This window comes from Eurosta solidaginis, chromosome 2 (assembly GCF_040869045.1).
Source record: "Eurosta solidaginis isolate ZX-2024a chromosome 2, ASM4086904v1, whole genome shotgun sequence".
NCBI lineage: Eukaryota > Metazoa > Arthropoda > Insecta > Diptera > Tephritidae > Eurosta > Eurosta solidaginis.
The window spans coordinates 219,729,155-220,305,870 of NC_090320.1; the positions used below are offsets into that span (position 1 = coordinate 219,729,155).

General features: G+C 36.8%; 1 protein-coding gene across 3 annotated transcripts; it reads left to right on the plus strand.

The window, feature by feature from the left end:
* The first annotated feature begins 7,033 nt into the window (after positions 1 to 7,033).
* CadN2 (Cadherin-N2) lies at positions 7,034 to 479,019 on the plus strand. 3 transcript variants are annotated; one of them, XM_067767105.1, is made up of 13 exons: positions 7,034 to 7,673; positions 357,864 to 358,007; positions 394,412 to 394,527; positions 409,538 to 409,702; positions 418,972 to 419,109; positions 443,188 to 443,608; positions 443,704 to 444,606; positions 449,940 to 452,256; positions 452,596 to 452,766; positions 455,657 to 455,898; positions 474,004 to 474,225; positions 476,297 to 476,518; positions 476,621 to 479,019. In XM_067767105.1, exons 1-13 carry the CDS (start codon positions 7,619 to 7,621, stop codon positions 476,968 to 476,970), a joined length of 5,466 nt encoding a protein of 1,821 aa, XP_067623206.1. In that variant the 5' UTR covers positions 7,034 to 7,618; the 3' UTR covers positions 476,971 to 479,019. The 3 variants fall into 3 exon arrangements, with proteins under 3 accessions (XP_067623206.1, XP_067623208.1, XP_067623207.1); XM_067767106.1 differs by lacking the exon at positions 7,034 to 7,673 and adding an exon at positions 336,716 to 336,830; XM_067767107.1 differs by lacking the exon at positions 418,972 to 419,109.
* Positions 479,020 to 576,716: the final 97,697 nt, after the last annotated feature.

Here is a 576,716-nt window from a genome sequence, read left to right on the forward strand (position 1 = left end):
TCATTCACTAGCTTAAAAGTAATTCTGTAAGATTGCAAGACACGTAAGGCTGTCTGACATAATGAGGATACTCCTCGAGGATAAGCCCTTTGTATATGTTCTTTACCGAAAGCTTCTATTGAAGTTAGGTCCACAAATGCCAGCTCTCGTTTTCTGTTATCAAATTTTAATAGACCATTGATCCACCGCTCTAAGTCAGGGCCAGTATAAGGATCTCCTGTTTCCCAAAAAGTTCTGTCAACTATGGATACCTAAAAAATTCCGTGAGACTCTTGCATAATGTAGTTGCAATATGCGACTTCCTATGCATTATTTTACTTTCATATGTCCTTCCATGTTTTGATTTCTAAGTTTAGCAAGTTTGGCATCTTTCTCCCTTAGAGTAGGGAAATAAGTTATCCTAAGGAGATATCACTAAGCGCTTTTGCTTAATTTTGTTATTGCTGTTCTTTCCCTGGCTTTCAACTATCGAACTAAGGAAGCAAAAGTGAATATTGATTTCTCAACAGTACTAAATGGCCAGTATACAATTTTGGAAAATAGCCTCAATATTTTGCCATTGAGTCGAGCGCATGCATAAAATGCCACTATATATTTGAGGTACCCTCTATAGAAGCGTCCGTATTCTGTCCAGTGTAGGCTATCGTTGTGTTGCTTCCCATTTGGGTGTAATCTAGGGTTACTTTTGTATGGAGAGTTTTCTTCTCTGGGATAATTTTAATAGCATTGATAGCAATCCTTTGGTATCACACCGCCTTTCTATGATGCGCAAGGCTTGTTGCATGCGATTGTATATTGTTTTCTCATGCACTCTTGTGATGCAGATTACTAAGCCATCTACATACACTTATATGTGAAGTCCATTAGATTTCAGTGACTACGGTTCGCAAGAGAGGAGAGATTAGCAGCAACATGGGGGGCATCCACAAGTTGCCATATTTGTCTCAGTTGTTCCTTCTAGCTCAAGGACCCAGGTAAGGGCGATTGGGTTTATATCCTTGCCAATCATAGCTTTTTCGATACCTTGATTTGTCGTGTTATCGAAAGCGCCTGAGATTTCAATATTTTTAGACTTCACAACGTTTCTAGTTGCTGAGGTCCTTCAATCATCTACCTGTAGGTATAGTTTAAATGTTGATTTGGTATTCCCTACATGGATACATGGATAGCTTCCCTACATTACTTTTTGTTTACCAATACCCACAACACATCGAAAAAAAAAAACAGTCATTAAATAAGTGCTTTGCTGTGCATATTTTTGTGTGGCTGTAAGTGACAATACCGCTAAAGTAGCGAGCATAATAAATGCAAGATTCTGTTCGCCTTCGGGCCACACGTTTGCTGTTACGTACACACACACACATACCCACACGCTTCAATCATTCGGTATACACCGTTGTACAGCACCATTTAATTCGTTTAGTAGAGCGCAAGAATATGCGCATTGTTTGTCAAAGTGCTGAAAGTAAAACCAAAGAATTGTTGAACACAAAAAATGGAACTAAAAAAAGACGATGTAAAAAAAAAAATATTCGAAATCAGAATGGATAAAAATTACATAGTGGAAGCATAGGATTGTAGAGAATAATTAAATGGGAAACGGAAGTGTATAAAGGCAGTGCCAAAGGAGCTTCAACTCGCACCCAGTTTCGTAAAGCATCGCTGCGTATGGAAGATGTTAGAACAATTGAATGCAGAATGCCAGAAAAGTAGATGGCACAACAAAAAAACGGAACTACTAGAAAGCTGAAAAGATATGTTTAAATGGTTGCTTGTAAAAAATAATGGAAAACAGAAAAAGTGAAAAAACTATACACATTTTCTTAGAGTATAAAGCACAAATGTCAATCCTGAACAAGGAAAATAAAACAAGTAAAATGGCAAATGTTTGAGTAAAGCCTCATATTTTATACCCAGTAGCTAGCTTAATTTATGCTCAGTTGTCTTTGAAAATCATTTTGATTTTGCAAGAACTAACAAACTAAATCCTATGATATTTTAATTATAGATTTTCTGAGTCCACAAATTGTTAAAAAAAAAACTGTCAAATTGTCGGTAGTCGAAGTTTTCAATATTTTCAGTATTAAGAAGGGACAGTATCGAAATATCGCTATACATGGAATTAAAATACTCTCAATTGAGGGGATGTGTGGAATAACGGTATAACTCAAAAATCAACTTTTTAAGAAAAGTGAAAAAAACTTAACAATACAGGTAAAAATAAATTTATAATAATCCTACTTAGTAAGATTTTAGATAGTATGATTCTTTGATAAAAAAAAGTAATAAATTTTATATATACATAATTTTATAAGAAAATGGATGATTTCTTTTTTATTGAGTTATACCGTTATTCCATAGATCGAATATCAAATAGCTTGATTGAGATACTTTATTGAACAAAATAGTAGATACATTAATAAGCATTGTTAAATACATTATATTCTATTATTTAGAAATGCTTATAACTATTTGTTATTTCTTTTTCTTATTTTTAGCAATCATTTTTTTACTACTGTTATCATTTCTAACCTTTTTTCTATTTTTTACAATGGAGTTCTCTGTCTGTTTAGTCGTTTTTGAAACCACTTCAATTCTTCTATTTTTCAGTTCATTCTGGTCTACGACATTGAATATATTTTCATACTATTTCGATGTTTCACTACTGCAAACATTTATTAGAGAGTTATACCGTTTTTTCATAAATGAAGCTAATATCTTTGTTTAAATATCACTATTATTTTCTAAGATTAATATGGTGTATGTATGCAATCGTGCTCTTTTTATTTAGTTGATTTATGAAAAAACGGTGTAACTCGACTTATACCATTATTCCACACAAACCCCCAATTAGTCTATCGGGCATATCTGGATATATTTTCTATTGGTTATTGCTCCTTGTGTACCTCTTCATATTTGACTTTCTCCATGTTGCGTTCTAGCAGATCACATTTATTTTAAACTAGGACCCTGGCAGTTACGCCCTTAGCTATAGTTCGGCCGACGATTTTTACACCTATTTTTGGCCGACGTAGTCACCTCAGTGACTGCCAGAAAAAGAATAAAAGTATTCAGCTCGTTACAGTTGTCTATGACTAAAATTATAAACCCTTATTTTGTATTTTTTCTATTTAAAATTCATAAAGTTAAGAGGTTACGGAAAATGTGTTAACAAAATTTATTAAAAATATGTTTCTTTATTAAATAATTAAATAGTCATCCCGGTGACTCGTCGGCCGAACTAGGGTTAATAATAAAAGTCCAAGAAAAAAAATATTTTTCGACTGTAAAATTGTTTGCTTGAAAATGTATGTAAAAGAGGGCTGCGGTGTATGAAGGGTATATCATCCTTACACTCTCATTGGGGATTTATAGTGATTGTGAAGCCTGCCCTATACAATAGAGTCCTTATTTGGTGGACAGCCACTCAGCAAAAAACATACCTTAAACATTTTAGACGTGGTATGCAGGCTATGAATACTTAGCATTAAGCGAGTCCTGAAAATTTTCACGATGGCTGCACTTTTTCTAAATCTGCAAATGCTCAGTACATCGATGCAGATTGAGCGCAGACTAAACGGCCATAGTAGTATAGCGTCATCTATTAGCTGACTACTTGTTTACGTGTCTGCGCTTTGAAAGGGCTCTTAGAACCAAACAGATGTGGATGGTTGGCGCAAGGGTTCCCAAATGTTCCAAAGTAATGGGGGATTTAGGGTCTAGGGTAAACTGCAACCGCGTCAACAATTAAGGCACCAGTAACGCAACGCAACATCTAAGAGCATATTAGATCGTAAGCCATTCCAGGAAAGAGTAGGTATTGGGTGAACCATACATCCAATATTAAATCCTAGAGCAAACGAGAATAGATTAGAATGAAAAAGCGGAAGAGCTGGGCAAAAAGTGGGCATCGTCGCAGCTTAAACGGGATCGCCCTCCGCAGTTGTTTGGTAAACAATCTTTGATCCGGTTTTTTATCTCAAATTACGAAACTTGAGTTCAAAGCAGCTCTTTTGGTTCCTACAACCTTCCTGTTACCGGTCGTCCACATTTGGTGCAAATTTGGAAAGCAAGTCAAATCATAAAAAAATTCCTTAACAGCAGGTACCAAGGCTTTTAGGTACTTGCCATGTATCAAATATATGTCGATTTAATGGAAAATACCATTCAAACTAGGAATAAAGATTGCTACAGGCGATGCGTCGAACTCGAAGAGCAAAATTAGCAGACGTTCAATAAGCTCCGTAATAGAACGAGAGGTGAATTCAATCAGAGAAGATTGAAAAAGGGTGCGGATCATAGGGAGAAATAGGTCTTTCGAATAGTTCCGTGCAGCATTGAGAACTGTTTAGCACTTAGAAGCAGGAGTCGTGAGGATATAGAAGTACGCCGGAGGCAGTTTAAATGTTTCGCCGCGAGAAACTCTGGGTACAACAACCAGTATTAGGATAAAAAACTTCAGCCAACAGAATGAAATTAACACATATAGCCACTGAAATGGAACTAGATCGGTCACGTTCTGCGAACTTCTGGTATTTTCAACGTAAAACAACCAACTTACAGGAGAATGTCCACATGGGGAACTGCTTTAGTTAGCTAAGGTCTAACCCCATCTTTGGGCGCTTCAAGTCAAGTTTAACTGTAGCTTAAACTCGCACTTAAAACGATGAACTAACTGTATTTCTGCCAACGAAATCTTCTACTATTTGTCTACCTGTAGCTACCATTCGGAGACGTCATAAAACATTTAGGTGACGTCCCGCCAATTTATAGCAAAATTAAATAAAAGGCCGACGCAAATTGGAAGTGAACCTTGGCACAAATCTCCAAGGAGGTAAATGGACCATGTATTTTTTTATCACCTAAGCGATATATACAACTCGATAGCATTACAAATACGTATAGTAAATTAAAACGTTTTGGTTTATTGAATATTTAAATAGCTAACACTACTGGGTATGAAAATGTATCGATATGATAAAAACAATAAGTGGTATTGTATACATGCTTAGCATCTTTAGATATGCCTAATGGCTGGCTTGCCAATGCCATTGTCTGCCAGTCAAGAAACCAAGCGGCGAAGCAAAGAAAACATAGGGACATCTTTCCAATGTGTCTATCATGTATGGTCATATAAATATGCATATATAACATGAACAAATATATATACATCCATATATCGTTCACTAAGAAATACTTCATACACACAACCACAGCTTGCTATATTTTCTTCAAGAAACTTCTCTTCATACTCAGTTTAAAGAAAAAAGCCATCGTTTATTCAAATTTTTGAAATGATTTCTTTTAACTACTTAGTTCTATAGAAATTTCCATTACTTTTACGTAACAACAATAAAAGTAAATCAAAATGCTGTCTACAAAAGCTTAGCCATCTTCTCCACCATTCCAATAAATACGTTTGCAAGAAATTAGTGTATGCATATGTAAATCTCTAAAATGGTTTAAGTGCATTAACGAAAGTGCAAAAATATGAAATTTTTGTCGTTGCTAATTAGCTTATTCAACCAGATTAAATTTTATTCAATGCGTGTAGGCTATAGCAGCTTAAGTTGTTATTATTTTAAAGATGTGAATAGACATAAAATAAAATAAAAATGCAAAATGCGATGATCTCCGAAGAGATCTTAGGCTGAGATTCTCTTCCAATTCACGTTGTGCTCCTTTAAATTTTTTCTTAAAAATTGGTCCCGTACATGTTTTACTCCGACTTCAACGGCATCTGCAAGGCACATGAATTTTCACTGAGAAGCTTTTCATGGTAGAAATATACTCGTTGTATTTGCCAAACCACTTCCAAGGGGCGACCGCTGTTTGAAAAGTTCGTCCAAGTAAGGCTCTCTTACAAGTTCCCTTTTGCTTCTAAATAGCGCTGTCGTATTTCGTTTATATCCCGTGTTCGCCTAAACGCGGCCTGGAATACACGATACTTTTGAGAATGCTAGATCTAAGACTGTTCGGAAAAGAAAGTGCACACTTTATTTCACTTGTAATTCGACGAGCTTGCACTTTCTTTCCCTCAATTCTTGTTTAACGAAAACAGAGATATTTAAGCTAGTTGATTATAAAAGAAGGGAAGCGCAAACACTTATATCTAAACTTTCGCATAGCTTTAATTTTACCATCTTTTATTTACTTTAGTACACCTTTTTCACAAAGAGTTACCTTTGCTTTTTGCCAAACCTTGGTATTCTAATTGGTGGCACTGGATGGTATAAGTTCGCAAAATTTGTTTAAAATTTGTTCTTAGCTCTACCATACCGCTACTGAGGTAGAATATCAGTCAAATGTAGTTAAATACCGTAGAGTTATTGAAAACTTTGTAGGCTTAGTTCTTTAGGAAAAGTGGGCGTGATATTTAACCGATTTTGATTATCTTCACTCAGTCCATATAAGTTGGCAAGGATAGTGTATCTGTCATATTTCAATGTAATATCTTTAACTGCTTTTTATTAAGCCGTAAAGTTATACTTCCAAATTTTCTTATTGTAAGCGTGGGTGGTGCCACGCCCATAATCCATACCCAAATTCCATCAGCTTACTTATTCGTTTTTGAATTCCATTTTTCCATATCAAAAAAGTAGGCGTGGTTATCGTCCGATTTCGCTCGTGCTCAGTACCAATCTATTCCGGGTTCCAATTAGGCCGTATGCTGAATTTGGTGAGGATATCTAAATATTTGCTCAAGTTATCGTGTTAACGGACGGACAGATGGACGGACGGATGGACCTAGCTTTATCGAATTTTTTTTTTTTGATATATGGAAGTTTTTATCTATCTCGATTTCTTTATATCTGTACAAGCAACCGTTATCCAATCAAAGTTATAATACCCTGTGTATAAGTTCAGCTGGTTATAAGAAGGGCACTTTCTTTTCGGAATATTTCTTACTTTATATTAGTAGACCAACTGAGCTTTCATTATCATTTTTGAATATATTTTACTTTTGAACTTTCAAAATATGTCATATTTTGCTTTTGAGACAAAACATAGTAATTTCTTGTACGTCTTTTTTTTCAGATACCAAAGGCATTTCTTCAAATCTATCAATTAAAATAAAGTAACAAGTACACCAAAGCATACGTTTGTGGTAATAATTTTTTTTTTCAAAACAAGAAACTTGAATGCAACAATTCTAAAACTACTAATTGATGTGATTGAGGAACTAAGAAATAAGTCAATATTTACATAAACGAAAGCCTGGCAGTTGTTATTTCCGTCAAAAAAGAGCATCGATTGTCTACCGTTTACATAAACATTGGGCTCTTTCCCGCTTAGTACAAGAACAACAAAGAAACATCAAATACCAAACACAAATTCAAAAACCCCATCGTACCGCAAATGCAATTTCAATCACGCTACTCAAACTCAGAGCTACATGCAATGCTTCAGATGTTGCCTAATGCTGAGCTTATTACAACGTTCGTTGAGAAATTGTGAAGCGCGTTGAGAATTTTCGTTAGTAGTATGCATGAACTTGTAATTTTATCGTAAGACGCACAAGAGTGGTAAACTGAAGGAAGTGCCGAAATTTGACGTGTATCAATTAGCTGATTCACCGCCCAGATATTCCATCGGGTGGCATAAGCTTTCAAGTTGAATGGACTTGAGCGTACTGCAAATACAAATGCATATTTGGAAACTTCTATTAATTGGTAAGTACACGAAAAAAAGAAAATTTGTTATAAAATTGTATATTGTTTCAAATTTTTAAAGGCATTTATGTACTTCGTTTTAATATCAGGTGTCAGAAAACACTTTTAGAGCATTTACTGAGGTGGTACACTTGCACTTAGATTCTTTATTTCAAATTTAAGGTTTTATTTATTCTAAAAATAAGTGTCCTCAAAGCCAAGAAACAAGTATAAAGTGAAGCTGTTTTACTATGAACCATTGATTAAATTGGTGTACAAAATGCCTCTTCTTGTCTGCTGCATTGACTTTTTCTTTTTTTTATCTCGAATTTGGGTTGCTGATTTCAAATCTGCCTTCAAATTTCTTCCTACAGCTCGAGTTGTTGAGATACGGTATTCATTCAAAAAACAATTTTCTGTTGGCATATTACCATAGTTGGTGTAGTAACTGCTGTATTCCATTACGTTGTTTTTATGAGCTCATCAAAGAGAATCCAAACAGTTTTTGTTTTATTTTTGACGGCTATGTGTTCAAGGAATTTCGTTCGAATTCAACAGACCTAGCTAAACGAGCCTATATGGAGATGTGAAACTAATAACAAGCCCTGAATTCGAAGTTTCGTATTGTAACGAATTTAGGGAAATTCCGCTTAAGTGCAACCTTCTACTAACGTTCGTATCACTAAACTGTTTAATAAATAACTTCAATGTTCAATAATGCAAAATAGTTTTTATTAGACTACTATGAAAATACTTCACAATACACTTATACTTCGCTACTGATTGCGTACTTAAATCAAACTGATAGCACATGCCTCAGTTTGTACTGCTTTTATATTCCTCGGTTTCCTCGTTCGCATACTTCTAGGCGTTTCTTCTTCTTGAATTTACTACTTAGTTACCAGCTATAAACTTACCAGCTATAAACTACAGATGCACGTTTATAGCTTCTCGCATAGCAATATGCGTGTGTATATGTGAGTAATACTTCCACCAATGATTGCATACTTTTGTGAGTATCTCCGATATATGCATGTGTTTGTGCGCATCTCTCCGCTGCTTCTCCGTTGCTTGTATGTGCATATGTGTAGACATAAGGATTGATTTGTTTATGTACATACCAGTGAATGCTTAGTATCGGCTTAGAGATGATAGTATCCCTTAGTGTTGCTAATATTCGTCACATTATGTAAAAGGTGTTTAAAAGTTATGCTTATGAATAAAAAAAAAGACGTGATTTCAAGTTCCAAACTCCTGTGATATGGCGTGAATCGTCGGACAATCACAGCGTTTGTTTTTTCTGTGTGGTAAACATAACAGTATTAAAACGCAGAAATCACTCTAAATGGATTAATCCTAACATACGTAATGCTACCGTATAATTTTACCTCCTCTGAATTTCAAAAAGGGTATAATGAAACAATATGCAAATGCCTTAGACAAAAGTGATGAATGTTTCAAATACATTTTTAAACCATATTCAAAACTGAGTTCTGAAAGCGTGAAAACTGGGAATTCCGGAGGTTTACAGATAATCTTATATATTATTTTTAAATGCTGTTTTTATGTGCAGGTCTCTTTTTCGCTCTTAGTTGGAAGCCAAATCTATAAATAAAGTTTTAGTTGTAAAGATGGAGATTCATGCTATTAGCGAGCTTTTGGCATTATTGGCCACAGAGCTTTTGTTTAGCTATATTTTATTAAAATTATTTGTTAAAAATAAACGATTGTGAACACTCAAAGAAATCTATTTGTACTATGGCACTATTGTGAATATTTTATTAGAACTAACACTGCATTACCAGCAGTTGCTAACATTCGCCAGATGGCAGCGCAAGCGCATGTATGTTTTTATTGATAAATGATTGGTTGATAGAACAGCTGATTTCTGTTGATATTTTATATGAGACTTTTGTATTTTGCGTGGCTCTGCCCTTTTTCATTTAATTTGCCTAGAATACTTTTAATGCCATAAGTCGAACAAAAATTTATCAATCGTTGTGAAATTTGGTAAGGGCGAAATCGGTTGAAGCCACGCCCAGTTTTTATACACAGTCGACAGCCTGTCCTTCCTCTTGGCCGTTAACACTATAACTTGTGCAAAAATCGATATATCTCTACTAAACTTAGTTCACGTACTTATCTCAACTCACTTTATATTGATATTAAAAATCCTACTATGACCACGCGCACTTTCTCGATATCGAAAATTACGAAAAATGAAAAAAAAAATGCCATAATTCTATAGCAAATACAAGAAAATGGATGAAATATGGTGATTCGATTGGTTTTTTGATGCAAAATATAACTTTGGAAAAAACTTTGTAAAATGGGTGTGACACCTACAAGTAGAAGAAAATTAAAGATTTCTGCAGGGCGAAATAAAAGCTCTTAGAATCATGGCAGGAATACTGTTCGTTGTAATACATACTAAATACATAAATTAGCGGCACCCGACAGATGATGTTCTGGGTCACCCTGGTCCACATTTTGGTCAATATCTCGAAAACGCCTTCACATATACAACTAAGGGCCACTCCCTTTTAAACCCCTCATGAGTACCTTTAATTTGATACCCATATCGTACAAACACATACTAGAGTCACCCCCGGTCCACATTAATGGTGATATCTCGAAAAGGCGTCTACCTATAGAACTATGGCCCACTACCTTCTAAAATAGTCTTTAGTGTATTTTGTACATTTTGTACCCATGTCATAAAAACACATTCCAGGGTTTCCCTAGGTTCATTTTCTTACATGGTGATTTTCCCTTATTTTGTTTCCAAAGCTCTTACCTGAGTATGCAATGTTCGGTTACACCCGAACTTAGCCTTCATTACTTGTTTTTTTTTTTTTTTTTTGTCTTTTTGTGAGTATATAGGCACATATATTTTCCAGGTGAGGCTCCTACCTTCCCAAGAAGCCGCAGAGGGGTTAAGCTAAAGCTTTTCTAAAACAGTCGAATGGCCGGATGTGCTACGATCCTAATGTAGTTGACAGTCGAACTAGTTGGAAAACTGAAGTTACGCGGTCAGCCATAATGAGCACCTATATCATTCGACTGGGACTGATAATTTAACATTAACATATTTTAACTTAAAATTGGTCGACTTTCATTTTAAAATAGCGTCTTGACTTACGAAGAATATTGAAAATAATGTTTCGAACCGAAATGTCTGCAAATTTTTAGAAATTCTATCCAGGGTCCGATAGAGTTTAAGCAAAAAGATATACAGCGTCCACTTGTAAAATTGAAATAGAGTCCCCGAAAAATTTTCACCCGTGATTATCCACTTAGACAGTTAATGATATCCCCTTGGACAGCTTATGATTTCGAGGGCGATTTGCTTGGCGAAATTGTTACACCTCGACGTTTCAAGGTATTTCTCTGGTTATTCGAATATTCTATTGTAGGCTTTGTAGCTTGGCAGAATGCAGTGACACAAGTAGCACCCAAGCTACCGAGAGGCCTTAAGCCTTGTCACAGTTGCTAATGCGATATATTTTTTTGTGTTCCCATAGGAATTGCTCCGATGTGATATCTTTGGACGTGCGTTTACTTATTTGAAATTCATTTTATGGGTTTTGGATAACGAAATGATTTACCAAGCACTCCTCTTAAGATAAAATTTGTATAGACATAAATTTAACTGGTATATGTTCTTGAATTGTTGCTGATTACTAGATTACGTAAAACGGAAACTGCGGCAAAAGTTTAAACTTGTTTGGCATTAATCATAAAACCTTTTCCACCTCCATGAAACCATGCTATATAAATATATCCCTACCGCTTTTATTTTATCCTCAATTAAATAATTTTGTGACGGCAAGGATAATTCTACGAAAACCATATTAATCTAATCATATGAAGACGGCTGTTCCTATAACTACATAACAAAGTAGAATGTTATTTTCAAGTTGACTGTAGCTTCTTTAAATTTCCGTTCGTCACATATTTTTATACTCAGCTGAGCAGAGCTCAGAGAGTATATTAATTTTGTTGGCAAAACGGTACCCCGTAACGGCATAAACTGATCGAAGTGATCTGGGGGAAAAAAAAAATTCCATAGCCATTTCCGTCCGACCGTCCGTCTGTCCGTCTGTCCGTAAACACGATAACTTGAGTAAATTTTGAGATATCTTAATGAAATTTTTTATGTAAGTTACTGGGCACTCATCTCAGTTCGCTATTTAAAATAAACGAAATAGGACTATAACCACGCCCACTTTTTCGATATCGAAAATTTCCAAAAAAGAAAAAGTGCGATAATTCATTACCAAAGACGGATAAAGCGATGAAACTTGATAGGTGAGTTGAACTTATGACGCAAAATAGAAAATTACTAAAATTTTGGACAATGGGCGTGGCGCCGCCCACTTTTAAAAGAAGGTAATTTAAAAGTTTTGCAAGCTATAATTTGGCAGTCGTTGAAGATATCATGATGAAATTTGGCAGGAACGTTACTCCTATTACTATATGTGTGCTTAATAAAAATTAGCAAAATCGGAGAACGACCACGCCCCCTTAAAAAAATTTTTTTTAAGTCAAATTTTAACAAAAAATTTAATATCTTTACAGTAGATAGGATAAGATTATTGTTCACCTGCCTAAGTTTTACAAAACAAGTAAAAAAATCTAAAATCTCTTGGAATTAATTGTTATAACTATACCTAGCTCTAGTTTTTGATAACTATGGATTTTGAAGCCTACATCTATATCGATTTTTTTGTACGAACAATTTTAAGTTATACAATTTTAAGCCATGGTGCAATTTAACCCTAGGACTAGCGTTGTGGTCCGACAGCCCATTTTCAACCATTTTAATAAAAAAAATTCGGTTGCCCAACATTTTTCGACAAACTGTTTTATGACTTAATAAAGTTTCATGAGGAGTTTCTATTCTAGTGTAGAACAATATCGTTTTTCTCATTTTTTGTGTAAAAAACATCGTTTTGTGTAATATGTGCGTTTTTCCAGACCACAGCATAGGAACTATGCCTACCTTATAAATATTGGTTATAAATGCAACTCTGTCGCATTTCAAGAAAAGCTGACACAAATAGCTGAATGCAGAATCAAATTAGCTATTTCCCTTCAGTCAAATAGTGTGTTTTGCATGTATGCATTTCCTTATGGTCTGTCAAACCACAACATAGCGTTAATGACAATTTAAGTCACCAGTAGTCTAATGGTTAAGACTTCAGCTAAATTTGAGTAAAATTTAACCCTGCCCCTTTGGCTGTCTACACTTAGATTAGCAGAAAAACTTGTCTGTTATAGAACAAAGTGGCAAGGTTAAACTCGATTCAACTTCGGCTGATGTTTAAACTAGCACTAATATAGCGGGCCTAGTTATAATACCTATTTACAACTGCAGGTGGTTATAAACGTATAAGCTACGCGCAAATAGAAAACTAAATGGTAAATAGCAAAACATAATATAACTTTGTTAATCATCAACAAAAGTAACAGTAAAATGTTTAGCAAAACAGCTTTTCCACTTGGCAAACTTTTTCCTGCGTGTGGAGGTATGATGAGCGAGTGAAATCTGAATCTCGCCACCAAATGTGTTGTACTTAACTTAATTTATGCAGCACTGATTTCTGTGCTACTTTTCCAGAACCTTCACAGCTTGCCAGACGCTTTCTTTTCATATTAGCAAGTATGTATAATCGGTTAGGTTTGCTTATTATTTATTTATTTATTTACTTGCCTTGTATTAAAGCTCGTGTTACTTTATTCCTAAATAGTTTTCACTAAGTTTGCGCGCATTCAAAAAGAAGGGCTGACATGCTTTAAAGTTGAACTATGAGAAAGCATGGGAAAGTTTTAAAGTCCTTTATTGGTTTTAAGTTATTGGGACTTTAATACTTAGAATATAGCGCATATTTATTTTTTCAATAACATGACCTAGCCAGGTTATTCGCTGCACTATCTTCATATCTGCGTACGTCTTATAAGTTTGCTTACTTCGTAAATACCAGAAGGGCATTATGGACAGTACGGGCAGATGTCAGATCTTTCGGCGCGTTTGATAGAGCTTATGACATCAATATCATATCATATCAATATCATATTAATATCATATGAATATCACATCGACATCATATCAATATCATATCATCAACAGTATACGCCTGAAATTTTACGCTCTTATCTAGTTTTTGATCTGTTGCTAGAATTATCTTCTCTAAAATTAGTTTAAAGAAGTTTTACGTTAGTGAGTTATCTTAGCCTTGGCCTCGTTTGGTATCGAATGGCTCACAGAGATTCTTCCTAAACAAATGGGGCTCGTGGTGTTGCTCAACGCCAATGCAAAAGTTGTATTAGCTTTTAGATAACACCATATCAGACAAATCAGCATACAACTTCATTCCCACTCTAAAACGCTGCTAGAAGTAGACAAAGAGATAGTTTCTGCCGATTCCTTTATCGTGAGTCTTCTCTAGGACAATCACTTAAAATTTTTGAAGGTACCCATAGTCTACATTTTTATAAAATCGTATTTTGACAATAGTGAGCCGCGTTTTTTGTGGACTGGTAAGCGTATCGACATCGTCTCTTTATTAAATATACTCGTTTAATTGAAACTTTATTCATTTAAAAACTTTTTTTAAGGGAATGTCTTCCTCATATTAGGCAAGTTTTTTTTTTGTGAGTGTCAACAAAGACGCCTTGTGAAACTGCTACACAGCAGTCCTCTCTAGTTTTTGATCGGTTTTTTATCTACGGTCCCTTAAGAAATTTAAAATATGCAATACTCTTGCTGCCGAATTTGATAGAAAGTGGAATGGCTACTCAAGTTGTAAACATAAAACTCATCACCATCATCATTAATTGGTGCTTAACCACCTAAGCGATTCTGGTCATTTCATAACAAGTCACGCCAGCTGTCCCTGTTTCGCGATAACTGACGCCAATCGAAAGCACCAAGGGAGTTTTCTTCCACCTGCCTCTTCCAAATCAATGAAGGTCTCCACCTTTCTCTGCTTCCAAGCCGCGGTTTTGATGGATATACTTTCTTGGCCGGAGTGTATTCGTCCATTCGCATAACATGATCTAGCCAGCGCAGCCTTTGGGTTTTTATTCGCTGCACTATCGTCATATCTATGTAAAGCCCATACAGCTCATCATTCAGCCCAAAAAGACTGAAAATGGTTTCACAAAAGCATTCTATTATATTATTAAAAATCTGCGGTAAAGCTTTGCCGTTTCCTAAGTCGACTTAGGCTGTTATCGATTCCGACCACAGATGTATTCTTCTTATAGGACATAAAATCATTAACTATTTTTTTATTTAATGTGCATCAAATTTATTTTTGATATATTAAGTAAACTCAAAGGTAATCATAAACATATTCCACTTTAAAGTGCACACAACTTACTGCTATCTTTCTCTTATAATATTCATATTCAACGTATTTTCATCTTGCTTTACTAATAGTTACTTTATCGTTTTCCTTAACTTCTGTTGGTTTATTTATTACTGAAGTGTAAACGGCTTAGAGCGAGTAAGAGTATTGTAATGAAACTTAAGCATTTCCGATTACTCTTTGTTTGGTAAAATAGTATATACTGAAAAGATATGGGATCTGTGAAAATAAAAAGGTATGAAAGACGTAAATATAGCATAATACTCCCCGTAATCAGAATAATTCCTTAAGTAATGAAGGCACTACTGATACTTATACAATCATCGGCTGAATATGTGGGGCTACTGCGTGCTGCCTATGATGAGATCAGGTTAAACTACATCAACGCATAACTTTGGGCGGTTATTAATTTCATACCAAGGTCTTTCAATGAACCTTAATAATGATGCTTAAATGCATAGAGCACAGCAAAAACCGCAGTTAATATGAATATAATACTTTACGTGACTTCCCTATGAAAAATTTCATATGCGTACCCAACTCCCCGACAGTTTATTGGTGTGCTCCCATATTATAAACAGCGCACGGAGTGTCATTTTGATCAATTAGGAACCATTTGTTGTTGTCTGCAAAGATGACTTGATACGAAACTCTCTCATTTTTGCGCTCTCACGAGGAATTTATCTCAAATTTGTGCTGGTTACAATCACAGATAAATCTCTCGCGCCAGCTGAAGCGGGTGCTAGAACAAAAAATGTGCCAGCCAAAACGAAAAACGGCCCAAAATTTTCGGTAAACTTTAGTTTGACCTACAACTGTAGAATAGCGTTCAAAAATTATGGGAAAAAAGATAAAAATACTTATTTTAGTGTAGATATTATTAGTTCGAAGGCGGAGTGTAAATATTATTTTCCATTCAAAAGTTATCACTAAGAACAGGTTTTGTAAATTGAAGCGCCAATGCAACCAGTCCATATTGATCACAGAACCGGAACGTCAGATATGTAAGATAAGCCATATCCACTAAAAGATGTGAGCTATTATATCCTAGGTCCGATTTACTCAAATTTTGTAAAGAATATTTGGTTTTCACTGTGTGTTAAATGCGCTAGAATATTTTACTAATTAATTTAATCAGAATGTAAATTTTACTTAGATTTGTAAATATTTGACTCTAGCTCGTCGTATTATTGCAAAATAAGTTTAAAGAAAAGAATATTTTACGACTATCATTTTATTAAATGATTGAAACAATAATCGCCGAAATGTATGTCAAAAATTCCGGTATTCAGATCTATTCATTTTTGTTTGGAGTGGCATCGTTTACAAATGTTATAAAAAATGTGCATTTTGACAGCGCTCTCTCGAAACAAAGAGTTGCAAATCCATTCATCTATGGTTGTCTGTCGTAACGTTATTGGTCTCTACTATAAAACCTTTTTGTTGAGTTGCTCAGTCATCTGATTTGCAGCTACGGAACATGTTCCAAATTCCTTATTTTCCACAAGTATTTAGCTGCGATAAGTATGAAACCAGATTTGTGCTGGACCAATGCAGTCGCACAGATAGTGCGTGACTGTTTCTTCGCAGTTCTTCTCGGTCTTTGTTGTTATTGTAACCGAAAAGACGCTTGTCGTGTTATTCTAAAGATTTATTTCTCTAATATATTGAACTTGTTCACTGCTCTCTTCATATTGTTGCCAAATTAATGTGACAATCATACAAGCGTGCGTGAAGTACCAGCTACCGCAATATCCTGGAACCTGATTTGGAAATTTCTTTTTATTAAAGAGTGCCGACGAATCATCTCGGGTGGTATTTAACAATGCTCCCGTTTTGTGCGATTATCTGTCTGCCTGCTTGCTCTCCTCAATACTTTGGCAACTAGGAACCCATATGGGCTTGACGTTTGGGAAGTTTGTGCGGCCACAAAACGCATTCTCTTGGGGCTGCTGACAGCTTTGGACTACATGATGGGCAAATTAAGCGCAATAAGCGCTATTCAACAACAAGATAAAGCTGAGTCAGGATTGCGGACTAAAATGATAACCTTATGTTGCTCAAAGAAATATCAAGCTCCCACACCGAACCTATTTGAGATTTAGATTTCCTCCTCTCTGCCAAACCATCCTCTCTTCCAGTTCCTTCTTGTTGGTGACCTCAACTTTTTACTCTTGTGGTATTTTGATGTCCCCGACACATCGTTTACCTTGCGCGGATATTATCGTGACCATAGTATTGTCACCGTACATCTTCAGACAGCAATAATCAAAACCTTAAAGCAGGTTTCAGTTCAAAATAATAAAAAACGTAAAAGTGGTTTCAGTTTTATATATTTGAAGGCATCATTACTTCTTCGCCATTTTCCACAGTTTTCCGAAAGCACTATGTAGTTGCAACATATTAATGCAACATTTCGCTAAAGGTTTTGTGGTAAACAGTTATGGAAATACTACGTGTGGAGAGTTGAAGTGTTGATATGAACTTTTATGATCTGTGAAGGGAGCTATACCATTGAGGATACCAAAACTCTAGCTGCAACTCTATCATATCTTCTTCATAACTTCTTCTTGATTAAATGCCTCTTGTGATCCATAATTTTGATGGACTGTGTTATGGTTCTGTGAATGCACTTATTTTAGCTGTATTGCTTCAGAGCATAGGAAGAAGACGACATTTATAGGGGTCTCAAGTCAATATAGTTAATGGCCTTGCTTGGACTATATTGTCATTTTTACAATGTTAGTCCCGCTTTTGGATTGTCTCAGTCATAGCGATACGACATCTTTCATATATCGCATAAAAAAATCTTTATATGATAATTCTGTAGCCTTCTTCTAACCCTCTTGAAACTGCATAATGGTTTGGGCTACCAGAGGATGATCTCTGTAATAAATTTAGGAGAGCATAGTAAAAAGTTATGGCCACCTAGGCCGCTTCGAATATCAGTTATATGATATTCAGTATTTGATGCGTCATATTGACCTCGGTCCAATAGCCCTATCTACTTGATATTTCAAATTATAAGTCTTAATTTAATGCTAATGTATGTGATAGTTTCTTCAATATTCTTAATTACCTTGGTCTTAATTGGATAAAAGCAATGGTAACAGTAAATACATATTTAAAGCATATGAAAAAATTATTAATTATTAAAATTCAGTATAACAAGTCTTACCTAAATAACTGTGGTCAATAAATTTAGTGGCCACAAGCAAACAGAAATCTACCTTCATATAAACTATTTGCCAATTTACATATATTTTGCAATAACTTATAATTGCCAAATAAATATTTTACCATGTGTTCAATATGAATGCACAATCATTTGAATTAATGCAATTAAAATATGCAAGTACTCAATATGCTGGAATAAATTTTAAGCAATTTACTAATTAAAAGCTAATAAATCATAAATACTAAAAGCAACTTCAAAAGCCAGATTTTCGCATGAATATGCTAGAACAAACATTTTTATGTGTGTTAAACTATGCATGTAAAATTTGGGCAAAAAAAAAAACACACTCATATGTTCATAATTTTCATTTACTACTGCGATCAATTTTAATTTTATCACACACAGTTTGAACTTATAAATACATAATGGTGTCCAACAAAATTTAATATCATGGCGAACAGTAGAAGCACTGCTTATAATGCAGTGTTTTAAATCAAATGTCTTCGATGATGTTCTGTTGAACGCGCCAAAAAATATTCCACACAATTTGGGATTGTTAACATGTGTATAATATATAACGCAGCTGAGCGGAATGTCACTATATTTCGGATGCCAGTTCGAGAACAACCCTTTGAAATTTGTTTGAAGAACGGCCTATATCATTATTTTGTTTTCAAACGCCTCAGCTGATGTAGAAATATATTGAAATAAAGCTCGATTAGGGCATTTTTCAAATAAATTTTCGGCTGATATTCAATACAGTACAAATTAATTTTGACGAAAGTTGGTTTTAAAAGGTAAAATGATCCCTAGATCACTATTCACACATGACATTAATGCCAGCTTTAAAAACTTATCCAAAAAAGTATTAATTCTCGTTTTGAAAATTTCTCTATAAGCAATGAAATTTTGTTTTGAAAAACAAAACCTTCTATAAGCATATATATTAGGCCGGGTCGATTTGTGGGGAGGCATTTCCTCTGTGAAAATCATATTCTAGGGATCAAAGTAAGAAACTTTGCCGAAAGAACCATATCTCTAAAACGAATTCTGATGTCGCCCCCCCCCCCCCCCCCCTTTTGGTCGGAGGGGCAAATTTTGAAAAATCCCACTTTGAAATGCCTATGTTTTTTTCTTTTTGGAGCTTATTTTTCTCTTCAGAAATTTATTAAGTCAGAACATATGTAAATGAAACAAGTAAGGAAGGCTAAGTTCGGGTGTAACCGAACATTACATACTCAGTTGAGAGCTATGGAGACAAAATAAGGAAAATCACCATGTAGGAAAATGAACCTAGGGTAACCCAGGAATGTGGTTGTATGACATGTGTATCAAATGGAAGGTATTAAAGAGTATTTTAAGAGAGAGTAGGCCATAGTTCTATGGATGGACGCCATTTACGGATATCGCCATAAAGGTGGACCAGGGCTGACTCTAGAATGTGTTTGTACGATATGGGTATCAAATGAAAGGTGATAATGAGTATTTTAAAAGGGAATGGGCTTTAGTTCTATAGGTGAACGCCTTTTCGAGAAATCCCCATAAAGGTGGACCAGGGGTGACTCTAGAATATGTTTGTACGATATGGGTATCAAATGAAAGCTGTTAATGAGTATTTTGAAAAGGAGTGATCCTTAGTTCCCTAGATGGACGCCGTTTCGAGATATCGCCATAAAGGTGGACCAGGGGTGTCTCTAGTTGTACGATATGGGAATAAAATGAAAGGTGTTACTGAGCGTTTTAAGAGGGAGTGGGCATTAGGTCTATAGGTGGACGCCTTTTCGAAATGTCGCCATTAGGGTGGGCCAGGGGTGACTCTAGAATGTGTTTGTACGATATGTGTATCACACGAAAGGTGTTACTGAGCATTTTAAGAGGGAGTGGGCATTAGGTCCATAGGTGGACGCCTTTTCGAGATATCGCCATTAGGGTGGGCCAGGGGTGACTCTGGAATGTGTTTGTACGATATGGGTATCAAATGAAAGGTGGTAATGAGTATTTTAAAAGGGAGTAATCCTTAGTTCTATAGGTGGACGCCTTTTCGAGATATCGCCATAAAGGTTGACCAAGGGTGACTCTAGAATGTTTGTACGATATGGGTATCAAACGAAAGGTGTTACTGAGCATTTTAAGAGGAAGTGGGCACTAGGTCTATAGGTGGACACCTTTTCGAGATATCGCCATTAGGGTGGGCCAGGGGTGACTCTAGAATGTTTGTACGATATGGGTATCAAACGAAAGGTGTTACTGAGCATTTTAAGAGAAAGTGGGCATTAGGTCTATAGGTGGACGCCTTTTCGAGATATCGCCATTAGGGTGGGCCAAGGTGACTCTAGAATGTGTTTGTACGATATGGGTATCAAATGAAAGGTGGTAATGAGTATTTTAAAAGGGAGTAATCCTCAGTTCTATAGGTGGACGCCTTTTCGAGATATCGCCATCAAGGTTGACCAAGGGTGACTCTAGAATGTTTGTACGATATGGGTATCAAACGAAAGGTGTTACTGAGCATTTTAAGAGGGAGTGGGCATTAGGTCCATAGGTGGACGCCTTTTCGAGATATCGCCATTAGGGTGGGCCAGGGGTGACTCTGGAATGTGTTTGTACGATATGGGTATCAAATGAAAGGTGGTAATGAGTATTTTAAAAGGGAGTAATCCTTAGCTCTATAGGTGGACGCCTTTTCGAGATATCGCCATAAAGGTTGACCAAGGGTGACTCTAGAATGTTTGTACGATATGGGTATCAAACGAAAGGTGTTACTGAGCATTTTAAGAGGAAGTGGGCACTAGGTCTATAGGTGGACACCTTTTCGAGATATCGCCATTAGGGTGGGCCAGGGGTGACTCTAGAATGTTTGTACGATATGGGTATCAAACGAAAGGTGTTACTGAGCATTTTAAGAGGAAGTGGGCACTAGGTCTATAGGTGGACACCTTTTCGAGATATCGCCATTAGGGTGGGCCAGGGGTGACTCTAGAATGTTTGTACGATATGGGTATCAAACGAAAGGTGTTACTGAGCATTTTAAGAGGGAGTGGGCATTAGGTCCATAGGTGGACGCCTTTTCGAGATATCGCCATTAGGGTGGGCCAGGGGTGACTCTGGAATGTGTTTGTACGATATGGGTATCAAATGAAAGGTGGTAATGAGTATTTTAAAAGGGAGTAATCCTTAGTTCTATAGGTGGACGCCTTTTCGAGATATCGCCATAAAGGTTGACCAAGGGTGACTCTAGAATGTTTGTACGATATGGGTATCAAACGAAAGGTGTTACTGAGCATTTTAAGAGGGAGTGGGCATTAGGTCTATAGGTGGACGCCTTTTCGAGATATCGCCATTAGGGTGGGCCAGGGATGACTCTAGAATGTTTGTACGATATGGGTATCAAACGAAAGGTGTTACTGAGCATTTTAAGAGGGAGTGGCATTATGTCTATAGGTGGACGCCTTTTCGAGATATCGCCATTAGGGTGGGCCAGGGGTGACTCTAGAATGTTTGTACGATATGGGTATCAAAGGAAAGGTGTTACTGAGCATTTTAAGAGGGAGTGGACATTAGGTCTATAGGTGGACGCCTTTTCGAGATATCGCCATTAGGGTGGGCCAGGGGTGACTCTAGAATGTTTTTACGATATGGGTATCAAACGAAAGGTGTTACTGAGCATTTTAAGAGGGAGTGGGCATTAGGTCTATAGGTGCACGCCTTTTCGAGATATGCCATTAGGGTGGGCCACGGTATACTCTAGAATGTGTTTGTACGATATGGATATCAAATTAAAGGTATTAATGAGGGTTTTAAAAGCGAGTGGCCCTTAGATGTATATGTGAAGGCGTTCTCGCGATATCGACCAAATGTGGATCAGGTGATCCAGAAAATCATCTGTCGGGTACTGCTAATTTATTTATATATTCAATAACACTAACAGTATTCCTGCCAAGATTCCAAGGGCTGTTGATTTCGCCTTGTAGAACTTTTTCATTTTCTTCTACTTAATTTGGTAGGTGTCACACCCATTTTACAAAGTTTTTTCCAAAGTTATATTTTGCGTCAATAAACCAATCCAGTTACCATGTTTCATCCCTTTTTTCGTATTTGGTATAGAATTATGGCATTTTTTTAATTTTTCGTAATTTTCGATATCGATAAAGTGGGCGTGGTTATGGTCGGATTTCGGCCATTTTTTATACCAAGATAAAGTGAGTTCAGATAAGTACGTGGGCTAAGTTTAGTAAAGATATATCGGTTTTTGCTCAAGTTATTGTGTTAACGGCCGAGCGGAAGGACAGACGGTGGACTGTGTATAAAAACTGGGCGTGGCTTCCACCGATTTCGCCCATTTTCACAGAGAACAGTTATCGTCATAGAATCTATGCTCCTACCAAATTTCAAAAGGATTGGTAAATTTTTGTTCGACTTATGGCATTAAAAGTATTTTAGACACACTAAATGAAAATGGGCGGAGCCACGCCCATTTTGAAATTTTCTTTTATTTTTGTATTTTGTTGCATCATATCATTACTGGAGTTGAATTTTGACTTAATTTACTTATATTCAGTAAAGATATTAAATTTTTTGTTAAAATTTGAATTAAAAAAAATTTTTTTTTAAAAAGTGGGCGTGTTCTTCATCCAATTTTGCTAATTTTTATTTGGCACATATATAGTAATAGTAGTAACGTTCCTGCCAAATTTCATCATGATATCTTCAACGACTGCCAAATTACAGCTCGCAAAACTTTTAAATTACCTTCTTGTAAAAGTGGGCGGTGCCACGCCCATTGTCCAAAATCTTACTAATTTTCAATTCTGCGTCATAACGTCAACCCATCTACCAAGTTTCATCGCTTTAACCGCCTTTGGCAATGAATTATCGCATTTTTTCGGTTTTTCGAAATTTTCGATATCGAAAAAGTGGGCGTGGTTATAGTCCGCTATCGTTCATTTTAAATAGCGATCTGAGATGAGTGCTCAGGAACCTACATACCAAATTTCATCAAGATACTTCAAAATTTACTCAAGTTATCGTGTTAACGGGCGGACGGACGGAGGGACGGACGGACGGACGGACGGACGGACGGACGGACATGGCTCAATCAAATTTTTTTTGGATCCTGATTATTTTGATATATGGAAGTCTATATCTATCTCGATTCCTTTATATATGTACAACCAACCGTTATCCAATCAAACTTAATATACTCTGTGAGCTCTGCTCAACTGAGTATAATAAGGAAGGCTAAGTTCGGGTGTAACCGAACATTACATACTCAGTTGAGAGCTATGGAGACAAAATAAGGAAAATCACCATGTAGGAAAATGAACCTAGGGTAACCCAGGAATGTGGTTGTATGACATGTGTATCAAATGGAAGGTATTAAAGAGTATTTTAAGAGAGAGTAGGCCATAGTTCTATGGATGGACGCCATTTAGGGATATCGCCATAAAGGTGGACCAGGGCTGACTCTAGAATGTGTTTGTACGATATGGGTATCAAATGAAAGGTGATAATGAGTATTTTAAAAGGGAATGGGCTTTAGTTCTATAGGTGAACGCCTTTTCGAGAAATCCCCATAAAGGTGGACCAGGAGTGACTCTAGAATATGTTTGTACGATATGGGTATCAAATGAAAGCTGTTAATGAGTATTTTGAAAAGGAGTGATCCTTAGTTCCCTAGATGGACGCCGTTTCGAGATATCGCCATAAAGGTGGACCAGGGGTGTCTCTAGTTGTACGATATGGGAATAAAATGAAAGGTGTTACTGAGCGTTTTAAGAGGGAGTGGGCATTAGGTCTATAGGTGGACGCCTTTTCGAAATGTCGCCATTAGGGTGGGCCAGGGGTGACTCTAGAATGTGTTTGTACGATATGTGTATCAAACGAAAGGTGTTACTGAGCATTTTAAGAGGGAGTGGGCATTAGGTCCATAGGTGGACGCCTTTTCGAGATATCGCCATTAGGGTGGGCCAGGGGTGACTCTGGAATGTGTTTGTACGATATGGGTATCAAATGAAAGGTGGTAATGAGTATTTTAAAAGGGAATAATCCTTAGTTCTATAGGTGGACGCCTTTTCGAGATATCGCCATAAAGGTTGACCAAGGGTGACTCTAGAATGTTTGTACGATATGGGTATCAAACGAAAGGTGTTACTGAGCATTTTAAGAGGAAGTGGGCACTAGGTCTATAGGTGGACACCTTTTCGAGATATCGCCATTAGGGTGGGCCAGGGGTGACTCTAGAATGTTTGTACGATATGGGTATCAAACGAAAGGTGTTACTGAGCATTTTAAGAGAAAGTGGGTATTAGGTCTATAGGTGGGCGCCTTTTCGAGATATCGCCATTAGGGTGGGCCAAGGTGACTCTAGAATGTGTTTGTACGATATGGGTATCAAACGAAAGGTGGTAATGAGTATTTTAAAAGGGAGTAATCCTCAGTTCTATAGGTGGACGCCTTTTCGAGATATCGCCATAAAGGTTGACCAAGGGTGACTCTAGAATGTTTGTACGATATGGGTATCAAACGAAAGGTGTTACTGAGCATTTTAAGAGGGAGTGGGCATTAGGTCCATAGGTGGACGCCTTTTCGAGATATCGCCATTAGGGTGGGCCAGGGGTGACTCTGGAATGTGTTTGTACGATATGGGTATCAAATGAAAGGTGGTAATGAGTATTTTAAAAGGGAGTAATCCTTAGTTCTATAGGTGGACGCCTTTTCGAGATATCGCCATAAAGGTTGACCAAGGGTGACTCTAGAATGTTTGTACGATATGGGTATCAAACGAAAGGTGTTACTGAGCATTTTAAGAGGAAGTGGGCACTAGGTCTATAGGTGGACACCTTTTCGAGATATCGCCATTAGGGTGGGCCAGGGGTGACTCTAGAATGTTTGTACGATATGGGTATCAAACGAAAGGTGTTACTGAGCATTTTAAGAGGAAGTGGGCACTAGGTCTATAGGTGGACACCTTTTCGAGATATCGCCATTAGGGTGGGCCAGGGGTGACTCTAGAATGTTTGTACGATATGGGTATCAAACGAAAGGTGTTACTGAGCATTTTAAGAGGGAGTGGGCATTAGGTCCATAGGTGGACGCCTTTTCGAGATATCGCCATTAGGGTGGGCCAGGGGTGACTCTGGAATGTGTTTGTACGATATGGGTATCAAATGAAAGGTGGTAATGAGTATTTTAAAAGGGAGTAATCCTTAGTTCTATAGGTGGACGCCTTTTCGAGATATCGCCATAAAGGTTGACCAAGGGTGACTCTAGAATGTTTGTACGATATGGGTATCAAACGAAAGGTGTTACTGAGCATTTTAAGAGGGAGTGGGCATTAGGTCTATAGGTGGACGCCTTTTCGAGATATCGCCATTAGGGTGGGCCAGGGGTGACTCTAGAATATTTGTACGATATGGGTATCAAACGAAAGGTGTTACTGAGAATTTTAAGAGGGAGTGGGCATTAGGTCTATAGGTGGACGCCTTTTCGAGATATCGCCATTAGGGTGGGCCAGGGGTGACTCTAGAATGTTTGTACGATATGGGTATCAAAGGAAAGGTGTTACTGAGCATTTTAAGAGGGAGTGGACATTAGGTCTATAGGTGGACGCCTTTTCGAGATATCGCCATTAGGGTGGGCCAGGGGTGACTCTAGAATGTTTTTACGATATGGGTATCAAACGAAAGGTGTTACTGAGCATTTTAAGAGGGAGTGGGCATTAGGTCTATAGGTGCACGCCTTTTCGAGATATGCCATTAGGGTGGGCCACGGTTGACTTTAGAATGTGTTTGTACGATATGGATATCAAATTAAAGGTATTAATGAGGGTTTTAAAAGCGAGTGGCCCTTAGATGTATATGTGAAGGCGTTCTCGCGATATCGACCAAATGTGGATCAGGTGATCCAGAAAATCATCTGTCGGGTACTGCTAATTTATTTATATATTCAATAACACTAACAGTATTCCTGCCAAGATTCCAAGGGCTGTTGATTTCGCCTTGTAGAACTTTTTCATTTTCTTCTACTTAATTTGGTAGGTGTCACACCCATTACACAAAGTTTTTTCCAAAGTTATATTTTGCGTCAATAAACCAATCCAGTTACCATGTTTCATCCCTTTTTTCGTATTTGGTATAGAATTATGGCATTTTTTTAATTTTTCGTAATTTTCGATATCGATAAAGTGGGCGTGGTTATGATCGGATTTCGGCCATTTTTTATACCAAGATAAAGTGAGTTCAGATAAGTACGTGGGCTAAGTTTAGTAAAGATATATCGGTTTTTGCTCAAGTTATTGTGTTAACGGCCGAGCGGAAGGACAGACGGTGGACTGTGTATAAAAACTGGGCGTGGCTTCCACCGATTTCGCCCATTTTCACAGAGAACAGTTAAGGTCATAGAATCTATGCTCCTACCAAATTTCAAAAGGATTGGTAAATTTTTGTTCGACTTATGGTATTAAAAGTATTTTAGACACACTAAATGAAAATGGGCGGAGCCACGCCCATTTTGAAATTTTCTTTTATTTTTGTATTTTGTTGCATCATATCATTACTGGAGTTGAATTTTGACTTAATTTACTTATATTCAGTAAAGATATTAAATTTTTTGTTAAAATTTGAATTAAAAAAAATTTTTTTTTAAAAAGTGGGCGTGTTCTTCATCCAATTTTGCTAATTTTTATTTGGCACATATATAGTAATAGTAGTAACGTTCCTGCCAAATTTCATCATGATATCTTTAACGACTGCCAAATTACAGCTTGCAAAACTTTTAAATTACCTTCTTGTAAAAGTGGGCGGTGCCACGCCCATTGTCCAAAATCTTACTAATTTTCAATTCTGCGTCATAACGTCAACCCATCTGCCAAGTTTCATCGCTTTAACCGCCTTTGGCAATGAATTATCGCATTTTTTCGGTTTTTCGAAATTTTCGATATCGAAAAAGTGGGCGTGATATCGTTCATTTTAAATAGCGATCTGAGATGAGTGCTCAGGAACCTACATACCAAATTTCATCAAGATACTTCAAAATTTACTCAAGTTATCGTGTTAACGGACGGACGGACGGACGGACGGACGGACGGACGGACGGACGGACGGACATGGCTCAATCAAATTTTTTTTGGATCCTGATTATTTTGATATATATGGAAGTCTATATCTATCTCGATTCCTTTATATATGTACAACCAACCGTTATCCAATCAAACTTAATATACTCTGTGAGCTCTGCTCAACTGAGTATAAAAATGAATTTAACTTAGTAATAGAAAAGAAACTAAAAAAAAATTATTAGAAATTAGCGCTTAAAAACCAAGGCATCACTGTGATGCATTTACATGTCGTAAACATAGTTGTGTGGGTTTTTTATTTAACCGTTTTAAAAAATGAAGGTATCACTGTGACACAACTGCAAACCGTAAAATTACTTGTGTTGTTTTTTTAAGCCACCACAAGACACAGCAGGTAGAATTGAAATTGCCCCTACCCAAAAGTTTGACCCAAAGGGGGGGACATCAGAATTCGTTTTAGAGGTATGGTTCCTTCGGCAAAGTTTCTTATTTTGATCCCTAGAATAAGATTTTCACAGAGCAATGAGCGATTTTTAAATCGACCCGCCCTAATATATATATAACCTGGAAAGATCTTGTTTCAAAACATTCGGTGTAGTAGGCGGGGCACGCTGCCATCACACCATGGCGGCCGCCACTATTAACATTTCCAAATTCATAGAAATACTTTCTGAATTGCGGAGTATTAATTCACTCGCATCAAATAACTAGTCAAGAGAAGCATTTGGGGTCTAACTTATTGCGCTTTGGTCATATCTGCGAGAAGCTTATGAAATGCGAATTTCAAGTCTGTAAGTCCTTAAAGGAGAAGAGATATCGAAATGATGACAATGACAGCTGAAGAGATTTCCCATATCCGCGTGTCTGCCTGTCTGTTTGAAAAATTAGTAACTCAGTTTTTAAGCTATTTTGATGAAATTCCGTCAGCAGGAATATTTCGATATCTTATTAATCATTTGATGGTTCAGATTTTACGGCTTTTTATACTCAGTTGAGCAGAGCTCACAGAGTATATTAAGTTTGACTGGATAACGGTTGGTTGTACATATATAAAGAAATCGAGATAGATATAGACTTCCATATATCAAAATAATCAGGATCGAAAAAAAATTTGATTGAGCCATGTCCGTCCGTCCGTCCGTCCGTCCGTCCGTCCGTTAACACGATAACTTGAGTAAATTTTAATGCATCTTGATGAAATTTGGCATGTAGGTTCCTGAGCACTCATCTCAGATCGCTATTTAAAATGAACGATATCGGACTATAACCACGCCCACTTTTTCGATATCGAAAATTTCGAAAAACCGAAAAAGTGCGATAATTCATTACAAAAGACAGCTAAAGCGACGAAACTTGGTAGATGAGTTGAACTTATGACGCAGAATAGAAAATTAGTAAAATTTTGGACAATGGGCGTGGCACCGCCCACTTTTAAAAGAAGGTAATTTAGAAGTTCTGCAAGCTGTAATTTGGCAGTCGTTGAAGATATCATCATGAAATTTGGCAAAAACGTTACACCTATTACTATATGTACGCTTAATAAAAATTAGCAAAATCGGAGAAGGACCACGCCCACTTTTAAAAAAAAATTTTTTTGAAAGTCAAATTTTAACAAAAAATTTAATATCTTTACAGTATATAAGTAAATTATGTCAACATTCAACTCCAGTAATGATATGGTGCAACAAAATACAAAAATAAAAGAAAATTTCAAAATGGGCGTGGCTCCGCCCTTTTTCATTTAATTGGTCTAGGATACTTTTAACGCCATAAGTCGAACAAAAATTAACCAATCCTTTTGAAATTTGGTAGTGACATAGATTTTATGACGTTACCTGTTTTATGTGAAAATGGGCGAAATCGGTTGACGCCACGCCCAGTTTTTATACACAGTCGTCCGTCTGTCCTTCCGCATGGCCGTTAACACGATAACTTGAGCAAAAAACGACATATCTTTAATGAACTTAGTTCACGTGCTTACTTGAACTCACTTTATCTTGGTATGAAAAACGAACGAAATCCGACTATGACCACGCCCACTTTTTCGATATCAAAAATTACGAAAAATGAAAAAAATGCCATAATTCTATACCAAATACGAAAAAAGGGATGAAACATGGTAAGGTAATTGGATTGTTTTATTGACGCGAAATATAACTTTAGAAAAAACTTTATAAAATGGTTGTAACACCCACCATATTAAGTAGAAGAAAATGAAAAGTTCTGCAGGGCGAAATAAAAAACCTTTAAAATCTTGGCAGGTATTACATATATAAATAAATTAGCGGTATCCAACAGATGATGTTCTGGGTCACCCTGGTCCACATTTTGGTCGATTTCTGGAAAACGCTTTCACACCACTCCCTTTTAAAACTCTCATTAATACCTTTAATTTGATACCCATATCGTACAAACATATTCTAAAGTCACCCCTGGTCCACCTTTATGGCGATATCTCGAAAAGGCGAACACCTATAGAACGAAGGCCCACTCCCTTTTAAGAATACTCATTAGCACCTTTCATTTGATACCCATATCGTACAAACAAAGTCTAGAGTCACCCCTGGCCACCTTTATTGCGATACCTCGAAAAGGCGTCCACCTATAGAACTAAGGCCCACTCCCTTTTAAAATACTCGTTAACTCCTTTCGTTTGATACCCATATTGCACAAACGAATTCTAGAGTCACCCCTGGCCCACCTTTATGGCGATATCTCGAAACGGCGTCCACCTATGGAACTATGGATTACTCCCTTTTAAAATACTCATTAACACCTTTCTTCTGATACCCATATTTTACAAACAAATTCTAGGGTCACCCCTGGTCCACCTTTATGGCGATATCTCGAAAATTCGACCACCTATACAACAACCACCACTCCATTTTAAAACCCTCATTAATACCTTTAATTTGATACCCATATCGTACAAACAAGTTCTAGGGTCACCCCTGGTCCACCTTTATGACGATATCACGAAACGGCGTCCACCTATGGAACTAAGGATTACTCACTTTAAAAATACTCATTAACACCTTTCTTTTGATACCCATATTGTACAAAGAAATTCTAGGGTCGCCCCTGGTCCACCTTTATGGCGATATCTCAAAACGGCGTCCACCAATGGAACTAAGGATTACTCCCTTTTAAAATACTCATTAATACCTTTCATTTGATACCCATATCGTACAAACGCATTCTAGAGTCACCCCTGGCTCACCTTTATGGCGATATCTCGAAAAGGCGACCACCTATACAACAACCACCACTCCCTTTTAAAACCCTCATTAATACCTTTAATTTGATACCCATATCGTACAAACACATTCTAGAGTCACCACTGGTCCACCTTTATGGCGATATCTCGAAAATGCGACCACCTATACAACAACCACCACTCCATTTTAAAACCCTCATTAATACCTTTAATTTGATACCCATATCGTACAAACACATTCTAGAGTCACCCCTGGTCCACCTTTATGGCGATATTTCGAAACGGCGCCCACCTATAGAACCAAGGCCCACTCCCTTTTAAAATACTCATTAACACCTTTCATTTGATACCCATATCGTACAAACGCATTTTAGAGTCAACCCTGATCCACCGTTATGGCTATATCCCTAAATGGCGTCCACCTATAGAACTATGGCCCACTCCCTCATAAAATACTCTTTAATGCCTTTCATTTGATACGCATGTCATACAAACACATTCCAGGGTTTCCCTCGGTTCATTTTCCTACATGGTGATTTTCCCTTATTTTGTCTTCATAGCTCTCAACTGAGTATGTAATGTTCGGTTACACCCGAACTTAACCTTCCTTACTTGTTAGTTTTCAAGTTTCATTCACTATTGTTTAGCTCCATTCATAAAAGGTACGAAATCGTCAGTACAGCCAAAGCTAGTCCCATTTTTACCTAATTTACTTACGTTTTTTTTTATACGTCGATTAGCATAGAAAACTCGTTAAGGAATCAGTTTTTTCGAACATAGAAGTTTTCTTCAAACTAGATAGGGTAATTGTGAACTTAATTATGGAACAGGTTACAAAACAAAATACATAGTAAACAAACGAATCTATGATCTTATAATTTTTATGATTAGCGACGTACCAATATCAAAGATTATTTTCTGATGACAAGCACAGGGTGTGGAAGGCGGGATGGCTTAGAAGATTCAATGTGTTTACAAACAATCGCTCCCGAGGTGGTCGGGCTAATATTTACCACAATGATGCTATCCGCAATGATGCTATACCGAATCAAAATCCGGCAAAGACTTATAATAATAATAATAATAATAAAAATCCCATAATCTTCAAAAAGTGCCTTCACGGCAAAGGCAACTTACTTAATTGGCGCTTAATCGTCTAAACGGTTATGGCCGTCCAACAAGGCGCGCCAGTCGCCACTTCACTCCGCCAACCGGCGCCAATTGGTCACACCACGGGAGTTTAAGTCGTTTTCCACCTGGTCCTTCCAGCCGGATGGGGGCCGGCCTCTTGCATAGGTGGGTTCATATAGAAACACTTTCTTAGCCGGAGCGTCGTCTTTCATTCGCATAACATGGCACAGCCAGCGCAGTCGCTGCGTTTTATTTCGCTGGACTATGTTAAAGCTTGCGTAAAGCTCGTACATACCATCCTTAAATCTTCTTCGGTACTCGCCGTCAGCAACGCATAGAGGTCCATAAATCTTTCGAAGAACTTTTCTCTCGAACACTCCCAGATCAGCTTCATCAGATGTTGTCATGGTCCACGCTTCTGCACCATATAGCAGAACGGGTACGATAAGAGTATTATTTTCATTTGCCGAGAGAGGACTTCGCTTTTCAATTGCCTACCTAGTCCAAAGTAGCATTTATATCCAAGACTGATTCTTCGTTTTTTTTATTATTTCGAAGTTATGGCTGCCAACAATAGCGTGGTTGCCAAGGCGCATATGCGTTTCTCCTCATTCACCATCAAAACCATCTTTACCGCTTCTTTTTCCAGTTTGGAGTAACACCGTGGGTGTTAGGCCGATGATATCAATGTCATCAGCATATGCCAGTAATGGACCGCTTTTATAGAATATTGTTCCAGAGCGGTTAAGTTCTACAGCTAGTATAATTTTCTCCAGCATCAAATTAAAGAAATTGAACAATAAGGGACCCTATCTGAAACCTCGTTTAGTTTCGAACGGCACGGAGAGTTCCTTCCCAATTCTGACTGAGCCGATGGTGTTGCTCAACGTCATTTTGCAAAGCCGTGTAAGTTTTGCGGGGAAACCAAACTCAGACATAGCGACACATAGGTAGCTCTCTTTCGTGCTGTCGAAGGCGACTGTAAAATCGACAAAAAGGTGATGTATGTCGATTCTTTTTTTTTCGCGGGTTTTTTTCCTAGACTTGGCGCATTGTAAAAATCTGGTCGATGGTAGATTTACCAGGTTTGAAGCCGCACTGAGAAGGTCCAATAAGCCGATTCACGGTGGGCTTCAACCTTTCGCACAATACTCTTGACAGGTCCTTATATGCGATATTAAAAAGGCTGATTCCGCAATAGTTGGCGCGGTTTGCAATATCCCCGTTTTTGTAGACTGGAAAAAGAACACTTAGTATAAAATCGTCGGGCATGTACTCGTCCGACCATATTTTGCGTAGAAGCTGATGCCTGCGACTTACCAACTCCTCTCCGCCTTATTTGAATAACTCCAGTGGCAATCCATTAGCGCCCGCCGCCTTGTTGTTTTTCAATCTGGTTATTGCTATTCTGACTTCGTCATAATTGGTTGGGGGACATTTATTCCATCATCATCGATTGCGGGATCGGGTTCCTCATCCTTGTGCGGTAAATAGCTGTCTCCATTTAGGAGAGCATATAAGTGTTCCCTCCATAATCTATATAATTAATATAAATTATGAATAAATAGCTTGGAGAGAAGGGACATACATAAATATATGTATCTATACATGTGATATTTTCAATTTTATTTTAATATCTTAATCATTTACTCTGAACTCTTTGAAGTTTTATGGATGCTTGTGTAAGTTTACTTAGATGACAGTTCTGTTCTGATTCATTTTCATACGTGGGCGACTTTGAGAAGTTTCTTTTTTTATTTCCATATAAGTTTCACTAATATTAACTAAAATGAATACTTAGAATAAATGTATGTAATTTGCAATTCATTTGAATGGTATGTTCATTATAAATTTGTTTAAGAATTTTGAAAAAATTTTATATTTTGTTATAAAAGAAAAATGGACAAAATAAAGATAAGTTAACATTATGGCTGTTGTGAAAACTTATTACATACTGCCAAAAGCTCTCTACAGAATTGAAAATCGACCTTGAGTCGTATCTTATACTGCAGACCAACTGCTAGGCTTAAACTGGATGTGCCTGTATGGTGCTTGGTAACATTAAATCACCTAAACCAGAGTTCATATAAGAAAGTTCTAGATTACTCGATCACAGGGTAACAAATTGAATTAAACTGATTTAGTTCTATTACAACGAGCAAGTAAATAAAGTATTGCAATAACAACAACAACAACAACAACAACAAAAAGTACCCCTAAATGCGAGACAGCAAATAAATAGATGCGGTCTTAGTGTAGCGGTAGGCCTGCGGGATTCTGGACACTCAATTCCTCTTCGAAACTGGGGAGAATAAATTTTCAAAAGGCAACAATATAACTAGAAGGATCTGGCTAAAGAATTTTTCGACGGGTCAAAATAACTAACACATTAGCCAAATTGTTTGATACCGTTCCGTTTTTGTATTATAACAAAATATAATAATTTAATAAGGTCTATTACTAAACCTTTCACAGACACCGCCAAAAAAATCACCATGGAGTAAGCCTAGCATAAAGTAATTGCCTTTTAATGTATGAAAAGCATGAAGCAGAAGTATTAATATGTTACCTATCCCTGTAGGGATTATCTTCTGATTAAGCTTGTTTGATATCAAAGAAAAAAGTAAGGAAGGCTAAGTTCAGGTGTAACCGAACATTACATACTCAGCTGCCAAATTAAACTGTGCAAAACTTTTAAATTACCTTCTTTTAAAAGTGGCGGAGCCACGCCCATTGCCCGAAATTTTACTAATTTTCTATTCTGCGTCTAAAGTTCAGCGCACGTGAAAAGTTTCATCGCTTTATCCGTATTTGGTAATGAATTATCGCAATTTTTCAGTTTTTCGAAATTTTCGATATCGAAAAGGGGGCGTGGTTATAGTCCGATTTCATTTTAAACAGCAATCAGAAATTAGTGGCCAGGAATATAGATTGCAGCGAAGCAAATGTGATGTAGTTTACCCGTCACAAACTAAATAAGCTGAAATATTTTCTTTGTAAATCTTTAAATAAGGTAAAAGTACAAATTAAATATAAGATTATGTTGACAGGGCGTGCCTGGGAATTCCCCAATCTTTCATTTTGTCCATTGTGAATTCACTCAGTGTGTCCAGCCAAATTATTTTCTTAAGGTCCTAAACGAACCATTTGCTTACTCTATGAAAATTCGTAGTCGCATGGTATACGATTTCCCAACCTACCCCAGACTTTTGAAAAACCGTGTGCACATAAGCAAGTAAAGTGATGAATAGATTCCCTTTCTTCTCATCCTAACGTCTTCTGCAGAGGTGTGCGCTACCGTCTGAGCACTGATGCAATAAGACATCACTCGCAAGTTCTTTGACTACAGGTAAGTTTAGTCCGAGAAGTAAGCTTTTTTTTCTCATCCAAATATAGCCAAACGGAACTTGATACCTCGCAATCATCCCATTTTAGTCTCATCACGGCCGTTGCCCAAATCTTATATTCGTCAATTTTCCTCAAGACATAATCCAGCGATGGGAGCAGAAAGCTTTTTGCGTCGTTCATATCCACCTCAGAACCTTTCCAGGCTATCTCGTCTGCAAACTCATTCTTTTGAATATCGCTTTGTCCCAGGGCCCAGTAAAAGCAGACATGTAGGTGCCTTATGTACGCCATCGGGCCTCGACACGTCCGCGAGATATCCGACCTTATCACGGTGGGTTCTAGTAATTTAAGATGGCTTGGATGTCAGCAAAATTCTGTACGTTTATGTCTGTACCATACTATCCTGGAGCAGTCTGGCTGCTTTCTCAGTGGCATAAACCTCCGTTTGGAAGACGCTGCATGAGGCAAGAATTAGTAAAATTTATTAAACTACACATGCTGTCACTGAATTCTAGCTTCATTTCCATTTTCCACTTACGAACGGTCTGTGAAAATTGTATTGCACTGCCACTGTATTGACCTCTCATTTCTCTCTTGAAGGTTATTTTATGATCTGCACCTAAAAGTCAATAATCATATTAATATAATCAATTTCGCACGTGAGCTGTGATTCCGATTAATCGCGTTAATATCGTCGCGGGCCACTAAGTAAAAAGGCAGTAAAAAGGCAGTAAAGTGCAAAAAGTAAAATCGGAAAAAGTTAAATTTTTATTTGGGAAAGTTAAGATTTTTCAAGTAAACTACATATTTAAGACCTTGTTTTATTTCTCATTGTGAATTTTAAATGTGTCTCTATTTAGTTATTGAATAAATTGTAAACGCGGAAATTGACTGCCATTAGAATTCGCAAAACGCAGTATGTGCATTTTACTGCCTTTTTGCTATAGTGTGGGTTTCCACATGTAAGATTCTTTTAGTCGTATATCCAAAGCGGTCAATTCCCCCTCGAACACATGTAGAGGCTCAACTGAAAAAGTTGAGTTTGATTGCACTTTATGTCTAGCGCCTCCCTTAGACAATCGCTCCATACGTTAGTATCGATGAAATGACTGTACTGTGCGTGTTATGGATGATGGTGGTGACAGTTCCCAGCTCATCGCCAAAGCCCGTGTACAGTTATAGTATACTGCTCGAGCTTTCTTTGATCTCACCTCAAGGTTCCTTTTCCAGCTTAATTTTTAGTTGAGTATCAAGTCAAGACATTTAGCTTCAGAGAAGGGATTAATCACTGTGCCGTTTAGCCGTATGTCGATACCCTGCTTCCTTCGGTACTAAAGATTTCATGATACTCAAGTTCTTGTTTTTAAACCATTACTAGCAAAATTAGGTTATTTGGTGTTAAAAATAATATTTCGGCAATTTATAGTATTCCTGTGACCGCTTTTGTTGCATTTCTTAAAACCATCTTGATACTCTAATTACAAGTATTTCCACTGAAAGAAAAACACTTGAGAATACTATATGCCTGTCAAAACACCAAGCTCAGAACTACCAAGAGATGTCTTACTATGTCCACAGAACGTCACCTACGCAGTGAGATAAGAATACTCTCCATAAAGGAGATAAATAAATTGCTGAACAAACAGTTTCTGCTGAATTTCCAGAAACCTGGGCATCCCCACAGAAATCTGATTGAAAATGCCCTGCCAGTAACTTAAGAAGTCATCCCCGAAAGCATTATGAAGAAATCCGGCACTTGAGAATTGAAAAAAGGAGCACCGCAAGACCTCCGTAACATCCATTAAAAGGCTTCCGAATACTATGTCAGGTATTGCCCGGTGAACCCTTACCCTTAACTCGCAGTTGAGGAAAGCTACCTAACCAGGGAGACGTGCATCGCTCTAGCTTAACTTCGATCTGGATACTGTGATATGTTATACTTTTACTTGTCCAGAATCAACCCCATCATACCCAATTTTTGTTGCGCTTGTAATTAATCTAGACATGACACCAACCATCTGCTCAATCTCAATCTTGCAATGCGGAACCAAAGCCTTTAACATACTTATTTTGCTTGTCCATCCCTGTTGAAACTACAAGTTTCCTTAGACTCCTGTAAGAGTACATTATGACAATGCTACAACAACAACAACAACAACAATTTAAGGCTCGTTTGTGATTACCAACATTTGAGTGTTACCCTCGTATCTGCTATAATCTATTTGTTATATATATATATCTACTTATGCATTTTCCTCTATTTTGTATCCTATGTTTTACGCTATCTATTTAAGGATATTATTCACTTATACTTACGTACACGTTCACTTGTTTATACGCTCGTACTTACATATCGATATTTTTACTTATATTCGTACGTGATTTGCCCGTTAGTTTGTCGTTGGACATCTGTATGCAAAAATGAGTACGTGAAAGTGATTGATGACATCGATAAGTTGTAATAAATTGCAATGATTTCTCCTACAATTCGTGATGCACTGTACTTGAGGCAGCTTGTACAAATCACTGTGTGCCTTCGTCGATTCGATTCAATACTTTCTTCAGTCAACTTCTTATACATATGTATATATCTACTCTTTAAATACGATAGAATTTCCTTTATTTTTAACCCCTTTTGTACACGCGCCGAAAATTCACGAACTCACGTACTTGGCTTTTATTTATCGTTGTTGCCCTTTTCATTGCTTTCACGGTGTGAACGGTTGTGGGGTCTACACGTCGTATACGCAACGCACAATCAATGCTGAGAGTACGTATTGTACTTGTGATCACGGTTGACACACCATGTTTTCATTTGGGACCAAAATTTATCGAAAAAAGGACCAAATCTCAAAGAAATGGACAAAAATTTTTGTATTTTTAATTGGTTTGCAAAAAATTCGGCAATTCCCAAATGTGTCGAATTCGTTGTAACATATTTAAGTCAGGTGTCGTAAAGTACAATCGCTGTGTTTTTTTTACATCTATAGATGTTTACGCTTAAACTTTATATGGACTGCTAAGCGTCAAACTTTAAATACACCTCTGAAATTGCTGCGCATAAAATTAGTACTAATAAATTTCAATACGCATTATACTCAAATGTAACTGAAATATGTGTCTATGTTTCAACTCTCCACTAATTATATGTATCACCTCTTAAAATGGTGCGTGTCCACAATTCATCGCAACTGATTCAGCTTTATGTTATACAATATGGTCATCAGAGGGTTGTCTCCGCTTTTCGGTACACCCTGTGCCGTAGCTAGTTGTTTAACCACTGCCGCTAGATGGGTCTCCTAACCATTATCTAAGCGAGAATAAACGTAAACGTATACGCGTTTAAAAAAAACACGGCTAATGTCACACCCACTTTAAATTTAACAAAAAGTCTTATATAAATATGTGTTTTAACGAAAAACGTTAAAGAAAAGCCGGTGCCGCAAGTCAAACTTGTTCAAAGTTCGAAACTAATTTTTTAAATCACAATAGCTCTGAAACGAAAGATAAAATAATGGGTGTCCCAATTTTTTTAATGATATGCAAATTTAATTCTTTACTCTTCCGTTTTCCAATACACCCTCGCGCTTCATTTTTCCCATCTATGGCCCATATTCAGTAAAGGTCAGTTTTGAAATGTACATTTTTTTCCATATAATTTTTTGAGAGAAAAATGACAAGTTTACCGCATGTAGGTGGTAACGATTTTTTGTACTTTATTAACTTTCCGCAATTTTTTAACATTCAAATGTTTTTAAATGTTTAAATGTTTTAGTAAAAATTATGTTTTTGGTTAATCTTCCATCATTTGTCATGCTCCTGAAGATGCCAAGGAAATTTGGCGAAACGTCGAGCTGAAAGGTGGAATAATCTTTGTTTTTATTTGCACCCAACACAATAGATCTGCGTAGTTTAAAATATACATAAATATTATCCAAACAGATCGGAAGAAAATTATATAGAAAAATTTGTAATTCAAAACTCACAGTTATTGAATTTAGACACAGTCCTCAGAATAACCATTAAGAAGTTTTAAAAGTTTCAACTGTGTAGTAATGGAATTTTGATCTCATTTAACTAGATACGAGAAATTAGCTAACAATGTTATTATTAAAATTTTTGGAGTCTGTTCTCTAAACGGGAATAATTTGGCACAAAGCGCTTATAAACTTATCGATTTAAAAAAAAGTATTTCTGCCTTACTTCCAATAAAAATATTCCTTGTGTAAAGATACTTAGGTTAGGTTAGGTGGTAGCTGCCCTGATAAGGATAGCTCACTTGGACAACACGAAAGTCTGTTTTGATACCACAAAGATACTTAGTATTCTAAATAATGTACATTGCAATTTCTTAAATATCCAATATTTTGATATAATCACTGTACCTAGAATTACTCAAAATGTTCTTCATATTAATGGTATGATCTTGGCAAACAAACTTTTTCTGATTGAACTCTGTGAGTGAGTGAGCCAAAAAGTAAAATGGATTTGCCGCTTGTTTCATCAACAATTACCGAAAATTGGTTTGCTTCAAGATCCAACACTGTTCTAAACTATCTGCCAGGTGAAGTGTTGCTACATTTTAATAACAAGAATTTTTTCGTAAGAAATCCATTGAGGTAAATTGAAAATTGTATAAGGGTCAATGAAGATGTGGAAAATTTTGTGGCATTGTTGTACATTTTAACCTCATTGAAAAAAAACAACGAAAGTACCAAAATCTTGATTACAGCCTAAAAAGGACCAAACTGAAAAAAGCGACCAGCGGACAAAATGGGGTTGGAAAGGAACATTTTTGTTCCAAATGGACCAAAGCGGCAACCGTGCTAGGATGTTAGTGGTTTTCTCTTTTTTAGAAATTTTATTTGATTTTATTTGATTTTAACAGTGATTTGCTGATGAAAATATTTTGTAATTTTGTAAAATTTAGAAAAAATTAAAGGGAAACTCGATATGTTGCCCTTTTACCAAGCAAATACTATTTTACCTTTCCTTAACTACTTTTTTTAACCTTTTAATTTTTTTTGAAATTGAAAAGAAGAGAATTAAGCTCTTAACTCAAGTTAAGTTATTTATAGTTGTTAGCGATGATTTGACCATAATTTGGAATAACAAAATAGTGTTGCCAGTAACATCAATTACATTTGCACTCAATCAGGATTACAAGCCTTTCTTCCGCGCACTTTAGCTAAGTACTTGCATTCAGTCACTCAGCTTTCGTTTTTCTGCCTTCCTCTATTTTTTCTCAAAAACATCTACTTTAGCTTCTCTATAATTTGCCGCTTGTGGTTTCACACATTTTATTTGATTAACTTGGTCGACAAATGCACCACAGAGATTTGGTCTTAGCCTCATGCATTATGCACATGTAAATGCAGCATCTACCAAACGCTAAAATATAGGCAACTTAGAGTGTCTAACGTACATTTAAGCCTTTTTAATATATTTCTTTAATATGTTACATACTTACATATAGAAGTTAATTTTACGTGCATGGGTGTCCTGTATGTAAGATTAAGGTGAAAAGTGTAAACGTAAGCGTTGGCTTTGTAAGTGATATATTATACGAGGGACATGTAGAGTGTAAATGCAGGCATAATACGGGGTATTGTTATACTGCATTGAGGAATACAAATGTAAGCGTTAATGTAGTCACTACACTGTAGGGTAATGTGAAAATCAAAGCGAGGCAGGGCAATGCAGGCATGGAAAGGAAAGGAAAGGAAAGGAAAGGAAAGGAAAGGAAAGGAAAGGAAAGGAAAGGAAAGGAAATGAAAAGGAAAAGAAATTAAAGGAATGGAAAGGAAAGGAAAGGAAAGGAAAGGAAATGAAAAGGAAAAGAAAGTAAAGGAATGGAAAGGAAAGGAAAGAAAAGGAAAGGAATGGAAAGGAAAGGAAAGGAAAGAAAAGAAAAGGAAAGGAATGGAAAAGAAAGGAAAGGAAAGGAAAGGCAAGGAAAGGAAAGGAAAGAAGGAAAGGTTTGTTGTCAAAGAGTTATCCGCTTTTTGAAGGAGTACTATCAACGTGCGTGCTATCGAAGTGCTGTAAATTATCTATAGATAACAAAGGTTATAAACGAGTAACTGATTTTTTATAGACGAGTAAACAATTTGTTGGTAACAAAGTTACTCCTATCATTAAAAGGAGGGAACTGTAGACCAATGGCGGGTATTCGACTGAATACTGCCTTCTGGCATCACATGCCTTTAAATAATTCTTGGTCAATGATAGCAGATGCAGGAAGTGCAGGTTGGAGCGGCGAAAAGATCTAGCACGTTTTGTGATTGTGCCGTGCGCTTGCCAGGCTAAGACTTCAGGTATAAGGAGGGATACAGCTGTCAGATCTAGAAGCAGCATATGTCCTATAAAGCTTCTAGTATTTGCAAAGATCCTCTCTTATTACTTTATAGCTCAGGTCTTGGTTTTCGATAGGGGTTTTCAGCTTACGTGTTATTTCAGTATATGTGAGATCCTCACGGACTGGCCAGTTCAACCTCACCTAATCTTTCGATTTCTTTTCGAAAAGTTATCGACTTATTGTAGAAATTTTATCGATTCGTTATCAAAAATTTATTAATCAGAAATATCGATTTATTATCGAAACGATATATCTAGCTTAATTATGGATGATGTCTTGATTCTTTATTGGAAATTTTTTGGTAAGCTTTAAAAAGATAATCGATACATTTTCTATTTACTATCGAAAAGTGATCGATTAGTTATTGAAAAATTATCAATTTTTTATCAAAATTTGATGTACTTGATGTTGAAAAGTGATCAGTTTTCTATCGAAGTGTTACTCATTTTGAAAGGGATTCCGATAAAAGCTAACTATAAAATCGTTAACATTACTTTTTTAGACGTACACCTGTAAGTTTGCACATTGAACTACACGAATAATTGATGCTCCGTTACCTTGATTTGTACTCGCTTCTTGAAACTCTTTGTTAAATGATCAAATCCCAGCGCCACCACTTTTTAGAAAACTTTTTATGTCTATAGGTAATATTCAAGGTTCGATTCGAGCTAGTATAGGTAATATTATTTCAAAATACCAGTTCTTACCTTCAAAGTCCCCTTTACGGAAATAATATTTAAGTATTGAAGGACATCAATAAGCTTCATCGAAGTACACAGGTCACCTCAAGGAAGTCAAGGAAAACTCTTCCTAGCCTTAGGGCAGAGGTGCGGGATTTCGACGATCAGGAACTACGTCTATAGTATGATTTGCAGCCAAAGGGTATACCCGCCTGAATTTCAATACAATAGTCTCCATATTTTGTGTTGACAAAAGGAGGGAAGAGAAAGAATAAAGTAATTAGCGAGAAAAGGCAAAATCGCCAAAAGTAATGCCTCAGACTCGGAGAGCAGAAATTAGCGGAAATTCAGGGTGCTCCCTGGTGGAACGGCAGGTGCATCCAATAAGAGAAAAATATTCAAGAAGGGTTGGAATAAAAGCAATTTAGAGAGCCATCAAACAGTACTAGCGCTAAGAAGCAGCAGATCAAATTACAGTCCTGCATATTGAGCGCTTGACGTAGGCCGTGAGTCTGTAGAGGTACGCTGCAGGCCTTTTTAAGTTGCTTGTGCTGTGAAACCCTCAGTACAGCGGCGAGTATGAGGAAGAAGAAGCTTCACATAACAGAATGAAACAAAGGTGCATAACTATCAAATTGGCACTAAGTCGGCTTCTTTCTGTAACTTTTTTAACGATATACAATCAACTCATGTACATTGTCTACATTGTGAAATAATTGAGTTAACTTAACTTATTGGCTGGCCTTGCAGATTAATCAAAAAAAAAAAACAATACACTTTTTTTCAAACTATGCAAGCCAACCTTAACCCCTTGTTACCTTTTGCAGAACGCCCATGGTTAAGCTTTAAATATATTTGCAGCACTGAAGTGCAAACAAATTTGTGTATGAGACTGCATAGTTAAGGATGCTAAGTTAAATTTGCGTAGCTATTTTCCAGCACTCAAACTGTATCGTGTTTTGAATGGTACTTTCATGTATACACATAAACCTAGAAACTGCACTTGCAAAGTACTTTTATCATTTGACCTCGCATAGAATCTGTGCCCAAAGTTAATATGAAATTCAAGAAGACGAGCCACCGCAACTAAAGTAAAGGCTAAGTATTTAGCCAGCATTGTAGAGAAATTAAACTAAAATTCAGTATAGTGTGCCTCAAAAAATTATTTGGTATTTACATACGTTAATCAAAATATGTAGTGACCTAGATTAATTTTTGAAAAAAGCATTTTTAAGCGCACTTTAAAGAGTTTGAAATTAAAGAAGTATGTCGCCAACTTGTGAAGTTTTTTTTTTTTTTGGAAAAAAAGTTTCATAAATACTGATCTAGGCAAAGGTCTACCAATATATCAAATTTTAGGTAAATCGAACCGTGAATAGAAATCGTTCGAATGGATCGGTCTCTGGCCACTTCTTGGAAAGAATTTTTCTCTCCGAAAGAATCATCCTCATACTTCAAGGAATATTCTAAAAAAAGAAATAGCGTAATCGGTCCAACCGTTCTCGAGATTCGCGTTTACATCGCAGTTATGCGACTTATTTTTATAAACAGTTGAGCAGAGCTCACAGGGTATATTAACTTTGATTGGATAACGGTTGGTTGTACAGGTATAAAGGAATCGAGTAAGATATAGACTTCCATATATCAAAATAATCAGTATGGAAAAAAAAATTCGATTGGCCCTGTCCGCCCGTCCGTTAACACGATAACTTGAGTAAATTTTGAGGTATCTTGATGATATTTGGTACATAGGTACCTGGGCACTCATCTCAGATCCATGTTTAAAATGAACGATATCGGATTATAACCACGCCCACTTTTTCGATATCGAAAATTTCGAAACATCTAAAAAGTGCGATAATTCATTACCAAATACGGATAAAGCGATGAAACTTGGTAGGTGAGTTGAACTTGTGACTGTGAATAGAAAACTAGTAAAATTTTGGGCAATGGGCGTGGCGCCGCCCACTTTTAAAAGAAGGTAATTTAGAAGTTTTGCTACCTGTAATTTGGCAGTTGTTGAAGATATAATGATGAAATTTGGCAGGAACGTTACTCTTATTACTATATGTATGCTTAATAAAAATTTGCAAAATCGGAGAACGACCACGCCCACTTTTAAAAAAAAAATTTTTTTTTTAATTAAATTTTAAAAGAAAAGTGAATATCTTTCCAGTATATAGGTAAATTATGTCAAAATTCAACTACAGTAATGATATGGTGCAACAAAATACATAAATAAAAGAAATTTTCAAAATGGGCGTGGCTCCGCCCTTTTTCATTTTATTTGTCTAGGATACTTTTAATGCCATATGTCGAACAAAACGTTACCAATCCTTGTGAAATTTGGTAGAGGTTTAGATTCTAGGACGATAACTGTTTTCTGTGAAAAAGGGCGAAATCGGTTGAAGACACGCCCATTTTTTATACACAGTCGACCGTCTGTCCTTCCGCTCGGCCGTTAACACGATAAATTGAGCAAAAATCGATATATCTTTACTAAACTCAGTTCACGTACTTATCTGATTTATATTGGTGTAAAAAATGGCCGAAATCCCACTATGACCACGCCCACTTTTTCGATATCGAAAATTACTAAAAATGAAAAAAATTCCATAATAATATACCAAATACGAAAAAAGGGATGAAACATGGTAATTGGAGTGGTCTATTGACGCAAAATATAACTTTAGAAAAAAACTTTTTAAAATGAGTGCGCCACCTACCATATTAAGTAAAAAAAAAAAATGAAAAAGTTTTGCAGGGCGAAATCAAAAGCCTTTGGAATCGTGGAAGGATAACTGTTCGTGGTATTACATATATAAATAAATTAGCTGTACCCGACAGATGATGTTCTGGATCACCCTGGTCCATATTTTGGTCGATATATCGAAAACGCCTTCACATATACAACTACCACCACTCCCTTTTAAAACAATCATTAAAACCTTTAATTTGATACCCATATCGTACAAACACATTCTAGAGTCACCCCTGGCCCACCTTTATGGCGATATCTCGAAAAGGCGTCCACCTATAGAACTAAGGCCCATTCCCTTTTAAAATACTTATTAACACCTTTCATTTGATACCCATATCGTACAAACGCATTCTAGAGTCACCCCTGGTCCACCTTTATGGCGATATCTCGAAAAGCCGTCCACCCATAGAACTAAGGCCCACTCCCTTTTAAAATACTCATTTGCACCTTTCCTTTGATACCCATATTGTACAAACGCATTCTAGAGTCACCCCTGGTCCACATTTCCGGGATGCCGTCGGGGTAATTTCGGAAATTTTTCTCGACTAATACGGGATCATTTGGGGTCCCTTTACGCAACATTTCTGGATGGTTTTCAGGATCCGTTCGGGATGCAGTCAGGGTCATTTCGGGACTATTTCGGGATAATTTGGAGCACCTTCCGGCATCATTTATAGATGGTTTTCGGGGTCCGTCCGTGATCCCATCGGGGTCAATTCGGGACTATTTTGGGATCATTTGGTGTACCTTTTGGCATCATTTCTAGATGGTTTTCGGGATCCGTCCGGGATCCCGTTGGGGTCATTTCGGGACTTCTTCGCGACTAATACGGGATCATTTGGGGACCCTTTCGGCTTCATTTCTGGGTGATTTTCGGGATCCCCTCAGGGCCATTTCGGGACTATTAGGGGATCATTTGAGGACCTTTCCGGCATCATTTCTGGATAGTTTTCGAAATCCATCCGGGATCCCGACGGGGTCATTTCGGGACTAATTGGGGATCATTTGGGGTACATGCTGGCATCATTTCTGGATTGTTTTCTGGATCCGTCCGGAATCCCATCAGGGCCATTTCGGGACCATTAAAGGATCATTTGGGGACCTTTCCGGCATCATTGCTGTATAGTTTTCTGGATCACGTCGTGCGCATTTCGTGATTTTTTCGGCATCATTTGGGATCCCTTCCGACATAATTTCTGGATGGTTTTCGGGATCCCTCAGGAATCCCGCCCGGGTCATTTCGGGACTAATAAGGAATAATTTGGGGAGCCTTTCGGCATCATTTCTGGATGGTTTTTGGGATCCGTACGGGATCCCGCCAGGGCCATTTCGGGACCTTTTTCGGGTTCAGTTAAGGATGGTTTTCAGGATTCGTCCTGGATCCCGTCGGGGTAATTTCTGTACTTTTCCGAGACTATTTCGGGATCATTTTGGTGCCCTTCCAAGATCATTTCTGGATGGATTTCGGGATCTCTCCGGGATCCCGTCAGGGTCATTTAGGAATCCATTCGAGATCCCATCAAGGTCAACCCGGACTTCGGTACTATTTCGGGATCATGTCTGGATGGTTTTCGGGGTCCCTTCGGTGTCATTTCGGGACTAATACGGTAGCATTTGGGGACCCTTCCGGCAACATTTCTGGATGGACTCCGCTATCTGTAAGGGAACCCATCAGGGTAATTTCGGGACTTTTTCGGGACTATTTCGGGATCATTTGGGGACCCTCTAGGGGTCATTTCCTGACTTTTTCTGTATTATTTCGGCATCATTTGGGGACCTTTCCGGCATAATTTTTTGATGGTTTTCCGGATCCATCAGGGTCATGTCGGGACCATTTTGGGATCATTTGGGGACCCTTCCGAGATCATTTTTGGATTCGTCCGGGATGCCGTTGGAGCAATTCCGGCATTTTTTTTTTTTACTTTTTTGGGATAGTTTTGGGAGCATTCCAGGATCATTTCTGGATTTATGCGGTATCCCATCGGGTATCATTTCCGGACTATTTCGGGACTAATACGGGATCATTTGGGGAGCCTCTCGGAATCTTTTGTGGATGGTTTTCAGGATCCGATCAGGGTAATTTCGGGACTATTAGGGGATCATTTGAGGACCTTTCCGGCATCATTTCTGGATAGTTTTTGGGATCCGTCCAGGATCCCGTCGGGGTAATTTCTGGACTTTTCCGAGACTATTTCGGGATCATTTTGGGGCCCTTCCAAGGTCATTTCTGTATGGATTTCGAGATCTGTCCGGAATCCCGTCAGGTTCATTTAGAAATCCGTTCAGGACCCCAACAGTGTCATTTCGGGACTTCTTCGGGACTATTTCGCGATCATTTCTGTATGGTTTTCGCGATCCATCATGGATCCCCTTGGGGTCATTTCGGAACTTTTTCTGAACTATGGCGGGATAATTTAGGGACCCTTCCTGCATATTTTCTAGATGGATTTTGAGAACCGTCCGGGAGCCCGTCAGAGTAATTTCGGAACTTTTTCGGGACTGTTTCGGAATCATTTTGGTACCCTTCAGGCATCATTTCTTTGCGGTTCTCTGGATAAGCCTAGAATCGTGTCGTTGTCATTTCGGGTTTTTTGGGATTATTCCGGGAACTTTTGGAGATCCTTCCGTGGCATTTCTAGATAGTTTTCGGGATCCGTCCGCGATAGCGTCGGGTCATTTCGTGGATTTTTCTGGATAATTTCGGGATCATTTGGGGATCCTATCAAGTTGTCAGCTCATTTAGTTCTTTTTTTACTCAATTACAAAAATAAAATGCATTAGACAGAAAAATTTTTTTAAATAGATAACTTGATAAGCAGGCTAACGTGAATAGCCCATATATTTAATTTTCTCCTTACGGACGGAGCCGCGGGTAAAGGCTAGTAGATATATATTTTTTTCGAAATGACGAAAGCGGAATCAAATCTTTGTAAAATATAAGTTAGACACGGCTCGTTAAAAGTATGATTTGCTGCGGGTAAAATCGCCAATTAAGTAAGTAAGTAAAATCGAGTTTTAATAACTGAAAAATTTATATTGAGTATTTTTTTAAGCTTAAATCAGCTTATCAGGAAAGTGTAAAGAGTCAAATTTCTTTCGATTATGTATTTTAAATCTCCAAAAAGCCTTTTCTCCCGGGAGTGGGACTCGAACCCGCACTCCTGCGGTGATTCAACTGATGACAAAAAACTGCACCAAAGTCACCTCTTGCTAATACATAACTTTTTCCAATTACATTCCCCTTCATTTATTAATACTTTTGAATAGAACATAACATTTCTATGTTTGCTTATATGGAAGAAAATACCCTATACTGAAGTCAGTGGCAGTAGGATACAAATATCTGATTCGGAGCTACACCTAAAGTATCAAATTAACACTACTTTGATATTAGCTAGATTTCTTCTAGTTCAAAATTGGACAGTTATACACATTGAACATACCTATACTAAACTTTAAAGCCTTTCCCTTGCATAAACTGCATAGCATATAGGAAAGCAAATTGGCAGGGAAAGGATTCCACCAAATATTCGCCATAGATTCAATACATTTATCCTGTAAAGAAGCTAGTAACCAGGGAAACAAATTAACAAATAGCTCAGAACTAAATCCAAAGTAACAAATCTGGAACTAATGGATATTCTCCAGTTCAAAAGTCGACAGAGTTGGTTTGGAACCGCAGAAAAAGACGAGCTAGTAATTGTTCCGTACGCAAGAAGTGCACCAGTTTTGAAGTAGAGATGTTCTCTGCAGGGTAGATAATGAAAAGGAACTTTAATTTGAGTCAGTTTGCATTAAACGTGCATAAGTTTTTCTGAGAAAATTTCCGGGGGAACTCGAAATACACATTTTTTTTTTTTTAAACCAGCTTTAAAGCGCATAAAAAACTACTCAACTTTAAAGCATTTGCCTTGCATAAAATTCATAGCATATAAGTAAGCCAATTGGCAGGAAAGGGTTCCACCAAGGAAATTATTTCGCCATAGACTCAGTAGATTTACCCTTTAGGGTAGTCAGTAGCTAGGAAAACAAATTTCTAGGTCAGAACTAGGCCTAAAGTACCAAATCTTTTACTCCTAGATTTTGTGCAGTTCAAAAATGGACAGTGTGGATTCGGGAAAAGGTACTGCAATGGCGACAATTTCCACCGCCATGTTAAATTCGAAAGTTGAAATCATGTAAAAGATATAGAAGGCGAAATAATAGTGGTTACGGATGCAATAGAAGCCAATCAGTTTTGAATTAGAGATGTTCCTACAGAGTAGGTAATAGCGAATAACTTTTATTTGCATCAATTAACATTGAACATGCCTATATTCTTCTTTGGGGCGAAGCCGGAAAATTCAAAGTACTTAGTTTTTTTTGTATCGCAGTTGAAACGCGATATGAAAGCTTTATATAGTGTATGCTATTTACGTCATTTTCTTTTTATTGCTGCCTTTAGAAAGATTAAACAATTTTTAGTTTTTATGATTTAATCGGGGATTGCCCGTATTGCTTTTTAAACGGTTTTATTTAGCTTGAGTTGACAGGCTGCGCGGCCGCATGCACGACCGTTGTGAACGAATCTTGTATTTGAAATTTAAGTAACTTCCCGATAAGCCACAGGCTTGCAACTTGGAATATAGTTCAGAACCCGATGACAATGCAATAATAAGAAAAAAATCGCCGCTAGGTGGCGCAAGGATCGAGATATTCGCAAAATTCGCATTTGTGGTCCGACTTGGCTCATGCTTGGAACACATAATACATACAAGAATAGAAAGCGACCTATCAAAAAAATCGCCGCTAGTTGGCGCAAGGATCGAGATATTGAAAAAATCGTATTTGTGGTCCGATTTGATTTGGTCCATATTTGGAACACATAATACATACATGAATAGAAAGCGACCTTTGATGCCCGATTTGGCTCATATTTGAGGAAAATATTACATACAGTCCAGTAGAAGTGACATCAAAATATTTTGGAGTTGGAGGAGGGACAAGCATACGTGGCGCAGAGTCGAGTAAAGTCTTTGGAAGGATTATGTATTGAGGACTTAGGTTGTAACAAATTGTCAGGAAAGAGTCCTTGGAATAATGAGTCACTAAATGAACTAAATAGAATGAGAAATAACAAGCAATTAAAAAAAGACTAAAAACTTGAAAATAAAAAAATTAAAAAAATGTTTCATAGTTAAACGGTTTTATTGAAAACAATACTTACATGAAATAATAATAATACGAAAAGCTAGAAAATAATTAGGTAGGTCCTAGGTACTAGTCATCACACTCCTTATCAATATAGGGCGTTGATCAGACAATTAAATAAAAGCGTTGGGCGCGTGAAATTTCTAAAAATGTGAGGCGTAGCATAATCTGATTAAGGTTCAGTTGGTTTTACTTGTGCCTATCAATAGAAATATGACGCGTCCAACGCCTCTATTTAATTGTGTGATTAACGCCCTAGATAGATGAAGAGTGTGACGACTAGTACCTAGGACCTACCTAATTATTTTCTAGATTTTAGTATTATTATTATTTCATGTAATTATTGTTTTCAATAAAACCCTTTAAATACAAATTTTTTTTTATTATTTTATTTTTTAAATATATGAAAACATTTATTTGAAGCAATTTTTAATTTTTATAAAACAAGCAGACAAAATTGGCTAATTCGCTGTAGTTCTATAAATAGAACAAAAACAGCAACAATACCAAAGTTTGTTTGAAAACCGCCGTACCAACAAGCATAGCTTTAACAAAATATGCAAAAGAAGGCAATTGGGAAAACTTTACAACAACTAAGGCATGACGTAGCTGAATGCGTTTGTAACCATTTCAACTATCGTAGGAGTACGGGTTCGACTCCCACTCCCGGTAGAAAAGGCTTCGAAGAGATTTACAAGGTATAATCGAAATAGCTGTCGCCTTGTCCGTCCTGATGTCACGTTGTTTAATTTTTTCCCAAATTATTAAATAAATTTTTAGTTTTATTTTAACTACAGGCATTGATTTAAAGCAGCGATCGCCAAAAACTTCTTATGGAAGCGTGACCACACTTACTTTGAAACAAAATTGATACCCAAAAATTTTAAAAAAAGTGGCGACCGTGCTAGTAAAAAGTACACTGTGAAAACTTCGAAAATTTATTAAATGATATTATTTTATTTAGAAAGAAAATTATATATTTTGTAATTCTGATAGAAGGTACATTTATTAAATTTTTTTATGCGCCATGTCGCGCAAGGACCGAGATATTAAAAAAATCGTATTTGTGGTCCGATTTGGCTCATATTTGAAGCACATATTACATACAGGAATAGAAATCGCTTTGTGAAAAAAAAAACTCCCACTAGGTTGCGCAAGGATCGATATATTCAAAAAAATCGTATTTGTATTTGTATTTTACGCGCAAACGTAGACGTATATACGTGCAAAAAAAAAGCGGCTATTATTTATTATATACACTATTATTTATTATATTCTAATAAATATTATAAAAAATGAGTGATAATCTTAAATTATCTTCTCCGCTTAATTATGGTGAAGCAAAGCATGCATGTATTTCAAACTTTTCACTTATATGTATATTCCATATTCAATTATTAAGTTCAAGTGAGACGAAATAAATTTTTGTCAATACATGTCTATTCTTCATTTTGTTTTCTTAAAAAAAATAACGACAACCAGCCGGCGAGCAGAAATGGCGCTGGCACGTACACAAAGCCAGTCAGACTTGGTAGATTTCAAAATTAACGTATCGTATTGTTTTCTTGAATGCATTTAAAAATACATCTACATGCGTTCAATTAAATAAATCAAACAAAGCTTTATTGTTTTCGTACAGGTAAACCAAAAATATTACTTCAAGTCATTTTACACGAAATTGTTCCTAATGGGCACAGCAGACTAGCTTCGGTTGTAGGCGAGGGGATATAATGCGTGCGCGCGGGGATGTGTGGTGTGCTTGCCTATGGGGTGCGCTTGTCTAAGGGTTTTACCAAATCATTTGCGTGAAAGCGCTTATGGGGTGACGGCCGCTGATTTAAAGTAAAAAGCTTTAACGTTTGCATTTAGGCAATTTTGAATTTGAAAGAAATTAGCACGTTTTAGCACTGGATTTAATTTTTACTTTTCAAAACATTTAAAATAGCACCAAAGAAAATAAATAATATCTAAATTTAAAATTTTTACACTGGTTAGAATCTACAGAAATAGTACAAATAGACGGACTAGGCTATTAACTAGATACTAATGATTTTTTAACTGTTTTGTAGCCATCAAAAGAGTGCAAAAACCAGCTAGTTCTAAGAAGAAATTTTAACCTAGTTCGGAACTACAGAAAGTGTTATGCAGGGGGGATAAATTCCACCACCTAGAATATTGCCATGTTGAATTCGCTAGTTGAAAGCACATAAAAGAGATAGAGTTGATCTAGAAACTAGAAGCGCTCCAGTTTTGAACTAGTGAATGTCACTTCAGGGGCAATTAGCGGCAGTAGTTCATACGACTAGAGATAACAATAAAAAAATACTTTAAAAAAATGTAGGGTTTTAAGAGCTCGAGGCCTTGCTTTGAAAAAAAAACACTGTGTTAGTATTCATACATTTATTTGGTCGATATTTCGACTTCAATCTGAAGTTATTTTCAAGATTGCATGGAAATGCCTGATCGACGCGAAATACTTTTCGCAATTTACTTTCGAAGAAACTAAAGTGGGGTTTCTCTTAAAACTTGTGTTGTGTTCCGAGGGGCTTCCCAGCTAAGAAAATATTTTTCCAATTTGAAACAACTTTTCTAGATATTTTTTATATTTCTTCGTGGACTTCAAACCAGGGCCTTCGTATCAAATTGTAACAAAATCTCACCAAGAGCAGTAAGAAATTGTTTTAATAACGTATATGAATTTTTGTACTGCAGTTAAATTTTAGATCTCCATGATATTGTGCTATATACCACAAAAAATTAAAATTATGAAAATAAGTATACTTGAATAAATATTTTTTGAGGTTTTACTTCTTAAAGGCGCGTTACGAAAAAAAAATAAGAGAATGAAGTATTGAGATGTAACACAAAATTGACAGGTTGTAACACAAAATTTATAGGTTGAAAATGCATTTCCTGTGTATGTTTGCTGTAAACTGTACGAGAAATTTCGTTTTGAGTGTCCCACTCACCACATCACATCACATATATACATGTTGAATTAGATCGAATGGTGAAAAACGCCAGCATTCGTTCGCTATTTAATTTCGGGAGAGCATTTGTAAGCATGTACGGATATATGTGTATATGTATTTTCAATTGATATCAGCTTGACAAACATCTATATTCATGCCTGTTAATGTTGGTGTAGGTTAAGAATGCATGCATCTCTTAAAAACTAATATTTTGTTCATAATTTTAAACGTTTCGTTACGGCTCTTGAAGAAAAGTTTTTTTTTGGGTATGCTTGTATGTATATACTATGGATATTTAACCATACATATAAAGAAGGAAGTATATATGTTTGTATCTATGCAGCTTATGTACTCCGATTTTATTCAAATTTTCACGATAGCTTCACAGTAACCCTGTGAGTGTTCCTGTGAAGCTTCTTTCCGGGAAGTGGATCAGTGACCGATCTACTCGAATAAATTTTATTCATCCTTCAATTTTCCTAAAATTCAGTATATATTGAGGTAGCCCTTTGCTTAGATTTGTATTTGCGATACTATTTTTTCGGAAAGTGGATCAGGGAGCGGTCTATTCGAACTAACTCTATTCATGATTCAATTTGCCTGATATCTTGTTCATAAGCCACTGATACCTTAAGTTGCGATTCAGTTATTACCGCAAGATGCTTTGGCAGTGGACATATGTAATTTACAAATAATAACAGTCAATTAATTTGCGAATTTATGTTACACTTAATGTAAGAAAATAAATATTTATTTATTTAACTTTTGACATTTAAACTGAACATTATATCATTTTCAAGTCATTTAATTATTTAAAAAAAAAAAAAAAATGTAAGGCGCGATAACCTCAGAAGAGATCTAAGGCCGAGGAGACATATAATAATAAGCTCCTGCCAAATTTCATCATGATATCTTCAACGACTGCCAAATTACAGCTTGAAAAACTTCTAAATTACCTTCTTTTTCTTTTTCTGCGTCATAAGCTCAACTCACCTACCAAATTTCATCGCTTAATCCGTATTTGGTAATGAATTATCGCACTTTTTCGATTTTTCGAAATTTTCGATATCGAAAAAGTGGGCGTGGTTATTGTCCGATATCGTTCATTTTAAATAGCGATCTGAGATGAGTACCCAGGAACCTACATACCAAATTTCATCAAGATACATCAAAATTTGCTCAAGTTATCGTGTTAACGGACAGACGGACGGACGGACGGACATGGCTCAATCGAATTTTTTTTCGATACTGACGATTTTGATATATGGAAGTCTATATCTATCTCGATTCCTTTATACCTGTACAACCAACCGTTATCCAATCAAAGTTAATATACTCTGTGAGCTCTGCTCAACTAAGTATAAAAAGTAAAGGTGTTTAAGGTCGGGTGTAACCGAACATTATATACTCAGCGTGAGCTTCAATTGAACATTTCATTTCAGATAAATTACTTTTCTACATAACACATGGCACCGCCCGTTAAAAAACAATGTCTCCCCATTTCCTTTTACAATAAAACTTGATAAGTGAAATATCATTGATTCAAAACTATTTTTTGCCAAGTTATAAGTTATTCTAGTCGAGGCCCCTTTTAAATTTATTTTATATCTAAGTTGCCGTGGTCTTTAACCGATCCTGTCCATTTTTACTAGAAATATTTTCTACTATAGGGCAAATTTTTATTCCAAATTTTATTACTATCCGTTAATTTTTCTTCGATTTATGGCTCCCGAAACAAAGAAAATTGCTTAGGCATAAAAGTGGCGGTGCCACACCCATTTTCAAAAATTTTAGAGTTTTCCAATTTAATGTTATAATTCAATTTAAAAAGTGAAATTCTATTTATACAAAGCTCTTTTTCGCTAAGATATAGCTTAATATTTTCGTCTACCACGCTTTTAAAAACCTTTTGTATAAAAGTTGGCGTGGTCCTTAACCGATTTCGTTAATTTTTCTTCAAAGCATTCCGTATAGTGAGGGCAACCTCTCTGCAGAATTGTGTAACGATAGGTTTAACGATTTTTGATTTATGACTAATAATAATATTTGTAAAATTGATTTTATCACAAGTGGGCGGTGCCACTCCCATTTAAAAAATTTTTTCAAATTGTTATCACGAGTCTCAATATCAGCCCACGGGTCAAATGTCAACATTCTAGGTGTATTATTTACTAAATAATCAGGTTTTTGTGTTTTCCAAAATGTTATATATATATAAAGTGGGCGTGGTTATCATCCGATTTCGTTCATTTTCAATACCAATCTATTCTGGGGCCAGATAAGCGTGTACCAAATTTGGCGAAGATATCTCAATATTTACTCAAGTTATCGTGTTAATGGGCAGACGGTCGGACCGACATGGCTCAATCAAATTTTTTTTCGGTCCTGATGATTTTGATATATGGAAGTCTATATCTATCTCGATTCCTTTATATCTGTACAACCAACCGTTATCCTATCAAAATTAATATACTCTGTGTACAAAGCACGCTGAGTATAAAAATGTAAACTTATTTCTTTGTTAAATAAATATTTGTGGATAAAGTTCAAAGTGTCAAATTTTGGCTGGCCAGACGACTGCGCTAAGAGGTGTTGAATTTATTCACCGCTAATCGGAGGGTTAAATATGGACCCCGCCCCCAATTTACAAAATTGTCGTACTTGCTCATACTTTTCATAAAAAGTTCAAATTTTTCATCATGAAGTCAACCTACTCATTAAGTTACAACAATTTATCAGTCTTCGGTAATAAACTATCGCTCTTTTTCCATTTATCGAAATTTTCGAAATCGAAAATGTGGGTGTGTTTTGATTGTAATATTTTGGATACATATTGACCAATATAACAAATTTTGTAAATTAATCTCAAGTTTGAATCAAGTAATCGTGTTAAGGAACTGACGGATGAGAGCCTTTTAATGCTGATAATATTTTTATACAGAAGCTCTTTTCCTTAATGCAATTACATAAAATCGGTATCCAGTGAAAGCTGTAGCGTAAAAGTTGATTTTTCTAAGCATAAATGGAGTCTGCATGAAAGAAGTGCACATTTGAAGTACAAGTACAGTCGTTATCTCCAGGGAAGTAATTTGCGCCAAACTATAATTATAATTATAATTCAAAATATAATGTAGCTACAAATTATAAAGTGAAAACTATAAATCAATAAATATAAATTACACAAAGTTAATTTCTTCATTGAAACTGCAGTATAGATATAATATAATTGTTATTTAATTCAGGAACTACCAACGACAGTGGTCCTCGTTTAAAGTTCCCATAAAACTGTAAAATAAAACTTGTTACCACATTATTTGTTATTTCTACATTGTATAAAAAGGTGCAAGGATATTTATATTTCTTTTCTGTTTTTTTTTGCTGTTTTGTATTATACCCAGGAAATATAATTATAAGAAAAAGACCATAAAATAATTATAACAGATACATAACTTACATACATTTATATGAAAAGCTCCAGAAAACTACACCACGAAAAGATATTTAGTTTATGGCCAGAAAAAAACTTAAAAGTAACCATAAAATTCGAACAATACTTTCTACAAGATTAAGGACTGCTACTAAAATAAAGCCGTAAATCAACAACTAAAAAGAGTCCTTATAAAATTATTGCAAGTTATTTTTTGCTATAATTTGTTATTGATACCCAAGCTTCCTAAAAGTTTCCATTCAACCAACACAAATATCATGCAAAGACTTACTTCGCCTTTTTGCAAAAGTTTCAAAGCTTTTAAGTACTTGCACCTATAAAATATCCCACACATATACATTTTGAATGCAAGTTTCATAAGCCCAGAAGTTTTCAAGTACAACAAAAGTGTTATACGTATGAAATTATCTTCTGAATGTGCCATCGTATTTTAGTATACAGATTGTTGCTTATAACCATTATCTATTTAAAAGACTTTTTTTTTCGGAAACTTTACAGCTTACAGTCCACAATAGAACAGTGAGCATGAAACGGTACACATCACCATTACATTTTTTAGTACAAACCTCAAAGGGTATGTAGCCCACTTGAAGTATCAGACCAAGCACGGCGAAATGAAAATTAAACTTTATTTTATTTACTAATGTTTGCGTAATGTACCCCTCTCAAAAGGCCATATTTTACAAAATTGAAAGAGTAGTGCTTAAGAATTTGATAGCTTCTATGAAGCTATTTTGGTAAAAGAAAAAAACTCAAGTTAATTACAGCTTCAAGTCAACTAGGTAAAAAACTCTTAAAGAGAATGAAAGTTTTACTTTGGAAAGAGGAAGTAACAGTACTCAGCCTACTTATATCTTTCCGCTAGCAAAAGAGACTCTGAAGCTTTCAAAAGTCAAGAAAAATTAAAAGAGTACGATGTACCCCGGCTTATTTATATACAGTTATAGTTAAGTTGAGTTCTCATTTGGTCATTTTTAAAATTAAAAATTTTTAAAAAGTTATAAGAATTGATAGTAGATATTTATTCTAAATAGAACAACCATATAAATAACTGGGGATTAATAAAAAGGAAGGAGTCTAGTGGTAAAGTTTACAAGGCTCAAATGTTCATTTTTAGTATCAAGCAGAGATTTTCGAAGAGTTAACAATTACTAAACTTTTTGAGTTCCTTTGCAAAAATTTTGTTCATATACAATATATATATAAGTTTAGGTTAGGTTGAAATTGCCGCTGCTTGAGGACCTTACATAGAATAAATGCATCCATAGTGCTACTAGAAGTTTTGGTTAACGACCACACTGAAACACGCTAGTCTATGCCATCTGCTGCCTCTTACAAACAAGTGCTACTTTGGAAAAGTCAAGACCTATCGCGACGAACAAAAATCACGCTCAACAAGTCGCTCATCATACGTGTCCTGATGTATGGCTCGGTATCATGGACGATGTCGAGAGATTAGGTGGAAAGTGCTCAAGAGAAAAGCTGTCCGGAAAATGTATGGCCCTGTCCTTGAGGCCAACGGCGGGTATCAAATGAGGTTTGATGATGAGCTCTGTGAGCTTTGCGCATATATGACGATAGTGCAGATAATGAAAAAACAAAGGCTTGGACGACTAGATCATGTTATGCGGATGAGGAAGATGTTTCGATCGAGAAAGTATTTCAGTCGACATCAAAGTTAGGAAGCAGAAGAAGAGGAAGACCTCCATTAGTCGTACTAATTATTCTACAGTTAAGCCTTTCTAGGGTTTATCCAGTTAGTACAGTTCAGCATTTACAATGATGGGAGCCACTTTGCACACAATACCCTCTTTCTTTTGAAATTCGGGTTCAGCACAAATATACCAAATTACAAGTTACCTGAACGCAATTAAAAAGCAAACCTTTCTGGCCTGGAGCTTGGCTTGATGTCGATCGAGTTTGATTATTTTGAAAGTCGGTTGCGGAGACAAATCTTCCTTTCTCCTTTTGCTTTTTTACCAATGTTTGTGCGATTCTCTTCATTGAATACGATCTAATTATATTTGTACTATAGAAATTCAAGCGGAAGCCTGAGAATTCAAGGGATTGATAATTGCTTTGTAAAGCTTTATATTTTCACAGCTTCTGATACCCAATTGTTCCCGAGTTGGACGGGCTGGTACCCTCGTGTATATCCGACAAATGACCATTAACATCGACATCCTCAAAAACCTTCTGGGAGTGTATTTATTGCTACGAAGCCAATAAAAAAAGCGCAAACCCGACTATGATAAAATATATATTTTTCAACTAACTTAAATCTTCTTTGATGCCTTCGGATCGTACTTATCATAAAGAAAAGCAGGGCATTGATAATAAATGAGATGTAAAAATTGTAATTTAATAGATCTGCAGTAATTTAAAAAAAACGGCACACAGCGGGTTTGTTAACTAGATTTTAGTGTTTTCAAGGCCGATTTTAACCGGTTAGGCTATTTGATATGAGGAAATACGTTGAGACAGAGCGTTCTGTATGTTACGTTAGAGTGGCTCACCTACTCAAACCAACAGGTCGTTCAGCAATTGTCAGGAATTTCTTAGGTTCCAACTTAGCCAGATCACAAACATCGTCAAAGAATTGAGATCCCAGGGATTTTTTCCTCTTGCGCCAAAGCGCAGGACAATCGCACAGAAAATGCTTGACAATTTCTATCTCCTTTTCGTCTTTTCAGATCCTGCAGTAAGAATTATAGGGAGCACCCAGCCGTTGTGCAATCTTCCCGATTGCTATATGGCCGGTTATAAGTCCAACCACCAGAGATATGATATAGAAGGAGACTTCTTGTGCGTCTGACGTAACATTAAGGCAACACGAGCTTAGTGTGGTAGCAGGATTCGAGATTTCTCCATCTCACACCCGCTTTCCTAAGGAAAATCCTTTTCAAAGTGAGCTTACAGGTGCGAGCGGCATGCTCAATCCCTTCCAGGACGACGAAAGCGGAATGGATCTGCCCCCTCTTGCAAGTTCGTCAGCCATCTCATTGCCTGGTATATCGGAGTGTCCAGGTATTCTGTAACTCGACGAAATAATAAATCATGATAGATATTTCTTTTAAAACCTACAGATCCAACTTACAAACCATCCACCAGCTAACCGTTTCAAATAAATTTATTTTTTCGATGTTGATTAAAAGCAGAAAAATTTATTTTACTTACCGCTCATACAACATGAAATATACAAATTTATGAAGATATTTTCATAAAAATTAGCAGTGAACAAAAGCTAAATTTTGCAACACAAATGTGTTGCGCATGCAAATTTTGGTTAGACTGAAACACCATGGTTTATTGTTGTACAAGCGATGGGTGTAAACAGACACTCATACATTCGTATATCATTCATCACATCCTATAGCCGCCTAAGTACTATACTTTAACATAGAACTTAAACGCTTATTTGTATGAGTGCGATCGTAGCCCGTGAATATGGTGAATTGTGACATTTAAATCTACAAAAACTCAAACATGTTATGACAAAAAATATATCACATCAACTGCAGTTGCAGCCACTGGCAGAACCTACAAAATTACAACCGCATATACAGAGTGATCCACAATTGCCTTTCATAACTTTAGGCGGGTACCTGTAAGGCTTATACGACATGTAACCCAAGAGTTTATAGAGGAAGAATCGCTAACTTGGCTACAATGGCTACCGAAGGCTCCCTTGAGGTGGCATGCTATCTCCTCTTTTGGCTTGATACACGACTCCAGATTAAGCAAGAAACGTTTGGGTGAGATCAAAGAAAGCTCTGGCAGCATAATATTAAGGCTTTCAGGTGGATCTGGTGATTGTCACCGCTGATCATGCATGACATGTGCAATCCATACTAATGTATTGAACACTTTTTTGGTGGAAGACGCTAGGCAAAACGAGCAATCAACATAGGTTTGGGAAAGTGAAACGGCTAGCATATTTGTGCATGTCAGGTGCAGTGAGCAGCGCACCTCAGGAAAGGTTAAACGTAATTTTTCACTTAAAGGCTCTCCAAGTGTTCGTGCATTGGTCGCGAAAGAAGCTCTACGACTAAGACAAATTGACATGTGGAAATCAACCAAATAGGTGCACGAGATGATAGATGACATGATAAGGGGACGACTGAACGAGTTCAAGAGAGGAATGGGTGGAAAGCATAGACAGTGGTAGGGGAATTAAATCAACACAGGCAGCTCAAAAATGAAAAAGAGGAATAAAGATGTAATGTTTTAAGAGCATTTGCAGGTTAGACAATCGTATCCGCTTCCTGACTCATGCAGTGTCTTCCAGACAGAGGTCTATGTCATTGAAAGAGCAGGAAGGCTGCTCCAGAATAGTACAGTCCCAGGTGCCAATGACGTGATCTTTATCCAAAGTCTACTTTAAAGCATTAGAATCCAACGTGATGTATTCGGATCACGTACGGAGGTGTCGCTGACGCCCATAAACAATGTCAATTCCTTTCTCTGCTGAAGATGTGATAGCCAAGTAATGTTCTGAAATGGACGCAAGCGAGATAGATAGCTCCGCACTTCCGGTTTTAGGGCAATGGACTTGCTGTGAACCAACCGGTTTGATTGCGAGGTCTCAAGGTGACCATGGCCATGTTTTTAGATAAAATAAACTATTTTCCTTCTTTAGCTAAATATATAGTGGCAGTATTTACTCGTATCATTACACGTAATTGCACTATTTTATCCGTACTCTGACGGTATCATATACCAACAAGCTTCCTCTACAGAAGTTTTCAGGATGTGGAGGATGCGAAACCGATTCACTACTTTCTTTGCCGATGTCCGATTCAGATTTCTGTGCGCAGGGTTCTCCGATACTCTGGCAGAGGTCGGAAAGGTAGAGTTTTTATTCAAATAAAAGCTCATGAGAGGAATTAAGTGATCGGTTGAGGACTACTAGGAAGTAATCTGGTTGGACGAATGCGCCGCCACCCGGCGAATTTTTGAGTTTCATACAACTCTCCGAGAAAACGGTATTCAAACCTTCCATTTCATCTGATTTTCACGTGTCGTATTATACTACCTTGTATCGAAAACCATTTTCACTTAAACCATTATATGAAACTGTCAAAATAATTTCAAAAATGATTATAATAGACTCCAATCTCTAGTTCTAATATGTCACAAGTCCCATTCACAAATTTCGAACTATTGAGACTTAAAAAATGGACTTTAATCATGTAGCATCAAACACGACATGGACCCAGATATGACACGATCATTTAGTAGATAATGAAAACGATGAAATTTTTGTTTAAAATTTTTCACCGTTTAACAGAACAAGAATTACACCCCTAGTCTTTCTATAATGAATAAAACGGTCGTAATCAGCGGTGAGGTGATGAGAGACAATCGGAAAAGTTTTCTGAAACTCACAAAAATGTATGTTATATATACTTTTTTTTTCAACTTGATAAATATGCATGAGCAAAGTTTTATAACGCAATTTTTCGTTCATCCTGTATGCAAACGCAAAACCGTAAAAAGATCTTTATGAAAGCGCTCATACTTGCAATAACCGCTAAATGTGTTTGTGACAGCCACACAAATACGAGTACGTCGGTCGCAAATGTAAACGCTAAAACTTGTAAAATATGAAATTCCACCTAAAAACGGAGCAGTGGGTGTGGCCAGCAGAAATTTTACGATTGTTGCTTCATTGGGAACGCAAAACGGAACAAGTGCTAATAAAATCTAATGTCTGGTATGTAAAATTTAATAGAGGAGAACAACACAAACATTAGCAGACCATGTTGTACTAAAGATATTTGTGCATTTACATACAAAAGCACCAAATAAGTTCAATTTATGAAAGCGTAGTTCTAATTGGTGAAGGAAATATATATATATATGAATCCTAAGAATCTAAAGCTAAAAACTAAATAAAAATATTCACATAAAATTTACTCCTTCATGCAAATGTACATTTATTAAACGTATTTTTATGGAATTTTTTATTAATTATTATTTTATTAATGACACTGGTTTACAGCCAAAATGCACCAGAGACGCCATTATGAAATTCCTATGTAAAATCACCCCCTGATTCCGAAAATCAATGTTATTTTTATTCTATGGTAACGTTTCGTTTTTGAGATATTTACGAATTACCATTTTTTAAAAAAAAAAACAAAAATTGGGCTCACTTAATCATATATATCTCAAAAACGAATTCCAAAACCGTTTGAAGCTTTCAAAAGGCAATGAAATTTGCTATAAACTGTGCGTACAATACTTTTTACTAAGCCCTGCATATTCAAAGATAACGAACAATCATTATAGATTTTTACAATTTTTTTTGAACTCGCGAGCGCAGGACACGAACACAAAATATGTCAACTGCTTTCTTCTGCGACTCGTATTTCTTACATCTACTGCCCAGGAGGCAATGTCCAGTAAGTATGCTCATCGTAAGCCTTGAGTCTTCTCTCTCTATTGATAATATATTCAATTATATTTTCAGCAATATATTCTGAATAACCCGAATAGAATGTAATTTTAAATTTGACACCCTTGAGAAACTTATTTATTTTCAAGGAATCAAATAACCCGCAAACTCGACATAAAATTTAATTAACTCTACAGACACCTTTGTGGCATCTAAGCAATTAATTTGGTTTTGCACTAAACGCTTGAAATCTGAGTACATACTTGTAAATATATTTGTAAGTGTGAACAAGGGATGTGGTTAGTTGTACTTGTATAACTGAAACTTAGCCTTTTGAAATTTACTTTCCTGCTTGTAATCGATAAGTCAAGTAGCAAATAAATTCCTTCGGAACACGATTTAGATTTTGTTGTGCTTTTGGTTGTTGTAAAATTTTGGGGTGTGCTGTGTTTTCATTATTATGGTTTAGGCCAGGCGTATTGTTGTTGTATTATTTACTCTTTTGTACTCTATTTCGCTTTGTTTTGTTGTTTGCTTGTGTTGCAATTTAATTTGATGTTTATCTTCACGTAATTTTCATCTCTATTTGGCAGGAGTTTAATAATAATTAGATGGTTCAAAAGAGCGTGATTAGATTTCATTTGAAAGTTATTTCTATGTAGTTTTATTAAAATAACAATGATGGTAAATTTATTCATATGTTTGGCTTTTTACTTACATTTGTGGTATATATTTCCCATAATATCTTTTAGAATATAAAGTTATAATCAGAAGCGAAGCGAGGGAGGGAGGGGGGGCAAGGGAGCCATCTTACAACAGGCGCTACTTACAGGGGGGCGCCAAACGGTTTTGTATTTTTATTATAACTGATTTCTGGAAAATAAATTCCATACTAAAAAATTCATGCGTATATCCAGAACACTTGCGACGGGTTGTCGAATAATCGAAAGCATATATCTTTAGCTTAATGTGAAAATGTGCTAAGTCAACTTTTACGAATTTTACTGGAGACGAAAAAAATGAATACATTTTGAAATAACCTTCTTTTTCAAAACTGTGAATGAGGGATGATACCTTAATTGCAACGCTTTTGATTGTAGAAGCTTTGAAAAAGATAAATACAAGTCATGTATGCCAACCCAGCAGCTATTTTATAACTTAGCACAATTTCCGCACTCATATTAAATTTTTTCTCCTGACTTAGCACTTTCAACTCAATATGTTTTCCCATTACTCCTCACTTTTGATGATTGAAATAAAACACTAAAACTATATATTTCACAAAAACTACTATTTATTTATCAAACTATTTCTAATGGTCCTGATCTGTACCCTTTTGCCGGATGGTGCGCAGACAATAATTTATATTTAAATTCAAACAAATGCTGTGTTCTGTCTTATTCCATTAAGACAACTGCCACATACTTTCTCCACAAACTAAATACTAAATCTCTTAATCGTTTTCAAGAGAGTAAAGACTTCAGTGTAATTTTTAACTGCAAACTCTCTTTTTCGAGTACCATTCACTTCGTTGCTTCAAAATTTATTCTAATGGTTGGGTTCAGTAGACGTAACACCAGTGACTTTAATGAACCTATGACGTTGAAGGCACTTTATATATCCTTGGTCAGAAGTCGTCTTGAATATTGCTAAATAATATGGAATCCTTTCTATGAATCTAACTCCTATAAAATTGAAAGAGTTCAAGAATTTTTTAAAAAATTGCTTTACGTATGTTTCACTGGCCAGACGCCCTCCCATCATATACCAGCAGGCACAAATTGATTGGTATTCAGGCATTACATGACAGAAGAACTTTTATCTCACTCATGCTTGCCTATAATGTAATAAACTTTATCACGAATTTCTCTGATTTATCTAATTTGTTCATTCCATATATTCCACTGCTTGATCTTTGGCATAATAGATTATCGAAATAAGTCATAAAACGAATTACGCTATGAATGAACTACAACTAGGACTATACATCTAGCAAATCGATTCAGTAGTGTTATTAATTTTAATAACAGCTTATATAAGTTTAAGCTTGAATTGTTTTCTATTTTGAACTAGTCTGTAATAAAGCATGTAGTTATCGATATGTAAGGATTGAAGTAGATTTTGGTCAGAGCAGAGCATTTATCTAATACCAAAGGCATGTCTCAATTGGGCGAATCCAATTTCAAGGGGTTGTGTGGGCAATCCTCTCAAGGGGTTCCCAGCGCAATATATAGCTTATCCAACCCAATTGCCAACCTCACCTACCCGTGGCGAATTCTGTTTCATTGACAGCCGAGGATCTGGCGACCCCAAATTCCTCACGGAACTAGGGGGTGGGGAGGACGGGATGACCTAGAAGGTTTAATGTGGTCATATAAATCGTTCCCGAGATGGTCGGACTAGTACCTTAATAGTGCTTTGTTACCGGAACAAACCGGATCTATATGCGGCAAAGGACCATCAACATCGGCACAAACCCTTCGGGGAGTGTCTTATCGTAAATACAACAACAACAACAAAGCATGTACTTTTAGACTGAATGAATTAAATAAGTAAATAAAATGCGCGCACAAAGAAATGGCTTGTAATTCAGATTGATATTATTGACTGGTTGACTTAGCATATCTTTTTAAACAGTTGACGACTTAGCTCATTTACACATCGTTGCAAACAGCACGCCGCAAAATGATCGGAAAATCAGCTAGAGATGTTGGTCTTTCCGCAGAATGTCAAATTTCTCGCGCCAAGAAAAGAATTGTCGATCGTCTCCAACAAAAAATACGTACAATGCTTACACGACCAAATTACCCTCATTTTATATTTGGAGTTCTCTTAGAAGTTGGAAATTTATTAAACAGGGATAATAACGACGAAATTGTAAGGACTTGGGTGAATTTTATAATACAGATTTCGATGGAACAGAACTTTTTATCGAAATATGGAGAAGAGAGGACTGTAGACTCATGACGGGTATTCTGACTGGGCACTGCCTTCTGGCGTCACATGCCTTTAAATTAAGCTTGGTCAGTGATAGCAGATGTAGGAAGTGCGGGTTGGAGGAGGAAACGATCGAGCACCTTCTGTGCTCGTGTCCTGCGCTTGCCAGGCTAACACTCCAGCTATTAGGAGTGATACAGCTGTCAGATCTAGAAGCAGCAAGTGGCTTAAGTCCTAGGAAGCGTCTAGTATTTGCCAAGAGGACGGAGTTATTTTATAACATAGGTCCTGGTTTTTGATAGGGTTTTTCAGTTTAGTCGTTAAAATAAACTTCTGGTAACACTACGGACTCAATCAGTCTATGTGAGGTCCTCATGGACCGGCCAGTTCAACCTACCATGCATTAGATATTTTTCCAAACGTGACTATCTCAGTATTACTCATTTATTTTATTACTAATGTATTATTATCATATGGTTATTAAATATGTATTTGAGTCTACTTATAAATGATATTTTCAGCCCATGATAAAAATATAGGAAGGTAAAACCATTCTTTCTTCTCGGCGGCTATAATGATTTTTTGATTTTAAAAAAATTTTAAAATCTCTCTCAAAAACTTTGTGAAAATTCCAAACCAAAGGATATAAACAAAAATTTCAGCATAGTTGACCTTTACAAATGCCCGATAAAAAACAAAAATAAAATAGATCGAAAATTTGATATGCATTTTTTTAGTTCGGTTTTATAGTTTTTTTTTTTTTTTTTATTTGTACGATTTAACCCTGCATGGTCATAATTTGCTCATACTAGCATTTAGCTTACTTCCATCATTAGAGATGTTGCAGGTCTTCGCAGCTGGACTATTCACATAGTCCAACTGGGGATTATTAATTTGTGGAAGTTGAATTTTTCCGACATCCCGATTTTGTTTTGATGACAGGCAGGGAGCAGCGCACATATACATTTTACTGATTATCATCTACAGAACTAGGCGGCGTAGTCTTTTTCCCGTCCGTCCATGTATGGTTCTTATTTTTGTTTTACAAATCCCACAATAGAACACTCAAGAAACTTAAAAAAATCCTCTAACGGAGGTCCAAGGTGTCGGGCAGTTTCAATATGGTTTTAGCAAACAAAAGTTGCTATTACATATTTTTGTTCCACACTACAGACGAATACATGATTTGTGCTATACACCAGGCTGAGGCCATACATAAAGATAGAAGTTGGGGCAGAGTAACGCGCATATCCTTCGGAAGTGTGCATTCTTCTTAGGTGATGTCTGCAAAGACTGGAGCGTGAGTTTGAAGGAAATCACATACTCTGCGTTCGTGTTGCTCTGGATCATACTACACCAGATCTCGTAATAGGGCTTATGCAGATGTCTTCTTATCTACCTTGGAGGCGCAACTACATCAATCAATTACCTTTGGTATGCCTCGGTGCTCAGACGTATTAAGAAGATATTACGTGGCAGTTCTAAGTGGGAAATTAGGCAGCCCTGCAACTTCCTCCGTTGCTGCTATTTGAGAATTTTGATGCATCTTTGTGCATTGTAGGCAATTTAGGATGCATTTGAATTGAAGCAGAGACTGTGTTCGAAAGTCACAACCAAAAGTTGTTAGGGTTCCACAGTGGTAAATTTATGCCATCAGTACGCCAAAAAAATATTTTTTCCCGGGCGCAAGAAAACCTCACTACGCCACTGATCATAATAGAATAATAGATTTATGTTAATGCCGCAAATTTTGCGTTAATACTCAAATATTATGAAGAAAGGAATCGCGATATAATAATTTTTTGTTTTTCAATACCAAACTTTTTGCGTAAATAACCATACCCCATTTGGAATAAGATATTAGCATTGGGCTTTAAACCGGAGATTGTTTGGATAACATACGGCCAAATTTACCAAACAGTTGACTCTTTGGGAAAATAAGGAATTCGCATGAACATTTTTTTACCAAATGCCTTGGCGGAGATTTTGAGTAAATATATATCGGAGTAACTCCGAGGACATAATCCTGTGGCGAATATAAGCAGTTTTATGGAGCACAACTCTAGCTATAAAAGCAGAAAATATTTCACACACATGTAAGCAGCAGCTAATAGCGAAGAGAACATTTCACACACTTGTACACAGTAATGAATGGAGTTTACGGTCTTACATAAATTACGATATAACTGTATGATGGCCAAAGCAAATACGAGATACAGAAACGATAAGGAAAAAATCAATTATTTGATGCGGCATTTCGCTGTAATTCTAGACTCTAGGGGAAATAGCTGTCTGATATGAACTGCGAGTGTTAAAGCAGCGCAGTCCCATCGACGATCGATTAGCTTGATTTTTACACACTATAAGTGAAGTACGCGAGTAGTTTAATCATAAAGTACTACTTCCATAGACGTGTTGTATACGTTTTACTATAATAAATATTTGAGTTATTTACTCGGTGGACGCCATGGTGTAGTGGTAGCCTGCTGCACCTATCACACCGAAGACCGTGGGTTCAAGCCCGGCAACAAGCAATATCAAAAATTTAGAAACAATTTTTTTTAAATTAGAAAAAGTTTTCTAACGAGGTCAATCCTCGACAAACACTCCGAGTGTATTTTTGTCATGAAAAGCTTCTCAGTGAGTGCCGTTCGGAATCGGCGTAAAACGTGTAAGATCCGTTCTGCTAATTTGTAGGGCAAGACGCAAATTGAAAGAGAAGTTCGGACTAAAATCTCTTTGGAGGCTATCGCGCCTTGCATTTATTATTTAGTGCAGAATAATTACGAGTTTCCTGAAATTCGTCACAATTCCTGAAAAAATAGAGCCAAAAGACTGAAAATATAAATTGATATTTTAATATGCCAGGTGAAACTCGTTCACACTGTTCTCTCGCATTTGAGCAAATCAACCTATCCAGAGAGAAACGCGTTAGTCTAGCTCAACTTCGATCTAAATAACAGTAATAGGTTAAACTGTTTGTTATACAGAGCCAACTCTAGCATACCTAAAGTATATAGTGCTTTTAACATTTCGCCAGATGACACCAACCATCTTTTCAATTGCAATGTGTAACTAAAGCTTATAACAAACCTATCTCTTTGGTCCATCCCTGTTGAAATAGCAAATTTCCTCGGACTAGCGTTAGGGGATAATGATGAAAATTTGTGAGTGGTAGCACCTATTGGTTGGGGCGAAACATTACTAAAACAACAGCAAAGTATAGAAATAGTATAAAAATTTAAGTTTTGAATTTGTGTCATTAATTTTTGAAGGACTTTATTTCCGATTATCCTAAAATTACAAAAGCGTGTTGGGATATATAAAAAGTATACCTAGTACCATTTTAATTGTGTTTACAAAATGGATATAAAAAAATATTTGATGATTTTAAGATATCGTAAATTTTATAAATGTACTAGAAGACCCCGAAGACGTTGTCCTGCCCTAATTTTGGCCTATCTGCATATATTTTAATAAGCTTTTTCCATCTGACTCTACCCTCCCCCCTCCCCCTCCTCACTTTTTCCTAATCCTTTTATTCACTCCTCCCTCCGTCTTTTTCGCTTCATCTATCTCCATCTTCGTCTCATTCTATCTCTTTCTCAATCTCCTTCTCTCTTTTCTCTTCTCTCAATTTCTTCTCATTCTTCTGCATCCCTTATTGCCTGTCCCAGAGGGTGGTATGTATTTTATTCCAGTCCCAGCCCCAGTCCCACTCCGAGTTTCAGTCCCAGTCCTAGTCCTAATCCCAATCCCAGTCCGTCTCTGGATAATATATATTTTGTACTAAAGCACTCATCAACAGCTTTCATTTCATATCCATATTGTATAAACACTGTCTAGGCATTCACTGGCCCACGTTTTGGCCTATATCTCGAGACACTAGTTACCCAATGGTATGAAAATTACCCTCTACACAACTAAAGACTATCCTGAATTAAAAAAAAATGTCATAGTACCTCTAAATCGCGGTCCCCCTCAGAAGTTTAGAAGTCCGTCGCGCCCAAAAATGTTGTGACACGTGTTTTTTATATATTAAGATATGAACTATTTCTCTATTAGTGGTCTACCGGTACCAACTAAGAATTTTTTTTGTTTAATAAAAAAAAAATATTTTTTAATTTACACATACCTAATTTATCTTATATTTTATTAGCTCTAAAATACACAATTGTTTGATATTAGAGAAGAATTTTAAGGGCTTCATACGGCAATGGTTACGAGAACATTTTTCCATATTTCACTGCTTCATGTGTTTGCTTTTAATTCATACTGGTGTTAAGGTATACGCCTCTATCCACTTAACCATTTGAACTCTTCCAACTTATTCGAAATTTTTTCATACATCTATAAAATTAAATATGGCACATCGAATTCGTGACCACAGATCTTTGGTTGGCTCTCATAAGTTGGCATTACATATAGTGCAAGTTTCGATACTTAGTTGCCTCAGAAAACTTCTGTTAAAGTCTGCATTATCAACTACAAACCTCATCTGAAGGGGTCGCTGGTAGAAGACTCGCTGCAAGCACTCGTTGCGTTTTTTTCCTTTCTTGGACTTTGTTCCATCATACGGATCCGTTAAATGGCATCAGTTCCTTAGAGCCTATAAAAGGGACGAACAGCGATAGACTCGCCCTTATTCTTTTGCCAGCGATCCATCAGGTGAGTGTTTGCCAATACATTTGTATTTCATCCTTTTATATTTTTAATAAAGGCCTGTGCGACAGGCTATCATATATATATACATATATACTTCATATCTTTGGATATTTAACTTATCTGTTTGTTGTTGGACAGCTAGGCACAGCTGGTAAGTTTTCCGTATCATTATCGCGAGTTTCAAGAACCGGCTCCCCATATCATTTATCCCTGCTCGAACAACTTCTGATGCATCAAAATTGGGTTAAGTTTTTATGGGGTGTCATAATTCAGAATCAACAAGACGCATATTAAATTTTTATTCACATATAGATTTTTCTTTTATGAAAGCTACATACTTACAAACGATTTTTCAGTGATTTAAAATTGTATGGGTCGATTAACAAAAGGATTAGCTAAGATCTTTACAGTGCTTTTCACATTTCAAACTTTTCCAGAAACAATTTTGGCAACTTTTTAATCCTAAAAATTATCATGTTCGAAATTCAATAGTAGAAGTTAATTGCGTATACGTTAAGTACATGATATAAGTTCTTATATCCAAATAACATCTGAGTGACGATACAAGATTGTAAAATTTTCCATGTTGAATAAGTGATTTGATACCCTTTAAAGGCAAGCGAAAGGCATGAGAAATCTTTTATAACAAAACTTTGACTTAATTTGACAAAATATTAAACTTGAAGATGATTTGACATGACAAGTGAATGAGCTAAAATGTCAGCTTCGGAATACCCTTCTCAAAAATTGCATAGTAAATGCCTTTTTTGCAAGGTGGCGCAAAAAGAAACTAAAATTTTATGCTTAATGGAAAAATAAATGTTTACTAAACTTAACATATACGTGGATTATAAACAGTCTTCATCTATTACATATGTACTTAAGCCATACTCTTAACTAAAACACTTAACAGAATTAACCGTTTCTGATATTAAACGAAACTTCCCAGCTGCACATATACATACATATCTATATTTTTTTTTCTCTCAAACAAAAACAAATTAAAGTATTTTTTAATTTATTTAATAATTTGGGAAAAATTTAAACAATGTGACATCAGGACGGACAAGGTGCCAGCTGTTTCGATTATACCTTGTAAATCTCTTCAAAGCCTTTTCTCCCGGGAGTGGGATTTGAAACCGCGTTCCTACGATGGTTGAAGTGTTACAATCGCATTCAGGCACGTCATGCCTTAGTTGTTGTAAAATTTTTCCCAATTGCCTTCTCTGCATATTTTAATCTTTACACATTACGTACTTCGTATATAATTATGTGTTAAAGTTGTGCTTGTTGGTAAGGTATAATCGAAACAGCTGTCGCCTTGTCCGTACTGATGTCACGTTGTTTAAATTTTTGCCAAATTATTAAATAAAATGTAAAATTAAAAATTGCTTCAAATAAATGTTTTCATACATTTAAAAGCAATACGGGCAATCCCCGATTAACACATACTAAATACTTTACTTTGCATATTTATACCTTTCATGAAAATGAAATGGTATATCAACTTCGTCAAGAATCTCAAATTTGTACGTCCTTAAAGGAAAATAGATAGACCCATCAATAATTCTACCAAAATAATCAAGATGAAGAGCTGCGTTGATTTAGCCATATCCGTCTGTCTATGTGTCTGTTTGTATGCAAACTAGTCCCTCACTTTTTGAGATATCTTGATAAAATTTGGTGATCGGGTGTATTCAGGTGTCCGATTAAACATTTGTCGGAACCGGCCGGATCGGACCACCATAGTATATATCCTCCATACAACCGATTTTTCAGAAAAAGAAGATTTTTGTAATATCTTCCTCAATTTATCAGATTGAAGCTTCAAACTTCACCATATGCTTTCGTATATTGCACATATTGTTGTCTAAAAAATCTCATGTTTTTGCACCATTTTAACAGCTAGAAGCTTCAAATTTCACCGAAAGCTTACGTAGCTTACGAGCATTAGTTGTTTTCTGAAAAAATTTTATAGATCGGTAGTATATAAGTATATATCTCATACAACCGATTGTTCAGATAAGAAACTTATGGTAATTTCTGCTCCATTTTAACAGTTAGAAGCTTCAAGCTTCACCAAATGCTTACGTATAAAGCATATATTAGTGTCTAAAAAAATCATAGAGATCGGTGGTATATATAGTATATACCCCATAGAAACTGTAATTTCTGCGCCTTTTTTTACGGCTAGAAGCTTCAAATTTTATCAAATACTTACTCTTACGTCATATATGTATTATTGAAATAAGTGATTCGTGGTCATAGTTTTTACATGCAGACCACAAAAAACGTGAAACTTTGCATCCTCACACATGTCCGTCCGTCTGTCCGTAAACACGATAACTTGAGTACATTTTGAGGTATCTTAATGAAATTTGGTATGTAAGTTCCTGGACACTCATCTCATATCGGTATTTAAAATGAACGAAATCGGACCATAACCACGCCCACTTTTTCGATATCGAAAATTTCGAAAAACCGAAAAAGTGCAATAATTCATTACCAAAGACAGGTAAAGCGATGAAACTTGGTAGGTGGGTTGACCTTATGACACCAAATGCTTACGTATATAGCATATATTAGTGTCTAAAAAAATCATAGAGATCGGTGGTATATATAGTATATACCCCATAGAAACTGTAATTTCTGCGCCCTTTTTTACGGCTAGAACCTTCAAATTTTATCAAATACTTACTCTTACGTCATATATGTATTATTGAAATAAGTGATTCGTGGTCATAGTTTTTACATGCAGACCACAAAAAACGTGAAACTTTGCATCCTCACACATGTCCGTCCGTCTGCCCGTAAACACGATAACTTGAGTACATTTTGAGGTATCTTAATGAAATTTGGTAGGTAAGTTCGTGGACGCTCATCTCATATCGGTGTTTAAAATGAACGAAATCGGACTATAACCACGCCCATTTTTTCGATATCGAAAATTTCGAAAAACCGAAAAAGTGCAATAATTCATTACCAAAGACGGGTAAAGCGATGACACTTGGTAGGTGGGTTGACCTTATTACACAGAATAGAAAATTAGTAAAATTTTGGACAATGGGCGTGTCACCGCCCACTTTTAGAAGAAGGTAATTTAAAAGTTTTGCAAGCCGTAATTTGGCAGCTGAGTATGTAATGTTCGGTTACACCCGAACCTAGCCTTCCTTACTTGTTTCGTTCTATATTTATCTTAAAACTCGCTTAGGTATGTACATATGTTCACTACATATTTCTTATTTTATTCAGCCGATTAATTGGATATTACGGATGGGATAAGATTATTGTAAAGCCCCATTCACGAAGTCTTCGGCACAGCCGAATACAGTCGCGTCCTTACTTGTTTTTGATTTCCTTTAGTTTTGAGACTGATTTTTGAATTATAGCGCAAAAACCTAAAAAAAATCAGAGGAGATAACGGTTATACCTTGTAAGTGCTTTATCATGCATAATAGGAACTGAAAATTTGATTCAGTGAAAAAAAGCGAGTTGTCTACCGTTTTGGAAAATTATGTTAAGCACATCATCGTCCTTTTGGGAAACCTTTTATTATTGTTTATTTAAATTATCGCCTTATCCTTTTTTACATTTGACATATTTTCACTCCTCTGATATTAAGCACAACATCTTTTTCCGACATTTAAGCAAATATTATGCTTCAATTACTTTGAACCTTTTAAAATAATCACCTCCTGCTCCTTTGTTTTATAAATAAGCAGCATTTTTATTGTTATTATTAATTTAAATTCTTGGCTATTTAGCATTTTAATATTTAACCCTCTTTACTTGTTTTTTTGCTGTTAAAATTAATAAAGTGTCAAGCTTTTGTCAATTTATTTAAAAGTTTAATGAAGGATTTATGACAAATATTTATCTAAGTTGTCACGAGTGGGTTGCAATCTGATGGATGTATATATATATATGTATATGTATATATTTGCATTTATGTAAGTACATTTATAAATTGTATATTTATTGTTCTTGTCATATGCTTTCGTTAACCGTATTTACTGAGAATGGATAAAGGATAACTTATAATAAATTACACTTCTGAATACGAATGCTTTTCAGGAAGCAGGACATACTACAAACAAATAAAATGTAAAGGAAATATAAACCAAGATTGATTTCATTTATTAAGATGTGCAAATTTCCAAATGTGTTCTGATGTGATTTTATACACAGTTATACAAGCACACGGGCCACAATAGCTTATTAAGGCATAAAAAATGTGAAATAGGTATTGAGTTATATAATCACACATTCAGAAGAAGAAAACACAAATAAAAAAAAGCGCATAAATCCGACAATCAATTTCTTCTAAAAAATGTAATAGGTTTATACTCTTATTCATACGGAAAAATTCCGATACAATATAGATATACGGAGTACTAATGTAAAATCATATTGTAACGAATTTGCTGCAAATCCTCTTGTTTGCCCTTTTGCTAGGTTCGTATCGCTAAACTGTTGAATAAATAACTCCAATATTGAATAATGGAAAAATGGCCTTTATTAAAATACTTCACAATAACACCGTGCAACGAATAGCTTGCTTAATAACCAAACTGATTGGTAACTCAAAAGAAACTCTACTGTTGGCCGCCAGATCGCGTGCTTAATCAAACTGATTGATAGCTCAACTCAAACTGAATTTGCCGCGCCTCTACATCTGTTTCCTTTTATACCCTTTGGTTTCCTCGTTCGCATTTTTCCAGAATCTCCTAGCATTGTCCATGAGCTCTCAAACTTCTCAGCTATAACTAAAATTGCACAATTTTATACATCTTTTAGGCGCTTCCAGAATCTACTAGTCCAGTAGCTCTCAAACTTCTCAGATATATACATGTGTTTGCGCATTGACTCTCCGCTGCTCGTATTCGTACATTGTACATATGTGTAGACGCAATTATTTATTCGTTTATGTAGATACATAAAGATTGAATTATTGATGTGAATGTTTGTAGTTTACAGTCTCTCGCGCACACATAGGCGTATAAGTAAATGCATCTGTGTGTGACATCTCTCGGCTGCCTTATATATGTGTATACATGATTTGATTATTGACGTAAATATCGCTTATCATGGCCTTAGTGATGGTATAGCTTAGTGATGCTAATATCCGTGACACTGCCCTCCACCTAAGTCTGATCATCCCGATCAGACAAATCTCTCGATCTAAACGCTGCTAGCATCGCCAAATGTACCACTCTTCTACTCCGTGGTTTTTCAATGCTTTGTATGCGGTAGATGGTATCACCGATCTTCGTCACAACCTTTTACGGGCCTTCCCAACTGCACCGAAATTTGGATGGAACACCTTTCCGCCGGTGAAGGTTGTATAGCCGTACCAAATCTTCCTCCCGTAAACCTTCCGAATAATCTTCCTTGTCGTACCTGTGTTCCATCTTACTACTCATTATTCTGGATCGTTCTCTCACACCCTGTTGCTTGGCCAATGAAGAACTACTTTATAGAGCTTGTTCTTGACGGATTGGCTTCACATACTCAGTATCGTTCCGACGTTTCCCAACAGAAGTGCGCGCTGGCTTGAAATCATCCTTGCATTCTTTCTGGGAAATCCTTTCCTTCGTTTTCGTACGTCCGTTAGGGCTATTCAATGCCAGTGTTTCTCTCACAGGTACCTTTGGTTTTGATTTGTTTGGCCCATTTGTTCCATCAACCTTTACCTTTGAATTTCGTGGCCTTCGTCGAGTCTTCTCCACCAGTACCCGATTACTGCTGAACCCTTTTTCCAAACTAAAGTTAAGTGGCACATCTTGGTTCTCATAACGCATCACCCTTCTCTGCATATCGATCTTGATGTCATGGTGAACCAAGAAATCCACTCCCAATATAAGTTCATCAACAATCTCCGCCACAACAAATTTGTGTAAAACCATGACCTTCCCAATTAGGACTTCACATATCACTTCTCCCTGGACTTGGTTATACTCGCCTATGACCGTACACAACTTTGCTCCAGGTAACGATTTTACTCTCCTGTTGACCAAGTCAGATCGGATCAAGGAATGAGATGCGCCCGTATCTACAGTCAGCACACGCTCCTTGCCATCCACATTCCCTCTGACGGCAAGACTGCTTGATTTCCTTCCAATTTGTGACACAGCATCACAGGACATTCAATAGCTGGAGCTAGCTCTCGATTTTTCCATCTGGCACGCTCTTGCTCATCTCCCCCAGCTTTGCGTTTACGGCCACCCAAGTTGGAACTACCAGGACCAAGATCGCATTGACGTGCAATGTGAACGGGCTTCCCGCATTTGAAACATTTGATAACTTTTTCACTCCGCTTATGCGATCCTTTCAGCGCCTCCAATATTGCGTCTACCCACTCTGGCCTTTCTACCTCCACACGGCGTGCTTTGAAAACTGACTTGCACAGAAGCAATGCTGTTTCTTGAGTCAGTGCATGGGATACCGTTTCTGCGAATGTGGGTTTTGGGTTTGCATATGTCGCTCGCTTCGTTTCTACATCTCGTATGCCATTCATAAAACTCTGGATTTTTACCCTCTCGGTGTACTCCACGGGTGCGTCCGCATTTGCAAGATGAGCCAATTTTTCATCATCCGAAGCAAACTCCTGCAATGTCTCATTTGCTTTTTGGTAACGGTTTTGCAACTCAATTTGGTATATCTGTTTTCTATGCTCGCTCCCATAACGTCTCTCGACAGCGGCCATCAATGCTTCATAGTTGTTCCGCTCTCCCTCGGGAATCGTCTGTAGGATTTCGGCTGCTGGCCCCTTCAATGCTACGAATAGAGCAGCAACTTTATCTTCAGCAGTCCAGTTGTTCACTGCTGACGTCTTCTCAAATTGAAGCTTGAATACCTGGAAAGGAACAGAGCCGTCAAAAGATGGAGTCCGAAGCTCGCTGGAACAGCTGGGCGATTTAGTTGTAACTGTTGCATAAGACCTTTCAACGCTTTTATCTCGGCATCAATTTTGTCCTCGAGTTGTAAAATTTTTGCATCCTGCTCTTCCAGTTTCGCAAAGAGCTGCGATTGTACCTGTTCCGAAATTTTTGTCGACATTCCAGATATACGGGCCTCTTGCGCTTTCAGTTGAGATGACATATATGTCTACTGTTCTTCCAATTGAGATGACATTTGCGACGCCATTTCTGAAATGCGTGCCTCCTGTGACTCCAGCTGAGATGCCATTGTCGATGTTTGTACAGATATTGTGCTCGTCACTGTCTGCGGTGTTTCGTTTTTTTCTTCCATTTTTGTTGTTGTTTTGTCGCTATCATAATGAAAGTCATACTCCTCAGCATTGTAGATTCCTTCAAATAGTATAGCTACACTTAGTCGTTTTTGTAGCTGGGATTTATCGCCAGAAGTAGCCAATCCACGGAATTCCAACTCCTCCTTCAGTTGCTGGATCGTCAATTGACTCAACTTTGGCATGTCCAAGTTGTATTCCCAATCTTCGAAATTTATTCAACAATTCCTCTTCTGACACCAATTGTAACGAATTTGACGTAAATATCGCTTAGCATGGCCTTAGTGATGGTATAGCTTGGTGATGCTAATATCCGTGACAATATGATTACCGCGTCTATCTTTCGATAACGTATACTCGACAAGACGACGAAATATTAAAAACGATGTAACTTACTTATTACTTAGCGTCCAACAAGACACACCCGACACTTCTTTCTTGGGCTAACTGGCGCCAATTGGTCACACCAAAGAATCTTTAATCGTTTTCCACCTGGTCCTTTCAGCGAAGTGGGCGTTGCATACTCTGCCCCCATAGGCGGGTTCCAATAATAATAAGTTTTTGGCAGTGACATCAAATTTCAATCGCATAGCATGACCTAGCCAGCGTAGACACCTAAGTTTTAATTCGATGGACTACGAGGGAAGGTGTCGACATAAAGCTCGTACAGCTCATCATTAAATCATTTTCGGTTCTTGGCTAGGCAGACGCGTAGAGGCCTGTAAATATTTCGAAGAACGTTGCTCTTGCACACTTCCAGAGCTGTTCCATATGATGTTGTTGCTGTTGTTGTTTTTGTTTCGATAAGCACACTCACCGAAGACCTTGGGGAGTGTTATCGATGTTGATGGTCATTTGCCGGATGCAGATCCGATACGTACCGGTAACAAGCACCATTAAAGCACTAGCTCTACAATCTCGGGAACGATTTAGTATGACCACGTGAGACCTTCAAGGCCGTAACGCCCTCCAACCCTTGAGGAACTTGGTAACAGGATTCGCCACGGGCAGGTGAGTTAGACAATTGGGTTGGAGAGATTATATATTACGCTGGCAACCTTTTGAAAGTGTTGAGCTAAACAACCCCTTGAAACAATTTGGTATTTTAGTCGCCTCTTACTACAGGCATACCTGCCGCGCCGGTAACCAAGTTTTTCCTCGGGGCGGTATAAAATGCTTAAAACATACGCTCCCACTGCTCCTATATTCCGTCGGGTTGAATTGTGCTCTCAGAGAGCAGTTGTGATATTCGAGTGGTGACATCGTCGGTATTTTGTTGCGATTACAGCCTTTCCATATATAGCTTTCCTTGTCGTCTTGTTGATACAAAATTACCGATTTGGGTATAGGATACTAAAAAAAATTTATAAAAAAAAAAAACCCAACTCAACTTTCACCCACAATACGACACTTTTTAACCGTTTCCAGGCGGATCCAAATTTCACATAAAATTTTTTTTTTTTTTTTTTTTGAGTTAGGCTCAAATATAGCTAGTCTTAATCGGAAACTAACTGTATGATACAACGAAACTTGTAGGAAAAACTTTAAGGGACGGTAGCGCCTAGCAATTGGAAATCTTGACAGCATCGCGTTACAGTTGCTTTGATGGACGTAGGAATACATGAAATCGATCAAGACTTGTGAAATGTACTAGATAAGATAAATTTGTGAATTTTTGAAGAGGATTTGCCATCAGGAAGTGTGGCCCAACGTCGTCAGCATCACAGCAAGGATTTTCAACATAAGACTTATCTGCTCAGACATTAACACCGACTCCTTCTATAATAAGCTGCAAAATACTTTGATTGTGTGTCTTTCTTTTGTCATGACATCGAAATTATTCTCTGTGTATGTATATAAATCCAAGATACGCAAGAAAGGGCATTTGGTCCTTTTGAACTTCCGGAGGTGACGTTGACCAACTAGTTGAACTTGAAAGATATCGCTACGGAAATGATAGTTGAAAGCAGGGCTATTCATTTCATAGCACAATTGTGCCCTCTCAGTTCACACGCATATGATTCGCTCTGTCGTCGTTAATTGAGTTAGTCGTCGCTCTTGGCGTAGTAAGATCAGTGGTGGATATCGGCTGATCGGTATCAAAATATGTACGAAAAATTATGCGCAATACATACACCTGTTGTTAGCTCGTTGCTTGCTAGTAAGCGACTAAATGAAAAATTAATTCACCCGCACGATCATCGCGACGATTGCGCTCTCACTAATGCAGGTGCACTTTCAGTTTTGAATAGCCCTGGTTGAAAGTATCAAGTTCCAATATATAAGGATCAGCGAACGCATTAGCAAGAGCTTATTCCTTTTAAACTCAAATCGTACACCTACTTTTAGAGAGAACTTCACAGTTATTCGTTTATTTACTTCTAACCAAGTAATGAGAGCACATTGAACACTCTGGCACGTTTGTCAGACGAGAAACGCCACTGCTTAATGCATGAAGACTGAAACAGGCATTGTTGTAAGAAAAAAAATGAGAGCCCTGATTGGTGTTTTTTTTTTCAAATAGCCTTATTGAGCAAAACAGGCAGAATATTTCTGTGTCGTTTTGCAATAACCACTTAAGTCTTATATTTTAGTTTGCCGCAAATGGATATTTAAGGTTTAAATGCATATTTGAAAAAATTTAAAACCGGTACTCAAACAAAAGTTCGTCAGTAAGATGGCTTAAATAATGTTAGTAAACGCCACCAGCCCTTTTTAAAACGTATGTGTATTATAAGAAATGTTTGCACTTAAATAACTTAGTATGTTGTTGCAAATTTTAAAATATTTACACTTACATCTTGCATCTGCTGTTAAGCCTTTATTGCGATTTTGATTTAAATATAAACCTAACCTTTATCGAAACATGTTTTTATTGCAAACAGTAAACGTAAGAACCTAACGATTTAACTCAAAACGGAAATATACAGTCTCGAGATAAATATTTCATTTGTTAGTTTTATTTAAAAATAAATACAATTTTTAACATAAAAACTCACTCCCTATTTTAGAAAAAGGAAGAGAAAAAATACGAGGTCATTGCACTTATATCGGTGTTTATATTTAATATAAATAAATGTTGTTTGTACCTGAACACCTAACAAAATTATACCAATAATGGGGACGATGTATTGTAGCTTTGTTACTTTCTTCCTTCTTTCAACAAGCGCGTGATCGATGCCGCACTCGATGTGGGTGTGGCCTGGTAGTATTGGGGATGTGATTTGCTGATATGAACATTACGGACATAAGTGAGCGCAATTATCACTGTGGAACACAACACTCCCTGAAGGTTTTTAAGATGTTCGAATAAACAGAAGCGACCTGATTTTTACAGCACGCTGATACTCCTTCGTGCTACATGTAGCAATAGGGAGATTTTGTTGTGCAATCGTAGACTGCTAATTAAATGTCCACAATTGCCTTTTATATTTTACTAGCAGACCGGGCAGACGTTGTTCTGCCCTAAATTTGGCCTATCTGCATATATATAGCTTTTTCCGTATAACTCTGCCCTACCCCTCTACACTTTTTCCGAATCTTTTTATTCACTCCTCCCTCCATCTTTTTCGCTTCTCTTTCTCAGTCTCCATCTCTCTTTTCTCTTCTCTCAAGTTTTTATCCTTCTTCTTCATCTCTTATTGCCAGTCCCAGAGGGTGGCATGTATTTTATTCCAGTCCCATTCCGAGTCTCAGTTCCAGTCCCATTCCGAGTCTCAGTCTCAGTCCCAGTCCTAGTCCTAATTCCAGTCCCAGTCCGTCTCAGGTATACTTCGCGGAAAAAAGCATCGTAAATACTAATATAGGCAAATTTATATAAGAAATTTCAGGCAAATCGAATAGGACGTATGTAAAAAGGTATGTGGGTATTATTATTTTTTGTCTTTATTTCGGCTTCGCATGCATATTTATCAGTTTTGCCTGGTTGATGCGACTAAATCGAATATCACAATGAACTTTAGAGCTCTCAGCAACAGCTTTCATGTGATATCCATAATACACACACATTCTAGGGATATTTGATATCCATATTGGTTTGGCCTATATCTCGAGACCCTAGTCACCTAGCGGCGTAAAACTTACTCTGTATTATAGCACACATCAACAGCTTCAATTTGATACCCATAATATAGAAAAACATTCTAGGTGTATCCGGGTCCATGTTTTGGCCTATATCTCGAGACTCTAGTCACCTAGCGGCGTAAAACTTACTCTTTACTAAAGCATACATCAACAGCTTCAATTTGATACCCATAATGCAAAAACACATTCTAGGTGTATCCGGGCCCACGTTGTGGTCTATATCTCGATACCCTAGCCTCCCAGTTGTATGAAAATTATCCTGTACTATAGCACTCATCAACAGCTTTCATTTGATATCCATATTGTATAAACACATTCTAGGTGTATCCGGGCCCACGTTGTGGTCTATATCTCGATACCCTAGCCTCCCAGTTGTATGAAAATTATCCTGTACTATAGCACCCATCAACAGCTTTCATTTGATATCCATATTGTATAAACAGATTCTAGGGGTACCCGGGTCCACGTTTTGGGTTATATCTCGAGACCCTAGCTTGCCAGTTGTATGCAAATTATCCTGTACTATAGCACTCATCAACAGCTTTCATTTGATATCCATATTGTATAAACACATTCTAGGGACAACCGGGTCCACGTTTTGGGCTATATCTCGAGACTCTAGCCTCCCAGTTGTATGAAGATTATCCTGTACTATAGCACTCATCAACAGTTTTCATTTGATATCCATATTATATAAACACATTGTAGGGATACCCGGATCCACGTTTTGGGCTATATCTCGAGACCCTAGCCTCCCAGTTTATGAAAATTATCCTGTACTATAGCACTCATCAACAGCTTTCATTTGATATCCATATTGTATAAACACATTCTAGGTGTACCCGGGTTCACGTTTTGGGCTATATCTCGAGACCCTAGCCTCCCGCTGTATGAAAATTATCCTGTACTGTAGCATTCATCAACAGCTTTCATTTGATATCCATATTGTATAAACACATTCTAGGGGTACCCGGGTCCACGTTTTGGGCTATATCTGGAGACCCTAGCCTCCCAGTTTATGAAAATTATCCTGTACTATAGCACTCATCAACAGCTTTCATTTGATATCCATATTGTATAAACACATTCTAGGGGTACCCGGGTTCACGTTTTGGGCTATATCTCGAGACCCTAGCCTCCCAGTTTATGAAAATTATCCTGTACTATATCACTCATCAACAGCTTTCATTTGATATCCATATTGTATAAACACATTCTAGGGGTACCAGGGTCCACGTTTTGGCCTATATATCGAGACCCTAGTAACACAGGGATATGAAAATTATCCTGTACTATAGCACTCATCAACAGCTTTCATATGATATCCATATTGTATAAACAATTTCTAGGGGTAACCGGGTCCACGTTTTGGGCTGTATCTCGAGACTCTAGCCTCCCAGTTGTATGAAAATTATCCTGTACTATAGCACTCATCAACAGCTTTCATTTGATATCCATATTGTATAAACACATTCTAGGTGTACCCGGGTCCACGTTTTGGGCTATACCTCGAGACCCTAGCCTCCCAGTTGTATGAAAATTATCCTGTACTATAGCACTCATCAACAGTTTTCATTTGATATCCATATTGTATAAACACATTCTAGGGATACCCGGGTCCACGTTTTGGGCTATATCTCGAGACCCTAGCCTCCCAGTTTATGAAAATTATCCTGTACTATAGCACTCATCAACAGCTTTCATTTGATATCCATATTGCATAAACACATTCTAGGTGTACCCGGGTTCACGTTTTGAGCTATATCTCGAGACCCTAGCCTCCCCGTTGTATGAAAATTATCCTGTACTATAGCACTCATCAACAGCTTTCATTTGATATCCATATTGTATAAACACATTCTAGGTGTACCCGGGTCCACGTTTTGGGCTATACCTCGAGACCCTAGCCTCCCAGTTTATGAAAATTATCCTGTACTATAGCACTCATCAACAGCTTTCATTTGATATCCATATTGTATAAACACATTCTAGGGGTAGCCGGGTCCTCGTTTTGGGATATATCTCGAGACCCGAGCCTCCCAGTTGTATGAAAATTATCTTGTACTATAGCACCCATCAACAGCTTTCATTTGATATCCGTATTGTATAAACACATTCTAGGGGTACACGGGACCACGTTTTGGCCTATATATCGAGACCCTAGTCACACAGGGGTATGAAAATTATCCTGTACTATAGCACTCATGAACAGCTTTCATTTGATATCCATATTGTATAAACACATTCTAGGGGTACCCGGGTCCACGTTTGATCTCAAGACCCTAGGCACGTAGCGAAATAAGGTGGAAAACTCTTTCTGCTAACACGCTTCCTTTCTTCAGTGTTTCATCGATTTCCACTTCTGACGTAGTGATACTAATTTGATGATTTTCATGGTTATTAATTTCAGATTCAAAGTCACTAACTTGATAATCAGGATGGATTCGCGAATCATCATTACCAAACACAAAATCTTCGAATTCAGCGAATCCATTTTTGATTGATTTGTTTGTTCAAAAATACACAACTGTTTAGATCTCTCCTCCGAAATCTAAGGGCCTCCACAAATAAAAACAGATAACACTGCACTTTTCACTCAATAACACTGCACTTTTAATTGTAATTTACTAATGCGTAAATTTTACACTAAAGAAATCTTAAGCAGGTGAAGTATTTCAACTCCAACCAACGCAGTTAAAGCTCCTAATGTACTCAGGTGAGCAGAGTTCACAGGGTATGTTAATTTTGTTCGCATAACGGTACCCCGTAATGGCATAAACTTATCGAGATAGATATAGACTTATATATAGGCAAATGATCTGGGCGAAAAAGAAATTCATTTAGCCATGTCCGTCCGTCCGTCCGTTAGTAAACACGATAACTTGAGTAAATTTTGAGTTGTCCTAATGAAATTTGGTATGTAAGTTCCTGGGCACTCATCTCAGATCGCGATTTAAAATGAACGAAATCGGAATATAACCACGCCAACTTTTTCGATATCGAAAATTTCGAAAAACCGAAAAAGTGTGATAATTCTTACCAAAGACGGATAAAGCGATGAAACTTGGTAAGTCGGTTAACCTTATGACGGAGAATAGAAAATTAGTAAAATTTTCGACAATGGGCCTGGCACCGCCCACTTTTAAAAGAAAGCAATTTAAAAGTTTTGCAAGCTGTAATTTGTCAGCTGAGCATGTAATTTTCGGTTACACCCGAACTTAGCCTTCCTTACTTGTTTTATCACCAAAATGTGTATGCCACGACTCAGCGGCCTAAATCACCTGGCTACGCATCAATATAAATCAATGTCTTAAATTTTTGCAAATATAAATATAGGACACTGCTGAACGTATTGGGTTGGAATTTTCTTTGAAAAAGTTCTTAGCTACTTAAACATAGAACTATAGGAAAGCAAATTTCTTAATTCTACGTTTCATTAACGTAAAATTTATGTTTTGTAACACAACGCACAGCGCAGCTAAGAAAGAAGCGTGATTTTTTGAGTCGTAAATCAATTACCTTTCTTTTTCGTCTAGCAAATTCGTTTGTCGTGTATGTTGTTGATTTGATCATGCATTGAGCACCTTGCGTATGCTCAAGTAGTTATAAGCTAAATTAAAAAATAAAATGTAGGGTGAAACTTTTTAAACGTTAACTATGGTGCAAACAATTAACTGGACTCAGTGTCGAGTTAAAATGAACTCGTTTTTCTACTTTGCAAATGCATTTGACCCATACGGCTAAATTAGTTTCTTTTGGTTTGCTTTTAATTAGGAAAAATTTTACTCCCCAAAATTTATTTATATATTTTCACTAAGAATCCTTGTAAATTCAAAATACACTCGGACGCTTTTTCAAGCCACTAGCGATAGGCGAAAGACACGTTCTGATCCATTAAATATTTCGCATATCGCATAAAGGCAAACTTAGTGTACTAATCTGCTTAGTAAGCAAATATAACATACGATATTATGTGCGATGCTAACTAATCAATACTATGTGAAGATATGAATTTTTATATTTCGGAATAAAGCTGAGTTGAGAATCAGTAAATGATCGGTGGTTATTTGTACTTAAATGTAAAAGTAATGTTGCGAATATTAGCATCACTATGCTAAATACTGTTAGTAAATAATCACAACAACAAATACAGTAAGCAGCCAAACTTTTGTACATGTACACACATAACCAGCAGCTCGAAGTGAAGAGATATCTCACATACATATATGTAGTCATCAGCTAAGAGCAGAAGTTTTTACTCACACATACACACGCATATATGTATTTAAGTAACCAAGTATGAGATACAACTATTCGTGAAAAGTCTAGACCTTAGGAAAAATATGCGAACGAGGCAAGAGAGCATAAAAGCAGTGCAAGGTGAGGAATCAATAATCAGTTTGATTTAAACACGCGATTAGTTGTGAAGTGAAGTATAATTGTGAAGTATTCCCATACTAGTCCAAATTAAGACCAGTTTCCCATACTGAATATTGGAGTTATTTATTCGACAGTTTACCAATCCGAAGGTTAGCAGAAGGTACAAAATAATCGGAATCCCTCAAAATTCGTTACAGTACATTAGGCATGTGGCTAAACCCCGCGCCAACGTGGCCATTAAATTATCTACATATGTAACAACGAAAATGGTTTTCTTAAGAATTTTCGGTTGTTACTCTCCCATCTAGAGTGTTTCAAACTGAACTGGAATCCAATTACGCTCACACATTTCCAATTCATCCTAAATATACACCAAAGCCTAACGTCAATACTTGTTAAAATATTTTTTGCAGGAATTTAGAATATATATCGGATTACGAAAAAAATAATTTTAAAGTTTAGAAGAAAGTTCATGGAACCTTTTTTTTTGATTTGTATTTTTGACTTCAAAGCTTCAGTTGCTCTTTGGCTTAATTAATAACATTTTGTGTAATTAAATTTGAGTTAGGCTCTGATATTATGTATTTGTATAGAATTATATAGATGTTCATATACTTAATTATTCTATTTATAAAAAAAAATGTTGTATTCATGTTGCGATATACCTGGCAAACTCCTGTGTCAAACCCAATCATTCCAATGATATCATTTCTCTCAGTTGTTCATTTAATTTAAACACATTTTTTACCTACTTTATGGGCTTCCTTGTTTAGCCGTTATGACATGTGAACACAGTTCTGCTCTTTACACCTAGACTTGCTGTTTTGTTCTATCATTTAAATTGGTATATACAGAGGTAAGCATAAATGTTCATACATAAGTATGTATGTAAAAGGTCTTACCAATTCATATCCGACATATTTTCAAGAGCATTCCTCATAGCGATTTCAGACAATAGCACATCCTTTTTGTTTGTAATTAAACAATTTTTTCTAGTCTTTTGACTTTGATATGAATACTTGATATAAACTCGAATTACTATACGCGCGATTATATCAAAATACCCAGATACATATTCACATAAATGTATGTATGTATGTCAGTTTATATGTATGTATATAGTTCTACACATGCCAGCATGCGGCAAATTTTACGTATATGTTGGAAACGACGTTCCGTTGTCACATAATTATAGCATAAGGTAGGAACAATACTAGGCTAGGCAAGAAAAGGATAGAAAAGGAATTTTTTATTATAAATTTGTTATCGACGAAGTGAAAACAAGCTATAGATTTGTTATCGAAGTGTTATATTTTTTATCGATAACAAGTCTTACCTATGATTTGTCGTTTTTTAATCAAAAATTTATCGATTATTTAACAAAAGGTTACCGATATATTATCAAAAGTTAATAGAAAAATTATCGACATGTTATCAAAAAGTTATCGAATTTTTATCAAAAAACGATCGATTCATTATTCAAAAGTGACCGGCTATTTATTTAAAAGCCACCGATATGTTATCATAACTTGTTTGATTTTAAAAGAAAAGTTATCGATGTGTGAGCGAAAATGTATCGCTTTGTTTTTGATGTCTCTTCAATTTCCACTGCTTCCAAACTGCGGTGTCGAATCAAATACCTTTTTAGTTGAAGCTTATTCGTACATTTGAATAACATGACCTAGCCAATGAAGCCTTGGGGCTTTTATTCGCTGAATTGTTTCCATATCTGAAATTATATGAAATTGATTTCGATAAAACTCCAATATAAAACAATGAAACATGTGAAACCCGTCGATAAAAACCGGATAAGAAACCAATAATAATCCGATAACTCGGGGATAATAGATCGATATGGATAATAGGCCGAAAGTAAAATATATATCTACTTGTAGGTATCCGTTGTTACAGAAGAGTAATCGATATACAGTATTATTCGGATAGCGGGAATCCGCGCTATAATGAATACCGAAATACGCCAAAATAATATGTTGTCCCATATTACATTCACGTTGAGCCATTAACCTATTTTATAATTTGACAGTACTGATTAACTCCAAAATGGCTCTTAAACTCGAATTTATAGTTCAATGTTAATTAAATTAAAAGAGCTATTGTTAAAGTTTTTTAATCAAAATTCAACAAGATTTTGTCTGTATTAAAGGAAAAATTGCCTTCTATTTTTAGGTCCATTTATATAAAGGTAGTCCTTAAAATTTTTGTATCATCTTTTTATTTTCACTTTTTTAGTGCTGACTACAAAAAGACATTTGAAATTTTGGGTTCTGACTCACGGCCCAAGTTTCAAGTGTCTAGCTCACCTAGAAGTTACATAAAAATCCATTACAAGATTTCCCTCGTTTTTCAAGGTTTTGCAGTTATCTTGACTAACGCACCACCTAGCGGGAATTTGTTTTCTATAAGTTGTATTGTCAATACGCCTCTAACTAAGTGGCAAGTTTCAAGTCTCTAGGTAACCGGGAAGTTAGTTAAAACTTGATTGAAAGATTCCCAAATCAAAACTAATTCTCTTAATATATCGATCCATGCACCACCTAGCGAAATTTTTTTGATCAAATATTGCATTGCCACCGAGTTCTGACTCAAGTTTTAGGTCTCAAGCTCACCAGGAAGTTTCTTAAAAATCGATCGCAATATTTTCTTACCATCTCGACCCGCGTGCGCCACCTAGAGATTTGTTTTGATCAAACGTTGCATTGTCAGCAGTGTCTGGCAAGCGCTCCGGGTGTATTTCTGCCATGAAAAGCTCTCAGTGAAAACTCATCCGCTTTGCAGATGCCGTTCGGAGTCGGCATAAAATCATGTAGGTCCCGTCCGGCCAATTTGTAGGGAAAAGCAGGAGGAGCACGACGCAAATTGGAAGAGAAGCTCGGCCTTATATCTCTTCGGAGGTTATCGCGCCTTACATTTATTTTTTTTTTAAACGTTGCATTGTCACCGGGTTCTGACCCACGGCTAAGTTCCAAGTCTCTAGCTCACCGGCAAGTTACTCAAAAATTGATCGCAAAATTCCCCTCGTTTTAGGGGATTTGGAGTTATCTCAATTAGCACGCCACCTAGCGAAACTTTGTTTTCTACAAATTATATCGTCACCAAGCCTCGAAATGTGTGCCAAGTTACAAGTCTCTAGGTCACCGGGAAGTTAGCTAAAAATGGATTGAAATATTTCCAAATCAAAATTAATTTCCTTAATATCTCGATCCATGTGCCACTTAGCGAAATTTTTTTGATCAAATATTGCATTGTCAGAGGGTTCTGACTCACGGCCCAAGCTTCAGGTCTCTAGCTCATCGGGAAGTTACTTAAAAATCGGTCGCAAGATTCCCTTCGTTCTTTCAGGGATTTTCGTTTATCTCGATTCGACTGCTGCCTGGCGGCATTTGGTTTTCCACGAATTGTAGTTTCATCGACTCGAAAACTGTGTGCTAAGTTTCAACTTTCTAGGTAACCGGGAAGTTAGTTAAAAAAGGATTGAAAGATTCCCATATCAATATTGATTTTCTTAATATCTTGATCCATGCGCCACCTAGCGAAATTTTTTTGACAAAATATTGTATTGTCACCGAGTTCTGACTCACGGCTCAAGTTTCATATCTCCAGCTCACCGGAAAGGTACTAAAAGATCGATTGCAAAATTTCCCTCGTTTTTCAAGGATTTGTAGTTATCTCACTTAGCGCGCCACCTAGCGGAATTTTGTTTTCCTTAAATTGTATTGTCAAGCCCCGCACTAAGTGCCAAGTTTCAAGTCTCTAGGTCACCGGGAAGATAGTTAAAAATGGATTGAAATTTCCCAAATCAAAATTAATTTCCTTAAAATCTCGATCCATGCGCCACCTAGCGAAATTTTTTTGATCATATATTGCATTTTAACTGGGTTTTGACTAATGGCCCAAGTTTCAGGTCTCTAGCTCACCGGGAAGTTACTCAAAAATCGATCGCAAGATTCCCTGCGTTTTTTCAGGGATTTTCGTTTATCTCGATTCGTCTGCCACCTAGCGGCATTTTGTTTTCCACGAATTGTAGTGCCATAGACTCGCAAACTATGTTCTACGTTTCAAGTCTCTGGATCACCGATAAGTTAGTTAAAAGTTGATCGCAAAATTTCCATTTTAAAATTAATTTTCTGTATATCTCGATCCGTGCGCCACCTAGAGGATTTTTTTTCATTTACATTGTAATGTCTCCCATATCTGAACTATGCTCTAAGTATCAAGTGTCTAGCTCATAGGGAAGTTACCGAAAAAGACTTTTCCGTGGGTCATAAATTCGTATGGAACTGAGGGGACAAACATGAAAGCGACTTAATATAAAGGTATAAAAAAAGTTAATTTCGCTTCGCAGCAAACAACCATCTATACGTGAATTCTTTCAGTAAACACTCAAATAAGTCAAAAATGAAAGCGAATTTTGGAGACTTATGACAGGTAGTTTATTAAGCTAGAATTGGTTGCTATAAAAAACTGCTAACTAAATAGATTTCGAAAAATCTGAATAAAAAATTTAAATTTTATTACAGACTGCATTTGCAAAAACGGTTTTGAGCCTTGGTTGCATAGTCTATATTCCACAATTCAGTAAATTTAATCTTTCTGTAATTATCTAAAGTAATAAGTAAGGAAGGTTAAGTTCGGGTGTAACCGAACATTACATACTCAGTTGAGAGCTATGGGAACAACAAAAGGGAAAATAACCATGTAGGAAAATGAGCCGAGGGAAACCCTGAAATGTGTTTGTATGACATGTGTATCAAATGAAAGGCATTAAAGAGTATTTTATGAGGGAGTGGGCTTTAGTTCTATAGGTGGACGCCGTTTCGAAATATCGCCATAAAAGTGGATAAGGGGTGACTCTAGAATGTGTTTGTACAATATGGGTATCAAACGAAAAGTGTTAATGAGTATTTTAAAAGGGCGTGGACCTAAGTTCTATAGATGGACGCCTTTTCGAGATATCGCCGTAAAGATGGACCAGGGGTGACTCTAGAATGCGTTTGTACGATATGGGTATCAAATGAAAGGTGTTAATGAGCATTTTAAAAGGGAGTAATCCTTAGTTCCATAGGTGGACGCTGTTTCGAGATATCGCCATAAAGGTGGACCAGGGTGACCCTAGAATTTGTTTGCACAATATGGGCATCAAACGAAAGGTGTTAATGAGTATTTTAAAAGGGAGTGGGCCTTAGTTCTATAGGTGGACGCCGTTTCGAGATATCGCCATAAAGGTGGGCCAGGGGTGACTCTAGAATTCGTTTGTGCAATATGGGTATCAAACGAAAGGAGTTAATGAGTATTTTAAGAGGGAGTGGGCCTTAGTTCTATAGGTGGACGCATTTTCGAGGTATCGCAATAAAGGTGGACCAGGGGTGACTCTAGACTTTGTTTGTACGATATGGGTATCAAATCAAAAGTGTTAATGAGTATTTTTAAAAGGGAGTGGGCCTTCGTTTTATAGGTGTTCGCCTTTTCGAGATATCGCTATAAAGGTGGACCAGGGGTGACTTTAGAATTTGTTTGTATGATATGGGTATCAAATGAAAGGTGTTAATGATTATTTTAAAAGGGCGTGGGGCTTAGTTCTATAGGTGGACCCCTTTTCGAGATATCGCCATAAAGGTGGACCAGGGGTGACTATAGAATTCGTTTGTGCAATATGGGTATCAAATGAAAGGTGTTAATGAGTATTTTAAAAGGGAGTGGTGGTAGTTGTATATGTGAAGGCGTTTTCCAGATATCGACCAAAATGTGGATCAGGGTGACCCAGAACATCATCTGTTGGATACCGCTACTTTATTTATATATGTAATACCTGCCAAGATTTTAAGGGTTTTTTATTTCGCCCTGCAGAACTTTTCATTTTCTTCTACTTAATATGGTAGGCGTCACAACCATTTTATAACGTTTTTTCTAAAGTTATATTTCGCGTCAATAAAACAATCCAATTACCTTACCATATTTCATCCCTTTTTTCGTATTTGGTATAGAATTATGGCATTTTTTTCATTTTTCGTAATTTTCGATATCGAAAAAGTGGGCGTGGTCATAGTCAGATTTCGTTCATTTTTCATACCAAGATAAAGTGAGTTCAGATAAGTATGTGAACTGAGGTTAGTAAAGATATATCGATTTTTGCTCAAGTTATCGTGTTAACGGCCATGCGGAAGGACAGACGGACGACTGTGTATAAAAACTGGGCGTGACATCAACCGATTTCGCCCATTTTCACAGAAAACAGTTAGCGCCATAAAATCTATGCCCCTACCAAATTTCAAAAGGATTGGTTAATTTTTGTTCGACTTATGGCGTTAAAAGTATCCTAGACAAATTAAATGAAAAAGGGCGGAGCCACTCCCATTTTGAAATTTTCTTTTATTTTTGTATTTTGTTGCACCATATCATTACTGGAGTTGAATCTTGACATAATTTACTTATATACTGTAAAGATATTACATTTTTTGTTAAAATTTTACTTTAAAAAAAAATTTTTTTTAAAAGTGGGCGTGGTCCTTCTCCGATTTTGCTAATTTTTATTAAGCGTACATATAGTAATAAGAGTAACGTTCCTGCCAAATTTCATCATGATATCTTCAACGACTGCCAAATTACAGCTTGCAAAATTTTAAATTACCTTCTTTTAAAAGTGGGCGGTGCCACGCCCATTGTCCAAAATTTTACTAATTTTCTATTTTGCGTCATAAGTTCAAATCATCTACCAAGTTTCGTCGCTTTATCGGTCTTTTGTAATGAATTATCGCACTTTTTCGGTTTTTCGAAATTTTCGATATCGAAAAAGTGGGCGTGGTTATAGTCCGATATCGTTCATTTTAAATAGCGATCTGAGATGAGTGCTCAGGAACCTACATACCAAATTTCATCAAGATACCTCAAAATTTACTCAAGTTATCGTGTTAACGGACGGACGGAGGGACGGACGGACGGACGGACATGGCTCAATCAAATTTTTTTTCGATCCTGATTATTTTGATATATGGAAGTCTATATCTATCTCGATTCCTTTATATATGTACAACCAACCGTTATCCAATCAAACTTAATATACTCTGTGAGCTCTACTCAACTGAGTATAAAAAAAGAACACAATGTCACTGAACAATTTCTGTCGAACCAGCCTAAAAATATTCCACACAGTTTGGATTTAACAATATATAGTATACACATACATATATACCAAATCTATATATATAAAATTCAAATTATGTATGTGTGTAGGAATAGATCGGGTTGCGTTCTAACGGATCGACCGATCACAACCAAATTTACACAACCCACTAGAAACCTTCCAGGGATGGTTATGGGCTAAAAATAATTTCGATATATAAAAGGGGCGTGGCACCTGCCATACAAATGGAATCTTTGGTACTGCATAACTCTGAAGGTATTCATGCTAGAAGATTGAAATTCAGTAAAGAGTTATATGAGGTCAATCCCTAACACCACCAAGAAAATGTGGGGTGAGGGAGAAGGGGGCGTGGCACCTCCCATATAAATGTAATATATCATACTGCAAATCTCTGGATGTAGTAATGGCAGGATAGGGAAAATCGGTAAGGAGCTATATGACGCTAAGTCCTAACACCTTCAGTAAAACGAAGAATTGGGAAAAGGGATTTTTCAGAAATATGGCAGCCGTACAAACTTAGGTTGTTTTAACAGCTAAAGTTTGACTACAGAAATGAGTTTGGCGTTTAGAAATCTGCCACCGTTAAAATTGTTTGTCAACTTTAGTCTATCTACATCTTCTATATCTACATAAAATTCTAAATTTCGTAAATAACAAAGTTTTCATACCAAGGATTCCATTAATAACGACAGATATAGCTTTCAATTTTAATCGCCTCCAATTTCCTATTAGGTTGGCTTTCGCAATGTCTATCAATAAAGCTCAAGGACAGCTGTAGTAGGAGTCAATCTTACCAAATCATATTTCACCCATGGCCAATTATACGTAGCCTGCTCCAGAGTTGGCTTATCGAAAAATCTTTGTATTTATACACCAAATAATATTACAAAAAGTATTGTATATCCTATGGTTTTCGGCAATACCTAAATTCTCAAGTACATAACCTTAAAATAAATTTAAAATTTGTGTTATTTATTTTGCATATTTTTATAGAAACGTGGGATGAAGCCCACGGGCATAAGCTAGTTGTATATAAAAGAAAAATAAAAAAAAGTTAATACTTATAGACAAATTACAAAGCATGCAGGGGGGCGTTCATATGGCTGAGTGTATGTAGGCATGTGCATTAACACCAGTATGAATGAAGGTGATTTCGAGTTCAAAACTCAGCACCCGAAAATATAGCTGTGAAAGAGTGAAATTCAGAAACACGTTGTGCATGTTTTGTAATTTTTTTCCAATATCAATAATTGAATAAGAACTGGAGAGGCTCCCATGATCGACCAAGCGGGAAAGGCATGGGTTCAAGCGGGGCACGGGTATTCTGACTGGACGCTGCCTTCTGGCATCACATGCCTGTAAATTAGGCTGGTCCATGATAGCAGATATAGGAAGTGCGGTTTGGTACAACCTAACCTAATAATTTATGAAGTTTGCTAAAACTTGACACTGCTATTTTTTTGTTCGCGCCTATATATGTTTATAACCATCACATAAACGGTAGCTGCTGATGAGTCGTTGCTCCTATTGAAAATGTTCAGTCATATTTGTGCCTAAACATTTACCTGAAATTTTTTTTTGTGGACTTTTGGTTTTTAACTTTTTTTCTCTCCTTTTCTGCCTTTTTAAGGCTCCGTTAATTACGCTTTACACAGCTGAGTGCAACTTTAATACTGAGCGTGCCTTGTTTACGTAAACGATTAAAATATAAAGGCAGTGAGAGGGTAAAATAAATTTTTCAAAATATGTATGTGCACCAGTAAAGGGTATCCCAAAAAATTTAAATCAGCTAAATAAGGGACAACAGGAAATTAACTCAAATTCAATCACTCAAGAATATCCCTGACTTTTAAAATTCATATCTTCAATTTCACCAAATCCAAAAAAACTACTAACCTTAATTTGCTGGCACGACGAAACTTATTTTATTAAACAAGCACGAACTCGTTAGTACTAATTTGAAAAACCATTTTGATAAACTCAAGATATTTTAACGCGCTTATATTAGCTTCACATGTACGTATGCTTATTTGTAACTCTCTAGGCTAGGCGTGCACATGAGTGTTGGACCCACCTAGTGGCAATTATTGAAGAACCCGGCAATGGTTAAATAACTTGCTACAAAACGAGTTGTGATTAATAGCGGAGATACGAACCTCTGTGCTCCATTGCTATCAACATCAAATATTTAAGTAGATTGTAGATACTAAAACGGCAACATAGTTGCGTGTTTTTTAGTTTTTTAAATTACATTGGTGCGTCACATCCATTGCTCCATCCATCGAATGGGTGCGATTACTTATATGCATACACACATTGCGTGGGTTGGGATTGATTATGGATAAATAAGAGTTTATAGTATCCAAATGGATGCTCCGACAGAGTGACACGCGTCTCCCAGGGGAAATTGCTTTACCTCAACTAAGTTTCGGTTATTTGACTCCAAGACCAGGATTCGCCAGTCATTTGTCGGCATAGGACTTTGCCGACTCTTGGTCAATGAGGTTGAGGGCCTCTTTTGCTCCTCTGCTTAAAGCAGATTACTTCAAACTTGCATAGTTTATTATTTATCTCCCTGGGAGACGGGTCCTCTTCAATCAGTTTTTCCTTAGGATGACTTAAAACTCCGCAGTTTACTTCTATTCTCTATGGAAAATACTTCGGCTTCATTAGGTATCTGATTTTCGTGCAATATAAGAAGACAATCCGTGGCAGTGCTAAGCGCAATATTTTTACTTCTTCACTTCCTCCAATGCCTTTTGAGCTCGGTGACTACATCGGAGACTCGTAGCTATCCAGCGCTTGTTTTGGATGTCCAATTTTTCTTACATTGGATCGTCCAAGTCTCAAATAAGCACACCGAGGACTTGGTCGGTGATAGTGCCAAGTTACACGAGACGAAAAACTTATGTTTTAACATATTTCTTTTATTTTCGCCTTGTGCGCTTTCATTATGCAACCACCATTCTGTCTTACATACTCAAATCGCAACTAACTCAAATAGTCATAACATCGCTGAAACATTTTTGGCCTTAAGACTAGATGCATCGCAAGGCCCAGCATGTTCCACAGGTAAAATATTAAGTGTCTACACTGTGCGACCTATGGTGTTCTGGCCAGTCCAAATAGTGACATATTGGACTAATCTATCACTGCCTGGATGCAGTGTAGAATCGCGCCCCATTTTCCATGAAGTCAGTGGTGTAGCTTACCTCACATCTGCCTAGCTTCTCGCCATTTTCGGCGCTGTTGTACTTCATGGAGTTAACTGTTGCTCAAAGTTTTCAGAATCTCTGAGTTGCGAGCTGCCGGAATTGCTAGTAGCTGTGTCCATTATCTTGCCGTTCCCCAGGAATTTGCTCTCCTACGTCTGGGACAAGAGCTTTTCCAATTCATAAATGCCTAGGTGTTAAAGGGCTTAAGTGGAGTGGATATGCACTTTGAACACACAATGTTCGTTAATTTAAGGCTTCCTATACTTCAACTAAGAATGTTTGGACAGCTTTTTTAGTTAATAATCGGGTTCCCATCACCCGACTTAGGTGATGATTCGTTGCCTTCATCGCCGCTTCCTATAAATCATCCTGGAGATCTGCTGATGGAGTAATAAAATGACACTTACTTTTCAGCGTTGATAGCTGGTTAAACTGATCGGAATTGCGCCAAGTCTCTAAAATTCAGCTAAGCTCGTGTTTTGCACCCATAAAATTATGTAGTTCCGTACCAGGAAGTGAAACGATAGATCGGATCGGAGTTTCTAGCAACCACATTGGACACCATGCAAACAAAAACAGCAATATAACCCTTTATAACCCACATTGCCTCTGCTTCAAATCGCAACCAACTCAAAAAGTCTCATCGCGATCCGACAAAGATAGTTTTCCAAGTCTTTGGCGTAAATGTCTTGGTTCAAGTGTCTTTTAAAGGAATGAAAAAAGGTGAACAGAGACAGGTCTTGTCCGTGGCTACTACTTACTATAAACGAAAAAAATATATCACTTCAATCAAAAAACCCAACGTAGCAGATGACGTAATTCTTCTCATTACAAACTCTAATATCAACCGTCAATTTGTAAAAATAAAAGCCTTTTTTTGATAATTTTAAAATCTGTACGTTTTTCACTAACTTTCGGTATTTTTAAACGGCTTTTTTTAGCCTGACTTGAGTGGCAACCGAACAGCATTTTATAATTGAAATTTAAGTAACTTTTCGTTAAGCTAGAAGCATGAAACTTGGAATATAATTAAGAATCCGATGACAATGCAATAATAAGAAAAAAATCCAATAGGTGGCGCATGGATTGAAATATTTCCAAAAATCGTATTTGTGGTCCGCTTAGGCTCATATTTGGAAGATATTTTACATACATGAATAGAAAGCGACCTATGAAAAAATCACCGCTAGGTGGCGCAAAGATCGAGATATTAAATAAATCGTATTTGTGGTCCGATTTGGCTCATATTTGGAATATATATTACATACATGAACAGAAACGCTTTATGAAAAAAAAAAATTCCGCTAAGTTCGACAAGGATAGAGATAGAAAGCGACATATGAAAAAAACCGCCGCCAGGTGGCGCAATGATCTAGATATTAAAAAAAAATCATATTTGTTTTCCGATTTGCCTCATATTCGGAACACATATTACATAAGGGAATAGAAATCGCTTTGTGAAAAAACTCCCGCTAGATAGCGCTAGGATCGAGATATTCAAAATAATCGTATTTGTGGTCCGATTTGGGCTCATATTTGGAACAAATATTACATACAGTACGGTAAAGGTGACACCAAAATACTTTTTAGTTCGAATAGGGACAAGTATACGTGACGCTGAGTCGAGTAAAGTTTTTGGAAGGTATATATATTGAGGACTTAGATTGCAACAAACTGTCAGTAAAGAGTCCTTGTAATAATAAATAGAATGAGAAATAATAGACAATTAAAAAAGACTAAAAACCTGAAAATAAAATAACTAAAAAAAATTTAAGTTAAACAGTGTAATTGAAAACAATACTTACATTAAGTAACAATAATACAAAAAGCTAGAAAATAATTAGGAAGTTCCTTGGTACTAGTCATCACACTCCTCATCAATCTAGGGCGTTGATCGGACAATTAAATAAAAGCATTGGGCTCATGAAATTTCTAGAAATGTGAGGCGAAACATAACCTGATTAAGGTTCAGTTGGTCTTACTTATGATTATCAATAGAAACTTGACGCGCCTAATGCTTTTATTTAACCCTAGAAAGATAACGTTATTTTTTTACAATAGAAAGATAAAGTAATGCTTAGAGACGTGCTCAAGTTTCAGGAACTTAAAGATATAACAAAAACTTACATTTTTTTTTTGTTTTTTTTTTTTTATTCTCTCATTTGATATATATTCACTTGTTTTAAATTTTTTTTAAAGAAAAATATTTTTTTTTTTTAATATACTAAAAATTAAGTTTGACTTGTCTTGGGCTTGCCCTTACAAAAATCAGTTTTTTTTTCGAAGGACTTCAGTTTATAGCAAAAAAATTAAAAGAAAATACATATTTTTGTACTTCAATTGAATGAATTAACTGTTTTAAACTATACTTTAAAAAATATTAGTTAAAGATACCATTTTCGGCAAAAATTACATACAAAATTAGTCATGTCACGTAGTAACGTAAAAGATAACGGTACGTCTCTTAAACGTATTTTTAAAAAACAATCGTATATATTTCAGCAAAGAAAAAGTTACTACTGAAAAAAACCCCCTACTAACAAGCTGGTAATGGTACCAGAGAAAACTGAGAATGACAATGTTCTCTCTTTGCGATTGTGGGAGACTGAGAGAAAAATTAAAACGACTCTCACTAGCTTTAATTGTCTTATCAACGCCCCATATTGATGAGGAGTGTGATGACTAGTACCTAGGACCTACCTGACTATTTTCTATCTTTTAGTATTATTATTACTTAATGTAAGTATTGTTTTAAATAAAATCGTTTAAGGTTCAATTTGAGCTCAAGGCCAGAAAAATAATTTTTTCTAATGATAATTATTGTTATTTTTTAATTTTTCTAAATTTGAAAAATTGTATTTGTTTTTGGAATGGTAAGTAGAAAATCAATAGGCCGATAAAAACAAAAACAATTGTTAATAAACCATGAGCCCTTGGGAATGTCAAACAAAGTAATTGACAATAAACAAAAATCCAGCATTAACAGTGATTTGCACCAAATGGTGCAACACTGAATAAATATAGTTGGTAAAAAGGAATAAAAAGTTGCAAATTTGCCAGTCAAACCAACCACCGCTGTATAGCTAAATGGTTAGCGCAGCATGCCTAAAGCGTACTGATGATGAAGGCTTAGCAACCTTCGAAATGGATCTATCTGCGCAGCTATGGCAGGTTTTCTGAAAAATTTTCTACTTACTATTCCAAAAACAAAATACAATTTTTCAAATTTAGAAAAATTAAAAAATAACAATAATTATCATTAGAAAAAATAAATTATTGTTCTGGCCTTGAGCTGGAATCGAACCTTGAATCATTTATCAATAGGCCGATAAAAACAAAAACAATTGTTAATAAAATCATTTAACTTAAAAAATTTTTTAAATTATTTTATATTAAATAAATGTGTAAGTGTGATTAAAAAGGATGTTGCACAAATACTTGGAAAAATTTAATATATACAGTCCGAAAGCTTGAAAATTTTAGCAAATGCTCTCATTACTTACGTTTTCGTAAACATTTTTATACAGAAAGTTTAAATACAAACATACTGACTTAAAGTAAAGAATAGAAGCCGTTAGAATACCCTGTATTTGACCGCCAATATTTATAAAATGGTTGCGCTGGATTAGCGCGCGATGATAGGATAAAAAAAGCAACCATTTGATTGCATGCATTTTCACTTTTCTCTCTTTTTTGTGATTGGAAAGATTAAAAAAGCGTAAAAAACTTTTTAACCATGATGTTTTCAATTTTCTAATATTATGTAAAATGGCAATGAAGAGAAGGTCATATCCGCATTTTTAATCCCCATTTGTCAGTAAAGAATGACGATAAATGCTGAGATATATATTTTGTTATACAAATATAAAGGTTTAGTAGCATTTTAAATAACAAAAAAAAAAAAAAGAAGGAAAGAACAAAAGAAGTTAAACTTTATAAATATGATAAGCGAGTGTACATTTTGAAATATCTAATAAAGAGTGATACAAGTGGAAACAATAAACAGGTAATAAAATAAAAAAAATCAGCAATTAGGGCTTTAATTATTACATTAAAACAACAAATCATAATTTGCCTACCATCCTTGGAAACTTAGCGGACAAATACAGCTTTCAGATTGAGGGATGGGTACCACGAAAACGTTATGTATTTTTTGTCTGATTTTTTTTTTTCTTTTTTGGAATCTTTTTTGCTCAATTTTTATAAGTTTATTCGATTTAAAGGAATGATATACAAATTTGTTTTGACTACATGGTTGATGGAACACGGATCCCCTTATATTAATTATAAAGGCACATGTGCGAAGCCTTTTATTGAAAAAGTGAACGATGTTAAGTATATAAATTACATATATTAGTTATTTTAATGTTTTAAAATAATTTTGAATAATTTTTGTTGTAGCTGACGTGTAAAATACTAGAAAGTATCGAGTTCTTTCCCTCTATACTTGTTTCGGTATCGATTAATTTTTACGATCCTTTTATAAGAGTACAGATATCGAGTGTTAGAAAAACATTAGTTATGGCCGAATGGTTGCCACAGCGACCCTTTACACGTTCGTATTAGCTTCACTTGTATGCATGTACCTCTTTTGTACTGAATCATAAAAAAATGTTGCGTATACGCACCGGCAGCCTTCTTTTGCTGTGATACGCCTAAGTTTTTGTGTAATTGATTACTTCTTAATAGGACAACGTGGTTGTAACATCTACTATAATTACAACAATTTGTTCAATTACACAGAAAAGTATATCGTAACAATAATATTAATGTGGCGAATATTAGCAACACTATGCTGTTAGTAAATAATCACAAAAACAAAAACAGCAAGCGGTCACACTTATGTACATGTACACATTAAAACAAAGCAGCCACACTTATGTACAAGGCCACGAAGAATATTCCATACACATAACCAGCAGCTTGAAGCAGAGAGATTATTTCACATACATATATGTAGCTGGCAGCTAAGAGCAGAAGTTGTTACTCACACATACACATGCATATGGCTAAAAGAAAGCATAAACTACAGGTATACATGTATATAGCTAAATAACCAAGTATGGGATACAACTGTTCTAGAAGGCATGTTCGCGAAACGTCTAGACCTTAGTAGAAATGGGCGAACGAGGTAACTGAGATTATAAAAGCAGCGCAAGCTGAGGAATCAGAATCAGTTTGATTTAAACACGCTATTAGTGAAGTATAATTGTTATTGTTTAGTGCTAATCCCAAAGTAGTCTAAATAAATACCATTTTGCAATACTGAATATTGGAGTTATTTGTTCGACATTTCCGCTATTCGAACGTTATTAGAAGGTGAAAAATAATCGCAATTCCCCAAAATTCGCTACAATAAGAACAAATTATTTTTAAGACCCAGAGCTCGAGTTTCAACCTGTGATATTGCAAATGAACAACAACAAAGCGGTAAAAAAGTATGTTCAAAATTCGTGTTAAGTGAACAACATCATTGTAATCCCTGGGCAGCTTCAGAACGTATTTCTTTTTATATATATTTTGACTTTTCGACCAGGTAAGATTAGGTTGGTTGAAATGTTCGGTAAAAAAACTTTACATAGACTGAATGTTTGTATAATGTTACAAGAATTTGTTTGAGGACCAACGGGAAATACGGCATTTAGTTACCAGTACCTTTCTTTTAAAATAACTCCCTCCTCTTGGCAAATACATGAAGTTTTCTAAGCCCTATGTAGCTTTATAGTTTCCTCGCGATCTGGTAAGTCTGCCGTCAGACTTTAAATTTTAATATTGGCTATAAAAACGACCACAATTCTGAAATGAGTCTAAAAAAATCACACATGCATCACAAACGGCTATGAAAGAGATTCCATATAGTTTTAAAACGGCTCAAAAATTCGCTTAAGTTCGTTAAACACCCCAAATTTATCCGATTTGTTGTTGTTTCAGACTTCTTTAATTCTCGTAAGAATCCTCATTATTGTTATTATTAACATAAAAAAAAAAAAACAAACTACATTCACTCTTTCCGCCAGAAACGATACCACGGATAACAAGCCGTAAGTAACACAAGTCCTCTAGGAATATTATTTTATTCAGTTTTCTAGGTTTGCCAAAGATAAATTTATATTTACAGTTAAGCAGTCAGTTGAAATTTATTCGATATTATGTGTCAGTACCCAGCAAACACAGTTTCTAACGTTAGAGAAATATTGTAGTTTTACATTATAATTTTAATGTAGTTCTCTAATGCATTTCGAATCGAAAACTAGGTTAGAGAACTAGGTTAGAATTCGACTGTGAAACGATTCGAATAACACCAGAAATGCGATTTTATGACTACTGGCACAGTTATCGATTATTTGCACCACACGATCAGTCATCCATTGTGTTAAGGAAACAAAATAAAAATAGTGAAAAGTTGTGTGGAAATATTATGAGCTGCGAAATAAGGAAATAAGTTTTTTATTTATAATAATAAATACTAGTAAGTGAAAATGAATCAAAAAAGTTAAAAAGGGAAAGAGAGCAGATTATTGAAGTGCTATTTGAATGGCATGAAGAAAACTCTTCCTCATCCGTACATCAAACCAATTCCGAACTCAATCCAGAGGAAATAAAAAAAAAAATAAATGAAAGGCGCGATAACCTCCGAAGAGTTCTAAGGCCGAGCTTCTCTTCCAATTTGCGTCGTGCCCCCCTTGATTTTCCCTACAAATTGGCCGGACGGGACCTACATATTTTATGCCGACTCCGAACGGCATCTGCAAGGCGGATGAGTTTTTACTGAGAGCTTTTCATGGCAGAAATACACTCGAAGGCGCTTGCCAGACACTGCCGAGGGGCGACCCCGCTTAGAAAAATTTTCTTCTAATTGAAAAACCTTATTTCTAAAGTTTTGATGTTGCTTTGCCCGGGGTTTTAACCCAGGGCATACGGTGTGGTAGGCGGAGCACGCGACCATCACACCACGGTGACCCTGAGGAAATAAGTGGAAGATAAAATTTCAACACAATAACTAGTACTGAAAACTGTGAAATATACATACGCTTTTGAAGAATTTTTATTTTATTATAATTTATAAGCCTATAACCAAATACAAGTATTTGATACAATGAAAACTTCGCTGATTTTAAATAAGTGAACATAATTGCGCATCACTTCAAAATTAGAATTTTAACCCCTTTCTCTATATCGAGAACGAAGCCCCTTTGTGTCGAGAATGCTATAATTCGCGACAATTTCGCAAATCGTCCTCTAACCTTCTACCTTAGAGAAATACATTAGAATTCAATTCGCCTTCTAATAGTTTTCTAACCTAAATGTTTTGGGTAATGCAACTTATCCCACCCGTCGTAAGCTTAAATGAACTTAAATTTTTTCTTTGTAATACATACAAATGACGTTATGGTACAAGCTTCTTTCTTATTAAACATATGGCACATCTGATTTTAAAAGGATTTTTATAGTTTGTCTAAACTTGGTAAACGAGGTCTCACCCGTTACTCTAAGAAAGAGGGGATTTTTTTTTTTTGTGTAAATAAACACCCAAGTCGCATATTTCATTAGCTTTGTAACTAATAAGTATTCGTGTTTAAGTGATAGAATGTTGAAACTTTTACAATAACTAGCAAAAGAAAATTACTTACAATTTGAATCAAATTCGAGGAAAAATACCCAACTGTCGCTGTGATATACCCCAACTGCTCACGCTATTATTAAAAGTGACGTTTAAAAAGTTATATCCTTTAACTCCCTCGCAAAATTAACTGATCAAATTCCACGAAATCTTTCCATAAGTCACCCCACTTTGAAAATAATGTTTCAAATATTGAGTTTGTAAAAGGAATCACCCTTACGAATGCAAAGAACAATCAGCCTTTTAAAAATTTCAATAAAAATAGCAGCATGAATAGCAATGCCACAACACCACCCACCCGTCGTGTTACCAGATCATGGACAGCAACATCTATTCTCTAAGGATCTTAGGGCTGTTAATATGAACGATTTGTTTGTTGATTTGTGCAATGTTGAATGGACTTTGTGTTGGTTTATTACCAACTGAATTTTGTTTGACTTTTTAAATGAAAACTTTTGTAAACTTAAGCGATAAGCATGTCCCTTTACATTGCTCTCGGGTGGATGTTAACACTTTTTCTTAGTACAAAGTTACAGTCAGTTCTGCTATAAGGAAACGAAATATACTTTACGGGAAATGGATGAGGAGACAAACTCAGTTTGCTTGGTCTCTATACGAAGTAGTTTGAAACAAAGCCATCGTCATCAAAAGAAAATCGAAGCAGACTTCCATCAAAAGATTTATGGCGAAACTTTATGAAACCCAACATACATGGGAATTATCAAAAGGAATGTCAATTTGACTCAGATTCCCAAATGATTATTTTATTAGGCAAAGTGAGTGACGGGACAGTAATATACCTCCTTTTGAGCCAGAGAGTAAATTCGAAATGAAAGCAAAATCGGAATTAGAGATTTCTTAAAACAATTATGGACAACAAATCTAATGATATTGGGGAGAATGGGATCTCCTTCAAGCTTAAGTATAAAACTTGTCCTGTCACTAATTTAAGGAACACTCACGCACCTTATAAATAATTGCTTCACAACTTCTTGTTTCCCTGTGGAGTGGAAAAAGGCGTTAATTATTCATGTTGCCAACACAAATAGCTCTCTTTAATCTTGCAACTATAGGCAATTATAGCCTTTTTAGTCCACTGCATTCAGAATTCAGATCCAAGCACAGCTTCTCTACTGCAATGGTCAAAAACTTGTCGACGTAAGGAGTAATTTCGATAATAGTGATCTAACACTTTTGTATCTCCTTGACTTTTCCAACGCCTTTGACTCAGCGCAGCACAATCTACTTTGCAAGGAGCTCGAATGATATTTTGGGTTTTCTAATAAATCTTTTGAACTTATGGCCGGTTACCTGGACGGAAGAACCCAGAAGGAAGTTTGCAAACTCTTTGCATCCAATATCCTGCTCTAAATGTATACTAATATGCTGAATGACATTCAGTTATGCTTATCTAGTCGCATTGGTCTTGTTGAAGATTTAAGTTTTTAAATAAACAGTGAATGCTCTCCAACCGCAACAGGGACTTATGAAATCGTTCTATGCTTAAATGCCTAAAAGTCTAAAGTGTTGCCCATAAATAGTAACGTTGTACATGTGGAAGATATTCCAAAGCTCTTTAATGAGAATATTGCCTTTTCGTTTACTAATAAAATTGGAAAAATGGATTTTGTGATAAACGCCAAGTTGACCTGTATTGACCACGTAGATAAAATTCTGAGCAATGTTTGTTCCATTTTACGTCGTTTAAGAGTTTCCGCTCTATTCCTGAACCTCTCAAGACTGTTATGTGTAAGATCAACTACAATAAGCTATTTTTTAGTAACTTCAATTCAGTGTAATAAATGTTGTTACAATATAATTCCATCTATACTCTATTATTTCCTTCTTAAAAATTTAAGCACTTCTCTTGTTTTGATTAAACTTGTATTATAGGTTTTATATTAAATTTTTTGTAAGAACTGAAGTGTTCAAAAGACTTCGTCTTACACATAAAACCGCTATGTTAAATAAATAAATACTTAGTAAGTTTACAAAGTGTATTATTGTTGCTATTTCTACCTTCGGCTGTTAAAATAGCATAGCTGCATGGTCGTAATTGTGAACCTCCTGTGTTATTTGATGAACTATTTGCGTGTGATATTTACCCAATTAATCAGCTGTGTTGCGGATATTAGCATCACTCTGCTATTAGTAAATAATCACAAAAACAAAAACAGCAAGCAGACACACTTATGTACGTGTACACATACAAGGCGACGAAGAATATCTCACATACACATATGTAGTCATCAGCTAAATAAAGGAAGTTATTACTCACACATACATACGCATATACCTAAATTACCAATCAGGAGATACGAGGCTGCAGTATAAAACCAGCGAAAGGTGAATAATGACTTATCAGTTTGACTTAAACACGCTATTAGTTGTGAAGTGGAGAATAATTGTACTACTCCCAAAGTAGTCTAAATAAAGACCATTTCGCATTACCATATATTGGAGTAATTTATTCGAAAGTTCAGCGATTCGAATGTTAGCAGAAGGTGCATGATTATCAGGAATTTCCCAGAAATCGTTACAGCTATTTAGGAGAAGACAAATGATACAAAATAGAAATATAAAAAAAAATTCCTAGGAGGAGTGAAAAAGGTAAAATAATAGTTGCGATTTGTCAAAAATATACACTTGACGTTATCATTATTCAACACGTTGTGTTTTTTTTAAGTGTTGATTATAGGTGATAAAGACAAGCAGGAAGATATCGATGTAATACTATTTTCACACAGACGGCTTATTGAATAATAAAGGCAATTTTCTACATTAAGACTCTTATTGAGCTCAATCTTCCCTACAAAATTCGAATCTATTATTATTTCATTAGTAGCTAATCGAATGCCTAATCAAGTCAAAAGCACAATGCAACTCTGTTGGCACCTTTCCGCTTCCGTTTCCGCTTCTTAGTTTTTGGTATGTTCAGTGCTTAAAAATGTCATTTGTCAAAGCAAATGTCATTGTCTGCATGGCGGAACGATACAAGGTGGCCGCATCGAACAGCTGATTATAACCTTTTTTATTTGATTTGATACATCAACTACCGGCGCAGTACGATTTTGACATTTGTCCATCGAATTTACAAGTACACCGAATTTTTTTGTTTGTAGGTATGTCACCATGCTCCCACCTTGTATCGTTCCGCCATGATTGTCTGTCTCATCCTTCATACTAATCGAGCAGTTACTTCTGTGTGAAAGCAAAAAATTTACGATTTCATTAGCAGGTGAAATGAGATCATTAAGTTTCTGTGTGAAAATAGTATAAGTTTCAGACTGAATATACTGCTATTGATAAACAATCGTCGAGGTCTCCATTTGGGAATTCCTAAGTCAAAGCAATGGGAGCTAAATGTATTGAATACACATAAATTATACAAAAGTAGCACACTAAATATACATTTCAAAGTTGTGTTGAATTAGGAATATTTGTACGTGTGAAATAAAAACAATAACTTTACAAATGTGCTAATACAATACCATTAGTAAAGAAATATGATAAATAGTACTTATTGTGAATAATCTAACTGATATATTGACGCTGTGTGCTAACAATTTAACATAAAAAAAACAGCAAAACTACAACAACCTTAAAGTCAAAAAGATATTTCCATAGGTTTGGCCTTCCGCAAAATAAATCTTAGAATTACCTTCCAATTTGAGACTGCTTTGCAAATCGTTAGTTCGACACAAATATCGAAAACTGATTTACAATGCTTACCAGTGTAGAAAAGGGAAAGACAAATAGGTGCCAGATACAAGTCGAATAAAAATTTAATTGGAATTCTATGTTATTTCTGACTTCAAATGCAAAAACTTTATAACTATGATATAATTTAAAGTAATGGAATACTGCCAACTGCGTGTTAGAATTAGATTTGCATGAAGTTATGTAAAGCTTTCTGCTATTTTTGTAACTGCATACATATTATGTATATTAAGCACACCAACAACAATGCATATCAACATGTGTGATTCGAAATAACAAAAAATGTGCAAATGTGTTTTTTTATTTGATATGGTTTTAAACACAAAAGGATATTTTTTCACCATTTTTTTGTAGTTCTATACATTTGAGCTTTTTTATACCTTTCATGAACATGAAATGGTATATTAACTTTGGTCCGATCTTTGTAACGTTGAGAAATATAGAAGATAGACTCACCATTAAGTATGACGAACTGAGTTGGTATAGCAATGTCCGTCTGTCCGTCCGTCTGTCTGTCTGTTTGAACGCTAACTAGTTCCTCAAATTTTGAGATATCTCAATGCAATTTGGCACAAGGGTGTATTTTTGTATTATATTAAACATTTTTCGGATCCGTTAGGATCGGACCACTATATCATATATGTCCCATACAACCGATTATTCAGATAAGACGATTTTGGTCATTCCTGCCGAAATTTAGAAAGTATAGACATGAAACTTGGTGATATGTATTCTAATATATTGTTACGAATATTAGCAAAACTAAGGAGTGCTGCCAGCTCTAAGCCGATCTAAGCAGTGACGTGAATGCACATCAATAATTCAATCATTATGTATCTACATAAACGAATAAATAATTGCGTCTACACATATGTACACATTCCGACGAGCAACATTTACATACAAGGCAGCAAGAGATGAGATGTCACACACCGATGAATTTACTTATACGCTTATGTGTGTGCGGGAGACTGTAAACTACAAACACATGCATATACCTTATCTGAGTTGTCACAAGAGAGAGCAATAATTTGTGCACGTAGTTGTGGCTGGCGATTTTGTAGCCGAAACAACTAGTAACTTCTGGAAATCGAAGAGCCTAGAAGTATGCAGCGTAAACTATAAAAGCGGCGCCAGCGAGTAAGAAGTAATTCAGTTTGATTTGAATTGTCAAGCAGTTACGAGTAAGACGATATCTAGCGAGCAATAGCACTATTATTTTGAAAGTCAGTTTCCTTTAAGCTATCAGTTTGGTTATTAAGCTATTCGTTGTACAGTTGGAGTGTTATTGTGAAGTACTTTAATAAAGGCCATTTTGCATTACTACAAATTGGAGTTATTTATTCAACAGTTTAGTGATTCGAACTTAGCAGAGGATTGCAAATAAGAGGATTTGCAAGTAAATTCGTTACAATTGGTGTCAGAAGAGGAATTGTTGAATAAATTCTAGAGGACAACAAGGACATGGCAAAGTTAAGTGAATTGAAGATCCCGCAACTGAAGAAGGAGTTGGAGAGCCGTGGATTGAATACAAGCGGCGTTAAACTCGAACTTCAGGCACGGCTACGAGAAGCAATGGAAGCAGAAGGAATTGATGTGGAAGAGCATGTCTTTCATCTTGATGGCGAGGAGACAACAAAAATTGAAGAGAAGAACGAAACATCGCAGACGGTTACCAGTACAGACTTGAACATGATTTTAGCTGCAATATCTGCTCAAACATCGACAGTGTCATCTCAACTGGCAGAACAGCAGACATATATGGAATCGCAGGAGAACCGTATAACATCCAAGATGGAAGAACAGAAGACATATATGGCATCACAACTAGAATCGCAGGAGACACGCATAACATCGAAGATTGAAGCACAAGAAACGCGTATGGCAGAAATGTCGACACAGATTACATCAAAGATGGAGACACAATTGGAAGAACAGAAGACATATTTGGCATCTCAACTGGAAGCGCAAGAGGCACGTATATCTGAAATGTCGGCACAAATTTCGGAACAGGTATCAGCGCAGCTCTTTGTGAAACTGGAAGAGCAGGATGCAAAAATTTTACAACTCGAGGACAAAATTGATGCCGAAATAGAAGCGTTAAAAGGTCGTATGGAGCAGTTACAACTAAACCGCCCAGCTGTTTCAGCGAGTAATCCAAAGGTAAAGACACCATCCTTTGACGGTTCTGTTCCTTTTCAGGTCTTTAAGCTACAGTTTGAGAAGACCGCAGCAGTGAACCAATGGAATGCTGAAGATAAAGTTGCAGCTCTGTTCGTGGCATTGAAAGGGCCAGCAGCCGAAATCCTACAGACGATTCCCGAAGGAGAGCGGAACAACTATGAAGCATTGATGGCCGCTGTCGAGAGACGTTATGGAAGCGAGCATAGAAAACAGATATTCCAAATTGAGTTGTAAAACCGCTACCAAAAAGCTAACGAGACTTTGCAGGAGTTTGCTTCGGACATTGAAAGATTGGCTCATCTTGCAAATGCGGATGCACCCGTGGAATACACTGAAAGGGTAAAGATTCAGAGCTTTATAAATGGCATACGGGACGTCGAAACAAAGCGAGCTACATACGCAAACCCAAAACCAACATTCGCAGAAACGGTGTCACAAGCTCTGATTCAGGAAACAGCGTCGCTTCTGTGTAAGCCAGTTTTCAAAGCACGCCGTGTGGAAGTAGAAAGGCCAGAGTGGGTAGAAACAATTTTGGAAGCACTGAAGGGATCTCAACAGAAGAAAGCCGGAGTTATTAAATGTCTCAAGTGCGGCAACCCAGGTCACATTGCACGTCATTGCGATCTTGGTCCTAATAGTTCCAACAATGTGGGTGGCCGTAAACGCAAAGCTGGAGGAGATGAGCAAGAGCGAGTAAGAGGTAGAGAGCTAGATCCAGCTATTGAATGCCCTGTGATATCTGTGTCGCAAATTGGAAGGAAATCAAGCAGTCTTACCGTCAGAGGGAATGTGGATGGCAAAGAACGAATACTGACTGTAGATACGGGCGCATCTCATTCCTTGATCCGATCTGACTTGGTCAACAGGAGAGTAAAACCGTTACCTGGAGCAAAGTTGCGTACGGTCACTGGCGAGTATAACCAAGTTCAGGGAGAAGTGATATGTGAAGTATTGATTGGGAAGGTCATGGTCCTACACAAATTTGTTGTGGCGGAGATTGTTGATGAAGTTATATTGGGAGTAGATTTCTTGGTTGACCATGACATCAAGATCGATATGCAGAGAAGGGTGATGCGTTATGAGAACCAAGATGTGCCACTTAACTTTAGTTTGGAAAAAGGGTTCAGCAGTAATCGGGTACTGGTGGAAAAGACTCGACAAAGACCACGAAAGTCGAAGGCAAAGGTTGATAGATCGAATGGGCCAAATAAATCAAAATCAAAAGTACCTGCGAGAGAAACACTAGCATTGACAAAACCTAAAAGACGCAGGAAAATGAAGCAACGAATTTTCGAGAAGGAATGCGAGGGTAGTTTCAATCCAGAGCGCACTACTGTGGGGAAACGTGGGAACGATACTGATTATGCAAAGCAAATCCGTCCAGCGCAAGCTCTACGAAGTAGTTCATCGGCCAAACAACAGAGTGTAAAGGAACGAACCAGGGTATTGAGTGGTACGATGAAACACAGGTACCATGAGAACAATAATTCGAAAAGTTTCTTGGCGGGAGATTTGGTACTGTTATACAACCCTCACCGGCGGAAAGTTGTTCCATCCAAATTTCGGTGCAGTTGGGAAGGCCCGTACAAGATTGTGAAGAAGCTCAGTGATACCATCTACCGCATACAAAGCATTGAGAAACCACGGAGTAGAAGAGTGGTACATTTGGCGATGCTAGCAGCGTTTAGATCGAGAGATTTGTCTGATCGGGACGATCAGACTTAGGTGGAGGGCAGTGTTACGAATATTAGCAAAACTAAGGAGTGCTGCCAGCTCTAAGCCGATCTAAGCAGTGACGTGAATGCACATCAATAATTCAATCATTATGTATCTACATAAACGAATAAATAATTGCGTCTACACATATGTACACATTCCGACGAGCAACATTTACATACAAGGCAGCAAGAGATGAGATGTCACACACCGATGAATTTACTTATACGCTTATGTGTGTGCGGGAGACTGTAAACTACAAACACATGCATATACCTTATCTGAGTTGTCACAAGAGAGAGCAATAATTTGTGCACGTAGTTGTGGCTGGCGATTTTGTAGCCGAAACAACTAGTAACTTCTGGAAATCGAAGAGCCTAGAAGTATGCAGCGTAAACTATAAAAGCGGCGCCAGCGAGTAAGAAGTAATTCAGTTTGATTTGAATTGTCAAGCAGTTACGAGTAAGACGATATCTAGCGAGCAATAGCACTATTATTTTGAAAGTCAGTTTCCTTTAAGCTATCAGTTTGGTTATTAAGCTATTCGTTGTACAGTTGGAGTGTTATTGTGAAGTACTTTAATAAAGGCCATTTTGCATTACTACAAATTGGAGTTATTTATTCAACAGTTTAGTGATTCGAACTTAGCAGAGGATTGCAAATAAGAGGATTTGCAAGTAAATTCGTTACAATATCATAGAAGATATCCTGAAAAAATCCTTTGATCGGAGCTATATATAGTTATATCCCATACAACCGATCGTTCAGATAGAAAGATTTTTGGCCATTTCTCCCTTAATTTGGAAAGTATAAACGTGAAACTCGGTGATATATATTTTAATATATCATAGAAGATTTTCTGTAAAATCACTTTGATCGGAGCTATATATAATATATCGCATACAACAGATCGTTCAGATAGAAAGATTTTTGGCAATTTCTCCCTTAATTTCTAATATAAAAACGTTAAACTTGGCTATATTTATTCTAATATATCGTAGAAGATTTCCTGAAAAAATTACTTTGATCGGAGCTATATGTTTATAGTATATACCTATCCCATACAACCGATCGTTCAGATAGAAAGATTTTTGGCCATTTCTCCCTTAGTTTCCAATATAAAAACGTGAAACTTGGTGATATATATTCTAATATATCATGGAAGATTTCCTGTAAAAATCATTTCGATCGGAGATATATATGATATATATCCCATACAACCGATCGTTCAGATAAGGGGGTTTTTTGCCATTTTTTATTTTATATTTATCTTAAAAATTGTTTAGATATGTACATCTGTTCACTATGTATTTCTTATCTTATACATCCCGACAGCCGAAGATAGTCCCATCCTTATTTGTTTTTAAAAGCTTTTAATGCATACGAATATGCGCTTTCATTTTTTTTTTATATTCAGATCAGCTGCATTCGGAAAAATATTTTATTTTACTTTTAATCTCAGCCAGAAAAAAATTATGAAGGTGATTAGAATAAAAAAAATTCTCTGCAAGCTAATTTCAAAACAAATTTAAGCTTATTATAAAAAATATTAATATACTCCACTAATCCAAAAAGCCCTTTATAATTTCGTCAACTCAAAACATAAGACTAATGAGTTCTAATCGGTAAAGAAAAACTTAGCAACATGTCAAATTACGATGCTTCTATTTCCCAATTTTAGATTTATTGCAAATTTAACAATCAGTTACCCATTTCGTGAAATAAGACCACCTACCTGTTTTCCTTCGTTGGATAGGCTTCTACTTATGAAAGATTGTTTATCTCCCTTTATAAAGGCAACAACTGGCGTGCTGCAAGGTAGACATCTTGGCCCTATTTGGGTTGTGATGTTTTTCACTGACTCTCTTTCTGACCTATTGCAGATCCTTAATGCTTGCCGATGATGTCAAACTTTTTATAGTTGCGCGAACCCCTAGGATATTTTTGGCTCTAATCTTATCATTTGCATAATTCGCCACATTCAGGGCTAGAAGCAAATATTCTTTGATCCCGAAACTTTAAACAATTTATTGTGGCTCCTTGCTCTTCGCGCTCAAGCGTGCATCCGCCATGTTCTAGCAGAAACGCTACCCATAAGGCTACATCAACTGCCCGCTGTTACTCGCACCAAACCCGTCACTACCATCTACGTACACGGATAGAAGCAATGCTGAGCACCAGTGTCTGTCCCGTCCTTCGGACAGTACAAATTTCATAATATTCACCAAGGCCAAAATATTTTGTAGTGCTAAACATTAGTTTGTCGTTAAGTTACGCTCCAAATACTATGTGCCAGCTACTTTCTCAAGCAAATGAAGGCGTGAATCCTTTTCTTTTACTCTAGCTTACACTTACCTATGCACGTACATTTTAAGTTGAATTTCATACATAATTTTTTTAGTTTTTCAAGCCAGCTGCAGCATTGAAAGGAATTGAAGTTTAACCAACATTCAACCTACTGACACACATATCCATATGTGCTATGAATGTATTGTTGTTGCACCGCACAACGCTTTGTTCTACATAAAAATATTCAACATTCGATGCCTGTCGGTATGCGTAACCTTGGATCACTTGATGTGTGAGCGTAAATGCGTCGGTATTGAAGAAGTGCTTGTGTGTAACATTCTTCATTTCATTATTTTTTTTTCTGTTGCATTTTTCAAAATATGTGTGCTATGTACACATTCTATTAATTCATGTAAATGTGTAAGTGTGTGTTAATACACATTACTTTCATTTCTTTTCTTTTCATCCATTTCCATTGTATTGTTATGTCCGCCCGTTACTTTTACTCTTACTTGCCGCAAAACCACAAAATAACAGCAGTGACAAAGAGACCACGGCCACTAGTGCATTATACAGGACGCGGAAAGGAGAAGGGCAATTGCCCTGGGGCCCGGAAGGTTTTTGGGGGCCCGGCAAGGCAAAGCAGTATTGACAGTACTCTAAATAGGATTTCATAGATACATACATATTTTGTTAGTTGGGTTGGAAGAGGTTACACGACAAAATTCCTGAACATGAAAATAGTCAAAATCATAAAACATGCTATATAGAGTGGCGCCAATATTAAATGAGTATTCGAAATGCAAGTTCAGTGGATTTTCTCTTAGCGGAAACCCTTAAAAATGAAGCAGCTCGCTAGAGAGGGAGACACTTCGCAGAATTCTTGATGTTGTTTTATTTCTTTAAGAAAGAGGATTGGCATTTAGAGGGGATAATTCGTTGATCGGAAATCCAAAAAATGGAAATTTTCTTGGTATTTTGGAACTGATCAGAAATTATGATCCCCTGCATGAGTGTTGCATGAACATTTGGACAAGGTGGGGGAATGTCAAACGAAAAAGAATCGTCTCCAGGCACATTATTTGTCTGATGGAATACAAAATGAGTTCATAGAAATCTGTGCAAGTCAAGTAATTAGGAAGATAGAGAAAAACGAGAGAAAGTCCGTCAAGTTTTATACAGTAATAGTGGATGCAACCCCTGATTCGGCGCATATTGGGCAGACTGTATTTATATTGCGGTGTGTTTTATTAGACAGGGACTCCGGAAAATGGAAAATCCAAGAACACTTCTTAGAGTTTGTCGATTGTAACATAAAAGCAACAGAAGCTATCGCTGAGCTGATTCGCAGCACTCTAAAAAAGCACAATATTCCACTGGATGACTGCCGTGGGCAAGCGTATGATAATGGCAGTAATATGAGCGGTCGTTACAAAGGTGCACAAAATCATATCCTAAGAGACTAACTCCCTGGCAATATTTGCACCGTGTGCTTGTCATAGTTTAAATTTATGTGGAGTGCAAAATGCTGAGGGTTGTGCAAAAATCATCACATTTTTCGGTATTATGCAGAAATTTTATAATACTTTAGCGCAAGCCCTCAAAGATGGGAAATTCTCAAGGAAAAGACTAATTGCTCCTTGCACAGCATGTCACAAACACAATGGTCTGCTCGTGTGGATAGTATGAAACATTTAACTCACATTCCCCAAATATTGAAAGCTATTGATGAAATCAATCTTTTGAATCTGAGTTCAGAAACAGTATCGGATTTGAAAGGTATTGGAGCATGTATGGGGAAATTTGAGTGTATCCTCTTAGCCTCCATTTGGCTTAAAGTGTTGGCGGTAATCAACTATCTAAATCTGGTATTGTAATCTAGAAATGTCACACTGGACGTTGCACAGAATATATAGGTAGCCTGATTGATGAGTTGAAAAAGTTCAAGGATCAAGGGTCGATCATACTTCATGTATGTAAGGTTCTGGCAGGGAGTATAGGAGTTGCGATTACCCTCGCAGAGAAAAGAAGGAAGATAAGAAAGCGCCAGTTCGATGAATTACCTGGCGAATCAACTGAGTGTGACTCCGAAACTCAATTCAAACAGCAAATTTTTTTCGTTCTTTCGGACTGCTTGATTGGTAACATTACAAGAAGTTTCGAAGCCGTAAATGACATTGCAATTAAATTTAGTTTTTTGTGGAAGTATCAGGAACTGGCGGAAGAAGAGCACAGAGAAAAGGCAGCGACATTATACACGATTTATGGTATCGATATTCCTACGGATCTAATAGATGAAATCATTCATCTCAAAGCCATCCACTTAGCAAATTTGGGATGTGATTCGCTGCCACCATTTCAAATTCTGAACAAATTTCATGACTTGAAGATAGAAGTACTATTTCCTAACATCTGCATAGCGTTAAGAATATTTTGCACACTTCCAGTCAGTGTGGCTGAAAGGAAGCTTTATTTTAGTCTATTTTCTCGCGGAAAAATTTTTTTAAGTTCTACTATGAGCCAATATCACTTGACAAGCCTTGGAACATTGGCGTTGGAGTCCAGCCTTGCTCGCAACATTAGTTTTGAATCAGTAATTTCCATATTCACAGACCGAAAAGCACGGAAGGTTTTCCTTGGCTGATTCAAGCTCTTAAAATGTACATATTTAGAAAAAGTTAATGTAAGCAAATCAAACAATGAAATCTAACATTTCATTTATGTAAGCGCTCCAGTAAATCTGTTTTATATGAAATAAAACTGACAATGTGAATTGAGAAATTTATGTATGTTATGTTATTTTTATACTCAGTTGAGCAGAGCTCACAGAGTATATTAAGTTTGATTGGATAACGGTTGGTTGTACATATATAAAGGAATCGAGATAGATATAGACTTCCATATATCAAAATAATTAGGATCGAAAAAAAATTTGATTGAGCCATGTCCGTCCGTCCGTCCGTCCGTCCGTCCGTCCGTTAACACGATAACTTGAGCAAAAATCGACATATATTTAATGAACTTAGTTCACGTGCTTACTTGAACTCACTTTATCTTGGTATGAAAAATGAACGAAATCCGACTATGACTACGCCCACTTTTCGATATCGAAAATTACGAAAAATGAAAAAATGCCATAATTCTATACCAAATACGAAAAAAGGGATGAAACATGGTAAGGTAATTGGATTGTTTTATTGCCGCGAAATATAACTTTAGAAAAAACTTTATAAAATGGTTGTGACACCTACCATATTAAGTAGAAGAAAATGAAAAGTTCTGCAGGGCGAATTAAAAAACCCTTAAAATCTTGGTAGGTATTACATATATAAATAAATTAGCGGTATCCAACAGATGATGTTCTTGGTCACCCTGGTCCACATTTTGGTCGATATCTGGAAAACACCTTCACACCACTCCCTTTTAAAACTCTCATTAATACCTTTAATTTGACACACATATCGTACAAACTCATTCTAGAGTCACCCCTGGTCCACCTTTATTGCGATACCTCGAAAAGGCGTCCATCTATAGAACTAAGGCCCACTCCCTTTTAAAATACTCATTAACTCCTTTCGTTTGATACCCATATTGCACACACGAATTCTAGAGTCAACCCGATATCTCGAAACGGGGTCCACCTATGGAACTAAGGATTACTCCCTTTCAAAATATTCATTAACACCTTTCTTTTGATACCCATATTGTACAAACAAATTCTAGGGTCACCCCTGCTCCACCTTTATGGCGATATCTCGAAACGGCGTCCACCTATGGAACTAAGGATTACTCCCATATAAAATACTCATTAACACCTTTCTTTTGATACCCATATTGTACAAACAAATTCTAGGGTCACCCCTGGTCCACCTTTATGGCGATATCTCGAAAATGCGACCACCTATACAACAACCACCACTCCCTTTCAAAACCCTCATTAATACCTTTAATTTGATACCCATATCGTACAAACATATTCTAGAGTCACCCCTGGTCCACCTTTATTGCGATATTTCGAAACGGCGTCCACCTATAGAACTAAGGCCCACTCCCTTTTAAAATACTCATTAACACCTTTCGTTTGATGCCCATATTGTACAAACAAATTCTAGGGTCACCCCTGGTCCACCTTTATGGCGATATCTCGAAACGGCGTCCACCTATGGAACTGACGATTACTCCCTTTTAAAATACTCATTAACACCTTTCTTTTGATACCCATATTGTACAAACAAATTCTAGGGTCACCCCTGGTCCACCTTTATGGCGATATCTCGAAACGGCGTCCACCTATGGAACTAACGATTACTCCCTTTTAAAATACTCATTACCACCTTTCATTTGATACCCATATCGTACAAACGCGTTCTAGAGTCACCCCTGGCCCACCTTTATGGCGATATCTCGAAAAGGCGCCCACCTATACAACAACCACCACTCCCTTTTAAAACCCTCATCAATACCTTTAATTTGATACCCATATCGTACAAACACATTATAGAGTCACCCCTGGTCCACCTTTATGGCGATATTTCGAAACGGCATCCACCTATAGAACTAAGGCCCACTCCCTTATAAAATACTCTTTAATGCCTTTCATTTGATACACATTCCAGGGTTTCCCTCGGTTCATTTCCTACATGGTTATTTTCCCTTATGTTGTCACCATAGCTCTCAACTGCGTATGTAATGTTCGGTTACACCCGAACTTAACCTTCCTTACTTGTTTTTACGGCATTGAGTTTATTTTTTAGGGGGGCCCGTAAACGCGAACTGTCCAAGGGGCCCGGCTCGGCTCTATGCGGTCCTGGCAGTATAGCAATGCTGAAAGCAGAATGAGAAAAAAAAAAAAAAACGCTTAAAATTAATGTCATCTCATAAATTTGGTTTTTAATACTGTAGAAATGTGGCATCAAAGGGCCTCAAATTGCTTTGCTCCAGCTATTCAGTTGTTTGTTTCGCTTTGTTTATTTTTTGTATTCCTTAAATCGTATCTAAAACAATTTTGTTGCTTCACTTTTTGCAATTTTTGTTGTTCCTTTTTTGTGTTTTACACAGCATAATTTGTCGCTACTAGCTTAATTATTTTTGCTGTTGTTGTGTTTCTCCCATTGTAGCACCTTAACTTGTTGTTATGCATTTTCCCTTCTCTCCAGTTTTTCTTCATTATTGCGATTTTCTCAGTGCTTCTCCCCGCCCCTATCGTCAAGCTTTTCTTAGTTAGTCAGCTTTTTGACATAAAGACTGCGAAACTTGCATATATATAAAAAAAATAAATTTAAGGCGCGGCAACCTCCGAAGAGCTCTAAGGAAGAGCTTCTCTTCCAATTTGCGTCGTGCTCCTCTTTTTTCCTACAAATTGGCGGGATGGGACCTACTTGTTTAATGTCGACTCCGAACGGCATCTGCAAGGCAGATGAGTTTTCACTGAGAGCTTTTCATGGCAGAAATACTCTGGGAGTGCTTGCTAAACACTGCCGAGGGGGCAACCCCTCTTAGAAAATTGTTCTTCTAATTGAAAAAACTTGTTTCTAAAGTTTTTTTTTGATGTTGCTTTTTCTGGGGCGTGAACCCAGGTTCTTCGGTGTGGTAGGCCGAGCACGCTACGATCACACCACAGCGGCTGCCTATGTATGCATGTAATAAAAACAATTCTGACAGCAATTATTTTGTTTTAACCTCGAAAGCACATTTTTCAACACATCAAAGTGCATAGGGAATTGTTCATGACAAATAGTTTGAAATTTTTGCTAGCTGAACATAAAACGCTGAAATTTAGCACAAAAATTATTACAATTTATAAAATATTAAGGGATCACACATTTCTATATGCAAAATTATTATTTAATATAAACATTTTTAGCCAAGTGAACTCAATTATTCTTAAGGTTGGTTTAGGTTTAACCCTTATCCTGTACTCCAAAAAAATATCGTACTTGACGTTCGTGGGTCAATTTCGCCCAATATAAAAAACAACGCCTTTTTATTATAATTCAAGTTAATAAATAGTTTCAGTACAATTAGTTTCGAAACCGGTTTGACCTACGCTTGCAAGTGTATGTCCTGATTACTTGACCTAGTGTATCATCCCCAGACTTGGTTTAGTGATTCTATGATTTCAGTGTTGTCATTGATTTCAGCGTTATGTGAAATGTACTAAGCAAGTATGTATATATTTTGATTTTTTAAGCACATATCCAACGATTGAGGTTTTTTGTTGTTCTCAAAGAAGAAACATGCATATATTTCTGGCTCCTTCTTCATTTTTGTGATTTCTACAGGAACTGTTCCAACTAAGGTTAGCTTACGCCTCAACAATTCAATACCCAACTCGTGAGACGTAAAAAAGTTGTCGCACGTAACACTGCGAAATTGTATATTTTTTACCATAACATTTTTTTTAGAATACCTGCCAGATCCGCTTACAACTGAATCATTAGACCATATATATTTACCATTCTTTGATGGAAAAGGTCCTACTGTTGCTAACTGTCAAATATGTCGCCTTCTCCGGCTATTCCCTCAGATAAATTAGGATCATAAAAACCTAAGTTATCGAAAACGACTTCTATTTATTATCTTTTATGTTAGTACAGTACTATCCAGAAATGCGAAGACTTTCTAACTATCGTATTTGGCAATTTTGACAAACAATTGTAGTATATGTAGCTGTTTTGTCTAGGGTATCCCATGAAGAAGAAAATAACTAAAACAATGTTTTTGAACTTGAGTTTTATTAATACTTAAAGTAAACAATTTTCATCAGATAAAAAGAAGGCTATTCAAAACTATTTAATGTTAAATGTTGTTTCGGAACTTTTGAGCCATGAGTATATGATAAGTGTTAACAGTCTGGTCAATAAAGTACTCACATAGACTGAATTTGTCTATAGTGTTACCAAAGTTTGTTCGACGATCAAAGGTAAGAACCCCAAACAGATTCCAGGACTTACATCTGTTATAGAATAATATCGTTCTCGTTGCAAATATTATAAGTTTTCTAGGGCCCTATCTTACCTGGCAACTCTACTGCCCCTATTAGCTGGAGGCTTGACCTGGCTTGCGCAGGACACGAACGCAGAACGTGTTCAACTGTTTTTTCTTCTATTACTGAGGCCTAACTAATTAACATTTGACACCAGAAGGTAGTGTCCAGTATGTATGCCCATCGTGAGCCTTCTCTCTTCATATATATGAGTCACTTGAGTATGATTTGCAATAGATCTTAGAAATTTTACAGCCCCGCGCTGCAGTCCATGTTTTTCCTGCTTGATGAATCACATGCAACTCCTGATTCTTTTTGATTTCCTCCAAACAGATTGGGACGTTAACTTCGATTCAGCGCGTACTGCACCTTCTTTTTCCAACTCAACGAAATTTTTGTTAACTTTTATTTCTTTATGACCCGGACCCAGTACATATATTTGATCCAGTCTGAGCGAAGTTGTTCCAATGCTTCTTTGCATTCCAGAACACTTCTTAATGAAGTTTTGTGTAAGTTTATTGCCTTAGTCGCCGTTTGACTATTAATACATATATTGACGCGACTTTAAACTGCAGTCGCACGCTTCCCCCGATTATGTCTGCTGCTTTCTTTGCGGCTATAATTTCCGTCTGAAAGACGCTGCAGTAATCTATCAGCCTGTATGATCTAATTATTTCTGGATCGACACACAAATCAACAATATACACGTTTATATTATGTTCTGCCATTTCTGCGCCCAGGCCCCAACCATTCGGCTCAATTGTGGCCCCAGCTCTTTTTTGAAGAGCATGCACGTCCATACGGCCTGCGCTCAAATTGCCCCGAGGCATTGGAGGCATGTTGCATTGCCTAACGAGATATTTTTGGTCATTAATTCTGCAGGCAGGATGTGTAGAACGATATGCAATGCAGCTTTCGGGGTAGTTTTTAGGGATCTCGTGTTTTTTTGAGAGTTGCTTCATAAGATTGAGCACTCATAGTCATTGAAACTACTAGAAACTGACCGACATTTTAATAATCACATTCTTTTATTAAAAACAAACCAATTATGCGCACTAAAATCCGCACCACCTGGGAAGAAGGCTACCGGTGCGTATACGTAACACATTTATTATTATTATGTGGTATAAAAGAGTTGCATACATACAAACATACAAATGAAGCTAATTTAAGTGTGTTTAATAGCTTTAGATAAAGAAATACCCATAGCCTCCTTAGAAAGGATAGAAATTAAATGCTGAACAAACAGTCTCTGCGCAGTTTTAAAGTTTCAAGAAGGTTTATGTGATGTATGTATATTGGACCGATTTTCCGTCGTCCCTTGTCTAATTTGATTTGGAGACACCTCGGTTTCGGCGTTGTGCCATCAACAGTGTCATTTTGCGTTTTTTTTATTCAAATACGGTTGCCGTGTATTTCTGACAGGAAAATCTTCGTAGCTCTATCAGATTCCATTAGGAGTCGGCATAGAACATGTACAATGACTAACCCACAATTTGTTGAAAATAACAAAGAGGCGCACACCACAAGCTGTTAGAGAAACTCGGTCTTAATCCTCGCAAAGGTAGTATAATATTACTTTAGTCATCTATAGGTTAGGTTAGGATTAGGTGGCTGCCCGAGGGCACACCTAGGCCAGTAATATTAGACCCGCTGCGATACCATGAAAATACACCGTTACCTTTCCTCTTCGAAACATTTTGACGACCTGATAAAATCTACCAGGTCCTTGACGTCATGCGCCGTGTTCTGGCTCAGATTATCTAGAAATGGAGCACCTAGAAAGCACTGCCTTGCTTCGCTTAGTGTCGGGCAGTTGCAGATGAGGTGAAGCACCATTTCCTCCTCCTAAACCTCTTTACAACTCCTGCAACATCGACGATAAGGCTCTCCTAACCTTTCTGCATGCCTACCTATAAGGCAAGGACCAGTTAGTGCCCCCACAAGTGTGGAAATTGTATCCCTACTTAGGTCATCTATATATATAAATGCGAATATCTGTCTGTTGTTAAGTAATGGCGCCTAATCTACACAACAGAATAATGCAAAAACGAGCATGCTTTTGAAATTCCCCCCACCGGAAGTCCCTAGGTATAACTTTAACTCGCTAGGTGACTGGGGTTTTGAGATGTAGACCAAAATGTGGACCCGGGTAACCCAGGATGTGTTTGTAGAATATGGATATCAAATTAAAGTTGTTGATGAGGGCTTTAAAGCAAAGTAATTTCTATTGTGATATTCGGTTTAATTGCATCAACCTGGCAAAATGGATAAATGTACATGCGAAGCTAAAATAAAGAAATTAATTGATAATACCTACATACATACATATGTACGTACGTCCGAAATGAAATGTCCGATTTTAAATGCATAAACTCCGTATTGCTGTTATCGCCAATTCTCTTTTGGTATCGCCTAAAGTGCTGGTCATTACTGGGGCTGGGACGGCGTTCGGACTATGGCTGGTAATAAATTGTGGAGAAATATAAAAAAAAACTATAGAGAAGGTAAATGAGAGAAGGAGAAACAGACTGAGTAAGAGATAGAGATAGACGAAGATAGAGAGAAAAGACGGAGAGGAGAAAGGGATGCAGAGTATGTGAAAGACAGAGGGAGGAGTGAATAAAATTATAAGGGAAAGGGCGAGAGTGAAGGAGGGAGTGTAAGAGGTAAACACTTCTTAAAAATTATGCAGATAGACCAAAGCTAAGACAGACAACGTCTATCGAGTCTGATAGTTCTAAATAATTTTTGATTTTGCTACTTAAGTGGAAAAACAGTATACTTTTCGATAAGGCGAATTCTTGTTTACTTACAAATCTACATACATCGAAATCAGCGTGGTTCATATAAATTAAATAAAGGACTTTTTTATGTTCCAGCCTTTCAAACGGCAACAGCAAGGTCACAACCTGCATTTAAACAATGTATAAACTTAACATTGATCCCGATGCGACCGTCTCCAGCCGTGAGGAAAATTTGTGTGTGTCACTTTTTACCTTGTTGTTGCCACTTGAAAAATGGACAAGCCGTTTACTTTATTAATATGGACCACCCTAGTAGACAGTGATGAACATGCATACAAACGTTAAAATGAGTGTAATATAAAATTTAACGAAAATACCTACATACCAAGGTAGAAATAATATCTTTTCACCAAACATAGAGATAAACACGTTTTCATGATTTCTCATAAAAAGAAATCAAGGTCTACATGGAATGCGGTGGAGCTTTCCGCCACTAACTTGCTACTGGTCCAGTTATGAGTTTTCACTGTTATTTTGATAAACTCTCATTTGAATATATGATTTTTGGTAATTAAATTCCAGACAGCTTTTATATTGAAATATATATATATATATTTGATTTGTAAGAGCGATTCGTTTTGTTATAAAGGGTTTTGTTATCTTAATATAGATATTAACAAGATATTAAATAAATAAATTTAAATTCAAAAACTGATCTCGTAAACTAATCGGGGATGTTCTTTTATGACTGAGTATTCCTTGTGGAAGCGCTAATGAGCAAAACTTCAAAGAAAAAAAAAAAATCGTCGTGAGATTTGTATTAACCCTGAAGTCAAAAGCCAAAGTAGTCAGCAAACATTCTAGTTTATTGACTAGAATTTTGTGGGTTTATCCATACTAGTTAGTGTATGAGTAGTTAATTGACTAGAATTGTGTGGCGTTCATCATACTGGTCAGTTTTAGAATGGTTCATTGACTATAATTTTGTGGTGTTATTAATACTAGTTAGTATTTAAATAATTCGTTTGACTAGAATTTCGTCTGTCGGCTCGAGGAAATGCGCGAGTGCTTTCTGTAGCCAATTTTCAATGCATACTTCAGTTGACAATGCTAGATATCGTCCAAATCAACGGGCACATAAACACAAGCATGACGAGTCAACCCTCACCGTTACCTCAACAGAGGTTAAAGAAGTTATTGAAAAGGCCAAGCCTTCCATATCAATAGTCCCAGACGGAAGACCTATACCGTTCCCAAAACACCTTGGCCATGAGGGCATCAGTTTCCAGAATAACAGAGAAAGATCAGAACCCAGCCAGTATCTACAGATATTATCCCTTTAGTCAGTAACGAAAAAGTTTAAAGCCATTATGATTCCCTAAATTAAATGAAATTGTTCGGTTATTCAGGCATAAGCATGACTTCCGTAAAGTGCATATCACTACCACCATTCTGAACTCCATTAACACTCATAACAGGACGGCGCTAGTGCAGATTGGTCTGTTTTTACACAGTCAACCACTACTGGTTCATTCCTTCTCCGTTAGATAGATAGATAATTTATTGAGGATTGCACTGCGACCTTTGGTCAGCACCTCATCCCATCCGACTTCCATGATGAACCCTAGCAGTTCTCTTAGCTTGAGGGATTTAAATTGGGAATGTTCTGGCCATGGTGTACCCATAAACTTAGCCCTGCATCTTGAGATTGCGTCACATTCGTGTGTTATTCCTTTACTTTTTAGTTTTCATATATATGTACGTATTTTTATTAAAATTTATTCCAAAATATAATGTATTGAAGTGATAAATTTTAAAGTTATATACATATGTATATATATACATACCTTTTATATATATGAAATATTATGAATAACATAAATTTGAGCTAATTTATCAATTTTCAAGTAATTTTTTAACCCAATTGAGACTAGTATATTAAATAGTAAGATGCTGATGCAAATATCGACTAGTATGTCAACTGTTATTACATTGATGCATAGACTGAGTAGTATACCAGCAGGTATGTTGATGTTAAATACACTGACTAGTATGTCAATTGGTATGAGTCTGATGGGTATGCTGACTAGTATGTCATCTGGTATGATGTTGGTGTATATAATGACTAGTTTGTCAATTGGTATGATGCTGATGCAGAGGCTGGCAATTGATATTTCGTAGGACATCGCCGTGTTAAAAATATCAGTTGCTAATATGGAAAAAAGACAGAACTCATACTAGTTGAGATTTTTGGAAAACTAGTATTCTTCTAGTATACAACTAGTTGGTTTGACTGCAGGGAAGTTTCAAAGGTGCCAATAATGCTTTTTGAAAGCTTTTGATATAATTATGTTTTAGTTAATGCGGGTTTTTACTTAGCGAAGAATGTTGTTGCTCACACATTTTCCTCATTAAATTTAATAAGAAAAATGTTAATGGTGTTGTTTCATACTTTTGTCAGTTGCTAATTAACATGTTATGTTGGCAATTAACAGTTGGTGGCATCATAAAATTGTCTAAAATGTTGTGAAGGAAACACATTTGCATACTAATTCACAAACAGTTTCGTGAAGTGATTTAAATATCGTCTCTGCGCTAACGAAAACAGTTATGTGTTTTTCTTCAAATTTTTTTTATTGCATATTTTATTATCATTATATAGAGCCCACATTTATTCATATGCCGTTTTCTTATATCTTTTTTGGTTTAGAAGTGATCGAAAACAGCTATGTGCTCATAGTACTAGAAGTACTCTGAAAAACGGTTATGTCCTTACTCACCAGCTTATAATTTTTTTAAGCGCTGGTGAAAGTGCTTTGATTTCAATGTAAAAAATAATTACAAACCATCTCGCTTCCCAAGGCAGCCGGTTCTATGAACCGGAGCGACTCGGGATTTTTCCCGACCAAGGGCTGTCATTTCAGTGTAACCTCATTTAATTTGTTGCGTTCCTCCCACAAAAATCCTTGCAGCGTGACTGCGCTATATTCTCCTGCTCCGGGAGGGTATCGAACCTAATCCAGGACCTGTACCTGACCCCGGTTCAGAGAAATGGTTTTGCTGCGTTTTCCGGAAAATAATCTTTTTAGGGCGGCCACATTCTTGTCAGTGTGTCACGTGCAAGGGATGGTTGTATCGGACAGGATGTTCTGGGCTAGACCTCAAAACCCGAAGTCCTCGTAATTTTTAAAAATTTTTTGTGGCTTCTAGCTGTTTACGCCCAAGGGCGTCCTGTAGTCTGCGCCTTAGCGACTTAGCTTCTTAGGTCCCTACCACGTTTTGCACCGTTTACCAGCATAGAATATATATGTTTGCAACATCTGCCCAATGCAGCTCCTGCGTTGGACGATGCCACTTTCCTAGATGTTCTGGTCTCAACGACGGCAACCCCCCGACGGGTATACTGCCAGGCCGCAAACCCAACTACACCGGGTACCCAAATGCTTACCCAGGGACGTCAAGTTCCAGGGCCACAACAGCAATTGCGTCCTGGCCTCCCTCAACTCACCTATCCCCAGAGTGACGACGTCTCTCCCGTTGCACTTCAGAATTCTTCAGTTAAACTGTTATGGGTAAACTGGGAAGATCACGGAGATAGTTGATTTCATGAAGAAGCAGAACATCCGCATTGCAGCGATCCAAGAGACCAAACACACAGCATGATCTTTCTGCAGAACAGCTCTGGACATAACGTGCAAAGAAAAGATCGCGAGAGCGGAAATGTAGGTGGTCTCGCGTTTATCACCCATCGCACAGTGCAATATAAAATTTTTGATCCCGGCATTACGCTACCGACTGTCTTACATCCCAAAATCTTGGGTGTGATGCTCGATCAGGATCTACGTTTTGGATTGTACCGAAAATCCAGAGCCGTAATAATATCCTCGAATATCTTTCCGGCAGCACTTGGGGCAATCTCAAATCATGGACTTGCCAGATCCTAGCTTGGCAGGATCGTGGTAATTCGTCGATGATAAGTAAATTTTCGGCGAAAATATGTTGCATAGTGTATTCAAATAAAATATTCAAATTATGAGATTTGGCAACGCCCCGACCCCAAACGTATCGACTTGCCACCCCCTATCCTGGAAGAAACCCTTGGCAAGTCGGTTCAAAGACACGGTATGCTTGAACTATGTTTTATTCTGAATTCATACTATCTCGGTTTTTTTTGCAGATTCCTTCTTTGTGAAGCAATACAAGTTTACGAAAATTTCCCGAGAGCTTTTTGAGAAAATTGCGTTTAAGGGCACCATCATGTAATATGAATTACACTGTTTGGTAGAGAAAATATTCTCTTGACGAGATATACCTCAATTCGTTGGTCTAGTCGAGCACATAAAATCTACATATTTAGGGTTTCTAATAGACCCTCAAATTTTGGAGTTAGGGATCAAAATCCCTTTTTTCATAGGTTGATTCATATAATATTCTACAAACACAACAACAGTGTACAAACTGTTAGTTGGTAAAATGTCATTCATATATATGACTTGTACATAATTAGCATCGATTAAATTTGCAACTTATTCTTTGCACTGAATCAGCCCAATTACGCTCAGCTGATTTAAAAATAGAATTTTCAACTCTTATTCAAGAACTCAAACGTGGAGCGTTTGATGTAAACCGCAAAAAAAAATTATCTAGATAACCGGTGTACCTTACCCTTGAACAAACCATTGATGCTAATACAGCATACACTTGAACAAGTATAACCCACTTTACAAACCTGATTTCACGTATTCAAACAGGCCGTACTTACGGAGATGATGTTCATATGCATTGCAAAAGAGTTGAATCTAAAAATACCGAAATAATCTCGAAAGCATAATTTCGGTTGTGAAAAAGTCAATATATCCATTTCCTTCAAATAATCACAAGGACCTTTATTATGTTGCTTGGGCCAATTTATAAATATTTGGTTTGCTAAAATGAGCATTTGTGGCCATAAATTAAAACAGGATATATTTGTTACTCCCGACGCGTTTCGACGTTACCCTACGTCTTCTTCTTTGGGGATATTAATATTCACATTAATAATTATTTATTTCAGATACTAATATAATTTTTGCACAACATTATTAACATAGGTACATTAAAATGACAAGGACGTTCTCTTCAGTATATCCACTGGAAGTTGCAGACTTCCTTCTAAACGTCGTGTCACTTGGGAAAAAACAGAAAGTAACGTTTATGGAAAATGTTTCTGGGGCACCTGGTAGTTTTGAAAAACCGAATAAGCGGAATATAATTTCCAATTTTTCCTCTCAGTGTGCAAAATAGAAAATTTGCAGTAAAGATGGTAGCAAAAAAGCTTTGCTTAACATGGAAAGAGATGTTTTTGGAAGGCTTTTGGGTATAGCTGCGAAAAAAAGTAGATATTGAATTTTGTGTCACTTTTCCACTAGCTCCAGTACCTCCAGCATTACTTCAGTATTCAGGAGAAATGAATCGTACCGAAAAATCGTTGCTGGCAAGACGTTTGAAATCTCGCGCCAACCCACTGTGACCCCCTTCTGTTAATGTGGATATAATCGACGTTTTCTCTTTTTTATACCATCTTGGAGCCTCACTCCCACAAACATGCGAAAAGTTGGCCGAATCTATCTTGCAAAGAGTATGTAGTACTTCGTCAACAGAAATTCATCTAGTCTTCGTTACGTACATTCATCCATCTATTAAAGATCTTCAAAGGCAGACGCGTAAAGAATTTGACGTTCCATACACTATACGTGGCCCGCTTCAACCACGTCCAAAGGACTTTGTAGGTATCTTGAAAAATTTTCGTTTTAAAGAGTGCTTCACGAGATTCTTAGTAACTCATTGGGAGAATGACGCAATGGCGGTTGTTCTCCATGACAAGAAAGTTTTCATAACAATTGACGTGCAGTGGTTTTCGTTTTCCGTTTCAGACAACAATGTTGTTAAAAAAGTTGAAGGAAATTTAGAATGCTAGCACCAAGACGCTGATACCAGAATAATGTTTCAGATATCAAAATTGGCACCCAACTCAAAAGTTCTCGTAAAAGCATCGTTTATGCAAAGTTCCTGACAAGCAAATTTGGCTGGCTTGTCCTCAATCAAGGAAAAAGAATCGCATCCTAGATCAAGAGTTCATAAATTGTTCGGAACTAGCGTCCATCCTTGATTATACATTGTGCTTAGCTCTGGCAGCATATCATACTTTCACTGGATGTGATTATACAGAGTTTTTTTTTAATCGAGGGAAAGCGAGGCCTTTTAAAATTTTGGAAGTTTTTGAACAAGCGTTCGCTTCTCTGACTGATCCAACCGATGTATGTATTGAAAAAAAGGTGGAAGTTCTACAAGAACTCACTTGTAATATGTATAATGTGCAATGCTGCGCCAATGTCAACAATGCAAGGTTACAAATTTTCCCAAGGGATGTACGGAACAACAAAAGATAATGAAAAATGTATGAAGAAAATTAAGGGCTTTGACTCAAGTACTATTCCACCATGCTGGATATTACTTAAGTCAAATTATTAATGACGGCTTACGTCAGTTTCATGTGGCTAAATGCGACTGAATCAACTTGTGTTAAGTTTCCTGCTGTAGTTGGTTTAATGATCACCAGGATAGGAGGTGGCAAGTCAGTACTTTTGAGGTCGGGGCGTTGCCAGCTCTCATAATTTGAACATTTTATTTGAATACACTATGCAACATATTTTCGCCAAAAATTTACTTTTCATCGAAGAGTTACCACGGTCCTGCCAAGCGAGGATCTGGTAAGTCCACCGTTTGAAGTTGCCCCAAATACCATTTGAATACAACATGCATCATGTTTTTTTCAGTGGGCTCCTGGACTATCACATTATAATCTAAAACATCTTTTGTATTTAATGTTAAAATAATATAAGCAAAATTACTATTTAAAATGCCCTTAGTTTCAGAATCGGCCATCTCCAACCGTCCAATTGCAATTCACAAATTTTGCTACTCCCGCATATTCTGCATGTAACGACCAGCGTTGCCCTATAAGTGAAGATTTATCTTCAAAATGAAGATGTTTTGACTTTTTGTGTAAGACATCTTCAAATATTTTTTTTTAGATTTCCAGAAATTGCACTGAAAAAATCTTCAAATCTTCTTTTGGAATAATAACAGGTTAAATTCCTTTATACCGCCAATATTTTTAAGCCGAACTCTATTTCTATCACTGAACATTTTTGTAAGAGTTATCTGCCGTGAAAAGCTTCCCAGCGAAAATTCATCTGCCTTGCAGATGCCATTCGGAGTCGGGTTCCGTACCTCCAATTTGTAGGGAAAATTAAAAGGAGCCCTAAACAAATCGGAAAAGAAGCTTGGCCTTAATCTTCCTCGGGGGTAAATCACGTCAAGTATTTATTTATTTCATGGGAAACATTTTCTTAACAATAGAGAAATTTTGGAGCTCATAATAAAACAGGATAGGGGCTCAAGCGTTATTGATTGAAAAAATGTGAGAAAACTTTTCCCTCAATTTAGAAAAGTTAAAAATTCTTACTCATTAAATTAAAAGTTTCCTCAATTTTAAGAAACTTGTTTAGGAAAAGTTTTCTTCACTTTAGGTAAGTGGTATTTTCTGAGCGTCCCAAAAATGGCAGGCAAAATATTTGCCTGGTACAGAATTGAAAAACAAATAACACTGCTTGCGGCCGCCGTGGTGTGATGATAGCGTGCTCCGCCTACCACACCGAAGATAATGGGTTCAAGCCCCGGGAAAAGCTATATCAAAAATTTTAGAAATAAGTGCTTTCAATTGGAAGACAATTTTTCTCAACGGGAGCGCCCCTCGGCAGTGTTTCGCAAGCACACCGAATGTATTTCTGCCACGAAAAGCTCTCAGTCAAAACTCATCTGCCGTCCCTCCAATTTGTAGGAAAAATTAAAAAGGAGCACGATCCAAATTGGAAGACAAGCTCGGAATAAAATCTCTCCGGAGGTTATCGCGCCTTAATTTTATTCTATTTTTTAATATTATTATTTTATTTTGATTTTATTGATAACATAATTAAAAAACTTTCATCTGCTTTGTCAAATAGCATCAAAAATGTCAAAGTGCTTTTATCTTATTTAATTTAGTTCGAAGTGGTGATAATGCCGCTGATCTTGGTACAAGAGGCTGCAATCCCCCACAACTAGCCAGCAGCGCTTTATGGTGGAATGGCCCAAATTGGTTAGTAGAATCACCAGAATCCTGGCCATATGCTCCAGCGCGGAGCATAATACCCCCCGAAGGTCGAAAATTTGAATGCTTTCACATTTCTATGGATGAACCCGACATCCTTGAGAGATTTTCTTCATTCCCCCGAGCCATGCGAGTCGTTGCGTATATGATTCAATTTATACAACGCCTTAAAAATAAGGTAAATAATAAGCCGAACCCCCCACATGCCGCTCTGAGTCACCAGAATCTACAGAGAGCAAAGGTATATCTCATAGCGATCACCCAATCACGCTACTTCAGTCATGAAATATCAATGTTTCAAACCTCCAAACCCATTGATAAAAGGAGTGCACTTCTAGTCCTCAACCCGTTCCTCGACATGAACGGCTTACTTCGTGCCGATGGACGGCTAGCAAATTCGACCCTCACTTATAACGAACGATATCCGATAATAATTCCGGAGAAGTCCGCATTTGCTTCTCTGTACTTAAATTTCCTCCACCTGTTAATGTTACACACTGAACATCGCCTGATGCAACAAATGGTCCGTCAAGAGTTCTACATCCCACGCTTAAAGCCGCAAATCAAAAAATGCATATTTACGTGTAAAACTTGCACTATGCATAAACAAAGGATGCGCACTCAGATCATGGCAGCTCTTCCCCCGGAACGCTGTAACTTCGCTCCGCCCTTCACCACCACTGGTGTTGACTTTGCCGGGCCTTTTCAGATAAAAGCCTCCATGTTAAGGTCTTCCACCTATACAAAGGGCTATGTCGCCGTCTTTGTTTGTTTCACAACAAAAGCGGTACACCTCGAGTTATGTTCTGATCTGACCACAGCGGCATTTGCTCGCTTCGTCGCACGGCAAGGATTTCCCTCTAAAATGATGAGCGATAATGGAAAAACTTTTGTCGGAGCTAAAAGAACAACCGAAAGACAATTTGTCAAATTCGCGGAAAAAGTCTCCCCAGAAATCATAGCAAAATACGCACCTCAAGGTATCGATTGGCAATTCATCCCACCTAGGGCCCCACATATGGGCGGCTTATGGGAATCAGCTGTAAAAAGCTTCAAAATGCATTTCAAAAAAATCGCTGGAACTCACAAGTTCAATTTCGAGGAATTTACCACGTTACTCATTCGAATCGAAGCCGTTCTTAACTCAAGGCCACTATCTGCACTCTCGCAAGATCCCTCCGATTTCACAGCCCTCACCCCTGGGCATTTTCTTAGAGGAGCACCGCTTTTGGTCACCCCTGAACCAAGTCTTGACTCTCTTTCCCTTCTAAATCGATGGGAACGAATAAAGGTTCTACATCACGAATTTAGCCACCGATGGAAGGAGGAATATCTCAAAGACCTCCATAAACGATACCGGTGGAAAGACACCCAAAAGGCCCCAAATGTTGGAAAATGCGTCCTAATAAGCGAAGAATGTCTCCCCCCACTGAGTGGCGACTTGGCCGTATAGAAAAGGTTCATCATGGACCTGACGGTCATATCAGAGTCGTCGACCTCCGAACACAAAATGGCAGGCTAACTAGACCGCTAGTTAAGTTATGCTTCCTGCCGACTGCCAATAGTGATTAAGATAGTAACCCCTTCAATCTGAAACCTACGAAACGATACCCCTACCTCAAACCTCACTACCATATTGAAGAAGTTGCCTACCCCTAACATGCAACCTCGTATAAAACACGAACTTTCTTTCTCTCCCGATAGAGATCATCGACACCGAGATGATTGCCACCACCAAATCCAATGTCACGCAATCTTGGAATGTAGTAGGACGACGCAACGAAACCTCAGTAGCTCCGCCGCGTCGCAGCAACGCACAGCCCATGGCGATCCCAGCCGGCACCGCGTAATCGCGCTCCAAGGGCGGTTTAAGATGTGGATTTTGTAGTCGTCCTCACGCACTCCGCCTGTGTCTCATATTCCGGGGCATGTCACCACCGCAACGTCGACAAGTGGCAGCCGCGCACGGTTACTGCCTTAATTGCCTGGCGCACACGCGTGTCGCAACGGAGTGCACATCAGCCAACGTGTGCCAAATTTGTTACCAACCCCACCACACGATGTTCCATCGAGGCCCACAAGGGAACCGTCGCCGTCGCCAACCTGCAACGTCGAGAGAAACGCAACGCGCCGGGAGTGACGCACCCTTCGCAGCCTCACGAAGCCGCCGTCCCGTAGTACGTCAAACTTCTCAGCAGCCGCAGCATCGTCGACTATCTCGGCCTCTCCCAGCTACTCACCATCGTCAGCAGCCCCGGTCGCATCACCGACGCGCCACCGGGCTAAACAACGTCGTGGAGATGTTGCGACAGTTACAACGTTTGCTAGGCTAAGTATACGCCTAGGGGGGCCGGGATGGTCAAATGAGCAATTATTCAATTATTCCCACAGACGTCGCGTCACACAGAACACAGAACACGTTACCCAACACTCCACACTGGACACAAACAGACAAATACATACATACACATAGACACTTATTGTAACACAACACACCACACCTGTCAACTTGTTTAATTTTTTTTTAACACAACTTTGCGAGCATCAACGCGACAACATATCGATCTATTTGTGCCGCCAATAAAGTGCTTCCTTCGCCTCAAACTCGTGCGTTACTAATTATTCAAATTGCAAGCGACGTAAGTAGTGCCGTGCAAGTGCCCCTTGGTCCCTCTTGAGTGAGTTAAGCGCCCCAAAGTCCCCTAGCCCTTAGAACCCGGAAACCCCGCGCGAGTGCGAATTCCCCTGAGCCCATACCCAATTGTTTATAGACACGATATGATTCTTAAGACAATCCCGACTTCCAGAAAAAAATTTCTACACAATCTGGTTACGTACTTAAAATAGCTCGTATAAAATCCCTTAAACGAAAACAAACAAAAACGATCTATAAGCAGTAGGGACATTCCATCGTCATGGGTAAGACACTCGTACGTAATATTTCTTCCTTCTTGGAGCATTCTGATAAAACCAGCTATATATTTCTGATTCTAATAGATAGGTTCAGACATCTATATTAAGCAATTACTGTTATATAAAGAAAGTCACAATTTCTTCGTATATGTGCATATTAGAAAAAGTTTTATAACTGTCCCGGGTAGGACAAAAAATATACACAATCGGCTAGTGAAGTTATATATTATAAAATCTCTGCGAATATATGAATGTAGCTTGTTTTGTTTAAATACATTTAGATAAACGAGCATTTGGGAAACCAAATTTCGTGTAAAAATAGTTAATTTTTCTTCATAAGTTTTATTGTTTGAATCCAAAATATAAGTGTCACGTGGAGACAATATTTGTCACGGGTGGGACATGTTCGAAATAATATCATTTAATGAATTTGTTAGTAGAAAATTAAGTAGTCCAAAGGTTGAAAATAGAACCAGTTCATGTGCTTAGTAAATTTGAATTACGGAAGATTCAAAAATGTTTCATTTCTATGGTCTTGACTCAAATTCAAGGGTCATAAAAAGCCAACTTAATGGATGTCGTATTTTGATAAAAATTCCTACTGGACCTAATTAGCTGATATCTCTATGAGGATTAAATAGCGTGTTAGTGATGTCTATTTATTTCTAACAATTGTTTCAGCATCTTTGCCACGGGCGGGAAATATTTCATTGTTGAATAAATCCTAAACAGCTTCAAAGAAGTCAAAATTGAATTGTTGGATATATTTAAACGATTTTTAAACATTGTATAACAAATATCAAACAAATGAACAACTTGCTAAATTTAAGACAACAACTTTCGACTTTTTCGCTAATACTGCTCGATACATCTAACAGTAAGAATATAGGGTTATACAAATAGTTATTTGAATCAGTCTTATTAAATTAAAGACGATTTACGTTAGTTATTTTTGGTATTATTCACTCGGGTGGTAAAACGCAAAATTATCTCGAAAAAAATGCAATTTCATCCCGAAAAATCTGTCTATCTGTCCATCTATCTGTCTGTTTCAATGAAATCTAGTTCCTTCATTTTTGAGATATCTTGATGAAATTTGCTAAGCGATTATATTTGGATATCCAGTTAATCATTTGTTAAAACCGCTTAGGCATATATCACCCATACAACCGATTTTTCGAAAAATAAAGTATTTTTCATTTACTTCTCATTTAAACAGCTATAAGATTGAAATCCCATAGGATGTTTAGACTTAAGGCATGCATTGTTATATGCAAAAATCCTCAAGATTGGTCATATATGTGTATAGCATATATCCCCTACAACCGACTTTTCAGATTGTATGCGTTTTAAAAATTTCAACACATTATTTCAACACTCCATCCACGAAAGGTTGAGGTCTTCGGCAAAGCCGAAACAAACCTGTTCTTATTTTTTGTATTATTTGCACATATTGTTTTTGGGTTTTTGGTATTTATTTTTATTTTATAAATATTCATAAATTTCAGGAAAGTAGTTAACAAAACTTGTTTTCTGCAAAGATTCTCGCTTCCACTCTGTCGCTGACCTTTGCTTACCCTGAGGTGATTTTTAAATGCCGAAATATTTTGGCCGAAGTCTTGCAATGTGTGGGTACTCCAGCAGCAATCTAATGTAAAATTTAAATGTATGCACAAACTTATTTTTACATTTATGATCTTGATTGTTGTGCTTGTCAACATTTGCTGTAGACGTTAAAAGGATTTTATAATCTTTGCAACAATAAAAGTGAAACAAAAGTGAACATTTTTACGTGTATCACCTGCAGTGTCGTGATTATTAAAAGCAGCACGAATATTTGTATGGCGATTGTAGGCTTTTGTTCTCATAATGCCATAAAACGTTACAACTAGAAAAAAAAATTCGTTTTAAGTTGTGTCTAACTTGTTCATCGCAACAGTTGGTACAACTTTTGAACAACGGACTGTGCTTTACAATATCATAAACGTATCAAGTGAAATATAGAATTGCATTAAAAAAGTTTGGTATCAAACAAAGGTGAGCTAAAGGCGTACTACTTCAATTTCATATATCTTTTGGAAAACATACATTCAAAAAAAAAAAATACTAAAAACGTAGATAATAGCTATTGAAAAAAGGAAAATAGAAATGCTGCCCCAAATATAGACAAGAAAGTTTCCTAAAAATTAAAACTTTTTATTTAATGTGAATTTGGAGCCTTTTGGCCGATTTAATTAAATAAAACAAGTTTATTTTTTAATTTATGTCGCGTTTCGACACATTTTGGTTTCTTCCTCAGGGAATCTATTTATTATATACGAAAACCACATACGTTTCAAATACAATAATTGAAGATAATATTGAATATTACACCACTTACATTGTTTAAACCAGTGGTGCTGTAATATTCAATATTGTCTTCAATTATTGTATTTGTAACGTATGTGATTTTCGTATTTAATAAATAGATTCCCTGAGGAAGACACGAAAATGTGTCGAAACGCGTCGGAGATTAAAAAATAAACTGATTTATTTAATTAAATCGGCCTAAGAGCTCCAAATTCACATTAAATAAATAAGTAAATATTTGGCCCAATTCAATCATATTAAAACTTTTTAGTTTGAATAGGCAAGATGCCAACAAAAATTGGTCACTTAATCTTTAACCAATCAAGAAACCGATGCAAAGACATGATTGTCCTCAGTAGGCATGGATTAAAAAGCAATACATAGCTTTATAGCTTGAGAGCTTCCGTAACCTAATTGGCAACCCCACCTACGCTCTACAAATCTCTCTTGATGTATGGCTCGGAATAATGGACGGGGTCGAGAGAAGTTAGGATGGTTCTTGGAGTACTTGAGAAAAAAGTTCACCAGGTTCTGTCCGTGATGCAAATGGCGAGTATCGAAGGAGGTATAATGGAGAGCTGTATGAGCAGATATGAGGATAGAGCGGCGAATTAAAGCACAAAGCGAAAGGGGTTTGGAAGAAGACACTCCGTTCAAAAGTTTATTTAAATAGACATTGCAATTTGGAAGCAGGGGAATGGGGAGACTTCCGCTGAGTTTTAGAAGGCAGGTAGAGTAAGACTTGACCTCCCTTGGTGCTCCGTACTTCGCGTCAGTTATCGTGAAACAGGATAGCTGACGCTACTTGTTACGAAACGGCCAAAATCGTTTAAGCGAATAAGCGCCATTAATGATGTTGATGAGTTGGGACAAAGCGAAGTTAAAAATGTCAATAGCTCCAATTCGAAACTTCTCTTTACATTTAGTTAAAATAAGTTGGCACATTTAATATCAGGCACAGTTCAATTTGAAAACATCATCCTAAATTGTGGGTTCTTACACCTTTAAGACTAAAACAGCACCATATGCCGAATATTTTCCTTAAAGTTGCTTTTTTAAAAGAAATTATATTCCCTATTCACACATTTATATGTCCCAGCTAAAATTTTTATTCAATTATTTTACTGCATAATCTTAATTCAACGTCGTTTCCGCAGCGTACCCTCATTTAGGTACAAACGTACTTAAATTGAATATCCTCATGCTTACATAAAGATAAACAAATTTGTAGATTGTGCGGAAAACTCATATTAAACTTGTGACAAGATTAAAAATTTACAACAAAGTGTTCAGAGTGAAAAAGAGCATTGCCACTGATTCCAAAGGTTTTGCGTCTTTTTGTGTCCATTGGCATTTTAAATTTATACTTTTTCTTCAACGCACTTTATTTAGATACACACGTACATTTACATATACTTGTATATAAAAGCTCTGCAACGGTTTGTTAAGATTGCATGAATAAGAAATTAAGTAAACACAAATATTTGTCATAGCAAATATAACACACTCCTTTCCAGCCTTTATTTATTCATTTGTTCATTTATTCAACCATAAATTGGTTTGTTTATATGGTGGTTTATTTTGTTGTTGGTGATTTTGTGGCTTAAGGTGTTTGCGTGTAAAATATAAACGACAAGTTAAAGGCAAACAGTCAGTACAATCGTTTACCTTTACCCACAAAACGATTTCAGCTGATACCGTTTGGGTGCATATGGGTATTTTTGTATGCACGAATATGTAGATATGTCAGCGCGTCGAAGGATCATTGCACTTGACAATTGGTTTTTCAAGTCTACTTGTGAAAATGAATTGAAATCGGGTTAAAAAATTCTAAACTGTTGAAAAATGCAAATTAAAGTTTCAGAGGAGGATTTAGCATATGCGGAATACATGTGCATGAAAATTGCGGTTATAATCGATCTAAACAAAATTTAATAGAGAAAATGCTTATAATCAAATTTTTGTTCAACCAAGTCTCTACAAGAATATGGTCAGGTTCCGTGGTACCGAAAACTCCCATGCGGGAAATTTTTACGTTTAAAGTTTAAACTTACTTTCCAACAGCCGGTGATTAACACTATTACTAAGACTTAGACTAAGGCTAAGACTAAGACTAAGATTAAGATTAAGACTAAGGTAAACATTAAAACTATGACTAAGACTAAGACTAGCACTAGAAATAAGACCACGATTAAGACTATGATTAAGCTTTAGACTAAGACTAAGACGAAGATTAAAACTAAGACTAAGACTAAGACTAAAACTAAGACTAAGACTAAGACTAGAACTAAGACCAAGACTAAGGGCCGATTTCACCAACTCGACTTTGGCTAAAACTTAGTTGCAACTTAAGTTAGCCCAGATTTGAGGCTAACTTTTTTTTCGGTTTCACCAACTTAGCTACTAAACCCATTTGACCCTATCAGCTGTTTTATACATAGTAGTATTTTTGGCTACGTTTTAATAATACGCCACCCAGTGAATTCACACAAAAGCGGGGTTGCTATATTTGCATAATGAAATAAGTATCAATACTGCCATTTAATGCGACTCAAAATTTGTACTACAGCAACAATGTTGAAAGTCGAGAATAAGCAAGCTGACAGGTAGGCTAATTTGTGAATCAGTTAAGCATTGGTGGTGAAAGAGAAAAATTAAAAAATATGACTTAACTAAGTTAAGTAGAGTTTGTGAAATCGGCCCTAAGACTAGGATAGAGACTAAGACAAAAATTAAGAAGGAGATTAAGACTGAGACTAAAATTTAGCTTACGTCGAAGAAATACTGTGATGTTTTCAGTGGACAAAGTGTTGTCAAACGATGAGACTACCAACATCAATATCTAAATAAGAATGGGGTCACCCCTTGGCAGTCTTGGCAAGGCTTTTAAGTGCATTTTCTTCGTGAAAAGGTTTTCAGCAAACTCATCCACGTTAACAGATGCTGTTCAGAGTAGGTATAGAACATATAGAGCCGCAAATTGTTAAGAACAATTAAGTAGTAAAACACCACATATTAGTAGATATGCTCGGCCCCAATCTCCTCGGAAGTATGTATACCGCACCTAGTTTTTTTATACTCAGTTGAGCAGAGCTCACAGAGTATATTAAGTTTGATTGGATAACGGTTGGTTGTACATATATAAAGGAATCGAGATAGATATAGACTTCCATATATCAAAATAATCAGGATCGAAAAAAAATTTGATTGAGCCATGTCCGTCCGTCCGTCCGTCCGTCCGTCCGTTAACACGATAACTTGAGTAAATTTTGAGGTATCTTGATGAAATTTGGTATGTAGGTTCCTGAGCACTCATCTCAGATCGCTATTTAAAATGAACGATATCGGACTATAACCACGCCCACTTTTTCGATATCGAAAATTTCGAAAAACCGAAAAAGTGCGATAATTCATTACAAACGACCGATAAAGCGACGAAACTTGGTAGATGAGTTGAACTTATGACGCAAAATATAAAATTAGTAAAATTTTGGACAATGGGCGTGGCACCGCCCACTTTTTAAAGAAGGTAATTTAAAACTTTTGCAAGCTGTAATTTGGCAGTCGTTGAAGATATCATGATGAAATTTGGCAGGAACGTTACTCTTATTACTGCATGTACGCTTAATAAAAAGTAGCAAAATCGGAGAAGGACCACGCCCACTTTTAAAAAAATTTTTTTTTTTAAGTAAAATTTTAACAAAAAATTTAATATCTTTACAGTATATAAGTAAATTATGTCAAGATTCAACTCCAGTAATGATATGGTGCAACAAAATACAAAAATAAAAGAAAATTTAAATATGGGCGTGGCTCCGCCCTTTTTCATTTAATTTGTCTAGGATACTTTTAATGCCATAAATCGCACAAAAATTAACCAATCCTTTTGAAATTTGGTAGGGGCATAGATTTTATGGCGCTAACTGTTTTCTGTGAAAATGGGCGAAATCGGTTGATGCCACGCCCAGTTTTTATACACAGTCGTCCGTCTGTCCTTCCGCATGGCCGTTAACACGATAACTTGAGCAAAAATTGATATATCTTTACTAAACTCAGTTCACGTACTTATCTGAACCCACTTTACCTTGGTATGAAAAATGAACGAAATCCGACTATGACCACGCCCACTTTTTCGATATCGAAAATTGCGAAAAATGAAAAAAATGCCATAATTCTATACCAAATACGAAAAAAGGGATGAAACATGGTAAGGTAATTGGATTGTTTTATTGACGCGAAATATAACTTTAGAAAAAACTTTATAAAATGGGTGTGACACCTACCATATTAAGTAGAAGAAAATGAAAAAGTTCTGCAGGGCGAAATAAAACACCTATAAAATCTTGCCAGGTATTACATATATAAATAAATTAGCGGTATCCAACCGATAATGTTCTGGGTCACCCTAGTCCACATTTTGGTCGATATCTGGAAAACGCCTTCACATATACAACTACCACCACTCCCTTTTAAAACTCTCATTAATACCTTTAATTTGATACCCATATCGTCCAAACTCATTCTAGAGTCACCCCTGGTCCACCTTTATGGCGATATCTCGAAAAAGCGTCCACCTATAGAACTAAGGAATACTCCCTTTTCAAATACTCATTATCACCTTTCTTTTGATGCCCATATTGTACAAACAAATTCTAGGGTCACCCCTGGTGCACCTTTATGGCGATATCTCGAAAATGCGACCACCTATACAACAACCACCACTCCCTTTTAAAACCCTCATTAATACCTTTAATTTGATACCCATATCGTACAAACACATTCTAGAGTCACCCCTGGTCCACCTTTGTGGCGATATTCCGAAAAGGTGTCCACCTATAGAACTAACCCCCACACCCTTTTAATATACTCATTAACACCTTTCTTTTGATACCCATATTGTACAAACAAATTCTAGGGTCACCCCTGGTCCACCTTTATGGCGATATCTCGAAACGGCGTCCACCTATGGAACTAAGGATTACTCCCTTTTAAAATACTCATTAACCCCTTTCTTTTGATACCCATATCGTACAAACAAATTCTAGGGTCACCCCTGGTCCACCTTTATGGCGATATCTCGAAACGGCGTCCACCTATGGAACTAAGGATTACTCCCTTTTAAAATACTCATTAATACCTTTAATTTGATATCCATATCGTACAAACGCATTCTAGAGTCACCCCTGGTCCACATTTATGGCGATATTTCGAAAAGGCGACCACCTATAGAACTAAGGCCCACTCCCTTTTAAAATACTCATTAACACCATTCGTTTGATGCCCATATTGTACAAACAAATTCTAGGGTCACCCCTAGTCCACCTTTATGGCGATATCTCTAAACGGCGTCCACCTATGGAACTAAGGATTACTCCCTTTTAAAATACTCATTAACACCTTTCATTTGATACCCATATCGTACAAACGCATTCTAGAGTCACCCCTGGTCCACCTTTATGACGATATCTCGAAACGGCGTCCACCTATAGAACTAAGGCCCACTCCCTTTTAAAATACTCATTAACACCTTTCGTTTGATGCCCATATTGTGCAAACGCATTCTATAGTCACCCCTGGTCCATCTTTACGGCGATATCTCGAAAAGGCGTCCATCTATAGAACTTAGGTCCACGCCCTTTTAAAATACTCATTAATACCTTTCATTTGATACCCATATCGTACAAACGCATTCTAGGTTCAACCCTGATCCACCTTTATGGCTATATCCCTAAATGGCGTCCACCTATAGAACTATGGCCCACTCCCTTATAAAATACTCTTTAATGCCTTTCATTTGATACACATGTCATACAAACACATTCCAGGGTTTCCCTCGGTTCATTTTCCTACATGGTTATTTTCCCTTATGTTGTCACCATAGCTCTCAACTGAGTATGTAATGTTCGGCTACACCCGAACTTAACCTTCCTTACTTGTTATTATTATTTTTTGTCTGAAGGAGAAAATGCCCAGCTAATAGGCCCCCAATATGTAAAATTTTTAGGTATGGAAGTACACGGCGTGAGCTCTTTGGATATTCTCAAGTTTTTGCGCTATGCGACCATCCACATTTCTGCTTACAATATTTCATTTGTCACCATCTCAAGGTATTGTGCGTGAATATATCTCCCAATGTAACATCTACCCTTCATTGCTGCTGTACAAGGTAACCGCATTCAAAGAAAGTTAAGCATGCGTCATCTGTGAGAAAATTGAGCTTTAGAAATATTCACGGATGTAACTATGGCTAGCTTTGAAATGTATCATACAGAAATCCATCTCTAAATGTGTTCACTCGGGAAGCACTTACCCCTCTGCAATGGAACACGGCAAAAGCTGATTGCTACTTTCGGAGCTTTATTGCATCTGCCCTGTTTTTAGCACATGTTTGCCAATCATCGGAGCTATCCAATATATTATTGAAGGCTCTTAGAATATGTCCTGTGCTTACCTGTTGGCATATGTTAAAACTGCCCACTACTTAATGTAATTCAAGCAGTGCCAGCTTATACATAATTCCATGCTATAACTGCGCCAGCAACATCGTTTACGAAAGCGGCAAGAAATGTCTTTTCCAGTACGTGCAAGCAAAATAAGCTGAGATACGTAGTATTACCGTTATAGGGATCTAACACTGGCCCGTATGCTACCCTTCCTGTTATCCTTACCTTTTTTCGATCTTGGTTTATTTCGTACGTGAACCTGTAATCTTTAGGATTGTCCCGTAGTTTCGCATGCAAAGAAGTGGGTACCTTGAAAGTGTGTTTTAGTGTGTCGAACATGTCATCAAACAAGACGGATTAGTAAACATTTTTCACGAACAGTGTGACCTGCAAGACAATCAGGTGGCACACCATTTCGACTTTTCCGATAGCATTTGTAACATTGGCTTGGATATATTTTATGGAGTGGCCTTTACAGAAGCCGTGCTGGGACTGACTTCCTCCATCTTCAATGGCTTTTATCAGTTGTTGTTTAACGAGGCTTTCCATAATTTGTTCAGCCGTTTCGAGCATGCATAATGGCAGATAATATGATGGGGAGTTCGTGTCTCCTTTGTCTTCCGGGATTTGGACGAGCTGGGCTATATCACACCTTGTTAGAAATATTTTGCCTTGTACGTATTTATTGTACATATGCAGCAACAACCTGGGGTTGCTTTTAGCACCAAATTTTATGGCGTCTGCTGGGTTTAATACTGTGTAGGGCCGTTATTAACTCTCCTTCACTGAACTTTTGCATATCGTGGTCTTCCTGCACGACGTGGGCGCCCTCTCCGTTTGTTCGTGTGAGGAAAAGAGCAACTCCAATCTCGCATCCTGCCCTCATCTGTGGATTGGTTACATGGGCAAGGTTTCCTCGTGACTATTTTGTGTGCTTGTCTCCAAAGATATCTATCTACTTCGTTGCAAAGCTTTTTCAAATAAATAAAGATGCTTTACTTTATGATGGCATGGAGACCATTCTTTGATCATTTGTACGCATGATCTACCAAAGTGCCCAGGTTACCAGCTTTCGAACTCCGGGGTATCTCCGGCGTAGCTCAGCCATTTCATGACTCCACCAGTACTCTTGCTTTTTGCCTCTCTAAGTTCCATTTGCATGCGTGATTCGGGTAATGCATGATCACTTCTACCGTACCACTTGCTGCTTCGGCACTGTTGAATTTCTGTCTGCAAGAATTATGGCTGCAAATATGACAAAGAGGCGAGGTCTCCTTTGCTTTTCGCACTTAGCACAAATTGCACTATCTTCCACCTTGCCAGTAACATCCATACTTCTAGGCAACAACACGAGGATTGATATTAATAGTCAGTCTTATATTGGTATTACTTGATTTCGTATGGCTTATTCACACCAAATTGCTCAAGTGCACTTATTAAATAGTCAATATTCATCTGACGCAAACCGTAAGTGTTTTCCAATATGTTTTCCAAAGCAACACTTTAATTGCATTTTCACTTTACTTTATCGTCATCATAACACAGAATGCAATAACATTTTTATATTTATTGCATCAAACGATAAATGTTTGTTTGAAAAGTGCTTGGACTCCATTTACTGCAAATACTTTCACATGCATTCCGAATCTGTACATTCATTGCCTGCTTTTAGGCGCTTATACCCTCATAATTACATATGTCAAGCGCAATTACGCCACATACATATATGTTTACGTGTTTATATGTATGTGCATGCATACTTATGAATTTGTATAGGGTATTTGATATGCGTAAATAAATTTCCTTTCATAAATCAATGATAAAATATATTAATATTCATACTTACAGAACAAGTAGAATGTGCCCTTATTCTTGGAAAACTATAAACGAATATTGGTTGTACAACTGGGAGCTGCTTGCACAAGCGTTTGCCGAAAATTTAATTTACAACCACTTTAACCACATAACTAAATATTTTCATGCCAAATATCTGCATGCGTGGCTGGACCATCATATTTGCTATTCAATCGATACTCATAAAATCAAATATATGGGAAAATAACATTTTCCGGCCACAATACGGACGCAAGCAATATTCATATCTTGACCCCTTCGCTGCAGCTTGAAAATGATGCTCAAGTGGACTTTTATTTTTCTTTTGTGTTTTTCATATTTACGAATGCCTTTATATTTAGCTCTTAAAAAGGAAATTTTTTTTATTTTTTTTTTCCGCATTCTTTTCATGTATAAAATAATCGAATGCGAGGCGCGATAACCTCCGAAGAGATTTTAGGCTGAGCGTCTTTTCCAATTTACGTCGTGCTTCGTTTGATTTTTTCTACAAATTGGTGGGACGGAAAATACATTGTCAGAGACTAAATCATCGGCGACCTTATTAACAACATTGACGCTGCAAATCTCGACCATATTGAACATCCACGTCGACGGCACCACGCTACCGACTGTCTTACACCCCAAAATCTTGTGTGTGATGTCCGATCAGGATCTACATTTTGGAGAGCACGCAGCCGTAATTGTACCGAAAATCCATAGCCGTAATAAAATCCTCAAATTTCTTGCTGGCAGTAATTGGAGTAAAGATAAAGAAACACGCATTACCACTTACAAGGCAATTGGCCAGCTCATTGCATGCTACGCGTTCCCGATATGGTTGCCAGGCCTAAAGACTTCTCACTCGAAGAAGCTACAGGTCTGCCAAAATGCTACCCTCCAAACCGCTATGGGCTGTCTTCTTATGTCCCCAGAACACCGCCTATATAATGAGGCGAGAATACTCCTTACCAGGGAGAGAAATGAAATGCTAACCAAACAGTTTCTGTTAAATTACCAGAAACCTGGGCAGCCCAAAATACATCTGATTGATGAGCCTACACCGCCTAGGGGCTTCAGGAGTCATCTCCGTAAGCACTATGAGGAACTACGGCACCTAAAAACACAGACGTATGAAGCTAAAAACAAGCAGGTCCTCAGTGAAATCAGCAAACAGCCGTCGGACCTCTATGCCGGGAATTGCGCGGGAAATCCTGTACTCAAAAAATAATTCCCAAAACAAGCAGAGGCTGAACGCACTCTGGCTAGGGAAACGCGCGTCACTCTAGCTCAACTTCGATCTGGATACTGTAACAGGTTATACTCTTGCCTTTCCAGCATCAACCCCAACATATAAATATATGTCTTGCTAGTAATGTCCATATCTTCAATTGCATTGTGAAACCAACGGCTCTAACAACCCTCTCATTATGGTCGACCCCTGTTGAACCAGCAAGTTTCCTTGGACTTCCGTTAGACCACATTGATGACGCTTTGTGATTGGTCGCACCTATTGGATGCGCGAAGCACTTCTACAAAAACAACAACACGGAAAATACATGTTTTATGCCGACTCCGAAAGGCATTTGCAAAGCAGATGAATTTTCACTGAAAAGCTTCCCACAAAAGGGAATACAGACAAGCATTTTTTTCCTGCACGATGCTTCATAATTCAGAACGGCATTATTGCAGCATTTTTTTAAGATACAGAAAACATCAATGCTGCAGATAAGTCAAGATGCAACACTTAAATTCATGAGGGCAAGTATTGTCAAATGAAACTCTATTTTTTAATATTGACTTCAGCTGTCTAGTTAATTACATCATGTCGTATATGGCATGCAAGCACAACAACACATAGATAAACACATACGCTGAACTATTTAATTTTTAAAGCTAGCGATTGAGTTTTGTATCGTTAATTTAGTTCTGAAACAAAATAATTTTTATTTTTTTTTTTTTTATTTTAATGAAACGAAATAGATTTGAATATTTATTTGAGCATCTCTGAACAGGACAGCCTGAGGCCCTGATACTTATGTAAACTCACATATATGTGTTTCCAATATAATATATGTTTGTATCTCCACATATACTTAAATGCTTGACAATGTTTTATTTTTTGGAACATTGCCGCGAATACTGTTCTTTCAGACTTGCAGCCTATAAAAATAGGTCCTTGTCATATTCCGTTCCACTTTAAATAGAAATACGCATTGGAAAATTAATAGGAAGAGGAATAGGAATATGAATAGAAACAGGAATAGGAAAATGAAAAAAAAATAGAAATAGAAATAGAAATAGGAATTGGAAATGGAAAAGTAATAGAACTAGAAGAAGCAATAGTAAGTGGGAAAATAATAGAAACAGGAATAGTGGAAGAAGGAATAGGAAATGGGAAAATAATAGAAAGAAGAATAGGGATATGAATAGGAATAGGAATAGGGATAGGAATAGGAATAGCAATAAGAATATGAACATGAATAGGAATATTAATATGAACAAAAAAACAAGTAAGGACGGGACTGTCTTTGGCTGTGCCGAAGATTTCATACCTTTCATGAATGGAGCTGAACAATAATCTTATCCCGTTCGTAATCTCCAAATAATCGGATGTATAAAATAAGAAATATATAGGGAACATATGTACATACCTAAACGATAGAAAGATAAATATAAAATAAAAAATGGCAAAAACCCCCTTATCTGAACGATCGGTTGTATGGGATATATTATATATAGCTCCGATCGAAATGATTTTTACAGGAAATCTTCTATAATATATTAGAATACATATCACCAAGTTTCACGTTTTTATATTGGAAACTAAGGGAGAAATGGCCAAAAATCTTTCTATCTGAACGATCGGTTGTATGGGATATATACTATATATAGCTCCGTTCAAAGTGATTTTTTCAAGATATCTTTTATGATATATTAGAATAAACATCACCGAGTTTCACGTTTATACTTTCTAAATTGCGGCAGGAATGACCAAAATCGTCTAAACTGAACGATCAATTGTATGGGAGATATATGTTATAGTGGTCCGATCCTACCGGATCCGACAAATGTGTAATATAATACAAAAATACATCTTTGTGCCAAATTTCATATAGATATCTCGAAATTTGAGGGACTAGTTTGCGTTCAAACAGACAGACGGACAGACGGACGGACGGACAGAAGGACAGATGGACGGACAGACGGACGGACAGACGGACATGGCTATATCAACTCAGTTCGTCGCCCTGATCAATTAGGTATACTTAATGGTGAGTCCATCTTCTATATTTCTCAACGTTACAAACATCGGACCAAAGTTAATATACCATTTCATGTTCATGAAAGGGATAATAAATAAAAATAGGAATAGTAATAGAAGCGGTAATAGGAATAGGAATAGGGATAGGAATAGAAATCATGAAGGGAGGAAATATGAGAAAATGTCAATGGAAGTGTACTCACATTGGGTGATTAACGACATATGAAAAGTGGAGTAAATACATCCAAGTAAATTTTTGGCCTGGGCAGTTTTTGTTGGTTGGTTGGTCGCTATGCTGCCAGGGCCCCTCAAAGCGCTCTAGGCAACATTCTGATCCTGAAACCAATTTATTATCATGTGTATTAACCTACTCTACATTGAGCTTGTTTTAACTCCAAACATTTTTTTAGTTCAATTAACCTGTCGAAGTAAATTTAGGGAATATATGGTATCAATCTTTTAGACCAGACAGCACAAACCCGCCTAGAGTTCGGTACTTGTTATTTGCCAGGGCTAGACTTTAGTAGAGGAAATGGGTGAACGTGTCCTTACAATCTTCTTGGTTGCACATGTCGCCAAAGAGGATTCACAATCTTTCCATATGTGGGCCAAATCGCAATTTTCCTGTATTTGTGGCTGCTATCCTAAACATTTTTCCTATACAATTGTAGTAAATCCTCTGGTTTTTTTTTTATTAGTAAAAGTACGGCCAAATTATTTTGCTGAATCTACATGAGTCCGCTGAGTACCAATTTTAAATGCCGGTTTTCTGGAGTTTGCAGTATTAATCAGCACTTTCTTACTGCTATCAACGGTCCTGGAGTATAAGTAGTGAGTTCAACGTCTCGAGCGCTGTCTGAGAATATGCATAATTTTCGACCGTTTACAGAGTTCTGCAACAGGAAGCAATATGCCACCTTTATCCCTTAAAGTTCTGAAATAATTCTGACTGAGTTTAGAAGACGAATTGAGCGTGCGACTTAAAGCTGTACGAAGAAAACCCCTGCACCAACACCGTAATCCATTTTGAAACATCAGTGAATATAGAGTTATCACCTTCCTCACACACCACATCGGCTGAGCAATCTGTTATCAAGGATATTACCTTAATATTTTTGACCAAGTTCAATACAGGCGCAAGATTTACTGTTGTCGAAACTACATCGGGTAACTTTCTTAGGATACCGCTTTGACCACGCTGCTTCTCGCTTCAGCACCTCGACTCCTTGAGTCTATGGCAGAGATAGTTGGTGTAAGGCGTATGTGAAGCAGGGGTAGCTGGTTAAGGATGACATTTAACGCGTGTGTTATACACAACCTTAGTGCTCCTATTACCTCTGAACAGGCTGCCCGTTGTTTTTTTTTTTAATTGTATTGCTTGTCCATGGCTGGCCAGCACACTACCCTTTCCTGCGATAGCATAGGACGTTTGTTTATTCTACCAGTACGTGAAAAAATAACAATTGAAAGAATTGTCACCAACAACATCATCAGCGGCTATGCTTTATATGTACGATATCAATTTTTTTATTGTGGTTTCTAGCATTATTATTACACTTATCGAAATGGAAGTGATGTGAACAAAAGCATAAGGAAAATTGCTTTTGACCACCACACACACGCTAGCCTTTAGAAAAAGATCTGAAAGAATCACAGACAAATGCATTTTCCCAACAAACTAAACTCAATGTGTGCTAAGTGTGGGCAATGTGCCATCAGTGGCAAAAAGCAACAGACGAAATTTGATAACACTTAACAAAGTCAACTAAGCTGTTGAAGTGTAACTAGACCAACACAGATTCATAGTTTTACACTTATGTGTATGTTTCAATGCCACTAAATGTATAAATTCATGTTTATTTGAATTTTTTTTTATTTGAGTATGGCGTTGAGTTATGTTAGTGACGAGTAGAATGTGTGCTCGTTTGCGAAAATACGCTAGCCTTCAACGTAATAAAGTTAAAGAGAAAAACGATGACGTAACCATAACAAACGCTTTATACCTTCTTGCGCTGAAGTATTTTTTTTCTCACAATATACAGAAAGTGATGTTTTATATACAAAAAATTATAAATAAGTCTGCAAATAATTAACACGGACCAATTGGTATGAATAGGGCTTTACTTTATCACATGAACCCAACCAGTCATGCATTTTATTGTGAAAAATTATAGCAAACCGTCGATTTACCTTTTTCAGTTAGACTTTGTCAGCTGAATTACGTTAAGCAAATATTTCGTTAAAAAAAAAAATAAGTTTTAAAAAAATTTTTTTTTTTTTTTTTAAACTATTTTGTATGCGGTTATTTTAGTGATCGAGCTATTCTTTAGGTACAGGCTACTCCTACGAACAGGTTACTATTACCAACAGATTACTTTAATGAACAGGTTACCCTTACCAACAGGTTACTTTAATGAACAGGTTACTTTTAGGAACAGGTTACTCTTACCAACAGGTAACTTTAAGGAACAGGTTACTTTTAGGAACAGGTTACTTTTAGGAACAGGTTACTTTTAGGAACAGGTTACTTTTAGGAACAGGTTACTTTTAGGAACAGGTTACTTTTAGGAACAGGTTACTTTTAGGAACAGGTTACTTTTAGGAACAGGTTACTTTTAGGAACAGGTTACTTTTAGGAACAGGTTACTTTTAGGAACAGGTTACTTTTAGGAACAGTTTACTTTTAGGAACAGCTTAGTTTTAGGAACAGGTTACTTTTAGGAACAGGTTACTCTTACAAACAGATTACGTTTAGGAAAAGGTTACTCTTACCAACAGGCTACTTTAAGGAGCAGGTTAGATTTAGGAACAGGTAACTTTAAGGGACAGGTTACTTTTAGGGACAGGTTAACTTTAGGTACAGGTTACTCCTACGAACAGGTTACTCCCACGAACAGGTTACTTTTAGGAACAGGTTACTTTAAGTAACAAATTACTTTTGGGGACAGGTTACTTTTAGGAACAGGTTACTCTTACAAACAGGTTACTTTAAGAACAGCTTACTATTACCAGCAGGTTACTTTATGCAACAGGCTACTTTTAGGAACAGGTTACTCTTACCAGCAGGTTACTTTTGGGAACAGATTACTCTTACCAACAGGTCACTTTTAGGAACAGGTAACTTTAAGGAACATATTACTTTTAGGAACAGATTACTTTAAGGAACAGATTACTTCTAGGAAGAGATTACTTTTGGGAACAGGTTACTTTTAGGAACAGGTTACTCTTACCGACAGGTTACTTTAAGGTACAGGTAACTTTAAGGAACAGGTAACTTTAAGGAAGAGGTTAATTTTAGGAACAGATTACTTTTGGGGACATGTTACTTTCCCAAATAGGTTACTCTTACCAACAGGTTACTTTTAGGAACAGATTACTTTTAGGAACAGGTTACTTTTAGGAACAGCTTACTTTTAAGAGCAGATTACCTTTAGGAACAGATAACTTTAAGGAACAGGATACTTTAGGGAACAGATTACTTTTGGGTACAGGTTACTTTTACGAGCAGGTTACTCTTACCGACGGGTTACTCTTACCAACATGTTACTCTTACCAACAGGTTACTTTAAGGAACAGTTTACTTTTAGGAACAGATTACTTTTGGGGACAGATTACTTTCAGGAACAGGTTACTCGTACCAACATGTTACTTTTAGAAAGAGGTTACTCTTACCAACAGGTTACATTTAGGAACAGGTTACTCTTGCAAACAGGTTAATTTAGGAACATATTTCTTTTGGGAACACGTTACTTTTAAGAACAGGTTTCTTTTGGGAACAGGTAAATTTTAGGAACAGGTTTCTTTTGGGAATGGGTAATTTTTTGGAACGGAAAACTTTTTGAGACGCGTTGCTTTTTTGGAACCGGTAAGTTTCTTTTTTATAATGGGTTACTTGTTTGGAATGGGTAACATCCTTTTTTTAGAACGGGTCACTTTTGTGAAACACTTTCCTATTTCAAACGACTAACTTTTTTGAGTCGGATAACTACTTTAAAATGGAATACTTTTAGGACCGGATTGTTTGTAGTATCGGGTTACTTTAAGGAACGTTTTTTTTTAGCAACGGGCAACTTTTCGGAAACCGGTAACTCTTCGGGAACGGCTTACATTTTTGGAACGGCTTACTTCTTTTGAGCGGATTTCTTTAAAGAACGAATTCCTGTTTGGTTCCTTATTGGGTAATGTTGACTGCAGCCCAAGCAAATTTAATTTTCGTTCAACAAAGACTTAAGGTTGACCTAAATTTAATTTTTTTGCTCTTTTCTTTATATGCAAATCTGTTATATAACGCATGCACAGTATATTTTTTGCACAGATGAAAATATTTAATTCTTATAGGAGAACAATTATTAAATAAATGGGCATTTTTAAGCTTTCGAATTGCGATTTTTATTTAAGCGTAATTTGAACTGTACTAGACTTGAATAGATTGAATAGTTGCAAACTATACCTTTTAGTTGTTTTTTATATATATTTTAACCAAATGGTGCAATCTTGCTCTATAGAAGTCCCAATTATATTGCGTGAGATTAAGAGAAGGCTGGAATTGAACATTATTGACAAAACGGGAAAGACGTGGACCCCGGCTCAGGGCTGTAAAGTGTCGAAACTCGTGTTTAAGTCTTACAACCTCAGACTAACAATGTTGATATAATCATTAAAAAAGAGGACTATAGAACACGTTTTTGCTCGTTTCCTGCACTTCCTTCGACTATCAGATCTAGAAGCAGCAAGTGGCTTATGTCCTAAAAAAGCTTCTAGTATTGATCAAAGTTATGAAGGATGAAGTACTTTAAGAACATCGTGTAACGAATTTGCTGCAAATCCCCTTATTTGCCCTTTTGCTAGGTTCGTATCGCTAAACTGTTGAATATATAACTCCAATATTGAATAATGGAAAAATGGCTTCACAATAACACTCAAACTGTGCAACGAATATCTCAATAACCAAACTGATAGCTCAAATGAACTGACTTTCCAAAATAATACTGCTATTGCTCGCTAGATACCGTCTTAGTCGTAACTGCTTGACAACTCAAATCAAACTGAATTACAGCGCCTCTACATCTATCGCCTTTTATACTCTTTGGTTTCCTCGTTCGCATCTTCTAGACGCTTCCAGAATCTACTAGTCCAGTAGCTCTCAAACTTCTCAGCTGTAACTACAATTGCACAAATTTATAGTTTTTCTCATTGCATACTTATAGGTGTATCTCTGATATATGCATGTATTTGTGCATTGACTCTCTGCTGCTTGTACACGTACATGGTACATATATGTAGACGCAGTTATTGTTTCGTTTATGTAGATACATGATGATTGAATTATTGATGTGCATTCACGTCACTGCTTAGCATCGCTTAGAGCTGGCAGCTAATATTCGTAACAATAGATTATAATTTCGATAGGGCTTTTTAGTTTGGTCGTTACACAAACTTCTGTGAACACCATGGAAGCATTCAGTTTGTTTGAGGTTCTCACGTATGTCTTAAATGAATGTAATATATTATGATTTCTCGGTTAAATTTTTATAAAATTAAAGGTTAATCCAATACCAATACTCATAAAATTTTCAAAGCCCATAACCATCCACCCCTCTTTATTTTCGGTTCAGTTGAAATAATAAATAAAAAGTTTTTGGCTTTCATTTACTATCTGTGATAATTCGTATCTACAATTATCCTTAAACAAATCCCTTTACTTGATTTAAGCCACCATTTAAAGTTCGACCAACCTCTCATATTAATGTTATTGTATAGACATCAAGATACCCTGCAAAAAATCATGCGACTTATTCTTGAAGAAAGAGGTCTGCGATTGATCTCTTCTGTATGTATTTATGGTCAAATTATTGAGTAGAACGGTGAATAGCCCATTTTTACTTAGCGAGATCAAATTTAATGTTCCCATGAGGCTATCAAGGCATTTCCAACCGCTTTTTTTGTGCACATGAAGGTATAATTTCGAAATGCACGAAGCTCTTCGTTGTTTGTGCCTGGATTTTAATAAGCATTATAGTAATTTTGTTACGACGGACTCGCTTTTCAAAATAAAGAGGTGTGTTTTATTTGAGTTAAATTAGTATATATATTTACATATTTCAAATAACTAATTATAACTTGCTGTTACTCCATTTTATGTATATATAATATAGCAGTTCTTTATGGTCGGTTGGCGTCAGCTTCCTTCTGAGCACCTTTCGTTAGCCCCCTACTGGGCAATCAGCTCCTTTCCTTCGTCTACCCCTTACTGGACATACGTAAACAAAACTCATACCCTCTTGTAAAGTTAAGTTATTTATTTAAATTTTCGCGCATATAATTATACATGTCACCTCTTAATATCAAATATGTAACTACAAATCTTAAGATCGTTTACTTAATGTTTTACACTGCACATTCATTTTGTATAAGACATACTCTTTGTAAATGTACTGCTATTTGCTATTTATTTTTATTTTTATTTTTATTTATTTATTATAAAGTCGACGACAAACTATGGTCGACTGCATAATATAAAAGATATATAAATATACAACTCAAAAGATAAAATTTAAGATATATCGAGATTTCAACAATGTTATATTACAAACAAAGAAAGGTTAATGAACATTACTATTTAATTTCAGAATATAACAAAAATAAGAAATATGAGCAGAAATAAGATCTTATGCCGAAATCTTATACTGGCGGAATGCATCAGATTCCGCTCAGCATGATTTCGGAATGCAGTGGATTCCAATCTCCCTGTTGGAATGCAACAAGATTCCAATCAGCATGTCATGGGAATACGGCACTGCTAAGAGTAGTGTAATGAGGATACGCCATCACAAGGCATAAAAAAGTAACATGACCTGTGTTGTTGGAAATTTAGTCTGTTTAAATTTCACAATTTGTAGACTATTAAATAAAATAAATAAATAAATAAAAATTGAGTGTGTGTAGGGTTAACAGAATTTGTTTACCGACCAAACCGAAAACCCCCATTTGAAATCAGCACTTATAATATAAAATATTTTCTCCCTCTTGGCAAATACTACCAGTGTTCTAGAACCAAACTTATTTGGTACCTCGAGGTTCGGAAATTTTACTACCCCGGATACTGCGGCTTTTACCCCTTGCGCACAGGACACGAACACAGAACGTGCTCAAACCTTTCCTACTGTAGCTCGCGCTTCCTGCATCCATTAAAGAAGAGGCCTAATAAGCATGTTACGTCAGAAGGCAGTATCCAGAAAGGCCTAAGTCTTATCTCTTTGGAGATGTGAGCAGTTTTGCCAGTCGAATGGTGTAGGATTTGCACATGAACTTAAAAATTATGCAGCCCCGCGCTTATGTTTAAGCCTTTCCCACTTGATAGTTCATATGCAACTGCTCTCTCCTTTTAATTTCTCTCAAACGGATTGGGGGTTTACTGTCGATTCATCAATTACTGCACCCGCCTTTGCCAACTCATCGGCCTATTCGGTACCTATTATCCCTTTATTACCGGGAACCCAGTATAGATGTATGGTCCGGCCTGAGTAAAATCTCTTATATGCTTCTTTGCATTTCAAGGTAGGTCTTGATGAAGTGCTGTGTAAGATTATTTCCTTAATCGCCGCCTGATGTTGAATAAAATTACTGACGCAGCTCAAGCACGCTTCTTCAGAATTTCTGCGGGTTTTTTCATATTTTTTTATTTTTTCCTGAATAACAATGCAGTCTATAAGATTGATTTATTTCTGTATCGATCAATTAAGAACCGTCCTTTCGCCTTTCGTTAATATGAAACCATCGATATACAAGTATACTATGCTCTGCTATACGAGTATCAGCGCCCTTGGGAAAACCTTCCGGCTCTATTGTTGCTTCAAATTATTTTTCAAAGCTCAGTTATGCGTGTAATCTGTTTGCACTTAAGCCCTCTTGCATTTGCTAGTGCTACATATTTGACCATTAGCTCCACAATTTGTCTTTTTAGCGTTTGTGGTTAACCGGACACCAAATGTTCAGGTATGTACACCCTAAAGTGCCAAATCCATCAGAGAGCTGATTGTTGGTCGACATCTGCCTTTTTTGGTGCCTTGAGCTTAAAAGATCCTCTGTCGAACAGCCTAAGAAATTGTTTGATGAACAGCATTCATGATAAATAATTGGGACTAGTCAGTCTGAAATTTTTTTTAGCCAATTTTAAGAAATAATAAAAAATCGCCAACAAAATGGGTAGAAAAATATTTAAGATTAGATGAAATTGAAATAAATTTTTTAAGAAAAGTTAAGAGACCCATAAAATCAAAAACAAAGATTTTGCGCGATTTACCTCCGTTGTTGTTGTTGTTGTAGCAATGCTCGTCCCACCTAATAGCCGCGACCGATCACAAATTGTCATCAATATCCTCTAACGGGAGTCCAAGGAAACTTGCCGTTTCAACAGGGGTGGACCATGAGGAAAGGCGTGTTAGAGGCGTTGGTTCCACATTACAATTGAAGAGATGGTTGGTGTCATGTGGGGACACATTGCAAGCGGGGCATACATTTTGTATGTCGGGGTTGATTCTGGATAGGTAAGAGTTTAACCTGTTACAGTATCCAGAACGAAGCTGAACAAGAGTGACACGCGTTTCCCTGGGGAGTATGCGTTCCTCTTACGCAAGTTTTGGATAATTTTCGTTAAGTACTGGATTCACCGGGCAATTCCCGGCATAAAGGTCCGACGCCTGTTTATGGAGTTCACCAAGGACCTGCTTGTGTTTTTTCACTTCATACGGCTGGGTTCTCAGGTGCCGTATTTCCTCAAAATGCTTACGGAGATGACTCCTTAAGCCCCTAGGCGGTGCTGGTTCATCAATCAGATGTCTGTTGGGATGCCCAGGTTTCTGGGTATTCAACAGGAACTGTTTGGTCAGCATCTCATTTCTCTCCCTGATGGGGAGTATTCTCGCCTCATTATGCAGATGGTGTTCTGGGGACATAAGAAGACAGCCCGTGGCGATTCTGAGAGCAGTATTTTGGCAGGCCTGTAGTTTCTTCCAGTGGGTGATTTTTAGGCTTGGCGACCATATGGGTGACGCGTAGCACGTAATCGGCTGGCTAATTGCTTTGTATGTAGTCATGAGCGTTTCTTTATCTTTTCCCCAAGTACTGCCAGCGAAGGATTTGAGAATTTTGTTACGGCTCTGAATTCTCGGAACAATTGCCGCTGCGTGCTTACCAAAATGTAGATCCTGATCAAACGTCACACCCAAGATTTTGGGGTGTAGGACAGTCGGTAGCGTAGTGCCATCGACGTGGATGTTCAAAATGGTCGACATTTGGGCCGTCCATGTTGTAGATAAGGTCGCGGAAGATTCAGTCGGTGATAATACTAGGTTTCGCGAAGCGAAAAAACTGGAGAGATCAGGGAGGTAGCCGTTTATTTTATTGCATAGCGCATCGATCTTTGGGCCTGGGCCTGTGGCCATTATTGTGCAGTCGTCGGCGTAGGAAACGATTGTGACTCCTTCCGGTGGTGAAGGTAGCTTAGATATGTAAAAATTAAACAAAATTGGGGATAGGACACCACCCTGTGGCATCCCTTGTTTAATTCTCCTTGGTTTTGATGTTTCGTTTCTAAATTGCACCGATGCCTGCCGACCACCCAGATAATTTGCGGTCCACCTTTTAAGACATGGGGGGAGGGTAGACCCTTCCAGGTCTTGCAGTAACGAGACATAGTTGACCGTATCAAAAGCTTTTGATAGGTCTAGCGCTACGAGTACTGTTCTATGGTGGGGGTATTGATTTAAACCGCAATTTATCTGGGTGCTAATGGTATTTGGTATTTGACCCCCATTTACCTCCGTCGAAATTAGCGCTGATTTTCCACTCAAATTGACGTTATGATCTTTTCTGATTTTACCTTCAAATTGGCAAGACGCGAGCTGGGAATTTTATACTGAATCCGAAAGACATCTACAAAGCAGATGAATTTTAACAAACAAGTTTTTCATGGTAGAAATACACTGTCAGTTTTTGCCAAAACAATGACGTGGAGTGACTCTTGTTAGAATGTTTTTTTCTTGCGGAGCCCCATACCGTAACTTAGACGTAGTACCCTGTCCGACACTTACCGTAAGAGTACAAAGAGGACCAGTCCATCACTACCGGTACGAGTACAAAGAGGACTTGTCCATCACTACCATTTGAGATACAAAAAGGGCCTTTCCGAATCTGCCCGTAAGGATATAAAGGGGACTAGTCCATCACTACTCATTCAGGTACAAAAAAAGGTACAATTGTACATGTAAGGAATCAGTCAAACCTATATAAACATAAATACCCTGTCCGCCACTACCGTTAGGTGTTTAAAGAAGTCCAGTCCGTCACTACCCGTAAGAATATAAAGAGGACTGGTTTAGCACTATTCGTATGGGTACAAAAATTTCCTGTCCGAGGGATATAAAGAGGCCCAATCCGTCCCTACCCATTAAGGGACAAAAAGCTACAACTGGTCTCTCCATAAAACATGCTCAAACAAAGGACATCGCGCCAATCCATATAAAGATATAAAAACTGGCTATAGTGGCATATTCCTTTGCAAATCATCTCGGATTTATGAAGTGCGAATCTCATTTTTAACAATGTATCAACTAACAGCATACAATTATCACTGTTTACTTGTATTTTACTGAATACTTAGCAAAATATATTTTGTTTGCTTACCAACTTTTTTTTATATTCCAATCCCATCGCTTAGCTTCACAATCTAACTTTTTCTAAAGCAATTTATCACTAATACAAGTGTTTTACAATACTCGCCCACCAAACAAAGAAACAACAAATAGTCGTTGCTGGTCAACAGGGCGTATGAGTAACAAACAAATACTCGTGTGTGATGCAATAGCTTTAAACATGTAGTATGGGGGAAGCGCAAGGATAATTTTGATTGCTCTTAAATAAGATTTGTTTGCGTATAAAAGCATTCTATTTGTGGTAAAATTGTAGCTGTTGTTGTGTACACTTTTACAGTTATTGTTTCCTTTTTTGTTTTGCTGTGGATTTGACCGCAGTTAGAAGGGCGTTTTATGGGCGAATGGTTTGGTTTTGCTTTTGGTGAGTAGTTTTGCCTTGAAAAAGTTGTGAAAGTGCGAAAAAAGGGTGCATCCCAAGTGTTTCAAATAAATAAATATGCACGTTTGTGTGTACTTGGTAAGCTTAGTTTAGTTTTACTATTTATATACTGCAAAATTTATACTTACCAAATCTTGTATAGCCAGTTGCGGTACAAAATAGCAACACTTTCCCACATATTTTGCTTAAGCTGAACATTTTTCGAGCTGCAAAATGTTTCTCTCTAGCCCTTTTGTGTGAAAAATAAACCAGGTAAACTGTTCTGCTGGTCTGCTACTCTGCCTTTTTAGCATTGACATGTGATTGGAGGTGGCCTCCTGCCACTCGTAGCAAACTAATGACCTTGAAATATATCACACTCGTGATCTTAAAGCATTTGCGGACTGCCTTACTCTGCTAGAACAACAGGGAAACGTTTGTTGTGAAATATTGAAGTAAACATTGGTATTTCAACTCCGAGCAATATCAGCTGACACAGTAATGTAGAACTGATGTTAGAGTGTTAACCAAAACACTGTCAAGAGATGATATCATTAAGAAAAACTTTAAATAACGTATTATAATGTTTCAGTTACTTTTCCCGAGATTATTAACCTAAAACCTCTCACTTGGTGCGAAAATACTCTCCCCATACAACAAAGCGGTCGATATAATGCATCGAAATATAATTTTCTCACTGTAGCTACCAATTCCAGACTTCTAAGCTTGAAATCGTTTCATATAGTGAATGACTGTGGGTTGCAATTAAGCCACAACAGTGGTAACTTTGTCAAATACAACTAATTTCGAGCTAATTGAGAAGAGCTTCGTCAGCTTCTTATCGGTGACAACAGATACCGCCAGGTTATTGTTTTATCGTGAGTTTTCAGTTTGTTATTACCGCTTGTTATCGCCAAGTCGTAGGCTTCTCATAAGTCTCTTATCGGCTTGATATAGCGGGTTAAAGATGTGTTATCGATTTTATATTGAAGTTTTATCGGTATCTGTTTCATTCAAACACGATCAGTCGTCGAAGTGCATATTGTTTGTACACCGATAACAAATGGGTAGCATTCCGATGTCAACAAATCACTAACACAAATTTGATAACAGTCCGACCAAGTTTGCGATAGGTGATCGATAACTTTTTGATAATAAATAGACAAAAAATCGACAACATTTTTATTACATTTCGATAAAGTAAAGATACAATTTCGATAATAAATCGAGAAATTTATGTACATCAAATTGATAAAACTCCGATAAGAATATCGATAACTTTTTATAACATATCAATATATTTTCAATCGACGACAACTTTTCCAAAGTTAATCAATAACTTTTCTATAAAAAACCAGTTTATCGGTGATAAAATCGGTAAATCGGTACCCACCCTGCAAACACGTCGATATTCGGTTTTGACTTCAAATCTCTCCCGAACTAACTTTTGACTTGATGTAATGGTGTAATGGCTATTTACGATGGATACAAATGTAAACAAACATCGATTGAATTAACCCCTTAATCGGCTGATTTAACAGTTTTTTTCTTTCAGTATTAACAAAACAACAACACAGCTGGATATATGTTCCCAATGCGCTTATCTAACTGAGTCTTGTTTGTTTGTTAACTATTGCTGTTATATTGTACATATGTATGTAACTCTGTTGTATACGCTTTATGTCAATTTTTTTCTATTGCAATTGGCCAATTTACAATTTTGCAGCTTTTATTCCACTTCATGTTATTTACAGTTTGTATTATGTTCGTTTACTTTATTTTATTAGAGTATTTCTCCAAATCGACCATAATTTACAAGCATCGATCAGTGGTACAATAGCTATTACCCCAACAATTTTCATAGGACAAAAAAAATAAATATATATGCTTCGGAGGTTTGCGTGTGTATCTATAACTGCACTCTAGTGGAATTTTATTTATAGAATAAGTATGGGTGCGTAAGAACTTTTACATATGTATGTACGTGCACCAAAGAAGGGAATGAAACTACTTAAATTTTTAAACTACTTACATGGAAGTTACTCCAATTCGCTTAGTTTGAACCGCTAGAAGCAAATATGCGACTTATTTGCTTGGAAATGTTTCAATAGAGGATCGAAAATAACAGTTCCTGAAATTTACTTTTTTAATTTAAACACTTATCTATTTAAAAAGCAAAGTTATCGGTTTGTTATCGTCGATTTATGGGCGTCTTATACATTTATTGTTGTTGGAAAGTAGAGATGGCGATATGTTTTCGAGGAATTTTAAACTTGTTATCGACAGAGAATGTTATCATTATTTTTCCTGTTTGTAATAAAAAATTTTTTTAATTTTTTCTTTAATAATTTGGGAAAAATTTAAACAGTGTAACATCGAAACTTTGTCAAATGGTGTGTTCAATTTTACTTAATATTTTTAAGAATTAATGAGCTTAACATCGATAAATGATAATTGTTACCTTCTATAGTATTATTCTAAAACACGACACTTAGCTAGGCTAAACTATAATACATACAGAAATGAAATATACATCAAAGGAAAGCTTTTGATGAGCATATTTGCAGAAAACTTTAAAAATGTAAATTGTTTAAGGAAGCTTTTGCCTTTTGAAGAGGATAAAGCCGTATATGAACGAATTACTGGAATATTACCTTACTTGGGCTGCCGTTTCAAAACTGCCATACCTCAAAATTTATTTCAAAACGCCCTATATAAGGGTTTTCTTCAGAAGCTTCCTTTCTCAGAATTATGTTAAACAACTTCCCGTCTTAGAATTTCTTTCAAATACGCTATACCTCAGAATTTGGTTGAAGAACACACATCATAGATTTTTTTTCATAAACGGCTTTGCCCCAAATACATATATTAAGGCCATTTAAAGAAATTCTGAGGCAAGGTGTTCTTCAAACCAATTCTGATATAGGGCGTTCTTCAAACAAAATTTGATATAGAGCGTTTTTGGAAAGGTTTCTGATATTGGGCATTTTCGAAACGGGATTCGAGATAGGGCGATGTTCGATTCAGTAGCCTACATGATTTAACCAAAAGTAAAAGTAAAAAAAAGTAAAACCTTTATAAATAAGCTCAAAAAAAGAAAAAAAAATCCTATTTTCTATGGATATTAGTTCTATTCTACAGAGCAAACATCTTGTGATAGAATCATGTGTCCTACATATATAATTGTGGACTTATCACTTTGGCAATCAGGCTTCGTAAAGAAAATATGACCAGTGCGGTCGAGAGTATGCCAAAACTTCCTTAACGAGAGCCCCTTTGAGTTGCTTTTCATGCGAACAAAATGCCTTGAAGATTATAACAACGGAACGCTTTGGTTACTTTAAAGCGACAAGGTAAACGCCGTGCTGTCAAAGTGTCAAAGCGAAGCAGCGCGACCATAACATTTATGTAAATTCGAAGTAAATGGAGTATTTTTATAATGAAAATATGGGTATACTTATTCAAAAATCTAACCGTATTAATCAATTTGTAATTTTGAAACGTCAATATAAGTATATGTACAAATAGTCAAACCATTGTTGACCGTACAAACATACTCACAAATATATATGGGGTATTCCATTCCATTTCGACCAACTTTGAACTCGACCCCTTTAGAATTGGCTGAAAGTTTTTCTTCTTTTTCTAGCTTACGAAAGACGTTTTTCAGAAGTTTTTCAAATTTTTTCATCCAACTCAAAAAAAGTTATGAAATTTAAAAAAAACACTGTTTTTGTTTTCAAAATGCTATAACTTTTTCAAAAATTGACTGTTTGGGATCTTTTTTTTTTTAATTTTTTTTTTTAATGTACTTATCGGAAAAAATTAAAAAAAATGTATAAAGTTTTTTTTTTTGTAATTTTTCAGTTTTTCGAGATTTTTCGAATTTCGCCCTTCCGCAATCATCCCCACTATTCCCGGAGTGGGCCGAGGATTTTTTTTTTTATTTAATTGAAAAAAAAACTTTAAATTTTTTTTGTATTTTTTCCGAAAAGTACATTTAAAAAATATTTAAAAAAAAAATGATCCCAATCGGTCAATTTTTGAAAAAGTTATAGCATTTTGAAAAAAACACCGTTTTCCAACTCAAAATAAGTTTTAAATATTTAAAAAAAAACGGTGTTTTTTTTTCACAATGCTATAACTTTTTCAAAAATCATACATATATTTGGAGTATTCCATCCCATTTCGACCAATTTTGAACCCGACCCCTTTAGAATTGGCTGACAGTTTTTCTTCTTTTTCTAGCTTACGAAAGACGTTTTTCAGAATTTTTTCAAATTTTTTCAGCCAACTCAAAAAAAGTTATGAATTTTCAAAAAAAACACCGTTTTTGTTTTATAAATGTTTTAACTTTTTCAAAAATTTACCGTTTGGGATCTGTTTTTTAAATTTTTTTTTAAATGTACTTTTCGGAAAAAATACAAAAAAATTTTTAAAGTATTTTTTTTTTTTTTAAATTTTCAGTTTTTCGAGATTTTTCCAATTTCGCCATTTTTATTTATTTTTTTTCTCATAAAAAACTTCAATCAATTCTGCAATCATTCCTACTAATCCCGAAGTGGGCCGATTTTTTTATATTTTTTTTTTTATTTAATTGAACAAAAACTGTTCAAACATAAAAATTTTTTTTTTTATCAATTTTATTTATATAACAAAAAATGTAAGAAAATGATTTTTAACGAATGTATGTGTATACCAGCCTAATGCAGTTGCTGGACAGCGAAAGCGAGTCATTTTAATAGTAGATTACCATAATATATAAAGAAAAGAATACTTAAAAATCATTTTCTTACATTTTTTTTGTTATATAAATAAAATTCATAAAAAAAAAATTTTTATTTTTGAAAATTTTCTTTTCAATTAAATAAATAAAAAAAAAAAAATATCGGCCCACTCCGCGATTAGTGGGAATGATTTCAGAATTGATTGAAGTTTTTTATGAGAAAATAAACAGGCTAAAATCGAAAAATCTCGAAAAACTGAAAAATTAAAAAAAAACTTTAAACATTTTTTGTATTTTTTCCGAAAAGTACATTTAAAAACAAATTAAAAAAAAAAAGATTCCAAACGGTCAATTTTTGAAAAAGTTATAGCATTTTGAAAACAAAAACGGTGTTTTTTTAAAAATTCATAACTTTTTTTGAGTTGGATGAAAAAATTTGAAAAAATTCTGAAAAACGTCTTTCGTAAGGTAGAAAAAGAAGAAAAACTTTCAGCCAATTCTAAAGGGGTCGGGTTCAAAATTGGTCGAAATGGGATGGAATACCCCATATACGTATGTATCTTTGGACTTGGACTCTCAATAATTGCATTGTTTAGCTCTCTTTTCTAATGAGCACAGTATTGTATGTGCATACATATGTATGTACATTTGAAACTCTTATTGGATTTTCGTCGAAGCATGCAACTTGCACCAATTATGAGCGATCTTCTATTCCATTGCTATGTGTTTCGTGTTTATCTATTTTTGTTTTGTTTTGACTCCCTTATTCGTATAATTTAACATGCTGCGAATTTCTTTTAAAATTTTGGTGGGAGGGCAATAATTGGTATGAAATGACAATTGAATTGGAATTGACAATTCACTCAAAATAACGTTAACAGTGCAAATTAGAAAGTGTAATTATAAGTTTTAAGAAAAGAAAGGTATCTGCATATATATAAAATATAATAATGCCTAGAGGACGACCAAGAAGAGTTCGCAGAGGGCTTACTTCTTTAAGTGGTAGAAGAGAACAGGTATATGCAAAGGGATGTGGGTGTCTCTTTTGTCACACTGAAAATAACAGGCTCAAAGTTTCTGATCTGCATTATATTTAAGCTAAGTATTTTTGATGTTTAAAGATCTTTTCTGACTGTAAGTTGTTTATGAACATGATTATGACACTGTAAGATACATACATATGTCGATTATCGAAATCGGCTTCGACCATTTTATAAAGTTTTTTCTAAAGTTAAATTTCGCGTCAATAAAACAATCCAATTACCTTACCATGTTTCATCCCTTTTTTCGTATTTGGTACAGAATTATGGCATTTTTTCATTTTTCATAATTTTCGATATCGAAAAAGTGAGCGTGGTCATAGTCGGATTTCGTTCATTTTTCATACCAAGATAAAGTGAGTTCAAGTAAGCACGTGAACTAAGTTCATTAAAGATATGTCGATTTTTGCTCAAGTTATCGTGTTAACGGCCATGCGGAAGGACAGACGGACGAATGTGTATAAAAACTGGGCGTGGCATCAACCGATTTCGCCCCTTTTCACAGAAAACAGTTAACGTCATAAAATCTATGCCTACCAAATTTCAAAAGGATTGGTTAGTTTTTGTTTGACTTATGGCGTTAACAGTATCCTACACAAATTAAATGAAAAAGGGCGGAGCCACGCCCATTTTGAAATTTTCTTTTATTTTTGTATTTTGTTGCACCATATCAATACTGGAGTTGAATGTTGACATAATTTACTTATATACTGTAAAGATATTAAATTTTTTGTTAAAATTTTACTTTAAAAAAATTTTTTTTTTAAAGTGAGCGTGGTCCTTCTCCGATTTTGCTAAGTTTTATTAACAAGCGTACATATAGTAATAGGAGTAACGTTCCTGCCAAATTTCATCATGATATCTTCAACGACTGTCAAATTACAGCTTGCCAAATTGTTAAATTACCTTCTTTTAAAAGTGGGCCACGCCCATTGTCCAAAATTTTACTAATTTTCTATTCTGCGTGATAAGTTCAACCCATCTACCAAGCTTAGTCGCTTTAGCTGTCTTTTGTAATGAATTATCGCACTTTTTCGGTTTTTCGAAATTTTCGATATCGAAAAAGTGGGCGTGGTTATAGTCCGATATCGTTCATTTTAAATAGCGATTTGAGATGAGTACTCAGGAACCCACATACCAAATTTCATCAAGATACCTCAAAATTTACTCAAGTTATCGTGTTAACGGACGGACGGACGGACGGACATGGCTCAATCAAATTTTTTTTCGATCCTGATTATTTTGATATATAGAAGTCTATATCTATCTCGATTCCTTTATATATGTACAACCAGCCGTTATCCAATCAAACTTAATATGCTCTGTGAGCTCTGCTCAACTGAGTATAAAAAGCCCATTCGGTAGCAATATAAACTTAGGGCAGTTGATCTACGCCTCATAAAATCACAATTTTTGCTGATTGATTTAAACTATTGTGGTGAATATTGGCATCACTATGCTATGCACTATGTTAGTAAATAATCACAACAACACAAACATTAAAGCAAGCCACACTTGTGTACATAAACACAGCAATCATCATTTATACACATCCATATAAGGCAACGAAGAGATATCTGACACACACACATGTAGTCATCAGCCAAAATAGTTACTCACACATACACATGCATATGGCTATGGGAGAGGCATGGACTACAGATATTCATGTATATACAGATATACATGTATATACAGATATACATGTATATATGTAGCTGGTAACCAGGCATGAGATGCAACTGTTCTCGAACAGATTTTGGCGAAACGATTAAACCTTAGGAGAAATGGGTGGACGAGAAAACCGAGAGCATTAAAGCAGCGCAAGCTGAGGAATCAGTAATCAGTTTGATTGAAACACGCTATTAGTTGCGAAGTGAAGTATGATTGTACTACTCCCAAAGTGGCCTAATAAAGACCATTTTGCAATACAGAATATTGGAGTTATTTACTGGATAGTTCAGCGATTCGAATGTTAGCAGAAGATTGAAAATAAGCGGAATTTCCCAAAACTCGTTATAATATGTATACGAGTACATGTAGATATATATGTGACAAAAATCTTTTCTAATTTAGGAGAAAATAACGATTCTCGAACGACTCCGATAAACTAAAATTACTGGTACCGCCAAAAGCTTAGAGGCAATAAAAAATACAGCTGATTTGTTCGAATTTCCTCGTTTTAAGCCATACATATTTTTTTCAAGCGTCAATTTTGATTTGCTGGTCCACTGAAAAGAAGCTTTCTTGTAGTTCACTGGTGTGCATCGACTTCCACAAAAGAAAAAAAGAAATACAAAACTCAGTATTACTTCATCTCCATTCATCGAACACTTTCGGTTAGGTAACCAGCTGTGCTGAAGTTAAAGAACGAAAAAAAAATTATATTATAACTATGCTTGCGGTTAGATGTATTTATGTATGTATGTAAATAAGCGTATTTATACTGTGGCGGCCACCACGGTGTGATGGTAGCGTGCTCCGTCTACCACACCGAAGATCCTGGGTTCACGACCCGGGCAAAGAAACATCAAAATTTTAGAAATAGGTTTTTTCAATTAGAAGAAAATAAAAACAAGTAGGTTCCACCCGCCAATTTGTAGGGAAGATTTAAAAATGAGTACGATGCAAATTGGAAGGAAGCTCGGCCTTAAATCTCTTCGGAGGCTATCGTGCCTTACATTTTTTTATAAAAAAAAAAAAATAACGAATTATTAAGTGAAAAATATCAAAATGCTCTATCAATGCGCCAATTGTAGTGTCGTCGAGCTTAACCAATGGCCTCAATTCCTTTCTCATTTATCAACTACTAGCAGAAAGTGTCAAACGCAGTGCAAAGTAAAAACAACGATCATACTTATAAATATAATAGTTACTAACAAGTTGTATAACAATAGCAAATTTTATACAATGAAAATTGGTATTGTGGTGAATGAATTTGAGAGTCTCACTCATTCGCTCCCAATCGCACTTGGACACACAGTAGTTTTGCTATGCGAACCCTTCTTTCTCTTCTTCTACCAGCTTAATCCTTAAACCAACCCATACTTGTAGCTCTGTTTAATTCCTCTACCATCACTCTTTGGCTTGCGGTCACAAATGCCACTTTACGCTTGATGAAAAAAAAAATAAAAAATTGCAAAAATTGTTAAGTTCTGTCTGGTTGATTTTAATTCAATTTGTGGAATGAGTGACAGCACAAAAAACCAACTGAAAAATTATAAAAAATTGTAATAAGAATGGCAAAATAAAATAACGAAAAATCCATAAAATGCCTGACTTGGCACCTTCTATCGACTTATGTACATGGACTGATTTTTATTATAAATGCTAGAAAAATAGACTTTTTGTTGTGGTTGCTTTTGCTTTGACAGCCATTTCAAATTTTCAATGGCGAATTACAATTAAAACTTTGTGTAGCGAATAAATGAACGTCGACTACTGAATGAATGGCAATGGATCATTTGTATGAATATTTATGTTAGGAATTGGTGCGAATTGAGAATATTGTTGTATGAAAAGAAATGAATTTGAAATTTAGAACCGTTTCAACGGTTATAGCCGTCCAACAAGGAAAGCCTTCGTTGGGCTAACTGACGCCAATTAATCATACTAAGGGAGCCTAAATCGTTCTCCAACTAGATTTTTCAGTGGAGTGGGAGCCGCTCTCTTTCTCTGCTTTCATAGGTGGGTTTCGATAAGAATTCTTTTGGCCAGAATATCATCTTTCATTCGCATAACATAACCGGTGAGTAATTGTTGGAGCATTATTTTCATTTGCCAGGAAAAACTTTGTCTTCAGTGGCCTACCTAGTCCAGTCTTCGTTGGATTTTTTTTTAAATACTGGTTCCCAGATAGACGAAGCCATTTTTTATTTCGAAATAATGGCTGCCAACAGTGGCGTGGATGCCAAGGCGCAAATGCGCGCTCTACGCGTTAGCGGGGGCAAGTACCGAAAAAGTTTTATTGATAAGTGACTGGTGCGCCTTATTAGGTTAGTAAGTAAGACATAACGGTATATAAGCAGGCCCCTTTCGCGTCTCCGGAGGCGGCTTTAAAATCAATTTTTTTTCGCTGGTCGATGGTAAATTTACCAAGTCTGGAGCTGCACTGATAAGGTCCATTCAGTCGATTCGCGGTGCGCTTTAATCTTTCGCACAATACGCTTGACAGGACCTTTTATGCGATACTAAGTGGACTATTTACGAAATATTTAGTACAGTTTACAGGATACCCTTTCTTGTAGTCTGAGCAAAGAACATTTAGCGTAAAATCGTCGGGCATGGACCCGTTCGACTGGATTTTGCATAGAAGTTGATGTGTGTGACCAATCAGCTCGCCGCCACCGTATTTGAATATAACCGCAGAAAATATACAATTGGCTACTCCGTCGCAAACGTGTTAAGGGCTAGCTGGGGGACGTTATTAGCAATATCAGCATCTGTATAAACGTTTAGCGAGAATGACCCATCCCCGCTGAGTTGGTTGTGCGCTGTGCTTGGGACACGTAAAATTAGACTCCAATTAAAATACTAATCATGCTTTTAGATACAGAAATTTTAGTATAACAAACAGGAATTTTAGTATAATAACTGGTCTCTCAAAAGTTGCATTGATTTTTTAAACAATTTCTTTAAAAAGTTGTTTAGTATACTTTTCCGTACAAAGGCTGCGCTCACACTAGGAGTAACATGGACGTAGACTAACTTTTTAACTCTCAACACACATACACCAAAGGCAAATAAGTATAGGCCGAACTTCACGCTATCATCGGTTTGTCGCCTCATCGCACATGGGGTTAGATTTGTTATTTATGAAATTCGTGGAGCAATTTCTACCCATAAGAAATATTTTACTATGTCTAGGAGACTACTTCATAATATGACAAGTTTCCAGGGGCACTACCCAAGGTAGTGTACTGTCCCCTCTATTGTTGAATCTAACGCCGAACGACTTATTATTGGAGTAAGGAAGAAGCGAATGCCAAGTAATCGCTTGAGCCGATGACATCGCTTTAACGGCAACTGGACACCGCGTAAATCCTTGTAGATGAATGATCCCGTTAAAGCGGCCTTAAATTGATTCCTAGGAGAACTGAGATGGTTCTATTCTCCAGATGCTTCAAAATACAATCTTCCAAATCAGCGCAATTAAACCGGATAAAGCTCGACATCTTACAAGATCTTAAAGACCTTGGAGCCATTTCAGAGAATAAATTAAACTAGAACAACAGATTCAGTAAGGTATAAATACCAGTGTAGGCCTCCAAAGCAGACATAGGCAAAATGTGGAGCTTTAAGCCACTATGTAAGAGTTTCAAGTCTGTTGCAATTTACTCTGACACATCCTTAAAGGTTGAAATAGTTAGGTTCCGCAGGGTGTACTTGGGAACTGCTTGGGAACTGTGATGAACTAGCTAGATAAGCTATTAAAAAGACCAAGTTAATTTCTCTTGAGTATAGGAAAAATGGCAATAAAGCAAATAAGATTGTTATAAAATCATATCATTTCTATACACAAAAATCAAATTCTGTGTGTTCACTATGGAAACGTATTTCCCACACTTGAATCATCAGCAAATTTTGGCTATGGGTTCCTTCGATTAAGACGAATGTTTTTCATATTTAAGAACTAAGAATTTTAAATTAAATTTTTTTTTTTTCAATTTCACGTGCGCCACTGGGTGGTGCGACAAATTTTGTATGTCAGCAAAAGTTACTCATACGCCATGTACGTACTTAAATGCAGAACTTTTGTTTGGTCATAGCATTGAATTCACAAAAAGTTAAAGCGATTGCATTGAGCGATTTAAAAGTTTTTATTAAATTAAGGCATTCCTTTGTAAAAATAGCTGTCTATATGATCTGAGATTTTGAGTATGACGCAGATTGAGAATTGTGTGTAAAAACCTAAATTTTAAAAATAAAGGAAAGAATGATAAAACAGAGGAATGATGGATCTAAGAAAAAATAAGGAGAGAGGTAGAGGGTGTAAAAAAAAAGAGGGAGAGATAAGGAAATTATAAAGGGTAAGAATGAGAAAAATGGGGAGAAACACTTTGAAGAAGATCAATTAAATCTTATATACTGATTGCTTGACTTTGAGTAACGGGAAGGAATGTGATAAAATACACCTTCTTATTTAGATTAGTATCTGTCCAACCCGAGCCACGCAGGGTACCCTGCTAGTATACGATAATTTAGGTATTCAATTATAAATTTAATCTTTTGTGTGGCATCTACTTAAGTTCTTAGTGAATGCAGCCAAACTACGTCCTTTTTGTAATTTTTATGCAAGGATATCTCGAAGAACAGACCCAAATCAAGAAATCTGGGTTCGTGTTCATGAGCAGAACCTTTGGAAAAGTAAACACTCTGAACTTTTTTTAAATTTCGCCAGGTTCTTTTATTTTTTTAGGCTCTTTTACCGCCTTATGTCCTATCAATGCATATTTATTTGCAGGTTTTGCCTACGTTTTTACTTGCAAAATGTTTAAGCCGCACTTTTACCTAACTTAACAAATTAAAGTTTTTTAGTTATATTTAAAAGAATGCAATTGTTTCGAAACACCCACCACGGCTTTTTCAGTTTTTAGTGTCCAACTCTGTAATTATTGCTAAAACTTTAAGTGCTTGGCATAACAATTGTCTTGTGTTAATTATTTTTAAATAAACAAACTTTGAATATAAATTCTAGGGTATTGTATTAATTTACAGTCAAATTAAGTAAGTGAGCACTCCAAATTTTTTGAGCTTTCACATTGCATTCTGTTTAATTTCTAAGATTGTGCTGTTGTTCCCTCTCAAAACAAGACAGCCGCGGACGCTGATAGATAGCCTGCCGAGCTATTCAAATACGGCGGTGAGTAGAAAGTTAGGCGCATGCACCAACCTCTTTGCAAAATAAATTGGGACGAATTGGAATCTAAATGCCAGCTACATGCCAGCTTCCGTGCAAATCTTTATTATCTTACTGCCAACATGAGTTTGTGCGCCGAAGGTCAACCATCATCAACTTACTGGAGTTTACTTCCATAGTAAGGGACGGCTTCCTATCTAAACAACAAACAGATGTGATATACACCGATTTTAGAAAATCTCTCGACTCTGTCAACCATAAGCTACTGACTCACAAGCTTGACCTAGTAGGTTTTCCGAAGCAATTATTATTATGGCTCGCAAGATACCTCACAAACAGGGCTCAAAACGTTTTGTATAAAAATATTGCATCTAAGATAATTAAAGTAAACTCAGGCGTATCTCAGGGTAGCTATCTGAGCCCATTGCTTTATACCCTTTTCATAAATGACTTACCACTAATATCTAAACATTCCCCTGCTCTTATGTATGTGGGTGATGTAAAACTTAGCCATATATACTTTCCCCCGGACTTGTTTAGACGGAACCTCCTTCAAGTTAATTTGGGTTCAAAATGTGAGCTTATAACTTTTCACCGCGTAAAGCGATTTTTGACACAATATACTCTAAATGCAACACCTCTGGAGCGACTATCTGCAGTTAATTATTTAGGTGTACTTTTCAACCCAAAACTATATTTTAATACGAATATTTCATTTATTTTAAATAAAGCAACTTGGCTTTATTAATCGTTGGACCAAATAGTTTAACGATCCTTATCTCACGAAGATCCTATACACTTTCTTGGACCGCCCAGTACTTGAAAATTGCTCGTGTGTCTGGTGCCCTGAACACCAAAGTCATATAACGCACATTGAGATTGTGCAGAAACAATTTTTAATATTTGCAATTCGTGGTCTTAATTGAGATTCTATCATTCCCCAAAAGTGGCTTATATCTCTGAAGAGAGAAGACTAAGGGCTAATGATGGGCACTGCATACTTCCTGGATACTGCCTTCTGGCGTCACATACCTTTAAGTTAGGCGTCGTCAGTAAAAGCAGATGTAGGAAGTGAGAGCTGCAGGAACAAATGATTAAACACGTTGGGTCTTCGTGTACTGCGCTCGCCATTCAATGCTCCAGTTTTTAGGTGCCGCAAATTTGCAGATCTCGAAGCAGCAATAAAACTAGGTTGTAGAAAACTTTTAGCATTTCCTAAGAGGACGGAAAAATTCTATAACATAAGTCGTGGTGCCTATTTGGGGTTCTTTCGTTTGGTCTTCAAATAAATTCTGTTAACACTATGGACGCATTCAGTCTATGTGGGGTTTTAATTGACCGGCCAGTTCGACCTTACCTAATCTGGTCTGCTCCTCATACTTAATAATATCCCCTCCTTTTTAAACAAGAAAAAGGTGTTCCCTTCATTATGAAATACTCTCTTAATATTAGTTTCACGTATTTTTTTGCTGTTACTCCTGTTCGTTAGTAGAACAAGCCATAGTGAAGAAGTGAAGTGCAGAAACAAGCCCTAGTAACCTTAGTCGTGGTCAAATGTTTTCCCTAATATCATAAACAAAAAGAAAAATTTTATTTGGGAAAAATTGGACTATTTTGCTTATCAAAAAATATAAATAATATTATTTATGTTTTGCCGGCTTTAGGTCGAGAGCTGTGATTAAAACACTGGTTTTTTCCTTCTTTTCTTTCCGATATATTTCGGTTACACTTCGGTAACATTCTTCAAGGAACTACAAGCAAATATTTTCTTTATTTTACATTTTATACGTAAAAAATATATACCTCCATTAATTTGCCTTAATTATATTTACACGTCCATACACCGTAACGTGGAGTTTTGCATTGCCTGTTTGTTCGGTAGTAAATGTTTATAAATATGTGCGCAATTGTCCGTGTCAGTTTTGTAGTTAAGTCTAATGTCTGCAGGTGTATTTGTTATGTGAAGCATCTCCAGTGTCATTCGTTTTCTGTAATTTTGTTCTTGTTGAATAATTTTGGCTTTTTCTAAGTTTGCTGTGCATCCGCCAGATGCACAGTGGGCCATGAGTGCTGTTTTTTGCGGTATTGAATTTTGGCAATATTTTATATCTAATTTGTGTTGTGCCAATCTAGTTTTCAGCCTAGCTTTAGTGGTTCTTTCACAGATATTGTTGCACAGCTCGTTGTTTTTACAGCTACACGGTATTCGGTAAATTACGTTGCTCTTTTCCGTTTGGGGTATTTTCAAGTTTATGAAATTGTTCAAAGTATTTGAAGGCTTGTGCGCTATTTTTATTTTGTTTCTGTTTGATTTGGTTAGACGTTCTGACAATTTTGCTACTTACAGTGTTTTCACCACTGGTCTCGCCCTAAAGCCGCCAAAACATAAATAATATTGCAACGAATTTACTGCAATTCCTCTTATTTGCAATCTTCTGCTAACGTTCGAATCACTAAACTGTTTAATAAATAACTCCAGTATTGAATAATGGAAAATGGCCTTTATTAAAGTACTTCACAATAAATAATACTGCTATTTCTCGCCAGATAGCGTATTAATCAAAACTGATTGTAGCGCCTCTACGGCTGTTGCCTTTTATACTCTTTGATTTCCTCATTCGCATCTTCTAGGCGCTTCCATTTCCAGAATCTGCTAGTTGGCCATCAGCTATCAAATTTCTCAGCTGTAACTACAGATGCACGATCTTATAGATTCTCTCATTGCATACTTTCGGGAGTATCTCAGATATAAGCATGTGTTTGTGCGTTGCTTCTCCGCTGCGTGTACGTACAGTGTGTAGACATAATGACTGTTTCGTTTATGTAGATACATAATGATTGATTTATGGATGTGCATACAATCACTGCTTAGCATCGGCTTAGAGATGGCAGTACCCTTTAGTGTTGCTAATATTCGTAACAATATCTAACACAACAGGTCGCCAAAACAACAACATATAAATAATATTCATACGATTTTTTTGTTTTTTTGTTACGTGGAAGGAGGAAATGCTTTATGCACTAACCGGTTTGTTAAGCCTCTCTGGAGCAGCGAGCCTCTCCGAGTGTGGGACTCCCTTCCTTTTTCTTCATGGGCTACCCACTAAAACTTAACCTCCCACGGCCCGCGCATTTTCCGCACCTGGGACCGCGTTGAGCATAACTCCGGGTACGGAAGCGCGCTACATGAGCTCTTTGACTACTCTCACGTTGTTGGGCTATGCAACCATCGTGCCGTTTAGCGAGGAGAATATTCCTTGCATATCTGCTGACCATGTCCCATCTGTCATTTCCGCAGGTCATTTTATGGATGACACTGCCCGGGGATAGGTCGCCTAGTGTTACTTCCACTCTTCCTCGTTGCTGTGCGAAGTGATCACATTCGAAAAGTGTGGCGTACGTCGTCTATGATCCCACAGTATAAGCAATTCGGATTTTCAACCTTACCCATCCTGTGGAGGTATTCCCGGAAGTAGCCGTGGCCACTTAAAAACTGCGTCAGGTAGAATTCGACCTCTCCATGTGGCCGTTCTAACCATGGCTTCAGCTCGGGAATCAGTTCCCTGGTCCACTTGCCTGCAGTACAGAAGCTCCACTGCTGTTGCCAGCGTCGGATAGAATATTTTCGTGCCTGTGCAGCAGCAACATCTCTGTATACTTTTCCTCGAAGGTGGTAAATTGATTTCCTCTCCTCAGCGAGAATATGTATCGATATGGTTCGAGTAATAACAAGAACTGCGTCTGCGGATACCGTGCGGTAAGCTGAGGCAATTAGTAGCGCCCCTCTGTGTTGGACAGAAGTAACAGCTGCTCGGCACTTTCGGAATTTCATTGCATCCGCCCAAATTTCTGCACCGTACAAGAGTATAGAATCCGAAGCGGAAGCAAGCAGCTTTCTTATACGTGGCCTTGGCCCGCCTATGTTTGCCATTAATCGACGTGAGTATCCTATGGTTTATGTAGTTTTCTCGCAGGCTCCCTGAAAGTGTTCCGAGAAGGTCAGCTTGCTACCCAGCCTCACCCCAAGGTATTTCGTGGAGCTGAGTGTTTTTACTTGTCGTGAAGGAACAGAGCATCTACTATACTTTGCATCTTTACCTCATCCATCGTTTGGTTCTGTGGGCGGAATTTACCCATTACTATTTTATACACTTGTCCCCAAGGATCACGATCAACTTCTTTACAAAGCTTTTTCCAGCTATTAAGTTTGCTTTGCTTTATGGTGGCACAGAGAACCTTTTTTGCTCTTTTGTATGCCTCCGCATACTCTAGCGCGTCAGCCCTGCTGCGTGCGCGGGTTGCCACACTTCGCACACTTCTCTCCTAGGCCCTTTTCGTGGCATTGAGGTTTTGCAAGCTTGGTTCAGGCAACGCATGGTGGCTTCTACCGTAGCGTTCGCCGCTTCAGCACTGTCGACTATCTGTCGTGCGCTCGCTTGTATAACAGCGGAGAATTTTGCAGCGTCAACCTTAGAGGCGTCCCATTTTGTTTTCATACGGGGCGGTCTCCCTGTCCGACTTTGCCCTGAGTCATTAAAATGGAAGGTGATGCAGTTATGGTTACTACCCGTGAGATCCTCCATCACCCTCCATACAGCCGCCTTTGACAGCAGGTTTTCCGATACTAATGTAATATCAGGGATAGAGTGTCCAAAGTCTGGTTGCCGATATGTCGGGGCCTTGCCGGTATTCAGAATGACCAATCCAAGTCGGGCAGCCATTTCTAGCATCAGCCTTCCTCTGGAGTTAGTCTGGGGCATTCCCCACTCCACAACCCTAGCATTGAAATCTCCAGCGACGGCCACGTTATCGGCTTCATCACGTAAATCGTCTTCAAGTAGTTCTAGCTTATCTTTAAACCCTTGCATTGGATTATTTGGGGACAGGTAGCAGCTCACTAGTGTGGTGTGCGCCACTGTTATGCGTACGTAGCCGGCTTCGTACGTGGGTGCCAGCGTCCACGATCCAGATCGCAGCAGCACCTGTTAAGTCTACGTGCCAGTCACTCCTGACTCTATAAAGTTCGCTGATGATGGCATAGCTGACTCTGTTTTCAAGAACCAGTTGGTCCAGCAGACTATCGTCTAACCTGCTTCGGTTCAGGTTGCCTTAAATGAAACAGATCACTTGCGCGCTTGTTTGGCCTTTGCGGCAGCGAGTACCTCCCTGAAGGTGCTGCATGCTCCAGACCCGGGAAAGTGGTGGACCTTCTCTGACTGGCATAAAAAGGACTTTGGAGTTTCCGTGCACGCCGATGCCTGGTGGCCATTTCGTCCGCCATGTCACTGATAAAGTTCTATTGAACGAGCCTAAAATCATTTCCCACATTTTGGGGTTAAAAACGTATTACCTATATGTACCAAAAAATAGCATCGAAGGCAATATGTAAAGACAAATTACAAAGCATACAACGGGCAATCAAATGGCTGAGTTGATAGAGGCATCTATCATAACACCAGTATGAATGCAGATGATTTGGAGTTCAAAACTCAGCACCTTTCGCCTAGCTAAAGAAGAAGAGAAATTCACAGATATGTGCGTGTAATCCTCGCCGTGTGCAGATATTGTAGTTTGTCTCAAATAACAAAAACAGGAAATTGCTTCTAGCTAATCAAATATTTACGGAACATTTTATGTTTTTTTTTCTGGTCTGACATCGGTTTTGTTTGCGACTCTAAAAACTTAATGAATTATGTAACGAACCTTAAAGACACATCTTTAAATTATGTATATGCTGTGCTTCAAAGACAAAAGCTATTTATACCAGCTTTTAATTATCTCTAAAATATTTAAAAAATAAATAAATGTAAGGCGCGATAACCTCCGAAGAGATCTAAGGCCGAGCTTCTCTTCCAATTTGCGTCGTGCTCCTCTTGATTTTCACTACAAATTGGCCGGACGGGACCTACATGTTTTAAGCCGACTCCGAACGGCATCTGCAAAGCAGATGAGTTTTCACTGAGAGCTTTTCATGGCAGAAATACACCCGGAGTGCTTGCCAAACACTGCCGAGGGGCGACCCCGCTTAGAAAAATTTTCTTCTAATTGAAAAATCTTATTTCTAAAATTTTGATGTTGCTCTGCCCGGGAGTTGAACCCAGGGCATACGGTGTGATAGGCGGAGCACGCTACCATCACACCACGGTGGCCGCCTAAAATACTTAGAAAAACGATTTATTACTTGCACATTAGACGTACACATTTATTTTTAGTGCAAATCAAAGGTTTTTACTGCCAAAATGAAGTTAACTCCATGTACGAACATACTTAGCCACACCCCTGGGGTTTTTAATGTTCAATACTAAATAGTTGCAGTTTTATATTCTTATTTGCTTTAGAAAAAAAACCGTTTTAACTTTGTTCTAAACAAAAACAATATCATGAAATGAGCGCTTAAATTGCTACAAACAAACATATGTTTAAACGTTAAATAAAAGGAATTGCAACAAACACCCCTACCTACCTCTATTCCCGCATTGACCATAAACTATAATCGTTAGCAGCATTAGCACTAAAACGATGGGGCGTCTGCTTCCAAACAACCAGTGTAAAATTACAATTATTGCCATACAAATAAAATGCCCTAACTCCCTTTAGCTTGCAACAACAAAACAGCATACGATTGTATGCACAAACAATCTACTCAACCCAAAAAATACTTTGCACACTCAATGTTAACGTCTCAACAACCACCAATTGCAGCTGCAATCTTAAGATTTATGCTTACAAGCACTTTGGAAATGCAAGCAATTACCAGGGCGCACACGCCAGCAGTTAAATTTGCTACGTACACACTTACATATACATATAAGATTGCAATATGAACAAACAAAATCAGAAGGAATTGCACTTTATTCAGCCAAGAGAGAAAGCAGGTAGGCAGGATGATACACAAAACTAAAATGTAGGCAAGTGACGTTTAACAAGCAGAGCGGTGTGGATATTTGACGGTTAAGACACGAGCGTTATAACTTAATGGCTCAAGAGAGAATGCTTAAATAAAATTTTCGAGATTGCTTTTTGGCTTTTATTTCTGTTTTTTTTTTTTTTTTCTTTTGCTTACACAATGTGCACAAAGTATTATTTTGTTTTTATTGTTGTTTTTATTTGACTTTTACATACTTTTTGTTTTTGTGTATATGTGTGTGGCTGAAGTTACTTTAGCTTCGATAGGAAACTTGCTGACGCAATACATACAAATATTCGCTTATTTCCTGTGCATCATCTAAAGCAAGCTAAGATACCAAATTGGGTCAAAATGAAATGCAACTAATTCTTCAATATCACGAATTTGCAACTTCTAAACAAAAAGTCTCTGACAAATGAATTTCTCAACTTTTTTTTTTTACTCATCCTCAACACGGATGTAAATGTCGGAGTAGCAGAATCCCGAATTTTTGTATATCGGCGTGCTCCACTTTCCATACCAAATATCCTGGGTTCTATTTATGTATTTATTTATTCAATACTGTCTATGAAAGAGAAGCTCGGTCTAAGATCTCTTCGGAGGTTATCTCGCCTTACATTTTTTTTTTTTTATTCTATGTAAGAACATTTCTTACACACTCATAACAACTGTGTAGTTTACAAAATAAAACATACCTGCTTAAAATAAGAGATTAAAATATTCAAAAAAGCTTGTTTTCCCATGGAAGAATCAAGGGAAATACTCTTAGATAAAATATTAAAATCGCGCACACATCTTGCAAGAGGAGCATAACTGGCAAATTTAGTTTTGATTTTTTTCCAAAAAAAAAGGATAAGTGACGCGAACATTTCGCATTGGAATGTTAAGAGGAATCCTTTTCAGAAGATAGGGACAATCTGAGGCACCATGTATAACATTAAACATGAAAGATTGATAAGGTTAACCTACGGGTTTCGAGAGACTGTAAGTCAAGTAGCATGAGACGGGATGCATAGGGTGGAATGGCACTATCAAAGGGACTATTGAGGAACCGTAAAGTGAAATTAATGAACACCTTTTTAATATGTTCTATTTTTTTATTGATACCTGGTTATACGGCCTCCAGATAAAAACTGCATATTCAAGGTGTAAGCGAAAAAAAATAATATACAACATTTTAAGAGTATAAGGGTCTGAGAACTTGGTGCAGTTCCGATGAATAAAACCTAGAACAGAGTAGACCTTCGCAATGATGAAATCCACATGTTTGTTGAAAGACAGTTTTGGGTCAAAAATAACTTCAAGGTCCTTTAGTTGGTTCGAATGGCGAGTCACAATTGACTCCAATTAGCGCTCATGCACCGTTTTGATACCACAACTCGTGAGTAAACCAATGAAAGGGTGTTTTAAGAAGACTAACTTAAGCATTAAAAAAACATTTTTAGGCGCCTCAGGGAAATCCGTCCCCCTGTATCCATCAAGTTGACTTTATAAACTTGAGAAGCTCTCCCGGCCTAACATCCTTGAGTTCTGGGAGGCTTTCGAAAAAGGGCTTTCCAATAAATTTTATTGTGCTTCGACAGTGTGCTGGGCATCTGCACAGCATATGTTCAACCGTTAAATAGAGACGACAATAAAGACACCATGAATCAACTGCGTCGATATCGCTTTGAAGATTTGCTTCATCAGAGTCATCTTTGACTTGGCGAGTATTTGGAGGTCATCGGCAAAAAGTAAAAAATTTGCTAAGGTCAATTAGCTATTAATGTCTTTGAATAACAGAATAAATCCCCCAGGGGAATAGGGGGCTTAGAATATACCCGCGAATGTGTTGTTTATGGCAACCCTCTCTCCAACCCAATTCTCAATCTAACCTACCCGTGGCGAATTCTGTTTCTTTAACAGCCGAAGCTCCTGGAAGTAGGGAGTGGGAGAGCGTTATGGCCTAGAAAGTTCCATGTGGTCATACCAAATCGTTCCCGAGATGATCGGGCTAGTACCTTAATAGCGCTTGTTACAGAATCTGCATGCGGCAAAGGATCATCAACATCGATAACACTCCCTAAGGCCTTCGAGGAGTATCCTTATCGCTAGAACCACAACAACAAGAATAGAAAAAATAATAGAGGGCCTAAAACGCTCCCTTGCGGTACCCCAGAAGAGGCAATGAAAGGTTGTGAGAACAAACCATCTGTTGAAGCCAAAATGCTTGCAATGGTTGGGAATCGCTGGTGTTCTCCCAATTCAGCAGTTCCCTACAAAGCAACTCTGTCATTGGAAAACCACCGGTGATCACTTGCATACTAGGAGAGAAATAACTAATGATTGGTGGGAACGATGAGTCTTTTCATAACTATCATCAGAATCGCATCCAGCCATCATCGTGTCTTACAGGTAATCTAAAAGTTTTTCTCTTGTGATTAACTTTCTATTGTACCTACTAATCTATGTACTTACTTTCGTTGTATATCTACGTATTTCTCTTTTTAAATACACTTTTCTAATTTCATTCTAATTCGTTGGCTTTTATTTCTTTTTGTACCAAATCTGTAGTGAGTTCGTACCGGCGTTTTCTTCGTTCGATACCCCCCGATAACAACACAACGTCTACCAGTAAGATATGATTTTATCCACTCCAAAAAGCAGGAATGGAAGCCCATGTATGCTAGATTTTCAAGTATATACACAGTCAACCTGGAATCCAGCCAAAAAGGCAGTATTGCAGTAGTCCGTGAACACACCTATGTTCGAGGCTGTGGATCGCCCGGCACCAAGCCATACTGCTTATGGCAAATAAGCGACTTGGTTGCAAAGTACAATTTATCTTTAACGATGCACTCAAAAATTTTTGAAACGTTAGAGACCTTCGGGATGGGTCTCAAGTTCCGAATATCATTATTTTTACCACATTTCAAGATCGGAACTATGTACGCTACTTTCCAATCATTAATGAAAGTACCTGATACAAAAGATTTATTAAACAATATTTTAAGAGGTTCAATGAGAGCTGGGCATTTCCTTAGCAATATGGCCGACATGCCATCAACGTCCGTTTCAGACGAGGGCTTCAGTGAAGTCAAACCCAACTTTATGCCCTCAGCAGACAATGCATGAGAACTAATATTTAAATAAGAACTAAAGTACGAAGAAAAGTTTGCAAAAGAGGAATTTTCATCAGTAGCAAAGTTTGACTTAAAAAAATCAGCAAACAGATTAGCTACCTCTTTGGGCCCGTCAGCAAATTTATCGCCGAGAAAAACTGATGTGGGAATAAAAGAACGAGACTGTTTGGATTTGATAAAGGTCCAGAAATATTTCGGATTACTTTTAATGCTACACTCAGCACAGCGAATGTAGTTCTTGTATAGGATTGCCAGCAAAGTAGTTATATTTATTGTAAAAATAAATATATTTTTGTCGGACATTTTTTGTGAAACTTATTCCCAGGCAAAGCAACATCAAAAACTCATAAACAGGTTTTTTTTTTTCAAAAAAAAAATTTTCCAAGCGGGTTCGCCCCCCGGAAGTAATTTAGCAAATACTCCCAGAGTATTTCGGTTATCAAAAGCTTCTCAGTCAAACCTCATCTGCCTTGCAGATGTGGGTCCCGTCCCGCCCATTAGTACGAAAAATAAAAGGAGCACAACGCAAATTGAAAGAGAAGCTCAGCCAAAAATCTATCGCCCCTTGCATTTTGTTTAAATGTGGATTTAAATAGAATTATTTGTAAAAACCTTCGGCTTTGAATGATAAGCCCATTGTATCTTAAAAATTTCTCAAATTGACCACACCGCACCGGAACGACACATTAAACTCATCTTGCAAAGGTCATATTTTAAGTTTTGGTAATACACCTTAAGTATATTTCAACCCAAAACGGCTCAGATTTTCTTTTTTTGCAGCCAACAAATTTTTATGTGTAAACATCTCTGCTCACGGTCAAGGGAATCCAAACTGTAGGTGTAAGTGCTGTTCCTACACTGTAGCTTTATGTGGGATACGTGAAAGGGTTAATGTGACCAAAATCAAACAGCACATTACGGCAGTGCAAAGCAAAGCGTATTATCAATTTGCTATCGAGGTGTCAGCAGTTTGTTATCAATGAGTTATCAGTTTGTTATATCCACGTTTTGGGCGTGTTATCCATTTCGGTTTGCTATCAATCTACTATCGCTAAGCTATCGACTCTTTACTTACTTACTTAATTGGCGCTTAACCGTCTAAACGGTTATGGCCGTCCAACAAGGCGCGCCAGTCGCTCCTTCGCTCCGCCAACCGGCGCCAATTGGTTACACCAAGGGAGCTTAAATCGTTTTCCACCTGGTCCTTCCAACGTAGTGGGGGCCGCACTCTACTTTTGATTCCATAGGCGGGTTCCGATAGAAACACTTTCTTGGCCGGAGCATCATCTTTCATTCGCATAACGTGGCCAGCCAGCGCAGCCGCTGCGTTTTAATTCGCTGGACTATGTTGATGTCTGCATATAGCTCCTACAGCTCATCATTAAATCTTCTTCGGTGCTCGCCATCGCCAACGCGTAGAGGTCCATAAATCTTTCGAAGAACTTTTCTATCGAACACTCTCAAAGCCGCTTCATCTGCTGTTGTCATGGTCGATGCTTCTGCCCATATAGCAGGACGGGTATGATAAGTGACTTGTAGAGCATGATTTTCGTTCGCCGAGAGAGTACTTTACTTTTCAATTACCTACCTAGTCCAAAGTAGTATTTATTGGCAAGGTTGATTCTTCGCTGGGTTTCAGTGCTGATTTTGTTGCTTGTGTTGATGCTGGTTCCCAAATAAACGAAGTCTTTTACTATTTCGAAATTATGGCTGCCAACAGTAGCGTGGTTGCCAAGGCGCATATGCGCTGACTCTTTGCTCGATGACAGCAGGTACTTCGTTTTGTCCTCATTTACCATCAATCCCATCTTTACCACTTCTTTTTCCAGTTTGGATTAAGCAGAACTAACAGCGCGGGTGTTTAAGCCGATGATATCAATGTCATCAGCATATGCCAGTAATTGCACGCTTTTATATAATATAGTATAGTATAGTATAGTATCGACTCTTTGCAGAATTAAATTATCGATATTTTAACACAATCAAAGCAAACAGCAACATTCGGCATTTTGGGTAGAAATCAAATCTGGAATTTTTAACAACTTATGCAAGTGAATCAAATTTTAGGCAGGACAACAAGAAGAACAGAAAAGAATACATTTAAATTGTGATTTAAAAATCCCGAAAGCAAAGAAATACCGAATAACACATCACTATCGGGTAGGAATATAAGAATGGAGGGACTGGAAAAAGTTTGATTGATTTTATTTTATTGAAAATACTAAACATAATTATTTATTACTTTTTCCGAGTTGCGAAATCGTTGTCAGTCTGTTGTGATGGCGGCCTTTTGACGTCTAACTTTCCTTGTATTTTTTGTTTCATACTTTTTGTTGCGCAGAGGCGGGCGCGTACTTTGGCTGCAAAGAAATAACGATCCGAGTCAATATTATGTCCTCGAATCATACGTAGATCTAAAACACTGGAGGCATGCCGTCCATTTATCATAATGTGGTCAATCTGATTGCGTGTATTTTGATCTGGGAAGAGCCAGGTATCTTGATAAATATTTTTTATGCATGTATTTTGTGCAATTAAGAAATGACGTTAACTAATATATAAAATAAATAAATGCAAGGCGAGATAACCTCAGAAGAGATCTAAGGCCGAGTTTCTCTTCCAACTTGAGTCGTGCTCCTCTTGACTTTCCCTACAAATTGGCCGGACCGAACCTACATGTTTTATGCCGACTCCGAGCGGCATCTGCAAGGCAGATGAGTTCTCACTGAGAGCTTTTCATAGCAGAAATACATTCGGAGCGCTTGCCAAACACTGCAGAGGGGCGACCCCGCTTAGAAAAATTTTCTTCTAATTGAAAAACTTTATTTCTAAAATTTTGATGTTGCTTTGCCCGGGGTGTGAACCCAGAGCATACGGTGTGGTAAGCGGAGCACGCTACCATCACACCACGATGGCCGCCGCCGTTAACTAATGCCGACTTAATACCTACAACATGTCAAAGCAAAAGTAAAATAAATTATTTACTATTTAAAAATTATGTAGCTTCAGTTAGTGACATGACATAATTCCAAGTGGCTGAGACTGGGTAAAAACTTGTCGTGATATCACTGCAGTAGTAAAAAGCTTAAGGGTTTGTCACTTAAGATTATGTTCTGGACCATACAAAAAGTTAATGTTCATAGAAAACAGCCCATATAAAGATTATGGGAAGAAGTGTTAAGACTCATTAGCATAACCTACGAAATCTGTGCAAAGTATGAAGCTTTAAACTCAATAAATTTGGGTAGCATAACACAGAGATAATTCAAAAGAATTTGTGTGAACTTTTATAATCGACTTTGCGGCTATGGCAGAAGATATTCCTTCTACAGGATTTGGCGGCAGAAGAAAGGAAGATCCCTATTGCATTAAAAGAATTCGTTCTTAGCTTGATTACCCTTGTCGGCTGCAGTGGTGTGTTTGTAGGTTGTACTGCCTGCCATACCAAAGGTTTTTGGTAAGTCCTGGGCAAGGTAAGGTTGGGTTGAACTGGTCGGCCAATAAAGACCTCGAATAGTCTTTATGTTTTCATAGTGCTACGAGAATTTGTTTGACGATCAAATGTAAAAACCCCAATTATGCACGAAGACTTATGGTATAGAATAATTCCGTGTTCTTGGCAAATGCAACAAAATTTTCTAGGACCTAGCTTAATTGCATCCTCGAGTGCTGGCAGCCCTAGCGTCCTTAATAACTGGAGCCTGAACCTCTCAAAAGGCGCTAAAACCTTTCTTGCTTTAGCTCGCACTTTATAATTTTTATGTTACTGACGAGGCCTAACTTATAAGCATGTGACGCCAGAATGCAGCGACTAGTTTGAATGCTCTTCGCGAGTCTTGTGTCTTATCTCTTTAGATATATGAACAACATTACATGTACAGCCACGCGCTTCTTGACAAAGTCCTGAATAAAGTAACATCAATAATTTTGAAAAAAGTTTTTTCAATCAGAAAAAAATTTCTTTTTTTAAATGGGATTAACCGTTGTAACTCTGAGCGAAAAGGTACAGTAAAATAGTGGCTTATTTATATTCCTCTTTCGCAGAGCTTTATTTAACGGTTCATTAAAAATACGTTGATCGAAGATCGCTTAATTTGTATTACAATATCGAACATTTTTTCATTCCCATATATTCTGCGTGCTCAGCGTGCGTTACTTTTAATACTTTTCCTGTGATTCTATGCGTAGCATGCGTGTGCACATATGCGCGTCTCATTGTAATGACCAGGCAATAATGCAATATATGTATGCCCCAAGTTCTTAAGCTTCTTCAGCTATTCCTCTCTACGTACATACATATATTACAAACATTTCCAAACTGCTGTCCGCCTTCTGTAAGTAATATTCGCGCTACGAGAACAACTTTTCGCAAGCTTGGTCTGTCATTTGAATGGCTTGCATATCCGTTGATTTATATACAATGCTGTTCGCATCTACAAATTTTCAGGAGCTTGTTCTCCACATGCTTACTTACTGATATACAGCTAAGTTGTAAGTAAAACCGCATACGACATGCATATGGAAGTGTAAAGATGAAAACATGCGAAAAGTGATGCAAGATTTGATACGATTGCTATATATGTATGTATATAGATATCTACTTAATACGTTACCAAATATCTACACATCAGTAAGTATATACTCATACAAACGAGTGCAAACGACTTGTGTAAAATATTTTTCCGCCTGAGTTTATCATACTCACACGTATGTACATATCTATGTATGTTTATTTCTGTTTTCATGAATTTACAGCATACAGAACGCAAACCCGCGTATATAGCTCGAGTTAATAGTTACAACAAGTAACTGATTCAAATCTGAAATTAAAATCGTAAACTTGACTTACGAGCTTGTTACTTTCGGTTTGTAAATAATGAGGCCGGAAACGCGAGGATACTACTTTGCTAAAGTCACTTAAATGTTGTTTTGAAATCCTTTGGGCATAATTTATTTAATATCCGACTTTTAGAGTTGTGCGTGTTATGGTGCTTCTATTAATAAGCATTTAAAAGCGGTTATATTTAAAGTAATATTACTAAGCATCAAATAGTTTAAGTTTTTTCAATCAATTGGTTTTAGTTTTTTTTGCAACTCAAATATGCACCGAAATGCTATTCTTTAAAGGTCAGTTGGCCTTAGGTGAACTGACAGTATAAAAAATCGAAGATGAGATAGATCTTTGAGTGTTTCGAGAAAAAAATTGTGCTCCGGAAGATTTATGGTCCTATCCGTGATGACAACGGCGAGCACCGAAAGAGCCATAATGATGAGCTGTATAAGCTTTATGCAGATATGACGATAAAGCAGCGTATAAAATTCTAGGTCATGTTATGCAAATGCACGAAGACGCCCTGTGCAAGAAAGTATTTCAGTCGACACCGCAGTTTGAAAGTAGAGGAATTGGGAGACATCCGACATCGAAAATATCTATTAACAATTTAAAAGGTTTTGAAAATAACATGAAAGTTAAGCCAAATATTCCGATATTCGTTGAAAACTAAAATTCAAGGACAAGAAAAAAATTTTTTTTTGTCTCAGAAAAAACCGTACAGTTTGACATTTTCGTTCTTTCTCTGATTATTGTTTTGAAAAACTTGAACGACTCAAACGAAAATAATATTATAGAAAATTTTTCTGGGAAAAACATTTGAAGCGTATATAAGCTGGGTAAATATCATATAGTGCAAATACACTCTGGGCAGGAATAGGGTTGCGGCAAACAATGCAATTGTTGTTGTTGGTGTTGTATTAACGATAAAGACACTCCCCGAAGACTTTGGGGAGTGCTATCGATGTTGATGGTACTTTGCCAGATATTGATTCGGTACGTTCCGGTAAGAAAGCACCATTAAGGTACTAGGCCGACCATCTCGGGAACGATTTATATGACCAAATTTAAACTTCTAGGTCATACCGCCCTCCCCACCCCTTAGTTCCATAAGGAAATTGGGGTCACCAGAGCCTCGGCTCCAAGGATAGGTGAGTTTGACGATTGGGTTAGAGAAGCTATATATTGCACTGGCAACCCCTAGATAGGGTTGCGCTACACAATCCCTTGAATAAATTTGGTATTTTAGTCGCCTCTTACGACAGGCATACCTACCGCGGGTATATTCTAAGCCCCTTAACCCGCTGTGGGAAACAATGCGATTAGAGACGTTTTCCAATATATCGAGGAAGAAAAAAGTCGCAATGTAAAATGTGCAAAAGTAAATTGGCGGGCAAACATTGGACAAATTTAAAACGCCACATAATAACGAAGCACGGAAGATTTCTAGACGGTTTCAGGTCTAATTACGAAAATAGCGAACCACCAAAAAAGAAAATTAAAATTTCATACTCTATACAACCAGAGTCCTTTAGCAATTCATTAATAACAAGTAAGGAAGGCTAAGTTCGGGTGTAACCGAACATAACATACTCAGTTGAGAGCTATGGAGACAAAATAAGGAAAATCAATCTGGGGTAACCCTGGAATGTGGTTGTATAACATGTGTATCAAATGAAAGGTATTAAAGAGTATTTTAAGAGAGAGTAGGCCATAGTTCTATGGATGAACGCCATTTAGGGATATCGCCATAAAGGTAGACCAGGGCTGACTCTAGAATTTGTTTGTACGATATGGGTATCAAATGAAAGGTGTTACTGAGCATTTTAAGAGGGAGTGGGCCTTAGGTCTATCGGTGGACGCCTTTTCGAGATGTCCCCATTAAGGTGGACCAGGGGTGATTCTATAATGTGTTTGTACGATATGGGTATCAAATGAAAGCTGTTAATGAGTATTTTGAAAAGGAGTGATCCTTAGTTCCATAGGTGGACGCCGTTTCGAGATATCGCCATAAAGGTGGACCAGGGGTGTCTCTAGAATGTGTTTGTACGATATGGGAATCAAATGAAAGGTGTTACTGAGCATTTTAAGAGGGAGTGGGCATTAGGTCTATAGGTGGACGCCTTTTCGAGATATCGCCATTAGGGTGGACCAGGGGTGACTCTAGAATGTTTGTACGGTATGGGTATCAAACGAAAGGTGTTACTGAGCATTTTAAGAGGGAGTGGGCATGAGGTCTATAGGTGGACGCCTTTTCGAGATATCGTCATTAGGGTGGGCCAGGGGTGACTCTAGAATGTGTTTGTACGATATGTGCATAAAACGAAAGGTGTTACTGAGCATTTTAAGAGGGAGTGGGCATTAGGTCTATAGGTGGACGCCCTTTCGAGATATCGCCATTAGGGTGGGCCAGGGGTGACTCTAGAATGTTTGTACGATATGGGTATCAAACGAAAGGTGTTACTGAGCATTTTAAGAGGGAGTGGGCATTAGGTCTATAGGTGGACGCCTTTTCGAGATATCGCCATTAGGGTGGGCCAGGGGTGACTCTAGAATGTGTTTGTACGATATGGGTATCAAATGAAAGGTGGTAAGGAGTATTTTAAAAGGGAGTAATCCTTAGTTCTATAGGGTGACGCCTTTTCGAGATATCGCCATAAAGGTGGACCAAGGGTGACTCTAGAATGTTTGTACGATATGGGTATCAAACGAAAGGTGTTACTGAGCATTTTAAGAGGGAGTGGGCATTAGGTCTATAGGTGGACGCCTTTTCGAGATATCGCCATTAGGGTGGGCCAGGGTGACTCTAGAATGTGTTTGTACGATATGGGTATCAAATGAAAGGTGGTAATGAGTATTTTAAAAGGGAGTAATCCTTAGTTCTATAGGTGGACGCCTTTTCGAGATATCGCCATTAGGGTGGGCCAGGTGTGACTCTAGAATGTTTGTACGATATGGGTATCAAACGAAAGGTGTTACTGAGCATTTTAAGAGGGAGTGGGCATTAGGTCTATAGGTGGACGCCTTTTCGAGATATCGCCATTAGGGTGGGACAGGGGTGACTCTAGAATGTTTGTACGATATGGGTATCAAACGAAAGGTGTTACTGAGCATTTTAAGAGGGAGTGGACATTAGGTCTATAGGTGGACGCCTTTTCGAGATATCGCCATTAGGGTGGGCCAGGGGTGACTCTAGAATGTTTGTACGATATGGGTATCAAACGAAAGGTGTTACTGAGCATTTTAAGAGGGAGTGGACACTAGGTCTATAGGTGGACGCCTTTTCGAGATATCGCCATTAGGGTGGGCCAGGGGTGACTCTAGAATGTTTGTACGATATGGGTATCAAACGAAAGGTGTTACTGAGCATTTTAAGAGGGAGGGGGCATTAGGTCTATAGGTGGACGCCTTTTCGAGATATCGCCATTAGGGTGGGACAGGGGTGACTCTGGTATGTTTTTGTACGATATGGATATCAAATTAAAGGTATTAATGAGGGTTTTAAAAGCGAGTGGCGATATCGACCAAAATGTGGACCAGGTGATCCAGAAAATCATCTGTCGGGTACTGCTAATTTATTTATATATGCAATACCACTAACAGTATTTCTGCCAAGATTCCAAGGGCTGTTGATTTCGCCTTGTAGAACTTTTTCATTTTCTTCTACTTAATATGGTAGGTGTCAAACCCATTTTACAAAGTTTTTTCCAAAGTTATATTTTGCGTCAATAAACCAATCCAGTTACCATGTTTCATCACTTTTTTCGTATTTGGTATAGAATTAGGGCATTTTGTTCATTTTTCGTAATTTTCGATATCGATAAAGTGGGCGTGGTTATGGTCAGATTTCGCCCATTTTTTATACCAAGAAAAAGTGAGCTCAGGTAAGTACGTGGGCTAAGTTTAGTAAAGATATATCGGATTTTGCTCAAGTTATTGTGTTAATGGCCGAGTGGAAGGACAGACGGTGGACTGTGTATAAAAACTGGGCGTGGCTTCCACCGATTTCGCCCATTTTCACAGAGAACAGTTACCGTCATAGAATCTATGCTCCTACCAAATTTGAGAAGGATTGGTAAATTTTTGTTCGACTTATGGCAATAAAAGTATTCTAGACAAACTAAATGAAAATGGGCGGAGCCACGCCCATTTTGAAATTTTCTTTTATTTTTGTTTTTTGTTGCATCATATCATTACTGGAGTTGAATTTTGACTTAATTTACTTATATACAGTAAAGATATTAAATTTTTTGTAAAAATTTGAATTTAAAAAATTTTTTTTTTAAAAAGTGGGCGTGTTCTTCATCCAATTTTGCTAATTTTTATTTAGCACATATAGAGTAATAGTAGTAACGTTCCTGCTAAATTTCATCATGATATCTTCAACGACTGCCAAATTACAGCTTGCAAAACTTTTAAATTACCTTCTTGTAAAAGTGGGCGGTGGCACGCCCATTGTCCAAAATCTTACTAATTTTCTATTCTGCGTCATATCGTCAACCCACCTACCAAGTTTCGTCGCTTTATCTGTCTTTTGTAATGAGTTATCGCACTTTTTCGGTTTTTCGAAATTTTCGATATCGAAAAAGTGGGCGTGGTTATAGTCCGATATCGTTCATTTTAAATAGCGATCTGAGATGAGTACTCAGGAACCTACGTACCAAATTTCATCAAGATACCTCAAAATTTACTCAAGTTATCGTGTTAACGGACGGACGGACGGACGGACGGACGGACGGACGGACGGACATGGCTCAATCAAATTTTTTTTCGATCCTGATTATTTTGATATATGGAAGTCTATATCTATCTCGATTCCTTTATATATGTACAACCAACCGTTATCCAATCAAACTTAATATACTCTGTGAGCTCTGCTCAACTGAGTATAAAAATTTTAACAAAAGATGGGCGGCCGTTGTCGCAATTGGACAGCGAAGGGTTCAGGGAGATAGTGGTTCCCATCTTCAAAGCCCTTAATATGAATATAATCAACTCCCATTTTGTTATGTAGTTAATAAGTAATCGTGCTATAGAAATAAAAAACGAAATAAAAATGTGGTTGGAAAAAAATTTTTGTCAATTAAGATTGATGCCGCTACTCAACTTGACCAAGGCTTGAATTAGCCTTAGTCATTCTTGGTGTCTCTGATACGCAAGTATCAGTAGAAAGGTCATTTTCTTCTTTGAATTTCATTTTGGATGGAAGGAGGTACACCTTAAGCGATGAAACGCTTGAAAAACTATTACTTGTAAAGCTTAACTCATAAGCTCTTATTCACTTTGTTATGTTCAAGAATAAAATTTTTGTGTTGCTGAAAGACAAAAAAGTTTAAAAATCACCTTTATTTGTTGATTTAGGGTTTTTGGTTTTACATTTTATAGTTTTTTTCAATGAAATATACAAAAAATAATATTTGTTTACAATTATTTTCAATCTCTTAACTTAAGCGCCAATAAATAGGGATGATGATGAATTTACAGTAAGGCTTTTTATACCTTTCATGAAAATGAAATGGTATATTAACTTTGTCATGAATCCCAAAATTGCAAATCTTTAAAGCAAAACAGATAACCCCACCAATAAGTATACCGAAATTATCAGGATGAAGAGCTGAGTTGATTTAGCCATGTCCGTCTGTCCGTCTGTATGTTTGTATGCAAACTAGTCCCTCAATTTTTGAGATGTCTTGATAAAATTTGGTGAGCGGGTATATTTAGGTGTCCGATTAGAAATTGTCGGAACCGGCCGGATCGGACCACTATAGCATTTATCCCCCATACAACCGATTTTTAAGAAAAGAAGATTTTTGTCATATCTTGCTCAATTTATCAGATCGAAGCTTCAAACTTCACCATATGCTTTCGCATATTGCAAATATTATTTTCTGAAAAATTGATGAGATCGGTAATATATATAGCATATATCCCCCAAAACCGATTGTTCAGATAAGAAGCTTTTCGTAATTACTACCCCATTTTAACAGCTAGAATCTTCAAATTTCACCAAACGCTTATGTATATAGAATATATTGTTGTCTGAAAAAATCATAGAGAGCGGTCATATATGTATGTATATGACCGTATGTATCCCATACTACCGATTGTTCATATTTGAAACTTCTTGAAATTTCTGCCCCTTATTTAAAAGCTAGAAGCTCCAAATTCCATCAAAAAATTACGTTGACGTCATATATTTTTGAGATAAATCATAGCTATTTCATGCAGATCGCAAAAACGTTAAACTTTGTGGGTGGCTGTTTTATATATATATATTTTTATACTCAGCTGAGCAGAGCTCACAGAGTATATTAACTTTGTTTGCATAACGGTAATCCGTAACGGCATAAACTAATGGAGATAGATATAGACTTCTATTTAATCAAAATGATCTGGGCGAAAAACGAAATTAATTTAGCCATGTCCGTCCGTCCGTAAACACGATAACTTGAGTAAATTTTGAGATATCTTGATAAAGTTTGATATGTAGGTTCCTGGGCACTCATCTCAGATCGCTATTTAAAATGAACGAAATCGTACCATAACCACGCCCACTTTTTCGATATCGAAAATTTTGAAAAACCGAAAAAGTCCGATAATTCATTACCAACGACGGCTAAAGCGATGAAATTTGGTAGGTGGATTGACCTTATGACGCAGAATAGAAAATTAGTAAAATTCTGGATAATGGGCATGGCACGGCCCACTTTCAAAAGAAGGAATTTTCAAAGTTTTGCAAGCTGTAATTTGGCAGTCGTAGAAGATATCATGATGAAATTTGGCAGGAACGTTACTCCTATTACTATATGTGTGCTAAGTAAAAATTATGGGACTACGAACACGCCCACTTTTAAAAAAAAATTTTTTTTTAAGTCAAATTTTAACAAAAAATGTAATATCTTTACAGTATATAAGTATATTATGTCAACTTCAACTCCAGTAATTATATGGTGCAACAATATACAAAAATAAAAGAAAATTTCAAATTGGGCGTGGCTTTCATTTGATACCCATATCGTACAAACACATTCTAGAGTCACCCCTGGCCACCCTTATGACGATTTCTCAAAAAGGCGTCCACCTATAGAACTAAGGCCCCCTCCTTTTTAAAATACTCATTAACGCCTTTCATTTGATACCCATATCGTACAAACACATTCTAGAGTCACCCCTGGCCACCCTTATGACGATGTCTCAAAAAGGCGTCCACCTATAGAACTAAGGCCCCCTCCTTTTTAAAATACTCATTAACGCCTTTCATTTGGTACCCATATCGTTCAACACACATTATAGAGTCACCCCTGACTCACCTATATGGCGATATCTCGAAAAGGCGTCCACTTATAGCACTAAGGCCCACTTTAAAATACTCACAAACACCTCTCATTTGGTACCCACATCGTACAAACACATTCTAGAGTCACCTCTAGTCCACCTTTATGGCGATATCTCGAAAAGGCGTTCACCTATAGAACTAAGGCCCACTCCCCTTTAAAATACTCATTAAAACATTTCATTTGATACCCATATCGTACAAACATATTCTGGAGTCACCCCTGGTCCACCTTTATGGCAATATCTCGAACCTATAGCACTAAGGCCCACTCCCTTTTAAAATACTCATTAACGCCTTTCATTTGATACCCATATCATACAAACACATTCTATAGTCACCCCTGGTCCACCTTTATGGCGATATCTCGAAAAGGCGTCTCCCTATAGCACTAAGGCCCATTCCATTTTAAAATACTCATTAACACCTTTCATTTGATACCCACATCGTACAAACACATTCTGTTGTCACCTCTGGTCCACCTTTATGACGATATCTCGAACTAAGGCCCACTCCCTTTTAAAATTCTCTTGAATACCTTCAATTTGAAACCCATGCCATACAAACACATTCCACGGTTACCCTAGGTTAATTTTGCTAAATGGTTAATTTCCCTTATTTTGTCCCCAAAGCTCTCACCTGAGTATGTAGTGTTCGGTTTCACCAGAACTTAGCCTCAGTTACTTGTTTTATTATGAATTAAGTATTCACAAGCGTCTATTTTAAGGACAAGTTTTTATATTATTCTGTTTTACCAACTTTGTAAGCTTGTAAATTTGGAAGGGTGAGACAAGAGTGCCGAAATACCGAATGAAACGATACACAATACAAAAATAGGACCAGGATAATGAAATATACTGTGCCGATCCGGTAATAATAGTATAGTAAAAACTAGCAAACATACTGAAAAAACTGGGAAACCTTTTTATTTTCACTGGGGCAATAATCTCGCATAGTACAACAAATAAAAGCGTGTAAGGGTTCAAATAAGCAATTGGGAGAATTGAATGAGGGAGAAGCAGCTTACAATCATGAAAACTGCGCTGTTATATAGAGGTGTACTTTAGAAAAGGCTTCCCTGTTTCAAATTTAATTATAGCGGTGTACGTTAGAAAAGGTTTTTCTGTTTTAAATTTAATTTTTCTTTCTAAAATAAGTATCCTTTTAAACTATGTATATACAATTATTTTTCTTTGTCGAAAAATTTTAGTAAATTTCAAATCAAAACATTTTCTTTAAAATGCTTCATACGCTAGCATTTGTGTATATACAAATATTTACACATAAAAGCTAATCGTATTGAAGCTCAAAATTCAACTCAGCTCTAAACGGAAACATATAAAAATATGTAGTCATTGAAAGATTTAAATTTTAAAAAAAGTATATATGTACATACGTATATTAAAACAAAATCCATTATAAAAAGTTTTGAATTTTAACCAAACAATTTTTAATAGCATTCATATGTATCTGCCAGCAAATCTCCTCTTGGCACAATTGAGCGAAAAAGTCAGGATGTTCGTATAAAAAATAACGACTGATGACGACACAAAAAAAAATGGAAAAAATTGTAAAAGCACTTCACACAGTACGAGCGCCTATATATACGGTAATATATGTATAAAGGCATACAACATATGTATGTATGTATATATTGTGAACTGCTATTAAAAAGCACACAAATGTGACTTTTATTACTTTTTAAATGTTCGCAATTTGTATTTATTTTATAAATTTTTTTTTTGAACATTGCCTGCAACAAACAGTTTTCTCAATACTTTCATCAGCTCTATATACAAGCATATATGTTTACATATCTACTTATGTGAATACCTGCCCTGTCACAATAATAATTCATGCACCATAACACTAACAATAACAATAACAATCACTTAAATATTTAACATGTCCACACACGCATACATACACACATACACCAAACTTTGCTCCATTTTTTCTGCTTATTTGTATATACCTGCCGTGAGAGTGTACAAAAGTTTGATAGACAACAGGCGTTTTAGCATACGCACATCCATACATACACATACTCATATCATCCTTTTGCCGCGCTACACTTAACAACTTTGAAAAGTTGGCTATTGTACAAACAAATTGCGGCATTGTTGCACTAATACCAATGCGAGTATAAATATAAACACATTCATACATATTTATATATGCACATATATTATATCTATCTGAAAAAACTACAAGACTTATTTTTAAAGGGTGCAGTTCAAAATGGAATCATTCAGAAGTAGTCCCGAAGTGTAACTTAACATATCCCCCGTGCTTTTGAATTGTTCCAAACTGCTCCCGAAATAGTCTCGAAAAAATTTCAAAACTAGTCCCTAAGTGATCCTGTAACGGGCCTAAAATCGTTTCGAAATAGTCTCGAAATGATTCAAAAGTTTTCCTTAAACGTTACTAGAATTAGTCCAAAGTGATCCTTAAACTCTTATAAATCAGTCCCGAAATAGTTTCGAAACTACTCCGAAAATAGCCGCAAAGTTTTTTTTCTAACAGTCCTTAAATAGTTTAGTAAACGTTTCAAATTATCCAAAAGTCTGGAATGATCTTAAATGTTACCGGAAATAGTCCCGAAGTAATCTTGAAATTGTTCCAAAACGGTCTCAAACAGTTGTCTAAAATAGCCTCGAAACGACATTCAAGATGTTCAAAATTCGTGCCGAAGTTGTCTCGAAATTATTCCGAAAATAATCGCAAAATGATCGTGTAACGGTCTTTAAGTTTTAAAAGATCTGTGGCAATCTAGAAGTCTCAGAGGTATCCTTAATGTTACCTGAAAGAGTTTAGAAGTGAACCTGAACTTGTTCTAAACCGGTCTCGAAATGGTCTAGATATGGTTCTGTAAATAATCCCCAAGTGATATTTTATTAGCTCTAAAATAGTCTGGAGAAAATCTCGAATGATTCAGAAGTCTTGAGTGATGCTAAATATCACCTAAAATAGTTCCAAGATGATCCTGAAATTATTCCGAATTGATTCAAGAATAGTCTCGAAATAATTCCGAAAATAGTCCCGAAGTGATCCTAAAACGGTGAGTGGTCTCGAAATAGTGTGGAAGTGATTCTGAAGCTTTCTGAAAGTGGTATCTAAAATAATTTTCACTTCCTGCTCAAATTATTCCAAATTGATTCTGATATCAACTGCGGAGTGGAATATCACCCTATTTTGTCTGCCATTTAAAAAAACGGCTCAGAAAACTTTTAACGTCCTCCTTAATAATTTGTTTTAAAAATGACCTATCTCAAAATTCGGTTGAACAAAGCTCTGTTTCAGAACTCTTTTTCATAAATGTCCCAGCTTATGTCAAAGTATGTTGAATTTGTACTCAGGTTTGAAATTTTTAGAAACAAATTCTTAGATAAACCGTTCCTCAATTGAATTCTGTCAAAGTGCGTTTTTTTTTTTTTAACGGTTTTATTTAGCTTGAGTTGACAGGCCATTGTGAACGAATCTTGTAATTGAAATTTAAGTAACTTCCCGATAAGCTATAAGCTTGAAACTTGGAATATAGTTCAGAACCCGATGACAATGCAATAATAAGAAAAAATCGCCGCTAGGTGGCGCAAGGATCGAGATATTCGCAAAATTCGCATTTGTGGTCCGATTTGTCTCATATTTGGAACACATAATACATGCAAGAAAAGAAATCGACAAAAAAAATCGCCGATAGGTGGCGCATGGATCGATATATTCACAAAAATCGTGTTTGTGGTCCGATTTGGCTCATATTTGGAACACATAATAGATGCAAGAAAAACGACTTATGAAAAAGAATCGCCGCTAGGTGGCGCAAGGATCGAGATATTCACAAAAATCGTATTTGTGGTCCGACTTGGCTCATGCTTGGAACACATAATACATACAAGAATAGAAAGCGACCTATCAAAAACAATCGCCGCTAGGTGGCGCAAGGATCGGGATATTCACAAAAATCGTATTTGTGGTCCGATTTGATTTGGTCCGTATTTGGAACACATAATACATACATGAATAGAAAGTGACCTATGATGCCCGATTTGGCTCATATTTGGAACAAATATTGCATACAGTCCAGTAGAAGTGACATCAAAATATTTTGGAGTTGGAGGAGGGACAAGCATACGTGGCGCAGAGTGGAGTAAATTCTTTGGAAGGATTATGTATTGAGGACTTAGGTTGTAACAAATTGTCAGGAAAGAGTCTTTGTAATAATGAGTCACTAAATGAACTAAATAGAATGAGAAATAATAGGCAATTAAATAAAGACTAAAAACTTGAAAATAAAATAATTAAAAAAAAATTTTTAAGTTAAACGGTTTTACTGAAAACAATACTTACATAAAATAATAATAATACGAAAAGCTAGAAAATAATTAGGTAGGTCCTAGGTACTAGTCATCACACTCCTTATCAATCTAGGGCGTTGATCAGACAATTAAATAAAAGCGTTGGACGCGTCATATTTCTATTGATAGTCATAAGTAAAACCAACTGAACCTTAATCAGGTTATGCTACGCCTCACATTTTTGGAAATTTCACGCGCCCAACGCTTTTATTTAATTGTCTGGTCAACGCCTTAGATTGATAAGGAGTGCGATGACTAGTACCTAGGACCTACCTAATTGTTTTTTAGCTTTTCTTATTATTATTATTTCATGTAAGTATTGTTTTCATTAAAACCGTTTAACTTAAAAATTTTTTTTTTAGTTATTTTATTTTAATTATAAAAAGGGTGTTATTCAAAAGTTTTTAAGATAAGCCGTTTTCGAAACAGCAGCCGAGGCAGGCTGCTATGCCACTCAGCAGTTCGAAATAGTTTCTAAATGGACCTTAAAACAATAACGTAGTGTTCCAAAAGTCATAACAAATTATGGTCCTAGAAGAAAGATACAACTCCATCCCCTTCAATGTTTGACCGAAGTCACTCAATTCGTCACGCCTGGATGTTGGTCGTACTTAGCTCCATATTAGTTGATATGAATACGCATCTCCTCTTTCACTATCACTTTCAGTTTGAGATGTGTTCATCTTTAATTTAATGATTTATTGTATCCTCCTCTAATAGAAATAAGCGAGGTATCCCTGTTTTACTGTATGAATCGATGTTTCCTTGTTTGAGTGCAAAAAACGATAAGTCCAATTTTTCCTGCTCCTTTTTTTCTTTTACTAATTTAAAAAACTAAATACGAAGTCAATTTTTTTCCGACAAACTAAAACGCGCTGGGAAAATGAATTAAATTTAATCTTCAAAAATATATTCGACAATTTTTCACATCAAAGGTGAAGTGAAGATTGGGACATTTTGGCTTTATTTGTCCACATTTTAGGTAATTGCCGTTTAATTCTTAACTTGCCCACCCCAATAACGCTTTCGCATAATTTCAAGGTGGCGTTCTGTATTTCTTATAGTTGTCTAGTAGTTTTAAGTTTTAAGTTTAGACTTTGTCTTGCTAAAATCCTTCATGGAAAATAAGTTTCTTTGAGACTAGTCGCAGTTTCAACCCCAACTTTTTGGATCTCATAGTCAGTTAATATAAGAATTGCAATTGTTTGTGTATTAGTAAGGGATAAAATGGATATGTTTACATGTACTCTGTCTAGTGTAGTTTGTTGAATGTTTTATTTTCCTTTTAATTTTTGTGGGTTACTTAGTTACGTGTAATTGAATTTTTCCTAAAATCCATTCAATAGTATTATATTCTTGTATCTTTCGATGTGTGCGCTACTTAAAACATAAAAAAAACGAAGGAGTTTACTTAAAATGCATAGATTTAGACTTTTTTTGTGAAAATAAATGATATAGGTTGAACTGACCTGTCCATAAGCACCACACATAGACTGAATGAGTTCATAGTGTTAAAAGTTAAAGTTGAAACATTTGATTGACTCTATATATTAGAATTTCCAAAAAACACCAAAAAAAGTAGAGTTTTTGTAAAAAAATTTTTTTCTGTAATAAATATCAACTTGCATAGTATATCATCTTGCTTTACCCAAGCTACAGCAGCACGATATACTCTACACGAATCTAAGGAAGATTCAGCTGCAATACCCAAAATATTTTCAACAAATCAACACCCTGTTTTTTTCGACACAATTTTATTTATATATTTCGGAATGCTGGGTCCAAATGAAGGTCTATTTAGCTGATATGCCTTTAAATGAGAACATTTAGACTTTTGGTGATTTGCAATAATTTTCAGCAATTTACTCAAAGTTTTTAAAGTTACAAGATGTTGTTTAATTACATCCTTCTAAAAATTTATTCGATCTATAGTGAAAGTACGACAGGCTTCATTGAATAATGAGCAAGATGGGTCTTAAAAATAATAAATTGTGATTTCTTAAAGGAAAATAGCTAAACCTACAAATAACTAAATTAGCAGATCACGAGCATTGTCCATGCTGCTGCAACACGTATCAAAATGGGTATGTTAACTCACTTGTAGACCATGACTTTCGTTTGTCATAAGAAGAATTTATTTTTCAATTGCCTACCAGGTCCATAGTAGGATTTATTGTAGAGCTGGGACTATCCGCATATTCGAATATCCGGATATCCATACTGATATATATAAGTAAATATCATATAATATGTATTACATTTAATTAAATTCAACGACTTTCTTTGTATTTGTTAAACTTAACGTCAGAAATAAATCACAAAAAGGCCTCCAAGTATTCTATGGCTTTGTACGTTTGAAGATGTTTTATCAATAAAACATAGCTACGTACCCAATTACACATGTCAGCATGCCTCTTGTCTTAAGCTTCGTTTGTGAGGTGTTCTCATCAAATTGTGCATTTAATTACATTCACGTAGCTAGCGTAATGTAGTGGCCTACACAATGCCATATACACATGACAACGAAAAACAAATACACACACATTCAAATCTGCTAGTAAAGCATTGTAAATTCTGACCCATATTTTTTAGAGAAAAATGACAACGGAGTGACAAATGTTATTGTTGTTGTATGTAATGATAAAACCATAGAATTGATAACAGAGAAGCATTAACAAAGCAGAAGAGAATATTTGTGGTTACTAAATTAATGTGCAGATTTGATAATGAAATGAGAGCAAAATAAATGTTTTGGTATGGTTAGGCTAGGTTGAACTGGCTGGTCCGTGCAGAAAAATTTATTAAGAGAGACAATAACAGCAATAATGTGTAAAAAGAGAAATAAATAAAATATTAGTTTGAGGTTCTGCAATTGGCAAAAATTGTAAAGTAAATATACTTTTATGAAAATGGAAAGCATGTTTTAAAAAACTCAACGCGCCGTCAACTATATATTAGACGAAATATTAAGTCGAATTTTTTTGCATTAGACAGCTTAAATGTTTTTCATGAAATGTCTTACATTATGAAAATAGGGGTTATAATAGTGGTGATTAATCGAAGAGTTAGTAAAATTCAAGTTACTCTGCGTTTACTTAGCCAAGAACTATATTTTGTATAGTTTCTTTATCAATTTCAATATAAAGTTACTCATACGCCGTGTATACCAATTAGTGCCTCTATATCACATATCTAGATTAAAACAGCGATCAATTCATGAAATCGCAATGTTTAGTAAACGCGAAAAACTGACTGATTCTCCCATATTTGCAAATGTTATTTTAAATGTTTAAGAATTGATTAGTGGAGGTATTGAAAAATCATCAGTAGGTATTGGATTGGAAAATCCGGAGATATTCGTATCTTCGAAATTTCAGATTTTGCTTTCCCTATTGATCTAGATGTGCGACATGCTAGGTTTTCACTAGAACATCGATCTATACCAATCTTTCACACAAATAACGAACTATGTTAATTTTCATGGTCATGTTAGTTTTCCGTGGGAATGTGAAACGTGACAGTCATCCATGGGAATTCGAAAAGTGCTAGTCTCTAATGGGACCGACATTACATCAACGAAGATAAAAATTTTTCAGATGTACACCTGGAAATCTAGCACAGTTCCTTTTTCGCGTGGAAGTCTAACATAGGTCGTTTAAAAAATCTATAATCCAGATTTGCAAGATCGACGGAGTATTTTTTTTTAAAAAAACGTATACACTGAACCAAAAATCGTACGCTATATTAATAAAAATGATTTATTGATTGATTTTACATGGTCAAAATTAACATTTTATTGTCTGTATTAAATATTTATTGGCGGCCACCGTGGTGTGATGGAAGCGTGCTCCGCCTATCACACCGTATGCCCTGGGTTCAACTCCCGGGCAAAGCAACATCAAAATTTTAGAAATAAGATTTTTCAATTAGAATAAAATTTTTCTAAGCGGGGTCGCCCCTCGGCAGTGTCTGGCAAGCGCTCCGATTGTATTTCTGCCATGAAAAGCTCTCAGTGAAAACTCATCTGCCTTGCAGATGCCGTTCGGAGTCGGCATAAAACATGTAGGTCCCGTCCGGCCAATTTGTAGGGAAAAATCAAGAGGAGCACGACGCAAATTGGAAGAGAAGCTCGGCCTTAGATCTCTTCGGAGGTTATCGCGCCTTACATTTATTTTTTTTATTTTATTAAATATTTATTAAATATCTATAAATGTATTTATTATTTTTAATAAACGATTATTAAAAAAGTTTATTAAAAATTTCTGTGACGTATTCTCAAACTGTCTGTCGGTTGAAATACGTTTTAATAAACTATTTATTGTCAGAATGAAATATTTATTGAATACAATTAATATATTTATTGTTATAATAAATAGCGTAAGTATAAGTAAGTTTTCCAATAAATCTTTAATTGTGAATATAAATAGTTTAATTGTGACAATAAATAATTTATTAAATATAATTCATTTCCTTATTAAATCAAATTAACACACGGTAATGACGAACAATAAGAATAATTCTTCAGTAAAAAGCGAACGAAGCAGCAGTAATCAAAAAAAGTGAAATTAAAGTGACAAATTAATGATTGATATGGAAATCATTCAGTATTAAATACAGTTAATAATTTTTTTTCGTAGGATTTTTATCGAACTTGGTAAACGCGGAAGAATTTATAATAAGTAGTAAAGGTGATGGTCGCTGCAAAATGCTAGGTAAATTATAAACTATCATTAATGGTATTTGGTTTTTGTAATATCTACTGAAACTGATATGTATAATTTTTTAGAACCTGAAGAAAATGCAGAAATTGTAATAAATACAATAAATCACGACACTCTATCTGCCGAAGAATTTGAGAGATATTGGAGGCATGCAGCAAACACAGGCTGTGGAATATTAAAACTGCAGCAATAAAGATGCAGGTGTTTGAAAGTTGGCCGGAATACAAATAGACATCCGGATACAGACTGGCAAGTGTTTTTATTATATTATTTCCTTCTCATTGAATGAATAATTTTCTAATAATTTATTTGATTTTATTTTATAGATTGAGATAGATTTTACAGTCCTTTTTCCGGCAGCGTCTTCGATTTTAAATACTTGGGACCAACAAAGGTTGTATGCCGTATTGATGTCAGAGGGCCATTTAAATAACAAGACTATCAAGCATATGCTGAATAAAAGTAAAAAATATGAAAAAAAAAAATTTGCATCTTATTAATTTTTTTTCTCTTTTATTTTCAGATAGCCAAGAGGCCTGCCTACTTTAGGCGCTGCACGGTTGCCTTGTGGCGTGGCAAAAAATTATTAGAAGAGGAGTAGACGGCAAAAAACAAGTAACTCGATTTACAATAAAATATTCGCAAAATGCGTTTGTTATGATACGTCCATCAATCGAGGCTCTGGAAGAGTCCATCAGAGTTTTAACTGAAGAAAAGACCCCTATTCAGCCCTTCCCTATCATTATCGGGAAGGATGTAAAGAATGTGCATGAGATATTTTTGTCTGCTTCGACGGGATAAAATTTCCTTTTAAAAGAGTAGTAAGAGCTACTGACATATGTTTTAAAATATTTCATGTTTTTAATTTGGAATACCCAAAATCATGCGAAACATTTTGAAACTTCATAGGAATGTGTTATTTTGAAATGCCTGTAAAGTAAAATTTTCCGAAAGGAAACATTTTATGTAATGCAATTAAAATTAACAAATAATGTAATAATAATAAATACAAATACAAATAATTACATAGTCGAAAACGCAGTCTTTTTATTTATAGGCTACAAGAAATATTAATAATAATTAATAAAAAATTTATTGAATTCAATAAAATATTAATACGTGTAGCGAACTTTTTATTGAATCTGTGTGAAAAATTAATTAATTAATTTATTAAAATTAATAAACTGTACGTCCTGCCAATAAATATGCAATAGAATTCAAAAAATAAATTTAATAAATAATTTTATTAAATTTAATCATCGATGTGTATTGTAACAATTAAATATTTTATTAGCTCATTTTTAATAAAATTTTAATTGTGATATATATTTTATTGATATTACGTACCTTTTTGGTTCAGTGTAGTTATCTCAGAAGCGGTAGTCCATGTACAGAGAAACACTCGTTTTATTCGTGATAAAATTGTCCGTATTATTCGTTATAAATTATCTGCATAAACTTATTAATATAATTCTGGTGTCGTAACACTCTTAGTCCTTATAGTGCTGCGCTCTTATTCCTTATAATTCTAATGCGGCTTTTTACCCAGTTTGGTGTGCCGTTTCACTACAACCAACATATGCAATAAAATTGTTAAAAAGCTCTTGTGGTTATAGCGATAAAGACACTTCCCGAAGATTTTGGGGAGTATTATCGACGCTTATGGCCCTTTACCGGATATAGATCCAGTAAGTTCCGTTAGCAATAACCATTAAGGTACTATCCAGACTATATCGCGAGCGATTTAATATGACCACATTGAACTCTGTAAGTCATAGCGCCTATGGCTTGTTGGCATGTTCTTTAGTGGTCTAGTAACATGATGAAATGCTGAGAGTTGTCACCCTTGAGTGGGAGATATAAAAGCTCATGCACGCATTCCTAAAAAATCATCCATTCCACGTCTGGATGGAAAATAAATTAAACCCTATGCAGACTTGCAAAATTTATGGCGTACTTACTAAACTGACTTTACAGATTTGGTTTTATCATCGTAGACTTAAAGGTCTGAAAAGCTACCTGGATATGGTAAATATACTATCATGTAAGTTTGGCTATCATGTAACTTTACTTTACAGTATCTATGTCGATGATGTGTTAACAAAAACCTTGGATTGCAACGAAATCGTTAAGTGTCTAAGACGAATAGATATGGACGTGGCTGAAAGTATAACAAACACCCACGCTCTTGAACAAAAATTAAGCTGAATAAGGCACAAAATCCGAACCGGGTTATGTCCATACGAAATTAGACAGGATATAAAGGAAAATTTTGCAGTAAACATCAATTACTACTGCTTGCCTTTCTCAAACTAACCTATTTATTTTTATCATCTGACTGAAACTGATTCTAATAAGACTAACTCTAATAACCTATCACGCAGGTGCCTAAACATCTAAAAAATTACATTAACATTAATTTGCGAATTTGAAAATGCACTTTACGGAAGACAAAGCCCCAGCATCAAGATCTAGACAAGCATACAAACTCAGCATACTTCAATACTTCGTTTTGTAATTTCTCTGGAAGTTTATAATATTTGTTTATATTTTTAGTAATGAAAAAGCAAACACAAAATATTTTGTTATTATTTTTCGTTCGCTCGTTGCTTTTTCTCTTAAACGCAGCAAGTTCTAAGCTGAATCTGTTTGAACGAAATCTGAAGAATTAATATAATACCACTTTTGCAGGTATTCATTACAGTTCTCTTTGTAATAACGACGATAATCTTTATTTCCGTTTATTATTTTAAAAATGCTTGCATATTTTTACTCAATTCACCACAATTCAAACATAAAATAAGTTAATTTATTTTGAAATAAAATTACTGAAAAGCATAAAAGGGCTTTTAACGAATAAGAACATTTTTTCATTACAAACCAAACAATTGCACGCAAACATATTCATACCAGCTGTTATGACAAGTACCAGTGCGTATACGTAACATTTTTTTGTTCCTTACTATTTGTCATAGATAAGTGAAGCTGATAAAAGCGGGTTAAAAATAAGAGTTAATCTACATACTGAAAAGTACTCACAGCGGGCGGGAGAGTTGCTTTGCAGTCATACTAAATTTGCTCTTACGCTGTTGCTGCACAGTGCACAGCTAACACACCTCTGTTAGACAAATTTTGGCTTATCAAATTTAAGAGTAAAACTGCGCAGCATCCATTTATTTCATACATACGCACACTCTAAGCTCTGTAAACTATGTAAGATTCCTCTACATTGCTGTGATGTGATATACAGCAGTGAATGTATGTATGTATGTATGAAACAAAGTCAAACTTTACGTTATCACATCTGCAAAAGCATCCATTTGAGGCGAAGTATAACTTAACATACGCAGCATCAGTTCGGGATGAATTGTCGTCGAATATACGCGTGTTAGCGGTTGCTGAATAAATATTTCTTTAAGTAATTGTGAATTAATAAACAAACAGTTAAGTGAAAGAAAAGTGAGAGCTTTCATTAAACGGAATATTGAAAAAACGCAAAGTACAAGAAATTATCAAAATTTTAACATTATAAAAATTTTATCGAAGTGAGTCAAATAAATTTATGAAAAATTTAAAATGGCTAACGTGCATTTCAGAAATAACAAATAAATTTATCTGAAACACAAGAAATTTTGAAAGTATAAATACTGCTCGCGTAAAAAAAAACAAGAAATTTATTGCAGTCATCGTATTTTAAAAAATATAGTTTTAAATACTTAAATAAATAAGAAATATAATAAAATTGCGAGAATTAAAGAAAATTTAATCACAAAAAAGTGTAATCTAGATAAGTGTTTGGAAAATATACAAAACTCTAGAGCAAAAAAAAATATCTGATGTGTTCTTAATGGTATCAAGTAAAAAAATAATCTATGGTTTAAAGAAAGTGGCACCAACTTGAGGTTTTCGCCGAGCTAATCAAGTTTTTTCGGTAAACTTAAATTAAGACAATAATAAATAACTAATTACACGCAAGCACCTTAAAAGACGGGGACCAGTGCGTAAACGCAAAATTTTTTTACATTATTATTTGTTATAAAAGACTTAGATACATACATACAAATCAGTGATGCTAATAGTTATAAGCGTGTTAAAAATAAAAATATTATAATATTATAAATTAATCAATATTAACCTGGGTCGATTTGTATGGACGAAAGTTAACCGATAGTGCGCCATCGATTTTTCGATAGGATTTGGGCTCAGGAAAAAAAAGTTCCACTACGCACACCCAAAAAAAATAATTTTCGAGCCGGCGAAATTGTTTTTTTTTTTTTGGTTCTTTTTTAATTTTTTTTTTTTTTTTTTTTTCAAGAAACTGTTATCGGCAACGTGTTTAGCGGACATTTTTGGGTCGGATAGGGTATATATTAAAATTTTTTAGTAGGTCATGAAAAAAAACTTATGAATAAAAAAAAATAAAATTTCAGGCTCGGATATTATTATTTTGGGTATGCGTAGTGGAACTTTTTTTCCTGAGCCCAAATTCTATCGAAATATCGATGGCGCGATATTGGTTAATAAATCGACCCAGTCTAATACACATACGTACGTATATCTGAGCAAAGTAAATTTTTAGTACTAAAGCATTTCATGCGTAATTTTGTTAAATATTCTCCTAAGATGTTTTTTAAACTAAAATTTTATGCCAAAAATTGTGAAGCCCACAAAGAAAAACTTGCTGTACATATGCATGAACCTGACTAAAGATCTCGCAATGCCACAACCGTGTATTTGTAATTTAATTTAGTAAAAAAGCTACTGTCAAATGACGTAACGCTTTTAAAGTTTTTAAGTTTCTTCTTTATTTTTCTTTAAGTTTTCATAAACGATTTTTCTTAACGAACAAAAGTTTTAAAAGTTGATTTTTTTCTTGCGATTGTTTATTATTTTCAACCAAATTCTAAGCCAAGGGACTTTTATTCGTTTGTGGTGATGCATAGTATTCGGTCCAGTTCAGGAACCTAACATCAAAACCAAGAAGAATTAATTAATGAATGCCATCACAACTATTGTGTAATTTTTACATATCGAAGCTGCCTTTTCCACCCGAAGCACTTACCACTGTTTTCTGCGCCAATTATTACACGATACTTGCAACAGGTCCTGCCCTTTCATCTATTAACAACTATCTTCCTAGTCTTTCGCCTTTTTTTTATGAAATTTGGCATTATCACCAGCCAATTCTTCAACGACAATATTCAACACGTGAACCAAAAAAGCATCGGCAATTTCCTAGCCCATAAATGCCAGGCGAACCCCGTTCTCAGAGTCCAATATCAGAAGCTCTCAGTTGAAGAAATCCAAATCCCCAAGGAGTAACTCTGGCACAACTTCCAGCTGGATACCGTATAGGTTAGACCCTCATCTATCCAGAATCAACCCCGATATATGTTCATAAAGAATATCCTGTATGTACGACACCAAACATCTTTTCAATTCCAATGTGGAACCAACGCCTTTAGCTTTCTTTGATGGCAATTTCTGAGTGGTCGCAAAGCACTGCTACTGGATGGGGCAAAGCATTGCTACAACAACAACCAAACGGAAATGCACGACATTTAAGGCGTTCTATCTTGATATCAGATATCGGGATATCTCCGCAGCCGCCCCCTTTTGTCACGAAGTCAAACATATTTTTTGAAGCAGCTTGAGTTATGGAGCTCACAGAGTGTGAATAACAAAGTACATTGTGTGGGTTAAGCTCCTCGTGGTTTGCCTTTTAGATGAATGTAGAACTGCGTAAATCATTGTGTGGTATCTGCTGGGATGTCTTGGTTTTTCGAAATTTAATACACCCTTTGTCATTGAGCTTTTTTAGCGAAACGGCGTGAATGATGTTAAGGAGTCATAAGGAGACATTCCTCCTCAGGTGTGAACACAGTATTTTAACAGGCCTGCAAACTTCTCCGTTGAGTTTCATTTAAGTCAGGCGGCTGGCCACTTGCCTTGAAAATGATGCCTCTTTATCATTCCCCCAAGCGCTGGCAGCGAACAACTTAAGGATTTTTTTGCGCGTTAGAAATTTGGAGGAAAGAACACTAACCACTGACAATTTTTCGGCGGCTTTTTAAACTCCATGACAAAAATAAAGTTTTGTGTAGTTTTTAATTAAATTTTCTCATAAATTAATAATTTGAATTTAGTTTTTCGTATAGAAATTTCAAAAATATTAAAATAAACGTCCAATTCAAAAAATTTTCTTTGTTTTTTGTCTTTCCCTTCCATTATATTTCACTGCGTTAGAAACATATTTCAAAAGCGTGACGTCACAGCATAAGTTTTACTTTTTGATGTTGTCTTTATTGCGGGATCTTTTACTTGGTTGATGGTACATAAGTCTATATAAAAATGTTATAAAAAATAAAATAATTTTAAAAATTAATAAGGCACTGCTGCAAATTTCAATGCCACTTATTGACTTCCGTTGAACGAGCCTAAATGTATTCAGCACAATGTGGATTTAAAACATAAAGTATAAATGTATCTAAATGTGTATTTAAACAAAAGACAATTTGCAAAGCGTGCAGCTGGAGATTGATAGAGGCATTTGCCTTAACAAGCTTGCTGATGTAGAAATGAAATTCAAAAACATATCTTAGCAAACATCGCCGTGTGCGAACTTTGCAATTTTTCTTTAATGTCCATAACAAACAACAAGCACGGTGTTTTATTAAAAAAAAAAAAACCAGTTACACTCAAGCATATCGGTCACACCTGAAAAGACGGGTACCAGTGCGTATACGGAACATTTTTATTTGTTTTATAAAAGTGGTATAAAGGAGTTACATATATAAATACAATGCTATAAGTGATACCAATATGAAGGTGTTAAAAATAAAAATAATAATTAAATAAACCAAAATTTAAAACAATATAATTCAATATAACATATATCAACATATATGTGAGAAAAATAAATTGTTAGTATTGTAATATCTTTAACATTCTAATAGACGAGTTTTTTAAAACTAACATTTCTTGTCAAAATTTTGAGAGACCCAAAAGCAAAAATTACATTTTATTGTCAACAGATACAAACAAAAATTTTCATATTTCGAGATTTTATGATACCCTAAAATAGTCGGCTGGTGAAATTATGATCATATGATCATTTATAGAATTTTAAAAAAGGCAAAAATAATTGTCAAAGCTAAATTTAAATACCATTTTGATAGTGAAATCGTATGAAAAATTAGAACTTTGCGTTTTCCCAACAAATAAAAATTTTGAATTACTTCTGTTTACCATAAAACGTGTATAAAAAGTCTTTTTTTTTTTTTTTGAATGAGAAGTAAACATCCGCTAACGGTAAAATATGTCGACACATATCGACATGCCATACGAAAACTAGCAATCCCGTTTTGTGGCTAACGAAAACCAACACTCGAACTCAGTTTCTGAGTTGTTTAAAGTAATAAGTGTTTAAAAGTAATATAGTAATAAAGGTTTTTTTTTATTATTAAACAAAGGTTTAAGGTTCTCTGTACATATTGATCATATGAGTTAACGATTGTGATGTCTGTTCGTTATGGAAGCATTCCGAAAATCGCGTTTACGAATTCGGTTTTTGTGTCCTTGCGCATTGATAAGGCAAAAGGGAATCGCAATAAAAAAAACTCATTGAATTTAACCCAAAATCTCAATTCATAAGCATTTCCTACGCGTTTATACCATAAATATCAGCGAAACGATGAGATTCGAGAGCACTATAGGACTAATTTCAAAAGTGTACTATGGTTAGCGGCCGCCGTGGTGTGATGGTAGCGTGCTCCGCTACCACACCGAAAATACTGCGTTCACGCCCCGGGCAAAGTAACATCAAAAAAAAAAAAAACGAGTTTTTTCAATTAGCAATCCGCAGTGTTTGGCAAGCACTCGGAGTGTACTTCTGCTATGAAAAGTTTTGAGCGAAAACTCATCTACCTTGCAGATGCCGTTCGGAGTCGGCATAAAACAAGTAGGTCCCGTCCCGTCAATTTATTGGTAAAATTATAAGGAGCACGACGCAAATTCGAAGAGAAACTGGGCCTTAAATCTCTTCGGAGGTTATCGCACCCTTCATTTTTTTTTGTTTTTTATATACTAGGGATAGCCCTAAGTTGTGTTTATACGGTACGGATTACTAATAAAAAGTGTTCAAGAGACTTTTCACCTATTTAGAAGATATCAGCCAAAACATGGACTGCATAACAATTAGTTACATACTTCTCGAAAAGCGAACTAAAAGCAGTTGATATTGGAGATTGGTTATAGACGTGTTTATATCTACAAACTCTTTCAAACTTATCACACAACATATGTGCTTATAATAATTCTGGAATTGTTTAACACAAAATACATGAATAGAAGGAGTTTTAGTGGCAAGTTTCAGATACGATAACGCTACTAATAAGGGCTCACAAATATTTGCTAAGTGTTTAAAACATATTTTTCAGCGTAGTTTGTAGACACTCGTTGGTTTTATAGAGACAGGTGGAGTAAGACTTGATCTTCCTTGATTTTCCGAGTTCACATCAGTTGGCGGGAAACAGGATAACTGGTAAAATGGAATGCCAAGATCATCTGGCCGGTTGGGCACTAAATCTTTTAGACTAATAATGGGGTTTTAAGTTGATTAATTTCATTAGAGTCATCAGATTCAGCTGTCGCAATAAAATTGCATTACACAGAGTCACTATACTACTCTAAATCTTGTAAGTAATCAGGAAAATAAAAAATAAATTCCTAGTTTTTGCCAGAAACTGGCCGAAATTGTTAGTGTTTGTAAGAAATTTTAAAAGTGTTAGTTTGCGTATGGCACGTTTACATGTACATATGCATATAACTGAAATAGATGAATGATAATAAAATTTTGTTTCATATCTAACGAGGCGATGAAAGTTATCGTGTGTGTAATATTAAAGTCAACACCAATAAACTAGTATTTTGCGTAACTAAACGCACATATTTGAAAAATATTTTGTGGGTGAAGCCTTGATAGAGAATAGTGCAATATTTTTCCAAAACAGCAAATAAGTGTTTTACAGAAAATTTTTATGAATGTGTTTTCCTGCTAAAATACGGGTCAAAGAACAATACACATATAATGAGTGAAAAGTGTTTCGAAAATTACACACCATTGCCAAAAATTACTAAGTGAAAGTTTCGTTTGTAAGATGATAACATGAGTTTTTAAACGTACTTGATTTAAAAGTCAAATGTTTAAGGAGGCACTCTAATTTTGTTTGATGCAGAGTGTTTGTTTAACTCGTAAACTGGTGACAATGATTATTTTTAAGCATACAATTCAGGAACATTTAGAGGGTTGATTCGAGTGCGAATGTGTCGAAAAAAAAGTTGCAAAAGACTGTCTCTATTCGAATCTTATGCCAACATGATCTTTGAAAAACTTTTTCATGATTTCTTTTTGCTGATCTTTACAAATACTCTTAACATAAGCTTTTCTAGAAAGTTTTTACTTCGTATCAGATTTTTAAAGTTGATTTGTGATAATAATAGTATGCAAAATCTTCATATTTCTTGTTAATATCTCTTTTAGTTTTGAAGTCATTTTCATATGCATAGGCTTATTTTCTTAACAAGTTATATTAATATTAGAAAAAAATTATAAAGTTTACAAACGGCGAACATGTCCCAGTATTCTGTATTTCACTTCTTCGTCAGCTAGCTTTTCGGGAGCTGAGTGTTGAACTCGAAATCTGCAACATTCATACTTTATACTAGTGTGAAGCCAGATGCCCTTATCCACTCAACGATGTAAATGCTAGCAGCGTCGCTTTGCAATTGGTCTCTAAATGTTGCCTTTTTGTACATACTAATTTTATATGTTTTTATCTCAATTATGTGTAATACTTATGGGTGCGCCATCAAAAGCTTAGTAACATTGTGTTTATAGCAGTGCTTTTATAAGCAGAGCTTCCGCTGTACACTATTATATCAATACTATAATCTGATGAAAACGATATTGTTTATTAAGTAAGTTTACCAGTTTAGTCTCTAAATTGTAAGTCCTTAAAAAAGAAGATATATACCCACGAATAAGTATATTGAAATGATCAGGACGGCGAGCTAAGTAGATTGAGCCATGTCCGTATATCAGTCTATCCATCTCTCTGTTTGAACGCAAATTTCAACTCCCGCGCAAAGTAACATCAAACATTTAGAAAAAAGTTTTTTTCAATTAATAAAAACTGTGAATGTATTTATGCTATGAAAAGTTTTCAGTGAAAAATCATCGGCCTTGCAGATGCCATTCGCAATGCAAATTGGAAGAGAAGCTCGGCCTAAATCTCCCCTTAGGTAAATCGCACCAACTATATATATTTTTTTAAAGGAATAAATTAAAAAAAATTTAAAAAAATTGCACTACAAAATTTAAAAGTTAAATTGCGTACTACTACGTCAGTGGAATACTTTTCGAGGCTCAATTTAACAATCGAGTGATCTTATTCACTGAGCTAACTCTATCTCTAAATATTGTGAGAAATATGCAATCAAATATTCCGGATGGAAAAAATTTAACAAAGGTTTTTCTTCAATATAATTAAAAGTGTTATACAAAAATTAACTATCACTTCTTAGTAATTAAAGTTTTCATTAATTTATAGAAAATCTTTCTAGGGAAGGCTTTCCTCGCTCTGGGTAAGTGCTCTTTTCTGAGTGTACCCGTAAGATAAACAGCAGCGAACACAAAAATAGCAATGGCAAATTTTTAAAAAATTTCGTTAATTAACTTCGCTTTTTGTTTTCTATAACAAAAGAAAAAATCTTCTATAAATTTTGTTAATGGAACTATGCAAAACCATTTAAAATTCGTTTTCAAAAAAAATTCAGATATTTAAGAAAGTTTTACCAAAATCGCGAAATTTTTATGTTGCGTTCCCTGAATTTTTTTGGGTATACAATTTTGTAGCTTGATGAGTTTCCATCTCGCAAGGTACATGTATAGGTCTTTCATAGTTCATACGGATTCTTGGCAACTTTTTTTCCGTAAAAAGGGCGCATGGCTCCATTTTTAATATCGAAGTTAATTTAAAATACCCATCAGAAAAAATTGTCAAACATCAATACGAATTACGGATGATTAGAGGAGACTTGTTCCAGAGTAGACTTGACCGGAAGCGAAGCGACCGGCAGTAATCAGCTGCTTGAACCGCATTGAAAAGAATCGTGTTGGCCACTCCCTGGTGAATGAAGGGCAGAAATTTGTCCCACTTGCGTGGACGGAGTTCTACACACGGTTCCACCCATTACTCCGTTTTGATAACACAGTTCATGAATTTAAAAAAATACTGCGAGCAGACTGAAATATGTATGTGCAAAATACCCGCTGGGAATTCCGTCCCACCGTATTCATCCCTTTGGGATATGGATATTTGAAACTTCCTAGACGGAAAACCTTAAAGTTTTGGAAATAACTCTCAAATAGGATTTCCATAAAATTTCGTTCTATTTTTTCAATGCGCTCGACAGTTTGATAAAAGGTGTTCCACCGTTTTCTCTGCCCCTGCAGGACTGTAGCTTCAACGTGGGTTATTGTGCTCCGATCTCGTCGCGTGATACTGAATTTCGCAGTACCCGGCGAGTCACGATAGAGCCAGTTTTTATTTAGACTATTCATCTTGAACATTACTCAGTGTACAGATTAATATGCTCTTGAAAACTATACAACTAGCTTCGCTAATATAGTGCTGGGAAATGCGCCTTTGATGAGTCGCTGTGTGCTTACCCTTTTGTTATCTCGTTTTTCTGAATTTAAGGACGCCCCGCTAGAGTACTGCTACATCAGCTCGTCATGCTTATAAGCCACCCTTTCTACTGACCTACTAAACGTGGTGCTTTTGCTGCTTACTAGATTGCAACACGGCCAAATCTAGCTCCCAAAGGAGAGGACTGTTCGTAGATATTAATCTACCCCGCCTTTTCAATATTTTCCTTTGCGTGATTTTGCATTATCCCTTTCAAAAATGTCTAAGGACCGTTTTCACCATCTTCGGTTAGAGCTAACTAAATCTTTATTTGATACAAACCGTACGGAGATCTGTCAAATAAAGTGCAATTAAGCCTGAAATTTATATGATGAAAATGGCTTGAAAGCATTTGAAGAAAGGGAAAAGAAACATTGCTGCCAACTAACAAAGCAATATGCAAGCCAATCATTTGTTATGGTCACCAGACTTATTATTAGGCCTAGAAGCACTGCGACCTTTGTGTAAATCTATTGTGCATCAGACTTAAGGGACACCCATGTGAGAAGTTACTGCTCTGAAGCAGTTCCAGCTCCAAGGCAAAGGAGCATAGCTTCACGGAGAGTGAACTAAATTTTAAGTTAAATAAAGCAGACTTTCGAGGAAAACACAAAGCCGAAATATGCTAGTCTATAATTCAATATAAACCAAATACTTATGTAAGCTTTCGACGAAAATAACAAGATTTCTGGGCAAAAAATTAAGCGTTCTAGTCGTTCATGCGAATTTGAATCTTATGGCTGTTGTATTCACGATTAAGACACTCTCCGAAGGTTAGGGGAAGTGTTATCGCTGTTGATGGTCCTTTTCCGGATATAGATCTGGTACGTTCCGGTAAAAAGCACCATTACGGTACTAGGTCGACCATTTCGGGAAATGGTTAATATGACCTCATTAGGCCTTAATAAAACCCTAAACAAAAAGTTCGAAATTTTCATAAATTCTCTCGAGTTTTTTCATAGGAGTTTTTCTTTTGAAATTTTGTATAGTTTCAGTTACAGAGTGACCATGGTTGCATTATATGGTTGGCTCGTCTCTACAGCAGTAAGATACCCTTGCTCCAATTGTCAAAATATTCGTGTTGGTGTTTGGCAAACGGAATGGAAAGAAAACGTAAAACCTCGCAATTTTTGTGTGTTATAAGTAAATATTCTCAATGTGTTGGTTGCATTTTGCGTTTGCCATCTCCTTTTGACAATCCCAATTCTAGAGAAATGAAAAAAAATAAAGTTAGCTGATGCGATGAGCCAACCATATAGTTGAGCCTTGAAAGTGACAATTGTTATAACAAAATTTCAACTATTCTTTAACTTTTGATGTTTCAATAAAAACTGTGATATAACAATTGTTGGTAGGCGTACTCAAGAATATGGCTATAAAATGTCAGGTTAAATTAAAAATATATATTTTTTTAGAGAAATGAAATATGATATTCGAAAGTGCGCAAATAACGCAACATTCAAAAAAAGTGATAAATTCTATATTAAAATTAAGCGAGAACAGTCACATAAAAATACATTTTGTGAGCATTAGCTTTATCAAAACTAACTGGTAAAATAAAAAATAAAATAAAGTGATTCAATGTCCCATTGAAGCGCGTAAATCCATTAAGTGCTCGCCAGTGGCCACAATAACTTGGCCATTAATCTCAATATCAGATGCATTACAGCAGCAAAGCATATTCAGCTACCAAGGATATTTAGAAAAAGCTTAGAAAGAGCAAATAAAAACTTACACCAAAAACTACATATTGTCAGTTTGTTAGGCATGTAATATGGCATGAAAACACGACTCGAAAAATATTAAAAGAAACAAGTAAGAAAGGCTAAGTTCGGGTGTAACCGAACATTAAATACTCATCTGAGACCTTTGGAGACAAAATAAGGGAAAATCACCATTGAGCAAAATGAACCTAGGGTAACCCTGGAATGTGTTTGTATAATATGTATATCTATATGGTATTAAGGAGTATTTAAAAAGTGAGTTCGCGTTAGTTCTATGGGTGGATGCCTTTTCGAGATATCGCGATAAAGGTGGAGCAGAGGTGACCCTAGAATGCGTTTGTACGATATGGGCATCAAATTAAAGGCATTAATGAAGGTTTTAAAAGGGAGTGGCGCATAGCTGTATATGTGAAGGCGTTTTCGAGATTTCGACCAAAATGTGGATTAGGGTGACACAGAACATCATCTGTCGGGTACCGCTAATTTATTTATATATGTCATACAACGAACAGTATTCCTGCCAAGATTCCAAGATCGTGTTTACGGCCGCGCGGAAGGACAGACGGTCGACTGTGTATAAAAACTGGGCGTGGCTTCAACCGATTTCGCCCATTTTCATAGAAAACAGTTATCGTCATAGAATCTATGCACCAACCAAATTTCACAAGGATTGGTAAATTTTTGTTCAACTTATGGCCTTAAAAGTATTCTAGACGAATTAAATGAAAAAGGACGGAGCCACACCCATTAAGAAATTTTCTTTTATTTTTGTCTTTCGTTGCACCATATAATTACTGGGGTTGAATGTTGGCATAATTTACTTATATACTGTAAAGATATTAAATTTTATGTTAAAACTTTTCTTAAAAAAAAAAAATTTTTTTAAAGTGGGCTAGTTCGTCATCTGAATTTGCTAATTTTTATTTAGCACATATACAGTAATAGGAGTAACGGGCCTGCCAAATTTCATCATCATATCTTCAACGACTGCGAAATTACAGATTGTAAAACTTTTAAATTACATTCTTTCAAGCCCATTGTCCAAAATTTTGCTAATTTCCTATTCTGCGTCATAAGGTCAACGCACTTACCAAGTTCCATCGCTTTATCCATCTATGGTAATGAGTTATCGCACTTTTTCGATTTTTCGAAATATTCGATATCGAAAAAGTGGGCGTGGTTGTAGTCCGATTTCGTTCATTTTAAATAGCGATCTGAGATGAGCGCCCAGGACCTACATACCAAATTTCATTAAGATATCTCAAAATTTACTCAAGTTATCGTGTTTACGGACGGACGGATGGGCGGACGGTCATGGCTAAATGAATTTCTTTTTTCGCCCAGATCATTTTGATATATAGAAGTCTATATCTATCTCGATTAGTTTATGCCGTTACGGATTACCGTTATGCGAACAAAGTTAATATACTCTATGAGCTCTGCTCAGCTGAGTATAAAAATACAAAAATAACAAAATCTACATAAATAATGCACGAGTATTAAAAAGGCAGAAAAATTTAATATAAATCAATTTAATGTTAAACGAAATATTATCCCATTTTATGCACACATTGTTTTTATACTCAGTTGAGCAGAGCTCACAGAGTATATTAAGTTTGATTGGATAACGGTTGGTTGTACATATATAAAGGAATCGAGATAGATATAGACTTCCATATATCAAAATAATCAGGATCGAAAAAAAATTTGATTGAGCCATGTCCGTCCGTCCGTCCGTCCGTCCGTCCGTCCGTCCGTCCGTCCGTCCGCCCGTTAACACGATAACTTGAGTAAATTTTGAGATATCTTGATGAAATTTGGTATGTAGGTTCCTGAGCACTCATCTCAGATCGCTATTTAAAATGAACGATATCGGACTATAACCACGCCCACTTTTTCGATATCGAAAATTTCGAAAAACCGAAAAAGTGCGATAACTCATTACAAAAGACAGATAAAGCGACGAAACTTGGTAGATGGGTTGACGTTATGACGCAGAATAGAAAATTAGTAAGAGTTTGGACAATGGGCGTGGCCCCGCCCACTTTTACAAGAAGGTAATTTAAAAGTTTTGCAAGCTGTAATTTGGCAGTCGTTGAAGATATCATGATGAAATTTGGCAGGAACGTTACTACTATTACTCTATATGCGCTAAATAAAAATTAGCAAAATTGGATTAAGAACACGCCCACTTTTTAAAAAAAAATTTTTTTAAATTCAAATTTTAACAAAAAATTTAATATCTTTACTGTATATAAGTAAATTAAGTCAAAATTCAACTCCAGTAATGATATGATGCAACAAAATACAAAAATAAAAGAAAATTTCAAAATGGGCGTGGCTCCGCCCATTTTCATTTAGTTTGTCTAGAATACTTTTATTGCCATAAGTCGAACAAAAATTTACCAATCCTTCTCAAATTTGGTAGGAGCATAGACTCTATGACGGTAACTGTTCTCTGTGAAAATGGGCGAAATCGGTGGAAGCCACGCCCAGTTTTTATACACAGTCCACCGTCTGTCCTTCCGCTCGGCCATTAACACAATACCTTGAGCAAAATCCGATATATCTTTACTAAACTTAGCCCACGTACTTACCTGAGCTCACTTTTTCTTGGTATAAAAAATGGGCGAAATCTGACCATAACCACGCCCACTTTATCGATATCGAAAATTACGAAAAATGAAAAAAATGCCATAATTCTATACCAAATACGAAAAAAGGGATGAAACATGGTAACTGGATTGGTTTGTTGACGCAAAATATAACTTTGGAAAAATCTTTGTAAAATGGGTGTGACACCTACCATATTAAGTAGAAGAAAATGAAAAAGTTCTACAAGGCGAAATCAACAGCCCTTGGAATCTTGGCAGGAATACTGTTAGTGGTATTGCATATATAAATAAATTAGCAGTACCCGACAGATGATTTTCTGGATCACCTGGTCCACATTTTGGTGGATATCACGAGAACGCCTTCACATATACATCTAAGGGCCACTCGCTTTTAAAACCCTCATTAATACCTTTAATTTGATATCCATATCGTACAAAAACATACCAGAGTCACCCCTGTCCCACCCTAATGGCGATATCTCGAATAGGCGTCCACCTATAGAACTAATGCCCCCTCTCTCTTAAAATGCTCAGTAACACCTTTCGTTTGATACCAATATCGTACAAACATTCTAGAGTAACCCCTGGCCCACCCTAATGGCGATATCTCGAAAAGGCGTCCACCTATAGACCTAGTGTCCACTCCCTCTTAAAATGCTCAGTAACAGCTTTCGTTTGATACCCATATCGTACAAACATTCTAGAGTCACCCCTGGCCCACCCTAATGGCAATATCTCGAAAAGGCGTCCACCTATAGACCTAATGCCCACTCCCTCTTAAAATGCTCAGTAACACCTTTCGTTTGATACCCATATCGTACAAACATTCTAGAGTCACCCCTGGCCCACCCTAATGGCAATATCTCGAAAAGGCGTCCACCTATAGACCTAATGCCCACTCCCTCTTAAAATGCTCAGTAACAGCTTTCGTTTGATACCCATATCGTACAAACATTCTAGAGTCACACCTGGCCCACCCTAATGGCGATATTTCGAAAAGGCGTCCACCTATAGAACTAAGGATTACTCCCTTTTAAAATACTCATTACCACCTTTCATTTGATACCCATATCGTACAAACACATTCTAGAGTCACCCTGGCCCACCCTAATGGCGATATCTCGAAAAGGCGTCCACCTATAGACCTAATGTCCACTCCCTCTTAAAATGCTCAGTAACACCTTTCGTTTGATACCCATATCGTACAAATATTCTAGAGTCACCCCTGGCCCACCCTAATGGCGATATCTCGAAAAGGCGTCCACCTATAGACCTAATGTACACTCCCTCTTAAAATGCTCAGTAACACCTTTCGTTTGATACCCATATCATACAAACATTCTAGAGTCACCCCTGTCCCACCCTGATGGCGATATCTCGAAAAGGCGTCCATCTATAGACCTAATGCCCACTCCCTCTTAAAATGCTCAGTAACACCTTTCGTTTGATACCCATATCGTACAAACATTCTAGAGTCACACCTGGCCCACCCTAATGGCGATATCTCGAAAAGGCGTCCACCTATAGAACTAAGGATTACTCCCTTTTAAAATACTCATTACCACCTTTCATTTGATACCCATATCGTACAAACACATTCTAGAGTCACCCTGGCCCACCCTAATGGCGATATCTCGAAAAGGCGTCCACCTATAGACCTAATGCCCACACCCTCTTAAAATGCTCAGTAACACCTTTCGTTTGATACCCATACCGTACAAACATTCTAGAGTCACCCTTGGTCCAGCTTTATGGCGATATCTCGAAAAGGCGTCCACCTATAGAACTAAGGATTACTCCCTTTTAAAATACTCCTTACCACCTTTCATTTGATACCCATATCGTACAAACACATTCTAGAGTCACCCCTGGCCCACCCTAATGGCGATATCTCGAAAAGGCGTCCACCTATAGACCTAATGCCCACTCCCTCTTAAAATGCTCAGTAACACCTTTCGTTTGATACCCATACCGTACAAACATTCTAGAGTCACCCCTGGCCCACCCTAATGGCGATATCTCGAAAAGGCGTCCACCTATAGACCTAATGCCCACTCCCTCTTAAAATGCTCAGTAACACCTTTCGTTTGATACCCATACCGTACAAACATTCTAGAGTCACCCTTGGTCCAGCTTTATGGCGATATCTCGAAAAGGCGTCCACCTATAGAACTAAGGATTACTCCCTTTTAAAATACTCCTTACCACCTTTCATTTGATACCCATATCGTACAAACACATTCTAGAGTCACCCCTGGCCCACCCTAATGGCGATATCTCGAAAAGGCGTCCACCTATAGACCTAATGCCCACTCCCTCTTAAAATGCTCAGTAACACCTTTCGTTTGATACCCATACCGTACAAACATTCTAGAGTCACCCCTGGCCCACCCTAATGGCGATATCTCGAAAAGGCGTCCACCTATAGACCTAATGCCCACTCCCTCTTAAAATGCTCAGTAACACCTTTCGTTTGATACCCATACCGTACAAACATTCTAGAGTCACCCTTGGTCCACCTTTATGGCGATATCTCGAAAAGGCGTCCACCTATAGAACTAAGGATTACTCCCTTTTAAAATACTCCTTACCACCTTTCATTTGATACCCATATCGTACAAACACATTCTAGAGTCACCCCTGGCCCACCCTAATGGCGATATCTCGAAAAGGCGTCCACCTATAGACCTAATGCCCACTCCCTCTTAAAATGCTCAGTAACACCTTTCATTTGATTCCCATATCGTACAAACACATTCTAGAGACACCCCTGGTCCACCTTTATGGCGATATCTCGAAACGGCGTCCACCTATGGAACTAAGGATCACTCCTTTTCAAAATACTCATTAACAGCTTTCATTTGATACCCATATCGTACAAACACATTATAGAATCACCCCTGGTCCACCTTAATGGGGACATCTCGAAAAGGCGTCCACCGATAGACCTAAGGCCCACTCCCTCTTAAAATGCTCAGTAACACCTTTCATTTGATATCCATATCGTACAAACAAATTCTAGAGTCAGCCCTGGTCTACCTTTATGGCGATATCCCTAAATGGCGTTCATCCATAGAACTATGGCCTATTCTCTCTTAAAATACTCTTTAATACCTTTCATTTGATACACCTGTTATACAACCACATTCCAGGGTTACCCCAGATTGATTTTCCTTATTTTGTCTCCATAGCTCTCAACTGAGTATGTTATGTTCGGTTACACCCGAACTTAGCCTTCCTTACTTGTTATTGTTGTGGCTATAGTTGAGTTTATGCGTGTTGACATTTTGTTATACATTTGTTGTTGTCCCTTAATATGTGCCCTGATAAATATCTGCTTCACACGCAAGGTTAGCGCGCATTTATTTAGTGACAATTCATTATTCATGTAAGCATAATTCTTAATATTTTAACGTAGGCAAAGTTGTTATGCACATGACGCAAAATTTACGTGCAAATTGTGTGTACGAATGTTCAATCTGATGTAATGTTAATTCTTGTGCGTCTACGATACCCAAGCGACATGATGACGTGATGTTGCGAGTCAAGTAAATGTTTTCCACTAAATCATAACTAACGTCAACTAAACAAATGCACGTAAGAAGGATAAAGGAATATTGCCAAATTGAAAAGTGATGTTCATACAATGAAAGTTTTAACATATACATACAAAGATCCTTAATGTAACTTGATTATAATTATAGTAAAATTAGTAGGAAATTATGTGCAAACCAAGACACAGGTAAAAGTTTTTACAACAAATATATATTTTTATGTAATGTCACTTCACATACATATAAGCTTCAGCATCCCCCTAAGGAAATTAGGGAAGATTAGATCCTAAAGACACCTTAGGATCACGGACTGGTACAAATTCCAAGGTTATGTAGTAAGAAGACTAGCGTAACGTTAAGAGATTACCACCGTGTTGTACTCCATCAATTCTTATAAAAGGATCTGATGACTGCGTACAACGAAGCTTGTTCTCTGAGAAGATTCAAGGGAAAACACAGCCGCCAAAATGTAGGAAGGCAACAAGTTTGTTAAACGAGCAAATAGAGAATATTTTTAAGCTGGCAAAAGTTGCGGAAAACAAGAAGTGCTGGAGAAGAATATTCACTCAGAAAACGCATTCACCTAAAATGAGGAAAAGCATTTCCTAATAAATTTAGGATAATTTCAATAAATAAGTAAACATTACTTATTTTTGTATAAAACTTTTCAATAATTTATGGGCACATTTTTCTGCAGTTTTTTTAAGCAAGAATAGTTGGTTGAATATATCCGCGATATTAACATGTAGGAATTATCCCAATGAATATGAGTACTCGACTGTAAGGGTGCACCCCAGCTGGTTAGGAAGCTTAGAATATACCCGTGGTAGATATGCCTGTCGTAAGAGGCGGGTTGCGAGCGCAATATATAGCTTCTCCAACCCAATTGTCAACCTCACCTACCCTTTGCGAATCCTGCTTCATTAACAGCCGAGGCTCTGGCGATCCCGAACTCCTGATAGATCTAAGCGGTTGAGGATGGTATGACCTAGAAGGTTTCATGTGGTCATACCAAATCTTTCCCGAGATGGTCGGGCTAGTACCTTAATGGTGCTTGTTACGGGAACGTACCGGATCTGCATCTATCCAACCATCAACATCGATAACACTCCCCAAGGCCTTCGGGGAGTGTCCTTATCGCTACAACAACAACAACAACACTGGGTGCGGACCTCGACTAGAAATCTGCGGCCGTGACGTTACACTATTAAATTTTTTATACAATTTTCTCCATTTTTAATAAATGTATTCCTATAACCAAGGAAAAAACATCTCAGATTTTAGAAAATTACTTGTTCAGATTAAGGGGTGTATTTATATGGCGTGAAAGTAGTCGTATTTCTTCATCTGTTTCGAGAAATTTTAGAAACCCTTTTTTTGAGTGTGGAGAACTTTGGAGAATTTATAAACATGAAATCAATATTTCACAGAGGATTTCATGGCAAAATTCCTGTGCTCATATAGAATGATCCAGCAAAACACCAACCATCTCTTCAATTGTAATGTTAAACCAACGGCTCTAACACCTCTCTCATTATGGTCCACCCTTGTTGAAACAGCAAGTTTCCTTGGACTCCCGTTAGAGGGTATTGATTACAATTTGTGATAGGTCACACCTGTTGGATGGGGCGAAGCACTGCGACAACGACAACTGATGAAGGTCATATCTAAAGGAGATTCAGTCAAGGGGCGGATAAAAACGATGACGGGGAATGGTCACACAGAGTCACTTCAGACGCTACTTGTGGGGTATTTGATCAATCTGGGTGGCCAAAAGTAGATTTTTCAAAATATTCCAATTTTTATTAAATATACTCCCTGGCGTGTGTATACTCAAAACGTGTTTTTGTTTTTTAATACAGGAAGATTAAAAAGAATCGAGTTCGTTGTGCGATATACTTCGAGGAAATTTGGGTCGAAGTTCGTATTATTTTTTAATTTTTCCACAAATTGGCTCTGGTTTGAGATTCTTTATGCTGATTATGAATGACAGCTGCTTTTATTCAAATCACAGCCGAGGTAGGACCCCGCTTAAAAAATATTTTCCAAAGTATTTTGCCTTTTGTTTTTCTAGGACTTCAATTCAGGATATTCGATATCTTAGACATTAGCTACCATTCTACCAGCATTACATATGTCTTGACTTTTTTATGAAGCAGTTTTTTCGAATAGTGAGGAGGCATACCACTTTGAGTTACAAATATTTCGTTTCGGAATGGTTAATTTATTAATTTATGCTCTAATATTTTTCATTATTTGTAAAAATTCTCTATGAGGTAGTCAATAATCCCTGCATGAGAAGCCACAGGTGAGTTTTTCAGCTAGTTTTCACTTAGAACTAGAATTTTTTACTTTCTTAGGGTAATTGTGATTAGTCATGAGGTGAAATAACATCTCATGGGTACATAATTTGTATATTAACAAATAATACCAACGGCTTCACTTTTAATTTCTATCAAAATCATGCAGTTAGTTGCGTACAAACTACGAAATTGATTTACTTAAAATTAAGCTCTATTCAAAGTTTGTTTCAGATTATGAACCCCCACATTACTACGAGAGAATACATAGCAATTAGTTGACTTGCAATTTTAGCAACAAAATTTTGTGCAAGCAAATCAATACAACTAATCAGAGTAAATACATACATACACATGTGATTCGTTTTCTACAAACCACAAATAACGTACTACGCCCATTCAAGAATGCTTCTAATTGAGTAATTAGTGTTTATATTTATTACCAACAATTAACAAACTTACGCTATGTTACAACAAAATTCATTTAACCCACATTGCATATGCATGTTTGTGTGTATGTATGCATGTACATATGTATTTACTTCAAAGCTGAAGTAATGACGGGAAGCAGCCAAGCGCTCGTATGTCAGCAGTAAACATGTCATTATTATAACTCAGGCATGCTTAACCAACGAACCGATATCATTTCGTTACGATAATTAACGTTAATAAACGAAATAAAGTCATTTCGTTTCGTTTATTAACGTTAAGAACGTCAAATTAACGAAATGATTTTGTTTCGTTTTCTGCCATATCAAAACGAAATCAAATCGTTTATGTTGATTATTAATTTCAAACTGTGCTGGCAAAGCTGATTGATGGCGGAGTCATTAAAGGTGAAAGCATTAGCCAAGCTGATTGCAACTTTTCTCATGAATTTTGACAGTACGAACATTTGTCAGAGTATTTTTGACATTACCACCAACGAATTACACAAACAAAATACATGGAGTTTGTGTGTATGTCCGCTCGCTGTTACCATCTTACGGCTTCACCATGGCAATAGCATTGCCAGCACAATTCAAACATCAATTATCACGTTTTTGTTAACGTTTTTAATGTTAACGAAAGCTTTTCGTTTCGTTTAAAAACGAGATACAATTTATCTGGATAATTTCTTTATCGATAAGATTTCGAAGTGTTTCAACGGAAACGGTGGAAATTTTTTGATAAGCGATTAGCTTAACGTTAAGGCGCATCCCTGTTATAACTCAACATTCCTAAGATGTGTGTATGTATATGTAGACATGAGCATGTGTGCATACATAATGTAATTTATGATGCAAGATAGGAAAGATTAATATTGGGCTTCGGCGATAGTATATTTTGTAACGAATTCTGGCGATTTCTGATAATTATGCACCTTCTGCTAACGTTAGAATAGCTCAACTGTCTACATAACTTCAATATTCAGTATTGCAAATTGGTCTTTATTAAGATTACTTTAGAAGTACTTCACAATTATAATTCACTCACAGCTAATAGCTTCTTTAAATCAAACTGATTACTGATTCCTTAGCTTACACTGCGTTTATACTCTCGGTTTGTTCGTTCACCCATTTCTCCTAATGTCTAGTCATTTCGCGGATAGTTGTATCTCATGCTTGGTTACCAGCTATACAGATATATATTTGTAGTTTATGCTTTTGTACTAGCCTTATGCGTGTGTATGTTTGAGTATCAACTTCTGTTCTTAGGTGATGACTACATATGTGTATGTGAGATATTATTGTTGTTGTTGTTGTAGCGATAACGTTGCTCCCCGAAGGCTTTGGGGAGTGTTATCGATGTGATGGTCCTTTGCCGGATACAGATCCGGTACGCTCCGGTAACACAGCACCATTAAGGTGCTAGCCCGACCATCTCGGGAACGATTTATATGACCACATTAAAGCTTCAGGCCATCCCTCCCTCCTCACCCCCAACTTCCATGAGGAGCTCGGGTGAGGTTGACAATAGGGTTTGGAGAAGCTCTATATTGCGCTGGCAACCTGAAGGGTTGCGCTACACAACCCCTTGAATCTGGTATTTTAGTCGCCTCTTACGACAGGCATAATTACCTCGGGTATATTCTGATCCCCTAACCCGCTTGGGGATAGATATTCTTCGTCGCCTTCTATGTAAGTTTGGCTGCTTGCTGTTTTTGTTGTTGTGATTATTTACTAACAGCAAAGTAATGCTAATATTCGCAACAATATGTATCCTCACTAAAACTGTGCGTTAACATACAACTCAAGCGTAGTGTTATTTCATGTTGGAGCTTCGATTCGTGCTTAGGTGCTCTCAATTGTACTATAGGCCAAAATAACAATTTCAATATTGAGGCTTTGCGGGGTTGCCCTTAACAAATTTCGCAGCTCAAATGAAAGCTGAGTAGTACTTACTTACTTATTATCTAATTTTCGGAATCTCGATAGGGCCATATGATTTTCCCCATTATATGACATTTTTGTGCTGCTCTAATGGTGAATTCTTTAAAAGGAACATTTAGAAAAGAATAAATTAAAATTGATGCAATCCAGTGATGATCCTTAATAATACCAACTAGCATTAAGCCCTCACAATTTTAAGAGTTTATACCGAGTAAGGACTGGAACTGGGATTAGGACTAGGACTGGGACTGAGACTCGGAATGGGACTGGAACTGGAACAAAATACATACCATCCTCTGGGACTGACAATTAGGGATAAAGAAAAATGAGAGAAGAGAAAAGAGGGAAGGAGAAGGAGACTGAGAAAGAGATAGAGTGAGACGAAAATAAAGATAGATGAAGCGAAAAATACGGAGGGAGGAGTGAATAAAAGGATTAATAAAAAGTGAAGAGGGGGAGGGCAGAGTTAGATGGAAAAAACTTATTAAAATGTATGCAGATAGACCAAATTTAGGGCAAAACAATGTCTGCCGTGTCTGCTAGTTAATATATATTTTTGAAAGCCGTTTCTTCTGGACCTCAAAGCTGGACAACGGCTCAACCGATTGAGATGAAATTTTGAGCATAGATTTGAAGGTGGCTCGACATGGTTATAGGCTAAATACTGCAAAGATTTTGAAAGGTTTTTGAGATATCGACCAAAATGTGGACCAGGGTAACCCTAAAATGTGGTCATGCGATATGGGTATCAAACGATTGGCATTGACGAGGATATTAATGCAAGGTAGTTTTAATTTTGGTACCTTAGTTGGTTTGGGAGATATCAAAAATGTGGACCAGGGTAAACTCAGAAAGCTTATATACATATATTATGGGTATCAAAGATATATGCATATATAAAAGAAGGTGTTAGTTACACTATTTATAACTCAAGAACGGATGAACCGATTTGGCTGAAAATTGGAGGGGAGGTACCTTAGAACCAGGAGACGAAAGAGAGAATACTCTTTATTCCGTTCTAGCTAGGGTATTGAGATCAAGGCGTATACCTGGGTAATCCTGGATGTGTTTGTACATTATGGGTATCAAATTAGAGGTATCAAATTATCAAATTAGGTATCAAATGGAAGCTCTTTATGAGAACTTTGATACGGGTATTTTTCGTACCCCGGCGTGAATAAGGTATCGAGATAAACGCCAAAACGTGGACCCAGGTACCCCTACAATGTGTTTATATAATATGAAAAACAAATGAAAGCTGTTGATTTGTGCTTTGGTACGTGGATCAGCGGCGGTCGCCGTGGTGTGATGGTAGCGTGCTCCGCCTACCACATCGAAGACCCTGCGTTCACACCCCGGGCGTTGCCGTTTGGAGTCGGCATTAATCAAGTAGGTCCCATTCCGCCAATTTGTAGAAAAAGTAAAAGGAGCATGACGTAAATTGCAAGAGAATATCGGCCTAAAATCTCTTCGGAGGTTATCGCGCCTTACATCTAATTAATCTAATGGATCAGCGTAACACTAGAATGTGTTTTTACATTATGGGTATCAAATTGGAGCTGTTGATGTGTGCTTTAGTTCAGGGTATTTTTTATACTGCTGGGTGACTAGGGTCTCGAGATATAGGCCAAAACATGGACCCGAATACCCCTGGAATGTGTGTGTAATATGGATATCAAGTGAAAGCTGTTGCTGAGAGCTGTAAAGTAATTTTCATTGTGATATTCGATTTAGTCGCACCAACCCGGCAAAACTGATAAATATGCATGCGAAGCCGAAATAAAGACATGAGTTAATAATACAAACATACCTACTTACATACGTCCTATTCGATTTGCCTGAAAGTTGGTATATAAGTTTGCCTATATTAGTATTTATGATCCTTTTTTCCGGGAAGTAGACCAGGGACGGGCTGGGACTGGGATAAGACTAGGACTGGGACTGAGACTCGGAGTGGGACTGGGACTGGAACAAAATACATACCACCCTCTGGGACTGGCAATTAGGGATAAAGAAGAATGAGAAGAACTTGAGACAAGAGAAAAGAGGGAAGGAGAAGGAGACTGAGAAAGAGATAGAGTGAGAAGAAAATAGAGATAAATGAAGCGAAAAATACGGAGGGAGGAGTGAGTAAAAGGTTTAAGAAAAAGTGAAGAGGGGGGAGGGCAGAGAAAAACTAAACACATTTGAAAAAACCAAAACTGTGTTAGTGCTTATTTGATTTTAATATGTTTAGGTATGTCGTCGTTATTTTGTATCAACTTTTCTTTTTTCTTAAGTTGACATTTGTTTAAAATTCATCATTCTCGGTACGTTGAAGTGTGATACATATATTTAAATTAATAATGACAGCAACTCAAAAATCCGCAAAAACGTCGATAATGTCATATGGGGCTTATAGTTTCACAATAATTTATTTCTCTACTTACCCAAAAGCATATTCCCATCCAGTTTACAATTATTATTACAATTATAATAATAATATTGCAATCAGCATAGTTTTTCGTGATATGGTGGACGGTTGGTGCAAGGGTGCGCAAATGGCGGACGAAGCGATACATGTATACACAGATGGTTCCAAAGTAGTAGAAGGAGTAGGGTCTGCGGTATACTGTGCTGATCCGGAAATAAACAGATCCTACAGGCTGCCGGATTACTGTAGCGTTTTTCAAGCGGAAATATTAGGCGTAACCGAAGCAGTAGAAACCCAGGAAGAAACCAGCCCAAGCTGCAATTGTGTTAACTTTTATATTGACAGTCAAGGAGCAATTAAGGCAATAATCTCGCATAAAACAGCATCTAAATGCGTGTTAGAGTGCATGCAGTCCCTGGATAGAATCGGGACAGGGAGAAGCATACATCTATATTGGGTCCCATGGCATATGGGATTAGATGGGAATGAAAAAGCGGATGAACTAGCTAAAAAGGGCGCATCTCTGAAGCTTGCTCCGTAGACGTCCAAATTAGACTGGGCGAGATTAAGCGAATGTGAGAGGTGCTCATGATCGACCAAGTGGGAAAGGCGTGTGGGTTCAAGCGCGGGGCTGTAAAGTGCCGAAAGTTATGTGAAGGTCTTACAACCTTAGATTAACAAATTTTCTTCTATCATTAAAAAGAGAGGACTGTAGATTCATGACGGGTATTCTGACTAGACACTGTCTTCTGTGGCCACATGCCTTTAAATTAGGCTTGTTCAATCATAGCAGATGTAGGAAGTGCGGGCTGGAGGAGGAAATGATCGAGCACGTTCCGCGCTCTTGCCTTGCGCTTGCCAGGCTAAGACTCCAGCTATTAGGAGTGATACAGTTGTCAGATCTAGAAGCAGCAAGTTGTTTAAGTCCTAGGAAGCTTCTAGTATTTGCCAAGATGACGAAGTTTTATAACATAGGTCCTGGCTTTTGATAGGGTTTTCCAATTTGGTCGTTAAAATAAACTTCTAGTAACAATACGGATTTATTCAGTCTATGTGAGGTCCTCATGGACCGGCCAGTTCAACCTAACCTAACCTTCGTGATGGTTCGACTTAAAAGTACCTATCTAGAGAGAAAAACCTAACCAGCAGATAAGGAACATATTTAGCAGGTGATGTCGGACTAAGGACGTTTCTCATGGATAGAGGCGTAAGAGATAACGTCAAATGTTCGACTTGTTCATATGAATTTTTAAGTAGCCAGTACACTCAAAAAACAGGAAAAATCAATCCAGTTACGAGCTAATTCAATGAAAATTTCTAGCGATTTCTCTTCATCGCAAATAGTGTTGAACAGTTTAATCTATAAAAATTAACTTCGTCACACAGAGTTAACGGTTAAAATAACAGATTTGCGCCAACATTAGAATAACACAAAAGGCTGTTGATATCACCGAGATTTCGTGAAATTATGATCATAAGAAAAAAGTATTGAGCGCCGTGAGCGTAAGTCTCTCTTTAAACAAGTAAGGACGGAACTGTCTTCGGCTATGCCGAAGACTTCATACCTTTCATGAGTGGGACCGCACAATAATCTTATCCCATTCGTAATATTCAAATAATCGGCTGTATATGATAAGTAATATATATAGAGAACAGATGTACATACCACTGCGATTTTTGAGATAAATATAAAATAAAAAAATAGGTAGGTGCTTTGAGTGGGGATGCAAATTTTCACGTTTTTTGTGGTCTACGTGTAAAAGCTATTACCACGAATCATTTATTTCAACAATATATGACGTAGGCATAAGTATTTGATGAAATTTGAAGCTTCTGCCCTAAATAAGGGGACAGAAATAAAAGGTTTGTATGAGGTATATACTATATATACCACAGATCCCTATGATTTTTTCGAACAACAATATATGGTACATAAGTAAGCATTTGGTGAAATTTGAAGGTTCTATCTATTAAAATGGGGCTGTAATTACGAAAAGCTTCTTATATGAACAATCGGTTGTATAAAATATATACTATATCACCTATCTGTAAAAATTTTTCAGACTACAATGAATGCTATATACGTAAGCATTATGTGAAATTTGAAGCCTCTAGCTCCTAAAATGGGGCAGTAATTACGAAAAGTTTCTTATCTGAACAATCGGTTGTGGGGCATATATGCTATATATACCACCGATCTCATCCATTTTTTCAGACAACAATATGAGCAATGTACGAAAGCACATGGTTAAGTTTCGAGATTCAATCTGATAAATTGAGGAAGATATGACAAAAATTCTCTTTTTCTGAAAAATCAGTTGTATGGAGGGTATATGCTATAGTGGTCCGATCCGGCCGGTTTCGACAAATGTCTAATCGGACACCTAAATATACCCGCTAACCAAATTTTATCAAGATATCTCAAAGAGAGACTAGTTTGCATACAAAAAGACAGACGGACAGACGGATATCAACTCAGCTTTTCATCGTGATAATTTCGGTATATTTAATGGTTGGTGAGATTCGTAACCAATTAATATACCATTTAATTTTCATCAAAGGTATAAAAAGGGCAATGCATTTGCATAGTATTGGCAGTTTTTTGCTGTTGAAATGAGAAATGAAAAAAAAACTCAGTTGATTAACTTTAATGTAATCAAAACTCAATTTAAAAAAATGTCTGTTAATTTAAGAAAAAACAAACTCATATTTTTATTTTGCTAGCGTAACTTTTTTCGGTGTACCGAAAGATGTTAACAGTCGATCCTATCTGATTATTACCTTCAAGCACATCGAAGAGAAGTTTATGTTAATAAGGGGTCTATAAAAAAGGAGTAAAATTTTTGCATTAAGTGTATATTGGGAAGACAGGTGAAACTAAACCGTTTGGCACTTTTGATGTTTTCTACGCATCTATAAAAAAAGTGACCGCGCCTTCAGTTCCAAATAGCGTGGCATCAGTTCTCTCAATAGCTCATATAATTGTATTCAGAAAACTTTTCCAACGATTAAAACCCACCACCAGTAATCAGATGGGACTTTAAGAATGTGGGTACAGAAATATATTTTTTACATAGAGAAAAGATATTGTTTTTATTTGCTTGCACAACTGATTGTCCTACATCAATATTTTCTTAAAAGTGGGGGTATCTTAACAGATTTTATGTTTCGAGAAGTAGATTTTCCAACTTGTATCAAACCTTAATCAGGGCAGTGAAGCAAACTCTATAAATAGAATAACAGGCTAGTTGAAGCAAACTCTTAGGGCACATATATATGTAAATCATATGTAGGTGTATGTACATATATACCACAATGTAATTATAAAAGCATTATTGTGTAACATAAAATGACACAAGTTGGCAACAGATGATTTGCTTATAGATGCTCAAATATTTAAAGTTTTTTCTTTATTTCTTAATATTTTGTTTACTTAATGCCCGTGGGTGTTTCACTCTTGCTGCCAATATTTTACATGTGTATATGTATGTGTACATACATACATATGTTATATATGTATATAATTGTATTTGGCAACTCCTCTATCTATACAAGCAGTAATAATTGTAATTAATTACTTAATTATGATGTGATTTTCTGATTTGTCATAACACTAATAAGTCTTTCAACCAAAATGATGTAGTGTCATGTAGCAGCTGGCTTCGATTGAATCAAGTGATAAGTACAAAAGTACATATCTTCATATTTTGCAATATTTATAAGGGTAATAAATATATGTGAGTAACATTTTTACATATATGTAGATACTTATTTGTAAATTGAAGCTAAATGTGTCTTTCTACGAAGCCAATATGTGCAGAAAGCAATAAAAACAATTATTTACAAATCGAATTATAATTGTTGCAATAAATAATTAATTCAATTGTTTTATTAGACCATTCCATGGAAAATTGAAAACTGCAACAAATTGCTCTCTTGATTAATTTCTATTGCCGATATATATTTTATTTATGGAAGTATCCAATTCTAGAGTAAATGGGTAAATACCGGGAAAATACCCGGAATATTTCTTTTTTGTATCTTTTTTTGGGTATTTAAAAATCATTTGAATCGAGGCTGCTTGGAATTACAATTCAGTAATTAAATTTATACGTAATTTGAAATTAAAAAATTTTCGTTTTGATTTTAAACAGACAACCCAGCAAACACTCGGAGTCAACAATTAGTCTGAAAAGGGTTCAAACTTTGGATCGTTTGCACTCGTTATGAACTCATTTAGGAGCCTAAAGGGAATGCTATTTGACTTCTAACACGCTCATATTTTGCCTCTAACAGAAGTCTTATACAGGCCTCCTTCCGATATCATATACGAGCCTTATTGACCACAAATACTACAAATTTTGAGTTCTAATTATCCGAAGCGAAAAACATAGGTGATAAAACTCCCATGAGGATAAGATAAAATGAAATAAGTATAAGTTAAATTAATTATTTATTTAGAATAAGTTGTCACAGAAAATTTTCCGAGTTTTTATTCCGGAGCTGCCTAGTTTACCGATTCTTTTATTTTTCGTTTGTTCGTAATTTGATCAAATTGGAGTAATAAAAGACTCTTAGGTGGTAGCCTTTTTGAGGCTGATATTTTTAACGTATTTCGGACCCATATAGAACTACATAACTGTAAGCGATTCAAGAATGTTTTTAGGGTACACATATTTGCACAAAGAAAGCTACCCCTCAAACATGCTAACGACGCTCATAATTTAAGAATCCGAAACGAGTCCAAAATAAGTGGGCAATGTGAGAATCAGAAAAGCGCCAAAACGCGTAGGAAGGTAAAGAAAATTTCATTTTTGCCTTTTATTTAACGGCATAAAAGCTTCTAACCTAGCTTGCAAAAATTACCATTTATCCAATATATATGTTCCTCAAAGCGAGTTTGGACCCAATATTGATACTTTGTTACAAATTTTCATTTTAATACAAAACGAGTTGCATTTGTACATTATTGTTACCCTTGCAAAGCTTACACGCTCTTTCCTGGTGTGTCGAACTATATATACCCCCAATAAGCGCTGACGATGCCTAATAAATAGGCCATATAGGTGTGAGATAATCAGAGTTTATTAGAATTAAAAATGACGCCGGAGGGTTCCAGTAGGGTATAATATGAGCTGTTTAAAAGTCTTTTAAGGCACATGTCGGACTCTAATTTGGCTCAAATGATATACGTTAAGAAGCTCATATAGGACGACCATTGCAAGAAGGGAAATACATTGATTTCGGCTTCCCGAATGTACACGCTCAAATTTAGATATTTTTTCCCAATATTTTTTTTTTACTTAAAAAGTTTACTGGGTAAATTTAAGTTTTTCGAAGAGCATGCATTTTTGGCTAAATATTTTGAAAAACGCTGGATTATAGATTAAAACTAATTTAAACCGATAGCGTAATGAATAACTACCCACCAATATAGGGCAAATTGGGTACATTTTGGATTGAATTTGTTTGTTTGTTTCCCATTTTTTCCAAAAGATAATTTTTACCCTTCTTTTGGGTAAATATTTGGGTATTTACCCATTTTTACCATATATAACCAATTTACCGGGTATTTACCCCTTTCCCATCTCTATCCAAGGCTAATCTATACAAGGTGATGGCAAAGCGTATCTAATCCAATTTACCGTGCAGAATAATGTCAAATCAACAGAAAATCTTCTATAGTATTATTCTAAAACACGGCGCTTAGCTAGGCCAAACTACAATACGTACATAAATGTATTATATATATAAAATGAAAGCTTTTCATGAGCATGTTTGCACAAAATTATAAAAATTTAAATTGGTTAATTTGTTGCTAATTTTTTGCTAAAAAAAACACACCCGATTATCGGGGGGTACATAATGGTGTTTAGTTATTTCGATTAACTAAAATATTTTTGTACCAGAGCGTTACAAGAAAAGGCAATCAACTGATGGGATAACACCTCAATTCCACTTCAAAGTGTGTATTTTTTTTTCTTTGTAATGAATGAAGCAATATAAAGAACGACAGCAAAAAGCAAATTAAAAAGAGCACGCAAAGAGTCCCACATTTTCATAGCGATTTGACCAAACAAAAGGGAGCACCAAATACAGAGAGCTAATTCCACTGTTGCCTCTCCGCCATTACTGCTATTTGACATAAGCGGCCTTTTGGCATTCCCTTTTGAAAGAGTGCTATCATATCTTTAAGAATTGAGCGTCCAGTAAACGTTATTTTTATTTAGATTCCTGCTTGTCTTTCTTTAAATTGTTTTGGTTTACTGAAGTGCAACATTTGTTCCAGGATATACAAGAACTGCATCTGTTGAAAAATATGTATCTTTCTCGTACGTATTCGATTCAATAAAACGGTTGCACCGATATTGATCCCACCGCAAACATGCATCAGTTTTTTTTTTTCATTATTTAATCTTAATCCATCCCCAGGATAGGTACATATGTAGTTTGTCACAGATATTAGGTTTTAGTCCTAATATTTAGCTGAGTATCCTAGGCGCTTGTTCGCATGAATTGCGCTGTATTTGAACAGAGCCTTCCCCACTCAATGAGCTACCTTGCTAAGCTAAATTGTGATGACATAGACACTCCAGCTTTACTCTGTCATAATAAAAGGTGCAAAATGCTGCAGCTGTGTTTGTTCATAAGAAGATGAAAGAAGTGTCATCGAAACAAAATACGTAAGCTGATAATACTGAACAATAACGTTGAAATATATATAGGGAGTTTTTTCAAACTTTCAAATGCAGCGCAGTAGTCACATGCAAGGTGAAGTGGAAGAACACGCCGGGCCTCTCGCATAATCAAAACCGTAATAAGTTGACACGGGATTTAAAGATACTTCGCAAATATTCTTCTTATAAGCAAAGTAAATAAATAAATAAATGTAAGGCGCGATAACCTCCGAAGAGATCTAAGGCCGAGCTTCTCTTCCAATTTGCATCGTGCTCCTCTTGATTTTTCCCTACAAATTGGCCGGACGGGACCTACATGTTTTATTCCGACTCCGAACGGCATCTGCAAGGCAGATGAGTTTTCACTGAGAGCTTTTCATGGCAGAAATACAATCGGAGCGCTTGCCAGACACTGCCGAGGGGCGACCCCGCTTAGAAAAATTTTCTTCTAAGCAAAGTGGTTGAGGATAAAAAGAGGATGAAGTCGCAATGCCCGAAATATTGAAGGGGGACAAACAAACTGCTAAGCAATGGTTTTCACACTGGTTTTCCCTCAATCTGAGTTTTGAGCTCGAAATCTGCAATACTGATACTTCATGCTAGTCGAAAGGTATTTGCCTCTTTCAAATTACACATACGAGTGCCTCGCTGGACGCTTTTCAATTATTCACTAAGTATTGCTTTTTGCTGCTGTTCCTTGTGTATACAATAAGGTACATACATATGTATACTATATGTTTCTTAACCCATATTGTATTGGATTTTTAACAGTGAGTTATTAGCAATGCTACCTTTAAATATTGATAGTTGAATAAAAATATCCTATACAAAATGTATAATTTCCAAAAAACATGATTTTGGTGAGGCGGAAATGGTTTTTGAGTATTTGACAATTTTATCTGTGGAGCACACCTTAAATGATTTGTCTTGTGTCAATATTTCTGGGGCTGTAGAAGTATTTTCCTTAATCACTACCTACGACCTTAATACAACGCTCCTTCTTTGCATATTCTGCTATTGGATAGTCGTTTTTTTATCCTCATCTGGACATTGTCATTGCCTTGTCACGCACCAACCGTAGAATGCCCTAATTTCAACTATAATAACTGTATTTCAAATTCTTATAAAAAAATATATTTATATTCAGCCAAAATCAAACAATAATTAAATTATACAGTTCAATAAGATTTTCATCATCAATACTTGATTGACATATGCACATAATTACAGTTTTTCTGCGTATGCATATTTATCAGAATATTGAAAAAAATTTTGCTAATGTGTAGTAGTATTGATATTGTGCAATAAATGTACACAATTTTTGTATGAATTGATTGCAACGCGTTGACTTTTCACTATTGACGGCTTAATGAATGCGAAAAGTGATATTATTTATTATGATGTGAAGTTTTTCTGAGAATAATGTTCAGTACTGAAGAATTTCAATTATTCAAATTTTGTCATCTGCTAAAATTTGTTTTCGTGTTTTGTTAGCTTTACTGTATTAAAAAACAGTGCTTATGTATATTTATATTCGGACGTTCAGAATTACGCTTAAATAACTTTGGTTTGTCTGCCAAGCTTACGTTGGAGGCAGTTCAGGCGTATGGTTGACCAGTTCTAGCTTATGGAATTTGCTCTGAGCAAACTCTGATTTACAACCTCATTAAATTTGACGCTATTGTGTCCAAAACGATCGTTTTTTTGTAGCATCATTAGCAATACATTAGGCAAAATGATAGTCAAAGCGATAACAACTGACTGTTACGTTACATCGTCATTCTCTATCACGAACAGCTGCTGTGAAAGCGAAGACAAACTTTCAGAAACAAAGAAAACAAGTTTGACAGTTGCTTTCGTGCAGCTTCAGACTATCATCAGCAAACGATATCGCCAACGCCAATTTTAAGCGCCTAGTACACCAAAAAGAATGAGACTGTTCTTTGATGAAATTGTGACTGTTATGTAGAAATTGATTACAATACAATAACGCGATGAAACCTATTACGACTTTTCTATAGGATAAGCGAATCGAGGAAATTGTGTTGATAGTAGATTTATTAAGTCTGATATCGATCTCATAAGGTTACCTTTAAATCTTGCCTGCGTAGTGTTTCAGATTAATCAATAAAATTAATAAATGTTGAAAACTGCATCTGAGATTATAAACCTTTAAGCCGATATACATAGGATATATAGGGATGGTCATTTCGTGACCTTAATAACACATGCGTAAGTTTTTCTTAAAGTAACAGAAGGGTTAAAAACCAATAATGAGAGTAATTCACGAATCGTAGAAAATTCACGCTGGTCTAGTTCACGTTTTTCTGGCTCACAAGTTTCTCTCCATTAACTGTATGTCTGGTATTCTTCTTCGCATCACTCAAAGCTCTACCATGTTTGCGGCCGAACATAGTGGCATGTCTCTTTTGTTCTTCCATGCATTATATGTATGTATGAATAACGAATAATAACGGCAGCCGGAGTGTGGCGAAAGCATGCTCCGCTTACCACACCGAAGATCCTGGGTTCACGACCCCGCGAAAAGCAACATCAAAATATTAGAAACAATTTTTTTCAATTAGAAGAAAGTTTTTTTAAGTGGGGTCGCCTCTCGTCAGTGATTTGGCAAGCACTCCGAGTGTATTTCTGCCAAGAAAAGCTTCTTCGTGAAAACTCATCTCATCATAAAACACGTAGATGAACTCACATATTTATAGCAAAAATGAAGCGCTGAAAAATGAAAGCGAAGCTCGGCATGAAATCTTTTTAGGGGCTATTGCGCGTTATGTTTATTTAATTATGAATAATGAAATCGGCTAAACGCATAAGTAACAAAGCAGTTCAGACAACATTGGATCGAATGCCCTGGGTTAAGACATGACAAAGTTTTTTTACTCCCAGCAACGAGTGTATCGGCCAGATTCATTAATCTAAGCATAGAGAACCTAAGAACTCTCACTGTGTACTATACGGGATACTGTAGTCTGCGATATCATCTATGTAAGTTAAATCTGTTGGGTACACAAATATGTCCATTTTGTGAGCTGAAGCATAAACCGCCTGATCGTTTTTTCTGCGAATGCATCGCACTGGTCACAAAGACTCTCCCGTCAAAGTTGTTTGACTCTTAATCCCCTCGTTATATGGAGTAAAAATCCTGAAGTGGTAATAATTCAATACATAAAAAGGCTTCACACACAGTAATAGGCTGAAAGTCAAATAGAGTAGATCAAAAGCAAGGTCGCATTGCATTGAGGGCCAGTAATAATAATTATAAAAATAGTAAGATGTTTTTAGTGAAGAGAATAAGCATTTTGCGTGGCCGTGCATTTTCCGGACATACCTCTAACCGGACATACCTTCCTCCATCATCCTCGAATACTCGGCCTAAAAAAGATGTAATTAAAAAAAATTAGTAACATTTCATCAAAATGTTAGCGATTTACTACCGAAATTTTATTAAGCTTGTTACTATTTTTTAAAGGCGTATTTGTAATCGAAAATGTATCGGTTTAAAAAGGGATGTCAATAATAAAGGCCATTGATGAAAGCTATCGGGTTTTTATCGATTCTTTATGATGCATTACCAATTTGTTACCAGTTAACGACTCACAAACGAAAAATCAAAAAAATTGTCGATTTGTTATCGATTCTTTATCAAAGATATCGATTTTTATCGAAAATTTTCGAGTTTTTTTTTTTTTTTGCCAGTTTGCATTTTTTCGGTGTGCTATCGAAATCTAAACAACCTAAGCCTAAATACATAATAATAATAATAAACAACGACTAATCGGATTTTTATGCCACAGATATCTACCGATAAAGCTTCAATATCGATGAAATTTCTGCATACCCGACAAGAAACTAATAAGAAGCCGATTATATGGCGATAATAAGGTAATAATAAACCGATAATTCGACGATTACAGCTAGCTGCCGATAATAGGCGGTAATACAATTTTTTTGTTTCTGGTAAAGTTCCTTCTGTTAAACTTCAACCTTTATGTGAGTTCAAGTCAATTTAGTTTTCTAGACGTACACCTGCATGTTTAAATATCCAACTTCACGATTGTTTGGTACTCACGCCTTGTTTTTTGGTTTTTTTTTTGCCTAACTAAGACTCACCTATCTATCTGCACAATCCCCCCCCTCACCGCCGATCTTGCTTATTTCTTCCTACACATCTAAACATCTAGTAAAAAACTACGCACATACAAATGTTGATGTGCATACATCGTAAAATGCAGCAAATGAGAAATATATTTAAGATTCTAGTTGAATACTGCATTTACCGTTTTTTACCAAAATCAGGAAATCCTTATCCAAAAACCAGGATTGTTAAAATATCACTTCGCATGCACAGGTGTTATTTTTTGAAGCTGCTTTGCATGCAAAATAGCCACACACGTGCAATGTATACATAAGTGATTGACTGAAAGTGCGAAATGTCAATAATACGCATACACATTCACGCATCCATACATTACAAATAGCATGCACGGCTGTGTATATACACAGAGCGCTGCAACGCCCCAAAGTATGCTTCACGTCAATGTTGCACATTACAGTGCATGTATAATAAATTTTTCATATGTACGTACACATTAATATATGCGTGCAGGTGTGTAAATACAATAGCCCCTGTGCAGCGCCAACAAAATATATGTTTCATGAAACTGAGTGAGTGGATTGCTGTCGTTTTAGTCCATTGTGATATTCTACATATTACAGAGTAATTGATATTTCCATTACATACGTACGTACGTATTTACATACATAAAATGTAAATATTAACATTTTTAAAGCCTACGCCAATGCAATGCTTTCCAATGTATTTTTCATTTTATTTGATATAGTTTTTTTTTTTTAGTTGTTACTAGCATTGGTGTCATTTGTCGCACACATTCTCCGTTCAATCCATAAAGTATTGTATGCTAATGAGTGTTGCTATAGGTTGACAAGTTGTTTGTTAGTAGCAAAACAGAGTTTTTCAATTTTTTTTTTTTATTTAACCTGTTTATCTACCCAAAAACCAAAAATGTGCTCATTATAGGAAAGGAAGGGAAAGGAAAAAAGGAAATGAAAGGGAAGGAAACGGAAGGAATATAAAGGAAAGGAAAGGAAAGGAAACGAAAGTAAAGGAAAGGAACGGAAAAGAAAAGAAAAGAAAAGAAAAGAGAGGAAAAGAAATGAAAGGGAAGGAAAGGAAAGGAAAGGAAAGGTAAGGAAAGGAAAGGAAAGGTAAGGAAAGGAAACGAAAGGAAAGGAAAGGAAAGGAAAGGAGGGGAAAGGAAAGCAAAGGAAAGGAAAGAAAAAAAGAATGAAAAACCAAGGAAAAACATTAGTATGGGAAAGGGAAAGAAGTGAAAACCAAAGATAAAACCGAAACCGAACGACTTGTAATCGAAGCGCCAGCTATTATCGATGAGCCATAGTTTTGCTACAACTCGGCTTGTTATCCATTTGTTATCGAAGTGCTTACCATTGTCGAAAAGTTATAGTTTGATATCTTCTTGGTGTGTTTTTAATGAGGCATAGACGAGCTTTCAATTTGGTATCTAATTGTTATAAGTTTGCGTGCGATTAAAAAGCTTTGCAAAAAGTTATCGATTTTATATCGGCGCGTTATCGGTTTTCTATCGAATAACTAATGGCTAACTATACATCCATTATCGAGGTGTATAAATTTTTAATAGAAAGTTTATCAATATGTTACCAAACAATTATCGATTTTTAGCGTTTTTTATCAGAGTTTTTGATTTGTTATCAAGATATTTAAAAATAAGTTTTCAAAAAGTTACTGATTTATTAGCGCTATGTTATTAATAGCAAAACGATTACCTATCAAAAAAATATCGATATGTTATCAAAATGTTATTGATTAATTATAGCTAAAATATTGATAAAATACTGATTAACTTTTGAAGAAATATCGGTATATTATCAAAATCTTATCGATATAGACATGTTACCGAAAAGTTAACGGTTTGCTACCATTTGTTTTTCGATTTTGTATCGAATATATATCGATTTGTTGTTAGATTGTTACCAAAGTTTCATCGGCGTGTTATTGATTTTTAATCAAAGGTAACCAATTTAGTATCGAAAAGTTGTCAATTTTTTATCGAAGTTCCATCAATTTTTATCGGCCTGTTTTGACTACAAATCGAATGGTTGTAAGAAAGATATCGATAAAACTGCAAAACAAATAATCAGGGACAAATCCCTAATTCGTCGACAACAAACGAATAGAAAACAGTAAGAAGCCAATGACCTAACTTTAACAATTTCTTATCGATGATAAGCGGATAATAAAGCAACCATCCTTTGGTATTGGTATTTACCGATAAAAAGCCGATGGATCTCTTCTCAAAAACTCCTTAATTATTTTCTTCTGGTAAAGAGTCCTGATGTTGAAACTTAAATTCAACCACGCGATGACCAAGAAGCCAATGCCAAGACGGATGTCAACTCAATGTAGAAGCGAAATGGCGCCAAGCAAATATTTTAGCTGTTCGGTAGTGAGTTCGTGGCATCACTCGCTCGCGCTATTGAATGAAATTTGTGTGCTAGATATGAGTGTGATGATATTAATGCTGCTGACGAAATTCGGGTGAAGTATCAAGATGATGAGGGTAACGCTGATAAATTAAATCTATGATTCAGAGGAAGCGATTTTGGGCTAAGTTCTATGTTAAAATATACGACTTAAGCTGTTATTTTTCCGACTTCGACTATATCGTGATTTATTCTCTATTATAAAGAGATGCGTGGTGTGATGGTAGCGTGCTCCATCTACCACACTGAATATTCTGGGTTCAATCCCCAGCCAAAGTTATATCAAAGTTTTAGAAATAAGTTTTTTCAATTAGAAAAAATTTTTCTAAGCGGGATCGGCAGTTAATTGTCAAACTCTACGACTCTATTTCTGCCTCAAAAAGCGTGTTATAGAAAATTCATAACGTTTGGAGTCGGCGTAAAACATGTAGCCCCGACCAGCAAAGTTGCAGGAAAAATTAATAGAAGCGCGATAGGAATTAGAAAAGAAGCCTTATATATTCTTTTTTTAGTAGGTCAAGAAAAAAACCTTAAAAATCAAAGTCGAAAAAAAGTCAAAAAAAAAAAAAAAAACCACAGGCTCGAAAATTATTTTTTTGGGTATGCGCAGTGGAACTTTTTTTCCTGAGCCCAAATCCTATCGAAAAATCGATGGCGCGATATCGGTTAATAAATCAGTCTAACACATATATCGTAGGTGAAAGGCCACTATACACACAACACAATGATATTTGCTAATATAGATTGCGGCACAATGTTTTAGAGTGTTTTAGTTAAATACCTTTCACTTGCTGTATAACGAATACATATATAGCGATGTCATCCAGAACTATGGGCAAAATGCAATAAATAACAATTGGTAGTGCTGTCCCATAAATGAATATTCATAAGCAATGACTTCCTATTGGTAATCCAATATTGAAGTTTGGTTTAGGTATGGTTGAGTTGACCGGTCCTTGAGGACCTCACATATCTCTATCGAACTATTCCAAGAAAATTAATTTATAATGCGATTTTCTTATAATTCCCAACAGAGGTACCGGGAAGTGGATCAGGAGCCAAACTATCTTAATATACATGATTCTCCTGTACGTGTGTTTGTGACTGAACTCCTCCTAAACCACTTGACCGATTTTGATGAAATTTTGTGTGGGTATTTAAGTGGATTTTAGGATGCTTTTTATATCATATTTTTATTTATTATTTTTTTATCTCTCCGGAAAGTGAACCAGGGGTGCCTTTTACAAAAATAATAACTAACGGTGCGATTTGCTTGAAATATGTTACGTCCATACTTCCTTGACTAGGTAATTGGTAGGGAAACCTTAATTTCCGGAAATTAGACCAAAGACCAGCCTGTTTGGAACAATTTTATTAATAGAGCGATCTACTGAAACTATAGTACAGGGGTTCTTATTTGGCTTGATTTCAGTGCCATATGTTGAAACATTTCTTAGATACAGACCAGATATGAACCAGGGTTCTACTGTGTTCTCCCAACATGGGTTGTTATTGTTAGATGTGTTAGTGAGGGTTTTTTGCAAGGGAATGAAAGAATACGACTGAAATAGAAACGGGAGCTTTATGAAAAGCCTTAGGTGGAACAAGAGAAAAGGAAATAAGAGAAGGAATTTGAAAGGCTAAGAGAGGGAAAGGGAACAGGAAGAAAATAGAGATAGGGTGACCATGACCATACGCGGGTGTATTTGTAGTGTGTAACCATATGCGTGTTTATATGTGAGCGAAGTAGTAGCTGATGATGACATGCGTTTGTAAGCATCTCTCTGCTGCTTGTATGTTTGTGTGTACATGATGATTAATGTGTTTATGTAGCTTGCATAAATGTTGTTGTGCCTTTATTTAATAACCTTAGAGATGGTAATATTCGTCACAATAAAAGTTAAAAAAAAATGTGTTACGGAAATGTCTATTCACTTTTTCACCATAAATAAAATTAAAATGCAACACGCTGGCGGGGAAAATTTTTATGCATTACTTTGCTCTTCAATTTTGATTTAGTTATTTGCTTTATTGTTGACTGCCGATTTATTATTTTCAATTGAGTTTAGCTATTTCAATGAAGTACAAAAAAAAGTTAATTTATGTAATAATTAAATTAATTTTATTAAGAGAGAAAGTAACAAAAGCCACGAGAAATCCATCGGGCTTTACAATATCGAGCATATAACTTTCCAACCTTACCCGCAAACCCATCTCTTGAGACACCTTCAGCTCCCGGCTTGCCGAAACTGAAACAGACTGAACCCTTTTAACTTTGTCCTACTTTTTACTGTCATTCTTACTCATCATCCACAAAATCCTTTTTCCTTTCTACTTTTGACTTATTGCGATAAGGGGTTTTTCCAATTACACATACAACAACTTTACCAGATATCATGAGATACAGAAACGAGAAATACTATAAGCAAAGAAATAGTTTTATTTTAAAATATTAGTGAAATACTCGAGTAATTTAATTGTAAAGTACTACTAACATAGCAGTGTTGTCATTTAAGAACAATTTACTATATGGAATACTTAAGTTATTTATTCGACATTTGCCCGATTTGAATGATAAAGGGAGATGCAGAATAAGCATCTCTCAGGTTCCGTTGCAAAATATAACACTATGCAGGCAGCAGAAACCTTAGCATATTTTTTGGCGGAAGTCAACCATAACAAATCCTACTTTTTTATTAATACTAAAAAATACATATTTTTTGAAACTAGGTCAAATCTGGAAATATGTTATTTTATAGCACACCTTCAAAAAACTCTCAATCGTCCTTTTTATCATATATATGGAAGCCAAATATGACAATTTATTTCGAATGATTTACACTTGCAATTAATAAGAAAAAAAACCCGCTCATTAAGCTGACTTACATTTTCCTGTCGACCAATTTGTATGAAAATCACGTTAATTCTACTGACAAAATATTATGGCACAGCGCTGCCTTTAAATTTTACTGTGTTGCATTTTTTTCCGTCAATTAATGAGGTAAATAAAAACTGAATGGCGTTATGCGGTTAAATTAATTGCAATCGATTATAAGTGAAATGTTAATAATATTAAAACAAGTAAGGAAGGCTAAGTTCAGGTGTAACCGAACATTACATACTCAGCTGAGAGCTGTGGAGACAAAATAAGGGAAAATCACCATTTAGAAAAATGAGCCTAGGGTAACCCTGGAATGTATTTATAAGACATGTGTATCAATTGAAAGGTATTAATGATCATTTAAAACGTAGTGGGCCCTAGTTCTACAGGTGGACGCCTTTTCGAGATATCGCAATAAGGTTGGACCAGGGATGACTCTAGAATGTGTTTGTACGATATGGGTATCAAATTAAAAGTATTAATGAGGGTTTTAAAACGGAGTAGCCCTTAATTGTACATGTGAAGGCGTTTTCGAGATATCGACCAGGGTGACCCAGAACATCTTGTGTCGGGTACCGCTAATTTATTTATATATGTCATACCACGAACATTATTCCTGCCAAGATTCCAAGGGCTTTTGATTTCGCCCTGCAGAACTTTTTCATTTACTTCTACTTAATATGGTAGGTGTCACACCCATTTTACAAAGTTTTTTTCTAAAGTTATATTTTGCGTCAATAAACCAATCCAATTACCATGTTTCATCTCTTTATTCATATTTGGTACAGAATTATGGCATTTTTTTCATTTTTCGTAATTTTCGATATCGGACAAGTGGGCGTGGTCATAGTCGGATTTCGGCCATATTTTATACCAAGATAAAGTGACTTCAGATAAGTACGTGAACTAAGTTTAGTTAAGATATATCGTTTTTTGCGCAAGCTATCGTGTTAACGGTCGACTGTGTTTAAAAACTGGGTGTGGCTTCTACCGATTTCGCCCTTTTTCACAGAAAACAGTTACCGTCATAGAATCTATGTCCCTACCAAATTTCACAAGGATTGGTAAATTGTTGTTTGGTTTATGGCATTAAAAGTATTCTAGAGGAATTAAATGAAAAAGGGCGGAGGTACGCCAATTTTTAAATTTTCTTTTATCTTTGTATTTTGTTGCACCATATCATTACTGTAGTCGAATGTTGACATAATTAACTTTTATACTGTAAAGATATTAAATTTTTTGTTAAAATTTGACTTTAAAAAAAATTTTTTTTAAAGTGGGCTTGTTCGTCATCCGTTTTCGCTAATTTTTATTTAGCACACATATAGTAACAGGAGTAACGTTCCTTCCAAATTTCATCATGATACCTTCGCCGACTGACAAATTACAGCTTGCAAAACTTTTAAATTACCTTCTTTAAAAAGTGGGCGGTGCCACGCCCATTGTCAAAAATTTTCCTAATTTTCTATTTTTCGTCATAAGGTCAACGCACCTACCAAGTTTCATCGCCTTATCTGTCTTTGGTAATGAATTATCGCACTTTTTCCGTTTTTCGAAATTTTCAATATCGAAAAAGTGGGCGTGGTTGTAGTCCGATTTCGTTCATTTCAAATGGCGATCTGAGATGAGCGCCCAGGAACCTACGTACCAAATTTCATCAAGATACCTCAAAATTTACTCAAGTTATCGTGTTTACAGGCGGACGGACGGACGTACGGACGGACGGACATAGCTAAATGAATTTCTTTTTTCACCCAGATCATTTTGATATATAGAAGTCTATATCTATATCGATTAGTGTATGCCGTTACGGATTACCGTTATGCGAACAAAGTTAATATACTCTGTGAGCTCTGCTCAGCTGAGTATAATAATAGCATCACTTTTTAAATAAAATAGTGCACGCGCATGCATACAATTACATACACACACACATATTAGTAAAATATATAAACAGTCGAACGCTTTTGTCTTGACTTGCAGGAAAGTCCAAAGGCATGGCTTAAACACGTGCTATTATTAAAATGCTGTAAAAACAGATAAATGATAAATTTATTTATTAAACTGATTGAAATAAGTGCATTTCGCACCATCAAAAAGTCGGAAAAAGTGGTTGCCATTTTGTGTCTCTGAAATTGATGTGTTACCTTAGTAAATAAAAAAACTAATTCATACCTTTTTCCGTTTAATAAACCCTCAATTAAAAACGGGCAATATTAGTATACCATATAGAAATATTACTGTAAAGCTACTTCTAAGCTAAGTGGATGAGTGCACTGGAGTGGAAAATTATATGGGAGCTAAAAAAAAAAGTGTTGTTAAGATATATTCGCTGACATCCGTGACAAGGCGGTAATGAACAGAAAGAGCCATTTTGTGGAGTCACAAAGGCACACACTAGGGAAGCCATAAGTAACTGGAAAAAAAGCAGCTGACAACACCACAGCAAAGAAAAAAGCAGCTCAGACAACACCACAGCAAAGAAAAACCAAAATGTTTATAATTCCAGCACCGAGTGTATCACCGACACTCTCACTGTGTACTACACAAGCCACTGTAATTTACAATACCACCCAAGTAAGCCAAAGATATCGCACGCACATAACTGTCGCTTTCATGAGTTGTAGGATGAAAAAGCGGTTCACATTCTCTTCGAATGCATCGCTCTGGCAAGGCAGAGATTTTCCCCGTCTAGGCGGCATGACCCTTAATCCCTTTGTGATATGGAGTAACCAAACTTAAAACATTAAAAGCCTCCACTACAGAAAAAGGCTAAATGGTTAATCACAATAGACCTAAATAAGAGGTTGCACAGTGCACCGACGCCTAATAATAATAATCACCCAATAGTTTTTCCAAGCGGGGTTACCCATAGGTAGTGTTTTGGCTAACACTCCTTGTGTATTTCTGCCATGCAAAGCTTCTCAGTGAAAATTCATAAAAAATGTAGGTCATGTCCAGCTAACTCGTAGGGAAAATTAAAAGGAGTACAACGCGAATTTGAAGAGTAGCTTTTCCGCAATCTCGTCGTTTAGGATTTCCTTAAAACGAGAAGAAATTATTCAAATAAAAACCTAATGAAAATTTTGATTTAAAAATGCGACGCTGCTTTTCCTATATTTTTGTTTTCTAAATGGCTATTGAGTTAATATTAATATTAAAAAAAGTCGACTGAACTCATGGCTATTGAAAGTGATCATAAGGGCAATTGTTCTTATGGCCGTTGACCTTATGACACCCATCTCTACCTTCTTACTTAATTGGGCTTAACCGTTTAAATCGCTGTGGCCGTCCAACAAGGCGCACCAATCGCTTCTTCGTTGAGTTAGCTGGCGCCAATTGGTCACACCAAAGGAATTTAAATCATTTTTCACCTGGTTTTTCCCGCGAATTGAAAGTCCCCTCTTCCCCTGGCTCCATAAGCTGGTTCCATTAAAAATGTCTTATTAGCCAGAGCATTGTCTTTCATTCGCATAACATGGCCTAGCCAGCGTAGCCGCTGCTTCCTAATTCGCGTGAAAATGTTGATGTCTGGTTGGCGGGCGCCGTGGTCTGACGGCGTCGTGCTACGCCTACCTTACCGAAGATCCTGGGTTGAATTCCTGGGCATAAGAACATCAAAACTTTGGACACATTTTTTTTAATTAGAAAAAAGCTTTTCAAAGCAGGTTTACCCCTCGGCAGTGATTTGGCAAACACTTCGAGTGTGTTTCTGCCATTACGAGAACCTCGAAAACTAATCCGCCTTAAAGATGTCTGCGTGTAACGTGTAGGTTCTACAGCCCGTCCCCCCTCCAGTTTGTAGGAAAAATCAGTAGGAGTACGACGCAATCGGAATAGAAGCTGGGGAAAATGATATAAAACATACATAGATGTTACGTATGCTGAACTGATATGATTCCAAGACTTCATTATAAAGAGAAGTAAGAGACCAGTAATGGGATCATCCCTATCAGAAAACAGAGAGGTTTCTGTTATACTGGGTCTTTTCTGCCGCCTAACCTGTTTGATATCTATGTTAACGATATAATTTAGTCTCAATAGAATTGTGATATTAAACTTTTTCTTGACGCTAATACTAATGCTTACTGGAGATAACATTACTGAAATATATATAAGAAATAAATTAAATTAAATAAAAAGGGCGCATCCCTCGAAGCTAGCTACGTAGACGTCTCAATCATATTGGGCGAGATCAAAAGAAGGCGAGAGTTGCACATGATCGATCAAGCGGGAAAGGCGTGCACTCCAGCGCGGGGCTGTAAAGTGTTAAAGATTGTATGCAGGTCTTACGACATTAGATTAACCAAGCAACTCTTATCATTTAAAATAAAGGACTTTAAGCTCATGATGTGTATTGTGACTAGACACTGACTTAGCAGGCAAGACTTCACCTGTTAGGAGTGATAAGTCTATCAGATCTAGAATCATCAAGTGGCACATATCCCAGAAAGCATCTAGTATTTGCCAAGAGGACGGAGCTATTTAACAACATTGGTCGTAGATTTTGATAAAGTCGTTGAACTAACTTCTGGTAACCATATGGACTCATTCAGTCTTAGTAAAGCCCTCACGAGCCGGACAATACATCCTATCTGTGAATAATTTTTTTAGTTTTAGTTCGGTTTTCTAATAAAAAGAAGAAGAAATATATTTTGGTTATTGTTGGAGGTCTTTTTTATAAGCAATTAAAAAACTATTAGATTTTATGAAATTACCCTTTCAGTGCCTGAACTAAACCTAAAAACTAAAATTATAATCATTAAGAAATATCTACCACCAGCAATATATGCAACTTCTCGATTTTGCTTGAGGACGGGTGCACCTTATAAACCCGACTTTCAGAGTCCGTACAATTTTCAAAAATCCCGACAGTGCACAATCCAGACATAATCCCGACATAACGGAGTCCCGAAAACACAATATCACGACAACAATATATCCCGACTAAACAAGATCCAGAAAACACTCAATCAAAAAAAAAAATTACTAACAATCCGTGATCGCATATTACGTCTACGAGAAAAGTGTTCCCCCATAAATAATGTGGATCGCGTTGCTGGTGTTTGATAAAGAGCATTTTTTGAAGCGCGGTCGAAGGTGTGTTGCCGATGTTGGACCTGCTAAGGGTTATTTTTATGAGGCGCCCTTGCAGAAAGTTGTTCTGCTCAAAAACACTGTGGATCGCGTACTCGGTGCTGAATCCGGCAAGTGTTGTTTTGCACAGATGTCTGAAATAGTATCACAATACCGAAGATGTGTATTTTTTATGAAGTCAAAAAATTTTAATTTCAGAAGAATGTCTCATTAACTTAAAATGGTTTTCTTCAAAATTAAACAAAACAAAAACATTTTGAAGCGGTGATGAGCATTTGATTACTTGAATTCTGACAGTTGTTTTAACGTATTTTCTTAACCACACTAAAGTCACTTAGGCATTACTTAGCGTTTAACGGATTTTCATTTCATAAATTTTCACATTTCTTTTAACCTTTGTGTTGGCACATTTTTCCAACATTCAGCAAACATATTTCCGCCTCAATGATTTTTATTTTAAACACTTTTAATTAAAACAATTCATACACCGCTGACAGAAAATTGTTGTTGGCATTCATAACCATACAGACAAATCTACATCATATGCAAGTATGTATGTACGTACGTATTTATACTTTGCCGCGTGAGCTACTAGCCATTGTACTTTATTGCTCTTATAAGTATGTAGCATATACCTTAAGCTTTTCTTCCAGCTTAGTCACTAACTATCAACATTTGTTCTTCCTTTTTCTGTTTTGCCATTTCTAAAAATTCGATGCGGCTTAGCTCTTGTTTCATCTTATTGACCGCGCTTATCATATATATTCTTTGCACTTGTATACCAAGTTGCGCCAGTTAGTAGGGTAATATGACTTTCTACAACTAACGGTAGATTGTAGATAACGGCATTGAGAGGTCAAAATCATTGGTCAAAGGGAAAAAGGAAGAAGAGCTTAGCTTCAGATGAAGTTACCATGTTAGAAGGGGCTTCTTTAGAATGCGTGAAGGTTGTTGGATATAAGTTCGAGACTGTGAAGGACTTCATCTATCAGGACGACTTTATTATGAGAAATGTAAGGAACAAATCGAGATCGACCCGAATGAGAAAGCCCATTGTGCTTAACCTTCCAGCTTATTACTACATGCGGCGGCTTTTAATGTTTTTAAATACCTCTTCAGGCTTTTTACTACATATCACGGAGGGATGAAGAGTTACGCCAGCTAGTTGATAAACTCTCTTTCTTGCCAGCGGTGCTTATAACATTTTAATTTTATTATTTTATTTCTGTACAGCCGGGTATACATAATTCGATTTTTAACAGAACCATACAATTTCTGTAGTTTCTTTTAACTCCTTTCATCTTCAGGTCTTTCAACGGTTCCGCGTGCACTTTATTTTGGGCCAATTGCAACTTAAACAAACCACTTTCTGTCCCATTCATTTTGTCTGTCTGCTGCTACTTTAGTTGAAGAGAAGAAAAGAATGAAATGAATGCGCGCAAAATTAATCCTTATGAATTTAATTACTAATATATGTATATACTTTTTGATTATATTTATCAGTGGCGTAGTGACAGGCGGGTGGGCATCTTGCCCCGGGCGCTACTCAAAATGGGGCGCCAAATGGGCCACAAACCAGAACTTCTTGAATAATTTGTATTTTTATTATAACTGATTTCCGGAAAAATGTTTCTATATTAAAAAATACATACATATATTCGGAACACTTGCCACAGGTTGTGAAATAGTTATATTTATATTTGTTTATTTATTACGACTCTTTGAGCGTAGATCAACACCTGAAAGTACTATTGCATTAATTAACAATATGTACTATGTACGAAATTGAACTTAAATTAGTATCTGAATTTGAAACACGAATTTGAATTTGAAACATGTATTTGAATTTGAAACATGTAACACAAATTCATTCGAATCCAATATTTATTTTATATTCATTGATTTCGCGTGAGCATATAATCATTTCTTAAATAAGTTATTATCACAATTCTTAATATTTCCAGGTAATTCGTTGAATCATTCTAACCCTTTGTAAAAAAGACTATTTTTTCAGACTCTGTTTTGTAATTAGTTAATTTAAAATCATTTCTCTGCTTCGTATTTCTGTCATGAACCTCTTAGGTTAATTTAATACTTGTTTTTAGATAATCAGGCAAATTTCCGGTTTTTATGTTGTATATAAACTTCATACTGTGGAAAAATATTAGCAGTTTTACGCTCATCCAATTCAAATTTTGCAGCATATCTTTAATGGGGGTATCAAAACGTTTACCTAATATAAAGCGCATAGCTTTATTCAGCATTTTTTGTAGTTTATCGATTTATATATGAAGTATGGCTCCATTATGCACCTATATACTTTTGCTTTATAATAACTACTCAACTTTTTACAGCTTATTGAATGAAATATATTTTTTTAGCTATTTTCCCTATTATATAATCAACATGGCCATCAAATTTTAGTTTGCAATCTATTTGAATGCCGAGATATTTAATCCTCTGCACTTTTTCAATTTTAGTATTATTTATTTTAGTAGTTTCAAAATTAGCAATATTGTTCCTAGTTATTACCATGTATTAAGTTTTTTCAATATTGATTTTTAGTCTGTTATCACACATCCAAATATAGAGAGCATCTAAATCACTTTGCAGTTTTTCTCTTATTTCATGTTCATTCCTACCATTTATGGAAATTAGTGCATCATCCGCAAATAGTTTTATGGTACTGAATTTCAATATAGACTTAATATCATTAATATAAATGTTAAATAAAATTGGAGGTAGCACAGTGCCTTGGGGTAAACCAATCTTAACGTCAACTTCGTCCTATAATGCTGAACCAATTATTGTTCTTTGCTTACGATTTGTTAAGACATTATCAAACCAATCTAATTCAATATCTTTAATACCAATGCTTGATAATTTTTCTAATAATATTTTCTGATCAATAGTTTCGAAGGCTCTTTTGAGATCAATGAAAACTGGAATGATCGACTTTTTGTTATTAAGTTCTTCTTTCCATTCAGCTATAACCATGTTTAAAGCTGTTTCGCAAGAATGATTCTGTCGAAATCCTGACTGTTGTGGTATAAGCATCTTATTATTTTCTAGATATTTAAGTAATTGATTTTTAACCACCAGCTCTAACATTTTCTCATCACTGCACTGGCCAAAGTATTTATTGGTCTCAGCTCCTCTGTTTTAATAGTATTTGCAACTTTTTCTATTGGGCCTACAGTCGAGGTTTTCCAAATGCTTGGAAATATGCCACTGCTTAAACTTTCATTTATAATTTGAGCATAGAATAAACCTAAATATGGTATTACATCTTTCACAACACCATCTGATAACAATTTTTTCCCCCTCTTTTGGCTTTAAACTTGCTGACAATTTTTACGACGTCATCCGTGTTAACTTTGTCAAATTTAAAAACACAACAAGTAAGGACGGGACTTTATACCTCTCATGAATGGGGCTGAACAATAATCTTTTGTCGTTCGTAATCTCCGAATAATCGGATGTATAAGATAAGAAATATATAATAACCAGATCTACATACCTAACGATTTTTAAGATAAATATAAAATAAAAAATAGGTAGGTACATTGTGTGAGGATGCAAAGTTTCAGGTTTTTTGTGGTCTGCGTGTAAAAACTATGACTACGAATTACGTATTTCAACAATATATGACGTAAACGTAACTATTTGATGAAATTTGATGAATTTTGAAGCTTCTAGCCGTAAAAAAGGGGCAAAAAAATACAATTTATATGGGGTATATAATATATATAACACCGATCTCTATGATTTTTTCAGACAACAATATATGCTATACACGTAAGCATTTGGTGAAATTTGAAGCTTCTAGCTGTTAAAATGGGGCCGAAATCGCAAAAAAAATATACATATACTATATATACCATCATATATATATTATATATACCACCGATCTCTATGATTTTTTGACACAACAACATATACTATATACGTAAGCAATCGGTGAAATTTGAAGCTTCTAGCTGTTAAAATGGGGCCGAAATCGCAAAAAAAATATACATATACTATATATACCATCATATATATATTATATATACCACCGATCTCTATGATTTTTTGACACAACAATATATGCTATATGCGTAAGCATTCGGTGAAATTTGAAGCGTCTAGCTGTTAAAATGGGGCTAAAATTGCGAAAATATATATATATACTATATATATATATACTGTATATACCACCATATATATACTATATATACCACCGATCTTTATGATTTTTTCAGACAACAATACATGCTATATACGTAAGCATTCGGTGAAATTTGAAGCTTCTAGCTCTTAAAATAGGGCATTAATTACGAAAATTTCTTATCTGAACAATCGGTTGTGGGGGATATATACTATATATACGACCGATCTCATCAATTTTTTCAGGCAACAATATGTGCAATATAAGAAAGTATATGGTGAAGTTTGAAGCTTCAATCTGTTAATTTGAGTAAGATATTACAAAAATCCTCTTTTTCTGAAAAATCGGTTGTATGAGGATATATGCTATAGGGGTCCGATCCGGCCGGTTCCGACAAATGTCTAATCGGACACCCAAATACACCCGCTCACCAAATTTTATCAAGATATCTCAAAAATATAGGGACTAGTTTGCATACAAACAGACAGACGGACAGACGGACATGGCTAAATCAACTCAGCTATTCAACCTGATTATTTCGGTATACTTAATGGTGGGTCTATCTATTTTCCTTTAAGGACTTACAATTTTGGGTTTCGTGACGCAATTAATATACCATTTCATTTTCATGAAAGATATAATTAGTTCGACTAGGTATATTGACATCTCTATCAAATACTTCTATATTGTTATAAATCTCATGAATGCTATCCACAAAATATTTATTTAAATTGTTGGCAATTTGCGATTCATTATCATATATTAATCCATTTATTGCTATTTTCCTTTCCCATACTTATTTCCTATTTCAAATGTTTCCACATCTTTTTACTATCATGGCTATTGCTATTTATTTTATGTTCCATATGTTTAATTTTTTTAATTTTCACAAGCTCTTTGTATTTTTTTTTTATCATCCCATTCTCCTGAGAATTGCGCCAGTTTATACAGTTCAAATTTACATTTATTCATATTGGCAAACACATTGTCATACCATTTATTCATTAATTTTAATTGAACAACTTTTTCATAAGTCAGATTTTGCATAACACTCAAAATATTGGTATTAATGATTGAAACTTTATTATCCAAACTTACTCTGTCAAAATTGCTAAAATCACATATGAGCAATTGAATTATATTGATTCAATATTGTAGTACTCCCATGGCGTAGTTTTTATAGGGCTCCTCATTCTAAATTCAGGGCTTATTTTTATCTTAAATTGTATTGTTTCATGATCGGAAATTTGGTGATCATCTAACTTTTGACACACTATGTCTTTAGTATTCGAAAAAAGTAAATAAATTTTTGTTTTGGATACATCGGTTATACGAGTATCAAAATCAATTGTTTGATACATACAGTATCATTTAAAAAGTTCAACTAATTGTATGCTATATGTTGACATATTATTTAAATTAATCTTAAAATCGCCTACAAGAATGTTATTTATATACAGCTCACTAGTGCTACCTAAGACGGTACGTAAGTAGTTTATGAAATCGGCATCGCTTGTGCTTGGTGAGTGATAAACCACACCGATTTGCCATTTTGGGTTAAAATGCTTCAATTTAATAAAAATACACCACATATTTTTGGCTATTGCTTCATTATACTTAATGCTATATTCGATGGAATCATGCACATACACCAGAACACCACCAGTATGCCTACTATATGAATCACATCTGACTAGGTATAAGTTTGTATGCTCAACTCCTGATTCGTTAATAAATTTGTGGTACATGTTTCAGCACACAGTATTACAGCTGGATTTTTAATTTCAATCAGTATTTCTAATTCTGCTTTGTTCCCTAAAATACTATTTATATTGAGATACAGACAAATTATATTGCTCCTATTTGATTGCTACTTTCTAGTTTTGGTTTTAACCTGAATGTATCTTTTATATGCTGGACATTCTTTACTGAATGCAGCATGGTGTACGTCCGTCTCTAACAGTTTATTCTGTACAAGTTCGCAACAATTTACACAATTATAAACAATTGATGTACAATCTTTGAAGTCGTGATTACCTCCACATTTACTACAAGCTTTTTTGTTAAGCAGCATATATTGTTGAGAGCATATATCTTTTTTTATCACGTTCAACGTTACGATGGGAATTATTAAAAAACGCTTTAAAAAAAAAATTGTCAAACATGAATCTGAAACACAATGGGTCTGCAGAATACAAGCGGTTAGCTTTATCGTCGACGGGCTAGAGAACGTAGTGGAACAATTACCAGAGGACACTAACACCACAAGTGACACCAGAAGCGTAGCTACTGTTGCAAAATATACAAAATTTTATTTTTATAACACTAGTTCATTTCTGGTATGAAATATTAAAGAGGATTGATCGTGTGCAGCTCAGATTACGAGATCCGGAGATGAATTTTAGTGAAACGTATCATCATCTTAAATCATTAGCGACTGAACTATCTGAAATTGGATGATTGATCGCAAACAGCTCAGATTACAAGATCCGGGGATGAATTTTAGAGAAGCGTATCATGATCATAAATCATTTGTGGATGAACTATCCGAAACTCGTGACACTCTCTGTGAAGTAGCAATAGAAAAAGCGAAGTCCTTTGTGAAAAATGGGATATGGATATAGTAAGACGTGTAAAAAGGGGCCAAAAATGACCGAAGAATAGGCAAGAGATGTTGATCTTTCCGCAGAATGTGAAATTACTCGCGTCATGGAAGGTGTCCTCGATCGTCTCCAAATATAAATAAGTACAAGATTTACACGACTAAATGACCTTAATTTTAATTTTGGATTTCTCTTAGACGTTGGAAAATTGGTAAACAAGGATAATAACGACTTAAAAATAAATTGTAAGAACTTGGGTGAATTTTATGATACAGATTTCGATGGAACAGAAATTTTTATAGAAATATGTGACTGCAAAATATTACTTCGCAATAGAAAAGAAATTGGACCTAGAACTCCGTTAGAATTACTTAATTTTATAATCTCGTATGAAGAAGATGTTTTACCAAACTTGCGAGTGGAACTTCAAATACTCTTGACTATCTCAGTATCAATTGCTAGCTACGAACGTTTATTCAGCAAATTAAAACTGATTTTGACATATTTACGATCAACGATGGGGCAAGGTCGCCTAAGTGACCTAACATCGCCAAAAAAATAGTTTGCCCCGAGCGCAAGAAAATCTCACTACGACACTGAACTTTAGATTCGGAATAAAATTTTTGTTGATATCCGAGGCGGATGTGGCATACATATTTGTAAGCTATTCACCCTTTCTACACGTCAAATTGTTTCAACCGCATCTTTGTCAGATTGAGTTTTGTTGCCACCAACCATATCCGCTGGTTTTAATTTCTAGCAATTTAATCCATTTTCATAACTTTCCATATATTTTCTCTCATTTTATTCTTCTCACAATACTTGCTACTTTGCGCCATTTTTTCGCAATATTCACTTTCTTTTTTCCGCTACTTCAGCATCCACTCCAAGCTTTTGTAGCCACTCCCTAATGTGCTTATACCTTTCGAAAACAATTTTTATTTTTATTTTATTTTATTTTTTTTTTTTTCATTTTCCCATCTACAAACGAAAGTGTATAACTTCGCCTTAGCTTAGTTGAAGTTTTGTTGTATAGCGCATTTGATTCGCATGTTGGTTTGGGATCCGCTTATGCTTTTCATTCGGTAGCGAAATTTTACGCACTTGCGTAATACCACCCGGAGGAACGCTACCATATAAATGCAACTAAGCGTATTGGACCACAAAAGCTGATATATAATACCACAGAAAAAAATAATAGTATTAACACTAAAGGAAAAATAGCTTTCTGTGCATGCATTCATACTTACAAACCTACCGCGTATCAGTGATACTTAAGTAAGTTGAAGTTAGTTCATAGCCTAGTTTTTTGTTAGTTTAACAAGTATATGAGTACTATTTAAATATTCTGTTGTGCATATCTTTTTTGCCCTTTTGTGTTTTAAACTTATGTATGAATGTGTGCACTCTATACGTTTGTACATGAATGTATCCAACTATGGAAATGTTAAATGTAATTTTTTATAAATATTAGCTATCGCAATTTACTTTTCTGAATAATCAATATAATAAAAGTATTCCCTCTCTTGCAAGAATTTTCGAATAATAAGAAAGCTTTCCAAATAATAGTGTAGGCTAGGTTAGGTCGAGTCCAGTGTGCTACCAGAAGTTTGCTCAATGACCAAAGTGAAAAATACTATCAGAAACCAGGACCTGTAATGTGAAATCCCTCCGGCTACATAGCAAATACTAGAAGCTACCTAAACTCCATTTGATCTGATTAAGCCTTGCGAGCGCGGGCCACGAGCACAAAATGTGCTCGATCGTTTCCTTCTCCAACACGCACTTCTTACATCTGCTATCACTGAGAAGGCCTTATTTAGAACATGTCACGCCAGAAGGTGGTGTCTTATCAGAGTATAAAGTGGCCTCTTTATTGTCTTAATTGCTACTTGGCCGTCAACGTTAAAGTTGAAGCGGTTGCAAATTTAAGCTATTTTTAATGGTTTATTTAGCTTGACTCTATGTAGCGAGCACTAAAAATTTTGTAATTGAAATTTAAGTAACTTCAGGATAAGCTACAAGCTTGAAACTTAGAATATAGTTCAGAGCCCGAACAAATAATACATACATAAATAGAAAGCGACATATGAAAAAATTTCCGCCAGCTGGCGCAAGGATCGTTATATTCAAAAAAATCATACTTGTGGTCCGATTTGGCCCATATTTGGAACACATATTACATACAGAAATAGAAACCGCTTTATGAAAAAAAAAACCGCTAGGTGCGGCAAGGATCGAGATATTCAAAATACTCGTATTTGTGGCCTGATTTAGTACATATTTGGAAAAAATATTACATACAGTCCGGTAAATGTGGCATCAAAATACTTTCGAGTTCGAAGAAGGACAAGCATACGTGACGCTGAGTCGAGTAAAGCCTTTGGAAGGATTATGTATTAAGGACTTAGATTGTAACAAATTGTCAGGAAAGATTTTCTAAAAACGAATCACTAATTGAACTAAATAGAATGAGAAATAATAGAGAATTGAATAAAGAATAAAAATTAAAAAAAAAATAATAAAAACTAATTTTTGAGTTAAACGGTTTTATCGAAAACAATACTTACCTTAATTAATAATAATATTAAAAGCTATAATATAATTAGGTAGGTCCTAGGTACTAGTCATCACACTCCTCATCAATCTAGGGCATTGATCACACAATTAAATAAATGCGTTGGACGCATCAAATACACCCTGCATTGCGGCGTTCCCTAGTCCAGTGATTTTGTAGCCTCACACAATCTCCATTGAAAAGCTATCTGCAATCTTATATGCAACTGGTCCATTCGGTTATAGGCGAATGTACTCTAATGTAATTGGGATCATCCATGATCACCCTGCTATATACATTGTTCAAAGCCCCGGAAATGTCCAGCATTTTGTGTTGTGGAAACAGCTTTTCGCTCATCTTGAACTTCATGTTTACATCTATCTATCGCACAAAGGTTATTGAACGTGAATGATGTTGTCCTAATAGGCCTGTAGAATTCAGGATGAATATGTCCGATATTTCCCGCCTTTGATAGCAAAACTCCACAAGCAGTTCTTTAAGACTGCTGTACAAAATTCAGTTTGATGCACTCAATGTCTTATGCATGCAATAGTTTTCCAAGCAGTTCCATGATCACTTCATTTGAAATTTGTAGCATAACAAGGAACATATAATGTGGGCCCGTCAACTTAAATTTAGAGAATGTCTTCGGCACCCATTCGATTTGGTATCAGTCACCAAGTCCGGCACTATCTTCTCCGTGATCGAATTCTAAGTGCTGTTATCTGGTTCTTCTGGATCACTTCTGTGTAAGTCGAAAATTTTTTTTACTAAATTTTCCCTTCGCGGGGACTTTCCTCATCAGCGCTGATTTACTAGATCACTCGACGTCCGCGCACGAAATTTTCCATGAGATACTTAAACCTGGAAATTTCATGATTGTAGACCCTCCTCTAAGGATACTCAGCTCATTACTCTCCATGGCGGCTTTGCTTTTCTTAGAGCGCAAGTTTTGCTATACGCAGTCCAAAGCGTCTTGTAAAAGAATTCATTGGATTTCTCTAGTTTCTCCACATTGGTAACATCTTTGGGTTGTCCCGGTTTTGTTTCTACATGTTTCTAGAATTTGTGCAATTTCGTTGACCTGAGGTTTGTAAAGAGTCCTTCTTTTGTATCGACTTTGAGAAGGATGGTCTAGCAAGGACGATCCTATCATACATCATTGACATATCACGTTCAAATAAATATTGAACATAATCTCAAGTATTTCAAGACCTTGTGTATGCTTCGCTGTCAATCATCGTAGTCTCTTAAGAGTTGTATCTGTGCCTGTTGCAAATAATGATGTTGAGAAAACAGAAAGCTAATAATTTAGCTTTTTAATCAAAAAGTATCATAAAACCTTTGCTGTTTATGTTACTCGTCATGAATGTGTACAGTGACGGGAATAAATATTGTATCGTTGCGAACACACTTATTTGTGTATTATAAACTCTTTCTTTGACCTTTCCAGCAAAACATGCTGCTTGCTCTTTAGGATAGAATGCAACTGTGGAAAAATAATACTTCTACCAAATTTTAACTGTTTTTAGAAGCACAGAGTCTAAGTAAAAGTAATGTGAGGACTTATGAAATGTGAAGATTACAAACTAAAAGCACGAGATCTAACAAATCCCATAGTTAAAAATACTATGTTTTTTCTTATAACGTATTTTCTGATAGAGACATTTTTATTAAACTAAGACCAACATTACATTTATCAGATTAATTCTAGCTTTTTTCGACGAATTTCTATTATTTTGAACGCAACTGTATGAATAATTTTATAAATGCAATTCCAACATATTTATCTCACACATCCTGCCTTGTTAGGTATAACAATCTCACATCATTGCTTTGCACTTAACATTTCCGTCTGCCCTTTCCTGCTTACTGATTTTGTATTTCAAACCAAAAATTTCCTCTTCCTATTTATGAGTATCAGCTTTTATCTATGCAAGTTTGTCTGAAAATTTGAAAAGTTAAAATTTTCAAAATACGGAAGTTGTTGCAAAGTGCAAGTTACAACTACTTTTGTACATACTTAACAAAAAATATTATAAGCGATTGTAAGTTATAAGGAAAGGCACAACAGAGGTCTTTATTATTCGTGAAGATAAAACTCATCTTATATATTATTTCTTATTGCTGTTTTTATGTGCAGGTCCCTTTTTCGCTCTTATTTGCAATCCAAATCTATAAATAAAGTTTTGGTTGTAAAGATGGAGATTCGTGCTATCAGCGAGCTTTGGGCATTATTGGTCATGCTTTTGTTTAGCTATATTTTACTAAAATAATTTGTTAAAATAAACGATTGTGAGCACACAAAGAAATCTAATTGTATTATGACACACTGCATTACCGGCAGTTGCTGACATTCGCCAAATGGCAGCGCAAGCGCATGTAAGTTTTGATTGATAGATGATTGATTGCTAGAACAGCTGATTTCTGTTGATATTTGATATGAGACTTCTGTATTGTGTGCGCTAGTAATATTATAATTATATTCAAATCAATGTAGGCAGCCTAAGTACCTAACATGTTATAGTTTGTCTCGTAGAGAGAGAAAGCGGCTATATGAAAACCTGACCTTGAATGACCTATCAATAGTACAGAAAATTATTTATGTTTGTTTGTTTTAATGCTTTGTTCAATTGATACTTATTATTAAGAATTCATGAGCTTAACACCGGCTTATAATAATTGAATATTCAATTATTATATTTTTCTAAGAGAATCTGAAAAGAAAGAAAGAAACATTTACTGGCACATTGCGATGGTACCATTTCTAAAACCTCCACGAGAAAATTATCTTTCAGATAAGCCAAGGCCGAAAGCTACTAGAGTTGAAAAATAACGAGCGATTTATTAAATTTTAAAAGCCCCATATATTAAGTCGTAGCTCAAACGAAATCAGTTTTATACTATTACTACCACATTGCTGGCGAAGAAGAATTTATTTCAGAAATTGGCATTTAATATAAAAGCCTTTTTGTTTATTTACTTATATTTTATGATGAATATTTACGTATAATTGCTCTCGCTTTTTCTATCTTCTTCCTCACTCTTACTATCTCCCTCTAACTTCTCTTATTTTTTCTTCCACTTCCGCTCTTGCTCTAAGTCTTTTTTTTTTACGGGGAGGCTGAAAAATGCCTAATGCACCATAATTGCTGCCGTCGCAGCAACCGTGTGTCCGTAGACTAAAAAACAGCCCCGTTTTGGAACCGTCGCCCACCCCGGCACCACTTTCGCATTACTTCAAGGTGGCGTTCCATATTTCTAATTTTTTAAGAGCCCACTGTTTTCCCTGCGTCCGGGCTCCCGCTATTTGCTCTGAGTGTCTATTTAATCGCCACTGCTTCGCATGCGCATTTCACTGCGCTCCCTCTCAGCATCCATCAGGAGAGTCATTACTATAAATGCCATTTTGCTCACTGCAGTCCAGCACTCTTTCCTGTTGCACATATGTGATACTAAATTTCTCGTGGTAGGTTCCTCCATGCAAGGCGAGTCTTTCCTCGTGGAAACGGGGGCAGTGGAACATAACCTGTTCTGCGTTTTCTAACTCCGTGGTGCACATTGGGCAATGAGGATCTTCCTCTATCCTACGCTTCCATAAATACTCTTTGAAACCGCCATGTCCACTCATTATCTGCGTGAGATGGTAGTTCAGTTCGCCGTTCTTCCGTTCATTCCATTGAGCTACGTTCCAATCTAGCATGAAAGTCCAACGCCTTTACTCGAGGCCTCCCACCGTTCTTGCCAATTAGCCATTGTTTGTGTCCTTGCTCTTTTCTTGTCTTCTTCAGATGGCCGCTCGATATTAGTGTTGTACAGATCGGCCATTTCGCTTGCCAGAAAGTCCACTGAGATTTTCCCAGTCGTCGTCGGACACCGTCCGATAAGCACTTGCTATTCTTAAAGAAGCAAGTCGGTACGCTGCTAATATATATTTTTAATGCGTCCGTTTAGATCCATAACACACTGGTGCTGCGTATAGTATTATTGAGCTGGTTACTGTGGACAATAGCTGAAGTGTAGCTTCGCTCGGACCACCAATGTTAGGCATTATTCGCATAATTGCTTCATTAACTTTGGTAATTTTCTCCCCCACCGCTTTGAAATGCTCTTTGAAAGTTAACTTAGAGTCAATGTGCACTCCTAAGTATTTTAAGGAATCCTTTGAAGTGATTTGATGATCCCCGACAGTTAAGACTAACTCGTTCGCCGACCGTTTGGAGCTTACTAATACCACTTCCGTATTTTGGCTAGCCAACTCCAGTCCCGTATTGGTCAGCCATTCCTTTATTCTTGCTACGACGTCATTACATAATGCTTGAATCAGGCCCAATTTATTGGCCACTACTACCACTGCAATATCATCAGCATATCCCACAATTTGCGTGTTTTCTGGTAGATCAATCTTTAGCACCCCGTCATACATTACATTCCAAAGCGTTGGACCGAGAACAGATCCCTGTGGGACGCCTCCTGTGATTTTGTACTCTTTTGCTCCTTGATCCGTGTCAAAAAGAAGTACTCTGTCTTTAAAATAGCTACCTATTATTCTGCGTAAATAAGCTGGTGTGCCGAAGCTTTGAAGCGCTGCCATTATCTGCATCCAGTTTGCAGTGTTAAAAGCATTCTTGATGTCCAACATAATCAGTGCACAGAACTTCCTTTTATTTTGGCCTCCAGAGATAGCTTCTCTTGCTATATTGACGACTGTTTGTATTCCATCTACGGTGGATCTTGCTTTGCGAAATCCATATTGACTATTCGAAAAGCCACCTGGTCTTTCTAGAGTCAGCTGTAGGCGCTCACTAATTATACGGTCGAAAATCTTCCCTAGGGAATCCAGCATACAAAGTGGCCTATATGAGGATGGCTGGTTGCTCTAAGTCTCTCCATACATATACATACTATTCTCTACTATACCCAAAAGGCATTAAAGGGGATCAATCGTATACCACTCTCATTAGGGACTAGTCACCTGATTTTTAGCAGGGTATGTGCGACGCACATTGTGCGTACATATCTCACGTCGAACTAGCGAAACATTCAAATGAAATTGTTTTGAGTTTACTAGGTCTTTCACAAAAAGGCAAATTTAAAAATATTAACTAACGAATCGAATGGATGGTTGGGCAGGAGAGTAATATGAATTTTACTGGAATGTTGTAAAGCGTATTTTTGATTTAGGTATCTTCTTTGCATAAATATATAGCTTTGCGTAACACACATACTAAGGTGCATACATGTATAAACGAATATCCTGGAAAGAAAGTGTTGCTTTTATATCTCTAACTAGCTAACTAATAAAAACAAACAACAAAAAGCAAAACACATATGCTCATATGAACATTTGTAGCCAGAGTGGCTAGAGTGGCAGCCACAAAATTTAAAGAGAAATCATAAACTTGCTTTCATGATTTCGTGCGTTTCTTCCATAAGTTAAGAGTAAATGGTCAGGAATTTGCAGTATTTTTGAGTGCACATTCGCGCTGATTAAAGTTTAGATTAAACTAAAAAAACTGATTTTTACAATTCGTGCATGGGAATAAAGTTTCAACTGCCAATGAGTGGGTTCGTACATGCAAGCGATTCTGTGCAAGAATATGATTATTGATTTTGTACATAAAGATACGTATGTGCATATGTATATCAGTGTATTTATTTTATATACATATTTCTAATCTTTTTAGTATTTTTATTTATCTTAAAATTTTGCAACTTTATTTGTAGTTTGTAAATAAGCACTAAAGTTTTTATGATTTAAATATTAAATAGGTATGAAATTTTTTAAGGAAGAAAAGAAAACATTTTGGGTATGCATTAACGTTATTTGGCTTAAGGAATTTTTAAAAAAATTCTAAGCTTTCAAAAAATTCGAATAATAGAAAAATATTGAAAAAGTCAAAAAGTATTCTTACAATTTTCAATTTACAAGATTCTTCATATAAAATATATTGCACTATTAATGTTGCATTACTGTTTCATGTATTAGTTAGAATTACATCTAGACGCCATGGTGCCCAAATGGCAGAAGAGGACGTGTTTATAGACTATTGGCTGCAAAGTAATGGAAGGTGTAGGTTCGGTTGAACTGGCCGGTCCATGAGGACCTCACATAGACTGATTGAGTCCGTTGTGTTACCAGAAGTTTGTTTTAACGACCAAACTGAAAACCCCTATCAAAAACCAGGATCTATGTTATAAAATAACTCCGTCCTCTTGGCAAATACTAGAAGCTTCCTTGGATTTAAGCCACTTGCTGCTTCTAGATCTGACAGCTGTATCACTCCTAATAGTTGGAGTCTTAGCCTGGCAAGTGCAGGGCACGATTACAGAACGTGCTCGATCATTTCCTCTTCCAACCCGCACTTCCTATATCTGCTTTCACTCACTAAGCCTAATTTAAAGGCATGTGACGCCAGAAGGCAGTGTCTGGTCAGAATACCCGTCATGAGTCTACAGTCCTCTCTTTTTAATGATAGAATCAACTTTGTTGTAAGACCTACACATAATCTTCGACACTTTACAGCCCCGCGCTTGAACCCACGCCTTTCCCGCTTGTTCAGTCATGTGCACCTCTCGGCTACGCTTAATCTCGCCCAGTCTAATTGGGTCGTGTCGTCGGAGCAAGCTTCAAGGGATGCGCCCTTTTTAGCTAGTTCGTCCGCTTTTTCATTCCCATCTATTCCCATATGCCCTGGAACCCAATATAGATGCTTCTCCCTGTCTCGATACTCTCCAGAGACTGATTACATTCTAACACGCATTTGGATGCTGTGCTATGCGAGATTATTGCCTTAATTGCTGCTTGACTGTCAATATAAGAGTTAACATGATTGCAGCTTAAGCTTTTCTCCTCCAGGGTTGCTACTGCTTTGGTTACGGCTAATATTTATGCCTGGAAAACGCCACAGTAATCCGACAGCCTCTAGGATCTGTTTACTTCCGGATCAGCACAGTATACCGCAGACCCTACTCCTTCCACTACGTTGGAACTATCTGTGTACACATGTATCGCTTCGTCCGCCATTTGCGCACCCTTGCGCCAACCGTCCACCACTATTGTGGCCTTAAGATCTCCCTCGAAGCGCATGGAAGGTGTAGGGTCGGCGGTATGTTGCGCTGATCTGGGAATAGACAGATCCTACAAGCTGGCAGATCACTTTACTGTTTTCCAGGTGGGAGTAGTAGCGCTAACCAAAGCAGTTGAAACATTGGAAAAAATGGATAAAACTCCAGCCAAATAAACTTTTATATTTACAGACAAGCAGTAAATAAGGTAATAATAATGCATAGCAAAATATCTAAAAGTGTGTAAGAGTATTAGCAATTCCTGGAAAGAATCGTGATAGGGAGGAGCATACACCCAAATATTCGGTACCGGGGTATATAGGAGTAGATGAAAGTGAAAAAGTAAATAAGCTTGCTTTATATAGCACAAAGCTTGCTCCGTAGACTTCCCAATCAGATAAGTCGAAACTAGAGGAAGGCGAAGGCGAAGGGTACGCTGTAAACTGTCGTATAGCAAGTGTATGTAGATCTTAAAAACTTAGACTAATAACGTTATCATTTAAAATAGCAGATTTTAGACTCATGACGGGTATTCTGACTAGACAATGCATTCTAGTTTCACAAGCTTTTAAATTAAGCCTACTCAATTAAAGCAGATGTAGGAAGTGCGAGTTGGAGGAAGAAACCATCAAGCACGTGTTGTACTCGTGCTCTACCCTTTCCAGGCTATGACCCCAGCTATAGGGAGTAAAACAGCTATCCGATTTAGAAACAGCAATTGGAATAGGTTCCAAAAAGCTTCTTGCCTAGATTACGAAGTTTTGTCATAATATAGGCCCTATTTTTTGATAGTGCTTTTCAGTTTGGTCGTTCAAAAACTTCTGGTAACACTATGGGCTCATTCAGTCTATGTGAGAATCTCGCGAACCGGCTAACACAACCCAACCTAACCTTACCCAGTATATTCATAGCGTTTTGCCTCGCTGAATGCAAGGGATACTTTAATATCTACGAATGGGTTAGAGGCACACCTTTGGCAGTCTTGTTATGAAGCTATTTGCTTAAAATTTGGCAGCCTTTCGAGCAAGTTAATTTTTTCGGTACCCTTCTTTCCGGGCAGTGCAGCAGAGACCGACCTATACTAAAAAAAAATATCTGTGATTTTCTTGAAGTCCGGCCGACAAAAGCAATGACCAAAAACAATTTTCTTTGGTTATTTTTCTTCATTAAAATGACTCAGGAAAAGCGTTTATTACTTATTACGATTACACCCAATTTGCAGTTATCGCGTCTTCGGTTATTTGCTAGATTGAAATGAAAAGTGCAGGCCTACCCGTGAAATGTATTTTTGAAAAACAGTAATGAAATTTTTGCTTGAAAACCATTTTGGCAAATATCAGGAATTTTTATATATCAATATGTCTGTAGTAAACAGCCAGACATATATGTAAGCCGCAGTTAAGAGCACAGAGTAATAACTCAAGCATATTCACACAAATACAAAGAAAGCAACAGTGAATCTGAGATGCAATATATAGTTTTATACGAGAAGTAAATAAGCAACTAATCGAGAAGGCTGCTTGCAAAAAGTCTCGATCTAGAACAAATAAGCGAGCAGATAAATTTGAGTAAAAAAGTAGTGTAATCTTAGGAATATTCAATCAGTTTGGGTTTCACGCGCATTGTGTGAAGTATGGCAATATACTACCATGGTAGTGCTGTTAATAAATATAATTTTATAAATAGAACATTTGCCTTTACTTATTTCGACAGTTCAGTGATTTTAACGATGATGGAAGGCGCAGAATTATGGCGAATTTCATAGGACTTTCTGAAATACATATAGTACCCTGGCGAATAAAAATTGTGCACATTTGTGTAAGTTATTTGGATACTGCTACGGAATGTCTCGCTATAACGCCTGCACATCACCTACATAGTGAGGGCAAAGAGCTTAGCATTAGAATCATAAGGAGACCCTAGGAACATACACACGGACGCGCCGGGTTATCATTATACAATATCCTACTATTGCAGAAAAAGAAAGCACACTACCAAAGTAGACACTGTAAAAGGTTAAAATCTTACTTATCCAGGACTAACCCCGACATACGCAATGTATGCCTTGTTTTTTATGTGTCTGCATGTTTTCAATTGTAATGTGGAACCTACGCTTCTAACAGCAATCTTCCTATGGTGCGCCCTTGTTGAAACTGCCAGATTCCTTGGATTTTCGGTACAGGACTTTGATGACAATTTATGAGTGGTCGCACCCATTGAAGGGAGCGAAGCGCTGTTAGCACAAAACATATTGCGAATATGATCGGCAACAATGACAATAAATGTAAATTAGCAAGAAACTTTCTGGTAAAAAAATTATCGTCATATTTGCATGTTTCAACTAAGATTTTATTTATTCGGAAGACTTTTTTTGCGTTTTTGATGTATTGCAAAATAAAGAAAGTTTTTCTTTGTTGGATATTTTCTAAGTACCTATGAGCATTAATCTTCATTTTCTTCTCTTAATTGCTTAATTAGACAGAAGTTATTAATTGAAATATGAGGCGAATTGTGTTTCTTACTTGTAAAGATGGCGTTTATGTGCAACTAAAATTAAGGGAAAATAAAAAATTCTTAAATGTTTACATTAACATTAAGTGCTACACAATCATTATTTTGGGCAAAAATGTAAAATTGTATAATATTCAATTTTTCTTCATTTTGTTTGCTTATACCATTTTTTCGCATATTGATATGTCAAAATAAGCAGGAAGTTGGGCGATAAAAAAAATCATGTAATTTTAGTAAAATGTAAAAAAGTAAAAGTAATCAATTACCTCTGGCTCTTTACTATACCCACGAGAATTCGTATTTTGTATCAAACACACTCAGTTAAGAGATACTAATGGTTTCATATTTTCAAGCTAACCCCTCTTTAGGTTTTTTTTTTTTGTATTTTTTCTTCTGAAAATTTAGTGTTTATCCATTTTTGCATATTTCAAGACTTGTGTGTGTGCGCTTATTCGGTTTACTTAGAACTTTTTTCAATTCTCAGCTGAACATTTATGTGCACATTAATTTTACAAAACGTTGTGTGAGTATGATGGTGCCTCAATGCGTTAGCAATTTTCTTTATGAAAGCAAATATTACAAAACAATTTCTTAACAATTTGCTATTTCCTTAGCGCTTTTTGCTTACAAGCAGCTTATATTTAATAAATAACAAAATAAAAAATAAATAAAAGCAGAAAAACTCTTGGCAGCTCCATTTGGAACTTGCCGCGTAAGAAATCGCCAAACTTTATGGAGTGCATTTCTGCCTATGTAATTTTAGGACACACAGTTCGTTTGTTTGTGATTTTCTTTTTTCTATTTTTCGCCGACAAAACCATTTAAAAGTTGAAACATTTAAAAACTTGTGCTTAAAACTGTTAAACTGTCATTAATAAAAACTCAAAAACAGAAAATAAAAGCATTGAATATTATTCTGATATTTTTTACAGAGCCAGCAGTGAGCATTCAAAAAAGTTCACATGCACAAATATATATGTATACTGTTTATTTATTTATTCAAAAATTTTGTAAAAGTTTTAAATTTTACATAATTTATAGAATACAAAAAGAAAAATAAACTCCAAATTCGCCTTGGGCAGGAAAAGCATAACACACCAAAAGCTTCTACCACAAGCCACAATCAACTCATATACTCTGTACCTCTCGTGTTAGTAGCACATAATTATACTAACGTTAACAGTTTAAGCCTAGTCAGAAAGTATAAAAGAAAAATTACAAAATTTGTTCACGAATATGGTTACTTGAATATGTTTCTAAATATCAATTCTTTATCAGCTAGCTTTTCGAGTGCTGAGTTTTGAACTCGAGTTCACCTACATATGTACATTCATACTGGTGTTAAAGCAGGTGCCTCTATTCACTCACCCATTAATACATAGCAAGAACATAATTGCATCAGGATGACTGCCTTGTGGGACGCCAAAAGGAACATCGATGACATTTGAAAGAGTATTTTTAAAAATAACTTTTTGCGTTCTACCGCAGAGATCCACTGAGTGAGACAAGGTTTGAAGCCAAGCCGATCCAGGGTGTAGATAACCAAGGAGTGAGATACATTGTCAAATGCTTTACTGAAATCAGCATGAAAAACATCGGTGTGCAGATTTTCTCTAAGTCCATTAGACAATTGAGTTCTGAATTCAAGTAGATTTGTAATGGTACATTCATACTGGTGTTAAGGCAGGTACCAGCCATTATTAATAAATAGCAAGAACAGAATTGCACCAAGATGACTGTCCTGTGGGACGCCAGAGGGAACATCGGTTACATTTGAAAGAGTATTTTTAAAAATAACTTTTTGCGTTCGACCGCAGAGATGCAACAAAATCCACTGGGTGATACCAGGGGGTCAATTCCCTAACTGTGAAAAACTGAAAAATGTACACTTATTGAAAACACATTTGCACACACAATTTACACTTTAAATTTTCATGCGATTCTGTAAACTATTGTGCACATTGTTTTGCTGAATGAGCGCTGAATGTAAAAGTCTTATGTCAGTGAGAAAATATTCATCAAACGCCATGAAAACAAAAAAGGCATTCTGCAACAGTGCGTATGAGTTTTGAATGTCATAAAAGTGTACACTGGCTGCCAAGAAAACTCACGAAGTTTTTATCAGTGAGTTTTTTTGTTCACAGTTTTACTTTACAGAATCAGAATTTCAAAGTTTACACAATTTCTTGTGTACACTTTAAAACTCACAGTTAGCGAATAGGGCCCCAGATTGGAAGCCAAGCCCATCCAGCTTGTAGATAAGTAAGGATTGAGATACCTTGTCGAATGCTTTACTGAAATCAGTATAAATAACATCGATGTGAAGATTTTCTCTAAGTCCATTTGACAATTTAGTTCTTAATTCAAGTAGATTTGTAATGGTAGATTTGCATTTACATAATCCGTGTTGCGGTTTTGCAATCAAAGTAGAAATGGCAAAAGTTAACTGATTGGTAACGACAGCTTCAAACAACTTTGGAATGACCGATAACTTTGCAATTCATCGATATTTTTCTACACCACTTTTGTGGAGGGGTAAAAGAAAAGATTCCTTCCAAGAAGAAGAAAAAACTCCTCATTTTAGGGACAGATTGAATAAATCAGTTAGAGGCTGATAAATGGTTTCATCGCATTTTTTAAGAAAGCAAGTGGGACTTTAAACAGGACCGTTCTTGCAAGATTCCTTCAAAGAGCTTAAATATGAAAAAATTTCATCAGGGGATATTGCTGGAATATTAATTGTGTTAAGGAAGTTAAGTTGAAACGGATATTCATTTGAAAAAGAATTAAGTTCAGAGGAATAGTTGGACTTAAAAAATTGTTCAGAGAAATTAGCAATATCTTGATCGTCGCTAGACAAATCTTCCTGAAATATAAAGCAGAGGGAGACCCTTTAACCCTACGTTTAGAATTTACGAAATCATAGAAGGCTTTCGGATTGCAGTTATTTTCCTTTTCATCTTGCAGATGTATATATTATAGCACATTTTGTTTAATTCAAAATTTTTATGACGCAAAACAGAGAACGGCAAATAATCGAAGTGAAAGCGCGATTTTCTGTTTTTTAAATACCTCAGCTCTTTAGTGAACCATATTTGGACTGATTCGGTAGACACGCGTTTTCGCTTAGGTACTTGTTTTTCCAAAATACCGTAAATGATGGTATAAAAGTCAGAAACATTATAGCAGACGGCAATATAGACACAACCCATTCCGAGCTTGATTCTAATGCATGTGAATCCTGTAGAATCGATAACCTCTATACCACGGTGACCACTTTAAATTTATCTGCGTATTTCGTTCATATTTGATTGATCGATTAAATCCGTTGAAAAACAATTGAAAATAACTTTTCAATGTATCTTCTTTGAAAGGGAATGCCCCCTAGAAGTATGTATTAATTTACGTGTTAAATATATATAAAACAAGTAAGGACGAGACTGCCTTCGGCTATGCGAAGAATTTATACCTTTCGTGAATGGGGCTGAACAATAAATAATCTTATCCCATTCGTAATCTCCGAATAATCGGCTGTATAAGATAAGAAATGTAGAGTGAACAGATTTACATACCTAAGTGAGTTTTAAGATAAATATAAAATAAAACTAGTTTGCATACAAACAGACAGACGGACATGGCTAAATCAACTCAGCTCTTCATCTTGATTATTTCGGTATACTTATAGGTGGGTCTATCTATTTCCTTTAAGGACTTACAATATTGAGATTCGTGACGAATTTAATATACCATTTCATTTTCATGAAAGGTATAAAGAGGGCATGTTTATGTCCCTCATGGCTATCCACACCTTTTTCAATTTTCAGATATATATATATATATATATATATGTAGTTGCTGATTTTATTGTGATTTATTGCACTTTAGGTAGACACAAATGGATGGGTAGTGAAAACGGCAGCAACGTCTAAAAAAGCTACAAATGTACAAACCCACTACTTAGTCCCACTACAATAAAAACAGCAATTTACAGTTAGCGTCATCTGCAATGGCGACACGTTTCATCAAAATAATAAATTCTTTTCTAAATAGCACACCCCGTAAATGTAGGCGATTTTGCTAGATTTTGCATAGCGTTTATTGTTGTTGACATTGATCAACATTTGTTCGAATGACTGGCTTGGTGACAAAAGTCAACGTGGAAGCACGACACTTTAGTTAAATGTTTGTCGGCTCTTTTGTAAAACACGTTCGAGTACTTTGTTACAAAATGTGATTTGTATTGTATTTTGTATTTTCTGTTTTCTAGAATGAGTAGAAATTTATGTGTTTACGAATTTTCTTCTATTTCATATCTAATGGGATATGACATAGGGTAGAGATGACTGTGGCGCAGTATTGTATAATTTGGCAATGATTAATAGGGCAAAAGAGCAGGAAAGTGTATCCTGGAAGAAAATTTGGAACGACCAATTTTTCTGAATTTTCGAAGATTTTTTTTTTTTTTTTTTTTGAAGCAAATTAGATTTTAATAATTTTGTTGTATTTAACTTGTCGCCAAAAGCATACCTGACTATGTATGTTGGGAACAGTTCTTATCGTTCAATAGTGAAGTAGTGATAATTATAAATTGGCAAGTTGAAATTTTGCGCCCCTTTTCAGGCAAACAACAATTCCAAGATATAAAGGAATTATATATTCATATCAATACATCTTCTCAGGGAGCAGTGAAGCCATTAAAAAGATTAGAAAAATTTAAAAATAACACTTACATAAATGCCAAATATTACATTACTGTTTTGAAGCTTGCACAAGGGACATTTCTTGGCGGACAATAGTTTTTCTTATACGGGATGAAGTCAAGATTGGTAAAAATGTTGGAATATCCTAGATAGAAAACCCATTGTCCTTGTCACGAACCATGATCAGTTACTGGACCGCAGCCGTCTTGCCCGCAATATCCATCGGATATATGCTTAGCATGATATACAATTCCGATATAGGTCTTGTTCTAAGAGCGCTGGTGATATCAATCAGAGCTGTACGTTATACTGACGGTAAAATTTTGTAATAGTCGGTCTTAACCAACCCGCCCCCCCCCAAACCGCGCAAGCCAATAGAGGCCTTCCTATACCTTTCCTCCATAATAACTTTCCAGGCTAGTTTCCTGCCAAAGAAGAATCCCTAGCAGAAAGTTCCAATTTTTCTGACAATTGTGAGGTCATTGTTATATGAAAACACTTCGTAGCCACTGTTTTCCAGCTCCACTAGAAGCTCCTTTGCTACCGTAACCCAGAATAGATAGAAAACTCTCCAGTGGCGTGCGTCTGCATATCTTTTTCTCGATTATGGCCTCTTTTCAATCCATCGCGACAATTCTGTTGCACAGAAGTTAGTTAGTAAATTCAACCAGAGTCCTCTCGACTCATTGTTAAGCAGGGCAGCACCAATGGCCTGAGGCAGGATATTGATAAAAGCTCCTTCAATTTCAAAAATGTGCCAAGAGCAAATATTTGGGAAAGTCGTTCATTTAATCTTCCCTTACAATAAACCTTTTGCGATACCAGTAGTAACCCTCGAGGAATCCGGCTCCATGTATTCAACTTTTGTACATATCAGTAGGTCGCTCCAAATATTATGGAGAAACAACGAGAGGCTGGTTGGTCTAAAAGCCTTAGGCGCTACATGAAAGCTCTTACCTGCCTTTGGAATTAAAGTAATATTGACTTACATCAAGACTTCGGTATGTAGTCTCGTTTATAGCAATTAGTGAAAATGACGGTCACCAGTAGCAGGAAATATCTACCAAAGAAATTTTAAATAGGCGCAGAAATAATCCAATCCACTAACATCCGGTCCCAGGACCTATGTTATAAAAAAAATTTCGTCCTTTTGGCAAATATTAAAAGATTTCTATTTCCCCATGCCACTTTCTGCTACTATATCTGACAGCTGTTTCACTCCTTATAGCTGGAGTCGTAGCTTGATAAGGGCAGTGCACGAAACGTGCTCGGTCATGTCCTCCTCCAACCCGCACTTCCTACATCTGCTATCACTGCTCAAGCCTTATTTACGGCATATGATGGAAGAATGATAGGGGTAACTCTGTTAGTCTAAGGTTGTGAGATCTACGCATGGTCTCCAACACTTTGCAGCCCCGCGCTTGGGGCACCTTCTCTTAATCTCGTTCAATCTAATTGGGATATTTTAGCTAGTTAGCTAGTTCATACACTTTTTTCATTCTATCCCGTATGTCCAGAGACGCAACGAAGATATATGTTTCATCCTGTCCTGTTTGCTTATACTTAAACACATTTAAAGATGCTGTGCTTTGCGAAAGCGTTGCCTTGGCTGTCATTATAAGAGTTGACACCGTTGCAGTTTAAGCTCTTCTCTTCCAGTGTTTCTAAGGTTTCGGCTATGATCACTACTTCCGGTTGAAAAACACTACAGTGATTTGCCAGCAGCTAGGATTTTCTTTTTCCGGATCAGCGCAGTATACCGCAGGCCCTACTCTTTCCATTGCTTTAAAACGATCGGTATATATGTGCAACGCCTCGTCTGCTATTTGAACACAATTGCGCCAAGTTACCACCTTTATTTAGGGGAAGAGACGCAGTTGATAACGCTACGTTATTCGCCACCAGTTCTATAGATAGAATGTATAAAATGGCATACAGCGCAGTCGACGTGGTTGATTTAGGGGCTTCCGTGATGCTAAGCATTGATAGCCTACATACCTCCTCTAGTGTTTTATGGTACGTTCTTTTTTGGGTGGCCGTCCACCAACGAGGACTCCATAACATCTTTACGATCACTATAATCCAATTAGAGAGAGAAGGCGATAGATCCCACATATATCTCAGCATTCTTTTACATGCATAAAGTGCTGTCTTCCTCAATCCCCCCCCCCCCCCCCCAATCTGAGCTTCCACGACAACTTACTGCCTGGAATAATTCCTACATATTTGGTAAAAGTTTTATCTGCAGGGTCACACCCCTTAGCTTGGGATTAGAACAATCAGGGAGCTAAGATGCCAAGGTAAGTATTTCCTGAAGCGCCCGTTCAATCAGTGACCTAATTATGTAAAGGCTCTTTCCACTTTTGACAACTGCAACGTCATTTGCTTACCCGTAAGTGTGACGGGCCCCACATCGCATTAAAATTTTTTTTATGACCAGTGTCCACAGCAGAGGTGATAGCTCGGCTTCCTTTGGCGTTCCTTTGTCCACTGATTATGTGGCATCTTCATACAACCACCGTTGTGAAGTAAACTTCCTGCAATATATATAGCGGAATTGTATGGTCCAGAGCTCTTCTTTTGCCTCACAAGTTCTCTCACTAGGAAAACCATAAGTAACAAGGACACAAAGCACTACAGACAACGCTGGATTGACAGGGCAAAGACTGGCCAAATTATTTATACTCCCAGCAATGAGGAGCTGAGCTCTGTCCAGAGAAAACGTATGAACTCTTACTGTTTACTATACGGGACACTGTAGTCCACGATATCACCTAAGTCGATGAAAACGATTTTAAACACAAATATGTTTCATTTGGGAGCTGGAGGAAGAAACAACGGTTCACATTCTCTAATACTGCCTCGTTCCGGCAAAGAAGAGTCCCTCTTATTTAGATGGTGTGGCCCCTAATCTCTACGTGATTTCAAATAAAGAGCTACATGTACCAGGCTGAAAATGTAACAGGCTGAAAATTTAAAGGCAATAGATCTAGATAAAGGTTGCAGTGCATCGAGACCTAAAAATAAGAAGACTGGCTACTCACAAATTGGTGTTAGTTAGATGAAAACAAGACGTTTGGTAGCTGTATTTGTACACACAGCGCTGAAGTGTGATCTCAAAGGCTGTGGCTTTTTCAGAACCACCTACGACTGGAACTATTACACTGAAGAAGAGAAAAGCAATATCGTACGGAGACGTGCGACACTACAGCTCAGCTTCGATCTGGATATTGTAACAGAGTCCAGAATCAACCCGGGCATACATAATGTAAGTCCTGCTTGCAACGTTTCCCCACATGACACCAACCATCTTTTCCATTGCAATGTGGAACCAACACCTCTAACACCCCTCACTCTGGTCCACCCTTGTTGAAGCAACAAGTTTGGACTCATGCTAGAGGATATTGACGACAATTAGTGATCGGTCGCACCTATTGAATGGGACAAAGCTCTACTAAATAAATACAACTTAACCTGTTAAAAATGGGTTCAAAAAGTCTGCAAGTTGGCTCATTGCCATTTCTTCGGACAGGCGAGTTTCCGTAAAGGCTATTCTACAATGGACAATTTGTTTAATTTAACTAATATAGTTCAGTTAAAATTTGGTGAGAAGAAGAAAACTTTCACCTTTTTTGTTGATTTTCGATGTGCTTTTGACACAGTTCCACGGAATATGCTTTTCTATAAGTTAGCCCAGCTCGGCCTCTCCAGTCACATTATAGAGGCTTTCCGCTCCATTTATGAGGAAACAGCCAGTCAGGTATGGATGGATGGAATGCTTTCAGATACGTTTAGTATATACCACGGTGTACGTCAAGGTTGTTTTCTGAGTCCAACTCTGTTCTCATTATACATCAACGATTTAAATGGCAGTCTCTCCGGCGGTGTAAAGGTTGCTGACATAACAGTAAAAGTACTTATGTACACCGAAGATATCGTTCTTTTAGCAGACTCTGCCACTGTCTTACAGAAAATGATAAATGAGCTTTACGTGTATAGTACGCAGTGGGGTTTGAGAGTTTACCTGGCCAAATCTAAAATATTAGTGTTCAGGCAATTTAGCAGGTGTCCTTCTTTTTCCTTGGTCTTATGGTAGCGAGTTTATTGAGATTATAAATGACCACAAATCTGGGAGTTCTCTTGAATTACAAACTATCCCTTACAAAGCACCGCGAGGCAAAACTAGCTGAGGTTAAAACAGCGATAAATGCTACTTGGTCAAAATATATTAATAACCCTCGATTTTGTGCCTCAAATAACATGAAAATTTTGAAGGCAGCATTATCCATTATGTTTTATGGTGCGAAAGTCTGGGATGTTGTTAGGATTGAATGCGTAGAGAAACTTATTTGCTTCTTTTTAAAAAAGTTAATTTTTTTACCAGCTAATACACCAAACTATATGCTAAACCTTGTATCAGGTTTATTGTCGCTATTCAGTCACACCTTACGCATTCACATGCTTTATGTTGCGCGTTGTTTAAGTTTGGCTGCAAATAGACTGCCCCGAGTTTTAGCAGAGGAGACAGTGTGACAAGGGTCGTACTGGGTCAAAAAGTGGAGAAGCGTTTATGAAAGTGTCTGTCTGACTTTTCTTCCGCATCGCTTAATATGAGCATTCCAATTTTACTAGAGAAATTGATTCAAAAAGAGTTTGCAGACTATGCCGATAGTTTCTTTCAGTCGTCATATGATCTTTACTCCGACTTGCTACCTATGTACTCTACCTATTTTAACGATGAGTATTCTGCGTACGCCATAAGTCTGATTTTCCAAGCAACGGGTAGCTTGCTAAATCTTAATGCTAGATGTTTTAAAAATGTTTTTTCTAAAAACTGTTCTATGTGTAATTTATGTGTAGCTGAAGACACCTATCACTTCATTGGGATATGTCCTATATATAAAGACATACGGTTTAATTGTTTTGGTGAGAAATTTTTAGATCTGCAGAAGGTGGTAAATATCCTTAAGGGTTATAACTATAATTTACTCTTTGTTTATATAAGAAATTGCCTTAATTATAGAGAAATTATTGTCAACGAATTTTCCTAATTGGGTTGTTTATTTATAAGTGATATTAAGACACACAACATTTACTGTTATTGTCTGGAATCTATATTTATTTTTATATATTTATAGTTTAATTCATTTTGCTTTACTTTTGTATTTACTAGTTGAAAAGAAATAAATAAATCACTACTTATACTTATAATCTAGAAAGAATCAGCTGGAAGCAGACCGAGGGGTACCTCTAGTACTAGTTATGCCTAAAAAGAACATTTACTAAAATGAAAATGTAGCAATAAGCTAAGACGCAGTTTCCAAGGCAGCTTATTGTCATTGTTATTGGAGCGCTCCGATATTAATGGTCCTTTTCCGGATATAGATCGGGCACTTTCCGCTAATACGCACTATTAAGGTATAAGTCCGATAATCTTGGGAACGATTTAATATGACCACAATAAACCATGTAGGGCATTCTGTCCCTACCCTCTAGTCCCAGAATGAACTTAGGTTCGCCGGAACTTCAGCTGCTAAAGAAATATGATTCGGCACGGGTAGCTGAGGTTCACAATTGGCTGGAACAGCTATAAATTGCGCTGGAATCCCCATCAAGGGTTGCGCTTCACAACCCCTTGAATCAATTGCGTATTCTTGATGCCCCTTACGATACTCATATTTTAAGCCCCATAGCCACCTCGGTACTCAAAACTATTCTCCTTTGAACTAATTAGAAGAGTAATTAGAAATAATAAATTCCATGATTATTACATTTTTATTGGCACTGCAATTGTAGTAACACTTTAAATGTGGTACAAAAATTGCGTGACAATTATAAACCGAGATTTTAACGAAAAAAGTATACATATTCAAGTTATATACATATGTTCATACACATTCGTAAAACTACATAAATCAGGAGCTTGTAAATATATCATTTGAATTATATACTTCTGCAACTTCAACAGAAATGTGTGGGAAAAACAGAACTAAATGGGAAAAGTTTTTGCTGAGCTTGGACATTGAGTTGCGGATGTGATATATAGCGAAAACGTGCGAAAAAAGTCAGTAAGCGCATTATGTCAAAGAGTGTGGGCGGATGTTGAATGGACAGCTTTTGATCTCATGACGAAAAAGTCAATACCGAATAAGCGCATAAAATACCGCAAAGTAATTGCACAAAGAAACCACAATATTATATAAACGAAATTTCGAAAAGTACAAAACTGTGAAAATCGCAAGCAAATATGACAAATATGCATTTTAGTTGTGTGAAAATTTTCCACAAAAAAGTTCAGCTGTAATAAACAAGTAAGGAAATGTAAGCGCGAGCGAAACTAACCAACATATACCCATATGTGTGCTCTCACCTACGCTCATTTTACTTCATTTATATTTGGTCGGTTGAATGTTCGTCCGCTTTTCATACAAATTTTGCAATCGATTTTTAAGTAACTCCTCATTGAGCTACAAACCTGAAACTTTTCACATAGGCTAGAACACCGTGAGGTGGTCAGAGGTCAGAGGTCGATGACAGCCGATGACACGATACAAAAAGATTGGCCAGGAGGCGCACGGGATGATATATTTAGAAAAATCGTAAGAAACGGAGGGAATTTTGGGATTAATATTTATGTAAGTTCTCATTGAGCTACAACTGTAAAACTTCACAGATAGCATAAGACGCCGAGAAAATTTAAGAAAATGAGAAACAAGTTCCGTTAGGTGGCGCACGGATATATTCAGATAAGAATTTGGAAATTTGGTGTTTTGAGATAGATTTTAATGTAACTTCTCACTCATTCATCATCATCAGGCAATTTCGTAATGTTATTAAAGGTTTCACCGAGATTCGAACCGCATTTACGTGGCGGTTTTTTAAATGGTACCATCGCAATATACCAGTAAATTTTTCTTTGTTTCTTTTCCGTGTCTCTTGGAAAAACATAATGATTGAATATTCAATTATTATAAGCTGGTGTTGAGCTCATGAATTCTTAATAATAAGTATAAATTTAACACACCATTAAAACAAACAAACATAAATTATTTTTATACTCAGCGTACTTTGCACACAGTGTATATTAACTTTGATTGGGTAACGGTTGGTATATCAAAATCATCAGTATCGAAAAAAAATTTGATTGAGCCATGTCCTTCCGTCCGTCCGTCGTCTGTCCGTTAACACGATAACTTGAGTAAATATTGAGATACCATCACCAAATTTAGTACACGAGCTTATCTGGAGACTGAATAGATTGGTATTGAAAATGAGCGAAATCGGATGATAACCACACCCACTTTTTATATACATAACATTTTCGAAAACATAAAAACCTGATTATTTAATAAATAATACACCTAGAATGTTGTAATTTGGCATGTAGACTGATATTGATACTCTTGACAAAAATAAAAAAAAAAAATATTTAAAATGGGCGTGGCACCGTCCACTTGTGGCAAAATCAATTTTACAAATATTATTAATCATAAATAAAAATCGTTAAACCTATCGTAACAAAATTCGGCAGAGAGGTTGCCTTGAAGAAAAATGAACGAAATCGGTTAAGGACTACGCCCACTTTTATATAAAAGATTTTTAAAAGGGTTGTGGATAAATAAAATAAGCTATATCTTTGCAAAAAAGGGCTTTATAACAATGGTATTTCATTTCCCAAGTGGATTTATAACAATAAATTGGAAAAATTTCAAATTTGAAAAATTTTTTTGTCTAAGCAATTTTCAATGTTTCGAGAGCCATAACTCGAAGAAAAATTTACATATCGTAACAAAATTGGGTACACATATTTTCCTTATAGCAGAAAATATTTCTAGTAAAAATGGACGCGATCGGTTAAAGACCACGGCAACTTAAAGTGCGTGCACACTAAGCGACGCGACGCGTAGCGACAAAATATTCCTTTTATGTATTCTTATTGAACCATGCACATATAGCGACAGTCGGACGACACGACACGACCAAGTTGACCAATTAGGCAAAAATGCCGCAAATATTTTGTGGAACGTGTCGCTACGTGTCGCGTCGCTTAGTGTGCACGTACTTTTAGATATAAAACAATTTTAAAAGGGTCGTAGACTAGAATAATTACCTATTACTTAGCAAAAAAAAGTATTGAATCAATGATATTTCACTTATGAAGCTTTATTGTAAGAGGAAATGGGGAGACTTTGGTTTTCAAGCGGGCGGTGCCACGTGTTATGTAGAAAAGTAACAAGCCTTGCTTTGGCACACCACGGTGGCCGCCAACATTATGACAGGATTATTTTTACGTTATTTTAAGGAAACCTTCGAGACTATTTGTGACCTTTTCGTGTTAATTTTCAGGATAACTGCGGAACGGATTTATAATCGTATCGAAATCATTTAATATGAACTATCTTTGCATGATTTCTGAATATTTATTAGATTACTTTAAAGTGTTTTTCAGAAAAATTTCAAAACTATTTGGTTGTAATTTCCGCATTGTATTTAGAATAGGTTCGCGAATATTTTTTTGGTTTTTCCCCAACTATGAGCGGCTTACTTCAGGATTATCTCCGATATAACTAAGATGATATTTCGCGATCAGTTCGCTACCACTTATTTCTTATTACGTGATATACTGCCAGTTATTTGATAATTGTTGTTGTAGTAGCGATAAAGCCACTCCCCGAAGGTTATGGGGAGAATTATTGATGCTGATAGTCCTTTTCTGGATATAGAACCGGTATATTCTGGTAACAAGCACCATTAAGGTACAAGCCCGAACATCGCGAAAATGATTTAATATGTCCACGTTGAACCTTCTAGTAAATTCCGCCTCCACAATCTGGGTCCGTCCGGATGCTAAAGAAACAAGATTCACCACAGGTAGGTGAGGTTGACAATTGGGTTGGAGAAGCATCCACTTGAAATGGTTGCGCAACACCGCCCCTCGAATCAATGGAGATTGTAGTGTTATCTAAGAAATAGTATTTGGTATGTCTCGATGTTGGATTCTGAGCAGGTTTCGTATGGAATGTGTCGGTCGGTTAGGCGTAGCATTTATATTTTCCTCATTTTTTGGTTTTTTGTCTTTTTTCATTTTACTTCATTCTGAATGGTAAAAAAACAACATTTTCCGGACGAATAACCACTTTTATTTTTTTCAAGCGAAAGGTGTTTGGGAAAAAGCCTAATTAATGATTTAAATAAGAAAATTGTTGCGAATAAAGATTATCGATACCTCTACGCCTTCTGTTATCGTTTTAATCACTGAACTTTCGAATAAATACACCGAAATTTTTGTATATGAAGCGCTCTTTATTAGCGGCACTACTCCATTAGTAAAAGTTCACAATTGAAATTATTTGCGTATTTCACTTAAGCTGTTTTGAAATTAAATTGTTTGATTTTTTCTTAGCTTGCGCTACTTTGACACTCTCAGTTGCCTTGTTAGCCTATTTCTCCCAGGGTCTAGACTTTTCGCAATTAGCCTTCTCGGTAAGTTGCTTATTTACCTCTCTCTATACATCTCATATTCGCTGTTGCCTTTTATGCATATATTTTTAGTTTTTGTAATGTCATACGCCCTCTCTGTTGATGCGAACATGTGTGTGCAATGTTGTCGGCGTTTCTTGTAGCTGTGTTTTTGTGTGACTACCCTGCAAAAATGCTATAAGTCTAGGATGAATCCGGGATGAGTCCGGGATGAGTTGTAAAAGAGTATGTCACTAATGCCAGTTTTGATCACTTTATATGAGTTGAATGTTCCTTTTTGTTTGAGTATGTCCTAGACTAATTGTACCCATTTATACAGGAATGGAAATGATAGGGCCAATCCCCTTTGTTCTCATCAAAAAGTGTTAGTTTTCGTATGGTACAAAGTTACGTACATTTTAAACGCAATATTAAAACTTGCAAAAAAATTGTTAGCTCCATTTATGGAAAAAAAATATTAAGTCACCAACTCATTCCGATGGGTCAACGATAATGGAACATATGATCCAAATCATTTAGGTTCGGTATAGGGCTCCGCTTTTTTCTTAAATAATTCGAATCAATCACCTATACTCTTTTTTATTTAACTAATTTCACTTCAAATGGGCTACATAGATTTCAACCTGATTAATCCCAACTGTACCCAAAAGGGACTAGAGGGGATCAATTATGCCCCAATGTAGACAAAAGAGATAAATCGAAGGCCGCTCTCCTTAGGGATTAGTCGCACTATTTTTTGGAGGATAATGTCTTCTGTGCTTTGTTTACATTTGTGCGTAACTACTTGTGGTATCATCTGCTTACCATGCTACTGTGGTTGTCAAGCATTTATTTACTAACAGCATAGTGATGTGTTGGAATTGCTAATATTCGCCACAACATGTAGTAGCTTTTCATTATCATTTTTCCTCTACTTTTTTTTTTTTTAATTCTTTCCATGACTCCACAAAAAAGGTATTTTTACTGAGCATTGCACTCTTAGTCAAATTAACTGTAACTATTATAGCAAATATGTTATTAGCGTATTTCTCCAGAATACATTTGTCTTATGTTACATTTTTTTTTCCAAAAAAAAAAAAAAACATGCATTGAACATACGACAAAAAGCATATTGGAAATATGAATATACTATGTATGAATATAAAGATACATATTAATTGTTTAAAGAAAATTACTCAGGACGTTTGGCGATATAATTAGAATTTGATCCCATGAATGAAACAAAATATGACAATACTGTCATTCAAAAGATGCGACGAAATGTCAAGTGAATATATCTATGGACGTCTATGGACCACAAAGTTGGTATGATGCTGAAGTTTCAAAAAATGCAGTTAACTCAGTTTTGATCAAATGGGCGCTTAGGATAAGTAGACGCCCGTGTATGGTATGACAGTGTACTGCCCTTCATACTGAAAGCGCCAGGAAAAAGACATCACAATATATATATACAAAAAAAAATATATCAAAAATACAAAAAATTATTATTTATTATCATTATCAAGAAGAAGAATTTTCCTTGGTTTTCACTACAAGACATTCTTTATTCAAAGTAAAATAAAACTGTGAGCAACACTTCAAAATTATTGATAAATATGTAAGAATAACAATGCATGTAAGCTATTGAAAGAGGACCTCATAAAATTTCCGGTCGTTCTCCTTTTCAAAGTAACACAACATCCTTTTTAAGTCTTTTATTTTACCTTCGTCGAGTTTTTTTCGGTTTTAAATGTTTTTCAAGAAGTTGTCCGATGTATTTTGATTTATCCGTCGGAGGTTTTCTTGTTTAACGTTTTTATAAATTAACTCGACTTCATCATGCGAAAGCTTATAGCCGATTTCATATAAACTTGCCATATTATACTCAATATATTTTATTTTAGAAAATGGAATGGATTTAAAATATAGTGTTTCTGCTTTCAAAGCAAAATTTTTGAAGTCATTTTTTCTAGTTCCAAAATTTTGAGTTTCACTCTTTCGAATACAACGTTTCTTGAAGTGAAAGTGAAGTAAAGCTGTGGCAGTTATTTTATTTCGATTTTGTGGAACGCAGGAATCACTCCATAATGTAATTTTCTTTATTTCGGGGTAGTCGTTCTCAGCGTTGACTAAAATTTTTAAAAGAGCGCTTGCTCTTTTTTTCACCATTGCCCTTAACTAGAGTTCCCGTCAAATTATAGACGCACAATTTTCTCTTGTAATAACAATTGGAAGCGAACACTCTGGGCAAAGTGAAAACATTTTCCAGATCATAACACAAAACGGCAATATAGGGATCTTTATTTCGGCGATCGGCATCTCGCTCCTTTACATAAGGTCTTTTGCATACAGTGCATTTTATGTTCGGTCCTTTCACTTTCATTTAAAATATTTATTTTTTTTTTTGACGTTTGCGTAAACACACCTATCGTGTTGGTCTTTTTTCGGCTTATAAAATGACAAGTTGAATTCATTATTAAATACACACCTATATATGTGTGTATGCGTACAAGACATTCACACTTTTCCTTATACAAATCATAAATTTTTTGTAAATTTAAATGGCGCTACAAATACTTTCGCGATGTTCTTGAATGGCAGTAGTGCGAATCTATGGTCGGAAAACTATTAATGTCTGCTCTTACTTCTTCATTTTTTTCCTGCGAGGTTTTTGATCTACCGTGATGCTTTTTGCATTCATTTTGCAGTCCTTGTTCAGGGTCATTCAAAAATTTTAAACAATAATATAGTTTTCTTTCAGATATCCCAAAGTATTTAGAAAAAAATTTTTCACACATGTAGTCATCAGCCGAAGTTCTTACGCATATAACTAAATTACCAAGCAGGAGTTACAACAGTTCTAGAAAGTGAAAGGTCTAGACCTTTGGAGAAATATGCGGACGAGGCAACAGAGAGTATAAAGCAGCGCAAGCTGAGTAATAACTAATCAGTTTTAATTTAAACTCGCGATTGGCTGTGAATTACTGCCAAAGTAGTCTAAATAAAGACCAATATGAAATACTGAATATTGAGGTGATTTATGCAACAGTTTAGAGATTCGAACTAAATAACCAGGATTTCCCTAAATTCGTTACAGAACTATTTGTGGATCAGTAATGTAACGTGATTGTCGCTATTTGACCAATACGAGTACGATACCATTTCATAAAAAATTTTGCTGCTATTTTCGTATTCTCTGCTGTCTATGTTCTAATAAAATGATGTATGTATATAACTGGCAATGTTAATCACCGTAGTGTGCGCTTCCTTAGTATTTGTTTAAATATGTGTATGGTGTCGAATCGACCATCACACACTCAAATATTAACGTCATTTGTTTGGCTAATGGTTTTGTCACATTTTTCTTTGCATAAATTTGTTCCTAACATTCTTAATGGATCATAAACCAGTAAGCTTAATTTTCTATCACTTTTCACTCAAAGCTTAAACAATTTTTGGTTTTTATTTTAATATTTCTAAATTTTGTTTGCACTGTTGTCATATTGAGATTAAGTGATATCAGCATCTGCTTAAAAATTCCCAAATATTATACGAAATCAGCTCAAACATAGGATTTAGCCATATAAATATTAATATATCTGGTGTGAGGTGAGAGGTTTTGTTGCTTGTCAATGATTTATTGTAAACTTCATGCGTAAGTGAGATGTTCAGCAGTATTGGAAGATTAGATGGTTCAGTCCTACTTACATATAAATTCATAAAACATTTCGTTTAGAATACAGGGTGCAGCCAAAAATTTAGATCATTATTTGTTTATTTATTTATTAAGCCCGTTCAAATGAACAGCAATTTAGGGCATTAACCCAAAATTTTAAACACCATTTAACTTCACAAGGGCTCTCACCAGTAGAACATATTAAGCATAGTTAGATCTTACAATTCTAATGTAAAGAAAGGCTAAACATTTAACATTAGGCATCGGCATATTCAAGAAACAAGCAACAGAACCATTATCGACTCTGCACATTTTCTAAGCGACTAGTGTAGGTAAGTGGTAAGGCCTCCAGATGAAGGACGCCAGTAATCGCACGCTTTTATAGAATATTGTTCCAGAGCAGTTACGGTTTGAAGCTTGAACTACTTTCTCCAGTATCAATTTAAAGAAATCGCACGATAGTGCGGTCACCCTGTCTGAAACTTCGTTTAGTTTCGAGCGACTCGAAGAGGTCTTTTACAATGCTAACTGAGCGCATAGTGTTGCTCATGTATCATATTGCACAGCTGTATAAGTTTTGCGTGGGATCCAAATTCGGACACATCGGCATATAAGCAGCTCCTTTTCATGATGTCGAAGATGGCTGTAAAAGCGACGAAGAGGTGATGTTTGTCAATTCTTTTTTCGCTGTTTTTTTGCGATATTTGGCTGATTCCGCGATAGTCGGCGCATTTTGCAGGATCCTCCTGCTTGCGTATTGTGCAAAGAACACTAAGATTAAATCGTCAGCAAAGCACTCATCCGGCCATATTTTGCAAAGAAGCTGATGCATAGCGCCCACGGCCTTGTAGTTTTTTAACCTGGTTATTGCTGTTCTGTCTAGATCTAACAAGGAAAACATAAAGCCTAACTTAGCATACCATTTCGCGTCTATGTAAGAAGTGCCCACAGAAATGTCATAGCGCATAGAAAACAGACTAAGCTTTCTCAAGTATGTAGAAAAGGAATATTTTTTGATAATAAAAGAGAGATGGTTTTGGATGGACCATTAGTAAGATCTATTAAGGTCAGCCTGGAGGAGAAGAGAGTCACCGCAATATCGAATTACGGAATATATCTTAAGGTCATCAGCATAGCGAAAGAATTTAGGGCTTTGAAAGCAGGATCCGTTGTCATTAATATAAATGATGAAGAGCAAGAGACGCAATAAGCTGTTTTGAAGGGCACCTGATGTTGCCATAAAAGTTGGGGAGTAGATATTGTCGATAAGTTGTACGAGCTGCCTGCAGACATCCACATAGTCCAGCGAATTAAAACGCAGCGGATGCACTGGCTAGGCCATGTTATGCGAATGAAAGATGATGCTCCGGCCAAGAAAGTGTTCCTAACGGAACCCGCCTATGGAAGCAGAGGTAGAGGGCGGCCCCCACTCCGTTGGAAGGACCAGGGGGAAAACGATTTAAGCTCCCTTGGTGTGACCAATTGACGCCGGTTGGAGGAGCGAAGGAGCGACAGGCGCGCTTTGTTGGACGGCCATAACCGTTTAGACGGTTAAGCGCCAACTAAGTAAGTAAATAAGTAAGATATTGTCGAAAGTGACCTTAAAGGATTTATAAGGTAAGTACAAGGGCTGTAAAGTGGAAACCAAAGCTCTTTAGCGTAGATCTAAAGATGTTGTGTGACACCCAAAATTTGGATCGCATCGACTTGGAAACCTTCTAAGAATGCTGCCAAACAGTCTTCCTTGAAGACTAAGATAAGGTGGACCTACCTTTAACAAAATTTTGATTATTGGTGCATATTTGGCTTCTTACTGAGAAAATCAGTTTTTAATCGAAATATAACTCTAAAACTTTAGAAACTGTACATAATTTGAAATCGGCCTGTTTTTGGCCATATAATTTGTATTACCTTATTTAAATATTGGAGTTATAGAGCGTGTTCTCCAGTAATCGATAATACTGCCTTAGCATAACGACATATTGAATATTTGTGTTTCCCTAACTGTGGAGAGAAGAACATATTTTAAAGATGGTTGTAGCGAGGCCGTCTCTGTCCAACTATTAAATAGATCTAGTCCACAACTGGCCTTTCAGGTCCCTTCTTCTGTAAAAGTGAGTAACCCGAATATCAAAACGAGAATCCCCCAACAAATGCACCGATTTTTATTAACTTTTGTTAAATCTTATTCGATTACACCACATAATAGATGCGTAAAGCCTCGATACTCATTTCGGTCATGGAAAGAAGACTTTCTATTGCCCTTTCAGTTCAAATAAGCACTAGTTTTCAAGAATTTATTCTCTATTTGATTTCCAAGGCGAAAATGTTGTTGCTCTTAATGCCGGTTTTCAGATAGACGAAATCTTTCACTGACTCTAATGTATATATATCAATAGTGACGTGGCTGTCAAGATGCTAACACGTCGAGCCTTTCTGGAATGACTGTAAGTACTACTCCGGAGGTTAGGTTAGGCTGAACTGGACCTCACATAGACTGAATGAGTCCGTAGAGTTCACAAAAGTTTTGTTTTAACGACCAATGTAAAAACCCTATCAAAAATCAGGACCTGTGTTATAAAATAACTCCGTCCTCTTGACAAATAATAGAAGTTTTCTAGGACTTAAGCCACTTGCTGCTTCTAGATTTGATAGCTGTATCACTCCTAATAGCTGGAGTCTTAGCCTGGCAAGCAAAGGGCACGAGCACACAACGTGATCGATCGTTTCCTCCTCCAACCCGCACATCCTACAACTGCTGTCACTGACCAAAACTAATTTAAAGGCATGTCGCAACAGAAGGCAGCGCCCAGTCAGAATACCCGTCATAAGTTTACAGTCCTCTCTTTTTAATGACAGAAGCAACTTTGTTAGTCTAAGGTTGTAAGACCTACACATAATTTTCGACACTTTACAGCCCCGCTCTTGAACCCACGCTTTTCGCTGATGGTCGATCATCTGCACTTCTCTCCCTCTCTTAATCTCACCCAGCCTAGTTGGAACGTCTAAGGAGCAAGCTTCAAGGAACGCGCCCGTTTTAGCTAGTTTATCTGCTTTTTCATTCCCATCTAATCCCATATGCCCTGGGATCCAATATAGAAGTATGCTTCTCCCAGTCACAAATCTCTCCAGAGACTTCTTGCACTCTAACATGCATTTATATGCTATGCTATGTGAGATTATTTCATTAATTGTTGCTTTACTGTCAATAGAAAAGTTAACACGGTTGCAGTTTAAGCTATTATCTTCCTGTAATTCTACCGCTTTGGTTACGGCTAATATTTCCGCTTGGAAAACTCTACAGTAATTTGGCAGCTTGTAGGATCTGTTTATTTCCGGATCAGCACAGCATATCGCAGACACTTCTCCCTCCACTACTTTGGAACTATCTGTGTACACATGTATCGCCTCGCCCGCCATTGGAGCACCCTTGTGCCAACCATCAACCTCTATTGTGGCCTTAAGATCGCCCTCGAAGCGCAGTTATGGAATTGGGTAGTCTGTTCTTCGTGCGGTTGATGACGCTATACTACTATGACCGTATGATCGGCGCTCAAGCTGCCCGAGGCACTGAGACTGGTTGCAGTTTTTAACGCTAGTTCTGTACTACCAGGTCTACAGGTGGAATGTTCCGTATATTAATTCGATAGTTCTGCGTTAGTTCGAGACTATAACTATTCGCTGCAGGGTAGGTACATGTGCAAACGGGTGTCCGTGGACTAGAACCAACCCCAATTGGAAACGATGTCCACCTCAGCACCGTTTTTGCATTACTTCAGGGTGGCGTTCTATATATCTCCTTTTTTAGGAGCCTCCCGTTATTTCTGCGCCCAGGTCCCGCTTTTATTTTCTGAGTGTGGTTTCTACAAAGTAATTTATTTTGTGCCACATTTCTGTGTTGCTCAGAATTTTTCTGTTACGTCATCTGGGTCCATCGCGAGCATTCGAAGAAAATGTTTTCAGCGCAGTCCTCGTCTGCATCTCTGTAAATTCACTTGGAATCTTTGGCCTTTTTTATGGTGTTCACATATTTTTTGAATTACCCATGCCCGAAGAGTATTTGGATAACATAGTACTTTCCTTCGCCAAAGTTTCTGGTGGTCCATGCTTCACTATCTCTCCGTCTATTCGTTGTACGTTTTCTTTTTTTTCTCACCACCAGAGCGTTTCTTCATCGTTCCCTTTGCTAACGCCTTTCATGCGCTTTTGACAGTTCGAAGCCGTTCAGTTACGTGAAGAGTGTGATATCTTTTTGCCATCAGCCTGCTTAGCAACGATATTTGTTAAGGTGCTTTTCAGTCGCATGTTGGATTTACCCTCAACAGGTTTAAAAGTCGGCAGTTTAACTTTAGTCATTAATACCTTCTTTGATGTGATATTTCTGAAGAAGGTTTCAAAGCTAGCTTCTAGTTGTACATGATTTTTTGTAAGGGGCATTAACTCTGCTGCCAACTGCAGTCCGCACAAGTCTAGCCACTCCTCTGTGCGTATAATGACTAGATTGAGTCTTATGCGTGCTTCGTTCGTCGTCAATGTCGTCTGCATATCCTACAAAGGATGTAACGCCAGGCATTTCAAGATTGAAAATTTCCTCGTGACTCCAGTTCTACAGGTCAGGACCAAGAATTGATCCTTGTGCTGCTTCGCATGAGACTTTCAGGGTACGCAGACCCTCTGAGGTTTGTGTATAGGGATGCGATCACTGGAGCGACTTCCGATGACGCACTGTGAGTAGCACGGTATCTGGAATCGCTGCTCGCATTGTTATTTGAACGCTTTTAAGTACGTTTCAAATGCGCTTTAAGTGCATTTTCTAGGCGTAAAGTCACACTGCCTGGTTGAAAGTCTTCCTGCTTGTTCTACGGCGTCTGTGATATGTGGGTTTAGGGACCTTTCAAAAAGCTGTGTCGAGCATGCTTAGCGGCCGGTATGCTGATGGCGAGAGTTGAGTTGGTAAGGGCAAGAGGACGATGTTTAATCACGTTATGGCAGCTCAATTATAGCTACATATTATGCCGAAGTATTATAAAAAATATTTACAGTAACATGTTTTCCTATTCAGTTTAATGTTTTCGTATAACCAATTTCAAGAAGAATGACTGCCTTTAAATGTTGATACAGAGATTTAAAACAAGCTCATTTACAGTAGAGATGTAAAATGTATATACATAAATAAGTAAATTTTGCAATAAAACTTCATTTCGCTGCTATCGAATTAAAATCGCGCAAAGTAAGTTTACATATATATACATACATATAAGACTACGCAATGAGAAAATTAAATAAATACGCAAAAATATAGCGAAAACTTCGAGTGAAGTACGCATTACAAACATTGCAGATAGATGCAATTACTGATGGTGTAAATTAAGCCAACAATGCTGAAAGCATGAATGCACATTGTTGTGTAAATGTTTAAGTGAAGCTGTATATGGGGTATTCCATCCCATATCGACCAATTTTGAACCCGACCCCTTTAGAATTGGCTGAAAGTTTTTCTTCTTTTTCTAGCTTACGAAAGACGTTTTTCAGAAGTTTTTAAAATTTTTTCATCCAACTCAAAAAAAGTTATGAATTTTTGGGATCTTTTTTTTTTTAATTTGTTTTTAAATGTACTTTTCGGAAAAAATTCCAAAAAACATTTGAAGTTTTTTTTTGTAATTTTTCAGTTTTTCGAGATTTTTCGAATTTCGCCCTTTTTTTTCTCATAAAAAACTTCAATCAAATCTGCAATCATCCCCACTAATCCGGGAATGGGCCGAGAATTTTTTTTTTTTTTATTTAATTGAAAAAAAAACTTTAAAATTTTTTTTGTATTTTTTCCGAAAAGTACATTAAAAACCATATTTAAAAAAAAAATGAACCCACATGGTAAATTTTTGAAAAAGTTATAGCATTTTGAAAAAACGCCGTTTTCCAACTCAAAATAAGTTTTAAATATTTTGAAAAAAGATCCCAAGCGGTCAATTTTTGAAAAAGTTATAGCATTTTGAAAACAAAAACGGTGTTTTTTTTTTAAATTCATAACTTTTTTTGAGTTGGATGAAAAAATTTGAAAAACTTCTGAAAAACGTCTTTCGTAAGCTAGAAAAAGAAGAAAAACTTTCAGCCAATTCTAAAGGGGTCGGGTTCAAAATTGGTCGAAATGGTATGGAATACCCCATACGTATACGTTTGTAGACCCTGTGAGAAACTATATATATTGTATCTTAAAAATCCGACTTGATAAATACAAAAAAAAACTTGTCTATCGTAACCAAATTTTGGGCAAACTTACGGTGAAATTAAGCGAATACATAGATGAAACATTGAAACCGTCATATTGCAATGAGAGTGCCCCCAAAGAGGGCCAGGTGGCGGTACTTTCGTCCAACTAGATTACTTCCTAGTGGTCCTCAAAGAACCAATTGCTTTCCCTATTGAAAGAAGAAAGTGTGAAAGATCCAAACTTCAATAATCTATCAGAGAATGCGATAAATCGACACCTCCTCTTCATCCCGACAGCATCTGCAGACAGTGCTTGTTGGTATGCGTCACCGTAGGAGTATCGGTGCAATAGCGTAATGACCTGTGACGACAGCCATAAGTTCTTTCACTGCAGATTTTTTAAGTTACAGAAGGAAGCTAGTTCGTTTCCTATCCAAACTTGGCCATAAGGACTTTAAGACCTTATAATCAACCCGGTTGGTCTACAGTAAGTTCGTTGCCTTAATGTTATATTCCTTGATTTCCTTCATAAAATAACCCAGTGGTAGTTTTACAGAGTTGTCTGCCTCGCTTGTGTCCATTTCGGAACCTTACCTTCTTGCCTCTCGATATCAAAACCCAGCAAAGAGAGATATTTATGAACCTTATGAAAGCCAGCGCGACTCGCAACTTTCGTACGGTTTACCACGACCTTATCACGTTGAGTTCTGATGCCTTTAGAGCGGCCTGACTTTTGGTATACATTGATTTATACGATTGATTTACCTGCATATGCTTTAGTTACATTTCATTTCCAATTTACTTTTCCATTATTGAGCGGTCTGTTGAGATTATAATGCCTGACCTTCTATTTTTCGCTTGAAGCTTATCTAGTGCTCTGAACCTGAAGTCCAACGTATTCCATGATGTGGTCAGTTTCAGACGTTAGATCAGCTATTATTCAGTTTAATTGGCCCCTTGTCATGTCATCTTATATCGCCGCGTGCCCGTATTTGGTTTATTTTCACATGTTGGATTATTTTAGTTGAAAAGCCCCTTTCGCGACCAATCCCTACACGAACACTTGCAGAGGCATCAAGTGAAAAATTACTTTAACCCTTCCTGAGATATGCTGCTCACTGCCCCTGATATTATTAACCCTATATTGATTGCATTTTTTAACTAGCCTCTTCCACCAGAGATGGGCCCTATGGGTTAATATGCTAGCAGTGCGTTAAAATATTTATATCAATTAAGGTCCTTCTCCCATGTTACCACCCAAGTCAATCCGCATCGATAACCCAGCTTCGTTGTTACCAAAATTTGCATTTAGTTCTTCTTGTGCCAGAACAAGAACCGGTTTTATTGGAATAATTTCCAGTCAGTTATGCCCTTTCATTCCTGGAAAGAATTGAGACAGGGAGAATAATACATCTATATTGGGTGCCAGGGCATATGGAAATAGATGGAATGAAAAAGCGAATGAAGTAGCTAACAAGGACAAATGCTTTGAAGCATCCTGCGTAGGCGTCCCAATTAGATTGGGCGCGATTAAGATAAGGCGAAACTTACACATGAGAGACCAAGCGGGAAAGGCGTGAACCCATTCATCATTAAAAAGAGAGGTCTCTAGACTCATGACGGGGTTTCTTACTGAACACCACCTTCTGGCCTCTTACTTACGCTTAACCGTCTAATCGGTTATGGCCGTCCAACATGGCGTGCCAGTCGCTCCTTCGCTCCGCCAACTGGCGCCAATTGGTCACACCAAGGGAGTTTAAATCGTTTTCCATCTGGTCCTTCCAACGAAGTGGGTGCCGCCCTCTACCTCTGCTTCCATAGGCGCGTTCCGATAGAATAACTTTCTTGGCCGGAGCATCATCTTTCGTTCGCATAACATGGTCAAGCCAGCGCACCCCCTGCGTTTTAATTCGCTGGAGTATGTGGATGTATCCGTATAGCTCGTACAACTCATCACTAGATCTTCTTCGGTACTCGCATTCGCCATCGCGTTGAGGTCCATAAATCTTTCGAAGAACTGGTCTCAATTGCCTTTAAATAAAGCTTGGCCATTGTTAAAAAAAAAATAGATGTAAGGCGTGATAACCTCCGAAGAGATTTTAGGCCGAGCTTCTCTTCCAATTTGCGTAGTGCTCCTTTTTTTAATTTTTCCTACAAATTGGCGTTACGGGACCAACTTGTTTTATACCGACTCCAAGCAGCATCTGCGAGACAGATGGGTTTTCACTGAGAGCTTTTCATGGCAGAAATACACTCGGAGAGCTTGCCAAACATTGCCGAGGGGCGACCCCGCTTAGAAAAAATGTTGTTCTAATTGAAAAACCTTATTTCTAAAATTTTGATGTTGCTTTGCCCGGGGTGTGAACCCAGGGCATTCGGTGTGGTAGGCGGAGCACGCTACCATCTCACCACGGTGGCCACTAGTGTTAGCAGATGTATAAAATGCGGGTGGGAGGAGGAAACGATCAAGCACCTTTTGTGCTCGTGCCCGGCGCTTGCAAGGCTAAGACTCCAGCTACTAGAAGTGATGGGCCTGTTCGATCTAGCAGCAGAAAGTAGTCCTAGAAAGCTTCTATCACTTTCCAAGAGGTCGGAGTTGTTTTAAAACATAGATCCTGGCCAGTTCAACCTAACCTAACCTACTCTACTCATCTGGAAATTCCGCAAAATCTTGTATTCGTGAGCTTGTTGGCAAGAATTCAGCTGTGATGAAAATCACCAATTCGTCGGGGTAGTTTAATCCGGGTTGCAAGAACAAAATATATAATTTTAAAAAATTTCCCTTTTTCTGTATTTATTTCATTAACGCTATATTTTATTTCAAAATGTTTTATTTATGTCTATATGCTGGGATAGGGACCTTTTGAAACCAATTCCAAGATGTGGCCTTCTTCAACCCTTGGTTTCCTTCAAAGCGTTGATGTCATATTGCTCAACAGTGTCCTGAATGTGGCGTGGCTTTAACGTTAAAGCAATTGTTGTCTTTTCTGCCACTTTCGCTTTACAACATTGCACAATTTTTGACAAACCGATAAGCCGCTATTTTAAGACATAGCGAAACTACTTTAAGGGAAATCAAGCCTCAACGGGCTTATAACATTATTGTTAAAACTATATCTTTCTTTTAGGGTCGATAATAAGCTTTGCACTTCTCAAACACATTTTTGTTTGTATGCTTCTCCAATCCAACAACTTTCTTTTTGCGCAGCTTATTTTACTCTATATTCTGTAAAATCCCACAAAAACACATTTGTATTATTTATGCTGCTCGTAAGCACAAATGAGAAGTGATAAAAAACTGAAAGTATACTTACTTACCCAGTCCGCGAAACATGCACAATTACGCGAAAGTACACAAACAAACATACAAATAAAATAAGTGGTCCTTTTAATTTAACCTACAAACTGGCGGTACGGGATCTACATGTCGACTCCGAACGGCATCTGAAATGCAGTTGAGTTCTCACTGAAAAGCTTTTTTAATAGCAGAAATTGACCCGGAGTTTGTGCCAAAAAGCATTACCGAAGGCTGGCTTCGCTTAGAAAAAAAATGTTTTCTAATTAAAAAAAAAATAACTGTGCAAATTTGCGATGTTGCTTAGCTTGGGAGTTGAATCCAGGACTTTCGGTGTGGTAGGTGGAGCACGCTTCCTCCGCATCACGTCGCCTGCATATACTCAGTGTACATAGTTTACTGCTGTAGATCTACTGCATTTTGGAGGAGGACATCAACAGCAATTTTTCTTATAAGCTGCCAAACCCCACTCTGTGAGGCCCTATGGGAAAAGCTATGTATATCGAAATGAGTAATTTTTTCTCGTGTGTATTCATTCACTTAAGTGAGTTACAGTAAACCTGAATGCCTTTGTGAAATGTTTGGTTTTATATAGTGGTGAGTGTGAAAGTCAGTGACTGTCACAACATCATACATAATCTGGTCATTATTATATTTTTATTTTTTAAGTTATACTGCTTTTAACACGTTTGGGTCCACTTATGGAAAGCCAAGTTATCTTCTGAGTTCACAGTCATCTTTTCGTTTGAAGTATTATCTGGTGGATCCGAAAGCGTAACGAAATCGTCGCTAGATGAAAAGTCTGAGTACGATCTCGAGTCGTCTGCGAAAGGCCTTAGCTTTATAGTGGTTTTGAAATTAACTTAACTTTAAATTTGTTCTTGCAAAATGTATATATATATATGACTACGATTACTTGCTTACTTGCTTAATTGGCTTTTAAGCGATTATGGGCGTCCAGAAATTCACGCAAGTCGCTTCCTCGCTTCGCTAACTGGCACCAATTGATCATACCAAAGGAATTTAAAACCGTTTTTGAGCTGGTCATTCCAGCGGATTGGGGGCCGCCCGTCATCCTCTGATACGATTACAATCACAAAAATAAACGTTGAGAGCCTTTCTTTCATTATAGGTTGCAAACAGATTACTATCATATTTTCAATTAAGTGCATGATTTTCATAGCGTTATGGAAATTACTTACGCATACTGTCTCAATCATTCATTTGGCTGCAGTCCCTTTTTATGCAGGCATTCACATTTTTACCATTATTTTTATGTACTATATTACATATGAATGCGTACTTTTTATACTCAGCTGAGCAGAGCTCACAGAGTATATTAATTTTGTTCGCATGACGGTACCCCGTATCCAAATTATCTGCACTGAAAGAAAAAGACTGGTAAAATCAACCGAAATACGGGTCAATTCAACCGAAATTTCTGTAAATTTTAATCCATCGCAACAAGATGTTGAATCAACTGCGCACAAATCGTTGATTCGTAATTGACCGTTTTAGTAGTCAAATAAACAAAAAAAGTTGTTTCATTTTACTTTACCTATAGCTTTGTTAAATTAACAATTATTACTGTCCCTCTAAGAATAATAAAGGGATTTCTGTTCATACGAAATAACCAGCGTAAACTGTTAAATTAAGAGTGTTTATTGTCGAAATGACACTGACAGTGAAATCTATTGAAATAACAGATATTTCTGTTTTTTTTTTCTGGATTAATAGCGTAAACTTTTACATCAACAGAGTTTTCTGTTCATACCTATGACATTAATACCTGTGGAAAAAATAAAAGCCGGATAAATATATTTTTAAACTTATGTAGTTTTTTTTTTTATATGTATAAATTACACATAAGTACATTTCATTTCTAATAATTTTATTGCTATATTTAGTAATATTAATGAAAATAATAATAATTTAAATCTGAATTCAAATAAACAAAACTTGTTCCGAATCACCATCGAAAGCTTTTTCGAAAGTATGTTGCCATATGTATATATACGTAAATATGTGAATACATAAATACGCATGCTTGCTACATATATTTATTATATATATATATTTATTAATTATTATATATATATTTATTAATTCAGTCAACTGATTACAAATCTTACAGACTATAATAATTATTTGTTTAATAATATTTTAGCTCCTTATGAATTTATGAATTTAACATTCTCAATTAAATATTGTAAATAATACAAGCTTGAACATATAAAAGTTCACATTTAAATCTATCACTTTGGAATATTTGTTATATATGTAATATATATTTGTTATGAATGTAAATAATATTATGTACATATATATGCTACATAAATATTCACACACGCGTTAGTACATGCTCTAACGAAAATAAGAGCATGTACCGTTTGTTAAACCAAATTGGCGTCGGTTTCAAGAGCTTTATTCGAATTTTACAATTAAACATTATACACTGTATTACTTTGTTTTATTAAACGCACTTTCAACATATTTTATTTTTTATAATTTATTTAATTTATAGTTTTGAACTTCGCCCGCGGGTCACATTACTGCTTATTCTCAATTTCTTCTCTCGCATCTAGAGTTGCCACACGTGATATTTTATAACAAAATTTGTAGTATAAATATTTGACATAACATTTTAAATAGAGTAAAGAATAAAATCGCTGGAAGGTAATTCACCATTGGAGTAACTATACATGTAATTCGGAAAGTTTTATTTTCTCGTAACACTTTATTTTGAAACGATTCCAAAAGAACTCAAACTTTTATGCTGTTAGAAACATCAACATTAAAAAAGGATGTTTTTTTATTTTCTTATTCGATTCGTTCGCGTGAGTGAAAATTCGTAGAAATTTGACAAAATGTTACTAATTTTGGAAAAATTCTGTTCGTTCAAACAAAACTTTTGCAACAAGAGGGCGCAATTTTGCATTTGGCTTGGAGGAAAAGTCTCAAAATTGTACCAGATATAGCATCATTTTTTGCAGTGTTATGCACAAAATTAAAAATTCAAAAAAGGGGTTTTTTGTTTTGTATTGATAACTGAAAATTTAGTTTTTTGTTGTTTTTCCAATTTGTGTGTTTTTTCGATTTGGTGGTTTTCTTATTTTGGTGTTTTCTTTTTAAACAAGTGGCACCATCGTCATAAGTACAAAGTAGAGAGCGCAGTGAGCGTAAAATTCCCTTTGAAATTTGCTCATGTATTTACTGTTGTTCACCTGTAAGATCAGTTGTGTTAACAGAAAAATCAGTTAGATTGATTAGGAATCTGTCAATTTTACAGAATTTTGTTAACTTAACCGTCCCATTCATGAATATTTTTTCTTCTTAGTTCGCATGGCTGGGTACCCGCGTACCACAAGGCAATTCATACGTGAGAACTACTAGTGGTACCTGGGTATCCCAGCCATGAGAACTAGTAATATAAATCTAATTTTAGTAATAAAAAACTAATTTATTAAAAACCATCTTTATGAAAGTATATTTGAAAAAATGTTCTCTCCTTTTTGTAGAAAACTTATTCCCATAGGATGCCACAAAATTTTAACTCGTTTCTATTTGTAGATTATTTAAAAATGGCTTTTGAATATACAAAAGGTACCCAGGTACCCATCTATGCACAGGACGGTTAAGAGCGACAATTTCTCTTCTGTTGAAATGACTAAACTAATTTGTTCGCTGGACAAAGAACTCGGTCCAATTAACCACAATTCGATCAATTTCACCGATTGTCCGTTAAGTCAAGAACAACAGAACAGATTTGTTGATTTTAATGGCATCATTTCTTTCAGTGTGGGCGGAAAAAGAAATTCATTTAGCCATGTCCATTTGGTATGTAAGTTCCTGGGCACTCATCTCAGATCGCTATTTAAAATGAATGAAATCGGACTATAACCGTGCCTACTTTTTCGATATCGAAAATTTCGAAAAACCGAAAAAGTGCGAAAATTCATTACTAAAGACAAATAAAGCGATGAAGCTTGGTGGGTGGGTTGACCTTATTACGCAGAATAGAAAATTCGTAAAATTTTGGACAATGGACGTGGCACCGCCCACTTTTAAAAGAAGGCAACTTAAAAGTTTTTCAAGCTGTAATTTGGCAGCTGAGTATGTAATGTTCGGTTACACCCGAACTTAGCCTTCCTTACTTGTTATTAATAAGTTTTAAACAGCCAATTAGCAGCAAAAGTTCACTCAGCTTTCAGTTTGCGTAATTAAGGTTCAACAAAATGGTGCTACAGTACGCGCTATTCCTACTTTTTCTTGCATTTAAGTGATTGCGTTTGCGAATCTGGGAGTGTAACTCCTTAAATAATTGTGGAAGACTTAAGAATTTTATCAAACTACATAATTTTACTTTAGTACATATATAATAATTTATTTTCAAAATATAGGAGGTAGGCATACCTATCGTAAGAGACTACTAAAATCCATAGAGCTAGAAATTTCAACGTGGTCATATCAAATCAGAAAATTAAATTGTTAAATTTCGCTTTTATTTTATAACTCCGCACAGGAAGTTCAAATTTGATAACAGTTTATTTTCGGTTCCAACCGTAGGCATGTGAGATGGTTAATTTCGATGTAATGTGAAGGAATCTATAATAGGAGCTAAGCGAAAAATCCCAAAATCTTGACTTTTGCTATGCTTTACAAAAACTGTTGATTCCTTTCTAATAGAACCAAAATACCTTTTAACAAAAGGGACACATTTTCAGAAAAAAAAAGCTGTTTGTGTGTGTGTTCGCTGTCAACCATGCGTTCAAACATGCTTTCAGTGAGAGCATTGCACCACATAAGATGTTGAATAAAACCAAATTTTTGAGATGTAGAGCTAGTAAAAGAATGTATGTAAGTATGTATGTATTCGTGCAAAAATTGGCCGCGAAAGAGGCTTTACCAATAACAAAATCAAAAAAGTGGATATCAACCGCATACAAGATGACGATAAAACGGAATCACAACTGACTAAACGTCCGACACTGGCTACATTACGGCGGTATTTGACATCCAATAGGAGCATTAAAATCTTCCAAGACAGCTCAAAAACGAACTTAAGTTGGACTGTACTGATAGCATCTGAAGGTAAATCAATCGTGCCGACTCCCTGACTCATACAGTGCATATTACGGTCCTAGACATCAATGTTATGATCTTAGTAGACAGCCAGGCAGCCTTAAAGGCATTAGAGTCCAACGTGATAAAGTCGGAAATTATGCAGAGGTGGCATCCATTAGTCAACCTTTGCTAGGCTCCAGTGCACAGCGATATTGAGGACAATTAATTTGCAGATGAGATGGCCAGTAAAGGTTCCAAAATAGACAAAAGCGAGGCAGAGAGCTTCGTACGAACCGGCTGGTTTATCTCCATAAGGAAAATCGCGAAATGTGATATTAGCTTAGGGCTGTGCACATGCTGTTTACCAACCGGCATAATTACGAGGTATCAATGGCAATTTTTGGATACGCAAGTAACTAGCTTCCTGCTCAAAGCTAAACAAATCTGAAGAATTCCCGCTGCAGTATTGACGGCTACAATTTCCATCTGAAAGACACTGTAATAGTCTGACAGCTTAATTTTTGGATCGACACGGTACACAGCAGACTCGACCCAATTCCATTATTTTGGAGCCATCGGTATACAAGTGTTTAGTATATTCTGCCATTTCCGCTTTACTGTGCCAACGCTATGGCTCTAACTTGGCCCCAAGATTTCTTTCGAAGTCCAGGAAATTTATCTCTCTATTATACCTTAAATAACCCGAATTATCCTTGAACTGTCTTCAAATAATCTGGGATAAATGAACAGAATTGAGGCCAGTTCTGTTGACTCTCCAATGAGTGTTCAGGTATACCTTCTAATTGTTTGTGAAAGAGAATGATGATTCCTAGTTTTGTTCTCCCTTTTGCTCACTCTTCATTACAGATCCTCTTTTTACTGCCAACCTTTCCTATGTAGAGGCTACATGCAAAGGCATCACATACGAGTACATTTCCCTTTAAGAGCAAAACACCAGTTACCTATCATAGGCCTACTTCTTACAACTAGGCTAGCTTGGACAAATGTACACAACGGCTTTATAGATAACATTTAGCCAGCCTCTTCCGAAGAAGGCACTAACAAGCCGTTAAGGGCTGAGCCTTTTTCTTAGGGACTAACCGAGGAAAAAGAAACAGTATCCAATCGTGAGCTTAATCAAGTGCTTACGTAACTACACAGCTCCATAATATCACATATGTAAGCTTTTGTAAACGCTCGAAGTAAGTAAGTATGTACGATCATTTCCTTGACTATGTATCTATTTTTACGTACACTCATACTTATGTATATAGATTTCTTTGAGCACTTTCCACTTTAACTTTAATCTTCTTATCTTTCATTTTGTCTAGTGTCATCATCTTTAGTAGTATTTATCTTAATTTGCGTTTGTCATTAACTGGTCATTGTCCCTTTGCTTGTATCATTAACAACGCTTTTATGCGCGGTCATGAAGTGTCATTGACAATTATTGCAAGAAGATATCATCTTTGTGAGTTTGTTTGTATGTATACCAAAGTGTGTTAGTGTGGTTGGTAAATGAATAGAAATGAGTGGCAACGCTGTGTAATATTCTTATTACTACACTATAAGTGGCCCGCCATTAGGGAAGCGTAGCACTAATGCATTTAAGAGTTCATTATGGAGTATTATACACATGAAGATGCAAGTTAAGAAGTCTTAAGTCGAGAGAAGTCGCGTTTAAAATATATTCACTTGCAAGCTTTTGATGTAATGATAACTTCAAAGTGCACAACGAAAAAAAAATGTCTTAGTTTCTTAAAAAAGTTGCTTTTGGGTCAACAAAGCTAAAACCAAACATGTGACAAAAAACGCAATTAAATAATTTTCTTTTTTTGCATGACGAGTCCTCTAAAAATCTCATTTTTGGAATTTTGTTTTTGGATTGTACAAAAGATTAAATAAATATTTGCAAATCTTTTCAGTATACAGTTTTCCTGAAATAGGAAAGTGAATGCATTCTTCATTGATTAGTGTTTTATTAGCCTCAACAGTCACCCTTTTAAAATGGTAATTTTTTATAAATTGCTTGCCTCAGTGTCAAAAATTACTAGTTTGATATTTAATATTTGCATTAGTTAAAGATATCACTTTTTCATTTATCTTTTCTTTCTCTTCTTTTCTTTTCTTTTCTTTTCTTTTCTTTTCTTTTTTTCTTTTCTTTTCTTTCGTTTTCCCTTCTTTCCTTTCCATTCTTTACCTTATCTTTCTTTTTCTTTTTTTCCATCCCTTTTCTTGCCTCGCCTTTCAGTTCCTTTTATTTCCGTTCCTTTCCTTTCTTTTCCTTTCCTTTCCCTTCGCTTCTTTTCCTTTTCTTTCCTTTTTTACTTTCTTCTGCTTTCCTTTTCTTTCCTTTCCGTTCCTTCACTTTCCTTTACTTTCTCTCCCTTTCCTTTCCTTTTATCCACCTTTCTTTCCTCCTTAATTCACGAAAGCTTGTTCCAATCCGGAGCACCAAAACATACAGACTATGTCCACCTGCCACTCACAACTCAATGCAGGTTTCTTCTTCCTTTGGTTTCAACTGTCGATTGAAATTCTTTTGTGGTGGGAGCATCTTCGGCTACTTGCATTGTGTGTCCCAGCCCGCGATGTATTTTTCTTTCGCTGCCCTATCTTTATATCTGCGTAAAGCTCGCTTACACATTATTCGGTACTTGCCATCAACATAGCGGAGGATGACAATTTTCATGAGAACTTTTCTCTCATATTCTTTCGACTCCGTTTTATTTCCAAGCTGACATTATTTGCTCTGACGTCAGCAAGTACTTCATCTTGCTTTCAGTTAAAGCTTGTCCCACTTCAACTGCCTGTTTATAGAGTCCAGAAAGGCGGAACTTAGGCAATTGCCTTGTTGAGGCCTCGTTAGGTTTCGAACGGCTCATTGAGGTATTTTTTAATGCTTATGGAGCTAGTTGTGTTGCCCAACGTCATTGGCAGAGCAAACTAAAATAAAGATATTTTCGTGTTGTCAAACACTGCTTGGGAGTCGACAAAAAGATAGCGCGTGTCAATTCTTAAGTTAAGTCGAATACGAGTGTGTAATTTACAAAGCAACTTTGGAACAAAATCGTTAAGTGCTAGGGGAAAAAATCCAGAAGAGGTAAATGTCAAAACACAAAACATGATTTTCAAAGGACTCCCGTGATTTCAAAAATTGTCTGCAGCATTTTAATATAACCGATACCTGAACCAAAGAATGACAAAGTAAGGCACAAATTCAACAATATCTATATTCAATACTTATTAGATGGGGTTTGAGATCTATTTCATCTATTATATATGTACATATGTCCAAGATTTGCACCAAAGATGGCATTAATAGTTACGTCCATTATAGTTATTAATTAAATCAAATACCAAATCTCGAATATTTGATTACTTCTGCAAACATATTCATAGCTTAGTATAAATTACAAAGAGTGCTGTTGATCTGCAAACAAGAATTATATTATTTATTTGTCTATTCAGTATATTGATATTGTGTCATTTTGACGTCTTTCTTGACTATGTTTATGTAAGAATAATTCGTGTAGCTTTTTGCTTATATTCAATACTTAATAAAAATATTTAAGGGAGCTTAAAATGTGCATACATATGTTACATTAAAGTAGTCTGTCAGTTATGCCTAATATAGGGTAAATATATCCAAAGTGGTACCGGAATTTATTTTAAGCGTGAGGCGAATTCAATACCGGATGGTGTTATCCCATCAGCTGATTGATTCTTCTTGATCATTTTAAACAACGCTTCTCGGAACATTGAACTTTCTAGGCCATCCTGCTCCCCACCCCCTAGTTCCATGTGTGTAATCAAAGAGTTACCAATTTTTTATCGACGAGCTATCGATTTACTATCACGAAAATATTAATTTACTATAAAAAATTATGGACTAATTATTGAAAAGTTACCTTTATATTATTGAAAATTATCGACTTGTTATTGGAGTAATATACACTTGCTATCGATAACTAAGTCTCAACTATTAAATAGCTATTAGTTTAATTTGCAAAAAGTTATAGAAAAACAAGTAAAGGTGTCTAAGTTCGGGTGTAACCGGATATTATATACTCAGCGTGAGCTTCAATTTTATATTTCACTTCAGATGAATTACTTTTCTATATAACACTTGGCACCGCCCGTTTAAAAAAATGTCTTCCCATTTCCTCTTACAATAAAACTGGATAAGTGAAATATCATTGATTGGCGGCCACCGTGGTGTGATGGTAGCGTGCTCCGCCTATCACTCCGTATGCCCTGGGTTCAACTCCCGGGCAAAGCAACATCAAAATTTTAGAAATAAGATTTTTCAATTAGAAGAAAATTTTTCTAAGCGGGGTCGCCCCTCGGCAGTGTCTGGCAAGCGCTCCGATTGTATTTCTGCCATGAAAAGCTCTCAGTGAAAACTCATCTGCCTTGCAGATGCCGTTCGGGGTCGGCATAAAACATGTAGGTCCCGTCCGGCCAATTTGTAGGGAAAATTCAAGAGGAGCACGACGCAAATTGGAAGAGAAGCTCGGCCTTAGATCTCTTCGGAGGTTATCGCGCCTTACATTTATTTATTTTTTTATAGCTTATTGTTCTAGTCTACGACCCTTTTAAGCTTGTTTTACATCTAAGTTGCCGTGGTCTTTAGTCGATCTCGTTAATTTTTACTGGAAATATTTTCTGCTATAAGGATAATATGTGTACACAATTTCATTACGATATGTTAATTTTTATTGAAGTTATGGCTCCCGAAACATAGAAAATTGCTTAGTTATAAAAGGGGCGGTGCCACACCCATTTTGAAAAATTCTAGTGTTTTCCAATTTAATGTTGTAATCATTGTTCAAAGCAGTCCTTATAGTAAAGGCAACCTCTGCCGAATTTCGTTACGATAGGTTTAACGATTTTTGATTTATGATTAATAATATTTGTAAAATATATTTTATCACAAGTGGCCGGTGCCACGCCAATTTTAAAAATTGTTTTTAAATTTTTATTAAATGTATCAATATCAGTCCACACGTCAAACTTCAACACATACTAGGTGTATTATTTACTAAATAATCAGGTTTTTTTGTGTTTTCCAAAATGTTATATATATAAAAGGTAAGGAAGTCTAAGTTCGGGTGAAACCCACCTGTACACTTGAGCTGCTGTTGTTGTTTGTTTTGTGTGCTTAGTAGTGTTACAGGGCTGCAAAATATTATATATACATACATATTGTTCTATTTTGAACTAATTTTCGTTTAAAAGAAGCAAAAAGGATACAGAGGCTAACACCAATTACCTAGAGCGGGTAATAGTGCAGTTTTCCTTCAGATATGAGGATTTCCCTACTGTTTATTTCAAAATAAAAATATAACAATTGTTTTTGTTTTTATCGGCATATTGATAAATGATTCAAGGTTTGATTCGAGCTCAAAGCCAGAACAATAATTTTTTTCTAATGATAATTATTGTTATTTTAAAATTTTTCTAAATTTGAAAGATTGTATTTTGTTTTTTTTTTTTTTTTTATTGTTCGATCGCTTAATAGTTACGCAGTAAAATGCGTTTTTTCAAACCGTATAAAAACCAAACAAGTTTTAATAAATATATTTGTAAACTAAAAGAGTGCTAAACCGTAATATTAATTAGTTATATAATATAAACCTTTTAAGGAAAGTGATTCGTGTTCTTTTTTGTCTTCAAAAATCAAACGCGTTTTTTACAAAACATTAAAAAAAAAGTTTTAAGAAATAAATTTGGCGTTAATATCAACATCATTAGGAAGAAGTCAGGATCCGTTAAAAAAGCTTAAAGCGCGGACAAAGGAAGAACGCAATTACCACCATCACCAGAAAATCCATAAAATTTTGAATTAAGTAAAACTAAATTTATTAATAAATATTTTATATACATACCTTTCATATTTAGTTAGATTAAACCATATATATACATATTTTTCATAAACCATGCCTAGGCTAAGTAGAAAATCTGGTAATCTGAGACGCGTCGCAGCTAGGAGAGCATGTCCTTTGTGTAGACGAAGAATATAAACAACAATCACAAACCCAAAATACGTTAGACCGCAGAACCCGCCGCTAAAATTCCCAAATACGCTGTATTGAGCGCAATAGAGACACAACCCAGCATAGAGTCCGTCGCGATAACTTAGAAATTCGCACTATAGAACAAAGTAAAAATACATCCGAACGTAGATCTCGCCGTGAAAATCCAGAGATGCTCGCCGCTGAGCGAATAATCAATGCACGGCAACATAGAGTCCGTCGCGGAAACTCAGAAATTCGCTCTATAGAGCAAAGCTGAAATACCTTTGAACATAGGTCTCGCCGTGAAAATCCAGAGGTTCGGTCAGCTGAGCGAATAATCAATAAACGGCAACATAGACTCCGTCGCGAAAACTTAGAAATTCGCTCTACAGAGCAAAGTCGTAATACCTTCGAACATAGGTCTTGCCGTGACAATCCCGAGATTCGTTCAGCTGAGCGAATAATCAATACACGGCAACATAGATCTCGGCGTGAAAATTTGTAGATTCGCTCTGCAGAGCAATGCCGAAATACCGCTAAACGTAGTTCTCGCCGTCACAATCCAGAAAATCGCGCCGATGAGCGAATAATCAATACTCGGCAACATAGAGTCCGTCGCGAAAATTTAGAAATTCGCTGTATAGAGCAAAGTAGGAATATCTCTGAACATAGGGCTCGCCATGAAAATTCAGAAGTTAGGTCAGCTGAGCGGATAATGAATACATGGCAACATAGAGTCCGTCGCGGAAACTCAGAAATTCGCGCTATAGAGCAAAGTAGAAATACCTCTGAACATAGGTCTGGCCGTGAAAATCCAGAAGTTCGGTCAGCTGAGCGAATAATCAATACACGGCAACATAGATCACGCCGCGAGAACTCCTTCAATCGCTCTATCGAGCAAACTAGAAATACCTGTGAGCACCGATCCCTCTGTAGAAATCCAGGGAATAGACACCGAGAACAACTTAGAAATACTCTTGTTCGTAGAACAGTCCGTAGAAGAACTCGTGTAGAAAACTCTATACAAAGACGTCAAAGTCAATTCCGAGTATATCGTCATAGAGTAAATTTACAAAATAGAAGAAATGCAAATGAAAGGCAGGCTGAGAGAAATCTCTCAATGAGGGAAAATGAGGTTCGAGAGAACGAAGGTATAGGAAATGAATTAAGATTACCAGATTTTCGACAAACATATTTTAGGAATATTAAGAAGAGACCAACAGAGGTTTGCGTTGGTTGTGGTGGGCTATGGTTTTCGTACCAAGTGCAGTCCTTAAATTTCAGTTCAATTTCTCAAAGTCATGCAGACGTTGCATCTGCCTTTTAATTATCTGATAAATTTCCCGCTGAAGATGGTAGCTATAAATTCTGTGTTACTTGCCGAAAATTAGTTAAAAGGAACACTCTTCCAAATATATGCTTGTCTAATGGTTTAGACCTTCCAGAGCTTCCAGAATGTCTAAAAGATCTTACGCCTTTAGAGGAACGCTTAATAATGCCCCGATTAACTTTTATGACTATTCATCCTTTGGGATACCAAGGACAGAGCTCATTAAGGGGGGCTGTAGTTAACATTCCTATTTCAGTTAACGAAATTGCGACTTCCCTCCCAAGATAATTCGATCAAGCGCATGTGATTCAAATCAATTTAAGAAGACGCATGGAGTATAATCATGACTATATGGCTGATACCAAAAAAAAATTAGGGAAGTCTTGCGATATTTAGTGAATACCGCATTATATCAAGAGCACAATATACAAATTAACGAAGAATGGGTTGCAGGTTTTAATGATAATGAAGAAATTATATTTATTGCATCCATTGAAGATGTACCCGTGCTTCAAAGTTTTCGAAATTCCCCAGGAGAGAATAATCCCGCCCTAGAACCTGCAATTGAATAAATAAATCCAGGTGGCCTTGAGACTCTTCTCGATAATGTTCCAGTAGAGAATTTGGACATAAATCGTTTGCTTATTGCACCAGGTGAAGGCCAAAGATCCCTGGATATCATTCAAGATAACAACTCTGAGGAATTGTCATTCGCAAGCATTTACGCTGGACAGAAGCGCACTTTTACAGTGACATACGGCAAGATTGTTCAATCTGAGATTCGTCGCTACGATAGAAGGGCTTATACTATTCCTAAGCTTTTCTATAATTACAAGAAATTAGACTTGCTTGAGATTAAGAATATTACATCGATTTGCCTACGAAAATTTTCTAGAGGCAAACGAGTTACGGGCCAAAATATTTTAAATGCAAATTTTGTTCAAAATTTGATACAGCATGACGATGTATATAGGGTTCTTATAGGTGTAAGATATTCCCCAGCTCACTGGGAGAAAAAAAAAGCAATTACCATGATTCGCCAATTCGGTCTTCCAACCTTTTTATAACGTTGTCTGCCGCTGAATCTCATTGGATAGTATTACTGGTTATTTTGGCTAAAAATTTGGACTCAAGAAGTATTTCTGAAGAAGAGGCCAATAATTTACCTACACAAGAACGATATCGTCTGATTCGATCAAATGCAGTCACATGCGCTAGAAATTTCGACTATCGTTATCGTCAGTTTCTCAAGCTTTTTAAAGAAAATGGAGGTATTTTCGACGAGCATTTTGTTGAGCACTTTTACTGTCGAATTGAATTCCAACAAAGGGGTTCACCTCACGTGTATGGAATGTATTGGCTCAATAATGCTCCTAAGATCGATCTTAGCGAACCTGAGTATTTTCCAAATGCTATTAGTTTCATCGACAAATATGTCTCTACAGATGGATCCATAGTCATTTGGAAAACTTCATTGAGTACCAAAGACATAACCATAGTCGGTCCTGTACGAGGGAAATAAGAGGGCAGCAAGTTTGCCAATTTGTTATCCCATATCCGCCCACACCTTCCACCTGAATATTATTGCCACTTCCAGATGACATTGAAAATTGTTTGCAGCATTTTAATATAACCGATACCTGAACCAAAGAATGACAAAGTAAGGCACAAATTCAACAAAATCTATATTCAATACTTATTAGATGGGGTTTGAGATCTATTTCATCTATTATATATGTACATATGTCCAAGATTTGCACCAAAGATGGCATTAATAGTTACGTCCATTATAGTTATTAATTAAATCAAATACCAAATCTCGAATATTTGATTACTTCTGCAAACATATTCATAGCTTAGTATAAATTACAAAGAGTGCTGTTGATCTGCAAACAAGAATTATATTATTTATTTGTCTATTCAGTATATTGATATTGTGTCATTTTGACGTCTTTCTTGACTATGTTTATGTAAGAATAATTCGTGTAGCTTTTTGCTTATATTCAATACTTAATAAAAATATTTAAGGGAGCTTAAAATGTGCATACATATGTTACATTAAAGTAGTCTGTCAGTTATGCCTAATATAGGGTAAATATATCCAAAATGGTACCGGAATTTATTTTAAGCGTGAGGCGAATTCAATACCGGATGGTATTATCCCATCAGCTGATTGATTCTTCTTGATCATTTTAAACAACGCTTCTCGGAACATTGAACTTTCTAGGCCATCCTGCTCCCCACCCCCTAGTTCCATGTGTGTAATCAAAGAGTTACCAATTTTTTATCGACGAGCTATCGATTTACTATCACAAAAATATTAATTTACTATAGAAAAATTATGGACTAATTATTGAAAAGTTACCTTTATATTATTGAAAATTATCGACTTGTTATTGGAGTAATATACACTTGCTATCGATAACTAAGTCTCAACTATTAAATAGCTATTAATTTAATTTGCAAAAAGTTATAGAAAAACAAGTAAAGGTGTTTAGGTGAGGGTGTAACCGCACATTATATACTCAGCGTGAGCTTCAATTGTATATTTCATTTCAGATAAATTACTTTTCTATATAACACGTGGCACCGCCCGTTTAAAAAAAAAATGTCTTCCCATTTCCTCTTACAATAAAACTTGTTAAGTGAAATATTATTGATTCAAAACTATTTTTTGCTAAGTTATAGCTTATTATTCTAGTCTACGACCCTTTTAAGTTCGTTTTACATCTAAGATGCCGTGGTCTTTAGTCGATCTCGTTAATTTTTACTGGAAATATTTTCTGCTATAAGGATAATATGTGTACACAATTTCATAACGATATGTTAATTTTTCTTGAAGTTATGGCTCCCGAAACATAGAAAATTGCTTAGTTATAAAAGGGGCGGTGCCACACCCATTTTCAAAAATTCTAGTGTTTTCCAATTTAATGTTGTAATTATTGTTCAAAGCAGTCCTTATAGTAAAGGCAACCTCTGCCAAATTTCGTAACGATAGGTTTAACGATTTTTGATTTTGATTTATGATTAATAAAATTGATTTTATCATAAGTGGGCGGCACCACGCCCATTTTGCAAAATGTTTTCAAGAGTCTCAATATCAGTCCACATGTCAAATTTCAACATTCTGGGTGTATTATTTACTAAATTATCAGGTTTTTTGTGTTTTCCAAAATTTTATATATATAAAAAGTGGGTGTGGTTATCATCAGATTTCATTTTTAATACCAATCTATTCTGGGCCTAGGTAAGCTAGTGTACCAAATTTGGTGAAGATATATCAATATTTACTCAAGTTATCGTGCTAACGGACGGTCGGATGGACTGACGGACGGACGGACGGATATGGCTAAATGAAATTTTCATTTTTTATGTTATGTGTTATGTTGAAAAGTAGTTTTCTAAAATGAAATGTGCAATTGAAGCTCACGCTGAGTATATAATGTTCGGCTACACCCGAACTTACGACTCCTTTATTGTTATAGTTCGTGCTTTCTTACTCTTTCCCTTTGCTCTACGTAAATTATTTATTCCATACTGACATTTACTAGCAAATTTTTGTTTATGAAAATGATCTGTATAAATTAAATTTTTATACTCAGTTGAGCAGAGCTGGTATGTAAATTCCTGGGCACTCATCTCAGATCGCTATTTAAAATGAACGATACCGGACTATAACCACGCCCACTTTATCGAATTCATTACCAAAGACGGACAAAGCGATGAAACTTGGTATGTGAGTTGAACTGATGACGCTGAATAGAAAATTAGTAAAATTTTTGACAATGGGCGTGGCACCGCCCACTTTTAAAAGAAGGTAATTTAGAAATTTTGCAAGCTGTAATTTGGCAGTCGTTGAAGATATCATGATGAAATTTGGCAGGAACGTTACTCCTATTACTATATGTATGCTTAATAAAAATTAGCAAAATCGGAGAACGACCACGACCACTTTTAAAATAAAAATTTTTTTAAAGTCAAATTTTAATAAAAAAATTTATATCTTTACAGTATATAAGTAAATTATGTCAACATTCAACTCCAGTAATTATATGGTGCAACAAAATGCAACAATACAAGAAAATTTCCAAATGGGCGTGGCTCCGCCCTTTTTCATTTAATTTGTCTAGGATACTTTTAATGCCATAAGTCGAACAAAAATTTACCAATCCTTGTGAAATTTGGTAGGAGCTTAGATTTTATGACGTTAACTCTTTTCTGTGAAAATGGGCGAAATCGGTTGAATCCACGCTCATTTTTTATACACAGTCGACCGTCTGTCCTTCCGCTCGGCCGTTAACACGATAACTTGAGCAAAAATCGATATATCTTTACTAAACTCAGTTCACGTACTTACCTGAACTCACTTTGTACTGGTATAAAAAATGGCCGAAATCCGACTATGACCACGCCCACTTTTTCGATATCGAAAATTACCAAAACCGAAAAAAATTACATAATTCTATATAAAATACGAAAAAAGGGATGAAACATGGTATTTGGATTGGTTTATTGACGCAAAATATAACTTTAGAAAAAAACTTTGTAAAATGGGTGGGACACCTACCATATTAAGTAGAATGAAATGAAAAAGTTCTGCAGGGCGAAATAAAAAACCCTTGAAATCTTGGCAGGAATACTGTTCGTGGTATTATATATATAAATAAATTAGCGGTATCCAACAGATGATGTTCTGGGTCACCCTGGTCCACATTTTGGTCGATATCTGGAAAACACCTTCACATATACAACTACCACCACTCCATTTTAAAAGCCTCATTAATACCTTTAATTTGATACCCATAACGTACAAACACATTCTAGAGTCACCCCTGGTCCACCTTTATGGCGATATATCGAAAAGGCTTCCACCTATAGAACTAAGCTCCACGCCCTTTTAAAATACTCATCAACACCTTTCATTTGATGCCCATATCGTACAAACATATTCTAGAGTCACCCCTGGTCCACCTTTATGGCGATATCTCGAAAAGGCGACCACCTATAGAACTAAGGCCCACTGCCTTTTAAAAAGACTCATTAACACCTTTCATTTGATACCCATATCGTACAAACAATGTCTAGAGTCACCCCTGGTCCACCTTTATGGTGATATCTCGAAAAGGCGACCATCTATACAACTACCACCACTCCCTTTTAAAACCCTCATTAATGCCTTTAATTTGATACCGATATCGTACAAACACATTCTAGAGTCAGTCCTAGTCCACCTTTATGGCGATATCTCGAAAAGGCGTCCACCTATAGAACTAAGCTCCACGCCCTTTTGAAATACTCATTAACACCTCTCGTTAGATACCCATACTGTACAAACGCATTCTAGAGTCAATCCTGGTCCACCTTTATGGCGATATTTCGAAAAGGCTTCCACCTATAGAACTAAGGCCCACTCCCTTTTAAAATGCTCATTAACCCCTTTCATTTGATACCCATATCGTACAAACAAATTCTAGGGTCACCCCTGGTCCACCTTTATGGCGATATCTCGAAACGGCGTCCACCTATGGAACTAAGGCCCACTCTCTTTTAAAATACTCATTAACACCTTTCATTTGATACCAATATCGAACAAACAAATTCTAGAGTCATCCCTGGTCCACCTTTATGCCGATATCTCGAAAAGGCGACCACCCTCATTAATACTTTTAATTTGATACCCACTTCGTAAAACACATTCTAGAGTCACCAATGGGCCACCTTTATGGCGATATCTCGAAAAACCGTCCACCTATAGAACTAAGGCCCACTCTCTTTTAAAATACTCATTAATACCTTTCGTTTGATACCCATATTGTACAGACGTATTCTAGAGTCACACCTGGTCCACCTTTATGCAGATATCTCGAAAAGGCGACCACCTATACAACTACCACCACCCCCTTTTAAAACACTCATTAATACCTTTAACGTGATACCCATATCGTAAGCACACATTCTAGAGTCACCCGTGATCCACCTTTATGCCGATATCTCGAAAAGGCGACCACCTATACAACTACCACCACTCCCTTTAAAACACTCATTAATACCTTTAGTTTGATACCCATATCTTACAAACGCATTCTAGAGTCACCCCTGGTCCACCTTTATGCCGATATCTCGAAAAGGCGACCACTTATACAACTACCACCACTCCCTTTTAAAACACTCATTAATACCTTTAATTGGATACCCATATCGTACAAACGCATTCTAGAGTCACCCCTGGTCCACCTTTATGCCGATATCTCGAAAAGGCGACCACCTATACAACTACCACCACTCCCTTTAAAACACTCATTAATACCTTTAATTTGATACCCATATCGTAAGCACACATTCTAGAGTTACCCCTGGTCCACCTTTATGCCGATATCTCGAAAAGGCGACCACCTATACAACAACCATCACTCCCTTTTAAAACACTCATTAATACCTTTAATTGGATACCCATATCGTACAAACGCATTCTAGAGTCACCCCTGGTCCACCTTTATGCCGATATCTCGAAAAGGCGACCACCTATACAACTACCACCACTCCCTTTAAAACACTCATTAATACCTTTAATTTGATACCCATATCGTAAGCACACATTCTAGAGTCACTCCTGGTCCACCTTTATGCCGATATCTCGAAAAGGCGACCACCTAACAACTACCACCACTCCCTTTTTAAAACCTCACTAATACCTTTAATTTGATACTCATATCGTACAAACGCATTCTAGAGTCACCCCTGGTCCACCTTTATGCCGATATCTCGAAAAGGCGACCACCTAACAGCTACCACCACTCCCTTTTTAAAACCTCACTAATACCTTTAATTTGATACTCATATCGTACAAACGCATTCTAGAGTCACCCCTGGTCCACCTTTATGCCGATATCTCGAAAAGGCGACCACCTAACAGCTACCACCACTCCCTTTTTAAAACCTCACTAATACCTTTAATTTGATACTCATATCGTACAAACGCATTCTAGAGTCACCCCTGGTCCACCTTTATGCCGATATCTCGAAAAGGCGACCACCTAACAGCTACCACCACTCCCTTTTTAAAACCTCACTAATACCTTTAATTTGATACTCATATCGTACAAACGCATTCTAGAGTCACCCCTGGCCCACCTTTATGGCGATATCTCGAAAAGGCGTCCACCTATAAAACTAAGGCCCACTCCCTTTTAAAATGTTCCTTAACCCCTTTCATTTGATAACCATATCGTACAAACAAATTCTAGGGTAACCTCTGGTCCACCTTTATGGCGATATCTCGAACCGGCGTCCACCTATGGAAGTAAGGATCACTCCCTTTTAAAATACTCATTAGCACCTTTCATTTGATACCCATATCGTACAAACAAATTCTAGAGTCAACCCTGATCCACCTTTATGGCGATATCCCTAAATGGTGTCCACCTATAGAACTATGGCCCACTCCCTCATAAAATACTCTTTAATACCTTTCATTTGATACACATGTCATACAAACACATTCCAGGATTACCCCGGGTTCATTTTCCTACATGGTTATTTTCCCTTATGTTGTCAACATAGCTCTCAACTGAGTATGTAATGTTCGGTTACACCCGAACTTAACCTTCCTTACTTTTTTTTTATAATTTTCTCGCTTCAAAAGATAAAATGCTCTTATGTAGTAAATTGTGAATAGAACAATGGCATTATTATAAATATGAATTCTATGAAGTACTGGGCAGTTGTCGTCAACGCACTTATTGCACAAGCAAACGAAAGGAAATGCTTAAGTTCACTTGATAAACTAAAACAACAGCAAACATACCAAATATAAATACAACAATAACAATAAAGAGTAAAAAAGTGCATTACAGTAAAGTAGTGGGTAACAGACTGCTTTGAATATTGTCTGTATGGCGAAAAGGTTCACCGTAGTAGCCGGAGTACTAGTAAACGAAGAGTAACTGTGGCAGCCATAGAGTAGCTTCATCAGCTTTGCTTGCTAAGTGATTGCACTGAAGGACACTTCAGCAAGTGAATTTACCTAAACCGCTGCAAATTGCTCTATTTCTTTTGTATTTATTGTAAGAGAAAATAGCAAGCTTAAATGAAAACACATTTTTTTTTTTATTTTTTTTTTCTAAAGTTGGCAGATTAATAAGGAGAAGCCTGCTTCTAATTGGTGGCAAATGCACACTTGAATCCCATTTAAGACCACGTAGTGCAAATATATTGAATTGTTTCTGTACCGACTGAATACGCTTTATAAAGTTTTGATACCCTGGGCACCAGACACACGAACAATACTCTAAGATTGGTCGTAGCAACGTTGTACAGGGTTTGGACAGATACGGATCATTAAACTCCTTAGCCCATCGCTTCACGAAATCGAGTATGCCCGTTGCTTTGCTTGCCATTGATGAAATATGCGTATTAAAAGTCAGTTTTGGATCAAAAAAAAAACGCCTAGATCACGTACAACAGATATACGCTCCAAAGGCGTGCTGTTTAACGTATACGATGCCAAACTTGACTATGCTCGGTGAAATGTCATTAATTTGCACTTCGAGCAGTTCAAAACTAGTAAATTTGCAATACACCTCGGACAATAAATACGATTTTTTGAAATATTTCGATCCATGCGCCACCTATCAGAGCTTTTTTTCTTATTATTGCACTGTCATCGGGTTCTGAACTATATTACAAGTTTCAAGCTTGTGGCTTATCGGGAAGTTACTTAAGTTTCAATTACAAAATTCGTGCCGGCCAGCCTGTCAAGTCAAGCTAAATAAAACTGTTTAAAAATGAAGGAGAACATAACCCTAGATTTCTTTTTATAAATTTTAAAAGCACAGTTTGTTTAGTTATAAAATTAAGATGCTTATTTGAAAGTTTTGCTCGAGCTCTAGGCCACACAAATATGTATATATATTAGGGCGGGTCGATTTAAAATCGTTCATTGCTCTGTGAAAATCGTATTCTAGGGATCAAAATAAGAAACTTTCCCGAAGGAACCATACCTCTAAAACGAATTCTGATGCCCCCCCCCCCCCCCTTTGGGTCGAACTTTTGGGTAGGGGCAATTTCAATTCTACCTGCTGTGGTTTGTGGTGGCTTAAAAAAAACAACACAAGCAATTTTACGATCTGCAATTGTGTCACAGTGATACCTTCATTTTTTAAAACGGTTGAATAAAAAATCCACACAGCTATGTTTACGACATGCAAATGCATCACAGTGATGCCTTGGTCTAAAAGGGGGTTGTAAAAACGCTAATTTCTAATAATTTTTTTAATTTCTTTTCTTTTTCATTTACATATATTCTGACTAAATAAATTTCTAAAGAGAAAAATAAACTCCAAAAAGAAAAAACATAGGCACTTCAAAGTGGGATTTTTCAAAATTTGCCGCTACGACCCAAAGGGGGACTTCAGAATTCGGTTTAGAGGTATGGTTCCTTCGACAAAGTTTCTTATTTTGATCCCTAGAATATGATTTTCACAGAACAATGGGCGATTTTTTTGCCTCCCCACAAATCGACCCGGCCTAATATATATATATATCAAAAAGTAAAAAAACGATTTTGATTTTGAGTATACTATATTTAATTTTATTGTTGTCGATATTTTGACCTCAGATCATTTCAGGAACATTTGGTTGTTGGCCGCCTGACTGGTTATGAGATAAGGTTCGAGAAGCCATCAAACACAAGAAAATAGGAGTAAAGCCGGCAGAGATAGAATTTTGGTTGGATATGAAAAGGCATAATGTCAGCAAAATCGAAAAGGAAGGGGAGGAGATGTGAGAAGGGAGCTGAGACTTAGGTAGGACTGCAGGGAAAAGGAACGTTTAGAGAAATCGGCAAGAGATTGGAAAGAAACATCTAGAATACTCCTAAAGGGAGGAATATAGTGAAATGGGTTAGAAAACTGATAACAAACTACACAAGCGCATTGTAACACTTATAAGATAACGGTTTTCAGTAATGGCACAGATCAGATATAGCCTTCCTAATGTCAAAATTATCAGGATCGAAAGAATTTTAATTCTTCCATATCCGCCCGTCCGTAAAAATGATCGTTCAAGTAAAGATTTAGATGTCTTTACAAAGTTTGGTGTGCTGGTTTATTAGGGCTCAGAAAATATTGGTATTGATAAAAGGCGAAATGAAACTATAACCACGCCCACTTTTTCTATATCGAAAAATGGAAAAAAGTCGATAATTCGTTACCAAAGATAAATAAAGTAACGAAAATGTGTGAGGTGACTTAATGAAAAGAAATAGATATTTAAAAATGGGCGTGGCTCTTCCCACATTTGGAGGAAGAAAATTTGAATATTTTTAAAGCGGTGAATCAAAAGCCGTTGAAAGTATCGTGCTGAAGTTTGATATGAAGGTTCTTCTTGCCACTGTTCGTAGACTAAACGAAACGTGGTGGAAGACCACGCCTACTTAAAACAAAAATATGCGATAATTCAGTACCGAAGACCGATGAAGTGATGAAGCTTGATAGGTGGGTTGACTTTGTGGTAACAATTACAAATTTTGGTAAAATTTTGGAAAATGTGCTTAGACGGCCCACATTGAAATGAAGAAAATTTAAAAGATTTACAAACTGTTTTATTCACAGCCATTCAAAATATCATGTTGTAAAAAGTGTTAAGAAATTCTTGACTATTTTTCGGCTTCTACTATCATTTGAATCACTTAACAGTTGAATAAATAAACGCAAATGTTCACAATGTAAAATGCTTTATATTTTACTATGGTAGTAGATCTTCACAAATTCATGTATTTCCGTACTTCATTTATATCGCGTTAAAATTGAACTGGTTGATTATGCCTTAGATTACAATGCGTTTACACTCTCAATTGCTTCGTTCGCCTTTTTTTTCCCAATGTCTAGAATTGTCGAAAACAGACTTGTCGATTATTTGATAATTAATTCTCTCATATCTCTGTGTATCATATTGACTGTTGCTTTCTACGTATATGTGTAAACATGTCTGAGAAATATGCTCTCTTTATTGTGTACATTAACCTGGGTCGATTTGTATAGACAAAAGTTAACCGATAACGCGCCATCGTTTTTTTCGAAAGGATTTGGGCTCAGAAAAAAAAAGTTCCACTACGCCTACCCAAAATTATTATAAAATTATTTTTTTTCCTGAGCCCAAATCCTATCAAAAAATCGATGGTGCGATATCGGTTAATAAATCGACCCAGCCTAGTGTACACTAGGCCGGGTCGATTTGTGGGGAGGCAAAAAAATCGCCCATTGCTCTATGAAAATCATATTCTAGGGATCAAAATAAGAAACTTTGCCGAAGGAATCTTACCTCTAAAACGAATTCTGATGTCCCCCTTTTGGGTCGTAGGGGCAAATTTTGAAAAAACCCACTTTGAAATGCCTATGTTTTTTCTTTTTGGAGTTTATTTTTCTCTTTAGAAATTTATTTAGTCAGAACATATGTAAATTAAAAAATGAATTTAACTTAGTAATAGATAAGAAATTAAAAAAAATTATAAGAAATTAGCGTTTTTACAACCCCCTTTTAAAACCAAGGCATCACTGTGATGCATTCGCATGTCGTAAACATAGTTGTGTGGGTTTTTATTCAACCGTTTTAATAAATGAAGGTATCACTGTGACACAATTGCAGATCGTAAAATTGCTTGTGTTGTTTTTTTAAGCCACCACAAGACACAGCAGGTAGAATTGAAATTGCCCCTACCCAAAAGTTGGACCCAAAGGGGCGGAGGGGCATCAGAATTCGTTTTAGAGGTATGGTTCATTCGGCAAAGTTTCTTATTTTGATCCCTAGAATACGATTTTCACAGAGCAATGAGTGATTTTTAAATCGACCCGCCCTAGTGTACACATATGTATGGCTGTTTTCTATTTTATAGTAACTATTCGAAACTATTCGCCACAATATTCAATTTCGGCATGCTGGATGACTAAGACCACTTTAACCGTAGAACGCACAAGCAAAAATAACATTTCCCCTAAAAGTAAAGCTGTGCATATTCGGTTGCGCCCGAACTTAGATTTTCTTATCTACCTCTTTTTGTTTAAGATTGAGCCGCATTAAAGAGAAGTCGGGTTTTCAATGTCTTATATATTAAGGTAAGACTTGTTGCTGGTTTTTGCTGTTAGAAAATCCTACCAAATAGCTCAACTACTCGAAAGACATCATTCGTACATCGTTTACATAAAAAAAAACCCAAAAAAGTTTCACAACACTAACTCGCCCACTAACCTTACATGCAATTTTGTAGAATAATTCCTACAAGTCAAATGTTTTAGGAATGAAAGCTCCTGTCTATGTACTCCAAAATACTTTTTTAATTAAAACAAGGGAGTACATTGGTCTTGCATTAAATGCAGATCAACTGGAATCGACCTGTTTAAACTGTTTAGGCAAACCCGAATGCATTTTCCGAAATTGTTAAAGAGTTTTCCATAATCACACAAAAATTCAATTAGTAAGATAGATTGTTCAAGTCCTGCAAGTGTTTGGGTGAGTTACCGCATTGCTTAAATATAAATAGAGACAACTGCAATAATAAACAAAAACGCTCTTACGATTCGCCTAACGTTTTGAATCTTAATCCTGCTCAGAACAATAATCTTCCGCAAGTGGTGGAGCTCATAGACTTGGCTTCCCCTAATGCGCAAGCTGTGATTCCATCCACCTCTAAATCTGCGGAAAAAACCTTAGAGTTCAAATTGTAACTTCTCAAAATGTGAATAAGAAAGAACCAGCGGCTAAGAAGCTGGTTGTAGTCGCAATGAAAAAATCGATTTTTGTGTCTCGATTTTACAAAAATACTTCTGTTGAGGATATCAAGTCTTATATCACTTCGAAAAAGGCTGACGGCATGACTTTAAAATCTATCGTATGTATTAAACATTTCATTTTCACATTCAAAATAATTATTTTACAAATATTTGAAATCAGCAAAGTTTCTTTAGTTCACTTAAATAAAATAACCAAAAATATTTATGATGCTGCCCTGAAATTGACATGTAAATTACTCTGGTTTTATTTAATTTTTTTTTAGTTTATTCAATAAATATATTTCTGCTAGCGTGCTTTGACTTTCAAATGAATGCTTAAGAGTTTAATAATTACGCCAAAGGCACAAAAGGCACTCTATTGCGGTTTTTGTATTTACATGCCCGCGTTGAGCGTTGAAAACCAATTTGAAATTAAAATTGCTCAAGCCATCAACAAAGTCTTAATCAAATTATATTTAACCCATTACTGACCAAAGTTACATATATGTAGCACTAACATAAGTATGGATAATCGTACACCAATATCACTTTGAACGACTGTAATTGGGTAAAAGTTTATTTTCTTTGAGTTTAGACCTTGAGAAGTCAACGTTACATATATGTAACGTTGGTCACTACTATAGCAAGTGCACTTATTTCTTTATTTGCTTCGTTTGTCTTTATTTAAGTGACGTTTTACGCACAGAAGAGATCCTTGAGCTGCTAGAGGGCCAAGGCGATGAAGAACGTGACATCGAGAAGGTATTTTTAGAAACACCGGATGAAGAAAATATTTCAGAAGAGGAATCCTCAAATGAAGATGAAGGAGGAACATTGAGAAATTTATCTAGGAGGCAGAAAATGACTAATGTGAAGTGGTATATGCAGGAGCGATTGACGATGACGAGGAAGATAACCCTATAAATGAAGAGGAGCTGGCGAAATACATTCGGTATATGCTGGATCATTCATTGTCAAATGTGGAAACAGATCTTCTTGAAACACATCCTCGTTTGCAGAAAGGGTTGCCTACAACATCTTCTTATAAGAACAAAACATCGACGCCTCAATCTTCTCAACACACTGCATCAAATCATATTCCAGTGACAAACTCACCCAAATCAACTCCACCAAAACTACCGGAGTCATATGTGCGGCTAAGTCCACCGAATCTGTCTCTTCGTTCGCCACCGATAGGCACAGAATCTCCAACAAAACGGCAAAAGAGAATTCACCCAGTTCCAGTCGCTTCAAATAAGCAAACAAGGTCACGAGCGATTATGAACAATGAGTTTAATTGGGTTGCACAAGAAGAACATGCCAGGCCACTGAACACATTTTCCGATTTGATATATCCAGCGGCATATGATATTGCACCTTACAGATTTTTTGAAAAATTCTTCGATGATGAAGTAATAAATATGTTGTGTGATCAAACTAATAATTATGCTGTGTTCAAAGATCCAAACAAGGACAGCCCAGCAATTACATCCCAAGAAATGCTGGTATTCCTGGGGATTCTCATTGTAACTGGATATAGTCCTGCCCCAGCCAAAAGAGATTACTGGCCTGAGGAAGATGACATGGGTAGTGTTATTGTTCAAAATGCCATGAGACACAATCGTTTCGAAACTATATACGCCAACCTTCATTTTGCGGACATATCTCAGTATGATGAGAACTATATTCCTAAATCGTGTATTCTTCCATCCAAAAAGGAACTTATCAAGATGAAAGTTGAACGTGGGTGGACAGACGGTGTGAAATTGGAGAAGGCGAATATTTACTTCACTAAATGGAATGACAATTCTAATGTAACAATTGCGTCTACAATATATGGCATTTATCCTATATCGACAGTCCCAAGATACTCCCGTGAAGACCATAAAAAAAATGGATGTTCCACGGCCTTTGGCAATTAGCTTCATGGGTGGGACAGATCGAATGGTCCAAAACGTATCTACTTATCGCATATTAGCCAGGGTAATAAAGTGGGGGTCATCAATATTTACTTGGCTTGTTGACGTCTCTATGCAGAATGCTTGGATTCTTTATCGAAAAGGTGGTGGAAATATGTCTCGACTTCAATTTCGCCAATTCACTGCCAGATATTATTGCAGAACTCAAGGTGTTGCAAAACCACCTGGCGGTTACCGTCGACCCAAAATTGATACCGAATATACAAATTCACGATATGACTGCCAGGCGCATTTCTCAACCCCAAAAAAAAAAAAAAATTCCACTAGGAAAGAGACGAAGATGTCAGAGCTCTAATTACAAATCTAGCATTACAACTGAATGTGTAAAATGTAATGTTGGTTTGTACGTTGATTTCATTCAAAAGTATCACTTTATACCCATAAAATCAACATTATAGATAATTTTTATTTACTTGTAAGCCAAGTACTTGGTATTTAACCGTTTATCTTTTTATGCAACTTTACTCAAATAAAAATCAAAAGTCATATGTTTTATATATAAAATGAATTATTTTGTGCTTCCTAAAATGTTATAAGAATAAAAGTGCTATTTATTTTCAAAATAAATAAAAGTATATATAATTCATGTTAATTTTTGCAATTCATATGGAAATGACCAACGTCACATATGTGTAACAGCCCACTCTGTTCCAACCCCACCCAAAAAAAAATTTTTTTTGTTCTATCAGTTTAAGTGGCTAAATATAAGCAATACACAAAATTTCAACAAAAACCATATATGTTAAGGTTTCTGTCAGTAATGGGTTAAATGCTGGTTTTTGTTATAAATATCTTCCTCTTTTTTTTCTTTGTAAAATCTTCAATTCAACAACATATACGAATAGAGCAAAGTCATGCACGTTTCATGATTATGAGAGGATAATAGAACTTACGTCATTTGGATTTTCTTATTGGTCTTAAGGAATGTATATACATACATATTTATATAGTCATAAAAATAAACTGCGGTTTAGAAGTGACTTTGAGGCGTTACTAAAGTAAAATACACATTCCCATTCATAAATGGGATACATATGTATGAAAGTTTAACAATACTCATCGCTCATATTGTAGTTTTTACGGCAACTTGAGTTTTATTTAAACCCAAAAACTTATTTAAGTCATTAGTACGTGGTGGGATGGAAAATATCTAATGCATCATAATTGCTTCCGTCGGAGCCATCGTGTGTCCGTGGACTAAACACGACCCCATTTGGAACCGTCGATCACCCCGAGAACCGGTTTCGCATAAATTTAGTCTGGCGTTTCATATATCTCGTTTTCTTGAGAGTTTTTTTTTGGTACTACAACCACCTAATACTTTTTGCTCTAAGTGTGGTTTCTAAACAATTAATAATTTGTTGCCACTCTTCTGGACCGCTCAGACTTTTTTGCTGCAGCATTATCGACATTGATTTATCCGATTTTTTCCTCGAGCATTTGTTGATTCTGGCTCCGTTGCGACCATTTGAAGAAACATTTTTGGAGAAACCCGTGCCCGGAGTGCTCTCCGTATGTTGCAATTTACCTTCCTTTTTGTTTACTTTCCCACCATTCTCACCACAATCTTAACGTTTCTACGCTACTCTCTTAACTATCAACTATAATGCGATCTTGGTTCGTCTGCTTCTTTGTTACCCATAAACTTCGTTTTTGCCAACGCGAACAGGTTATTAGGGACTGTTCCGCTAATCATTTGTAAGGCTGGTTCTGATACAGTGACATAAGCGGAAGATACTTTTAGAGTTGATATTCGCTGTATAGTTGTTAGAAGCTTACAACGATTCTTCCTATGAAGTGTGCTTAAGTGTAGTACATCTTTTCGTTCTGATCTGTTGCTGTCGTTTGTCTTTAATTTATAGTTCGTATGTATACGAGAAAGTATTTTCAAAATTGATGCCTGTGTATACTTATGTGTATGTGCTATGTGTTCATTCAGAACCGAGGGTGGTTTTAACTGATCGATTTGTGTGGCTGACTGGGGCAAGTAAAAGTCAGTAATTCTAGTCGTTTGACCTTCTTTGTGACATCAAATCAACAAACCCACAAAGAAGGTCTAACGACCAGATTTACTGACTTTTACCTTCCTCAGTCAGCCACACAAATCGATTCGACTGAAGTCAACAAGTCACTTATCGTACCCGTCCTGCTATATGGTACAGAATGGAACATGACAGCATCAGATGAAGCGGCTCCGGGAGTGTTCGAGAGAAAAGTTCTTCGAAAGATTTATGGACCTCTACGTGTCTTTACGCAGACATCAATATAGTCCAGCGAATTAAAACGCCTGCGTTGGCTAGGCCATGTTATGCGAATGAAAGTTGACGCTCAATATAAGAAAGTATTTCTATCACAACCCGCCTATGGAAACAGGGTGGCCCCCAATCCGCTTTAAAGACTAGGTGGAAAACGATTTAAACTCGCTTGGTGTGACGAATTGGCGCCAGTTGTCAGAGAGAAGAAGCGACTGGCGCGCCTTTTTAGACGGCCATAACCGTTAAAACAGTTAAGCGCAAATTAAGTAAGTAATTAAGGACAACAGAATGTCACAGGTATTGGGTGCGCGAGTAAAAAATTGGTAGGTAGGTAGGTGAAGGCTGCGACCTTGGTCGCCAAGTAGCTATTTAAAGCCGTTTTGCTAACATGTAACTCGTCTAAAAACTACGGAATGTTACGGTCAATGTATTACAACCAGCCAGAGTTGTTGATGAAATTAAGAATATTCGGGATTGCTATCACAGGTAAACCTCTGAGGTCTTCTAGAAACAGGGTTCCAAGGAACCTTAGTCGGGCTGTAGCTAGAGCCGGGCATTTACACATAAAGTATTCTACTGTCTCCCTGGCATTCGGATCTTTACAGCTTCTGCAGTAGTCATTATACGGAATGCCCATCTTTACCGCATACGTACCTACTGCCCAATGACCGGTGCAGACTACTATCAGTTTGCGTGTGTTAGCCCTGGATTTGTTCAGAAGACTTCTCGTACATCGTCGTCTTTCCATCATAGCTTGGCCAAATGGATTTTGATATTGCACAGGTGGTGATGTTATTCCACTTTGTTTGTGCTTTCTTCAAGTAGAAGCTTTGGATATTCCCCTTGGCAACTGCTAAGGGTTTGCCTATTACGACACTGGTTATTTCCGCGCTCATTTCCGATGAGCATCTGCGCGCCAGCTCGTCGGCCTTCTCGTTACATTCTATCCCCCTATGACACGGGACCCAGGTAGCGCATAGTTCTGGATTGGTGGATAACTGGGATATGAGTCGCTTACAAGCCGACACTAATTTTGAGTTAATGTGTGGCGAGGAAAGCGCTTTTATCGCTGCTTGGCTATCCGACAGAATGAAAACTTTACCAGCTATATTCAAGCCCTCCAGTGATTTGCAGGCTTGCCAAATCGCGAGGATTTCTGCTTCAAATACGCTGCAGTGCGATGGAATTCTGAATGATGCAGACAAATCTAGGGACTCAGAGTAGACTCCGGCCCCCACTCCCGATTCCATCTTGGAGCCGTCAGTGTAGATTTGGATGTTGTCGACCCTTATGCCCGGGTTTCTCTTCCACTCGATCCTGCTTGGAATGGCGGTGTTACAACCGTACTCAAACTTCAGTTTGCGAGGGTAGTAATCTGTCTCGGTACTACATGTACCATCCGAAAGTTTCTTTAGGATACTACTATGTCCTTCTTCCAACACCCAGACTCCCTTAGTCTCAGTGTGGTTTGTTACGATGTACAAAGTATACGCAAGTCGATCGGAAGCAGGTGCAAAATGGGGTTTAAAGCAGATGTGGGGCAAGTGCGTCCGGTCCCTATGGCACCAACACACGCAGTGCGCTGGACTTTTTGCAGGCTGGTGAGATTGTAGCTCTTACTTTGAGCTTCCCACCAGACTATGGAACCATAGGTAAGCATCGGTCGCACCACCGCCTCGTACATCAAAAGTAGCATGCTTGGATTGAGTCCCCATTTCTTACCAAACATTGATTTGCAGACTTAGATGGCTATGCAGGCCTTCCGTACCCGCTCTTCGATGCATACTTTCCAATTCAACTTGCAGTCAATTGTTAGTCCCAGAGACTTGGTACTCGATGACAGAGTTATTTACTGGCCGTTTAAGAATGGTAGTCTGAAGGCAGGTGGCTTGAACTTCCTCGTGAAGAAAAGCAGGTCCGTCTTGTCGGGATTTAACTTAAGGCCACATTATGTGCTCACCTGCTGAGTTGAGGCCCTTTCCATGATTTCGCTCATTACAGAGGGAAAGGACCAGAAACCAAGTTCGCCACGTAGTCGGCATACGCCATGATCTTAACCCCCCTGCGTTAAGTTTTCATAGGATTTCATTTATGGTGATCAACCAAAGCAGAGGTGAAAGCACCCACCCTGTGGTGTGCCTCTGCATACCTGCTTGCCAACACTAGCTCCGCCTAGCTTTGCTGTTATTTCGCGGTTGCGAAGAAGGGTTGAAATTCATAGCCGTAGTCGATCTTCAACCCCTGCCCTACCGAGGGCAGCCTCAATCGCTTCGCCTCTTACATTGTTAAACGCGCCTTCCACATCAACAAACGCAGCCAGAGTGAACTGCTTGTGACGAAGGGACTTTTCCACCGTTCGAACTACCTCATTTAGCGCGGTTTCTGTGGATTTCCCTCTCAGGTGCACGGGCTGTGCCGTGGAAAGTGGAGCCTCGCCTAGAAGCTCCCGTATATGTATATCTAGTAGCTTTTCGAACGTTTTCAGAACAAAGGACGTGCGACTTATTGGCGGAAAGTCTTTGGCTACTTCATGCCCCCTTCTGCCGGCCTTGGGGCTGAAAACCAACCTTGTTTTCGATCACGAGACCGGAATGTGGTTGAGATGAATGCATGCCTCGAAGATCTCCCTTAGTTCCTTAACCGAAGATTTCTGAATCTTCTGCAGCCTAATAGGTAGAATACCATCCACGCGAGAAGCTATCAATTGCCCAGGCAATTTTCTTTTCCGCTAAAAGGTTGCCTATGAGGCCAACAGGTACTTCCTGATATTCCGTCTCTGTATCGCGTTCTCCCTCCCCCGATCCATCTGGGAAGTGAGCATCTACAAGGATGTTTAGAGTTTCAGCCGCCGATCCTGCCCATGTTCCATCGGCGCGCTTGACAAATGTCTTGTTTGAATGACTCTTGGCAAGAATCTTTCCCAGCCTGGCTGAGTCCTTCGTGGACTCAATCGACTCGCAGGTTATCGCCAGGAGCTTGATTTTGCTGTCCATATGGCTTTTTTATACTCCCTCAGAGCCGTCCTGTAATCCTGGAAATCGTTCCTGAAGTGACAGTCGTTGAAAACCCTCCTCAGCTTTGACCTCAGGTCGCTGAACGTGACGGTGGGAAGATCTGTTTGCTTCTCGAAATTGGACAGGCGAAAACTTTTCTCCAGAGACCGGACTCGGTCGTCAAGACTGTCTGTAGATTGAATAGGCGTCCTACTTCTATGGAGCCTATCACTGACTATTTTGTCAAATAGGCTCCAGGACGTCCGTTTAGGGTTTCTGTGCAGCTGACTAATTTCCTTTTCCTAGTCTTTGTTGAAAAGGATCAACCGGTGATCCGACAGGGAACATTTTTTCGACACCCCCCAGTTTCTTGCCGTAAGCTCCCGGGAGTCAGATGTTAGTGTTATATCAAGAACTTCCTTCCACCCCGGGTAGTTCGCCGTACTCGGAAAACGAAAGGTGGGAGAGTTGCCCTTGTTACATACGTAAAGGTTGTTAGCTAATATAAATTCAAACAGTGACTCCCCCCGTTCGTTTATCTCGCTGCTCCCCCAAACCGCGTGCCTTGCGTTGTCGTCGCAACCCATCACGACCGTCTCCTTCTTGGTTGTTTGGGCTATCATTTGCGCGACCTCCTCTGGAGGAGCGGGCCGATCGAGGGCCATACAATCCGAGGCGACCGTCATGCTTTGGCCGCTTCTTGACTCGACCTTGACCACAGCAACGTGGTAGCTACTGAAATTAGGTAAAAAGAAAGCATTAATAGTATTCTTAATGAGGAATAAAGAGGTTATACTTTCGGGTATTTAGGCCCACAACCTGTGACCGCCAGACCCATGGTTCCTGCACTAGGCAGACATCAATGCCCTCCTCCCTGAGGAGGACCAGCAGGTTATCCGAGACGACTTTTGAGTGCTGCAGGTTAAAAAATTGAAACTAATACCGCATTTTATGCGTTAGTTTTACCCATATATGTAATACTCCTATATTGCTACAAAAGACTAGGTACATTCCCAAACATCACAGTGCCGATATAATATTCTCACGTGATTGAAGCTAACCAAATACAATAATACAAGTTTCTGTTTATTCAATTACTGATTGACCTTTGGGTAAACATATTTATTTATTAACTGTCAACAATGTGTAGAGCCATATGTCTGTATCAGTTTCTTGCCTAATTATTTGAACCAAAACGAAAACAAAGGATGAAATGTTGAAAATCCAGCAAACATGAAAATTGAATTTATTGACAGCAACCCAAGTCATTTCGCTTTACAAACAACCTCAAAAATATTTCCTAAGCCGGATGGCTTATTTGTGTTAATGTAAATACGTATACAAATAAATTTATGTGCATTAGGGCGGTTCTTAGTAATCAAATAAACGACTTTTTCTAGCTTCACCCCATCAAATGGTAATATCTACGTCAAACTGTCACATATAAATTTTGGTCCTGATTGGAGAAGCATACGGGTCAAATCTTCAAAATATTAAAGCTAAACTTTTGGGTTTCTAATAACAAAAATCAATAAACTATAATTTTATTTTCTTTCTTAATTTTTTGCTTTATTGACAAAAAAAATGTAAGGCGCGATAATCTCCGAAGAGATTATGTCTTCCAATATGCGTCGTGCTACTTTTTTAATTTTTCCTAAAAATTGGCGGGACGGGACCTACTTATTTTATGCCGACTCCGAACGGCATCTGCGAGGCATATGAGTTTTCACTGATAGATTTTCATGGCAGAAATATACTCGGGGTGCTTGCCAAACACTGCCGAGGGGCGACCGCGCTTAGAAAAATTTTCTTCTAATTGAAAAATCTTATTTATAAAATTTTGATGTTGCTTGGTGTGAACCCAGGGCATTCGGTGTGGTAGGCGGAGCACGCACACTATTGATAACATAGTTTAAAATTATTACAAGATTTCTCAAAAAAAGCGAAGTTTTTGCGAGAGAATTTAGCTTATATATATTTTACTCTATTCGTTATCAATTATTATAAGAGGTTACAATGGAAGACAACAGTAAGGAAATAATAATTAAAATTTAATTAAAACTAAAATTTTGTTTAATAATTTAATATTATATGAGTATAATTGAAAATATAATGTAGAATGTACTTTGCATCTAGATATTAAAATCAAAATTTGTAAGAAGTAAATATTACAAAAAAAAAATAAAAATTATGTGCACATTGTGTGTAAACGGCCGCCTATTGTTGTTGTTGTTTTAATGATAGAGACACTCCCCTAAGATTTTAGGGTCCTTTGACGGATATAGATCCGGTACGTTCCAGTAACAAGTATCATTAAGGTTCTAGCCCGACCATCTCAGGAACGATTAATATTACCACATTAAACCTTCTCGGCTTCTCGGGGTAAAACATGTAGGACCCGTCCCGCCAATTCGTATCAAAAATAAACAAGTAAGGAAGATTAAGTTCGGGTGTAACCGAACATTACATACTCAGTTGAGAGCTATGGTGACAACATAAGGGAAAATTACCATGTAGGAAAATGAACCGAGGGAAACCCTGGAATGTGTTTGTATGACATGCGTATCAAATGAAAGGCATTAAAGAGTATTTTATGAGGGAGTGGGCCATAGTTCTATAGGTGGACGCCATTTAGGGATATAGCCATAAAGGTGGATCAGGGTTGACTCTAGAATGCGTTTGTACGATATGGGTGTCAAATGAAAGGTATTAATGAGGGTTTTAAAAGGGAGTGGTGGTTGTTGTATAGGTGGTCGCCTTTTCCAGATATCGCCATAAAGGTGGACCAGGGGTGACTCTAGAATGCGTTTGTACGATATGGGTATCAAATGAAAGGTGTTAATGAGTATTTTAAAAGGGAGTGGGCCTTAGTTCTATAGGTGGATGCCGTTTCGAAATATCGCCATAAAAGTGGACCAGGGGTGACTCTAGAATGTGTTTGTACGATATGGGTATCAAATTAAAGGTATTAATGAGGGTTTTAAAAGGGAGTGGTGGTTGTTGTATAGGTGGTCGCCTTTTCCAGATATCGCCATAAAGGTGGAGCAGGGGTGACCCTAGAATTTGTTTGTACAACATGGGTATCAAAAGAAAGGTGTTAATGAGTATTTTAAAAGGGAGTAATCCTTAGTTCCATAGGTGGACGCCGTTTCGAGATATCGCCATAAAGGTGGAGCAGGGGTGACTTTAGAATATATTTGTACAACATGGGCATCAAAATAAAGGTGTTAATGAGTATCTTAAAAGGGAGTAATCCTTAGTTCCATAGGTGGACGCCGTTTCGAGATATCGCCATAAAGGTGGAGCAGGGGTGACTTTAGAATATGTTTGTACAACATGGGCATCAAAATAAAGGTGTTAATGAGTATTTTAAAAGGGAGTAATCCTTAGTTCCATAGGTGGACGCCGTTTCGAGATATCGCCATTAAGGTGCGCCAGGGGTGACTCTAGAATTCGTTTGTGCAATATGGGTATCAAACGAAAGGAGTTAATGAGTATTTTAAAAGGGAGTGGGCCTTAGTTCTATAGGTGGACGCCTTTTCGAGGTATCGCAATAAAGGTGGGCCAGGGGTGACTCCAGACTTTGTTTGTGCGATATGGGTATCAAAAAGGTTTTAATGAGTATTTTTAAAAGGGAGTGGGCCTTCGTTCTATAGGTGTTCGCCTTTTCGATATATCGCCATAAAGGTGGACCAGGGGTGACTTTAGAATATGTTTGTACAACATGGGTATCAAAATAAAGGTGTTAATGAGTATTTTAAAAGGGAGTAATCCTTAGTTCCATAGGTGGACGCCTTTTCGAGATATCGCCATAAAGGTGGACCAGGGTGACTCTAGAATGAGTTTGTACGATATGGGTATCAAATTAAAGGCATTAATGAGAGTTTTAAAAGGGAGTGGTGGTAGTTGTATATGTGAAGGCGTTTTCCAGATATCGACCAAAATGTGGACCAGGGTGACCCAGAACATTATCTGTTGGATACCGCTAATTTATTTATATATGTAATACCTGCCAAGATTTTAAGGGTTTTTTATTTCGCCCTGCAGAACTTTTTCATTTTCTTTTACATAATATGGTAGGTGTCACAACCATTTTATAAGGTTTTTTCTAAGGTTATATTTCGCGTCAATAAAACAATCCAATTACCTTACCATGTTTCATCCCTTTTTTCGTATTTGGTATAGAATTATGGCATTTTTTTCATTTTTCGTAATTTTCGATATCGAAAAAGTGGGCGTGGTCATAGTCGGATTTCGTTCATTTTTCATACCAAGATAAAGTGAGTTCAAGTAAGCACGTGAACTAAGTTCATTAAAGATATGTCGATTTTTGCTCAAGTTATCGTGTTAACGGCCATGCGGAAGAACAGACGGACGACTGTGTATAAAAACTGGGCGTGGCATTAACCGATTCCGCCCATTTTCACAGAAAACAGTTAACGTCATAATATCTATGCACCTACCAAATTTCAAAAGGATTGGTGAATTTTTGTTCGACTTATGGCGTTAAAAGTATCCTAGACAAATTAAATGAAAAAGGGCGGAGCCACGCCCATTTTGAAATTTTCTTTTATTTTTGTATTTTGTTGCACCACATCATTACTGGAGTTGAATGTTGACGTAATTTACTTATATACTGTAAAGATATTAAATTTTTTGTTAAAATTTTACTCTAAAAAAAATTTTTTTTTTAAAGTGGGCGTGGTCCTTCTCCGATTTTGCTAATTTTTATTAAGCGTACATAAAGTAATAGGAGTAACGCTCCTGCCAAATTTCATCATGATATCTTCAACGACTGCCAAATTACAGCTTGCAAAACTTTTAAATTACCTTCTTTTAAAAGTGGGCGGTGCCACGCCCATTGTCCAAAATTTTACTAATTTTCTATTCTGCGTCATAAGTTCAACTCACTTACCAAGTTTCGTCGCTTTATCTGTCTTTTGTAATGAATTATCGCACTTTTTCGGTTTTTCGAAATTTTCGATATCGAAAAAGTGGGCGTGGTTATAGTCCGATATCGTTCATTTTAAATAGCGATCTGAGTTGAGTGCTCAGGAACCTATGTACCAAATTTCATTAAGATACCTCAAAATTTACTCAAGTTATCGTGTTAACGGACGGACGGACGGACATGGCTCAATAAAATTTTTTTTCGATCCTGATTATTTTGATATATGGAAGTCTATATCTATCTCGATTCCTTTATATATGTACAACCAACCGTTATCCAATCAAACTTAATATACTCTGTGAGCTCTGCTCAACTGAGTATAAAAAGGAGCGGACCCAAATTATAAGCCATATCCAATCGGGACAAAAATTAATGTGTGATATTTGTGAAATAGGTATTCCCGTCTAAAGGGGTTGGACTGGAAAAAGTTGTTTATTTTATCTATAAGAACCACCCTTATATATGCAGGTGTATATATACAAAGGGGTAGTAGGAGGGAGACCGACATTTCAATAGAAATACTTAAAGCTTTGTGTGTATTACTTCTTAATCCCATATGTGTGTAAATGTAAAGATTAGCAATTTTTTATAGCTTGCAAATAAATTACAAAATAAATTGAGTTAAGTAAACAAGATGGAAAAAAAATACTTTAAAACAAATAACTGTAACCACAAAACAGCTGTGCCATTGATATTCTATTTAGAACAAAATAAATATACAGCAAAGTGGTGTGGAAAAATCAATTGATAGGGTCCTTTGGTTCAATATATTGCAATTTGTTCAGAAAAGCAAAAAAATGTTAAATAAACCAACAGCAATAACAATCAATTAGTTAAAGCAAAATAGAATGGAAATAAACAAATATTTGCTTAAGCTTACTTTAAGAACTGTCAATGGATTTTGGTAGACCTTAATGGTTTGGAAAAAATACCCAGAATTTTACTTTTATGCAAAAATATAAATATTTAAATTATTTGAAACTCTTTTAAACTAGCAATTTGTGTGCAGAATAGAAATATTTTATGCTTGAAATATTGCATACAAATGTTGAATATGAAGTAAAAAATATGAAACAAAAAAGTTCATCTAAAAATTGCGTGAAATTTTAAAAATTTACATAATTCACCGAAAAATTAAATATGCATAGCTTTGGCAAAACCACGAAATTGTTAACAAAAATAAAAATTCATCAAAATAAAATTAATTAATCAACATATTATACAAAAACAACGTATAACTAATCACAACATCTAATATCAAAAAATTGTTTTACTAAACTTTAATAACATCATATCGCCATCAAAAAAATGAGTTTTTTTCTTAAAAAATCAACCATTGAATTATTCGCTGCAAAATTAACGTTATTATAAAATAATCACAATTATCAATCAGATTTGGAAACGCTTTTCATTATTTGTGCTTTACTCCCGTCAACATTTAGTGTTGTTGTTTGTGTTTACATTGTTTTCACAAATAGTCACACTTTACACATATTTAACCAATGGAGTAAGAGAAAGTTTCAGTCAAGCTGTGGTCCGCATTTTATTTCCCGCTTCGTAGTTATGGTCGATCCGTTAAAGATCTTTTGGGTACTCACAAATAGCACATATTTGGGTAAGTATAAATTTGAAAAAAAAAATTTAGTCAATTGGGCAATTCACAAGCATCGTATTCATGTAAAATTTTAAGATTTGAGCTGTTTCCATGGTTTCCAATATAAAATTTGATTGTTGCATTGCACTTACGGCGAATAAGAGACCTCGTGAATTGCCTTAATATATTAATATAAAACTTCGTACTTTAGTACTTCCATATAGCTCTGCAGGTCAGCCAGTAGGCATGAGAATATATCCGTTTAAGCAGGGGCAACCACTGCCCATACACATTATGTGCCCTTTTAACTTTGGCATGTCATTGGAGGCTGTGCCCTATTTCACGTAGTAAACTAAAAATCTAGAGAAATATAACATCCTTGACTTTAGAGCAAGGACTGCAGACTTTGTGGTATACTTTTTCTCAACATACCCAACATTGTAAATGGGCGTGGTAATAGAACGTGGTAAAAGGGACATAAGGAGCATGGCAATAGGGGCATAGAAAGTGCATATCGTATTGGGCACCTTGTCATTGCAAGAGCAATGGTACAAATACACTCGGAGTGTTTGCCAAATCAATTCTGAGGGGCACACCGCGAAAGGTTTTGGGAGTGTTATCATTGTTGATGGTCCTTTGCCGGATATATATGTTACATTCTGGTAAGAAGCATCATTAATGTAGAGCCCGAACATCTCGGACACAATTTAATATGACAACTTTGAACCTTCTAGACTATCCCGCACCCCCTGATTCTATGAGGAATCTAAGGTCGGCGGACACTGATACATTCATATTGAAACAGGGTTCGCCTCGTTTAGGTGAGGTTAACAATTGGGATCTGGACGCTGTGAATTGCGCTTGTCAACACCCTTGAATCCTATCATGAAAAAATTCACCTCTGAAGCTGTTTTACAAGAGTCGACTTTCTGAACGATTTTTCTGCGTTCAATTAAATGTATTAAGGCGTTCTTGCAAAAACGCTGTGGTCGCTTCAACGCGGGGATGAAGGCAAGTCGTTTCATTATTTTTTTTTTTGGCGTGGCTAAAGCTTAAACATGCGACCAGAGCGTTAAATTTATGGCCGCCCCTATAACTTGCCATATAAAGTTTGTTGTATGTTAGGGAAAACAGTACGCTGAGATAATGTCAAAGGAGGTTTAACATGAATGCTTTGATCTCCTCAAAGCGAGGTAATCCGCAGTAACTAGCATGGATTGCGGGATCGCCTTACCTGTGGAAATGAACTATAAAGTCACTCCTTCCAACAAGTACTCATTTGAACTGACGAGGCTGTTAATAAAACAAAGTTCTATACCGTCATACTTCCTCTGGTTTATGGCTCGGAATCATGTACGGCGCCGAAATTAGATGTGGTGACCATTGAAATATTTAGGAGAAAAGTAAGTATCGAGATTAAGTTCTCATATCAGCATACAAGAACTAGTCTTGTAGCAAAATGTGGGCACAGTCGCGTATCACTTTGGACTCTGCCAGTCTGTTTGAGGTCGTCACGGATCATCCAGTTCAACCTAACTCTATCACTACTAAAAGTCAATTAAACTATATAGGGAAGTTATTTATCCTAAAAGTGTTATCACTCCAAGAGCCGATTGGCCTGAATAAACGATAAACCCGTAAATTAAGCGAATATACATACATATACATTTGGGAGGTTTCTACGGCTTACTAGCTCTGCGAAGGGTTTTTGGGGTTGCATTAGTGCTCTATTGGATATGTTATTGTCAATCAGGTCAAAATTTGTACAATACGTATGTAGGTTTTAATTCAGAAAGTCGCAATTGAAGTTCAGAAAGTTCCAATTATAGCCTAGCATTTTCAATTTAAGATCAAAAATATACAATTGAAATTCATAAAATTTAGATTGAAGCTGAGAATTTCTATTTGAAGGTCACAAAATTACAATTGAAGCTCAGAAAATTAAAACTGAAGTTTTATTGAAAATTCTGAACTTCAATTGTGATTTTCTGAAATTCAATTTTTCATTTCTGAACTACAATTTTAGTTTTCTGCACCCCAATGGAAATTTCTGAATTTCAGTTGTAATATTCTGAACCGTAATTGAAATTTCTTAGCTACAATTGTAATATTATGATTCTTAATTAAAAACTAAACTAAACTTCAATTATACACCTCTGAAATACACTTGTAATATTCGGAACCTTAACTGTAATTTCGGAACTGCAATATTCTGAACCCTAATTGAAATTTCTGAACTTCAATTGTAACTTTCCAAACTTCAGTTGTACATTTTTGAATTACAATTTAATATTCTGAACCTTAGTTGAAACTTCTGAACTACAATTGTAATATTCTGAAACTTAATTGAAATTTCTGAATTTCAATTGTAATATTCTGAACCTTAATTGAAATTTCTGAACTTCAATTGTAATTTTCTAAACTTCAGTATTACATTTCTGAACTAGAATTATAATATTCTTAACCTTAATTGTAATTTTATAAACTTCAATTGTACATCTTTGAATCACAATTTAATATTCTGAACCTTAGTTGAAATTTCTGAACTTCAATTGTAATATTCTGAAACTTAATTGAAATTTCTAGACTTCAGTTGTTATATTCTGAACCTTAATTGAAATTTCTGAACTTCAATTGTAATATTCTGAACCTTAATTGAAATTTCTGAACTACAATTGTAATATTCTGAACCTTAATTGACATTTCTGAAATACAATTGTAATATTCTGAACCTTAATTGAAATTTCTGAACTTCAATTGTAATTTTCTATATATATATATTCTAGAATTATAATATTCTTAACCTTAATTGTAATTTTATAAACTTCAATTGTACATTTTTGAATTATAATTTAATATTCTGAACCTTAGTTGAAATTTCTGAACTTCAATTGTAATATTCTGAACCTTAGTTGAAACTTCTGAACTACAATTGTAATATTCTGAACCTTAATTGAAATTTCTGAACTTCAATTGTAATTTTCTAAACTCAAATAGTACATTTCTTAACTAGAATTATAATATTCGTAACCTTAGTTGTAATTTTATAAAATTCAATTGTATATTTTTGAATTACAATTTAATATTCTGAACCTTAGTTGAAATTTCTGAACTACAATTGTAATATTCTGAACCTTAATTGACATTTCTGAATTTCAATTGTAATATTCTGAACCTTAATTGAAATTTCTGTACTTCAATTGTAATTTTCTAAACTCCAATAGTACATTTCTTAACTAGAATTATAATATTCTTAACCTTAATTGTAATTTTATAAACTTCAATTGTACATTTTTGAATTATAATTTAATATTCTGAACCTTAGTTGAAATTTCTGAACTACAATTGTAATATTCTGAAACTTAATTGACATTTCTGAACTACAATTGTAATATTCTGAACCTTAATTGAAATTTCTGAACTTCAATTGTAATTTTCTGAACCTTAATTGAAATTTCTGAACTACAATTGTAATATTCTGAACCTTAATTGAAATTTCTGAACTTCAATAGTAATTTTCTAAACTTCAATAGTATATTTCTGAACTAGAATTATAATATTCTTAACCTTAATTGTAATTTTATAAACTTCAATTGTACATTTTTGAATTACAATTTAATATTCTGAAACTTAGTTGAAATTTCTGAACTTCAATTGTAATATTCTGAACCTTAATTTAAATTTCTGAACTACAATTGTAATATTCTGAACCTTAATTGAAATTTCTGAACTTCAATTGTAATATTCTGAACCTTAATTGCAATTTCTGAACTACAGTTGTAATATTCTGAACCTTAATTGAAATTTCTGAACTACAATTGTAATATTCTGAACCTTAATTGAAATTTCTGAACTTAAATTGTAATTTTCTAAACTCCAATAGTACATTTCTTAACTAAGTAGAATTATAATATTCTTAACCTTAATTGTAATTTTATAAACTTCAATTGTACATTTTTGAATTAAAATTTAATATTCTGAACCTTAGTTGAAATTTCTGAACTTCAATTATAATATTCTGAAACTTAGTTGAAATTTCTAGACGTCAGTTGTTATATTCTGAACCTTGATTGAAATTTCTGAACTTCAATTGTAATATTCTGAATCTTAATTGAAATTTCTGAAATGAATTGTATATTCTGAACCTTAATTGAAATTTCTGAACTTCAATTGTAATTTCAAAACTTCAGTTGTACATTTCTGAACTAGAATTATAATATTCGTAACCTTAATTGTAATTTTATAAACTTCAATTGTACATTTTTGAATTACAATTTAATATTCTGAACCTTAGTTGAAATTTCTGAACTTCAGTTGTAATATTTTGAAACCTAATTGAAATTTCTAAACTTCAGTTGTTATATTCTGAACCTTAATTGAAATTTCTGAACGACAATTGTAATATTCGGAACCTTAGTTGAAATTTTATGAACTTCAATTTTAATATTCTGAACCTTAATTGAGATTCCTGAAATTCAATTGTAATATTCTGAACCTTAATTGAAATTTTTGAATTTCAATGGTAATATTCTGCACCTTAATTGAAATTTCTGAACTTCAGTGGTAATATTCTGAAACCAAATTGAAATTTCTAAACTTCAGTTGTTATATTCTGAACCTTAATTGAAATTTCTGAACGACAATTGTAATATTCGGAACCTTAATTGAAATTTTATGAACTTCAATTTTAATATTCTGAACCTTAATTGAGATTCCTGAAATTCAATTGTAATATTCTGAACCTTAATTGAAGTTTCTGAACTTCAATTGTAATATTCTGCACCTTAATTGAAAAATTCGTTTGCTTTGCAAATGCCATTCGTAGATGGCTAAAGCATGTAGGTCCCGTCCTGCCGTTAATAGTCGGCATAAAATATATAGGTCCCCTCGTTCCAATTTGTAGCAAAAATTCGAAATTGACACTGCCCAAATTCGAAGAAAAACCTTGGCCTAAATCTTCTCCGCTGTAAATCAAGCCTAATGTTAAGTAGCTATTAGTTTTAATTAATGAAACGCATAAGCACATCAAGATTTAAAAAATACGCAAACAATTACAAAATTAAAATGTTTCGGATTGCCTGCAGCAGAGATTGTGGCACACCTAACGAACCGCATTTCTTTGAGGTGGTTTTAGGTGTTGTCATTGTACATAATCATAAACCTTTCAAAGGAAATTTTGTGTGATAAGGGGCAACCCATATATGTAAGTATGTATGTTTTATGCTAAAAATTTTAAAGAATATTATTACGTATTTATGTGACCACAGCGGGTTAGGGGGCTTAGAATATATAAGCGGCAGGTATGCCTGTCGTAAGAGCGACTAAAATATCAAATTGATTGAAGGGGTTGTGTAGCGTAACCTTTCAAGGGGTTGCCAGCGTAATATATAGCTTCTCCAACCCAATTGTCAACCTCACCTACTCGCGGCGAATGCAGGTTTTTTAACAGCCGATGCTCTGGCGACACCAAGTTCCTTACGGATGTAGGGGGTGGGAGGTCGGGATGGCATAGAAAGTTTCATGTGGTCATATCAAGTAGGTCGTGAGATGGTCGGGCTAGTACCAAAATGGTGCTTGTTACCGGAATATGCATCCGAGAAAGAACCACCAACATCGACATTTCTCTGACTTCAAAGCAATAAGACAATCTCAACCTATTAGTTGCCATTTATTTAAATTAAATCTATAAAAGAGAAAATGAAGTTTTTATTTTATTATATAACATACCTTTAATAAAAAGCGGTATTAAGCTTAAAGGTGTGAGAAGGAAATGGAGGTGTAGAAATTTATGTGCGAAACATCCTCCTCTTCTTCTTGTAACAGTGCTTCGCCTCATTTAGTATGTGTTGTTACTTACAACACGTCTAGCGAAAGTCCAATGAAACCAGCAGTTTCAGTAGGGTTGAACCAAAGAGACATGGGTGTTAACAGCATTGATTCCACATTGCAGTTGAAAAGATGATTAATGTCATGCAATAATTATCTATTAGAGTAAACAGATCGAAGTCAGCACCGCATTATATGCAACGGTATGTATATCCCGAAGTACCCGATAGATCAAAAGTCTAATGGTTGGATGGCAATTTGTCTAGTGACAATTGCATCGCCACCTGCGTTAGCCGTAAGTTTGACAGGTCCCCCATCGAACTGTCTGAGCAGTTGGTTGCTGGCTAGCTGGCCAGCTGCGGGGTGCCCCCGTCCACTGATTTCGTGGCCTCATACAACCCCCAATATGAAATAATATTCCTACAATTTACATGCATGCAGCCAATCCATCTTATTATGCCTAGATGTACCTACTTCAATGTAGTTAAGACCATCCATGGTCACCCGTTTGGAGACATTGCTGAAAGCCCCGACAAAGTCTAAGAAGACTACTTAGGCATACTCCTTCTATTCTAGAGCCTTCTCTGCGGACGTGTCGGCGGACGTACCTTTGGAGTATACATGTTGTGTTATGCAGAGTAGTTTTTCATTCACGTCTGACTTTATATACATATCTGTCAGCCTCCAAAAAGTTTTTAACAGAAACTCTGTCAAGCTAATGGGTCTGTAGTCATTGGCATACCTATTACGGAGCTTCAGCCCTTGCCAGGAAAGCTATAGGAGCAGTTTTCAAAGAGTGTGATGCATTATTTAGTCTTATGCAAGCATTCAACATAAATTCAAGCCATTCCACGACCACCCTACTCGAAATTTGTATCATAACTGGAAATATACTATCTGGGCCCGGAAATTTAATATTAGAGAAATATCCAATGCCCATTCTAACTTGGTATCGCTTACCAGCACGACCCGCTTCATGATCGAAATGTAAGTGCTATCGACTGGTAATTCTGAGTCACCTCTCGATGGGAAATCTGCGCCGAAAAGCACGTTAAGGGACGTCTCACTATTACGTTACCATTCGCTTTTCTCTTTCCTTATTAGTCCCTGTACTTTGTTTCTTATTGGTGGAACTTTCCTAAACTGTGCTGATTCGCTGGAGCACTCGATGCCCGCACAGAAACTTTCTCATGAGATTATCTTTTTACCTTATAACTAGCATCAGCTTTTTGTTCGTTATACCAAGTTCTTAATCCAGCGAATACAGCATTTATTATTTCAAACGTAACTTCATATGTTGCACAACAGTGGCATAACACAGATTACTGGAGGCATACAAAGAGCCGCCATGGTGTAACCGAATTTTGGTGGCTTTTGTTTTAACTTCCATTTTATTCCTGCTTTTTATTCTGTTTTTGTTATTTATTTCTATTTTGAAATGTGGGTTAAGTTTCTGTCTTATTTAACGTAGTATTCTACAGTTCTTGTTGTTAGTTTGGTAGCTGTGGGGTAGATTCTTAAATGAACCCGGAACATACATACATATACATACAAATACATAAAGAGAATACGACTGAATTTTCGTGTCATTTTTATCAATCCTTTCATAAAGAAAGTTCTTGTAGTCAACAGCAAAAAGGAAACAAATATATTTTTCTCCCAATTTTTGGATCCATATCGGCAATGTTCCTTTTTTGATTTGAAGGATTATGATTGCTCTTTTACCAAGAAGAAACTTATGATTTTGTGGTTGGCTGAAGATTTAAGCAAACTGAGACAGCAACTTTTAACTGCGTCATCTACTTCTGCCTTGTCGGGCAGATGGTCGTACGACCAAGACAAACGACTCATTACCTAATTCTAATAAGGAGGATGATAAGAGGAGGACTGAGTCGCAAGCCAAGGACGACAAATACGCATTAAGCGATGCGTCGGACTCGGGGAGCGAGAGTAGTGCTGATTCAAAGAACTCCGTGTTGGAAAAGCACACAAATGGAAACAGAGTAGAAGAGTGGAGAAGGGTACGGAGCAGATGAAATAAAAGAGCTCTCTGGCAGTACGGTGCGGCACTAAGAATTGTCCAACGCCTTGGAACAGTGGTCGACCCAACAGAAGTGGACATCGAGCGCTTGAAATGGGCCCATGAGGCGGTAGAAGTAAGTCGAAGGCAGTTCAAAAGGTTTGCTGCGAGAAACCCTCGGTTCTGCAACCGGTACGAGGAGAAAGAAGCATCGAATGGCAGAATGGAGAGGCAACGTTCAGCGCAAGGCGACAAGCCTGCTTTCAAGAGGCAGAAAGGACCCAGTCCCAGAGCCGAGAGGCAGGGCAGTCGCATAGACAGGACAAGTAGGGCCAAAGCTGTAAGACAGATGGGCACCAATAGCGAGGTAGCAACTATCTCGACAGCTGCAAGTCAGAATGAAGTTCCAACTACGGAAGTAGAAGATAAGCCAAAGGGAGATAACGATAAGACTCCTGCTTTCGCGGAGGTGCTAAAGGGAACTAAACCTAAGACTACGGCTTTCTCGGAGGCGGCATAATGGTGAGAAGATGATAGCGTGCGGCAACATCGCGAGGTTGTGGTGGCTGGAGGAAGTTGTTCCAAACCTCCAAAGGCAAGGCACGAACGCGCGGTTTGAGGTGGTGGATAAAGCGCAAATCCCCACGGTACCAAAAGTTAAGGTATGGTTACCATGCGTGATGAACATAACGACACAGGATTTGAAGGTACTTACTGTATCTCGGCCTATGGAGGAAGGTCAGTTCTACATCTTCCAAATAACCAAGAAGGCGGAAGATATATTGTACACGCAGCTTTGAAAAATGTCCTTTAGTACAGGCAAAATTTATATGTGACTCAGGAAAAGAAGTCCCGAAGATAAAAATCCTATCACGCTAGAAGTGGGTGAAGTCAATAAGGGGAAAAAGACGAGTGGAGGTAGCCGACGTCACGTTAGAAGAGGACCAACCTTCAGCCAGATAGTGCTGTGAGTCGCACAGAGGAACATCCGGCACAACAGTTACAAGAAGCTGAAGGGGCTTCGAACACTCTAAACCAAAAGGGCAAGGCGAGGACGACGACGTCACGACGAAGGTGCTGGAAGGTGACAAACTTCCCAATGGTGCTGCGAGTCCTACGGATAAACCTCCAATACAGTAAAGTGGCGTCGATCCAACTCCTCCAAAACCTTGAGGAGGGTTCGTTTGACGTGGCGCTGATCCAAGAGCCGTGGTTTCATCGGGACGAAAGGTTTCTGGACTTAGCGCGCGCGGATTTGGCGTTAACTATGCGCAAACGGAAGGACGGGTGCGAGCTGTAGTAATGGTAAGGAAACAGCTGCATTAATATATGCTGCCTAATTACACTGCTGAGGATCTCGTAGTGGTGGTCGCTGAGCAAAGGAGGCATTTATCCTGGTATCCTGCTACATGGCCCATGCTGCGGATGTTCCACCGATGGAGTGCAAGAGGCTAGGACAGGACGAAAGGCGCAAAGGGCGGGTGCAAATGCGCACCACAATGCCGATGCAAATGCGCACCACAATGCGTGGGTAGGAGCAGATACGAACGAGAGAGGCGAATCTCTATTTTGTTACATCCTGCAAACCAATTTGCAGATAGCCAACAGGGTGAATGGCTCTACATACATTGGTCCAACATTCAGCAATGTTTTGGATATTACACTGAGCTCCGAACGTGATATATCAAGGTATGATTGGATGGTATTTGATAGACCATCCTTCTCCGACCATGCGTACATCAGCTTCAGCATCACTCTAAAGAGGGTAGACAAGGGAGGAACCTTTAGAAACCCTAGGTCAACAAACTGGACTAAATTCCAGAAACAGGTAGAAACGAAACTGGGACAACCCAAAGAGGTTGCCAATGTGGAAGAACTGGAGGAGTCTAATGAATTCCTAGCAAGGACGCTTATGACTGCGTATAACAATGCCTGCCCTCTAAGAAGATTCAGAGGCAAAGCAAAGCCGCCATGGTAGAGCTATTAACTGTGTCTTCTAAGAAGACAGGTAAAACAAATTTTTAAGCTAGCAAAGACCGCGGAAAGCGAAACGTGTTGGGACGAGTACAGGGATCTACTGAGGATCTGAGCGTGAAATTTTCAGGGCGAAGAGAATCGTATGAAAAAGTTTCTGTACAGACATAGAGTGCTCCAGTGAAACAGCACGGTTGTGAAAAGTCCTAGCTAGGGGAAATATAGTCCAGAGTCCAATAAAGAAAGAGAACGGGGAATGGTCACTTAATAGTGAGGAATCTCTTGAGGTGCTTCTCAATACACATTTCCCATCAGGAGAAGTTATAGAAGAGCTAGCAGACAGCACTCACACTTCGATCACGGAACGGGTAGTGCCGGGCTTGGTGACCGATACCAAAATCGAATGGGCAGTGAAGAGGTTTTCTAAGTTTAAATCGCCCGTCCCAGATGGTATATTCCCGGCCATGCTACAAGTTTCAAGTAGGGCGGTCGTGAAATGCCTTAAAATAATGTTCGATGGGTGCATAAGACTGAATCATGTACCGCACTCTTGGAGAACTGCTCGTGTAGAAGATCGGTCACGTGTATCCCAAGCACTATAGACACATTAGCTTAACATAATTTCTGCTAAAAACCTTTGATAGGCTGACATATGTGTACATAAAGTCCAACGTGGATGAAAATCTGCTCTCCACAACACAACATGCGTACACCAAAGGTAAGTCGGTAGATACCGCGTTGCATAGAGTGGTAATAAGCATAGAGAAAGCCCTGGAATATAAGGAATATGCTCTCGTTGTCTTCTTATACATTGCCGGGGCTTTCAGTAATGTTTCTAAACGGGCGATTATGGATGGTCTTCATTACATTAAAGTACAGCCAGCCTTAAGGAGATGGATCGGCTGCATGTTAAATTTTAGGAAGATTACATCACAATGGGGATTGTACGAGGCCACGAAATCAGTGGACAGGGGAACGCCGCAGGGAGGGGTGCTATAACCTCTGATGTGGACGCTGGTCATCAACCAACTGCTCACGCGATTCGATGGGGGACCCGTAAAACTTACGGCTTAGGAGGATGACGTAATTCTCATAAGTGGAAATTGCCTTCCAACGATTAGTTCTTTGCTGGATCAGGGTGTACGTGGGGCTTATCGCCCTCTCTTTCTCATTGGGTTTTTACAGCGATTGTAAGCCCTATTCTATACTATGGAGTTCTTGTTTGGTGGAAAGCCACACAAAAAACAAACTACCTCAAAAATTTAGAGGGGCTATGTAGGCTATCAATGCTTAGCATTACGGAAGCCCTGAAAACAACCCGGACAGCTGCACTGTATGCCATTCTGCGCATTCCTCCTGTAGACCTAGTAGCAAAGAACATATCGTTAACAACTGCAACCAAGGGTGCTCAATTGGCGGACGAGGTGATACATGTGTACACAGATGGTTCCAAAGTAGTGGAAGGAGTAGAGTCTGCGGTATACTGTGCTGATCCGGAAATAAACAGATCCTACAGGCTGCAGGATTACTGTAGCGTTTTCCAAGAGGAAATAGTAGCCGTAACCAAAGCTGTAGAAACCCTGGAAGAAAATAGCCCAAGCTGCAATCGTGTTAACTTTATTTTGACAGTCAAGCAGCAGTTAAGGCAATAATCTCGGATAGCACAGCTAGATGCTATTATGCGGGTTAGAGTATAAGCAGTCCCTGGAGAGAATCGGGGCAGGGAGAAGCATACATCTATATTGGGCTCAGGGCATATGGGAATAGATGGGAATGAAAAAGCGGATGAACTTCCTAAAAAGGGCGCATCCCTTGAAGCTTGCTTCGTAGACGTCCAAATTAGACTGGGCGAGATGAAGCGAAGGCGAGAGGTGCACATGATCGACCAAGCAGGAAATGTGTGGGTTCAAGCGCGGGGCTGAAAGTGTCGAAAATTATGTGTAGGTCTTACAACTTTAGACTAACAAAGTTGCTTCTATTATTAAAAAGAGAGGACTGTAGACTCATGACGGGTATTCTGACTGGACACTGCCTTCTGGCGTCACATGCCTTTAAATTAGGCTTGGTCAGTGATAGCAGATGTAGGAAGTGCGGGCTAGAGTAGGAAACGAACGAGCACGTTCTGTGCTCGTGGCCTGCGCTTGCCAGGCTATCACTCCAGCCATTAGGAGTGATACAGCTGTCATATCTAGAAGCAGCAAGTGGCTTAAGTCCTAGTAAGCTTCTAGTATTTGCCAAGAGGACGGAGTTATTTTATAACATAGGTCCTGGTTTTCGATAGGGTTTTTCAATTTGGTCGTTAAAACAAACTTCTGGTAACACTACGTACTTAGTCAGCCTATGTGAGGTCCTCATGGACTGGCCAGTTCAACCCAACCTAAGCTTGACCTGCCCGAAATTTGGTTTGCCTACATTCAAAAAGTGAGCTTCCATTCTTCACTCTCTTTACCATTTACTTCTACTTTACCTTTCAGCGTCATCCTCCTTTCTTTCCCCCATTCCATTTATATGCTTCTAACTCCCACTTCAATTTCCGTTCCCAATCCCACTTACAATCACATTCCCACTCCTATTCCCCACTCTCATTCCTGTTTCCACTCTCATCTTACTTTAAGTCCATCTCCTGCTCACAATCCTAGTCCCAATCGCAATACAAATCCTACTCATACGCTCACTTGCAATCCCACTACCATTCTCGTTCCCACAATTACTCCCGTTCCGACTCCAACTCCCACTTCCACAACAATTTCCTCATGTATGGAATCTTGAGACCAGGTATTGATAAATTTGCTTCAAATATTTGCGGAGAAAATGCGTATTTGAATTTTTCTTAATAAAAGCCGTGGCACCGGTTACATTTAAATTTTTTTCGCAAACCATCCTTGAAACATTACGAACGAAAGAAAAAATTATAGGAATCGGTCAAGACGTTTTTAAGTTTTATCGAGCCTAACGCACAGCCATTCTTATTAATATAAACAATATCATATATATTCTGAGGCGGACCCTGCGATTCCGGGAATAATTCAAACCCAAATTTAGCCAAATCGGTCCACAGCTTTAGCGTGACAAACGAACAGCAATTGAATTCTATATATAAGATTATCCTCAGTAATGATGATTTCCCAAAAATATTCCGAAATAGTCCAGGAATGAGCTCGAAAGTAGTAGTACCCTGATAGGCCTGAAACTATACGGTCACGACCAGAAAAAAGGATCAAGCAGTACCAAAAACATTACAGAAATATTCCCAAACCACCAACACAGTTCCAAAGCTTTTCAGAACAAGTATTGATATTAGCAAACACAATCGTAAAACTATCTCGAAACCCATCCCGAAGAGATTCCTAGCATTTTTGAAATAATACCGAGTGAATCTAAAACTGTACTAAATAGTCTTGAAACAGTTCTGAAATAGTTCCAGTATGTTCTCGAATACAACCCCAAACGATCACCAAATAGTCTAAAATTTATTCCGATATTATTAAGAAAAGACTCTCCGTGATATCTTGGTATCCTCAGATGTTCTTAGAATATTTTCGAAATAACCTATGGCATAATTTCCAAAAAGTACAGAAATGATCCCAAAAACTGATAGTTAAAAAAAAATCGAAATAGACCCATAGGATTGCATTGTGTCAAAAAGTCTATTGTGGCAGACCTGTGATTCGGAAAATTAAGAATTATTTGAACATCAAAACACTTAAGAACTTCGTTCATGGTGGAAGTCGGTAAGACTTCGGGCTCTTTTCTTTTTTTGTTAGTTTTGTTACTATTTTTGCTACATTTTCGGAATCTTTTAGAACCAATTCAATCATGCAAGGAGTATTTCGGAATGTTTCTTAATATTCTTGGGATTCATTCGAAATTTTGTTAATTACTTTACTTAATTGGCGCTTAACCGTTTAAATAGTTATGACCGTCCAACAAGGCGTGTCAGTCGGCTCTTAGCACTGCTAACAGGCGCCAATTAGTCACACCAAGAGAATTTAAATCGTTTTCACCTGGTCCTTCTAGAGGAGTGGGGGCCGCCCTCTTCCTCTGCTCCCATTAGCGGGTTAAGATAAAAATACTTTTTTTAGCCGGAGTGTCATCTTCCATTCGCATAACATGGCCTAGCCAGCGTAGCCGCTGCGTTTAGTTCGTTGGACTGCGTTGATGTCTGCGTAAATCTTGACTCAAAATAGTTTCGGGCTTAATTTGTTATTATTCAAGGATTTTTTCCCACTTTCAGAAAAATACGTTAACTTTTCATACTTCATACATTTTTAAAAAATTTTTATACTCAGCAGAGCAGAGCTCACAGAGTATATTAATTTTGTTCACATAACGGTACCCCGTAATGGCATAAACTAATCGAGATATATATGGACTTCTATATATCAAAATGATCTGGGCGAAAAAAGAAATGCATTTAGCAATGTCCGTCCGTCGATCCATCCGTCCGTCTGTCCGGGAACACGATAACTTGAATAAATTTTGAGGTCTCTTAATGAAATTTGGTATGTAAGTTCCTGGGCACTCATCTCAGATCGCTATTTAAAATGAATGAAATCGGACTATAACACGCCCACTTTTTCGATATCGAAAATTTCGAAAAACCGAAAAAGTGCGATAATTCATTACCAAAGACGGATAGAGCGATGGAACGTGGTAGGTGGGTTGACCTTATGACGCAGAATAGAAAATTGGTAAAATTTTGTGCAATGGGCGTGGCCCCGTTCCCCTTTAAGAAGAAGGTATTTTAAAAATTTGCAAGCCATAATTTGGCAGCTGAGTATGTAATGTTCGGTTACACCCGAACTTAGCTTTCTTACTTGTTTAAATTAAGTCTGAGCTAAAAAAAATAACTTTCCATCCTGCAAGTAGGCCTTAGGATTTTTCCATACCGTTTCAGGAGTATTTCGGAAAAATGTCCGGGTTGTGTTCACGATCAATGCTTGATCCACACACAAATATTAATGTATCATAAAAATATTTACCCGGCGAGGCTCCGGCAACAGAAATTTCGTCATGAAACTAGAGCATGGGGCGGTATGCGCTATAAGGTTCAATGTGGTACGACCACTTTCGTTCCCGAGATAGTATGTCAAGTACCTTAATGGTGCTTGTTACCGGAACATATCAGGGAGTGTCTTTATCGCTACAACAATACCAACAACAACAAAACGGTATATGGTATCGTATAACAAATATTTACATTGGCTGTATTTCCTGGCAGAATGCAAGTTTACATAACTTAGAGTTTAGATGTTCAGACTGAGCGTTACATTTTCCAGTAACCAAACAAATCACCTTTTCTCTCCCTCTAATTTTTCCATATTTATTTTCTTTTGAAATTAGTACTCTTCAAACTGTATTCCTTTGTCACTTCTTTTCTTCAATTTATATGCATTTTTTTACCCAGTGGTCATTTAAAATTTTTTTCATTTAGTATTCGTTGCGTCCCAAAACTCTATGCAACTCTTCCTTTCCTCCTACAGCTAAATGTTACAGCAGGGTAATTAGGAAAGTCTTTCTTAATAAAACATGATAATTATGTTTGGGTTTGTATGTTTGCATATACAGCTGCTAACACTAAAATAGTAGCAATTTTTTTTAACAAATTCAATTCAAAATTCAATGAATTCTTTAACAAGTTATGCCAAATTTGCATAAACATGTTTTCGGAAATATCGACTTTTTTAATAAAAATTTTCAAAGTTTTTTAAGTACGTCGTTTTATAACCTAATCAGTTTTAGTCTAGGAAAGAAAAAGTTATAGGCCTCCCAAAATTCGTATTTATTTTTGACAGATTGTTTTCAGAGGGCTATTTCAGATGTTCTTTGATATAAATAACCGAATATTCAATTCGATGTTGAGCTGGGAAACAAATCTTGGGGTGAGATCAAAGAAAGCTCTTCTACTACACTTGCAATCGGGTTTTTGGGAAGAGCTGGGGACTGTCACCACATATCATCCATAGCATATACTACACAGTCATCTGACCGATACTAACATATCGATCTCCTTTTTAATGGAAGGCGCTAGACCATAAGAGCAATCAACATAGGGTTGGGAAGGTGCAAAGGCTTATATACCTGAGTATATCAAGCGAAGTGAGCAGCTCACCTCAGGAAAGGTTTCACTTGATGCCTCTACAAGTAGTCGTGCAGGGACTGGCCGCAAAAGGCGCTCAACGGCTAAGAGTTTCCAACATGTGAATATCAATCAAATACATGCACGCGACTATATTTGGTGACATAGCAAAGGTATGATTAAACGGAAACCCAACTGTACTGACGTTCGATACCGAGGAGTTCACGACGGTTTTTGACTTGCAGGTGCCGAACATAAGGAATGATAGGAAGGCCAGGACAGTGGTAGGGGCATTAAAATCAGCACAGACGACTTAAAAAGGAAAAAAATGGAGCTGGAACGCACTCGAAGCATCTGCATGCAAATCATGCGGTCCCAAATATAAATGTAACGATCTTTGTCGGCAGCTAGGCTGGCTTAAAGGCATTCGAATTCAACGTTATAAATTCGGATACCGTTCAGATGTGTCGAGCGTCGCTAGTGTCCATAAGGCACCGAATGTCTCCCTTTGCTCGGTACTGCGGAATATGGGATTAAGGCAACGGACTTACCGATATTTTTGCGAGGTCTCAAAGTTTTTGAATTGGGAAGAAACTAGTTTCTTTCTCAAGCTAAGCAAATCTGAGAATAATTAGGGGTTTAACTGCTGTTCATTGCGGTATTGCACCAATGCTCCGACGGTGGCGGATTCTAGCAAGCAGAAAGAGGAGTCGATTCATCACTTTCGCTGCCGATGTCCACGATTATTCAGATTTCTGGGAGCAAAATTTTTTGGCAGTCTGGCAGAGGTTCATCAGAGAAAACAAATGGTTCGTTGAGGACTACTAGGAAGTACTCACAATGGACAAGAAAGTCTCCGGGTGAACGAGTGGGATATTCCCACACCCGCCATCTTAACACTTCTTTAACCTATCTTCTTAACAATTGTTTCTGCTATTTTCGTTCTCCCAACTGCACATGAATTCAAGTTTGTTTATTGCGAACGCATATACTGGGAAATAAAAGAATTATTTTCTTTCTTTATTCATAATTAAATATGACCTTTAATACAAAGGATTAAAAATTCAAATGCAAATGTTAAGCACCAGAGCGTTACAGGAATATGATTCTATTTTATATAGAGATTTTATCTGTTTTCTTTACCTTTATGTTTGGTGGAGTTTTACTTGAACTCTGTGGGTATTTTTTGTGATAGGCATTTTAATGCATAAAAAGTGGACATTTGCGAACAAATAAATATAATGTTTCCAGTGAATGGAAACTTTGAAAACAATTGTTAGCCCTAATTCGCTTTGCCTTACCGAATTTTACCTTTTTGAGAGTAAAATAATAGTAAAAATTAAAAAAATTATTTTTTTTTTTTAATTAAAGTTGACGGCATAAAATTTTATCATTTCATGAAATGCGGTGTGATTATAAACATCCTAGGAAATGTACATATATCAACTTGTTATAGAAGTAGTATCGGTCTATTAGCAACGAGTTGTCGGTTTGTTCTGGGATGGCATCGAATTTTGTTGAAATTTGTTGACAAAATATCGCTTTTGTCGACTTTAATGGACAAAATATCGCTTTGTCGTCGATAAGCTATCGATTTGCTATGGAAAAGTTGTCGATTAAGTATCGCAAAGTTTTAGATATGTTATCAACAAGTTATCGATTTGTTTTCGAAAATTATTGATATGCTATCGAAAACTTATTGAATATTTATCAAGAAATTTTAGACTTCTTATCAAAAAGTTATTGATTTGTTGTCAAAAATATATCGAATTACATTCGAAAAGCTATCGACTGAGTATAGAAATGTAATCGATTTATAAATCTTAAAGTTATCTATTTTTTGTAAAATATATGTAATTTTTTTGTCAAAAAGTTATCGATTTGTTATTGAAAATTTATCGATTTGTTATCGGAGTATTAAGAAGCTGTTATCAGCGTGTTTGGAAGAGATGTTTGGCCTTAAATCCCTTCGGAGGTTTTTGCGCCTTGTATCAACCCCTGGGCGCGCTTTAGTTAATTTAAAAACATAGACATAATTCCATCTGTACATTGAGAACTGTACGGGTGCTTGATACTCAATTCTTTTTTTGCAAATATATACATGCGTGTGTTATTTTAAAAAACACATTTTCGTAAACGAAAGAATGAATTCTTTACTGCGATGTAATTTACAAGTACAAATAAGTTAAATAAATTGTTGTTTAAAGCATCTACATTGATCACAGTACTCCTAATTTATACAAAGGCTAGAGTACCCAGCAGACTATATGCCGCTCGAAAACTGGTTTTCCTACATTTGAAAAGTGAGCCTTGATACCCTCTTCAAGTTTCATGCCATTCTCTTCTACACGTAATCTTCTATATTTATTCTATTTTTGCTATTCATTTATCTCCCCTCCACACCCAAGCCCATTCCCACTCTCATTTTTATCTCTACCTTCCTATATTTTTCTTCATCTACTTCCCTTCGCTTGCATCCTCTTTTTTCTATTACCCACCCAGATTTCCTATATTTGTTCTTTATTTCCAAAGCCCACTTTCTTTAATTTTTCTTACCATCTCTCTATTTTTCATCCTCTCCAACTTTTTTTTCTCTCCCGCCTCAGATTCCACTCCTGGCTTTAATATTAATTTGTCTCTTTTTCTGAAAATGCATTTTAGTATTACTCTCCCTTTCCTCCTCGGTAATCTTCTTATTCACCGCCTTTTGTTCAAACCCTCAACAATACATCCAACATGATACCCATATTTTGAAAACACATATCTCATATCTGGGTTCACATATGCAACTAAAACTTACAAACTGTCTGCGAACCTCAAAGCTATTTTCAATCTAATATTAAAATAAATAGACAAACTGATGATCTTGACATGGATACCCGACATCAGTCATTCTTGTGGAAGCCGTCATGCAAAATCTGGAAAAAAAAAATTACATACAGAATGCCAAATTAGGCTTGTCGTTTTACGCTAAATACATGGATGATATCATAATAACGAATAACCAATACTGGAGTAGCTCAACAAGAAGCACGGAATCATAAAAGTCACAATGGAAACCGAGAGAGACGGAGGACTAAACTACTTACTCAACCTCCCGATAAGTATTGATAAAGTTTCTGATAGATTTAACCACGACATATATAGTAAACCAACGGCCACCGACGCAGTAATACGAAGTACCTCAAATCACCCATAACAGAATAAAAATACAGCAATAAGACACTCGTTAAATAGGCTTGAAAGAACACCTCTTACACAAGAAGCATATTAAAGGAAGCTAGGAGAAATATATAAACTTGCTGCAAACAACCTATACAAAAAGAGAACAAGTAGATAAACTCACAAGAAAAAAAGCAGAACAAAAAAGAATAATGAAAAGGAAAGTACAAACAGTTAGACGACAGCGGCATATATTGAAAGTAAAAATTAGCACATCAAAGCTTCGAACATTTTAGGGCGAGTATTAAGAACAAACACTAACTCAGAGGAAACGTACGCCATATTAAAGTTTATCTGTGAATGCCTGTACAGTTACATAGGACAAACAGGACGACAAGTACAAACAAGCTTCAGAGAAAACATTGGAGATTACAACAAAAAAACACGAAGTCCAAGCGTCATACCATAGTCCAAATTTGAGAATCACATGGTCGAAAATAAAAGCTTCACCAGCGAAAATCAATACAACACTCAAGGTCCTTGAAATAAAAGAAAAAATCCGACATCTGCTCGTACTTAAGAACTTGGAAATCTACAAAAAAAAATGTGTCTGTTAAATATTAAACGAACAGACAAACACTATTTTGGGCACAATATTTGAACCTTTAAAGATTGTTTCAAAAAAAAAAAAAAAAGAATCACACACGTACAACTGCGAGCCTGCATCAACAAATAAACACCAAATAATAAACGAATCAAATCAACAAACACACAACAAAGGTCAAACGACTAAAGTTACTGACTTCTGCCTACCTCAGCTAACCACAAAAGTTGATCAATGAAAACCACCACCATTTCAGAATGAACGCATAACACACATACATATATACGCATAATCATACAATGTGATAATACCTGCCTACGCATTACAAACTATGAATATTAAACAAACGACAAGAACAAATCATAACGAAAAATTACTAAACACAGTTCGCCTCTAAACCGAAATTGACAAAGGATGACGGAAAATCGCGCCAATATCCATCAATAAGCGCAAAGCATACACACTGTTTACCTCGAAAACAGCAGAGCTGCTCAACCCCTATACACTTATAGCACTTTTGTTTATGTTTTGCCCTGAAGAATAGGCACAGATACAAATTCACACTTTGAATATAAAAAAAAATGTTTATAGCACTCCCATATGCCCCCACATATAAATTCGATTCATATGAAAGTGCGTGAATTTCATATGAAAGTGCAAAGAAAGAGCCATTCCATATGACGCCAAGGCACTTCGGTATGATACTCAAATTTACACTAACAAATTGACACCAAAAAATTTTTCAAAAATATTTTAGCACTGAGCAAAATTTTAATTCAAAATTTATCCATTAAGGGGAAATCAAAATTCTTTAAACATTTAAAATAATTTTTTGTTTTTTAATTTAAAAAAGTTCAGTGTACATACATATAATCTTGTATATGTATTGTGATTTGCACTTCCATATACAAATTTTTGAACAGCCCTGACCTTAAGCAATGCAGCTTGGTTTATTATCTACCCACAAATTTTTGTACTGAATATTTTACATAGTAATTCCTTATTTAAAGTTTTCAGTTATTGTACAAATTCTTAAAATTCCATTTAAATAGTAAATAAAAACTTCAGAGATTAAAGAATAAATGTTCTATGAAATGGCACGGATGTACAAATTCCTTTGCTGTTATTTGAATAAAAAGTATGCAGCGTATTGTATTTTCAAAATGTTTATATATCTCTAACCAATTTGAATATTTCTATCTCTTTAAACAAAAATACTTACGTATACACAAACTTTCAGTAACAATGACGTCTTTGCATTGGAAAACTAAATCAATGCACAAAATGAATTTTATAGGAAACTTGTGAAATCCATTATTATAATTAAGTTTATATATAGAACCAAGTTTAGCAAAAAAAAAACTATATTTTCTGTATTCTCTTTCTCAGTTACAAAATTTGTACGTATTGGTATTGCCGACAAAAACGACTCTCCACCGTATTTCGACAGATTTTTATACGAGACTGAAATTGATGAAAATGCCGATTTGCAGACAACTGTACTCACAGTCAACGCCAAAAATCATAATGATTGTAAGTATGAAATAATTTTAGACTTACGTAATTTTTAATATAATTAAATTTGATAGTAAAACATTTAAAAAACTGCATTTCCAACTCGTTTCAAACACCATTTCGAAACTTATTCATGTTTGGTGCATTCCGCCGTCTGAAGCTTCTATCTCTTCATACCGATCAGATATGTAGATATATGTATTGTGAGATTAAGCACTGCGGCCTATTGGCCTATTGTACCCTCATTCACTTCACAGCACCTCGTCTAAACCGAGTTCTCTGAGAAAATCCAGAATAGTACTCGGCTACAAAGAGTGTATGTAACTACTTTCTAATTTTTCCGATCCCAGGAGCCTGAGTCCTCTTTTCGCAACTGCGTCGCATTCCTGCAGGATGTGCTCTGCAATCTCATCTTCGCAATCACAGAATCGGCTTCTTGTACCGCAGATTTCTCGCAGCAAAACTATTGAGGTGCCTTTCGCGTACTTCTGTCGCCTTATGGCTTTTGCCAAGCGCTCACTATCTAGGTGCGCTGCATCTAGAACTGCTTCTAAGCGCTAGACAATGCTTAATGCTGTACGGTACTGTGGGAGGGTTCACTCAATTCCATTATTAGTACCATTCATTAGTACCCTTTTCCTATATTCTTCTCTGATTGGATTCACCTGCCGTTCCAACACGGAGCTCGTTGAATTTTCGCTAATTTTGCCACTCAACTCGCTCCTCCTTGTTATCAACACAAGCTACCTGGAAGGATGCATTGAAATACAGCTGATTATATCCTCTGGCTGAAAGTCATCCAATAGACACAGTTCTTCGTCACTTAAATTCTGTCGCCCTTCTTTGAGGCCGAATGGTGTAGATGGAGTGCTCTAAAGCTCTCAGACAAATATATCCATCGCACCATCGACAACGTGCCCATCCTAGTGAAATTCTTCAGTAATCTAGCAGTAATAACAGATAAAAAAATTATATTTGACAGGTTGATGTTAACAATATGATGAAATTTCCCATATAATTTACATTCACCCTTATTACGGTGGTCAACGTCAACCATCACTTCGTATTGCCATCGACATAACGTCGTATCAACATCAATGTCACGCCAATGCATAATTGGTAGTTACTAAGACAATGTATTGATGTCGACGTGATATAGATAAAACTACGATCCCTATGTTTTTGACAGTTGTTTATTTACAATTTGTATTGAGTTAGCTCTTTGTTTAGTGAACAATTTGTGGATCTAAATAATTGCTGAAATCTATTAGTGGGCAAAATACTCCCAATGATTTTTTTTTTCCTAACTTTAGTGAATATATTGTAGATGATTGGCTTTCTCTTTAGTACACCATTAGCAACTCCTCTACCTCCCAGATCGTGGTGCACTTATGGAAAACTTAATCGAATTCGGGAGGTGTATCAAAATACCCGAATTGATTTCGGTAGTAATAATTATTATAATCCGAAGGCGGAAATAAAAAATCCTTGAAATTTCACAACAACCTTTTAATGAACCACTTGAAAGCTTGCAACTGCTTTTTTGCAAATATTTCCTAACGCAAGTACAATTTTTATACTCCGCCTTCGGATTATTAAAACCGAGGTCAATAGGTTTCTTTTGATACCTCTAGTGAGTTTTGGACTTGTTTTAGCAGTCGACTGCTGCCTTTAAACATTACCACAATTCTATTAAACTGACTGTTGCTGGTTATTTTGACTATTTTCTGAAATTGAATAAAAAAATTAATAAATAAGGAGCATAAAAAGCATAAAAAAAGCTTATTTTTTTAATTTTTAATAGCTGAACTCTGTACTGCCGCGCTTGTCGTCACCAAAAACTGTGTCGATAAAATTTTGTTTCGCGTCACGTCAAAACAACTTCAACATTGTTTTAGACAATACCAAATCGTCAACACCCGTCAATAGTTTTCGACGTTGCCAACGCCGATACCAATTCATGAGCGTCGACACTAATTTTCTAACTATTGACAACCGTAATAGGGGTGATTGTGTCTACAAATGTAGACTACTGGCTGAGAGGTGATATTTTTCACAAGTGGACCCTGGGGGTCATGTAAATAAAACTTTTAGTCAGGGAAGCAAATTATTATTCCTTTTATAATAAAATTCCTCAAGGAAAAACTATTTCTGAACTTTTAATTTTTTATTCTGAAAGAGATAATTAATACGGACTTTTATTTAATAAGTCCGAAAATAAAAGCCAAACCCGTTTCTTTTTTAAGGATTGAATAAAAGTCCGGCCTTTAAGTATGGAACGGATTATTTTTATTTCTTTTAAATAATTTTTCCCTCGAACACTCCCAGAGTCGCCTCATAACTTTAAAGTAAGCAGTGCTTACGACACAGTGCCACGAAGCGGCCAAAAGTAAAAAAAGTTCATCGATAGATATTTTTATAAAACTTTGACAAACGATGGGAAATGCATCCATTAAATCATTTCGAAAAGAATTTTTAAAAATATACTTGCGCGCTTTTATCGGGACTTCCTTAAACCTGGAAAAAGGTCACTGAAGCAAACATAATTCAAAGTTTGTTAGTAAATGTAAATATCTCAAATGAGTTTTTTATTATATTTCGAAATTTTCCGTACATAGCAACCCTACTTTTTTATTTATTCTTCAATCAGGTGATGAGTACCGTTACTTTTTATAAGTGGAAAAAATTAGGTGAATTTTTATTCGAACTTAAAAGTTTAGAAGAGAATAAAAAAACTCATCCTAACCCCATCACAATTTTATATTGTCACAACTAATGTTAGCTCAAAATTAAGACTAGTGAGAATGTGCGCCAAGTTGCGATATTTACACTTTTTTAATTTTTTTTTTTTTTGCCTTTATATTAAGTCGCTTTCATGTTTGTCCCCTCATTTCCATACGAATTTTTGACCCACGGAAAAGTCTCTTTCGGTACCTTCCCGTTGAGCTAGACACTTGATACTTAGAATATAGTTCAAATCTGAGAGACATTACAATGCAAGTGAAAAAAAATCCGGTTAGCCAGAGATTTGAAACTTAGCACATAGTTTGCGAGTCGATGGCACTACAGTTTGTGGAAAACAAAATGCCTCCATGTGGCAGACGAATCGAGATAAACGAAAATGCCTGAAAAAACGCAGGGAATCTTGTAATCGGTTTTTGAGTTACTTCCCGGTGAGCTGGAGATATGAAACTGGAGCTGTAAGTCAGAACCCGGTGGCAATGCAATATTTTATTTAAAAAATTCCGCCAGGTGGCGCATGGATCGAGATATTAGGAAAATTTATTTTAATTTGGGAATCTTTCAATCCATTTTTAACTAATTTCCCGGTTACCTAGAGACTTGTAACTTAGTACATAGTTCGAGACCCGGTGACAATAAAATTTATAGAAAACAAAGTTCCACTAGGTGGCATGCTAATTGAGATAACTACAAATCCCGGGAATCTTGCGATCGATTTTTGAGTAACTTTCTGGTGAGCTAGAGACTTGAAACTTGGGCAGTGGGACAGAACCCGGTTACAATGCAATATTTTATCAAAAAAATTCCACCAGGTGGCGCATGGATCGAGATATTAGGAAAATTAATTTTAAATTGGGAATTTTTCAATCCATTTTTAACTAACTTCCCGGATCCCTAAAGACTTTTAACTTAGCAAATAGTTCGATACCCGGTGACAATACTATTTACAGAAAACAAAGTTCTGCTAGGTGGCGTGCTAATTGAGATAACTAAAAATCCCTGAAAAACGAGGGGAATCTTGCATTCGTTATTTGATAAACTTGCCGGTGAGCTAGAGACTTGAAACTTGGGCCGTGGGTCAGAACCCTGTGACAATGCAACATTTGATCCAAAAAAATCGCTAGGTGGCACGCGGATCGAGATATTAAGAAAACAAATTTTAATTTGGGAATCTTTCAATCCATTTTTAACTAACTTTGCGGTTACCTAGAGACTTGAAACTAGGCACTTAGTTAGAGGTCTGGTGACAATACAACTTATAGAAAACAGAGTTCCGCTAGGTGGCGCGCTAGTCAAGATAACTGCAAATCCTTTAAAAACGGGGGCAATTTTGCGATCGATTTTCGAGTACCTTCCCGATGAGCTAGAGACATGAAACTTGGGTCGTAAATCAGAACCCGGTGACAATACAATATTTTATCAAACAAATTCAGCTAGGTGGCGCACGGATGGAGATATTGAGAAAACTAATTTTAAATTGGAAATCTTGCAATCGATTTTTAACTAACTTCCTGGATATCTAGAGACTTGAAACCTGAAATATAGTTTAAAGTTCGGTGACAGTGCAATGTTTGATCAAAAAATTTGAGCTACGTAACGCACAAGTCGAACTATTTAGAGTGTTGCAGGCGTTGTAGAATTTCACTTCGTTGAAGGCCCAGCTCAATGCACGTCCTTGCATACTTTTAGGCGTACGCGATTTTCACCACGATTCTTTTAGACTTTCAGGCGTGTGCGAATTTCCTCACGATTTTCAGCTGTGGAAATTAAGTAGCTGACAAACGGGGTGGAATTCTTTTGATATGATGCGAAGTGGAATTCTGTTGTTTTTGCCTGTGTTGTCAGCGAAAATTCCACTAATTCTATTAAATCTTGCTATTTTGAACAAATAAATAAAGATAGGAATTTTCACTTAGGAATTACTTAAATTACTAATCAAAGTTGCAATTGCCTTTTTGTAGGCAGTACTAAAATATTGAAAATAAAAAATTGATAAAAAAATTTCAAGGACTACCTTTATATAAATGAACCAAGAAATAGAAGGCAATTTTTCCTTTAATAAAAAACTTTAACAATAGCTCTTGTAAACAAATTTTGTGATTTAAAATTATAAAGGTAGAGCGCGTGTTTAAATTTTAAATAATCAATTAGTTAATCCCAAGTACATGGTTTGCCGTAAATTGAAAGATTGCGCTCCACCTTTATAGTTTTAAATCCCAAAATTCTTACAAGAGCTATTGTTAAAGTTTTTCAGTCAAAATTCAACAAGACTATGTCTGTATTAAAAGAAAAATTGCCTTCTATTTTTTTGTCCATTTACATAAAGGTAGTCCTTATAATTTTTTTATCATCTTTTTATTTACTTTATAGTGATACCTGGTTAGCTTGCCACAAAGGGCAAAATTGAATTTAAATATATTAAAGGTATTGTTAAATTTCTAAATAAAAACACAAAAAAAAAATTATTATCTACTAATTCATGTTTTATTTGCAATCGAGGGCAGGATAAAGGTTAGTAGCATGCATATTGAAGCCGAATAAGAATGTGAATGAGACTTCGATTTAAAAGATTGCATTATCCACTTTTTCCCAAAACATTTTTATTTTTGTGGGCGTATTTTAGGCTCGATCTCTATGAAATTTTACTTGTTGACTTTTCAGGTTTGCAAAAATGAATACACCAAGTTTCATTATAATCGTTGCAGTTTTAATATTACCGCCCACTAGTATAATTAGGTTGGAGAAGATATATGTTGCGCTGGCAACACCTTGAGAGGGTTGCGCTACACAACCCCTTGAATCAATTTGGTATTTTAGTCGCCTCTTACGAAAGCCATACTTACCGCGGGTATATTCTAAGCCCCCTAACCCGCTGTAAAGTATTTGGCTTGAGATCTGTAGCAGTATGGTTTCCTCCAGCATCAAATTAAAGAAATCCCACGAAAGGAGGTCACCCTGTCTGTTGGCCAATTTAGTTTCGAACGGCTTGGATAGGTCCTTCCCAATTCTAACTGAGCTGATGGTGCTACAGTGAAACCAAAATCGGACATAGCAGACGATGTATATCAATTCTTTTTCGTACTTTTTTGGGGTCGGGTATGGTCACATGAATTTTATCATCATCGATTTTGGGCCCGGGTTCATAATCCACGGGCGGCATATGGCTCTCTTCATTTAGAAGGGCAGAGAAGTGATACCTCCATTATCTAAGTACTCTCTGGGAACAGGTAGCCAGATCGCCGCTTTCTTTCTTTAGCAGTTTTCCTAGGGCTTAAAAGCTTCAACCTGTCGCAAAAATTTTTGGTAAAATTTACCTGCGTTATTCCTTATGGCTAGCAAATCTAGTGTATCGCAGTCCTGCCTTCCTTCCTGCATCACATTTTTTTCTTCTTAATGTGCATTAACTTAACTTTTGCATGTCAAGAACTCTATGATATGAAAAACAAGTAAGGAAGGTTAAGTTCGGGTGTAACCGAACATTACATACTCAGTTGAGAGCTATGGTGACAACATAAGGGAAAATAACCATGTAGGAAAATGAACCGAGGGAAACCCTGGAATGTGTTTGTATGACATGTGTATCAAATGAAAGGCATTAAAGAGTATTTTATGAGGGAGTGGGCCATAGTTCTATAGGTGGACGCCATTTAGGGATATAGCCATAAAGGTGAATCTGGGTTGACTCTAGAATGCGTTTGTACGATATGGGTATCAAATGAAAGGTGTTAATGAGTATTTTAAAAGGGAGTAATCCTTAGTTCCATAGGTGGACGCCGTTTCGAGATATCGCCATAAAGGTGGACCAGGGGTGACCCTAGAATTTGTTTGTACAATATGGGCATCAAACGAATGGTGTTAATGAGTATTTTAAAAGGGAGTGGGCCTTAGTTCTATAGGTGGAAGCCGTTTGAAATATCGCCATAAAGGTGGACCAGGGGTGACTAGAATGCGTTTGTACGATATGGGTATCAAATGAAAGGTGTTAATGAGTATTTTAAAAGGGATTAATCCTTAGTTCCATAGGTGGACGCCGTTTCGAGATATCACCACAAAGGTGGACCAGGGGTGACCCTAGAATTTGTTTGTACAATATGGGCATCAAACGAATGGTGTTAATGAGTATTTTAAAAGGGAGTGGGCCTTAGTTCTATAGCTGAAAGCCGTTTCGAAATATCGCCATAAGGGTGGACCAAGGGTGACTCTAGAATGCGTTTGTACGATATGGGTATCAAATGAAAGGTGTTAATGAGTATTTTAAAAGCGAGTAATCCTTAGTTCCATAGGTGGACGCCGTTTCGAGATATCGCCATAAAGGTGGACCAGGGGTGACCCTAGAATTTGTTTGTACAATATGGGTATCAAAAGAAAGGTGTTAATGAGTATTTTAAAAGGGAGTAATCCTTAGTTCCATAGGTGGACGCCGTTTCGAGATATCGCCACAAATGTGGAACAGGGGTGACCCTAGAATTTGTTTGTACAATATGGGCATCAAACGAATGGTGTTAATGATTATTTTAAAAGGGAGTGGGCCTTAGTTCTATAGGTGGATGCCGTTTCGAAATATCGCCATAAAGGTGGACCAGGGTTGACTCTAGAATGTGTTTGTACGATAGAGGTATCAAATTAAAGGTATTAATGAGGGTTTTAAAAGGGAGTGGTGGATGTTGTATAGGTGGTCGCATTTTCGAGATATCGGGATTTCGTTCATTTTTCATACCAAGACAAAGTGAGTTCAAGTAAGCACGTGAACTAAGTTCATTAAAGATATGTCGATTTTTGCTCAAGTTATCGTGTTAACGGACATGCGAAAGGACAGACGGACGACTGTGTATAAAAACTGGGCGTGGCATCAACCGATTTCGCCCATTTTGACAGAAAATAATTAACGTCATAAAATCTATGCCCGTACCAAATTTCAAAAGGATTGGTTAATTTTTGTTCGACTTATGGCGTTAAAAGTATCCTAGACAAATTAAATGAAAAAGGGCGGAGCCACGCCCATTTTGAAATTTTCTTTTATTTTTGTATTTTGTTGCACCATATCATTACTGGAGTTGAATGTTGACATAATTTACTATAAGTGTAAAGATATAAAATTTTTTGTTAAAAGTGGGCGTGGTCCTTCTCCGATTTTGCTAATTTTTATTAAGCGTACATATAGTAATAGGAGTAACGTTCCTGCCAAATTTCATCATGATATCTTCAACGACTGCCAAATTACAGCTTGCAAAAATTTCAAATTACCTTCTTTTAAAAGTGGGCGGTGCCATGCCCATTGTCCAAAATTTTACTAGTTTTCTATTCTGCGTCATTAGTTCAACTCACCTACCAAGCTTCGTCGCTTTATCTGTCTCTTGTAATGAATTATCGCACTTTTTCGGTTTTTCGAAATTTTCGATATCGAAAAATTGGGCGTGGTTATAGTCCGATATCGTTCATTTTAAATAGCGATCTGAGATGAGTGCTCAAGAACCTACATACCAAATTTCATTAAGATACCTCAAAATTTACTCAAGTTATCGTGTTAACGGACGGACGGACGGACGGACATGGCTCAATCAAATTTTTTTTCGATTCTGATTATTTTGATATATGGAAGTCTATATCTATCTCGATTCGTTTATATATGTACAACCAACCGTTATCCAATCAAACTTAATATACTCTGTGAGCTCTGCTCAACTGAGTATAAAAATGCAGCCGTGTTTTTGCATACTTCCGCTATGCATGGGCTGTACAGTTGTGCATGGTCTACTTTGTACAATATTTGGCCTTGTTCTTACGTTATTCGCCTTGGCAATATTCAATTTCATATCTGCAGGATTTTAAATTATGCCAAAAAAGAAACTCGGACACTGTTGACTGGTTAATAAAATAAGTTATCACTAATCAACCAACCAACGCCAGCAGTTGTGCTTTTGGAATGCGCCCCATGCTTTGTTCAACTCATTCAAATGAATTTGTATATATGTGCATACACATGTTCACGTGTTCTAGCAACAACAAAACTTTAAATACGTACATATATACATATATATGAATATACAGATTTTCGAGAAAACATATGGTATGTGTTTGCCAAAAGTGGCTTCACTTCGGATTTCAGCATCTTCGGTTGTCGGATCTTTCGCGTTCAACGCTAACGCGGTGTGTGTGAGGTGAAAAAGACTCTCAACCAAATTACTGATACGAATCGCTACGTTTAAATAACCCTGACTGAGTATGAGAACACGATTTTTAATATCATGATGCGAATATATTGGGGCATATTCGTATTCGAAATAAAATGTGACTAAGTTAGTTGAAGCATTTTTGACAGAGAGCACATATAAAATTGTGTCAAACAGTGCTAACTAACTTAAAATCATATTTTATTGTGAATTTTCCTATGTCGCGTTCAGTTTACTCATTGCAGATCTCTGCTCTGTGGGTTAAATCTGTAAAACTAAATCACGTTCGTTGTATACACAAAGCGAAGTTACCTCGTCCTTGAGCCGCTGTAGGTTATTCACTATCCCCATAAACAAAGGACTTAGGCTTTTATTCCCTTGTGAACACAAATCTTTACCGATAACTCTGTTATCGATTAATTTATCGAATTCTCGCAAAGTAATATTGCATTGTCATCGGAGTTATACATGTAAGCAAAATTTCAGCTCAATCGGACACCGGAAAGTCTATCAAATTTAACTTGCAAGATTTGATTACAAACAACAGCCAAGTGAAAGTAAATAAAAGCTTATAAAAAACATGTATGAGCTATTTATTCATAAAAAAATTCCACATTTTAAAATTGTCTTTGCTTTATTAGCTTTTCTAATAAAAGAAATATAAACAGACGAAATAAGAAATAAAAAATCTAAAAATATTTCGCCATAGCAACGAAGTCCTCAAATCCATTATTTATTCTATTAGAAGAACACAGCATATGAATGTACATATGTATGTACATTTGTCCTTACATAAATATAAGAGCAGCTTGCGAAAGCTTTTCAAAAGTTCTTAAAAATTAATTTGATGTGTACGGGTGTTGGTTTTCTAACTACTTCCCTGCTAATCTGTAGTTTCTTTTCATAACACTTAAATTAATTTGCTCTCATAAATTCAAAAATATCTAAAAGTTTTGCCATAAACTTGACGGGTTGGCATAAAAATAGGTTGAAGTGTTATGTAAATACTTGGGATCGAAATACATCATATATACTACATGAAAATGCATGTATGTATATAAGACCGCCCTAATAAATCAAATAAACGAATATTGAATATCTCACATGCCATGTTGCACGGGTTCATGCTCAGGTTATGCTTGCTGAACTTCTATGAAATTCCTGATTCGCTATTAATCGGGACCAAAATTTATATGGGTGAAGCCATCTCAAGTGAGCATCGCATTTACCAAGTGTTCGAATAACCAAAAAAATTTTTTTCTCATTAAAGCCTTAAAAAAGGGTAGGAAATCCTTTTAATTTTTTTCTCGAAATTTTTACCGTTAAACTTTTATAACCAATTGAATTTTGTCGCATCAAATCGGTCAAAAATTTTTTCTCAGAAACTACTGAACCGATTTTAATAATTTTTTTTTTTGAAATTTATAAAACAATGCACTATAATTTTGGATTTTTTTTTATTCACAAGTTAAATTTTTTTGTGAAATAAAATTAATTGCTATAAACAAATTATTATAGAGCTAACTTCTGCGCCTCGGAAAAAAAAATTAAATAACAGTAAATTATGTGGTATTCAATTATATTTTTATTTCTGAGAAAAAAAATGGGGGCCCGGCAATAGTTTCCTTATAATAACGTTACATGTGCGAGTGCATCCGCCGCTTCCCATACTACACTTCGCATGTTGTGAACATTTTTCTATACTATCACGTTTATCTTGTCAGTAGCTGAAATATGGTGGTTGCTTACATGTTATTGACCGATTTGATGCAAAAAAATTCAATTGGTTATAAAAATTTAACGGTAAAAAATTTCGATAAAAAAATTTACAGAATTTCCTACCCTTTTATAAGGCTTTAATGTAAAAAAAATTTTTTTGGTTATTCGAACACTTGGTAAATGCAATGCTCACTTGAGATGGCCTCACCCATATGTAAAATTTTCAAAACAGGTATAAATGTTTGAAGGCGTAAGACTCGAAAAAGAGTTTATTTGATTTATATGAACCACCCTTATGCATATTATGCCGACCCATTTCGAAAAAAAATTTTCTCCAATTTTTAATTTTTTATACTCAGTTGAGCAGAGCTCACAGAGTATATTAAGTTTGATTGGATAACGGTTGGTTGTACATATATAAAGGAATCGAGATAGATATAGACTTCCATATATCAAAATAATCAGGATCGAAAAAAAATTTGATTGAGCCATGTCCGTCCGTCCGTCCGTCCGTTAACACGATAACTTGAGTAAATTTTGAGCTATCTTGATGAAATTTGGTATGTAGGTTCCTCAGCACTCATCTCAGATCGCTATTTAAAATGAACGATATCGGACTATAACGACGCCCACTTTTTCGATATCGAAAATTTCGAAAAACAGAAAAATTGCGATAATTCATTACAAAAGAGAGATAAAGCGACGAAACTTGGTAGATGAGTTGAACTTATAATGCAGCATAGAAAACTAGTAAAATTTTGGACAATGGGCGTGGCACCGCCCACTTTTAAAAGAAGGAAATTTAAAATTTTGCAAGCTGTAATTTAGCAGTCGTTGAAGATATCATGATGAAATTTGGCAGGAACGTTACTCGTATTACGTTATGTACGTTTAATAAAAATTAGCAAAATCGGAGAAGGACCACGCCCACTTTTAAAAAAAAATTGTTTTTAAAGTAAAATTTTAACAAAAAATTTTATATCTTTACAGTATATAAGTAAATTATGTCAACATTTAACTCCAGTAATGATATAGTGCAACAAAATACAAAAATAAAAGAAAATTTCAAAATAGGCGTGGCTCCGCCCTTTTTCATTTAATTTGTCTAGGATACTTTTAACGCCAAAGGTCGAACAAAAATTAACCAATCCTTTTGAAATTTGGTAGTGGCGTAGATTTTATGACGTTAACTCTTTTCTGTGAAAATGGGCGAAATCGGTTGATGCCACGCCCAGTTTTTATACACAGTCGTCCGTCTGTCCTTCCGCATGGCCGTTAACACGATAACCTGAGCAAAAATCGACATATCTTTAATGAACTTAGTTCACGTGCTTACTTGAACTCACTTTATCTTGGTATGAAAAATGAACGAAATCCGACTATGACCACGCCCACTTTTTCGATATCGAAAATTACGAAAAATTAAAAAAATGCCATAATTCTATACCAAATACGAAAAAAAAGATGAAACATGGTAAGGTAATTGCATTGTTTTATTGAAGCGAAATATAACTTTAGAAAAAACTTTATAAAATGGTTGTGACACCTACCATATTAAGTAGAAGGAAATGAAAAAGTTCTGCAAGGCGAAATAAAAAACCCTTAAAATCTTGGCAGATATTACACATATAAATAAATTAGCGGTATACAACAGATGATGTTCTGGGTCACCCTGGTCCACATTTTGGTCGATATCTGGAAAACGCCTTCACATATACAACTACCACCACTCCCTTTTAAAACTCTCATTAATAACTTTAATTTGATACCCATATCGTACAAACTCATTCTAGAGTCACCCCTGGTCCACCTTTATGGCGATATCTCGAAAAGGCGTCCACCTATAGAACTAAGGCCCACTCCTTTTAAAATACTCATTAACTCCTTTCGTTTGATAACCATATTGCACAAAGGAATTCTAGAGTCACCCCTGGCCCACCTTTATGTCGATATCTCGAAACGGCGTCCACCTATGGAACTATGGATTACTCCCTTTTAAAATACTCACTATCACCTTTCTTTTGATACCCATATTGTACAAACAAATTCTAGAGTCACCCCTGGTCCACCTTTATGGCGATATCTCGAAACGGCGTCCACCTATGGGACTAAGGATTACTCCCTTTTAAAATACTCATTAACACCTTTCTTTTGATAGCCATATTGTACAAACAAATTCTAGAGTCACCCCTGGTCCACCTTTATGGCGATATTTCGAAACGGCGTCCACCTATAGAACTAAGGCCCACTCCCTTTTAAAATACCCATTACCACCTTTGGTTTGATGCCCATATTGTACAAACAAATTCTAGGGTTACCCCTGGTCCACCTTTATGGCGATATCTCGAAACGGCGTCCACCTATGGGACTAAGGATTACTCCCTTTTAAAATACTTATTAACACCTTTCTTTTGATACCCATATATGAACAAACAAATTCTAGGGTCACCCCTGGTCCACCTTTATGGCGATATCTCGCAACGGCGTCCACCTATGGAACAAAAGATTACTCCCTTTTAAAATGCTCATTAACACCTTTCATTTGATACCCATATCGTACAAACGCAATCTAGAGTCACCCCTGGCCCACCCTTATGGCGATATCTCGAAAAGGCGACCACCTATACAACAACCACCACTCCCTTTTAAAACCCTCATTAACACCTTTCTTTTGATAGCCATATTGTACAAACACATTCTAGAGTCAACCCTGGTCCACCTTTATGGCGATATTTCGAAACGGCATCCACCTATAGAACTAAGGCCCACTCCCTTTTAAAATAATCATTAACACCATTCGTTTGATGCCCATATTGTACAAGCAAATTCTAGGGTCACCCCTGTTCCACATTTGTGGCGATATCTCGAAACGGCGTCCACCTATGGAACTAAGGATTACTCCCTTTTAAAATACTCATTAACACCTTTAATTTGATACCCATATTATACAAACGCATTCTAGAGTCAACCTAAATGGCGTCCACCTATAGAACTATGGCCCACTCCCTCATGAAATACTCTTTAATGCCTTTCGTTTGATATACATGTCATACAAACACATTCCAGGGTTTCCCTCGGTTCATTTTCCTACATGGTTATTTTCCCTTATGTTGTCACCATAGCTCTCAACTGAGTATGTAATGTTCGGTTACACCCGAACTTAACCTTCCTTACTTGTTTTTATTAAAATGCCGGTGATAAAAAGTGTGAGTAAATAAAAGTGAAAGTTGTCAAAATATTCGTTAAACTGCGGAAATAAATTGAACGGCAGTAAAAGCTTGACTTATCAATTTTTCCCTTAAAACATGAACAGGTGATTATTTTAGAGGTATAATTTCGGAAAAACTTCAAAATCATTTCAAGACTGCTTTGGGATAATTTTGGGGCAGTTGAAGCATCCTTTCTGGTACAATACAGGACTATTTTTGGAATCATTTCGAAACTATTCCGAGAACAATTGGGAACAATCCAGGACAGTTACAATTCATAAAATAATCGTAAAACTATCTTGAAATGGTTTCCAAATGGTCCAAAAATAGTCTTTGGATGGTTCTGAAGTAACTTTATCTAACCTGAAAAATTTTCCTGAAACGAAACTTAAAATATTCCAGAGTGGTCCTGAAATCGTTCCAAGTTTAATGATCTTGTGTCCCTTTTCTAACAGTATTTCCATAAACTCATATACATTTCAGAAAAACAAAAATGTATTTTAGAAAGAGAGTAAAGAAATTCTGAAACACACAAATGTATTTCTGAAAACGTCTACTATATTTTATAAAAACAACTGCGCATAACCCTAACCAGCAGATTTAAGGATGCCACTGTCAAAAGGACCGTAAAAAATATTGTTACTTGAAAAAAAGATAGTAGCCAACTTGTGCTCAAGTGTGGTTCTCTAATTGGACTAAAAAAAGATTCTAATACTGTAGTATTTTAAGGAAAATAAAACAAAAAATTTATAATTTATTTCTAAGGGCGCAGAAATATTTTTTTCATGGTTGTTGGGTTCAGCTACTGCCGTAACTACAAGTGAGCTAGATAATAAGAAAACAATTTTTGCCGTAAAACAAACGCCTACCCCAAAGGCGGCCTTAAACTGTACCTAGAAAGCTGTTATGTAGTTAAACTGGGATTAAGGAAACTTAGGTTGAGTTTAGCTTAACCAGCTATTGAAAAACAGCCACTTTTGCTGAAGCGCAAAGTCGTTCTTCGGGCAGTGCTATAAAATGATCTTGTAAATTTTGCCAACTTTTTGTAACTACACATACCAATACAAAAAAAGTTACATTTATATTCGAAGCTTTGCCGGTGATCTGCTCTTCTAATCTAGAGTCAAAAGCACCACAAGTTAGAGATTTTTAATATTTTTTTTTCAAATGGATCGGCCTAATGTACCTATATATTTTTTACATTTACATATACATACATACTTATGCATGGCTGTAAATAGTTGAGGGTTTTATCATAATAAAAGCGCACATGACTGAATTTGTTTCGAATAAAATTTTTATGTCCGACCTACTCATTTTACGCGTATACAGTTGCTATGATTTAAAGGACTATTTTATTTAAACTACAAATAACATTAGATTCATCTTAACGATATGCTTGTGTTCTACTGCGTTCATCACAGCAAGTCAAAGTGTCGATACTAAATCGAATTTTGCTTTGGTTTCGTGAATGTAAAATGATGCATTTTGACTATTAATTCATCTTCATTTAAAATATACATATCTATGTTTTTTTTTCACATAAAAGATTCGAAAATTTTTCGCATTCATATACGATAATACATTCGTAATGCATATGTACTTGTGTATATGATAACTTTTGTTTACGGCTTTTTCATTCTTTTGAATTAAGTGCTTGCCGTAAATATCCTTCCATTTGGGTTAATGTGCTCACAAAACTCAAAAAACTCGACTCTTATTTTTCAGTTGTGAATCATTTTCATGACCCCACTCTCTTCGTTTTAATATCCTTTTGTATTTTCTCAGCAAACAGTTTCCGTTTCTGCTTGTGCCATTTATCTTAAAACATTTTTTTTTATTATTATTTTCCTTTATTTTAGGTGTAGACAGCGAGGCGTCTACCGGCATTGTCGGCTTTATGTAATTCCTTCAAGCGTATCTCCTCACAAACACAGAAATGGGTTTAAAAGAGTTTATAAAACATACATATATAAATATGCCAAATAATGAAAATACACTTTTGTACGCTCTTATGCATAAGCACATGTGAATTGTATTGAATACTCGAATATCCTTCCGCACATTTTTAAAATATAGTAAAATTTAAGCGCTTTTGTATAAGGGTAATATTCAAATTGCTTCACCCATAATATTCGCGCTTTTAAAGCTCAGTTTTTCAGTAGTTGGTTAAATTAAGCTTAAACTAAATTTGCTTAAACTTTAGTCAAATTCCAGTTAAACTTATGACCAGTTTTTCAGTCACAGTTTAAGACCGCTTTTGGGGTAAGCTTTTTTGTACGGTAACATTGTTTTTTTTTTTTGTTTTTTTGTTATCTAGATAATCTTTAGAAACGGCAACACCTGGGTTTGTTTACCCAACAAACATGAAAAAAATATTTCTGCTGGCTTGGAGAAATATATATCTAGTTCTGGAACTGATATCCAACATCATGCTCTAAATATTATTAAACCAGATAGTTATCTAGTTGATATTCAACTTCATTCTCCAATCACTATCCACTTTTTGAGAAATTTTTTAAAATGTATAGTTCTCGAGTTGTTCACCAACGTCATTCTTAAATTATTCTCCGAACTTTGAGAGATTTTGAGAAATGTACAGCTCTCAAATGCATGTCCAACACATTTCTCCAGTTTATATCTTACATTGGATATGGAGTTGAGGTGGGTTGAAAAAAAATCTTCCCCGAGGTGGTACCACCAAAGCCAACAGCTGTTTGTTGTGAGAAATAAGCACCTGGTTAATAGCAGTAAGGAAACGCTATTAATTAAAAATAAGTTATGCATATTTTATTTTATTTTCGTAAAAATACTGTAATATTGGAATCTTAAATTTCAATGCAGTTAGAAAATCACACATAAATATACGTTGGGAACTATCTTTTTTTCAACTTAAGTAATAGCATTTTTTGCTTTATAAAAACGCCCTCTTTTGCTGAGTACGCTATGATTCTCGATTTGAGCCACTGTTTCGAAACAACTCGTGAGATTTTAGAAGTATGCCTAGTTATCAACATGAGCATTAATGTTATTCAAGCCCAAATGCTTGTTGGGTATATTCGACGCCATGTCGAACGAACGCAAATAACGGCTGGTTGATGTCCTCGTCAAAGCAAAATCTGACATCACCGCCATCCAAGAAATGCGTTGGACGAAGCAAGGAAGAAAGAAGATCAAAAATTGTGACATATATTGGAGTGGCCATGCGAATAAGCGCAGTTACGGCGTCGGATTCGTGGTGGGAGAGAGACTTTGTCGCCAAGTTCTGGCGTTCACGCCTGTGGACGAGCGTCTCGCCGCTACTCGAATAAAAGCAAAATTTTTTAATATATCCTTCATCTGCGCCCATGCGCCGACAGAGGAGAAAGACGATGAGGTGAAAGACACTTTTTGTGAACAATTAGAACGCACATACGAGCGCTGCCCCCGTCATGATATAAAAGTCGTGCTTGGCGACTTTAACGCCAGGGTGGGCAAAGAAGGTGTTTTTGGCCCTACAGTCGGAAAGTTCAGCCTACACAATGAAACTTCTCCTAACGGAATGAGGCTGATTGACTTTGTCGGTGCTCGAAACATGGTCATATCAAGCACGAGGTTCATGCATAAAAAGATACATCAAGCTACATGGCTGTTTCCTGATCGAAATACTCGCAATCAGATCGATCACGTTGTGATAGACGGACGGCATGCCTCCAGTGTTTTAGATGTGCGAACGATCCGAGGACCTAACATCGATTCGGACCATTATCTCGTTGCAGCCAAAATACGCACCCGCCTCAACGCGGCTAAAAACAAGGAACAAAAAACACAAGGAAAGCTAGACGTCGAAAAGCTTCAATCACAACAGACTGCCATTTGATTTCGCAACTCGAATCTCACACCTGCTCTCTGAGGGCACAACTCATCCTGAAGGAATACGGGAGCAGTGGGAGCATATCTCCAAAGCACTTCATACTGCCGCCGGGGAAAAAATTGGTTACCGGCGGCCACGAAAAAACAACTGGTATGATGAAGAATGCCGCGTTGCAACCGAAAGAAAAGACGCTGCCTACAGGGCTACGTTAAAAGCGAGCGCGACAAGTGGAGTGTGTGAACGCTACCGCGACTTAGAAAGGGAAGCGATGGGCCTTTTCGGGAAGAAAAAAGCAGAGGCAGAAAGGCGTGAGTGCGAGAAGCTTGAGATGCTAGCCACCAGGAATAACGCCCGAAAATTCTACCAAAAATACGGCGACAGACGGAAGGTTTTAAGACCGGGGCAAACTCCTGTAGGAATGAAAACGGCGACCTTGTAACTGATGTCCAGAGAGTGCTTAGATTATAAAGGGAACACTTCTCTGCTCTCCTAACTGGAGGCAGCAATTCACCGCGAAGAGATGAAGAATCCGATCCCGCAATCGATGATGATGGAATATATGTCCCCCCGCCCGATTATGACGAAGTTAGAATAGCAATAACCAGATTGAAAAACAACAAGGCCGTGGGCGCTGATGGATTGCCTGCGGAGCTATTCAAGTTCGGCGGCGAGGAGTTGGTAAGGCGCATGCAGCAGCTTCTTAGCAAAATATGGGCGGACGAAAGCATGCCCGACGGTTGGAATCTAAGTGTTCTTTGCCCAGTCCACAAGAAGGGGGATACTGCAAAATGCACCAACTATCGTGGAATCAGCCTTCTTAATATCGCATATAAGGTCCTTTCAAGTGTATTTTGCGAAAGATTGAAGCCCACCGTGAACCGGCTGATTGAACCTTATCAGTGCGGCTTCAGACCTTGTAAATCTACCATCGACCAGATTTTCACAATGCGCCAAATCTTGGAAAAAACCCGTGAAAAGAGAATCGACACACATCACCTCTTCGTTGACTTAAAAGCCGCCTTCGACAGCACGAAAAGGAGCTGCCTATATGCCGCTATGTCTGAATTTGGTTTCCCCGCAAAACTTATACGGCTGTGCAAAATGACGTTGAGCAACCCTATCAGCTCAGTCAGAATTGGGAAGGACCTCTCCGAGCCGTTCGAAACTAAACGAGGTTTCAGACAGGGTGACCCCCTATCGTGCGATTTCTTTAATTTGATGCTGGATAAAATTATACTAGCTGCAGAACTTAACCACACTGGAACAATATACTATAAAAGCGTGCAAATACTGGCATATGCTGATGACATTGATATCATCGGCCTAAACACCCGCGCTGTTAGTTCTGCTTACTCCAAGCTGGAAAAAGAAGCGGTAAAGATGGGTTTGATGGTGAATGAGGACAAAACGAAGTATCTGCTGTCATCGAGCAAAGAGTCAGCGCATATGCGCCTTGGCAACCACGCTACTGTTGACAGCCATAAAATAGTAAAATACTTCGTTTATTTGGGAACCAGTATCAACACTAGCAACAACATCAGCACTGAAATCCAGCGAAGAATCAATCTTGCCAATAAATGCTACTTTGGACTAGGTAGGCAATTGAAAAGTAAAGTCCTCTCTCGGCGAGCGAAAATCATACTCTACAAGTCACTTATCGTACCTGTCCTGCTATATGGGGCAGAAGCATGGACCATGACAACAGCAGATGAAGCGGCTTTGGGAGTGTTCGAGAGAAAAGTTCTTCGAAAGATTTATGGACCTCTACGCGTTGGCGATGGCGAGTACCGAAGAAGATTTAATGATGAGCTGTACGAGCCATACGCAGACATCAACATAGTCCAGCGAATTAAAACGCAGCGGCTGCGCTGGCTAGGCCATGTTATGCGAATGAAAGATGATGCTCCGGCCAAGAAAGTGTTTCTATCGGAACCCGCCTATGGAAGCAGAGGTAGAGGGCGGCCCCCAAATGGTGGGACAAAACCACTTGCCGGCAACAAAGTTCTCTTTTACCGATTGGCTGGTGAGTGAGCGAACTCATGCAATCATGCTGGGATAGCTTCAGCGACCACATATACTGTGTTTTCTTTGATGCCTTGACATCGCCGTAATATATAAATGAAACGTTTCGCCGCTTTTTTCGCTTTGATGGGTTTCAGAATTATGAGAAGTTTTTAAGCTGAGGAGTTTGTGTTTGAAAACTTTGGGGAACTCTCGTGTGTGCACCTTCCATAAAAATCACATCTAATGACACGCGGATTTTTAGAACCACAGTTCCAAAACTATATTTCCGGTTTAACTTTGTATAGGACAATCTGTTTCCCGGAAAGTTTGTAATATACAGGTCTTTAAAAAAATATTACTTGACTCGTTTCGCTTTAAATTGTGTTCTTAGATAGGGTTTTGCGTAGGTTATTATTGGGCTACCTTTGCTTCGGGGAATCTACCAGGGATTTAATCCAGTTTGATAAAATATTTGTTAAGATGCTTTCTGCCTAAATTATTATTGGAAACGCTTTGGTCAGGAATCAAACTTTTTGTTTTTATGTCTAGTGAAGGAAAGTCTTGAGGGGATTGCAAAAATGAATGGAATGAGGAAAGAGGGGGTGACGGGAAAAGGCGATTGAAAATTATTGGAAGGTGATATAGACATGGAAATGTACAGAGGACTGCACAGGCAGAAAGATATTGAGCGGAGAAGGAAGAGTTATAGGAAAGAGGTAAGGGAGAGCGGGATGAGAGGGATAGGAAGAGGAGAGTAAAATAGAGAATTAAAGCGAGTGAGGTATAACAGAAATGAATTTGGAGAAATGAAATGGGAAGATAAGAATAAAAGTGAGAAATATAAGTATTGAGAAATAAAAAAAAAATATTTCCAAAAAAGTTTCAATTTATGAAATAAATTTTTCTGTGGTAGCAACGCGCTGGGTAATAACTGATTTTTATATGAAACCGTTCCTTTAATATCCTCTTATACGATAAATGGACCTGGTGGGGTCGTATTCTAAAATCATTAGAACTGTCATCAAATGTTGTCCAAATATAAAGGCTGGTTTGAATCAAACAATTTTATTCAAATAAAATCAAAGTTCTGAACATTTCGTTTATGTGAAGAGGATTAAATGTCTCATACATAATTTGATATGAAAATAATTTTTCCATGTGGCACGGGATGAAATAAATATAAGTAGCCTTAAACTGAGAACATCGCGCAAAAAAAAATTAGAAAGCAATGGACAGCCTAATATATATTTATATGTACCAATAGCAAATAATAGGAACTCTACTATTATTTGAGGTTGGGATATTAGTGGTATAAAAGTAATGTTTTCATACAACAGCTATTATGTACATAAAACATGGTCACGTAGACCACCCGTGTAGCCAAAATAATTTTTACCTTCATAAACATATTCGCGTAAGACCACCTCTATATTAAATAAAAGTTACGCAGAATATCAGCAAAGTTTCTTTGTTTTGGATTTCCCATTACTATTTATGTTATCCAGATGTGTCAAAAGGGGGGTTAGCAGCAGCCATGACTGTGTGAAGCATATGCGGATAAATGTGTAGACGCATCCTTATATATAATTCTAGTTTGGAATGTTCAAGACAGGTATTAAAGAGTCTGAAATGTGTAACCAACCCTTCAGAGCAATGAATGGAAGGCGATAGATTGCCGTGGGTGCAATTGACGATATGTCGTGTAGTTTTATGAAAACTGCAATACTTTGGGAGCTGTTACATCGAAATTCACAATATCAAATTAAAAAGAGGCACTTAACTTCATTTTAATAAAATTCTTTTTCTTTTTTCAAAAATTGGATTTCAAAAAATTATTCTAAATTTATTTAATGTACTCAATAATTAAAATAAAATTTTTAATTCCCAGAGGGTGTCTCATTTCTAAAAGTAAATAAATGTATGGCACGAAAACCTCCGAACAGATTTGAGACCGAGGTACCTTTCCAATTTCTGTTTTGCCCCTTTAAATTTTTCCTACATATTGGCGGGAAACATGTAGGTCCAACATGTTTTATGCCGACTCCGAACGGCATCTGCAAGGCAAATGAGTTTTCACTAAGAAGATTTCATGGCAAAAAAACACTCGGAGTGCTTGCCAAAATACTGCCGAAGGCCGACCCCGCTTGGAAAAATTTCTTCTAATTGCAAAAAACTTGTTTTTAAAATTTTGATGTTGCTATGCCCAGGTCGTGAACAAAGGTTCTTCGGTGTGGTATACGGGTCACGCTATCACCACACCACTGCCGCCGCCATTTGAATTTCAAGTCAGAAGAATTTTGATTTCTATTCAGATCGACTCCGACTTTTAGTCAAGGGAAATAAGACTTTTCTTCCGAGCATCCCTGATTCAAAGTGGAAGAGAAACTGATTTCCAGTCATTCGGGCTCTTATTTCAAGTAAAGCGAGCCGGGTTTTCAGTTGTGGGGAATCTGATTTCAAGTCAGTAGAAATTGGATTTGTTGATTTGAATTCAGAAGGCATTTGATTTATAGTCAGAACAACTTTAAGTTTTAATTAGAGCGACCTTGATTTACATTCAAAAAGCATCTGATTTCTACTCAGAATAACTCTAATTTTTTGCTAGAGTGATCCTGGTTTCAAGTAAAAGCAAACGAAGAAGAATTTAATGAAAGCGTTGGAATAAAGTTACGGAAGCGTGGATAGGAGGCAAATAAACCAAATGTAGTGATTGAATCGCTTTCAAAAGGCTAGCGCAACATTGCAAGAGTTCGCTTCGAACATTGAAAGACTAGCTTACCTTGCTAATGCGGACGCACCTGTGGAATACATTGAGAGGGCTAAAATTCAGACCTTCATAATAGAATTCGGGATGTTGAAACAAATTGCTATAACGGTATCACATGCCCTGATTCGGGAAACGGCCCCAATTTTGTCTTAGCCAGCATTCAAAGAAATACTATAGAACAATCAAATGCTCAATCAAGCACGAAAAGGAAAAAAATCACAGGTTTTCCTGGAGGGGTTTCGCCTTGTTACACAACCCCCACCAGCGGAAAGGTATTCCATTAAAATTTCAGTGCAGTTGGGAAGGCCCGTACCGAGTTATAAAGGGGATCAACGATTTCGTCTACGGCATACAAAAAAATTTAAAAACTATGATATGGAAAATAGTTCATTCAGAAGGGCAAGCAGAGTTTGGATCGAGAAATTTTTCTAATCGGGACGAATAGACATAGGTTTAGGGTAGTGTAGCTAATATAAGCAGTTTCGGTGCATCCCTAGGCCACTATTAACAAATGGTGGAGAAAAACAACAGTAAGGAAGCAGATAATATGGAAAATATCCAAATAGAATTGAAACTGATACTATGCTTACTCTTATTTTTCTCAAATAGTAAACGAGTTGAAAAATTTGCCACAATCTGAAGATAGCAAAAATTCAATAAAGTAATCACTTTTTTATAGCTCTTTAGATTTTGCTTCTCAATGCTTACTAAGCAGGCGTACAATTATTTAGATCCAATATAGTTTACAACCTCCTCGTCCTTTATCGGAGCAAGTACTACTATCGCAGTATACTTTATTTCTCATAATTGCTTACACTATATTTTGCTATGTACATATATATGTACATTGCACACCCACACATCACTTATGAATAAATGCGTTAAACCACGCAATCATTCAAAAACCTTGTCGATATGCATTTGTGTCTATGTGAATATTTCTGCTCAATTTAAACATTACTGCTCAATTTAAACATTACTGCACAATTTAGATTTTCATGAAAAGTAGAAAAGTTCAGTTGCTGGATTTTTTCAATTTTTCCCTCCCGTATTACAACCACAAACTCATTACCCACCTTCATATGCAGAAATGAACTAGAGTTTAACCATGCCAGTTCGGCCGCTTAAACTCAGCTTAAACTTCAGTAAAATTAGACTGAAAAACTGCAGAATAATTTTAAGCGCAGTTTAACTGACAAACTGAGTTCAACTTGTACTGAAAAACCGGGCCTTAGTTTTGGCGTGAAACCTACGAAATATTCGATTTCTGCCAGAAAAAAATATGTGTGAGAAATACAATTATTTTGTGGCGTGTTAGGAAATTCTAAGTAAACATCATTGCGTCGATAATAGAAAGAGAATAGATATGTATGTTACGAAAGTAAGTTTACCGAAATCAGAATTTAATTTTTAAAATTTTCCTCAGATAACGAAAGTCGAAGTGTGAATTTCTACATAAAAATACACGCAAAGTATATTTTGCAGCGTAATGCAGTGCAGCTCAGCTTGCCATTAACTTAGGAGTGTAGGGTAGGTTTCGTCGAAGGCTGGGGTAGTACACAGTCAACCCAGAGTCGTAGCAGTCTACCGAATTACTTGCTATACGAATAGCATGTGCTTATCTTACGGTGTCGAAGGACGCCATCCATGTTTTAACCAGGAAAATACCATTCAACCCTCAGGTGAAATAGCCGATCTGTATGGCATTGGAATCAGCCGACCATCTGAAGATGCCAAGAAAAGCGCAAGGTCACGAAAAATAGTTAGGTGGGAAGAATCTAGTAAAGGAAGCTCGACCTTCATGCTAATTCGGAATATAAAGGAATAGTACGAGCGAAAACACTGCGTGGCTTCAAGGAATATCTACATAAGCGTGGGATACTGTAGGATCCTTTCTGCCCACACTGTCCCTCCGAAGTGGAAAACGCAGAACACGTCATGTTTCGTTGCCCTCGTTTACGCGGCGAAAGGCTCTCTGTACACAGAGTTTTGGAGAGGAGCCTTCCATTAGGAATTTAGTTCCCCGAATGTGCAGATTATGACTAATGAAACTAGGACCAGTTCCACCAATTTGTAGGAAAAATTAAAAGGAGCATGACATAAACTGGAAGAGAAGCTCGGCCTATCTTCGGAGGTTATAGCACCCTACATTTATTTATTTGATTGTCACGACCGTGGATTTCTAGTCGGGTTACGCAATACGTTCGAGCATTCTTGTTCACTGTGCTAAGTCGTACATATAAATATTGTAAGAAATATTCAATGAAGTGATCTCGATTTAAAAAAGAAAATAAAAAGATGATAAATCAATTTTAGGACTACCTTTATATAAATGGACCAAAAAATAGAAGGCAATTTTTCGTTTAATACAAACGTAGTCTTGTTGAATTTTGACTAAGAAACATTAAAAATAGCTCTTGTAAAAGAATTTTGGGATTTAAAACTATATAGGTGGAGCGCAATTCAATTTACTGCAAACCATGTACTTCGGATTAACTAATTGATTATTTAAAATTTAAACACGCGCTCTACCTTTATAATTTTAAATCCCAAAATTCTTTTACAAGAGCTATTGTTAAAGTTTTTCAGTCAAAATTTAAAAAGACAATGTCTGTATTAAAGGATAAATTGCCTTCTATTTTTTGGTCCATTTATATAAAGGTAGTCCTTAAAATTTTTTTATCACCTTTTTATTTTAAATTTTTTAGTACTGCCTACAAAAAGGCAATTGCAACTTTGATTAGTAATTAAAGTAATTCCTTAAGAGAATTAGTGGAATTTTCGCTGACAACACTGGCGAAAACAACAGAATTCCACCTCGCATCATAACAAGAGAATTCCACCTCGTTTGTCAGCTACTTAATTTGCACAGCTGAAAATCTTGGTGAAATTCGCATATGCCTGAAAGTCTAAAAGAATCGTGGTGAAAGTCGCGTACGCCTAAAAGTATGCAAGGACGTGCATTGAGTTGGGCCTTCAACGAGGTAGAATTCTACAACGCCTGCAACCCTCAGGATGCTAGCCATGAACGTATGGCCTAATTTTATAAATAGTTCGACTTGCGCGTTACGTAGCTCAAATTTTTTGATCAAACATGGGACTGTCATCGAGTTTTAAACTATATTTCAGGTTTCAAGTCTCTAGATATGCAGGAATTTAGTTAAAATCGATTGCAAAATTCCCAATTTAAAATTAGTTTTCGAAATATCTCGATCCGTGCCCCACCTAGCGGAATTTTTTTGATAAAATATTGCATTGTCACCCGGTTCTGGTTTACGGCTCAAGTTTCATATCTCCAGCTCACCGGGAAGTTACTCAAAAATCGATTGGAAGATTCCCCTCGTTTTTCAAGGATTTGTAGTTATCTCACTTAGCGCGCCACCTAGCGGAATTTTGTTTTCTGCATATTGTATTGTCACCAAGCTTCGAACTGCGTGCCAAGCTTCAAGTCTCTAGGTCACCGGAAAGTTGGTTAAAAATGGATTGAAATATCCCCAAATCAGAACTAATTTTCTTAACATCTCGATCCATGCGCCACCTAACGGATTTTTTTTTTGATCAAATATTGCATTGTCACCGGGTTCTGACTCACGGCCCAAGTAATCTCTAGCTCACCGGGAAGTTATTTAAAAATCGATCGCAAAATTCCCTGCGTTTTTTAAGGGATTTTCAGCGATTTTCGTTTATTTCAATTCGTCTGCCACCTGGCGGAATTTTGTTTTCCACGAATTTTAGTGCCATCGACTCGCAAACTATGTGCTAAGTTCCAAGTCTCTGGATCACCGAGAAATTAGTTAAAAGTCGATAGCAAAATTTCCATTTTAAAACTAATTTTCCGTATATCTCGATCCGTGCGCCACCTAGTGGATTTTTTTTCCCAGATCTGAACTATGCTCTAAGTATCAAGTGTCTAGCTCAACGGGAAGTTACCGAAAAAGACTTTTCCGTAGGTCAAAAATTCGTATGGAATTGAGGGGACAAACATGAAAGCGACTTAATATAAAGGTATAAAAAAAATAAATATTTACCCAAATAAATTAAAAGTTGTATACCAAAATAAGAAAGGCACTTTACAGTTGCTGGTGTAAACGATGAATAGTGTATCGGATGAAGTTAACTGAGTTTGCAGGGCAATAGTGTTTTATCGATTAGTAGCGGTTGGTGGCGGCGATGACGAATCAGTGGATCGATTCCCAAGCAAACGGTGATTGTTCGAATCGATACCCGACAAATCGGTGGATTTTGGTGAGTGGGATTGGTGAATCGGTGATGACGAATAAGTAAATCAATTTGCAAGCAACCGGTGACTATTAAAATCCTTTTCTGGCAAGTCGCGGCTGAAGAATCGGTGGATTTCGGTTGATAGGATAGGTGAATTGGCGATGCGCAGATGACGAATCTGTTGATAAATTTTCAAGTGAGGTAAAGTTTAATGTGCATACTAGACCATCAAAATGGACATAGTAATATGACTTCATGAATATTGGACGAACAGACCACCCTGGTCTCTACCTCCGCTTCGATGAGTATCTTAGATATAGTTGGAAGGTTGGCACAAAGGCGTTGAAATGGCAGACGAGGCGATACGCGTGTACACTGATGGTTCCAAAGGAAATAAACATGTCTTACATGCTGTCAGATCTCTGTAGTGTTTTCCAGACAAAGTGGTAGCAGTGACTAAGGCAATAGAAACACTGGAGGGAAATCGCTTAAACTGAAGCGGCGTAAATTTTTACATTGACAGCCCAGCAGCAATTAAAATAATGTTTGCCATAGCACCACATTTTAAGGCATGTGAGAGTGTAAGCAATCCCTGTCAAAGAATCGGAATAAGGAGAAAATATACATTTATATTGGGTCCCTGATCATATGGGAATAGATGGAAATAAAAAAACAGATGAGCTAGCTAAACAGGACGCATCCCTCGAAGCTTTTACTGTAGACGTCACGATCACATTTGACAAGATATAAAGCAGAAGAGGCTGCAAAGCGCGAGGCCGCAAAGTGTCGAAGATCATGGGCAGGTCTTGCTAGGGAATTCTGACTGGACACTGCCTTCTGTCACACACGCTTTTAAAAACGGCCTTGTCAGTGATAGCAGATGTAGAAAATACGGGTTGGAAGAGAACACGATCTATAAGCAGCAAATAGCATAGATCGTATGAAGCTTCTAGCATTCGTCGAGAGGACGGAGTTATTTTATAGGATTGGTCATTGGGAAAATTTCTGGTAACACTGTGGGCTCTTTTAGTGTATGTGAATCGGCTCTAACGTTTCTGTAACTGAATCAATATTCCGTAACATCTCTAGAATGAATACATACATTCGTTATATATCGTAGATGCTTATAAACAATTTATAATTTTCAAGCAATACGATAATATATTGACATAAAACAAAGAAAGGAGAATTAAAATATTTGTTTACCAGACCTATCTAAAGACGAATTATTAGCTATAACCTTTGAAATTATACTATGCTTAATTTTTAGCAATAACATTTATACCAGTTATAAAAATGCATATACAAATTTTCTTCAAAAGACTTTTTCAAGTAAGAGTAATAAACGATACATCCATCCATAAATTAATATGCTTAAATTATTACCTCAAAGGATGGTGAATTTATTTGTTCGTAATAATTTTTTAAATCTGAGCTTATGGTTGTGTATTGGAGTAATATACTCGTCAATCATACCGGAGGTCGAAACTTAATACCCTGGGGCGCAAGAATCATCAAACAAGAAAAACAAATCTATTACTGGATGATCTAAAGATATTGCAAGAGCAGGGCTTTGCGGAGCGAACAGCCTTCAGTGACTATAAATAAATAAGCGGACTGTCCATTCTCGCCATAAAAGAAAACTTTGATTTATATGGCTTTTTGCTTTGAAAATTCAATCACAGTGAAGATGTAGTTATAATACTAAAACGTATTAATGGTAAGGTTAGATACAGCTAAGCCGGCAGGAAAACTTGGAGCCCTTACTCCTTTAAATATATTCAAGAGCCTACTCTAGCACAAAATGTCCCGCTTTTCAACGGGCCTAAGCGCCGCTATTTAGGCATTCCATACGTGAGCATCCGCAAGAAATGCTTTACACTTTTTATTTCCCTTTTATATCTTAAGCTTTGACAATAAACATCCGTTGGTGTTCGCGAGCAGACACAATAACATGAATAAATTAACTCTGCTCGTCATTGAGATTATATCGGTATACGTTTTAAAAATCCTACATTCTATCATTTAATGACTAAGTTGTTATATGTTTGGTTGAGGTCCTTAGCTTGTTGTCTCACGTGCACATTAACACACTCGTCAAATTTCGCCCACATTAGAATATTTTCGCGCTTGACTGCCATCCTTTCGTTAAAAGTGTTTAACACTTGATGCCTGCTTTGTTATCTTGTCAACACTTTTTGCATATCATAACAAAATTTATATTAGTTCCTATTTTTATACTCAGTTGAGCAGAGCTCACAGAGTATATTAAGTTTGATTGGATAACGGTTGGTTGTACATATATAAAGGAATCGAGATAGATATAGACTTCCATATATCAAAATAATCAGGATCGAAAAAAAATTTGATTGAGCCATGTCCGTCCGTCCGTCCGTCCGTCCGTCCGTCCGTCCGTCCGTTAACACGATAACTTGAGTAAATTTTGAGGTATCTTGATGAAATTTGGTATGTAGGTTCCTGAGCACTCATCTCAGATCGCTATTTAAAATGAACGATATCGGACTATAACCACGCCCACTTTTTCGATATCGAAAATTTCGAAAAACCGAAAAAGTGCGATAATTCATTACAAAAGACCGATAAATCGACGAAACTTGGTAGATGAGTTGAACTTATGACGCAAAATAGAAAATTAGTAAAATTTTGGACAATGGGCGTGGCACCGCCCACTTTTAAAAGAAGGTAATTTAAAACTTTTGCAAGCTGTAATTTGGCAGTCGTTGAAGATATCATGATGAAATTTGGCAGGAGCGTTACTCTTATTACCATATGTACGCTTATTAAAAATTAGCAAAATCGGAGAAGGACCACGCCCACTTTTAAAAAAAAAAATTTTTTTAAAGTAAAATTTTAACAAAAAATTTAATATCTTTACAGTATATAAGTAAATTATGTCAAGATTCAACTCCAGTAATGATATGGTGCAACAAAATACAAAAATAAAAGAAAATTTAAAAATGGGCGTGGCTCCGCCCTTTTTCATTTAATTTGTCTAGGATACTTTTAACGCCATAAGTCGAACAAAAATTAACCAATCCTTTTGAAATTTGGTAGGGGCATAGACTTTATGGCATTAACTGTTTTCTGTGAAAATGGGCGAAATCGGTTGATGTCACGCCCAGTTTTTATACACAGTCGTCCGTCTGTCCTTCCGCATGGCCGTTAACACGATAACTTGAGCAAAAAACGATATATCTTTACTAAACTCAGTTCACGTACTTATCTGAACTCAATTTATCTTGGTATGAAAAATGAACGAAATCCGACTATGACCACGCCCACTTTTTCGATATCGAAAATTACGAAAAATGAAAAAAATGCCATAATTCTATACCAAATACGAAAAAAGGGATGAAATATGTTAAGGTAATTGGATTGTTTTATTGACGCGAAATATAACTTTAGAAAAAACTTTATAAAATGGTTGTGACACCTACCATATTAAGTAGAAGAAAATGAAAAAGTTCTGCAGGGCGAAATAAAAAACCCTTAAAATCTTGGCAGGTATTACATATATAAAGAAATTAGCGGTATCCAACAGATGACGTTCTGGGTCACCCTGGTCCACATTTTGGTCCATATTTGGAAAACGCCTTCACATATACAACTACCACCACTCCCTTTTAAAACTCTCATTAATACCTTTAATTTGATACCCATATCGTACAAACTCATTCTAGAGTCACCCCTGGTCCACCTTTATGGCGATATTTCGAAAAGGCGAAGACCTATAGAATAAAGCCCACTCCCTTTTAAAAATACTCATTAACACCTTTCATTTGATACCCATATCGTACAAACAAAATCTAGAGTCACCCCTGGTCCAGAAAGGCCCACTCCCTCTTAAAATACTAATTAACTCCTTTCGTTTGATACCCATATTGCACAAACGAATTCTAGAGTCACCCCTGGCCCACCTTTATGGCGATATCTCGAAACGGCGTCCACCTATGGAACTAAGGATTACTCCCTTTTAAAATACTCATTAACACCTTTTTTCACCTGGTCCATCTTTATGGCGATATCTCGAAAAGGCGTCCACCTATAGAACTAAGGCTCACTCCCTCTTAAAATACTCATTAATTCCTTTCGTTTGATACCCATATTGCACAAACGAATTCTAGAGTCACCCCTGGTCCACCTTTATCGCGATATCTCGAAAAGGGGTCCACCTATAGAACTAAGCCCCACGCCCTTTTAAAATAATCATTAACACCTTTCATTTGATACCCATATCATACAAACAAATTCTAAAGTCACCCCTGGTCCACCTTTATGGCGATATCTCGAAAAGGCGAACACCTATAAAACGAAGGCCCACTCCCTTTTAAAAATACTCATTAACACCTTTCATTTGATACCCACTCGTACAAACAAAGTCTAGAGTCACCCCTAGTCCACCTTTATTGCGATACCTCGAAAATGCGTCCACCTATAGAACTAAGGCCCACTCCCTTTTAAAATACTCATTAACTCCTTTCGTTTGATGCCCATATTGTGCAAACAAATTCTAGGGTCACCCCTGGTCCACCTTTTTAGCGATATCTCGAAACGGCGTCCACCTATAGAACTAAGGCTCACTCCCTTTTAAAATACTCACTAACACCTTTCGTTTGATGCGCATATTGTGCAAACAAATTCTAGGGTCACCCCTGGTCCACCTTTATTGCGATACCTCGAAAATGCGTCCACCTATAGAACTAAGGCCCACTCCCTTTTAAAATACTCATTAACTCCTTTCGTTTGATACCCATATTGCACAAACGAATTCTAGAGTCACCCCTGGCCCACCTTTATGGCGATATCTCGAAACGGCGTCCACCTATAGAACTAAGGCTCACTCCCTTTTAAAATACTCACTAACACCTTTCGTTTGATGCCCATATTGTGCAAACAAATTCTAGGGTCACCCCTGGTCCACCTTTATGGCGATATCTCGAAACGGCGTCCACCTATAGAACTAAGGCTCACTCCCTTTTAAAATACTCACTAACACCTTTCATTTGATACCCATATCGTACAAACAAAGTCTAGAGTCACCCCTGGTCCACCTTTATTGCGATACCTCGAAAATGCGTCCACCTATAGAACTAAGGCCCACTCCCTTTTAAAATACTCATTAACTCCTTTCGTTTGATACCCATATTGCACAAACGAATTCTAGAGTCACCCCTGGCCCACCTTTATGGCGATATCTCGAAACGGCGTCCACCTAAAGAACTAAGGCTCACTCCCTTTTAAAATACTCACTAACACCTTTCGTTTGATGCCCATATTGTGCAAACAAATTCTAGGGTCACCCCTGGTCCACCTTTATGGCGATATCTCGAAACGGCGTCCACCTATGGAACTAAGGATTACTCCCTTTTAAAATGCTCATTAACACCTTTCATTTGATACCCATATCGTACAAACGCATTCTAGAGTCACCCCTGGTCCATCTTTACGGCGATATCTCGAAAAGGCGTCCATCTATAGAACTTAGGTCCACGCCCTTTTAAAATACTCATTAATACCTTTCATTTGATACCCATATCGTACAAACGCATTCTAGAGTCAACCCTGATCCACCTTTATGGCTATATCCCTAAATGGCGTCCACCTATAGAACTATGGCCCACTCCCTCATAAAATACTCTTTAATGCCTTTCATTTGATACACATGTCATACAAACACATTCCAGGGTTTCCCTCGGTTCATTTTCCTACATGGTTATTTTCCCTTATGTTGTCACCATAACTCTCAACTGAGTATGTAATGTTCGGTTACACCCGAACTTAACCTTCCTTACTTGTTATTTTTGTTTTTCACGAAAAGCGTCCCTAAAGAGAGTCTGTAACGAGTGATACAAATTTCTGGTTCTGAACTAGATTTGAAGTACTAAATTGGTTCTAGTGCGATAGTAACTAGATTTCATCGTGCTTCAAAATCTACGGTTTGGTTTTACTTATTTCATATTTAACACTGCGTACCCGTAGACGTTGTTCTGCCCTATATTTGGAAAGTGGACTTCCTTCCTGACTGCTAAGCGACAAACGTTAAATACACCTCTGAAATTGCTACGCATAAAATTAGTACTACTAAATTTCAACACGCATTATACTCAGATGTAACTGAAATATGTGTCTATCTTTCACCCTATGCACTAATTCTATGTATTCTATGCGCGTCCACTATTTATCACAACTGATTCAGCTATATGTTATATACAGAAATACAACAGAGGGTTGTGTCTTCGCTTTTCGGTACACCCTGTGCTGTAGCTAGTTGTTTAACCACAGCCGATAGATGGGTTTCCTAAGCATTATCTAAGTGAGGATAGGCGATTTTTTTTTTTTCACGCGCAAACGAAACGTATACGCGTGTAAAAAAAACACGCCTAATATAGAATCTGTATGGGATAGTCGTATGGTGGCCAGCCTTGAGGAAGGCGTCAAACCTAAACTTGTTGGGTAAAGTCCTCAGATCCAGCATGATAAGCATAAGCGGGGCTCTAAGAACAACGCCTAGCAAAGCTCTTCAGGTCATTCTTGACATCCTTCTATTGGATCTAGCTGGTCATCGAGCAGCGGCAACGTCAGCCCTGCGTCTAAAGGATTTGTCGTGTTGGCACAACAAGACCACAGGACACTCAAGTATACTAACAAATACAGTTTTCTTCCTCCTAGCACGGTTCGCTGTGCGACTACAACAGTTGCGGAAACCAACTTTAAGATAAACATCCCCAGCAGGGATGCCTGGACGGAGTCGGATAAGTGCCTTGATATGGGCAGCAGCATTTCCATATACATGGGCGGCTCCAAGCTAAACGGTAGAGTTGCAGGTGGAGTATACTCAAGGGACCTTGACTTCCAGCTCTCATTCAAACTACCCGACAACTGCAGTGTATTCCAGGCAGAAGGTGCAGCCATAATGGAAGCCGCAGCTAGGATAGGGACATACAAGGTCGGCAAAGAAATTTTTATCTTCAGCTACAGCTAAGCTGCCATAAAATCTCTTGGCTCCCACTCGTTCAATTCTGAACTAGCACTAAACTGTCGCCGATCTCTTCAAGAGATGGCTCAACAGAACCGTGTGCACCTCACATGGGTCCCTGGACATAGGGATATCGAGGGAAACTGCATTACAGATGAACTCGCTAGGCAGGGTACAACCAGGCAGGTTCTTCCTGGACAAGAACGCTTAGGTATGCCCCTGTCCACATGCAAGCTAATGCTAAAAGAGCACATCTACCGTCAAGCGGTGGTTCACCTCATTTGCAACTGCCCAGCACTAAGCGGAGCACGGTAGAGCTTTCTGGGAGCTCCATTTCTTGATAATCTGAACCAGGTTGTGGAGCATGACGTCAGGGACTTGGTAGCTTTCATCAGGTCCTCAAAATGGTTCGAAAAGGAAAGGTAATGGTGTTTTTCGTGGTATAACAACGGGCCTAATACTACTGGCCTAAGTGTGCCCTCGGGCAGCCACCCTAACCTAACCTAACTTTAATATAGAATCTACATGCATACCAAATATTGCATACCCTTTCATATTAATAGGGAGATATTACATATTTAAATATTTTTGTTTCACTCGCACTTCGAGTTAGATGAATTTTCGCCCTATCACTCGTGCTTTCACTTCCACGCCGTCTACCTCTTCCACCTGAATACCCTCATATATAGAATTTATATATCTAATATTGTATACCCCCTTAAGATAATTACATAAGTGTGTTTACATTTTTATTTCACTTCCACTCCGCCCTTCATTCCCATTTTCACTCCCACCCTCACTACTATTTTCACTCCTTCTATCTCTCCTACCTAAATAACCTCATATACGGAATAAATATACTAATAACAGTAAATATAGCGTGTTTATATTTTTTGGTTCACTCTCACTGATTCTTTGCTTTACTTTCACTCTTGCTTCTACTTTGAATTTCATTTCTACTCCCTCTACCTATACCACTTAATTTTTTTATAAATTTATTATTGGATTTTCTATTTGTACGGAGATAAACGAATTTAAATATTTCCTAATAGGGGATGGCACCACTCACTTTTTTCAAAATTTGATATAGCCCGAAAAGAAGGATCAGATATCTGGGCTCACGGTTCTTCGACAGCCTGGCAGAGGTTGGGAAGGCGGACGTCTCTTCTTGCATCCAGCGTCTCTTCATCAGCCAAGCAAGTGGGTCGTAGAGGACCACTAGGAGGTAATGGGGTTACACGAATGTGCGACGCCACCCTGCACTTACTGAGGGCACTCACAATGGACAAAAATTTCTCCGAGTGAAAGTGTGGGTAATACCCACGCACACCCTCTTAACCTAACCTAATCTAACCTAAAGTAACGGGTGACCACGTGAACCTACTGTGAACTTTTCAATATTGGTTGAGTACTTTTGGTCACAGCTTCCACACACACACACATTTATGTTTATTAATAATAGGGAAAATACTTGCTCTTTCATTTCTTTGCAAAATATATGTATATTGTAATACCGTGCTTTTGTGCGTTCATCTTCTAGGCTTAAAATAGATAAAAATTTCACAAAAACATACCCATATATGTGGGCGTGGTACCGTTTTCCGAAATTTTATACGGATTAATATATAGGGTACATATACCCAACTATCAATGATTTGAGGCAAATAGACTCGGATTTTGGACAAAATGACATTTATATTGGATGTGGGCGTGGTACCGCCCACTGTTTATATATCCAGAAAGGTACAGGGTGACCACGTGAATATACGCTGAAAATTTTGTGAATATCGGTTTGGTACTTTGGACGCCTATAAAATACAGACACACATACATCCATTTCATAATCTCTCGAAGCGCAAAAATCACGCTTCATAATTTTCTCATCGTGCTTGTCGTGATGCATGGAATCATGAATGGTGTCGAGAGATGATGAGATGGTCTTTGGAGCATTCGAGAGAACCCGTCTCGGAAAGATTTGGAGTACAGTCGGTGAAACGCGGGCTCAGAACGTATTCCTATCGGCACCCATATTTGGAAGCACAGAACAGTTAACATTTTTTTACGCAACGCCCTAAACTGCCTACGGGATTAAGCGCAGATAATGATGGCAACTTCTATGCGAGAATTAAACGCAGTATTATTATTGGGGTACTTTTTTATCAGAACTCGAAATTGCAAAATTTAGCGGAACAAAATTTATAAAAACACCGGAGGCATCGTTCGACATAAATAATCAATACCCGACACTGTGCCCATGTACCCAATACCTGGCAAATTACTTTGAAGAGGTAATCGACTACGGGAAATACCTGGTACTTGAGTATATACTCGTAGTTGTTCGTATCGGAACAATACTAGGTAGGCGCAGCACGCTACCATCACACAAAGGTGATCTGAACTGTTCACAAACAATTGTTAATGCCATCCTAAGAAGACCAATGAAAACTATTTCTCTTTTGTATTTTCATAACATATGCAGTTATTCGATGTTGAAATGACTAATGAAATCAAGTTCTTTTAATAAACAGCTAAGTTAGATTGATTGAGAATCTGCCATTTTTCAGAATATTGTTAACTTGAGATGAAACGACTTAACAAATTTGTTCTCTTTACAAAAACTGGGTTGAATCAACCATAATTTTACTATTTGTTGATTTTACTAGTTTCATTTCTTTCGATATATCATTTCATTAAGTAGTCAACTGACCAACAATTATTTCATTCTCCTTTCTTCTTACAGCGTCGAATATTCGATACCAGATCACAAGCGGTAACATAGGCAATGCTTTCGGCGTACAAAATACGACTGGCACAATTTTTGTTGCCAGTCCACTCGACTATGAAACCAGACCAAGGGTAAGTACTTGCATAAGAACTAAATAAAAGTAACGAGAATATTGTTGTGTTACTTAATTGTGAATTTATTCGTGCGTATTTGTGTTTATTTAAATTTACACAAACTGTTTACAGTAAACAGTTAAATAAATAAGCAAAGGGATTTTAAGGGTTTGCAAGGGCGTTTTTAAGATTATGAATATATTATATCATTACTGGAGTTGAATGTGGACATAATTTACTTATATACAGTAAAGATATAAAAATTTTTGTTAAAATTTGACTTTTAAAAAAAAAATTTTTTTTAAAGTGGGCGCGTTCTTCATCCGATTTTTCTAATTTTTATTTAGCACATATATAGTAATAGGAGTAACGTTCCTGCCAAATTTCATCAAGATATCTTCAACGACTGCCAAATTACAGCTTGCAAAATTTCTAAATTACCTTCTTTTAAAAGTGGGCGGTGCCACGCCCAGTGTCCAACATTTTACTAATTTTCTATTCTGCGTCATAAGGTCAACCCGCCTACCAAGTTTCATCGCTTTATCCATCTTTGGCAATGAATTAACGCATTTTTTCGGTTTTTCGAAATTTTTGATATCGAAAAAATGGGCGTGGTTATAGTCCGATATCGTTCATTTTAAATAGTAATCTGAGATGAGTGCTCATGCGTATTTGTGTTTATTTAAATTTACACAAACTGTTTACAGTAAACAGTTAAATAAATAAGCAAAGGGATTTTAAGGGTTTGCAAGGGCGTTTTTAAGATTATGAATATGTCCTACTCAAGAAAAAATGCGAAAAGTCTACTCAGGTCACTGGCAATTATAGTGCTTGATTATGCGAATATTTTTCTAGATCAGCTTTCAAAAACAATTTAGGCATTATTCTCTGGACCAGAGGAAGGCATTTGCTTGCCTGACCAACGAGCTATGTTTGGCTTTGACATAGTCCACTTTTTACGCGCATAAAGCATGAGCGTCAACAGAAAGACCAAGATAAGGGTGTTAGAGGCATTGGTTCCACATTGTACTTGCAAACATGGTTGGTATCATGTGGGGTTGATTCTGTTTAAGTAAGAGTTTAACCTATTACAATATTCAGATTGAAGTTGAACAAGTATAACGGGCGTTTCCCTGGGGCGGTTTCTCTCCCCAACCGCGAGTTCAGGTTGTTTGCCTTTGATAACGGGGTTCACCAACAATTTTTTCCTGGATGCTCCTTGTCTTCATACGGCTGACTTCTTCAGTGGCGGATTTCTTCATAGTGGAAACAGAGATGACTTCCTTAGTTCCTGATAGACAGTGCCTCGTCAATCAGATGTTTGCTGGGATGTCCAGGTCTCTGGGTATTCAGCATAAATTGTTTGTTCAGCATTTCAATTCTACCTTCATGGGGATTGTTTTTACTTCACAGTGTGGGTGATGTTCTGCAGACATACGAAGACATCCCTTGACAGTTCTGAGTGCTGTATTTTGACAGGCCTGCAGTTTCTTTCAGTGTGCTTCTTTTCCTTTGTCCCAAGTGCTGCTGGAAAGAAGCTTGAGTACGTTTTACGGCTCTGGGCTTTTGGTAAAATTGCGGGTGCATGCTCGTAGATCCTGATTGAACGTCACGCTCAGTTCTTCTGGGTGTAGGACAGTCGGTAGCCTAATTTCATCGACGTGGATGTTCAATATGGTCATCACTTGCTTTTCCCACGTTGCTAATAAGGTCGCCGAGGATCCGGTTAGTGACAGTTCGAGATTTCGCGTGAACAAAATGGATAAACTACAAAGATAGTCGTTAATTTTATAGCATAGCTTATCATTGGTACGCCAGGACCTGTCGTTATCGTGTGTTCATCGGCGGTACATTCTTCTGGTGGAGAAGGGGTCTTCGATATGTAGAGGTTAAACAAAAGTGAGGATACCACACCACAACCCTTATGACAACCCTTGTTTAATTTTGATGTTACGTTCTTGAACTGCACTTATACCTGCCGACCACACAGATAATTTGCAGTCCACCTTTTTAGACTGGACGGAAAGGTGAATCCTTTGAAGTCTTGCAGTAGCGTGCCGTGATTGACTATGCCAAAAGCTTTCGATAAGTCAAGCATACTGTTTATTTGTGCGTTGGTGGCACTTTTGTGCGGTGGTGATGCTGTGTAGTTTATGGAAACTATGCTGATGATTGGAGAGTTTCAGTTTTTCGCTGAACACAGGGGGCAGGATGACTTCAAGATGACTTCCTATGTTAGCTAGTTTCTCAGGCTTTAGTAGCAGTACCACCCTCGCCATTTTCATATTTTTCAGGGATAATGAAAGTGGACAGAGACTATATTGTGACGAATATTAGCAACACTAAGGGATACTATCATCTCTAAGCCAATACTAAGCAGTGGCTTGTATGCACATCAACAAATCAATCATTATGTCTATACATATGTCCATACAAGCAGCGGAGAGCAACGCAGAAACACAAGCAATTATATGAGATACTCCCAAAAGTAGGCAATCATCTGTGGAAGTATCACTCACGTATACACGCGCATATGAGAAGCTATAACGTGCATCTGTAGTTATAGCTGGTAATTTTATAACTGGTAAACAAGTAGCAAATTCTAGAAATAGAAACGCCTAGAAATATGTCAACGAGGAAACCAAAGAGCATAAAAGTAGCATCAGCTGGTGCATGAGGAATCAGTTTGATTTAAGCACCCTATCTGTTGAGAAGTAGAAGTGTTATTGTAATGTACCTTAATAAAGGCCATTTTGCATTATTGAATAGTGGAGTTATTTATTCAACAGTTTAGTGATTCGAACGTTAGTAGAAGGTTGAAAATAAGCTGAATTGCACTAAATTCGTTAGAGTATTTTAATCGCTCATAGCCAGAGCTTATTAGCAGGCCTTTCACTTTAGCAAGTTCAAAGGCTTCTTGAACCTGTTTGGAGGTGATGTAACAGGAGACACTCTGTGTTTATGATTATAAGCACATCTGTTGGCCTGCTGTTTAGATCCGGTAGCTCTTTACTGCCGAAGGTGATAGATATTTTGTCGTTGTGCTTTTTCAGGTCTAAGAGAAGCTTTACTGTTTACAAAAGTTTAACTACACCGGCGGAGCTGTTACAGTTCTTTAGATGTTCCTCCCTTTTCTCCTGCTTGTTTTTTTTCATCTATCTGATGCGCAGTTGTAAAAGGTCACCCTATCTTGCTAAATTTGCCGCCTCCATTGAAAAGTGTTGTCGGATCCCCGGATTTCTTCCAGCTGCTATGAAACGAGCATACGCAAATTCAATAACCTTGCGGAAAGCACGTTCTCCTTTAATAAAATAACATTTAAAGCACGTTTAAAAATGTTGAGTCAATCACCCTAGTATGGGCATGATTAAATTGTCTTATTAAGCACTAGCAGACCCGGCAGACGTTGTTCTGCTCTAAATTTGATCTAAGCATCTGCATACATTTTAATAAGCTTTTTCTGTCTAACTCTGCCCTCCGCTCCACTTCACTTTTTCTTAATCCTTTTATTCACTTCTCCCTCCATGTTTTGCGCTTCATCTATCTCTATCTTCGTCTCACTCTATCTCTTTCTCAGTCTCCTTCTCCTTCCCTCTTTTCTCTTCTCTCAAATTCTTCTCATTCTTCTTCGTCCCTTATTGCCAGTCCCAGAGGGTGGTATGTATTTTGTTCTAGTCCTATTCCGAGTCCCAGTCCCACTCCGAGCCTCAGTTCCAGACCTAGTCTTAATACCAGTCCCAGTCCGACTCTGGTCTACTTCCCGGAAAAAAAGGATCGTAAATACTAATACGGGCTAATTTATATACCACATTTCAGGCAATATATCGAATAGGACGTATGTGAATAGGTATGTGGGTATTATTATTTCATGTCTTTATTTCGGCTTCAGTTTTGCAGGTTGATGCGACTAAATCGAATATCACAGTGAAAATTACTTTAAAGTTCTCACCAACAGCTTTTATTTGATATCCATATTACACACACATTCTAGGGGAATCCGGGTCCACGTTTTGGCCTAGAGCCCTAGTCACCCAACGGTATAAAAATTACTTTGTACTGCACACACCAACAGCTTCAATTTGATCATTATAATGTAAAAACACATCCCAGTGCTACCCTTATCCACGTTTTGGCCTATATCTCGAGTTGCTAGTCACAAATAAGTATGAAAATTACCCTGCACTAAAGCACCCATAAACAGCTTCCATATGATACCCATATTGTACAAACACATCCCAGGATTACCCAGGTCCACGTTTTGATCTCAAGACCCTACCCAGAACGGGATAAGAGGTATCCTATGTCCGTCTCCTATTTCTAAGCTACCTCTCAAACAATTTTCAACCAAATCGGTTCATCCGTTCTTGAGTTATAAATAGTGTAACTAAAACCACATTCTTTTATATACATATATAGATTTTACTCGAGTTCTTAATCTCCTCTTTGAGAAAAATAGTTTGTTATTAAGCAAGTCATCAAATTCGGACATATGTATAATGGAATTTTTAACCTAAAAATATGTGGTTTTTATAAACTAATTTCCGAACTAAAACCAGATATCCTGCCTTTAATTTTGGGAAAAGGTTAAATTTTTCGATAAATATGAGAATTTTTCAATTCAAAATTAGCTCGTATCCATATTCCCCAACAGTATTTATGGCCGTTATGCATGAGCGCTCTGACACGCATGAGGGACAACAATATTTTTAATGATGTTGACGCTGTACAAGTCATACACTCATATCCTTGGCGAATCAGGCCACAACCCACTAAGAAATCATGCGTAAATAGTTGTAAATAAGGCAACGAACTTGTTTTGCCATCACTACAGCAACAACTTTCACTTTGTCCCTCATCGCAGTGTAAACATATTCTTAGTTGACTGCACAATCTGGCTATGCACTCGTCTGTGTGTATGAGGCAAAGAAACAAATATATACATTAGGCTGGTTTTACCTCATAGGGTAAAAAAAGTTGAAGCTTGTTTAGATACCTCATTTAAGTTTTAATTTTTGGTTTAGGATCCATTTTGATAATTTTTCTCAATAGACATTTAAGGCATAAAACTGAAATTTTTTATCTTTAAGATATACACATTAGAGTTGTTGTATCTCATAGGTTAAAACAAAAAAATATCAGATTTTTTTTTGGCACCCCGCTAAAATGTTTCATTTTTTTAGATTTTAAGATTGGCAAATTTTGAGCACAATTAGAAGATGTTAACCCGTGCCACTGGGGCCACTGTAAAGCCTGGTTTAACGCCCCCAGAGCCTGTTTAGCACCAAAACAAGACATAGACCTCATTGAAAATCTATTTAAATACGAAAGCAAAGAAATATCAGAAAAAGGAATTAACAAAATGATAAATTACCTGTGGTGTCTTAGTCCTGAACCTATTGTCCTGGCATTGTTTGACCCGACAGTGCAAAACAGCGTAAAGAGCCAAATGGCGACAAAAATCTTAACAAATAAAGCAGAAGAAAATGAGAAGTGCTCCAGAAAGATAGTATCGCCTTTAATTTGATGTATGACACGGGCAAATAGCTTTAGCCGTTCCAGAGATATGGTTCGCCGAAGTCGCCAAACTGCCAAAAAATCGAGATTTTCAAAATTATGAGTACCCAGTGGCACGGTTTAACATCTTCCAATTGTGTTCAAACTTTAGCAATATTAAAATCTAGGAGAATGAAACATTTTAAGGGGGTCCCCCCAAAAAAAATCCGACATCGATTTTTTAAAACCACCCTAATATACATACCTACATACATACAAGTTTGAAGTGGAAAGATTTGAATCTGAAATTATGTATAAATTTGTATCGCTCTAAGAAATGTGTCAAAACTCTGATACTTATTTATTGTAAATTTATACCCAAATTTTAAGTCTACAAGGAATATCTCGAAACCTACGTAGATGGGGATTTCTCCCATGCGCGTCTGCCAAGGGCTCCCGGATGTAGGAAAACGTTAATAATATTCTGGGCAGTATCGGCACGGAATTGTCATAGTGCACCTGTAATTTTGTAACACTTTGTGAGAGTGAATCTGTTAATGCTTCCCAGCTCAGTTCTGAGGTGTTCGTATCAAACTGGGTATTTTGAGCATTATATATTTTCAAGTTTTAATAAAAACAAGTAAGGAAGGCTAAGTTCGGGTGTAACCAAACATTACATCTCAGCTGAGAGCTTTGGAGACAAAATAAGGGAAAATCACCATGTAGGAAAATGAACCTAGGGTAACCCTGGAATGTGTCTATATAACATTGGTATCAAATAGAAGGTATTAAAGAGTATTTTAAAGGGGAGAAGGCCTTAGTTCTATAGGTGAACGCCTTTTCGAGATAACGCCATAAAGGTGGACCATGGGGTGACTCTATAATGTGTTTGTACGATATGGGTATCAAATTAAAGGTATTAATGAGGGAGTGGCCTTAGTTGTATATGTGAAGGCGTTTTCGAGATATCGACCAAAATGTGGACCAGGGTGACCCAGAATATCATCTGTCGGGTACCGCTAATTTATTTATATAAGCTATACCACGAACAGTATTCCTGCCAAGAGTCCAAGGGCTTTTGATTTCGCCTTGCAGAACTTTTAATTTTCTTCTACTTAATATGGTAGGTGTCATACCTATTTTACAAAGTTTTTTTTAAGTTATTTTTTGTGCCACAAACGAATCAAATTACCATGTTTCATCCCTTTTTCGTATTTGGTATAGAATTATGGCATTTTTTTCATTTTTCGGAATTTTCGATTTCGAAAAGTGGGCGCGATTATAGTCGGATTTCGACCATTTTTTGTACCAAGATAAAGTGAGTTCATATAAGTACGTGGACTAAGTTTAGTAAAGATATATCGGTTATTGCTCAAGTTATCGTGTTAACGACCGAAGGGAAGGACAGACGGTCGGCTGTGTATAAAAACTGGGCATGGCTTCAACCGATTTCGCCCATTTTCACAGAAAACACTTACCGTCATAGAATCTATGCCAGTACCAAATTTCAGAAGGATTGGTAATTTTTTGTTCGACTTATGGCATTAAAAGTATGCTAGACAAACTAAATGAAAAAGGGCGGAGCCACGCCCATTTTGAAATTTTCTTTTATTTTTATACTCAGTTGAGCAGAGCTCACAGAGTATATTAAATTTGATTGGATAACGGTAAAGGAATCGAGATAGATATAGGCTTCCATTTATCAAAATAATCAGGATCGAAAAAAAATTTGATTGAGCCATGTCCGTCCGTCCGTCCGTCCGTTAACACGATAACTTGAGTAAATTGTGAGGTATCTTGATGAAATTTGGTGTGTAGGTTCCTGAGCACTCATCTCAGATCGCTATTTAAAATGAACGATATCGGACTATAACCACGCCCACTTTTTCGATATCGAAAATTTCGAAAAACCGAAAAAGTGTGATAATTCATTACAAAAGACAGATAAAGCGACGAAACTTGGTAGATGAGGTGAACTTATGACGCAGAATAGATAACTAGTAAAATTTTGGACAATGGGCGTTGCACCGCCCACTTTTAAAAGAAGGTAATTTAAAATTTTGCAAGCTGTAATTTGACAGTCGTTGAAGATATCATGATGAAATTTGGCAGGAACGTTACTCCTATTACTATATGTACGCTTAATAAAAATTAGCAAAATCGGAGAAGGGCCACGCCCACTTAAAAAAAAAATTTAAAAAAAAAAACCAGCAAGTGCGCTGAAAAGTGTGCAACTTTTAAAAAGTATAGTAGTTAGGTCGTTATGCACGGCCTTTTCCGACAATGTGGATGGCCATGCAGCCATCCTTAAGAATCTGGATTCACCTTCTTCGGGCTATTGGGCTCCGACTGTCTTTTCCGACTTGAAGTACGATGTTGTTAGCCCGGATAAAGATTTTTGGTTGAAAGAGCCGCCAGACCTGTACTATAGCAGTTTATTGATGGGTCCAAACTGGATAACAAGGTGGGTAGCGGTGTCTTTGCACCTCAATTAGGAGAGAATCTATCCTTAAGCCTACCCGAGCATTGCAGTGTCTTTCAAGTGGAGGTGGCTGCTATTAACTAGGACGTTGATCACCTTAGAAAAGCTGTTCATGGCTATAACTAAAATTTGTAGTTACTCTGACAGCCAGGCTCCACTAGAAGCTCTTGAATCGGTCGCATGTAAGTCCAGACCTTAGAGAAGTGCCGCAAATCTCTTAACGAGATCGCTGAGGAAATTTTTCTTAGTCTGATATGGGTGCCTGGAAACTCGTATATACCGGGCAATGAGGTGGCTGACGAACTTGCAAGAGGGGGTAGATCCGTTACGTTTCGTAGCTAGCTGTAAGCTCATTTAGAAAGGGATTTTCCTTAGGGAAGCGGGTGTGAGATGGAACAATATTGAATCCTGCTCCATACTAAGCTCGTATTGCCTGAATCGGTCGCGAGAAGCACGAATTCTGTTTCTTCTTGGAAGGGGGACACATCTCTGGTGGTTCGACTTATGACCGGCCACATAGCAATCGGGAGGCATGCACAACGGCTGGGTGCTCCCTATAGTGAAAAATTATCTGCCGTGCAGATGGCGTTCGGAGCTGGCTTAAAAACATATAGGTCCCGTCCCTTCGATTTGTAGGAAAAATTGATAGAAGCACGACGCAAATTGAAGTCTCTCCGGAGATATATCACACCTAGCATTTTAATTAGAAAGTAACAAATGCCACTTTTTTCATAAACATCCTAATCTATACTAAGTACCAGTCCTTATTTTCATGTTAAATTATTACAACAGCATTGAAAATGGCACACCACGGAAAGAGAATACACAAAATTCTGGAAGGCAGCACGCTATACCGCAAACGTACGTACAAACGTCGTAACATGAGTAAAACCGCTGGAGACGTTGGCGAACGTACATAACTACATACGCATGTATGTAAAATATTGCCTGCTTTGCAGAATGCGTTAAAATTCAATTCACAACTCAGATGCCAAAAAAATTAAAATTTTTTCTTCAAAATGCCATAGAATAGTGACAATGAACGTCGTGCAGAAATGATGTCTTAGCACGCAACAAATTTCATAAAAAATATATTCTGTAGGTTTGTTGTTAAAAAAAAAAAACAAGTAAGGAAGGTTAAGTTCGGGTGTAACCGAACATTACATACTCAGTTGAGAGCTATGGTGACAACATAAGGGAAAATAACCATGTAGGAAAATGAACCGAGGGAAACCCTGGAATGTGTTTGTATAACATGTGTATCAAATGAAAGGCATTAAAGAGTATTTTATGAGGGAGTGGGCCATAGTTCTATAGGTGGACGCCATTTAGGGATATCGCCATAAAGGTGGATCAGGGTTGACTCTAGAATTTGTTTGTCGATATTGGTATGAAATGAAAGGTATTAATGAGTATTTTAAAAGGGAGTAATCGTTAGTTCCATAGGTGGACGCCGTTTCGAGATATCTCCATAAAGGTGGACCAGGGGTGACCCTAGAATTTTTTTGTACAATATGGGTATCAAAAAAAAAGGTGCTAATGAGTATTTTAAAAGGGAGTGATCCTTAGTTCCATAGGTGGACGCCGCTTCGAGATATCGCCATAAAGGTGGACCAGGGGTGACTCTAGAATACGTTTGTACAATATGGGTATCTAACGAAAGGTGTTAATGAGTATTTTAAGAGGGAGTGGGCCTTAGTTCTATAGGTGGTCGCCTTTTCGAGATATCGCCATAAAGGAGGACCAGAGGTGACTCTAGAATACGTTTGTACAATATGGGTATCAAACGAACGGTGTTAATGAGTATTTTAAAAGGGAGTGGGCCTTAGTTCTATAGGTGGACGCCTTTTCGAGGTATCGCAATAAAGGTGGACCAGGGGTGACTCTAGACTTTATTTGTACGATATGGGTATCAAATGAAGGGTGTTAATGAGTATTTTTAAAAGGGAGTGGGCCTTCGTTCTATAGGTGGTCGCCTTTTCGAGATATCACCATAAAGGTGGACCAGGGGTTACAATAGAATGAGTTTGTACGATATGGGTATCAAATTAAAGGTACTAATGAGAGTTTTAAAAGGGAGTGGTGGTAGTTGTATATGTGAAGGCGTTTTCTAGATATCGACCAAAATGTGGACCAGGGTGACCCAGAACATCATCTGTTGGATACCGCTAACTTATTTATGTGTGTAATACCTGCCAAGATTTCAAGGGTTTTTTATTTCGCCCCGCAGAACTTTTTCATTTTCTTCTACTTAGTGTGGTAGGTGTCACACCCATTTTGCAAAGTTTTTTCTAAAGTTATATTTCGCGTCAATAAACCAATCCAATTACCATGTTTCATCCCTTTTTTCGTATTTGGTATAGAATTATGGCATTTTTTTTAATTTTTCGTAATTTTCTATATCGAAAAAGTGGGCGTGGTCATAGTCGGATTTCGTTCATTCTTTATACCAAGATAAAGTGCGTTCAGATAAGTACGAGAACTAAGTTCAGTAAAGATATGTCAATTTTTGCTCTAGTTATCGTGTTAACGGCCATGCGGAAGGACAGACGGACGACTGTGTATAAAAACTGGGTGTGGCGTCAACCTATTTCGCCCATTTTCATAGAAAACAATTATCGTCATAAAATCTATGCCCCTACCAAATTTCAAAAGGATTGGTAAATTTTTGTTCGACTTATGGCATTAAATGCATCCTAGACAAATTAAATGTAAAATGGCGGAGCCACGCCCATTTTGAAATTTTCTTTTATTTTTGTATTTGGTTGCACCATATCATTACTGGGGTCGAATGTTGACATAATTTACTTATATACTGTAAAGATATTAAATTTTTTGTTAAAATTTTACTTTAAAAAAATTTTTTTTAAAAGTGGGCGTGGTCCTTCTCCGATTTTGCAAATTTGTATTAAACGTACATATAGTAATAGTAGTAACGTTCCTGTCAAATTTCATCATGATATCTTCAACGACTGCCAAATTACAGCTTGCAAAATTTTAAATTACCTTCTTTTAAAAGTGGGCGGTGCCACGCCCGTTGTCCAAAATTTAAATAATTTTCTATTCTGCGTCATAATTTCAACTCACCTACCAAATTTCATCGCTTTATCTGTCTTTGGTAATGAATAATTGCACTTTTTCGGTTTTTCAAAATTTTCGATATCGAAAAAGTGGGCGTGGTTATAGTCCGATATCGTTCATTTTAAATAGCGATCTGAGATGAGTTCTCTGGAACCTACATACCAAATTTCATCAAGATACCTCAAAATTTACTCAAGTTATCGTGTTAACGGGCGGACGGACGGACGGACGGACATGGCTCAATCAAATTTTTTTTCGATCCTGATGATTTTGATATATGGAAGTCTATATCTATCTCGATTCCTTTATACCTGTACAACCAACCGTTATCCAATCAAACTTAATATACTCTGTGAGCTCTGCTCAACTGAGTATAATAAATAAATATCAACCATATAAGGAAAATCTGTAGATCAGAACGGCTTTTCTTCAGCTGCGTTTAAAGTTAAATTTAAATCTCGTTCGTAGGCAGACTTGTTTTGAGGTTGGACTCATTACATATTCTTTAGTTGAACCTCAATTTTTCTAGAATCTTCTTTCTTCGCGCTCTTAGAAATTTTGATGAGTTTTTGATATATCGATATATTGATATATTCAAAAATTTGAACAACGCAGTTTGCAAGTATTCCCTGTTTTGCAGGGATGCACCTTAACGTTAAGCTAATCGTTTATCAAAAAATTTCCACCGTTTCCGTTGAAACACTTCAAAATATTATCGATAAAGAAATTATCAAGATAAATTATATCTCGTTTTTAACCGAAACGAAAAGCTTTCGTTAACGTTAAAAACGTTAACAAAAACGTGATACTTTATGTTTGAATTGTGCTGGCAATGCTATAGCCATGGTGAAGCCGTAAGGTGGTAACAGCGAGCGGACATACACATACAAACTCCATGTTATTTGTTTGTGTAGTTCGTTGGTGGTAATGTCAAAAATACTCTGAGAAATGTTCGTACTGTCAAAATGCATGAGAAAAGTTGCCATCAGCTTGGCTAATGCTTTTACCTTTAATGACCCGCCATCAATCAGCTTTGCCAGCATAGTTTGAAATTAATAAGCAACATAAACGATTTGATTTCGTTTTGATATGGCAGAAAACGAAACGAAATCATTTCGTTAATTTGACGTTCTTAACGTTAATAAACGAAACGAAATGACTTTGTTTCGTTTATTAACGTTAATTATCGTAACGAAATGATATCGGTTCGTTGGTTAAGCATGCCTGCTGTTTTGAATCAATCGATGGGTTGAATAAAAAGAGGTATGCGACTCATTCCGCAATCGTGTCTAATTTTTATTAGCGGCCTTTGAGCTGACAATAGCTAGTTATCAAACTAGCAAATTTTACCGATAAGTTCAACCTTTTCATATTATTTGTAACATGTTTCCAAAAAATATCATGCTCGCCCGGCAATACTTTTTTAACATTTCCGTGCCCGCAAATAAAAGCGGAGTAATTGGTGCCGTTTGTCGTATCGCTGTAGTCGTCTCCCTAACGTAATCAGCTGTTTATCAGTACGACGGAAAACCAAAAACCAATTGATTGTCTACGATACGGTTACGACCTTAGCGGCACCAATAATAGATTGCATTGATTCCCATAAGGTTGGTCGAATCAGCTGTTATAAGGCTACCAATACGGTTACCGATAACGCACCAATGTCTGCAGCTTAAAACGGCGAACATTGCTTGTTAGCAAACATACAGGGCATGATCATGCCGATTTAGATATTGAGCAGTGGTCAATTCTTCACACATATTCTTACTCTCCATCGTCAGTCGTTTGCGAGATGGCCATTGTAAAAGTTTACAAGTAGGATATGTAGCATTACGCACATACACAGCCACACTCACCTGATCAAAATGCTTGTTATTGTTCATTTTTTTTTTATGGATGCTATTTGGCACAGTTGTACTTCTTAGGTCCACAAAAAAAGTGTAGTAGCTGCTAACGAAAACTGCGTAAAAATTTAATTGTAAAATTACAAAGAAATACCTTTATTTACTTTCAAACGAGCACTTAATTACATCTCTCTTTAAAATCGATATGTTTGGACAATTTTAGTTATCAAATTGTGATATTTTATTACCGGGGACGATGGCTAAAACACGACCAAAACCTTCAAGGGTGGCATTAATAGACGTGCTTAGGCCACGGTTTCCATAACCCGAACATGTTTTCGCCTTTGGGTTATTGATATCAGGACAAAACGCGTCTTTTCATACCTCTTTTCACATTTTTGGACGGGTTATTGCAGTCGACCACGGTTTCAAACTGTTTTGCGCGGAGAACTTTTGAACGGGTCAAAAACTTAGCACCCGTGTTTGTATTCTTAATGCTGGCATAACTACGCGTCCTCAGATACCCCAATCGAATACTTTGTATAATTTTCTGTAGGACCCATATAGGTATACTTTACATTTTGATACTAAATTCGTTCAAAAAAATTTCGATGACAGCAACCCCTATAATTTTGACACTTCGTAGTGTCAAACTGATTTTCCACGCAGGTTCCACTGGGTTCCACGCTAGTTTGACACTGACCGAAGTGTCAAACGGCAGTGTATTAGAAAGAGAAAGGAATTGTTTCCTTCTCACACATGTCCTACTTGTAAACCTGTACAATGGAGATGGCAACGAATAAACACTTCCAAATCCCTGTTGCTAGACAAATGCTTCAAGATTGGAGTGATTGCTCCGTTGTATCTTGAGGGTACGATTTTTTTTTTTTTCTTAATTGTGGTTGTAATGAACACCACCATTCCCCCTCACAATTCGTATATTATAGCTGTTGATCTTAGTTTATCGTTAGCAGATTTTAATAAAAATATTTTATAACGCTATTTTCAGGTTCTCTAAAGCAAGGTGCTCTAAACTTGCAGTATTACCTTCCTCTTCAATAAAAAAAAAATGAAAAATATTAAGTTTTATGTAAGAGATCGGGGTTTCCTAAAATTATGCTTAATCTGTAGCGCTTTATTTGGCTCAGTTTGATCATGGTATTAATTATCTCTCCTTCTACGGATCTTCACCTTTCGGTAGACATCTGCCCATTGAGGTTTCTGAAATCTACTATTGTCACAGTGATGGACTGCTTCGCTACTTCGTTTGTCTTATTCTAAATGACAACCGGAGTCTCAACGCTAGCTCTCTTTAGTACCACCGAGTATGCTGAAGTCTGATCCTTACCTCCTTTAAGCTTATTAACCTTTTGGTCTCTACGTTTCATCTCACTATTTTCATCCTGTTTCTGCATTGCAGCTTTTGAGATACATAGCTTTACAATACTTAGACTTCCCACTTCGCTGTGCTTTGCGGATGGTGTGATGTGGTTCTTGCCATTCCGGCTAACTGGCTTTCTATGACTATGGCATTCGATCTCCTCCTTCTGCCGTGCTTTTTCTGCTGATCGCTGTCTCATGCCTCTCAGGGCTTCTTCTTTTCGATGCGGTTGTAAAATTTTTTATTTGCCTGTAGCAAGGTCTTTGTCAGCGAAAAGACTTCGACATTTTTCCACTAAATGTTGAAGTTTTTTAGTTAATCTTGGTCGTACAACCACCTTCCCGACAAGGCGAGCGCAGCTGTAAATCATCAACTATGCATGGTCCGTTTTAGGGGGTGGTCAGTTCTTGATCACCAACATCCCACCGCCTTCCTATGAAGCAAAACGGCATATATCCAGGCCTCTAAACTGCTCAACCTCTTAGGGGGCGCAATGGAGTTCAGGTAAGCCCTCACAGCAACGACAAACTACCTGCTACGGTAAAGGCTTACACGAAGAGAGTATTGAGTAAAAATTTTAACCATGCGTCTCTTTTCGCAGTCTTATGTATTTAGGAGTATCTCTTATGTTTTTTTTTACACCAAACTTTAATTTTTTTGCAGTTTCTTGTTTGTATTTGGACTTTATTTCTGTATTGCACATTCATATTGATTTCATATTTATTAAATTTCAAATTTTTTTTTTAGTATGAACTTCGCTTGGAAGCGTCGCGTAACCGAAAAACAAATTACACCACCGTCGTCATCAATGTACGCGATGTCAACGATAATCCACCGTCATTCGATCGCCAAACATATCGCACACAAATCACCGAAGAGGATGATCGCAATCTTCCCAAACGCATATTGCAGGTTTGTATACAGAAGCGAATCGTATTTGCATGCGTACATATGTATGTGCATTAGGGTGCGTCCGAATTTGCAGTTTTGTTCTACATAATACCGATAAATGCCTGAAACTTTCAGTTGTTTTTGTTTTTATCGGCCTACTGATAAGGGAGTCCAGGTTCGGTTCGAGCATAAGGACAGAACAATAATTATAATTATGACAATTATTGTTTTTTTAATTTTTTTTTTTCTTTGTGGAACCTTTGATTCACCCATGAATGGCTGAATCCCACCTTAGATTTCGACGAGACCGACCTCATATTATATAAAAGCAAATCAATTCATTACCTTTAAATTCATTAACTTGTTCTGTACAAACAACTGAAGGCGGAGTCTTAACAAGCGTTACGGAACAATTAGGACTGTGATATAAACTGTAAGATTTAATAATTTAGGTGTAAAGTTTTAATGTTAAAAATATATAATTATGTACAATATAGAATTTTTTTGTCGCAGACGAAAAAGCCTAATTATCGTTTAAGCTTACAATGAACTTATAAAGTGTTATATTTCTTTAGAGTCAATTTGTTGTTTACTTTTTAGTTAATTTTATTAACCAAAATAATAAAAGCTTATTTTTAAAAAAGGTTTTTTTCTTTAATTTTATTTTTTACTTTTTAGTTCGTTTTATTAACAAGTAATAGAAGCTTGTTCTTATAAAAGCTTTAAATATAAGTATAGGGGGTGAAACAAAAACACATATATCAGTTACATCTGCGTATAATGCGTATTGGAATTTATTAGTACACATTTTATGCGCAGCAACTTCAGAGGTGTATTTAAAGTTTAAAGCATTGTAAATATAAGTATTGAAGTCATGAGCCTGGGCATTCGCGCAATTTTAGTGATGTAAATTGCATGGCGCCAGCGCCAATGCGGTGCCAGCTCAATGGTAGCTCATTGACGAAATTACTCCAAGCGAATTTTTGACGCTTCTTAGTAGTGAGTGCGTAGTACATTTTACTTGCGATATTGAGTGAAACGACTTTTGTGTGTCAGGCACGAGTTTGGTGTTATTGGCGCTACTGGCAGTGATGACACTGAGCTGTTGACGGTAGCGCTGGTAGTTCAGATTTTGAATCAGAGAAAGAATTGATGACCCGTGTGAATTATTATGGCTTTGGCCGTGTAAATTATTATGGTGTATTTGTATATTTTAGATTTAATGCACAATTAATATTTGTGTGTTTGAGCGGCCAAATAATAACAGTAGTATTGCTAAAGTGCTGCTTAGTTGATGGAATGTCGCTAATTTCTTAGCGATGATCAGCATATTGTCAATATTTCGTTCAACGGACGCGCGAAATTGCCAAATCTGCTCAAATTTTCCAAAGATTTTCCGTTCTTGATTTAACTTAAGCTGTTATGCCAATATTTTTCAGCCAGCTTTTTTCAAATAGGTAATTTTTCCAAAAGCAAAATAAATTACAGAAAAGATTACAGGGTTAAACAGCCTTAAAAATTCAGCTATGTTGGTTATACATAGAAATACAACAGAGGGTTGTGTCTCCGCTTTTCGCAAGCGATGAGATTCACCACGCGTGACACGTGATTCACCACGTCCAAATATCACAATCCACGGATAGGTACCGGCGTGTTTGTATGGGACTTAGGCTGTTATGCCAAAGTAAATATAAATCTTTACCGATAACTGTGTTATCGATTAATTTATCGAATTCTAACAGAGTAATATTACATTGTCATCGGAGTTATACATGTGTGCAAAATTTCAGCTCAATCGGACACCGGGAAGTGTATCAAATTTAACTTGCAAGATTCCATTACAGACAACAAAAGTGAAAGTAAATAAAAGCTTATAAAAATTACGTGATACGTCAAACGTATAAACAAAATGGGATTATAACATACGACACCGAACGGAACGTAATATATTTTCATTTCACAATAAATTCTACGATCCACATTAGGTTGGATTGTATTTTTACCTCACAATGGATTTTAAACTGTCAGATTGCTTGTAAAAATATAAAAAATTAAATAAATAACTGCGATGGATCAAATTTTATTGTTTTTTTTAGCTCCAGTAATAGCAAAGGTGATGAAAAGATAGTTCGGAAGCGGTTAAGAGAGTGCAGTAACCCTCTCGACTTGTCGAACAAGCGTAAGCATATAATTTATGTATTATTCTTTGTAACAAAAAGTTATTGCAGTTTCTTGAAGAGATTTCGCTTAACTTAAGAAGCTTTTCGTTACTTTCTGGAGAAGTTACATTTGAAGCAAGCCGATACCAAAGGGGGTGTCTCGTCATGAATTCCGCCAATATTTCCTTCTGGCTTGGATTAAGCTTGTCTGATTTCGACCTTTGTTAATAATAAGAGTTTGAAATTTGTTATTATATTTTACTTATTCGTCTATCTTAACAATTTTCTTACATTTTCAGTTACATTCGTGTGTATACGATCGCCAGTTTGTGTTCGAATGAAAGTGGAAAGGAAAAAATTACGATCGAAATAGTCCGTTCACGTATGTTACCATCCTAAAATCATATTTTTATGTGACGAGTTATACGATCACGGTTGTTACGATTTGGTCCCTGGTTTCCAATTAGACGAAATCCTTCACAGTGTCAAATTTATATCCGTCAAAAGTGACGTAGCTGCCAAGGCGCCAATGCGCCTATGTATTATTTCTTGGTTGACAGCAAGTACTTTGACTTATCCTCATTTACGCTGTACCCACTTTGCCTCTTTTTCCAATCCAGAGAAGGCAGAACTCACGGGGCGAAAGAAAGTCGCCTTGTCTGTAGCCTCGTTTCGTTCTGAATGGATTGGAAATGTCTTTCCCAACCCTTGGAAGCTGGTAGTGTTGCTCAACGACATTCGGCAGAGCCTTATTAGCTTTGCACGGAACTTTAATTCGAACAAGGCAGCATACGTGCAATTTCTTTTCGCGCTCTCAAAGTCTGTTTTGAAGTCGAGATGGTGAGTGCCGATTCTCTTATCGTGAGTCTTCTCCAGAATGCTGCGCGTCGTGAATACACATTTTTTTTTAGAATTTACGAGAATTATTCCTATCAGCCAGCTTCAGATGCCCATCGCACTGACTCGGTTGTGCCTCGTGTTTCTCCTTCTTGAAAAGTTTGTGGGACCCGGTTGGCAGAATTAAAAATAGAAAAATAGAATGTTCGTCTAAAATCTCTGAAGGTATTATCTCTTCACCTGCATTTACTTATTCTCTGTTGTCCGATACAAAACAAAATTCGCTTTTATATCTCAGAAGAGGAGTTACTTTGTAGCTTAATTAAAATAAATATTCATCGGCAAGTGCGCACCCTAATGCACATTTATTGGAACACTTGATCCATTTATGTATTTACGTATGAATATATGTATATGTGTTTGAAAATGGCGGTTTTATATAAAAAAAAAGTTTTAAACTGTATTATCAACGATCTTAGCATAATACTCAACTCCAAATTAATCTGGCAAAGGAGCCTTGAGGTGAGATCAAAGAAAGCACTGGTAGCATACTACACCTGCAAACTGGCTTTCGGGAGGAACTGGGGTATGATACCGCATATCATTTATGGCACCCACAACACAGTCATATGACCGATGACAACATATGCTGATGTTATCTGATGGAAGGCGCTAAACAAGAAGAGCAATCAACATTGGGTTTGTAGGGTGCAAAGGCTTGCATGCCTGGGTATGTCAGGCGCAATGAGCAGCGCCTGTTAGGATAACGGATGATACCTCTCGTGCAGGGATTGGCCGCAAAAGGGCCTCTACCAAAATCCAAAGTGTGGAAATCCACCAATCCACAACTGACCTATCGTCCGACACCGACCACGTAACGAATTTTTGACTTTAAGAGGTGCAGAATATAAGGGAAGAATGCTAAGGAGGAAGGCCAGTGGAAGGGGGCACATTACAATCCACACAGACGGCTAAAAAATGAAGAAGGGAGCTGAAACTAGAATTTAATAAAACCATCAGCAGGTATATTAGTCGTATCGATTCCCTGACACATGTGGTGTTTTCCAGGCGGATGTCTATCGCATTGAGAGGTACCAGATATCAATTTAACGACCTTTGTCAGCAGCTAGGCCACTTCAAATTCATTAGAATCCAACGTAATCAAGTCGGATATCATGAGGAAGTGTCTAGCCTCGATAGCATCTATAAAGCATCTAAATGTGTGCATTTATTCAGTCCAGAGGTATAGCGGTATTGAAGGGAATGAATTTACAGATGAAATGGTCATAAAAGTTTCCTAAATTGACATAGCCGAGACGGATAGCTCCTTATGACCACCACTAGGCTATCTCCTGAGGAAAATAGAGAAAGATGAGGTTAGTGCAACAAACATGCTGTGGAATAACCGGGATGATTGAAGGTTTTAAGGTCCGTATGACAAAGCAACAAACTTCCTTCTTAAGCTGAACAAATGCTTTGCCGGTGGCACATACCAGAAGCTGTCAGAATGAGAAAGCAAAGGGGAAATCGTTCCATCACTTTCTCTACCAATGTCCAAAAACACAAACAAGATAACTCAGATTTCTGGGCACATGGTTTTTCGACAGTATGCAGAGGTTGAGAAACTGAATCTTTCACTCCTACTGAGGTTCATTACAGAAAGCAATTGGTTTGTTGAGAACCACTAGGAATGTGCCGCCACCCGGCACTCACTGAGAGAACTCAAAATGTATCCAAGTGGAAGTGTGAGAAATTCGCTGCTTTTAAGTAATTTATGGTTTATTACCAGAACTATGAGTCTTAGAGCTATAGGAATATTGCTCATTGAAAAGCCAACTGAAAAGAAACTGTTTTCAATACAAATTGAGAGCTATCAGTTGCGTGTTCAAGAATATCCAAGCTTTACTACTATCAGTAAAATGAAGCTGCTTCTTTATAAAAATCCATTACAATGATTATAACAGAGAGATTAACTAAAATGTTGTTGAAAATATACGGCCTTTTGTATTGTGTGATAAGCCACAGAGATTTGGGAAATCCTGTTTTTTTAAACTTGTGAAAATATGAAAGGTGTTTCATTAGGCGTGCAAATGTTTTAAAACTGTTTTTAATCGTTTGGATTATTGGTGGATTTGTTTAGTTTGTTTTAATTAACTTCAACTGCGGAAAGTTGAAAAGTGAGGGAAATTTTTGAAAACAGTTACGTTCTACTATATACACTTAGTTGAGCTTTGATATATGGTAAACTTCGGGCCTGCCCATGCCCCGTAAGGGAACGAAAGGGATCTGTCCGAAAGTAACCGAAGGAATAACAAATGGACCTGTCCAACAGGTCCCATAAGGGCATTAAGGAGAGCACAAAAAGTTTCAGTCCGATAGTACCCGTAGGAGTATAAACAGGACAAATCTCAATTGTTCTGGCATAAAGAGGTACAATTGGTCTGGTGGAGAGACATGCTCAAACAAAATGGATCACTACAACCAGTATAAAGAAATCAAAACTGGCTTGAGTAGCATCATGGACTAATCCTAGAGTAATCGCATTTTTTACAAGGAGTCAAATAGAATTCAAAGCACTATAACCTCAGAAGAGATTTTAGACCGAGCTTCTTCTCCGATTTACGTATAGCGCCATTAAATTTAGGGCGAATATTCAAAATATATTGATAGCCAGGCGGCAATAATCTTACACAGTAATTCATTAATAAATATCTTGGAATGCAAGGAAGCATTTAAGAGACTTCGCTCAACCCGCACCATACATCTATACTGGTTTCCCGGTCATAAATCACTCGATGAACCGACGGTAGATATCCCAATCCGATTCGGAGAAATCAAAAGAAGAGAGGAGTAGCATAGAGAGAGGACTTAAGGTGCACAATGGTCAAACTAACTGGACACTGCCTTCTGGCTTGCTTACACTAGGAAGTGCGAATTGCAGGAAGAAACGGTTGCGCACATTCTGTGTTCGTAGCCTGCGCTCTCGAGGTCAAGGCACCGGCTACTAGTGACGGCAGAGTTGCCAGATCTCGAGAAAGCAATTAAGGTAGACCCAAGGAAACTTCAATATTTTCCAAGGGGATGAAATTATTCTATAACATAAGTCCTGGTACCTAAATGGGGATTTTGCGTTTGGTCGTCAAATAAATTATGTTAACACTATATACAAACTCAGTATGTGTGTGGTCTTTAGTGATCGGACTGGTCAACCTAACCTTCGCCGGCATAGCGTTGTTGCAGCACCTTTGCGTAGCAGCGTTTATTCTTATTTTTACTAATCCTCAAACACAAATTGCAGATATCCTAAAACATAATCTCTATAACAAATGTAAAAGCACTTAGTTAATGCAGCGATATATGAGCCGTAGGTGCATGTGTGTGTGTATTTCCCCCGCTTTTCTTTCGCTATTTTCTGGTAAAAAAAAAAGTTAATGTAAAATTGATGTAGTTGAAATATTTATGTTTAAATGATTGAATTTTTAAGGGCCAAGTGCGGCGGTGTTAAATATTTACTATAGCTATTACGCCACATAAACCTAGCGTAAAGCATTTAAGTCCACATATACGCAGAAAATAGCACAATGTGACAAAAGCATATATGTATTTAATTTCAAAAGATTTGCAGCTGATTTCACATCAACAGTAGTTCTGATTGTTAAAAAGCTTTCGAGCTAAGCTTTAGAATAATAGCCTCAACAAAAGAGTATGCAAATTTTTGTATGAAAATACATTGAAAAGTATATAACAAATAAAAATAAATAAATTTGTGATTCTACCAATAGCCAAAAAGAATACATTAATATATACAATACAATATGTAAACAAATGTATATAAACTTGTATTTATATTAAAATATGTATCCACAATATTCGCATCCAATAACTAAAAGTAGTTAAAAAGCTTTCGAGCTAAGCTTTAGAATAATAGCCTCAACAAAAGAGTATGCAAATTTTTGTATGAAAATACATTGAAAAGTATATAACAAATAAAAATAAATAAATTTGTGATTCTACGAATAGCCAAAAAGAATACATTAATATATACAATACAATATGTAAACAAATGTATATAAACTTGTATTTATATTAAAATATGTATCCACAATATTCGCATCCAATAACGAAAAGTAGTTAAAAAGCTTTCGAGCTAAGCTTTAGAATAATAGCCTCAACAAAAGAGTATGCAAATTTTTGTATGAAAATACATTGAAAAGTATATAACAAATAAAAATAAATAAATTTGTGATTCTACGAATAGCCAAAAAGAATACATTAATATATACAATACAATATGTAAACAAATGTATATAAACTTGTATTTATATTAAAATATGTATCCACAATATTCGCATCCAATAACGAAAAGTTTTGCTTTTAAAAAAGGTTTAGTTAAAAAGCGAAAATTGCTTTTGTCTTCACAAAAAATTATAAGCAATAATACTGGCATATGTGTGTATGTATATGTGAGTTGAAACAAGTAAAAATGGGCACGGCCGTTTGAGAACTACCATTTTATACCCCGTTGTGGGTGTTTGTGAACGCTTACTTATACTGTTTTCACACAGACGGCTTATTGAATAATAAAGGCAGTTTTCTACATTAAGACGCTTATTGAGCTCAATCTTCCCTACAAAATTGGAATCTATAATTATTTCATTAGTAGCTAATCGAATGCCTAATGAAGTCAAAAGCACAATGCAACTCTGTTTGGAGCGTTCAGTTTCTTAGTTTTTGGTGTGTTCAGTGCTTAAAAATGTCATTTGTCAAAGTAAATGTCATTGTCTACATGGCGGAACGATACAAGGTGGCCGCATCGAACAGCTGAATAATAACCTTTTTTTATTTGATTTGATACATCAACTTCCGGCGCAGTACGATTTTGACATTTGTCCATCGAATTTACAAAAACAAAGTACATGGAATTCTTACTTATGTATGTAGGTATGTCACCATGCTGCCACCTTATATCGTTCCGCCATGATTGTCTGTCATATAGCATTGTCATTTTATTCGCTTCAGTCGCTTCTTCGCTCTGCCAATTGGCCACACCAAGGGAGTTTGTGAACGCTACCGCGGGTTAAAAAGGGAAACGATACGCCTTTACAGGAAGAAAAAAGTACAGGCAGAAAAGCTTAAGTGCGAGGATCTTGAGAGGCTAGCCACTAGGAATAACTCCCACAAATTTTATCAAAAAAAATCTGTTAATACAATACTTGATTGAATTCCCGGATCCAAGACAGGCCAAATTGTTTATACTCCCAGCTATCTAATCTAGGCAGAGATGACCTACGACCACTCACTGGGTACTATGCGGGACACTGTAGTCTAAGATATCCTCTTTAGTAAGTTTAATCTATCCGACATACAAATCTATCGTTTTTTTTGAGCTGGATGACACCGGTTCACATTCTCTGCAAATGCGTCGCTCCTGTAAGGCAGAGACTCTCCAATCTAGGTGACGTGGCTGTTAATCCCTACGTGATATGGAGTAAAAAGCCTGAAGATGTACTTAAATACATTAAAAGCGTCACATTTATAGGCTGAAAAGTGACGCACAATAGATCTGAATAAAAGTTGCAGTGCATCAAGACCTAGTAAGAATAACAATAACCTTAGTACAGGCACAACTGGGTATAAACATACATATTTACATTAACTCACACTCATGAATATATTTGGTGCTATAAATTGTCCAGCATATGCAATGAAGTAAACTCTGTAATAAATTATTGTTGTTCATGGTGATTGTTGATCGTTACGCAACTTTTATCACGGAAATAAAAGAAGCAAATATTATAATTGTTTCTATTAATACGAAATAATATAGATGGTAACTTTATGCTGGGTACGTAAAAAATACCTTGATATAACTTTTTTACCAAAAACAATTGTCCAATTTATTTTATAAAAGAAATTTTTCAGCTTTTGGCGTACAAAACAATGTATTTTCAATTAAATTTAAAATTGTCGGAAAAACAAAAACGGCAAAGGAAGGAAAGGCATTTCGCGACATGTGCAATGAAATACAGCATGAAAAATTTATGAAAAAGTCATTTGAAATATATCATAAATATGTTTTTAGATGTGTCATATCTGTTTTTTATATATTTTTTTAAACTTTGCAAGACTGCAAAAAACGTTATGAATTGAATTATTGAAATTTTCATTTAACTTTTGCCATCATTTTCAAACAACGCCTCTATGCATAAGCATCATAATTTATGTATATATAATTATTTTTCATCCATAATTTTCCTTATTTCTTATTTCTCTTTCATTTATATAAATATTTAGGTTACCGCCACCGATGGCGACGTAGATAGGCCAATAAGCATTGTATATTTCCTAACCGGTCAGGGTATAGACCCGGACAACACAGCAAATAGTAAATTTGATATAAATCGTACAACAGGCGATATTTTTGTACTAAAGGTAAGTGAATTTTAATATTTCTTAGATAATACTTAGTAAGAGTTCTTATTTCTAATTCTGATCTAAATCAAATCTGATAGAAAGTTGCGTTTAAAATCTTAGTAGTGCTTATGGCTCATTTCATTTAAGTGGATAATTTTTTTATCACAAAAATTTTGCGGTATCAACTGTGAAGTCCATTGGATCAAAAATATTAGTAAAAATCTTGGTAGTGCCTGAATAAGTTTATAAAGGGGTAATATTATAGCGACTATTGTGAAACATTTAAAAGGAACAGTGAAGTTTCATTTCATTAATATTACTCCTTATTCAGTAATGTCGAGGAAGAGCAATTACGCAACCTCATCAAAAAAATTTATTGTTGATGGCAAAACTTATATGGTAGTGCAAGATATATTGGCTTCTAATAAACAATGGTACGTAATGCCATCAAGTACCAACCAAGTGGCAAAAAGTGTGGAAGACAAACAGCAATGTCGGTAAGAGCAGTTAAATACGTCATCAGATACTCAAAGCAGTTCCCATTTGCTGCTGCTACTGAAATTAAAAATACCTTAAAAGTATCGTTGTTGACTAAAACGCATGTACAAACGAACACTTAAATTGCCATAAATGGCGCAACATTTATGGTCGGATGAGTGGAAGATTGTCATGTCTGGTTGAAAGGAATCACGCTAATATATATGAGTATGATCCGAAGTATCCAACGCAAACCGAAAAGCATGGAGGTTCCAGTATTACGGTCTGGGCGTGGACCCATTCATTGGGTCAGATAAACTATGACTGGCACGTCATATGTTGATATTCCCCAGGACATCATGCTGCCTTATGAAAGAGACGAAATTCCATTTTTAGGACGTTCCAGCAAGACTACGAATCGAAAACGACGAGGAAAGTTGTTAAAAGATGGTTTGAGGAAAGCCAGTCAACGTCATGGAATCCCCGCTACAGTCACCAGACATAAATCCCATTGCAAATCTGTTGGATTATATCACTGAGGCAGTAACCCAACGCAAGCCAACATCGAACACGCAAATATGCAAAGCTGTAAAAAACACATGGGAGTCGATTTCGGCTTAAAGATGCCAACAACTTGTTGACTCAATGCCACTTCGCTGCGCTGCAATTCGAAAGAAGAAGGGTCTTGCTATCGATAATTGCTTAAATACACTGGTTTACAGCTAAAATGCACCAGAGACGCCATTATGAAATTCCTATGTCAATTCACCCCCTGATTCCTAAAATCGAGGTTATTTTTAATTCTATGGTACAGTTTTTGAGATATTTACGAATAACCGTTTTTTCAAAAAAAAAAAAGAAAAAAAAAGTTGGGTCCATTTAATCATATATATCTCAAGAACGAATTGAGCACTTCCAAAAGAGTTTGAAGCTTTTAAAAGGAAATAAAATTGTCTATAAACTGTGCATACAACACTTTTTGCTAGGCCCTGCAGATTCAAAGATCACGAACAATCATTACGGATTTTTCCAATGTTTTTTTTTTTGTAAAAATATAAAAAAAATTGTACTTTGCGAGGAAGTATCTCGAAGGATTTTTTTTCTCTCTAAGCTCTGTTTTATTACAAAAAATAATAAGCTTTCACTCAACAAAATCGATGAACCAATACAAAACTTATCAATATTCAAATAAATCTATCCATATAGTAAAACTTAAGTACCCTACATATAATAGCATATGTACATATGATTCTGTCTTAACTCTGTGATCTTTTTTTATAATTTAAACAGTTTTGTGTCTTGTTTTGACGCTTATTTAGATTAGGATCGGTTTTTCTTTTGAGAAACCAACAGTAGTCACCCATCATAGCGACATCCCAGAATCCTTGATACCGACTTTCAATCATTTTCATTTGCTGGTGAAACCTTTCGCCATTCTCGTCACTTTCGTCGCCAAGATTTTGCGGGGATCAATTTAAATGGGAGTGTAGAAAAAGAATTTTATACATATTTACTCCTAAAAGATAATAAAAAATAAATTAGATAAATACATAAGTGACACTTTAGTGTATAATTTTCCTGGGCTGGATTTATCTTTCAAGTCAGAACGAATTTTTTGTTTACATTTTTCTCGTTCTTTTTTGTTCGGAACTGGACGACGAATTCAGATTTAGGGCTTTATATTCTCATCTAAATTTAAAAATTTTCATACAAATTTTGTTTATAGGGCAGATAGGTTTTAAAGTTAACTGAGAAAACCGTCTTAAATATGTTTTTTTATTTACCCATTTTTGCATAGTTTTTGATTAAGTCGTTAACTTTCATCTCGTAGTCAGGACTTTTGTGTTTGCGTAAAAAAGAAGTAACGATCTTTTCAAAAGAATCCCACGCTACTGCCTCCACTGGTGGCAATTGTTCTTTGAAATGGTTATTGGTCATCGTTTTCCTTATTTGCGGTCCCACAAAAATAAAAAAAAACATCCCACAAAAATGTCTTCCTTTATTTTTGATTCTGAAATCTCTGGAATCTCGGCTATCCCATTTGCATAGAAAGCAACAGTGATTTGTGTATCCACTTTGTAGACCACATAGCATTCCAACGACTTTAAAATCGGCACATATTTTCCAATCATGTTCTTCTTATTTGATCAATTTGAGCAATGTTTGCATTATCTCATACGTTTCCTTCGTATTTACTGCATGCGCGATCGGAATAAATGGATTTTGGTTACCAATATGCAATAATACGGCCTTTAGACTTAATTTATTGCCATCTATGAACAATCACCACTCTTTTGAATCATATGGTTCTCCAAACGAATAGACCAGCAAAGTCTTTGCAGTAACAAATACTGTCTTCCTTCGTATAGTACTTGGAAATTTGTTCGTCATTAGTTCTATAATATGGTACCTTAACATCGGATGAAACAAATTTAAATTATTGCATACGAGAGAAGTGTACTTCGGCCTTTTCCTTTGACAATTCTAAATCCCTTATCCAATCATTGAGTTGTGCTTGTGGCCAAGAGTTTCTTTCGTTTTCATTTGAAATCCAGTACAACATGATGCCGCGCAATCAGATACTACTGTTGACAATGAAACTGGAGCCGGAACTAAAGTTAAATTTGATTCTGGCAATGTAGCTTCCGTTGAAATTAGTTCTGGTAATGACACTGTAGATACGCTCGCATATGTTACTTTTCTTGACTTTCCAACCCCAAGTACTTTTGTAGTACAAATATAGCAGTCCTTTGAAAGGCAAGTTGGTTCCCTCCACTTCATTGGTGTAATAAATTTCATATGTCGCCTAAATAGATAGTTTCAGAAATTAGTCAGCTATGCATTAAAAGGGAGCAAATTCCTAATTTTTACAACGCACGTTTTTGTTCCGGTTTCCGAAAAAATTAATTCGACTCGACATGTGGTGCACACAGTATTCGGTGTCCATGGCTTTTCATTGTTTTCAGGCTCAATTTCAAAATACTTATAGCATGTAACTTTCAAAGGATTTGAAAACACACTTCGCCTCGTTTTAACGATAAATTGACCGCAGATGAAACAGAACATATCTGGATCATTTGTACACTCAAACTCTCGCGCCCTTTTATTCATAATATATTTTTAAGTAAATGACGGTTTATAAACTGCAATTATAAACTGAACAGTATCCGGTGAGCCTTGCAGGTATTATGAAGGAAGAAGGCGCATGTACTATTAATTATACTTAGATCAAGTAAAAATTCAAGCCTACCTAGACAAAAAGGTTCCCTAGTTCTACAAAGAAAACACTACCTGCCTTAAAAATATGCTCTAGCTTGAAATGTACCTGGTTTTGAGAAAACGACACTAACAGTTTTTTGTATCTAATAACACTTCGAAAATCTACCTGCTAACTAACTGATATACGAATACTAACACATATGTACCAGTAGGGTACTTAAGTATTAAATGGATATATTTACTTGAATGCTTATAACTTTTGTATTAGTCCATAGATTTTTTGAATGGAAGCTAATTTTTTTATACTAAGTTGAGCAGAGCTCACATAGTATATTAACTTTGATTGGATAACGGTTGGTTGTACAGGTATAAAGGAATCGAGATAGATATAGGCTTCCATATATCAAAATCATCATTATGGAAAAACAAGTAAGGAAGGTTAAGTTCGGGTGTAACCGAACATTACATACTCAGTTGAGAGCTATGGTGACAACATAAGGGAAAATAACCATGTAGGAAAGTGAACCGAGGGAAACCCTGGAATGTGTTTGTATGACATGCGTATCAAATGAAAGGCATTAAAGAGTATTTTATGAGGGAGTGATCCTTATAGGTGGACGCCATTTAGGGATATCGCCATAAAGGTGGATCAGGGTTGACTCTAGAATTTGTTTGTACGATATGGGTATCAAATTAAAAGTATTAATGAGTATTTTAAAAGGGAGTGATCCTTAGTTCCATAGGTGGACGCCGTTTCGAGATATCGCCATAAAGGTGGACCAGGGGTGACTCTAGAATGCGTTTGTACAATACGCGTATCAAATGAAAGGCATTAATGAGTATTTTAAAAGGGAGTGATCCTTAGTTCCATAGGTGGACGCGGTTTCGAAATATCGCCATAAAGGTGGACCAGGGGTGACTCAAGAATGTGTTTGTACGATATGGGTATCAAATTAAAGGTATTAATGAGGGTTTTAAAAGGGAGTGGTGGTAGTTGTATAGGTGGTCGACTTTTCGAGATATCGCCATAAAGGTGGACCAGGGGTGACTCTAGAATGCGTTTGTACAATATGGGTATCAAATGAAAGGCATTAATGAGTATTTTAAAAGGGAGTGATCCTTAGTTCCATAGGTGGACGCCGTTTCGAAATTTCGCCATAAAGGTGGACCACGGGAGACTCTAGAATGTGTTTGTACGATATGGGTATCAAATTAAAGGTATTAATGAGGGTTTTAAAAGGGATTGGTGGTAGTTATATAGGTGGTCGCCTTTTCGAGATATCGCCATAAAGGTGGAGCAGGGGTAACTCTGGAATACCTTTGTACAATATGGGTATCAAACGAAAGGTGTTAATTAGTATTTTAAAAGGGAGCGGGCCTTAGTTCTATAGGTGGACGCCTTTTCGAGATATCGCCATAAAGGTGGACCAGGGGTGACTCTAGAATGTGTTTGTACGATATTGGTATCAAATTAAAGGTTTTAATGAGAGTTTTAAAAGGGAGTGAAGGTAGTTGCATATGTGAAAGCGTTTTCCAGATATCGACCAAAATGTGGACCAGGGTGACCCAGAACATCATCTGTTGGATACCGCTAATTTATTTATATATGTAATACCTGCCAAGATTTCAAGGGTTTTTTATTTCGCCCTGCAAAACTTTTTCATTTTCTTCTACTTAATATGATAGGTGTCACAACCATTTTACAAAGTTTTTTCTAAAGTTATATTTCGGGTCAATAAACCAATCCAATTACCATGCTTCATCCCTTTTTTCGTATTTGGTATAGAATTATGGCATTTTTTCATTTTTCGTAATTTTCGATATCGAAAAAGTGGGCGTGGTCATAGTCGGATTTCGTTCATTTTTTATTCAGATAAGTATGTGAACTAAGTTCAGTAAAGATATGTCGATTTTTGCTAAAGTTATCGTGTTAACGGCCATGCGGAAGTACAGACGGACGACTGTGTATAAAAACTTGGCGAGGCTTCAACCGATTTCGCCCATTTTCACGGAAACCAGTTAACGTCATAAAATCTATGCCCCTACCAAATTTCAAAAGTATTGGTAAATTTTTGTTCGACTTATGGCAATAAAAGTATCTTAGACAAATTAAATGAAAAACGGCGGAGCCACGCCCATTTTGAAATTTTCTTTTATTTTTGTATTTGTTGCACCATGTCATTACTGGAGTTGAATGTTGACATAATTTATTTATATACTGTAAAGATATTAAATTTTTTGTTTTTTTGTTCCTTCTCCGCCCGTCCGTTAACACGATAACTTGAGTAAATTTTGAGGTATCTTGATGAAATTTGGTATGTAGGTTCCTGGGCACTCATCTCAGATCGCTGTTTAAAATGAACGATATCGGACTATAACCACGCCCACGTTTTCGATATCGAAAATTTCGAAAAATGGAAAAAGTGCGATAATTCATTACCAAAGACGGATAAAGCGATGAAACTTGGTAGGTTAATTGAAATTATGACACAGAATAGAAAATTAGAAAAATTTTGACTAATGGGCGTGGCACCTCCCACTTCTAAAAGAAGGTAATTTAAAAGTTTTGCAAGCTGTAATTTGGCAGTCGTTAAAGATATCATGATGAAATTTGGCAGGAACGTTACTCCTATTACTATATGTATGCTTAGTAAAAATTAGGATAATCGGATAATCGGCGTGGTCATTGCCCACTTTAAAAAAAATTTTTTTTTAAAGTCAAATTTAAAAAAAAAATAGATAATATCTTTACAGTATATAAGTAAATTATGTCAACATTCAACTCCAGTAATGATATGGTGCAACAAAATACAAAAATAAAAGAAAATTGCAAAATGGGCGTGGCTCCGCCCTTTTTTATTTAATTTGTCTAGGATACTTTTAATGCCATAAGTCGAACAAAAATTTACCAATCCTTGTCAAATTTGGTAGGGGCTTAGATTCTAGGACGATAACTATTTTCTGTGAAAATGGGCGAAATCGGTTGAAGCCACGCCCAGTTTTTATACACAGTCGACCGTCTGTCCTTCCGCTCGGCCGTTAACACGATAACTTGAGCAAAAATCGATATATCTTTACTAAACTCAGTTCACGTAATTATCTGAACTCACTTTGTATTGGTATAAAAAATGGTCGAAATCCGACTATGGCCACGCCCACTTTTTCGATATCGAAAATTACGATGAAACATGGTAATTGGATTGGTTTATTGACGCAAAATATAACTTTAGAAAAAACTTTCTAAAATGGGTGTGACATCTACCATATTAAATAGAAGAAAATGAAAAAGTTCTGCCGGGCGAAATCAAAAGCCGGTACTCGATAGATGATATTCTTGGTCACCCTGGTCCAAATTTGGCCGATATCTCGAAAACACCTTCACATATGCAACTAGCACCACTCCCTTTTAAAACACTCATTAATACCTTTAATTTGATACCTATATCGTACAAACACATTATAGAGTCACCCCTGGTCCACCGTTATGGCGATATCTCGAAAAGGCGTTGATCAGACAATTAAATAAAAGAGTTGGACGCGTCAAATTTCTATTGATAGTCATAAGTAAGACCAACTGAACCTTTATCAGGTTCTGCTACGCCTCACATTTTTAGAATTTTCACGCGTCAAAAACGTTTTTATTTAATTGTCTGATCAACGCCCTAGATTGATGAAGGGTGTGATGACTAGTACCTAGGACCTACCTAATTATTCTCTAGCTTTTAGTATTATTATTACTTCATGTAAGTATTGTTTTCAATAAAACCGTTTAACTTAAAATTTTTTTTTTAATTATTTTATTTATATGTAAGAACATTATAAACAACCTTCTGAAAAAAAAAATCAAAAATTAATATGATTTTTGAGAGACCTTTAACTTGTACTTTTTAGTCTCATGATACAATCATTGAGGGGCTGTTCCACTGTTTCTGCTTCTCCGACATTGCCCCCCTTTGACGTAATTTTTGTTTTGGTATTCCCTTTTGAAGCAGCGCTATCGTATCCTTACAAAATGAACGTTCCACAGCAATGTTTGTTTGCAATTTCACTTATCTTTTTCTTTTCGCCCGAAAATATAGATTTTGATAGTTTCGAATCCGTTCAGCACAACGGGTGATCCAAACTTGACGCATTGCAAACTTAAATCAAGCCTTCTATTCCACAATTGGATATTAAGCCATTGATAGCTCAGCGACTATATTAGGGACGCATTACATACAGAAAACGGCCAATTGTTTTCATGATTTCTTTGCCATTGGTGCCAGCAAGAGGCTTGAGAATTTTTTTGCTGCTCTGGACTTTAGGTACAATTGCGACTGAATGCTTGCCAAAATGTAGATCCTGTCGAACGTCACGCCCATTATATTTGGCTGGGAGATATTCGGTAGCCATATGCCATCGACGTGGATCTCCAATGTGCTTTGGGTGTGTTGTAAATAAGTTCGCTCATTTATAGTACCCGTCCTGTTAAATCTTTATACATTATCTTTATCTTTATATTATCTTGACCATGAACCAATAAGGCGGTTTTAAGAGTGCTCGAAAGTAAGGTTCCTCGAAGGACTTACCTACCTCTACGCGTCAACGGCGGCGATTACGAAAGAAGATATAATGTTGAGCTTAACGACTTTAATGCAGACATCAGGATAGCAATAAAAATTTACAAAAACTAAGCCGATTAAGGCCATAAAAACAAAGCTGTCTAATTAACGTCAAAAGACGATTGTGCAATTGTATCACGAATTTCATATAAATAAGCAAAAGTTTTCGGAAATTTAAACTTAGTTCACTTATTCCCATTGTCCTAACTTCTCGCTATAAACTGTCAAATGAAGCTTCAGTTAAAATAAGCAACTAACTAGTAAATGCCACGGTATCGCGTTGATAAGTGAAAACTTTGTGAAAATGTAATTCAATGGCGTTGGCAGAATATTTTCAGCAAATTTTAAAAAGAACTAACAAAAGTTTTGCAGCAATGAACAGCTCGAATGTTTTGATATTTAAAGTGTATCTAAGGCAAAAATAATGAAATATTAGCATTGAATATCGAAATTATATACTGTGAATGTGCTTTATTCACGTAGCTTCTTAAATTGGCGTTTATAACATCGGTAAGTTTTTTTTAATGCATCTTATAGCGTTTTCTTTTCCGGCTATAGTCTTACGCTTTTTGTACGCCGCGCAAGGGTTGTTATTCTATTCTAAAAAACAGGCAACGCCTTTACGGGGTATTTCGTTCTTTTGTGAAAATTGTTGGCTGCTCGCAACGCAAAAGCGTTACACTTTTACACTGTATAAAATGGCGGTGTGGCAGTGCAACTCTGTGAAACCAGTGACACTCTCAATTCGCTCTTGATTTCCACATATACTCTGTTAGCAGGCATGCTTAACGAACGAAACGATATCATTTCGTTACGATAATCAACGCTAATAAACGAAACGAAGTCACTTCGTTTCGTTTATTAACGTTAAGAACGTCAAATTAACGTTAATTTTACGATCTTAACGTTAATAAACGAAACGAAGTGACTTCGTTCCGTTTATTAGCGTTGATTATCGTAACGAAATGATATCGTTTCGTTCGTTAAGCATGCCTGTCTGTTAGTATGAGTGCACAAATCACCTACCCAGATTGCGCATTCACGAGTTCAAAATTGCTTCATTCTGCGCATCTACGTCACAGTTGACTGTTTGAGCGAATGAAAGAAAGAGCGAAAAAAACAAGAGCTAAAGGAAAATGACGTAAGAATTGCCCATAAAAAAGAGATGATCTAATGTTTACATGCGCAATGCGCAATCTTCTGTGTGATTTGTGATATGAGTGAATATGGTGAAATGAAATGTTCTTTGTATGCACTATAAATGTTGAAAATTTTCTAGTGTAGGAGTAACACTATTAAGGCTTTACCATTTACTAAGGCAAACATTTATTTCAGAAAAGAAAACGCTATTAGTTGAGCAGTGGCGGATCCACGGGGGAAACTGGTAGAGATTTGCCTCTCCAAAGCCTTCGAAGCTCTGTAAATCTGTGACGCAGATATCAATTCTACACTCAAATCAATGTTTTTCCCTAATAAGGGAATGATTTTCAAAACTATACAATTTTTCTAAAAACAAAAGAAAAACTTGTCTAATATGCATGTTAGTTTTCTTCAAACTCATATAATAAATTGAACAAAAAATTTCTTTTCTTATTGCCATTCTTAAGTGTGTCGAATAAAATCTGGTTTAGAAGTACAATGACAAAGTATATGGTACAAGCAGTCCATGGAAAACCTTTAATTTTTTGCTCTCCTTATTAATTTTCAATGCCAATATACTTTAAATATAACACACCTCAACGTTCCAAGGAGGAAGAATTTAAAATTAGTATCAGCTTGAGAAAGAATAGTTGAAATAAATCGTGTGTATATTAAAATAGAAAAACAAATTGAAAAATTTAATAATTTTCAAAAATTTCTTAGCAACCATTTTTTGTTCCTTCATATTAACTCGCTGAAATATGCAGAGCGAGGAAAAAGGGGGGGACAGCCAGGGTAATTGCCCTGGGGCCCGGAAGGTTTTGGGAGCCCGGCAAGGCAAAGCAGTATTGACAGTACTCTAACTAGGATTTCATAGATACGTACATATTTTGTTGCTACAAAAAATTGTTTTAAAATTGAAAATCACTTAACTAAAATCACAAGCATCCGATTAAATACTATAGGGCATAGTCATAGTCGAAATAAATGTTGATTTAAAGTTAGATAAACGTTTTTGGCACAATTTTATAAGCGCTATCTGTCAAAAATGATTCAAATAACTTAAAATCACATTTTATTTCGACTTTCCAACGACTTAAGTGGTCGCCATTTCCTTCAAATTATACTCCATACTACTCTAAAAAAACGGAGAAAAAGTAAAGCGTGATTGGCTCGTTTGGAGTGCAACATCTGCATCTGATTTGACAAAGTATTCAGGTTATTCTAAAGAAAAAGGTTAGAAGAGGTTACACGACAAAATTCCTGAACATGAAAATAGTCAAAATCATAAAACTTACTACATATATAGAGTGGCGCCAATATTAGATGAGAATTCGAAATGCAACTTCAGTGGATTTTCTCTTAGCGGAAACCCTTAAAAATGAAGCAGCTCGCTGGAGAGAGATACTTCGCAGAATTCTTGATGTTGTTTTATTTCTTGGAGAAAAAGAATTGGCATTTAGAGGGGATAATTCAATGATCGGAAATCCAAAAAATGGAAACTTTCTTGGTATTTTGGAACTGATCAGCAATTATGACCCCCTATTGCATGAACATTTGGAGAAGATGAGGGAATCTCAAAAGAAAAAGAATCATCGTCTCCAAGCACATTATTTGTCTAATGGAATACAAAATGAGTTTATAGAAATCTGTGCAAGTCAAGTAATTAGAAAGATAGAAGGTGGGAGAAAGTCCGTCAAGTATTACACAGTAATAGTGGATGCAACCCCTGATTCAGCGCATATTGGGCAGACTGTTTTTATATTGCGTTATGTTTTATTAGACAGGGACTCCGAAAAATGGAAAATCCAAGAACGCTTCTTAGAGTTTGTCGATTGTAACGCAAAAACAGGAGAAGCTATCGCTGAGCTGATTCGCAGCGCCCTAAAAAAGCACAATATTCCACTGGATGACTGCCGTGGGCAAGGGTATGATAATGGCAGTAATATGAGCAGTCATTTCAAAGGAGCGCAGAGTCATATCCTGAGAGATAACTCCTTGGAAATATTTGCACCATGTGCTTGTCATAGTTTAAATTTATGTGGAGTGAAAGCTGCTGAATTTTGTGCAGAATTCATCACATTTTTCGGTATTGTGCAGAAATTTTATAATATCTTTAGCCTTAGCCCTCAGAGATGGGAAATTCTCAAGGACAGCATGTCACAAACACGATGGTCTGCTCGTGTGGATAGTGTGAAACCTTTCGCAACTCACATTCCCCAAATATTGAAAGCTGTTGATGAAATCAAGCTTTTGAATCTGAGTTCAGAAACAGTAACGGATTTGAAAGGTATTGAAGCATATATGCGGAAATTTGAGTTTATCCTCTTAGCCTCCATTTGGCTCAAAGTGTTGATGGTAATCAACCATCGAAAATTGGTACTGGAAGCTAGAAATGCCACACTGGACGTGGAAACAGAAAATATACGTAGCCTGATTGATGAGTTGAAGACGTTCAGGGATCAATTGTCGATCATACTTCAAGAATGTAAGGTTCTGGCAGGGAGTATAGGAGTTGTGAATACCTTTGCAGAGACAAGAGGGAAGATAAGAAAGCGCCAGTTCGATGAATTACCTGACGAATCACCTGGGTGTGATTCTGAAACTCAATTCAAACAGCAAGCATTTTACGTTCTTTTGGACTGCTTGATTGGTAACATGACAAGACGTTTCGAAAAAGTAAATGATATTGCGATTAAATTTAGTTTTTTGTGAAGTATCAGGAACTGGCGGAAGAAGAGCTCAGAGAAAAGGCAGCGGCATTCTGCACGATTTATGGTATCGCTATTTCTACGGAACTAATAGATGAAATCATGCATCTCAAATCCATCCACTTAGCAAATTTGGGATGTGATTCGCTGCTACCATTTCAACTTCTGAACAAATTTCATGACTTGAAGATGGAAATATTATTTCCTAACATCTGCATAGCATTAAGAATATTTTGCACTTTTCCAGTCAGTGTGGCTGAAGAGGAGCATTCTTTTAGTCTATTGTCTCGCGTGAAAGTTTGTTTACGTTCTACTATGAGCCAAAATCGCTTGACAAGCCTTGGAACATTGGCGGTGGAGTCCGCCTTGCTCGCAGCATTTGGTTTGAATCGGTAATTTTAATGCAAGCAAATCAAACAATGAAATCTAACATTTCATTTATGTAAGTTCTCCATTAATTCTTATTTTATATGAAATAAAACTGACAATGTGAATTGAAAAATTTATGCATGTTATGTTATTATACTCAGTTTAGCAGAGCTCACAGAGTATATTAAGTTTGATTGGATAACGGTTGGTTGTACATATATAAAGGAATCGAGATAGATATAGACTTCCATATATCAAAATAATCAGGATCGAAAAAAAATTTGATTGAGCCATGTCCGTCCGTCCGTCCGTCCGTCCGTTAACACGATAACTTGAGTAAATTTTGAGGTATCTTGATGAAATTTGGTATGTAGGTTCCCGAGCACTCATCTCAGATCGCTTTTTAAAACGAACGATATCGGACTATAACCACGCCCACTTTTTCGATATCGAAAATTTCGAAAAACCGAAAAACTGCGATAAAAAATTTTTTTTAAAGTAAAATTTTAACAAAAAATTTAATATCTTTACAGTATATAAGTAAATTATGTCAAGATTCAACTCCAGTAATGATATGGTGCAACAAAATACAAAAATAAAAGAAAATTTAAAAATGGGCGTGGCTCCGCCCTTTTTCATTTAATTTGTCTAGGATACTTTTAACGCCATAAGTCGAACAAAAATTAACCAATCCTTTTGAGATTTGGTAGGGGCATAGATTTTATGGCGTTAACTGTTTTCTGTGAAAATGGGTGAAATCGGTTGATGTCACGCCCAGTTTTTATACACAGTCGTCCGTCTGTCCTTCCGCATGGCCGTTAACACGATAACTTGAGCAAAAATCGACATATCTTTACTGAACTTAGTTCACGTACTTATCTGAACTCACTTTATCTTGGTATAAAAAATGAACGAAATCCGACTATGACCACGCCCACTTTTTCGATATCGAAAATTACGAAAAATGAAAAAAATGCCATAATTCTATACCAAATACGAAAAAAGGGATGAAATATGTTAAGGTAATTGGATTGTTTTATTGACGCGAAATATAACTTTAGAAAAAACTTTATAAAATGGTTGTGACACCTGCCATATTAAGTAGAAGAAAATGAAAAGTTCTGCAGGGCGAAATAAAAAAACCCTTAAAATCTTGGCAGGTATTATATATATAAATAAATTAGCGGTATCCAACAGATGATGTTCTGGGTCACCCTGGTCCACATTTTGGTCGATATCTGGAAAACGCCTTCACATATACAACTACCACCACTCCCTTTTAAAACTTTCATTAATACCTTTAATTTGATACCCATATCGTACAAACTCATTCTAGAGTCACCCCTGGTCCACCTTTATGGCAATATTTTGAAAAGGCGAACACCTATAGAACGAAGGCCCACTCCATTTTAAAAATACTCATTAACACCTTTCATTTGATACCCATATTGTACAAACAAATTCTAGGGTCACCCCTGGTTCACCTTTATGGCGATATCTCGAAACGGCGTCCACCTATGGAACTAAGGATTACTCCCTTTTAAAACACTCATTAACACCTTTCATTTGGTACCATATCGTACAAACGCATTATAGAGTCAACCCTGATCCATCTTTATGGCTATATCCCTAAATGGCGTCCACCTATAGTACTATGGCCCACTCCCTCATAAAATACTCTTTAATGCCTTTCATTTGATACACATGTCATACAAACACATTCCAGGGTTTCCCTCGGTTCATTTTCCTACATGGTTATTTTCCCTTATGTTGTCACCATAGCTCTCAACTGAGTATGTAATGTTCGGTTACACCCGAACTTAACCTTCCTTACTTGTTTTTTTATGGAGTTGAGTTTATTTTTTAGGGGGGCCCGTAAACGCGAACTGTCCCAGGGGCCCGGCTCGGCTAATACTATGTACCTGGAATATGTATGTCAACATAGTAACTTACTTACTTAATTGGCGCTTAGCCGTTTAAACGGTTATGGCCGTCCAACAAGGCGGGCCAGTCGCTTCTTCTCTCTGCCAACCGGCGCCAATTGGTCACTCCAAGGAAGTTTTCCACCTGGCCCTTCCAGCGGAGTGGGGGCTACCATTTAGCTCTGCTTCCATAGAAGGATTCCGATAGAAACACTTTCTTGGCCGGAGCGTCATCCTTCATTCGCATAACATGGCCTAGCCAGCGCAGCCGGTGCATTTTAATTCGCTGGATTATGTTGATGTCTACGTAGAGCGCGTACAGCTCATCGTTAAATTTTCTTAGGTACTCGCCATAGCCAATGCGTAGAGGTCCATAAATCTTTGGAGGGTGGAGCCGTTTGTAGAAGTCCACGAAAGTGGGGAAAGCTTCTTACCGCCATTCGCCTGGGAATTCCAAAGCGCTTTTCTTGCATGCGGTTCAAGCAGCTCGCTACTTCCGGTCGCTTGCGGCCAAATATCCTCTGGGTGAGCTAATGTGTGAAGGCGAAAAACTGGCTAGGCCACTCTAACATAATCGGTTTAAGTGCTAGCTCGGGAATCCTTCATCGGCAGCGGGTGTCCATCACAAGGTGCGGCTGCAAGCGGGCGTCTGTCTTGGATCAAGCGGCTCGCTATATAAACGTGCAAATATTATTTTCATCCCCGCTGAGCGGGTTATACGCTGGGCTTGGAACCCGCCACGTCAAACCGCATTCCAATGAAAAACTCAACAAAGCCTCGGTGAACATAGTAAACTGGAGTTAAATTTCCATGTTTAAACCTTGATTTGTATAACCACTATATCAATTGCTCTATATAAAATATAAGGCGAGAAATACCTCCGAAGGGAATATAGCACGAGATTCTCTTTCAATTTGCGTGGTGTCCCTTTTAATTTTCCCTACAATTTGGAGAGACTAGTCCTACATGTCTTACGAGGATTCCCAACGGCATTTGCAAGACCGAAAAATTTTCACTCAGAAACTTGCCTTGGCAGAAATATAATCTAAATAATTGCCGAGGGGCGACCCAGATTAGAAAAAATTTTCTAATTGAGAAAACTTACTAAACCTTCAACATAAGATTCACTACTGAAAGTTGTATAATCTTACCATTTAGCTTTTTTGAAGTTAATAAAAGTGTGCTTTTCAGTGCATTCCACAAGTTAGGCCGAGTATGGCGCTCTCGCATACTGTCGATGAAAACAAAACTGAGGATTTTTAACACCAGCGTGAAATCAGTTCTGTTATACGGATCCGAAACCTGGCTTCTCTCTGACCGCATTAACCGACGACTGCAAACGTTTATAAACAAGTGTCTGAGAATAGTCTGCCGTATCTTCTGGCCAAGAACAATCAGCAACGCCGATCTGCTGTCACTCACGAGCAACCCCCCAATCTACACTGGAATTAAAAAACTAAGTGGGGTTGGATCGGTCACACTCTCCACAGAGAAGATGACAACGTTGCCAAAATGGCCTTCCAATGGAACCCACAAGGAAACCGGAGCAGGGGACGTCCTCCACCAACTTGGATGCGTACGATTTTCAATGAAAGCTCTTCCACCGCCGCCTGGAATGAAATAAGGCGTTTAGCGACTGATAGAAGTCCCTGGAGAGCGTTTGTCTCCCCCCTATGTTCCGACTAGGAGCGATAAGTTGTGCTTCTGGATGGCTATGGTATTAGTTTTAACTTTTGCGATTGTCAATCAGATGTTCAATTCTATCTAGGAATATAACTAACTTTCAGAGGTGATGAAGTTTCCTGATCGACGTTTTGAAAATAACATGGGCAAGTGTTTATGAGCCCTGCGCTGACGCTAGGAAGGTGTGTGAGCTACGTGTGTGTGCAAAAAGAAATTTGCTGTGCTAGCTCCCAGCTTCTGGTGTCAGCTGGCAGCCTTAAATGCCAGAGACCGTGGTGTGCGTTAAAATTGCTAAGAAAAATACAGTTTTCACCACAAAGTAGCGCATTTATATCAGGGCGAAAGGGCAGCAGGGGGCAGGGGGATATATTTTAGTTATTTGTCGGACAACATCACCTGACCGGATAATTATGCGTTTAATTTTTAAGGTTTTGTCCCTGCGGCTGATGTTGGGTTGAAATAAACTGTATTGTACGGTGTGATGGGTGTTAAAGCGTGGTCATCACCAATGGCCCTTGCGCGATCTTTTCCATAGATGTTGTAGCCATCGCAAACTCGAAGGTCCGATTTGGCTGTTAGCTTCGTTTCTTGAATTGCGACTATACGGATATAATTTTTATACTCAGCTGAGCAGAGCTCACAGAGTATATTAATTTTGTTCGCATAACGGTACCCCGTAACGGCATAAACTAATCGAGATAGATATAGACTTCTATATATCAAAATGATGTGGGCGAAAAAAGAAATTCATTTAGCCATGTCCGTCCGTCCGTCCGTCTGCCCGTAAACACGATAACTTGAGTAAATTTTGAGGTATCTTAATGAAATTTGGTATGTAAGTTCCTGGGCACTCATCTCAGATCGCTATTTAAAATGAACGAAATCGGACTATAACCGCGACCACTTTTTCGATATCGAAAATTTCGAAAAACCGAAAAAGTGCGATAATTCATTATCAAAGACGGATAAAGCGATGAAACTTCGTAGGTGGGTTAATCTTATGACGCAGAATAGAAAATTAGTAAAATTTTGGATAACGGGCGTGGCACCGCCCACTTTTAAAAGAATTAAATCAAAATTTAACAAAAAATTTAATATCTTTACAGTATATAAGTAAATTATGTCAACATTCAACTCCAACGTTTCTTCAAAGCTCTCAGCTGAGTATGTAATGTTCTGTTACACCCGAACTTAGCCTTCCTTACTTGTTATTTATGTATTCGGTTATTTTCACGATTTTTCATGAGAGACCGTTACAATTCAATTGCATAATTCTGAATAGGTGGACACTTGAGGACACTTTATCGTGTATGCTGTTCGACTACTGCTGGCGTAACTGGTGTTGATGGGACGGTGCAACTGGTGCGCCTTTTGGAGGGTTGCCATTGCTAAACCAACCAACTTTCGAAACATGTACTTTTGTAGTAAATTTAATTACTTTTTTTCAAATGATTTCAAAAAAAGGACTTAAGTCATGAACTATCTTTTTTACTAAAAGAAAACAAATTTTGCTGCATAGCACATCACCTACTGGACATCCAAATCCAGCTTCAATTCCTACAAAATAAACAGACTCCGATTATACGGCAAAAGCTCCATCCGGCACAAGCCTAGGATATATAAATAATTTTATTTGAGTATATCTAAGTGAATTGTTTTCTGACAACTTGCGCTTAAATATACTACATATGTATGTACATACATACACGCGTGCATATATTAAAACATAGAGGCGTGTGTTTATTTTTGTGGGAGTGTTAACAGATGTCAACAATGAAATGCACTTCCATATGTAAATATACTCGAATGTATATATGTATAAGTACTATCTTGTTTATATATTCCATTTTTTCAAATTAGAATACGCATTGCAGTCAAGTCGGATATTTGGCTTGTTCTAACATACATATAAACTTATATGAATCGTCCAATTGTATATTTGTTGATGGTGACTCTTGCCAAAATGATGTTGACAAGCGGAATTTTAATATTGAAAAATTCCAAAGTTTTCACCATTTCGCTGCCAAAAAAAAAAACTGCAGCAGAAGTGTCAACATTTTGAATAGAATGAGTTAGTTCATCAAGCGTCATGTAGCTGCTTTTGATTGCTGCTTTTGATTGCTGCTTCGTAATATAAATCGGAGCGTATGAGTAATACTCGTATTCTAATGTGAGATGAGAAATTACATACAGAATTATGTACATACTGGGGATGACGATCTTGGAATCCCGGTGACTATTTTAAGCCCCAAAAATTCCGTAATTAATGGACTTTAACACCGGGATTGGGCAAGGTTAAACTGGCCGGTCAATAAAGACCCCACATAGACTGTATGTTCCCATAGCGATACCAGAATTTGTTTGGCGATCAAACATAAGAGCCCTATTGAGGTACCAGGGCTTATGTTATAGAATAACTCTGTTCTCTTGGTAAATATTAGAACTTTGGCTTTATTGCTGCCTTCAGTATCCATTTAGCATGCCCATCGCGTACCTTATATGTTCTTTCTTCAGAGATTGGAGCCGCGTTGTGAGTCTAGCATCTAATAATATATTTTGCAGCCTTGCCTTTCTGTCCATGCCTTAACTTCTTTTTAGATCATATACAATTTCTGCCTCCTTTTGATATCTCCAAACGGATTGGAACGTTTACTGTCGCTTCAGCGGGTTTAGGGACCCTATACAGTTGTATGGTCCAACCTGAGCAAAGTCAATTCAATGCTTCTTTGCATTACAGAATATTTCTTAATGCAGTACTGTTTGAGATTATTGTTTTGATCGCCGCCTGACTATCAATATATATGTATTGGCGCAACTATATCTTAATTACGCTTTATCGAGAAATTTTTCTGCTTTCGTTACGTCTACAGTTTCCGCCTGAAACACGCTGTAGTAATCTGGCAGCCTTTAGGATCTACCTCTTATTGAATTGCACAGTAAACAACATACGCGACCCATTCCGTTAATTTGTAAACGTCGGTAAACTAGTGTATAGTTACGATTGTATTGTGCCCCAAAAAACCTTTCGAAGCTCAGGCGCGGAACCATGTAGTGCGATCGCCCTATATTTATCCCAGCGGGTTAGGGGGTTAGAATATTCCCGCGGTAGGTACGTCTGTCGTAAGAGGCGACTAAAATACCAGATTCAAGGGGCTGTGTAGTGCAACCCTTCAGGTTGCCAGCGCAATATATAGCTTCTCCAAACCCAACTGTGAACATCGCCTATCTGCGGCGAATCCTGTTTCACTAACAGACGAGGCTCTGGCGACCCCAAGCTCTTCATGGAACTTGGGGGTGGGGAGGGAGGGAATGGCCTGAAGGTTTAATGTGGCCACATAAATGGTCGGGCTAGCACCTTAATGGTGCTGTGGTACCGGAACGTACTGGATCTGTGTCCCGCAAAGGACAATTACAGCGATAACACTCCCCAAAGCCTTCGGGGAGCAACCTTATCGCTACAACAACAACAACATCGTCCTATATTTAATGACGCTTATACTGTTGTCTCAGTCTCTCAATCTGCTCGAGGCCTTAAGTCTTGTTTCAGGGCTATAGTTTTGGTCGCTAGATCTGTGGGTGGGAGGTGCAGAATGGCAATTTTCCTTGGTAAACATACTTTTTTGTATTGCTGTCTAACAAACTAGGACCCCCTTAGTAGAGTATCGGCTTGAAAATTGCCGTAAATACTCAAAGAGGAAGTTTGGGCGATAGGCCCTGCAAATTTGAAAACTAAGCTTTCCTTTATCAACTGTGTTGGTATTCCATGCAAGGAACGGAAATGTGGTAGTCTTCCACGTGAAGAACTAAAACGTGTTTGTCTTCTACTCGAACAAGTGAAAGGTTTAGTTTTCCACGTGAGAAGCTGAAACATTTTAGTCTTCTGCGCAAGAAGCCGAGACATTTTAGTTTTCCACGGGAACAAGGAATTATGCTAGTCTTCTATGGGACCGACGATATCAAGTATCTTTATTCCGTTCTTTGAGCGAATTGAAGGTTTCAAACTAAATGGCTTTCGAATTTTGGTCCAATTGAATTTTGAATTGAAAATTTGAGGCTAAATCAATCTTGATTGCAGCTTAGTTGTGCGCAAATGAAACGCCAATATTTTATGACTTTTCAACCAATATTTTATTTGTGCGAGTGTATGTATGTATGTATATTCTTCATTTAAAATTTACGCCGATTGTTGGCTATCATATCATTGTCTCATGACCGAGCTTGATGGCCTTGCTGCAAGTCTAATATAAACAAAAAATAACTGGGTCAGCCGTTATCAACTAAAAGTGAAAACTGACAATTTTCTACTTTTCGTTTGTTATATCAGTGTTACGGTGGTATTAGGGGGACTCATGTAACCGTATAAATGCCTTATAAAGTGTGTAAACGTATAAATTTATCTAGTGCGTAAACGAGCTGTCAAATTTTGTATGAAAAATCATTTACACAATTTGTATAAATTTACGCGCACATATCATTGTGTAAACGCGGTAAACTCAAAGGAATGCAACCTTGCAGACATTACAGGAGGCATTTTCATCAGAAATCTCCAACATCAGCAAGTAAAGGCGTTTTAGTTTTGATTTTTCACTTAATCTTGGCATTTTTTAATTTGTATAACAATCAAACAAATTTTGTTTGGCAATAATACAGCTGATAAACAATCAAGTTTATCAAGAGTATTTCTAGGTGCGTTCATATAACCGCGTGTGTAAATTGATATAATTTTACACCTTATAAGTTTATATGCTTTCATGAGTCCCCCTATTATTTCAACCAAAATGGCGGAAATTGCCTTCAAGTTTTTTCTTTTTCAATTGCAATACAAAGGCAAAGTTGTGGTGTCGCATAAAATGGTGCATTTCAAACATATAAAAAAAACCATAAGTTAGATAATTGACCTCGCAAATCAGTTGAAGCTAATTTTAGTGAACAAATTTGTTCATATGTATTCAATTAGCGAGCTTTGCTCATATTGCTTTATACAATGGTTTTTGTAATTGATATTAGAGAAAAATTGTAATGTATGTAAACAAATTTGTTTGGGGATTTATAAGAGCTATTTGGCATTATGTACAAATGAAATTTTCCTTTATCGTCCTACACGTTTCGGTACATTTTGTACCTGGCAGAACGAAACTTGCATGTTTTTTTGTCTATTCTGAATGGCAGCTGATTAATTTCCACTGGGAAGCTTTTCATGGCAGAATTATACTCGGAATGTTTGCCAAACTACTGCACAGGGACAACCCCACATAGAATTTTTTTTTAAACTGAAAAAACTTTTTCTTAATTTTTTAAGTTGCTTTGCTCGGGACTTGATTCTAGGATCTTCAGTGTGGTAGGCGGAGTAGGCTTCCATTATACCGCTTTCAAATAAAGTGCACTACCTTTAACTGCTCTGAGAGTTATTGATGGAATTAACCTAGATGAATATTGCATTCCAGCGGGTTAGGGGGTTGTTAGAATATACCCGCGGTAGATATGCCTGTCGTAAGAGGCGACTAAAATACCAAATAGATTCAAGGGGTTGTGTAGCGCAACCCTTTCAAGGGGTTGCGGCAAAGGACCATTAACATCGATAACACTCCCCAAGGCCATCGGGGAGTATCCTTATCGCTACAACAACAACAACAGATGAATATGGCCTGTGTTGCATATATAGTTTCAGTCATGCAAGTTATGTCTCCATGTTTGACAACCGGTGGCTGGTAATGGTATGGTATCCTTGTCCCACATCTAATGTCCATATCTCAATAACGAATAATAAAAAAGATCAGCTTGAGATTTAAAGAGCTATTATACATCACGGAAACACCCGTAACTACTTATAATATATGGCCGGCCGCTGATATGCTATGGGTCCTCAAACCGAACCTAAAATAAAAACACTGAAAGAAACTGCAGGCATGTCAAAAACTTGTGCTTAGAACTGCTACGGGAGTTTTCTTATGTCTCAAGAACATAATCTACACAGTGAGAGAAAAATACTATCAACAAAGGAGAGAAGTGCAATGCTCAGCAATACTCATACACTTGGGCATCCCAATTGACACATCCCGCTTCCCAGGAACTTAAGCAGCCATTTCCGTAAGCAGTATAAAGAAATTTGGCAATAAAGGGTATGAATAAAAGGAGCACGTCAAAACCCCTTAGAGACATTCACAAAAAGGCGTTGGCCCAATATTGCAGGGATTGCTTGGTGAGTCCTTAACGACAAATAGCCTAAGCCCGCAGTTGAGGATAGCAACCTACCAATTGTGACAGGCGTCACTTCAGCTCAACTTCAATCTGGGTACTGTTATATGTTAAAATCTTACTTAACCAGAATCAATCTCGATATACAATGTTTGTCCTGCTTGTAACGTGTAGAACCAACGGCTCGAACATTTTTATATCTGCGGTCCAATTTTGCTGAAACTTCAAGCTTCCTCGGACTCCCGTTAGAGGATATTGATGGAAATTTATGATTTTTCGCGCATAATGAATGGTAAAAAACACTGCTGTAACATGAAAAACAACATCTCGGAAAGAAAGTGGGGTTATCTTGAGAGTTTTAGTTGGTTCTGTTAAATAGGTCAATGGCGTAGTCGGACTTGTACCACGAAGTACTGTCCATTATAGCCAAGCTTTCAAAAGACTTCCAGATGATTTATTTTGTGATATCAGCGACAACAAACAATCGGCTTCAGTTTCAAAGAAGCAACTTGCCATACGAATTTTTTGGTACCTACAATATTCCCCCGATAGGCATACCTGCCCTAAAAGGTAACTTAAACTCACCCGAAGGTTCGAGGGCAGTTAGGCAGGTACCAGAAGTTGCTACTACCGATAATTCAATAGCAAAAAACTGTCCACGTCCGCAACATTTCCTTAAACCTTCGGCTAATGTCTTTGCTATTATAACAACAACATGTGAATTGACGGCAGTGGGCTGGATTAACAGAATACACTATCGAAAAGAATGTGTGAAGGTGTTAGTTACACGCTTCTGATCCTTGTAGATTAAAGCTTTGCGCATGGTAGAGGTGATGTCACTGTAGGGGTGAAACTGTTAGAGGCATGATGATCATTGCATTCAACGTGAGATGATCAGAGAAAGTTTTCTTTCGACAGAGAGTCAGGGGCAGCTTTGATGCAGTGCGTTACTGCTCACATAACAATTGTGGAAAAACAGCAAGCAGCCAAACTTACATAGAAGGCGACAAAGAATATCTCACATACATATATGTAGTCATCAGCTAAGAGCAGAAATGGTACTCACACATGCACACGCATATGGCTAGTAGAGAAGCATAAACTACAAATATACATGTATATAGCTGGTAACCAAGCATGAGATACAACTGATCGCGAAATGACTAGACCTTAGGAGAAATGGGTTAACGAGAAAACCGAAAGTATAAAAGCAGCGCAAGCTGAGGAATCAGTAACCAGTTTGATATAAACAAGCTATTAGTTGTGAAGTGAAGGATAATTGTGAAGTACTCCCAGAGTAATCTAAATAAACACCAATTTGCAATACTAAATATTTGAGTTATTTATTCGACAGTTCAGCGATACCAACGTTAGCAGAAGGTGCATAACAACCAGGATTTCCCTAAATTTGTTACAGTATGCTTCCCATCATCAATATAATATACTTCACAACTGGCCAAACTCTTTCATTTCATTCACACTTCTATGATGAATTTAATAAACTAAAAATTAAAAAAAAAATATTATCATATATGTATGTAATGAAATCTCTTAGGCGACTTCCCATTTAAAATTCATTGTATATAAATATTGACTCGTATAAAATAACTTAAATATCTGCAGGGTAAATATAATTAATGCATTGTCTTTATATATTTGCATGTTTATTGAAGGACTCCATTTGTCAAATATCTAATTTATTTTTGTTTCTCTTTTCTACCTTTTTCCTTCATTCCTTTATGCTCCCGTATATTTCAAAAATAATAATCAACACAACAGCCACTTGACCGTGATCAACCGCATGGTAGACCACAATGGCGATTCACCGTATTCGCACAGGATGAGGGGGGTGAGGGATTAGTGGGCTATGCAGATATTCAAGTAAATCTGAAGGATATCAATGACAATGCACCACAATTCCCGAAAGGTATTTACTTTGGTAATGTAACGGAAAACGGCACCGCCGGCTTGACAGTGATGACAATGTCAGCCGTTGATTATGACGATCCCAACGAGGGCACCAACGCCAAGCTAATTTATTCGATTGAGAAGAATGTAATTGAAGAGGAAACAGGTGCGGCGATATTCGAAATTGAACCGGATACGGGCTTAATTAAGACTGCTGTGTGTTGTTTGGATCGTGAACGTACACCCGACTATTCGATACAAGTCGTAGCAATGGATGGTGGCGGATTGAAAGGTAAGTAAAATTATAAAGCAAAAGGATTATACAGAATGTATTTATAACAAATTTATATAATTTTTCTTTTTATACAATTTTTCATCTAACTTTAGGCACCGGCACTGCCTCGATAAGAGTTAAAGATCTCAATGATATGCCACCGCAATTTACGAAAGATGAATGGTTCACAGAGGTGGACGAAACGAATGGCACTGTCATACCTGAAACGCCGATACTTACGGTGACAGTGCAAGATGAAGACGAAACAAATTCATTTCAGTACAAAGTGGTGACGAACAGTGGCTTTGGTGCGGAAAAATTCGCCATGGTGCGCAATAGCGATGGTACGGGTTCCTTGAAAATCACACAACCACTTGACTATGAAGATCCAATGCAAAGTAGTGGATTTCGATTTCGTATACAAGTCAATGATATGGGCGATGTTAATGATAGCGACAAATATCATGTAGCCTATTCATGGGTGGTTGTGAAATTGCGTGATATCAATGATAATCAGCCACATTTTGATCGCGATCACATCGAGGTGGCTATTTATGAGGATACAAAAATCGGTACAATATTAGAACATTTTCGTGCCACAGATGCTGATCGAGCGGGGCATAGTAAAGTTACGTATCGTATTGTGCGTGCATCAAATAAAAAACGTCAACTTGCCATAAGTCCGAAGGGTGCTGTAAGTGTACAAAGATATTTGGATCGCGAAGAGACAGATCGACATTTTGTACAAATATTAGCTGTGGATGATGGTAATCCACCACGCACAGCGACGGCCACATTGACGGTTATTGTAAAGGATGTTAATGATAATGCGCCGTTATTTGCGAAAGAATATCGGCCAGTGCTGCCGGAAAATGTATCACCGCGTAAAATTATTGAAATAGCTGCGAAAGATGCTGATGATCGAGCGCGTGGTAATAGTGGGCCGTTTACTTTTCGATTGGATCCTTTAGCGAGTGATGTAATTCGTTCGAGTTTTAAGGTGGAACAGGACAGACGTGAGTACAAAAAAGTTTTTTTTTTTATTTGTTTGGAATAAGGGCAACAATTCCGTCAAAAAAAACGCTATTCCATTAAGAAATTTTAAAGCAAAACTGCTAATTACTAGAAATAGTACATGTATATTGGAACGATTTTCCATCATCCCTTGTCAAATTTGGCTTCCAAATAGTAGTAGAAAAACTTTAAAGCTGATGTTTTCAGCATCTACGCTCATTGACCTAACTAATATCAAAAATTGCATTTAACGGGTAACCAGAAAAATAAATTCAATTTATCAGTGAGATATGATTTTAATTTTTGCGGCATTTCCCAGTGATTCATTTTTGTTTTCAAATGTTTTCTCACTATCGCTGAAACCAGTTATTGCCTAAATTTATTACAAAACTGTTATTTTGCGACCGAAATAGGTTTTGGAATCTTAAATCTCTCATCTGCTCTGTTAGAATTAACTTAACATAAGCTTATCATAAAGGTCTTCAAATAATTGTCATTTCTCAAAATTTATACCAGAAAAACCATCCTACGTACCGATCGTGTATTTTTAGGGTCATGCGGGGAGGAGTTCTACGACCAATTTTAAATCATTTTTGGATCGTTCAGGGATAATTTTGGAATAAATAGAAGACTTTTTTGTAGTAATGTTGGGATCACACCTGGACTATTTTGCGATCAATTCGGGCACTATTGCCAGATCAACTTGGTAATATGTTAAGAAACATACGGCATAATTTTTACGATTATTTCATGATCATTTCAAGACTATTTACGAATTATTTCGGAACTAATTTGAGTTTCGCAGCAATTACGGAATGATTACGAGATTATGTTAACATTAAATCGGCATCGGGATTAGAAACATTTAGCAGGGTTCAAAAAAATTCTTTTATGAATACGAAAAATGATCGAACTCTTATTATTATCGAAATGCCATCGGAATTTTATTGGTTTGTTATCAGTTATTGGCTTGCTATCAATGGGCGCTTTCAGCGAACACAATTTTTTGATACATTGCAAACATGTTTCCGTTAGTTGAGTTATGGAAAATTTGTTCTATAAACGGCGAGTTGAGCCAACTGCCAAATGAAAGAATTGTCCTTCAGTTTTATGAAAAAAGACTTCTTAAATTTTTGTTACACTTCATTTTATCACTATAAGGAAAAAGTTGTATTCATAACCAACACTTTAAATGTCACCGTACTGTCAAATAGCCCAAAAAACATGTTGAGCGGATGTTATGAAAAAAATATATTTTCAGTAGTTTGACGTAAAATCCCAACCGTTGATTGGATCAAAAATACTCAACGGTGCGTGCAGAAAGTTAGACTGATCAACAGTAGTGTTCACTGAAAACGCCCAATAACAACTGTTCCCTAAGTGTCGGTATATTATCGGTGAATTATCGGTTTGTAACCGAAAAGTTATCCTTGCTTTATATAAAATATATAGATTGGTTATCAAAATGTTCTTGAAAAAATATCGATTTGTTTTGGAAGAAATATTTAATTTTTAACGAAAAAATATTGAATTTTTATTGAGAAAATATGGATTTGTTTTCGAAAAGTTATGCAAATATTATCGAAAATATATCGATAAAAATCAATATTTTTCAATTATAATTCATTAACTTTTCGATAACAACGATAACTTGACGTAAAATCCCAACCGTTGAGTGGAACAAAAATACTCCAAAGTGCGTTTAGCACGTTCACTCAAGGACAAGGGCAGTTGTGTTCACTGAATGCGCCCAATAACAACTGTTCTCGAAGTGTTATCAGTGTTTTATCGGCTTTTAATCCAAAAATTATCGGTTGTGTATAGAAAAAAAAAAGATTTTTAATCAAAATATTTTTTTAAAAATATCGATTTATTATGGAAAGTTTATCGATTTAATTTTATTTTATTTCCTTCTCTTTCTATTCTTCATGTATCAAAAAATACATGCCGTGCTTGCGCAAGCATAGAAATAATTCTCAGCTGTGTTATTCGTTTACAGCAACTCTGTAAGATAACAAATACATATCTACCCCTTCACAGAACACGATTTAAATTGTTCGGTAGTCGGGTTTTCTCATGCAATTACCATTTCCTTTTTTTTGTCCAGACGATAGACATGGCATCAACCCAGCTCGTCTATCTCATCTCCTACACTATTTCATTTTTATTAAAGGTATAAGAATAGATATCTTTGTTTATCAAGATGTGCCTACCGCGAAGGTTTTTGGAGCTGAAGCCCTAATTGCAAATAAAAGAACCATCCTATTTTAAATAATTAAGAATACTTTCGTGTGATAATTCTTCGTGTGATAAACTTTACATTACGTTGTAAGCGTAAACGCAAAAATGTAAATCTTTCTGATTATGAATGCAAATAAGAGTCAAAGCTTCCAAGAATCTCTGCTCGTCTGCGTGCAAAGCAGCTTCAATTCTCTTCTTAAACTCTACCCAAATCAGTTTTCATTACATCGTCTTTCAGATTGCAGAAATCCTTACTTTAAACGAGTTTCAAATTAGATAAAAATTATTTCAATACGCGACATGTTTCTTTACCATCTTTTCTAGGTTAAAAACTTTTGCCTTAATTATAAGGTAATTACAATATAAAATATGTTGTTTACTAACCAAAGGTCAGAGAATTTTTCCAAATCCTGTACTTAGTACGCATTAATACAAACAAACAACAGTAATTAGCGATGACCAGAGACCGTAGCGGATAAGATTTTTATAATAATAATAATAGCATTTTCAGAATTACATATATTTTACCCGACGATAGTCCAACATTTCTAAGCGCCGTGGTATGTACCTGTATTCCGCTTTTAAAGATTGAAGTTTAGGGATTTTTTTTCTTTCAGCGATAAGATGGCTCCCCGGTGGACTTTGAAGAATTTTATTTAAGCTTATCCTCCTTTGTCGTAAATTAATCAAGTCCGTCTGGCAAGTAGCGGTATACAAAAATGTGGAGATACTTGGCGCCATTTACCTTCGAGGAAATGTAGGCCGAGCTTCTCTTCCAGCTCGCTACATTTTACCTTTTTCTACAAATTGGCGGGATGGGACTTACAACTCCAAACGGCAGCTGCATGGCTGATAAATTTTTTCTTAGAAGCTTAAAAATAAACTCTAAGTTTGTACAAGCTACTGCCGAGGGGCGACCGCGCTTTGATTTTTTTCTGTTTTAGAGAATTTTGTTTCATCTTTGTTTATGTCTCTTTCCGGAGCCTGGTTTGGCCATACCACAACGGCGGCCGCTTCTGCCTCTTGGAAGCATATCGTTTATAGTGATTTATTTGTACTATGGGATCAAAGAAACCCCTCCTTCGCTCCCTGGCAAGCATTTTTTTTATGTCTTGGGAGAGGTGGTCGTTGTTTATATTTTCCAGTTTTTCATAAAAGCAGTCTTTCTCCACATCAGCGGCATAATCTATTCTTGCTCAGGCAAATATAAATATTAAGTTGAAAAACTTCGCCTTTAAAACACTTGCCGGTAAAATCTCTTTCCCACTACGAAACTAACAAAATGGCTCCGAATCGCGGGTCCCTTCCAATGGTCATTGCGAAAGATATAGGAAAACCCTTTCCTCCCTCAGAGTTAACTCGTTCTTCGAGCTTCCTTTAATGGTAAATATACGCGTATACGCGTACTTCACTTATAGCGTGTTAAAGTCAAACTAATTAACTATTCCTTAGCTTGCACTGCTTTTATACTCTCAGTTGTCTCTTCTATTTTTCTCAGAGTCTTTTCACGAGCAGCCTTCTCGTATATTTGCTTATTTATTGATAGTTTCTGTATCTCATATTAAACGCTGCCTTCTATGGATATATGTATTAACCTGGGTCGATTCGATAGGATTTGGGCTCAGGAAAAAAGTTCCACTACGCATACCCAAAAAAATAATTTTCGAGCCTGGGAATTTTTTTTTTTTTTTTTTTCATGACCCACTAAAAAATATTTGTTTTTTTGTTCAAAAAATTGTTATCGCCAACGTTTTTAGCGGACATTTTTGGGTCGGACAGGGTATACATATGAATTTTTTTTTAGTAGGTCATGAAAAAAACCTTAAAATCAAAAACCAAAAAAAATAAAAATAAAAAAACCAACAAAAAAAAATTGGCCGGCTCGAAAATAATTTTTTTGGGTATGCGTAGTGGAACTTTTTTTCTAGAGCCCAAATCCTATCGAACAATCTATAGCGCGATATCGGTTAATAAATCGACCCAGTCTAATGTGTATGGCTGTTTTATATTTCATCTGCTTGCCTTGTTGTTGTTGTTGTCTTTGCATTTATTACTAGCGACGTATGTAGTGATACAGCCAATTTTGAGAACACTTTTTATTTTGTCTGAAATTGGGAAGTGAAGCCATCCATTTATATAGTCAGGTGATTTCAAAGTCTCACCCATCACTCTTCTCATCAAACAAATAATCAATTCTTCACACTACAAAATTTCTTGAATGGATAGTTCATGGAAATTACTTAAAACTGATATCATAGCTGAGGCAAGTCAAGAAAACGGCTAGGGTTCTTCAAGGAAGTCGCCTTGGATGAGGTGCTGTGAAGGAGATGAGGGCACAATAGACCAATGGTTGCAGTCCAAGCCTCAATAAATTATTTGTAGTTGAGTTAAGTTGTCCTATCTGTCAATTTTTACTACACAAGTTTGACTCTTTTGAAGTTTTCAGCCGACATGAGTGAAAACGAAAAACTTTAGATCAAACAAGCATCATAGTTAAGTTTCGTTTGGAAAATACATGTACTATTTTGGGTCCCCATCAATCGATTTGACGTCCATAGTATAAAGAGACTCTCAACACAAATTAAGCGAAAGTTTGAGAATTAAAAATAGCTGCTGGTTGGGATTTAATTTTGCCTGTGTTTTTTTTTTTTTTTTTTTTTTTGTATTCCTACTTAAGTATTCGACCTCTCATACGACAATCCATTTATGTAAAGTAGGATGCAGCAGCTTAAAGCATTGACAATATGTACTTCGACTTTTTTTCTACTTTTATTTTTTTCTTTTTTCATGCACAACAAATGCATCGTCATCACTACGCCCAACTAAATGCAAAACAAAAACAATAAATGACATCGTAAACAACGGTTAACGGCGAAAATCAACAATTCATACTACAAAAATAAAAAAAATAATAAAAAAAAAAATACAAAACTCCATACAAATCCACTTTAACGATATTAACTATGGCTTTCCAAACGAACACCATCATGCTTTATTTTGGCCATTAACTTTCTACGTCCAACCCATGCGCAATTTTGCTTTATGCCGTCAACTTGTAAACAAAAATTATTTCACAAAATTTCGTCATCCTCAGGCGGTGACAACGGTAATGGCTTAGCCATCGTCTCATCGCTGCGTCCCTTCGACCGCGAACAACAAAAGTTCTACCTCATACCAATCGAGATTAAGGATAATGGTACACCCCCAATGACGGGTACTAGCACACTCACCGTTGTCATTGGCGATGTGAATGATAATAAAATGCTGCCCGGCAGCAAAGAAGTCGTTGTGTACAATTACCAAGGACAATCGCATGATACGCAAATCGGACGTGTGTACGTGCATGACTTGGACGATTGGGATGTTCCGGACAAGAAATACTATTGGGAAGCGCAAGAGCATCAACGCTTTAAATTGGATACGGATACTGGTATTGTTATGATGCGTGCGGGCACGCGTCGTGGACGCTATCAATTACGTTTCAAAGTGTACGATCGTGAACAGGGTCAAGTAGATGTACCGGCGAATATGACTGTGGTGGTGCGCGATATTACACATGAAGCCGTACAGCAAGCGGGCTCTATGCGTTTGGCGGGTATGAGTGATGAAGATTTCGTACGTGTATGGGATTTTACACAACATAAGTTGCAGCGCTCAAAGTTGGAAAGATTTCGCGAAAAATTGGCTGAGCTACTTTATACAGATCGTGATTATATAGATGTATTTAGCGTACAATTAAAATCTGAACGTCCATTGCTTACCGATGTGCATTTTGCTGCGCGCTCACCTACACAGCAACCTTACTTTAAGGCGGTGCGCTTAAATGGTGTGGTGCTAATGCATCGCGACGAAATCGAAAAAGATGTAGGCATCAACATTACAATGGTGGGTATTGATGAGTGTTTGCAAGAGCGTCAGCAATGTGATGGTTCGTGCACGAATCAAGTAGAAATACACAATCGTACACCGTATACGGTGAGTGTGAATAAAACAGCGCTTGTGGGTGTGCGTCTCAATACAAGCGCAGAGTGTGTTTGTAAAGCGCGCACTTTTAGTACCGAAGAAACTTGTCGTACACATCACTGCTACAATGGCGGACGTTGTGTAGATACACGTAGTGGTCCAAAATGTGTTGCATGTCCAGTAGGTTATAATGGGCCGCGTTGTCAACAGACGACGCGTAGTTTTCGCGGTAACGGTTGGGCGTGGTATCCAGCGTTACAGCTGTGCGAACAATCACATCTCAGTCTCGAATTTATCACCAACGAAGCGGACGGTCTTATACTTTACAACGGACCAATAGTGCCACCGAAGAGTGACGATCAGAAAATGCGCGATTTTATAGCGGTTGAATTAGAGCAAGGCTATCCACGTTTACTTATCGACTTTGGCTCGGGCACTTTGGAATTGCGTGTGAAAACTAAAAAGATGCTGGACGATGGTGTTTGGCATCGTATGGATATTTTTTGGGATACCGAAAATGTACGCATGGTAATCGATTTTTGTCGCAGCGCTGAGGTGTATGAAATGGAAGACGGCACTGCGCCCGAATTCGATGATAATTCCTGCCAAGCGCGTGGTCTTATACCACCCTTTAGCGAAGCGCTCAATCTAAATGTGCCATTGCAATTAGGTGGCATATATCGTCAGCATTTCGATCAGACACTCTATCATTGGCAGTACGCGTTCACATCGAAAGGCTTTGATGGCTGTATACGCAATCTAGTACACAATTCGGAACATTATGATCTTGCATTTCCAGCGCTAGCGCGTAACAGCTATCCCGCATGTCCACAAACTGATGAGGTATGCCTGAAAACTGAACATACAGCGCGCTGTTGGGAACAAGGAAACTGCGTTGCTAGCCTTGTACAAGCCAAATGCACTTGCCGCCCAGGTTGGACGGGGCCCACCTGTAATTTACCCACCATACCCACAACATTCAAACCGCAAAGCTATGTAAAATTTGCGCTTAGCTTTGAGCCTGATCGCTTTAGCACGCAGCTACAGTTACGTTTTCGTACGAGAGAGCAACAAGGTGAACTATTTCGCGTTAGCGATCAACATCAGCGCGAATATGCGATACTCGAACTAAGTCGTGGTAATTTGCAATTGCGTTACAATTTGAATTCGTTGCGCGCTGAAGAGAAACGTTTGCAACTCAATGCAATTGCAGTGAATGACGGACAATGGCATGTGGTTCGTGTAAATCGTTATGGTTCGGCAGCTATGCTGGAATTGGATGGTGGTGAGGGTCGACGCTACAATGAAACATACAATTTTGTTGGTCATCAGTGGCTTTCCATCGATAAGCAAGAGGGTGTTTATGCGGGCGGTAAAGCTGAGTATACTGGCATTAAAACGTTTGAGGTACAATCGGATTTTCAAAGAAGCTGCCTCGATGATATCAGGTGAGTGTATGCTAACAAATGATAATTTAATTTTTAGTGGTTGCTTGCATCTAAACAAAGTGTGTACAAGTGTAGCGTGACTGCATATAGTCGTCGTCATATGAATTGCGCAATTGCACTACTTTCCAGTTCAATTGCTCTTTGATATGCAATAAGCTTAAAGTACTTTGTATTAATTTGCTAACGTTATATGCTATTGTTCTTGCATTTTACATACATTTGCGCAACACACACACACACATTTTTTTCGCATTGTAGTCTCTACAGTTTCAATCGAATCTTCTAAGTATATTTGCACATTGCATTTTTTATTCTTCTTTTCATGCCGTTTTTACTTAGACTGGATGGCAAACATTTACCTCTTCCACCTTCTATGAACGGCACGCAATGGGGTCAGGCGACAATGGCGCGCAATCTGGAACGTAATTGTCCATCGAATAGGCCATGTTCGAATGTAATATGTCCGGATCCGTTTGATTGTGTCGATCTGTGGAATGAATATGAATGCACGTAAGTAGAATAACTAAATATGTATAAAACATGTAAAACTGATATTCATATTCCTTAGTACTAAGTAAACTTTAATTATTTAAATCCAAGGCAAATAAAATAGTTACAGAATAATATAATAGCCAGATTAGCGAAATTGGTAGAGGAGTGATTACTAGGTTAGGTTGAACTGGCTGTTCAATAAAGACCTCACATAGGGTGAATGTGTCTGTAGTGTTACCAGAATTTGTTTGACGACCAAACGGAAAACCCCCAATTAGGCCTGACTTATTGTATAGAATAACTTATAACACTACATGTTTTCCAGGATCAAGCTGAATTGTAGACTCGAGATCCGGCAATTCCGCTGGCCATAGTAACTGGCGTGTTGAACTCACGAACGCAAGACACGAACACATAATGTGCTCAAACGTTTCCTCCAGCAGCTCCTAATTTATACATTTGCTGTTAATAAGAAAGCTTAACTTATAAACCCATCGTGAGACTTAAGTCTTATCTCTTTAGAGATATGAACAATTTTGTAACTAACGTCGTAGGATACCCATATGATCTTAGAAAATTTGCAGCCCCCTCGCATCTGGCCACGCCTTTCCTGCTTGATAGGTCATATGCATTTCCTGTCCCCTTTTGATTTCTTCTAAACGAATTGGGACGTCAATCGTCGATTCACCGAGTGCCGAACCCTCCTTTGACAACTCATCGGCCTTTTCTTTACCTTCTATGCCTTTATGACCGGAAACCCAGTGCAGATGTACGGACTGACCTCCAATGCTGCTTTGCTTTCCAAGACACATCTTGATGAAGTACTGAGAAAGGGGGATTTTTTTATGTTTATTCTGGGAAATTTGGTGGTACCACACTCTTATAAAAAATACTTAGCATAGTGATTCTGAATAACATGATGAGAATGAAGGGAGAGGAAGAAGTGAAATTGATAGTGGAAAAATAGGAACAAAGATATTTTGAGGGCAAAAGTGTCCAGAAATGGTAGAAAAAGGGGAAGTAAAGGCGAAAAATATGAGGTAAGAGTGAAAAGTAATGAAAGATTAGGGGCATAGAAATATAGAGGGAAGCGAAATAAGAGGTGATTTCGGAAAACAAAGAGGAGATAGTGAAAGACGGGGAATCAGCAGAATAGGAAGTGAGAGATGTTGAAAAGAAAAAGAACGAAGGAGTTGATAATCAATCGAAGAGAGAACAGAGGGAGGGAGGGAGGGATGTGGAAGAGCAAGAGAAAGGATGAAAAGTGTGAGGCCAAAGCTAGACAAAAAATTAAGTACAGAAAGGGGGATGGTGCGGAGGCAAAGAGGAATGACAGAGAGATAAAGCAGAACGAAGAATAAAAGAAAAGAAAGAGAAAAGTAAAAAACGATTGAAAAAGAAGAAGAAGAATATAAAAGAGCGGTTAAAGAGATGAAGAAAAAGAGCAGTAGAATGAGGCAAAGAGAATAGAAATGGAAATATAATAAAAAAAAGTGTACGGAAAAAAAAGACAACAGAAAAAAATGGGAAGTAGGTAAGCGAGATGAGTGATAGAAAAAATGAGCCAAAAGTATGACAGAAGAAGAAAAAACATAAAAAACAAGGAGAAGTAGAACATTAAAGCGGCGGCGAAGGAAGTGAATATTTGTTATTTATTGAAAAATATCCATTTTTTATAGATAGGTTATCGATGTTTATCGAAAACTATTGATATAGTATAGGAATGGTATCGAACAAATGTCGATTTGTTGTAAAAGTTATTGACTCATTATCTATAACACTCGATAATAAGTAAATTATAGCTCGACCCGATATCTTTTCGATAGCAAATCAATATTTTTCGATAGCAAATCGATACCCCTGCGATAACCATTCGATAATAAATCGATAACTATTTGATAACAAACTTATAACTTTATTTTGCATACAAAGTGGTTTCACTCTGTACGAAACCGAAACCAACAATGCCCGCATGAAGAAGTTACTCAAAGGGTGGTCATAGAAAAAAAACTGTTTTAACGGTCCATATCCGTTGCCTCGTATCTTGTACTTATCATCTCCTATTTAAATTAATCAGTCAACTGCAGCGACTTTTGCTGGTGTCGGTATTTATATGATTGGTTATTGCCCAAGGAACCTTAAAGTCATATGAAAGACTCGGGAGTACATAGGAACGGTTTTAGAACAGTAAAGCAAGGTTAGATGTATCTGTTGTGAAGACTAGAAAAGTTCGTGTAATGCATAAAATAACGATCTTGCAAGCTGTAGCAACTAAGAGAATCTTTTCGTAGCAACGATTTAGTTTTGAATAAGACTAACCTTGACCCTAGGCAAATCTCCCGCAGATCCATGAGAACTGAAATCAAGATACGTTCCTTTTAATTTGGCAAAATCTGAACAGCATGAATTGACTTCATGATTGCACCTCATTATCCTTCCTGCAGCTAAAGCAGGAAGCGTTTTCTAGTGTTTAAATCAATTCCTGTCAGAGTATCGCGTTACTCAGCAAGAGATAGTGTCCGCTTTGTCTCTAGACAAATCTAAATAGGAGCATACGCAGATGGTCAGTGGAAACTAAGAAAAACTTGAAAAAATTGTTTCGGCTTTTGCTACGAATTAGAAACAGCCCAGCTTATATCGAGCCTGATCATAGAGGTGCGTTTAAAAAAATTTTCTTTACTGGTCATTGAGCTTACTTCACATCGCGAAAACAATATCGAATAATTTGAAAAAGTTTGAGCGCAATACATAATGGCCCTTAACTGCCGTCCTTCAGAATAACAGCTTCCACAGCATACTTATAAAGAAAACGCAAAATATGATCAATATTGCACTTTTCATAAAAATGTATTTTTTTAAAAAAACAGCTTTTTAAACTTTTCTTTTTTCTTTTTACTTATATAAACAGGTGTAGCGAAGGTCGCATTATGTCCGCCGATACAAAGGGTTGTGTCGATCGCAATGAATGTCTCGATTTGCCCTGCCTTAATGGAGCGACTTGTATTAATCTTGAACCACGTCTTCGGTATCGATGCATCTGTCCGGAAGGCTATTGGGGCGAAAACTGTGAACTTGTTCAAGAAAGTCAACGGTTAAAGCTTAGTATGGGAGCAATGGGTGCGATATTCGTGTGTCTTATCATCATTTTGGGTAAGTTAGAAGCGACATTGGTATAAGAATCAATTGATGAGGGCATGCATCGTGTAGACTAAAGGCGATATTGATATGATAATATATTTCAAAGGCTTACTCAGTGACTTCTTTATTCTTCTTATTTTCTTAAGTATCGAGTAGCAAACACATAATCATCACAGTGGAAATCTTACCACCGAAACTGAAACCCATTTATCATTCCTTCAGGTCTTACAATAATTTGTACTTTCCAAGGCTTTATTAATTCTGTCTGTATTGCATTGTGAAACCAAAAAATTAACTGCATTTTTTAAATCTATATATATGAAAATTGGACTGAAAAAAATAAAAGAAACCGTCTTGAAATATGAAAGTATAAAAGATATCAATTCATAATAAGATGCTTACAACGTCTGCTCAGACAGACCTTCACCACTGTTTATAGGGAAACCCTACTTTTCCCAAATTGCTTCCGAGTAAGAAGTGATTTGCCTCCCTTATTATTCAGAAAAGGGCAACGCACAAGTATTCTCCTCGAGTGAGAGAGGAGCACGTGCCAACGCCTGTGTCGGGGTGTACTACCCTGGTATATTGCCAGAGCTAATATATTGAGCTTGAAATCTCTCTTAACTGGGAGGGGGCTGTTTACCAATGTTGGCTTCAGTCAACCGGTCTCCTCTGTTTTTTGAGAACGATAAAAACGCGGACATCACCCACAGGTAAGAGGGGCTATTTACAAAGTCGCCATTGTCATAAGGCCGGTCCTCCTCCTACCTGTGTGGAACGATCGAGCTACATGTAGTTTGTCTTGTACAAATAAACAGTAGTTCATATTACTAATAGCATTCCCTCAACAGTACAACCAACGCTGCTTTCTTCTTTTTTGAATTAGATTTAAATTTAGATTAGATATATTCATTCATTTTCCTTACAAAATTAACAAGTATGTATGTAACAAATAAGTATATTAAGCTAACAGATAACATTATAATGCAAGAAAAAGTAAGGCATTCTATAAAACAGTATTTTAGTATTGAATGCCATCTCAAAATTAAATTAATGGAATTACAAAAGTGTATGGGGTGAATTAAAAAAAGAAGAAAACATCACTTTTGTTATTTCACCCCGAGGACAAACTTCTTTAATATACCCTCTCCGAGCGTCACCATTACTAATCGTACACCGTTATAGTTATCCGAAGGAGTACCGTTAATAACGCTGCAGTTAACACAGTACTCCCTCATCACAATCGCCATTGTTAAAAAATTACTAGAAGTCGTAATATATAAGCCTGTATCAAATATTTGCTTACTATAGACTCTATAGTATAGTGAGAAACGATATTTTTGTTAAAATATTAATTGGCAATCCTCACACAAAGCTTCGAGGCGTTTGCTGGCAATATGAGAGAGTTATGACATTGAACCGCTCTCATCTGAACAACCACATGTATGGAATAAATGTTATAAAGGTATACATACTACCGATTTGGTAATTTTTCTAGAACACTCTGCATCCAATATACAAAAGGATATAATGAAATTTTAAGCTTCTAGCTCTTACAATGAGGCAAAAATGAAAAAAATCTAATTATCTGAACCATCGGTTGTCTTGGATATATTTTATACATATTGTGGAGAATATTAAGATCACTATGCTATTAGTAAATAATCAAAACATCAAAAACAGCAAGCAGCGACCCTGATGTACATGTACACATTAAAGCAAACAGCCGCACTTACACAGCAGGCAACGAAGAATATTTCACACACATAACCAGCAGCTTAAAGCAAAGAGATTATATGTATATAGCTAAATAACCAAGTATACGCTCTTCCATGAAAAGTCGAGACCTTAGGAAAATATGCGAACGACGAAACAAAGAGTATAAAAGCAGTGCATGCTGAGGAATAGCACGCTATTAGTTGTGAAGTGAAGTACAGTTGTGAAGTACTTCTCCCAAGGTAGTCTAATAAACCCCATTTTGAAATACTGAATATTGGAGTTATTTATTCGACAGTTCAGCGATTTAAGCGTTAGCAGAAGGTGTATAATTTCCCAAAATTCGTTAAAATATATATAACCGATTTCAACGGACAATAACGAATGCAATATACAAAAGCTCATGATGAAATTTCGAACTTCTAGCTGTCCAAATAGGGAAAATATAAAGAACAACCTCCTATCCGAAAAATGGGTTACCTAGAATATATGTATATGCTTTAGTGGCCCGATCATGCCGGTTCCGACCAATGCCCTATCGAGAACCTAAATATACACCCTCACCAAAATTTCAGCTAGACATCGCAAATATTGAGGAACTAGTTTGCGTTCAGACGGACAAACGAATATGGCTGAATCGCCTTAGTTCACCATACTAATCATTTTGGTTAACTCATGGGCAGGTCGATCTCTTATCCTTTAAGAATTTACAACTAAGATTTGAACCGAACTTAAAGGTATAATAAAAGTACTATCCAAGCCAGCTTGGATGAACAAAATAAAACAAATCTTATATTTTTAAGTCAGCCTAATATACTAAATTTATTGAATTTCCTTTTAAATTTATAAAATTTCCTGCAAATGATTGGCATAACCCTTACTCTATTCATATCATCATTTTAGTTACATCGCGCGTGAACGTTGTCCGTAATAATTTTGCAAAGTTTTAAGCTAATTACACTTAGTGGCATTTTAATTACCTCACCAATAAATTTCAAGCATATCCACAATGACCTGCCACCACATCGTTTAACTAAATCGAGGTTAGCTGTATTAGCCACCAAATGGGTCGATAAGTAAAATTTACTTAGCCAACGAATACAAAAGCCGGAACCTCCTGGAAATTAACAGCACACATATATACCTAAAGATAAAAATGTGAACCTCATACTTTGTCACCGTGAATTAAATGAACATTTTGCTTGGGTTAGTGAACTTTTTCATGTTTATAAAAAAACATACTTTCTTGCATATATCGTATAACTTGATCTCAAGGGAGCTTAGTCAAAATTCAGAAGTTTTGAAGTTATTATTTTGAATTCAATACCTATATAGATGCTCAGATAAAAAAAGTGTCGGCACAATGTGCATGGTAGAGTTGATATAAGCGAAATCAGACAGGAAATTAAGGCATTGAAAGGAAAAAAAAGTACCATAATTTTGCTATCGATAGCAAGCTTTATCGATGCGTTATTGTTTTTTATCGACGAGTTATCGCTTTGTTACTGAAATAATATCGATTTGTTATCGAAAAATTATTGGTGTTTTATCAAAAGTATTGTCGATAAGTTATCGAAATGTTTATGGCGTTATAGAATGTTTTCGATTTTCCGATAACAAACCGATTACTTGACGATGATAATTCCCTAATAATAATAATAATAAGCTGATGAAGCTCTTCTCATAAAGCTCAAGAATAATTTTTTCTGTTTAAGTTAACATTTTTTTTTAAAGAACCCGTGCACAGAGAGATACTCATATGTTGTCGCTTATAGATCGTTGGGGTTTGTTTCTGTTATGACTTGTACGTCAGTCCCAACACAGTGCGATACGCGGAGGTTACTCTCAAAACTGATGTGCATGTGGTAGAAGCCAAGAGCCTTATTCATGTTGAGCGTGTTTAACTTTTATTGGTATCTGCTGTTTTGTTGGTTCTATTTTTTCAAAAACTTGAGCCCTGTTTTCTGAGTTGTAGTGGCCTTCGTGGTTTAAAGATCTGCTGTCTCAAGCATTCAAGCATAATGGATGTTATACTGAACAATTGTGTGAAGATGATAGTGTTCGACATCGGGAGCTTTCGATAGCTGAAAGAAAATTGTGATTTGTCGTACAAAGGAGCATCCAGTACATTATTTACTCACCTGGAAGAAAAGTCCAGACGAAGCGAGCAAAGGGTGGTTAGTTATGTGCACTAATGCAAATGTTCACCACAATTCGTGGGGAGGAGGCGATACAAATGATAGAGGCGAGTCTCTATTTGCAATGCCATTTACAGATAGCCAACAGAGGTCTCTACATATATTGGTCCAACATCTAACGCTACTTTAACAAAAATTTGCTGCAATAAATCGAAATATAGTAAAGAAAGAATCCAACAAAATCTTAGTGGAATAATTAACAAAACAAATTAATTAAAATATCGCCATTGTCTAACAGCCAAAATTATTTAGATGACAGTAATTTCAAATGTATTACATACAATTTATACTTAATTAAGATTACAATGGACAACAAGAAATCTTATCTACTTGTTTGAGGTTTGTTTCACATGAAAAAAAACTTTGCGCAAACTTTATAGACGAAAACAATGGCGAGTATCATTTTGGAATAAATGTATGTACAAATATTCCATTTGGATTGTGTTAATAAAATTATAAGAAATAAGTCTTTGCAGACACAACCATAGACAGGAATTCATCTACTCAATAGATTAAGTACTTAATGAATGTATAAGCACGTGTAGGCAATAGATTAGAATTAAGTGCGCAAGCTCATTATCATTAAATGCAAATTGTTAGCAATAAGAAATGCTGAGTTATTGATGTTAATAAGGATTCTTGATAATGATACTCATTAAGAGATGATGAGAAGATGATGGTGGATGCCGTGGAGACAGTACAAAAAAAAAATAAAAACAAGTAAGGACGGGACTGTCTTTGGCTGTGCCGAAGACTTCATACCTTTCATGAATGGGGCTGAACAATAATCTTATCCCATTCGAAATCTCCGAATCATCGGATGTATAAGAAATATATAGTGAACAAATCTACATACCTAAACGATTTTTAAGATAAATATAAAGTAAAAAATAGGTAGGTACTTTGTGTGAGGATGCAAAGCTTCACGTTTTTTGTGGTCTGAATGTAAAAACTATGACTACGAATCACGAATTTCAAAAATGTATGACGTAAACGTAACTATTTGATGAAATTTGATGAATTTGGAGCTTCTATCCGTAAAAAAGGGGCAAAAATGACAGTTTATATGAAGTATATAATATATATACCACCGATCTCTCTGATTTTTTCAGACAAAAATATACGCTATACACGTAAGCATTTGGTGAAATTTGAAGCTTCTAGCTGTTAAAATGGGGCCGAAATCGCACAAAAAATATATATATACTATATATATATACTATATATACCATCATATATATATTATATATATCACCGATCTCTATGATTTTTTGACACAACAATACATACTATATACGTAAGCAATCGGTGAAATTTGAAGCTTATAGCTGTTAAAATGGGGTAGAAATTGCGAAAAGTTTCTTATCTGAACAATCGGTTGTATGAGATATATACTATATATACAACCGATCTCTATGATTTTTTCAGACAACAATATATGCTATATACGTAAGTATTCGGTGAAATTTGAAGTTTCCAGCTGTTAAAATGGGGCTAAAATTTGCGAAAATATATATATATATACTATATATATATACTATATATACCACCATATATATACTATATATACCACCGATCTTTATGATTTTTCAGACAACAATATATGCTATATACGTAAGCATTCGTTGAAATTTGAAGCCTCTAGCTCTTAAAATAGGGCAGTAATTACGAAAAGTTTCTTATCTGAACAATCGGTTGTGGGGGATATATACTATATATACGACCGATCTCATCAATTTTTTCAGGCAATAATATGTGCAATATACGAAAGTATATGGTGAAGTTTGAAGCTTCAATCTGTTAAATTGGGTAAGATATTACAAAAATCCTCTTTTTCTGAAAAATCGGTTGTATGGAGGATATATGCTATAGTGGTCCGATCCGGTCGGTTCCGACAAATGTCTAATCGGACACCCAAATAAACCCGCTCACCAAATTTTATCAAGATATCTCAAAAATTGAGGGACTAGTTTGCATACAAACAGACAGACGGACAGACGGACAGACGGACATGGCTAAATCAACTCAGCTCTTCAACCTGATTATTTCGGTATACTTAATGGTAGGTCTATCTATTTTCCTTTAAGGACTTACAATTTTCGGTTTCGTGACGAAATTTATATACCATTTCATTTTCATGAAAGGTATAATTAGGGGCCTCATATTCATGGATATACTTACATACATATATTTATATACTCTTTTCTATTTAAGTGTGTGTTAACAGCCTTAAATGTTATGAATATTTTACTATAAGTGAAATTAAAGATAAACTTGTTGAAATATAGGTACATAGATATATATGTATGTTCCAGAGTTTTCGATTTTGTTCGCACATTTTCGACAAGCCCGCGTATTCGAGACACAAGGACTCGCAAACTTGCTCCTTGCTTATTACTCGAAAATTATCGAGCTTTAACACGAGCATTTTGTCCCCTTTCGAGCAGTTCAAGCAATTTTAATTTTCATATTACACAATTTTGTATATCAGTGCCTTACTTTTAAGCTCTAGAAATTATTTATACACAGTACTAACACTTTTTGCGTTTCGTGTACAGAGTGGATTAAGAAACTGCTCTAACATGAATCCGATTTAGTAATCGTGGCAGAAATGCTTATTGGCATAATCTCTGAGATATTACAAGCTTCGCTGTGAACATGGCATTCAAAAGAAATCAAAAACAAAACCGGTATGCAGTGATGGCGCTTAAACAAGGCCAGAGCGTCCTTAGTCTGACCTACAAAGTCAAAATATAGAGCATTCTGTTGAACGTTGAGCCCAAACTCTTGGTTTTATTAAAGTCGGGGAAAATATTTAGATGCTTATTTTCTTAGTAAACATCTTTCCTTAATATTTTAAAGAAGTTCGAAAAATTATATAAAATTCCTTTTCCTTAAAATTTAAGAATAAATATTTGGTTTGATAGTTGGGTCGACTCGTGTCAATAACACCGAAATTTCAATGACTCCACTCAGGTTCATATTGCGACGAATATTATGATAACTAAGCGATACTAACATAACTAAGCCGATACTAAGCGGTATTACGCCAATTGCACGGGTCAAGTATCCTTGTGCCAATTACCAATTTGCACAAGGATTTGCCCGGTGTGTGCACTGGTTGCGCTATTTGCGCAAAGAACTGCGCTAAAATCAAAACGATTTTGATATCTACGCATGTCTGCAAATATTGCAAATGCTTTTTTCTTCGTGTGTGGTGAATCTTACACAATTTATTTATTTAATAATTACTGCTTAAAAATGTTATATCGAAGGCATAAGGACCATCTCTAGCTTGTAACAGGAATTCACACAAATTCAATAATAAATAATAATTTTTTATACAATTATAACACATGTTTCATTTGTTGCGCTAATTTAAAAATGAATATTGCGCTGTGTTTTTGAGCCGTGTACTTATGTAAAAATTTTCGTTTGCACAAATTTCGTCGTTTTATATTTGCGCATGGTTTCTGTGTCATGTATGGGCCGTGTCATGTATGTACGTAAACAAATCAATCATCATGTACACACATGCATACAAGGTAGCAGAGAGATACTTCCAAACACATGTCATCATCAGCCAAAGTAGTACTCACATATCCACACGCATATGGATACAAACGACAAATATACATATATATAGCTGGTAAGCAAGCATCCTCGGGCAGCTTTAGCACAAACCATACACAAGTAGCATAACAAAAAAAATAAATAAATGCAAGGTGCGATAACCTCCGAAGAGATTTTAGGCCGACCTTAAATTTTCGTTGTGCTCCTTTTTAGTTTTTCCTGAAAATTGGCGGAACGGGACCTACATGTTTTACGCAGACTTCGAATGATATCTACAAGGCAGATAAGTTTTCACTGAGAAGCTTTTCATGGGAAAAATACGGTCGGAGTGCTTGCCAAATCATAGCCGCGTGGCGACACCGCTCAGGAAATCTTTCTTCTAATTGAAAATACTTGCATATAAAATTTTGATGTGGCTTTGCGCTGGGTGTCATACCAGGATATTCGGTGTGGTAGGCGGAGCACGCTACCACCACATCGCGGCGATGCATAATATATCGTCATCAATTACAGAACGAACATACTACCTGATTCCATATAGGTGCTTCGAAGTGGATGGTTGGCGTAAGGGTGCCAAATCGCATACGAGGCGATACACGTGTACCGATGGTTCCAGATTAAAGGAAGTAGTAGGATATGCGGTTTACTGTGCTGATCGGGAGATAAACAGATCCTATAAGCTGCCGGATCATTATAGGGTATTTAGACGGAAGTAGAAGTCGTTGCGAAGGCAGTAGGAACACTGAAAGAAAACAGACTAAACTGCAGCCGCTTCAACTTTTATAGCGGCAGTCAAGAAGGAATGATGATAATAATCTCGCAGGACACAGCATCTTAAATGGTGTTAACGTCTAAGCGAAGCCTGAAAGATTGAGACGAGAATTCTGTCCTCTACATAGGTACCTTCCAAATTACGCTAATGAATAAAATTACAAACCCTAGCTTTGTAATCAACTCAAGTTTTACATGTGTTGATAATGTTAACTTAGCCATAGGTAAGATATATGGTGGTCTGCGGAACTTGCGGCTATTGGCGATGTTTACTACCTGTAACATAAGGCATAAGCCGTATGTTCAACTAATTCTACCTTATTTGACATACGCTGAAATGGATGTGGCCTTTAAACATATCAAACGTTACGTGTATGGACTGCAATAGTTCGGCCATATATATCGATGGAAGTCTCGCATTTTGGGATATCAAATTTCTGACTATCTTAAAGCCAGGAGCTACATTTTCCTTTATCGATTAGTTCTTACTAATACGCCACTATACCTTTATTATAAGCTTATTTTCGCAAGATCCGCTCGTACAAATTATCTAATGGTACCTACACCACTAGAATTTTTTCGTAAACACTATACGTACCTGGAATTCTATTCCCAATTCTATAAGAAATAATTTAATAGTATGCAACTATAAGAATGTTATATATAACTATTTCTCTATGCCCTAAGTAGGCATTAGCTGGTCTTGTATTAGGTCAAGATACCGAAATAAAAACTAAATAGCTTCACTTTGAATAGGCTTACGTTATATACATGCGTACTTGTTTAATTTTATACTACTATTAACGCTTTCCTTTTTTTGACGGCTGCCGTGGTGTGATGGTAGCGTTCTCCGCCTATCACACCGAAGTTCCTGGGTTCACGACCCGGGAAAAGCAACATAAAAATTTTAGCAACAAGATTTTTAAATTAGAAGAAAATTTTTCTAAGCGGGGTTGCCCATCGTTAGTGTTTGGCAGGCACTCCGAGTGTATTTCTCCCATGAAAAGCTCTCAGTGAAAACTCATCTGTGTTGTAGATGCCGTTCGGAGTCGGCATAAAACAAGTATTAGTAGCATGGTTAATTGACGGCGCACTACTGATCGCGACAGTATTAGTATTGTCTGTATTTGTAGCAGCATTAATTTTAGGATCAGTGTTAACAGGTTTATTAGCAGGAGTGGTAGCCAGATGTGCAGTAGGGAGAGTGCGTGAGGTACTGGGCAAAGGCGAGAATGCCAAGAAATCGACATCTGCAGAGCCACAACTATCACAATTAATATTATGATTGCTTTTAGCACTAAAAGTACAAGAGCTAACTACATCTGTCTTTAGGGCATTTATTTCTGGGGCTAATAAAGCCGTATTAATATTATTTTCGTGTTGTTTTGCTCTTTTTTGGTGTTTTTTGCTTTTTTTTTGCACCATATTGTCAGTCACATTACTTTTGTTGGTTTTGTTGTTGTAATGCAACGGCACTATGTTCATATTAGCTTTTAGAGTATCAATTTGCGCGGCCAAATCTTTGAATTTAATTTCAAAGGCAGTCATCAGTGCTTCTAACCCACTTTTTTGTGTAGCAATCACAGACTCAAATAGTTTACAGTTTTTCAGGCCCATTAGCACAGTCTGGGCACAGGTACCGAATATTATGGTTAGATTTCATCAGGTTCACGTCATATTCGGCGATAGGCCCTGCACAGCAGGCGAGATGGAAGAGCTGTTTGCAATAGCCACTACATGGGAAAATCAAAGAATCAGATCTACCGAAACCTTTATTGCACTTTCCACAGAAATCATCCATTGCTTATAGCAAGCAAAACGATAAATTAAACGCAAAAACAATAAAAGAATAAGAGCGGTAAAAAAACACGTCTTCACTCTTTGACAGCTGTCAAATTTTTTCTTGCTGTACTAACATAACATACACATAAACTCAGGGAGAAGCATATATATATTGGGTTCCATGGCATATGGAGGCAGATTGGAATGAAAAAACGGGTGAGCTAGCCAAAAAGAGCGCTTCCCTTGAAGCTTGCTTCGTAGACGTCTTACTTAGATGTGCGATGTCTTACTTACAAGGCGAGAGTTGCACATGATCGACCAAGCGGAACGGATATTCTGACTGGACACTGCCTTCTGGCGTCACATGCTTTTTAGTTAGGCTTGCTGAGTGATAGCAGATGCAGAAAGTACGAGTTGGAGAAAAATACCATCGAACATGGTTTGTGTTCGTACCCTGTGCTTGCCAGCCTAAAGCTGAAGACGTTGGTGCTTTATCGGTAACCGTATCGGTAACCTTATAACAGCTGATTCGACCAACCTTATGAGAATCAATGCAATCGATTATTGGTGCCGCTAAGGCCGTAACCGTATCGTAGCCAACCAATTGGGTTTTGGTTTACCGTCGTAACGATAAACAACTGATTACGTTAGGGATACGACTACAGCGATACGACAAACGCCACCAATGACTACAGCTTAAAGCTCCAGCTATAAGGAGTGATACAGATGTCATATCCAGAAACAACAAGCGGTATAGGACCTAGAATGTTTATAGTATTTGCCAAAATGGCGCAGGTATTTTATAACATAGGTCCTGGTTTTTGATATGGTTTTTTAATTTGGTCTGGTAACACTATGGACTCAATTAGTCAGTTCAACCTTACCTAACTTAATGAATACAACAAAACCAGAGTTTAATAATTTTTTGCCTAATAAGCTATTGAATAAAGCTATGTATTAAGCGCAGCTGTTAAATAATCTAAAGACAACATTTGAAAAAAGAAAAACCAATAACACCAGTTTAGACAATGGCAATCTACATAAAGAACTAAAGTTTGGTGTATTTTGTTCAAATAAATTTTATAATTTTGTCTTACTCTTTATATTTACTAATTTGTTTACCATTCAAATACGTTTTGCTACTAATGGATTGTTTGCATTCATCCCTTTATAAGAAGTTACATTATTATCAAATTCAAGACTGCAATTTACACTTTCAGTGTCAACTTTTTACACCTGCATTTTACTCTTCGTCTCAGTCTTTTATGCGCGTTACCCAGTCATTTGCTCGTCATTTCTTACATCAATATTGATAACTTCATGACACTAACAAGTTGCAACTGCTGCGCAAAACTTTATGCAACACTTTAATTTCTCAGAAAGTTTCAAGTAATCTTTTAAAAGTATCAAGGCATACACACCTTAATACATACATTTGTGTGTCTTACAAATTGAGAGAAATGTTTCCACTGTCCTTCAATGAAGTTGGTACATATTAACTACATAAAATGAAGTTCACCAAAGATGAAATTAATTCATAAAACGAAAATGTTTTTGACTTTGACCAAGCAAACTGATGAAGTTACGTGGAGTGTAGTCCGCAACGGAAGGTGCTGTGTAAATGAAAGGAAGCACTTATATTTCCTACATTTCATCATACTTGCATACATACTTTCTCATTTTCTTTTTTATATCAATTTCTTCTTGCCTTGAGTTAAATTTGTAAGCTTCTTATAAACAAAAATGAGTAGGTAGAACTTTGATAGTGCATACCCCACTTGCTCCAACCACTCGTACCACTTATTTGATGGCCCTCTTACGTACTAATTACACTATAGAAGAAAGTTTTGCAACAAATAGGTGTGGCGTAATGGTGAAAGCCAAAATAGAGTTGCAACTTTTTGCAACATCTTTTGTACATACAACAAATTCAGATGCAAAAATAAGGATCTTCACTGATTGTATACAAGAAAGACTTTTATTAATGTTTGGTAATCACCAGTGTTGCCAGGTTAGCCTTTTCGAGGCTAGATTTAGCCTTTTTTTTTGCCTTTAGCCTCGAAATTTTGTGTTTAGCTTCGTGACTTTTTTCTAGCCTTTTTTACTCCGAATATATTTTTAAAAATTTCTAAAATAAAATAATTTCAATAGTTCATGTGAACACCTAATACCTAATAATATGAGTTCTCTACAAAAGATTAATTCTTTTTCTGCTGAAAATTCAATGAAAATTTCAAAGCCAGATGTATTTCTTACTTTGAAAAAGAGAAGTATAGTTATTCTTCAAGTCAAATAGCATTAATAGAGCTACAGTGGTGAAAACGTATAACTATACAATGGAAAAATGTACACACCACCATGGAATTTTGGTCGGAAGTCCGAGAACATAAAAATGCATTAAACGAACCTCCTTTTTTAGAACTTGTCGAATTCATTCAAGGTTCGAATCGAGCTCAAGGCCAGAACAATAATTTTTTTCAATTCTAATTATTGTTATTTTTTAATTTTTCTAAATTTGAAAATTTGTATTTTTGTTTTTTTTGGAATAGTAAGTAGAAAATTTTTCAGACAACCTGCCATAGCTGCGCAGATAGATCCATTTCGAAGGGTGCTAAGCCTTCATCATCAGTACGCTTTTAGGCATGCTGCGCTAACCATTTAGCTATACAGCGGTGGTTTGTTTGACTGGCAAATTTGCTACTTCTATTCCTTTTTACCAACTATCTTTATTCAGTGTTGCGCCATCTGGTGCAAATCACTGATAATGCTGGATTTTTGTTTATTGTCAATTACTTTGTTTGACATTCCCAAGTGCTCATGGTTTATTAACAATTGGTAAAAAGGAATAGAAGTAGCAAACTTGCCAGTCAAACAAACCACCGCTGTATAACTAAATGGTTAGCGCAGCATGCTTAAAAGCGTACTGATGATGAAGGCTTAGCACCCTTCGAAATGGATCTATCTGCGCAGCTATGGCAGGTTGTCTGAAAAATTTTCTACTTACTATTCCAAAAAAAAACAAAAATACAATTTTGCAAATTTAGAAAAATTAAAAAATAACAATAATTAGAATTGAAAAAAATTATTGTTCTGGCCTTGAGCTCTATTCGAACCTTGAAAGATTTATCAATAGACCGATAAAAACAAAAACAATTGTTAATAAACCATGAGCACTTGGGAATGTCAAACAAAGTAATTGACAATAAACAAAAATCCAGCATTATCAGTGATTTGCACCAGATGGCGCAACACTGAATAAAGATAGTTGGTAAAAAGGAATAGAAGTAGCAAATTTGCCAGTCAAACAAACCACCGCTGTATAGCTAAATGGTTAGCGCAGCATGCCTAAAAGCGTACTGATGATGAAGGCTTAGCACCCTTCGAAATGGATCTATCTGCGCAGCTATGGCAGGTTGTTTGAAAAATTTTCTACTTACTATTCCAAAAAAACAAAAATACAATTTTTCAAATTTAGAAAAATTAAAAAATAACAATAATTATCATTGAAAAAAAATATTGTTCTGGCCTTGAGCTCGATTCGAACCTTGAATGATTTATCAATAGGCCGATAAAAACAAAAACAATTGTTAATAAACCATGAGCACTTGGGAATGTCAAACAAAGTAATTGACAATAAACAAAAATCCAGCATTATCAGTGATTTGCACCAGATGGCGCAACACTGAACACTGAATAAAGATAGTTGATAAAAAGGAATAGAAGTAGCAAATTTGCCAGTCAAACAAACCACCGCTGTATAGCTAAATGGTTAGCGCAGCATGCCTAAAAGCGTACTGATGATGAAGGCTTAGCACCCTTCGAAATGGATCTATCTGCGCAGCTATGGCAGGTTGTTTGAAAAATTTTCTACTTACTATTCCAAAAAAACAAAAATACAATTTTTCAAATTTAGAAAAATTAAAAAATAACAATAATTATCATTGAAAAAAAATATTGTTCTGGCCTTGAGCTCGATTCGAACCTTGAATGATTTATCAATAGGCCGATAAAAACAAAAACAATTGTTAACAAACCATGAGCACTTGGGAATGTTAAACAAAGTAATTGACAATAAACAAAATTCCAGCATTATCAGTGATTTGCACCAGATGGCGCAACACTGAACACTGAATAAAGATAGTTGATAAAAAGGAATAGAAGTAGCAAATTTGCCAGTCAAACAAACCACCGCTGTATAGCTAAATGGTTAGCGCAGCATGCCTAAAAGCGTACTGATGATGAAGGCTTAGCACCCTTCGAAATGGGTCTATCTGCGCAGCTATGGCAGGTTGTCTGAAAAATTTTCTACTTACTATTCCAAAAAAAAAAAACAAAAATACAATTTTTAAATTTAGAAAAATTAAAAAATAACAATAATTATCATTGAAAAAAATTATTGTTCAGGCCTTGAGCTCGATTCGAACCTTGAATGATTTATCAATAGGCCGATAAAAACAAAAACACTTGTCGAATTCATATTTAGTTTTTTAGTATTACCACTCAGTAACGCGGAGGTGGAAAGAGTTTTTAGTAGCATGAAAATTCTGAAAACTAAATTAAGGAACAAACTAAAAATTAAAATGCTTAATGCGCTGCTTAATATTAGATGCTCGTTAAAACGCTTATCTAAATGTTGTAATGACTTTGAAATTACCTATGACCTCATATCTATGGTGAATAGCCAAACTTTATACCCAGACATAAGCTCTTCTGATTCTTCAGACAGGGAATATTTTATATAAATAATTAGTTTGTAATATTTTTTTTATGTATATACACATATGCAATCATTTAAAGTAATTCCATGTGCTAGTCAAAGAAAATGTGCCTGATATGTTTTGAAACAGAAGTTATGCTTAAGTTATGTTTATAAGTTTTTTTATAAAAAAAATTTAATCAATTAACCAAAAAATTTCTGGCCTTTTTTTAGCTTCTTTTTTTTCTAAATTTAGCCTTTTCTAACCTTTTTTTTTGGCAATCTAGCTTCTTTTTTTTTTGCATCACCTGGCAACACTGGTAATCACTTTCTAGGCAGACAGTTAAATTTTTTCGATTCCAACAATAGTTTGGATTTCAAGTGAAATTACAAAATGTCTAAATCTGCCAATATGGTTGTTTGGCAGATATTTGACCTTTAAAAGTGTAACTGATGAGAAGAAAAAAATTCGTTTAATAGTGCAGTGTGAAAAATTATGAAAACTAAGAAAATTAGCATTGTAATGTTCAAGGATTTTGGATTATTCCTTGTCCTCGATTGTTCCATCGTTCAAGTCACTGAACTGTCATATAACTCTCAAACGTTCTGTATGCCAAATAATTTTAACTTACAGTACTACTAATGTAGTAGAGCTTAACAAAGTAATGTATTAGAGTACTTCACTTATAGCCATCACCTGGGCTTCGAAGCATTCTCGATTATTTGCCTATTTATTTCTCTCATCGGCTGCATCTCATTTTTGCTGTTTTCATTTATGTATATGTGTGAGTAATGTTCTCTGTCCTCTTTGTTACTCTATATATATTTGAGTAATATCGTCTGCACTCTAAGTTGCGATGTATAATCTAATGTCTTCTACATTCCTAGCTACTATGATGCAGTTGTGCTTGTGCAGCATTTATTTACTAGCTGCATAATGTCAAAACTGCTAATATTCGCCACAATACCATAAAAATTAAAATCACAAAATACTATTGTTACGACATTCAGATCGATTTTGAAACCAAAATCCGACAAACAAAAAAATCATTAACATTTCTAAGAGTTTTCGTAACTCTCAAAAGGAACTTGAAAACAAAAAATCACCGATAAGATGACTTAATGGCAAAAGCAGCGGAGCAAAATCGTTATGACTTAGCGACCCTTGAAATGGATCTATATACGTAGCTTTCTACGTCTTGAACTTTCTTTCTTTAATTATAATTAAACAAGAATTTCAACTATGAAAAAAATGTTACAATAACAGCATCCAAGTTGCTCAATTATGGAGGTATGTTATATTTTCCATAGAAATCCCAAAATAAATGCTTTTTGTAGTATAGCGGGATCCAAAAAAAAATTTATGACGTTTTCTATGTTAGGCATTGTTATGCAGAATTTTTGCTATGGCTCTGCTCCATTCTCTGTTCATGTTCAGAGCCCGAGCAATGGCAAACAAAACTAGAGGCATGTACCACTTTCAATCACAATTTCAAATAAGCCGGCCCAAACTTTAGAAAAAGAAACAGTACAAATCTGCCTAGTTATCACTGTAAGCAACAACCTTATAGTTAAGAAATCGAAAACATGCCGATAAGTTGTCGATACAAAATCGTTAGCACGCCAAAAAGTCGTCGTTTTTGATTAAAAAGTGATGAATTATTGGTAGCTCTTCGATAACAGCTCGATAATCAATCAATATATTTTGTATAAAAAAAAAAGTTTAGAAAAAGGGCGTGCCACCGTCCACATCTTGAAGAAGATAATTTAAAGTTTTACAGGCCGAAAGTCAAAATCTAGAAGAAATTTTAGAAGGCATTTGCCTTTGTTAATTCGTAGAGATCTTGTGAGAATAAACAAAATCAATTAACACGCCCACTTAAAAATCTAATTTTTTTAAGTGAAATTTCGAAAAATTGATAACTTGGTTAATTTATTACCAAAGATCAATCGTGACGAGATTTGATATGTGGCTTGACATATTGACGAAAACTATGAATCCAGTAACTTTTTTGAAAACTTAAAATATTTGCAAGCAGTTAGCCAAAACCCGTTGAAGATATCATGTTGAAATTTTTCGAGGAGGTTTTCCTTGCTATTTTATATACACCTTGTTAAATTAACAATATCGGTTGGCGACGACGCTCACTTTAAAAAACAATTATTCAAAGTCCAATGATAACAAAAAGTTCAAAATATTTGCGATATATAAAAAACATTTTACTGATATTTCACCTCAGTAGTGATATAACTAGACAAACTGTTTATTGTTAAAATAGACGAAATAAGTTGGAAGTTACGACCGATACCCAGTCGTAAATTTTTCCTTCCTTTCGTGCGTTAAGACCATAGCTTGACAAAAACTAGGATATCTTTACCAAATTTATCACACGGGCTTATATGAACTCAGAATATACTTTTATTGAAAATTTTCGAAATCAGAAAACCACCACGCTTATTGTTTTCGACACCGAAATTTTAGAAACATGGGACAATGCATAAACAAATACTGGTAAAGTGATGAAACTTGGGGAGTAGATTAACTTCATTAAGCAAAATATTAATTTAGTAAAATTTTGAAAAATGGGCCTGGCACCGCCCACATTAAGTATAAAAAAAATTAAAAGTTCTTCAAAGCGTAAATTAAAAGCCCTTGATACCGTTTTGAAAATTTGACAGAAGTATAATTCTAGGTATTATAAAAAAAACTCTGAGCAAAATCGATTGAGGAACATGCCTACCTTTTTAAAAGTAAAAAAATTATATGGGATTCTGGTTAGCTCCTTTTAGTTAAGCTCTTTAGAAAACCTTTAATACCAAAGTCTTTCAAAAACTGACTTGTTTTTGTGAGAAGAATGTTTCTAACTTCAACAGTAATTGGTTTATAGCTTTTTATGAAATATGATATTTGTACGTATATTTAAGTAGTATATTTCAGCTTTCATATCACTTAAAACTCATAGAATTTCTCTTTAGATATACATTCAGTATATACATGAGAGCTGGTTCAGTTTCATCTGAACTAAGATTCCCTAACTTTTTATTATTCAAATTGCAAAAGCCTTCATATGTATCGATTGTGCTAGGCATAACATCTTCAGGGTTGAAGAACATCATTCTTGACACAGGTTTCGGTTTGGTGGTTGTAAGGTATAAGAAGCGATATATCCTCATTGAGTTTCATCATTGTATCATATTCATTATCCCACCTGAAAGATTTTACCGTTTAAATACCAAATATTTGAGATGCATGCCCCGCTTCATATACAAAAGTATTTTATGTATAAAATACAAGCCAACTTACCTAATTAAATTTTTATCAGACGAAAACTTAAAACATGTACAAATTCAATAGACAAATTCTTAATTTTATATTTGCAGCACTCTCGCTTGTCTTCGTGTTATATAACCGCAAACGTAAAACAACGAAAAAGAAACGTGCCGGCCCAGAAAAGGATGTACGTGAGACTGTCATCAGTTATGATGATGAAGGTGGCGGCGAAGATGATATGACGGCATTCGATATAACGCCACTGCAAATACCAATTGGCGCTGGCGGTAATATGCCACCCGATATTGCCACCTGCAAGATGCCAATTATGTGTAAGTTTTATTTTGTTATATTTTTAGTTAACTGCAATACAATATACACTGTGAGAGTTACTTGAGATATAATTTGTGTGCAGATTATGCAAAATAACGTAAACAATCTCAAATGTTTCAAGTAAATTCTCTATATTTTAAACAAAGAATACGGTTAAGGGTTTCGATTAATTTCGAAAATTTTTGCGATTTCAAATGGTTGCAGTTTAGTTTCTTGGTTCCTAGAAGAGGGATAGCGACAGTAAAAGTAGAATCGAAGGTAGTCGTTTGAGAAAAAGTCAGAAAAAGGTTAATAGGAAGGGTAAAATAACAATAGGAAACGATTAACAGTGATATTAAGAATAAGACTTTGATAATAGTAGGAGCTGGAAGAATAAGAGGAAAAGGTGAATGTTTTTCGGAAGAATGAAACCGTTACGGGTATTAAATAGGCCGAATAAAATAAAATGGGCGAGGAAATAAGAGGGTTCAACGGAGGAGAGCAAGTGGATAGATAGAGAAAGTGAGAACAACGTCGTGCGAATTTTAGCATTAGGCTGGAAGTATCTCATATTGTTCTAAGTGTTTCCAGAGTTGGCCATAACTGTTTAAAATAAAGATGGTATAGGCCAAAGACTATTATGTAAATCTATAAGCTATGATTTTGGTTCGTTGCTGTAAAACATCCAGTGCTATATATTTTTACACCATTCACCTCTTTCCGCTTAATGAGTATATCTCTTTACGCTTGGTTTACATAGGTAAAAGTTTGGTCTTGTGATCTTTTACCGTGAATCCCGAGTTTTCGTATAATAAGCCACCCAGAAATTCCTCCGCAACTTTATGATTGTTTCAAATCATCAATCATCTCATTGATGTCGATGTTCTGATTCCATATTCCTTAGTTGTGGACAATGTGATAATCTGAAGATCCAACCATTTAGTTCCGTTGATTAAAACACTGCAACTTCTATGCGGATAACAAGCTCTCTATACAACGATAGAAAGTCCTAGCTGGAAGAAATACAGTCCAGGGACTTAGAAAAAAAGAGTACGGCAATGAACTCGAAGTGGTGAAAAGACTCATGCGGCGATTCTCGGCACTTACTCCCCATCGTGAGATTATAACAATTTCGTCTAGAATAAGCCAAAGACCCACCATCAGGCAGATCCATAAGCTCTGATTTCTTGAAGAACCGTTGCTGTGAAAGCTCTGTCGATATATGTTTTTACACGATTCACCTCTTTATGCTCAATGACCATAACTCTTAAATGTTAGTTGTTGCAACCCTATACCGTCAATCCTGAGTTTCCGTGTTATAATTCTCTAAAAAACTCATCTGCATATTGTTACAAAGTCCAAAGTCAGTAACCTCATTGAAATCAACGGTCTATTTACATATTCCTTAGTTTTGGGCCATGTGATATTTTGAAGATCCAGTTATTCAGTTCCGTTGACTAAAAATTTGTCATTTCCCCTCAGGAGCTTCGTAATTGTAGTGCGATGAAATAATGCCCGCGCAATTAACTCCTTACATATGTAGGTAATACCCGCGGGCCTTATTTCAATGCTGCAGAAAAAATTAAGAAGCAACACTTTAAGTTGTGAGTGCGAGTATTGTCAAAAGCGACGCCATTTTGTAAAACCGACTTCACATGTCTGCTTTTATGGCATCATAGATCTGTATGTAGAAACCTCCAAGCTGAGTAAATAATATTCGGTTACACCAGAAATCAAATAACCTTACTTGGTACGTTTGTAACACCGCGCGCTGAAATTAAATGCTGTATGAAAAGGAATGCCGATAGGATAGGTTGCATCTATTTTGTTTACGTTGTGCTTCATACACTGAAAGAAAAGAAGCATTTGTTCGGGTTTTTTGCGTACTCTGAATGTATTTCGCACAGTAAGAATATTCAGGAAAATCGTAGCCAGTAAATTCACGTAGAATATTAAGAATTCCAGATATTTACTTATTTATGTCACCACCCACAATCTAATTTTTTGCAATGACTTCCCACTAATCGTCAATATTTTTCCCTTCTCTCTCTCTATGTCTTTTCCGCTCCATTCCTCAACTTCAACCAATAGATCCCGTAATGACTCTACTACCTGGCCAAGAAGTGAATGTCGGCTTTTTGATGGATGAGCGTAAAAAGCGCTACGATAAAGATCCAAATGCACCACCGTTTGATGACATACGCAATTTTACGTTCGAAGGTAGCGGTAGTATAGCCGACTCGCTGAGCTCCTTGGCCTCAGGTGCGTACCGGCACATTCCGACGACCATCGCCACCACTTCTTTCATGCACTGTAATTTTTGCTAGTGTTGTTATTGCTACACCAGCAATAAAACAACATTTTATTCGATTATTGTTATTGTACATTGTTTCTCTAACCTAAACTTCATTGCAGGTACTGACGATGAGAATCAAGACTACAATTATCTAACAAATTGGGGTCCCCGTTTCAATGCACTCGCCGCAATGTATGTGCATCAAGATCGAAGAAAGCTAATGCGTGTCTTGGCAACGAATGATTTGGCTATAGCGGCAGCAGCAGCATCCATAACGCCACCAACATCACAATGCGCAGCTCCGACAATGGCTATGATTCTACCACCGACAAGTGTTGGGACCTCGACGGGAGTGGGGATAGGTACAAGCACGGCGGCGATGTTGCCAAAAACGACGGCAGCAGTAATCGAAGAAGAGGATGAAGAGGACGAAGATGATGACGAGGAGGAGGGGAATGTAGCATTATAAAATTAGGCAGTACAAAATGTGGGTGAAAAATCTTGAATGCATCTTGCACATTTACTCCTATGGCAACCAAAGATGAACAATTTGCTGAATGCGTTACATACCAACCAGCACAAGACTTTAATGACAACAAAATGTGCATTTAAATGCATGTGAAAGCAACTACATATGTATGTATGTTCATTAGACTGGATCGAAAAAAAAATTGCAAAAGCCCGACTTTAAATTTTAAGTTTAAGATGAGAGGGTCTTAGATAACTTTTTTAAAATTTTCATTGATCCTTGCAAACAGAGCCGAAACTTTTTTGTTTTTTGTTGTATCTTGGTTACTTGACATCTCATCTTTAATATTGATATGTCATAATTTTTGTCTTGCGAATCTCTAAAATACCACCTATTGTCCTTTTCAGCTCTGCAGTCATATGGGGACCAAACCGGTCTAATGTACATATGTTTGTTGCTTAGCATATGGGTTGTTCGAAACGAGAATTACAATTAGGAACATCAAAGCAAATGAAAGTGTAGCTCCTGTGTAAATGTGTTGATGTAACTATGTGGCATTAGATCGGCTGTTACACATTAACAACAGTTAGTCAAGCGTTTAACATGAGATCTAGGAAACTATGAAGCGGGATGTAATGCGAAGCCGAAAATATTTTTAAGCAATTTGGAAACACTTTTATGTAGCAGATGTGTATGCAACATATGTAAACTTTTAAGTTCTTCCCCCTACCTCATATACTCGTGGCACAGCTATCACATCTACATAGACGCCGTAAGTGGTATAGGTCCTAGATAGCTTCTAGTATTTCCCAAGAGGAGTTTTTAATAACATAGGTCCAGGTTTCTGATAAGATTTTTCGGTTTTACCGTCGCAAACTTCTGGTAACGCTATGGACTCATATACTCTACAGTCAGTTAAACCTGATCTCTTATAATCATCTGAGTTAGCACACCTGCTCTTTTCAAAATATTCGAAAAAAGTGAGTTTGTCGCATCGTTCTGAAAGCGGAAGGCAACAAACTACCATGGATCGCCATAACATCCTTCATCAAGGGTACTCATCTGAATAGATTTAAAACTGGTCCAGAAAGTTAGTATAAATATGAAAACTTTAATAAAATCAGTCAACTTTCCCTCCGCTTAGGAAACAATGAAGAATGGGTTAAATTAGTACCGCTGAGAAAGAAATAGATCAGGAAACAAAGGGAAATGAGTCATATTCTCTGGTGAGTGCGAAAAAAATATATTCAGTTAAGATACGCGATGGATGAATACAGAAATATTTAATTACAAATGCGTGCATATGACAATAAAGGATTCTCCGTATGTGGTGGTGCTTGAGACGTTTGAAAAGCCAGGGAGCTTTTAACATTTTGTTACTGCAAGCTTATATTAGCTCACTAATTACGGCTTTAAATGCTTTCGAAAAAATCTTAAAATGTTCGAAAAACTGTCCCGATACGATACCTTAAATAATACTGAATTGATCCTGAATTTGTTCCAAATTGGTTCGGAACTAGATTCGATTCCGATATTATTTCCGGGTCATTCTGAAATCCTATTGTGGTATTCCCGAAATTGTCTCGAATAACCCAGATGATTTCTTGAAACAACACCTAAAATAATTCCAAAATAATACTGAAATTGTTACAAATTTTTCCGGAAATAGGCTCGAATTTATGCGGAAGTTGTCCCGAAATGATGGATTAATAATCCCGAAGTGTCATGAAATTACTACAAATTGTTTGCGAAATAGTCTCGAAAGAATTCAAAAAATATTCCCAAGGACATCCGTAGATCATATTGTAACGGTGACGAAATAATTTCGAAATAATCCATGTGTTGTCTCGAAACATTACCTAAAATAATTCCGAAGTGATACTGAAATAGTTCCAAATTTTTCCGACAACAATTTCGAATTAATTCGGAAGTTATTCGGAACTCATACACAAAATAGTCCTGAAGAATCCTGAAATTCTTCCTAGATTATACTCTCGGAATAATTCAGAAAATTATCTAAAAGTGGTCGTGAAATTTTCCCAAACTTGCGTCGAATAATGTCGATGTGTTCCAGAAGTCATCCCGAAAAGTTCACGAAACGGTACCGTAGTAGTTCGAAAATGGTAAAATAATATATGATACGAGTCCATTTCCTTCAAAATTTGATCGAATTCCGCCAACTCGTTACGCACGGATAGAGGTGGCACTTAGCTCTGTAACAGTTGATGTGTATGTGCATCCCCTCTTAACTGAATGATATGTTATGGCCTGCTTTAACTGAATGATCTCTTTTTCCTATGGAAAAAAACATGTCTATAATTCTATCAAAAGTTGCATACTGGGTTGTTGAATCGCATAGCCGGCGTTGATTTGGCTAAGAGTTATTTTTTTGAAGCGATACCGAAGACCGCCTACGCAGCAACGTGTGGATCGCGTAAGTGTTGTAGGGCAGAGATAGTAGAACTATATTGTAGATGTGTGTTTTTTATGACATTATATAATTTTACTTTCCAAAACCTATGTAATAATCTTTACGAAATGTAAAAAGCAGGAAATTTAGCCATTCTGGACCATTCCAAATAATATATTTCATAGCAAAACGCAATAATTTGGTACAATGTTTACACTTTTTGAGTTGAAAATTTTGTTATATTGATATGAATGGGGATAAGTTTTGGAGTATTGGTATACTTCTTGAGGACAATTTGAGGAGTATTATAGAGGTGTAATGTATAAGGAGTATACGAGTACTCTCCAACTGATCCTAATGCATTAAAAAATGTGGTCCAATTTACATTGAGGTGTCCTAGGTAAGGATCACCTAATTCAGTGCGTTGTACTCCTTTACGGTACTCCATGGAACAACTTCGAATGATAATTTTTCGAAAAATCTTAAAAAAGGACGGAATTAGTCCATTTACTTCATATTGGAGTACGAATATACATGACACATCTATTTCTTCCGGGGTCTTTGAAATAAAGGCACCAGTCCTTTGTCTCAATAAAAAGCTGATGCTCTTCACACCAAGGTGCTCATAATCCATAAACTTCCGAGCCAAAACTCAATAAAATTTTTTCAGATCTAGTTGTGCTATGAATATGATTTTATTCCTGTTTGTGTGTTCTTTCATAACTGGAATAATATCATAAATATTATCTGAAAATGTGTCTCCAGTTAAGACTGGTCAGTTATTCTAATTTATCTTGTTATGAGTCACTTATTGGGTTTTGATTTGAAACTCATGTGTGATTTTCCAATTTATATCTTGCCGGGACTTAAGGTCCTGTCGGGATTATCAATTGTAGGGATTTGGTCATATCGGCACTAAAACTTTTGGTATTTGGTCATGTCGGGACTATGCGTTTCGGGATTTTGTATGTCGGGATTGTGGTATACAACCGATATTAACTACGGAGCATTTGGAATTTCCTTAAGCTTCGATAGTATATGGACAATATATTTGGTTTATGTTTTTACAAATTTTTGATCGGTGATTTTTTTTGTCAAGTGAAGCGAAGTTCAGTGAAAAATATTTGCAACAATTTGGTCCCATCAAACGTAGTCTCCAACGCTACAGAATTTTTATGTAGGCGCGTTAGATAGAGAAAAATTGTTAGAAAACTAGTAATCGATAAAAGAACTATTGAAAATTCAGTTCACATTAGAATTCCATTAGAGAAACACATTCGATTTCAATTGGAGAACTATAATTTTTACCGTTTGATAATTTGGACCCATTTTGAGTATGCCAGGTTTTTCCAGCGTGTATCGTGTCGTCCTTTAACATTATATATTCGAGAGCAAAATTATTTATCTAATCTACATCTAACCTTTATCTAGTTTCCATGTTCGTTGGAGTATTGCTATTATATTGCACGATACTGTATGTATGTTTAAAAGCACATACATCGAAATAACCTAGTAAAACTAAACTAGACCGCTGAGCATTTCACTGTTTGCTCCCAACATACTAATTTGCTGAAGAAGAGCAATGTAAGACGAGTATAACCGCTTGTGAAACCCTCTAGGAAAATATAAACGTATGGAGTTATCATACATATATATACATATGTATATGAGAATTGAATCGGATGAATAACTCAATTGTAAAATAGTTTCTTGTAAATATCATAAACAAAAAATCAAATTAAGTAGTTATTTAATTATTAAAATAAAAGCAACAATAAATATAAACAAAAGTAATTTAAATTTTAAAAAATTATTACTATAACAAATGTAGGTATCTATTGGCAACTACATATACTAAAGAAATCATGGGTAAAAAAAGTGTGGCAGCATTGTGCGAACAAACTATTACCATAGTTTAATGAAATATTATTTTAAATTACTGATAAATAAAGTTTATTACATAGTTAAATTTAAGTAATAATAAGATATTAAAATTAAAATAAATTGTTAAGATCAAGAAAATTAAAAAAAAAATTTAAAAGTAATCTAAAATAAATAATATATGTATTGTGAAGACAGAAATATCTTACTGTATAATAAAAATAATACAAAAATGGTTAACATATGTAGAATATAAAATAAAATAAAATATTTTAAATTTCTGCATTTATTAGAATGAGCGTAAACAAATTAACTAACGTAAATTATAATTAAAACCAAAAACAAAAAAATTATAAAAAAACAGAAAAACATTGTGTTAAAAAATAATAATGTGCAACATGGAAATTAAACGAATTATTTATTAAAATGAAAAACAAAACCATATAAATAAATAAACTTAGTTAATGAATTGTTAGTTAGACATAAGGATATTGTTTTTTAATATAAAAAAAAAGAAAAAGAACTAAATAATAAAAATACCTTAAAAGTATAAACCAAAAAAGACAATATGCTTTTCATTTCATTTGGCACACGCACACACACACGCTCAGGTAAGTTAACAAAAAAGCAACAACATAAAGCGCCCCTAATCAACCAGCCGGCTAATTTACACGCCATCAAAAATTAGTTCCAGCTGTTACCTCGTTGCTCGTTAGCCGCTGCACTATGAGTAGCGTACGTTTCCGTTTTGCCTTTATTTCACTGCTGCCTGCCTTTCCTTTGTTGTGCTTAATGATCCTTTGTGGCGCATGTTGCGACCAAGCTAAAAGCGACAACAACACAGTTTCAACTACTAATCACAGCCAATCGCCCAACTCGGCTGCCAGTCTAGTGTCACATAAAGTGTCACTCAAATGTGAAAGTGGCACGAATCAACTACAGAAGAATTGGCAAAGGCAAAAAACTAACAGTGCGTGAAAATTGTGCTGGGGTTTTGCCAATGGGTATATGTATTTTATATGTATGTATGTGTATATGTATCACGAACATGCAAATAAGTATGTATGTATGTGTATGTATTAAATATTTCTGTAACCACATTTTTCATTTGAACAAAACAAAAGACAAGTGAGGTAAGACAATATATTCACATAAAACTAATAAGGAAGCCTAGGATAATGACTTCACCTTTTCCGTCCTTTATTTCTAAAACTGCCCTGGGCTGACCCGTGATGGCAAAGCTAAATATCACCGCCATCGAAAAAAGGGATTGGATGTACTGAGATTCAGGCCTGTTGGTTGCTGTGCTGTCGGGTTTCAAAGACCCAGGCCAAACATGCATATTTCATGCACTTTCTCCTGGTACTAACTATAGCTGTTTCTAAAAGACCTTGTCGATGCTCTGTTCAAACCATTTTGTTTCGTCAACGAACCTCCTGATATATTTTATGGAGCATATTTTCAAGCTGCTAGTAGTTGGAAACCTAGTGTGTGTTAGATCTTGGCGTTCACTCAGTTGGTGCGTGACTGTTTTTTGCCGCCCTTCTCACCACAGCTATCCGAATACTGTTTGTTGAACACTAGGGGTGTGCCTGAATGCAAATTGGGAATTATACTCACGCAGGGTATGTATTCCGAATTGATGGGTACAACTTCCTTTCAATTAATTCAGGGTTTTTATTAACAATAACAACTTATGAACTAACAAAGGAAGATGTAATGAATTAAATTTAAAGTAAATTAAACTTCAATGATGAAAGTTAAACTAGGTAACTATCGACTTAAGATTATGTTCGAATTCATGAAATAGGTAACAATTTAGGTAAATGGAAAAATATATAAACGATGATTTATGTTGCTGTATATAGCTGTATATGTGCATGAGCGAACCTATGCACATATGTATGTATATATATCGAAGTCACAGGAATGGAACCGGGAGTTTTGGGTTTTTGGGAAAAACGTACAAAATGGATAGATTTATGAGATACTTATCACGTTGGCTTAGATGTGCTGACGCTGAAGATGTATCCTCTTAATCCTGGTCTTCTTGATGTGACGGCGGTGATTTGCTCAGAATAATACTTCGTTGACTATGATGTGTCCTCGACGATGGTAGTTGATGAAAGAGATCGTAAATTAAGTGAGAATATACTATATACTATGCAACACTGGAAGCAATTCCAATGTCGCATTCGAAGTTCCAATTACAGCAGGGATGCTTGTAAATGAATTTTTTGCAGGGATGCATGGGTGCATGAGCGCAAGTCACGCGAAGACTTTAAACGACGTAAGTTGCTTAAACACGCCGGCCCCGTTGCACTGGTGCAAGTTGTTTTCGCATTTTCCCGAGCAGCGAGATGGCACGGTCTAGTTGGATCACCAGTCGTGGGTCCGGGATTGCTATACCTTGTTTAGCGGCTTCCTCTTCGGCGATGATGGGGCGATGCAAGAGGGTGTGATGCCATTGATTGCACATCTTACATTTTATCTCCGAGGTACAGTCTCGCACATGGCTATGCGTACGCGCCAAACAGTTCGGACAGTACTTGAAATAGCGTACTGTTTCCCAGCGGTCATCCAGCTCCAATGCACAGAACTGCTTACAAAAGCGTAGTGAATGGAACCTGTAGCACACAAGGCAGAGGTGTACATCTAGATTTCGCCGTGGGCGAGACGGATTGGAGGAGTCAGAGCTACCGCGACCAGAAACGATACGCGAGGTACGTGGTGAAAGCCCGCCTCGGCCGGGACGGTCAACTCGGTGCCTGTAAATGAGATGAAATTTAGTAAAGGATCTTGATAGACTTATGGCTAGGTGTATAAATAGATATGATAGGTGTGGCTGTCAGCTTTGCGTAGGTATCTCTGGTTGAATAGGAAGCGGACAAAGTTTAACGAGGGGTCTAGTTATGATTCCCTGTTGAGTTCGTATGTCGGCTATTCGCACGTTCCCGTCTGACCCCTGATAGATTTTCTCGATGCGGCCTAATCGCCAATCGTTTGGGGGAGTAGTTCGTTTTTAATAACGACAAACTCCCCGATGGATGGATTTTTCTGTGGAACTTTCCACTTATATCTTTGGTGTAACTCCTTAAGATACTCATCTTTCCAACGCTGACTGAATTGTTGGTGCAATAATTTAAGTTTCTCCCAACGGTTTTGAAGTGATAAATTTTCGATGTGGGGTTCTGGTGTGGCAAGAAGAGGACCGCCTCTTAAGAAATGACCTGGTGTTACGGCTAAAAGCTCTTGGGGATCGCTAGACATGGGTGAAAGTGGTCGAAAGCTTAAGACGGCTTCTATTCGCGCAAGGACGTTGCAAGCTCTTCGAAGGTGAATTTACGGCTTCCTGCAACTCGGTTGAAATGTAGTTTGAAACTCTTGACGCCGGCCTCCCAGAGGCCGCCCATGTGGGGAGCGTTAGGAGGTAGAAACCTCCATTCGAAGCCATGTTATACAGTACTTGGCCCTGACGTCATCTGATGATTCTTTGATGAACTGATTGAAATCTCGTTGATATGCGCGTCTGGCACTGACGAAGTTATTCCCATTATCCGAAAAGGCGCACTGGGGCAGGCCGCGTCTTCCGACGAATCTAGCGAAGGTAGCTTGGAATGCTTTAGTGGAGAGATCAGAGCAAGGTTCTAGGTGGATGGCCTTGGTTGAAAAACAGACGAACACACAGACGTAACCTTTAAGAACAGGTGAGTTTCGCAGTGGGGATGATTTTAAATCGAAGGGACCTGCAAAGTCAATTCCGGTATAGGTAAATGGGAGGGAAAAGTTGGATCGCTCTGGTGGTAGAGCAGCCATGATCTGTGAGCGTGAATTTTGTTTGAAGATAGTGCATGTTTTACAACTACGTATGCAACTTTTCACTTTTGACTTAAGTCTGGGTATAAAATATTCCTGCCTCGCGGTCCTGATCATCAACTGGTGTTCGGCATGCATCAATAAGTTGTGCAAAAACTGGAGGAACAGGTAACAGAGCCGTGAAGCTTCCGGAATGATGATAGGGTGCTTTTCGCGATCGGGGATAAAGGAATTTGCCAACCGGCCGTTTACTCGAAGGAGTTGATCTTGATCTAAGAGAGGGTTCAAAGTCAGCAGTGAGCTTTTCTTGGAAATTGGTTGTTCATTAGTTAGATTGCTATACTCTTTGGGATAATGTCTTTCTTGGGCGAGCTTTATAAGTCGCACTTTTACCCAACGAACTTCCTTTTGAGTTAGGACTACAGTTTCGTACCGTGTTTCGGAAGTGGACTGTATTGGATTTGGTTTGATACGATGGATGGAGCGAAACATATAGGCTATAACTCGCAAAGGTTTGGGCAAAGAAGAGAAACGATCGAGAATGTCTGATTCAGTTTCCGTGAAATGAAAGGCTTCTACTTTGCGTTCTTCGAGAGAAGCGACCTTTTTTGGGTGCAATGTTGGCCATTGCTCTGGTGGCTTCAAAAGCCACGTTGGTCCATGCCACCAGAGTGATTTATTTAGTAGGTCTTGCGGACGGCAACCCCGTGTACCCAGGTCAGCAGGATTGTGATTCGTGGATACGTGTCACCATTTGATATTTCCGACATTTTGAATGATTTGCGAAGTGCGATTGGCTACATACACTTTCCACATACAAAGAGGTTTTTCTAACCAGGAAAGGACTATGGAAGAATCTGACCATAAAAAGATTTCCGAATCTCCTAGAGGAAGTTGCTTTGTAACATTTTTGATACATTTCGATAACAAAACGGCACCACACAGCTCTAAGCATGGGAGGCTTACGGTTTGAAGTGGTGCTACTTTAGTTTTGGAGAAGAGAAGATGTGAAGCTATGGTATTACTATTATCAGTTCTTATATAGATGGATGCGCAAAATGCCTTTTCGGAGGCATCACAAAATCCGTGAATCTGAATTTTATGACTCGGTGTAAATTCCGTCCACCTAGGGATTTGTATTTCTCCTATACTGGGAAGATCCGAAATAAACTGATTCCATTTTTGAAGCGACTGTGGTTTTACGCATTCGTCCCATCCAGTTTTCTCTAACCATATTTGGTGCAGCAGTATTTTTGCTTGAATTCTAATGGGCGATAGCCACCCCGCGGGTTAAAAAAGTTTCGATACCTACCGAGGATAGGATTTGCCTTTTCGTTGCCTCTGTAGCTATTGGAATGATTTCCGTGGAATATGAAAAGGAATCATTTAAAGCATTCTACTGGATGCCGAGAGTTTTGGTGGAGCTTGAGGAATCAATCTTGAGAAAATCGGAATCTAGTAGGTCTTCGGTTGGTACACGACGTAGAAGTTCAGAACGATTAGCAGTTATTTTCTTTAAAGGAAACCCAGCTGAATTAAGGCATTGAATGTGTTCAGATTGAGCCAATAGACGTGTCCCCCAGTTAGTATGTCATCGACATAGGTCTCTTCGGTGAGAATTCTCTTAGCCAACGGATGGGAAGTTTGGGAATCATCTGCTAACTGGTGTAGTGTGCGTATGGCCAGATATGGCGCGCAATTAACTCCGAAGGTTACCGTTTTTAGTGCGAAGTCTGACAGTTTGACCTCGTTTCCTCTGCGAAAGAGAATTCTTTGAAACTGTTGATCATCTTCATGCAATAGAATTTCTCTGCACATTTTTTGAATATCACCGTTGAATACGTATTTTTACAATCGCCAATTTAAAATGACAAGCATGAGATCTGATTGTAAAGAAGGACCTATGTGAAGTGTGCCGTTAAGAGAAACTCCCGATGCTGTTGGCTTTGAAGCATTAAAAACAACCCGAGCTTTGGTAGATTTACTGTCTGGTTTTACGACAGAGTGGTGGGGTAAGTAGTATGAAAAATAACAATCATTTTTATGAATTTCCCTGGATGTACTTGGCTTCATGTGGCCAAGTGATAAATATTCCTCCAAAACTTTATTATACTCATCTCGGAGTTCTGGTTTTTTATTAAGCGAGTGTTCCATGCGAATGGCTTGCGATTGATTGGGAACGCGATGGACCAAGGGAGAGGCTCGATGGAAAATCTGATTTGAAAGGTAATCTAACGACGTATCGTCCATCTGGTTGCCTATAGGTGGTATTGTGATATAGATGTTCACAAAAGGTATCTGCTTCGGAGGGTGGGTGCCTCTCCGATACTTCTTCTAACTCCCAAAATCTTTTAAGTTGTGAATTAAGACTTTCGTTGGAATCGTCCACGACATGGGTGTGGCATGCGGAGCATTCCGTAGATTTTAAAGGCCCACTTAAGTACCAACCGATTATGGTATTTTGTGCGAGTAGACTACCAAGCACTTTGTGTTTGACACCCGGAAGTAAAAGTTTTGGTATTAAATCGCTACCGATTAAGAGATCGATTTGAGAAGGTGTGAAGAAAAATGGGTCGGCGAGGTCGAGAGCCTTAATTTCCGAGGCAGATGGTTTTTTTGATTTGGAACGTAGGTAACGTGCTAGTGAGTTTGTGGAGAACAATCGCTTTGTTGCTAATACGAATGTTATGCCGTTTGGCGACAAGGGTAAGATTGCAGACACGCGTTGAATTTTCGACAATCTTGCCGCCCATACTACTAATGGAAAAGTTACCTCGATCCGTAGGGAGCTGCAACCGATTTTGAATCTTTTCAGAGATGAAGGTTTTCTGAGATCCTTGATCGATTAGAGCTCGGAGCGTATATAGCTGACCCAAGTATTCTATTTGTACCTGGGCGGTTGGAAGCAACGTTTTTTCGTTGTTGGTTGAAAAGTTAGCTTGAACATTGGATTCGGCTTCAGGTGAAGGCTTAGGAGAATCCTTACCCTCTGTAATACCAAAAATAGGATGTCTTGGTTTACTTGATTTGGCCTCTGATGTTTCCGTATGCAACAAGGCGGTTGCATGTTTTTTTGATTTTGGGTTTTGGTTTTGAAATGGTTCCTTGGGAACCGGTTTAGGAGTAGAGGTCGGATGCAGCATGGTATGATAGGACTTCTTACAATGGAAACATTTGAATGCACTGTGGCAATCGGTGAGGAGATGGTTGTAAGCCAAGCAGTTGGAGCAGAAACCGTTTTGTTCGATGAACTTGATGCGATCAGGAACACTAAGTTTTTTAAACTCGGTGCAGAATCTCAAGGAGTGATTTTTCTCGCATAGTTTGCATTTGAGGGACAGTTTTTCTGCGAATGATACGATTGAATTTTTGATGCGGGTTTTGATGATACTGAATTTCGGGTTTTTGTGGTTTTATACCCGTGTAGACGTTCCACCACTTCATAGCGACAAGTTAGAAACTCATCCATTTGGGGCCAGTTGGGAAGGTCTTTTGGTGTCTTAAGCGACTGTTCCCATAGAGATAGGGCTTCGTCAGGTAGCTTGGTGGAACATAAGTAGACAACAATGGGATCCCAGTCTGAGACCGAGACCCCTTGAGTTTTGAGGCAGGAAAGACATTCGTTTATGGTACATTGAATTTTTTGGATAGCTTCGCTATTTTCCGAGTTGGCAGACAGGAGATTGAATAGGGTTTTCAACTGTTCGTCAATGAGAATTCGTTTGTTTTCAAAGCGCGCTCTTAACGCCTCCCAAGCTAGAGAAAAATTTTTATCCGATAGACTGTACTGCTTGACTATGGCACCTGCCTTGCCTTTGGTTTTGTTCCGCAAGTGATACAGTTTTTGTGCTGGAGTTAGCTTAGGGTGATTTAGGTATACTGCTGTGAACATGTCACGGAAGGCGGGCCATTCTTCATAGCTACCGTAAAAGGTCTGTGTGTCACAGGCTGGGATTTTAATACATGGAGCAGGAGTTTCAACCAAAGGCATGGAAAGTCGATTGGTATTGGCTGAACTAGATGTGTTGCCTTGCAAGATTTTTAGTCGATCCATGATCTGCGACTTACAAATGTAGAAGCTCTCCGTGCATAGTTGAAATTTTTTAGTTGCTTCTTCTTTAAAATCAACCGGAACAATTTCATCGTCAGCCAGACACACTTTTCGGTAAGCGATTTGAAGGGTTTCCCTAAGAGCGTTAAGGTCTTGAAGTTTAACCTCAAGTAGGGTGTCAGTCTGATCCTCGGGATCTTCTTTGTCAAATTGTGTACAGAAAAACACAAGATTGTTTGAATCGTAAATGAAATCAGCCATGATTGGTGAATCAGTGGACATAATGACGCTTGTTTGAAAAAACTTTAAATGAAAACTTTAAACTCTTGACTTTATTAAACTTGAAGGCAGCCAACCGCGGAGGCGAAAACGTTTAATAATAAAGAAAATTATTTGAACGCACTGAAATATTAGGAACTTTTTGTTACACTCAAAGATAGACCGCTTAGGGTGGACAGAAAAGATGGTTTAGTTGGTTGACGTAGCTTGCCAGAAGTTTATATACGTGATTATATAAAGCAATCTAACAACTAAATATACATGTGCCAACGATGGATTTGTAGCAATATACAAGATTTGACGGTGGTCGAGTTCAAATACGGGATATTGATATTTTTTACTCCTAGCTGGTGACGAGAAACCAAAAAAATTTAGTAACTTTTGCAAAAGTCTACGGTGTGTTGCGGTCGTAAAGGTACAAATCGCTTGCTGACTGAGCAGCTTCTGCTGGCGCAAGCAGCGCTTCCAATCCCCACTGTCATTGAATATTCTGGGTATCGTTCCTTCGGATGATCCGATGCCAACGTAGATTTAATGTGGATGAGGTACTCGATGTGTGCTCGGGGGTTGGCTTTACAACCGCAAGGTAACCCTTAACACAATTTAAACCGGCAGGTATGGATGGCACTGAACGGCTAAGTATGACCGCAAGTATATTTTTAGACGTCACTATTATTTCCTGGGTTTTAAAAACTTTGGTAATTTTGTTCTACTTCATCTGTAAATACCCCAGGTATTCCGACTGAAAACCACAAGTATACTCTCGTTAGCAAATTTTGACTTACTCCCTTTAGGTTATGTCGGATATGCTTGGATATAACGTAATTATATGCAACTGCCGAACCGCAAACTTTTATGGATTCGAGAATTTTTATTATATGAGAAATTTACTGGGAAATACTAATGAATTTTGGGACGAAAACTGATTGATTCATGCTGGCGCAAGTAGCAAGTCTCACCGCGAAATTGGGCAAAACTTTCAATAAATGCTTTAACTGATGTTATTTTTTCTTAAATTCCCGATTTTTCACTGTGTATATGTTAATTTGATATGATATAATAATTTGTTGCGCCGACGCAAGCAGAAAAAATTAACGAGTTTGCTTTTTTTTTTACTTTAGTTGAAGGTTATGCAAAAGGGGTTTGTAGGTGAAAACTGAGGCCTAACTAAGGGGTTGATTTTTTATACGTGTCAACGCAAGCTAGCTATATGGTGGGCTTAGCGCTGGCGCAAGCAGCGAGTTTCGCTACCAAAGGTGGGAATTTGAAAAATGTGTACCCAGCGAGTGACGCTGGCGAAAATATGTATATATGTATGTTTCTTTCCGTAATTCGGTGAACCTGCATACATACATATATACATTTGCTGTTTGAAAAACGGTAACTGAAAATTCGCACTTTCTTTATCACACTAAATTTGCAAAAACTTACGTGCTTTGGGGCATACTTTCAAAAAGATCCCTCGTTGGGCGTAGGTGCTCCAGAAACGCCTTTTCCTTGGATTTTCCCTTTTATATTAGGTGCTCCCCCGTTGGACGCAGCAGATTCTTGCGGTGGCGCCTTTATGGTATTCCCTCGTTGGGCAGCGTAGCTTTATTTCTATTGTGTTCTTTTTTTTGTATTACTTTAAACTTTTAGTTGCTTTACTTAACAACTTTAATTTTTACTTCAATTTAAAACTTTTTGTTAGGTTTACTTTTTTACATGCACTGTTTAAATTACACTTTTTAGTTCACTTTTTGTTTTTAGTTTTTTCTGCTGCTGCTTCCCGCGATTTTGACAATTGTCAAAGTCAAAGTGGGGTAGTGTTGGAAATTGTATTATTTTCCATGAATTCGAACATGCGGTGTTGCCATTCAAATCCGGCTCGAAGGACCATGTTGAACACTAGGGGTGTGCCTGAATGCAAATTGGGAATTATACTCACGCAGGGTATGTATTCCGAATTGATGGGTACAACTTCCTTTCAATTAATTCAGGGTTTTTATTAACAATAACAACTTATGAACTAACAAAGGAAGATGTAATGAATTAAATTTAAAGTAAATTAAACTTCAATGATGAAAGTTAAACTAGGTAACTATCGACTTAAGAAAATGTTCGAATTCATGAAATAGGTAACAATTTAGGTAAATGGAAAAATATATAAACGATGATTTATGTTGCCGTATATAGCTATATATGTGCATGAGCGAACCTATGCACATATTTATGTATATATATCGAAGTCACAGGAATGGAACCGGGAGTTTTGGGTTTTTGGGAAAAACGTACAAAATGGATAGATTTATGAGATACTTATCACGTTGGCTTAGATGTGCTGACGCTGAAGATGTATCCTCTTAATCCTGGTAGTCTTGATGTGACGGCGGTGATTTGCTCAAAATAATACTTCGTTGACTATGATGTGTCCTCGACGATGGTAGTTGATGAAAGAGATCGAAAATTAAGTGAGAATAGACTATAAACTATGCAACACTGGAAGCAATTCCAATGTCGCATTCGAAGTTCCAATTACAGCAGGGATGCTTGTAAAGGAATTTTTTGCAGGGATGCATGGGTGCATGAGCGCAAGTCACGCGAAGACTTTAAATGACGTAAGTCGCTTAAACACTGTTAAAAGCGTTTCCCCGAGTTCTTCAAGCATGCAAACCACGCGGCCAATGTCCCGCGCCCAGAAATCTGAGTCATCTTGTTTGCAGTACTGAACATCGGCATAGAAGCTAATGAATCGACTCCTCTTCCTCCATATTCTGATGGATTCTGCAAAGTGATCTTGTTGGTATGCAACACCATTGGAGCTTCGGTTCAATAGTGCAATGAAACCTGTAAGTATTCTCACTGCAGATTTGTTTAGCTTGAGAATGAAACTAGCAGCCTTGCTATCCAAATATAGCTATAAGGACCTTGAGACCTTGCAATCAGCTTGCTTTATCTCATATTCCTCGAATTTCCTCAGAAGATAACCCATATTTTGTCGGGCCATACTCATTTCCTTCAATATCACTATGCCTTGGGGCCCAGAAGAAAGAGAAATTTAGGTGGATCATGTACGCTAGCGAGGCTCGACACGTCGAACGATACCTGACTTTATAAAGTTGGATACAAGTAGGGCGGCATAGTCGTCGACAAGGATCGTTACATTCACACAGCAAAAAGAGAGGTAAATATAACCGAAAAAGACGGTTAAAATTGCAGGGACCGAAAAACATTGTAAATCTAACCGAATAAAATTTTTTATTATAATCGTTAAACTAGTTCGACTACCACCAAAAATTGTACGAGAACCACCAAAAATTGTTCGGGGTACCATTAAAATAGTTCATTTACTATAAAAAATAGTTGATTTACCATGAAAAACAGTTTTTTTTACCACGGAAAATAGTTTTTTTTCCATGAAAACTATTTTTTTTAACAGTGAAAAATAGTTTTTTTACCTTTAATAACCAAAACAAAAAACGTTTAAAAATAACTAAAAAACATTATTTTTTAAATAAATACATTATTATTTATTACTTTTACTAAATATGTACATATTTTTATACTCAGTTGAGCAGAGCTCACAGAGTATAATAACTTTGATTGGATAACGGTTGGTTGTACAGGCATAAAGAAATCGAGATAGATATAGACTTCCATATACCAAAATCATCAGTATGGAAACAAAATTTGATTGGGCCATGTCCGTCCGTCCTTCCGTCCGTCCGTCCGACCGTTAACACGATAACTTGAGTAAATTTTATGGTATCTTGATGAAATTTAGTATGCAGGTTCCTGAGCACTCATTTCAGACGCCCACTTTTTCGATATAGAAAATTTCGAAAAACCGAAAAGTGCTATAATTCATTACCAAAGACGGATAAAGCGATGAAACTTGGCAGGTGAGTTGAACTTATGACGCAGAATAGAAAATTGGTAAAATTTACAATGGGCATGGCACCGCCCACTTTTAAAAGAAGGTAATTTAAAATTTTGCAAGCTGTAACTTGGCAGTCGTTGAAGATATCATGGTGAAATTTGGCAGGAACGTTACTCCTATTACATATGTATGCTTAATAAAAATAAGCAAAATCGGAGAACGACCACGTCCACTTAAAAAAAAGAGTAAATTTTGAGGTATCTTGATGAAATTTGGTATGTACATTCATGGCCACTAATCTCAGATCGCTATTTAAAATGAACGAAATCGGACTATAACCACGCCCACTTTATCGATATCGAAAATTTCGAAAAACACAAAAAGTGCGATAATTCATTACCAAAGACGGATAAAGCGATGAAACTTGGTAGGTGAGTTGAACTCATGATGCAGAAAAGAAAATTAGTAAAATTTTGGACAAGGGGCGTGGCACCGTCCACTTTTAAAAGAAGGTAATTTAAAAGTTTTGCAAGCTGTAATTTAAAAAAAAAAAATTTTTAAGTCAAATTTTAACAAAAAATTTAATATCTTTACAGTATATAATTACATAAATTATGTCAACAATCAACTCCAGTAATGACATGGTGCAACAAAATACAAAAATAAAAGAAAATTTCAAAATGGGCGTGGCGTCCTTTTTCATTTAAATTGTCTAGAACACCTTTAATGCCATAAGTGGAACAAAAATTTACCAATCCTTGTGAAATTTGGTAGGGGCTTAGATTCTAGGGCGATAACTGTTTTCTGTGAAAAAGAGCAGAAGCGGTTGAAGCCACGCACAGTTTTTATACACGGTCGATCGTCTGTCCTTCCGCTCGGCCGTTAACACGATAACTTGAGCAAAAATTTATATATCTTTACTAAACTCAGTTTACATACTTATCTGAACTCACTTTGTATTGGTATAAAAAATGGCCGAAATCCGACTACGACCACGCCCACTTTTTCGATTTCGAAAATTACGAAAAATTAAAAAAATGCCATAATTCTATACCAAATACGAAAAAAGGGATGCAACATGGTAACTGTATTGGTTTATTGACGCAAAATAGAACTTTAGAAAAAAACTTTGTAAAATGGATGTAACACCTACTATATTAAGTAGAAGAAAATGAAAAAGTTCTGTAGGGCGAAATCAAAAGCCCTTGGAATCATGGCAGGAATACTGTTCGTGGTACTACATATATAAATAAACAAGCGGTACCCCACAGATGATGCTCTGGGTCACCCTGATCCACATTTTGATCGATATCTCGAAAACGCCTTCACATATACAACTACCACCACTCCCTTTTAAAACCCTCATTAATACCTTTAATTTGATACCCATAACGTACAAAGACATTATAGAGTCACCCCTGGTTCACCTTTATGGCGATATCTGGAAAAGGCGTCCACCTATAGAACTAAGGCCCACTCCCTTTTCAAATACTCATTAATACCTTTCGTTTGATACCCATATTGTACAAACGCATTCTAGAGTCAACCCTGGTCCACCTTTATAACGATATCTCGAAAAGGCGTCCACCTATAGAACTAAGACCCACCCCCTTTTAAAATATTCATTAGCACCTTCCATTTGATACCCATATCGTACAAACAAATTCTAGAGTCACCCCTGGTCCACCTTTATGGCGGTACCTCGAAAAGGCGTCCACCTATAGAACAAAGGCCCACTTCCTTTTGAAATACTCATTAACACCTTTCATTTGATACCCATATCGTACAAACAAATTCTAGAGTCAGCCCTGGTCCACCTTTATGGCGATATCCCTAAATGGCGTCCACCTATAGAACTATGGCCCACTCCCTCTTAAAATACTCTTTAATACCTTCCATTTGATACACATGTCATACAAACACATTCCAGGGTTACCCTAGGTTCATTTTCCTACATGGTGATTTTCACTTATTTTGTCTCCATAGCTCTCAGTTGAGTATGTAATGTTCGGTTACACCCAAACTTAGCCTTCCTTACTTGTTATATTTACTTTATATTTATATTTAGAGTCATCCAGCCTGTCGAATCGCAGAACATACTCTCTAGTTGGATGATCATTCAACACTTGTAAATCCTAAAAGATTATAATTATTTTTGATTTATTTTGCACACTATATACACTTACAAAATCATGTGACGAAGAACTGGGTGTCTGTGAACATGAAGGAGATTCAATGCCAATGTTCCGCTGTCGCCACTGCTGCATACAATCAACAATGTCAGAATAGTCTGAAGCTGTATCACACGTTGACACGTTGCTATAACCCTAAAATATTTTGCGAAAAATTTGCTGAAACGTTCATCGAGACTTTGAAATACTTACGGTTGCTTACCTACAAGTTATGAGCATGTGGCGGAATTCTGCTCTAGCACCAATCGTGCCGTTCTTGAACACATCTGCAAGGTCAGACTACGTCAGATATTTCAAATTGGTCAGCGTTATTGCATGCGCTGAAATTGCAAAAAAAAAATTATAAAAAATAAAGCTATGATATATTTGGAAATCACCTTTAAGTTCTGCGATTTATTGAGGACAAGAAAAAAGCAACCATATTGCCTTGCACAAACTACAGATATAAATGTATAGAACAAATATGGGATGCAGCAAATAAGAGAAGTATATAAATAACTAATCGAGAAAACTGTTCGCTTAAAGTCAGGACTCTGGAAGAAAATGGCGAAAGAGGCAATTGCGGGTATAAAAGCAGCGCAAGCAAAGGAAATGAGTTTAATTTAAAGTTTAACACGCTATAAGTGAACTTCGCAGGTACATTGAAGTGTGAAGATTTACTACCATAGTAATGCTGTTAAATCCATATGCAGAATAGCTCCATTTATTTATTCATTATCAGGAATCCCAAGAATTCTTAGAAGACAGTGTTTTATTTGAAACGCGGCATTCCAGCTCAATAACAATCTGGATTTTAATCGATATTTGGTAAAGTTTGGAAACTGTACGATATTTGGAAATATTGCTCTAATTTCCACCCTTAAAAGTCGGAGCATGCTCACCTACAGCACAAAAGGTACTGGAAATAGTTTTTTGGTTAGGGTCGCACCTCAACAGGAATTTGCCATGCTTTTCGAATATGCTTTTGCTTTGAAAAGCTTTTCTACAAATATTTATAATAATAATATTAAGGCGCGTTATATATCCGATTATATTACGGCTGAGCTTCTCTTCCAATTTGTGCTAAAAGTCTGCGAGTGTGGGGTAAAGATCTTCCTGAGTTTACTCTGAACTCAACTGCCCTTAATAATGCGTTTGTTAGTAGTGCTGTATCTACTCTAAGTCCAATGAATGTTCTTTTGTGTGAATCTGATTGTTTTCAAGGTGTCACGTTTGATTTCTCTACGGTACCGGAAGCCGATGTAATAAGATACATCCTTAAAATTAAGACTAGAGCAATCGGAGTAGATGGAATTCCAATTATATTTGTAAAACTGATTCTGCCTCTCATTGTAGGGACAACTACCCATATAATCAACTATTCGATAACAACCGCATGCTTCCCGGAATCATGCAAAGTGGCCAAAGTTCGACCTCACCCCAAAAATAGAAAAGCGTTTTCCCCGGGAGTTTTCAGGCCTATTAGCATCTTACCGATTTTATCAAAAGCGTTCGAAAGCTTATTGGCGGAACAAATCAGGAACCACGTGTCTGTACACAATCTACTCTCGCCATACCATTCAGGCTTCAGAGCTGGGCACAGGTGCTCAACTGCTCTTATAAAAATCTTGGATGACATACGCGTACCCTTTGACAAAGGCCAACTAACAATCCTGTGTCTACTCGATTTCTCGAAAGCCTTTGACTCAGTCAATCACACACTTCTGTGCTATAAGCTACAAAAGTATTTTAGATTCAGTAATAATGCTCGAAAGATGATTGAAAGCTATTTATCAGGCAGGATTGAAATTCTTATGAATGGAACAGATGTGTCAGAGCAGACGGAAATAGTTGCAGGGGTCCCCCAGGGATCTATACTTGGCCCTTTGCTTTTTATTCTTTTTATTAATGATGTGTTCAATTAATGCAGATATGTAAATATGCACGCTTATGCTGATGATATTCAGCTGTACTGGGCTGGTGACTTCAGTGCTACTTCTGATCTTTGCCTTAAACTCAATAGTGACTTATCTGCGATATTTGGCTGGGCGAATAACAATGGCCTGTGCCTCATTGCTGGAAAATCGCACTGCTTGCCCATTGCGAAAAAGAATGCTTCGAGGCTTGAAATACCTAAAATAAGCATCGGGAACGCTGTTATAACAACCGTCAATAAAGCTAAAAATTTTGGAGTTGTGTTGAACTCGAGCCTCACTGCGATCGATCATGTTAGCACAGTAGTGGGTAAGGTATATGGGACTCTTCGTAATTTGAGGCAAACTGCGCCCTATAACCCCTCTTCAAATTAGGAAAAAACTTGCCATCCAACTCACTATCCCAATCATTACGTATTCTGAGTTAGTTTACAACAAGGAAGACTCAAGGTCGGCTCATAAAATTGAGGTTGTGTATAATCAAGTTACGCGTTGTGTTTATGGACTGGGCAAGTTTGACTATATATCTGCATGGACTAATCGAGTTTTAGGATGCAATCTATTCAATTACCATAAGGCTAGGTGCCGCATTTTTCTTTTCCGTCTTATTTCAACAAAGACGCCGCTGTACTTTTACGATAAAATAGTAATTAATAAATCGACTAGATCATGCACCTTAGCTGTCGCTATTTTTAACTACGTAGAGTTCACTAGGTTTTTTTTCGTCAACACCATAAGTCTCTAGAATTCTATTCCTAGAAGAAACCCTCTAAACCAAAACAACTATAAACAGATTCTTTATAGTTTTCTCTCTAGTCATAGCACTTGAGCTTTTTATCTATTGGCACTTTTGATATCTACATATTTCTCTATATTCCTTAACCTTTCTGTTTCTACTTCACTCTCATCAATTTTTTTTTTTTTTTTTTTTGAACACAGCTTAAGATATAGAACTATATATATGTCAGTTAATTAGTATTATATAACCCACAATGGTTATGACATCTGTTCGTTGTACTATAAAAGATTTCATTATCTTAATGTACTAATAATTAAATTGCCTAAATAAATTGTCTAAATTGCCTAAGTACACATAAATATGTACGAAGGAAAAATTAAAAGAAGGTCATAATAAATTGTCGTTTAGCTCGCCGTACTTCAGCTCGTATCATTTTGCTATAATCCAAACTGACACGAAGTTTCCATGTCCTTTCCTCGTTTCTCACCACCGTTATTGCCACCTTATTATTGTTCGTGACCCTGCGCATTTTTTTGGCATTTCAGATGGTCGATCGATTCTAATACCATACAGATCGGCAATTTCTCTTGACAGTAGATCTACCAGACATTTCAGAGATGAAACATCATTGTCGGACAACGTCCGGTAAGCACATGCTATTCGTATAGCAGTAATACGGTAGGTTCTAGTTGATGTTTTTGGTGGGTCATTATAGATCAGTACCATACTGGTGCAGCATTTATTATTATTAGGCTGGTAACGTTGGATTATAGCTGATGGGCTGCATCACCTGGGCCGGTGATATTGGAAATTATTTGCTTAAGGGCTGCAATAACTCTGGAAACTTTCTTTCCCACCGCTCTGAAGTGATACTTATACGCTTGTTTTGAGTCAATGTTTACTCCTAAATATTTCAAGAAAGCCTTGCATTTATTTGACAGTCTCTTATGGTTAGGACTAATTCAACCACAGTCCGCTTTCAGCTCACCAAAACCACTTCTGTCTTCTTGCAAGCAATCTCCAGCCTCATGTTTGTCAGCCACTCGTTTATTCTTTCCACGGCGTCATCACATAATGCTTGGAGCAGATCCAGTTTCTTGGTCACTCCGACTAGACTATGACTTATGGTACACCCTCATACATCGTTTTCCAAAGCGTTGGCACTAAAACAGATCCTCAGGCATACCGCAGGTGATGTTGTGCTTTCTTGCTCCCTCATCCGAGAAGTACTCTGTCGCTAAAAAATTATTATGAGCAGTTAACCCTAGTGAGATAACGTACGTCTGCGAGACATACGTCGCTTTAATTTTGCTCCCAGTCTCCCACAATCATAAAGAGAAAATATTCTCATTCTCAGTTTTCTCAGCTACCATTACCAGCTTGTCAGTGGGGATGTTTTTCAGTAGTAACTTTTTGTTTGCTGAAATATATAGGATTGTTTTTTTTTTCTAAATACGTCTAAGAGACGTATCGTTATCTTTTACGTGACTACAAATTTTATATGTAATTTTTGCCTAGAATGGTAATTTTAACTAATATTTTTTTAAGTATAGTTTAAAACTTATCTTGTTTGGTTGATTTTCCGACAGGGTGGATAAATGATGTATACCGGAACGATTTTCCGTCATCCCTTGTCAAATTTGGTTTTGAGACAAACCGGTTTCGGCGTTGTGCCATCATCAGTGTCGATTTTCGTTCTGATCTGTTGTTGTCATTTGTCCTGTATTTATAGTTCGTAGGTATATGAGCAGGTATTGTCAAATTGATGCTTGTGTATATTTAGTTATATGTATGTGCTGTGTGTTCGTTCAGAACCGAGGGTGGTTTACTAATCGATTTGTGTGGCTGACTGGGGTAGGTAGAAATCTGTGATTTTAGTCGTTTGACCTTCTTTGTCGGTTTTTTGTTTTGGTGTGTTAATTGTTTTGTGTTTATTTGTTGTTGTGTGTTTGTCTGTTGTACCTGTGTGATTAAGTAGTTTCCTGTAAACAAGTTTTAAAGGCTCGAATATTGTGTCAGAAATTGTGTTTATCTGTTCGTTTATTATTCTACCGTCGAATGTTTTCTGTTTGTAGATTTCCATGTTTTCGAGTACGTTGAGACGTCGGCCCTTTTCTTGTATGTGAAGAACCCTAACTGTTTTATTGATGTTTGCTGGGGAAAATTCATTCTCGACCATGTGATTCGCGAAGTTAGACTCGGGTATAATGTTTGGATTCCGTATTTTTTTGTTGTAATCTCTAATATGTTCTCTGAACCTCGTTCTTATTTGCCGTCCTGTTTGTCCTATGTAACCATGCTGGCATCCGCAGGTAAGCTTGTATACGCCGTGGCTGCTAAACGGATCCTCTGAGTTAATGTTAGTTCTTAGTTTTCGCCCTAGATTGTTCGATGTTTTGAATGCCGTGTTAATGTTGTATTTTTTAAAGAAGTTTGCCAATTTATACGTTGCTTTTCCAGTATATGTCATGGTCGTCCAGCTATTATTTTCTTTTTCATTATTTCTTTTTGGTTCTCCATTTGTCCTTCTGAGCTTATCTACTAGTGCTTTTTTATATCCGTTGTTTGCAGCGATATTATATATGACCTCAAGTTCTCTCTTATATGCCTCTTGTGTAAGAGGTGTTTTTTCAAGTCTATGTACCAAGTGCCTTAATGCTGCATTTTTATGATGTTGAGGGTGATTTGAGGTATTGTGTATTATTGTGTCGGTGGCCGTTGACTTTCTATATATGTCATAGTTAAATCTTTTGGCTTCTTTATCGATATTTATCGTGAGGTCTAGATAGTTGATTCCTCCGTCTTTTTCGGTTTCCATTGTAAATTTTATATTGCCGTGCTGTTTGTTGAGGTACTCCAGTACGAGCTCTTCGTTATTAGTAGTTAAAACGCATATTATGTCATCCACGTATCTAGCATAAAATGACACGCCTAATTTGGACTTCAGCTCCTGTATGTACTTTTCTTCCAGATTTTGCATGAACACTTCCATAAGAATTGCTGATGTGGGGCTTCCCATTCCAAGACCGTTTGTTTGTCTATATATTTTATTGTTGAATTTAAAATAGTTTTGACGTAAAGTGGTTCTTAGCGTATTTGTGATTTGCATACTTTTCACTTTGTTTTTTGTGTTATGAACTATTGTTGAGCTAACTATGTCCAAAGTCTCTGATAGTGGTATAGATGGGTATAAATCTTTTATGTCAAAAGATACCAATTTGCTGTTTCTTGTTAGCTCTACGGTCTCGAGTCTCTCTATTAGTTCTGTTGTGTTAGCTATTGCATATTCGTTCCTTAGCATTCAATTCCAGGCATTGTTTGTTGAACCAAATGCTCGCCTTTGCTTTATATATTTTCAGTAGGCGTCGCTTGTAAATTGTTAATAGTCCGTTCGCGTTCAAGTTAAAAGCCTGACAAGCAATAACTGACTTATCTTGTCTCATAGAGGAAATGAAATGTCGTAGAATGAGAGAGGATCCCACAGATGAATACCAAAAACAAATCAAAGTTGCTATAAAAAGTTTAACAAATATAGTAGATTCTAACATGGCACATAGATTGGTCCAAATGAACCCTTCGGCTCCTCCACTGGTTGCGCTACCAAAAATCCACAAGCCGGACACGCCAATGAGGCCCGTCATTAATTTTAAATCCGCACCATGTTACAAACTACCCAAATATTTAAAAACGATATTGATAGATACTCTGGAGCTAAGGAACGAATATGCAATAGCTAACACAACAGAACTAATTGAGAGACTCGAGACCGTAGAGCTAACAAGAAACAGCAAATTGGTATCTTTTGACATAAAAGATTTATACCCATCTATACCACTATCGGAGACTTTGGACATAGTTAGCTCAACAATAGTTCATAACACAAAAAACAAAGTGAAAAGTATGCAAATCACAAATACGCTAAGAACCACTTTACGTCAAAACTATTTTAAATTCAACAATAAAATATATAGACAAACAAACGGTCTTGGAATGGGAAGCCCCACATCAGCAATTCTTATGGAAGTGTTCATGCAAAATCTGGAAGAAAAGTACATACAGGAGCTGAAGTCCAAATTAGGCGTGTCATTTTATGCTAGATACGTGGATGACATAATATGCGTTTTAACTACTAATAACGAAGAGCTCGTACTGGAGTACCTCAACAAACAGCACGGCAATATAAAATTTACAATGGAAACCGAAAAAGACGGAGGAATCAACTATCTAGACCTCACGATAAATATCGATAAAGAAGCCAAAAGATTTAACTATGACATATATAGAAAGTCAACGGCCACCGACACAATAATACACAATACCTCAAATCACCCTCAACATCATAAAAATGCAGCATTAAGGCACTTGGTACATAGACTTGAAAGAACACCTCTTACACAAGAGGCATATAAGAGAGAACTTGAGGTCATATATAATATCGCTGCAAACAACGGATATAAAAAAGCACTAGTAGATAAGCTCAGAAGGACAAATGGAGAACCAAAAAGAAATAATGAAAAGGAAAATAATAGCTGGACGACTATGACATATACTGGAAAAGCAACGTATAAATTGGCAAACTTCTTTAAAAAATACAACATTAACACAGCATTCAAAACATCGAACAATCTAGGGCGAAAACTAAGAACTAACATTAACTCAGAGGATCCGTTTAGCAGCCACGGCGTATACAAGCTTACCTGCGGATGCCAGCATGGTTACATAGGACAAACAGGACGGCAAATAAGAACGAGGTTCAGAGAACATATTAGAGATTACAACAAAAAAATACGGAATCCAAACATTATACCCGAGTCTAACTTCGCGAATCACATGGTCGAGAATGAATGTTCCCCAGCAAACATCAATAAAACAGTTAGGGTTCTTCACATACAAGAAAAGGGCCGACGTCTCAACGTACTCGAAAACATGGAAATCTACAAACAGAAAACATTCGACGGTAGAATAATAAACGAACAGATAAACACAATTTCTGACACAATATTCGAGCCTTTAAAACTTGTTTACAGGAAACGACTTAATCACACAGGTACAACAGACAAACACACAACAACAAATAAACACAAAACAATTAACACACCAAAACAAAAAACCGACAAAGAAGGTCAAACGACTAAAATCACAGATTTCTACCTACCCCAGTCAGCCACACAAATCGATTAGTAAACCACCCTCGGTTCTGAACGAACACACTGCACATACACATAACTAAATATACACAAGCATCAATTTGACAATACCTGCTCATATACCTACGAACTATAAATACAGGACAAATGACAACAACAGATCAGAACGAAAATCGACACTGATGATGGCACAACGCCGAAACCGGTTTGTCTCAAAACCAAATTTGACAAGGGATGACGGAAAATCGTTCCAGTATACATCATAGTTTAAAACAGTTAATTCTTTCAATCTAAGTACAAAAAATTTATTTTATTTTAATTTTTTTGTTTTAAATTAAGGTCCTCCGAAAAAGACTGATTTTTGTAAGGACAAGTCCAAGACAAGTCAAACTTAATTTTTAATATATTAAAAAAACTATATTTTACTTTAAAAAAACTTTTAAAACAAGTGAATATATATCAAATAAATGATTAAAAAAAACAAAAAAAATGTAAGTTTTTTTTTATATATCTTTAGAGTCCTTAAACTTGAACACATCTCTCAGACGTACGTTATCTTTCTAGGGTAAAAAAATAACGTTATCTTCCTAGGGTTAAGCAGGTGTAGTAAAATTTCGTAGTTCTGTCATTATCTGCATCCAGTTCGCATTGTTGTAAGCATTTCTAATCTCTAAAGTAGTCAGTGCACAGCACTTCCCTTTATTTTAACCTCCGGTTATAGCTTCACGGACTATATTGTAAATCATTTGTATTGCATATTGACTATTCGACAAGCCACTTTGTTATCCTGATTATTTCAGTATACTAATTGGTGGGTCTATTCCATCTCCTTTAAGGACTTACAATAGTCGAGAGTCCAACTTAACTTAAAATACCATTTCATTTTCAAGAAAGGTATAACTAGCTAGAACGGGACTGTCTCCGGCTGTGCCGAATATGTCATCCCTTTTATGAATTTAGCTGTGCGTGTGTTTGTGACTGCACACGTCCTAAAAGACTGGACCGCTTTTAGTGAAGTGATTTCTGGGAAGTGAGCCAGTGCCAACCTATTTTCCAAAATCTGATTTATGAAGTGATCTGCTTCAAATTGACTAATTTACTTATTAGTTGAGAAAATTTTTTCGGAAAGGTGGACCTGTTGTAGTAAATCGTATTTATGTTGCGATTTGCTTGAGATTTTATACGAGGATATATCTTTCCATAACTGAATATTTAAAATAGTTTTATTTTCAGAAAATGGACCTAGAGATTTACGGTGGCTGTGGCATCATCTCTCATGATTGCTTTTTTATTAGATACGAGGGGGTTCCCGTTTAGGTAAGTTGACAATAAAGCATACTGTGATGAATATTAGCAACACTAAGGGAAACTATCATCTCTAAGCCGATGCTAAGCAGTGACTTGTATGCACATCAATAGATCAATCATTATGTCTACACATATGTACGGACACGGAGTGGAGAAGAGACGTACAAACACATGCAGATATCTTATCTGAGATGCTCCAAAAAGTATGAAATTATAATTGTGTTCACACATACACGCGCATATGAGAAGCTATAAACGTAGTAATTTTATAGCTGATAACCAAATAGTTAATTTTAGAAATGGAAGCGCCTAGAAGATGCGAACGAGGAATCACAGAGTATAAAAGGCAGCAACAGTAGAGGCACGACAATCAATTTCATTTAAGCAAGCTATTGGTTGTGAAGTATCAGTCTTATTGTGAAGTACTTTAATAAAGGTCATTTTGCATTATTAAATATTGAAGTTATTTATTCAACAGTTTAGCGATACGAAGCACATGAAACACAAATTTCATCACAACTGGAAGAGCAGAAGACGAATATGGTATCCCAACTGGAATCGCAGGAAACCCGTATAACATCACAATTGGAAGAACAGAAGACATATTTGGCATCTCAACTGGAAGCGCAAGAGGCGCGCATATCTGAAATGTCGGCACAAATTTCGGAACAGTTACCATCGCAGCTCTTTGTGAAATTGGAAGAGCAGGATGCAAAAATTTTACAACTCGAGGACAAAACTGATGCCGAGAGCCGAGCGTTAAAAGTCGTATGGAGCAGTTACAACTAAACCGCCCAGCTGTTTCAGCGAGTAATCCAAAGATAAAAACACCATCCTTTGACGGTTCTGTTCCTTTCCAGGTGTTTAAGCTACAATTTGAGAAGACCGCAACACTGAACAACTGGAATGCTGAAGATGATGTTGCTGCACTCATTGTAGCATTGAAAGGACCAGCTGTCGAAATCTTACAGACTATTCCAGTGTACGAATGGAACAGTTATGACGCACTGATGGCTGCTGTAGAACGAAGGTACGGAAGCGAACACAGGAAACAGATATATCAAATAGAATTGCAAAACCGTTACCAAAAAGCTAAAGAGACTTTTCAAGATTTTGCTTCGGATGTTGAAAGGTTGGCTCATTTGGCAAATGCGGATGCACCCGTGAAGTACACAGAGAGGATAAAAATCCAGAGTTTTATAAAAGGCTCACGGAACGTAGAAACGAAGCGAGCAACATATGCAAACCCAAAACCCACATTCGCAGAAACGGTACCCAAACACTGCATCAGGAAACAGCGTCAATTTTGTGTAAGCCCGCATACAAAGCTCATCGCGAGGAAGTGGAAAGGCCATATTGGGCAGACACAATTTTGGAAGCATTAAAAGGAACGCAGCAGAAAAACGATGGTGCCGTCAAATGCTTTAAATGTGGAAGAAAGCCAGGGCACATTGCATGTTATTGCAGTACCAATCTTAACAGTTCCAGCAATGTGGGTGGCCGCAAACGCAGAGCTGAAGGAGACGAGCAACTCTCCAAATCCACTCAATCGTTAAACTAAAGCGAGTCAGCCGCAAGGGGCGACAGCTGCCTCCCTCAATCTCGGAAATTGGAAGAAGGTCAAGCAATCTTATTGTCGGAGGACATGTGGATGGAAAAGAACGTTTACTGACTGTAGATATGGGTGCATCTCATTCCATCATTCGAGCGGATTTAGTCAACAAGAAGATAAGACCATTGCATGGAGCAAGATTGCGTACAGCCACTGGAGAAGACACCACGGTTCTAGGAGAAGTAGCATGTGAAGTCGCAATTGGGAACATCACGGTAGTACACAATTTTATAGTGGCAGAGATTGTTGATGAAATCATAATTGGAGCGAACTTCTTAATCGACCAGGGCATCAAGATTGACATGCAAAGCAAGGCGATGCGATATAAAAACATGGATGTACCACTTAATTTCGGCTACGAGAGAGGCTACAGCAGTAAACGGGTGCTGGGGGAAGAGAGTGAGCAAATACCACCAAAATCAGAAGCAGTCATCTGGGCAAAGGTTGATGGAGATTGTGGGACAAACAAATTGTGGGTTGTCGAGGCAGCAAACAAATCAACACCGAACATACTTGTAGGAAAAATCCTGGCTATGACAAAACAAGATGGACGTATTCCGGTAAGAGTACTCAGTGAGTTCAAGTCACCACTCAAACCGACCAAAGGAGCTATTTTGGGAAGATGCCAAGAGGCTGAAGTAGTTATTAACTGTGAACAGCTCCAGGAACACATTTCAGCTAGTAATACTGATCTTTCAAATGACATCACGGCATGGACGGAGGGGCTAGAGGAAGATTATCAGAATAAGGCAAAGCAACTTCTCCTAAAGTACGCAAACATATTTGACCAGGATGGTTTCAAACCAGGCCGCACCAATGTTGTGAAACATCAAATTGACACTGGAGACGCGAGACCGATACGTCAAGCTCCTCGTAGTGTTTCACTGGCGAAACGGGAAGTTGTAGGTCAAATCGTATAAGAAATGAGCGACAGCGGCGTCATCGAACCATCAGCTAGTCCATGGAGCTCACCTGTAGTACTTGTGAAGAAGAAGGATGGGAAAATGAGGTTTTGCGTGGACTACTGCAAATTGAACGACGTCACGAAAAAAGGATAGCTACATATTGCTAAGAATTGACGACACTCTGGACTCGCTCTCTGGTATGAAATGGTTTTCCTCACTGGACTTGAAAAGTGGCTACTGGCAAGTGGAGGTGAAGGAGGAAGACAAAGAGGAAACAGCCTTCAGCGTTGGAGATGGTCTTTGGCAATTTACAGTAATGCCCTTTGGACTATGTAATGCACCAGCTACTTTCGAAAGACTCACGGATCAAGTATTGAAAGGACTACATTGGAAAACATGCTTGGTGTACCTGGATGAAATCATTGTATTGGGAAAGAAGTTTGATGAACATCTTAAAATCTTAGAAGATGTTTTCCAGAGAATAGCTGGCGCTGGTCTGAAACTAAGTCCCAAAAAGTGTTCGCTGTTTAAAAAGGAAGTAAATTATTTGGGTCACAAGGTAACGGCAGAAGGCATCTGTACTGCGAATGAAGAGATGGAGGCAGTAAGGGATTGGCCAAGACCACTGAACCTGCATGAATTGAGAAGTTTCCTTGGGCTGTGCATATATTACCGCCGATTTGTACCAAACTTTTCCAGCGTAGCCCATAGCCTCCACGAGCTAACAAGACAGAATAAACTTTTGAATGTAAGAAAGAGCCAGAAGTAGCTTTCCAAACATTGAAAGATACATTTGCGAGCGGATATGCTATAGAAGGCGTTTTGTCACAACTGGTTGATGGACAGGAGAAGGTAGGTGCATATCACAGCCGTTCGATTGGAAAACCAGAGAGGAACTATTGCGTTACACGGAGAGAGCTGTTGGCATTGGTAGAGTGCATTAAACATTTTCACAAATACCTCTACGCCTAGCGATTCCGCGTCAGGAGAGATCACGCAGCGTTGAAATGGCTTCTGCAGTTCCGTAATCCGGAAAGACAATTGACACGGTGGATCGAGCGAATACAAAGCTATGACTTTTTCGTTGAGCATTGAAAAGGTAGTACCCATGGAAATGCTGATGCAATGTCACGAAGACAATGTAGTTTGGAATGCAAGCACTGTTCAAAGGCCGAGGCTAAAGAAGACATTATAGATGTCCGGCTAATGACTATAACGTGTACGGATGAATGTCAGCTAGAAGATACAGATCTGTCACATGTTATGTAATGGCTCGAACGAAATGAAAGACCAAGCAGAGAGGAGATGTCAGCAGAGAGTCCAATTGCGAAGTCATATTGGGCACATTAGAACAGTTTAGAATTGATATCCGGTTGCTTGCATCGAGTATGGGAGAGCGAGGATAGTCAATGCAAGAAGAAACTGATAGTTGTTCCCAGAAAGGATGATGTGCTCAGCGAGCTCCATAATGGTCCAAGTGGAGGTCATCTTGGAATCATGAAGACGCTCGAGAAAATTAAGCAGAGATTCTATTGGGTTGGTCGCCGTCAGTCGGCCACCGAGTAGATTGCCAACTGCGAGGTTTGCAACAGAGCGAAAGGGCCCAAAACACGAAGTCGTGGCCAGATGAAGCAGTGTATTTCACGTGAAGCATTTGAAAGGATCGCCATGGATATCGCAGGTCCATTTCCTACTAGCAACCGCGGAAACAAATACGTACTGGCGGTTATGGATTATTTCAGTAAATGGCCAGAGGTATACCCAATCCCAAACCAAGAAGCGGAAACAGCTGCTACTGTGGTTACAAACGATTGAGTTGCAAGGTATGGTGTACCAATTGATGAATTTTGAATCAGCTGTGTACCAAGGAATGTGTAAGAAGTTGGGCATTCGAAAAACATGGACAACTGTATTGCGTCCTCAGTCCGATGGTATGGAGGAACGTTTCAATAGAACATTGGAGGAGCATTTAAGGAAAGTAGTAGACAAGTACCATAAGGATCGGGATACACACATATCATTATTCTTGATGGCCTACTGATTAGCAGTACATGAGACAACGCGCCAAACTCCCGCAAAGGCAATTTTTGGCAGTGATCTTCGATTGCCAGCTGATTTGAAGTATGGGATAAATGCCGATGCGGAGGGAAATGTAAATAAATCCACTGGCGTTTTGGAATAAGAGCTGAGAGAGATACACGATCTGGTAAGGTAACGAGCAAAGATTATGAGTGACAAGATGAAAGCGAGGTACGATAAAGCAATTAATTCGGAAGGGTTTCAGGAAGGAGATTTGGTGCTGTTATACAACCCACAACGAAAAAAAGGTTTGTCCCCGAAATTGCAGTGTAATTGGGAAGGCCCATACAAAGTTGTAAAACGGATCAACGATGTAGTGTACCGCATACAAACCATTGGCAAGCCACGAACCAAAATGATAGTGGTTCATTTGGAAAGGCTGGCACGTTTAGATCGAGAGATTTGTCTGACCGGGACGATCAGACTTAGGTGGAGGGGGGCGTGACGAATATTAGCAACAGTAAGGGAAACTATCATCTCTAAACCGATGCTAAGCAGTGACTTGTATGCACATGAATAAATCAATCATTATGTCTACACAGATGTACGTACACGCAGCGGAGAAGAGACGCACAAACACAGGCAGATATTTTATCTGAGATGCTCCCAAAAGTATGCAATTATAATTGTGTTCACACATACACGCCCATATGAGAAGCTATAAACGTAGTACTTTTATAGCTGATAACCAACTAGATAATTCTAGAAATGGAAGTGCCTAGAAGTGCGAACGAGAAATCACAGATTATAAAATGCAGCAACAGTAGAGGCACGATAATCAGTTTCATTTAAGCAAACTATTGGTTGTGAAGTATCAGTGTTAGTGAAGTACTTTAATAAAGGTCATTTTGCATTGCTAATATTGGATTTATTTATTCACCAGCTTAGCGATACGAACGTTAGTAGAAGGTTGCGAATAAGAGGAGGTTACTGCAAGTAAATTCGCGACAATACTTTACAAAGATATGCAGTCTCTTCCCCGCTAAAATTGACAATAGCTTTCGAAGTTGACAATTGTAAGGATGGCTGTTAGATGAACACTATTTATTCATTTTCATTCAAATTAACATAGTAGATAGAAATTCATTTTAACACATTAGTACATTAAAAAGATAAAAGAGAGCAATCAATAATGTATAGCCAACAAATCCATTCTATGCAGAGATGCATGTATATAGAATTACCACTGTGATGCCAGATTTGACTATGACCTTACATTCGGCCAATCCTGATCACTGGATTCGCCCTCGGATCCACCGCTGTCATCACTGTACCCATCAAAATTTGGAAGTATACACCATTGTTTTAATTTGTCAGATGCATATACCGAAGAATAGTGTCGCTTCTTACGACTCGATTCTGGCACATCCTCAATTGAATATCGATCGTTCCCAATGGCGTTCGTTATGATGAATGGCCCTTTGTACGGAGGTTCTAATTTACGTGAACTTCCGGTACTGGCAGGCTCGTTTTCTGCTAAGACTAAATCACCAACGCTATAGATTGTTGGTTTCTTATGTCGCTCATCGAAACGTTTCTTTGCTTTGACTCGTTCATTATTTATTCTTTCTGTTGCTTTTAGTTGTATATCCTTTAGTTCATCGCTGGTTATCATTTCGTCTTTATGTAATGCTAGTATTAGTTTATTTTGTAGTATATCTCGTGGTTTAAAGTTAAAAAGTAATTCTTGTGGAGATCGATCTGTAGTTTTATTCTTAGTTGAATTTAATGTCCATTGTATTGCTCGAAGTTCATCGTCCCACACTCTATTCTCGCTTGTTGATGTCAATAACATGCTCATAATCGTTCGATTTGCCCTTTCAGCATGTCCATTCGCTCTTGGTGTTCGTACTGTATCAGTCACTATTCTCGCTGGTATGCCAAAATAACTGCTGACCTCATTTAATATCGCCACCACATGTCGCGTCGCTGTACTTCTTACTGCTCTCACGATTGTAAATTTTGTAAATTCGTCGACAAAAACTAATATGTGCTCATTCTGTTTCTTACTCTTAGGGAATGGCCCTAGATGATCTAGATGGACTGTCTTAATGGTACTCGCCTTCTTGCTTACCACCACACTGCTTATTATATGCACACTCTATGCATGACTTAATAAACGATTTCACAAAACAACGCATTCTGGGGAACCAAAAATATTTTTGGGTCTCTTCTAAAGTCTTCTCGATACTCAGGTGCTTTACTTTTTCATGTACATTTTGTATAATTTTGTACCTCATCGAATTTGGAACTACCCATAACAATTTACCTTTATTCCTACGATATAGTCTACCATTTTCCACCTTGTACTCGTCATTCAATGTTTTATCGCCGGTCATTATTTTCTTGATGATATCCCGTAAATTTGTATCTTGCTGCTGCATCGTATAAACCCAATCGTTGGTTTCTAGTGATGTCTTCGCTACTTTTAAGGATGCTGTATCTAATTCTTCGTTTTCTTCGTATGGTGTTCTACTCAGGAAATCAACATGCTCCATACGCTTACCTACCCGATGCTCAAATGTTACGTCAAAATCTTGTATACGTAACCACCAACGCGCTATTCTTGGTATTAGTTCTCTTTTGTTCATAGTCGATGTCACCGCACTGCAGTCAGTAACTATGACAACATGCTTACCTTGCACGTAAAATCTGAACCGTTCTAAGCTACTAACCACAGCTAAAACCTCCAGCTCGTAGCTATGAAACTTTCGCTCACATTCCGTAGTGGATCTACTGTAGTAGGCAACTGGCTTCCAGTCACCATCTTCGTTCTGCATTAAAACGCCTGCGATTCCTACTGAACTAGCGTCCGTATGAATCTGATGTTCTGCCTCAACTCTATACGCTGTCATAACTGGTTTTGATGTTAAAGCTTGTTTTAACTTACAAAAAGCCGTTTCTTGTTTTTCAGCCCATTCAAATGGCTGATTTTTCCGCAACAAATTTAGCAATGGTTCGCTCACAATTGAATACCCCGCCACAAATCTTCGGAAGTATCCGCTCAGTCCTAAAAACTTTCTAACATCTGTAACTGACTTCGGAAAAGGGAAACACTCAATCGCTGCTGTCTTCATACTCCCTGGACTTACTCCATCAGGGTGAAGTTCATGGCCTAGAAACTCGATAGTCTGCTTGAAAAACTGGCATTTGTTTTTATTTAATGTTACGTTTAGCTGTCTCAATGCTTTGAAAACTCTCGCTAACTTCTCGTTCATTTCTTGAATATTGTTGCTCCCTACTAAGATGTCATCCATATAATGGATCATATCCCCGGGTCTCGTTTTCTCAGCAATATTCTGCATTACCCGTTGAAATACCGCCGGTGCATTTTTAAGCCCAAAAGGCATTCGCTTAAATTCGTACAAGCCCTCGGTAGTTATAAACGCTGTGAATTTCCTACACTCTTCTTTTATTGGTACTTGATAATAGCCGCTGTTTAAATCAAGTATTGAAAAATACTTAAACTTCATCGCTTCACTCAAGCGCTCCTCGATGTTTGGAGTTGAATAAATCTCTTTCGCTGTATATTTGTTGATTCGCCTAAAGTCTACACAGAGGCGTTCGCCCCCATTCTTCTTGGTTACTAAGACTACTGGACTAGCATACTCCGACTGAGATTTCGTTATAATGTCGCATTCTAAAAGTTCATTAATAATTTTTCTTATAATTTCTTTCTTCGGCTCTGGAACCCTAAAAGGTTTTTGTGCTATAGCTTCATTCGTCGTCAACTCGATCTTCATTTCGATTGCATTAGTTAACCCAATGCTTCGTAAGCCCTCAGAAAATATATCGCTATTATCATTTAAAAGTTTTTGAAATTCATCTTTAATTTGCTCATCGCCCCTGTTCACAATATCATCCGCTTTTCTGTCTGTTTTTTCTACGTTTGCTTTTGCTACTTGTGATGAAAACTCGAAATCTTTATTCGATATTCTTGCTACTACGTCTTTATTTGTAAATACGTCCTGCCCAAGAAGAATCTCAGTTGATATAACACCATCGTCAACAACAAACAAATCTATGTTGACTACCTCATTGTCTAAATCAATTGATGCCTTCAGTTTCTCCGTTAAACATTTTCTACCGCCGCATATACCATAAATTACCATCGAACACTCTTGATGTGGTATCGGCAAAGTATCTGCTATTGACCGCTTTATCATGCTACATTCGCTACCGGTATCAATAAAAGCCAAAAATGACTTACCTTTTATTTTGATATATTTCTCGCCGAATTTCGTTTGCTGATTAACTTGAGTTAGTTTAACGCTACTCTTTTTACCACAATTTTCTGGTTCACCGCTACCGTGGAATTTGGTACAATCTTTACAACGACGTGGCTGTTTTGCCTTTTTACACTCCTGCGCGTAATGTCCTCGTTCTTGGCAATTAAAGCATTTTACTTTTTCCTTCTGTATATCACTTTTCTCATATTCGCTTTTAATTCCACTCGTATACGGTTTGTTACCACGCGGGGTGCCACGAGTATCACTTATAACATTCTTCGTCACCACCGAATTTTCTAAATAGTCCTCGATTGTTTCACGCATTTCTTTTACCGATTTAAACCGAACCGCCGATATTGCCAACTGTAGCTCGCGATGCTTAAGCCCGTCACGACAATATTTAATTATTGCATTTTCGCTCAACCCGTATCGACGACCAAGTCCACTCACTCTAAAACAATAGTCCATAATTTTTTCGTTTTGTTTACGTGTTGCACTTGCCATTTTACAATGCACTTCTGCCTCATTTAATTCATGCCCGAATTCACTTATTAAATCGTTTGCAAATTCAACCCAACTTGAGTGAAATTGAGGTGATGCATCAAGCCACATTCTTGCAGCACCTTTTATCTTACTATACACAGCTAACAGTAAACACTTTTCGTCCCATTGGTATGCATTAATCGCACTGTTTACACGATCAACAAATTGATACACTGTCAAAGAATTCTCACTAGTGGGGTTATATTCAGGAATTGTTTCGGCAATTTCCTTCACACTAACATTTCGTCCCACTGTAACATTCGAACTGTGTGGTGAGTTATTTATTCTCTCTCTACCAACATTATCACTTTGTCTTTCTACGCTGGTGCTATTATTATTGTTTGCTTGCATGTGGTCAGTTAAGCTTCGAACAGCTGTCACCATGTTTTCCACCATGCTACGCAAATCGTTCACTTGTTCTTGCAATCCACATTCATTATTTTGAACTTCAATTTCATCGGCATTCACACATTCCGATAAACGAAGTACCAACTCAGCTTTCGTTCCTACTGTTGAGAGATCACGAGCACGCAATTGCTCTTTGAGTTCATCGACTCTCAGTGAACTTATCTTTACTCTCAAAGACATTTTAATTCTTATTAGAACTTCTCACTAAAATGAATTATTATACAAACTCACTGTCTTTTCCCGATTGATCTAGAAATTTCGCGAATTTTCTACGCACACACTTATTTGGCATACACAGATTATATGTACCTCCAAATGTTTCGCACTCAATGTTATTTTCTAAACACCCTTAACAAACGTTTGTATGTATGCACAACAAATGTAATAACGCGAAACCAATTTCGATTGTATGTATATCAGTATGTGCAATGCTCGGATATTCATACGCGCATTCAACACCAACAACAACACTATCGCTCTTAACACTTAGCGTTTAACACTTGTATATATGTATACGATGCTCGTCCATTCGTACGCGCATTCGATCACAAAATTATAGCATTTATTTAAATTTTCTCAAAAGTTATAGAAGAAATTGATTTCTATACCGCAACTTCACTTCGCGGCGCTTTTCTTTTGTTCTTTATCAATTTTCGCACACCGATAATTTAATACGTTTTTTATTGCTCAACCGATTATAATTTTTAATTTTTTTCAATTAACAATTACTTCGCGTAAAGGTCTCGGTCTCACTTCTGACCTGTAAGGATGGCTGTTAGATGAACACTATTTATTCATTTTCATTCAAATTAACATAGTAGATAGAAATTCATTTTAACACATTAGTACATTAAAAAGATAAAAGAGAGCAATCAATAATGTATAGCCAACAAATCCATTCTATGCAGAGATGCATGTATATAGAATTACCACTGTGATGCCAGATTTGACTATGACCTTACACAATAAAGCATTTTCTTCGAAGTAATGCGGTCTTCTTCGCGAGAAAATAGGCAATTTTGGATAATGTCTTCGCCCTCAAGGGTAAATCGGCCTCTTAACCTATTCTAGCCTAAGCATAAATTATTCAAAGATTCTTCTTAAAAGGCCAAAGAAAGAGTCGAGCACGTCGCTTATTTATGCGATGTATCCTGGATGTAAATGGTGCGTAGTCACCATACCGTTTGTGGATAGCAATTGATAGTTGTAACTGTTTCAAACTTCGTTAGGCTATGCTGAGCGGTAGCACCTGATCTGTAGAGTATATGTTGTTAGTAGCTGGGGAATGCCCCTATCCTACATATCTCTTAACTGTGGTTATACACATCCCTTAATACTTGTATTAAAATTATGAAATTGTACCATGTATCTGATGAACCATGCATTAGAGAATGATATAGCGAATTATTTATGCTTCGGACAGAATGGTAGTAGAATTCAACGTGTAGATGTCTTATAACCGGATGCCATTATAAAGGGTTTTGATAGACTCCGTACCTTACCAAGGTAAAACCTTGTGATTGTACACTCTATAACCATCTAATTTGGTACCAAAACGATTGTTCACTGAAGTGTTTTGAGTTGAAAACATATAGCCGATCGTAGGCCGCTAATTAGCCTATGAGATCCGGTTGATACCATGAGGCTGAACCTAAAGAAGCTGGTATTCACGTTAAGCATATATGTGTATATATAATTGTTGGCATGTACTATAAAAGGAATGTATTATGGATACATAGCTTATATGAATTTTGTGCAACATAGGTGCCTATGTACCCACACCCTGTATTATAATCACAAGTATGAACAAACATTTCTAATAGTCCATGTAAAAGTATAGCTCTAGTAGTACTGTCATACTGATGATCGACAGGCTCGGTTGATTATTTTGCAAAAGAAATGTATACATCATCAAAACCAACTCAATTAGCGCAACGCGTGGGCTTCCGATGGCATATGGAAAATATTCATTCCACGAATACCCACCAAAAATGCACTCCTCATATAAGATATCGAAAGGCTGCAATCGCAGAAGCTGCAAATGAATTTGCATCTCGATTCTGACATCTGCTATCTGAGACCTTAAATTAACCCGAGCATATCTCCAACGCACTTCGGTGAGGGAAGTATTGGTTACCGGCGACCACGGAAAAACTACTGGTACGATGAATAATATCGTGTTGCAACCGAAAAGAAAGGAGCTGCCTACAGGGCTACGTTGAAAGAGGGCGGAACAAGAAAAGTGTGTGAACGCTACTGCGAGTTAAAAAGGAAGCGAGATGATTTTACAGGAAGAAAAAATCAGAGGCAGAAAGGCGTGAATGAGGAGGTCCCGCTGCTAGACACAAGGAAAAACGCTAGCATATTTTACCAAATAATTTGGCGACAGCCGGAAGGTTTTAATTTCGGGCCATTTACTGTAAGAACGAAAACGGCGACCTTGTAACCTATGTATATAGAGTACTAAGATTATGGAGGGAACTCTTCTCCTTATCCCCAAAGGAGAAAATGGAGACAGTGACGTACCTCCCAGGGATGATGAATACGATCTCGAAAGCGGTGATGATGGAATTAATGTCTTCCCGATTATAACGAAGTCAGAATAGAAATAACCAGATTAAAAAAAAAAACAAAGGGCGGAGATGCTGATGGATTGCCTGCGGATTTAATCAGCTCCTTTGCAAAATATGGTCGGACGAGTGCATTCCTGAGAACTTGAATCTAAAAGAAGTTTAATAAAAGGGGGATACTTCAAACTGCGCAAACTATAGCGGAATTAGCTTTATTTATGTCGCATATAAGGTCCTGTCAAGCGTATTGTAAGAAAGATTGAAGTCCACTGTACATCGGCTGATTAGACCTTATCAGTGCAACTTTAGAACTGACAAATTTACCATTGATCATATTTTCGCTATAAGCTAAATTCTCGAAAATATCCACGAAAAAAGACTTTACATACATCATCTCTTCGTCGATTTGAAAGCCGCCTACAACAGCACGAAAAGAAGCTGCCGCTATGTCTGAATTTGGTTTACCCGCAACACTTAAACGGCTGTGTAAAGTGGCATTGATGAACTCCATCAGCTCAGTCAGAATTGGAAAGGACTGCTCCGAGCCGTTCGAAAGTAATGTTTAAATCAGGCAACAGAAAGAGATATCGAGCCCCGGAAGTCCCGGACCTCCCGAGCTAATTTGTACATATTTAAATTCCGTGATTATATTTATTAAAATGAAGGGTTATAACAGTTCTTGGCGATTTTTTTTATGTAATGTAAGTCTGAAGTTCATGAGTTCAAGCTCAATAAAACTTTTATAAGCGTGTAATGGTTTGTTCATCTTACTCTATTTGTTTACTTTTGAGCAAAAATTCAATGGTAACCATCTCTGAATAATCCCGAAAACCACGTGATGGCAATCGTGAAATCACTAAATCCCGAGATTGCTGAAGACCATTGTGATTAGATGCCTTACAACAGACACAGTAGATCTCATAGGTACAACCTTGTGGAGCTTGACGTATCGACCTCGCGTCTCCAGTGTCAGTTTGATGTTTCACAACATTGGTGCGGCCTGGTTTGGAACCATCCTGGTCAAATATGTTTGCGTACTTTAGTAGCAGTTGCTTCGCCTTTCTCTGATAATTTTGATCTAGCCCCTCCGTCCATGCCGTGATGCCATTTGAAAGATCAGCATTACTAGATAAAACGTGTTCCTGGAGCTGTTCATAGTTAATAACTACTTCAGCCTCTGGCATCTTCCCAAAACAGCTCCTTTGGTCAAATTGAATGGTGACTTGAACTCATTGAGTACTCTTACCGGAATACGTCCATCTTGTTTTGTCATAGCCAGGTTTTTTTCCTACAAGAATGTTCAGTGTTGATTTGTTTGCTGCTTCGACAACCAACAATTTGTTTGTCCCACAATCACCATCAACCTTTGCCCAGATGACTGCTTCGAATTTTGGTGGTATTTGTTAACTCTCTTCCACCAGCACTCGTATACTGTTATAGCCTCTCTCGTAGCCAGAGTTAAGTGGCACATCCATGCTCTTATATCGCATCGTCTTGCTTTGCATATCGATCTTGATGCCTTGGTCGATTAAGAAGTCCACTCCAATTATGATTTCATCAACAATCTCTGCCACTATAAAATTGTGTACTACCGTGACGTTCCCAATTGCGACTTCACATGCTACTTCACCTAGAACCGTGGTGTCTTCTCCAGTGGCTGTACGCAATCTTGCTCCATGCAATGGTCTTATCTTCTTGTTGACTAAATCCGCTTGAATGATGGAATGAGATGCACCCGTATCTACAGTCAGTAAACGTTCCTTTCCATTTACATGTCCTCCGACAGTAAGATTGCTCGAGCTTCTTCCAATTTATGAGATGGAGATTATGGGGCATTCAATTGAGGGAGTCAGCTGTCGCCTCTTGCTGCTGACTCGCTTTAGTTTAATGATGGATTTGTCTTGGAGATTTACTCATCTCCTTGTGCTCTGCGTTTACGACCACCCACATTGTTGGAACTGTTATGGTTGGTGTTGCAATGTCGTGCAATATGACCTGGGTTGCCGCACTTGAAATATTTAATAACTCCGGAATTTTTCTGTTGTGATCCCTTCAGTGCTTCCAAAATTGTGTCTACCCAATCTGGTCTTTCCACTTCCACACGATGAACTTTGTATGCTGGTTTACTCAATAGCGACGCTGTTTCTTGTGTCAGTGCATAGGATACCGTTTCTGCGAATGTGGGTTTTGGGTTTGTATATGTCGCTCGCTTCGTTTCTACGTCCCGTATGCCATTTATAAAACTCTGGATTTTTACCCTCTCGGTGTACTACACGGGTGAGTCCGCATTTGCCAAATGTGCCAACCTTTCAACATCCGAGGCAAACTCCTGCAAAGTCTCATTCGCTCTTTGGTGGCGGTTTTGCAACTCAATTTGGAATATCTGTTTTCTATGCTCGCTTCCATAACGTTCTCGACAGCGGCCATCAGAGCTGTTCCGTTCGTACTCTGGAATAGTCTGTAAGATTTCGGCAGCTGGTCCTTTCAATGCTACGAAGGGTGCAGCAACTTTATCTTCAGCATTCCAGTTGTTCACTGTTACCTTTGGATTACTCGCTGAAACAGCTGGGCGATTTAATTGTAACTACTCCATACGACCCTTCAAATCATCTACTTCTGCCTGAAATTGAGCGATTTTTGCATCCTGCGCTTCCAGCTTTGATGTTACCCTTGCTTCCTGTGCTTCTAACTATGAAGACATTTGTGCCACCTGCAATGGTAAGCGCTCCCCTTGTTCTTCCATCTTAGATTTTATGCGTGTCTCCTGCGATTCCAGTTGGGATGCCATATGGGATGTAATCTGTGTCGACATTTCTGACATACGCGTTTCTTGTGCTTCAATCTTCGATGTTATTTCTGACGACATTTCTGCAATATGTGCCTCCTGTGCTTCCATCTTGGATGTTATCTATGTCGACATTTCTGACATACGCGTTTCTTGTGCTTCAATCTTCGATGTTATTTCTGACGACATTTCTTTTACTGTCGATGTTTGTGCAGATATTGCAGCCAAAATTATGCTCAAGTCTGTGCTCGTAACTGTCGGCGATGTTTCGTTTTTCTCTTCAATTTTTGTTGTTGTCTCGTCCCCATCAGGATAAAAGACATACTCATCCACATCAATTCCTTCTGCTTCCATTGCCTCTCGTAGCCGTGCCTGAAGTTCGAGTTTAACGCCGCTTGTATTCAATCCACGGCTCTCCAACTCCTTCTTCAGTTGCTGGATCTTCAATTCACTGAACTTTGCCATGTCCTTGTTGTCCTCTGGAATTTATTCAACAATTCCTCTTCTGACACCAATTGTAACAATTTGCTTGCAAATCCTCTTATTTTCCTTTTCTTCTAACGTTCGAATCACTAAACTGTTGAATAAATAACTCCAATATTGAATAATGTAAAATGGCCTTTATTAAAGTACTTCACAATAACACTTAAACTTTGCAACTAGCTGGGTTAATAACCAAACTGATAGCTTAAATGAAACTGACTTTCAAAATAATACTGCTATTGCTCACTAGATATCGTCTTAATCGAAACTGCTCTTATCGCCTCTACCGCTGGTGCTTTTATACTCTGTGATTTCCTCGTGGTATCTTCTAGGCGCTTCCAGAATTTGCTTAGTTGCCGTCATATAATTATAACTACAGATGCACGTATATAATTTCTCATATGGGTGTATTTGTGAGCGAGACTTCAACAATTACAATTGCATACTTTTGGGAGCATCTCTTCTCTGCTGCGTGTACGTACATATGTGTAGACATAATGTTTTATTCGTTTATGTAGATACATAATGATTGATCTATGGATGTGCACGCAAGACGCTCCTTAGCATCGGCTTAGAGATGGCAGCACCCCTTAGTTTTGCTAATATTCGTAACAATATATAAATAAATTAGCGGTATCCGACAGATGATGTTCTGGGTCACCCTGGTCCACATTTTGGTCGATATCTCGAAAAGGCGTTCACCTATAGAACTAAGATACCCATATCGTACAAACGCATTCTAGACTCCCCTGGTCCACCTTTATAGCGATATCTCGAAGTAGCGTCCACCTATAAAACTAAGGTCCACTACCTTTTAAAATAATCGTTAACATCTTTCATTTGATACCCATATCGGTCCAACACATTCTAGAGTCACCCCTGATCCACCTTTATGGCGATATGGCGTCTACCTATAGAACTATGGCCAACTCCCTTTTAAAATACTCTTTAATACCTTCCTTTTGATACCCATGTCATACAAACACATTCCAGGGTTTCCCTAGATTTGGGAATTGCATGGAATATTTTGATATGAATTTGAACTCGCGCACAAAAAATGTTACATTAATCATATTAACATCGTGTTATTTTTGTACGGTGTTGTTAACAGTTAACCTTTAACAGCCCGTTTATAACATATACATGCCACACTTAGCAAAGACACAGTGTGGGTCAAAGTGTTAACTTGGATTCCATAATTCACTCCGAAAACTCTCCATTGGATTTCAAATTTCAAATGCAAAGTTTCTGGTTCCAAACCTGGTTCTTGACTCGGTTATTGTCTGAATAGTAAACTCACCATTTGATGGTGGAAATAAAGTACCATGTGGCACGAATGGGAACAGTTGTACTCAGCTGTGATTTATAACTTTAAGGCCGTTTTCTTCTGATGAAAATTTTTTTGTGAACAAAATTTGTGTTAATAGGGAAGATACATTTTAAAGTTTACATGAGAAATTGCCCCTAAAGGCCCGCTAAACTTGTCATACCCATATAAAACAGCCTTTGTAGTTATTTTTTTCAGTTTTTTTTTCGTTTCCCAGTGTTATACTTGTGAAACAATTTTTAAATTACTTAAATGGATATTAATAATCCCGAGATGTATGGGACTGAAGACCGACCGAGATCGCTGCACTTCGGGAACGCATTAATATGCAAACATAAGGGAGATCCTCATAAATCCATTTTCCATTTTTTACAGTTTTACTACTTGAAACGGGTAATACGAAGTATAGAAATTATGGCCCGATTGAAGACAATTACGACAGAAATCAAAGTTACGACTGCCCTAAGGAGACGCAAAAAATTAAATACCTACCTAAAATCGATAATACAATAGAAATGCGATAGGACATAGAAATTTTGTCTCCAATTGGAAACGGCTAAGGCGTGTTGCAGAGGGGTTGCTGTTAAGAATACGCTATGAAAACTTATAGATAATATTAGAGAACGAAAAATTCGATTTTCGGTTGTTGAATTTTCATAGAGAAACAACAATTTTGATCCTTGTGCGACACTTAACCTCCTCCAAACGGGACCAAAAGTTTTTACCGTTTAAAAGTCGGAAAATTTATTTATAAAGACCATCCTAATATGCACATTTGCGTGAACTATAGACAGCAGCAAGTCGTAGTTTTTCTTTGATTTGTAATAAATGCAATAAAAAAATAAATAAATAAATGTAAGGCGCGATAACTCCCGAAGAGATCTGAGGCCGAGCTTCTCTCAATTTGCGTAGTGCTCCTCTTGATTTCCCTACAAATTGGCCGGACGGGACCTACATGTTTTATGCCGACTCCGAACGGCATCTGCAAGGCAGATGTGTTTTCACTGAGAGCTTTCCATGGCAGAAATACACTCGGAGCGCTTGCCAAACACTGCCGAGGGACGACCCCGCTTAGAAAAATTTTCTTCTAATTAAAAAACCTTATTTCTAAAATTTTGATGTTACTTTGCCCGGGGCGCGAACCCAGGGCATACGGTGTGGCAGGCGGAGCACGCTACCATCACACCACGGTGGCCGTTAATATTGCAATAAATAGCTGAGATACATTTTAAGAACATCTTCTAGCAACTCTCCATCAAACTTTTTCCGTAGGTCCGAAAGAATAAATTTTAAGGTGAAAAATGTGCTGAAGCCAGGGTTGAAACCTGTGTTGAAGAATCAAGAACTCGTAAGCTTTTTATTCGAGTAACCTTTCAAAATCTTTAATATACCTATCAATAATACTTTAAAGCCGATAGAACCAATGGCCCAAAAATTTTACCAAAAAAATCGGACGGCGGAAGATTTGAAGATCGGATTAGATTACTGCAGGAATGAAAATGGCGTCCTGATAACTGACGTATGGTGTGTACGTAAGTTGAGAAGGGAACACTTCTCTTCATTGTTAGCTAGCGAGGGAGAAGACGATGTCCCATACCCTAATTGCCAATGGCGGGAAACAAGTTCCCGCACCTGACTATGACGAAGCGGGAATATCAATATCCCGGCTAAAGAATAACAAGGGCCCCTTTAATGATGGACTTACCTCCGAGATCTTCAAACACGGAGGCGAAGAGTTGATAAAGAACAGATTGGAATTTATCTGTGCTTTTCCCAATCCACAAGAAAAGCGCCAATTACCTCGTAATCAGACTGATTAATATTGTGTATAAGGTTCTACCTAGCATACTGTGCGAACGACTGAAGCCCACAGTCAACTAATTGATTCAAAATGATCAGTGCGGCTTCAGACCTGGTTAATCTACTTTCGACCAGATATTTACGATGCGCCAAATTTTAGAGAAGACTCACGATAAAAGAATGGGCACTCACGATTTTTTGTTGACTTCAAACCAGTCTTTCACGGCCCGAAAAGAAATTGCTTGTATGCTGCTGTCTGAATTTAAGTTCCCGACAAAATTAATAAGAATCTGCTAAACGACGTTGACTAACACCGCCAGCTCCGCAAGGATTGTGTAGGAGCTATCTCAGCCATTCGAAATCAACCGAGACTTGAGGCAAGGCAACTCCCTTTCGGGCCATTTTTTTAACATAACGCTGAAGAAAATATTTATAGAACTAACTGTGATGGTACAGTCTATTATAAGAGCGTACAGCGAATTATTGGCGTACTTATGCTGATTAAAAGTAAAGTCCTCTCTAGACGAATACAAATTACGCTTCAAAAATTGCTCATCATACCTATCCTGATGTATGGCTCGTAATGGAGGACGGTGTCGAGAGAAAATGAGATGGTTTTTGGAGTGTTGTGTTGGAGTTAAAATTTCTACGGAGGATATATAAAGCTGCCCATGATGCTGACGGCGAGTATCGAAGGAGGTATAATGATGAGCTGTATAGGCTTTACACAGATATAAAGGTAGTGCAGCGAATAAAAACCCAAAGGCTTCGCTGACTAGGCCATGTTATGTGAATGAACGAAGACGCTCCGATCAAGAAAGTATTTCAGTTGACACCGAAACCTTGAAGCAGAACATGGGGAAGACCTCCACTGAGTTAGGAGAGGCAGGTGGAGGAAAACTTGACCTCTTTTGATGCTCCCAAATGGCGTAAGATATCGCGAAACAGTGATAGTTGACATGATGATGATGAACCTTTGAAGCGCTGCGAAAAGTGGTTCGGTTTTCGATTAGAGTCAAGTATTTGTAGACGGCTCAGAACCGGTTAAATCCCTTATTCTAACTAAAAATTATTTCATCGATATGGATCACCATGAAAAATATGTTGCTCTTTTATTTTTCAAATGTCTAGTAAAAGGTTTCAAAATCGCGGAATATCGGGGCAAATTTAAGAATAGTCCCGTAAATTTGAAAATCTAGAAACCGCAGCACACGAGATATGAATATAGTATGAGCCGACCAGCAATTAAACCTGTCATCGAGTACCAAGTATTTGGGACTAACAATTGACTGCAAGTTGAATTGGAAAGTATGCATCGAAGAGCGGGTACGGAAGGCTTGCATCGCCTTCTATGCCTGCAAATCAATGTTTGGTAAGAAATGGGGACTCAAGCCAAGCATGGTAATTTGGATGTGCGAGGTGGTGGTGCAACCGGTGCTTACCTATGGTTCCATAGTCTGGTGGGAAGGTCTAAGTAAGAGCTACAATCTCACCAGCCTGCAAAAATTCCAGCGTGCGTTGGTGCCATAGGGGCCGGACGCACTTGCTCTACAGCTGCTTTAGACCCCATTTTGCACCTGCTTCCGATCGACTTGCATATAGTTTGTACACCGTCACAAACCGCCCTGAGATTCAGGGAGTCTGGATGTTGGAAGGATACTCAGCAAGGGCATAGTAGTATCCTAAAGAAACTTCCGGATGGTACATGTAGCACCGAGACAGATTATTACCATCGCAAACTGAAGTTTGTGTACGGTTGTATTACCGCCACTCCAAGCAGGAACGAATGGAAGAGAAACCCGGGCATAAGGGTCGACGACATCCAAATCTACACTGACGGCTCCAAGATGGAATCGGCAGTTAGGGCCGGAGTCTTCTCTGAGTCCCTAAATTTGTCTGCATCATTCAGACTCCCATCGCACTGCAGCGTGTTTCAAGCAGAAATCCTCGCGATTTGGCAAGCCTGCAAATCACTGGAGGGCTTGAATGTAGCTGGTAAAGTTTGCATCCTGTCGGATAGCCAAGCAGCGATAAAAGCGCTTTTCTCGCCACACATTAACTCAAATTTAGTGTGGGCCTGTAAATGACTCATATCCCAGTTATCCATCAATCTAGAACTACGCGTTATCTGGATCCCGGGTCATAGGGGGATAGAGGCTAACGAGAGGGCCGACGAGCTAGCACGCAAGGGCTCATCGGAGATGAACGAGGAAATAACCAGTGTCGTAATAGGCATACCCTTAACAGTTGCCAAGGGGAATATCCAAAGCTTCTACTTGAAGAAAGCACAAACAAAGTGGGATAAAATCACCACCTGTGAAATATCAAAATCCATTTGGCCAAACTATGATGGAAAGAAGGCGAGAAGTCTTCTGAACAAATACAGGGCTAACACACGCAAACTGATAGCAGTATGCACCGATCATTGGGCAATAGGTACGCACGCGGAAAAGATGGGCATTCTGAGCCAAGGAGACAGTAGAACACTTTATGTGTAAATGCCCGGCTCTAGCTAGAGTTCGACTAAGGTTCCTTGGAACCCCGTTTCTAGAAGATCTCAGAGGGTTATTTGTGATAGCAATCCCGAATATTCTTAATTTTATCAACAACTCGGGCTGGTTCTAATACATTGACCGTAACATTCCGTAGGTTTTTAGACGAATTACATGGCATCAAAACGGCTTTAAATAGCTACTTGGGCGACCAGGGTCGCAGCCATTTCACCTACCTACCTACCTATGAGCCGATAAGCAAACAACTATGTATGTATGTATTTAAAAATAAAGCACACCATCCATCCATACCTTTTATGGGCTAAAGCTAACGCGAGCAATCAGCAGCCAATTAATTTCAATCACAAAATGATTCAAAGCAATTTATGCGTAAAAACTTTGAGCGTGACCCATGAAGAATTACATAGAGATTGAGCCAGCCAGACAGTAAGCTAATGGTCCAGCTACAAATAGGCGTCAAAGTCAATGTAAAAGTGTGAGTAAAGTGTGCAATACATGTGGTGCATAAAAATTGACGTGCTCTCGCCACCACCTATGGGGCCACTTTATGTGAAACCGCAAGTTCCGCATATTAATTTGCCACAACGAGCTGGCGATGCCGCTGTTGCACGCACGAATGCGGCATGTTGCACTTGTGGTTGCGGCCAATACATTTTGTGGTGCGGTCAATGCAAATATTATATGTGGTAGATAATCTTCATACATAAGTACATACTCTATCATAGCAAGTGTTGTTTGTACTGCCTCTTTTAGCACATTTAATATGTGTCTTCAACAAGCTTGTGCAATGAAAGGGTTAAATAGAGGTTAATGGCGCTACGCATAAATTGCAATACCAACTTGAGTATGTATGAGCGTATGTACTTTAGATGAAAAGTAAATAGCGTAAGAATTATTTATAATACAGGATAATCATCATGCATGTCGTTTAAACATATGCATTAAATTTTCGAATAATATATCCTCACATTTTATTGAATAAACCAATAATTCTCCAAAATCTACAAAATATAAAATTAAGCTAAACACAATAATTATGTTAATATTACGTATGCAACACCAGCAATTTTTATCCCCTTTTACTTAAAATTCCAAAATGTTCTTTTTTCCTCTTTCTTTTAAGAAGAATAAATCTGAGTGAATTCTGCTCATTCTGAGGAGCATCGTGGCACGTTTATGCAGCCACGCCTCCACTATGGCACACACCTTAGTGTTGCCTGCTTAAATCTATTTGGAAAACATACATACATACATCTTCAGTTGCATACACAACCCCTTCAAGTATTTTTTGTTACTAATACGATTGTGGAAAGAGTACTCCGCGGAGAAAAAAGGACTTGGCATCCACGATGTTGACGGAATACCACTGACAGACTTCATATGTCTGAGAAAAGGCATTAGAAGCGAAAACCATGTCAGAAAAAATTGGGAAATAGCTCCTGACAATATGTGCTCCTCTGGAATGCGTGGGCAATTGAGAAGAAAAGTCCTCTCTCGACAAACAAAAATTACGCCTTATAAAATTTGTTCGGAGACATCGATATTGGCAGAAAAGTGATGAGCCCACTCCTCCTTTCCGCATCCTGAAATCTCTTGTATAGGTAGCTTGTTAGTATGCACCACCCTCGGAGCATTGGTGCAATAGCGTAGTACCCTGTGAGTACTCTCCCTGCATTTGTACAGTTCGAAAACGAAGCTTTTTCCTTTCCTATCCAAATATGGCCGTTAGGACCTTGAGAACTCGCAATCATCCCGATTGGTTAACAGCAGCTTCTTTGCCCTAATCTCATATTCCTCGACATCCCTCTGGTGATAGCTCAGCGCTGAAAGTACGGAATTGTCCGCTTCACTTATGGGCTAACAAAAGAGCATATCTTCTAAAAATATCTCATTATATCTGTCACAGATGGGTAGAAATGAATAATTCTTTCTCTTTCAATTCATTTCATAAGGTCCGCCAAAATGCTCGTAAGAAATTGCTACTTTTCTCATTTGAGTTTTAGATTGCCCAGATCTTTCGTTTTTTTTTTTTGACAGAAAGAAAATTGTTAATTATTGATTCCAAGATCAAATGCGTCTTCCGATACCTCTGCTGACATTTTTGAACTTGGTTTAGCAGTGAACATCTCATGTAAAGCTTTACTTTCTAACAAAGTAAATTTGAAGCTTAATACACTAACTGAAAATCGATCTAATATATTCTAGTAAGGTATCCAAGTATTTCGATTTTAAATAATAATCCTTACCTGGTATAACACCAGTACTTGAGACAAGGAATTTCTGTACACAACATCTTAATGAGTATCAATCAGTCGATTTCCGATCGTCATTTGTTTGCTTCCGCCATGGAATTTTGGATGTTGTCGAGTTCTCCGGGGGCAAAAGTAAATTGTAAGTACTCCAATATCATCCAAAAGGACCGGATATCCCAACTCCATAAAATATCGGTGTAGTACTAATCCTAAAAGCTTTATTTCGGGAATTTGATCGGAAAAGTATATGCTGGTCGCACAGAAAAATGGTCTAGCGCAATGAATAGGGAAACCGGCTCCGTAAGTTCAGTGCCTAAAAAATGTCTGATGAGAGAATTGAGGAGAAATGTCGACTAAGTTTAATATAGAAAGAGTTAATCTCCGAATGACCGACGCGATTTCCTATGCAACGACCAAGATCGCCCAATCGGTTAAGCGCCTAACTATTATGGAATGATACACTTGTTTGTCACGTTGGTCTACTTCCTCACACAAGAGCTGGTCCTCCTACTAATATGGCTTTTAACAATTTTTATTACTGGGTATGCTTTCTATAAATAAAAGCATATGCTAGTTTACCACATCATTTGATTTGGCTGATATATTTTTGTACAGTGGTGCACTAAATATATTTTTTTTTCGAGCTTTTATCTCGAGTATTTATCTACAGTGATTAATTCTTGTTTGTTAAACCATCAGTGAAAATGTCTTTCAAATTATCTCTCAATCAATCGGCCATCGTGCTTTTTATATGCTAACATGTACATATGTATATAAAAAACCCAGTTTTTGAGAGAAAATTTGAACTTAATGTTGCCTTTCTAGTCGTTCATGCTTAGATGCCAAGGTTGAATTAAAGCCGTCTTAAACTTTACCTTGAAGCACTCAAATAGTGACCATCATACAAAAACATGATGCTTGAATTAAAAGCTCTAACGCAGTTGTGCACCACTGGTGCAAACATTCATACAACATGCGGGATGTTAACTTCTTCTGGAGCTTCATCGCACCTTCTGTCTGACGCACAGTTGTTGCGAGTGGCTTTTAGAGCTTACGTTGTTGTTGCATACTTTTCAACTCTTCATAAAATGGGTGGAACTTGTTAAATGAGCAAATCACGCGTCTTTAACTTTTCACTTATGTGATCTTCAAAGGTGAAATTTCAAAGATTAAATTATTTGATGTGAAGCGTTGAAATATACATGTAAATTGGTGAAGAACATGGATTTTATATATACGTAGATACTTAGGTATGTGCGCTTAAAAGGCATAATAAACTCTTCTTCGGAAACTAAAAACAGTTTTTGTTCGGTTTTCGTTTCGGTAATCTTTAGCAAATAGCTTTATGAAAACCCTGTTTTCCATAACTTTAGTTTGATGTCTACATTGCGAAAATCTTTCATAGCTCTACCCCATTCCACATTTTGTAAAATAAAAGAGCAATCTCTGTGAATAGTCCGGCCCAACATTCTGAGGAGCCCCTGGTCCACATTTAACTATATATATCGTAAACGGGTTGTTATATTGCAAATTAAATTTCAATCGATATTTTACAATAAGCATTCGAGACTTACCCGGATCTATATTGTGGCTCGCAAGACCTTGGTCTTGTACTAAATTTTTATATAACTACACTGCAGTGAAAATGGAAAAGTCACGCAAAACACCAGCTTCGCGATACGGGTTGAACGACTACTTCCGAAATGGTGCTAATCTTATATATTATTTCTAATTGCTGTTTTTTGTACAAGTCCCTTTTTCGCTCTTATTTGGAATTCAAATCTATAAATAAAGTTTTGGTTGTAAAGATGGGGATTCGTCTATTAGCGAGCTTTGGGCATTATTAGTCGTAGTGCTTTTGTTTAGCTATATTTTATTAAAATAATTTGTTAAATACAAACGATTGTGAGCACACAAAGAAATCTATTTGTATTATGGCACTACTGTGAATATTTGATTAGAACTAACACTGCATTACCGGCAGTTGTCAACATTCGCCAGATGGCAGCGCAAGCGCATGTAAATTTATAGATGTTTTATTGATAACCGGCAGTTGCTAACATTCGCCAAATGGCAGCGCAAGCGCATGTAAGTTTATAGATGTTTGATTGATAGAACAGCTTATTTCTGTTGATATTTGATATGAGACTTTTATTTTTGTTGCGCAAGATGCGCACGGGTCCGGCTCGTAAGATGTAGAATGGCACAGTTAATATGTATCTACACGTGTACCAACAATCTGATCTATATGCAATTTAATTAACTACTCAAAGGCAGCGACTAGTCCAGAACCATCTACGACTGCACCAGTTTAGAACTCGTTCCATAGGTACGCAAATTTGTAGGATATCACTATGTTAAAAGTGTAAGTTGAAGTTATTGCGAAGGGATAGGCTTTTGACTAGTATTGTTTTTAATGAGATAGTTCTGCCTTAGTTCAGATCTACACCTTTTACTAATGTTTTACAGAAAAAATTAATTGTATTTCAGAAAAGCTCAAATGAGTAAAGGCAAAGTGCAAATGTATTCCAGAAAAAGCAAACTGTATTTCTGATATTTCACTTTTTTTCAGAAAATCTCAATTTTCTTCAATATAAAGTCAAATATATTTCAGAAAAAGCCTATGTTATTTCAGTTTTTTCAAACGTATTTCAGATAACGTCAAATATATTTAAGAAAACTGCAAATGTATTTCAGAAAATGGAAAAAGTATATCAGAAAAACCCAAAAGTATTTCAGAAAAGCTGAAATGTATTTCCGAAAATCTCAAATATTTTTAGAAAACAAACAAGTAAATTAGGGAGGAAACGTACACGAAGACACGAATTTCAGTAAATTCAAGCAAAAATTAGTTTTTGACTATGAGTCGTGCTGTAAAAAAGTGAATAATGTTTATTTAAATTTAAGGTGATGCTAGCCGTCCGGAACTCTTGCCACCATAACGGTGATATATTCAATGGAATTGCGTCGTGGCTCATTCAAAAATGAGAAAGCTGCGGAAAGGGTCTACGAAATTTTAATGAAGGCGACGACGTTAGGCAATGTTTTGACAGTTTAACTTAGGCATTGTGTGCGACAAAGCGTCAGCCGTGTCATGGTGATTTATGTTATAACAAATCAGTAACTCCTTTCGGTCTGGGACAGTACACCTCAATGCTCAATCTAATTTAATATTCATGGTAAATATAAAATCATTCTTAAGAACGTACATACATATATGACACTTCCTAACGTGAATGAACTATGAGTTATTAAAAAAGTTTATAGTATGTACAGAAGAGATTATTCGGAAGAGGTTATTCGAAAAATAATAAACAGCACTCAACCACTTTTCTTAGATGATTCGGGATAACGTGACATATCAGTCGGAATGTATAGGATTTTTACAGAACTTATTTAATTCGCTGCTTTTTTCATCCCCTTTACATGGTTAACTTTTTCTTTAAAATAAAACATAATTTTTGAAATATCAGAGACTTTCTGAAGCACATATGAGTTTTTCTGAAATAGTTTTGACTAGTTCTAAGATAATTTTTATATCTTAAATAAATTTGGGCTTTTCTGAAAAATATTTGAGGTTTTATGGAATAAATTTCGAAAATCTGAAATACACTTGACTTCTTCCAAACTAAACTTGAACTTTTCTGAAATAAATTTGTAGTTTTTTGAAATAAAATTGAAGTATCTGAAATACATATGCGGTTTTCTAAAAATATATTTGGATTTTTCTGATACTAATTTGAGCTTTTCTGAAATGCAATTGATTTTTCTGAAATAAATTTGTTCTTTTCCAAAATACAGTTGGAAAAGCTATAGTGTGATTCGCTGCCGGGTAACTAGAGATCCTGTTAATGTTATTTGTTTAATAGCTTAAAAAATAGCTTGTGTAATATTATTGACGCTTTTAAAAAAATAGTACATTAAGATTACTGAAAATTCAGATGCCAACCAAATACATTTTTAAATATAATAGTTTAAAATAAGCACATAATAATAAATATTAAGTAACATAATTTCTACATTTCCTGAGGTGTTTTAAGCATTAGTGTTAGCAAAAATATACTTTACAAAATGAATAACTAATAATTAAAAAACACAGAAACACTTGTATTTATTAACAGAAGAGCGCTAAGGCGAATACCAAGAAGGTAATTTTACCAGTACATTCAACCCCGCGAAATTTTTACAATAACGGGATTCCTAGATTAAACGAAATGACATAAGTAAGCAACAATGGAATAGTTTTAGTGCACAAGAAAATAAGATCGCGGGTTCGAATCGAGCTCAAGGCCTAACAAAAATTTTTATCATTATTATTGTTATGATAAATTTTTTCTTAATTGAAAAAATTTTTAAATTAGAATAGAAGAAAGAAAAAATTTAGACAACTGCCAAAGCTCGTTGTATAGATCCATTTCGGGAACTGCTAAATTCCTTCATCGGCAACGTTTAGGCGCCGCTGCTATAACCATTCAGCCATCACAGCGGTTTTTTTGTTTGTCTTCATTAATCCTACTTCTATTCTGGTTCGTGCCAATTGATATTCACAACACTGCGACATCTGTTGCAGAATGGCTGTGAAAATTGGACTTGTTTGTTGGCAATGCTGCCATAGTGTCATATTTTATTGACACTTTTTCCCCGTGCTCTGGGATGTATTAACAATTTTTGTTGTTATATCGGCCTACTGATTTTAAGATCGCGGGTTCGAATCGAGCTCAAGGCCTAACAATAATTTTTTATCATTATTATTGTTATGATAAATTTTTTCTTAATTGAAAAAATTTTTAAATTAGAATAGAAGAAAGAAAAAATTTAGACAACTGCCAAAGCTCGTTGTATAGATCCATTTCGGGAACTGCTAAATTCCTTCATCGGCAACGTTTAGGCGCCGCTGCTATAACCATTCAGCCATCACAGCGGTTTTTTTGTTTGTCTTCATTAATCCTACTTCTATTCTGGTTCGTGCCAATTGATATTCACAACACTGCGACATCTGTTGCAGAATGGCTGTGAAAATTGGACTTGTTTGTTGGGAATGCTGCCATAGTGTCATATTTTATTGACACTTTTTCCCCGTGCTCTGGGATGTATTAACAATTTTTGTTGTTATATCGGCCTACTGATTTTAAGATCGCTATTCGAAAAAACCAAAAAGATGGCTCCATTTAATTACGTATATCTCACGAACAGGTCAAGTAATTGCAATCGGAAAGACGATAAAATTTTCTATAAATACATCATACATTGTTTTTTGCTCAACCAGACAGTTTTCGAGATATTAGCTTATCATTTCAGATTTTTGTTTTTTTATATGAAAAAATATGAAAAAAATTACTCTTTGCGAGGGCAGCATTCCAAAACCACAACTTTTGTTCCAGATATTTTTTCTTTACGTAAAAGATAAGCTATCATCGAAGAAAATCGATGCAAAACTACGTAAGTTATAAGCGATCAAATAAAAATACCCAGGTTGCGCAATTTCAACGTATACCTCAAAACGTATGTATGTTATAAAGAAGATTGAAATGTCTAGCTATGCTCTGTTTCTATTTAGTTAAAAGTTCAATTTATGAATGAAGTTACCCATATTTGTAACTTTTTTTTTTTAATTTATTTATGTTTGTACTATATTCTAATAATCTTTATCTTAATTTGATTTTACTATGTAGTCGAAATAATTATGTGTTCTACTTTGACGTTTATTCAGTTTAGGATCGGTTTCTCTTACGAGAAACCAGCAGTAATCACCCATCATTGAGACGTCCCAGAATCCTTGATATCGATTATCAATTAATTTCATTTGATTATGAAACCTTTCGCCATGTTCGTCACTTTCGTCGCCAAGATTTGCCGGAAAAAAGCTCAAATGTGAGTGCAGAAAGTGAATTTTTAAGGACATGTTTACGCCTGGAAAGAAAATATTAGTTAGGTAAACAAGTTATAGAATTTTGGGAAATTAATTTTTATAAGCCTTTAATATTTACACATTTTTGCATAATTATTGATTAAGTCGTTCACTATCTGCTCGTAGTTAGGGCTTTTGTGTCTACCGAGAAAAGAAGCAACGACCTTTTCAAAGGATTCCCACGCTGCTGCCTTAACTGATGAGGGTAGTCCTTTGAATTGATTATTGTTGATCAACTTTTTTATTTGTGGTCCAACAAAAATACCTTCCTTTATCTTGGCTTAAGAAATATCTGGAAAAATTGTTTTCAAATAGTCGAATGCTTCGCCTTTTTTGTCCGAAGTCTTAACAAAGTTTTTAATGAGACCGAGCTTGATGTGTAAGGGTGGAATAATGATTTTCTCTTTCTTGAAAAGAGGGGTATATTTGATGTTATCCACACCAACGGTAAACTCGACTCTTTCCGGCCAATCCTTTCTGACGTACTGGTCCTTACGAGCTCGGCTATCCCACTTGCAGAGGAAGCAGCAGTGCTTGGTGTAGCCACTTTGTAGACTGCATAGCACTGCAATGACTTTGAGATCAGAACATATTTTCCAATCATGCTCTTCATATTTGATAAAGTTGAGCAGTTTTTGCATTTCCTCGTAGGTTTCCTTTGTATTTACTGCATGTGCGATCGGGATAGAAGGCTTTTTCATACCAATATGCAATAATACCGCCTTCAAACTCAGTGTATTGCTGTCTATGAACAATCGCCACTCTTTTGAATCATATGTTTGAGCACACTCTTTGAATAAACCAGGAATGTCGTTGCAATGTATAGTGCCCAGCATATACTGTCTTTCTTGGTATAGTGTTTGGAAAATGGTTAGTGCCGAGTTCTAAAATATATCACCTTAACATCGGATGACACAAATTTAAATTGTTGCATACGAGAAGTGTGGATCTCGGCCTTTTCTTTGGATAGTTCCAAATCTCTTATCTAATCATTAAGTTGTGTTTGTGACAGAACGTTTCTCTCGTTTCCCATGCGAAATTCAGTACAACTTGATTCCCCGCACTCAGATATTACTGTTGACAATGGAACTGGTTCCGCAACTGCCGTTGAATGTAGTACTGGTAATGTCACTGTAGGTACGCTGGCATAGGTTACTCTTCTTGATCTTCCAACGCCAAGTACTTTTGTTTGACAAATATAACACTATATTGAATGGCAAGTAGGTTCTCTCCATATCATTGGTGTATACAATTTTATTTGTTGTCCTGATTCCGTCTGAATCAATTCTACTTGACACGATGTACACAAAGTGTTCGGTGTCCATGGTTTTTCATCATTTTTAGGCTCAATGCCAAAATAATTGGAGTATAAAGTTTTCCTATGATCTGAGAACACTCGTCGTCGCCTTATGATAGTATATTGGCCACACATGAAACAGAACATATCTGGATCGTTATTACACTCAAATTCTCGCGTGATTTTACTCATTTTATTTTTTTAATAAATCACGGTTTTCAAATTTTACTTATGAACTGAACTATCTCCGGCGACCCTTGCAGATGTTATGAAGTTCAAGGCGCATTAACTCATATTTATACTCGGAACAAGAATAAAATTGAAAAAATCAAATTTTAACTAGACAGAAAGGTTCCTTTTTATACGAAGCCGGGAAAAAAATACTACCTGCTTTAGATGTAGGCTTTAAAAATTGTCTGTGTCTTATAATTTTGAAAATCTACCTGCATACTTACCCATAAGTAACGGAAATACATGTTTATAACTACATGCCTAAAGCAGGTTTCGAACCCAACCACTCTTCCTTTCGATGCAACCACTCTACCTACTATAAAACAATTCGAGTATTAAAAGTACTATTTAAGTTATTTAAAGAAAAAGTATTATCATTGTTATGATGTTATTCGTTTATCCGGATAATATCCCATTTGCACTTTCTATCTTTAATATATGTATGTATGCATACATTGAAGTTGCGCAACCTGGGTATTTTTATTTGATCGCTTATAACTTACGTAGTTTTGCATCGGTTTTCTTCGATGATAGCTTATCTTTTTTCTTATTAAACAGAGCTTTACGTAAAGAAAAAATATCTGGAAGAAAAGTTTTGGTTTGGAATGCTGCCCTCGCAAAAATAATTTTTTTCATATTTTTTCATAAAAAAACAAAAATCTGAAATTATAAGCTAATATCTCGAAAACTATCTGGTTGAGCAAAAAATAGCAAATTTTATCTTCTTTCCGATTCTGTAAATTTTTTTGCAATTGCTTGACCCGTTCGTGAGATATACGTAATTACCAGTAATTTACCAGTCTTTTTTTTTGCAGTGAATTAACCGAGTGGTTTGATGCTATAATTGCTGCTTTTACAGTTCGACGAAATCTCTCTAACATGCCATTTGCTTGGGGATGGTAAAGAGATGTATGAATTTTATGAGAACCTAAAAGTTTAGTTAATTCCGTAAAAAATTTTGAGGTGAATTGTGAACATTGATGTAATATTATATTGGTATACCTGTAATATTCATTGGTATACCAAATCGTGGTATATAATTTTGAATAAAAGTTTTTACTATAGTATTTGTTGAAAACGGACAAGCTTCAGGCCAACGTGAAAATCTGTCAATAATTGTTAAAATATAACAATTTTCATTTGAAACTGGAAGAGGTCCGACAATATCTATATGAATATTTTCAAAACGACTTGATAATATTTGAATTTTTTGAATAGGAGATTTAGTAATTGATTTTGGATTTTTGACAATTGATGCAAGATGAAGTCCAATCGTTAATTCCTTTACGCATGTTTGGTCAATAATATTTATTTTGAATTAATTTTCTAGTTGTTCTTATACTTGGATGAGGTAATGAGTGAATTTTGTAAAATATAATTCTTCTCATAGAATGTGGAAAATAAGGTCTAAAAGGTTGTAGAGAAACATCGCACCATATATTTAAACTAATAACTGGAATATGAATTTCTTTTTTTTTTTGTAAAAATGTATCAGTTTGTTTTTCTTTATATAAAGTTTCTAAATTTACATCTTGAGTTGAAATTGTATTTACTTCTGGAATACGGGAAAGAGTATCGGCAACTATGTTGTCTTTTCCACGTATATATTGTATATCATTTGTAAATTTATCAATATATTCAAGATGACTTAGTTGACGGGAGATCTATCCACTTTAGAATTTAGAACATGAGTTAAAGGTTTATGATCAGTATAAATTGTAGAAGTCCTACCTTCAAGAAAATGTTTAAAATGCTTAATTGAATTATAAATTGCCAAAAGTTCACGATCAAATGTTGAATATTTAGTTTCTGTTGTAGTTAATTTTCTTGAAAAATAAGCTAAGGGTTCTAGTATAATATTGCTAGTTTGTTGAAGAACTGTCCCAATAGCAACATTTGATGCATCTACTGCTAATGATAAAGTACCATTTTTGTCGAAATGTGTAAGTAAAGTATTTTTAGCAAACAGTTTTTTAACATTTTCAAAAACTGTTGTGGTTTCATTTGTCCAATTTAATTGTTTGAGTTTGTTTTTAATTGCATGTGTTAACATTTCATGTAGACGACTAAGTTCTGTTGCTAACATTTAAATATATATCTGTTATAGTAATTTACCATTCCTAAAAATTTTTGTAACTTATTTATAGAAATTGGTTTTTCAAAATTTGTTATGATTTCAATTCGATATAAAGATGGTTTAATCCCTTCGCCTGAAATTTCGTAACTTAAGAAATTTAATTTATTTACACCGAGAGCATGGTGGAATCATGATTCAATCACAAGAGGTTTGCTCGAAAGACATATTTTTTGGCAATTGCTGCCATTTTGCTCCCAAATCGAATTGACATCCGTTAACTGTGTTGTTTCTTTGCGAATTTTCGAAAAATATTAGTAGTAGAAAGAGGAACCAATCAGTTTACAAATAACCGATAAGTAATTAACTGCATAATTCCTTAGAACATTTATTTTAATTTTATGATGAATTTATTAACTATGCCATGATCTATTAATGTGGCTGAACATTAGGCTGGAGCGTCAACATATGGAAAACAAATTTTTTCAAGTTTCAGAGTTCTAATAGGGGGGGGGGGGGGGGGGGGGATAGGTGCCTTATAATAACAAAAAAATACCCTCTTTTTTTTATTGAAATCGGTCAATGTCTTCTGCCTCCGCAGTGCCTTCAAAATTTATAAGAACTCTAAAATGTATATGGTGAAATATTCAAATAATATATAACACTACTCGACAAAAAAAATCTCTCCAAGAATGAAAGTACATTTTCATAATGTAAAATCGTCTCCTGATTCCGAATATCACATCCAGTTCTTCATATATGTAATATTTAATTTGTTTTTTTTTTAAGGTATTATTCTGAGAATGAATATTGAAATTTTAAAAAGATTTTAAAAATTATGTGTATTCAATGTCTATTCTGAAATTTCTGAATCCGATGATGACGCGGAAGAAATGCTCAGGTGTAAATCCGCTAACGTTGAACTATTTTGTTATGTGCTTGGGCGATTTTTTATTTGCTGTTTCCTTTTCAAAGTTCTTTGCAACTTCTTTGAGGCAGAGGCGTCAACTCCACTGATTTTCATCAATCGCAACGTTCTTTGATCTATCAGAAAAGTTTGCTTTTGTTGATGAACCTTTTTATTTTTAGGACAAATGCACCGACTTAATTCTTTGCACTTGCATGTTGCTAAATCAAAAAGTTTCGCACTACTTTGCCGAAAACTTTTTAACTTTTCTGGGGAAAGCCTCTTGATAGACTTAAGTAGGTTTATATATTTTAAATAAAATGCCTTTAACAGTTGAATGACCCTCGTTCATGTTACTGTCGGAATAGATGTAGTTCGCCATATACTTTCTATTCTGGACGTCACGATATCTGCTATCTCCGAAAAAGTGGGTTCTTTTGCTGTTTTTAATTGCAATTTCAGTTGATGTCTCGCCCATTTATATAACTTTATCACATCTTCGTATGTAGGTAAAACATTATCTTTTATTTCACAAATATCCCCAAAAATAGGACATTTCACACTTCGAGTTCTTTGCATACCGACCGATTGAAACCAATAAAAACAGCACTGAAAACAACGCGTGCGTGACAAGTTACGGTAAATATATTTTCGAATACTTCCGAACTAAGCTTATAAAAACAAGACTGATTTCTCCGTTTATAATAGATCGAAAAAATTAAAGCACAGGACGGCGATTAATTATAAGTCTACGAGAATTCGACGCGCACCAACATCAAACAAACTGTTTTTAAAAATTACTCTATTTGCACTGCTTCTAAGAATTTCACTATTGTTTATCTCGCCTACTATTTTTGGTATTAATACTATGCAACAAGTGTTTTTGGCATAGTGGCCAAACTACTGAAGATACTTATAGAGTTAAAGGCAAAAAATGTTTATGGGAATTAATATAATGTATAATTCAACAGTTTAAATCGAAAAAATAAAAAATTCAAATTTTTTACGTACCTATATGAAGTAGTGTTTTGCAAAATTGGGAACTTTCATATTTTCACCGCTGCGGAGGCAGTTACTCTAATCCGAATTGGACAAAATTTTGCCAGACGTAATTTAAACGCAAAAGGCACCAGATTTTCACTATTAGATTGCAGTCTGATGAAAAAAAAAATGTTCGCTCCACCCTACTGAACATAGGTTTAATGAAAAGTACGGACACCAAGGAATCGTACACTTTCGTAAACCTATGAACATACGAAACCTAAACTAATTCAAAATTCATCGTTCAATGTCAAAACCTCTACTATTAAATAGATTCACGTAAAAATTTCATTAGTAAATAATGGAGATGCCATAACGAAATTTACTCATTTGGCATGTTAACTTATCAGGTAAAAGTCTAGAACAGGAGTTTACTACGAATACGCGTCCAAAAATATCGAGAGAGGTGACCTCGACAACCTAAGGCGGAAAAGAAAAATTGTATCTCTGTCCGGAGATATTTGCAGTTGAAGTTGGCAATTTTCATGTGGTTGTTGAAATATTTTTGTACACTGAAAAAGATTTTGTATACAAAGGGATTTTGCACGCATTTAATTTTGATCCTACCCCATTGGTGGACCGGGTAGGGTAATTTTTTATAAGCTCGGCTAAAGGCCGCCAATGCAACCCAAGGTAATTTTTCGGTTTTTCGTCAATATCTTTTGAACGAGCTAAAATACTTATTTCCGCCTTCGAATTATTGTTATCGAGGATATGCGTCTTTTGACACTTCCCTCGATATTTTTGGGTGCGTATTAAAAGTCGACCTTCTATTCGGTTTATATTTGGACTATTATGCATATTCAGACATCGTGAGGTAGTATCAAATGAACGTATTCCGAATATTGTAAATTAACGGTTTATCCGGAACACTTCCATGAATACTTAACGGAAAACAGCTTTCCGAAATTTCAGAATAAAAAGATGAATACTCCCTGTGTAGCAGGACTGCACAAAAGCTTAACTCTTCTTTCAAAGTCAAGGTAAGAATATAAAGTTCTAAGACAATAAGCCATTTTCTTTTATTTTTTTTTTTTTGTCGGTTCAATGCGGCTGCTGAGTAGCGTATCACCCCATGTCGGCTGCCTGTTCAAAATCATGCTATCTCAAAATATTTTTCAAAAATTTACCAATTCAGGATTTGTCACAAAACCGCCCTATATTAGAGTTAGATTGAAGAATGCTTCATCTCGGAATGCTTTTCATTAACACCCTCTTATGACAAAATGCATTGAGCTTATGCTCATTTAAGGAGTTTTGGAAACAAATTTCGAGATAGTGTATTTTTGAATAAAATTCTAACGTACAGTATTCTTCAAAACAAATTCTGAAAAAATTACCAAACCAACATAACTCTTTATAAATTCATGAAATATTTAGTAGAAAATGAATTATTTCTCCAAAAACTTTTGGCATTTACAAATATATTATCACTACTAATATACTACAAAAGATACTTGTCTACTAAAATTTCACTGAAGGGGATTGAATAATTCCCGGTTTTCCTTACTTCGTAAAAGCAACCCATTCAGATGTTTCAATTTGGGAGTGTCAAAAATATGTCATCATTGAAGAACAAACCTCTAGTAATTGAATTATGGGTGGAATAACCAAGTGAAGTAAGCCGTCAATTGTCTCGCTATAAATTCTTCTTTATTCTGTCATTCGGCTATCTTTAGTACTTTTTTCACATACACTATGAGGTGAATATCGATGGACCTTTATTGGATTTAATTACAGAAATTCATCAGTTAGGGTATCTGTGGTGTTCTCTTCCCTAAGTAAGGCCGTGCTAAACTAATACTTCCATATTTTTGATATTATCATTATATACATATGTTTAATTTGTTCCCAAAAAAATTGAAAAAGGACAAACTAATTGCATTCACGTCATATTCAACCAAGGATTTCCCCCTGTACAGTACTAGTGAAGACTTTCGAAGAATGTTTTTATTATTCCTGCAAGAACCTCAAGATTGTCGTATTATACCTTGTTTTGAAAAAACTTCGGCTAAACAGTGGTATGCTAAATATACAAAAAATTTTAACTCACTGTTGCTGTTTGACCCTAAAACTCATACAGTAAGATGAGAGGAATGTTACACTTAAGGATTGTTATTTAGAATATATGAATCCGTCTCGCTTCGGATCAGCATCTTCTAGTTCTACGCCGACTACCGCTGGACTAGTCTTTCCCCTGACATATTTTGGTAAATAATAACTTGGTAACATTAGTAATACATCATGAATTCAACTGTCAAGAATTTTTGGGGGATCTTCTGATTAAGTTTGTTGTTATATATTAGAAGAGCATATTTTTTAATCCCGATTCTCAACGAGAAATCAATAAAGCAGATGAACATGTCAATGAATTTTAAGGGAGGAAACACATTTAAGACTCTCACGATCACTTCCAAGTGTGACTGTAAAACTTTTCATCGAACCCGAAACCCATTTAATTTCTGCCAAGTGCAGAAAAGTACAACTAAATAACTGACGTACATATGTATGTACTTTATATGAATAACACATGTTTCTTTTATGTCCGGTTTTTCAATGAAAGTTTCAACTACAGTTGAAATTGAGGCCAGTTAAAGTGGCCAAATTGATTTTTTTATTTTTATTCGATCCTAATAATAAAATTAAGTCTTCGATAGTCTCCGCAAGGTCTCCAATTATTTGGTTATTTTTTAGGTGATGAAGTGGAGATGCAATATAAGAATTTGACGGTTTACATATACCTGTTTTAACTAGGAATTCAAATTCAGCTTTAGCAATTTTTAATTTAATTGGATCAAGTCTTCTAGGTTTCGAAAATCGTAAAACACCTTTTGTTTCTATCCCGTGAACCGTATGGTGTTTCACTCCATTAGTGTAATTTGGTTCACAGGTAATAGAAGGAAATTCATTAAGTAGAGTTGTAAATTTATTTTCATTAATTGGAGTTTTAAGTGAATATATATCAGAAAATCCAGAAGACCCAGCAACTTTAATTTTTGTAGTAGAATCCATTTTTCTTTATTTTTTATATTGGCAATAATTCCGAATTTTTCTAAAAAGTTTGTTCCTAAAATGGGTGTATCAATATTCGCAATAATGAATGGAAATTCAAAGTCTCTTCTTAAACCTAAATCAATTTTAAGTAGTTTTGTACCGAAAGGTTCAATTGAAGAATAGTTTGCTGAAGTTAAAATAAGATCCGAATTTTTTTTATAAATTTTAAATTTAGAAAAAGGAATAACTGATACGACTTCGCCGGTATCGATAAGAAAATTAAGTTTATTGAATTTATTTATTTATTAGGTTTCATAATAGTTCCATTATCCGTCACCCTCATAATGGATTTTTATTTCTTGTGGAAATTTACGAATCTATAATTTAAAGAGTAATTCTTGGCTAACAATGGAGTTAGAACCTATAAGTGATTTCATAAATCTGAACAATTCAGATGGTGAACTTGGTATTCAGTTTATGAAAATAATTGTTCTAATCGTTTTTCTTCACTAAGAGAAAATCTTTCACATACATTTTTTTCGATTGTATAATATTTATTGAAAAGAGAAGGAGGGTTAATAACGTCTAAAATTTTGGATATAGTACCTCGTTGAAGAGTAACTAAAATAATTTGAAATTTTAAATTATCATCATTGATATTGTCAATTTCAAATTGTCCTTCTTGCCAAAATTGTGGTAATTTAATAGGTTTAGTAGAAGAAACATTTCTTAAGTTATCTTGTGTTGAAGTTTCTTGTGTTATATTAGAGATGTTGTTTTGTGTTGTATTAATGTTAGAATTTTGATTTGTATTATGAGCCATTGTGTTATTTGTATAGTTGTCATTTTGATTTTCCGAATTTGTAAAATTACAAGTTCGTATTGGTGAACCTAGAACCATATGAAAAAAAAAAATTAAATGAATAATTTGAAAATTAGAAAATATTTAAAAATTTTTTTTGCAAGGGAGATAACAATTTATATAAAATAATTATTTTTATATAAAAATAAGTAAATTTAAATAATTTATATTAAAATTGCTCAAATATAAAAATAGTCTTAAAAAAATTTGAAGTTTAAAATTTTATTTAATAATTTGGGAAACATTTAAACAACGTAACATCAGGACGGACAAAGCGACAGCTGTTTCGATTATACCTTGTAAATCTCTTCAAAGCCTTTTCTCCCTGGAGTGGGATTTTGAACCCGCATTCCTACGATGGTTGGAGTGTTGCAAACGCATTCAGCTACGTCTTAGTTGTAAAGTTTTTCCCAATTGCCTCCTTTGAATATTTTGTTCTTTTACACACTAAATACTTCGTATGTAATTATGTGTTAAATTTATGCTTGTACCTCCCACTTCCGGAAAAAAGGCTTTGAAGAGATTTATAAGGTTTAACCGAAACAGCTGTCGCCTTGTCCGTCCTGATGTCACGTTGTTTAAATTTTTCCCAAATTATTAAATAAAATTCTAAAATTAAAAATTGCTTCAAATCAAATTTTCATATATTTAAAGCAATACGGCCAATCTCCGCTTAACTCATACAAATAGACAACATTGGTTAATTCGTTGTAGTTCTACAAATAGAACAAATAAATAATTAAAAAAAAAAAATTTTAAGTTAAACGGTTTTATTGAAAACAATACTTACATGAAGTAATAATAATACGAAAAGCTAGAAAATAATTAGGTAGGTCCTAGGTACTAGTCATCACACTCCTTATCAATCTATGGCGTTGATCAGACAATTAAATAAAAGCGTTGGGCGCGTGAAATTTCTAAAAATGTTAGGCGTAGCATAACCTGATTAAGGTTCAGTTGGTTTTACTTATGACTATCAATAGAAAAATGACGCGTCCAACGCTTTTATTTAATTGTCTGATCAACGCCATAGATTGATAAGGAGTGTGATGACTAGTACCTAAGACCAACCTAATTATTTTCTAGCTTTTCGTATTATTATTACTTCATGTAAGTACTGTTTTCAATAAAACCGTTTAACTTAAACATTTTTTTTTTAATTATTTTATTTTCAAGTTTTTAGTCTTTATCCCTTTCACTACCATGGGGATAATACATCCCAGTGCAAATTCAAAAAATCGACATAAATCCAATATTCACTTAATTTAAGGAAGAATTCGTCCCATTGGTACTTCAAAGTGTTCTCTTTCTGTCGTCAGCTAATTTGGGTATGTTTATTATGGGCGCTGTGTTTAGTAGCCATTAGTATGCAACTTGTTTCGTGAAGAGTGCACGTGATTTTATAAAATGCATATATTTTGTGGGGAAAACAAGTGAATACCATAAGTTAAAGTTATTTAAAATACTTATAATAACGTTATAAATAACATTCAGGTAAGTAAGAAACAATGGGCATACAATATATGGTGAAATCTGTATTTTTGTGCTTGTGGGATAATATATCCCAACAGTAGTGTCCAAACAATAAAAATGGGATATATAATCCCATTGGGCTTAATTTATGTTATGAAAATGTGGAAACAATTTTTGCGTTTAATGGTTTGTAGAATAAATCGAAAGATCCAAGGTGGGAAGTTTACGGAAGACGAAGTGACCGCGATGCTAAACAACAGCGATTCAGATGTAAGCGATTTCAGTGCGTCCGGATCGGAATATGTGCAAGATTTCGATGAAGAAACTGATGGTCTTTCGAGCAATTCCAGGCAAGATTCAGAGAAAAGTTTAGATGAGGAATGTGAAAACGACGCACAGGATGTGGCTAATAACACGTCAAGTAACCTTGTAGTATGGGGAGACCCTTCGGATTTATTTCGTCCTCGATTTTCTATTAGTAAAGAGCTTGATCCCGTCATATTGGCTCCAATTTCAAGAAGATCGACAGAGCTTGAAATATTTAAGTATGTATTTCCAGAATCCTTATTTATATTTATTGCGCAATGCACAAATGAGAGATTAGACATATTGAATAAAAACAAAAAACGTAGTACGGCACCGACTGATGCAGACGAAATCAAAATATTGCTTGGAATTTCACTTGTTATGGGCTATAATAAATTGCCTCAGATTTCTGATTACTGGTCTCAAAATGAATCCATGGGCAACAATTTTATAAAAACAGCAATGTCTCGAAATCGCTACCAAACTCTTATATCAAAAATGTATTTTAATTTTCCTAAGAAACCAGATTCGGCATTCAAACTTTATTACATAGAGGAAGTTGTCAATTGTTTGAAACATGCATTTATAAAATCACGCACGGATAGCTCACGTCAGAGCATTGACGAATCAATGGCTAAGTTTAAGGGCAGATCCTCCCTAAAGCAGTATTTACCATTGAAGCCGATTAAACGTGGCATCAAAATATGGCAAAGATGTGACTCCAGAACCGGATATACGTATGACTTCAATATATATGCTGGCAAAGACAGCAGCCCAGCCCCATCAGGAACTTTAGGAGAGAGGGTCGTTACTAAATTGTGTGAGACTGTGCGTAATCCCAATACGGTTTTGATATTTGATCGCTTTTTTACCTCATTTAATTTGATGAAAACTTTACCTTTTGCTTGTGTCGGAACTTGTGTTCAAAATAGAAAGAATTTACCTGTCTTGAACGAACCGCTGAAGAGAGGAGACTCTGTTTTTCGGATAAGTGATCAAGGTATAATGGTAGCAAAATGGCACGACTCCCGCGAAGTAATTATTATGAGCAATTGTCACAGCCCTACATCGTCTACAGTTTTGCGAACCCAAAAAGATGGTTCTAGGATTTCTATTGACTGTCCGGAAGCCTTGGTCTTCTATAATCACAACATGGGGGGAGTTGATATATCCGATCAAAAAGTTAAAACTTATGATGTTAATAGAAAATCGACGAAATGGTGGCGCAAAGTATTTTTCAAGCTTTTAATGACATCAGTGGTAAATGCTCATATTATTTACCAGGAAAACGTACATAGAAAATCGCAGCTAAAAGACTTCGTTGTACCACTCGCAGAACAACTTATTTCGCAAGGCAGAGCTAAGACCAAGGCAAAAAAAAATCTCTACCACAAAAGGACCGAGATCAAAAAGAGCTAAAAAGATGTTAAATGTTGGAGATCATATGCCGATGAAAGAAAACCAGCGGAGACGCTGTGTATTGTGCAGCTCTATGAATAAAGAAAAACGCACGCAGTATGTATGCTCAATGTGCAAAGAACCACTTTGTTTTGAATGTTTTGGTAATTTCCATAAGTAAAATAAATAAAAAATGTGTCTAAAAATGTACCAAAAGAAGAAATAAATTAAATTTAAGAGGATACTCTTGTTTGATGGTTTTGAAAAAATACTACCAATGGGATATTTAGTCCCAATTTATGTTTCGTTTATTCACCAATGGGACATATAATCCCAGGACATAACATCCTTCAGAAGGACATTAGATTTTTTTTGAAATTTTTTTTGGTTTATAGGATTTCATATCTATCCAAAAATATAAGCAATATTTTTCTAAGAACTCTGCTTATAGTACGGTAGTGAAAGGGTTATTTAATTAAGTTCATTTAGTGACTCATTATTACAAGGACTCTTTCCTGACAATTTGTTACAATCGAAGTCCTCAATACATAATCCTTCCAAAGACTTTACTCGACTCTGCGCCACGTATGCTCGTCCCTCCTCCAACTGTATGCAATATTTGTTCCAAATATGAGCCAAATCGGGCATCATAGGTCGCTTTCTATTCATGTACATATGTATTATGTGTTCCAAATATGAACCAAATCAAATCGGACCACAAATACGCTTTTGTGAATATCTCGATCCTTGCGCCACCTAGCGGCGATTTTTTTTCATAAGTCGCTTTTTATTCTTGCATGTATTATGTGTTCCAAATATGAGCCAAATAGGACCATAAATACGATTTTTGTGAATATCTCGATCCATGCTCCACCTAGCGGCGATTTTTTTCCCAGGTCGATTTCTATTCTTGCGTGTATAATGTGTTCCAAATATGAGCCAAATCGGGCCACAAAGACGATTTTTGTGAATATCTCGATCCATGCGCCACCTAGCGGCGATTTTTTTCATAAGTCGCTTTTTATTCTTGCATGTATTATGTGTTCCAAATATGAGCCAAATAGGACCATAAATACGATTTTTGTGAATATCTCGATCCATGCTCCACCTAGCGGCGATTTTTTTTCACAGGTCGATTTCTATTCTTGCGTGTATAATGTGTTCCAAATATGAGCCAAATCGGGCTACAAATACGAATTTTGCGAATATATCGATCCTTGCGCCACCTAGCGGCGATTTTTTTCTTATTATTGCATTGTCATCGGGTTCTGAACTATATTCCAAGTTTCAAGCTTGTAGCTTATCGGGAAGTTACTTAAATTTCAATTACAAAATTCGTTCACAACGGCCGTGCAGCCGGCCTGCCTGTCAACTCAATCTAAATAAAACCGTTTAAAAAACAGTAACAATACCAGTTTCTTTGAAACCGCCTTACCAACTAGCATAACTTTAACACATAATTACATACGAAGTATGTAGTGTGTAAAAAAATAAAATTTGCAAAGAAGGCAATTGGGAAAAACTTTACAACAACTAAGGCATGACGTGGCTGAACGCGGTTGTAACACTTCAACCATCGTAGGAGTGGGGGTTAAAATTTTAATTTAAATAATACCTGAGAAATTTTTAATTTAATATTAAAATACAAATTGTACTTACATAAAATTAAATTAAATAAAAAAAAATATATTAAAATTAATAAATAGTTGATTGATGATTGTAATGATTTTAAGCGAATCAATTGCGTTTTTTTGTTGCTGTTTAGGCAATATCTTTGTTATGTAATGGCTTTGTTATGCAATGGCTTTGTTGTTTTGCAATGGCATTTATGATTTTGTTGCTAAATAAGTGAAATCGAATGTGAAAATTGATTTTAAAATAAAACAGTGAATGATGTAGATATCTGTAGATGAGGAAATTATTTATTTTTTTTTTTTGGTGGATGACATTTCAGTTTTGTCTTTTAAATCGGCACTATGACGTTTATTTTCTGTTCAATTTTTAAAATTATTTTTATTTTTTTATTTTTTATTTATCTTCGTATTGTTATCTCTTAAGGACAATTTTGTTTGATAAACTTTTATTTTAGTTTGTTTGTTTATGTGGAAATATTTTTATAGCGGAGTTTTAGGTAAATTTAAGGAATAATTTTGTCATACAATTTTTTTTGCTTGCTGGTGCGATTTCATTTCGCTATTGTCTACGTCACGTTATAAAAAATAGTTTAGTACACATTTTAATGAGTACACAAATAACTGTTTGTCTGGTTACAAAACTTACTTTTAACAAAATCAGGTGTATTGTTAAACGGTCTGTGACAATGGTACATCCTTTATTGGTTGCCTTCTAACGTTTTATCACAATTTATTTAACAGGGTTTTTAACTGTTATTATGAGCTTTGCTCAAAAATGGCTACGATCGAATAATATTTTCGTTTTTGTTTTTTTTTTTTTTTCTTATGTTTGTGTATTAAATCTTTATAATTGTTAATATATTTACCTCGTTGAAATGCATAGATGTATTCATAAATTTTAAAGAATGTACGACAGAATCGAATATATATATGTACACAATTAAGCGCGAAAGTTCGGGTTAACTATTCATTTCGTTCATATATTAAATGTTCTAGTACACGAGCTACACTGGGTTGTCTTCATTTTTCTTCATATATTTTTAAATTCCGTTCAGCAATTCTGATGAATTGAACCAGACGTGTGTCTTTTATATTTTTAGTTTTGCATTTAATATTGATAAGGCGACGGTTGAAGACATATTGAAACTTCGTATGAGCTTCTGTTGGTATCTACTTTCATCTAGATTGGAAACATTCGTTGCGCGGAAAAATAGAAATAGAAAAAATTTATATCGTTCTTGAATTTATTGAGATTTAGTTGGTTCGATTGTAGGATCGCCAAATATATACATCCATAAAATGTATACAATAATAAAAAATTAATCTATGTATTTTAAAAAATTATTTTATTTATTTTGTAAGTTGAAAAAGTATTAAGAATAATTAATTTTCATTTTTGAAGTATCAAAAATTTTCATTTTTTAACAGGACTCTCTATAAAAAAATTAAAATATAAATTACAAAGTATATTTTGTTATAATAATTAACACTATACTGTTGTACCAAAAAGAAACCGAGTTATATAAATGTCAGGGTTGGGCATTTCAGTATTATGAGTAAAATGTATTATACAATTTCACTGAAAAATTTAACCATCAATAAAAATTTTACACTAGCTATCAAATAAAATTTTTTGCACTAAAGTGTTTTTATCACAAAAAACTTGGTGATAATGAAAATTTATATTGAACCAGCATTGAAGATAATTAGTGAAAACTGAGCTCTTAGTACACAAGTCCAAATCTTAATAAATGCAAAATGTGTTATATCTAAAACTTTTGATAGTTGAGCCGATAGTTTCTGAGAAACTAGGGCGTTCTGATTGCAACCAGTATACTTTGGTCGGAGAGTATTGGGGTGTGCAGCAAATAAAAATCCAATAGCTTCTATCGATGGGCCATGTAAATCGAATGAATAAAAAATCTGGCGCCTAGAAATTATTCCTATCGACACCTGAATATGATAGCAGATTTCCTTTGAGTTAAGAAATCGGTGTCAGTCCAAACTGGGACTAATCTGTGGAAACGAGAAGGGGAAATGCTGGTGCTTTTTCAGTTTTGTTATGAATTGACCTTTATGAGTAAAGACCTATAAGAAATGTATCCCCGCAGTAGATAGGGGTAGCCCATTGCATTCGCTTGTCATGAGATGTGAGCATTCTATGGCCCGGAAAGTGAGTTGCATGAAAAAATTAACTAACAAGCCTTTCACGGATGTTTCGTGTAACTCCTATCTGTTTTTCAAAGAGCCAATAATATGCCCATGTTCTCTTGAATTTTTCGCAAACTTTTGTCCAGATAGTCCTTTTACATTTCTTAAGGTGAATAGTGCAAAATCTTATGAGCAGATTATTACAAATATCACAACATATTTAAAATTTAATAAAAATTGAAATGTTAGCATACTCAAAATGTTTCGGCAATTTCAGTTAAATTTTTGGTATCTAACAGCTTTAGTATCGGGATATTTTCAAATATTCGTAGTGGGTCTAGGACTACGGGATTTTACGCCAAATCACTTCGGGATTCTATGCTCTTATTACTACAAAACCACAGCATAATTGGTTAGCCCTACTGGAGTAGATAATAGGTGTTTGTATGTATAAATATTACTTTAATAACTGTAGACTTTGAATGGATTTCATTGCTACCAATGACCAGTTTCTCCTAAAGACATTAAATAAAAATATATGAAAAGAACTGCACTTCAAGATCGAAGGGACTAATGTGAATATAGTTAACAGAACCGATTTCTATAATAAAACGATCACTACAGACACTGGTTCAGAAAATTTTATTGGAACTTGTATACGCTACGAACAAATATAAACAAAATAGTTGTCAATAAATTTTCTAAGTAAAACCGAAAGTAATGCCCATTCATTCTTCTGGCAGAGGGCGATGATATCTCAAGCTTTACTTCAAAAACGACGCATCTCATTTTTTGTAATGGGATAGATATCGCCCACAGGTAACTTGTTGGTGTCACTTATTATGTTGGTAAAGCTGGAAAAGCACTCATTTTTATAGATCTAAATAATACTAGCCTACACCCGCGGCCCAGCCCGCACGTAGAAAATACAACATAAAATTATTGCAATATATCCCAAATTGATCTAGAAAACAGTACAGAGGCAGTCCAGAAAATAATGTTTGAAAAGTCCCAACAGATTTCCAAATATTAGCAGCCGCGAAGATAGGCGCACAATGATAAACATAAGGTAGGATGTACTGGATTTCTTAAAAAGGTTGGATACAATACTCCCTTGAAATACTTTTTTTTCGAAATGACCCATAAATGATTATGCAATAGTTCTCAAAACAATTTCGAACGGATGTGACGATAGTTAAAAAATATTCCGCATAAGTCCTTCCGATACATTCCCGAAACAGTCCTGAAATACTTTTGAAAACAGTCCGGAAAAAATATGGAGATAGTGCCGAAAAAGTTTCGACAATAATTTTACGAAAATAACCAAGAAACTAATTCGAAACAGCACCGATAAAATCTCGAGCACTATCTCGAAAATACACGCAGATAAATCCGAAATAGTTATTAAGTGGTATCGGCGATATTATTACGAATTGTCCAGAAACTAATCCGAAACAGTTCAGAGAAGATTTCGAGCACAATCTGTAAACGGTTCCGAAATAGTTCTAGAAAATCTTGAAATAGTCCCGAAATTTTTTTTTGTATAATCCTGAAACGGTTCCTTAAGATTCCTAAAGTAATCTATATACAGTCCTGAAACAATTGCGAGCACAATCCCGAAATGATCCTAAAGTTATCTAGAAATTTTCTTAAAATGATTGCTTCTCCAATCCCGAACTGACTCTAATAATTCCGAATTTATCCTGAAAATCATCCCAAACAGCCTTGAAGTAATCTCGAAATGGTGCCAGTATAATTTCAAAACCAATCCGCAAATAATATCGAAAGGATTTTAAAACGATCTGAAATAGTTCCGTTGAGAACCAGAAATATCCCGGAAATGGTTCCGGAATGATTTCGAAATTATCCAGTTAGTAACCAGAACACTGATTTTTCACAATCATTTAGACTTTATCTACTTCTGGTATTCATCATATACCAATCGTTTTAAAGGTCGAATTCTATGAGTTTAATCCGGTTCATTATGATGAACAAGTTACTAATTTCTGCTTCAGTCGAATGGATGCCGTTATGGTTAACCTTGCAGTTGATGCCATTGATTGGAATTCAATATTTTCCAACTTTGATGTTGCCAACTGCTTTGAAATCTTTAAATATAAGTTAGGTGAGATCTGCGTTAAGCACATCCCAATCCTTAAGAAACCCAGATGTAAAATACCTTGGTATACAAAACGATTGTTAAAACTTAAGAATTTAAGAAACAAATATTTCAAGAAGTTTAAATTATCCAAATCTGTTATATATAAAGAAAAATTTCTGTTTTATTCAAGTAAATTTAAATCCATGAACAGGGACTTGAAGCGTAATTATACTCGTAAGTTCGAACCAGATATAAAGCAAAACTCGAAATCATTTTGGAGATATGTAAATTCTAGAAAATCGTGTTCGAGTATACCTTCTGTTGTCTATGTCAATGAGACCAAAGCGCACTCCACTATTGAAGCTGTTAATCTCTTTGCTGATTTCTTCAAGTGAAACTTCGAAGCTGGCACTGACTTTGATCAGGTGTGTCACACGAACATAAATTCCTCAATAAATTTTGGATCGCTAACCCTAACGCTCGCTGATATAGAAGAAGGAATCCGACAACTGAAGATGTCTACTAAAACCGATGTGGATGGGTTGTTTTCATGCCTATTAAAAAAATGTTCTGCCCTTGCTTCCCCATTGTTAGTTCTGTTCAATAAATCACTTGAACGAGGAGTGTTTATTGATGCGTGGAAAGTCAGTTCTATCACTCCAGTTGTTGTTGTTGTTGTAGCAATGGTCGCCCCACCTAATAGCCGCGACCGATCACAAATTGTCATCAATATCCTCAAACGGGAGTCCAAGGAAACTTGCCGTTTCAACAGGGGTGGACCATAAGGAAAGGGGTGTTAGAGGCGTTGTTTCCACATTACAATTAAAGAGATGGTTGGTGTCATGTGGGGACACATTGCAAGCAGGGCATACATTTTGTATGTCGGGGTTGATTCTGGATAGGTAAGAGTTTAACCTGTTACAGTATCCAGAACGAAGTTGAGCAAGAGTGACACGCGTTTCCCTGGGGAGTATGCGTTCCTCTTCTGCGAGTTCTGGATATTTTTCTTCAAGTACTGGATTCACCGGGCAATTCCCGACATAAAGGTCCGACGCCTGTCTATGGAGTTCACCAAGGACCTGCTTGTGTTTTTCCGCTTCATACGGCTGGGTTCTCAGGTGCCGTATTTCCTCAAAATGCTTACGGAGATGACTCCTTAGGCCCCTAGGCGGTGCTGGTTCGTCAGTCAGATGTCTGTTGGGATGCCCAGGTTTCTGGGTATTCAACAGAAACTGTTTGGTCAGCATCTCATTTCTCTCCCTGATGGGGAGTATTCTCGCCTCATTATGCAGATGGTGTTCTGGGGACATAAGAAGACAGCCCGTGGCGATTCTGAGAGCAGTATTTTGGCAGGCCTGTAGTTTCTTCCAGTGGGTGGTTTTTAGGCTTGGCGACCATATGGGTGACGCGTAGCACGTAATCGGCTGGCTAATTGCTTTGTATATGGTCAAGAGCGTTTCTTTATCTTTTCCCCAGGTACTGCCAGCAAGGGATTTGAGGATTTTATTACGGCTCGGAATTTTTGGAACAATTGCGGTTGCATGCGCACCAAAATGTAGATCCTGATCAAACGTCACACCCAAGATTTTGGGGTGTAGGACAGTCGGTAGCGTAGTGCCATCGACGTGGATGTTCAATATGGTCGACATTTGGGGCGTGCATGTTGTAAATAAGGTCGCGGAAGATTTAGTCGGTGACAATGCCAGGTTTCGCGAGGCGAAAAAACTGGAGAGATCAGGGAGATAGCCGTTTATTTTATTGCATAGCTCATCGATCTTTGGGCCTGGGCCTGTGGCTATTATTGTGCAGTCATCGGCGTAGGAAACGATTGTGACTCCTTCCGGTGGTGAAGGTAGCTTAGATATGTAGAAATTAAACAAAAGCGGGGATAGGACACCACCCTGTGGCACCCCTTGTTTAATTCTCCTTTGTTTTGATGTTTCGTTTCTGAATTGCACCGATGCCTGCCGACCACCCAGATAATTTGCGGTCCACCTTTTAAGACATGGGGGAAGGGTGGACCCTTCCAGGTCTTGCAGTAACGAGCCATGGTTGACCGTATCAAAAGCTTTTGATAGGTCTAACGCTACGAGTACTGTTCTATGGTGGGGATATTAATTCAAACCGCAATTTATCTGGGTGCTAATGACATTTAGCGCGGAGGTAGTGCTATGGAGTTTTCTGAAGCCATCACTCCAGTGTTTACAAGAGTAATAAGAACAATATTGCGAATTATCGGCCAATTTCAAAGATATCCTCAGTCTCAAAACTATTTGAGGCTATAGTTAAAAATAAAATTTATTTTGCGGTAAATCACTTGATCTCCCCTCAACAACACGGTTTTGTTAAAGGTCGCTCAACAGTCTCAAACCTCGCCGTATTTTCGGAATACTGCATTTCTGCGTTTCAAAATCGCCTTCATGTTGATTCAGTTTACACTGACTTTTCAAAAGCTTTTGACAAGGTGAACCATACAATTTTATTATTGAAACTGAGAGCTCTAGGATTTCATTCCACTCTTTTAAAATGGCTTGAATCCTATCTTTCCTCTCGTAAATGTGTGGTTACGGTTGATGGGGCATCATCTGATCCTTTCATTGCGACTTCTGGGGTTCCACAGGGTAGCATACTGAGCCCGCTTCTCTTCGTAATTTTCATCAATGATATAACCAGCTGTTTCAATTACGCACATTTTCTGTTGTACGCTGATGATCTTAAGATTTTTTCGACAATTACGAGCAATGAAGACATGGTAAGGCTACAATCTGATATAGATAATGTTGCCGACTGGTGTAAACGTAATAGGTTGAATCTTAATGTAAAAAAGTGCTCACATGTTTGCTACTCAAAGTCTCGCTGTCCGTTACCCACATGGTATAAAATCGATGGTCTTCGATTATCCACTTTAAGTGACATTACTGATCTTGGTGTTGTATTCGATTGTAAATTTCTGTTTCAAACCGATTTGAATTACATAATTGCGAAGGCATATTCAACACTTGCCTTCATCAAACGATTTAGCTCTGATTTTACCGATCCTTACAAATTAAAATTACTATACACCTCCCTTGTGCGGTCTAAAATAGAATACGCCGTCTTTATCTGGAGGCCATTCTATAATTGTCACATTACCAGGCTTGAACGTGTGCAAAAAGTTTTTGTTCACTTTGCCCTACGGTCGTTGCATTTCAATGACCCGATTCCTTCTTACAGTAGTCGCTGTGTCAGGGTCATTTTGGGACTATTAGGTGATCATTTGAGAACCTTTCCGGCATCACTTCTGGATGGTTTTCGGTATCCGTTCAGGATCCCGTCCGAATAATTGCGGGACTTTTTCGGGATCATTGGGGTCCCTTCCGGCATCATTTCTGGATGTTTTTTGGGATTAGTCCGGCATCCCGTCGTGGTCATTTCGGGACTTTTTCTCGACTAATACGGGATAATTTGCGTGCCCTTTCGGTATCATTTCTGGATAGTTGTCGGGATCCGTTCGGGATGCCGTCAGGGTCTTTTCGGAACTATTAGATCATTTGAGGACCTTTCCGGCATCATTTCTGTATAGTTTTCGGGATCCTTTCGGGGTCCCATCAGGGTCATTTCGGGACTATTTCGGCAACATTTAAGTTTGGTTTTCAGGATTCGTCCGGGATCCCGTCGGAGTAATTTCTGGACTTTTCCGATGCTATTTCGGGATCATTTTGGGACCCTCCCAAGATCATTTCTGGATGGATTTCGGGATCTGTCCGGGATGCCGTCAGGGTCATTTTGGGACTATTAGGTGATCATTTGAGGACCTTTCCGGCATCACTTCTGCATGGTTTTCGGTATCCGTTCAGGATCCCGTCGGAATAATTGCGGGACTTTTTCGGGATCATTTGGGGTCCCTTCCGGCATCATTTCTGGATGGTTTTTGGGATTCGTCCGGCATCCCGTCGGGGTCATTTCGGGAATTTTTCTCGACTAATACGGGATCATTTGCGGGCCCTTTCGGCATCATTTCTAGATAGTTGTCGGGATCCGTTCGGGATCCCGTCAGGGTCTTTTCGGAACTATTAGGAGATCATTTGAGGACCTTTCCGACATCATTTCTGGATAGTTTTCGGGATCCTTTCGGGGTCCCGTCAGGGTCATTTCGGGACTTTTTCGGGATCATTTAAGGATGGCTTTCAGGACTCGTCCGGGAACCCGTCAGGGTAATTTCTGGACTTTTCCGAGACTATTTCGGGATCATTTTGGGACCTTTCCAAGATCATTTCTGGACGGATTTCGGGATCAGTCCGGGATGCCGTCAGGGTCATTTTGGGACTATTAGGTGATCATTTGAGGACCTTTCTGGCATCACTTCTGGATGGTTTTCGGTATCCGTTCAGGATCCCGTTGGAATCATTGCGGGACTTTTTCGGGATCATTTGGGGTCCCTTCCGTCATCATTTCTGGATGGTTTTTGGGATTTGTCCGGCATCCCGTCGGGGTCATTTCGGGACTTTTTCGGGATCATTTAAGGATGGCTTTCAGGATTCGTCCGGGAACCCGTCAGGGTAATTTCTGGACTTTTCCGAGACTATTTCGGGTTCATTTTGGGACCTTCCCAAGATCATTTCTGGATCGTTTTCTGGATTTGTCCGGGATCCACTCGGGGTTATTTCGGGATCATTTTGGGATCATTTGGGGACCCTTCCGAGATCATTTCTGGATCCGTCCGGGATGCCGTAGAAGCCATTTCGGGATTTTTTGTTACTTTTCCGGGATAGTTTTTGGACCCTTCCGGCATCATTTCTGGATCTGTGCGGGATCCTATCTGGGTCATTTCCGGACTATTTCGGGATCATTTTGGGACCCTTCTGGGGAATCATTTCTGTATGGTTTTCGCGATCCGTCGTGGATCCCCTCGGAGCCATTTCAGACCTTTTTCTGGAGTATGTCGGGATAATTTAGGGACCCTTCCTGGATATTTTCTGGATGGTTTTTGAGATCCGCCCGGGAGCCCGTCAGGGTCATTTCGGAATCTTTTCGGGATCATTTTGGAACACCTTCAGGGATCATTTCTGTGTGCTTCTCTGGATACGTCTAGAATCGTGTCGTTGTCATTTCGGGTTTTTTTTGGGACTTTTCCGGGAACTTTTTGGTCATTTCGCAGCTTTTTCTGCATAATTTCGGGATCATTTGGGATCCTATCAGGTTATCTGCTCATTTAGTTCTTATTTTTACTCAATTACAAAAATAAAATGCATTAGACAGAAAACAAAATTTTAAACAGGTAACTTGATAAGCAGGCTAACGCGAATAGCCCATATATTTAAATTTCTCCTAGCGGACGGGCCCGCTGGTAAAGGCTAGTAAATAAATAAATAAAATCTATATAAGTTTTGATGTCCTGAGAGTTGTCTTTGTTACAAACTCACGTCAGAAGATTTACCGCTTGCAAACATTTTTAAATTTTCTTCTAATATATGTTCGCGGTGCCACGCCCATTTTCTAAAATTTAACTTAATTTCCATTATGGCTTTTGTACAAAACAACCCCTATACCAAATTTCAGGGTCAGGGTTGTTCGATTTACGGCATTAATAGTATCATAGAGAGATTATCTGAAATATAAGTATAACTAAGTTGTATATCTTCTATTTTTTTTAAATGGGCATAGTCGTCAGCCTATTTTATAAATCATTTTAAATTATATATATATAATAGCAAGGAGAATATTCGTGACAATTCATCATATCACGTTATCGATTTTTGGTTACCATATTTTTTCCGTTTTTCGAAATTTTCGATATCGAAAATGTGGGCATAGTTGTAGTTCAATTTATAATACCACTCTATCTCAATTTTTCCTCAATTTACCGAGTTAACGGACAGACATGACTCAATCAAACTCCTTTTCGATCCTGATAATTTTGATATAAAGAATTCTTTATATAGCTGCATCCCTATGTGCTACGTATTACGTACTACTTACCATTATCCAATTAAAGTTTTAATAACCGTGTGTACAAATATACACTGTGTATAAAATCACCATTAAGGTTGCTTAAGTTTGATTCCAAACTAAAATATAGCTATGAACGTCAGTCGTCCATATTTATTTTGTTGTTAAGCATGAAAAATTTTTGGTTAATTAAATGTGGCATCAACACTAAAATTAACAAGTAATTTCAAATGACTGTAATTTATAAAAAAAAAAGAAGCTGTAATGAGCAAAAAATAAAAAAAGGTGTTAATTTGTCATATGATAGATTAACCCAACAAATTTGTGGGAGGATATCTGAAAAAAAATTTGTTTGTTTTTTATCCAATTGAATTTAAAGCTTTGACCTTCTTTTAAAGTATAAACACATTAAGACAGCAACAAGTTTTAACAACTATTATGTTAAGGGTGCAAAGTAAGCAATTTGTCTGCGTTAAAAAAAAAATCGTTATAGATATTAAAGCAAAACTAAAGTACCCCACAGACTTTGTTCTGCCATGCGTTTGCCTAATTTCAAAATTGAGTCCCGCTTCCCCTCTTGACTACCTATCCCATTTTCTTTTCTACTCTATCTTAAATTTTTTTTATACTTCTTGTCCATTCCTTATTCCATTTGTTCGCGTTTCACTCCTATTCCACCTTCAATCTCATTCACTCACCCGCCCTTACTCAATTTCCTCATATATGGAATCTTTATACCAAGTATGGAATAACTACTTCACTTGGCCGACGGATTTCAATATCATTGTTTGTATTAACCTTTACGAAACTTTATAAAACTAACGCAACTTTTAAAATCGCTTTAATTTTTATAATTAAGATATTTATTGACGGCCGCCGTGGTGTGATGGTAGTGTGCTCCGCCTACCACACCGAAGATCCTGGGTTTACGCCCCGGGCAAAGCAACACCAAAAATGAATTTCTGCTCTCAGCGAAAACTCACCTGCCTTGCAGATGCCGTTCGAAGTCGGCATAAAACGAGTACTTTTTCTACTATTTTCTTACTATAGCTTGTCGAAAAGGAACTACTACTACTACTTACTGCGGTAAAAATTGCAGGCGTTATCCTCTGCTTCTTTGTTCCTGAAAATGCACCTCGCTTCCCTTTTCAACTCGCGGTAGCGTTCACACATTCTTCTTGTTACGCTCGCTTTTAACGTAACCTTGTAGGCTACGAATTTTATTTCCGTTGCAACGCAGCATTCTCCATTGTATCAGTTGTTTTTTTGTGACCGGTGATAACCCATTTTATCTCGGTGGCGGTACGAAGAGCTTTAGAGATATGCTCCCTCTGCTCCTGCTCGGGTTGACTTGTGTTCTCAGAGGACAGGTATGAGAGTCGAGCTGCGAAGTCATTTGCAGCCTTTCGCCGCGTAGCTTAACTTATGTTTTTGTTCCTTGGTTTAGTACTTTTACTACCACGAGATGATGGTTGGAGTCAATGTTAGGTCCTCGGATCATGCACACATCTTAAATACTAGAGGCATGCTGTCCATCTATCACAACGTGGTCGATCTAATTGCGTATATTTCGATCGTGGGTCAGTCATGTTGTTTTCGTGTATATTTTTATGCATGTACCTCGTGCTGGATATGATCATGTTTCGAGCATATGCGAAGTCGATCAGCCTCAGTCCATTAGGAGAGGTTTCATTAGTGGTAAAGTCGGCAAGCACGACTCTTATATCACGGCAGGGGCAGCGCTTGTATGTGCGATTCAAACGTTCATAGAAAGCGCCTTTCACCTCATCGTCTCTCTTTTCGGATAGAGATAAATTGCTAACCTCCAGGTTAAATATAACCTAATTGGAGATGTTGAAAAGGGTCCTAAAACTAAAATTACTCCCTTTTTCATTTCATTTTAATTCATAAAAACGTATAGTCATTCTTAACACGTGCTTACCCAAACTGCCGTCAAATATTTCCCCTACTTCAATTAGGCCTTGATTTGTCTGCAATTAACCGTCTATTATGATTATGAACAAAGAGTACAAGAGTAGTGAAAACACCAGTTTCCGTGTGCATTTGTTCATTTCAATTGTATGCTTTGTATGTACATAAGTGGCTTTCATTGTTTTCGTTTGTTGTTGTACATTTAAGTGTATTTGGAAAGATATGCGATCAAAGCAAATGCTGACTTCAAGTGCTTTTTAACCGAATACCAACAACTTCCGCTCGAGGTTTTGCGTGGAACCTCTCAGCAATTATTGTTGCTGCTCTACTTTGTTGTTTGTGTTTTTGAGTTCATCGCTATTTAGATATACACACATATGTTTGTTTATCTCAAGCTTCAACTGTCAATTTAGTCCAAGGAAATAAATCTAAACAAAAGTCAGCTGTTTTGTCGATTTCCGTTTATTCACAATCGATTTTTGCGATTTGTTTTACAAAATGTTCGCAATTATGAGTTTAATTGTGAGTTGGTCACGCTTAGTGTAAAGGAAAACGCCAAATAGAGCTATGTGAAGGATTGGAATCCTTCAAGTAAATTCTTACTTTACCAGAGCTGTCGACAACGGCTCTTAGTGCGTGTGATAAAGCCTAATGATGGGTAGTCCAATTAGCGACCTTCAACGGAACTCTTCTCTCGTCTTCAAGCGTCGGAATTTCTAAACGGAAAACCTACGCTATAAGAAGTCAAAAATCGTCTACCAAGACATGAGAGCAGGGGTCTGCACACCATAGCAAAATTTTGTTCTCTTTGCATATGCGAAAAGGCAATAACTTAAAATGTCTAGAGACCTACGTTCTATAGTGCACAATCTTTCCCATACATGCTGCCTGCAAAAATCTTAGCCAGCCAAGCCGGCTAAGAAAACAGTTCGTACCCATCCGCCAGTGAAAAGTGGGCACCCATACTTGATAAATGATCTAAGTTTTAAGCAAGAAGACGTAAAATTAATTTCCAATAAGTCAGTGCCTACTCCCCATTCAGCGCACAAACCGAACGTCAGGACAATGCAAATATATCGGCTTATTTTGAGGTTATATCATAAGCGATCTGATAAGGGAACACAAGGCCTCGCTAATGCGGCAGAGAAAGTGCCATGGACGCGGATCAAAAATTGCATACAAAATAGATATTACCAATCTGGGTTCGAGCCGAAGGACACAGATTTAGAGAAACAGCTTAAATAATCAGAAGTTTTATATGCACAACCCGTTCAAACTATTAAATCAGGCCACCCAAACCCATCTAAATTGTGAAAGCAGTGTCGGAAGCATGACCCAGACAACTGAAAGTTTTAATTACATGGAGTAAGGATCTGCTGAACTTTACACCCGGCATACGTAATATAGGAAAACCTAAAATACATTTCAAAATTGAGGATTTTGCTAAACTTTCGCAAAAGTCCGCATTCCAACAGACAACAGCTTGGGCGGATAAGGGAATATTAACATTAGTGCTATAAAGAGCTTTTTAGGAGGATCTGACATTACTTGGACCAGTGCATAAGAGGCAACTCTTGACCTTTTAAGGCTGCTGAACCAGACGACATTGTCCCCTCACAACTTATAAAATTAGTAGAGATATCAGCTAACTAGCTGCGTGATATTTATGCAGCCTGTATTCCATGTCCGTGGAGAAGTACCACGGTTATTTTCATTACTAAGACAGGAAAAGCCTTTCATTACAAGCCAAGGGACTACAGACCGACCAGTCCGATGGGAATGAAAGGAAAATAAACGGTAAGTGCACTTCACAGTCCCGTTGCAATTACAGGAACAACCTTTGTCGAAAAGGCTGAAATAATGAATCTGGGCTTACACCATATAGGTCCCGGGTGAGACTGGTTGATCAACTAATCAAAGAAAGAAAAATACTCTCATCATTGGGAGCGTTTATATAACACGATATGACACAAGGTAATGTTTGTTATATTACTAAAAACTCCCGAGATACAGGTTGTTTTGGAAGGAGGGTGAGATTGTAACATATGCTGATGACATATCCATTGCTTACAGAAACAAGTTCCTTCAAATCATTGGAGGACCTGATGATGATCGAATTGCGAGAGGTTACTTCTGAGCCTTTCGATACAGACTCTATGTAAATTGCTGAGCTTTTGTTATACATTGAACGGTACTAAATATCTACCGGAACAAAATGGTGTATGCCTTAATCTAAGCAAGGCGTGAAACCTAATTTGCTGGGAAAAATGCAAAGTTCTTATATTATCAGCAACGCCAAGCGAAGCTGCTTAGGCCATACTTCATATCCTCCCCTTGGTTCCTAACAGGATACGGAGCAGCAGCAACGAAAGCTCTGCTTTTGAGAGAGTTGTCCTATTCAATATATTGAGTGTACTAAAAGCATAGGATAATGTAATATGCTAAACAATTATAGTTTTCTTCCTCGACCAAAGTAGGTACGGACAGCAAATATTCCCAGCAGGGATGATTGGGTGTAGTCGGATCGGTGTTTCGCTGTTAAAGGCAGCATTTCCATATAAACCGACGATGCTAAGTAAAAGAGTAGGGTGGGAGGAGGGGTATACTCAAAAGATCAATATCCCCAAATGCCTTCTAGACTACCTAATCATTGTAGTGTGCTCCAAGCAGAAGTATAAGCTATAATGAAAGTCGTGGTTTGGATAGGAAAACACACTATCGAAAAGGAAATCTTTATTTTAAGCGACAGTCGAGCGGCTATAAAATGTCTCACAGCTAGGAGTGTCCTATCGTCGATACTCTAGGCGTTGTAAAGATGACGAAAAAGCAACTGACCGGCGTAAGTGCCTTTGGTGTATTTTGTGATAACACAGTGACCTTCCTGGCACTGATCTCTTTGTGCCTCCGCGGCAGCCACTTCAACCTAAACTAATTAAACCCTCGATGACCCCATCAATGGTACTCCCTCAACTTAGGGTGGACTTTTGTGACATGAATAGAAAGTGAACGCGTGGTGATCCCAAAAAATGACCGTTTTCGTGGCCATATTTAGCATTATGTTAGGCGGTAGCAACAGTTTAGATTGCTTTACATCAAAATGAAAAAAAGATGCAGCTTCCATCAGTGGTATTACAATGAACAGCATACCTTCTTCCAGTTCCAGATTTTATTTATTGGACTCGTTTCTTCGTTCACACATAAATAGTTCGATTGCACTAATTTCTGTATGTAATCTAGAATCTGGCTAAGAAAATTTTAATTAGCTTCGGACATGCATCTGGGTATATACAAGATAAATTAGTAATTCACTTACTAATATTTATTTTGTATTCTTTCTTTGCCCAACAACAATTTAGCGAAACATAAACAAATAGTTCATTTTACCGGCAAAACAAGTTCATTTGCTATATCATTTTACTCTCGAATTCATTTTCTACGCACACAGGGATGCCTTTGCCTCTCTGGTATGATCAGCACGTGCAGCTAAACCAGTTGTATGCCACACAGGGCCTAGAATGAAAGGGGAGCCCCTTACCAACCGAAATCCAACTGAAATAGCTAAAACAATCGACAACAATAAACAAAAAGCTAAAGGGGAGAATATGCAGACCGGCAATGATCGTGAGTTGTGATCTGTGATCACCGACTTCAGTTCGATGTAAACAAATGCGAGGCATGGTTGTGTTTTTGTCGAATTACGGTGTTGCGCATCTTTTTCGTTTCCGATTGCTAAGAAACTCGTACGTACGTACGTACGACCGCCTGAATGCATACGACTGACGGGTATATAAATATTTTATTTACATAGCTTGTGGTCCCCTTCATGTGAGAAGATTGTGTGAAAGTGAGTGTATGAAAAAAGTGATTTGTAGTTAAAAATTCTTATTTGTTTTTGATCGCGTTTCAATAAAAAGAAAACGAAAAAAAATGTATGTGTTTTTTTTTTTTGTTTTGCCGTGCATACATGAATACGACGGATGCGCGCAACATTTGGTACACATGTTTTGGTTTGAAGTGTATAACAAGCATCACCATGTTCGCACACGATTTGGCTATTTTCGGCGCGATGCGGCGTTTAGCTGGCATTTCGCATACGCACCTACACATATGAATACAAAAACAAATGCACATTCAGATGCACAATCAACCACCTCATCATAAACGCATATGGTTTCGAATGCAATTGGGTCTTATTCGAATTTGATTATTTTTGGGAATGCATTCCTATACCGGGTAGTGTTACTTTTATGATTTGTGCCATAGAAGAATCGAGATAAATATTAATTTCGTGAAGCGAGGTTTATATTGACTATGAAACTTCTTCTTATCGACAAACAAGTGGTGTGAGAAAAGTCCTTCAGTCCATCCCCCTATATGCAATACATCAACCAATTATAAGTCCTAGAGGTGGCAAACAGTAACCACTGAATACCCAAAAACTTTGGCATCCAAACAGACATATGATTGAAAATACCCGCCTCCCAGGAACTTAAGAAGCCATCTCTGTAATCACTATTAGGAAATCTAGCACTTAAAGGAGATTCAGGGGGTTGATAAGCGCAATACAAAGCTTTATAGATTCAAAGCTTCCGCAACCCAATTGTCAACCTCACTTACGCGAGGGGAATCCTGTTACAAATCTAAATGTATCATACACATATTTAGCAGGCGAGGCTCTGGCGACCCCAAGTTCCTCATAGAACTAGGGGGTGGGGGGCGCGATGGTCAAGAAGGTTTAATGTGGTCATTTAAACCGTTCCCGAGATGGTGGGGCTAGTACCTTAATGGTGCTTTGTTACCGGAACGCACCAGATCTATATCCGGCAAAGGACCATCAGCATCAATAACACTTCCCAAAACCTTCGGGGAGTATCTTTGTCGTTAATACAACAACAACAACAGCATGTCGAAACTGCAAAACTCCTTGGACTTTCGTTAGAGGACATTGATGAGAATTACTTAGTGGTTGCACCTATTGGATGGGACGAAGCACTGTTACAACAAAAATAACAATGATCAGCAAAAAAAGGGTTGCATACAGCTAGGTCTCTGTTCCGTGCTTTCGTTATGCTTACACCTCATCATCTACAACACAGCGAACATAGTCGGTGGTTGTCCAAAATATTCTACCGGAACGCGTGAACTCTCATCGGATACTTCCCTGTTAACTTATAAGTCATCGACGAGAATAAATCCTTCCTTGAAGTTTAGTTTGGCGTCACTCGATAAATTGAAACAGTTGATATCATATCAGTGATTGAGGTCCGCTTTCGAAAAGAGAAAACGGCAGACCAATAAAAAAGATCCTGCTAGCAGTCTCATCAATTTCGCATACTTCCCCGTGCCAAAAAATTTTTGTGACAGTTATTAAGTAGGTCAGTATTCCCATGCATCCTGATAATTTCTATGATAACGAAGTTCTATGCAACAGCGCGAGAGAGCAGGCACCCTTTGAGAACTCTCAAGCTCACGGTGGATTAGTAAATATTAAACACGCTAACATTTGAGGCGCTGGTTAGCATACCGTCTGAAAGCGCTGATTCTTGCAATAACTCACGATCATCAACAGAATATATCCCAAACATTCAGATCTTGTGTAATGCCAAAAATAAACAGGTTTCAGTTCTCTCCTCCAGATGAATTACCAATTTCACTGCTCCCTTGAGAGCGTATATGTGTAGAGAAGCTGGCAAAGCGACTGGAAACCAGTGTACGCTAAAAAAAGTTTCTGGGTATGCAGGCGAAATAAATTTGTTAGCTGGAGTGTTACTCATTCTTCTTGTATCGATAAAGAGACTCTCAGGAAGTTTTATTGATGTTGATGGTTTTTGCTGGATATTGATCTGGTACGCCCTGCAAAATAGCATTATTAAGGTATTAGCGCAACAATATCGGGAACGATTGGATGGATCACCTCAGCCTTTTATGTCACCTGCCCCACCTACCGTGTAGATCTTTGGGTTCCCAGAGCATCGCCTGCCCAATGAATAGTATTGGCTATGAGTATGTAAGGTTGACAATTGGGCTGGAAAATCTGTACATTGCGCTGGCAACACCTTGAATTGGTTGCGATTCACAACCCCTTGAATATGCTGGAAAGCATATCAAGCGTCTATAAGCTTAAGTCCACTCCAGAATCCAGCCAGTTCTCCAAACCGTATCATCCCGATAAAGATTTAGCAATGCATTCCGCGCTGCTTGAAATGTTGTACGAAGTGGCACGACCATAGATATTTGGGGTCTACAATTAAATTTTACGATTAGTTACCTAGTCTTTCCCGTGTTTTGAACAAGCAAGATCTAGCATTGTCATCAAATCTTCGACGGCCTTATTTAAAACGTGGACAAAGCAAATTTCGACTATATTGGGCATCCACAAGTACTGGGTATGACAGTTGTACCTAAAGTTCAGAGGTCATTTATGGGCACATATAAAGCAATTGGCCGACCACTTATATGCTACGCCACCCCAATATGGTCGCCGAGCCTAAAAGAAACATACTGAAGGAAGCTACAGGCCTGTCAAAACACTGCACTCAGAACTGCCACGGGATGTCTTCTTATGTCTCCAGGAAATCATTTACACAGTGAGGTAGAATACTGCCATAAAGGAGAGAAATGAAATGCTGAACAAACAATATCTGCTGAATAGCCAGAAACCTGGGCATCCCAACAGGGCTCTGATTTCAGAGGCTTCACCTCCCAGGAACTTTATAAGTCGTCTTCGTCAGCACTATACAAAAATTCGGCACTTAATAATTTTAGCGTATGGAGAAAAGGTGCACGAAAAGGCCCTCAGAAATATCCACCTAAAAGTCGTCGGACTTTTATGCCATAAATTGCGCGGTGAACGCAGATAAGAAGACAAATACCCTGAACTCGCAGATGCGGAAAGCAACGTCTCTAAACAGATGCTCGACACTATAGCTCAACTTCGATCTAGATACTGTAATAGGTTAAACTTTTACTTATCCAGAATCAAGCCCGACATACCCAGTGTATTTCCTGCTTGTAACGTATCCCCACACTACACCAACCATCTTTTCAATTGCAATGTGAAACCAACGCCTCTAATACCCTTGTTTTTTGGTCCAAAACAGTAGGTTTCTTCGAACTTCCGTTAGAGGATATTCATGAAAATTTGTGAATGGGTTCACCTATTGGATCAGGAGAAGCACTGCTACAACATCAGCAACAATAGATATTTGCTTTATGGTGTGTATCACCCTACCCTTGAAGAAAGTTACCAGTGCTGCCCATGGCCCTACGATAGTAATAGGTATTATGTAGTTACGTTTTTTACACAAAGCTTTCATAGTAAGATTTTTCATAATTAAAAACCTCACGCAGGTTATGCAGAACGCTCCTTATATTAAAAAGGACCTAGAATAAGTTGTTCATATTGTAAGGTATGTGAGGCGACGATGATGTACTATTAATGTATAAGAACTGAGTCGAGGTGAACCATGAATTTGGGGTAGGTTCATCCTTTCGACAGTTTTGATATTCATGCAAGAATCTGAGACGATATGTAAGTAAAGATTGATTTTATATGGAATATTTGTAGTTATATTGATATCTAGAAATGTTGCAGATTCAGCTTAAATCAGGGCCTTATTGTCCCACTCTTATAAGGTAGAAATTGCCCCTACTGGGTATATAATATTAGACCTCATCCGAACTAACACACAACTTTTTTGGTAACTCTTTTTCTTTTAAATCTTCACTGACGCGTTGATGGTCTGATTTTTTTTTAGTTCGTGCTTCATTCTCGTGCAGATTCTTTATGCAAATACCTATATACACACATATATACTTATATATGCTTATGTACTTACGTCCGGTATCGTTGGCTTTTTTAACGGTATCTTTAACATAAACGGATACGCACATTGGGTGTTGCATTGAGTGCATGTGCAAATCGACAATAAAATTTTACAATATTTCTCTCAAAGTTTTTAAAAAGGCAATTCTTGTGGCCGCAACACAACAGATCCAATGAAGGCCACAGATTTGCCAAGTATCAGAGTTGGTGTTCGACAATTTTGATGGCTTATGTACCAACTTCCCATTGCATAGCAATATACAGAAATAGAACCAGATATGTATGCCCATATGTACATACATATATAGATTTTTTACTTGTGGTAGTGCACAAATATATGTACCTGAGCCCTTTTTATGCTTGCAACATATGCGAATCTAGGCGTTGTATTTATAAGTATTGTTTGAAAGGCATTGAGCATATGTCTGTAAAAACACAAACAGTATCTGCAACTTAGAAGTATTATAAAAATAAGATTGAAAATTGCGAGTGAAATTCGAAAAAAAAAATAGTCGGATATGGGCTTAGATTAGGTTTAACTGTCCGGTCAATAAAAATTTCACATAAATTGTACTGTTCCATAATGTTACCAGAATTTGTTTAATGACAAAACGGAAAAAACCCAATTAGACACCAAAACTTATGTTATAGAATAAATCCTTCCTCTTGGCATGTACTTGAAGTGTCTAGTGTCTCTTCAGATATATAAGCCACTTTGTGAGTCTAACGTGGTAGGATTTGCACATGACCTTAGACATTTTGCAGCTCTCTCTGTCCTTGCATTTTCTGCTGATGGATCACATGCAACTCCCGTCTTCTTTTAATTTTTATTTTCAAATATATCCTCACCACCATTGAGATTGTTTATTGCCTAAGGTTTTCTTTAAACTGTTATTTTGTGACCCAAATATTTTTCATGAATGGTTAATCTCTTCGCCTTGTCTGTTAGAATTGGAATTTTGGGATCGTATCGAAACTTTCTTGTAGTAGAGTTGGTTAGCTTGTTAAGTTGGTTGGATTATGACGGAGCTATTTTGCGATTACTTAGGGATTGTTTAAGGTACTATTTCGTGATCAAATCGGAAATGTGTTAGAGCCATTTCGAGGTTAAACGCACAATTATTTCGGGATCATTAAGTGACTATTTGGAGGTAGCTATGGAATCATCTTGGGATCATTGCGGAACCATTTCGAAACAATAATGGGATTATGTTAGCGAGTATTACGGGATAAATTTTTGAATAATTAAACAGGCTTTGTAAAAACTTATTTATCAGTACGAAAAATTATCGGGCTTTTCCTATTATCGGATTGTTATCGGCATATTATTGGTTTTTAAACAATGAGTTATTATTAACTGTTATAGAAGATATGTCGGTACATTATCGGTGAATTACTACCGAAACGTTATCGATATGCTGTTGCAAAAATATTGGTTGGTTATCACTTTGTCGATTTTTTATTGAAAAAGTATCGAAAAAAACATTAATTTGTAATCGATAACTTTTCTGTTATAAATCCATATTTTTCGATAACAAGTCTTCCCTTTTTTCCTCTCCTAATTCACAGGTATGTTATTTGTTTACAACAACTGTAGACGTCTTAACAGAACGTGATTTATGTATATGTATCTGCAAAGATGACTTGATACGAAACAATTGTTTACGTTCTAATTTTTGTTGCTCTCTCTAGGCATTTATCTCAAATTTGTGCTGGAAACAATCACAGATAAATCACTCGCGCTAGCTGAAGCGGCTGCCAGAACTAAAATTGTCCCAGCTTATACAAAAAACCGGCCAAAAAATTGTGTAAACTTTAGATTGACCTACAACTGTAGAAATGCGTTCAAAAATTATGAGAAAAAGATAAAAATACTTGTTTTAGTGTAAATATTATTAGTTCGAAGGCGGAGGGTAAATATTATTTCCCATTCAAAATTTATTACTAAAAACAGGCTTTGTAAATATGAAGTCCCGATGCAACCAGTTAATTTCGAGCACAGAACCTGGAACGTCAGACATGTAAGATAAGCGCTATCCACTAAATGATGTTAGCTATTATATCCTAGGTCCGATTTACTCAAATTTCATAAGAATATTTGGTTTTCGCTGTGAGTTAAATGCGTTACAATATTTGACTAATTAATTTAATCAAAATGTAAATTTTACTTAGATTTGTTTATATTTAACTAAAACTCGTCGTATTATTGTGAAATAAGTTTAAAGAAATGAATATTTTTCGACTATCATTTTATTAAATGGTTGAAGCTATATAATCGTCGAAATGTATGTGAAAAATTCCATATTCAGATCTAATAATTTTTGTTTGGAGTGGCATCATTGACAAAAATGTGAATTTTAATAGCGCTCTCTCGAAGCAAAGAGTCGCAAATACATTCATCTATGATATCTGTGTTTGGTAATCGGTTGTTCTCGTTAACTGATCATTCCTTTTATTTCGCTTGCAAATCGGCCGTTCTCTGTGAAAACCGGAACCCAGCAGTGCTGCTTTTTGAAAGTTATTCAAAGAGTGGTCAATAAAAAACTGTTTTGATTGAAAATATCAGTTTCGGGAACTGTTATTTGCGATCTCTGCTAAAAATATATACGATGGGTGGCTCTGCATTTTAAACTTGTAGCGCCAAAATCACATTGAAATTTCACTTTGTTTTACGGAAACGCTGTGTTTATAAAAATTGCACTTTTCTAGAAAAAAGTCCCGCCAAAAAACTTGAATATACATAACAGTGTTGCAAGGAAATACGCTATTTCAAACATTAGTCAGAAAACCCTACACACTTTTTCTGTCATCCTCGAAACATTAAAAAGTAGTCGCTGAACGTGCAGAGTAGCCGCATCGAGAAAGACTGCTTTTAATTTGCGCATTTCCAAAAACATATTTTTCAAACAAACGTTCATGTGCAGAGTTTTTTAATTGTTTAATGCCACAATATATTTTCTTCAAATTTTTTGTAAGATTCAAGCAAAAAAATACTATTTTAATAGCATATCTGCGAATTATTTTTGACGAACATGCTTGCATACGTCTCTGCTCTTTCCCCTTTTATCAACGGCTAAACCACCGTCACTACGAAGATTTTGCCCTTATAAGCACAGCCACAGTTTCATTTCTGGTGACAACTGGTCTAGACCTTCCTCGAACAGTTTTCCAAATAGTTGCTTATTTACTTCTCGGCACTGTAACTCACATTGATGTGTGTATACATTTGCGCTTATAGTTTTGCTATGTCGTCTGTACATGTGTACGTAATGTCGTCTTAGCTCTTTGTTGCTGTGTATATTTATGCGTAGCTGCTTGCTGCCTCATCTGCTTAGATTGCTGTACTAGTTGCGCAGTTGCAATTGCTAATATTCGCCACAATATAAATTTTAACTACTGTGCGACACCCCTTATCCGGTTTCGATCAGGACCAAAATTTATATGTGATATGACCTACAATAATTTTACCCATGGGTATTAGAAATAAAAAAATTAATTTTAATTTTTCAGTTTCCATGGAGAAGTCCTCACTTTGATTCCTTAATACGCTCTATTCGAGACCAAAATTTATATGTAACATTTTTGACCTTGTTAATACCGTTTGTAGGGGTGAAACTGGAAAAGGTCCGAACAATTTTTATATAAGAACGCCCCTAATGTGCATATATGTATTTATGATTATGAACATACAAGCAGTTGAATGCTATAAAAAACCGAATTTATCAGTGATGTGGAAAATTTGTTTTCTTACTTACAGGCATAAATGCAGTAACCTACATGCATCTGCATATCTAAATGTGTGTAAAAGTGAATTTGTTGTGATACTAAATTGCGCAGCGCTCAAGCTTTTAACTGCGCTTAAAATGTTTTAAAGCGTGCGAAAAATCTGAGCTAAAATCATTTTGGAAAAGCGTAAAGTGCCTAATCATCGACTTCTAATAGCCCCTACAGTGTTATATGTATGTTTTCATACATATGCATATGTACACTAACAGAACCGGCAGACGGCAAAATCGAATAGGACGTATGTAAATAGGTATGTGGCTATTATTAATTCATGTCTTTATTTCGGCTTCGCATGCATATATATCAGTTCTGCCAGGTTGATGCGACTAAATCGAATATCACAATGAAAATTACTTTAAAGCTCTCTGCAAAAGCTTCCATTTGATATGCATAATACACCCACATTCTAGGGGTATCCGGGTACATGTTTTCGCCTATATCTCGAGACCTTAGTCACCCAGCGGTGACACATCAACAGCTTCAATTTGATACCTATAATGTAAGAACACATTCTAGGTGTACCCGGTAGAGATATACGCCGCCGATAAACGCCGTTGCCGCCGCCGATTTAGGTCGTTTTTCGCACGCCGCCGCCGAATGTCAAAAATATCGGCGCGGCGGCGGCGGCGGCGGAATCCGGCGCGGTACTATATTTTCTACCAATTTAAGACTGTTTAGGCCATTTATTGTTCATGTCGAAAATTGGTCGGATATGGTCGAAAGTATATCAACGGATGCGCATCGATGCCAGTTATAATAAACTAATTGCGAAATTTAACTCTTTCTAAATTTTCAAAAGTAATTTAAAACAAGAAAGGAAGGTTAAGTTAGGGTGTAACCGAACATTACATACTCAGTTGAGAGCTATGGTGACAACATAAGGGAAAATAACCATGTAGGAAAATGAACCGAGGGAAACCCTGGAATGTGTTTGTATGGCATGTGTATCAAATGAAAGGCATTAAAGAGTATTTTATGAGGGAGTGGGCCATAGTTCTATAGGTGGACGCCATTTAGGGATATAGCCATAAAGGTGGATCAGGGTTGACTCTAGAATGCGTTTGTACGATATGGGTATCAAATGAAAGATGGTAATGAGTATTTTAAAAGGGAGTAATCCTTAGTTCCATAGGTGGACGCCGTTTCGAGATATCGCCATAAAGGTGGACCAGGGGTGACTCTAGAATAAGTTTGTACAATATGGGTATCAAAAGAAAGGTGTTAATGAGTATTTTAAAAGGGAGTAATCCTTAGTTCCATAGGTGGACGCCGTTTAGAGATATCGCCATAAAGGTGGACCAGGGGTGACCCTAGAATTTGTTTGTACAATATGGGTATCAAAAGAAAGGTGTTAATTAGTATTTTAAAAGGGAGTAATCCTTAGTTCCATAGGTGGACGCCGTTTCGAGATATCGCCATAAAGGTGGACCAGGGGTGACTCTAGAATGCGTTTGTACGATATGGGTATCAAATGAAAGGTGTTAATGAGTATTTTAAAAGGGAGTAATCCTTAGTTCCATAGGTGGACGCCGTTTCGAGATATCGCCATAAAGGTGGACCAGGGGTGACCCTAGAATTTGTTTGTACAATATGGGTATCAAAAGAAAGGTGTTAATAAGTATTTTAAAAGGGAGTAATCCTTAGTTCCATAGGTGGACGCCGTTTCGAGATATCGCCATAAAGGTGGACCAGGGGTGACCCTAGAATTTGTTTGTACAATATGGGCATCAAACGAAAGGTGTTAATGTGTATTTTAAAAGGGAGTGGGCCTTAGTTCTATAGGTGGACGCCGTTTCGAAATATCGCCACAAAGGTGGACCAGGGGTGACTCTAGAATGTGTTTGTACGATATGGGTATCAAATTAAAGGTATTAATGAGGGTTTTAAAAGAGAGTGGTGGTAATTGTATATGTGAAGGCGTTTTCCAGATATCGACCAAAATGTGGACCAGGGTGACCCAGAACATTATCTGTGGGATACCGCTAATTTATTTATATATCTAATACCTACCAAGATTTTAAGGGTTTTTTATTTCGCCCTGCAGAACTTTTTCATTTTCTTCTACATAATATGATAGGTGTCACAACCATTTTATAAAGTTTTTTCTAAAGTTATATTTCACTTCAATAAAACAATCCAATTACCTTACCATGTTTCATCCCTTTTATCGTATTTGGTATAGAATTATGGCATTTTTTTCATTTTTCGTAATTTTCGATATCGAAAAAGTGGGCGTGGTCATAGTCGGATTTCGTTCATTTTTCATACCAAGATAAAGTGAGTTCAAGTAAGTACGTGAACTAAGTTCATTAAAGATATGTCGATTTTTGCTCAAGTTATCGTGTTAACGGCCATGCGGAAGGACAGACGGACGACTGTGTATAAAAACTGGGCGTGGCAGCAACGGATTCCGCCCATTTTCACAGAAAACATTAAGGTCATAAAATCTATGCCCCTACCAAATTTCAAAAGGATTGGTTGATTTTTGTTCGACTTATGGCGTTAAAAGTATCTTAGACAAATTAAATGAAAAAGGGCGGAGCCCCCCCATTTTGAAATTTTCTTTTATTTTTGTATTTTGTTGCACCACATCATTACTGGAGTTGAATGTTGACATAATTTACTTATATACTGTAAAGATATTAAATTTTTTGTTAAAATTTTACTTTAAAAAAATTTTTTTTTAAAAGTGGGCGTGGTCCTTCTCCGATTTTGCTAATTTTTATTAAGCGTACATATAGTTATAGGAGTAACGTTCCCGCCAAATTTCATCATGATATCTTCAACGACTGCCAAATTACAGCTTGCAAATTTTTAAATGACCTTCTTTTAAACGTGGGCGGTGCCACGCCCATTGTCCAAAATTTTACTAATTTTCTATTCTGCGTCATAAGTTCAACTCATCTACCAAGTTTTGTTGCTTTATCTGTCTTTTATAATGAATTATCGCACTTTTTCGGTTTTTCGAAATTTTCGATATCGAAAAAGTAGGCGTGGTTATAGTCCGATATCGTTCATTTTAAATAGCGATTTGAGATGAATGCTCAGGAACCTACGTACCAAATTTCATCAAGATACCTCAAAATTTACTCAAGTTATCGTGTTAACGGACGGACGGACGGACGGACGGACGGACATGGCTCAATCAAATTTTTTTTCGATCCTGATTATTTTGATATATGGAAGTCTATATCTATCTCGATTCCTTTATATATGTACAACCAACCGTTATCCAATCAAACTTAATATACTCTGTGAGCTCTGCTCAACTGAGTATAAAAACAGACACTTTCAATGCTAGCTTAACACGGACTTATTTAAACAAAACACTAGAAGAAGAGTTAGATTATAAATTTAGATAATTTTTTCAAAAAATTAATAATGAACAATCAATTCAAATAAAATTACCCAAGGCGAACATGTTTTCAAATTGTCCTAAGTTGTTAAAAAAAACCAAATTACACAAAAAGGTGCCGATTTTTTTAAATTTTACATTGCGATTGGCTGAAAGAATAAGCGAAATCAGTGATGCCAAATCCTTTACTAGGGGCATAAACACTCCTTTGAAATGATTCTTACCTCATACTTAAGTTGAGGATTTATGTACGTATGAGAAGGGTTTGAAAAATCACTTGGGTTTACATTCAAACATCTGTTGTTCATTTGCGAAACTATACAATAGCGTATGAAATGTTAATTTTGATTTTCACACTTCATCCTTCAACACCCAAATCTCCCGCTTTGACATTTCCTAAAGTTGGCGGCCCTATCCAAAACTAGTCCCTTGGAGTGAATCACATTGATTATAGCCTATCAACCAAGTTTAAATATCACCTACACGTTACGACTCCTTTTGCAAATGTGAATACGTAGGCACATATATTTACCTGGTGAGGCTTTGTCCTTCGCAAGATCACTCAAAGTGGTGAATAAAAGCTTTCCCAAGACAGTCGAACTAATGACCGTGTGTGCTACTACTCTAACGTAGTGGACAGTCGAACTAGTCTGAAAACTGAAGCTACGCGGTCGTCCATAACGGGGTCTTATATCATAAGGCGGGGAAAACAGGAGTTAACATCTTTCAAGTTAAAATCGGTCGACTTTCAAAAAAAATGTCGTTTTGATTTAACGAACGTCTGCAAACTTTGGTCTAAATTTTTAAAATTTTATGCAGGGTCCTTGTAAAATTTTAATTATATAGATGCGCCGAGGATTATACGATTTTCACCCATTACGCAATGACATCCACTTAGACTACTTATCATTTCGAGGGCGGCATCCTTGCCCGAATAGTCACTCCCTAACGTTTCAAGGTCTTTCTCTGGTGTAGCTCGGCAGCATAGCGCGACAAAAGCATCCGTTGGAAAGTCTTCGGAGCTACACCTAGAGCTTCTAGGAAAGTGACGTCGACGAATGTATGAGTTCGAAGTCGCAGTCCTATAGCTTCTGTGCTGACATATGGTGTGAGGGTCAGGAGGCGTGGTAGCGACTGGTGTTCGGGATTGCTACTGTTCGCACATCGGGAATTGTAGCTTTAAAAACAGCCGAAAAAACTGGAGGCGCCCTGTGCCACGAGAGTCATGAGTATTAATAGACCATTAATAGCAACCGTAAGTCGCCTTTGTGCGTAACCGCCAAGGAGCCACAAATGATTTAGAGAAATTGTGTTCGCGAAGATTATTAGGAGTTAACACTAGGTGAAACTACGCCTTGCACGAGATATACAGACAAAAGTGTGCATATTTTATGTATATCTATTTATTTTCTGAAGACGCAGCAGTATCAATTCCAAAGACC

Excerpts from the sequence above, each read along its gene's own strand:
- CadN2 (XM_067767105.1), top strand. The coding sequence starts at position 7,619 with ATGGACTTGAGCGTACTGCAAATACAAATGCATATTTGGAAACTTCTA. Across the intron at positions 443,609-443,703 it reads GGATGGTGGCGGATTGAAAG|GCACCGGCACTGCCTCGATA; the intron begins GTAAGTAAAATT and ends ATCTAACTTTAG. Across the intron at positions 452,257-452,595 it reads AGCTGCCTCGATGATATCAG|ACTGGATGGCAAACATTTAC; the intron begins GTGAGTGTATGC and ends GTTTTTACTTAG.